General features: G+C 43.4%; 5 protein-coding genes and 7 long non-coding RNA genes across 22 annotated transcripts; 4 read left to right on the top strand and 8 right to left on the bottom strand.

Annotated features, from left to right (window-relative positions):
* The first annotated feature begins 562 nt into the window (after positions 1-562).
* On the top strand, positions 563-41823 carry AMER3 (APC membrane recruitment protein 3). 2 transcript variants are annotated; one of them, XM_064435817.1, is made up of 3 exons: positions 563-706; positions 7507-10548; positions 36644-41823. In XM_064435817.1, exon 2 carries the CDS (start codon positions 7528-7530, stop codon positions 10528-10530), a length of 3003 nt encoding a protein of 1000 aa, XP_064291887.1. In that variant the 5' UTR covers positions 563-706; positions 7507-7527; the 3' UTR covers positions 10531-10548; positions 36644-41823. The 2 variants fall into 2 exon arrangements, with proteins under 2 accessions (XP_064291887.1, XP_064291888.1); XM_064435818.1 differs by having other exon boundaries at positions 612-706; positions 7482-10548.
* A 22468-nt stretch (positions 41824-64291) lies between these two features.
* ARHGEF4 (Rho guanine nucleotide exchange factor 4) lies at positions 64292-269967 on the top strand. Of its 3 annotated transcripts, XM_064435811.1 has the most exons (15): positions 64292-64309; positions 80447-80527; positions 143162-147691; positions 151410-151742; positions 157058-157187; positions 221931-222070; positions 254743-254922; positions 257703-257873; positions 258837-259016; positions 259581-259813; positions 261400-261529; positions 262333-262464; positions 263366-263609; positions 264230-264307; positions 265470-269967. In XM_064435811.1, the coding sequence occupies exons 3-15, from the start codon at positions 143990-143992 to the stop codon at positions 265625-265627; spliced, it is 5811 nt and encodes a 1936-aa protein (XP_064291881.1). In that variant the 5' UTR covers positions 64292-64309; positions 80447-80527; positions 143162-143989; the 3' UTR covers positions 265628-269967. The 3 variants fall into 3 exon arrangements, with proteins under 3 accessions (XP_064291881.1, XP_064291882.1, XP_064291883.1); XM_064435812.1 differs by lacking the exons at positions 64292-64309; positions 80447-80527; positions 143162-147691; positions 151410-151742; positions 157058-157187 and adding an exon at positions 164480-164839; XM_064435813.1 differs by lacking the exons at positions 64292-64309; positions 80447-80527; positions 143162-147691; ... (1 more) ...; positions 157058-157187; positions 221931-222070 and adding an exon at positions 237573-238066.
* On the top strand, positions 100718-102740 carry LOC135278440 (uncharacterized). Its single transcript, XR_010345955.1, has 3 exons — positions 100718-100780; positions 101649-101801; positions 102554-102740. It is a non-coding gene; the product is annotated as an uncharacterized LOC135278440 (long non-coding RNA).
* On the bottom strand, positions 102906-105691 carry LOC135278439 (uncharacterized). Of its 2 annotated transcripts, XR_010345954.1 has the most exons (4): positions 105409-105691; positions 105268-105328; positions 103838-104007; positions 102906-103735 (listed from the first exon to the last, which is right to left on the bottom strand). It is a non-coding gene; the product is annotated as an uncharacterized LOC135278439 (long non-coding RNA). The 2 variants fall into 2 exon arrangements; XR_010345953.1 differs by having other exon boundaries at positions 102906-104007; positions 105409-105685.
* LOC135309638 (uncharacterized) lies at positions 226790-237429 on the bottom strand. Its single transcript, XR_010369833.1, has 2 exons — positions 236091-237429; positions 226790-235796 (listed from the first exon to the last, which is right to left on the bottom strand). It is a non-coding gene; the product is annotated as an uncharacterized LOC135309638 (long non-coding RNA).
* Positions 269968-273645: 3678 nt separating the features above from the next.
* FAM168B (family with sequence similarity 168 member B) lies at positions 273646-297442 on the bottom strand. Of its 2 annotated transcripts, none has more exons than XM_064435814.1 (7): positions 297282-297442; positions 290817-290897; positions 286834-286917; positions 282709-282851; positions 281619-281796; positions 279803-279932; positions 273646-278530 (listed from the first exon to the last, which is right to left on the bottom strand). In XM_064435814.1, exons 2-6 carry the CDS (start codon positions 290884-290886, stop codon positions 279820-279822), a joined length of 588 nt encoding a protein of 195 aa, XP_064291884.1. In that variant the 5' UTR covers positions 290887-290897; positions 297282-297442; the 3' UTR covers positions 273646-278530; positions 279803-279819. The 2 variants fall into 2 exon arrangements, with proteins under 2 accessions (XP_064291884.1, XP_064291885.1); XM_064435815.1 differs by lacking the exon at positions 297282-297442 and adding an exon at positions 297158-297176.
* A 23808-nt stretch (positions 297443-321250) lies between these two features.
* Positions 321251-336649, top strand: PLEKHB2 (pleckstrin homology domain containing B2). 4 transcript variants are annotated; one of them, XM_064435807.1, is made up of 8 exons: positions 321251-321400; positions 324787-324834; positions 325457-325609; positions 326340-326442; positions 327350-327389; positions 329369-329458; positions 330596-330710; positions 332670-336649. In XM_064435807.1, exons 2-8 carry the CDS (start codon positions 324798-324800, stop codon positions 332804-332806), a joined length of 675 nt encoding a protein of 224 aa, XP_064291877.1. In that variant the 5' UTR covers positions 321251-321400; positions 324787-324797; the 3' UTR covers positions 332807-336649. The 4 variants fall into 4 exon arrangements, with proteins under 4 accessions (XP_064291877.1, XP_064291880.1, XP_064291876.1 ...); XM_064435810.1 differs by lacking the exon at positions 321251-321400 and adding an exon at positions 321500-321524; XM_064435806.1 differs by lacking the exon at positions 321251-321400 and adding an exon at positions 321549-321645.
* LOC135309635 (uncharacterized) lies at positions 326890-330230 on the bottom strand. 2 transcript variants are annotated; one of them, XR_010369832.1, is made up of 4 exons: positions 328921-330230; positions 327403-327486; positions 327229-327283; positions 326890-327140 (listed from the first exon to the last, which is right to left on the bottom strand). It is a non-coding gene; the product is annotated as an uncharacterized LOC135309635 (long non-coding RNA). The 2 variants fall into 2 exon arrangements; XR_010369831.1 differs by lacking the exon at positions 328921-330230 and having other exon boundaries at positions 327403-327822.
* A 54950-nt stretch (positions 336650-391599) lies between the features above and the next one.
* On the bottom strand, positions 391600-417014 carry LOC135309630 (uncharacterized). Its single transcript, XR_010369826.1, has 4 exons — positions 415806-417014; positions 415180-415229; positions 414653-415045; positions 391600-392221 (listed from the first exon to the last, which is right to left on the bottom strand). It is a non-coding gene; the product is annotated as an uncharacterized LOC135309630 (long non-coding RNA).
* On the bottom strand, positions 393012-401677 carry LOC135309628 (endogenous retrovirus group K member 24 Gag polyprotein-like). Its single transcript, XM_064435804.1, has 2 exons — positions 398240-401677; positions 393012-394845 (listed from the first exon to the last, which is right to left on the bottom strand). Exon 1 carries the CDS (start codon positions 400451-400453, stop codon positions 398504-398506), a length of 1950 nt encoding a protein of 649 aa, XP_064291874.1. The 5' UTR covers positions 400454-401677; the 3' UTR covers positions 393012-394845; positions 398240-398503.
* A 29774-nt stretch (positions 417015-446788) lies between the features above and the next one.
* Positions 446789-461078, bottom strand: LOC135309633 (uncharacterized). Of its 2 annotated transcripts, XR_010369829.1 has the most exons (4): positions 454798-461078; positions 453588-453672; positions 449470-449602; positions 446789-448412 (listed from the first exon to the last, which is right to left on the bottom strand). It is a non-coding gene; the product is annotated as an uncharacterized LOC135309633 (long non-coding RNA). The 2 variants fall into 2 exon arrangements; XR_010369830.1 differs by lacking the exons at positions 446789-448412; positions 449470-449602 and adding an exon at positions 450842-450994.
* An 88-nt stretch (positions 461079-461166) lies between these two features.
* LOC135309631 (uncharacterized) lies at positions 461167-478225 on the bottom strand. The gene is made up of 3 exons (XR_010369827.1): positions 477995-478225; positions 477616-477714; positions 461167-461675 (listed from the first exon to the last, which is right to left on the bottom strand). It is a non-coding gene; the product is annotated as an uncharacterized LOC135309631 (long non-coding RNA).
* Between the last annotated feature and the right edge of the window lie 9362 nt (positions 478226-487587).

Below are 487587 nucleotides of genomic sequence, written 5' to 3'. Positions count from 1 at the left end.
TTCCTTTTGCTGCACACTGAAGCAGAAGCTAGACTGAAAGGAGAATTTGGTAAATTAATTTTGTTGAAGGCATTATGAGGTTAAAACCAGGCACTCCAGACTTGGGCAGCTGAAATAGTCATTCTTTCCCCTCACACCACTTTACTTCCTTCTAACTTCAGCTCTTGCTCAAGCTCTACAAAGGGTGGCACATTCCAATAGCCTGCATACACTGCCAGTGAAGCATCACACTAACCAAAACACATTCAGATCACTTTTCCTGATTCCTAGTCTGAAACAAAACAGCACGTGAGAAATTAAATTAATTTGGATGTATTCCTCCCTATTTAATAAGCAGTCACATAGAGAGGAACCAAAATGCTGGCTCAGAAACTCCCAGGTTTACCTCCTTGCTTTTATTCCTAAAGCAAAGGAGGCATTTCCATGGCATCAAGCAGATGGCTGAAAAAAGCATCTTTCCTATATCAAGCTCCATGTGGAAGCTCAGAATCTATGTAAGGTATGAAAAAGCTACAAGCTGGAGGAATGAGGGGGTGGGGATGAAGGAAGAAGGAGGAGGAAAAGACAGGGGGTGGAGAGTAACACTGGAGAGCAGCAGTGGTCCAGCCCCTCAGAATCTGAAAAGCATCACAGGAGCCTCTGGATAAAGAGCAGCTTCAGGAGCAGGGCTAGGAGACAGAGGATTTCTGCACAGAGATAAAACATGGTGAGTAGGATTTTGTTATCTGCCTTGTTTGCTCTGGTGCAAGGGCATTTCTTTTGCTCTGACACAGTGACTCTAAGTGAGTATTATTTTGGGATGACTGCTTGTTTTTGAAGCATTGCTTTTTACTTATTTTTCCATACATCTGGCAAGTCTGTGCCTGTATTTATAAAAATGTACATCCTATCTCCTTTTAAAGCAATAAATTACTGAGGACAGCTAAATCTGTCAGTGTTAACACTTTGCTGTCTGGTACCAACAGGCTGCTTGTCAGGGCAAGAAAAAAAAGCCCTGTTTCCTTCTCAGGTATGCAGTGGAAATTTCTGCTCTGCTGCCTTCTCTTAGCAGCACAGTGATGATTCGAAAGCTCCCTGCGCAGGAGTTAAAGCTGCCCTTTTACATGATGTAATTGGAACATTTCAACCAGTTACATTGCTTTCAGCCTCAGGTATAGAAGAAAACAGAGTGAGGGGTGCAGAGATTTTGTCAGAGAAAGAGCCTCCTTTTGTCATGGGCTCAGCCTCCTTCTGCCCTGCCACACACCCCATGCGTGGCTGGGGGATGCTGTGGGTGCCCCACACGGGGCTGGGGGATGCTGTGGGTGCCCCACATGGGGCTGGGGATGCTGTGGGTGCCTCACATGGGGCTGGGGGATGCTGTGGGTGCTGCTGCGCCCCCAGGGATCCCTCCTGTCAGCACGCAGCAGGACAGTGTGCTGGGAGTAGAAACGTGGTTAATTTTACTATGAAAAATCCCGAGCTCCACAAAACAGTTGTCAGGGCTTAGAGGAAGGTTCAGACTTCCCTATAGCACATTGCTAATAAGATTAAGCATTTAACTACACATCTTTCTAGTATTCTGCTGGGGAGTGTAAGATTTTACTTTGTATGCTCAGTGGAATGAGGGTTGAATTAAAAACACTCCAATGTGGTTTTTGCTGGTTCTTCATGAGAAAGCCATTGCCTGACCTAAATGTATATGCAAATAATTAGGCACAAGAGAGAGACAAATGATTGAGGGGAATGATAAGATACAGCCACTAAGGATGACGAGAGGAGTACTCCTAAGGAGAGGCATGATCTCAATGCAGGTTTGTGTGTCACACAGCCGCCTTTAAAAATAAACATTCTGCTGTTGCCTGAATCACGACTGTCCCTGATTACATCCTCCATCCTTTCCACCCTGTTCTTTTCTGCTTTCTCATGGAGATGAGATGGTAGCAGGGTAATCAGTTTAAGGGAGAAGATGAGCTCTGCTTTAAAATCCTCTTTGCTTTTTACCAGAAGAACTGTTATGTTTATTTGCTTGCAAGAAATAGTGTTACAATAACTGCAGTGAGAATATCACCCTCTGGCAAGGAAGCCGTATTCTGCTTTGCAATTAAAAATCAAATTAACAGAATGGAATATATGTTCATGATTATTAGTAAGTATTCCCATTATTAACTTTCATCTTCTCAGATAGGCAATTAATATTTTTGCCTGTAAATAAACAGTCTTATTCCAAAAATCTCCCCCCACCCCATACTTTACTGGGAACACCAGCTGTTCCTTATGCACTGCTAATTGATTAAATACTAAAGATTAAAATTAGTGTTGTTCACTGACTTTGAAAGTAGCTGTGGCTTTCACCACCTCATGCTTGCTTGTTTTTTGCATTTTAGGACTTCCAGCTGGTGGTCAGTAAAAATCCTCTTGAGGCTAAGAATTGTGAGAGCCTCCCATAGGCTCTGTTTTTTTTTCCCTTTGCTATTACACAATTTATCAAGAAATATTTTAAAAAAATGTTCATCTTAAAATGCATGGATTTCAATCTTAATGCATGTCCATATACCCAAACAAGAGAGATGCTCTCAGGAAATTTAATTATGTTACAATTTCTGATGGAAAAGCAAGGCAACATTTTCAAAGGTACCTCTGATACTCAGTATCTTAAGTCTGATTGATATGAAGCCACTTGTGGAAAAGGGATTTTGGACTCACTCCAAACTTGTATCTGAAAATATAAAAGCAGTACAAAGAGAGGTTTTTCCTTATTTTTGCATTAAAAATCTTGAGAGACTATTCAGTTTTTATCAACTTTTTCATTTAATAAAAGGAAAATGCTTGGAGGGACATGAAATTCAGATGCCAAGTGACGTGAAGAACTCTGCTTAGCAAGAGACAGCAAGGCACCATCTTCACAGCTTGCTAATTGTAGGGGTGATATAAATGTAAAGAAAGAACACACCTATCTCCACTTCAAAACCACTATATTCTGAATTTTACCTATTTCTATCTCCAAGAGAGACAATTATATATAAATTACACATTAAACAAGCAAGTAAGAGAGGTCCAAGCTGAATCACTGATAAGATTTTGAAATAAATGAATCTCAATTACATTTTTTTCTACTTGAGCAAAATTTTATTTGAACTAGACTTGCCATAGCTGGAGACTTTAAATTTCCTCCTTGTAATAGTATTATTTCTATCTATGCAACCTTGCTGAAACAGTTACTTCTACTTTCCCAGTAGGATGGTATTCCTAGAATTACATGCAAGAGGACTGATGTTTTACCTTTTCTTTGCAGATAGCCTAAACAAACCTTTCTATTGAGTTACAAGCTAGAAAGATGCAACAACGTTGACCTAGCCAAAAGCCCAGAGCAAGGTTCTCTCACAGTCCTCCACAGAGGAAAGTTGTAGATGGCTGGCAGAAAGTGCTGGGGCCATGGGCAGAGGCAAATGTGACCCTCCTCTTTGACTGCCATGACAATACCTGCAGAGTTTGAATCCTGCCTCCACCATTTTCCTAATGAATGTCTGGTTCCATTGCACCCCTCTTTGGCCTTTGTATGTTGGCCTGGACTTAGGGAGGATTCAGGCCATCTGAATATGGCTCTTAATAACCAGAACAGTTACCTAACTCAGTCTTGCTCAGGTCCTCATAACCCAGATCCAGAAGCAATTGCTGTGATTGTCCTGAAATCAAATCTCCTCAGCCCACAGCAAAGTGTTCATCTTTCCATTCTATAACTTTAATTTACTTTTAGATGAATGACAGATGCAGTAAAACCTCCTGGTTTTAGGAAAAGGCTGTGACACACCCTGCCCAGATGGTATATGTTTGAGCATGAAGTAATTCTGCATTTTATGAGCAATATTACCCAAATATAAAGGAAAACCTTACCCCCATTATAGTATCAGCCTCAAATCTGGGTCTAATTGCCTACTTAGGTACCTGTGAAATCCTAAAAGTGAACAGCTTGTCTGATCAAGCCAGATTAAAAGTGCTGTTTACTGTGGATGGGAAGCCTCAATGCTGCTGCTGCTGCACCCAATCTTTAGCTGTAAAAGACAACTAAACTGTAGTCCAGTGTAAGATTTGAGGATGTCCTCTATTTAAACACATTCCATAAGTAATTTTGCAGATATTTAAAAAACCATTTTGTTATTAATGAAGAAACCATTGAGACACTCAGTACACTGACTGCTAGTTTCCACTGCTGTTCTTTAAACACAAGTTGTATTTCCTTTGCAAAGATGGAAACCAGGCCCTCATATATCTTTGCTCCCTGAGGAAGAAGTGATATCCTGCAAGTCCAAGGGAACAACAATTGAAAAGGAACAGAGACAGGCACTGGTGTAGCTGAGTGCCTGGGTCAAGAAATCCCAGAAAAAATGTACTATGTTTTAAATGCCTGTAATAATTTTTGTAGCATTTTGATTTAGCTTTACATAACCACTGGAGGATAACTTTCCCTTACAGCACTTTAATCTGTTTCTAACTTCACTGGTGCAGCTTCTAGGGTTAGAGATAGAGCTTGTGTCCCTGCAGAGACCCAAAAAACCCCCTAGTATCGTGGTATAATCCATTGCAATGAAAAGGGTTAAAAGTATTAATAGGTATAGAATGAGAGAATCCTCACATAAATATTTCTGGTCTATTTTTGGAATGAATTTCATTGGTAGTTTACATCACATGATTATGAAGGGGAACTCAGTACGGGAAGTTACAAAACAGCATCTAAAAATTAAAAAAAAAATCTGTAGACTCTGGTAGTCTGAAAAACCCTCAAAGGGTTGACTGAGGAGGTCCTCCCTTTCTTTTATTCATTTTAAATAACATTTTTAATGGGGGAGTTTACAAAGATATGACAGTCTTAGAATAAGCAGGATGACACAATGAACTAGATACTAAGTCTGGCATGAATCCTGAGGGAGAATTGGAAATAGAATATATGGGAATAAATAGTAACATTAAATAATTAGAATATAAATTTGGTGATTATATATATATATATATATATATATATATATATATATATATATGTATGTATGTATATGTATATATAATTTTAAAAAAATCCAACAAACCAAACCACAAAATCCCCACAAAACCAACACAACAGCTAACACTTTTTTCCTCATCAGAAGAAACTGAAAAGGCAGCATCAGCTGCCATCAGTGTATCTTACATTATTATACTACAGATATTCTCAGTAAATATGTTACTTGGGCCATTTTGGCTTTCAAGATAAAATTGTTCATCTAATCTATAAAAAAAAAAGACAGGACAAGCCTTGAAGTTTCTAGACCCAGTTACCAAACTGATCATCCATTGTGTTTCTTATCAGGGAGATAAAATTCACATAAAACATTACTTTATTCCAAAGATTATCTAATTTAATCCTAAATTCTTAGCTTTAATATGTTTCATACTTGGCAGTAAATAAATCCATCCCTACAAGCCTTTTTAATGCATCTGCAGAAAAGTTCCCAAGCATGGAATAGCCTACAAAAGTGACCTTTGCTTAATGCTCAGAATGGGCAGAAGCAGCTGCAGGACTTCAAAGAGTCCTACATCACATTGTTGTAAGGCTGGCCCTTGCCAATGTCACAGACCTCTGAGGAGCTTCTTGGCAGTCCCTGTACTGTACCTATTTCTGCACTTGCAAAGGACTGAGGTGTCAGACACTCTGTTTCTGGGATATTAATAACTGGTCTCGCATCAGCTTTTTCTTATTGTTTTCACAGCCCTGCTGGAGTTCTGCATGCTGAATTGCTTGTTGATCACACCTTGCTTTTCAGAAGAGGAGTGTAATCGTGTCCCAGTGACCTATTTCTAAATATGCAAAACAAGTTTCCCATAGCATCAGTGAACTCCAGATACCTGACAGGGTAGTAAAATGTTTACTGGCTTTCATTAAGACTGTTCTGTAACACTCACACGGAGTGCCAAGTGCAGATGAGTGTGCCAACATCTCAATCACACTGATAGACGCTCATCTATCACTACCCACCATGTTTCCACATGTCAAATATTCACACTTTGCCCTTATGTTCTCTGCCTTTTATCACTGACCTACATTTATTTGTAAATATTGCTAATCACCTGTTAGTTTGCAGCTTCTAGAAGAAAGGGGCTGTCACTGATTTGCCTGCTGGAGAAGTGCTCCCAAATACACAGTCCTGCATCTTGTGATGGTCAGAGTGTGGCTGTTCCAGCAAGGCCTGGCAACTGGAAAGCTTTTGGAGACTACAGGCAGCTGTTATAGTTCAAAATAGCCTGAAGACTGCTTTAAGTTCTATTTTAGGAGTACAAAGCCTAGGCTTGGTGCTGAATTAAAGATCCCCTGTTCAGTGTCTCCAATTGTTTAGTTATGTCTAACCAATTCAAAACAAGATAAATCATTAAATGAGGTTTCATTCGGGAGAGATCCAAGCATGTTCTTTCAAGAACAGGACTTGGAGTTATTGTGCTGTTTCCCACCAAGCAAAAATATGGTTGGTCCTACAGCTTTTAGGTAGTGCTTGCTTCTTCCCTGACCTACCTTTAAGGAAATCCATTGTCTTACTCAATATTCAAGTTGATGCATGACAGAAAGGGATGAGATTTTTCCATGAAAGAACTGCCAGAAAACTGACAGGGATATGGCTAAAATAATTAATGAATAATTAGATTTATGAAAATATAAAACAGGTTCAATACAAAATCATACAGGCAGAGCCTGGAACTGGCATTGATACAGGTACTAGAGTATTTTTAGAAACAGCTAATCAATGGACAGTGCAGACTCAATATGGCAATGCCTCTGTGTGCCACACTGGTCTTTGTAAGTTGGAGATGACACTTTTGTCATGACAATGATTTTCAATGTGGCCTTTTTTATTTTTGACAATAAAAGCAGCAGTGTAGAAAATTATATATTTTGCTCAGAGGGAAGCAAGATCAGTAATTCAGCCTCTGCATGCTTCCACGGTAGTACCAAGGTTTATGGATTTTTTATTCACAGATAAGGATTATTTTAATATAAAGTGAGCCTTGTGTGTTGAAAGTTTGATCCGTTTTCTCAGGAGATTTCCCAACTTAAGATTTTTGTCCTTTTCTAAGGTACAGATCTATGAACTGCTGCCTACCTGATACACACATCTGCATGGTGAAGTTTCTCAGGCATTGCTTTTCGTTGTTGCCTCTTCCACCTTCAGAACAGGACCTTTGCCCTGTTAAAAGCCATCTGAAGTCATAATCCTCAATGCAAATCTGTTTATTTCTAACAGACAAAATGTTCTGTGAGCCTCAGCTACCAACCCATAATATGCACTGTTTTCTCCATATTGAGTCTTCCAGCCAACACACCTTTAGTTTTACTCAATCTGTTTCTCATGCAGTACCATGACTCAATGATGGAAATGTCTGATGGCAGAGAAGTTCAATTTTATAATGTTTAATAACCCTTCCTTTGTTCTCCAGTTGCTTTCAAAATTTACATGTGCTACCCACCAACCTCACAATAGCTGTGTTCTGCTGTTTTCTTTACAGAAACAGATGTGAGGAAGCAGTATGGAGCTCAAGAGAGGAAAGACCTTCATAAAATCCAGTGTACAACATGAGAAAGTGCCACCAGTGCATGCAGCTCCTACCAACAAAGATGAGATGGGCAAGGATAAAAAGGCAGCTCTGGAGGGAAACCAAAGTGTGGCCGAAGTCCAGCTGGCATGTTTGGCCACACACAAGAATTACAGATTTTCTACCAGAGCAGCAAGGAGTGGAGCTGGTGGTCACAACCTGGAAAAATCATCTGGCTCCTCCTACAAGCTTGTAAGGAAGAGTAAAACCCATGACTGTGTTGCTGAGGCAGACAAAACAGAGAACTGCAGCCCCAGCAGCAGGGCTTGCGAGGAGGGTTTTGTTGGAAAGGGCAAGGGCCGGCTTGTAAATAGCATCAGCTTTTCAGGGATGTCCAGCTCCAGCAGTAAGAAGGAGTGTGTGGTCAGCCCCAGCCAGTCTGCCTGCAGCAGTCAGATGATTGATTACAGGAACTTTGTGCCACAGATGCCTTTTGTACCAGCTGTCGCAAAAACCATTCCCAGGAAGAGGATTTCCCTCAAGAGATCTAAGAAAGGGCTCAGAGATATATTTCATATAAGAAAAAACAAACCAGACAGCCTCTCATTTCTGGTGGAGAAGGACAAGAACCTGTCCTCTCCAGGCTGCAAGAGTGAGTTGTCTGGACGTCTTGCAAAGTATCTTTTCAAAACTGGAGAAGCTTGTGCAGCTGATTCCTTGTCACAGGACTGCTCAGACAGCGAACTGCAGTCTGACTCCTCCTATGACTACTGCAATGCCCTGTGTGAAGATGTTGCCTCTCTGAAGAGCTTTGACTCCCTCACTGGCTGTGGGGAAATCTTTGCTGATGAGAGCTCTGCTCACCTGGAGCTGGAGAACAGCAAAGACCTTCTGCTGAGGCGAAGCAAGCACAAAGACAGCCCTGGCATGGGCTCCTTCCAAGGTGGGGTGGAGCAGCTGGCCTCTCCTGGCCAACATGAGACAGTGGAATTCGCAAAGTTTTGGGACAACATCAACAAATCAGTAAGGCTGCATCAGAGTGCTCTGTTTGAAAAGAAGTTACTGAAAATACCTGGTTCTGACACAGAAAAGGAGAGAAGTCAGGCTGCTGTACTGGTCACAGATCCCCAAGTGTCACCTGATAAAGAAGGTGACAATTCCAAAGCCAGCTCCACAGAAACAGAAACACCAAAAAGTGAAAACCAGGAATCCACATCCACGAGTGATGAAGGCTACTATGATTCATTCTCTCCTGGACAAGATGATGAACTGAAGGAAGCTCAGACCCCTGGTGTCCCAGGTAGATTTCCAAGAGACAGCTACAGTGGAGATGCCCTTTATGAGCTCTTCTATGACCCAAATGAAGTCAAAGTAAACCCTGTCCTTGATGATGACTTGTGTGCCTCTGAAAGTGTTTCAGAGCAAGCCATTGAAATCCCTTTGTCCATTTACAGCTTTCATGTTGGAGCTGAGGAGAACATGGCTTCCCAACCAACTCTAGACATCATTAGCCAGGGTTTTTTCCACAGCACATGGAAAGGCAAGGAATGTTTGCTAAAGCTCTGTGATACTGAACTTTCCCTGACCATGGGGATAATAAACTGGCTACGAAAACACTCGGGACTCATCTCTTCCCCTGACTCTCTTCAGAGTCCTCAATCACAGCCAGAAAAATCTAATGAGTCATTGGTCTTGCCCAGTCACAGTCCAGAGCAGAAAGGGAGCACAGAAGCTCAGCAGGAGATACCAGGCAAGGGTGAGTCTAATACACTTAATGTACGTGTGCCTTCGGAGGAAAGCAAACACACAACCCAGACCTCTTCAGTAAAGATTGCTGGAAGCCTGGATTCCTGCCTGAACACATCTGATCTGGATTTCCAAGGAAGAGAAGGGAGTCACCACAAGGATTTACCTACAGTGCCTGGGACTGTGGAAACCACCAGATCATCAAGTTATGCACCACAATCACAGGCTAACAGAGACAATCTGCAGACATCTTCAGTGGAGAAGGTAGCCATTTCCCTGGGATGTGAGACATCTGGAGATAAAAATCCACTCCCAGAAAAGCTGAACAGAGAGAGTGGCTCCCAGAGCTCTGAAAATCCTTCATTAGATGATAATCACGAAGTAGAATCATGTTACTCCTACAAGACAGCTGCAACCTCACTCCGAGATCCCCTTGAGATGGAAGACAAAAATAAATCAATGTATCACTCCCTCTCTGTTTCCTGTGACAAACCACTGCAGCCTCTAACCCTCACTAACAATCACTTCCAGAGCTACGTGAGCCCCACACCAACAGAAAGCAGCACTAATATAGTGCAGCTCTTAGAGCACTGTGTAACCCAGGTGGCATCATTAAAAATCAGCTATGAAAACAAGCACCTGGAAGACAAATACATCGGAAATGAAATGAACAGTATCATTCATAAGATGTCTCAGTACAAAAACAAGTTATTGTTACACAATGAATGCAGCTGCCTTGCTCAAATTCCAGAATACCCCAGTATTCCTAGCACAAACCAATACAACTGTGACACAAGTTTCCAGTCTAGCAGTCTTTATAACTTAAAGCAGAATGGGGAGCAAATTTGCTCTGAAGATCAGAAAAGTAGAGCAAAAATCCTAGATGAGATTACTCAAAGCAAGATCAATTTTGAATATGCCCAGCTGAATAATCAAGCACTCTCCTATTTAAAGGACTTTGGTCTCAGTCCAAGTGATTCTGGCCCTGAGACATCTCTTAGCAGACCAACATTTTTACCTCTCTTTAACTCTGTCTGCCCAGACATAGCTGGTACCTTCTCCCAGGGCTCACACAGCACGGCTGTCTGTCTGTCTGACCCACTGCAGCCTGAGGAGGCCAAGCAGTGCAGCCCAGGGCCCTGGAACTGTGCAGAGAGCTCCTGCCGTGGCCTGGCTGCAGGGACTGCTCTGTCCCCTCTCCTAGAGGCAGTGGCCCTGGATACAGCCGTGACAGCCAGGAACCACCAGTGACACACCTGCATGGAGAAGGTGAGTGCTTAGGGGTAGGGTGAAATTAAATGTGAAACAATTCAATCTGCTCCCTTTTCACAGAGGGGCATTTAACAGCAGAGGAGGCAGAGGGATTCAGGGTCTGTCATTTATGCAGGGAGTCACATGTGAAATCATAGTACAGATGTGCCCTGTCCTGCAGATGCACATATGTGGTCTGCTGTCAAGCACAAAGGAAAGGCCACAGTGCTGTGCTTGTTCTCCTAAGAGCACCAAAAGGATGGTCCTCCTTCTTCCAAACATGAAGTGTTTCCTCAGAAGGTGCAGGTTGTCTCTGGTCAAACTGTGCCTTGGCAGAGCAAGAGCTGAAGCCAAGGCATTCTCCATGTGCAGGGCTTGACAGGCTTCTCAAGAGAGGGATTACAGGTGTGTGCTACACCTCAAGCATTTGAAAATCCTTCAGCCACACTCACATAGCCTAGGGAGAGCCAGAATCTGCCCTGCAAGAAGGGTAAGAAACACCTTTGCTGCAAATCGGAATCAGGTGATGGAGCAAGGAGCGATTGTGCTGGTTCAGGTTTGCCTGTCACACGAGGATTTAAGCCAGAGCAGGCACTCTCTGTACAGAGTTCTAACTCTGTGCCAGCTGGGAAATCCTCTGGCCTCCAGCTGCTGAGAGGAATTTGTTGTAGAAGTATGAAATTTGGGTAAATTCTCTGTCATGTGCACTGCCAAGTCTGACAGATTGGCTGGACTCTGCCCAGCCTTGGCCTCTGAAAAGGCCCCTTTGGAAGTGGTGGAAGACAAAGAGGAGACAAGGGCCAGGACAGAGAATTAAGGAACAGCTCACTTTGAACAGAAGGATACAGGGAACATAACATTTCTTTGGCTCTTGCTGCTCACAGCAGTGTGACTGCTTTCTGGTCATCTCTAAAGGCTTCCCAAGCAGCACAAACAAAAAAGGACAGTGTTTCTCTCTGTGTGGGACAAGAGCACTCTTCAATTTTCATGTCTGGGTAGATTCAGCGACACGCTTTTCTATTTACATCACTGTGAAAATGACCTTGCCCACTAACAAATCTCCCATTGCAGACAGGGATATTTTTCAGGGGTCTGCATGAAGCTAAGGGCCAGACTGTCAATCTTCCATACCCTTAAAAAACACATTGTATAGTTATAATCTGTTCATCAGTAAATTAGGTCTTTCTCAAAGGAATGATGTGGTCTTCGGTTTTTTTGCATTTTTGTTGTAAACAATGTTGCGTTTGTCATGGTTCTGCAGATTAGCAACTCACCTTCTTGTGTCACCAGAATATTTAGCAGAACTTGCCATCCAAGGACACACCACAGTCCTTAGAACTATCATCATCTATATCATCACTATATCATCTCTTTTAGATATTTCTGAAATTATAAACTGAGTACACATGAGGCAAGGTTTGTGCTTACAGCTAGTATATGTATGGAACCAGGACTAGGCACAGCTGCTTGGGGTTAGGAGAACAGATCAATGTATGCATTGGCCTGATATTTTTATTTTGCTGTGAATATTAATCCACAGGGTACTGCTAGGAATATTGCTGCCTTTGCAGGCTAGGATTGGAAAGGAATTCTAATTTTGAGAAGTGGAATGACAGAAAGAGAGAAGGGAGCTGTGTGACTGTCAGGAGTGGAAGCAGACTTTACACTGAGCAAGACATAACACAAGTAGACATTCCTGGACCTGAGGCACATTCTTTGCATTGTATCAAGTGGCAGCTGCTGTGTGCCACCACGTGCCAGCACTGATAATACCTGCCATGGCAGGAATATCACCAGGTCACGCTTTCACCTGAGTCCCAGAGAAAAGACAATTCAAGCTTTTTTTCCAAGAGGGAACTGCTGATTTTTGATAAAGGATTCTCAAACAGTAAAATGAGTGAAATTTTAGAATATGGATGGGATTTACATATTCATAAAGTGGCTTTGAGGACTGGGCTCAGTTTAAGGAATCACTTAACAGCAAAGTTGCTGTTTGTTACAATTTTTTACAGAAAAAGAATTTAGACAATTGTTAAAATGTCATTTAAAAGAACTGGCTGTGGGGACAGATACAAACACTGGTGTGTGACTGAGTTTTCCTGCCCGATATTTTCTTGCCTGCCCACATAAACAGATGGCCTACAGGTTTGCCGGAAATTTTCAGTCTTTGTGAAGATGACTCAGGAGCTTTGCCTCAGTCATGGGGGTGGTAGAGCAGGAGAGGCAGTGTACAAACATGGTGTCACCTCTGAATCCATGGAGACAGACAGCCCTGAGAAACACTCCTACGCTGGACATGACTGCAAACTGTGAGAGCTCAGACACAAAGAGTGCTCAAAATGCCACACCTAGAAGCTGGGAGACAAGTGACAGATCCAGAAGTTGCTCCTGCTTTGTCCCTCAGGACAAATGCAGCCCCTGATCCTGCCATGGACTCTCAGGTCTGACCTGGAGGAAGTGGGAAGAAGATCACCTTTCTTGCCATTTGTCACAGGGCAGAGGAAAAGCCCTTATCAAAAGCCATTAAAATCTCCAGGTTTTGTCAGCCCATCTCAACATATTCCAGGAGCCAGAGTAACAAACAAGCCCAATCTCTCTGCTCCAAAAGGTGTGCAGGATTCTCCTGGGCTATGCCTGGTCTCTTGGGCTTTGCTACCCTGATGAGCACAGACACAGAACTGTGCTGAAGAATGGCACAAGAAATGTCTGTCACAACTCCTCTTCCATTCCTCCCTTCCCTGGCCTTTTAGAGAGAAATGTGCAAATGCCTTGTATCTGAGCTCACCAGGAACCCCAGGCTTCTTCACATGGGAATATGGAAGGCTTATGTAGAAAGTGAGAATTACAGATAAAAAAATGCAATGAAAAGTATAATTGTCATTCTTCAGGAACTAAAGATTAGGACTTAACAGTGAACACAGTCCAACCCCTGAATACAGAGAGGATTCCTAGATCCGTACATTCATGGATCATAGAAAATAAGCTGCAGAAATTTGTGATTTTCAAACACATGTTTTTCATAAGGAAACTTCATTTTCAGAAAGGAAGCACAGTTCTCAAGCAGTGCATTGGGAGGTCTTTTCCTGACTCTTAAAACCTCTGGAAGTGACCAAACAAACACTGGATGTCATAGCAATTGAACATGCAGAACAAAACACTCTGCAAACAGCAGCATTTCAGACCACTGAGCCATTTCTACCACTTAATGGGGTTTGAGCTGCATCTTCCATTAACTGGTAGATGTGACAGAGCAACAAAACCTCTTGTGCCCCCAACAATATGTGCTCACTTCATTCAAATGCTGAACTGCCACATTATGCACCAGTTGAAGATTTTGGATGTGTTTCAGTGATAGCCCTGAAAAGAGTGCATTGCAATAAGCTTGCCCTCAGGTCAGAAAAAAATACATAACTGTCAATCAAACAGGGATTGCTACAATAGATGGGGGAGATGTAGATAAAAGAAGACAGTATTGTATATGTGATTGCTGTTATCAAGGAACTGAGATTCAGAAGCAGATAAAATACAGCCTAGGCACTGCAAAGTGACAGAGGATTGTGTATCTGATCCTCATCAGCTGAAGGGCTACTCACAGTCTAGGCAATTCCTGTAATGCTTTTTATTCCCTCCTGCTTCAGCTTCATTCCCTCTCTCTTGAATAAAATTCTATTTCTCCAGGGCCAATAATTTCTCTATCTGATAGGCATAGAGAAGGCAGACTGCAATATTTGAATCTGATAAAAAGGAAAAGCAGAATGAAGTCTCATCTGAGTATAGTTAGTTTTCTGCTCAAGTAGGTTATTATTTCTCAAAATGGTCAGGTGAAATGGTCACCTTAACAGGTGAAAAAATAAAGTCAGAACCTCTGTGCACACAGCAGGAAAAGTGTATGGTAGCTTTTGAAGTCTGGTGTAAGAAATCCTCCTATTTCCCTGCTCCTTCCATGGCATAATAAAGGCATGGTCTCCCAAGCTGCACATGATGAAATGTAACAAGACTACAGCACAGAGACAGCCAGCACATTTTCTGCACTGGAAATGCCTCTGGCTCTGAAATACACACCTATGTAAAGTCAGTTACCCAGAGAATGTTGCAGTGGGTACTGAAATTTCATCTGACAGCCCACCAGCCACGCACACACTCCTGATCAGACAAATGCATCACAAGGTACAAACGCTGTGTTTGTCACACGTGGTACCATGCAAGCAAAGAGCAGGGAGACAGAGGTGACAGGTCACTGCCTCTGCTAATACATTTGGATCTTAGTCACCATGTGCCCAGATACTTGGGCTAAATGCTAAATTAAACGATTTTCTCCTTCATTAAATGCTGTTGCTTCTGGACTTGGCTCTGTGTCACTGCACTGTCTTCATGGTACTTTGTCATCAATGCTCATTCTACCCAAAATCAGAATTCTGTCAGGGGGAAGAAATGTTCTTGTGTACTTGCTAGAGGAGGGTTTTTCCACACAGTTATCAGCACGGATAATCTCTTAAATGCCAGATGCACTATAATGTGTTTCATTTTAAAACTGAAGAAATTGATTTGCTGCTTTACCCGCTATTGCAGCAGGATGGTTTCCATGGATACAGTCTTATAGGGACTCTATTTTCCCCCTGTTGACAACAGTGCAGAAAGCTAAATTCTCATCTTCACTGCACCAGCACGAATTTGAAGCTAGGGCAATGATTCCCAGATTTAACCCTGAGAGCAGAAGTTGGCTCCCAGTCCCCTTCAGCCTTGAATTTGAGATTTCCAAGGGAATAGCAATGGAGGGAAAAAGAAAAAGAACAGCAGCATGGTCTGAGAGACAGGACACATGAAACACACAATGCCTCTGTATGAGAAATGGGGAGACGTCAAAGCAGAATGAAAACACATTAACTGCTCATTCGGAGGCTTAGTGTCTTGTCTGACATTGAAGTGCAAAAATATAAGTCAGATTTGGGCTACAGAAGTTTGACTATAAAATTATGGAATTGGGCCTTTTTTGTTTAAATGAATCAACTGTTACCATTCTGAAGAAAACCTACTTCACTTCAGGTCAGGAAGGCATAAGAGTGGGAAGAAGGGGAAAGTGAGAGCCTTGTATCCAGAGCAGACTGCTTCTTTCATACAGGAGAGAATCTGGCCCCCTCTGGAACACAGTCAGAGAGAAACTCAATGAAAAGGAGATCCTCACCTTGAGAATGGCTGTAAGAGTCTGATGGCATTTATAGTCACAAGCCAGGAAGTAAAAAAAGAGTAGGACAAAGAGCCTGGAAACCTCAGCTTTTTGGATCTCAAGTGCAAAATATTTCATTCCATTTCCTCCATCAGAAAATGCAGAGGGACAGAAAGAGAGGCCTCCAGAAAACTCTGCATTCTACCTCTGCCAGTGGGCTGCAGTATGTGTTTGGAAAAGGAGTGTCAGAAATGGCAAATGGAGAATTTGCAAACCTGAAATAATCAATCTCCTATCTTCTGGCAACCAGCACTGTCTGAGCTAGACCTTGGCTCCTCCTGGGTTTCTGGGTTTAATGCTCCCTTTTCCAAATGCTGTTAAGCATTGGAACTTCAAAGCCTTTTAATTTCTGTTATGAACCTTTCATAGTTTAATGTCTTTAAGGCACCTCTTACTATCTCGTGCCTTTTGTGCCATACTTATCAGTTTTGCTTTGCAAAACTTAAAAAATATTCCTTTTGAATGTTCTCTGTTTCTGACATCTATTTGTTCCTAAAACAGGCACTGTCCCTTCTATGGTCTAGCAATACTGGGGAGATTACAGACTTTTTGTGATTCAGGGCAGAGGCCATTCCTCAGTACTTAAGTCTGGGGTCTCTGTAAATTAAGACAGAGTTCAGAGAAATGGAGAGCATAGAATTCCCCAGCATCAATAGATTTTCTGTATTTTTCTAAAAAAAAACTAAAAAAAACCCACCAAAGAACCCAAACCCAACCCCAAAACAACAACAAGAAAACCTAAAACCTTAAACCCAAAAAGATAATTTTAAATTTGGCTAAATTAAGAGCAAAAAAATTGACTGTCCAGTGAAAGGTATAAAATATCATTGCTATGAGCACCGGAGCACTGGGAGCCTGCATTGTTTTAATGAAGTGCCCAAATTGAACACAGTTCCCCATCAGGTCTCATGGAAGGCTGTCCTGTTTTAAGCAAACTCTCCTACTGGTCAGCTCTTCCAGGAAGAGTGGACTGTGTACATCTGGTGTGGAAAGTTTCTTCTGTCGCTCAAATCGTGGGGACTGCATCTCTTTTACATTTGAAGGTGAGAAAGATATTCACAGATCTTGGACAGAAATAGAGCTCAGGAGAGGGAGACACAAAAAAATGCTCCATGTTGGCATTTTTCTGTGGAGTAAGGCAATATTCTGAGCTTCTCTCTACCTGCATGTGGCAGATCTGCTCAGGAAAAGCTTAAAAGATCTTGTGGCACTTACTAATAGAGTCAGCCAGGGATCACAACTGCACAAATGACACCAAGATACTAGAGCCAGCAATTTCTCTCTTCCCACAATCAGCTATCCTCCACCTTGGGGTGATTATATTGTCCAAGGGGAGACTGTCAGTCTGGAGGTACAGATACAGGAAAGATTACTGGAGAACCATAAAAAGGAAGGTCCTCTTTGTCCTGTGGAGAACAAAGAAGGGGTTTTTCTCCATCTCCTCTTCACTAGTCTCCAACTGCAATACTTTCCAAATCGATTTCTTTCCTTCCATGACAACTTCAATCCATTTCTTATCCTTCCATGACAACTTTCCATTTACCTTGCTCCAGACAGGCTCAACTCTTCCCTATCGCATGCTTTAAACTCCTTCTGCCCCCTCTTGGAGACTGAACCTACTTCCAAACTCTTTTCCCTTTCCCATATGCCTGTGAGCGAAGCTGACAATTTCTGGCAGCTCATTACCCCTACCAGACAATTCTCCCCACCTTCAAGAGCCTGGAAACCCCTTTTCAGGCAAATGCTGCAAATGCCAGCTGAACTCTGCTTAACCCCCAGAACTTGGGTTGGGTGCTTTGCTCACACTGCACAGATGCAGACACTCACTGAAGGACATGGGAGGATCACAACTTATGGCCAGGCAGGATTAAGGAATTTTGACAGCCCCCAACCCCTTTGTTATGTTTCTCCACCTCACAGCCAACAGAGGGGAAAAAAATCAAATCAAGGTGGCTTTGGGTCTGTGATACACAGCCAGGGAGCTGCAGAGAAATCAATGGCAAGAGAAATTTTATCTGACTTCAGTCAGATGGAGAGGGACCCTGATTTGCAGCAGGAGACATGAGGCACAAGAGTGCATCAGAAATTTTCACAGCTCCAGCTTTTCAAAGAGATTGTGCTCTCTGCTTTCAGCTGCAATTTTAGGAAAAATCTGATTGGGTGTTAGCCTTAATTAACCCTAGTTCATTTGCATTTCTGAAATAAGGGAAGGTTGTATTTTGCTCAAGCATCAAATGGGGCTTCTCAGCAGCAGAGGAAAAGGAGCAGCTCTTCCATCTGTGTACTTTAAATAGAGGATGCTGCAATTTATGGCTCATGGAGAAATAAAAGCTCCATTTCCTTCCTTAGCCATTCTGTCTTCTCCTGAACATACAGACAAGTAGGGTTTCACACTGAAAAAAGCACTAAATAGACTGTTGCTATAGCAACCAACTCCCTGAAACCCATTTATAAGTAAGATAGTGGTCTAACCACCCAAAAGACACATCCTGCAAAACGCCCAGGTTTGCTGCTTCCCAAAAAACAACTGTGTGTTTTTACAGGGTGTACATCTGATCAGGGCAAGGTTGATTAGTGGGATTGCAAGAGTGGTTATTTGTTTGGAAGTAGTTTGCTACTGAGATAGCAAAAGGATGCCAGGAAACAGCAGGGTTGCAATGCAAGGCACTTTTTTGGGCTAGATTTCCTAAAGCTTCAATCAATAATAAGATAGTACTTGAATCATCCCAGATCTCAAAAGTACTCTCAACTATAATCTGTTAAATTTTTGAATAATACTTATAAATTTTAAAATGCCCTCAGCTTTTTTTTTTCCAAAATTCAAAAGCTGTCTTACATTAAAATCATACATTATAACTAATTAATAATTTTTCTGCTGGAAAAAGGAATGTCAGTTTTCCCATTAGTGTTTATTAAAGGTGATGAGAGCTAAACTGTATGATTGAATGCAATCCTTGAAACATAAATTGAGAATGGATGAGGTTATTTTAAAAATGGCATTTGTTGCTGAGGGTCGTATAATGTGAATGATAGAAACATGAAAGTTTTATGAGATTTTATAGATACAAATATATGAACAGACACTTAAAAGGAAGATTTCTCTCCATTACTCCCTTGACATCTGAACTTCACATTTTATATTGTTAAAGATGAATAAACCGTACCCCCCCAGTCTCTCTAGAAACTGTAATGCCCTTGACCCACAGTGGTTCAATAAAATAGCCATCCACCTATGCAAACATAAACTGCTGGGGCAGCTTACTGTTTCTAAAGAAAGACTAGTGTCTCTTGCAACATGTTGCAAACTTACTCAGTTAAAAGGCTATTAAGGTCTTAAGTATTAAAAAATAATCCAAATAGAAAGCAGGCTTTGAAAAGAAGTCCAGAGCCCAGGCAACTTTCATTTAACTGAAATGAAATAAAATTAAGCCTAAATATTGAATGTTGATACTTTACTCCCATTCTCCTACTTTTTGTTTGTTTTCCTGAAGAAATGTCTTTTTCTCTCTCTGTTTCCCCAATTATTTAATCAGTCATGGTTTAAAACCAGTACTAACTTCAGAACCATGAACTGGCAAATCACTGCTATGCAGTGTACTTTCAAAAATTCTGGATTTCATGGTCAGAAAAGAAAGGTTTCAGCTTTTCTAATGCCCTTCCAATAAAAGATTTTTCTTTCTAGGTTGGTTCTACCCCTTATTAATCACCACAGTCTGCCACACCATTCCCATCCTGCTGCTCCTCTCTGTGCCTTAACTGTGTTTTAGGGAAGCTGTATTTTTGTAAGGCCAAATCCTGTACCTCATTTTTAGCCTAACAACCAGTAAACACAATTAGCAATTTTTATTGATTGAAACTGATAGGGTACTGCTTTCAGTTCCTGTGGGATTTTGTCAGAAATCAATTTCACTTATTGCCATCACGTACATGCTCATGTGAGCCACACTGTGTTCTATTTCCCAGATCAGCAAAGAAGCATTCTTCTCTGAAATGTGACCTGTGTCAGGAGGTGTGCTGTTTCCCTTGATTTGATAAAGAGAAAATGAAAAAATCTCTAACTGCATTAACTATTATTGGATACTATTATTGCCTTAATCCTGAGTAGCAAAGTGACCCCAGATGTGTTTTGGATTCTCTACAGACAGACAATTGAATTTCCAAGTTGCCCACACAGACAAAACACCAAACAAACCCCAAAAACAACAAATAAACAAACCCCACAACCCTAAAAACAACCCACATCCCAGTTCCTCTATTTCTTTATCTAATGCTATACCTTACACTCTATCAAAAGGAATAGAAAATGAGGCAACTCAAATGAATGTACATAAATCTTCTGGCTGAACATAGGCTATAATTACAAATTTTCATCTAGGAAACACAAAGATCTTTATGCTGAAAATCATCAGTGAATAATAAATCATTACATTTAGCCATTTGATACACTTCAACCCTTGGAGATAAATACTTGTAAGGTACAACCAGACTCCAGTAGAATTGCACTGTAAAAGTAGCTACTTTTTAAAAGTACTTTTCTAAAAGTGCCTAATGCCCCCCAGAACAGGCTTGGGGATTAAGGGCAGGAGAGAACCAGAACAGCACAGCTGGGTTTCTCCCCACCTGTGCTGAGCACCAGGCAAGCCAGCAGAGAGAAAACAGCAAAGGAAGGACACAGGCCCTGCAAGCCAGCACCTCTTGGCTTGGGCAGCATGCACACTGTACACCAGCTGGCCCTTTTGGCAAACCAGGTGGCCAAGGACTGAATTTGGAAATGGAGAGGTGGCCAGACCTGTGCTGAGCTGCAGTTACTGTAGCTGAGCTAAGGCAGGAAGTTAAAGGAAGGTTACAACCCATGTAACCTTAAAAAAGGCATTGAAGATTTTTGTGAAGCACTGGTACCTGGGAAAACTACCAGTGAAACAATGGCAACAATCTTAGCAGCACAATTTGGCTACAGGCACTTCTTTGGTTAGACTTCTCAAGGTCGCATACCTCTTTACTGCATATGCCCAGGACACACACAGAGTGCATAAGACAGTTGGTCCTCCTCAGCCAACAAAACATCTGGGTTTGGGTTCTATAGATTTCTTCAAGTGTTGACCGCTCTCCATAATTTGGGCTTTTCAGTGGGCTGGGAACACCTGGATAGTGAAAAAACCAAAGAAAATATGGGCATTTGTCAGAGCACTGCAATAGGACCAAACATGTTTTGCATGGAAGAGCTTCCATCTGGCCTGGCCTGCTACAGCAGCTGAGAACCACAGGCCAAAGTTCTGGGAGAGCAGAACCCCAGACACAGCACATTCCCACGGATTTGCTTGGTGAGGCACCTTGGCAGCCCTGTGTGTGCAGCCTGCTTAATCCTCACTCCACGGATCACGGAGCACGAGCTGTCACTGCACATCCAGCATCCCTCTCTGACTCCACGCAGGATTTGCTGGGAACCATTGTTCCCTGCAGAGCACAGGCCCTGCACTGTCCTTTCACATTCCCTGGTCACAATCTGCTTCAGTGCCCAGCCATGCCATTGCTGTCCATTCTGGGCTGCCTGTGGCATGGACTGGGCATGGGCTCTGGCCCAGCAATCCCAGTGCTCCAAGCAGCCCAATTGTTTCATCACTGGGGCCAGTTCTATTAATAACTGCACTGTTAGCCACTGGCATTTCTGATGGGATGCTCCATGCCTTAAAGGAGGGAGTGCTGCACGTAGCTTCCAATTAGCTGGGAAATGTTTTCTGGTTCTTTGCCTAGAAGGACAGAGACAACAGTAGCATTGTTTGCAATGAACTGCCACCTCCTAATGTTGAGTTGCAAGAATTAGTGGGTTACTAAACTACCACTGACCTTCTTTTATTATTTTTCTTACTTACTCATGAAGGCTTTGAAAAACATTATTAAAAAGATATTTAAAATTAACAGAAATTGGGAGAGAATGTATTTAGAATAGATGAGTTTATTTGCGGCTTTATGGTACCAAACTATTGTTAAGTTAAAAAAGGGACAAGAATCCTAAATATGTTTTAGACTGACTTCCTGCTCTGTAACAAACTTGTTCGGAAAAAACAGTCTTTTAAAAAAATCTGCCTTTAGGCAGTTATAGACCCTGAGCATCCTCCATCAGGGTATGATGTCAAATTTTCTTCCTTCTATTCATCAGACTCAATCTCTTCACAATCCTGTGCTATGCCCTGTTTCTTCCTCATTTTCAGCTTTCTTAGCCCTGGTTCCTTTCTGCAGGGAGGGGAAGAGATGCAGACCTTTCCTGACCCCAGGAAAGAGGCTGCAGAGAGAGCAGTTTGTTATCCACCTCCCTGTCTTTGCTTGTGTGTTGTTTGGACACTAAACCACAAGACTTCAGGAAGGTCTTCCAGGAAGGGGCTTACAGATAATCTTCTGCTGCTGGAGGTGCATCTTCTCTCCTCTTTTCTGTGTTTCTGCTTTGAAACAGTGTGTCTCACCTTCAACCAGACCAGAGGCATTGTTGTCTCAATTCTGATTTTATTTAATCAGCTCAGGAAATCTATAGAAAGTATTCTGTTACCGAATGAGAATGTCATATGGCAATCATCCACAGCACAGGGATCAATAAACTTCCCCTAGCAGCAATTTCTCACTCAGTGCATCACACAGCAATCCTCTGGGTGCTATAACTGAAGGCACAAAAATTTAAAGTGAGCACAATACAGTGAGGAATAATAGCCCAGTACCAACCACTTCATAGGTGGAAAAAAATTCCTACCATGTAGGCAGCCTTCTCTAGCACCCAGGAAGAAAAACCTTACCTCAGTTAAGAGCTAGTTATTAATAAGTGACACAAATACTGAAAACCTTTTTTACTGTGCTTTCTGAGAGGGGATTAATGACTTTTTAGAGGAACTAGTTACTTAGTCTACAGCAACATAAATATCAAAAGCAGCATAATCAACTGAAAAATCTACTAAGTTATTGACACACAGAATATTTGTGGTTTTGAGGCATACCTGAAAAATCCATCTCAGTGACAATAAAAAATTGTGTGTTCATCCAAAAAAACAGAAAAGCCCATCCCTGTAACTTTAATTCTTTTCTTCACATTTCAACTTGTGCAGTTCCAATATCACAGTATAGAAAAAATAACGGGTAAAGTCCCATTATTAGAATAATTTGCCAATATTTCAGGAGTGCTTTCAAATGTCCCTTTCATTTATTGGCAGAACTACTACTTCCTCAGGTTTAACTGAGAAGTCCATTGTGTTTTTATTAGGCATTGGTATGATTTCTGATTCTTTAGGAAAATTCAGCTCTACTTTCCTGTGACCACTGTTTGATCTCTCTTCTTGAAAGTTTGAACATTTAAAATTGTTATTGACAGTAGGCTAATCTCCCTTCTACTGAACCTTGCTAAAGATCAATCTAATGTTAGGAAAAAGCATAAACCAATCAATGCTGTCTAACAACAGATCTGATTTTGCCTAAAGGTCAGGATCTTCTCAAGATGGGAAGGGGTCAGTGGTGGGACTGATTTCTGGTTTGCACTCCACTGTCAAATGTGGCAACTCTGAACCACTTTATAACTTGGAATTATTTCTTAACTGCATTTCTGTGAACATAAATACTCAAAAGTATGAAGCACACTGCATGTAGTCCACTGATTTCTTGAAGTTGTCTGTGTTTTATGCCGTGGGAGCTAACTAAAACCAAAATCTTTGTGTTTTTATCACAGTTCCACGTTTGGAAAACATCTATCATATCAATGAGATTTGTTTCAAAGAATAGCAAAGTATGAAGACTTAGATTCAATTTGTAGAAAAAACCCAAAACCAAACAACCAGAAATTACAAGATTCTGGAATTTCTTCCCGGTAATTCACAAGGCTGAACTCACATGTTCCATAGTTCAAGAATACTTCTGAGTAATTATGTATTCATGGATGAGAGAGGAAGAGAGAGGAAGAGAGAGAGAGAGTTATGATCAGACAGATATGATAGACAGAAATAGACTCCTGTCAGGGAGTTGTGGAGAGCAAGAAGGTCCCCCTGCACCTCCTTTTCTCCTGGCTGAGCCCCTTCAGCCACTCCTTATCAGATTTGTGCTCCAGCCCCTTCACCAGCTCTGGTCCCTTCTCTGGACTCGCTCCAGCCCCTTAATGTCTTTCTTGTTGTGAGAGGTCCAAAACTGAACCCAGGACTGGAAGTTCCTTGGCAGTGCCCAGCACAGAGGGACAATCACTGCCCTGGTCCTGCTGCCACACTATTTCTGACATATGAAGGAATTGCAATAAGCTACCTAATGGGGAACTGAGGTGTCATATGGTACCTCCTTCTCTTCGTCTCCAAGTTTTTTAGAAATTTTAGCCATAAAATACAGAAAACTTACTCCTGCTTACTGTGTCCTTTTAACCTCTTAAGTGACTTTCTGAAGAGGATGCAAATGGGAACTTGAAATAAGACACATGATTGAGTTATGATGTCTAAGTAGCCTCTTTTCATCTTTTAAATAAAACAGGGTGGTTGCATACTCATAGATTGGCTTTTACACTGTAGGGGCCTTTTAGCTGATTCATCTGCAGGAATACAAATGCTTACTAAACACAAATTATAACTGTGTAAGTACTCTGCTTTATCAAGTAGAGTTCCCTTTCCCAGAAGGTCAGGAGCAAGAAGAATGCCATATTCAGCTGATTGTGTTGTAACTGGGCACTCTTGGACTTAATTTCCCAGATACTGCAACCCATTCTATATTAATATCATTTAATGGACATGCAAGTTTACAATACAACGTGTCCTAATTTTTGGACATGGGGGGGAAGGGCTACAAACCAGCCTGTGCTGGGTTATGACATGAAAACAGGTCAGTGATTCAATATTTTCTTACAAAGCACTGGGTGAGCAACATTAACTGGCGGTAAAGGTGATAGTAAGTGACAGGACAGATTCTTAGGATTGATTAAGGACCATAAATATGCTGGATCCTCTCTTCAAAGGCTGTCAGTGTGGCAAGGGAATACTTGGGTGGCTAGGAAAAAGCATTCAGCAGTATAATCAAAATCTGGCAACATCTCTTCACACATTCATACTGGCCAATTTCCAGTTGGCAGAGCAACTCTATAGGGCCTGAAACAAGAGAGCACAGGGAAGCCTGCACTGATGACTGAAAAAGAGGAATGCAAAGATGACACAGAAATACTGTCTTCTCCATTCTCTGCAGTGCTGGGCATAGTTCAAATGCTACTGAAGAAAACTCAGCTGCACTTGTGCTCCTATCTTTTCATTTCCCTCTGCTTTCAGAGCAGAACCAGTAGCCCCAGTAGCACCTTGCATGTTCTTCATCTTTGTCCAAGCAGGTCTGCCTGGATCCAAGATCTGTTGATCCAATACCAGACTCCTGGTAATAACAGTTGGCAAAAAGACCTGCCAAACTTCCCACAGAAATGGTGTGTTTAATGTTTAGCATTAGGAGAAAGCTTATGGTGTCCCAAGAGGAGTATGTTACACCATGGAAGGGTTTGCAGAATAACTAACCTAAAATGATGTTTTCACCTGGCAGAAAAGCAAAGGATGGCTTAAGTTCTGTGGCACTCAGGACTACCATAGTGTGGAGGAGACACTAATTTCTCTTCAAGGGGAAGGGAAATGACCTCATATCTCGGCACAAAATCTGCCCCACTGTTCACAGCCCCTGTGATCTGTTGTACCCCATCACTGGCAATGCAAACAATTAAATCTGGCAGGAACCTAGAGGTTACAAAACTCAAAGGAAGTAATTTGGGCATTTGCACTTTTCCTACCCTGAGGTGTTTACCAAGGCACATCCTAGATGACTCACTGCTTTTCCTTCTTTTTTTTTTCTTTAAGAGGCTGATATTGCATAAAACCCACAAAGCCATACAGGCAGTTCTAAATAATAGCATTATAAAACTTACAGAACCTACTACAGCCCAGGACAATTGCTGTATTTATGTCATGAACACTGCTAAACATAGCACAGGAAGACTTCCTTTTCCCTTCCTCCCCACCCCACGCCTGGCTGACAGCTACGTTTGTCAGATTCACAGCCTCACAGTTAAAAAAAAAGTTAACTTCCAAAATTAAATCACCTCCTTCAGCAATGTGAAGAGAGTCACTTATACTAGTTAAGATGTCATTTATATGCATCTCTCTTGTTATGTGTATGACATATACTGAACCTAAAAGCAGGTTTTGAAAATAGATCTTTTTAAGATATACTAAAAGTGAGAAATTCCTAGAATATTTGCCTTTTTATTCTGTCAGAGGCAACTGAGTTTCTTTAACAATGAAAAACCTGATCTGTTGCTGGAGTTTGACTAACAATATCAAAAAAGGGCAAAAATACAATGCCAATACTTTAGAATGCTGCAAAACTGTCTTTTAGAACACACCCTACCAAAATGGATCCATTCTAAACTGCAAGCTTAAAGCACTCAAAGTCTTTAGCATCCTCAGTGCTTTTTCTTGTAGACCTTACCAGATCATGATGACTAAAATTTACAGTCTTGTGTGCCTAAATTTAGCTTTTAAAAGCAGATCCAAAATGCTGACTCAGCTTACATATTTCAGCTCTACATATTCCATTGGGTCAGACTATCGGGCCATAAAACAGGGAAACTCTAATTACATGAATAAAAGAAATTGAGGAATAGACAAAATCATCCTGCTATGAGCTAACTGCAGGCAACAAGGAGGGCATTAAGCAGATCAGCTCATCAATAATGGAGTATGGAGACTTGCAGCACTAAGTAGGTCAGTGGTACATGTTTCTGGTTTAGTCTTGAATAGTCACTCAGTAGCCTGCTCACAGTGAACTCCCACTGCCTTCCTTCTCTTCTTGCCAGGCAGTCTTCAGCATCACAAAATTCATCAAATCCTCCCATCCCTACAGAGAACTCATGGTCTGAAAATGTGTGGGGATTGGAGCTGGGTGTTGAGGCTGTCATCCAGGGATGTTGCCTTGAAAGGTGCATTGTAATTGTTTATTCTCTGGCAGCTAGGGGTTTGTAAGGAAACTGCAGTATGTGGCTGCTAACAGGTACAATTCCACATAAGTCCAGTCCTGACTTCTGTATTTAATGGAATGGCTCCCATCAACAGATGTTGCAGACTCTCACAAGTCCATGGGATTTTTTCAGAGATTTTAGTGGGTTCTAAATCAGTGCCTAAACCATAACATGACTAAACCATAACATTTTGTGGTATTTATATGGAGCAATACTGATTGCTGTGTTACTTTTGGTTCTTTGGCTAATAAAATAGAAGAAGAAGAATGGAGATGCACTATTTTGAAAGTTCTATTTTTCCTTAGAAGCTATAATCAATCATTTTTCATTATTTCAGTTAAAGGAAATTTGCTCTTTCTTCCTCTTTTTGAAATTGTAGCCACAAAATGTAAGTAGAAAACTGCCCAGTCAGCCTACCTGATACTTGCTGAGTCTGTGCTGAAATTATTTCAAAGCTGACAGAAGAGGAGCTGTCCAGTTCAAAGCCAACATCATTCAGCCCTGCAGGAGGATAGCACAAGTGGAAATGGAGAAGAAACTGTCTATTCAAAATTGTAGGCAACCATGACATCTAATACCTCCTTACAGAAATTGACTGACTTAAGAAATCTGCAGCAGAATCCTTCCTGGCCACAGCAATAACCAGCCAGGAGAGCCAAAGGCTGTGTAGAAAGCCAACCAGATTACTAATCCCTGAAAAGATTTAATGGACAATGTTTTTACTGTCACCAAACTAAATAAGAAAAACAAAACCAAACACAATTATTATTTCTCTAGGACTGCATCGATGGTGACAGCTCAGTGTGGCATACCACACATAGGAAAACTGAGGGATTTAATAACATCATAATTCTAAATTGCAGGCATTAGTCAGTCTGGCAATTTTAGCTGTTAAATAACACTTCTTATTTGGGTTAGCATGGGCACCAGCTAATACAGGACAGCTAATTAATTGTTCTCTATTCATAAGTTTCACTGAGAGTATCATAAAAAAGTCTATTCCTATCTCCTAAACTCTACAAAACATTCCTTATTACTTCTGTTAAATCAAAACATTTATTTGAAAATTAATCTAAAATTAATAAATATTCTAGAACATAAAAATTTTAAGTCTAATGTATTTGTCACCCCAGGGTGCTTTTCATTTGTTCTCCTCACTGTTCTTAACTGAACAAGTAATTTATGTGAGTAATGAAAATAATCTTATTGAGCAGCTTTTAATCTATTATTCAATAGCTAAAAGGAAAGTAAAAGTCACCCCTTGTATCAATAATTCAGCCTTGGTGCTAATGCAGCCATTCAGCTGCCCCCCTCACAAGGGCCTCATGCATTTTTAATGTGTTGGCTCTTTGTTAGGAGGTCAAAGATGTGACTTGTGGTTAGAAACACAGTTACCAGGTGAGGGAGGGTCAACTGAAGAAAATATTCCTATTGCAAGTGAAACAAATTAAACTGGCAGGAGCATAAAGGCAAACTGCACAGTCAGGTCCTCAGTGCCTGACTTTGCTGAGGACCAAAGAGATAAAGGCCAGCTGCCAAGGTTGCCCTGGCTGGTAAAGAACTGAGACCTCTCAGCAGTGCCAGGGGCGCTGAACAAACTTCAGCCAGGTTGGTCTGATGGGGTCACAAAGGATGTGCCCCAATTCAGCCTCTCCTCAGGTACTGTTTGTTCCCCTACCTGGATCTGAACCCACATTCTGGGACAGGCACTTTCTCCAGAGCACCACAGACAGAGGTCAAGGGTCTGATGACAGCAGTATTTCCCTCAGAGCCAAATTTTTACCAGTTTGGATGGTGCTATAATTTGGATACCTGCCAAAAGCATCAACCCTGGGCTGCCTGGACCAGATCTCACCACCTAATGAATCCACCTGATCTCTTTAGCTTTACTTCCACTGAGGCATTTTTGGAGACTTGCTCTTTAAACACCATAACAGTTTAGAAAGCCCTGGGGCACGGATGGCTTTCCTTGGTCTACCTTTCTTGCCATGTGTGAATCAAGCACCTGCAAGAAAAAGAACTTGGTTCACAAGGCTTTTTTGTCTGCTAATAAATCCCTCTGAGAGTGTCATTTTCTCTAATAATACGGTTGCCTTCTTTGGAAAAGATTAGCATGTCAAGGAGTCTCTTGGGGAGGATTCTACAACCTCTGAGCACAGGCAGGCACCATCTCCTCTCAACGGTGGCACAGAAAACTCCTGAACTGATACTAGAGACAGATGAACTTTTAGACCTCTGCCAAGAAGAGGTACAGGTGACTCTGGAACCAAGCAGCTGCTGGTATCTTTGCATGCCTTCCCATTCTGTCAGACTGAGGGCTTCTGGTACAAATTGAACCCTGCTCATGTGTTTCTGGAATAAAGTACTCCTTCCCCAGTATGAGAAGCTGTCCCAGTCAAAGTTACTCCTCTGCTAAAGGGTCAACAAGTCAGCTGATCTTCTGTACTGGAAATGGTTCCATTTTATTTTTACATCTTTAGGTTTAAACTCTGCATGTCCCAGCATGTTTTAGGGCAGAAAGAGTAAGGGATTTGCCTTATTTCATCATGGCTCAAAATGAAGCCAATAAATTTTTATGTAATATTTGGCAATTCTCTCTAGCTCTATTTATTGCTGTCCAGCCTTCTTCAGTAAGAGGAAATGATATTAATTTGTTACTGAGAGTGGAAGCATTCATTTTACATCTGGAATTGTTCCAGATGGAAGTCTTGCTCCCCTGTGTGTCACATCACTGCTTCATGTAGATTTCCATTCCAGTGGAGCTTACCAAATCTTATACAGACCTACATAATGGCTGTTTATGACCAAAACACACAATTAGCCTTATAAATACATTAATAAGTAAAAGTGAGGAGAATTTTGTAAGCTCTAGCACCAAGTTGACCATAGAAAACCTTCAGGCAAAAGTCAATTGCAATTTCAGTTTTTCAGGAGCAAAGAATAAAGATCATGTAACCATTTCTGTTGCTGCCATGACCACATGTTCCAGACCTGAATGTCTGATTTCCTACCCTTTACTGTCCTTCTCCTCGCACGTTAAATGCTGTATAAATCAGGATCAAGTTTTGGGGCTGTACTCCAAAGGGCTAGAAATGACAATGCGAAACAAACACCCACAAATAGATACAGACAGACGGAACAGTATAAGAAAAATGAGAGCACCCTTTGGCCCTTCAGAATTTGAAGTGTCATCAAGGTTTTCATACCTTTATAAATGGACTTCCAAACACAAGAAGCCCCATGGAACACAGCATTACATTTCTTCAATGGAAGTGTAATAAGGAGAGAGGGAAGACTCTGATTGTTGACTAGTCATGAACAACAACCAGTATTTAAGAAGACTAGGATACAACTGACAGGCTGAGATTGGCCCTCAGAAGCCTTGGAAGTGTCAACCACCAAATCATGGGTCTTACAGAGTAAGATAAATGAGGGAAAATACACAAAGCAACATGTATTTGGGTTTGCATAATCAAACAGAAAAACACTGATTTCAAATGACAGCATTCTGAGTAGATATGAACAGGCAAAACTCTGCTTACCAAGGCCAGAGGAAAGGCAAATTTTGATACCTTAGAAGTAATATAAACAGAGCGTGAACTACAGCCTTAGACATATGGATAAAAGGATTTTATGCACAGAATAAAACAGATGCAGACACAGCCTGCATATGAGAACAGACAGAGAATTTTCGAGTCAAAGAGCAGTGCAGTGACTTGCAAGATGGTGGGCTGTACCAGCAAAAGAAAAAGCGTTGGCTCAGAACAATTAATTGCAAACATACTTAGAGCAGTTTGCTACTTACTCTTGGTTGCTGGGATCTTGTTTGCTGACTCTAACTTTAGCCAGTCAGCAAATACACCCTAAATGTGAAACATGAGCATGACATGGAGTTCATTGCAACCCAGACTGACTGTGCCCTGCAGACACACAGCCAGCTTGTACTTGGCAATCAGTGAGCCAGATGCAATTGGAACACTGCTAACTGCCTGTAAATGATGCATTTTTTTAAAAACTGAACTATTTGAGGGAGTGTATTGCATTCATTACCATTTCAATCAACAGGAGCACAATGCAGCACTGACGAGATTTAAATGACTATCCAATATAAATAATCTGAAAGGCTCGCGATAGCTGGGACAGAGATTATTTACAGATTATTTCATTATAGGCTTCCTATTTGGCTAAGATATTGCACATGTGAACTTGTCCCATGCTTCAGCCTTAGCTGTGCAGGCAGCTCTTACAGTGAGAGAGATAAGAAAAGAAATAAGGTTGAGGAAGGCGTAATGGAGGCATGGAAAATTGATTTTCAGACTGTGACCTTGACTCAGAGGTTGAACGTGAGCTGTGAAGCAGACAATGAGGACAGGAACAAGCTGCAGACAGCAGAACAGCAAACTTTGCTTGGAATTAGAGATTACAGACAAATTCTGAAGCCTGTCCCTGCCCCCATAATCAAGTGCAGTAAGCATGTGATGATATTTAAACTTGCAGGGATCGTTGGGTATTTATGAAAACACAACAGAGCTCACACATTGTTTCTCTCAGAAGGAGAACATTTCAGAAGGCTGTTATTCATGCCACTTGAGATGAAGAAAAAAGTGAAGAGAAATTTCTATACAATGCATCAGCTATTTTATCACATTCTGATGATTTCATTTGTTCACATGCTCATAAAATATTTAATCTAACTAATTTTATGCTCTGAAATTTTTTTATGGTGGTTCTGAAGTAATGCAATGTTTTACAGAAAGAATGTAGTCATGAAGGAAGAGAAAAACACTGGTTTCTGATAAACCACATGTGGTGTAGTTAAGAAAAGCAGGGAAAAGTGGCTAGAGTGGTTTAAAATTTGCAGTTTGTCACCAGCTTATGGGGTCAGACACAAACTGTTCAGAACTAGAGAACAACCAAGGACCATGTTACTATTACAGGACTGTTTCTCCAGCAAGAAGCAGTTAAAGGGGCTCTGTATTTATTTTCTTTCTGTGCTTTTTCTATTGTGTAGCTGAGGGAAAGAAGGAACTAGCAAGTTAGGCTAGGTCCGCATTCAGAATGCATTGTCAGCACAGGATCACGTATTCTAATATATGCAGTATATTATGCTGGCACAGCATTTCAATGCAGCTTATAACAGCAAAAAAAAAGGTTTTTACAGTATAACATCTTGATTACCTGGAAGTGACAAGTTGGTTTTTATGCACAAGTGACTTCAGGCAAGATAACTATTTGTTGGGTCACACCCCAGGTGCTGATCTGTGCAAACCCTGCCTTCACAACATCTGTAGAACAGGCTTGGCCTTTGAGCCTTTACTCTACCTAGAAAACACTGCTTGGTCTTCTAAAGACCTCTGGAGTAGCATATAAGGACTGGAAGAGGACAGGAAACATGAAATAGATTTTTTCTAAAGCTCATTCTGACAAAGACTGAGAATTTGAGTTCCACAAGCAAACAAAACTACACAGTGTTCACAGATATAATATTATATTACAGCATCAAGGTCCTCTGTCCCTTACACAGAGATCCTCTGAGCTCACAGAGCACCAGCACAGCTGCAGTATTTCTATGTGAGTGATCAGCCTTCAACAGGATTAAAACACAACCCAGCAGTATTGGGAATTTCTTACAAAATGTGTTTCTGAATAGAAATAACAGCACTTATTTTTGTTAGTGTGCAGTAGTGTGCTCAAGGTGCCATCCTGAAATGGTACATGCCCTGAAACTGAAGTGATTGGAAAAGAAAACCCCTCAATTAAAAAAAAAAAAAAATCAGGTTAACTCATGATTACAGTTTTTAAAACAATACTTTTTTATGGAAAGGGAGTTTTTGCATATCTTCACAGCACACCATTAAGATAGAATATCTCTCTGTTCTGTGCATGCTGATTATGATCAATTGTGTTCTACTGTAAAATCTTCTAGGTAGTGAGGCATTTTTTCTATTTTCCTGGAAGCATATTATATTGTTCCAGTAAAATGGAGTTTTCACAAATACTCTTTAAACTTTTGAAAAGCAGCATATTCCCCAATCTGAAAATCATTCCATCATAAAATTCCTAGCTAACTGTCAATCTACACAACCAGCAAGGGCAATGAGCTCTGAATGATAGCAGAGCTATTAAATAACCTTGGCATCAAGGTTACAGCAGTTCAATGACCAGGCTAGACAAAGAATGCTTCAGGGAATTTCCTCATGGTAAAAACAGCTCCTGCAAAGGGCCTGCCTCAGTTTCCCATTCCCAATGTCTACTAAGTTAATCAATTTGGTTTTTTTTTTGAGGTGGGGGGGGGATGGCGGTGGCAGTGGGGCAGAGGTGGGAGGCACTGAAGTCTCTATTCATCTCTTAACTGATGTTGTTATTAAGCTTCCAGTTCAGATTTCTTGACTTAGAATCAGCATCTCCTGTTCCTCTTCAACTGCAATCAAAAGGTTTTCCCCAGCTTGGAGAGGCCACGTTAGTCCAATCTTCCATCAGATGCATGTTGAACTTCACTCATTCAATCACTCTCGATTCTCAGGCTGACATAACAGGCATATCTTTGTCCCAGATGAGAGAAGGAGAAATCTTACAATGCAAGATTCTGCTTCCCAAGCCCTTAGGGGGACAGTGGCCCTACATTCTATCTTGCTCCTGATAATAATAACTCCCAAGACACTCTTCTCTCTAGCAAAGGCTATATCAAATATTTTTTAAACAGATTTCCTTAGGCACACAAGCAATTGATCTTGCAAAACATCCCTTCTGGCCTTAAAGGCCCAGTGTTCAAAGTCTGTACAACGAGGCTTATAAATTCAACTGATAAAAGTCACACCAGAAAAAAAGAGAAGAAACATCAAACATGATTGTAGCAGGAAGGAACTGAGAGCTAGAACATCACATCACACACAGTTTTAATTTGCAGGTAGAGTGGAGATGTCGTGAAAACTTCATCATAAAAGGGGACCAGCTCAGGAACAGAGTAATTTAATAATGCCAGTAAGGACTGAGCTGATCTTCACTCACAAACTCTAGAGAATCTGCAGATGGAATGACTGTGCTGCTGCCTAGGAAATACTAAAAAGTCAGGAGTTTTGTGAGAGGGCTGGACTTAGCAGGGATGATGATATCAGAAGTTGCAGGCTGCAATTGCCAGACACACAGTCAGGACCTGAAAATTCAGCTACCAGACCTTCCCAGGACCCTGCTGCAGCCCTCTCCTCTTCCCCCTGCTGCTGTTCTGCTGTGCCACCTCGTGCTCACCAGCTGACACTGCTGCATGGAACGGGACACCTGCACGTCATTAAAGTCCATGTTGGGCTTTGTGAGACCAGAGAAATGTAAACCTGTGCCCACTGACACAGCTGGAAACAGGACACGTGAACGTGGAACCCTGCACCATCAAAGTCCTTTCTGTGAAGGCCGAGATGCTCACTGATGTTTTTAGCCTTTCAGAGATTAGAGGCAGAATTTTGAGTTCATTGTAATGCAGATTGTTAGGGTAGACCTGCGTGGTGGACATTTTCCACAGCTGCTACCAGAGCCATTGCACTGTCTGCTGTCCTTGTCCTCTGGGCTGTGTAGCAGCATGTCCCAGGGCCCAGAGCAGGGAATACACCTTAAGAAATTCCCTGTCCTTTACCAACTTTGATGCTGATGTGTAGTATTTTGAATAACCACATGTCTACCTCGTGTTTTTTACTTACCTCACTGTAAGATGGATGACACTTATTTATTTCACCAGAGTGACAGAGCTTTGGCATGATTTTTCACAGCAGATGGGGCTTTAGAGATCTGCAAACGACATTGCTTTAACAAACTGGCAGAAACACCTCTCTGATGACAGGGCACACACTGGGAGCTTCGCAGAGTACATTCAACAGAAGGAAGCACAGCAATCCAAACAGCTGAAGGTCTTTGCATTTAGCAGATTTTCACAACATTTGTCCAGACATATCCATATTCTTTGATTTTTTCAGGAACTGCCGACATTCAGGTTACATGGGGACTTTCAGGTGTCAAACCCCTCACTTTAGGCAAGCATCCTGAATGACTTGGGCACGGTGAAGAAACTCTAAGCAAAAAACTGTAGAAATTGTACAACTTGGGAGTCAACCTGACAAACTCCTCAGTGCAGTCGACCTGGCCTCATCAATCCTGCCATGAGAAGCCCGATCACACAATACATCTATTATATAAAAATGCCGCAGCCTGAGCCGCACAGAAGGGCCGTGCCCAGGGGATGGAGCCGGAGCTCAGCCGCGAGGGGTCAGTGCTCCACCAGCAGTGTCGTTCTTGGGCTCCGCAGGGAAAATCCGCTCCCACCGCACATGCGAGAGGGGGACACTGCTTCATCGGTGCCTACTAACCCGTGGAAAAACAGCCTCCAGATCAAGGAAAACAAACCGTAGCAAGCTTATGAATATCACAAATTCCAGTGCTGGCCTGCCAAATACCACTGCAGTATTTGTGTTTGGGATTCTCAAAGGATTAGGCCTCCTCCTTGCTTGGGAAGCGTGCCTGGGTCAGCAGAGCAGGCGGGAATGCAGCTATTCCCAGCACTAGGCACGGGCACAAACCGGGGAGGAATTTCTGCTGCTGCCTAGGGACACTGACAAGCTGATGGTGTACAGGAACTAAGCATCAGTTTCCGAGTAAGAACAATCCCTTGAGTATTGAAGGAGTATAAAGATATCTTATATTTACATTTCCAGTTACATGAAATATATAGTATGCGGACAATAACTGTTTTTTACTTAAGTGAGCCACCTCTAAGCACATTTTAAATTTTTTTCTGGTTTCTGGAGTGACTTTTGTCAGTTGAATTTCCAACCCTATTTTACATGCTTCAGAGCTTTCACTGAGAATTGGGTAAGAGCAAGCTCCCACTGCCACAGAGATGGCTTTGGTGACCAAGTTCCCCCCTGTACATCAGTCAGACGGCCCAGTCACAGTTCTGGAGCCTGCTCCTCATAAAGGGCAGAGGTTGCAGCTGGCACAAGGGAATCAAGAGTGCAGCAAGGGCCATACTCTGAATTGCATCCATTGAGCTTGTTAGCCCCAATACACCAGAGAGGTCTGTCTCACCTGATCTGATAATATTTTTAGGAGTTTTTCAAGCAGGTGCTTATCAAGAACCATCCAGGGGAGGAGCAGGCATATTCTTTCCTCTACTGCCTCATTCAGCCTGGACTTCTTTACATTAGTGGCTTCCAACCCATGAAGAGAATCATTTAGATGTGCTCGAGAAAAGGACTCTGCCTGCAAGGGGACACAAATGACACCAGAAACAGATTGATTTGTCCTAATGTATTTGTTCTGTTTTAGTGCCACTGCTGCTTGTGACAGCAGTAGAGATAGAGATGTCACAGGAAAGGAACAGGACAATGACAAAGAAACTGAAAGCTGAGAGGTCTGGGCTGGGTGGAGGGGCAATGGGAAAGCTGCAGTTGGTAGGAGAATATGAAAGCAAACCAGGACTGATTGTAGCTTTCCACCTTGGGTTCTTTAAGTGAGATTCTTATGCAAAAAAGACTGGGAAACCATTGCACTGCATCACTGGAAAAAAAATCACAAAGCTATTACCACATTTTTAGAAATAGTGAGGGCTTTGGGGGTTGCTTTACTTATCTCATGAAAATTCAGAAGCCTAATGACAAAACTCCTGCTAAAGAAACACTTGCAGGAACATGCAGATGGCATGTGGTACACAGTTGACAAGTTACTCTAGACTAGTTTGTCTAAACAACAGGAGATTTTTATGTCATAGCTAATCTCATCCTGATTGCATTCTGATGGTAGCTAGTTTTTATTTCTGGTTTCAGTTATTTTCCTTAATTTACTCACCAATACATTTTAAATAAAAATCTGAAACAAATATGCAAACATTTAAGATGTTTTTCCTTATATTGCAGGTGCAACACTGAAGAATTTGTAGATATGGATGCACCCCCAACACAGCATAGCATGACAGTTCCATGATGCTATACCAAGACCAAAATCAACAAGGATTTCTCTCTGGAGATCTCACCAGAAGTGTTGCAGCAGAAAATCATGCCAGTCTATTGGAATGACAGGCACAGTTAGGAGTTCTGGACAACCACACACCCCTGAAGCCATAGTTGCAGATGGCTGGTAACTCATACTCTTTTTTAAAAACAAAACCAAACCCAAGTTCGGTAGGGTTTTGAAAAAATTCATGCCGTGATAATGTTTAAGAAAAAAATGATAGCATAATTCTGTCATATCGTGCCACACAACAATTGAAAATATCACTATATTTTTAAAATACAGGTATGTGCAGAATGAGCTTTTATTTGGGAAGCTGTTCTGAAGAGATAAAATAGTTTTCTGTTGTACTAATTTTTCTTTAATTTTAGAGAAAATCTTTATATATTTTATGGCAACAAAGCCACAAGGTTCTAGACTGCAAATTACAATGGTATGGCAAGATACTGCCTAGGAAAAGGTATTTTTTAAACAAACAAAACTATCAGGAAGCATAATATAGGATGCCCTATATGCCCAAAACCATGTGTTTATCATAGAAGAAATTGTGAGTAGAATAATGAATTGTATGTGAAAATCACTATCAAAAAGATTAATTGATTCCATTTTAAATGAGAGAAAACATGTTTTTAATATCCATGATAACAGCTGCACTTAACTTATATGAAGTCTTCCTTTTCTAATTGAAAAGCTATTCTCCAAGTACTAGATAAGATATGCTGTTAACCCAGTTTTCTTTTTTTTTTGTGGCATTCTTGGAGTTAGTTTAACAGTCATTTTCATACCTCAGGTTGAACCTGGTCTCGGCTGTCTTATATTTTGAGAATAAATTGAAAAAAAAACCTACATCTACATGCTTTGTAGACAAAATTTGATGATTAAATGGTCCGCTGCGGCCATGGTGTGTTTATAGAGATCTTTCCAAGCTCCTTGTTGGTATCCTGTCTTGGACAGTATTTGGGGGCAGTATCTTTCCCCTGAGATTTGCTGTCATGGGGAAAAGTGGAAGAAGGACATGAGTCTGGGAACTGCAGCAAGGGAAAACTGCCTTAGATTAGATGCCTGAATTTTGATGTCAAAAGTTAATTTCTACCTTTGATCATTAATAATGTAAAGAACATATAACCACAGTATTTAAGAGATATCTGCATTTTGCAGAATCTGGGTTTTAAAATGCATGATATAGCAGGACTAGGAAGTTACAAAAGTGAAATCACATCCCCTAGCTATGGAGCTTTCTCAGTATTACTTGACACTTACAAAGAGGAGAGCTTCTCTCTCTAACACTCCAAGACTGCCAGCACAAATCAACTTTGAGAACGCACTCATTTTACCACAAGTATCTCCTGGAAATATAGATTATAAGGGGCTAAGATCCTCTTTCATGGCACACAATGGTATTTCTGAAGACTGCTTTGAAGTTGCCATTTAACCTACAAAAGCCTGAAACACCAAGGAGTTTGTCATACAGGCATTTTTCCTTAAAATACTAAGGGACACATTAGAATTGAGCTAAACAAATAATAATAAACATATTCCAGCAACAGACAGTCTGTGCAAAAGCTGGTTGTTCCTCACACAAGCGATCCCTTTCCTTTTGTAATTACCACAGTAGCCTCCTTCAGCTCACCAGCATTTCTCGTAATGAAGAGCCCAGAGACTCAAGGACCAGAGGCATAATTTCTCCTCCTTGCAGCACACTGCACATCTCTTCCCTGGATTTCAGGCTGAGTGACTGACTTCATGGAGGAAAGCAAAGGCAACAGAAAGAAAAGTCATCTTGCTCCCACATACCAAAGGAGACAGTATTTTGGTGGAGACTGTTTTTCCTACCCTACGGGCACAGAGCAACAAATGATTTGTCTAACTTTATTTACCTCCAGGTGTCTAGGTCCAGCATTGACATAAACAGCCTTTCCAGGTCCCTCTGGATGGCATCCCTTCCCTCCAGCATTTTGATTGTTCCACATATCTTGGTGTCACTGGCAAACTTGCTGAGGTGCACTTGGTCCCACTGTCCGTGTTAAATATGGCCGGTCCCAAAGCCAACCCTGGAGGAATGTCACTTGTCTCTCTCCAGCTGGACATCAAGCTGTTGACCACCACACTTTGAGCGCAACCATACAGCTACTTCCTTACCCACTGAGTGGTCCTTCCACTTTCCGGTTAAAAGCCAAGGATGTCATGTGGGACAGTTTCAAATGTTCTGCACAGGTTCATGGAGATGTGACTTGCTCTCCCTTTGTCCACTAGTGCTGTAACATCACCAGATTTCACAGAATGACTGGTTTGGAAGAGACCTTCAAGATCATGGAGTCCAATCCATGCCCTAACAGCTCAACTAAACCCTGACACCCAGTGCCACATCCAGTCTGTTTTTAAACACACCCAGGGATGGTGACTCCACCACTTCCCTGGGCAGACTATCCAGAACTTTATCACCCTTTCTGTAAAAAACTTTTTTCCCTAATATCCAACCTATATTTTCCTTTGTCAGGCATGATTTGTCCTCAGTGAAGTCATGATGTCCCAATCACTTCCAATATTTTCCACATGCCTTAACACAGTTTCCACAATGATCTGTGCTATGACCTTGCTGGGCACAGAGGTGAGACTGACTGGTCTATAGTTCTCCAGGACTCTGTTTAATTCCTTTTTAAGGATGGGTGTTATTTTTCCCCCTTTTACAGTCATTGGGAACTTCACTGGACTGCTGTGACTTCTTGAAATATGATTAATAGCGGCTCATCCACTTCTTCCACTACTTCCCTTAGGACCTGCAAATGAATCTTGTCAGATTCCATGGACCTTTGCACCTTCAGGTGGCTTAGATGTTCTTGAATATGAACTTCTCCTACAGTGACAGCTCTTCATTTTTCCAGTCCTTGCTTTTGCCTTCTGTGACTCAGCCAGTGTGGCTGGAACACTTGTTAGTGAAAACCAGCAAAAAAAGGTCTGAGTAACTCAGTCTTCTCTGCATTCTGAGTAACCAAGCCTAATGTTTCCTTCCAGGCAGGGCTCATTATTTCCCCAATCTTTCTTTTATCACTGACATACCTATGGAAGCTATTCTTGGTGCCCTTGCTGTCCCTGACCAGATTTCACTCTGTCAGGGCTTTAGCTTTCTTCACCTAATCCCTGTCTGCTTGCACAATGCTGGTGAGAACAATTTCTGTGTATTCCTACATTTTCTTGCTTCCATTCACATTGACTTATTTTTTTTGTGTTTGTTCAGGAGCTTCTTGTTCATCCATGCAGGCTTCCTGGCCTTTTTACCTCATTTCATCTTTTTTGGGATGCCTTTCTCCTGAGCTTGGAGGAGATGATCCTTGAGTATCAACCAGCTTTCTTGAACCCCTTTTCTCTCCAGGGCTTTACTTCATGGTATCCTACCAAACAGATCCCTCCTTAAGAGACCAAAATCTGCTCTCCAGAAATCCAGGGCAGTGATCTTGCTGTGGAGCCTCCTCACACTTGCACCCTGACACTCTAAGGTCCTGGGTTCAATCCATGCTGCCAAAAGAACAACTATGGGTCTGCATTACACACCATGGAAAAAATGCTTCTGGGTAGTCTGTTCCAGCTCTCCCTGTGGAGCTGCATGGCTACTGATGCAATGTTGGGGAAAGCTCAAAAATCTTTGGGGCTTAATCAATCTCCATTTAAATAAGCAAGAGAAAATTCCCCTCCTCGAGGTCATATTAAATAAGGTGTTTACTAAGATTGTCTGTACATGAGTTTAAAGGAGAATCTTTAAATTAAATTTGTTATATTACCCAAGCAACATCTCTTTAACAAATGAAGACAGGCTGGTGAAATTAATGTGAATTTTAATATTCACTGCATGTAAGTATTCCATTTCTCATGCAGTATGTAGCTGTGAGAACAGCCTGCCTTCAGCCTAACATATTGTCATTCCCCTTTGGTGTTAGATGGATTTTTTAAACTTTTCAATGGATGTAACAGAAAATTAAGATAAAATATGAAAACTTCTTCAGATTTTTGTGGGTACAAAACTTCAAAGCAGCTTGCATGAAAATATTCACCTACTTCCTGTCCTGGTTTTGCAAGACTGGGAGCAGTGACTGATGGTGTCCAGACAAAGATCAGAATAATAATTAAAAGAACAATATGTTTATGCTGAAGACAACATCTAAAAAGGAAAAAAGGGGTTTCCCCCTCCCCTCATCTTATGGTTCATTAAAATGTAAAAAAATTGTTCCGGAAAAATTATTTAAAGTAAAGCCGTATTCTTCTCAAGACATCAGTTCTTGACATTTCTTCTTTTAATGCAGAATTCATTGGAATTCCCAGCACAAAGGCCAGGTACCTGAGTACCCTTAACAAACCCACATGTACTGCTATGAGTGGAGAGAGCACTCACCCCTTTAAAAACTGCAGTGCAAATAATCTCATACTAGTAAAAACGTCTGAAAAAATGTAGGAAGAAATACCAGACTCACATGAATTGTCAGGTAAGTGTTCCTTCCAAAAGCAAAGTATTAAAACAGCAGTCAGGTATCCCAGGAAGGGATGGGAACTTAGGCACAAGACCCAGAGCAACACTTGCTTCACTCACAATATTCCATTGTTCTCAGTAAGTTGGAGCACTTGGTGGCAGGATATTGGAAATTCTGACACTTTACAGCAAATGAACAGGACGCACAATAAAGTTGCAGGTAAAATGAGGAATATTTAAGAGAGAACAATGTTGCATATTCTGACTTCTACTTAAGGAAAAGAATGAAACTTCTTGATCAACAATGTATATGCATGGTACATATATATATATAATAATAATAAGTGTGTATACACACACTTAAAAAAAGGATTTGTGTAAACTTAAGTTCAAGAATAGGGAAGAAATATCAAGCAGGTACCTTTTGAAAATCTGAGTAGCAGATTAATAAAATTTCAGTACAAACATGGTTTATTATGTAACTAAGATACATGCATTTATATGCTGTTTAACCTATTTTGTTAACTATTTTTCATATATGTCATATCTAATGTACATATGCTTTCTGTATTATATTTTAGTTACCATATTCTACATTACATATTAAAGTCACTTGGATTCAGTGTTGTTTGTTCTCTAGTCAATACCACATTATTGACATTATTGAATTACCCTTTCCAACTCTGCAAATTCTTTATTCAGAAAAAAAAAACCCCTCTTACTGCTTATGAATAATTTATTTTCTTTAAATCCCCAGCCTATATCAAAGGGATAAAGAGGCAAAATTCACTTCTTAATTCTTCTCCTCTGTATAGGATTGCTTTATCAGTCAATCAGCGCTGGCAGAATCAGAATATCAAGATCAAAATACTGTAATCTTATTCTGATAGTCTTATATTGAATATTTAAATTGATTCAGACATAAGCATCTGTCACTCAATTACAAGGACTTTTAAAGTCCTTTTAACAATTTGCTTAATGTTAGCATAATTGTAACCCTGAATTAATGCTCCTAAGTAGAAAATTGCACAAAGGGAAGGAAGGAGCCCAGTTTTTCCGTGAAGGAACACCAATATAATGAAAGCTGGCACAACCTGAAATGCAACAGCAGTCACACAAGTGCAAGAAAGTACCAACACGCATATTCCTATCAGGGATCCTCTAGAAGGTGCATCTTGAGTAATGAGCAAGGCAATGATAATGAAAATAAAGGGAGCACGGCTCAGTTGATGATGCATTAAGAAGGAGCACCTTGTTTAACACACATGGAACAAAGAAAGGCATGTTGCTGTCATTGCAGAAATTAACAAAACGCCATAAAGCACACACCAGGTGGTGCCCTAGGAGTGTGCCAGATAACAGCCCACGGTGCTCTTCTGTACCTTCTGGCTGAGCATGTTTTGGCACAAGCAGGGCTGGAACACTCGCCCGATGCTGCAGAACCCTGCTCTGCTCTGCCGCACAATTCCTACAAACCAACGGCCCCAACTGTTTCCAGCTGAGCAGCTTGTGCCCCAGGTCCCAGCTTCTATCACAAAGCCCATTAAACGTGAAGTGCTCACCTGAACCTGTGTGCTTTGAACACAGAAACTCGAGAGGCTCTGCCGAGCCGTAGAGAGCAAGGCTCACCCCTGACTGCTCACCTCCCCGCGGGGATGATCCTCAGGCAGCCCTGGATCCTCGGGCCTCCGATAACAGCCTTGAACCAAACTACCCAGGTCTCTTCTACCACGGGGATTTACCTGCTCGACATCTGGGCCCGCCCATCCCTCACGGCACCTGTGTCCCCCGTCCCTCACGGTACTTATGCTCACCCGTCCCTCATGGTACCTGTGCCCACCGCCCCTCACAGCACCTGTGCCCACTGCCCCTCACAGCACCTGTGCCCACCCATCCCTCATGGTACCTGTGCCCCCCGTCCCTCACGGTACCTGTGCTCCCCCATCCCTCATGGCACCTGTGCTCACCCGTCCCTCATGGTACCTGTGTTCCCTGCCCCCTACAGTACCTATGTTCCCCGTCTCTCACGGTACCTGTGCTCCCCCATCCCTCATGGCACCTGTGCTCACCCGTCCCTCACGGTACCTGTGTTCCCCACCCCTCATGGCACCTATGTTCCCTCATGCCCCTCACGCCCCTCATGGTACCTGTGTTCCCCGCCCCTCACGGTACCTGTGTTCCCTCATGCCTCTCACGCCCCTCATGGTACCTGTGTCTGCCCGCCCCTCACGGCACTCCCCGGTGGGATGCTGCTCATACCCACCTCACCCCACGAAGCCCCCGAATCACGCACGAGGACTAAGCAGGAGGGATTGGTATTCCTGGAGGGCAGGCTGGGAAGCAGCCTGAGGGTGCCGACCTTCTGCTCCCTCAAGAGCGGCTGGGGTCACAGCTGCAGCCGAGTGGGGCCATCTCCCACCTCCCTCAGCGCTGTGGGCATGCAGCTCCCTGCAGTATCGGTGGGAGAGGACTCAGCTCTTCCATTGCTGCAGGATAGGAAGGCTCTGAAGAAGGATGTGGATGTGCTGGATGGATGGGCTGAAGTCAACAGCATGAGGTACGAGATGGCCAAGTGCCACACATTCCCACAACAGCCCCCTGCAGCACTACAGGCTGGGGACAGAGTGGCTGGAAAGTGGCCCAGAGGAAAAGGCCCTGGGAGTGTTGTTGGACAGCAGCCGATCATGAGCCCAGGTGGCCAAGAAGGCCAAAGGCACCTGGCCTGTGTCAGCAATGGTGTGGCCAGCAGGACCAGGGCAGTGATGAGGCCACACCTCACGTTCTGTGTCCCATTCTGGGCCCCTCAGTTCAGGAAGGACATTGAGGAGCTGGAGTAAGTCCAGAGAGTGGAATGGAGCTGGGGAAGGGGCTGGAGCACGAGTCCCATGAGGAGCAGCTGAAGGAGTTGGGGGTGTTTAGCCTGGAGAAAAGGACACTCGGGGCGAACCTTATGGCTCTGCATGATTCCCTGACCAGGAGGTTGTAGCCAGGAGGGGACCGGCCCTGCTGTCAGGGAACAAGGGACAGGATGAGAGGATACTGCCTTGAGCTGTGCTGGAGGTTCAGGTTAAACACTAGGAAGAAATTCTTCACATAAGGGGTGAATAGATGTTATAATGGACTTCCCAGAGAGGTTGTGGAGTCACTGCTCCTGAAGGTGTTTAAGGAAAGACTGGATGTGGCACTCAGTGCCACGGTTGAGTTGATAAGGTGGTGTTAGGCCATAAGTTGGACTCAATGATCTAAGAGGTCTTTTCCAATTTTATTAATTCTGTGATTCCCAAGACATCATCAGGGAGTGAATTCACCCCACAGCCCCTCTGGAAGGCTGCACAGGAACCCCTCAGGAGGGCAGTGGGGGATTGCTCTGCAATGCCCCACGAGAGCACGGTGCTGGGCTGGAGTAAGGCTCTCGGGTGCCAGCAGCATCTGTGACAGCATGTTTTTTCATAGATCCTGGGGATCTGCCAGCAAGCTTCAGGGCCCTGCTCTGGCTGGGGCACGAGGGCTGTGTGGGGTAGCTCAGGGTGGGAGAGGCTGGGAGATGTGAGGTAAAAGGGCATGAGGTCCTGCAGTGTGTGTGAAAACGTGCTCACATATCCCCCCTCCCCTGGCACATATAGCAATGATTTCAAAGCTATCTCAGACAGTGGAGAAAACATGTATTTACTGCCACTCCTACACACCAAATCCCAGGGCACTTGTAATAAGTTTAGACTAAGGATGAATGCTTGAGCAGGTGGCCAGAGGTCTCCAAAGAAGAGTAATACTCGCCCAGGGTGTTTACATCCCGCTATGAACTAGAATAGTCTCTTTCATGCCAAACCACAAGCTGCTGGTTGAAACCTGAGCTGAACTTCCTTGATGATCAGAGAAGCCTGGCTAACTTTCAGCACAGCCAGTTTTCATTTTCACACCTCTCCAAACTTGCTGGGACAAGAACCAAATGTATAAGCACAGAGTGAACTCCTATTCCTGGGACATTGCTGACCCAAAATCAAGCAGCATGTGTCAGAATATGCTAAAAAAGGGTTGTTTTCTCTCAAAAGTTTTCCCAGTTTGGCTTTTTGAGGCTTGTGTGGTTTCTGCTGTTCACATAAACTGCAGTTTTGGTCATCTGCATTTAGGTAAACCATGGCTTAAACTCATAGAGGCTTTCATCTGAGAAAGCCTCGTATCTTTCATGGCACCCAGTTTTTTTCCCTAATTGAAAAGCAAATGTGGCTTCAATGCACACAAAGGCTGCACATTCCCCAGAACACTGTGTGGAGATCTGCTCCTCCTGGCTTTTGACACACTGATACTGCTGATGTAGCTGCATGCATGCTGGCTACCAGATCAATTCCAGTGGATTTTTTAGAATTTTCAGTGGATTTTGCACAGCCTGACTAAGTCTGGAGCTTTACTGCTCTGGGCACAGTTAACTAGCACCATCTTGGGTGCTTTTACATGTCAGACCTTCAGTTCCATGCAGACAGATGTCTGCTCTTTATATCCCAGTGGAGGTTTTTCTGGATGGCCATCCAGCATTGATTAACTCATGCAAGAAATAGCTCTAAATACTCATTTATTATGTGCATTTGTGAATAAGTATAAAGTGCTACAAAGCTCAGAGTAGTGTGCTGGGAAATAGTCCAGCCAGATGGAAACAGTCCATCACATACCACAAGAAGCCCAGTTACTTGCAGTGCATCTCTTCCCTGTGCAGATTAGGGAGGCTTTTCTGCCTTCTTAGAAGCTGAATAAATGTAAGCACTACTGCAGGATTGCTGGAAGTTCAAAATAATCACAAATATTGTGTGTCCTCCACTTTCTTGGGGGGATTTCTCAGACAGTTTAGAGTTATTTTTTGCAAACATTCTAGACACCATTCATATTAGTGCCAGCTTAAAAGTGTTTGATTGCTACTGTTATTGCTAGAGTTAAGTCTGATAAAAGGAATAATCACTCATGATAGGACTGAAATGGACTATACACTGTTTGAAGGTTTTATTTGTACAGATTCTGGACAGTTTATAGGAGTTTAAATGCTGTTTATTGCCATTTCAGTGGGCCATTCAACTGAGCATTATAGAGCCTGTGGCCATCAACTACCAAAAACCTGCTTATATCAGCTACATACCTATGGTGAGTAGTGTAAATATGCATAGATTATGTACATATAAACTCAAATGGTACTTTATATTCTAGAAATCATTCTGAACTGGAGCTTTACCATGATACACAACCCTGAGATATCTGTTTCAGCTATACAAGCCTGCTGGAGCCTGTGGAGCTGGAAGTGTAATGTCAGTACTGTGTTCTCTTCCCCACTTCCAAAATACACCATTGTAGAATCTGGCAGGGAAAGCATAAAGTTTAAGAAATTCACTTGTTGTGGATTGACATCTTAAGATAGGTGATCAGGTAAACTGACATCTCAATACTGTTACCCATTTGTTCTTCATAACTGAAACAGCTTCTCAACTGCTTTCTGTCACATTCCCTCGTGTCTGATGAATCTGTTACCTTACACGCCAATTCATTAGCTTTTAGCATCTTGTCCTTTGAAAATCCCATTCTTCTGAAATTTCTTGGCTTCTTCTCTACTGCTTCCAGTTATTAATAAGGAATTGTGACCATTTCAATGTCAAACATGTTTGATCTCTTAAATACCTCAGACTGTAGCTACTGAATGCTACAGTAATACTGAAGGTTTTTAACCGGCCGGGGATTAGTCAGGATGGCTACAAAAACACTAGCTTGAAGATTTTAAAAGTTACTTTCTGAGCTCCTTTTGCAGAATCTCTTCTTACAATATGCTTAGAAACACATGGGACAGTGAGGTAGAGGTGAGGATAATAGAAATAAAACCTGTAGGCTGCTTAGGGTTTTTTGTTTGAATGGTTGCGTGTTTTTGTTTTAGTTTGTTTGTAAAGGTTTTTGTTGTGGGCTTTTTTTGGGTGGGGAGGATTGCTTGTTTTTTTGAGGGGAAATATAGTCCTATCTAGAAGTCTCGTAAGCAGCTGTTCTTCAGGCTAAGCAGAACTGAATAAGGACCTGGGTATTGGCTGCCAAGAACTTACATGCACTCCTCTGGAGTGTAATATGCTTCTGCTATGAATAGTTTTTAATTTGAAATAGCAAAACAAAAAAGCTGGACCCATTCTTCTGTACTGCTCTTTGTACTAACAAAACTGGGGGAGCTGCTCAGTAATCGTATCTGGCAAGAAAAGCTATTTCCAAATGTGAATCAAGTCCAAGAGAAAACAAAAATTTGACTTGTGACTACAGGCTGTGAAGAGAAAATTACTTATCCCTGTGTGGTGCTAAAATTAATTCTTCGTAATTGCAAAAATTTCTCATCAAGTTATAACAAAAAGTTACTATTTGGAATACTTGTTTTATCTTAAGGTTTTGAAGCCATTTGAGATACTGAACATTATGAAAACAAGCAAACCCAGTATCTGGACACTGCTTGCAGACTGCTTTTTAACTCCCCTTAAGGATTCCAGATCATGGACCCTTAAAACTTGATCCAAGTGTATGTGATTTATTGTCCTAAAATTGCTGAGATCTGCTGTCATGGCTTCTGCTTGGGATAGAAATGCTGGGAATGAAGGTGAATGCTGACTATCTGAAGGATATAGTAAGTGGATCTTATTTTATCTGTAATTTCATTTACACTCCCAGGGTTGGAAAATAGCTTAGGCAGACTTGTCTTTGTTGGTTCATATCTCATTATTCATATCATAAATGCCAAGGATTAGGGAAGAAATACTAGGGTTGAAAATATCTCATGAAGAAACTTCTTAGTGGTCAGAATCAAAGAATTGGGAGGCAACAGAAAGATGAAAATAATATGGCTGTGTCAGTATGTGGCAATGTCATGTCCTTCTGGGAGCAGACTAAGAGAAAATACCTTAGTAATTTATGCAGTTTTCATCTGCCTCCACCCTTGTAATTTTCTCAGCTGACAGTGTTCTACAAGTTTATAAGATGCCTCAGTCATCTGCTTCTTGACATTTCTTTGGTTTGACTTCTGCTTTCCTACCATTTCTATGTCAAGTGTTCTTTATCTGTGTTTAAAATTGGCAGCAACAGTGAGCAGGCTTTTGGCATGGCCACAATTGCTTCCAAACAATGGTAGTAATCTTCTCACCCCTGGGGACAGGAGAGCAGGCGAGAGCTGTGGAACTTTCCTCCTCCTGAACTACTCTGCTTTCATGCTCAGGGGTGAGGAGTGCTGGCTTGTCCCTGTGCAGGGACACAAGGACCCTGCCTGCTGACATTTGGATCCATGAATGGTACCCTAATCCCCTGCAGGTGGGAAAACGTGGGGATTGCTGCTGAGGATTACTCAGAAGTTGTGTTATGTCAGAGTAAGCACTGTGTGGGAATTGCAGGCTCATGTTGTTGACAGCAGAGGGATGTGGCCAGGAGGAGTGAGCACTGGGATGCTGTCCAACTCCTTTGCAGTTGCTAGAGCCAGCTTGCCTTCAACACCTGTACTCAGGATTGCCTGCAGGAAGAGAAACCATGTTCCACTTTGCTCTAGCCATCTATCTCAGGAAGGTTTGGCTCTCCAATTTGTTGTATTTTCTCCTTCTCAAATTTGTGTGAACATGAAAAGAGGGAAAGAGTGGCAGCTGTACCCATCAGAGGAACCAGGTGAGCCAGACACCTTGCAAAATATATCAGACAAAAGAAATTGTATGATTTCTGCAGTTCATTTGCTGTTTCTTGTGGACAGACTGTATATGGGTGTCTAGCAATTTTGTTTTTACCTTTTGTTTTCTGAAACACCCATTCTAATAATAACATGTATGACACAGGAAGCCCTATTAAAGACACTGAGATTAGGTCAAGGTGGTGTTTAATATGATTAAAGATTGTAAAATTGGATGGTAAGCATTTAAGGAATAACTGCCATGAGATGCTTGAAGGTGGTTAAAGAGGATGGAACCTTTGGGTGTTAGATCCTCTATATGTTAAAAAGGGCAATGTTCCAAGATTCTGGAACTCTTGATTAATTCTTCAGCAAACCACACTGATGTCTCTACTCCTCTCTGTGGTGGGGGAAATGATTTGTAGAAAGTGTAAGTGTAAAGTTTTTGCATACCAGTCAAGTTAATCCTATTCATTAAAATAATGCCTTTTAGATATTGATGCTGTTGAATTTTCATAATTGAAACAGCTAAACCTAAATCTTTAGGTCTTTTCTAACTGTCACTAAGAGTAGGCTAAAAGGTCTTTGAAATTTTTCTTAATGTGCAAGTTTGAGCTGTCGCAAGGAAGAGATGAGCTGCTTAATGTTTAACTAAAAATTACTTAGTTGATCTCTTGCATATTTTCTTCATGTTTTGGCCTATGGAAGGCCTGTTCATTATTTCAGAATGTCTTGGCTGCAATCCATCTGCAAGACCTCATTTTTCTTTTGAAAGTTGCAGTCTTCACAAGCTTGGCATCTGTGATATCACAAACAATGAATTACTGTGGCTGGAAGACTCTGGAATTAAAAACCCTCCTCTGTAAGAACATATTTTTTTTTTACAGAATTGGGATTTGTTGTGAGGAAACACAGCTGACAAAAAAAAGTTTTCAAAGATGACAGATTTTTCATTTTTTGATGAAAAAATGAACTGAAGTCCTGATGCTGAGGACTTGCTCTTTAAATAAATGGGATCTTTCTCTCCTCTCTTGGCAACAGCAGGAGTATTCTTGTGCTGTATGACACGGCTAGCTGGTGCTATATTTGTCTTGTAGCTGTACACACATTTGCAAGAGGTTGTTTAATAAGAGAAAGGCAAAAAGCCAAGACAGTTTAAAGAAAGTTTATTCTACTACAGCCTGAACTTTCAGGGTTGGCTTAAAGACAAGGCTACATACTTGTGGAAGATCAGGGAATATCATTATTGATATGAAATGAAAACTTTCCTGAGTTGTCTCTGGAAAGATCAGAGCTTTGTGGAGAAGGAGGGGGGCCTGGGGGTGTGACACAACAGACGTTTTTAAAATGGAGTTCAATAGATGTTTGGGTGCACCAGCAGAAGAGGAGCAAGGAAGACAAGAGGGTGGGAAAGAAGATATTAATAATGCTGGCAGTAGTGCTGTCCATGAAGAGCTGGATTTGGGACAAATGTACCTTACCTGTTTGCCTGAGCTATATATGAGAGTGAAACTCACTCAGACAGTGTACCTGATATGCTGGCTGTTGTTGAAACTCTGCAAGGTAAGAAATTTTAGTACAAGTCTGTGATATTTTTAGTTAACTTCTTATGTGCTTAAAATACAAATTGATAAAAATCTCTGCTGAAGGATTTGACAATTCATTACTATGTACCATACAGTGTCTTTCATGGTTTATTAGTTGCAGGAGCTTTGTAGATATTGATATTGTACCCTGGAACAGGAGATCCAACAAGGGAAAACTTGTAGGGGCTACTCATGGAGTACTACACAAAGCAATACATTAGTAATTGCTAGCTAGTTTATCTCTGTATATTATTACATAATTGTAAGTGTTTCAAGATGATTTTAGATTAATTTCTAGGTGCAATTTCTTGTCATGCTCTTCGCTGATTTACATTAATCTCTTGTGTTGGATGAGCACTGGAATGTATTTTAACTTTGAAAATGTGAACCTTATCAAAGTAAAGAATTGGGTGGGAGTTTGGAACATTTTTGTCAAATATAATGGAGTTTTTGAAGTTGTGGTGGAGCTTATTTTAAATTTGATCTGACCACATCTAGTAAAAATACTTTTGCTTAATATATTACTAAATAGGGAAGCAACAAGGCAATGGAACAGGTATAAATGCTATAGTTCATTCTATTCAATTCCTTGCAGAAAGCTATTGTATTGCTCAGATCCAAGCAGAGAAACATTGAATTCTACAAAAGTGATATGATTTAAGGTTTCAGGTTTAAGCAGGGAGGTACTGAGATATTTGAGCTTCAAATGCTGCTGCTTCCAATGGTGTAACAAGGCTGTATTAGTAAATTTAGAATGTGTAATAGGTCTTTGTTTCTCTGTTTCTGCATTCAGATCTTACTGTGGTAGACATTTAGTTGATGGGCAGATCACCATACAGATCAAAACAAATGTCAAGGCAACATTTACTGGCTGGTTTTTCTTCAGAAGTGTATGACAGAGGAGATCCATGATGATGATGGGGTGGAGACCACAGGAGCAGGACCAGGTGGTGCCTCTTTAGCAGCAAGCCCTCTCTTCTGTGTGCATGGCAGCTTTGGGGCAGTAGCTACATCAGGTTTTTTGACAGCATAGCTGTAAAATATAGCAAATATATACAAAATTATAACATCAATGTGAACTGAACACTACTAACAGTGTTATGTGTTAGATTGCTAGAGAACTTTGTTTCCACGCATGTTCCATATTTATAGTGTCTTTGCTCTTGTCTGTATGTAGCATTTATTCTGTGGTGCCAATTGCTTGCATTAGGGGGCAGATAGAGACCCTTTCATAGGACTTTTTCTGGTATTTTTTCTGCAGGGATCTTTTGTGAGGCTGACTGAAAAGAGATGGGAATCCACACAGCGATGGGGGTGGAGTAAACAGCCCTAGGGCAGATGTCAGAGCCAACCTGTGAGGCAGAGTCTGGGTCAGCACACACTTCCTGATGGTTTTGAGGAGTGCTGATCCAGGCTGGGGAAGGTTGCACCTTGTCTGGTTGCTGATTCATTTGATTGGTTCTCTTGTGGTTTGAGCTATTTGCAACCATTGAGTTTGTAGGTTTTAAGAGCAATATTTGTATACCAGAAAGAGGCAGAACCTCATTTGTGGCTACAAACCTAGTAGTTGCTCTGGGTTTGTGCAACAGCTTCAGTCCCCAGGGCTCAATCTCTGTGCAGAGATTTTTTTGTGTATTGATTGTGAAGTGTGCACAAAATGTTGAGTGGTCTGCACACAATGGCTTTGCACAACCTGTATGAGTTATCCTGTAGGATAAATGGTTGTTCCAGTTCTTTGTGGATAGTTTCTAAGACAACAGGAAGAATTTTGAAAGTACATAAGCTAGAAGACATGTTTCTGTCTGTGATTTTATGTGCTTGCATATGGCCTTATATTTGCACAGTGCATTTAAGTTTTTCAAGTTGGGAAGGAACAATTCATACTACTATAAAGTAGAGCAAGGAGAGGTAGTGTAGCTTCTGTTAAAATCACAAATTTCTTCAGAAAGCTTTGTGGGAACCTTACAATGCCCTGGCTAAGCAAGAGGGTAACTAAACCTCTAATTTATTAATGCTTCTTTCTTGCTGAGCTTTCTTAAAGACCATTTGGTATTTGAGACCCCACTTTCTTACTTCCTGACACTCTTCCATGACCTAAACATCTTCCAAGTCCTAATCCATTCAAAAAGTGCTATTTTTTTTCTCCTTTCCCTTCACAAGAACAAAAACAGCACAGTGTTGCTTTTTTCAGGTTCTGCAACTTGGCAGAACCCAGCAATCCTGCTCTAGTGGGAGGGGAGGGAAGGCCAGCAGCACTGAAATGGTGCTGCTGCGTTACAGAGGCGCCCTTTGTGACAGCTTGTGTGTAACTCCAGTACATCCAAATGTTTCCAGCTCTTGGCTACAGACAGGGCCCCAGGTGCTCATGACTTGGAAAATATCAGTGACTCCCTATAACTCCTGATCAATGCTCCCCCAGAAAGAATTTTGTGTCCTTTGTGTCAGGGGAGCTCACCCTTCTGTAAATTAACATGGACAGAAAGAGGAGAGACTCTGTTTAGCAGGTGAGAAACCAATCTGAGTGTGTGCTCAAGCAGTTTGACATGAAGTTTAGTTACAAAATAATCAAATTTCACCAATGTGTCATGGGAACACGTGCAATAAGCCTGTCAGAGTTCAAGAAGCATCTTTGTAGACTGACATCTGGGACCACTTGTGTTTCCCTGAGGGAGACTTCCATTTTCAGAGGTCACCATGACTTGTGGGGATGAGGAAAGAGGCTTTAAATCTTTCTTTAATTCAGATTTAGCACAAATTTAGTTGAATTGATTCTCTGTTTTAATAATTTACTAAATTTCAGTAATATTCTGTACCTCTGAATATCAAAACCAGCTGGTGATTTCCCTGTTATTTACTACACCTTAAGCATTTTCTGTCAGCTCACCTGGTAATTTTTTAACAGTCTGAAATCTGTATAAAAGGTAAAATAATGGTAAGACAAATCTATAATTCAATTTCTTGTCTTGTCTCTGTGTTTTTGAGTACTGGGTTCTACAGAGCTTCCAACTGCTCTTGCTATGAACTTCTAAATGCCATGTAATGCATGAGAATTAAATTTAAATTTAAAAGATTAAATCACTTTCTTATAGTTTAGGGCACAGGGGCTTAACTCTTTGCTATTCAATAGATGTATCACTCTGTGTTCATAATGTTGCTGTCCTTGGCTCAGCTCATTATCTGTAAAGAAAAATGAAAATTTGTTTGCTTTTATTTCTTAATTTATTTTGATTTTTTTTTCCTTCTGATTATAAACATTGTAGAGGTGGACTATCTTCTGTAATTATGGGCAATGGTAAGATCAGCCTGTGCAACAGTATGGGATGAATCCCCTCCAAGGGAAAAGAGGCAATCTGGTTTTCCTATAATATGAATGAATTTTCTAGGTATTAGTCTGTGATCACAAGGAAGTTTTGGGGCACTACCTGCCTTCTTCTGGCACCCCTTTGAGGAAAAAAGGGTGCAGGGAGGTAATAATTGCCCCTTTCTTAGGTGCTGACCTCTAAAAGATCATCAGTGAAAGTGTGGCCACTTCTGGAGGTGACACTTGGGTTTTCACACCAACAGGTTGGAAGCTCTAAGACATGGGTGGTTTCTTCAAGAGAGGGTTTCCTCTGGACTCCAAAGGACAGCCCCTAAAGAAAATGGTCCAGTGAAGGGGAGAAGACTATCAGATATGTCTTCTTGTAACAATTTTTGTAGTGGTTAGATGCAATTGTTGCCTGCCAAACATGCCGCTACTCTGGTTGTAATACTCTCCGTGTACTCTGTGAGAACATTTAACTAATGAGAATGTTTGGTGTGGAAAACCAAATTTGAGGTTCCTCTATCTTTTTGAGTTCTTTTTCAACATGATTTATTACAGTCACAGGAAGATTTTGAGAGAGGAAGGAGCTGGACCTTGATATGCAGAGTCTGGGGCAGGGGTTTAACCAGTGGACTGGTTATACTTGGACCAAGAATTCTGTGAGCAGACCTCGCTGACTCCCTTCACAGCTATTTTCCCGCTACCTTAAGTGTTTTTTGGAAATTACAAGGTGGGTGTGGTTTTGTTTGTTTGGTTGGTTTTGGCTTTTTTGTGGATTTTTTCTTGGTTTTGTTGTTGGTTTTAGTTTTGTTTTTATTAATTGATATGCTTACATGGTCTTGCTGCATCTCTAACTCCTTCCCAATAACTTTTGAACATTCTGGCCAATCTCAGCAAAATTTGAGTGAGGCAGAAGTTAGCAGAGTTCACAAGTAGGCAGTCAGGGAGTGAAAATATACTTAGCTAATGCTCCTCCTGAGGGAAAGAGTCCTTCATAAACTGTCCCTTATCAAACATCAGAAATTTTGTAAAATTTTTCCATTTCCACACTGGAGAACTGCAGAGCTGTAGGAAAGAGGACTCTGTTGGGTCAGCTGCTTGCAGAAATACATGTTTTCTCAGTAAAGTGTTTTTTGTTTGGCTATAATGGAACTCCACTGAAGCCTACTGTTTGTCTTCAGTCCTCAGAGTAAAAGCCAAGAAGTGGCTTTAAGAAGTGCAACTTGAGAGAACTAAAAAGGGATGTTTTGCAGAAAGCTTTAAACAGTCCCTTCCCTCCCCTTTGGAACACCGACTTTTTAAACTTTCAGCCAGAAAAATCAACCTCCTTTCACTTATTTGGTCAAAACTTCCAATATTTTATTCAGGGTCAGGCTTTGAGGGCAAACAGGCTGATTAGATACACTTAACTCCTAAAACATCATAAGCTGGTCTATGGGGCTTGTTTTGTTTAGGAGTAATATTTCTGAATCTGTTTTCCTTTAATTTATGCTCTAATTTTCTGGATTCCTTTGGGCCAGAAATATTTAAACAATCTGTTTTATATTGGAATAGTACTTGCAGTTCTGGGTAGAGCTAAGTGTGGTAGAGAGACAAAGCAATGAAAATGGAAAACATCAGAGAGAAAATTGGAATGTATTGAACCTGACAACAAGCTCGGTTCAGCTTGGTTTCTCATTCTGGGCAGAGATTCAGTTCTTCATGGGCAGTGCAAACCATTCAGCATGTGCTGGGGACTTTGACTTCTTCCTTTCCCTACTGCAAAAAGCCAGAAATTGAAATTTTTCCAGTATCTTTAGTATTCATCAAGCCATCTCCTGGATCCAGCTCTGGGCTACAAGCAGTGTGTTCAGAGTCAGGCTGTGAAAGGCTGATGTGCAGAATGATTTCAAAGCATTCTTATAAACCTGGGGAATTATTGTTGCAAAAGCCAGCCACATCCCTTTTTTGCATCCTCATTCTCTTAAAATTATCACACCTTCATTTACATGGGAGAATGTGTTCAATAGCTACTTTTCAGTGAACTGCCTTTCTCAACTACCACAGTTCTCAAAAAACACCATGAATCAGAGCTGCATTATCTTCTTTATGCTGTTAATTTAAGTTCAGTTCCTGTAACAAATCTGCAGGCTTCTGCAGCACTGCAGCTCATGAATCAGAGCAGAACTTTCTTGCTGAATTGTGACTTGATTAACTTCAAAAACTTGACTGAAATCCTGCATGACTAACAGAGTACACAGGGTGGATTAAGAACCTGTAAGCAGATGACTGAGAACAAATCACTTCTTGTGCACTCTGGAATATTTGATGCTCTTCCTAGAAAGTGTCTCATTATTACAGAAATCTAAGAAGGTGCTGTATTTTTTTTCTCCTCCTGATGTTTTGTGTTGGAAGAAAAGAAGAACTGGTGTTGGAAAGAAATAAAACTTCTCACTTGATGCTTCAAGTGTGGTGCTACAAATGTGACTATTTACATATCTGGATGAAAATTGGCAAATAAGGAAGAATTTTTGCTGTTAAAAGCCTTTAATAAGGTGCTTCCAGATAGCAAGAATGCTTGGGCAGGGCAGTTTTAAAAGTTAGGTTGATCACTACCATTCAGGAGCAAGGAGTGAAATGCAATTTCCATTTCTGAGTAATAACAAAAGTATTCTTCTTACATACTGGAGTTAGATTTTTTTTTTTTTGGAAACTTGCATTTGCACTGAGAAAGAGTGTGTCTAGGTGCAAAAAGGCTATTCTTTGTGGAGCCATCAACCCTCAAATTTCTGTAAAAATATTGTAAAATAATATGCATAATTAAAAACAAACAAACAAAAACAAAGCAACTTTTATCCCTTTGCTTTGAATATTAATATATATATTCAATTTTTTCCCTTAGTAAAAGGCATGTTTTGTTCTCTAGCTTTGTTTTTGCTCTTGGCTTTGGTTTTGGATGAAACCAATGAATTTGCTTGTAGATTACAGTGATGGGATAATTTTGATTATGGTCATGTTAAGTGGACTGTCATTTAGATTCTAGCAGAAGAAAATGGCAGGATAAACCTTGGGAGCTCACCTTTTCTGTCTTAATGCAACAGATGAGATTGTAGCATTGTGGTTTAGAGAACTTCCAGCTAGTAGAGGAACCCAGATGGAATTATTTACCAGATGGAATTATTTACCATAGTACAGCTGCAAGCTCTGAGCACAGACCCAAGTTCACAGGCAATTTTTCAAGCAATGTCCATCCAGGTTTACCACTGCAAAATCTCTGATCCACACTCTGCCAGCAGGTTCTGCTTCTGCCAGAGGGGCAGTGGCACAGGATGTGCCACCACCACGTTGAACCACAGGGTTCAGTGTCCAGATGTGTTAAAGTAAACTGAAGTCAACACTGCTGCTTTCTTTAGCCAGCTGACTTTCTCTGTTAATATAAGTGAGGCCAGATAAGGCAGACAAGGTCAATATAACATCCACTTATAAAGTGGAGGTGGTGTGAATCTATGCCCTGCACAGCACCTGGGAAAGCTGGCTAGTAAGATGTGCTGCAGAGTTGTTTACTAAAACCTCATCAACTGATTAACAGCATACTGTGGTGGCATGTATGAGACAGGAAATTAACAGGATAAAAGATACAGCTTTTTATGGCTCCTGCTGTATTTTCTACATTTTCCTGGTAATTATTTTTGATATTATTCTTCAGAAAGTAGTATCAATGCCCTTGATAAAATTATATGGGAAAGAATGTCATAGTCTTTTCTATACTTTATGTGTTCCTTCAGAGCTAAACTGAAAAGAATTGGGGGTGGGGAGAAAACCTAGTATTTGGAAAACATTTTGTGAATGCTTCTGTGCTGCCAAAGCAGACAGATAGCTTTCATGCTCAGACACAAAGTTATGGGGTGGGGCAGGCAGGAGGGATTAATGCTGTTTCCATATGAATAAGTAGGAGTTTTTTGGTATTATTTACTATAATCCTATTAGCACAATGGACAAGCCCAGTACAGTTTGGTAGCCAGTCTCTCCCTGCTGGAAGAGAGACTAGGCCCTTAAGGTGTGGTGAGAAGAGCGTGGGTGAAAAACTAGAATGTGCAAAAAATTCTAATGTCAATGCTCAGGAGACAGTAACTTTCATAATGTTGCCAGTTAAAGTTTTCAGATTGGCATTTTTTCCCTTGAATTCCCAGCTCCTGGAGGCATGTGACTGCATGAAGGTCTGATTTTAAAAAACCCCACATTTTCAGGTGCTGTAACTGTACAGGAAAACTGAAATACCAATTTGCAGTGGAAAGTTCCTAAACAATGAGTCTTTCATCCTTGAACTTGTCAATCATCTCTCAAGTGTTTTAGGGCTTGGAACAGCTTGTAAAAGATGCTGATTATAATAGCTGCTGGATTGACTTTTTTCTTTGCTTAGCCCAAATAAAAATTCAAAATGCATGAGTGTAGCAGTATTCATCAGAAAAGCGCAGGCTTTCATAACACTTCCTACATAAATAGCTGGCCAAGATGCCCAGCAGAGAGCAAGTACAAGGGGACTGACATCAGCAAAATGCAATGGAACCAGGAGAAAACCTCTTAAAAAAACCCCCAAAACCAGGGAGAGAGACAGAAAGGGGGGAAAAGGGGGAAAAAAAAAGGAGAGAGAGAAAAAAAATCTGCATTTTATCTGCTAGAAGCAGGCAAATCTGCACACAAGAAATCCTGGGAACTGTATTGGTCATAAATGGTTTCCCATTGTCCATCAGATCAGTGTTTGCCACTCTCTGAAGACAACAACTGCCTGTTGAATTGTGAGGGTGATAGCACAGGGTGGCACTGATTTTAAAAAACGTGATCTCAGTGTGATCTCACAGAATTTCCAATATTGCTGAATCCAGGGCTCTGCGTACATCTTTATTTCCATGGATGTGCTCTTTTGATCCTGTTTGCTTCCAGGCCTCTGTTAGTCCAAAGAGAACCTTTGGCTCCATGGTCCTGGGCTCAGAAGTCCCGTGCAGAGTGATGTTTATTTTGTGTCAGGGACCACTAACATGGATCCCCAGGGGAGCAGCAGTATGGCTGGAGCCAATGTGTGTCCAAACCCTGATCTCTGGAAGCACAGACTGTGCATTGCTGTCCATTCCACAGCACTGTCTTCCCATGTGTGCTCAATCCAAATGTACAGATTCAGTTCAGAGGAGTTCATCCTTTCTAGACTGAGAAATGTGCACAATCCTGCGTGAGCACACTGAAGATTTGGGTTCACTCCTGTTCCTGCTTTAAGCTTCCAACAGGGCCTTGGACAAACTGCTTCATTTCTGCATCAGTTCTTCATTTTGAGAGAAAACTTGCTTATTTCCACCAGCACATAAACATCTCTTTGGGAGGAAGGATGTGCCTGTGTGCCTTGTACAGCAGGCCTCTGATTTGGGCAGCAGCCTGCAGCTATCACTGCATTACAAAGAGCAGGTGGAAGGGGAAATGGCCTGCTCATTAGCATGCAACAGAAAGTTAAATTTGAACAACACCTGCAATTTGTAAGTTTAAACCATCCAAAATTAATGAAATATTTAAGTTTTTATATTATATTTATTTTAGAGTTGTGTTATAAAAACATGGTTGCTGAGAAGCTTACACAAATGTTTTTGGTTTTTAAGTGCTTTTTTTGGTGGTGCTCATGCCTTGAGCAGTTCCAGCCTCTAATTGCTTGTTTATTAGTCCATTTCTTCCACCCACCCACACTTGTAGCAACACAACTCTTAGCGAGTCACACAAGTCAAGGAGTAGACACATCTGGAAACTAATTTCTACGTCACTTGGCCCAGTAAGTTTTCACTTCTGTGGAAGTGCCATGTTTCAGAGCACAGTCCCACAAGCAGGGCAGAAACAGGTGCAAATATTGGTCAGCTGGAACTTCCTTACACTGTCATTGCCCCAAAAGCATGGGACTATACCACATTTTCATTCAGAAAGTCTTTCCAAGAAAACCAAACCTACCTGGACAAGGTCAGGACCTGTGTTGAAAAATGAACACCAGCTGTGAAAAGATTCAGGGACGGTTCTGTTAAATTATCAGAGAGAAGTCTCTGTTTCAGTAGATTGAAGGAGAAACCCAGTGCCTCAGGTTTATTTACATGTTGGGTTTGATCCTGATATTGCTTTGCTCTTTCCCTGAGCAGCACCAAGAGTGAATTATCATCACAGGAACAAGACAACTTTAGAGGCAGGAACTATTTTTATTTGCCAGTTCTTCAGGTTAAGTACAAAACTCAAGTGACTACGCAATGGCTTATAGAGATAAAGTGTGCAAAATCAAAAATGCATTCTTCAGAAATCTGATAACTTAATTTGTTTTCAAATATGTGATCCTTGATGATATTAAATTGTTTAGAAGACATTAGTAGTGCTTTTTTCTTTGTTTGTTTTATTTTTAGAATATCAGGGCTAGGTTTCTGAAGCTGTTTTTTTAAACGGTTTACAACTGCCACTATAAAAATGGTAGTTCTTTATAAAAAAGAAACAAGCTGAAAGAACAGGCTAAAATTGAGCATGGAGAAAAGTAGATAGTGTTGAAGGCTATTTTAGAACAAATTTCAGGAAAGTTCACTGTTCAGGGATAAACTAATTAAGCTTTAAATTAAAATCTGTTTATTTGAACAGGTGTAGCTTCAAGAGTTACCTTTAGTTACAGATCTTCTTCTCCTTTTTATGAACCCCTTTGCAGTTTATCCTGAAGCTCCCCAGACCTGTAGTGCCTGTTCTAAGAGAGAGGTTTTGTATGAATGTGTTAAAAATGGAGGCTGAAACTGAGGGAAACGACCTCACTGAGAAGAACATGCACTTCAGAGAAACAGTGGTGCACTTGCTTCTAGGAAGAGTCAAAGGGTGCCATGACCTTGGTGTGCAGCAAGCTGCTGTGCATCTATATTTATCTATACCTATATCTCAGGCTAATAAATAAAGGCACATAATGGAATCTGTGACCCTAAGGTTGGATTTACTACCACTGACAGGGCCATCATCCATTTTCCAAGTTCTTCTATTATATTATTTTCCATCCTTATTTAAAAAAAGAAAACAGCTTTTCATTTGGCCTTGGAAAATCTTAAAGAATGTTACCATATCATCATTACTTAAGTGAGCTTTTTGGCATGAAGGGGTTTTACTCCTGTGAGTGAAGGATTATACATAGCCTACAGTGTTACTGTAGCTGAGGATCTTCATCCTTATCTCAAAGATCATATTTTCTCTGAAACCCATGAAGTAGGAAAGGTCCATACAGAAAAAGAAACCTGGGAAAATATGTATAAGGAATGGGGTTTGGGATCATTGTTTAGAATAGAACATCAACTGTATTTTTATAAGGCATCAGTATTGGAGATGGGCAAAATTACTTAAGGCAGAACCTTCAACTTGAAAGTTTTATTTTACTTTTTCCTTTCCAATGCAAAGTTCAAGCCAAGTTCACTAAAGTTTGTGAACCCTTCAGCAACACTTGGCTAAGTTGCAAGTCTGAAATTATATGTGGTTTGGGTGCAAATCAGGATGTATTTGATCCCAAGTCACTTGAAATACAGCACTTCTGGCCACATGTAGCTCTGTGTTTCAGCCCTCTTTGCAGCCCAGAGCTAGGCTTGCCCAGAGGGAAGCTGTGGCTCAAAGCCCTGTGGATGGTGTCCACTGCACTTTTCATTGGTTTTTCACAGAAATGGTGAGCATTGTGTACTTGTCCTGGATGGGTGCCTTGGGCTCCAGCTCAGCTAGAGGGTCATTATAAACATCCTTATGTCTAAACTTCAGAGTTGAAGGGGTAACGTGCATCTCACCCAGTTTTCCACAGGGAGTTTTCTTCAGAACAGACTCCTTCCTGGTGAAAGCCAAAATAATTCCAAAGGGTGCTCATTGACTAGGAATTACTAGGGATTTTTCAAATATTTATCTGTAAAGACTTTTTGAAGTAGAAGTAGATTCCTTCAGGTAAGTCTAAAAGTTTTTTCAGTTCTATTCTGTGTAGTGCAGGGTCTGGGGAAAATTTCTCGTAGAAGCCAGAAGTTGGTTCCTGCAGGTCTCAGGGCTTCTTTGTGCCAGTAGCCACAACAAGGATACCTACCATGATGGTAGGGTCAAACCTTTGGTAATCCACAATGAGCAAGTGCTGGTCTTGTCTGTGTTAAAGACCTGAACATCTGTAGATTTGAATAGCTAGATAAGATATTATTAACAGTTATTAATACAGTAAATAATTAAATGCTTAGAGGACTTTTACAAAACCTGTTATGGAGTGACTATATTTTGCTGCCAAGTAGTAGTGCATTATTTTGTGAGATAAGGCATCCTTTCCTCTTTGTTACACTGACTTGAACAACCTTGAAACTCCAGCTAAACAAGTCTCCAGTCTTTCTGAATTTGTATGGAATGACTAAGCTTTGGCTTAGAGTCAGAGTTTTCTGACATGGTTCAGTCTGTTCAGGTATTTTACTGGCTTCCTTTTCTTCTCTGTGAAGGGCAAGTTCATGAATAAGATAACTGGGAATTAAGTGCCAGCAACTTCTATATAATTACATGAGGAGTAACTCTGCAGCTCTTATGGCAAGGTTTTAAAGAGTTGCCATGTAATCACTCTTTTCAGAGCCGGCTCCTCTTAGAGAATTCTTGGGATATGCTCTAAGATGCTAAGGGCCCAAGAGAAGCAGTTTTTGGCTTTTCTAGTGAGAAATGGCTAGGTTACTTCCCCTGTCACCTGTACACACTTGTCACTGGCTGCTCCCTTATATATTGCTTCCAGTGTCCCTTGAGCAGTGGCCAAGAACGTGGATGTCCAGCCATTTCTAGAGGAAGGTGCTACTGTTTAGCTGCAATTATTCATCTGTGAACACGCTTCAAGTGACACAAGCCTGATAGTTTTTAATCTTTATGCAACAAGCATGCAGAAAAGAGCTGCCCGAATTTTCCCTTTTATGGTCTCTACCTCTATCATAACTGATAATAATAGAGGCGAACTTTGGATATGGAATACAGTTTTAGAACTAGGATTGCAGTTTAGAAACCTTTCAGTTTGCTGTTAAACTATCCAAATGTGGTCTTGATGTATGCACTTTGAAGCTGTTTTGTCCACAGTGAAATCTAGCATTCAAAGCAATTTGACATTGTTAAGTGTTATTTTTAGTGTGTTTTGATACAGGTCAACTTCTATTACATCTTTTCACTTCCAAAAATGACTTCTATTAGAACCTAAACAAACCTTAGCAGCAACATAGATTATATGTGCATGTAGGCACATATAGGTACAAGGTAGAATTTACTACAACACTCTGCCTCTCCACTAGCCTCTGTTCACCTTTGCTTGCTACCTCTGTTTGTGCTTTTCTTTCCAGACCAGCTTCCAGCACTTGAATGCCTACCTCCCTTACCCACCTGGGTGTTGATTATCTTAAAGAATTTCTTTTTTCCAAGTTCTTCTTTTCAGATATAAATACTTCTATTCAGGGTGTGGATTACACATGTTCTGGTGGCAGATTCTTCTAAAAGCAAAATTCTCAGCAGAAATGTTATATTCTTCTGGACTTAATTACATCCAAGACAGTGTTAGTTCTTAAGAGATAAACAGATTTTTTCTCAGAGAATGACTTGCACCAGGTACTGCCAAGCACTTTAAGCTGATTTACTAAGCAATAAAGAGTTTAGGACTCACTTATGATCTGACACTAGAGTTCTGTAATGCTCACAATTTAGGGAGTTACAACTGACTTGTATCACTGTGAAGTCAGAGATGGTTGGCCATTTACAAGAAGTTAGCCTCAGAGACCTTCCAAATGGAGCTTTTTGTTTTAAAAAATTCTTTTGAATCCCCATCCAGAGTGAAGTTTTCACATGGGAGCACCACTTAACATGATTATTCAAACATGTTTTAGAGTGTGTGTGATCTTAAAGAGAAATGGAGAGAATATTAAAGCACACATACTAACTGGGGTACTAGTGGGCAGGAATTCTGCGTCCATCTTTTTTTTTTCCAGTGTGTATAGATAGTTTTCTCTCCTCCCTCTTACACTGAGCTCCTCTGTAAGTAACTGCTTAGGTTAAGTTAGGTTTTCCTTTTCTGTTTTAACTGTTAGCTTGTCCCTCTCTTCATTTAACCCACCCTCTCAGAAAGAGTCCTGAATGCATAAGAAGCTTTTGCAGTGTGCCCTGAAGCATGTCTGCTGATGAAGCACATACAGTGTAATTATGGATAGCACGATGCAGCATCATGAAGTGCCTTTGTTTACAACTTCTCTATCAGGAGAGTATAATGAATGGATTCACTGAGGAAATGCAAAAGCAGATGCCTTTGGCTGGCTCCTGTTGTTTTCTTTTTGGCAAGGACAGAGGGACGAATCTGCTCTGGGACAATCCCACTGAAGTCAGATGAGTTACACCAGGCAGAAACTGGAACTTTTTTCTTTTCTTCTTCTTTTTTATCCTTATTTCCATTTTATTTTTTAAAGTTTTGGTTTTGTTTTTTTTGTTTTGTTTTACTTTAAAGAATACAGTTTCCAGGTCTCTTTTTCCTGACTGTCACACTTTCTCTTTCCACAGAAAGCCTATGAGAAAAGACTGTCTGCTTCTAAAAAGGTAGGATATCCTCTTAGTCACTAATAACTAATCTTAATAGCTGTATATGTTATATATATATTGACCAACGGATGTTATAATAAAATATCTAACTATTTATATTTTTAAAAATACTGAAGAGCTAAAATCTTCAATACTGAATGGGACAGTAAGAACAGATTGTGCTGTGAGAGGGATGCAGTGCTAACACACAGCTGTGCTGCTTCAAGGGCATGAGGTGTGCTCAGAGCTGGCCTAGGCCAGATATGGTATCACCTTGAAATATGCACTCATACCTGGCATATACTGAGGTGTAATACTGGGCAAAGCTTCTGAGGGCAGGTGTCTGTGAAAGCACCCCCTTTCACATGTCTGTGAAACCTTAAGGGAAGAGAAACCTGTGGCAGCTCGTGGTATCCTGTATATTGGCAAGGGATAATTTTAAAAAAGCTTTATTCAGGTAAAGCTGGAATTGCACAGTGTAATAACAGAAGTTAGCAGGACTGCTGCTGCCTTCTGCCTGCTCAGGCAGTGACCATACTTCTGGGTTTTTTCTCCTGCTGGGGGCCTGAATGGTGCCTCTCACATAAAACCTGCCATTTACAATTTGCCTTTTGCTGAGGCTCCCTTTGTGCTCACACAAGGCAGCTGGCAGGAGTGCTGACCTCGCCGGAGCAGAGCTTGCCAGCTCTGCCTAATCAATATTCAGTAGGGCTGGCTGCTCATTGCGAAGCCATTGATTATCTCTGGAAGGTTACTCCCCCTGGGTGTCACTTTTCAGTCTCTTGCCCTTAACTCCTCTCCACCCCCATTCCAGGCTCTCAAGAGGAAAGAGTGCTGGGATAGAAATGAGGTTCCCATTCAGGATCTGAATGGTTGTCCTCAGATGTCAAAACAGTCTTTCAAAAGAAGGTGATTTCCTCCCTGCCAGATTTTTGTTTATGCCAGTTTTGTACTTTTAATTTCTGGGGTACTTTTAATGATTGCAAGCTGTGGCACTTTAAGCATTAATTGTATTTGACTCAGGCAGGTTGCACTAAGCCTTGGTTTGCTGTGACCAAAGGAAAAAACCCACATATTTTGCACAGCTGTAGGTGACCTGTCTGCCCTCTTGTGTGGAAGGGGAGAGCCATGATTTCCTATACCACGCTATTCAAGAGTAAATGAACAGGGAAACTCATGGAAATGTAAAAACATGGCACACACCCCTATTTGCTGGTGTGCACTGCTCAAAGCACACCAAATTCCTCTTTTCTAACACAAGAAAGGAGGCCAGTGAGGCTTGTATGGCCTGCCTATTACCTGAAAGTGAGTTTGGTAAAAATCATATCAAAATCTCTCTTTTAAATGTGAATTGTGCAGTTAAGGCTGTATTCAGTCATTAATACAGTAGTAGAGAACTGTGAAATAAATCTGCAAGTCTACACACTTGAATTCATTAGGAGTAATAGAGTCCAGGTGTATAGGCTGATACAAAATAATTACTGAAGGAATAGTTTGATTTGATTACTTTGATTATAAATATAACAATAACAATCACAACAGAGATCACAGAGCAAAAAGACAAGGCCAGAGGTCTCAAAGGAGGGGAGTGGACAGGTGGAGCTAAAAGCCAGAAGGGTAAAAGAAAGATCTTTGGCACAAAAGAATTGTATTCCTATCTCCATGACACTGCTCAGTTCAAATCAGTGCCCTTTCCAAAGAGCAGAAACTGCACTGTGTTGCAAACTGCCTGCATTAGTAGAAGAATTGTGCTTACAGTCAATGCGTAGTAATTAATTGTCCAGCTTCCTGTTTGTAATGAGGAGATTGAAAGTCACTACTCTCAAGCTTTATCCTGCTTGTCTCTTCTTAGTTTGTATTTGAGGCATCACTAAATCCAATGCAGACACCTCTGTCTGAACAGGAGTAGGGTCAACAATGCAAGTCAAAGCACAGTGGGAGTTACTAAAGCAGGGAAGGTGAGCGTTTGTGAGCGCTGAGGGAGGAGCTGTTGCTGCATGGGGAGCAGGCTGCTCTCTGCTTCTGGCTTGGTACTGAATGCTCCTGTAGTGGCTGGCAGGTTCACTGTTGATGGAACAACACCTGGGCCACACCTGGTCAGTACCTTGCACTGCTGTGTCGGGGTTCTTCTGTCTTCTCCCAGAGTGGCTGTGGTTTGTCAGGTGCTGATGGTTTAGCCCATGTCTCCAAGGGCTTGTTCAGCAGCCAGCACTGGGACCAATGCCAGCAAGCTGGTGCTGTCCACTGATACAAACCAGAGAGATCATGACAGACATATGGAAATATGGCAAGTTGTCATTAACTGGGGTTTGTTTAGCCAAGGGGATTTCCCGTCAGCTCCCCATCTTCCTGAACAAGGCATGCGACACAACGGACCTGCCTGACTGCCAGAGAAGCTTTGTTTAGTCATAATTAAGGGGTTAAAGTGGACAAGGGAGAAACTGTTCCTCAGCTGACAGAGAGGGAGCTGTCCCTGGCACCGCAGAAGAGTGACTCCACATGCCATCCTTTTTCTCAGGAAGTACTTTCATTTTGGTGTTAGTTGTCAGCTCTTTGTCATTAATTAGTGTTTTGGCTATTGTCTGTAAAAAGGCTGTGCTGCTGCTAAAGGGAGAAGATCCCAGAGACATGGTTTTGTAGTAAGTTGGAACCAATGACATTTACATCCAGTTTGTCTTTCAGCTATCTTTAAAACACCTGAGATATACTTAAAGGGTGAGGTGAAGGGCTAATATTATGCCATGGTTAGAGAATATTATCAGTGTATTACAAAGGAAATCTTAACAGAGCCTACAGCTCCTATTCTTCTATTTGGCAGAACCTTCCTGCCCCATTTATATTTACATGATCCTGTAGCAATCACTGCAGTGCTAGAGGTAAATACTGAATGGAATGTGTTTCTAGCTTTTGCTTCTAATGGAGCAAAGTCAGCTTTTGGGGACCAAACTGTTCACACCAATCACCAGCAAATCTATGTGATATAGTAGAATATCTGTCCTGTATCTCCTTTCCAATTGTGCTTTAGGATAGTGAGTGTTTAGGGAACCAGAGCTCTCTTGGGGCTGCAGTAACAGCCTGTGGGTTAAAGAGTAGTGACCTCTTTGTGAAAAATTGTATGAAACATCTCCAAAGAGACATGAAATGCCCCTGAAGCCATCTTTTGTGTTTGGCAAGTAAAATGTAATTGTAATACACTCACATTTTTCCTTCTGGATTCTTCATTATGCTGATTATACCTAGAACCTGCACAGACATTCAAAGTGATAGAAAAGAAAGATTTCATAATGATGACAGACAATGTACAATGTTAAACATGAGAACCCCACATTTGTTTCAAGCATGATTTATTTAGTGGAGAATTAAGTGTGTGTTTCTGTCCTGGCAGCAAATGTGGAAGGAGAACACAGAGGTTAACCATGTAAAGACTTTTTGTAAGGTCCAACGTCATTGTGGCCATGAAGACTAAATAACTGTAGGACTGACCTCCACTAGTGGCAAGTGCAGAGCACAACTTTGTATATTAAGTGTAGCAAATGAAGCATCCTCTGGAATTCATGAGTGTAAAAAAAAAATTTGAAAGATCAAGAAAACTTTAACACTGGCAATAGTGTTATACTTGAATTTTTTTAAAATGCCTCCCTCAAACAGATGTGAAGTAATGGCTGATATTTTGGGCCATGTGGATTCTCAGAGCAGCTGTAGGCCAGTGGCAGTCTGCATACTTCAGACTGTCGTGGTGTAGGTTTGAACAAGTGATTCAGTTCATACTGGAGATAGCTGCAGTCCCTGAACACATATGGACCCCATTTTCTTACAGAACTCCATAAAAAGCCTTAATATATTACTGCCTGTAAGAAATAAAACTCCAACAACCAGAATTGTGTGTAAGGCCAGACTTTCGTAGCAGGGATGTTGTATGCAACATACTGTTACATGCCCTGACACTGTTCTGTACTCACCTTCAAAAGGACTGGGCAGAAAGTATTTTCTGTAATCACTGCCCCCATGCAGTGGGCTGTGCCAACTGTTAGTGCAAAAGACAGCATTTCCTATTATAAGTGAAATCTATTTCTAGTAGATAGAGATGAGCTCTTGTCCTGCATTACCAGACACTCTCTTTGATTAAATACTACTAAAAAGGCCCACTAAATAATCTGCCTTTTGTGTTTGTAACCTGAATTATGATAACAAAGGTGTTACAGATCCTTGTTTTCTTCCATTTTGAAGTTGTGCCAAGTATTTTCTCCTGAGTTGATGAAGTGTAGTGTTGGTAATTCTCTGTTTGCTGTCAGTGCATGCTCTGCAAACAAAGGGAGAATCTGGGTTCATTTATCTGCAGTTAGAACTTGCTTTCATCCTGGTACTTCAAAGACTGTTGTAGAAAGAGTGCAGAGGTGGTATGTGCATCTCAGTTCACAACAGGTGGAATTGTTGCCATTCAGTGATTATACTTCTCAGGTATTTGCTCTGCAGTCAAGAGAATGAGTTTGTTTCATTGGTCAAATTTCATTTTAACATGACATTGGTGTGTAATACATTCACTTTTAGCTTTCTGATAACTTGATTAAACTTTCAGGGTAAAGCAGCACTTAGAAGATTACTAACCACATCCTTTGCAATGAGGAAAAGAGAATGATAAAAAAGCATTTGTTGCTTTGCAATTTTTTTATGATAAAGAACAAAACCCAAAAGATAATGCTGTCCTAACTCTCTATAAATTATGTGCATTTCTCAAAGTTCAGGAAAGCACATAGTTTATGGAGGATCAGGACAACATTATCTTTCCCTTTAAATATGCCTGTACTTCTTTGTATAGAGTTGTGGGAAGTTTTTTTGTATAGAATTTATCACCATGGTGTCTGAGTGCCTTCTCCATGCATTCAGTCTTCCCATATCTTTTTGTGAGGTAGCAAAAGGAGAGTGAGAAGTGAATACAGTGAATTATTTGCTCAAGGTCATTCAGCAAGTCTAAGGCAGAACAAGGAATTGAATACAGATAACCTAACACTCATATATTGTCTATCCTTTATTTTAGGAATTAATGGATCCCAAAGATTGAAAGAAAACCACAACGTTGTTTCCTATAGCTATTCTCAGTCTGGATTGACTCAGACCCAGGCTTTTCCTTGGCATCCATTGCAAGCAGCAGATAAAAGGCAGATGTGTTCAACAGTGAGCCCCTGTTTACAGCATGACATTTGAGCTTGCATCACTGTCGCCTCCTTTCTTGTTAGAACTGCTCCTGTGCAGTGCCCTCTTTGTCTGCCTGGTGCAGAGAATCACTTTCTATAGAAACTGGCTTGTAAACTGCTGGGCTCCTGGCCAGTGAGGACAAGGGGTTTGCCTGAGGGCAGCACGGAGCTGCTCCCTTCCCACATTGCTGCTCTGGCTTCCTGCAGCCATTCGGGACCTGCTCCTCCTTATCACTGTGTATGCAAACAAGAGCTGCTGCTCAGGGTGCTCCTCCTGAACCCAGGAGCTCCTCCTGCCTCAGAATGGGAGTAAAATGCATTTCAACATCCCCACTTCACATCGGTGTTGACATATCTGTCTGTGGCTGTCATAGTTGAGACAGAGACAGTACAAAGCAAAACACTTCATTGTCAGAAGGCTTCAAACTGTTTTTATTGCAGCATGCATGCTTTTTATACATTTTTACAAAGCTCACAAGTTTACTCATTGGTCACAAGAGAAAACAAATGTTTATTGGGATAGGCAGTTGCAGGTGTCTCTTGTTTATCCTTCTTTTTTTCTTGGTTTCTGTGTCAACAACCTTGGTAGGAAATTCTTTCAGGGGTAAACATGGATCCTCTTATCAAACTTCTCTCCAGCTCACAGAAGTCACTGTAAAACCTCTTCCACATGTAGCTGTGCTAGGCACCATATAAAGAGCCCTGGGATGCTCAGAAGGAGGATTTCTTCCTGGGAGATGCCAGCTTATGATGGTGGTCTTCTCACTCTCTAGAGTTTGTAGCAGAATTGTGGAGGTGCAGCTTGTTCACCTTTCCATTGCAGTGTCCCTCAGCGGGGGCAAAGTGCATGGCTTAAAGATCCCTCATCCCCTCAGTGCTGTGCTAGCCTGGGACACAAAAGTAATTTTCTCTCTGCTTGAACTCAGTTCCTGTCTTTCTTCAGGTGACAAAGTGAAAGATCTCCTTCACAAAGTGAAAGTTGTACTCCCATCAGGTACTCTACCTGATCCAGTATGATTTCAAATCAGAATTTGTCCACTAGTTTTGAACTTAAGTGGCAAGTCAGGATGCTGAGCAGTGTGACTGCGCTGTACATGATCCTACAATTTCTACCTGTTGACCCAGTGATACAAGAATATCAGTCAGTTTCCCTTTAAAATAAAACTAAAATTGGTCTGCATTCAGGGAAGAGGAATTGCATTCAGAACAGTGAGGAAACAAATACTATAAATTTCTTGGTTAGGTGAAATTGATGAGTAATTTCATACTCACTCTTAGCTGCCACTGGAATGTCTTATGGCAAATTCAGGATCATAATTAAGATGAATAATCTGCAGGATATATTGCTTTAAAAGTTGCATATATGAAGCTGTCAAACTACTATTTTCACCAGGTTTTCCTGGAGAAACATTTTCTGAGACTTTGTACTGTAGACAGCATGTAAAAATATATAAGGTACTTCAAATTATAATAAGGAAAACCTGAGCTCAGTCTTTGGAGGACGAATTGCTAAAGCACACATTTCATATTATATTTGAAATATCATATTATATTGTTTGTAGCAAGAATGTTTCAGTTACCATCTATGTAATTATTCACTCTATATTGCAAAGAGAAAGAGGTATCTGCTTTCCAAACACAGATTTACAGTCCATTAAAGATTTCTGGTTTAGTATACTGCAGGAGATACATGAGGAAACAGAACTTAATCATCACCATCCAGATGAAAATATTTTGAAGGGTAGAAAGTAATTCAGAAGAGCCTTAGGTCTATTGAATTGTTGATATTTTGCATTACATTTGATGTCACCACTTTGCAGCCCCGACCTGGAAGGTTCTGCTGCAATAAGCCTGTGTCTGGTGAGCATCCTCATACTTTTTAGACCTTGTTGATGTTTCCTCATTACATGCTGATGTCTGCAGTGTATCTGTGTAAAAAATGAATTCAGACTGAGCCCTTGCAGTAGACACTGCAGAAAACATCTGAAGGTGTATAAAGTTAACTCCCTCAATTATTTGACAAAGAGAATCCCTAAGGATTCAGTGCTCTCTCTCTCCAGCACCTAGATTAAAATATTATGTATTGAAAATGGCCACCGCCCAGCCTTTCTAATTCACATACTAGGCACAACACAGGCACTTAACAGATCATTATTCACCACTTTCTGCTTTGCCAAGCTTCCCAATCATTTATTGACATGTATTGAAAATGTTTGAGTGCTCAGAGTTTAGCAGAATTTTCTTTTCCCACATGGGATTGGAATAGCTTTTATCAAAATCTGCATCTCGGGAGGGTATGGATATGTTGCTGTCCTTATGTTCATACCAATCCATGGAAACTTAACCTCTGCTGCCATCACATCTGTGAAAGGAGTGGGTTATTGGGAGTCCTGACTATCCCAAAATGGGCAGTGGGGGAATGCAATTGTACCCAGTGTCAGAATTTACACTCCAACTCCTGAAATGGCAAAGGACCATCTTTTATGGTCCTGAAGAACTTGAAAAATCACTTTTTAGAAAGTTTTTAGCTTAATTCCTAATGAAATGAGGCAGTTGAGATGTCTATATCTGTTTGCACATACCTTTTGAGACTATTGACAGTTTTTAACCAAATTTACAAGAGAGGTAGTAGACTATCAAAGCTTTCTCCAAGTTTTATAAACACTGGCAGTTAAGTAATAAAGGAATATTCAAATTAGTGGTTTTACCAAGGGAACTCTCCAAATGTGTGTTTTTAATGACAAGCCCCAACTGGTCAGTCAGAATTTCTGGAACAGAGCTGATGTAGTGAAAAAGTGTATATATATATTAGGGGGCAAAAATCTGTAGGAAACCATGCTTCATCAGTTCTGTCTCTTGGGGAACAAGCTATTGTACAGCAGAGCATGGAGATGCTGCATAGATGTGAAACCTCAGTTAGAGTTTAGCTTTTGTTTTTCAGTAAAAGAGTGTAATGTGTAGAGACTCTTTTAACATTTGGACAGTGGTGCTGAACAAAACCGAGACCATTATATGCAATTTCTGTCAAGGCTTGTGAATGGTCTGTGTTAGCCTGCCAAATGCAAATGAAGATTATCCATTCATTTAGTCCAAGAGAGAAAATGATATAACTTCTTTGGTTCAATTACTTTACTGTGACAAATAAACAAGGAAGAGAGGACTCCAGTATGGCAAATGGTCAACTTCAGATAACTGCAAGGGCTATAGAAGTCACACTGCTCTGATAGTAATCCTTATTTTACATTATTTGCTGAGACATAGTCCTTACATCTTCAAAGTTATTTATATGCTCCCTCCAGAAGTAGGAAATCTTGTAGAAGAATTGAGATCCAAGTCTCACTTATTTGCCTTGGACTTTTAAGGCAAGGATATCTTCATCTTGGTTGGAATGTGGGGTATTCTCAAGCAGCCTGAGCACCCCTGTTTTCTCTCTCCTGTATTTTCAGTCAAAGCACTAATTCTGTTTTGTACATCTCTGTCATGAAGTAGAGACATTCCACTATTTCCAAATGCTGGTCATGGGTGGGAGTGAAAGGGATGTAGAGCTGAAAAGTGCTGGCTTTTTTCAGTTTCAGCATGTCAGTCCCAAGCACTTTGCAGAAGGCTACAAGGAAAGAGTTCAGCAGCTCCTCTGCACCTCAGCCGAGCGTGTGAGACTCACCTGAGGAGTTCATAAGGCTCTGGGAAAAAGATGAGGGAAGCAGACATGCATTTGTGATTGCTGATAAGGTTGAGCCTCTCAGAGATGGACATGGTACAGAACAGTTTTGCACCCCCAAAGCAGCAGGTTGGATGCCAGGGTGGTGCACTCTGCTGGCTGCCCTCTTGCTCAGAGAGGGCAGTCCCATGTCACTGTGGGGGCTGAGCTGACAGATGTGCCTGTACACCTACAGGCAGTGGGTCCAATTCAGCCCAGAGCTCAACAAACTGCTACAAAAACAGGCTCTCACCTCAGTCACCTGCCTCTCAAGCTGGAGCTTTCTTGGCAAAATATCTGTGCTTCCTGACAAAGCCTCACATCCTCAGCAGCACCATGTTATGGCTGGTCACTCAGCACAGAAACCTCTCGTGCATCACACAGAGAGCACTGACCTCCAGTACCTGTAGCTTCAAGCAGGTTTCATCAGTACCCTTTCACTGCAAGGCTTAGTTTAGAAAATAAAAAATAAGGTTTGTTACCTTTGTCTCACAAGAATGGTTTTTTGAAAGATAAAGGACTATTTTGGTTGAAATATTCCAGAAGCCTGATTTAGAGAGACAGTTTGTGGTTCATCTTTCTTTCCCAACACTGATGCATTAGTCTTCCCTCAGACCTATCTCCAAAAATGCTCAGATATTTTTGAAGGAAATGAAGTGGGGGCAGCTTGCCCTCTGCTGGCTGCTGGCACCCAGGCGTTAGAAAGAACTCCAGAGAGGGACTTTGGGAGCTCAAATTGTGATCTGCCTAATTCTGCTGGAATATAAACTGGTTATAGCCAGATGGGTGTTGACATAAAAGCCCCTTCTCTAAAGTGACTGCCACGGGAAGTGGAGTTGTCTCTCAGCAGCCAGCATGAGCAGTAGCATAATCATCCTCTGACTTGAGCTTGAACCATCAGGTGTCAGCCTAGTTCTGTCTCAAGCATTTCAGTGCTGAGTTACACCAGTTATCTCCTTTCCAACAAGCTCCCTTTCTCTGCCCCACCATGCACACAAGAATGTGCTCCCAGTGAAGTCAACAGCACCTTCATACTCCCTTGGAGAGAAAAAATGAAGGGATAGATGGGTAAGTCAGTAATGGCCAGTACTGCTTCCTGCATCTGGCTGTCTTTTATGAGATGATGCAATGCACACAAGCTATGCTCTCCTGCTCCCTTGACCAGTTGCAGGGAAGGTGACCAAGGGTGGAACAGTCTCTCCCAGGGCTCCACTGTGCACTCAGGATTATACACAGCTCGTGCTTCCATACTCAATCTTGTCCGCCCTACAGCTCCTCTGTCCTTGTGAACTAGTTCTTCAGCTGCCCCAAATTTGTTTTGCCATGACCTTCTGCCAAAAAGAAAAGCTGTTTCTATAACCTTTATATTTCATACTTTTATGTTAATCCTGACATTCTTTACCTAAATCCAAATATGCATTGCTTTTACAATTTTAAAGGAAAAATACTTATCTTGGATCTTAAATGCCTAATTGCATCTGACTAAACAAGGGCGCCTTAAAATAGACCCCAGGAGGAAAAGATCCAATTGTTGACTTGTTGAATACCAAATTACAACAAAACCCTGAGGAAATGAAGGGGTGGCAGTCAATAATGTTACAGTTGCATAGGGACGATAGTTAGAAAAGTGGCATACATCCAGAAGAGGCCCACAGCAAAAAAGAGGGAACCTGGCTAGCATGGAGAGTGGGATAAGGTACTGGAGAAAGTGATTTGTATTTGCAAGTGAAATTTAAGAGACAAGTGGGTATATTTTGTAGTTGGAAGACTATTCATTAAATAGTATGAAAGAAAGTGAAGGAGAAAGTAATTATGATGACAAGAAAGAACGCAAAACACTACTGTAATTTTTCTTTAGCTCCCTGAAGACTGCAGGCCTTTGTGTTTCAATGCATGAGCTACTGTTTGGCATGTTTCCTGAACCACTTTGTCTATTCACTTCTTGCTAATGTGAAAGTGCCCAGACTCCCTGGAAAGGCAGCTTTGTTGGAAACCTTTCATTATCAAGGATTAGCTGTTTGGTAAACCTGTGTCCCCTTTAACAGTTTGACGGGAAGTGGCAACTAATGAAGGGCTCATTGTGGTGGTGCTGTGAGTGTGGGACTGGAGGCTGTTTTATTGCCCAGCTTGCAAACCAGGGTCCTTTGTGCTCCCAGGGACTAAAGGGAAACTGAGTCATGCCCTTTGATTCTGCTGAAAACATGTGGTGCAAAATATGCTTTCCTTTCTTGGTGCTCTTGCCTTGTTTGTGGTCTAAAGGCTTTACGCGTCTGGGAATTTTGTTGATATGTTACAGAATTGTGTGTGTAGATTTAAAAAGGTTTGTGTCAATGCCTAGGTATGGCTTACCTGAAACCTCTCCGTATAATACCAATATAAAAAACTGAAATAATTCAAACCACTAAGTGTATTTATCACCTCACACTGTATTTGAAAAGCTTTTTAAAGAACCAAATCTGACATCCTCATCCCATCTCTAGATGGACAGAAGGCATGGCAGCCAAATATAGGATTTATATCTTCATTGATAAATTTCCATATGTGTTTTACATCTCAAGAGAGATTTCTTGAAATCCTTTATAAAAGTAATGGACTAGAAATCATTCTCTATGAAAAATGTCCAAGTACAACTTAAATAATGAAGAAATACTACTGAAAATCATCATGAGAGTCTGTGATGTCAAACAGGATTCTTTTATCTCTACAGTAAATCTTTCTCATTGAAACTCCCACACCACTCATAACCCCAGGGATTCCCAGTGCCTGCAAATGCAAAGGAGCAAAGAAAGGCAGCTCTGTAAACCACATGGGCAAGAAAACAAAGCCCTACCCACAGCCCCAACCAGGCTCCATGTGTTTGGGGAGGTGAGTGTGGAAGCACCCAGGGAACTGTTAAAGGTCCAGAGACTGTTAAGCACCAGTGCTGTTGGGTGGAGGGGCCAGGTCAGCGTGGAACTGCTTGTTTTCAGTTGAGAGAAAGCCCCAGGAGTATGGCTTGGAAATTGCTCTTCCCCTCTGCTAAAGCTAAGCAGGCAAGTGCAGGGTGTCCCTGCTGATCCAGAGCACAGGTGACACAAGCGGTTCCTGCCGAGGGAAGCAGCTCTGGATCAGTGTTATTTGCTCTGTCTGTGCAAGAAGGGCAGTCAGGTAACCCAGGAATGTGTGTGTGTGACTGGGAGAGTCATGGAAGAAATTGTGAGCTAATGCTGAGTTTTGAACTCATTATCTGTCCCACACTCAAAGGCTGCAAGAACACTCGTCATGCACATAAATGTGTGTGGTGGGAAGAGGCTGGAGAGTGGCCAACAACACAGAGGGTGCTGCAGCCCACACCTCACAGCCCCACTTCCCAAGCTGGGCCTGACCTCTCAGCTCCACATGGCTCCACCCATCCACTTGTATAGAATTGTGTAAACACATAAGAACTGTGTTACTTTTTGCTGGTGAGCCTCATTGCAAGCATTTTATGTCTTGATGCCAAAGTGGCTGCTCCACACCCTTCATAAAGAGAGGAGATGTGGTGCTCCTTTTATACATTTTTGGTGTAGGTACAGGAGGGAGCTTTAGGACCCCAGTTCCCAGCACAGTTCAGGGCTTTGTGGTGGTGCAGGGGGAGGACAAGGCACCATCAGGACACAGGACAGGAGCTGCGGCTGTGCAAACCAGGCACTCCATCATCAAAACTAAACACTGACCTGCCTCTTTATTCTGGCAGTCTTTCTGTCCCCCAATAAACACATACAGCGTAACGTCCCATTTTTAAGATGCAGCAATGGTAAAATACACTAGAACACTCCAACAGCCTGTGCCTTGGCTAAGCAGGAGGAAGCCTGGATATGAGGTCATTTTGACATATGCAAATCTCATTCATTGGGTAAAACTCTGGCCCAAGCCTCTATCCCTGCTGCTGCAAAGCCACAGGCACTAAAACCTGGTCCAGGTCTTGGCCCCAGCAGTTTCTTCAGGAGCACAGCACCTTTGGCAGCACCATGGTAGGACCCTAAAGTGACAGCTCCTCCCTGAGTGCCCCAAGACTATTCCCACACCTTTACCCCAGCTTACAATTTTCTCCCATCCACAACAGTTAAAGAACCAAGATGGAGCCACATGTGTGGCCAACAGTGTCCCTTTTTTCTCCCTTTTGCTTTGCATAGCAAAAACAAGGCACCTAGTTCCCACCAATCTCTTGGGTGTTTCTCCAGGGAAGTAGAGGAGCAGGGCAGACTCTGCCAATGGGCTGTCCTGGCTGGGTCCACCCTGGGAGGGTGCATGAGGATTCATCTTGATTCCAGTAGGATGTGATGGTGGGCAGCGGATTTGGAGCAGGGGGATCCCACTGAAGGATCCCTTCTCACAGTGAGTGCCATTTGAGCTGCCCCCTTACTGCTGGGTCTTTTCCTCTGTCTTGCTTGGTCTTGGTTCTTTCTTTCTGTGGGGATGGGGGGAAGGAAGAAATAACTTCCTGCCCCATACAGCCCAGCCCCTCGAATGTTTGTGTGCCATGTTTGAGCCTATTGCTTGCTTACCTGTCCTTGCTGTCCTGAGTGATCACCCCTTCACCTTGCATGGCCATGACTTTTGCCTGCAGGCATGCCCCTGGGCAGGGTTTCTATCCTGGGCTTTGTCATTTCCTCTGTCATGGACTGAACTTCTGTGAGAAGCTCAGTGGGCTTCCTGAGACATGACCCCACAGCCATCACCTGTGTGCAGAGTTGGGGATGGACTGGTGAGTGACTCGAGCGTAGGGCACCAAGCATGGAGCTGCTCAGTTAAAGATTCCATTGGTCTCTCTGGAGATAAAATAGTGCCAAGCATGTAGCCAAACTCAGAGAGAAGGCAGTAAGAAAAAAATTATTTAATTATTATAGTAACTACAACTGGAGGACCCCTCTCTGATTAATATGGAGACCTTACTTTAAGGTATTGCAAACACAATCCTGGTCAGTTTTAGAAGTACTGAACATAAATACAGCAAGCGCCGAAACCCACTTGTCAGAAAGCCAGTGACCACATGAAGAGAGCTGCTGTGCTGAAGAGGTGTCAACCACTCTAGCTCAGTCTCAAAAAGCTCTCCTGTCTCTGGGCAGGGGGTGTATGCTCTGGGTTTGTTCATCCTAATTTGGTCCTTCCTGGCTTAAATCACAAATTGACACAACCAGCACCAAGATTTTCCTTTTCGAGGCTGTTCTGCAGAACCTTCCACCAGAGGGCAGCTGGGAAAAGGAATGTGATGGGCTTTCCTGGCTCCGGATGAGAGCAGATAATTCTATGCTAATTATTATACTTGTAACTTCCTCCCTAACCAGATGCAATCCCCTTCAGCCATTTTTAATGGCATTATGCTTAGGGAATGCTTCCCACAATAAAAGCAAAGGCCATGTTCTTTCCCAATTGCCCCAAGATCCATTCTCAGACGTAATCTGAGCTAGAAACAGTACAATTAGTTATTTGTGTTCCTGAATTAGCAAAAGACTAAGCTTTAAAAATCCAATAATGCCTCTGCATGATGTGTTTGCAATCAGTTTATCCCTGAGCTCCATTAATTGCAGATCTGGTATGCTTTGTGCAGTCTAAGGTGAGAAGAGGAGAGGAGTCAGCAACTTTTTACTCAGAACAGTTTCTCCTCTCTTTATGAATTATGTGGACCCACTTTGGAGCCACTTCTAGATATAAAAAGCCTACGGTGAAAAACTGTTGTAGGATCACAAGTAAACATGAGTGACAGCTGCTGCTTCCTGGTGTACTAATACATGAAGAATATAGGGAATGGAGCAAAACTACTTGTGCTAAGTACTTATTTTGCCTTTCCTTGTGATGAAAGGCTACTCAGCTACCAGACTTGGTATCCGTCTGCACTACCATATCCCACACTCCCTGTGGCCATGATGTGTGCTTTAGCTGCTACATGTTACAGATAATCACTGAAGACTGAAACAAAAGATTCCGTGTTTTTTAAACAGAGACAAGTAGCAGCTCTGACCACCCCCTAAAAACTAATCTCAGTCTAATTGTGTTTTTTTCATTTTCATACTTTCTTTTTTTGCAATTTCTCCCATTTAGTGTCCCTTTTATTTATACTGTTACTTTCTCTGGGGAGAGAGATTTGCTCCTCCATCTCATGTCTCATCTCATTGAGGCTGAATTCAGCTAAAGTCAATGAGATCTCTACTTTATTAATAACAATTCTTTTTGTGGAAATGAATTGGACTTCAGAGAAGCTAGAGCTAGATGATGCTGGCAATTGAAATATTATTTCAAGGTTTTCACGTCTCATATTGTAAATGAGAAGCTACATCACTGTATTCATCTGTCACAAGGGTAACAAAACCCTCTTAGTTATGACAAATTCCTCTCCCTCCAGAGATACCACCCATGTTAAACCTGAATGTTTGTTATTTCCAAAGTTTTAATGAAGATCATGCATTGAACTGAGACCAGGGTGTGTACACCCAGGGCTGAAGACATTCTGCCACTTGTTGCCTTCTTTTTAGGTTTAACTGGGAGCTTGACATTGACATACCCCTAATGCCTCTTAGTTTGTGTGACTGGTGTCTGATGATCAGGACAGACACAGGAGACTGTTGGCAGGAACATCATCTCCAGATGAAAATAGGTTGGAGACAGATGGATTTGGAAAGAGTAAGGGGATAGGAACCTAAAAGAAAGACCAGTTAACCTCAGAGGCATGAAGAAGAAGTGAGGAACTGAGCTCCTGTCAGTTTGCCAGGCTGAGAAACAGCAGGAGATTCTTTCCTCCTAGAAATCTATAGTGGTACCCAAAAGAAGCCACAGGTTCTGCAATGGTTGTCTGCTAGCAGGCGAGCACGGGCAGTGCAATTCCCCACCAGTCTGCCCCCAGTTCTCTGGGCTCTTTTGGTGCCTGACACAGTTGCTAATTCCCTCTTCTTTTTAACTCAAACAGAGACGATAATAAAAACTTAAGTCCTAAGTGAGTTTTGTCCATGCCTGTGTTAAGTGAAGCAGGGACTTGTGAAAACCCATTTATGTTATATAGTTACAGACTCTACTCAAATACAGAGTGTCACACAAGTCCTTTTCATTCTGGTGATTCTTAGTGTCTGAGAGCCTCATTTTGTAGCCAAAGTGATGTTCTTTCAGCCCCATTTTCCATTAAGATTTTTCAGCTAAATCAAGACAGCTTTTTTTCCCCATGGGCAGGTGGACTGAAAGCAATTGTATGGATGACTCCTTGTTTTCTAAAGGTCAAACTGACTTTTAAAAATTTCTTCCTCTATCTCTGCACAGGAGTGCCAAGGAAGTGCTGTAAGAAGGACTGCTGGGGGAACAGAAGAGAGTACTTCTGAGAAGACACAATGTCACACTGAGGTCAGAGCCACTTCTGTTTGAGCTGGGATTGTGCTTTCATTCATGGTATAGCCGGAAGAGCTCTTTGCAGGGACTGTAATAATCTGTGTTCAAACAGTTTAGAGCAAATTCTGGCATCTTTATCTGGGGATATTTGAGCATCACAAGAAAGTGTTCAGAAAAAAATCTATTTCAACATGGTCCATACCAGCTTTAAAAGCTTCCAGCTGTCTTCAAAGAAATTTTGGAACATCCTTCAGTGAAAAACTAATTTTATAGCATAATTTTTCTATCAAATACCAAATCCACAAATGTAAGTTCACTCACTCCTCGTATGTATTATGATATTGAATTGTAACAGGTTTTAAATTATATGATGGTACAATAAATTTTATTTACAGTGTAACAAAAGTTAATTTATTGATTCATCTGAAGACAATGCAACCTAAAAATGTTCAGCCCTTCCTAGGATTGTCTCCCACATAGGTACAAAAACTACAGCTCAAAAGTTCAAAGCAGCAGTGGAAATATTTTTTGCATGATTATGAGCTATGGGGAATTATCTGTTGTTTGCATCTGTCAAACTATGAGATTCCAGAACTGAATCCTTCTTTTCATATTAAATTGAATTGGATAAGTCAGTGTCTCAAGCCTTGTAGCTGGAGCCCTGTTTGATGCTGGTTTTACCAGTTCATTTCATTAATTTTGGTGGCATTATGTAGCCCTGTTTTATGAAGGCTCATAATGCTCCCAGAGCACTCACACCTTTCTGTGTAATGTGTGTGCCTCCACTGCCATAGGATGTAAGTGCCTTCCATTCTTTGTGTTTGCTGTTCTATTACAGCAATTCAGGGAGGCACAATTGTCCTTGAGGAAAAGTTGAAGGGAGGTGCAACATCTATGAAACAGCTTGTCTCTGCTCTGTCTTTTCACATAATTTCTATTTAAAAGCTTGGTCCAGTTCTTCCATTTTGCTTCTTCTCTGTTTCTTATTTACTACATCTCTGTTCTTCCCAAAGCCATTAAGTACCTCAGCTTCCATATGTGTGTCTTTCCTGCTTTTTCTAATTTGGCTTTTGTCTCTGCTGCCAAAAGTGTGGTGTATAAACTAGAGCAAAGTTTCTGAGGTATGAAGGATACTTACAAGAACATCTTTTGTATTGTTCTTGTAATTTGAAATAAATTAACTTTACAGCACACAAAATGAAGGTGGTGATGCAAGTGGGACCATAAAAGCATCTGGACAGGAAAGCTCCTTTCTGCCATGTTCCCTTTCTGCCCATGGAAGAGTTCACACTCTCTAGTTAAAACTGATTCAGCTTAAAAGGCAAATTCTCTGTCTGGGGAGGAGGAAGTCAAAGGGCTGTACCTGCACCTGAGTGCAGTTCTCTCAGGGAGTCTTGGGGGGAGACTTAAGTTGAGAAGTCCAATTTAGAACACCTCAAAAAATGAAAAAAATAGGCCTCTTCACTGAATTCTGGGTAAGACTAAGAGGAAAGCTTGTCAGCCAGTGGTCTATTGGCCTGCTTATGGCCTTTCCTAGCAAGCCCCATTCAAAGTTATTAATATGCAGTCTTTTCATTTGACCAATTTTCTTTGTCAGTTTAATACCTGTGAATAGTCTCCTAAACTCAGGAATTTTGTGGTGCAGATGCATAAATGTATCCCCTTTCCTGTGTTGTCCTCACAAGAACCAGAGCATCAGACAACACCCTGGACGTACTTACCTTTGAAAAGGCAAAATGGTAAAACTGGTTTCATAGAGTTCCTGTCTGAGAGAATACCACTCTTCAAACATCCTGGATTTTAAATGTTTCTGCTGCTCCCTGGGAAAATAAGTAGTAAAACAAGCTAGTGTGGATGTGAAACCAGTTACAGAAGTGAGCTACCTACACACAAACAGTCTTAAAATGTGGGGTTTTTTCACATAATGAAGTAATTTCTCTTTGCTTTTAACATGAGAGCTGATGATCCTTTCCAGTTGGAAAGGTGTGGCAAGGGTTTGGGAAGGTGAGGACCTTGGGGTTTCAGTAACTGAGCAGCTTCAACTCACTTCCTTTACCTGATCCAGAAGGTGCTGATGTACAAGCAAGTTCAGACCTTGCAAACAGCACTGAGGATCCCTTCAGCTCAAAAGGAATATTCACATTTCTGGCATGTCAAGAGTGGAGAAGAACACTGTTTCTGGTGAAGGCTGCACATCATATTTTAAACCTAAACAGTTTATGAGTTCTGACCCCTCTTTGAAAATAGGGGTTCTAAAAGAAATCTGTGAAATGACAGCTGAGATCCCCAGCCCTTCATAGATATTAAAGAACCTGTCTCTAGTCATCCTGTTTCAAAATTTTGGATTAGGCTTACAGTCTCTGCAGGTCCTCTCTCCACAAAATGAAATTAGTTATTGATTCAAACCAACCACGGGCATTTATGGTTTACCAAAGCTAGGACTCATTGGTAACAGTGCTTTCATTCATGTTAAGGGCTACCTAAGCCAGCAAATTTTCCCAGAGTAATGCAGATTAACAGTGGAATTTATAGGAAAACTCATGTCTCCTGAAATCATATCTCATATCCTCATATCCCTTTCATTGATTTGCAAGAAGTGGAAGGAAAGGGCTCCAGCAATAACTCAGAGATAAGCCACATAGGCTTATGTGGTATAGAAAGAGTTGTAAAGAAATTTAGATTGTTTTCAACAATTCTCCTTTTCCTAGCTGTTGTTCAAGTGGATGTTACCTACAAAACCAGGATCCTTGGAAGCAGAAATACAAATGCTATTACTTCAAATAAAAATTGCATGGAGTTTAAATGGAACCAAACCAGTCTTGTGTATGGTTTGAACTACTGGTAGGAGAATAATAATTCACATAAAAAGCTGTGCTGCAGCTGCTGACATGAAAATGATCAGGGTATAAAAATGTCCAATACAGACAGCATTAATATTGCCTTAATTAGAAGTTGCTTACTTGGAGATAGCAGCTAAATAGATATACAGTTTCTTGAAGATTTCAAAGAAAAGAGCAGATTTATGCAAAAAAAAGAGTTGTCCAAAGCTAAAATTATTTACCTGAGGAAAGGTCCCAGCATTAGATGATTGGAGGCCATTTAATTTAAAGAAACAGAAGACACAGATATTTCTCCGTGTGGATGTAGGACTGTAGTCAATTAGAAAAACAGAAATTAATTTATTAATTTTCCCAGTTTGAAATGGAAGTCTCTAGAATTCATTTAATCCTGAATAACTTAGATCAAATATATGGAAGCCTTTATTTCCTAGTACAAAGTACTTCAGTACAATAGCTGGGAGAAGAGTATTAAGTATTATTACTTCAATGGTGTTGTCGAGACATGAAGCAACATACTGCTTTCCTGGTCTGTCAACACTGTCCTAGGAAGTGTGAACTAAAGTGAAATAAGAAAGATTTTGTAGGAAAAGATTTGTTGGGGTGAGATTTTCCTAGAAACCAGGACATAGCTCAGATAAGAAAAAAAGTAATAAAATAATGTTAGCACCAATTTGCAGTGAAGGCAAGATGGCAGATGGAGAGCACAGCAAAAAGGAAGTTGGCTGCTTTCCATGACACTCTACAGCTTTCTCTGTCCTGGGGCTGTGCAACTGGTTTTGTGTGCATGGAGCATATGGGATAAACAGGCTTAATCTTGTTTTTCTTGATGTTGTGACTCACCTGAGCTTTAGTGTGCGTGATTTGGAGACCATGGTTAAACAGCAAGCACTGAGACAACGAAAGGATTGAGGCACCCTGTAAGTCAGTGGACAAAATGAGACAGCCTGTAAGTCAGTGGACAGTCCAGTGTGGTCTGGTCCATAGCTGAGAGCCTGAGAAAAACAGCTTTTCTAATTGGATATATTCCACAAGCACATGGCTCTTTTCTTGGAACCATTTTCAATCTGTATCACACTCTGTAGGAAAGAACTGGTTTTGTGGGGAGCCAAAGGGAGCATCTGTCAGGCTATGAAACTGGTAGCTAACCCTTAATCACTCAGAAGAAAGCTTTGTGTCCTGCCTTGACTTAAAGCTAAATCATAGACAATCAAGCTCGTCTCAGTCCAATTACTAATGCCAGGCACACAAAAACAACATGAAGCTTGGGATGCAGTGACATCTTCCCAGTTTGAAACATTTACATCTCTTGCCTGAACTGCACTTTTTGGGACAGCATTCTCCCTTATCCTGATCTGCCCTGCTTTTTCTGCTGGTTGGAAAGAGATTTTTGCTGGTTACTTCTGCAAGACAGACTCGGTGCACTGGACAGGAGAAGCGATGATCAAAGCAGGTTTAGTGCTGACAGATGAACATGTACAAGCTTGAGCTTGCAAGTGCTTAGAACTGCCTTGGTGCACAGGCAAAGGCAAACCAAAATATTCTCATTGTCTGACATGCACACTGGGAAAAATTTGGCCCATTATTGTAAAAATGTTTTAAACTATTCTTCATGGCTGATTTTTTTTTACTTATGCTTTGAACTCTCAAAGGGATATAAAATATTCTATAGCAGTGTTTCCAAATGTAAAGCGTGATGGATCCCCTACAATTGGCTCATCTTAGAACATAGATTTTCCAGATTTTTGGCTTGTTTTTGTGAGAAAAAAACAAGGGTCTAGCCAGAGAGCCTCATCCTCCATTTTTTTACTGACATTGGAGTTTGAATTCTCTGGGATGTGCAGACAAAATAGCCTGGAAAATGTGAGTTCGTTCAAGTGTGTAATGCTCTGCGTCTCTGACTTTCTCAATTGTTGATGTCATCCAGGTCTGGTTTTCCTCTCTGGAGATCTGGTAATTATTTTAGTTTTACCTCAACTACCTGTCAACTTCTCACAGATCTTTCATTTATTTTTATGGCAGGTGGCTATAAAAGGTTTCATAATGACAACACAATTAATGTAGCTGCTATGGGAAACCAAAACATGAAGGGTTTTGTAGGTTGAAAAATGAAGTTAGTGTTTTAGGTTTTATTGTTTAAAACCTTTCCCTGGTTTACTCCTGAGCTCTTCAAGCACAAGGACTCTGTTCTTGGAAAAGTTAAGACACTGTAAATGAAATTCTGTTGTGAATGAGTCTCAGTGAGAACAATTAGCTGGTCAACTTAGCAAATTACTGGGCTGTTTTTTCTCTGCTATGCTGAAATCCACCATTGTTGTAGAAGTGCTTATCTCAAAGAACAGAAATGGTTATGATATCCCTTTTCCACTGTCCCTCACTGCTAGTTGGGACATTCTGCCATTGGGCTCTTCTGGACAGGTTGTTCAGGGTGTTGAAAACACAGCATAGCAGTTGACATCAATTGTATCTTACTCTGTCTTGCCATTGAAGAGTGAGCAAATAGTTGGAGTTCCACAGCACCCAGAAGAAAGAATGAATGTTTCTGGCCCTCTGGGTGTAGTAATTGTCTCCATTCAAGGTAGTGAGAAAAGCTTTAGAAGCTTTCAGGAGTTGGGGGAGACGTTGAAATTGGAACAGCCAGGTTTGTAGCCGTATGTTGAGTGAAACATGTATATTAGTGAACACAGATCTCTGACAATTGCAGATGCCTTGGGTAAGATTTTGTCCTGCTCTTAAAGTCAGTGTGACAAGTCTGGGTATTTGGCTTCTTGGTTTGTCACTTGACCCATGCCATATGTAAAAAATTACTATCCAAAATACCTCAGATGCATGAGTCTGAAAAGATATTAGTGCCAATTGATATAATGAGCTCTTATGGTCATCCAAACTGTTACTGTTCATCCCAGCTTGCACCCAAACTGAAAATAATAAACCTGTCCCAGAGAGGAAATGGAGGAAGAGTGAAATTCCTGGTGGGATTGAAAATTAGCAGCATTACATGGTTATGATTAATCTCTTTCCATTCTACATGTGTGAGGCTTCTTAATACTCTGAGTGCACGTGGACTTTGGTAATCTCCAACCACATCACTCCAGTGGATGCACAATAGCTTAAGGGCACAGCAGGCAAAAATTAGCAGCAGAGATGCACCTCCAAGAGCAGTTATTTTCCCACTAAGAAATATTTTGCAAGTGTGTGGTACTGCTCAGTGGATAAGGGTGAATTCTTAGGTATTAATGTAAGAGATATCAGCTGCAGCATCAACAACATACATGGTTAATCCTTGGAACACATATTAAATATATGATGGTGACTTGGAACGGCTCAAAAATAAAAAGCATGAGGTTTTGGAGCCTGAGCCAGAGATCCCAGCACATGGTGTGGTGCAGAATCAGTTCTGCATCTGTAACTGCAACTGCTCTGCCTAATCCATTCATAGAGCTTTATTTTTGTTTCACAAATTCGTTAACTTGGTCTTGAATGCAGAGCTGAGGAACTGATGGCTACAGAAGCAAGTGAGGCTGGCAGTCTGTGAGCTTCCCCCTCCTGTCTTTCTGCACTCTGCAGATCCAGCCTGCAGCCCCCGCAGTGTTGCAGCTGTCACCTGCCTGCCTGCTGCCTTTGCACTGAACAAGGTGCATTGCTGTCAATATATTAAGTTCTGTGATATGACCTGGTGAGGGTTGCCTGGGACTGTTCTGATGCCTGACCAGTTCAGAATTCTAAAATGCTGAAGTTAGTGTGGTTTTGAGAGCTTTTGACACCTCCCCATAGATGTGCTGCAATTTGCCATTTGTAGGATGACTCAAATACCAGGTCTTGGCTTGCAATAACAACTGGGAGTAAGTTGCTGGAAAGAATTAATACTGGAATTATTTGTCTTTAATTCTTGTCAAATGCCATGCCATGCTAGGTAAAGAGATGCATATTTCTTGTTTTAATCTGCCATTTTCTCACCAGTACTGGACTGTTTGTGTCTGGGGAATTTACAGGAAAAGAGCTCTTGGTAGAGGTTGAGCAACTCCTGGGTTTTGCAGTGGTGGGTGAGTGCCAATGCCAGCCAAGGAGTATGAAGCAAAGAGCTGGGGTGTGCCCAATTCTTAGACATCCAGCTAGTTCTGTGGAAGGGTGGAAACATGTATTTCTTAGTTTCTCTGTTAATAGAACAAACTGCAAAACAGAGTTTTAAAGATATTTGTGAAAAAACTACCTACTCAAAAGAGTTTCATCTATCCTGAGGAAGTAAAATCAGAAAAACCAGGAAACCTGGATAATATAATAATGCAGGAAGAACACATGCAAGAGGGCAGACACAGTAAATGAATATTGAAGTTAGTCTAGGAAACACATATACTGTGATTTCTTTGAAGATTGGCACCATGTATCAACAAAGCAGAAAGCAGGAAAGCAAGTTGGTCATCAATCTCTATTGAAGGAACACAGAGCACTATTATTTCTTATGCCTGTATTCACAACACTTGTGTTTACAGTCTCAAAGCCTTGATCTGCATTTATATTTTCACTGTAAAGTGTAGCAATAGATGACAATGTCATATTTATCTCTTAACTATACAATCTATTCTATGTTGTGTAGCTATTGTCTATGTACACATGATCTAATTACTTGTGCTAGAAGTGAAAGCATATTAATGTATGTGTTGACACCTCAGTTCAAAATATGCTGGTTAACAAGAACAGCATTTATGTGTTAATCAAAGGAATAATTGTACCAAAAGTACAAGTACTTCAGGATTTTTTCTCAGTTTTGAAGTATTTCTTGAGTGAAAAACTGACCCCATCTTGAATTACTAACCTTGTGATGTCACCCACTCAGGAAGAAAGCTCTAGACTTTCTCACCTCACACTGATCAGCTGTGGGATCTCATCAGAGAGACGGCAGTTTGTGGGAATTTCTCTGTTGTGTGTGCACTGTCTATTCCTGGAATGGTTGCCAAAGTGCTTTTCCTACAGACAAACCTCTCCACAAGTACTCTGCCTCTGCCTCACTTATTAAACTTTCTGGATTAGAAATCTAAATGTTATGAGCCTTTGAAATAGTAACATTGTCCTAACCAGAATATATCACCTAATAATAGAATATTGTCTCATTCCCTGTCTTATCGAATCTCCCTAGAGGCTTTCTTTGATCAACTTCAGAACAGTCTGGCCCTCAAAACAGGACAAGGACTCTGATCTGAAAGAAATCTTTAAGCAGCCTTGATATTGGCTGTCTTGGTTTTCATTCTCCCATCAGACTGACAATACCTACTGCTGGGTTGTGTCTCTTTGTGTCCATGATCCTGATGCTTGACATTTGACATTGCAGAGTTGTGACTTCTGCTGTGTCACTGCCTCTCACCTTCCTACGGGTGCCAGCACTTCCTCTGTACCTGTGGGGATGCAAAGACACAAAAATGGATTTTATGTCCCGTGCAGGGTAGATTTGGGGTTATGGCTGGGATTCTCATCTGTATGACAGTAATACTTCCATCCAGGCAGAGAAGGTTTTAATGTCACACTTGAATCTAATATAATGGTTGTAACTCTGAGACAGTTGTCATGAATTCCGGAATAACTGAGAATAAAAGTACTGGAACTCTGCTTCATTATGCCCTGTCATTTTCATTACCTTCATGTGATAAACACCCCTCTGCCATTCACCTGGCTGGGACATTCTGGAGAATAGTGGGTGGAGAAGCCACTCATTCTGCTTCTGACTAGCTGACCACCAGCAGGACTTCTCTCCAGGCACAGGAGTAATCACAGAAGCCTGCTTCTACACTGCATTTAGCTCTCCATTTCTTTGACTTGTTCAGAGTGTATTTAGGGCAGATTCATTATTTGGGACCTCAGTACTTCTACTCTGGACTTCCTCTGAACTCAGTAAATTCTTCTAGAAAATCTGTTTGGAATTCATTTCACTGGCTTTATTAGGGCCAAAGGCAACTCTTGACCAGTGGGGTCATTTTAGCTCTTTTCTGCAAGGGATTTTTAAATGGACATGAATAAGATCTTTTCTAAACCCATAGTAAGAGCTCCCTATTAGACTAGACAAAGAGGCAGCTAACTCTGTGTTACCCATGCCTCTAGTTTAGAAAAGAACTCCAGAGATCCAACCAGCTCTGAATTAACCTTGCAAGATTCATCACAAGGCTCCTGGGTCTCACAGCCTGGGCTCAGTCTCGAGTGGAAGTATCAAACTGGAGTAAAAATACCTTCATCCTGATACCCCTTGTGGGTAGGGGCCTGAGGAAGCAGAGACAGCATGAGTTCTTCTCATGGCAGCATCAGCAACTCCCATACATATTTTGACAGAACAAATTCCAATCAGGCTTTGATCCAAGACTTTTGATTTTTGCATGAAAAAAATTTGATTCTTGAATGCTAAAATTTCCTTTACTGTTTTTCTTCAGAAGTTTACAATTCAAATGCACTCTTAAACTGTCCCATCATTTAGAGCATTGTATAAGGAGTTCTAAGTTAGTAGCTGATTTCCATAAGAAATGGGATTTGTTGGGCAATGGTGGCCAGTGCTGGTGTCCAGGGATTTAGTTTAGCAGGACGAATGTTTATCCAGCTGGGAGCTGAGGCTGTGGTAAAGCACAGAAATAGCTGTCTCAGCTCCCAAAAGCTCAGTTCCCCATTATAAGCCCAGAATCTCTTACCTTCTGTGAAGACAGAAAACTTAAATGCTTTGATTACAGGAGAGAAATTCAGAAGGATTTGAAGAGTCCTTGAACCAACATGTTAGGCTGCATCAAGAGGTATATTTTTATGATAATGGTAATCAAATGAACTGCCTGAGGGAAAAGAAGCAATTACAGTGGAGATGAAAGTGTCTGCCATGATCCTTCAGAAATTAGAATACCTGTTTGGTCACTTAAATCATCATGTGAAGACGCTTATGATGGCTGCCTGCAGCATGTCCCTTCTGCCCAGGTCAGGGGACAGCTTAAAGTTTTCCCTCTTGGAGCTTTGATTTCAGATTGCAGTATTTCAGAACCTGATAGTTCATGGATATAAATTGATGTTCCACCGAGCCATTTTTAATGCCTTATTTAATAAAGTATGTTCATGTCTTTATTGACATGAAAAAAATGAAATCTCTAGGCTTTGGCTTCCAAGGGAAAGGCAACATAGAGCAAAATTGTTGTTCCTTGAAGGAGTCTTGCAGGGCATATGGTGCTCTGAGAAGAGGCAAGAAAGCAGGCCCAGTCTCCATCCTCACTTTAAGCTCTACATGATGCACACAAGCCTTGTCACATTTGACCTTTGTAGCCATAAAGCTGGAATGACTTCAACATATTTTCCATCATCTAGTTAGTTTGGAAGGCAGCCTGACACAATCTACAGAATACCCAACCATGTCAAATTAAGTGAACGGTATATGAAGTAATCAAATAGTTGAAATGAGGGGAAGAAAACCTTCCACTAGTGCAGTAGTGGAGTTTCAGTGTCACTGGTCTGCCCTCAGAGAATCCTGGTGTCAGTGTTCTGCAAGGTTTAGACAGGTATTTTTTGGTTCAGGCACTCCATGGAGCTGCTCTGCTGAAGGCAGTGTCACTTTAAATAGTAACTTTTGGCTGGAGTGACAAAAAGCAAAAAGGATATTTTGTTCTGAGTCAGTGATAGTTTTCAGCTGCTGTTCTTTATAAAGCAGAAAAGGCATGTGGATTTAGATAGTGTATCAGTAAGGAAAACGTCAACAGTAGCTGGCCTTGGGCACTTGAGGATTAACAGATCTGTGCCTGTCCAAAAGAGAATAAATCCTCACTGACCAAATGAAACCTCAGAATCATACACTGAAAAAATGATTGCCACAGTTTTGCAAGTGAAGTTCATGGTGAGTGATAAACTCCTCACTCTGAAAATGGACTTGATAGTAGTGAAGTCCAGATTGTTTGCTTTTAAAGGGAGGGGGGGAAAGTGTGAGAGGTTAGCTAGGAAAAAAGCCAGTCTATCAGCAGTAGGCTGACATTCTGCAAAATGTAAAATTTTGGACATCAGAAAGATTCTTATAGATTTGCAAATCAAAGTTACTATCAGGGACTTCATTAGATGTAGGATTAAGGGGGAAAGAAGATCTTTTAGGTGTTTGCACATGTTGTAACCCAGATTAAATAGGGTTGCAGGTACTCTTTAATGCTTTGAGGGTTGTGTGTAGTCATAGCACATTGACATGGACCAGCTGCCACCCTTTATCACCCCCTCCTCAACAGGAAAAGGGAGAAAATAAGAATGGAAGAGCTCATGGGTTGAGATAAAGACACTTAACAATTACCATTATGGGCAAAACAGACTCAGCTTTGGGGAAAATGATGAGATATGATGAGAAACAAAAACAAAGTGGAAACTCCTCTCCCCACTTCTCCCTGGTTCCCCTCAAGGCTGATGTTCCCTCCTTCACTCCTGGCTTCTCCAGCTCTCTCCTGACTGTCCTGAGGGAATTGGGACTGGGGTTTGTGTCCAGCACAGACCAGCCCCTTCCCCTCTCAGAGACCCCACCACCACCCAATACCAGGGCACCCGGTCCAGCCAGTGTTTTCCAGGGCTGTAAAAGGATTTAGGTAGCTCCATAATGATCTGCTAGGATGCAGAATCACACAGGTCTGATTGTTAGAAAGCTTATTGCAAATTTCCTGGAGTTTTGATCCACAGAGTTCAAATTGTTTTCAAGGAATTGCAGATAAGGGAATACTGTGAAATTTTGCACATCCTGTGTGGTGAATTGAATCAGCCCAATAAATGCACCAGTCTGAGGAAATGGTTTACAGATTTACTGCTGATTTACAGAAGGAACACCCTTATTTCTAACCCATGAATGAGTAAAGCATGGAAGAATAAGGCAAAGATGAGCAGTTGAACTTTAATTTCAGAAAAGACAACCACTGGAAAGGGGAATCAAGTCCTTTGGACAATGGCCTGCTTTGGCAAGTTGTTTTTAAGAGACATTTCTGTGTAAATTAGAAATACTTGTAGATAAAAATCAGGCAGAAAAAACTTTCTTTTCAACATCTATAGATTCTTATTAAAAACCCCTAATTCAAATATGAATAAAGTTTTATTTTCCTTTTAATTAGTGAAAAAATAAATGCCAAGGCACTGCAGAGCTGGACTTTTCTCAGTGGGCATTTCCTTCTGCTCAGAGACTGATGTAAGGGCTTGGGCAAAGAATGTTTCACCTGAACCTTGTGAGCACAACCTGCTAAGTCAATACCAGGAGAGGCATGCAGGAAATAGAAGTGTGCCTGCTACTTCTCAAATGAGCTGGTTTTAAAAGAGTGAGAGTAATTTCAGGATAAATCATAAAAAGTAGTCTTTCAAAATTATTTAAATTTAAATATTAACAAATCAAAGCATTGAAAAATAATGTGCCAGGCCTATTTTCCCTCAAGCAGAATTTTTGCAAACTAACATTGGATTTTTAGTAGTTTTGAGACTTTTAGGAATTTTTATCTGGGGTTTTCCTTCCATAATTTGGGCCAAAAATTTACTTACAAAGATTGCTGTGGGTCTATACTATTGGCAAATGCCTATATTTTAGAGCTAAAATTTAGGGTTACAAACTCCTTTTGTCCATGAAATCATAAGAGTTGACAGGACCAAACTTCACTGAAGCAGGTCAAACCACAGATGATATTTCATTTGTGCCTTCTGTTGCAATTTAGAAATTATTGGCCTGGTTTCTCACAAGTTAGGTGTGCCATCCTTGTGACTGTGGATGCTTAACTCATGCAGTTCCCATAATGGCAGAAAAACTGTGCATGTGGCCAATTATGCTTCCTGCTGTAAAATATTTGATTTTTGCATGAAAAATCTGATTTACATGTACTACCATAAACATCAGCATATCTGTGTGCAATGGACTAACCAGAAGAGTGGCTGCTGGGGCTATAGAGGGGTTTGCAGCACAGCAAACCCAAAGCAAACCCCAAAGCAGACCCCAAAGCAGACCCCAAAGCAAACCCCAAAGCAAACCCCAAAGCAAACCCCAAAGCAAACCCAAAGCAGGGCTGTGCTTCGGGGGTGTTGGCCCAGAGATCCTACATTGCACAGGGCAAGTCAAAGAGCAAATTCAGCCTCAGAGCTGGTGTTTGCTGTGGATGTGTGCTGGGCCCTCAGCCCCGCTGGGGGACAGAGTTCCCCTCCCACCTTGCTGTGCTGGGGGCACTGCACATTTCTCTGTTTCTCTTCCCTGTGCCAGCAGTGTGGAGCATCAGAAGTTCCTCTGGAACTACTCCTTAAAACTTCTCTTCCTGGTGGCAGGATTTTGGTAGTTCACACACAGACCATAGCCAGATTAAAAATTAGTGAAGGCTTGCAGTGTCAGGCTGTGCCTGAGAGTTGCTCTACTGCAGAATGATCCCCCTTTGAGAACTTGCTTGCACTCTGGAGTTGTCTTTAATTCTCTGTGCACTGTGTGAGGAGGCTTTGCATAACTCTCAGTCCTGGCCACTAAATGTCTATAGATTCTTTGCTACGTGACATAAGTTGCATCTCTGTGCTGCTGAATGTTACTGAAGCACAAATAAATTTTAAGGGACTTTAATGTTAAGCGAGAAAAAAGACGAAGGTGAAATTACATTTACTTTTCTGCACTTCAAAAGACTTGTTCTGCAATTTTTCTTACCTTTAAAGATAGCAACTAGAAAGCTCCCAGTGTGGGAGCCTTTGCTTTTAAATGCTGCAGCAAGCGTAATACTCACTGGGTGAACTTGGAGTTGGCAAAAGCAAAGGCTGGGGGGGATGTACGGGAACATGTGCTGTCCTTTGTAGTTCCAGTTCTTTTAGAAGCACTCACAAATAGCTTTAGTTTCTTTAGCAAATACAATGGCATCATTCTGGGCATGCCTAGTGGAAGTGTTCTGGGGCTAGTAAACTGTGAACAAACCTGTTTGCATTGCTGCACTGCACAGCGCAGCACAGATAAGCCCTAATTGTTATGCAACTCCTTAGCATAAGCTCCTGGCATGGCTCATATGCTTCCCTTGTACTAAGACTGTCCAAAATAGCAACAAGAAAGCATGTAACTAAAGACACAGCAGGAGTGTAGGAATTCACCCAGGCCTTGGATGTTCTAAAGATTGAACAATTCTTCATTTCAAACCCTCCAAAATGCTAAGCATAATGTATTTTCTTCGGAGCTTCTTCAAGGTAAGCACTTTCAAACTTTTCCTGTTTGTTTGGTTTAGTTTTGTTTTGACGAGAGAGAAACTTGGATTTGAAGACTTTGTGCAGGAGTGTAGAAAGTAGTTTTCTTGAGAACTGATGCCCAGTAAGCAAACACTTTCACCAGGTTTGCAATTTGCTGTGTTGTGTTAACATCTGATTTGTAGACGGTGCTTGTTTGCAACTACCATAAAAGAGAAACACTTGTTGTGGATTTGAGAGATCCTTATATGATGGAAACCATGAAATTATGGTGTAAGCTACATCCATCAACTGGGAGCTGTTAGCAGTGAAAGATGCATTTTATGAGACAACCCAAATCTTAGATTCTGATTTTATTAGGACTTCCTGAAGTGTTTTTTGTATTTTAAATGCATCAAATTGAACAATTGAACACTAACATAATTAAAAATATTTCAGGTACAAAATACATTAAAAATTGTTGTAAAAAAGTGTAAGTTCATATGAAACAACCAGACCAAATATCTAATATTCACTGGTGAGTATGCAACTCCCTGGGGACAGTTTCTTTTTTGTGAGCCTAAGTAAGTTTTGTGGCAGAGGCTGTGCTGCTGCCTGCTGTTGGGCTGCTGTGTGAGATGTGAGCCCCAGCTGTGGCTGTCACCCTGCTCAGAGTCACAGCGTGGGCTGCAGGGTTTGCTAGAAGTGTGCACTGGGAAATGCAGAGGTGATTTGGAGAAGCGTGGGTCAAAGGAATGAAAGTTTAATCAGATTAGAGAATATTGGATTATTCTGAGATCTAAAATGTTAGAATTTGAAGCTCGATAGAGAATTACGCTAACTTAGAAGAAAAATGCTTAAGGAATAGAATAACTGTAGTGAGATGAATTCCAGATTCTCATTATGTTGTCACTTGCACATTTGCATGCCAAATTGCTTCTTGATAAAGTATGCTGCAGGACTGCAGCTGCAGTGCAAAGCCAGCAGTGAATATCAATGCAGAGTTGCTCTGTGGAGAGCAACTCTGTTGGAATAAATATGGGAAAAAAGCATAATTTTGGTCCTAAGATATATAGCTACTATTTGCACCTGCAACAGCCTGATTGTTCATGGGAAACAAGTAGTACTGCTAAGGAGGTAAACCCCATTTTCAGCAGCCTTTCCTGGGGACATGGTATAGATCTGACCTTAAAAAATTATTTACATTTGGGTTGAAAATATCTACTTCGTTTTTTCTGAATTGCGGTGTTACTCTAAACACTGCATTCTTTGAGAGGTAAAAGTGAGGGACAAGAAAAATACATTGGGCAGATTTTTCTCTGTTACTGGGGTATGGCTACTGACTCATCATGGTTGCATACTTGCTGTTTTATCACATGACAAGCCTTGACTTTCAAAAATTTTGGCATAAATCATGCTGCTAAAGTGTATGTAAATATCGTCCTTCATGTGGGAGAGTATATACTTCTCAGCACTTAAAAGAGTATATTTTTCTATAAAGACCAGTCATTTACAGTCATCAGTTTGAGAAAAAAAGGACTGAGTAAAACTGTTAGCTGTCAACTGTGTAATGATGATTACTGGATTCATCCTGAATCATTTCAGTGTAACAGCTTTGTGCCAGCTCTGTTGGTTTCAGTTTGAGAAAGGCCAGTTCATGTCCGTGAATTTCATTCTGCATTCATTGACTTAAATCTAACAGTCAGCTAAGTAGGTCAAACTATGTCTGAAATGAGGAAAAATTAACACCATTCTAATGCCAGTTGCTTCATTGTTTTCTGTTAAGTTTTGCTGAAATAGAAAGCTCTTAATTGAAAGCTGGCCAAAATACAGTATATTTAGAGCTGTGCACACCATGCTACTCTCTGATGTTCTTGTGACTTGGTAGAATGACCCAAATAGCTTGAAATGCAGTCTGAGGCCCCAGCTATGTATCTCATTAGGATTTTAGCTACTAAAATCCCTGTGTCCATGCCTGGGAACTTTAAAAGTATCATCCTCATCTGACTGAAAAAAAAAAAAAAGTGGGCTGGGCCAAATAGCAAAAAAACCAATAAACCTGCCCTTGACTTTGAGATAAATGCTGCCATGGGAAAGTTACTGTGGTGCCTCTTGTTTTCCTTTGGAAGTTGTATCAGCACCTCTCCTGGTGGGAGGAGCAGGAGGAAGTGGAAATAGCATAAAACTGTAAATTATAAAAAAATTTAAAAACAATACATAAACTCCCCAGAGCTGGGGGCAAGACTGTGGGCAGAGCTGGTAGGAAGGAGCTCAGGACCCTCTGCCTGCCCCTGTTTGTGTCTGGTTCAAGGCTTTCCTAACACAGGACTGAGTTTGTAGCACACAGCTCCATCATGGTGCCTTTCAAGCTGAAATAAAATTGCAAGCACATCTCATCTTAGGAGATTGACTGTTAAATCTTGGCCAATCAAGTTTTTTGTCTCACATAATAACCAATTTAAAGGCCTAATACTTTTATTCTTTGATTTTCCCAAGAGAAATGGAAACAGGCATTAGAGTTGTCAATGTGTGACTGCATGGATTTGAGCTGCTGTTTTTTCTCACTTATTTAAGTAATTCTCTAACTAAAATATTTCATGTGACTGTTACTTGGTATGAAAATATTTGTTTTTGACTGAAAATATGCAGAAATCAAAGTGTAACTCCTTATTGAATAAAAAGCCATATAAATAGCTCGCATGAGCCATAATTGTTTTTTTGAGAAGTGTGACAACAAAGTTTATGGAAGCAACTTGCTTCCTTTAATTTTAAAACTAGAAAGTGCTGATTAACACTGCTGGTTTTTATAATGATGGCCACAATAAGAATCATGTTTTCATACAGCATGGAACATTTCAAAACAGGCAGCCTGTTGCAGTAATTTCCAATTCCTTTCTAATGCCACTGGTACTGCAGTAAACAAGGCGCGATGCAGATTTGCCACTAATACCTTTAATGCCTCTAAAATAGTACACCTATTGTTCTCTCTGAACCAAAGCTCCTGGCCACTAATACCAGCTAAACAGTTCCTGCCCACTTGAAAAGGCCAGTGTATGCCTCAGCAGGGATGGCTGTGTCACCAGTTGCAGACAGAGATTTTGGGAGTCCTGCTGCTGTCACAGGAAACAGCATTGCACGGCTGTGGAACATCCTAAATTTCTATTAGATTCTGCATCCAAAGTGTTGGACCTTTCTCTCTCCTTGGCCATAATTTTCATTTAATTCTGATCAGAATTAAATGAAAATAATATAATGATTAACCAGAGAAAATAATCTTCCTGCTTAGATTTGCAGCCCATCCAGCTTTGACTTTGGATCTGAGCCAGACTTTGCTGATTTTCTTCTTAAGCAATGTGCCAAACTTGCATTTACATGAATTGAACTGAAGAGTTTGTTCACAATTTATGTGTTTCTCTGAAGGAACTTTTGTTCTGACTTAAGAAATCAAGGACCATATTAGTACTAGTTTTAGGTCTTGCACGCATTTCACTGGATATTCATCTATCCTGATAATTTATGCTCTCATCTAAGCTTTGTGGTTTAGTTCCTTTTTCATGATTATCAGCCTTTTTCCTGGCCTAATCTTTGTTAGTCTCAGCATTGGCACCTGTAAGATACCTGAGAAATGAGCACTAAAATACTCTCTGGTTATTCTGCTGCAAGAGCCAGCTCCTTTTTCCCTTCAAGTGAAAGAGCAGAGATTTATAAAAACAGTCCTGATTTTGTTTGGATCTGTGCCAGCCATTTAACAGAGGCAGGGACCCTGCTGAATGGACATGCCCTTGGAAAGTCAGAATGTTTCTCATTGAAAATGTACCTTGTTATCTGCAGAAGCTTTGGTTCTGTTGTGTGCACTTGTAACATTGCTGCTGCGTGGGGCCATGTCTTCACTGTAACATATTTGGCTGAATAATGACTGTGGGTGTTTTAGGTTTAATTTGGATTTTGGTTTTGTCTAGAATTTCAGTATGAGTGTAACATGGACTGTTCTAGACACGTGTTTATCAGTTGTTTGTCATCTAATCTCTGATGTGGTGTATGAAGGTGCTCTTCAAGCATGCTCAGCTGTCAGGCAGGCAGATGCCACACAGGTATCTTAACCTGATCTTTGGCACCCTGTGAGTGTGTGGAGGTTCCAATCCCCTGGCCAGCGAGGTCACTCTGTACTCTGGGATTTCTGTGCACTGATGCTGCAGCTTTCTAAATAGCAACAAAAAGTATCAGGAACAAACAGAACATTTCAGCTGGCTGGGAACTGCTTTCTTGCAAAACTGGCCCAAGAAGACTGTCAGTGTTTAGTTAATGAACTTCTTGTAGCATAAATTAAACCAAGGGAGCATTGAGCTGGAGCTAAAGTGACAATCCCAGAATATCAGCTTAGATCTTCCAGTAATGTCTGCAGCAACTCACACTACCTGAGTTACAACTCTGTAAGTAATACCAGAATACACACCTCTTCATTGAAAACTTAAAGAGGACTGCTAGTGTCTCATTTAATATGCAAAACAACACATTTGAATGATTGCAGATATGGCTGTAAGAACCTCTGGGTTATATTGGCATGTAGAATGGGTATTGCAGTCAATGCTGTGCTTATTTGTTCTTGCAAAAATACAAAGTGAATTTTACTGGAGTTTTTAAGTGCTTTTAAAAAGAGAGCTGTATTAAGAGCATAGGTTCATGTACAAAATACCTCTGTGAAGGTCTTGCTTTCAGAGGGACTGAAGCAGCTGTAGGCAAATACCTTTCAGCTGAGGTAACCACAAACTCTAAATTTTGTCTAAAGAAAGTAGAATGCCTTGACCAGAAGTACATTCTCCACTGAGACAAGCTATATGATGGCCAGAGTTTTAAATTTTCAGTAATGCCTTTGATACAGGGAAGAATGGAAATTCACACATTTTATCCTTGCAATGGCTTCCCTCTAAAAAACATTGTGTCCCAAAACTGAATTAAGGGGTAGAGTCTATGACAAATCATCAGCACTGAGAATACCTCATCCCAAACTGCTATGTTGTACTTTCTAAAACCAAAAATGGTGTAGTGCATGGCAAGGGGCAGTCTGCATGCAGAAAAAAAAAGCTGTAATATGGGAAAGAATATGATACCAGATGAGGGTACCGGAGATATCCACTTCTGTATCAAAAGCAAACAATTTGGTGAGATTTACCTAAGAATTCACATATCAGAAGATTAAAATTAGCCTGAAAATACTATTGACTGAAAAAATGCATGAGGTTTGGATCAATTGTAGTTAATGGGTCAGGAAACAACATGTCAGATGAGCTCTGACTGTTTTAAGGAAGGAATGCATTTTGCCTGGAAGAGGCTTAAGGACATACAAAGGGAAAGCTAGTATTGCTTTGTATGCAAACCATCTGAATAATGAAAAGACAGTCTCTGAAGCACTAATGCATCTTTGAGAGTAATAGAAACTGGAATTTATGACAGCCAGGTAATTCCTGATTAACCTGCCTGCATGTATGTACATTAAAAGGGGCGATGCACACACATTCTTCCTCATCTGAAACACTGCTGCAGGAGCTGGGCTGTCTTCATCCTCAATACAAGACTGCTATTATCAGTCTAGGAAAGTGAAAGCAAATTCTGTATCCAAATTACTAACATTTGCAATTAATACTTATTTCTGTGTAGATTAATGAATGTCAATTTCGAGGCAGGACAGATCCATGATTTACATTGCAGAGAATAGCCACTAAAATATAACAATGATTAAAAATGTAACAATGGTTACAATTATAATGCATCTATTGTCAGGAATGAAAAAATATATCCATTTGCTTAGACCTTTAACTGAGAATCACTTTGACTTCTTGGCTACTAGAATCAGTTGCATTTTGCACCACCCTATGTGACAACACACATTGTTTGTAGCCTCCATAAGGATCATCAAGTCCAACTCAGAAAAATACCCCAAACCCAAAAACCAAATAACCAACCAACAAACCTGGCCCATTAAGGCAGTACATGTGAAAAGTGATGTCCAAGAGGGAAGAATGGTTTGCTTACAGGTAAAAGTGCAGGGAAGGTCCTCAAAGTCTTGGTCAGCTTTTGTGTAATCAAAGCTTATGTTATGTTGAGATCAAGATTTCCGAAAAGCCTTTGGTACCTTTTGGCCATTGGTACAATTTCCCAAATCAACAGAATGATGACATAGTTGGCTCTGTTCCAAAGATTCCAGGCTGCTTGGGAGTCACAATTGCCTTTTGCCTTCAGAGATGGAATCCTGCACAGCTAGAGTAGGTCTTGAGGCTGAGAAACTTCTAGTAACATTATTGAGGTCATACAGATGAGTGTGTAATTATTTAGATAAACAGAGTTTCAATTAACATGATTGCAATCTAGTAGCACTTAAATAGTGTTCCTTAAGAAAAAGATTTCACCCTGTACACAGCCTATACCTGAAGAATGAGACTCTGTGTGATTAAACCACACCACAAAGTTAAACATTACCCGAACCTATACATAGCCTTAGGTTCAACTTTTGACCCTGCAAGAGTTATTGCCTGAATGAAAATCCCAGGAGACAAGGCAGAAATTTGCATCAGATTAATTGTCAATGAAAATGTTTTTGTGGTTTTATGCAAAATGCAAGAAGATTAAAATAATGCACAGTGCCTTGCAACATGCAAGAGCTCCTTGGTTAGGTCAGCCTCTTCCTGGCACCTCAGCCAGCTGGAGCTGGAGCCTCTGGAGACATTTTAGATAATTAGCTGATCTGCTTCACAGCTGAAGCAGCATCTTTCAGATTACACACATAAAACTAAGGTGAAATAGTGATTCTCTCTTCAGACACTGAAGGTGGAAATTCAGGCAAGCCTTGCTCTAGCAATGAATGCTCTAGCTCCTCCTTCTCGTCCTTCTTCTTCTAACACTTCTCTGTGTCAAACTCCTCTGCTGAGGCAATTTTCTACACTGGTGCTAAATAGGTAGGGGCTAATGAGCAATCTGTTACTCTTGGAAATCTCCCATAGCAGGCGTACCACAGATAGACTTGGCAGGTTGAGGACAGTGTTTCATTCTGAGTGGAACGTTACCTGGTCATACATGTGACTTTTCTGCAAAACAGAGCTAGTGCACTCCCTCTTCAGTGCAGTGTCACAAGCATCTTTGCTTCCTGGTACTAACAAATTCTCCTTTTAAAACAGCTTTGTGGTCATGGAGGGCCTCAGCCAAGCCTTGCTTGCAAAGCATGGCTCTCTCTACTGGCTGAGACTTAGCATTTTCAATAGGCAACTTTCTGATCAAACTTGGGATGTGGCCAGTTTTCAGTACAACTTCAACCACTCTCTTTGTAGCAGGTGAGCATCCAGACCTCTGTATTCCCTGTGGTTTATTAAAGAGGTCAAGTGTAATAATTTAAGAAGCAAATAAAAAATAGTATAAAGAAATCAAAGTTTTAATAAACATATTTTGAGAAGCAGCAACAACAAAAAGAATTTGCTGTATTTTGAGGTGAATATTCAGAAATTAAGGAATTAAAATTGGGTTAGCAGTGGGTATTTCTGCAGTTCTGGGACAGGAAGAAATTGTTTTCTTTCACAGTGTGTCCTATAGTGAAGGTAAGCTGCTGCAGCATACAGAAGGATTGAATTCTTGTCTGCTTCTCAAATTTTAGCTTATATATGGATATATATATATATATTGCATTTTTTGTTTGACATTTAAAAGGCAAATATATGTCATTAAATGGTATTTGGGATATTCTTTATGTATTTTCATGAGAATTAAGTTCCATGAGTTGAAAGTCTTAGAGACCTCTATAGTATGAATTGTATTAAATCATGGGAAGGCATTGAGATAATTTAAATCATGTGTAGGAGTAATAATATCTTTTCAAAGTCAATCTTTTGTGCTGTCTAATGAACAGGATCCCTCTGTTGTTTTCTTTATTCTAGAGTTGAGTTAATCAAATGCCATAATGTCATGGCAATAGAATCTTAGCAGATATCCCATGATAAAAAGATTCATTGTAGCTTCAGGAGGCTTTTTTGAGACAGGTGGCTTTACATATTTGTCACCAATTACAACAAAGACAATTCTGTCTTCCGAGGGAGTGTCTGTTCAGGAGCTGCAGACCCTGCAGTATCACCCAGCCACCTCTGCTGCCCACCCTGAGGGACAATGGGACAGCTCAGGGATTGATGGCCCAGCAGAAGCTGTTCCTGTGCCTCGGTAAACAAGAGAACTGAGCCTGCATGGAGCCACTGCTGCCATGCCTGTGCTCCCACCCTGCTGCCACCCTGCTTTTGGCTTGTGGCTGCAACTGGCGCAAATAAAACTAGTCTGAATTTTGAAATTAACTCTCCTGAATCAGCTGTAGGGCTTTTATTTATTTTATTTTATTTTATTTTATTTTATTTTATTTTATTTTATTTTATTTTACTTTATTTTATTTTGTTTGTTTCATTTCATTTTGGAACAGCTGGCTGATTTATTTGAGAAGACATGTAAATGCTACCTTATTTCAATTTTGATTACCTTTGGAAGAATCAAGCTGTTTGATTACTTTTCACTCATTTATAAAATGAAATAATTTTCTGATCCACAATAGAACATTTAATAATCTTACAAGTAATGCTATGTGGCTCCTGAATGAACATGGAAATTACTTGTAAAATTCCCTTTATAAGTTTATAGCAAAGCTGGTCATTTTGGGCTGCTATAACAATATACACATAATAATGTGTGTAAATATGTAATATATATGACACTTTTACATTGCTGTAATCAGCCATTGCATCCAAATAAAGTTAAAAGAACAAATCCTGTCTGTCCGTAGGAAAGCCCGAGCAGGGGCCTTGCAGTCCCAAAGATGAGCAGTCATGGCCTTGCTCTACTCCACAGGCTGGGATGTTGTTTCTGGGTTTACTGCCAGTATAACACAGTGTTAGAGGAATAAACCAAATGCCTGAAAATTTTTGTGCCACTCCCTCTTCTTTCTTTGCTTGCCCTCCAAATGCAACAGTGAATGGGGAAGAGAGCTCTATGCAGAAATCAGATGATTTGCTTCTTCAGCTCTTTTTTATCTCTCTGGTGAGAGCTCAGTGCTGCTGGTTGCATTCTGCCAGCTCGGCAGGTTCAGCTGGGCCCGGCGGGCTCTGGGCTGTCCCTCTGCTTTGTTAGTCCATCCTGCTGATGCCAGGGGGTGTCTGTGTGCCGGGACATCAGCCCCGTGCATCTCCCTTCCCTTGCCTCTGAGCAGTGAACTCCTGCAACTGCGCTGTACACAGCTCTGAAAAGAGGAAAAGAAGCCAAAGTCAGCTTGTGCTCCTAGAAGCCTTACTTTATGTGAAGAAATAATTTAAGACTGTTGCTAAAATCCTTGGCCTTCTACCCTGCATCTGGCCTCTCTCTGGTAATGCATCCCGCAGCAGGTGGCACGAGCAGGGGCCTTCACCCCTGGGTTTGGAATGCTGTTTCCTTCCTGCTGTTGCTGGTTTGATCCTTTCAGCTGCCCATCATTCAGGCACCATAAGGTAATATAACAGGTCTCTGCCAGAAAGCCTGAAAGAAATGTAATAGTTGTTATTTGCAGTATCTTAAACCTTTTCTAATTAATTTCTTTTTTTTTGTCTGTTTGTTTTTGAACCCCTGTGGCATTTATTTCTCAGCAGGACTTCTGAAATAGGCCAAATTTTACCTTGCTTACTGTTTGTTTATCAAAATCATGATGAAGGCTTGTGTAAAAGCAATTTGTATCTGATCTTGGTGTATCACTCATAGCTTTCCTAAGGCTGTATTTCCATGACAACTAATTAATAAAGATTAGCTTTTCTTATGGAGCGTAAGACTCAAGTACATCTTGTTTCGTGATGTAGATAATCTCTCAATCTTGTTTTGGAGACTGGGTCTTGTCACAGAGATGCCACAGACAATCTGTTCTGATTTACAGCCAGACTTGGATGACCATTAGGGGTGAAATCTTTCAGATAGTTTTTATTTTCCCAGTTCTTGCATTTGTCTACTTGCTCATTTGTTTAGGTGAGAGTTCCACAGCCTATTTTGTTTGAAGGACATAGAAGGAAACCACACTTTTAAACTTTTGCTAACTTTAAATTAGCTGAAGAACAATCTAGATCTACAGGTATATAATGTTAAAACAAAGGTATTTAGTTGAAATGCATGAAGCTATATTGCTAATAAAATAAAAAGGTGTCATAACACAGTGTAACATAATCCTTGCATTTCCTTAAGATAATTCTTAATCTATAACATACCTGCTATATTATTAAAAGGTATTATTGGAACTTCAAAAACAGCTTGGATTTTTAATTGCTTTCAGTACTAAGACACAAATACTTAATTTCATACTTAAATGTTTCTCAACTGTGAGGTTGCTGACAAGGCTGTTATTTTTAATTCATGGGAAAAGGGAAGACAGGGATCAAAGCTGCCTTATTCTTAAGGACTTTTATGATCAGCTGTGCTTGGGCAACATCTGCTGTGTGTTTCAAACACTCTTGAGTGACATTTGCCTGAATGGGAACCCATTTGGTTTTTTGTAAGGGTGAGCCAGGGACAATCTGATATTTTACACTTGATTTTCCTCAGATATTTGACCAAACTGAAACACATTTTGTTTGCTAAAACAAAGAGTTTTAGCAGAGGAGGGTTTTAGATGAAATCAAAGATGGTGTGCTTATCTCACATGAGAATATAAGCTTTTTGTCCACTCATTTCTTGTCTTTCTGGATCAAAATTCAACCAAACAAATAAGAATGCCTTAAGCTTTGGGTTTGATCTCCCTTTCTGTCTGTGCCTTACCTTTTTGAATCAGTGAAGTACTTCTTGGCAGCTCTTGAAGCTGTGTCAATCCCATGTTAAGCTATGAGAAAATTCTCCCAGTGAAAACATGCAGGGCTGTGTAAGAGTGGAGCAGCACTCCAGTGACTACTCAAGAACTACCTTCAGCAAAAGGCTTTGCTTCATCTTGACTTGTGTACCTCCTTATTGGGCAAAGCATCTTCTCAAGTGAAATCCTTTTTACTGCTGACACTAAGTTCTAGAATTGTTGGTTTGGCTCCATCTTTCAGCAAGCCAGCAAGTACCTGATTATGTGCTCACAATAGACTGAGCTGCATTTTATTGATCATAAACCCTTTGGCAAAAAGCCAATCTTAAAAAGATCTGAAAAAATCTCTCCTGAATAGATTTATTTTATCCCATAAAAAGCAGGCTTTCTCACTAGGCTTTGTTAAAGATGGATAATGAGATGATTGGCTCTTGCAATTAAGGGATGACTATTGTGTGAATATTAAGAGAAGCTTTAGTGATGTATGGTTATGTTATTGTAGTTTAGATGTCCTCTGCTCTCCCCATGGTCCCATTCCCCCCTGCACTGCTGCCATCAGACAGCCTGGGCTGTCCAGGACAGGTACAATGTGTGCACGTGTGCCCCTTGCATGGGGAGCTGGGAATGGAAAAGCTTGGTGCTTAGGGGTGAGGCATGGCAACCCCTGACCTCCAATCAAGTTACAAGAAAGCAATCTCCACCGATAAATGGCAAAGAAGAGCTGACTGACAGACTCTGGGAGGGGCCAGGGCTGGCTGATGCAACCCCCAGGGGTATAAAGGACTGAGCTTCCATCTTGAAGATGAACTGGACATGTGGTACCAATGAGGGCAGTTCTCAGTGTTGTGAATTTTTCCTTATGTAGTCCTTTGTTGTATTTTTGTCAAGGTTTAATAAACCTTTTTAAATTTTCAAAGTTAGCAGTTGTTTCTCACAGCTTGCAAGCAATAAGCAAGACCTGACTGATAAAACACTTTTCCACATGGTCTCCCTGCAGCCATTCAGTGCTGCATCCTATTTGCATGTACTGCAAAGTGTGCCAAGTACTTTGGTGCCCTACAAATGAGGAGCAGGCCCTTCAAGGCTGAGACATAAGCCAAGACCACCCACATTTAGGAAGAAACCTGCATTTGCAAGCTGAAAATTAGTGGATGCAGCATATGTCATCATGGGGCAGTGCATTGGGCAGAATGGTGATCATGTGGAAGCTGGCCTGAAAGGCAGTAGGGAATGGGACTGTGAGAAATCCATGGAGAATCATGTCATTAACTGTAGCAAACGTGCCAAATTCTCAGCATCTGTTTTTTAATACATCAAATTCAGTCACTTCTTCTTTGTATCAGTATTTAGACTCTACTAGTGAGCAACTGAGGAGTAGGCAGGGCTTTCTGCAGGTGAGCACAGCTGGATTGTGTCCTGCAGGGCCAGGTGAAGCTCCACTCCAGAGACTGTTCTAGCCCTGGATTTTGTTCCTTGTGCCAGCCACAGGGAGGGGACTGATGCCAGTGGGATGCCATGGCGGCTGCAGGGAGGATGCCATCAAGAACAGCTGCAATACTAGAGAGAGCAGGGCTAACCAGCAGCCAGACCTGTACCCACCCCAGGACAGGGCAACAAGAAATCTGTGTTTACTTCCAGCTGCACCTTGGATGGACTGGGCTCCAGCCTGTCTCGTTCCTTGCTGTGCTCTCATTGCCTAAGCAATACCTCTAAAATCCCTCACTAGCCTGCTAAATATTTGCATGTTTTGCCAGGAGAATTAGATGTCAGTGTAGAACACAATTATCTTACAGGGAATTTAACCCTTCATTTATCTTAAACCTCACTTGCGGAACTGCAATGCAAATAGTGGCATATGGTCTGTCAGTCAGTAGTGTTTGTTCTGGGATTGTGACACTGGGTCTGGGCTGATGCTTTGTGAGGTGTCACTTGAAAATACATAAATTCTACTTTTGCTTCACAGTGCCAGTGACTGTCATACTCCTGCTCCCCTCCCTCATACTTTCTGTTTCTATTGTGATACATCTCTGCTGTTTTAAGGCCAAACTTTCCATGTGTTTTTGACTCTAGGAATTTGGTGTTTCAAAGGAATTGACACCAGTGCAAAGAACCACTTGAGCTGAGATTGCTGTGCAAGTCCAGCGATTGCTTTCTGAGTAAATATGCAGGAAATGTTTTTTGTTGGCAAGATTATGTCCACTACTGTTCTGGAGAGCTCATTCCCAATATTTTGGACTGGAAATTTTACTGAGTTAGAAGTTCTGCATCAGAACTTCTTAGTCAGAAGAGAGGCTTTTCCTCATATTGTAGATGGGTGTACTTATTCTGCCTTTTCTTATGATGGGAGATACAGAACTCCTCCGGCTTTAAACATTTTAGACTGTTGGACTGTGTTTTGCTTCTTTACACAGGGAGCTTTTTTCCGTCTGACAAGTTTCTTGAACAAAAGTAAATACGCAGTTTTGGGCATGAGGAACTTTGCTAGGTTGAAGCAAAGAAAGCATCTGTAGGCACAAGTATCTTGCTGGTATGAAATTTGACCCAAAGTTTGTTAAGAAAGAGCAGTTTCTCCTGCTGAACTATTTAGACAATTTACATATGATTTTCAAAAGAGGCTATTTTCAGCAGTGGGGGACTAACAGGCTTCATTTCTATGCTTGGTTCATTCTCAGAGTGAATTTATGAACAGCCTAAATTATTTAAACATAAAAAATCTTTGGCATTAATCATGACACAACAACAAATATAAAAATTGCTGAGCATTCAGCATCAGCATGAATGATTGTCTTCTGCAGGTCTGGCACCTCACATATTATCTCACCCTTCAGAATAACCTGTGCTTGCAAACAGGTCCTCAGATAACCTGAATCTTCAGGACATCCTCCTCCCCTGAGGACAGAGAGGAGCTGGATGGGGCCCCTGGCAGTGGGTGCTGCTCCTGGGTGCAGGGACCACCTGAATATGGGAGCACAGAATGTGGGCATCTGGAGCAGGGGCCATTGGGCAAAAGGTGTTTGAAGGAAAATGTCTTTTTCTTAGGCATTCTTGTGCTGCACTGCTAAATCTTAGTGATGTTATTATCAACATTTAAAAATGTATTTATCATCTTTTAAATGGCAGCATATCTGCAGGTTTTCACAGGTAAGATTTATGGAGAAGTTTGACATTGACAACAGAATTTCTCTATCCTACTGTTTTTTCTGAAAGAGACTTTTCATCATGGAAGTAGAATAACCTTTGCTCTCTGAGAACAGTATTCATCCTATTCCAGTCATTCTCATAAATGAAGCTTTCAAGAAAGAAGAAATAAGACTTTTAATTCTGAATCAATAGGGACCTTTTTTGCCCCAAAAGTAAGGGGAACGGAACACAAGGCTGTATTCTTGCAAGTGGGATACTATTAAACCCCACTGAAGCAAGAATTCAGCCTTGGAAACAACTGAACCTTTTCAGATCTTGCTCTTAGTCACTTTCAGTCTTTGATACAGAGGTATAACATTATTTTAGAATTATTTGTAAATATTTAGGGCTTGTTGTACAACATAGACATTATACAGTGTGTACATTGTAAATTTAAGCTGATTTCAAGAGAGTTATTTTTACCATGTTCTTGGAGAACAAGTCCCCAAACTCGGTAAAGCAAAACTTCAAAATTATACTAATATGTAGGATGAAAAGGAAGAATTTGAAAACTATATTTAACTGCTTAAAATTACCAGAACTGTGTTTTTCCCTGTGCTGGCTTGTGTGTATGCTTTGTTACCAGTTTAGTAGTGTCTATCCCTAAGGCAGAAGCTGCTCTGATAAAGTGTGGTGTTGGTACTCTCCCCCTTTGGGATTTCCAATCTATGCTTGCAAACATGAACTCAATGAGTTCATCTCCTTGAAAAGCTTTGTCTCCTTGGCAGCACCAAAGGGAGAAAAGGTGTTGGGAATGCCTTTACAAACAGAAAGCTGCTCTGCTTGTGCACATTCTGCTGCCAGCCAAGGCTTTGAGTGACTGTGCCCTCTCTGTTCTTGCTGAATCATGGCATAGACCTTGATACGCCAGCCAGGCTTTTCCTGCATGGATAGAAAACACTGTGCCAGTTCTGACTCTGATGATCACTGGGATAATTAAAAATAGAGTAAATGTAAAATAGGCTCTCATATTTTTAGCAGTAGAGGGCACTGAATCTACTTGTTGCTTTTGAATAATACAAGGGAGGCTCTGACTACAGATGCTTCATGATCTGGGTGTTTCAATAGCAGATCATGCTCTTCAGGTACCTGGATTTTAGATCATCTTTCTCTTCTTGCTGTACAGACAAACAGCTTTATCAAAGATGACTTTTGCATGATGCTCGTTATCAAGCATATCCCTGCAGGAGATGCCTGTAAAGCTTTTCACCTTATACAAAGTCCCTGTGGCTTTAAACATAACAGGGTTGGTAAAAGGGTTCTTCTACTTGAAGAGCAATGGTTGTATTTGTTTTATGTCGTTGCTCAAATTGAGAAGCTTCAATATGCTCTCAGTGCCTTTTATTCTGTTGAGAAAAAAAAAAATGTGTTCCTCCTCTGACTTTAAGATCCTCAATTACTTCTTTTGTAAGAAGTTGTGTATTAAACTGCTGGCTCCTAATCCAGATAGCTTAAAGACAGGTCCTTAGAGGACACAGTGCACATGTGCTGGAGTTTGATGTACCAATTCCTATGTCCTGGTCATGCTTTTCAGAGTCCCACAGACAGCCTGGCCTCAGTTTTGCAGCTCTGTGAACTGGAAATGTGTGACCCATTTCTGTCAGAGAATCTCCACAGAGGTGCTGCCCCAAAGCTGAATCTGAACTAGCGTGTCCTGACTGTAATTCAGATAAGTGATGCACAGCTATTGGTACACATAACACATGGAGATGAACATGAAGTCATCCTATGAAGTTTGGTACAGAAATGCAAGCTAACTAACAGAAAACACTGACAGGACTTGCATCTGAAATCCCTCTTCCCTCCGCTTTGAAACAGAAGAAAACAGTGAAATAATGTGATGTTTGGATTTTCATTTTTAGATTGCTCCTTGAACTGATTGGATTTTACAGTCAAATCCAAGGCAGTAGCAGCCCAGCTGCAAGAGGGAAACCTTCAGTGGGAGGTGGTACCCTATTTAGGAGTGTATCAACTGCCTGTGTCCTTTGGGTAGAATTCTTAATTTTATCCTTTTGCAGTCATCTTCCTTGCTCTATTCCTATTGTCAGGGGTATTTTGGAGGTCTTTTAGGACAGCAAAGTGTTCTCAGCGTGGTCTCTCCAGTTATACACAGCTCCCTGTGTCTGTTCTGGTTGGTTTGTGAAGTGGAATGGTGAGAGGGGAAAATGATGGATAAATGGACCCATTCTGAGTATAATGAGGTTTTAGCTGTTGGGAAATTGATTGGTTACAACAAAAGTTAGCTATTTCAGTACTGACCTAGTAGTAAATATTGGATGGGAAGTGATTCTTGGTGTTGCTCTGAGGAGTTTCTGTGGTGACCCTGATTGATAAAAGTTGCAGGGGTATATTGGTACATTAAACTAGCAGAGGCTACTTGGAGTAATCTACAAAGTGCAACAACTGAGACATAATGGCCTCTGCTTGGAAAAGGAGAAACTGCCACTGAAGCAGCATCACTGATGGATGCAGGAAAACTGAACTGCTTCGGAGGTTGTGGAAGTGTCACACTTTTTGAGGAAGGATAGACTAGAGGCCAAATATAACCAAAAGGGGTGTTTTTGTTTAGTCTAGTCTTAAAAACACAATAGCGAAAACAGGTAGATGCTTCCTTTCTGGTTTGGTAAATATGGTAAAAACAGGTAATGTATTGGCATAGCTGCACTTCTGGAACTCTTTTCTGCATAGCAAAGCCACCTTACCTGCAGAAAAACTTGATGGACAGTCCATTTCTGCCAGTCAAGGCAATAGATAGGAATCTGGTCTTAAATCCTGATGGAAGAGTGTCCCACATGGCAGCTGTCCAGACATAGTTAATCAAATAGCTAATTAGCACCATCACGGTGATCAAGCAGCTGATTTGATACAGAGCAATAGGCTAAACTTTGTTTTGGAGGTTAGAGAAGCTGTGAAAAAACAAAAAAAGAGAATAGTTTGGAGGGGATCCAGGGGAACAGTGAGAGGCAGGAAGTATCAGCTTTAGTTGCTCTGGGTTGAAGCCAGAGGAACAGTGCCTCCCTTGTGACAGAGAGCAGTGGTTTGGATGTGTGTGTCAGCCCATTCCTGAGGAAAGCCCTGGAGAGCTGTGTGTGAGCTTCTGATTACCTGAGCAAGAGGAATGATGACTGACAAAAATGTTGGAGTGGTAAAAGTGGTGCCAAGTTGGCTTTGGCTGCAGAGCTGTCCCTTGGGTTGTGATGGAGCCCTGCAATCCCAGCCACTGGGCACGAGGTTTGCCTTGGATCTCCTAACTCCTTCAGGATGCCTGAGGAAAAGTTTCTCTTACTTTGTGACTTACTGCTGCCACTTTCAACCACACAGCTGGTACAATGGGCACAGTGCAAGAAAAGGGCAAGGCTGGGTTTGCCCACGAGCGTGTTTTTGGTTTGGATTTTTCTCCAGTAATAGAAAAGGATATTGCTGCTGATAAATGACTGGACACCGAAGACTACATAGACTCTTACTTGGAAGACCCACAAAAGAAGTGAATCTATCAGAGAAGTTGAGGAAGTGTTTTCTGGAGTACTGTTGCATAATCTTGCATGTTTTTACATGCTGTATTTTGACATACACTGTGCTTTAGGTGATTATTACCCTGGGTTGAATTTCAACTTTATGCCCAATACACTTCACCTGGAGTTGAATGTTTGAGCAAGTGAAATTCTGCCCAATCACTTGTGACTTGCACAGATCCAGTTCAAAGCTGTTTCCCTTCTGCCAAGCCCCATCCTTCAGTATGTCAGAAAACTTCTGAGTATTTTTTACTCTTTTGGAGGGAAAGTTATTCTCTTTCAGTAAAAAATAGCTGGGGTATTTGGGGAGAAAAACAGATACCTAGCCCCTTGTCAGCTCTGACTGGAGCTGCCCACCCTCTTTTACCTTACATCTATTTCCCAAGTAGCAATAATATGCATCATGATTTGATGATGAGATTCTGAGGCTATGTCTCTGCCATGAAAGCAAAGCTGTGCAGCAGCTGTTTCTGGCCAAGCTGGCTTTGGAAGCTGCATGTGCTCATCACTCTTAGGACGCAGCTCTAGTGTGGCAGCTTGGAGCTTATGAAATTCTTGGGGACCAAGTTAGCATTGGGCTGTGTGGGAGCAGTCCCTGCTCAGCCTTCTAATGTGATGTCACACCACATGGGTCAGAGTTCCCTGTGAAAACCCAACGAGGGACCTTTGTTGACTCTTCCTTTCCAGGACCAGGGGTGTTCCATAAGGTCTGTAAATTTATCTGTGAAATTTTATGAGGTGACAGACTTCCTTCTCGACTGTGAGGGTGGTGAGGCCCTAGCACAGGTTTCCCAGAGAAGCTGTGCATGTCCCTTTCCTAAAAGTATTCAAGGCCAGGCTGGATGGGGCTGGGAGCAATTTCGTCCAGTAAGTGACATCCCTGTCCATGTCAAGGGAATTGGAACTAGATGATCTTTAAGGTCTGACCCAAACCTTTCAATGATTCTATAGTTCCTCTATCTACTTTCCTTGGCTGCCTGAAGGGAGAAAATTTGTGAACTTGTGACAACAGCTCCCTTTCCCTACAGGGCTGGTGTCATTCCACACATAGAGTGTGAGCCTTTGTGTGTGTGCAGGAAGGTTCTACCTGCCTGTGTAGTGGAGGAACCATGCTGCTGTCTGAGTCAACTCTGGGGTTCTCAAAAACAACTTGCTATGGCCAGAGCTTGCATTAATTTGTTCCTGTCTGTGTATGGATATGTGTTGTATTACTGATTGGTACTATTCTAATAGTGACAAAACCTGAGTCTAACCAGAAAAAGCAAAATATAGAAGAGAGTAAGCTCAAGTACCTAACTTCTGACAGGCCAAGAGCCCTAATGTCTCTGTAAGAACCTCTCAGGACTTCCAGGGGCGATGAAAAGTTGATACTTCTCCTCAGCATGAAGAAGGCTGGGAGAACACTAGCCTGGCAGCTGAACAGGGACTGAGGAGTTACCTGATTCACTGCAGAAGGGGAGCAAAGGAGCCTGAGGTGGCCTGGCATGAGACAGACTAGGGATAAAGAAAATAGAGACATATAGGGAAGAACAGGTGAGGTGAGGTCCAGAGAGCCTAGAGCAGCTGCTCCCTACCTGGGAGGGGAGGAGGATCAAGAAAGGATTGAATGCCTGGTGTGACAGAAGGTTCCTTTTTCCTTCTGTTCCTTCTCATACCCTGGAGAACAGCTCTGTCTCTGTGGCAGGATGGCTGGTTGTAGAAAGCTTGTGCTTTCCTCTGGGAAGGGAAAAAAAGCAGGTTGAACTATGCCTAATAGCCTCAATGAACAGGTTTTCCACTCTGGAGGTTCCATCTGGAGCAAGCCAAGATGGGCTAAGACAGGATTGACCCTTGAGCTTTTCCATGCATCATCAGGTTGTCAGGTGGGAGAGCCATCCAGTGCTGGAGAGACCCCAGCATGGGGACACAGCTGAGCACAAGGTGTGAGAGGCACAAGGACTTTTCACACTCGGTGTTGCCTTCCTTTTCCTCTTTGGCCACAGAGCTCAGGTAGGGGAGAGGAAGTCTTCCGTGAGGGAAATATAGCATGCATGATATCAGGTCTGAAATGTTCTCCAGTGGTTCTGGTCCTGTAAATTTTAAATGTGTATGCAGCTGCTGGGAAATTCTTATCTGCATAGCCTTGACCTCTTCTATGTCTGGATTGTTGGGCTGGAGTCCTTGCAAAGCTGTTAAAAATGGGAGTGAGATTTCTGCTCTGTCTGAGGCTTGCCACGGGATTTTTCCTTCTCGGTACCACAGACTTGTAGGACAAGTGAATACAATTTTACTGTGTCAGAATAATCCAATTCTCCACTTCTGCTTGTCAAAATCTGCAAGAGGGAGTGTAGAGGGAAGAGCATCCTTTCCCGAGCGGGAGCTGTGGCCGGGCTCCACCTGCTGCTGGTCGGGGCTCCCTGCACGGCGCAGCACCCGCAGCCCGCTCACCACACCCGGGTCGTGTGTACTTTGAACTAAGTAACAACCACGGCAAAAAGGAAAACTGTGTCCGTCCTGCCCCTGAAATTGCTGTGGGGTTCTCCCTCGTGTGGGTGATGTAAATGTGTAGTGGTTTCTGCACATCAGTTGTCGCCTGTGTGTGTTAGGAAGATTTGTACAACGTCAAGTGCCTGCTCCTGAAAACTGCCCCAGCTTTGGTTGTTAGCAGTCATCAGAGTTAAATTTTTGGAGATTCTGCCACTGGGTGTGGAAGGATAACAAAGCTGAGTTCAGTATACTTTGAAGCATCAGGCAGTGGTTTTAATTAGTGTTGTTAAATAATACTGGTCTTAACACTGCTGTAGTTCACTGCAAGTATATTCTTCAGAAGAGCTCATAAAACACTTGGTGCTGAGCAAGGGACACACTAAAGAGGAAAACAGGTAAAATGAATCATTCTTTTGCTAGTGTGATTTTGTCAAAAAAGAAAACTCTCCTTAAATGTTAACTATTAGTCCTTAGGGAACTCAATGAAGCTTGCATTACAGTTCAGGCTTTGTGCCCACTCACATGAGATGGGCTTTCCATTTTGATTTCTTATCAACTCTTTCTTTTTCTGCTGTCTCTGCATGGAGTGTCAGGACTCTGGATTATGAGAGTCTGGAAGCTGTGTAAACTAGACTGATGCATTGAGCAATAAATGCTATTTCAGACCACAAAGTGGCAGCATAAGCAATTTTATTCTCTCCCTCCCTCATTCAATTTTCTTTATTATGCTACATTGTGCTTTTAATTCTAAGCAGAGTACTTAATGATAACAGACAGGGATGTATACACCACATCAGGTACTGGCTGGACTGCTCACATATAGCTCAGGACTGAAATATTTTCAAAGCACTCACACTTGTTCTTCCAGTTCTGGGACTTGTTTGGGCAGAAATTTCTGCTTCAGAGCAGTTCTGAGTTCCTTTCTTGAGGGCTACAAGTGAACAGGATGAAATGCTCACATTTAATTTTCTTTGAGATGGACTTGGGCTTTGAATCCAGCTTTTAACAAAGGAAAAGCTGGTGCATTAAACTCTGAAGTACACAACATCCTCAAATATTGTTTTTGAAGAGGAACATGCTCTCTCTTCCCCCCACTCCCAAAACAGAGTATATGTGAAGTGGGAAAGGCTGAATATCCTTATCAATGGAGTCAGCTTATATTCATTAAGAAAAGTGAATATCCTTTGCCTCATGTATTTTGTACCAACCAAATAACACATGCCAATGTTGAGAATTAGGATATGGCAGGTAGAATGGCAAACCATAAACATTCTTGTTTTCTTACTACTGTCTGCTCCCAGTTCCTTTTTTATTTTTCTGCTATCTGAAGTATGAGCCACTTGATCCTGGTAAAAGGATGTTTCCTCTGTCCCCTGTGCTGTCACCATGCATTCCAGTCTCTGCAGTGATCAAGTGAAAGCTGTCCCTGGGGCTGAGGAGAGCCTGGGATGAGTGGTTCTGGTTGTGAAGTGCATCACTCCCACCTCTAAACTTTAGTCTTTATTTTGGAAATTATTTGAGAATTTTCCTTCCTCTCCTTTATCTTTTGGTGCTTCAGCATATCCTCTTTAGACCTTCTCATTATCTCCTGAAATTGCAGAGTTCAAACAGATAATCTTATCCCTTGTCCATGTTTCCAAGAGGAAAGGGGGCTCTGGGTCAGCCTGAACACTGTAGTACCCTGTTGGGAATGGTGGTGCAGCTGATCAAACACCATACCACAGAAGGAATTTGGTTTTCTATCCTGCTGCACTCATCTTACATTTCCATTTCTCAGCTGAACCTATGCCATTTAATTTATACTCTCCAGTCTAAACACATATTTCAATCCAAGTGGTTTTAAAATTTGGTTTTGTTCCCTGAATAAATGAATTTGGACAATTAATTATTATAATTTTTAAATAAACCACAGTTGGGGCTAGGATTGCTTTTTGTCCTTGACCAGCAAATCTGTGTTTCTATTAATTTTGAGCCCTTGCCAGTGTAATTCTGTCACCTAAGGAAACCTAACTTTCAGAAACCTGGCTTTGCATAAAGAAGTTATGCAAAAGGCAGCTTTGCAAAAAACCCGTGTTGGGAGTTTATTAACCACAGGAATTATGAGTTATTGTTGCATTTTCATATAATCTCAAACTTGTGAGGTTTCCAAGGAACTGGGCAAATGTCTTTGGGTACACGCCTTTATCTCAGCTCAAAAGTACAATCACAGCTGCAGTTGTGGAGGATGAGAGCTGAAGGATGGCTTCCAGAGACCCAGCAGCTGCACTTTGCCTTTGTTCAGTTCCTAGTTAGGAACACAGAGGTGGCCAGGAGCAAAGAGTAGCAAAGAGAGCAGTCCATAAACATGGGGAGGACAGTGTCCTTCTCACCAGCTTTGAGAACTTGCAAAAGCCCCATTTGGAGACAAACTTTCCATGGAAACTGCTGCTATTAATAGAGTAGATTACTCTTCTATTTCTTGAGGATGTGTGTCTGTACTAAGGAGGGATAAATCAAACTGCAGGGATGTTGGCCTTGCTGGTTCAGTTGGATGAATGTAGATCTGGTCTGTGGGTGCTGTTCCCCAGGGCCAAAAATAATTCCTGGCAGGCCTCATTCTGGGATGAGGATGGGGAGCAGGAAGATGCCATGAGCCTCCTCCAGGGGTGCCAGCTCACTGACAGCCCCGTGGGGCAAAGCAGGGCTGAGTTCAGAGCATGTCACCTCTTGTATCATGCCAAGTGATGAGTCTGTGTCTAAGCAGCTTCCTCTGATTCATCACTGCTTTTTGTTATCAGCTAAAGATAGTCCTTCATATAGAAGCTCAATTTGAAGATAAAAAGTTGTTTGCCTTTCTTTCTGGTTGTGTTTTAGCTACTGCTGTTCATCTTCTACAGTCGTCATCAGCTGCTAGTTTCTCTCCTCTCCCCACCCTTATCACTTTCCTCCTTGCCTTCCAAAGGGTTCACCTGAGGAACTCCCTCAATTTCCTAGTGCTGATTACACAGCAAACATACCACATACCTACTTGAAAATTACCATGGAGCAACCCCTCTGCATATAAACACGAGGTACAAATGTAGAATTTTCTCTTTTAGCATTAAATCTTCCATTAATCATAGGCCTTCCTATGAAGAATCCCTTGTTCAGAGGTTCTGTTGTTTATGACTGGAAATTGCATGATGAAACTCCTGAAGGGCACTTCCTGGGATTCAGGGCTGTGTGCATGAGTGATTGAGAGGCAGAGCTTTGGGGAGAGCATTTGTAGGCTCCGTGTATTTGTGTGGTGTTTGTAAGAAATGGGTGGCTGTGCATATGGAATGTGGGTAAAGCTGCTTAAAGGCAATGGACAGGACCAGCTTTAGATGTTCAGGTTTCAGAGAAGCCGTGGAAATTTGTAGTAGCAAAAAATATGGCTCAGTGTGCCTTTATTTAAAGCAGTGGCTACAACAATGTAGAGGCACTTTTAAGAGTAATGTTGTTTGCCAGAAAGATGCACTCCAAGCCTTCCACATTTGTGCTCAGGATTGAATTATATATCTGAGGTTTCTTGAAACTATTTCTGTCTGACAACAACCATTGAGTCTGAAGATCCTTTAAAGAATTCTGTCTTATGCAGTAAGGATAAGCCACTATTCTAGTAGAAGAGAAACCAAGATGTAATAAATGTGCTCAAACTAATTTTTCAATGATGCTATCAAAATTGGAAGCTGCATTTTGCATTGCGGACTTCAACCTGAAAAGTCTAAAATACAAGGATTTTACACAAAAAATCCCCCCGAAACTAAGGAGAGCTAACAAAGACTCATCAAGTATCTTTTGAAAAGGGGAAGTTATTTCCTTTTTTTTTTTGACAGGGATTCAAATGTTAGCATGCACATTGGGATAAAATGCTTTTGAAGAGATTGAGGAGTAACTGTAGTGCCCAAAATTAATATTTCTGTAAACAAATCCTTAAGTAAATATATACTTAATATTGATTTAAGTATATTTTTATCAGTGAATATGTCTAAAAGTATACTGTGGCATGATTTATAAAGTTCATGTTGTGTTTGGTTAGCCTTGTGGATTCATTGTGGTAATTCACCTTGGATTACTATACAAGGGCTATAAATAAGATGTGCTTCCCTCAATGAGCTGTCCTGATTAATTATTAGTAGGGCAGTAATTGATTTGGCAATGTTTCCTGTTATTGCTGACTACTATCCAGTTTTCCTTGTGTTTGCATTGTTGAGGCTTAAAATTTGTATGACACAACTAGATGCCAAGTCAGCACATGCTTTCAGTCTGCCTTTATAACATTGTGCCAGGCTTTCCTTGCTTTTATAGGAAAGAAAAGAAATAATAGTTACATGGTTACTCACTGGGTTGGGAAGGTTCTCACACTCCTGTTTCTCAAGGGCTTTTTTCCCAAGAAGACACAACTTAAAACACAGTCCTGTCTTGCAATACTTATTTTGGTGGAGTTTTTAAGGCTGCTTGAGAAAGGTAATTTTGTTCAGCTGCCAGTCTGTGAGGGTCCAATTGTCTCCTCTTCCTGCACCATGCCCTCCCCAGCAGCATTTCAGCACTTACCAAGGGGTCCACTAAGTTTTCTGCAAAGCAGAATCTTGACTTTAATCTTCTCAATACTCTGGAAGTAGAGATGTTCTTGAAGCCTTTCAAGCCTTGCCCCAGCCAGAGAAGTTAACCAGGTTCTCAAGTGTGGTGATTGAAGGAGTGATCCTTAATCCCTGGGCTTCTCATGCACAATGGCAGTGTTAGTCATGAAGAGGGAAAAGAATGGTATTGGTCTCTGATCACTATGGAGACACAAATCCCCATGTACACATCAGTCATCAGCCTTTTCCTAGCCTGAAATCTGCCCCTGGCCTCTGACTTCTCCTGGTTTGGGAATAGAAGGAATGCACTTGGATCTGGTGCTCTACAGGAAATGTGTTTCATCTCCCCAACTGTTGGCTGGGTTCACAGCTAAGATTTTTTTTTCCTCAAATGAAAAAAATGACCCCATACATTTCAGATATGTGAAACTTCTGATACCAGAACTTTGAGAAGAAATGTTGCAGGGTACATGTCATATCTTCTTATCTTCTGTGAGTTCTAGCAAGAACTTTACTGCCAAGGACTCATTCAAAAATCCAACATCTGTGGAAATTAACACTTTCAAATTTCAGTTTTATCTTAATTACTCATGCTTGTTTTACACCACATTAGATAAAGTGACAGAACAAATTCTGCAGTTATATCTTAAATAAGGTGGGAGTCCAATATAAAATTGACCACACTGATCTCAGAATCAGCCCTGCACTAGGGATCAGCCAGGTTCAAGTGGCTACTGATCTTGCCATCAGTCTGGTTAATCTGTATATTGATTTCCATATTAATATAATTCTATTTTTGAATTTAACTTTTGTCTTGCACACTATCACCTAGAGAATATCTCCTACCCATATACATTACCCTCTCCGTCTTATTTTTCTTTATCTTTCTCATTTTCTTTTTCTTTCTCTCTCTTTTGGCAGTGTGGGTTTTTTTCCTGGGAAAACATTTAATAAATTTTTGGCCTGTAGAGTGTGAAAGCAATACTGGTTTTTCTGTTTTCTATAATGGGACACCCAATAAGGCTGAACAGTGAAGCTCTTTTGTCTTTATTTTTACCTAATGAAAAAAAACTAAACAGGAAGATCTTCAGGTTTGCCCCCAACCATTACCATTCATCAAAATACCAGCACAAGCCCACCTAAAATATTTGCCTTCTATGAGCAACGTTTGGCTCTTGAATGTTATAAAGTTCATGTTGTGTTTGGTTAGCCTTGTGGATTCATTGTGGTAATTCACCTTGGATTACTATACAAGGGCTATAGTCTTGTCTATATAAGTCTTGTCCCTTAATATTCCAGTATTGCAGCTTTACTACAACTACTATGAGGACAGCTACCCTCCCTTCATTGTCAGGGTTTTTTCAGCTTCTTGACACTTAAAGTCATATAGGAGAAACATGTACATATGTACAATGGAAGAAAGAGACAAGGATATCCAGGAGATCCTGGGAGCACATCCAGTAATGGTTATGTCTTTTAAAAAGTAATTCTATTTTTGTTTTCCTCTTATTTCAAAGAACAGTGAATACCAATGGATTTGCACTCACCCTGTGTTTGTGTTACAGATAGAAGCATTATGGCATAACATGTAGCAAGCCAAGGTAATGCTGGAAATCTGGCCAAGTCCAGCTGAATTTGTGTTCTTTAAATTGCCTTGGATCCCAGAGGAGAGGTTAAATCAGAACATTGTTTATCTCAGCTTGGTACAGAGAGTTGAGCAGTGAAGCAGACAGAGCATTCTGCTTTGGAAAGAAGCCATATATTCCAGTGACTAATGAAAACCAAAGAGGGCAGGGGTAAAAGTAGCAATTAGGACATGGGAAAATGTGTGGTTTGTTTCAAGCACAAGGCTTCACTTCTACCTAGTTCAGTGCTGCAAGCTTGGTGCAAATTTTACTGTGTAGTAACAAACCTGAACATTTGCCTTACTTGAATTTGGATCATATTCTGAACACCATACACATTTCAACTGAGCACCTCCATAAAATTGTGCAAGTATCCTTGGTAAAAACAGGCCTCAAGTAATTTCCTCACAGTTCTTTTTTGGTATTGTAGTAGATGTAAAAGAAGGGTCTTCTCCCAGCCCAGGAGGTCTTTCAGCAGTCCTGAGTGCTGCAGACTCACACTTCTTGTAAGGTGTACTCACTTCAGAAACTAAGCTCCTGATGAGTAATGAGGAGGATTTTCTCAAAGCTTCTAGGTAGGACTGTTGGAGCCACAATCTGCCTGCCTCATCAAAGAGCCTTTCTAGTGAGCAGCATGCTCATGGTGATAGCTCAGTGAAACCCAGCTGGTGACTGAGGAGTGCTTCTCTAGGGCACTCATTTGCATCCAGTTTGCCATGCTGTCTGTCTCTCTGAGGTGTCTAATGAGCACTTGGCACACTGGGCCCAGCAGCCACTGAAGAACTGGGACAATAATCTTCTTTATCCAAGGAGGTAGGTAGAAATAGAATTAATACAACTCCTCCTCAGCAGTAATTAGTGGTATCAGCTCTCATGCTGCCTGGGCCTGATCCATATTTGCTTACTGTTAGCAAGGGGCAACAGGAAAGTGGATTGCATGTGAAGGGTGGCTCCTGTCCCCTTTGTTTGATGCACCAGACTGAATTACTGCATTAGGTAAATAAGTCATTTAACAGATACAGATCTTCACTGCAATGTAACATTCCTGGGAGCCAGCTGCGTGTATTTACAGCCTTAAAAATGAAGGAATTCTTGCAATTACAAAATAGATGAGGCAGGTTTCCAGTTCAGACTGTTGAATTGATATGGTGCTGTAGCAGCTCCTGAATTTAGAGCAAGGTAGGTATTTTTGAACTGTACCCAACAGAACTGACCTCCTCTTGTGCTGTGCTTGGTTGTCAGCTGGAGTGAAACCATGACAGCTGTGAATGTGGGAATTGTTCTTTCCAGGAGGTTTAGATCATTAATTAAATGCTTTGATATCTTACAAGAAAACCTTTATGGGACTGCAGTAACACAACCTAATGTGTGTGTCATGTTCTTAGTGTTACTGCTCCTCTAGTGAATATTTTGTGATTAAAATAATTATGTGATAAAAAATTAATTTTGCGTAAAATTAGAGCACATTTGGAGAAGGCTGCCATTGTGCCTGGATCTCAATAAACACTGAGAGCTGGAATAAACACCTGTCAAGCTCACAGAGACCAACTCTATTGTTTGCATTTTACCAGTCCCTTGTATTGGTGACTACAGCTCACCAGGGACAAAGTTCAGCTCCTGCTGAAAAGAGTGGGATTTAAAAACTGAGGTCCTGACATGATCTAGAGTGATATACTTGTACTTACAGAGAGTTATGTGTGTATTTCAAATTTAAAAACATAAATTGTGCATCTCAGCAAAGCAAGACTTGTTCTACAAGAATACTGGGCATTGGAAACAATCTACAATCCCTTTGAGTTTTCCTGTTTTTCTGGCTATTCTGAGTTTTCTTGGCTTTAAGTCATTGGTTTTTCTGGTTCATATTCCAATACCACTGAGGTTTCACAGTTTACACCTGACTGAGGGCCTGTCCAAAAGAAACCTGCAGGTAGATGTTGTCATGGCTGGCTCAGGTAACCCAGTTCCTCTGTACCTGATTAAACCTGAAAGAACTGGATAAATGTTGCATTCTCAAAGTCTGGCAAGTACTTCACTCCTTGACTGTTGAATTTAGACAGGCAATAAATGCGAAAAGCAGACAGTGAAAAATTGTTCTGTGCCATGAGCAGTTACATACCTCAGAGATATTTCTTTATATTATTTAAAATGAAGAAAACCTTGATATTATTTTGTAGATACTGTGTCATCCTTTCAGCACAGAGACTGCAGCACTTCTGTACTGTGGAAGGAGAGATCTGCTTGCTGAGAACATTGGAATGAGCATCTCTGAAAACCAACAGCTCTATTTCTGAAGGCTTAAATCTGTCACAGGGGAATATTTGTAATAATTTTGGTATGGAATCCAAGAGAAGCCTTATGCATTTTTCCACATTCCACAAATACAAGGGAGTTTTTGTCAAGCTGTGAAAGTAGCCAATATAGAAACAAACTTTGGGCTGGGCAGATCTTTTTTTGGTGCTCTCAAAGTACTTGGTCTCAAAGTTGCACTGATAGAAAAGATTTATCTAATTGTAGATCCCGGTATAAATTGATACAACAGGCTGCCCAGCTCTCTGCCATCTGGAATGTTACTGGGAGCCACAATAAAGTGCAGGGTAGTAATTCTTTCAGCTAATGTCCAATAAAGAGGGGATTTGGCCTCGTGGCAAATCAGACTCTTAATTTTAGTCTGAGACTTCTTGACTGAGAAAGCTCTGTTGCTATTACAAGTCACATGGAATCCTAACACTATTTACAGCAATGATCTTTTTAATTCCTGAGCAGAAATACTTAATATCAACAGGGTTGATAGGGCAATGATCTTGTAAATACTGCTCATGTGCTGTGTCTTGGGACAAAAACCCAGGAGAGCACGATCCCGTTCTCCATTGCTCTGAAATGTGCATGAGTATTGGCAGGATGTGGTGGCATTTGGCACCAAATCTGTCTTCCCTGAGGGTACCCAACACTGGGAGCAGAGACACAGAGACATTTCTTAAAATAATAGGCTTAGCTGATGTGAAACCCATATTCTAGCTTCTGTAATTATTGAGTAGGTAATGCAGCAAGCTAAGATGGGACATGGCTCAGAGCCTGTCCTGAAGAAGACAAAAAGCCAGGGGGATGTGGTCAGGATTGTTTCAGTGGTGCATTGCTAAGCCATTGAGATCAAAATGTCCTTTGGTTGTTGGCAAAGAGCATTCTCCACAGCCAAACTGCTTGAAGGACAGGCTTCTGCAGTGGTGAGGCTGCATGAAATACCTGGGATTACTCGGCCAGAACTGGAGAAATGCTGCTAACAATACTACCACCCTGTGGAAATGTGCAATTTATAACCAAGGGGATGGCAAATACATCCTGTGACAACTCCAAATGGCATTTAAATCCACCTCCCAAAACTAATTGGCTGAAATGGGGAAAGCAGGTGAAATAAAGAGGATGATGAAAGAGGACAAAATCAAATCAACTAAGAAATAAGTGCAGATATTTTAGTGAAATCTGATATGATAAACTAATCCATGTGGAAATTTCCATGTCCAGGAAGTCCTGTAGATGTACAAGCCAGTGCAGGATTTTCAGCCAACATGACACCCAGTCTGTATGACTTGCCCTTGCCTGATCATGTTATAGTCATGAGCCTTGTTTAGTATGGTCAGACGCCATAGATCTGGAAATCTTTAAAAGGAAAGGTGTTGTTCTTCAATTTTCTTTCACAAATTTATAAAATCTTAGCACCTTATTTCCAGGGAGGGCAAAGAAAGAGCCGTGTTCTTGGCTGTAATCAGTATCTGCAGAAGGAATGCACTTCTGTGTGTTCCTGGTTTCTCTAGTCAAGCATGATGTCTCCTGGTAGGTGAGCAAGTGTGGAGTCACTCTTGGCACAGGAACAGAAATGGGTCAGCAATGACAGAGAAAAGACCTCTTTATGCAGGGCAGCTGTAATTAGTACTGAAAACATCATGTTCAGTCACACCAGTGCAGGGTAAAGTAATGGTTACAGAGAGAAACTTGACTAAAATACCATGTTTGTCATTGAAGATGGGTTTTTTCCTTCTTTGTAATGTTTGTTTCTATTTCCAAGTCAAGAGAGTTCAGGGTATGATGGAAAGCAGGAACATCTCATCTGCTTGCTTGGGTGTGTCATGTGGCATCCTGCTTGTAGATGAGAAGAATAAGAAAGGCAGCAGTGCAGTGTTTCTAGTCTTACCCAAAGCTTTTTGCATGTATCTGTGCCATCAGCATTCTTACCATGCAGAGGCATGAGGTGGTTTGGCCATGTTTAACAGTGAGGTCAGAGTCACTGAGGCTGAGGGTGTAGCCAGCCCTTTATGCTTGGTCAGTGTTGTACTGTCCATGAGCCCCAGTGTCCCAATGTCAGTGCCATCCCTCCTGGCTGCCAGTGCTGCTCCTGGCACTGGGGATCTCTCAGCAGTGACAGCCTGTGTGAATTGTGGGCACTGTTAGCACTTGTTTCAGTGGGGTTGGTCACATCACCAGGATGTCCAGGGATTTGGAGTCAGACCCAGGTCAGATGGCACATGACCCACTACAGCGCAGAGAGGGAGAGCTCTTGGTTTGAAGAGCTGATGTAGTTCACACAAGGTCACTCTGCAATGTCTTTATTTCCTCTTAACCTCTGTTACTTTACTTGACTTTCCATAGTTCACCGCAAAAAGCTTTGCATATTCATTTTTAAAGGCAAGTTTTCCAAAGGAGGCACCAAGATTTAGGTCTTCATGTTTAAAAATCTGTTCTTAAATTTCATAAAGGAAGTTGCTTTTTGGCATCATCCTATTTGTACTTGTTTCCTTCTTTGTGAAGTTAGAAAAGTGCATCTGCAGTGGACAGATGGATCTGTAGTGTGTTCCAGTTATCTCAATATCCTGTGCAGGAAAAGGTATAAAATTATGGCAAACATATTGTGAAGCTTCTCCTGAGCATTCTGTCTGCTCCTCTCCAGTCAGAGAGGCCTTTTAAATACGGTTGTTATAAATGTAGGGCTGGCTGTCAAGAGCTGGGCTGGCAATAACTTTGGATTCCCTTTGGACTAGAATGTTTGTTTTCAGAAGCAGAGATGGGGGAAGGCAATTGGGTTGGTGAGCTGCTGAAGAAAGGGGCATGGGGTGCTGAATTCCTAACTTCTTGTCCTGGCTTTGTCCCATTAATTGTCAAAAGCAGATTCCATCATGTCTCTGAGCTCCTTTTGTGAAAAGGGGAGTACTGAGCTAGGGTGGAATGAAGCATGGTGTGAAGATGCTTTATGTATTAAAGAATGTGTTGTTCAGTTCAGAAATAGATCTGTAACAGTAGGATTCAGAGTCCATCCCCTCTGCTTCCCCTCCACACAATTATTCTTCTAGGTAATCTAATCTTTTGGGAAAGGAAACTTGTTTTCATATAATGGGCATTAACAGCAGTTTCCACTGAAAGAAAATCCTTAAAAATGTATGATGTTGAAACTTCACAATACTATTATTAATAATATATTATTACTATTAATATACTATTAATAATATAATATATAATAATACAATTAATTTTATTAGTAGTATTAGTATTATCTAATAATATCAGTGTATTTAATGGGTAGTTTCCTCCAGTTCTAATAAAGAGCTAGTAAGAGTTCTACTTCACAGCATTTCAGACAAAAATCTTGTGACTACAGAACTGTACCCTGGAGTGTTCTGAACAAAGCTATTAAGGCACTCTGGAATTTTACATTTTTAGCTTTTTGGGATGTTTGTCCTCATCTCCTTTTTTCATTTAGCTTACTACCTTCAAGTCATCTGGCCCCATAAAAACAGAGGACACTAAAAATTCTGAGCAGCAGAAAGTTATGCTCATGGGTTAAAGTTTAGGGTTCTCTTATGAAAATAACCAAAATCTGTGTAATTACAGAATCACAAAACAAGCTGAGTTGGAAGGGACCCTCAAGGATCATTGGGTCCAACTCCTGACCGTGCATAGCACTATCCCCACTGGTGCTATGCAGTCACAATTAATCTCTGTACAGTAAATCTTATTGCTAAAATGGGTCTGAGACCCTCCAGATTAATTTGAACTTAAATCCTCCTTTAATAAATTGCTGGGACTATACTTTTTAAACCTCTCAAAGTTCAAGTCTTTGAAAAATGCAAAAGCTTTTAAGTATTTCAGCATTCCACCTCCACCTAAGCTCGTTGTGTGACCAAGACTTTACTGGAAAAGCTAGTATGTTCCTGGTAAAGGGCATGGTGAGGCAGTGAGCAGGTATAAATAAATTTGTGAGCTTCTCCAGTGTTGCTCAAGAATAATTTTTTAGCCAAATAAATATTTTTATGTTGTTATTATTACAAAAATGATCAGTACTCCTGACTCAACTAATGGAGTTGGCTGGTTCATTGAGAAAGGGTATCTTAAAACTGTGATCAGCTTGACCTGTGCAGGGATTTGCTGCACAGAAACATTTACTTCTCCCTGATTGCAGGATGGGGTGCACAGACCCTCAGGTCTCTTTGGCTGGGATACACCAGACATTCAGAAAAATATGAAAATAATCTAAAAATAATTTCTTACTACCACACATATTCACAAACATGCAGGGCAGTGAAGCCACCTTTTTCTTTCTCATGATCTTTTCTGCAACATATAAGTTTCAGTGTTTCCAATTGTACCTCCTGTGTGATTTCTGAAAAAAGCTTCAAAATCTAGGCAGCTGCAGATTCCATCCTGAGAAACAGTGGCTCATACCAAGGTCCTCCTAGGGCTGTGCTGCTCTTCCATGCTGTGGGACTGCTGTCTGTCTTTGCTGCCCTGGTCCTGCACACTCCCCACATGTCCTGGTTTTGCTGTGAACGTTGTGCTGTTAATTGTTGCAAGCAATGTGTGTAAAACCATTAAACCTGGGGTATATGTTTGAGTTCCAGTAAATATTTGACAAGCTTTAGTTTTAGGGCATTCAGCAAACACTTCCTAGCAGGGCAGACAGACTTTCCATATCATCTTCTTATTTCCTTCCCATTTAATTTGCTCTTTTACTCACCTGCCCCTACCCTTGCTGCCTGCATGGGAGGAGCACTGAATTTCCTGCCCTGCCAGACAACCTGGGCTGGAAGTCAGGAGTCCTTTGGGTGGCAAGTTCAGAGGCAGTGGGAATATCAGTGGAACTTACACAGCCGTGGCATTGAAGACTGGGGAGCTCCCATTCCATCTTGCTGGCAGTTTTAAGTCCTGGAACTGTGAGATCTCTCAGGTTCCTTATGTCAGTGGCTGATGGTGAGATTTGGCTGATACAGAAGACTGAAACCTGAAGAACTGTTCTTTCACTTTGGATGTGAAAGCTCAAAGGATTTTTACAACCTTGATTTCAGTTACCTCCTTTGAAGAAAAAATGAAGAAGATTTCAGGGCACATTAAGCCCAGACAGAGTGTGGTTTCACAGAGGTTCCAGTTCAGGCAGAGGGAACAAATGCCAGGTGAAACTCTCACAACCTTTGCTTCAGCACTGCAAGAATTGGCATCAGCCTGTGCTTTTGGCTGTTGGCAGGAAGAGCAGATCCTGCATCAGCTGATTGACAAAGCAGCAGACTGGAGAATTCGGGAGCAGCTCTTGATGGAACTGGATACCTTGACTCTGGCCCAGGCAGTGGAGCTGGGATCACAGATGGAGAGAGTGTTGCAGAAAAATTGCCCTGGGTTTATTCCAGTTCTGACAAAGCAGTGGGAAAACTGCAGCAGCACCAGTAAAATTTGGAAGATAAGAAATTGTAATTGCTGTAATCAGTGGTACTGCTGGAGACAGAGAAAACCTCCTGCCCTCACAACAAAATATGATCAAGAGAAGCAAAATCATTTAATCCCATTTTGTCACAGCCCAATGCTATCTGCACCAGTTATGAGGAGACAGCACCTGGGCTGGCAAGTGAGATGTCCTGCCACTACAAACACAACCCCCAGGAGAGTCAGGAACGTGCAGGTAGGCTGCTGATTGCAAAGGGTGTGACAGAGTGACAGAAAACTGGATATGGGCACCTGGGAGCTGGCCATTCAAACTGTGGGTCTGCTGTTTATGCAGAACCCTAACTCAGCTAAGGTGTAGTCCTCCAGGTTATACTGCAGTACTTGAACATTTTTACATGCTTGACTTTTGCTTTTTCTCTTTTTCAAAACTTAATTCTTGCATGAAGGCTTTTGTGAGATGTTAAAAATTGTAAGAGCAGTGCCTGGACTGAGTTTGGTGTATTGATGTGTTGGCTGGAGGCTTCTGCTAAAGGATCTGGCAGAGAAGTAACATTATAAATGGAATTTTCCGACTGACACTAAAGGAGGCTCTCCACTGCTTGAAGAAAATCTTCTTAATCCCTTATAACACACAGGAATAGCACTCATTTCTGTAAGAGCTTAGATTTGTAGAAACCTCCATTGCTCCATAGGCATTGTGCTTTGAAATTGTTGTGTAATGGAGCATCAGATTTGTACGGATATCTGTAAGTAAAGACCATAAAGAATTACAAATAAGAAGGGGATAGTCCAATGGGCACCACAGAGTTGTATCTATATCTGAGATACCTGTCAAATAAGATTGAGTCAAAGAAGTTCTGCTGTAACATGTTTCTCTGTGGTATTCTGCTCTACTTTTGCCTAAACTTCCTACTTCTGTCTAGTGGTGGAGGAAAACAAGATAAGCTCCTATTTATATTTTTTCCTTTTAAATTTTTTTAAAATTTTATTTTTTATGTGTGTGTGCTTGGCTTGGTTGGTTGGTTTTGTTTCTTTCTTTTTCATTAAATAAATTATTTTGTCATCTTTGGTTCTGACAAGCACCCTCTATATGATTTCTCTTGGGTAGATCAGTGAAACTAACCATTTGTGTAAGATAATGTAACGGGGTTAGGAAGAAAGGGAGCCAGATCCAATAAAAGAACAAATGTGAGCAGAATGATAGTAAAATAAGAGAATAAAAAGCACAGGTGATGTAGAATCAGGTTCTTTTCAAAGAAGGTGATCATCTCTGGGCTGCACGGGAGCAAGCTGAAGCAGTTCCTCTCTAAAATACTAAGAGGAAATATTTGTGATTGGTTTGAAGACATTTCTCCCAGTGCTTCTTACTTTGTCCTTGCTGAATTCTTCCAGGAGCTGAACAGACAAACTGCATCCCCTCACAGCTGCCCTGCCTTCCCTAAGGCAATTATTTGTGATTAGCTACCATAATGTAATTAAATGTTTAGATTGCCCTGAACAATTGAATGTTGTACCTCTAATGCCTGTTATTAGTGCTATTCCTGACAGGTAATGAAAACATTATTGAGGCTAAAAATGTCTGGTACTCTTTGTGTATTCAGCATTGAAAAGGCTGACTGAAGGGAAATGAGCTGTAGTGAGAAGTACTCTGACCTGAGGCAGTGCCAGCAGGATCTTCAAAGACTTGAAAATGTATGATTTGCATCTTTTTGTTTCCTTTTAAATGTCACTTGATCTTTGTGGTTAAGAGCAAACTGAGCTGTGTTTTGTTAACCAAAGTTTGCAGCTTTTTGGATGTTCATGCAGGTCTGTGTGCCATTTTTCTTGAACTGACCTTAAGAGAGTATGAAATGAGATACAACTTCTATAATATTTTTTTTCCGATCTTGTGATGGTTTTAAGCCAATGCTGTGCCAAGAAAAATCATTAGGTAGGAGGCTATAGTTACTGTATTCCTGATTTTATGGTGCTGAAAGCTGGATTTTGGCTTAAAAGGCACATTTCTCTGATCTGATAAGCTTTCAGATCTTTCTGTGCATTCAAGTTGGCATTGGCTAGGTGAAGAATTGTGGTGTGGATTGAGTGACTGGATCTTGTTCACATCTCACTCTGCATTCCTTGCCACATGAAGTAATTTGCTGATTCCTGGGGAGATACACAGGGCAGTTTGGGGACCTAGGAACAACCAAGGAATGAACAACTTGGAATAACCATCCCCACTCTGCTCATGATCTTGCTGCCCTGGATTTTCTTCTGCAAGAGATTTTCTCCTTTCTAAATGTTGCCAAGTTGGAGAAATTCTGTATCACGCTTTATTAGAGCTTCTGTCACATCCTCCAGCTGTCTCTTTAGCTTTACAATGTGGGAAGCCAGGTGCTTCCCACTGAACCAAGGACTGATATGCTCTTGTAGTTAACCTTTCCAGGGGCAGAAGTTTCTGCTCCTTCCATTAAAAAAAATAAATTACTGCTTCATTGATAAAGTGTAGGGAAGCCAAAATGAACACTTGCTGCAATCCTAGAATCTCCCTTGGTGATAAATAGGAGCAGTAAGGAGCAATTTCTCTTTCCTGAGGAACTAAATGGACATCATTTGTGCTTCTGGTGAGGAAGATGAAATGCTTTCTGTTAGTGGAACAATTTCCACCACAACATACATTTTCTGTGACCCAGAGGCACAACTTGGAGTGTAGGGAAGATGTGCCAGATGTGTAGGTGGATTGTGCCAAAGGACTTAGTATATGGACAATTTCTGTCCCTTTGGGTACCTTTTTTATCATACTGCAGTTTCAAGCCTTGAAATAAACAGCTTAAAGCTTTGAGGACTGGGTGGGGTGTGCCATTTTGCACTGCGAGGTTTTCTCTTGGCTTAGAAACAGGGGTTCAGTCTTTTCTCATGTCACCTTTCCTCTCATCAGTGGACATTCCTGGGCTCTTTCTGAGCTCTGCACCTGATACATGGGTTGCCTGTAAATCTGGATTGCTGCAGAAATTCCTTGTTCAGGCCTGCTCTTCCATGTCACGGCTGTTACAATAGTGTATCCCTCCCTGGCCTGGGTATTGTGGTAAAATAGATTAATAAGCACATATAAGACACTAATTACTGGATTAGAAGGTTAAAAGGAGCAAAAAAAGATCTTCTCACCTGTCCTACCACTGGAGATCAGCTTTCCCCGAGTCACTCCTGTCAGGTGTGTCTAATCTGTGCCTAAAGACAAAAATGGTTCCATGCTATCCCTAGGCAGCCTGTCCCAGTTTTTCATTATCCATACTGTTGGTAGTTTATTGATTTTGTTTAACTTCAGTCTTGTCTGCTTCAATTTAAATACATTAAATCTTGTTTTATTTGTCATACACTCAGATTGCTTCCTTGAATCAGTAATTAAAGACTGTTTTCACACTGTACTCTCTCTCTCTGGGATGCACACTGTACTTTCAATCTTTCCCCATGATTCATCCTAAATAATCCTTGTTCTTATTTTGACTATTGCCACTTGCTCCACGTATCCTGATGTAAGATACACATTAAGCTGTCTTGAAGGTTCCACCTGAGACCTCATCTGTGCCCAGCTCAGGTTCCCCATGCTCCTGTAACTACTCTAACTATTGTTTTAGCCACCTGCACTGTTGGAAGTGTCAGAAGACCCCTGGAAACTGTTTACATGAATGAGACAGGAGCGTTGTGGCAAAAGCACAGCTGGTAGTTACACTGGATTCACTATATCCAATCTAAATCTAACCAAGGGACATCACATGAAGTCAGCACTGGGACAAGAAGTTCCTGAGGAAAGGCAGGATCTTGGAGACAGAAGGGGGCATTTTGGTCACAGATTCATAAAACTCTTGTGGATTTTGAGAAATAAGGTCGAGCTTATGTGACCTCAGTTCATCTCATGAGTCAGGAGATTTCATTCCCCTGTGCCTCGTCACTTAATCTGGTATTACAGTGCAGCTCAGAGGTCTGGAGGTGTTGCCATTGTTACACAGAGAAGGAACAGAGGTGAAATCAGGTATCCAAGATCAAAGGAGAAGTAAGGCAGTAAGCTGGACACGGAGCAGCTGCGTCAGAAAAAGGCATGTCAGGCACTCCCTGAGCCCCAGCAGCTGAAGGCTTGGTCCCACGTGCACAGTGTGCAGCACACCTCAGCCTCAGTGAGTGAGTGGCTGCCACCCTGGCACCAAAGGCTTGCTCTGCCCTGTGCCACGTGGGCATAGAAAGGACTTAACCCTGCCCAGGACCAGGACACCCTGACAAACATCAAATGCAGACCAGGCCTGCTGCTGATGCAGTTCTTGTGCCTTATCAAAATCCCTGTAAACAGCCCTTTTACTTCCTGTCATGTGGAAAGAGAAGTGGAAACAGTGGGCAAAACAGGTCATTGAAAATGGCACAGCTTCAGGCAGCTGAATCCATGTTCAGCAACAGTGTTGCTGATAAGTTTCCTTGAAAGTTGTTATTTTATATAAGCTGGAATGTTACTTGATCTCTTCTGCTTTGAAAAGCTCATTGAGAAGCTTTTTCTACCACTGGGGAGAGGAGGAAGGGAGTGAGCAGACTGTTAGCAGTGGAATATCCCATGTCACCCAGCTAGGCTAAACTCAAATAAGGTGTGAGAATGCAAAGTTGTGCTGTATTCAGTTCACTTCCTGAACTCATGAGCAGGACCTAGCCTGTCCTTGTCCCATGTCTGAAAATCATCCTTCTTCCCATGTTCCTCATTTTTCTGCTGGCTCCAGATCTCATGTTATCAGTTTTCAGGGGCTGCCTTTGGCTGCGAAGCCTGTCCTCTGAGTTCTGTTTGTGTAACACTTGCAGGAGTCCAGAGCCCAAATGCAGGGCAAATGTGTAAGAAACAACCACTGAAGGCCAGCAGGGGCAGCTGAGGAGGGGAACCCTCGTGTTTTATGCACATGCAGTGATTTGGACGAGGAGTCAACCTGAAGATAAAGCACATGACAACAAAAGGGGGAAAAAATCTTATCTGACTATCAAAACCAGGCTGACTTTGTTAGCAAAGCTCTTACTCAAAGCTATCAAGAATATGCAGAGTTGGCATATGTCTTAGACTGAGGCATATGAAAAAACAATGCTCCTGTTATTGATAGCTCATGGTAGGGGTGCATGTTTCACTGAGTGTCACTTGGAGCCCTGCTAAAATCACCTCAACAGTGCAAAATATGGTACTATACTTTTCCTCCCTATTTGCTCATTCTTTCTATTTTTCCCATTCTCTGCTGCCTCCACTTTGACATCATGGCACCTTAAAATGCCATAGGAAGGAGTCTACAATTGTGTTAGGGGCATTTCTGTGCTGGCAATCCAGGGAGGCTCCAGCTGATGTATATATGCACAGCTTTTAGTCATGTCTCTTTCCTTACAGTCCTTGAGGTTTTTTCCCTTGTTTACACAGTATTCTGTGTGGGGAGATCTCAAACCTTCAGAGAGGTATTAGACCCAATGGAGAAATTAAAAGATACAATTAATGAGCAGGGACTGAGGTGGTTGAATGTCTGGCTTTGCTGCAGGTGCTCTGGTATGACTAGAGTGAGTAATTAACTGAACCAGTTAATGAACGTAGCACTTCCTCCCTCTCCCCATTTCCCTCCCTCTATCTTACATAATTAAACACCATGGGGCAGACACTCTCACCTTGTTTATCCAGCACTATTGGTCATGGGCCTTGCAGCATCTAGGAACTCAGCAGGATGTGCCAGAGAAAGGGTGTTTGGAGTAATAATACTGCAGCAGGGCTGATAAAAAAGGACAAGCATGACCACAGAAACATTAGTTTAAAAGCAAACATTAGTTTAAATGAGGAGGGAGCTGCAGTGGCTGAGTGTATTGGGCAATTCGTGGCAATGCTTCCAGTGGTGGCAGGAAGAAGTCAAGAAAGGCAGGATTTTGTATCAATCACTGCCTTGCATTTCCTGGGCTTCATGTAGGCCCTTTCCTCCAGAGTCCTCTTTAATTAACACTGATTTATAATTCTGCAGATTGAAATCTTGACTAAACAAAGAAAGACTGGTTTTAAAAGCAGACTGAGTGGTTAGAGTGGTTATAAGATAAACAAACTATATATCTCATGACCTTCAGCTTCCAATTTCACTGAATTGATGATAACTGAGGGAATACCAGTGGATGTCTTGTGTCTACTTCTATATGCACATATACACTTGGGATTTCTTGAGCCATTGTCTTTAGTGGGGTCTTTTTTTCCAATAGCTTTTCTCTTTAGAGAAATTCACCCTGTCTATAAAATATTTGCTGTCTTTATACTCCTTTAAGTCAGTAATCCTTCTATAATTTCTCAACAGCACTCTGAAAAAAAAAAAAAAACCAAAAAAAACCAAAACCTAATTGAATTTGAAAAATGTAAATTTCTCTGTTCTAAAGTGTAGTGACAAATGTACTTGCAGCAGAGTTACCATGGAAGGACACACCATCACAGCACTTGCTGCCTGGTCTAGAGCAAAAGTCTCCATTTCTTTACTCCAGGAATCCTTAGGATTCCCACTCAGCTAAGGGGTCAAGCCTTTAAACACTGTGAAGAGAAGCTAACTGTGGATGTTTGTTCATTTAGTGCAGAGTTGCAGGCCAGCATGACCTTTTAGAGAGTATACAAACTGCTTGGTGGATGTCAGTACTCGAGGCTCCTGGGCTGCAGAACGCCAGAGTTCAGCATGGCCCTCTCTTGGAGCAGGATTCACACAGTTCTAGGTAGGACTTCTGGTCTGTGCACAGCTGAGTGATGCCTCTGCCAGACAGCCTCAATCTCCTGTAAGAGCACCTGCCTTGCAGAAAGGTTCATGGTAAAATTCACACAGAGACAGATGGACATTTGCTCCATGATTCTGAGGCAGGACCTTCCCTGTGGCCAGGTGTGTTAGATTTCCTTTTTAGTACAAAAAGTGAGGCTTAGTCCCCCATTTCATGAGAAATGTTATCTGCTCATATTTTCGCACTCTATCTTCTGCATAAACTTGTGATTATCTTTTGCTGGGACAGTACTGAGTTTTCCCTATTGAAATAAAAATAGAGAAAGGGTGTGAGTGAGGAGGAATGTTGCCCTGGTTTTATAAGGCAAGCAAAATATATCCCAATTTTCATGAAAAGATAACCAACCATCTAACAATATAAGCTTTCCATATGTTGAAGGCAGAAGCACAATGAGGCAATGAGCAATATCTTCCCTTGAGATTTGCCAGCAGAGGGAGTGTTGCAGTGCAATGGTCGCAGATTATCCTAGAGCAGGGAAACTGCTGGAGTCTGAATTTTAGCTGTCTGTATTTCAAATTTTGTTTCACATATTATATTGCCATATTGACCAAAAAAGGATTTTTATATTTCAGAACAGTAGCAATATTAATTATTGATATAGTCTAAACTTTACATTTCAAGAGTGAAATGACACTACATAGCTAGTGCCATGGCTAAAATGTAGGGTTTCATTTGGTACAGATCAGCTGTCAATTTGTGAGAATAAATCTACAAATATTTTCATAATAGTTATGTCTCATATTGCTGCACTGATAAAAAAATGTATTTCTGATGCAATCTGCAGCTTGTAAAACTGAATGGAAGAAATAAACCACAGATAAAAGATACAGAGAGCCATGAACTTTTCAGTGTTGTGCAATCATTTTGTACAAATAACCTATCTTGCACATTTCTGCTTAACACAGGAAACCTTTATGGCTCCTCACTGCCTCACCTTTAATGTGCTGGGCAGTCCTGCCCGTCTGGAGCTAAAGCTGAGGGATTTGGTGATGAGGCACTGGAATGCAGCCTGTGTTTATTAGGGGCAGTGTGTATTTGTCTGTGCAAAGTGCTCTGCCCAGGCGCCTCTGCACCTCTAGATGGCTCCCAGATCCCACGCTCTGGAATCCCCCAAACCCTGGCCAACATTTCTGCTGAGCTCTGAGTGGCAGCAGAAGTGGCAGTGTCAAAGGGGAGATGCCGATTTTGGCTCTGGGCCATAAAAATTGGGGTTTTTTAAAAAAAAAACAAAACATTATAAAAATGGTTTTATAATTTTCCCAACTTTATGTTGGGATTGGCTTGTTGAGCGGAACTGGAGAAGCTGTGGGGTGCAGCAGACCCACTGCTGTGGTGGTGTTTGTCTGCTCTTGCAGTCCTGCACTGATCCAGTGTCACAGACAGCACCGTGGTGGGTGCCCAGGTCACCTCTGGGGCCAGGTTAATCCGGGCTCTGAGCAGAAACAGAGCACTCCAGCTGGTGGTGGGTGGGGGGAACATGTGGATAGATAGAAGGTAGGAGACTAGAGGTAGTGGTGAAGGTAATCTCACCCCTAAGGAGTTACAGCTGTGCTAATTATCAAGCATTAAGAACAAGCCTGCCCTTAATAGGCCACAGCTGGATCCAATGAGGAGGAGTATTGTAAAAGAGCAGGTTGGCTGATCGAGAAGTAAGATGGAGTTTGTTGGCTGTGCAGAGGAGAAGGAGTCAGTGCTGTGAGGAGCTGTTCATGAAAATCACCAAGAAGGTATGAAACCTTTGTAACAAGATGGCAACAGGAACACACTGAAGTTTTGGGAGTCATGGTGCTGTTATGATGGTCAGATATTTTGCTAATTTTGTGCCTTGTTTTGCCATTGGATCTAAGTCCTCCCTCCTGCCTTCGCCTGGTACCACCACCTCAAGTGATGGTAGGTGCCAGAGCCTTGCTCACCTAGTCCTGCTGATTTTGGACTTCTTTAACCATTTGGAGGATTCCCAGTGAAGGCACTGAATACAACTAGAGCAGGACATGCAGTGGATGTCCACGTGCTGTTTCCCCATGTCAGGAGTCATTAGCACAGTGCAAGTTCTACAAATCTACACAACTGGCTTTAAGAGATTTTTTAACTGCACCTCTTGGGAACAATGAAAAATCCATCTTTTGTGGAAAAGGGAGATACAATGTTTTATTGGCTTTGTATATAAATGGTTCTGTACATAAAAATGTTGCCACTTTAGATTGAGAGCCCTGCAAACAGTGCTATTGCTGTGCATAGATGATTAACAAAACATCTGTGTCACCCAACTGCTTAGTGCCAGAATTAATTTTGGATGCCTATACATATCTGCACTGGAGCAAGAACCTCCTGGGAAGTTGCTTTTCTCATCCATCTGTGAATTTTGTTTCCTCTGTGCAGTTAAGATGCAAATGTTCATGTCCTGCATCAAAAACAGAATAGGTTTTGCAAGGAAAATGCCATCATTCAGTGGTTATAGAGCACTTTCCCCAGTACCTGCAGAGGCTTTCATTTCTAGTGCCTTTCAGAGTGCCTGTCAAATAGCCATTTATGCTCAGAGCAGAATCAGTCTGAAGGTTCAGGACCTCTGCTGACAACAGCATCCCTGCTCAGCAGTCCTCATCAAGTCCACATGCTCTTCTTCATGCTGGTTTGCTCTTTATAAACATCTGTAGCACCTGTAATATCCACTGAGATGACAGGCAATTCAGAAAAAGTGGTTTTCTACTGACTAAGAAACGAAAGTTCTGTTTGAAGTTAATGTCTTTCAATCTACTTCTTTCTCATTAAGTGTAACAAGGTTTGTTTTTACAAGGCAGCAGTAAATAAAGGCAATTTAACAAAAGAGCTTGGGTATCTGGATTTGATCAGGAAGATAATTTGAAGCCTGGGGGACCTTATGTGGCTATTTGACATGATGTTTTCTGTGTAGTTTCTAATTTGAATCTCTGCTGGATCATTTTTCCAGCCACAGTTGATCGGTGCAGAGAGATTTGGGATGGGTTGCAGCTACTGCACTGTACCCTGCACTGTCGTCTCTTGTCTGAAGTCCTTTCCCAGAGGCAGCTTTTTGAGGGGTGGTTGTGTCATCATTAATTTAAGAGCCTTTCTCAAGTTCTGTGCTTCTGTGTTACATGAACCCTGAAAAACACAACTCTGGGCATATGGGAGGGCTCTCCCAAAGAATTTTGTTTACTCTTCAGAGGATAAATCTGTACATGCAAATGTATTTGCCACACAAAGTTCCCCTCAGGTAGGCCTGTGTCTCTTTACACCATGTATAATCCAACCCCTGACTGGCATCCAGTTTGCTTTAAGGATTTTTGGACAGGCTTTGCATTTACTTAAGCCTGAAAAAGTGTAGGTAAGTGGAGGCCATTAATTCTGGGTCTGTATCTCTTCCCCAAATATGTGTCAAGGGCTTTTTTTGTTATAGCCCAGTGGTGACTGAGGTGGTGTGGCTGGTTCCTTGGGACAGCAGTTCCATCACTGCCAGGAACCACTTCTGATGTCTGTGACAAAACTTCCTGTGAAGGGAGCACTTTTTGTGCTGTGTTTGCTTTAAATCCAAGAACATAATTCATGAAAAGCCATTTCTGTGGCTGTTCTTCTGGAAAGGCTTGGTGATCTTAGATCTTTTGAGGCATTTCCAACCTGGTTAACATCCAAGGAACATCCTAGAAGTAACATTATCTTGGGCAACCTTTGCCAGCCCAGCTGGAGAGACCAAGGGCCCTGAGGCCAGACTCCTCCTTCTCTATCCAAGACAGTCCCTTTCAGAACAGAGGTGTATCAAAGTCACAAAAAGGAGAAACTGGGTATTTCAAATGAGATTTCTGTCCTGGTACTGAGCACGCTATGTTTTTTTCCTCTGTTCCCTCAGCTCAAAATATCCATAATGACAATAACTAACAGTTCCCTGACCAGCACTTTTCAAACCCCAAGGCCACCTAAGTCACTACATGGCTGTAGAAAAATCTCAGCTTTTCACAGCTATCATTACACAGAGGCTGGATCAGTTTCATGCCAACATTTAGATATCATGGAAAGTTAAGAATTTAACTGATTCAGGATCCCTGGGAAGCCAAGGAGGAGTTCCAGACACTCAGTCATTTCAGAAGTTCCTTTCGGCTTATTTTTCGAACATACATGACAAGTGAAACCAATACAAGTGATTCTACACAACATTACAGCTGAAACCTGAAGCAGCTGTGTTAGCAATCTTACATTGCAGTGAAGGGAACGCTTTCATTCACTAGTTTTGTGTATCCTTCCTTTCCTGCTTTTTAAGTGTTAGAGTTCAGAGCACACAGCACTCTGCAGGATGAGACCTCCTGTAAATGATTCCCTCCTCCCTGCCCTGGGAATTGCACAATTCTTTTCCCTGATGTGCAAGCACTGAGCACACAGGACAACTGGCGTGGTCTCACCTGTTAATGGAACTGCATTTTAGTCTCATCTCATTGCAAATCAAAGACACTGGGCTGTGCCTTTCAAACAAGGTGTGAATGCAGATTTATGAAATGTATATTGATAGCAACTCAAGAGTTGTTACCATCACCTGTGGAGAAAACAATTGTCTGGATCCTGTGAAATATCAACTGAAATGCTTTCATGTTGTCTTGACTTCAGGGAAAAACTGTTCTGATGCTCTTTGAGCTGGAAATGAGGTGATAACTAGGCTCAGGTCCAAGTTAGTGGGAAAGCAAGTCAGACTTGCTTAGGGAACTTGCATCCAAAGTAAAAACAAAAGCCATCTAAATGGTCAGAGCCTTTTTGTGGTTGTGAAAATTAAAGATAAAATCCTTCATTAAAAGACTAATTGAAGTAAAACAATTTTCTGTTTAACCGCTCTGGTGTTAGAGAAAATTAGGGAGACACAATATTTGAGAAACTCACTATTGCTGTAATATAATATTGTGTGAGAAAATTATTCAAATATCAAATCTAGAGAAAAAATGATACCTGACTTTCCCACCAAATGAAAAATATTTAGAAGACAAGAGTGACTTAGCCCATGGGAGCAAATGCCACATATGAGGCCAGCCTGGATGGGAGGTATCTTATTTTATGGAGATAAAGTCTTCACACATCAAAGTCACAAAGTTTATTTTTCTGGTGACTTTAGTTTGACATGATTATATATGGCTACATGTAATAACAGCAAGACAGATCTGTAACTTCAATTTCATCCTATTTTCTTGGCACGTTTCAGAGATGTTAAGAGACATGCAAGAGAAAAGCAGTCAGGGGAGCTTTGCTGTGTTTTGTGTGTTGTTTGTGAAGTATGAAAGCCTTATTTCAGTACTCATTTTTCACATTTGTTCCAGGCCCTTGTCTTCTAAATGTTTATCTGCTCTGAGATTGAAGAGACGTATAAAAAACAACCCTGTCCATGGGTGATGAGGGTTTTTTTAGGAACCCTTCCCAAGAAAGAGCCATAATTGGTCTTTTGAAATTCTCAGTGTAATCTCATGCAAATGAAAGGCACAAGGGCTGTTATCTAATGGGCAGCCTTGCTGAGGATCAGTGCTGCACAAATATTCCCATGTGATTGTGTTGGGAGCACAAGGCTACGTCAGAACCCCTTGTAAACCTCCCCTTCTGCTCTGACTGAGTCCTTTAAACTCAATTTCTACAGAAAAATCCCAGTAAAACACCATGAGAAGTAGTCCCAGAAACCCTAACAAAATACAGCCAGTACAGGTTGGGAGAAAATAAAACCACATGTGACAGTGCACATGGTCAGAGCACAGTCTGGGCTTCCACAGACACTGAGAGACCTGCAGAAGGTACAAAATGCAGGTTCCTGGCTCTGTAGGGATTTCTTCCCTGGGCATTAGGGAAGTTCAGTGGGTCATGATGTCAGATTTACTAAAGGTGAGCTCTAGGCCTCTCCCTTAGGCAGAGGACCTGGCTAGACTGGTGGAAACCAAAATTTCCACATCCTCTTGCTCCTCAGGGGAGCTCCATCCCAGGCTCCATGTGGCAGACCTGGCCCTGCCAGGCTCATCCTGGCACTGGCTCTCATCCCCAGCAGCACTGGGGCTTGTGTTCAGTCCTGGGCTCAGTGCAAGACTGCTGGTTGGCATTACTTGGTGCCCTTCATACCTAGAAGTTGTTTCCTTATTTCCCACAAGTTGTGGAAGCAATTGTGGGGCTTTTGTTTCTGCTTTAAATGCATAATTTTGTATTGTACCCATTAAAAATAATGAATTTTGGAGGGGTCACGGCATGAATATCCTGACATAGCTATGTTTGGAATTATAAATGGAGCACAAGAGATTTTTGCCCTAATATTTTTGTAGTTTAATTCATAATTATCCTTGAGTACAGTTGGGCATCTTCATTACTTTGCTTCTACTTGCCTGAATAGTTTTTATCTCAGTTTCTTGCCATCTGTAAGTTTGTGTTCAGAAGAGTGTTGAGGAGGCAGAGCTGGTGCTGCTGAGCAGCTGCTGCTGCACTCACTGCTGTGTGAGCCAACTGCTCACACTGTGAAGTGCTGCTCTGAGCACCTCACTGCTGGTCACTCCTGTCCTGAGGACACTGGCATTTATTGCAGGACCTCAATTACATGTGTCACTGATTGCACACAGGAAAGGACACATTGCTCTGCTGGTTATGTAACTTGTGCTGCCACTGCAGTGCAATTTGATCAGGTTCAGAAGTGATTTTTGGACTTGTTTTGAAGTACTGAATTCTCCCCCTTGCCTCCTCCATTCAATTTCTATTTTCCTCCTTCTGCCAAGAGAAAATTCTTCTTATTGAGAAATTTTCATTTGGAAATAACTCTTGTGTCTTTTTTTTTCCAATTTACATGCTATGTTTTGGAGTCTAAAATCAGAAACTTTGTGACATGTTTTTTGATGTGATTTGCAATTTTTCTTCCCATATGAGGACTCACACTTCCTCCGTGACAAAGCACCCTGCTGAATGTGAGGTGCAGCTCAGGCTAAAGGATCCTGTGCTCTAGTTAGATGGATGCCATTCACTTGTGTTTTTTGGTTTTTTGTTCGGTTTGGTTTGCTTTTTTAAAATTTTTTTTTAGAAAAGTCTTTCATTGTTCATTATCTCAGTTTTCAGACTTTAAAATATACCAATTATTCTTGTGAGGGCTGTCACCAAACCTGGGTAAAGAGGCACCCAGCATTAGGGTTAAAGGCTGCCATCTATATTTATGATGCAACTCATTCTAGATACGAAGGGACTGAAGCTGAAATCAGCCAAGTATCTCAGTTGGGTGCATTGTAGAACTTCTGACAATAGCTGAACCTGAAGCTGACAGACAGCAAGCACTATTTTTACCTCAGGAAACTTTGAAGATACTTTGCTGTGACTTCATTTTCTGCTTCAAAGTTGAGAAATGTCCAGAGTTCTGTTGAAGAAAACAAGACTGAGGCTCTCCCAGGGTCAGCTATCTGTGACAAAAACATTTCCCAATAGTGACAGTGTGGTTTTAATCCTTCTGCTCAGAGCCAATGATTTGGGTGTGCTCTGATAACTGATCCACTTAGTGCTCCTGGTGTAAGCCTTCTGGAAAATGAGATTTAAAAGCTTTTTCACCTTTGGTACAGGTAATACCTGATTACTCAAGTGCAGTTATTCTGTATATATTTATGCCACATTTCTGTAATGCAGACACTAGTAATTACTTCCCAGGTTTTTCACACATCTGAAGATGTGTTCATTGGAATTTTTGCATCTACTGGCAAGGGATGATTTCCATTTGATGTATTTGAATGTGAAAAGTGTTTTGGTAATGGGCTATGAAAGATATGGCCAAAAGTAAAATTCTGGCCTCTGCATAATTACATATGAAAATGAAAAAAAGGTTAATTTAGAAACATTAAAGAAAAAGAAAAGAAGCAAGAAATAGTAAGACTTCAGGACCATCAAGAAGTAAGACACTTTGCAAGTAATAACTTGCAAATACATCAGTATGTATTGAATTAATTGTGTTCTGAAGTCCCTTTTCTAATAATAATTCATGTCAACCTGCTGCTGAGGAATATCATTGCTAAATCATTCTTTTTTGTTTATTCACAGACCCCACAGCCAGTTGAAAACTACATCAGTGAAGGAGAGTTTGAAGACGATCTGAGTTCTTCTACCCCGAGCACAACGGAGCTGGAGGTCCGTGGATCCAGCCAAGAAACAGATGAAGATTATTTTGAAACCGTGTCACATCAGAGCGGATCTTTGTCAGATGTAAAAACTGAGCCTTATGAGAGTGCATCAGACACAGAATCCCTTTCCAGTGACATAACTGGGAATGCTTGCTCAGATTCAAACTGCCTGTTTACTGGAAAAAAACCCCTGTGCTGTAATCTTCCCAAAGAAAAGGCAGAAACCTTCCATGAACTGAAGTGCTCCAGGCAACCAGAGTTCACCCAGCACGTACAGCTAGAATTGTCCTCCAAAATAAAAGAAGCACCAAGCAAAACTGAATTTTTCATCCAGTTTGCAGACTTAGAGGGTGAAGAATTGGGTGATGAAGAGCAAACGTTATCCAGTGATATTTCCATCACAGAGAGCCAAGTCTATGAAGAGAGCATTTTATCACAGGCAAAGAGAAAGTCTGTAACAGCACTGCAGAGTAAGGCACAGTTAGAAAGCAGGGAAGTGCAGTCCTGTACCAACTCAGTACTTACAGAAAATGATGTTGCAAGACTGAAGGAACACCCTGCAGTATTTAGCATTGCTTGTTTCAAAGCAAACTCAGAAAGTTGTTTGATTTTTCCTGAGGTACAGCAGTTTTCCTTCCGGTCAGATGCAGCACCAAGCTGTAGTTTGCCTAATCTTCATTTTGAAACAAATGGGCCTAACTGTAAAAGTGACACTGAGACATCTGACTGTAAGTGTGAATTAGAGTCTATGTCCAGTATAAAATGCTGCAGGAGGAATTCAGCTGACAGTGAGGACACTACAGGTAAAAGGATAAAACATGGAAGTACAGAGACCATGTTGACATCAGATTCACTCTTCTACCAGAGTTGCTTTAACCCAAAATCTTGGCTACCACAAAAAAGGTCAGAGATTACAGAAAGTAAAGCATGGCACAGTGTACCTGAAAATATCAGTGCTCAAAGGGAGACAGAATGTGTGGTAAGCTGTATTCACCCAACAGACAAATTTAGATGGTCATGCTCCAGAATACATCTTCAAGAGCCGGATTTTGAATACACTTGGAAAAACTTAGGAAGGGTGACTATAAGCTCTGAAAAGGCTATAGAAATAGAGGGCCAGTTTGGTATAAAAGAACCTTTTCTTGATACTGACACAGATTCAAAGGTGTGTCAGGTTTCCCAACCAGCAGCCTCTCCCCCGTGCATTGATTGTTATTTGCACTCTAAATCAGAGACGTGTGGCCTTAGCCCAGAGCCAGCTGGTACTTGTGCTGACATCTTAACATGGAGTGATGCTTGTGAGGAAAATCCAATCCAAAAGGAGACATCCTCTTCCCTGGATTGTGATCCAGGGATCAAAAATGCTGAGGAACTTACACAAAACAATGAGTACAAAGCTGAAGGAGATCTGGAAGTGAGCAGATTCCCATGTGATATTGGTGTTGAATTGGATACTGAGAGCCCTGCAGCTTCACATGCAGCTGTTCCTGCTGGTGTGGAAAGCAGAGACTGGGATTGCTCTGTAAACTGTGTTTCCAGTAGTGGAATACAGCACAACCATTTGAAGGAGAATGGCCTTGAATCTGAGCTGTCAGATACACAGATTATGGCAGGGGAAAGATGGGCAGATGATTCTTCTGATCTTGGCTTTGGTTGGAAAGTCCTGGAAACTGCAACGCAGCCAGATGGCAGTGACAGAGGGGCAGAGCATGGAGAGTCAGTGCAGCAAAATACAAATTGCAAAACTGGTGCCTTGAGGAGCCACTCAGAGCTAGGAACAAATGAACATCCTACTCATAAAGGAATGGATGAAGAGAGTGTCTTTGCTGTTGAAAGGACCCTCAGATCAGATTATATAAGGCAGGGAAAGGATTTAATGACTGCTCCAGAATTAAAGCCAGCCCTAATTATAGTCCCTGTGGAAGAGAAAGGATTACAGTCCAAACCACTGAATGATAACCTTCCTACTGAAGTGGTAGCTGAAAGATTGGGAAATGCAGTGAGCAAGGATTTGATGTCTCCTCATACTGTCAGTAAAGCTCATGGTGAGCCAGAGAGAGTTCTGAGTGGATGCTGTAACTGTGAAGAACAAATTCTGGCCACCCACCCCATTCCTGGCAGTGCAGAGGTACTTTCTGGTAGGGATACAGCTGAAGTAAAAACAGAAATTTCAGAAGAGAAAAGAGAGAAAACAGAAGCAGTTTCATCCTTAGGGCTCACCTGTAGTAATTCTGCTGTAGCAAGTGCAAAATTGGAATTCAGGAATGTTGCTGTACCACTAGGCAGTGATACGCTTCCTGCAGAAATTCAGACAGATCGATGTGAAAAACCACTTGTATGTGAAAAATCCCCCAGTGGGAGAGGTGTGAAGCTCTCTGAGGATGAGCACTGCAGAGCAAGGCCACTGGTGACTGGAGCAGTGACACTGGAAACCAGCAGCAGTGTAAGCAGTGTGTGCCAGGGAGCTGGGGCTGGTGTCAGCCTTGAAGGGCCCAGCACTGTAAAATCACAGGGTAGAAGTGGTGTGATGGTCTTTGAGGAAGGGCCCTGCAGAACAAAGAGGGGTTTTGAATTCAGGAGAGAACAGTTTGGAAGGTCAGGCTTTAGAAACCCTGGAAGAAGCAATGACCAGATGTCTAAGGAAGAGGAATTCAAAGCATATCGAAGCACAGAGGGAGGTTTGAATATTACCAGGGCAGTGACACTGGAAATGAGCAGCAGTATGAGCAGATTGTGGCAGGGAGATGGTGCTGGTGTCAGCCTTCACTGGCCCAGCATGGTCTCTGAACAAGCAGTAAGCAGGCGAGGAAAGGAAAGCTGTAAGGGCTCAAAGGAAGAAACAGGTATTTGTGAAGAACCCTCTCCTAGGGAAGGAAAGGAGGGCTCTGCTGCAGAAGACACCTCTAGCCCCAGCAAAGACAGTGCACTCAGTCTGGATGTGTCTGATGTCTTTGATGAGCCTCTGAACAGGGAGACCCACAGCACTTTCATGCTGGGCCTGGACAATGTAAGTACCTGCAGCACCAACAGCGAGGAACTGGATGAGAACCCATCCCACATCCTGGGCAGTAACAGCAATATTCATAAAGCTGTACAAAAGCCAACAAGGAATGAGTATAGTGGGAAAGCTTCCAGGTTTTTAGTATTCCCAAAAATGACATCTTTCAGGAAAACTAAGCCTGTCTCCTGGGAAAATCAGGGAAGCAGCAATATCTTTGGCAGCAAGGCAAAGATGGAAGAACTTGATGTTGGGAAAGATGATGAAGACACTGCAAGTTTACTGTCTTTCAAAAGTTGTTCATCTGGTTTAGTCTTCCACAGGAAGGAAAGCTACACCTCTGAGTACTCTGATGATGATGATTTATTTTATGAGAGACCTGCAGGATTTTTCAACAGATTGAGCCTGAGGAAAGCCTCTGGCTCTGGTCGGATACTGATGGAAGATGCAGATCGACAAGTTCCAGGTTCATCTGAAAACAATGACACTGAACCTGTGGAGCATTCAGGGATTAGAAAATCAATCCCTGAAAATGAACACAAAAGAAACAAAACCCCTGAGGGTAAGAAGTTCAGGACAAGGTTGGCCTTGGCGCACAAATCCCTCTCAAGCTTATTTGAGTCCAAATGTCCAGAAAAGGAGAATACTGAGCAAAGCTCAAAAGCACCAGTAAAAAATGAAAAGGAGAAAGCCAAACTTCGCCAGAGTGCCTGGAAAGCTTTTCTAAAGAGCAAGGAGGCAGATGGACTAAAAAGGCCTGTCTTAGTAAGTTTATCATCCACACAGGAGAGTCTTAATGCAGCTGATGGCCACGTGTTAACACCACTAGAGCAACAGTATAGTTCCAATAGACACACTTATCTAAAAACAGAAACAGATAATGGCTCCTCAACAGACTCCAACTATTTTGACAGCTCTGTGGAGCCTGTTGATGTCTCTTTACCTGCACGTATGTGGAGAAGACGAATACAGTCCCATGACTTGGGTATCAGATACTCACAGAGTTCAGACTGTGATGAACAGCAGGAGGTTCTGAGCAACAGTTTAAATACTTCCCTAGAGGAATACTGGATGAAATCTCCATTTAGCCCCACTGACTTGCAGTTGGCATTTAGTCAGTCAAGTCCATCATGTCCCCAGCTCTCCAGTTCTGATGGTAAAGACATGCCTTGTAGGCCCATGAGTCCCAAACCTCAGAGTTCACGATCCACTTCTCAGCACAAGAACTTGCGTTACCCTGGGCGAGTTTGTGCCGCTTCTATGATCTCTCTTGGGAACAGCTCTGGAGTGGAAAGCAGTCTGGAGGCTCCTGAGAGGCCAAAGACACTGAAACCCAGAGGAAGTCTCTTACACTCATTGGATGACTTCCAGAGGGATGACAGTGGCATAAGCAGCCAATCCCAGATCAGCTTAACTACAGCTTCTTCCATTAGTGACATGCTCCGAGATGAGGTGAGTTGTTGTCAGGGAATGATCAGGGAGTGGTTGGGTTTGCAGTCTTTTGCTTTACCATGGTTTAGGAATTTCAGTGAAACTCTTCAATGGCTTAATGGCTCATTGGTTAGATGAGTGCATAAATATTCCATTTGGTCTAAGATATGTAGCACTACTCATTCTCTCTGTTTCTGTTCAAGACTGTATGAACTGATGTGCTCTTAAGGGGAGGATTTGCTACAAAAATGCAAAGGAATGGAGAAATCACAACACCATTAAAGATTGTACAGCCATGTGTATATCTCCAGTTTTAAGCTGGGTTTTACCCCTCTTAAGGTAGAATTGAGCCATGTAGCTGGTGTAGAGTATATTAGTTTCTCATTGTGAAAGGCAACAAAGAAATCAATACCTAAGGCTAGCAGTCACTTTTTAAGAAGTAAAATCACTTTCTTTAGACAATGAGTAGCTGTCTTTTGAAGTACCATGTGTCTTTTGCAATCACCATAAGTACCTTTTGGTGCTACTAGAAGTCCTCTTTTGTCTTTTCTACAACAAACAGAAAAAAACCCCAAACTGCAGGCTCAGGGTCTCCCTTTCATGTTGTATTTTGTTCTAACCAAGGTAACGCATTAAATCCTTTGCACAGGCTGAATCTCATGGAACAGATTGGATCTTCAGTAGGAATTTTGTGATTGGCTGAGACTTCTAAAAGCAGAGACTTCCTCCGTCAGTGGGTTTTTAATCCCAGAGAGGATTTCCCAAGTTGTAAGTGGCTGGGAGCTTAGGAGTCTCTTTCAGTGGCTAAGCACAACCCCCAGAGTGACTGAGTCTGAGCTGTAACTGAGATCCCAGAACATGCCTTGACCATGCTACTTTTTCACTATTATTGCTGATGAGTTTTGACATTAAGAAATGGGAGAATAATTTTTTTTGAGCAGATTGTCAGAAGTGGTACTTGAGAGAGTGCATGAACTTTTGCATACCCCAAGCAGACAATTTTCAGAGGGTTCATTAATCTGGAACTGCTTGATCAATTCATAACAGCTGAGGGCTGCTTGCATTCAACTCAAATGACCCTCACACAGCTTTTGCTGCTGTTGCCTTTTGCCTCTCACATCTCAGCTTGCATAAGCCTTTAAGATACCCTCCAAGATGGTCTTATCCTGCCCTTTCTTCATACCCTCTTTTTTCTATAGAAACAAAGATAGGCAGAACCATTGCTTCAGCTAGCCAAGTCTTGAAAACCTCCATTGATGAAGGTTTCACTGCCTCTATGGGAAACATATTCCTTGAGAAATATTGTTTCCTAATGCCCAACAAGAATTTTCCAAGCTGCATTTCTGGCCACTGTCTTGTGGTGCTGTCTGGCACTACTGAGAAGAGCTTGGTTCCATCATCCATATAAATATAAAGGTGTTGGTGACTGCTCTTACACTGCCTTTAGTGCCCTCTTATAAGCTTGAATAAAACCAGCTCTCTCAGCCTCTCCTCATATTCCCAAATGAAAGTGTTTATGTTAATTGGCTTGGGGTTTTTTCTAAAGCTGTCTGGAATCCAAAGAAGTGTTTGGGTGGCAGTTTGAGAAGTGAGAGCTGTAGTATCAGAATTCCAGGGGGGAAAAGGGGAAGAGAATTTTCTTTATTCCCTTCTGTGCTTTGCTTTAGTTGAAATCTTTGTTTTATGGGCACCAGGTTAACCTACAAACTTAATACTGCACACTGCATTCCCAACAAGAGACTGCAGCCTAGGAAAAAGCAAGAGGCTTGGACTATACACACTGTCAACAGATGAAGCCTCTCAGAGGATGAATAAAATCATTGACCTGTAAATTACAGCTCAAAAGAACATCTAGAAAAGAGTGTAGAGATGAGGCACATGTAAAGCCTTGAAAAGGCAAGTCTACATGCTGTAATGTAAGCATTAGGAGCAAATAAATAATTACTTAAATTGATTGCTAGATTAAATTATTCAAAGAAAACCATAAAATATTTAAATGGCATCTAAGACATATAAAAACAGTTTCATTTTCCTGATTCTTCTAGAGGCTGTAGAATATGATATTTGAAATTGGACAAATGCAGCTGGAGCCTAGAAATTAATGCAAATGTCCCAGCTTTCAAAACACAACATCTAATCCATTAAAATAGATAGGGCTTTATTTATTTCCCTTTTCATGACATTATGAAATGAAGTAGAATTGCACCCTGTATTTTTAAGCAAAGCTGTATTTTCAGGAATCTCTGAAATTACAACAGACACTGGGCAAAGTGTATTTCCAGTGTTAAATCTTTCCAAAATAATTATCATCTATACACTAAGGATGGTCTTCCTTATGTATGATGCTTCCTAAAGAGATCATAAAATTCAATTTATTGGTGAATTTGAAGAAAAGTAATTTTCTGTTCTACATGAGTAAAGACGTTAGTGCAAAACATATCTGTAATAGTGAAGCTCTTGAGCTGACTTCCCATTGTGCCCTCCAGGATGGGGATTTGTATTTACTCCCCAGCCCCAGCCAGGTATTTTTATAGCTGAGTCAGCATTATGTGTGTTAATGCTGTGCCAAACTGCACTGGATCAGCTCACCCTGGACACCTCTGGCTACCACTCAGGTAAGCAACTCCTCTGAGCCTGCTGGAGCACACACCAGCCTCTATCTCATTGCCTGCTAATGGTTGACATTTCCCAGGTTTCATCCAGGGCAAAGATTTTATGCTGCAAACAGCAAGACAGAACCATTACCAATTTGCCCATCTGCCAGGCCCTTCATACATGTTTAATTAATCTGTTCATGGCACGATTTTACTTGCATAAATTGTGTTACTCAGCAGGCAAGAACAAACTGTCCTAAAATGTCCCATGTTTGGAGTTCACTTGTTCTTCTCCTTGCTCCTGTCCTGGGGTTAAGCACAAAACACCTTTTTCACACAATTTTTTCTTTCTGGACTGTGGCATGTCTTACCGGGGACAAAGAAGAATTGACCTGGAATTGTTGATTAGTTGAAAAGAGATAGGAAGTACCTGTGATGGTTTGAGGGTTGTTTTATTTGGGTTCTTCAAGTCATCTATGAGAAACTGGACAGATACTATTGTCAGGATTTTTTTGTCATGAGACTCCTGAGTTCACTCATTCCCCAGTGTTTTTATCTCCTACCTTAAATATTATTGATTCTCACACTGATGCTACCTGGAGTAGTAGCTGGTTGCCTAAGGGCACACTTGATTTCAAGTTGTTCTAGTACAAAAACTGTAATTTTGTGCAACCAGTCAAATGGGAGCAAAGGGCAAAGCTGTGCAATTCCTTACTCTTGGCCCAGCATCAAGCAAATAAAGTGGATAGTGTAAAGAAGCACAGGGCTTAATATATCAGACCTGCAGGAGCCTTTTCACATTGTATAACTGAAGTACAGTTGGAAAACTAGAAACAGACAAGAGGTAATTTTTCTATTTTCAGAGACATCATCTGTCTTTGTAAACAATATTTTAGAGACAGAGTGACCTAAATCCTGGTGAAATGTCAGTGTGATATGCCATCTAAAATGAGGGTGAACAGCGCCAGGGAGTGTACATTGCACCCTCAAAGGACAGCAGAGCTGCTGCTTCAGGGTGGAGTGCTCCTAAGTGTTTTCTTCTGAATGGTTCTGTGGCTGAATAACTGAGCTTTGCCATCTTCTGTTGAAACTGACTTGAAGCAAACAAAATTTCCATCCAACAAACCCTGTGTTTTCACCTGCAGTTTGTAAAACAGGAGTCTAAACAGCCATGTCAAACAGCAGCTGGGAAGAGGCCAAGTAAGAAATGGGTTCCCCACCGCAAAAGGAGGCCCCCCCGGGTCCCACCATGCCCTGTCTCCACCCTGGAGAGCAGAGCCTGCAGGCTCTCCTTCCCTGCTCCAGATGAAAAAGCCAAGGAGATGCCAGAGAGGAGGAGGAAGAGACCCAAACCCCTCTATAAGTGCTTCAGCTTCGATGATGTTTGGATGGAGAGGAATCAAAAAAGGAAGCTAGAGAAGGAGACACAGCCAGAGGGAGGGGTTCAATTGCAACATCTCCCACAGGACCCCTCAAAAGTAAGAAGCCATACACTGACCTCCTCGTTCTCTGGCATTGTCTTCCTCTCTGCTCCAGCTGTTTCTCTCTGCTGTCATCATGTTCCTGTCCTTACACTTTGTCTGGTACCACTTCTGTCAGCATTTCTGTGGGCCTGGTACTCTGTGCAGACTGCAGAAACACCACACTGGCCCTTAAGTGATAACATCTGAAGGTGGTGGGTTCCTTATCTTCTGAAATCGAACAGTTCATGCCCTGGGAGATGCTGGAAATAGAATGCGAGAGAATCAGGTTGTTTTGTGAGCTGAGTGATGGGGAGGGCAAGGGGCAAATCAAAGTTCCTTTAAATCAATATAAATTAAACTGATGACATTTCATTCTGTGCCCTGTGGTTGTTGCTTTATAACTTTAATAACAGACTTTAAATTAGACTTCCCTTGTATCTGAAGCCAACTCCACAACTCCTACTGAAGCAAATTCCTGCTGTGAAACACTCAAGAGAACATTGCCATTGGATTTTTAGCTATTAATATTCTCCTCTCCACTGAGGGAGACTTTTAGTTCAGCATTTTGATTGCTTGTGAAAAACTTTGTGGCTGTTGTGACTCACACTGATGGCATCTGTTACTTTTGGATCCAGAGCTAAGGTCTGTTCCCTTCAGGGAGAGTCACAAATCTCTATCCAAGAGCCAAAATTAGCCTTAATACATACAAAAGAACTTCTGGGGAAAAAAGACATGAGATCAAGGGATGCTCTATGAAGCCTCTCATGATAATATTGGGAAAGTTTCTGATCAAGCTTGAAATCACGTAGCAGATACACAAATAAAACCTTTCCTCAGGGTTTTCTGTTTTGGTCTGTTATCTGTATTTGTTTCCCTTTCTCTCTGTTGTCCTGGTTGCTTGTCTCTTGTTATTATATTAAAATGACAATTTTGGAGAGGAGATGAGGCCTCAGTAGTCCTATTACCACTTCAGAATATGCTTGAGCTTATGTGCACTGATAGTTCTGTGAATGGTGAAGGGGAAACATTGGCCTACCCACAATGGCTTGCCCAGAAGACAACCTGTCCACCTGGGAGAGCTCCCTCAAACTGACAGACACCTGGGACAGTGAGCCAGGCTAATCCCAGAAACAGGGGTTCTGAAAAACTGCACCCTGTTCCCCTCTTCGTAAGGAAAGAGATTACAAATCTGGGCTATTTTGTATGTGTTGGGATCTTCAACACAAAGTGTTGCCAATTGCTGCCTGGATGAGTGCTGGATATGATTCTCTGATGTGTTTCCCACTCTCAGTTCAGTGAGGATGCTTCCCTGGCTCAGCTCCCTACTACCTATGTGATGGAGACAATTGAGTATTGCGCTTGAGGTGTATGTATGTTAGGATTTAAAAAATTTAAAAATAAATTACTTGGGTTACTTCTCTGCCTTGGTCGAAGTTCTGAGTGCTTAGTGCTGTACAGGGATGAGGCAGGCTAGTGAAAGTGAATGCCTGGCTTACACAGGGTCAGGGATTAACAGAAATCAGTGAAATGTACTAAAAATATTTCTCACAATTCCTGGGTAGTGATGGAAATCTAGCCCGTGCTGCAGGGCATGTGGGCCAGCACTGAGCCCATTAACGCTGCTAAGAGGAGTGACCAGCTCCCTCAACAGCTTCCCCTGGAGCCATCAGATTACACAGCTTGAATGCTGTCTGCTTTGCTGATTGACTGCACATTTGGAGGCTGCCAGAAAACAGCTTCTCCTTTAAGCATTTCCACCCTTATTTTCTGGTGCAAACTTACCTCTAAATTGCTATCAGCTGCACGATGATTTGCAGCTGCCCCTGTGCCCACGAGGCCCCTCTGAACATCACCTGCCCCGGGGCTCTTGGGCCTCAGTCAGTTTTCTGGTTCATTCTTCTCTGGGTACAAGTGTCTAGGTAGGTTTGGGGTTTACTGTTTCTGTCTATTTGTGTTTTGTAGGTTGTTGACACTTTAATCTTTGTAGGCAGGCCAAGAAAGCAAAATGCTGGCTTAATGAGAGGACTGTGGGGATTCAAAGTCTCTTTTTTTTAATGCCCATATAACTGAATTTATTGGCCTGTGCTTTTTATTTATAATAGTAATCACACAGTTTCATTTTCTTATTATTTTATTTTGTCTTTGCAATGCTCTGGTCCTGTAATAATGCTGGTTTATTCATACTCCCAAGTGTCTTGGGAGCGCTGTCACAAGCTGCAGTGTTTGAGGGCAGTTTTAGAAGGATGCTGAATCCCTTTTAATAAGATGGAACAAATTATCCCAAAAGAAGCACTGAAAGATGTTCATTGTATGTTGTGGTTTTGTGACTGCAACGAGGGGACTGTATGGGGCTTTGGAGAGCTGAAATTACAAGTCTGATGTTTTCTGACACGGCTGCCTTGGGATGTGTGGCTTCTGTTGTGACAAGTCACATTGTGTTAAGTCAAGATCAGGTCAGCCCACTAGGTGATGTAATGCTGCAATATTGGGGAAACAACTTAATGGGGCAGAGCAGAGAGGAATTCTTGCTTATTCAAGGGCTGATTTCTGGTATCATTCTATCATTCAGATCAATATACAGAGAGGAACATAACAGAAATATAAGGATAGTCTGAGAGCTGGCAATTAAGACAGGGAAGAATAGACAAACAATCAAGAAACTACCTATAAGCTAAAAAACAAACAAAACAACTCCAAATCCAAAAACACTTAAAATGCTAGTTCCAAACAATTCTATATATTGTGGATTTTTTTTTTTCTTAGGTCCAGTAAACTGCTCTGCTTCCTTAAATGGTACAGCCTGTGTAAATTCCCAGTCAAACTCAAAGCTTGACCCAGCTGTCCCTTATAACGAGATGCTGCCAGTAACAAGCTGAGCAGCTTCTGATCTCAGCCCTTAAAGTCTTAATACAACACCCCCATGTTGCCCACCCCAAGGGGAAGAAGAGAAACATAGCTGTGGATGAATCTATCTTCTTTTGCTCGTCCATAGGCTTTGCCCTTCACATGGTGATGGGTTTCAGGCTGTAGCCTGGGGTCCTCTTGCTTGTTTTTCATGCAGGAGAAGTTCCCTCACTGGAGCAGAGACAATGCCCCAAACCACTGACATATGGAATGCTGTAATGGCAGTGGGCTCTGTTTTGGGAATTATTCTTGCTCTGAACTGCCTGTCTATTGCCATCCAGTGCTTTCCTGTTTTGACAAAAACTTAAACCCTGGCTGTTAAGCTTGATGCCTCTTGAGTGCACAGCAATAGAAGCACAGGCATGGCTTCTATGTGCATTTGTTTGAGCACAGTTTGTGCACTGCCAAATTAGAGAGATTCCTAAAAGGCCCATCAGGGGGCTATACCCAGAGGGGGTGTCGTGCAGAAAAAGCTCTTTTATTTTGAAAGAGAAATGAGAAGCAGTGAAAAATAGATCTTTAGCTCATTGCCCTGAATATGACTTCTGGAAATCTGATTTTACCCCATCCAAAATCAGAGAAAATGAAGTTTTGTTGTGTAGTACCATGGTTTGAGCACTGTGGATAACTCGGATAGACTTCAAGAGGGAAATGGATACATTTTGAGGAGGGGATTTAATGAGGGAAGTTTTCCCCTGACGTGCACCTGACAAGGCATGGGTATAAAACAGAGACCCAGCCTCTGCCTGGGATGAACTGCTGTGCATAAGAGCATAGAAATAACCTCTGGAACCTCTGGCAGAAAATACAGGAGGGAGGACCTTTACTATGGTCTGCTCCCTCATTTCTCATCCTCTCCCTTGCAGGTTGTGCAAACCCTGCCCACATGTTACTAACACTGCTGAAAATGCTTCTTCTCCTGGCTTAGAGTTGTACAGGCCTGTCTTCCATGCTATAGGAATTAAATGATGTCTGTACCAGAATTTGCTCTGATGTCCCAGAAATTAATAAGAATGGAGCAGTTGTAACAGCTTTAGGCCAAGGTTCTGCTTTCTAGTCTTAAACAGAACAACAATGCTTTCTATCACCTTTCATGTAAATAACTTAGACTTTATCCTTGACATTTTCAGAGCTGTGGCCCAGCAAGCTTGATTTTCACTGTCACCAGAATAGTGTGTGTTCCTACTGGACCTTTGCTGTGGCTTTTCTAGTAAAACAGGCACTGCTCAGGTTAATTTGAACATGGTTCATGCTGTCCCTCAAGAGATGATTATGATTTGTGCCAAAGTATTGGCAGTGTTCTTTTTGTTTTGGGAAAGTTAAGTCCATGAATAGAAAACCAAACCAGCCATGAGCAGCAGCACTTTCAGCTGTGTGAGCACTGTGTGCTGGTTAGTTTTGGAAGGAAGGTTTTGGCTATTGGCCATCAGGAGAGGTTTCAGCATCAAGGCTGGTCAGCAGACTTTCTGCTGATAGGACGTGCTGTGAGCTGGTGGGAAGAGGGAAAGATCCTAGAGAGAATACCAGACCGCAATATTTCAAGTTCCTGGCTCAGAGAAGGATGGATATGTTGTAACTCAATGTCAGTGGCAAAAGGAAGGGGCAATAGTGATAGACATGAAAAACTGACTGTGCCCATGGGACCAGTGCTTACTTACCAGCTGATCTCCCAGCCACTGATGTTTTTGGTGTGTGGCAGCCACAGGAGAGAAAAGAGAGAAAAGGAAAAAGGGATAAAAGCATACCTGCAGCATATCTTAATTACTACATTCTGTATTAGCAGCCATGAGCTATGTATATGTGTCTCTATGTTTTCCCCTTTAAACCAAAAAAAGTTAGTAATTCAATGACATCTGGCAGTGGTATAGAGTTTTCAAAGTTTCATTAAGTTCTATAAGTGTTAAAAAATCAGCCAGGTAGAGGAGAGTGTGAGAACTCTTACTTGTATCTCTAGCTGAAGAGAAAAATATTGCTATCCACATTCTGTATGGTTGGGGACTGTTACAATAAATCTCTGAAGGGAAAAGCTTTATTTTCATGTTATATACCAGAAGAGGACCTATTAGTCAGAAAGCTTCAGGAATAGCTCTGCAGCTGAGGGGATGACTCCTTGTAGTGATATTAACCCCTCACCCCACCACTAGAAACACTTCAAAGGAAGGAGTGAAACTTTCTGTGAATGGAGGTGTGTGTGGCTGTATGTGAAGTATGAATCTGTTCTTATCACCTTGCAGTTTTCCTTGCCTTCTCACTGTTTCCTAACATTTCTAGCCACAATCATCCATGTGTGTCCACTAACTTACTGCTTGCTTACACGGGCAGGTATCAGAGGTGGGAAGAGGTGCTCTGGGATGAATGCTAAATTTTGTCCTGCGGGGCATCTAAACTTCATGTTTGTTGCCTTTGTTTTCCCTGTCCTGTTGCAGGCTGAAGTAAGTCCATCCACCACATCTCCTGTTGCCTTTGACGTCCTGCCACTGAAGCTGCATCCCTTTTCCCAGAGCACGCCGACAGGCCTGGACTGCGTGGGCTGGAAACGGCGCGTCTCCGCTCCCGGTGCGTACGCTGCCCTGCCGGGGTGGGCATGAGGAGAGAGTCAAGCTCTGCTTTGCTGAGTGGGATAAGCATTCTAGCCTGTTTATGATGATTGCTGCATCCGTGTCTCAGCAGGAATCTGCTTTAGAGCAGAATCTTTCATGTGCTTCTCATAGTCGGGTTTGTTTTCTCCCTGAGTGGATGAACAGGGTGCTGTTTAAAGGCATGGCCAGCTTTTTAGTGAAGAAGAGATCACTCCTTGCAATGATAGTGTGCTTGATGGAGAAACATTGTGCTGTCTCGTGAGAACTCTGTCTCACCTATGATGATGTCACCTCTATCACACTCTTGAATTAGATTTCTGCAGATGGAATAGACTCTGCCTTGTGTGTGCTGGAGAGCACTACAGTGGGTATGGTGAGATTCCTCTCAGGTTGCTAATTAGGCACTAAAGAAACTAAATGAGCCTCTAGAGACAGAAGTTTCCTGTACTTTAAATCCTCCTAAAGAACAAGTATGCTGTGTTTTCATGAGGAATGCACGTGAAGTATCATGTCTGCTTAGTTTCTGATGACTGACACTTTCTCAGAATTAAAATGTAACTTGCACAGATTATTAAACTGTGAGATGTTTCTTTGCCAGGTTTTTAAATTCTCCATCTGACAGTGCCTGCCCAAACACTGCTGATATCTCTATCACAGCACTTTGGGCTGGAATAAGGAAAACAGAATTCAGAGGAATTGTTTGCCGGTTAGGAACCTAGCCAGGAAAAGCCAGCCACAGTTGGGTGCCAAACTGCCATTTCTGCCTCAGAAGGTCTCTGTACCATCGATTAAACCCTGCTGGAGTTACCTAATTAAGGGACAATAACATTGTACTAATTACATCAGAGTTGAATGGTCATAGTATTTGTCAAGCAAAACTGGTTTGTTTTCTGACACTTGGTGCAGCTCATGCACAGAGTCATGAGGCTTGATCTGGAAATAAGAAAACTGTTTATTGTTGTGGTGTTGAGAGCCTTGCCTTTGCTCTCTCAGCACTGAGGGCTTTGATCACTTGCTGTCACAGGCATCTGGTGCTGCCCCAATGCTTAGGACCAGCTCCCTGGCTGAATTTAAAAAGCTGTATCTTTACTCCTTGGGAATCCCAGATGGAAACCCATCATTGTCAAGTTGTCTGTGCATCTCTGACATCAGCTGAAATCCCTGAGCACTGCTGTCATAGAAGTACACTCTGAGTCACAGCTGAGACAAATTTCATGGTAGTTCCCAACTGGGACATGAGGGAGTTAAAAAATATGTATGAATTTCTGAGGGTTGAATAGGGGAAATAAATGTATGCAGACTGACCAGCTGGCAGTGCTGTAGGTGTTTATATGCTGTCTAGAAATGGGGCCTGCAACCTGAATCATCTGTGATTCACCCAGTATTCCTGAGATAGGTACAAGTGAGTTTCATACCATGACCTAAGAATTTCTGAGTAAAACAAATGAAATCGAGCAGAATAATTTTCCCACCACCAAAACCATGCTCCTGGGAAAGGAGACTGATGGAGAGAGGAAGCAGAGGTTCTTCTACCACAGCCATCTCTGTTAGCTGCTGCATGTGGCTTCATTTGAAGCATTTTGGGGGAGATGAATCTGGACATGTGTCCTGCCTGTGGCAGGATGTGAGTGAGAACAAAACTGCAAGTTACTGAAGTAATATTCTGAAGCTGATGGATCAGTTTTAGGATTGGCTACGTCCTTGAGGCAACAGTAGTGCAACAGAACGCCCTCTTTGATTTTTGCACAGCTTTATGATACCTGTTGTTTTTGACAGACCTGTAGGGCATGTAAAACAAATATAAAATAAATCGTCAATTGATTTAATCTAATTTTAAGATTCGTAACTCCAAAGCTGCAGCTGCTTGTATTAATGATCCCAGTCTATAGTAATAAAAGACAGTGGATATAAAAGTACTATGCGATATCCAGTGCCAGTAGATATTTCCATGTTGAAAATATGGATAAATTTCCCACTTCCAAAGTCTGCACCTCGCCATCTTGTGCAGGGAATGCTGCAGAGACTGGGAGGGATGGAGGATGAGCATAGAGGACTCTCTAGTTCTGCAAGTGTGAAACGGTGGCTGGGATGGTCGCAGCCCAAAAGGTGCCATGCACAGCTCTCAGACTCTGTCATGCCCCTACCCAGGGGCTGGCACAAGAGCTGGGGACAGCCTGGCTCTCCTGGGCCCCGCTGGGTGCTTTTTGCTGGAACAGAACGAGTGCAGAGCAGTTTCATTTTACCGCTGGGTCTGCTGTGCTCGCCCCGGCACCTCCGCAGCCGGAGCCCTCGCCCTGGCTGCTTGGTGCCTGCTGCCAGGGCCGGGCAGGCTGGAGCTGTCCCCAGTGCCTCCCCAATGCCTTGCGGAGCCGTGCGGCACCGGCAGGTGGCTCTGACCGCTGCGGAATCACTGAATGCATTGGAAAAGACCCTTAAGATCATCGAGTCCAACCAGCCTCAACACCTCAACTAAACCCTGGCACCCAGTGCCACATCCAGTCTGTTTTTAAACACATCCAGGGATGGTGACTGCACCGCCTCCCCGGGCAGACCATCCAGAGCTTTATCATCCTTTGTGTGAAAAACTTTTTCCTAACATCCAACCTAAATCTCCCTTGATACAGCTTGAGATTGTGTCCTCTGGTTCTGTCCTCTGGAGAAAGAGACAAACCCCACCTGACTACAACTACCCTTCAGGAAGTTGTAGAGAGTGATAAAGTCTTCTCTGAGTCTCCTTCTCTCCAGGCTGAGCACCCCCAGCTCCCTCAGCCATTCCTCACAGGGCTTGTGTTCCCAGCCCCTAAATGCGGCTGTCCCCGGGCACACTGGGCTGGGCACAGCGGAGCCCCGGCGGGCAGGGTGTGAGTGAACCCCCTCCAGCACACCCTGGCACCCCCAGGGCAGCCAGCTTCACCATCCCCTTCAAACATTGCAACACCTGAATAGTTGGGAACAGCTTTCTTGGCTGCACACACGCTTCAGCAGGGAGTGTTGGTGAATATCAAGTGTTTTCCCCCTTTAGTTCACAGAAGATTTGGTTTGGAAGGGACCCTAAAGGATCATCAAGTCCGACTACTGGCAGGAGTCACAGTCCCCAGGAGCCACACCGTGTGCCTGAGGGCTTTGTCCAAATGCTTCTTGGGCTCTGGATGGCTTGGTGCTGGGACCACTGCCCTGGTGCCCAACCACCCTCTAAAAAGTAAAAAAAAAACCTTTTTCCTAATATCCAACCTAAACCTCCCCTGACACAACTTGAGGCTGTTCCCTTGGGTCCTGTCACCAACTGTCAGAGAGAAGAGATCATTGTCCATCCCTCTGCTTACCTGTGTGAGAAAGTCTGACTGCAATGAGGTCCCCCTAAGCCTCCTCCTTTTCTGGTTGTCTGGGTACTCGCAGTCTTCATTTGTACCATTCAGTCTGTTCCTTACTGCCAGGTTAGGAAGCAAGCCACTTCCTAAAGTAGATATGGGAATGCTTTTCTGCTTTTTAGCACCCTCTGGAGACCTTTTGACACAGGTATTGCAGCCGGAAAGGGGTGGAAGGAAGGGCCTAATATGTACTGGAGTGAGCAGTAGCAGGATAACAAGACTTTGGGTTAAAGCAGTGCACCAGCATGTTTGTCTTTTAGGCTATGAGAGCTGTCTTCTCCTTCCCCATCTCTCCTGAGTCTGATATTTGTTTATTTATAGACTGAAGACTGCCTAAAATTGGGGATGTTGCTGGGAAGCTGTTTGGACAGTGGCTGCAGCTGTGAGAATGTAGCTGCAGCAAGGCGGAAGATTGCCAAGGAGATGGGCAGTTCTGGGTGTGAGAGTTACCAGCCCACAGGCCTAGAGCAGAGGGAACATTCAGGGAAGATGCTGCCACTTCGGAGCTTTTCCTTAGGGACTTTCCAGCAGGAGGCCATCACAAGGTGACATAGTGACAGACAGACACAGGTAATTGCCTGAGAACTGGAGTTTCTTGGCATCTCTGCTTTCACTGCTGTCCATGCCTCTCAGGCAGAGTTTTTTCTATTCTTGTGCCAGCTTGTTACCCCTTCCCAGATGTTTCCCTCAGTCTGCCTCTCAGACACTCTGAAACTTTAAGACTGGGACAGGGACACACACATAACCATAAACCTCCAGGGTTTGTCATATCCTCCTAGGGGGAGGAACCTGTAACCTGTGTATTACAAGATAGGTTTGTAGCTGTGCTAGAACAAATCTCATACCTGTATTATTTTAAATTGTTATCTAAATGCAGACCAAATCTTTTTGGCATCTTTCCACATGTCTTGTTGTATTAGAACAGCCTCAGATCTTTGAATTTTCTATCAGATATCTACAAGAGATGCCGTGGAGTTAGACCACAGAGCTGTGGTTGGTTGTGCCAAGCAGAGAGGCATGAATTCCCTGTGACTGATGTGTGCTGATGAGGAACATACTGGTGGCCTTGGAAATCCTGCAACAAGAATAGGCAAGCCAAGTTCTCAAGGGCTGAATCTTTTGTGGATAGTCTGGAAAACAGTGACCACTTAGTGATACTGAGTTATCCTCCAGCCTCCCTGGTGCAGTGGAAAGTATTTCTCAGAGGCAAAGGGACTGTTTGTTTACTCAACATCATGTGGACAACTTTTATCTTCTTTTCCCAGCTATAGATGTGCTGTTAAACTCACACTTGGCAACAGTTAATGTGAAGATGTTTGACAGCCACTGGAGAAATCTGTTCAAGAGGGAAAATATTAGCTCAATAACAGGACTTCATTATGTCTTATAAATATTTAGCAGTCCTGTAGTTCAGCAAAATAGCAAGCTATTTATTCCATTTTTGTCATTTTAGCTCTTTAAAAAAGTGGTATGCAAGTTCCCAGAAGTGTATCATGGTAGCTGTAGCATGAAATGTCTGTTCCATCCCCATTAACTAGAGGAGTATAATTGAATTTAAGTGGCTAAAAAATAATCACATTGCCTACTGTATACTTTTCACTTTGTCTCTTAATCACAGAAAGATTAGACCCACTATGTCCATCCTGGTTCTGTTTAACCACAGCCACAAACATTTGTCCCCTGTGAGGTCTTTGACAATGTGCTCACTCAAAGGGCTTCATCCAGTCTTAAAAGCAGGGCCTGGTAGTAGCTGAGTTCCTGAAAATTTGTCTTAGCAAGTTGAGTGGGATTGTATGTATTAGCTACTGAGGTGAAAGATTTAGCATACCAATAAAAACCTTCTGTGGGGCAAAGAGAGAACAAGAAGGTCCTAGGAAATCCTGAATGATTTTGGTAATCACTGTTCAAAGCTACCAGATTACAGGAGAATCCAACAGAGGCTAAAAAGTCCAGCAGATTTTTAGGACCAGGTTGTCCAAGGCTAGCTTGGCTATCTTTACCAGGCTGTGCAGTGAGATTCTCAATCTTTAGTTGGACTCAGTTACTGCTGCATCAACCTTAGATAACTTCTCTCTCTAATGTCACAAAAGAAAATCTCCATGTAGATTTTACAGCAACAACAGTAGTCGGTGGAACACCTCTATCATGGGTTGCAGTTTTGAGCTCTGACAAAATTTTTGCTTTCCAAAATTTGTCTGCGTAGAATTTTTCTTCTTTTCATTCTATTAGAAAATTCCTCTCTAATGCATACCTACAACAGACAGACATACATAAAAATATTTAGGACTGAACTGTAGCCTCTCTTTAGCACCTTTGCTGCCTGAGAAGCTGCACTGCCTTCTTCTTCTCAATGCCTTGTTCTCCAAATCCACAGAACAGCTGCATTTGTCTTTGTTGTCAATTTTTAATCTAGCTTCCCCTGATGATTGTGATCAAGAAGAGTTTCTCTCCAGTTGTACTTGAACGCAGGCAGTTCTGGAAGAACCAGATCAATGCAGAAGAGTGGTTCTACTGCAGTCAAATTGAGAACACTTTCCCATTTCTCTGTTAGGTAGTATTAGATATTGTGGTTCATCCAGAAGATATTTGAGGGAATTATTTTGTTACAGATCACTAGAAATGTAATTTTTTTTTACTGCTACAGAGACCGTTCTTTTAAAGAATAGCTGAAATATTTAAGTTGGTTCAGCATTATTGGGTGCTTTGTGATATTCTCCAGTGATGGAGTGTGACATTTTTTTCCTGTTAGGAAATACTCAGAAAACCAGAAGTCTTACTGCACTGAAATAACTCTGCTACTGCCTGAATAGTGAGGCAAACTCAAAGGGGTCTCTATTGGAACAAGCTGTGATGGCCTTATTTACTTTGCAATGAGCCAGCTTACATACAAATTGCAAAACAAGTGTTTTCAGTTCTTCGGTGAAATTGGGCTCCTGGGTTTGGCTTTGGGTGTCTGGAGCCACGTTCACTCTCTCTGTGACAGGAGCAGTGTGGGGTTTCCCTTTGTGGCTGTCCCTCTCCCAGATGTGCTGGAGGAGCTGATCTCCTCCTTTGCTTTGGTCCAACCCCTGCTTGCAGTCTCACCTGGCTGAACTTTCACCTGGCCTGGGTAATCCCACACTGAATCAAGCTAGTTCTGGTCTTACACTCTTTTCTGCTGCACAGGGTACAAACCATGTGGCTACTCTTAAATCACTTTGGTAGTTTGACAAATCTGCAAGGTCTTTGAGCAGAGTGGCAGCCCAGGAATGTCCTTTATTACAAAATCTCTGTGGTTCCTCAAAGCTGTTGTTAAAGTGCACAGGTATTTCTGCATTCCCAGGAAACTGGTGTTTTTTCAGGATCCTTTTATAGGGATAGGGAATCTCCTGTTAGGTAATGAGAATATAAAACTTTCTAGTAAATGGTAGTCAGGGATGCTGTTTCAGTTGAGGTCTCTTACAAAGATTACACACGGAAATAGGGATCATACCAGGTCTGCAGTCTGGGAGTGGATGCTAATATGATTTTTTCAAAACTCCCAGCTGCAATCTCCTCAAATCTCAATCTGTGTTTTTCTGGCTTTAATTTCATTTTGAATTCTTTTTCCGAGTACTTACAAAAATAGTTTTTTAATAGCAGCAGCCACAGCCAGTTCTAAACATGATTAGTTTATATGTTAAATCCTTTCTGAGTTCTCAGGGGAAGCAGATAACACAAGGTCTCTCTCACTCGGGCATTTTTAAAATGCATGAAATTCTACCATTTCCACTTATTTATTTTTAATCTGACAGTCCTGCTAAATTAGGAGGAGAGATCTCTGCCTCACCCTTTGCTTCCTTAATGCCTTGCAATCGGCTTTAATAAAAATCAGCCGCTGGAAGCTGCGGCTGCGGAGCTGCCTGGGAGGGAGCCTCCTTAGCGGACCCCTATGATGTCAGGATGCTCCGAGGCGAGCGGAGCGGAGGCTCGGCATCCAGCCCAGCGCTCGGCCGGCGCTGCCAGGTCCCGCTGCCCTGCCAGAGCTCCGCAGAGCGCTGCCCGAGCCCTCCCGCAGCCCCGCAGAGCCCCCGGCTCCCCCTGTCACCCGCCTGCATGAGGACCCAGCAGTGCCCCAGCGAGTCCAGCGGGGCACACAGTGCCGAGAACTGCAGCAGCAGTGGCAGCTCCGGGCTCTCGCCGGGCTCGGATTCAGACAGCAGCGGGGTGGTGTGTGGTGGTGGTGGCATGAGAGGCGTCCTGTCCAGGTACTGGAGCTTGGAGAGTCTGCACTCTGCCACAGGTAAGGGGCTCTTTCCTTCCTTTTTCTATTTATTTTTTTAGCTGCTCTATGATATTGCACTGACCTTGAGAAACCAAACCTTTTGGAAAAAGTATATAATTTGGAAATGCAGTATCTTAGTCCAGAGAGATAACCAAAGCATTCACTATTTGCTGGCTATACCCTCTGCAGACTTAAACCTGAACCAAAACAACACAGATCCTTAATAGACTTCTTAAGTCAGGAGGGAAGAAATAGGTTTTTAATGGCTTTGGAAACAGTGTGTAGGCTTCTACCTGATTAAAGCTATTGGAACATTTCTCATTTCGGCTTAATCATATAGAGCTGAACGTTAGAGTTGATATTTCTCTGTAAATTCCAGTGGAGAGATTATCACTGCCTCTGGAAAATGCCCAGGCGAGTGCTGTGCAGCAGATGAGAGCTAGGTAGGGTTGCACTGCTGTGCTCTGAAGGAGGGAAAGGCAGGTCCCTGAGCCAGCTGCTCAAGTTCAGTTTTTGCTTTCCCATCCATTATTTAATGTCTTTCTGAACCAGAGATTTTCGAGGCATGTTCATGTAGCCTGGACCTGTTCTGGCTCAGCCTGCCTGGATCTGGCATTCTGGTTTTTAGTTACTGATGTGCCTGTTTAGGGTTTGAATGTTTGAACTGCAAGCATAGTAAAGAAGGTTTCTCATTCCCAGCTGATCCTAGCAAAGGATCCTGGCAATGATGTTAATGGCCAATGACTGCTGAGCTGTTCAGCTGTTGCTGTTTAGAGAGATTTTTAATAGAGCTGCAGTAAATTAGTACCTCTCTTAGACAAATTCAGACAAGTGCCTTCAAGGCCACCAGTGACTGCCATTTCCTTAGTAAGAATACCCAGTGCTACCAGCTAGAATCAAGGCTTGGGAAGAATTCAGGGTGTAGTTCTGTGTAATCTGCTTTAGCTGTGTGTACTTTTAATTATTGAAAGGTTTTATCATTCCATCTGCTACTGTAGATCCAGAGCTGTTTAATAAAATCTCCATTGCAGCTCTGGAGTCTCTGCTGAAGTGTGAGTAACTGCACAACCACACAGGAAAGGGCTACAGCAGGGTGGCCAGTCTCCCTGACTTTCCACCCTGCATACCCCACCTTCTAGGTGGCCAAAAGCACCAACCACCTACAGTACAACCTGAGAGTCCAGGGACAGGAAAAAAAGCTGAGGGTGAGATCAAGCCGTTGGTGCTCTTTGGGGAAAGACCTGGGCTGCAAGTGCAAGACGATGTGCTTTTGCATTCTCAGAGCATTTGCAGGCTCTTTTCTCTTGTAACTGGGAGTGCAAGTTAACCCCAGCATGCTCTGATATTGGCATGAGGTACGTCTGGCACAGGGTCTTTCTGCAAACTCTGCTCAGAGTTCTGTGGGGCTGCAGCAGTGGCTCCATCCCCTCTGTGTCACAGGGTTTGCTGTCAGCTGCCCTCCCTGGAAGCATGCTTGGGCTTAATCAGGTCACTTGAAACAAATGGTGCACAGTGATACAAAAGAAGTGAGGTTGATGGCAAAAAGCAGGCTCTGACATTAAGTCTGTTTTTCTAAATGCTCTTTCATTTCCACAATAGTCTTGCTCCCAAGGCTGTGAGGCGTGGTGTCATTTTGTGGATGCTACATGCATTTAGCAGGAAATATAGAGATGTGAAGAAATGGAACAGAAAATGGTATGGAGACAGACTGAGGACAGGGAGAAACCAAATTAAGTTTCATAATTACAGTATTGATATATAAATACAATAAAAAAAGCAGATACTGCATTTCAGCCTCCTTCCTGCCTGTGTGATAGGTGTCTTCTCATGTGCAAAAGTTTTCTGAGCAGTTTGTCTCTATCTACTAACACAATTCAGGTCAGAATTAGGATTCAACTTTGAGAGAAACAGATCGCTAGGGAGAATTTATTTAATTTATTTTGTTTTGATTCTTCTCTGCCAGAATTCCTCTTTGGCTTAAAGTTAGGAAGTTGTGGTAGAACTGCTCCTCTCCACCAACGTCAGTTGCCTGTTTGAGGAGCGAGGCAGGATTTCTTTAAAGCTTGTTCTGAGTAACATTTTTGAATGGTAAAATTTAATACATTGTTTAAACCAACCAAAAAAACCCAAACAGAAAACCCAAGAAAAAAACCCAGCAGGATCAGTAGCAGCTGGCAATGCATGAGAGAAGCAGCAACTTAAATGTGTGGCAATGTCCCCTCCTCAGAGGAGCAGGCAGCCTCCAGCCTCTTTCCATGTGATACATCAAGGAGTTAGGGGGGGAAAAAGGGTACAGACTGTATGGAAACACTGTGAAGTGCCCAACATTGCATTAAAAGAGGTCTGAGGGATGAGTCAGTCCCTTTCTCTGTTTGAAAGGGATCCTGCATGTCCTTAAGGCTGCATAGGTGGACTTGGCAGAGAGGGTTTTGCTTTTTTCCCCTGTGTGTACATCACCTTTTCTGTAGGGATCTTTATACTGAGTCTGTTGCTGTCTAAGACTTCAGGGAAGAGTAGAAATAAGCCAGATTTAAACGACTGAAATGTGGAGGTGAAAAGAAGGTGGGAGGTACGATTGGAATGTATCCATTGGAGTTTTTCTTGTAGATAATTTAGATTCCAAGGAGGTGAAGAGACAGAGATGTGTGTTTATGTATGCATATGTTTGACAGTGTGTGATTTCAGAAATACAAATTCACATCCCCTGTGTAGAAAAGACAGAGTTTTCTGAGGTTCACAGGAGCAAAAACTGTCTTTGCTTTATCTTCCTCTGCAGTCAGTAATGAAGTATACAATTCCTTTTGGTTTGGGTTTGACCTTGTTGTAATATATTGATCAAGAGGGGAAGCTAAATGTGGCAGTTACAGCATAAACTTCTGTGCTGCTTGAAATACAATGAAATGTATTTCAAGCTGCTTGAAATACAATGCACAAAACCCCATGGTTCAGGCTTGTAGGAAGTGAAAAAAAATCTACTGTTTTTTAGTATCAGTGGCATTTCTGGTCTAAATGTCAATAAACACTACCTTACACGAGAAGGCCCTTCTCCCTGAAGCTAAATATAAACATGAAAATAAGGAATGAAATAAATAAAATGAAAATAAGGAATGCTTTACTCCTCTACCAGGCTCTCCATTTGAGGATGCCAGAGGACTTTGCAAGCATCAGTAACCCTCATAGAGGGCCCAAAAGACTTTCAAAGCATGATTCAGGATAGATAAAAAGATATATTTGACACTTGGACAGTATTCTTGCTATTTTTAAATACTTACAAGCAGTGTCCAAGTCCGGTGCAGGTCTCCTGTGAGAAAAGGACTGGAGTTGGGGTGGCTCAGCAATTCTGAAAATGGGGCTGTAATGATCTCAGCTGGCCAAAACCCCATAAGGCATCCAGATTAAAGTCACTTGTGCCAGTGCTCCAGCCAGTGGCACTCTGGGTGCTCTAGCCCTGGTTTCCTAGGCAGGACTTTGTACCCCAGGGCTGCCTGTATCCCATTCATCACTGTTGTACAACTCCACTGAAAAGTTTTTCCTTTAGAATGTTTCCAGACTCAAGTCTGTGAGCAGCTCTCTTTGCCTTTCCAGCTCCTTTGTTGCAGGTCCAATCCCGACCTCATTAACACTTCTGTTTATTCTTTTTCTTGTCCAAGTTGGGAAGGGCTGGAAGAGCAAAGAAAGGTAGGGACAAAGGGAGAATCACAACCTGGAGGACTAGTGGTTGCCATAGTTTCCCTGGGATCCTCAGTGCATTTGTGCATATGTAGCAATTTAATTGTACAGGCTCCACTTCAGTGCGCCTCTGCACAGATTTGTGGCTCCTAATATGCAGATATGCTCATCTACTGCCCTTGGGAATATGGCCTTTAAACAAACTAGAAAACATGAAACGTGGGTGTGGAGGTTTTTTTTTCTTCATTCAGAGCTTAAAAAGAAAATTGTGGGTTTTTTAGGAAGGTTTTTTCCAAGTCATTCATTTCATTGTTGTGGCTGATGGGAGAGCCAGCAATAGAGCTGTGGCGAATGCTTTGCGGCGTTCTTGTTTGGCAAGAGATTTTCTTTTGAACCTTTTCTTTTTCCTTTTTCTTCCCCTAGCCCTGTCTTTTTGGTACTGATGTCTTCAGCTGTGTGCATGGACTGCAGTGCATAATTCCACTGATCCTTCTTTCTCTAGGGTCACTCAGCAAGAGTTAGAGGTCATACAAGGGGAGATTGATTTAAGGTTCAAATTGCTTCAGAATGCATCAAAAGGCAAACAGGGAGGAAAAAAAGTGAGTGCCTCAGAGCATCCAGTGCAGCATCTGCAGGTTGTGTTGCGCCATTACCTTGGCAAATCCTGAGCTAGGATATTTCAGCTGGATTCATTGCTTGCACTCTAACATGTCCTATGTGCTCCCTCATATATCCCCTGTCACCTGCCAGAATAACTCCCACTCATCTTCTGAACAAATAATTGATGGATTTAAGAACAAACAAATGATAATCCATGCTAAATTCACTTTTTTTTTCCTCTGTGTAGATTAATTTGTAATGGTGACTGGTATGAGAAGGTTAAACCTAAGGGCAATCCTGAACTTTTGAGGAAGAATTACAAGATGCACATCTCTTGGATGAGCTAGTGAGCTGCCCTAAAGCTTAAGTAAATATTTCTTAGTTGAAAATACATCTTCCAAATAGTGTTGAGTGTTTCTGAACTGTGACTTGGCATCACATTCAAATAGTGAGGGCATCTATATTAGTAAGTAGTTGAGTTCATTCCAGTAAAGGGAATCTCAGTCAATAATAAATGTGTGTAAACTTGGCCACCTAACACATTTAGTACACTTACTAAATGTTGTTTTGTTTTGTTTTTTCATTGAAGAGTATCCTCTAGCATCATGCTGTTCCATTAAAGGGAATGAAAATAGTGTTAATATAGGTAGGAAGTCTAATAATGTTTCTGCGCCTCTGTTTGCAGCAGAACCAGATTTTATAAGTTCAGCTACTTTGGAGCTCTAATTGCATACTAATGTATTGGGGGTGGTTCTAGTTGATTTTCCCTTGAGAATTTTTTGTGTTGTTTCAAGAGGAGTAAAATGCTTATTCTCATGTCCCTGTGAGGCACAGATTAGCACCTGTGACTATCAGAAATAAATATTCCCATCTTTGCTGATGCTGTGTTTGCAGCAGGGAAAGCTAAATCTTTGGAACACTGCCCGTGATACTTCCCCAGGTGTCACAGGTACACCATCTTCATCCTTTGCCTTCTCTGCCTTCAAAACAACTCTCATGAAGAACATTTAGGTTGTGATCACTAGTTCCTTTGCTGAGGAATATGACAACTTCTAAGGCTGTATTTTCTCAAAGATTCAGTTACCTTTAGAGAAGTCTTTCAAACCACCACTTCTCTGGGATATATCCCAGCTTCAATTGCTGTTATTTCTCTGCATGGATGTGAAACAGCTTTAAGCCACCTGATTTCAGTACTGTCAGCATCACAGCTCTTGCAGCAGGAAGAGAAAAGGGTCCAATAGAAAAGGGGAATGAAATGGTGCCATGAAGCTTACTTGACCTTCCTTTCTTCTCTACCTTTAGGTAGACACTCAAACCTGGTAGAAACTTGACCCTACCTTTTCATTTGCATTATCTGGGTCTAGTTCATGTAGGTAAAAAAACCAGCAAAAATAGATTAAAGCACGTGCTGGCAAATAGTATCTATGCCCAGTGGTCACAGAGCATGTGTACTTGCTGCCTACACAGGATGCAGCTTTGCCATGGCTGCTTAGCAATTAGTTAAGTTAAACAATGTAGGGGACAATCCTCCCTGTCCTTTGCCATTGGGATATGGCCTTTAAATGACTAAGCTTGTCTGTAACTAAGCTTATTCCCTACTAAGGTCTTGTTCTCCAGTTCTTCTGGATCATGAGAAGTGTCTTTGAAGGATTAGAGAAATATAGCCCTCTTCTGAGTGTCAGTAATTATCTGTGGAGGCTTCTAATTTAATTAGAATCCTGTCTCATCTCACAATCCTTTTATGGCCTGGTGTTTGTTAAACCAACTAACTAGTTCAGTGATTTGCTTAAAAGTGCCAAGGATGAGCTGAGTGTGCTGGACTGCGCAGGACATTGGCCTGAGCAGGCCCAAAAACTCAAGATGAGTTGTCTTCTTGGATACTGGGTGTCTTCAGTGGCTGTACCATTCTCAAAAAGATGCTCCTAAAAGTGTGTCTCTGCACATGAAAGCGAGACAGTAGCCTGGGTGTAAGCTGATAGGAACATAGTTTGCACCCGGTTAACTGTCTTGGATTACATTGTGTGAACATCCAAGTCTTGGCAGCTCTTACTGCAAATATCCCTCGGGGTGTATTTGCCTAAACAGGTAGAGAGCTTTGCTGCTGTTATTATCAGTCCCTGCTAGTCAAGGAGTGAGAGATTCTCTGGACTATGATGTTGGCTCATAAAAGCTCAAATAAACCTTTATTTTTTTCTTTTCTTTTTGCCATGGAGTACAGAGTAATTGCTTTGCTGGAGTAATTGAGCCATTTTGAAGTTGTGCTGTATCCCAGGGAGTGCTTATGGATGCTCTAATGCATCACCTCATGTGCAGCTGATTCCTGCATTCTGTGGCCTCCAGCAGGGTGAAGGCTGGCAAGTGGTCATATAATAGGAGGGAAATCAAGTGCTAAAGGCAGCTGAGTACACAATTATTTTGAATATTATCCTTGTTCTTACTCTGTTGAATTATATTTTACCTCACGTTTGAGTGGAAGTGTGTGTGTGTATATGTGTATATATATATATATATATATACATATGCACAAATATAAATATAATCATATACAAACACACAAGGTTATTCATTAGTTAAATCTAGAACATTCCTCTGTAAGATTTCTCAAAACCAAGCATTTCTGCATGTGGGGTGTACCTTTTTTTTTTACCAATGGATAAGGTAACTTTCAAGATCCTTCTTAAAGTATCTGATAAATGGCTAATAATTTGAAATCCATTTCAAGTGTACTGTTAAGGTACAGATGTGGTTCCATCCTCTTGCTTTGGAAGGTAAATTACATGTAAGTATTTATAAAATAGCTTGTAAAAGAAGTTTTTTTGTCAGGAACATGAGGTAAATGCAGAACTTTAATTTTTTTAAAAAAATTATTTAAAAAAAGAATCATTATAACGGCATTGGAATGCTTCATGTTGAGAAAAAAGGAACATAAGACTAATGATGTTTTCAAAACAGCTGGCAGAGATTTATTTCTATGTGGCAGTGAAATTGCAGGAGTTTCCCTTTTGGCTAATGGAAGTAGTTTCCATGAGGTAGTCTTGAATTAGGGTATTTTCTTTTTTTTTAAATTGAAGTGTCCATAAAAATGCAGGAAAAGGCAGTCAGCTAGGAGAACCAGTGTTAGCACAAAATGATCTGCTGGAATGGGTAGGATTTACTCTGCTCTCCCTTGGCCAATGGAACCTTTCCAGGCCAGGTGTGAGAATCCCTCAGCTCTTTGTGAACCACAATCACTACCAGGGTGTACATGTGAAAAGACAGACTTGGCATTGGGAAACTGCAGTTCAGCAGTTTTCTAGGAGTTTTCAAGGAGTGTTCTAAGAGGCAAAGGAAACCACAAGAAGGGCCTGTGCCCTTACTGGCTACAGCTCCCTGTCCTTGGAGCTGTCATTAAGATTATTCTTCTCCCTATAACATTATTCTATTCCCTGTTGCAGGATCTTTACAAATGCCAAGGCACATAGGAGTTCAAAGGAGGAGAAGCTGTCTGCATAATTACTGAATCTAAACAAAGCCAACCTGAGCTATTTGGGAGCTCAAGGCTCAGCTGTAGCAGGGAGGTGCAGCAGGCAGCGAGAGTCAGTCTCACCTGCTGAGCCCAAGGGCTGCTGGAGCTGCTCTTGTGCTGTGACTTCCCTTGCTGGCCCTCAGGATGATACCTTGGGGTTCAGATTTGTCTGTTCTGTTTTGGTGTGCAGCTTTTAGCTTTATATTAAGTGTCACCGGGATCTACCATAGGGTGGTGGAGACAAAACAATCCTATTCCAGCTGGAGACTCAAGGACAATCTCCTCAAACTTCAGGCCCAAAGCATGAACGTGAAAGGAGGAGGGTGGGCAAGCAAGCAAGGAGGATGAAACTTCATCATTTGAAGCTGTTAATTGGACAGTTAACTCCTATATGCAAATGGACTAAAGCCTATAAAAATGTGAGATCTGTGACCAAGCCCTCCTTTGCTTGGAGCCCCCTGGGCAGAGGCAGGACTGTGGCTCTGCTGCTGCCAGGGTGTGGCCTCTGAAGGCACTTCAATAAATCTTTATTTATTGAAGCACTTTATTTATTGAAGCATTTTATTGCTCTACACTCCATCCAGCCTCTGCTCCAGCTCCTAAAGGCATCAAGGGAAGTGACCACACTCTGTGACACTGTCCCTGGTCTGGGACACAGTGCAGCTCTGGAGAATCACGCGAGCCAGCAGCCCTGTGTGCTCAAATGGCCAGGTCAGACTTTGTCCAAAAAATACCCTCCTGCAGTGTTCAGGGTGAGTGGGTCCCAGCTGGGAGGTGACAGCAGGGGGCTGCAGGCAGGTGAACAATCCCAGAGTGAGCATGGGCTGTTCCCAGCCCTACAGCAGGCAAGCTGCTCGTGGGGCTCCTGTGCAAATCCTGCTGAGTGGCTGTGTTCAAACTGTCACAGTTTCTGGCAATACAGAGTGACCTGGATAAGAGAATATCAGTCTGGATGCTGGAGCTGGTGTTTGAAGCACTGGGCTGTCTCAGCTCCTGCTGACTCTCTCAGGGCCCTCTCCCTGAGCAGGGCTGCATGTCAGCTCGAGGTCACTGATGGTACATCCTGCTCAGGGCAAAAACCTACTCTGCATGCCTGAAAGAAGCTTTGACAATAAACCTTTTAAGAGAGTTTATTATGAAAACACTGCATTACTAATACCCCCAAAACAGTGGATTTGGATCAATTTGAAATGTGGCATTCTTATCAGCCTTAAAAGCCTGAATTAATTAAAAATACGCAGAACCCATCTCTACTGAAACTTGTTGATTGGATATGCCATTTCTCTTTGGAGAGCACAAAATAATTTAATTTGGGCTATTTTTGGTCCCAGTTCTGAGCTTCACCATGATCTCTATGCTGTCATAGATCTAGGGCCTGGCAGTCCTATTTCATGCTGTCTTACTGTCAGTTCTCTGCACAGGCTGAATTCTGGGGGCTGGTCAAGTTTTCTTCTGTGTATCTATAGACACGGTTGGTGGTATAATGCTCACCTGTGTTAATGCTGCTTTTTCTGGCTCACCGGAAAGCACACACTGCATAGCTGGGACTTCTGCTTGGTCCCCAAATGCCACTTGGCCATCATCTTTGAGGCACTGGAGGAAATCTCCATAGTAATAGTATGTAGGACAGCCTATGCATCTTTTAGGCAGCCACTTGAGATTGTCTGATCCAGATAACTCCTCTCATCTGGAGAACTTGGCTTTCAGAAGGGAAAAAAAAGTACTTCTAAGAGTAAGACAAAGAAATGTCACAGTGTTTTAAGCCTGTGACTTGACACTTGAACAGAATTATTTAAAAATACACTGAATTAATTATGGCCAGGTCATTAGTCTTGACTCATCTGAATCATTCTTGATGTCTCTGAAATCACAAATGTAGATGAGTGTGAACATTGCTGCATCCAAGTCCTGAAAGGCTGCTTGGCCAAATACTGCTTGGGTTTTCTCAGAATAAAGGTGGGACCTGCAGCCTGGGATTCTGTCTTTCTCTCAGGTGCTACCTTTCTTTCTTTCAGTTTTCATTTTTGAAAAAGACACCTTGAATGCAAAAACTTTTCCAGTAGTAATAAGAAAAACAGAGGATGATTTATGATTTTTTGGGGAGTATAGGGAAGAGGAGAACCATTCTGCCCACTTGTCAGAGGACCTGGCACCCAATCTTCTGCTTTACACTTGAGGTGTTCACTGACTTGTAGTGGCATCAGTGCTTTAACTTTACAGCTGACTGTGACCCAATTCCTTTATCCTGCTAAGCAAAGAAGGGGCAGTACAGCAACTCCTGAGTGCTCAGAGAAAGGTGAGTCTTGGCTAGGTGCAAACTGGAAGCAGATGAGAGCAGGAATAACTTTGTTCTGTTACTTCCCAAACTTGTGACAAATATTTTTAACGGTACCTTGGTTTGTGTGGTTTGCTGTGCTGGCTGGAGCATTGATCCTTTTCTTCTCTGATCAGGCAGCGGGGAGGATGGAAGTTTCCCCCTGCATGGCTCTACTTTGCAAGGAAGCGGAATTGCATGATTGACGCTGATTTTCTTTAATCATATTTGAATTTCCAGAGTCCTGGAGAGCTGAAGCATCCTCTGCTGTGGGCTAATCCTGAAAGTTTTACCTGCTGTAGAAGTTTCTGGTTTTGCTTGAGGGCTTCTAAGCAGCCTGAATCTCGGAATGCTTTAGGCACTCCTAGCTGTCTAGTCCTACTCCAATGCTCTGGATGAGCAGTCAAGTTTAAATATATCCAGGAATGGAGACTCTGCAACCTCTTTCAGGCTGTGGCTAACTTTAGTGTAAAAAAAGTTTATATTGGAATAGAATCTACTGTACTTTGGTTTATGTCTATTTCTTCTTGTCCTTTTGCTGGCCACCAGATCAGAGTCTAACTATGTCTTCTACACCTCCCTCATGAGTTACATTGAGCCTTTTCTTCCCCAGGCTGAAGAGCCCAAGCTCTCTCAGCCTGTATGTCAAGTGCTCCAGTGCCTTAAACACACCTGACCTTTAGCTGGACCCACTCCAGGAACAGCAATATGTTCCTTGCAGTCTCATTTGCACTGGAGTCCTGGCTGAGTTTATGTGGTGTATTTTCTGGACTCCTAACCACCTTAATGATCAGCTGGTATCACATCTGAAGCTTTATCTGTCAAGTGCTTTCTTTGGCAAGGCAGGTAGGGAAATTAAATTTTCTGAAAACACAAAGCAGAGGCAAATTTTCCCTGCCTTAATCCCGAGGGTTTGCTGACAGCTGGATCATTGCAGGATTCACAAGTTGCTTCCTATTGATCAGCTGAGCACATAGCAGGAGAGGAAGCTTTGAGAAGCCAAGACAGGTCAGAGTTGCTTGGTTGCAGCAGATATTGTAGCTAAAGGTTCATTAGTGCCTGTACAGACAGTATTTAGTGCCTAAATCTCTGAAACAGCATTTAATTATTTTAGGGTATGAATTGCATGGTGTGGGATATTTTGTGTTTGTGGTGGGGTTTTGTAGCCTCTGCTGCATGTTTCTGCACTTGCAAACTTGCCAGTGAGACGTGGGGTGTGAGCCTCTGATCAGTGCTGGTTTTGTTTTTCTGAGAGTAATGTCAGATACCAGCTGGACCATGGCCTCAGGCATATGTCAGGCCAGACTTTGGTGCACGTGTGGGAGGGATCTGGTTGTACAAATAGTTTATGCAAAGGTGGAGCCTTGTCTGAAGGATCCTTAGAAAGCACTGAGGCACTGTGTGCTCTTCTATCAAGCCTTGTATGTGGTTTCTGCACTGTGTACAGACTCATTCAGTCCCACTATTTATAGCACTCCATAACTAACAAGTCATAGCACAGAAGGAACCTGCCATATTGGGCACAACAGCCTACAGTTTTGTGCTGCAATACTCTAATTATTAATCCCTGAATTCTCTGTGAGAGGCCATTGTGCTTGTTAGAATGAGCCCTTGTGAGTAAAGTCCCTGGATAACCTCATTTAAACACAACATCCCTTGGTTGTGAATATCTTTTCTCATTGCTCAGCCTGTTGTGCTCAAAGAGTTCTGATCTAACAATTTCCTTGGACAGTTTAAAGCATTGCCATTAAAACAGGGCTTTCTCCTGGAAACACTGATCTCAACTACTTTCTTCTTGACAAAGCACCTGAGGCAGCAAGACTTTGGGAGTTCCTTGACACAGACTCTGGAATAGATAGAAATGCTGTCAGGAAAGGGGTTTTGGCAGTCACTCGCTCTGTGTGCTCTCTGTGGCAGGCAGGCACATTACCTACATTCCTGCTCTGTTCTCCTGTCCTATAAAACCTAAATACACGGGGGTTGTGTGGGTTGCTAAGTGCTGTCTGTAAGATAATCAAAAGGCAAACAGAGCTGGGCCATAGACCAAAACATTGCTTCAAGTACCTTACAAGGGCCACAGAAAGAGTTTGAACTCTGCTGCAGGTTGGAATTTCCTGCTCCCTACATAGCTCTGATGCAGGATCTCAGAGCCCTGTGCTGGAAGTGTTTTAGTGGGTCTTTCACTAATTCATTGTTTTAAATGGATTCATGTTAAAATGCTGGGCAGTTCACACACTGTGGTTCTAGATCATCATTGTGCTGGAATGGAGTCACAATGCAGCAAGAAGAGCAAGGTTTTTCTTATAACATGGACTGTGTCCTAGGCCAGGCTGGACAGGGTCCTGGGCAGCCTGACCTAACTGCTGGCATCCCTGCCCATGGCAGGAAGTTGAATCTGGGGGAGCTTTAAGGTCCTTTCCATCCCACCCCATTATGTGATGATTCTGTGGTAAGGTAGCAGCTGACAGAAGGACCTCAGGTCATGTTCTGCACCCTGATGGGGTTTCTGCAGGGAGAGAAGCTGCTTGCAGTGTTCTACAGGAGTCCTCCCTGCTGTGTGAACCTCGCTTGGCTAGGAGGAGAGAAATGCTGCTGAAACCTTCTGAAGTGACTTAAGTTGTCTTTGTTTATGGCAGTCTTCTGTCTTTAAAGCAGAGCTGGTGAAATAAAATGAGCGTATGAAGCTCAGCTCATTAAAAATGAGGGTGGGAAACCCTCATTTAAATAAAATTTAAACCTTTCTTCATCAGCAGTTAATGATGAAGAACAGCTCAGCTGTTGGGCTCTGTGTTGGAGACCTGAGGGTGAAGCCAGGCAGCTGGTTCCCTGCCTTCTGCAGCAGGAGAGAGCACGGGGGGCAGAAATGAGATTGAGAGAGCACTGCTATCCCAAAGGGCCCCTGTTAGTTCTCTGAGTGTTTACCCACAGCCATCAGGAAGGAATTGGGTTTGAATGCAGTGCAGCAGAACACCCTCTAGTCATGTGTCTCTTCCTTCTCTGTTTGTTGAAGTCAAATGTCTATATTTGGCACATCCTAGGCTGTTGTCATGGAAATGGTTGTATTGACACATCCACGGCAGAGCAGCTTTGTTCTGTACTGAAGGATCAGGACGATGGGTGAGAAAGGAAGAGGCCTCTTCTCATCACTCAGGCATACATAATATTTGTTCTTCAGCTTCTTCACTCCAGTTGGAAGGCACAGAGCTGTTGAATGAGTTGTTTTGAGCTAATATTGAAAGGATTGTGTAGGACAATACCTAATGCTTGAACACAGAGCATTACTGAACATCACAAAAGACAGGATCCCACATAGCTGGGATCCCCAGCTGGATCCCCAGCTCCAATACGCTGATTAGCACCAGTGCTGAGCACTAACATCTCTGCCCAGTCTTTTTTGCCCTGTATTTCTAGTCAATGGGAGATCCTGTGTGTACCTGCTATTTTGAAAATGATAGGAAAGAAGACATCCATTTGAACATTGTAGCTGGCAATGTCAGGGGCTGAAGCCAGATATTTACCACAGGGAAAAGAGGAATATTTGAAGAGTTAATGAAGATGAACTTAGAGAGAAAAAGTGAGTAATATTGGCAGATTTCACTCCTAGTGTCCTTCCTGCTGCTGCCAGGCCACCCTGCATTTTCCCCAAGACAGGTCCTCTGCTGTGAGAAGGGGAAAGAATAGAAGAAAGAATGTTGGATCTGTTTGCCTCAGATCAGAGTGTTTTCACAGCCTGTTGCTACAGGGAGCTTCTCAGCTTCATGCCAAGAAGAGTCAGAAGATAAGGAACTTCAGAGCAGTGAGGGAAGCCACATCTTGCATCTCGGAACTGAGCTCTGCAGGGTTCTTTCCTCAAGTGCCTGGATCTGTGGGAGGAGTTCCTCCCCCTCCTGTGCATCTTGAACGTGGTGGGAGATTATTTCAGTGCATTTCATCAGACACTTGGGTTTTATTTCTGTGTTAAACGTGCACGTAGAGGCTGGTACGTGCTTAGTAAAAGCCATGCTGTTTCTAGTGCAGTCTGTGTATCCAGCATGATCCAAAAATCACCCCAGTCTGACTGCAGAGAAGGAGGGTCTTTTCTGGTTGCATGGACAAAAAGCTGCACTTGGCCTGGACAGATAAGGCAGAATGCAAGTCAAGGGAGCTCCTGTCCCTGCACTGCAGCACCGTGGGGTTTAGCTGGTGGTGCTGCTACCTGTATTTTATTCCCCAATAAGCATCTCCTGTGGAGAGGCCACTTGGGTGACCATTCAGGCAAGGCAGTCAAGTCCACCCACCCCACACTCACCATGGCTAGCTCAGTGAAGAGAGGCAGGAGGGCTTTTTGTATGGTCACTTCCAGAGAGGTTTATTTCAGCAGGATGAAGAAAAAACAGGGGCAAAAGATGAGGTCGTGTGCTCTGCACAAGGTTAGTGTGGCAGGGCATGGGGTGGCACAAAGGGTATTGCCCTCCAGGGAAGACTGGGCTGGCCACCAGGGGTGCCACAGCTAATGAGGGAACAGGGAAAGGAGAAACCATGAGAATTGGGACATATGGGAAAAGGAGCTGGAGTGCTTCATGGTGTGGTGCAAGAGTCCAAGGGGAAGTCCTTTCTGTCTGCCTAGGTGGGGAAAACCTGATGGTAAATTCTTCCAAGGCAAGGCCCTGGGGATTTCCCTGAGGGGGAAGGATTCCACAGGAGAGAAGGAAGGTCTTTTCTGCTTGCATTGACAAAGAGCTGCGCTTTTCACAATGGCCTGGAGAGATGAGACAGAATGCAAGGAAAGGGAGCTCCTGTCCCTGCCCCCCAAGTGAGCTCCAGGTTCAGTTGCATGCAATGAACTCCAGGTCCCTCTGTAGGAAGGCAGAGCAGGACTTGCCCAGAATCCACTACTTTTAGGAGCTTTGAGGGATTTAATCTTTTGAGATTGCAGGAATGTTTATTAGTTTATCAACTTCCCAGATACTGTGGTATGTGAGCAATGCATGTAAGGGTAATAAATGTGTTTGTAATTAGTGCTTCCCAAACTCCAAGGTCTTTAATTGTCCATTGCGTATTTGAATTTTAAAAATATAGGTAAGCAGAGCAAAAAAAGGTTGATTTTCTTTTTTTGAGGTTTGATGCAAACATCTGTTTCCTGGTGCTTTTATTTTGTATATGTAAGAAGGGAACCAGATGGGAAGGATTTTCATTTTGTGTAGAAATTTGCAGTGTTAAGAACATCATCTTAATATTTTATCTGCTTATATCTGTGCCAGCTGTTCTGCCTGAGAAAGCTGCTGCTCCCTTCAGGGCTCTGTGGCCCTAGCACAAACTGGTCACCCTGTAAATACTGGCAGATTAGAATTACAGAACCTGTACTATTGCTGGTGTTCAAAGCAAAAGTAGCAGTAGCAGCAATTGGTAACTTACTGTTTATCTCTGATAAAGCCAAATACTGAAAAATATTCCCTAAACTTGGCCTTTAATTGTGGCAAGTGAAAAGAAAGGTGGTCAAGATTTATTATGAGATGCCATTATCTAATTACCATTAGATGACATGATTTATCAGTAGATATCACTTGTTAGATAAAGTGCATCCTAATTTCTTCTCCTTCCCAGGAAGGGAGTTCTCTTGAAGAGTGATAGCATATCTGTATTGCTGCTCTGGGCACAGTGGGTGAAAGCCTTGCATGGCTTTTTTCTGCAGGATGTGGTTATGGTTGAATAATGGAATAAACAAAATATGGAGTATAATTAGAACAAGTTCCCAGACAGTTTTTCATGTTAGAAATTGGGGAAGACCTTAAGAAGAAGTATTTTCCTTTAAAAGCCATTTTTACATACATTTTCTTGGAGCAAAGGGACTTTTGCAGATAACCCTAACCTGAGGTAATCTTTCCAGATCAAGGAACTTCAACCAGGGAAGAAGTGTTGGTTGCTTTCAGATCATCTGTCTGGTGAACCTTTTCTTTTTGTATCTCTGAGTGGCAATATAGAGAAAACAAAAGTGTTCTTTTTTGATTGGGACCACCTCTGAGGCAAATGTCAAGTGACAGCACAGCAGAAAAGGTGAAGGAGTCACTGGAAACTTTGATATATGTTCTGTTGAGCTGTACATTGCCTTTGGTAAAGAAAGAAAGGCAGTTGGCAAGCTAACCTTTTTATAAAGATAACAAAGGTACAGAACTGCTGTCCTTACCTGGCTTCTTCCAGTGGAAGTAGAGAGAAATCTCTCCTGACACCACGGTGGAAAATCTGATGTGGTGCAGAAGCAGAAAATGCCAAATGCAAAAATGTCATCTTCCCTATTGCAGGATGCCAACTTGGCTAATACAGGAAGTCCAACTCTGGTATTTAGCAGCATGAGGTGTTTGACACACAAGCTACTTTGTGCAGGCAAAACCAGCTCAGTTCCACATTGCAGCTCCCCAGTTCCACACACTGTGTTCCCCTGGCACCAGGTGTACCCAGCTGGCAGGTGTTGGATGGCTGCAGCCGTGCTGGGCATCCTGAGTTGTGCAGGAACATTTCCATCACCAGAATTTCAGGGCTGGGCAGCCTGCTCATGAGGAGCAATAGAAAGCTTTGCAATCAGATTCACATAAGCAAATTAGTTCTGGTTAAAACAGGCAAATGTTTTACTGTCTTGTTTTTGGTGCGACCTCCCTGTCCCCTGGCTTCTGAGGAATAAATTGACATATTCTGCAGCGCCCACAGCTTGTGACATGAGTGAGAGAATGGGATTTGGTGTCTAGTTGATATTTCTGATTGAGAAGTTAAATGTGCAGACGATGGTAGCAAATGCTGAAGGTGTTGATGTATTCAGGTGGGTCCTCTGGGTGTGACAAAGATCCATGTCCTGGGTCTTTGTCAGAGTCGTGTTCTCCCCTGCACTATCCAAAGTCTACTCCCTCTCTTGTGCTCCCACCTTTTCTGCTCACATGGCCACTCTCCAGTGAGTGGATTTCCCAGCTTCTTGAACACAATGGTTTCTTCATCCTGTCACCCATACATTACCAGCTTCAATCAGATCTGTTCCTTCCAAAACTTTCTCCATTATTGCTTTCCTACTTCTAAGCATCATTTCACATGCTCCTAACTCAACCTGTCATTTTGGTTTGAGTTTTTAAGGTATGTGGGGAGAAATCCTCGAATTTTACTGGACTCCTGAAAGCTTTTGGCATAGAGATGTATTGTCCCTGCTCTCCAGAAACCTCCACCTCTGCTGGAGACACCTTAAACTTTGTATAGGTCATCCTATAACAAACCTATGGCTTGGCTGCAGGACTTGGGCTTGGGTCACCTGTCAGCACTCTGCCTCTGCTCCATAAACATCCCAAGGCTGTACCCTCTGTGTCTGTGCAGCTGCTGCAGATTCAGTTTCAGCTAAACTGTCAATAAGGCACAACTGAGGTTTGCTGGATGGAAATCAGACCTTTGTCAGCACAGAGGTGTTGTGTGCTCAGAGTGGATCCAGTCCTTGTGTTTTACAGCTTTCAGGGTAACCTGCTCCCAGCTGACTTCAATTAGCTTCTGCTTTTCCAAAGGGAAACCTTAGAAGTGTGCCTGGAATTAAAATGTAGGTATTCCAGTGGGTCTTATTCTGCTTGTATTGCCATTAACTGAAATCACCTCCTGCAGGAAAGAACAGTGTGCAGGTGAGAAGATGTTATCTCAAGGAAAAAGAAAGTTTCCAAACCGGTTGCATAATATAAAGTGACATTGAAAATTAAAAGCTAATTTGCCTGCATAGTTAGCTCTGACTCACTAGACCTTGCTCTGCTCAACTCTTAAAACTATCTAAAGTAGTGATTTTCACATCAGGTATCTCAGATGCATTCCGACAGCCTCATGCTCTGGAAGGGGGTTGTGTAATTAGCTCTTCTTATGACTGATTAAATCAGTTTTCCTCCTTCAGCTGCTGAATACAGTTGTTGATAAGTAGCAGTTGTGATACACACAACATGAGCTGGGAGTGTCTCTTATCTGCACTCACTTTCTTCTACATGCACTGTTACTTTCCATAAACTATTCATGCTATCTTTGATATTCCACTTGGAGTCCAATTTTAATGTCTTTGCCTTTATTTAGACTTATAACCACAGGAAGTAGACCCAATTTAGTTGTTTGATGGATGGATCTCCTATGGATCTCCTGGCTTTCAAGAAAAAGCATTTGAAAATGGTGACTTGCTCTGTGAACAAGTAATTAGTGTGAGCTATCAGGAAGATAAATTAGCTGCATTTCAGTGCACAGAAATTAAGATTTCTGTGGCATCAACAGGAAATACCAGTGGTTTACAGTGGGCAGCTTCTCAGTGTTATTTTAATGCAAATAGGCATGAGCTAATTGGTCAGAGATAGAGGGAGCTCCTAATTGGAATGTATAAAGAAGAGGCAAACATGCAGAAGAAAATCTCCAGTAGAGCACTTTTCCACTAGGGAGGAAACTGCAGTGTTAGCTGGGCCTGCTTCCAGTGAAGAATTTTGTAATACACAGATTTGATAGACAATCAGTATTTTTGCAGTTAATACTAATTTATGACTTAAAGTAATCTTACCTCTGCTGTGTGACAGCTGTTGCTTGTGAGACTGGGTCAAGTGAGGACAAAGCAAGACAGGCAGGAGGTTTGTGTGACCCAGCAAGGGTTCTGTGGCTAGGATGGGAATGTCTCCTCATCACTGGAGGTATCTGTCCATCCTGTGCCCCAGGTTGAGTGGACATGCTCGCTGCCAGGCTGGCAAAGCTGCCTCTATCCCTGCTACAGCCTTGCAGGCAGAGGCATTTCACTTCTGGCAGTGCTCATGCAGAAAGGAATTCAGGGAGTGGTGGGTATCCATTTCACACTTGACCAGGCAATAAATACAGGAGGCAGCACACAAAGCTGTGAGTTCCTGAGGGGGCCCGTGCTTCATTTATATTGATGCTATTTTCTGATGTCAGACAAAAACTGTATCTCATGTCTAAAATGTAGCATCCACTTATGGGTTGAATAATTGGAGGTTTATTAGTGATAACGGGAGATTGATGCACTGGAAATTCAGTTCTGCCCATTTGTCTCATATTCCTTTGCTGGACTTCTGCATTTTGTGGATTCTCTCAGCAACAGAGACTGTGAAATAGTTAAAAATATGGGGTTTGGTTTTGGAATTTGTTTTTTTCTGAAAAGATATGACTTTTCATGTCGTGTTTAATGTAATTGCTTCAAAATTGTCAATTAGTCCTTACAAATGATGGAATTAGCTACCCATTAGCTCTTCATGTTGCCAGAGGAAGGACATAGTTCAGCCCCTGGGGTCATGAGCCAGTGGATGGATGTCTAAGGTGCACTTCAGCTAGATCACAAAGACTACCACTTGCCATGGAAAATCCTCTGGTATTTCCTGGCAGCTGGCCACTAGTGAAGGCCTTGAGCTAGATAGCTTAGGAGCTTTAAGTAGAATGAAGTTGGATGAATCTGGGCCCTAATCCCTGTTTACCTCAATGTTTTCATCTGTGGTTTGGCCGCTTTAGTTACTGTGCATGCTGAGGCTGAGGTCTTGCTCATTAATCCTGAAAGAGATTGAGGACTGTTATTTTCCATGCATGGTCTTCCACAGGTTCCAGCAATCTGGAGACCAAAAGAATTTTGGTGCTCTTGCTAGGGTGGTGGATCTCTGTGTTAGCTTCTGTCTGTGCTGGGAGGAGGATTTGTCACTCTTACTGGTTGTGCTGTGTGACCTTGGTTGGTGGGAGATGTAGATCCCCTTGCAGATGTGTAACCTTTCCTGTGAGTTTGCCAGGAGCAGAAGTGGGTTTGTAGCTGCTGAGGGGAGCCCACTTTTGGAGTGAAATCTGCTCTGTCTGTGACTGAGAGCATATGGAGTGCCTTGCCTTCTGTGTGTGCTCAACACATCAGACATCACCACTTGGTTCTGCTCTTCTTCGTTTGAGACCATGGGCTGCCTGGGCTCTGCCCTGAGAGGAGACAGAGACAGGAGAACTGCAAAGGGCACTTGGCCAGTCAAAATGGACATCAGAACTTTTGTTGCAAATGGGATCTTTTGTCTAAGCAAGAACAACAATCTTTGGTGCCTCTTTTTATAGATGCCAGCTGAACTCTTGAATAATTCTGTGCAGTTCTGCTTTCAGGGGAATAGGAATGTTTAATGATAATGACTCTTACCTGAGGAACTGAATTTAGAGCATCTCTAAAATCTTAGCTTGACACCTCATGTGGAATGCAGAAAAGGGCTGTAATTCCTGAGCCCAGAGCAGAGATGAAAGAAGCTGGCAGCATTAGTCTCCTAAGCATGCATGACAGCTTTCTCTATTTTATTAATATTTACTTTAGAAACAAAGATGTACTTGCTCAGTTTGCTCATTTTCTGAGACTAATTTATGTTCTGAGTTCAGCCATACTATTTCCCTTACCACTACAGAATTTGGTTGTATGAACAATGAAAGAAAGATCCAGAGGATTGGTCTAGAGAGAGACATAATTTATGGAAGGAGAAAGCTCTGAGAGATATCTTACCATGCCAGTTTTCAGTAGTAGAAGTAAGTTCCTCAGCTCTTTTGTCCAGATGTCATGGTAGACAGGCCTCCAGAACTCTGGCTGCAGCAGATGCAGAAAACAGAGTTAATCACTTTGGCACCTGGCAAGCTAATTTACTACTTGACTCTGAAAAATAGGGAGCATGGGAATCTTCATGCAAAGTATAATGAGGAAGAAATAATTGTAATGAAGTAAAAATTAATCAGCTAACTCAAACCTGCATTAAGTTAATATTTTTGAGCAAATATTACAGACCAACTGCATTGTTCAAACATTTCAGGAAGCGTAATATAAATAAAAGGCTCTTACTTTGAGGAAATGTCATTACTGCATAAAAAATCCATGTATTCCAAGGTGACAAATACCACTTTTTCCCCCTCCACTTTTTTGAAGAAACTGTTCACTGTGAAAACACTTCATTTGTCATTGCATGTTGTTGTACTGTGACCTAAGAAGAGTTAAGGGCACAAGAACATGAGAAGTTCTGGACCCAGTTTGTACATCACAGAGGGAGTTATTTTAAATTTAGAAATTGGACAAGCTGTGTAAACTACTTCTGCATTTTTGGTTTTGGTTATTTGGTAGGTTTGCTTGGATTGCACAAAAATTGTTCCAAGTTCTGTCCTGCTCCCATCTGTTCTTGGCTCTGGTCAGCTTCACTGGGAGCAGAGAAATGTGCACTTAGATTCTGTTTGTGCAGAACACATGACCACAGAAAGCTTTGGGTTGGCTCTTACGCCTTTAAATAAAAAGACAAAATTCTCCTGTTTGTATTTTACCCATGAGCCTGAACCACCTCTCAGTGCCATGTTTCAGGATAAAGGACAGTTTTTATCTGCCTTGGGTCAGTGATCACCAAGTTTTCATTCCTGACAAGGTTGGCTAACTGGAAGAAGAAAGCACTGCACTCAATTTTAGGTTCAAACACTATTCATATAGTGTTTTATAGTCAATTATTATTGTCAATAATTGATTGTATAGTCAATTATTATTGTCTATAATTTATATAATTGATTATATATTCAATTATTATTGTCTATAATTTATATAATTGATTATATATTCAATTATTATTGTCTATAATTGATATAGACAGGTATTGTAACATTACCACTGACCAAAATTAACAGTAATCTGGTCTGAATAAAGATTGGGAGAATTCGGTGCTTGTAAGTGTGGTTTTACAGCAGGGCTTCAAAACATGATTAAACAAAGATAATTTCCACAGTTTGATGGCAGTGAAGGTTTGGAATGTGATCATCTGCTGAAAACATTAGTAGATTTCTTCATGTGTGATATGAATTAATCTGCAACATATCACCATCCCATGACAGCATTAGGTCTGTAAAATTAACCAGGAGAATATTATCTGCTAATTCAAAAAGATCAGACCTTTCTGACTGCAAGGGCTGCAAGGATGCAGCTCTCAGAGGCAGAGCAAGAGCAGGTGGTTTTGTTCCTGTGACTGCTGCAGGTCACTCTTGGCTCTGGTGCCATTTATGGAGCAGTCACTTGAGTCAGTTGTTCAGGTGGATAAGGAAGCTTTATTTAGCCATTTTTGTGGAGCCTGCTCACTGTCAGCCCTGCCCTCAAGAACAAGTGTCCACATCAAGATAAACAAAAAGGGGGGTTCTTCTTGTCAGACTCCAGAGGACTTTTTCAGTTCTTCCCAAAAGATTCCTTCCTAAATAGGACTAAAGAGCTTCAGGCTTTTGTAGACAGCTCAGATGACTTCTGCTTTTGCTCCACCTGCTCTCAAAATAGATGATGAGCACTTTAAGGGATTTGGCAGCCTATCAATGTTTCTCAAGTGCTCACTTCCCATTGGAGCTGAAGGTTCTGTGTGGGGACATGCTCTTACTAACCTTGAATTGAAGCGATCACAGCAGGAACATGAACTAACTCACTTTACTTCTTTGTGTTCTATGTGAATTCCCTGTGCCTATGGCTAGGCAGCAGCTTGTTGGCTCTGTTTCCTGTCTTGTCTTTTATGTTTTCATCCAGATTCACCCTCTTTCATTTTTAAGTACTTTGATTTCTGAAAGAGAAATAAAGGCCTCTCTGATGGCATGACCATTCTTTCAAGAGAGGAGAGAGGAAAAATGAAGTATTGTGTAGCATGAGTGAGCATTTGCTGAACAACATATGATTCAGTGGCACCAAGTATTCATGGTTTTATTGTGAAGCAGAATGAAATTCCCAGTGGTCACAGTTCAGAGCAACAGAAGCCCTGATAGGAATGTAGGGTTTTTTTCTGAGGATTTTTCTACGTGAATAAATTCAGTTTGCATAATGGAGTGAGGAATACCTCTTTTTTTAACTGACCTCTTTTTGGCTTCTCAGCTTCTTTCACTGTCTGCTAGCCAGAGACAAGTCCTATCAGAAATTCCCACAGTTCTTTGCCCCTTTCATTCTCCAGCCACCTAGAAATCACTTGCTATTTATGGATTAGTGCTGGGAAGAAGTTATCTGGGGAACTTGAGAGTAAGAGGGTACATTTCAAACTTACCTCTGGATCATGCTGCATACATGTGTATTGTCCAAAACTCCCAAAATCTGTTCTTATATCCTGGGTAATGTGCAGAGAGCAAGAAACAGTGTTGGAAATACAGTATAAGCAAAACATAATCAGGTTTATGGCAATTCTACTGTAATCCTGGAGTGAAATCAGAATTTCTACTTTAACATCTGCAGGTATACTAAAATGTGTATTTGAGGAAGAAAGCAACCAGACATTTTAAACTGGATTCTGATTCCTCCACTAATTCCTCAAGCTGTCAAGAATCATACCTGCTGTCTTTAAATAATGAGGGAGAAGATTATAGAACTTTGCTGTGATCACTCTTCTACTACTGGTGTTGTGTCCCCCATCCTGTGTGTGTTTCCTCTGGCCTTAATCTTTTGGTGAAGTACAGAAACAGAGAGAGGTAGCATATGGTGCTTGAGACCATATTTTATTTTCTGAACATTTGATAAACATTTAGTTTCCTTTTTTTTTTTTTTTTCTTCCCTCCAGAAAAACATTAGTTGGTCCTGTTTGAATCCATTTTCCAAGATCAGTTCCTTGGCACATTTCAGATGTGCCAAGGAAAAATACATTGTCTCATCAGTCTTTGCTTAGTACCAATCTTTAATCTAGTGAGCAACCCTTTACTGTGCAGCATTTTCCATGAGAAGGTAATTTACCTCTTGAGTCACTTATTCCTTTTTTTTTTTCCTCTTGGAATGTATGCTTTGGCTCTTACCTTTGACAGTTTCAATCTGCAGTGTTGTTCTGTAGCCAGAATGTTTTCATCCTCTGCTGGGTGACTGGTGATGCTTGCTGAGTTCCTGGAGAGAAGTGCTTTAGAAACCAAGTCCACCTCTGTGTGTCCAAACCCAGGCACTGCCTGTGCCTCCTGGGCTGGTCAGCAAGTCCAGTCCAAACTCATGGTGCTGCTTAGCATCTTTTCCTTGGGACTCACCAGAAGAGGTAGCTCTGTAAGGCACACAATCAAATTTATAGTGAGGATTTGAGGTATTTTTGTTACTCTGGAAATTACACATGAAATCTAGGTCATGATTTTGTAGAGAAAAAAAATGGGTTAAAAGTGTTGCTGAAGCAGTGAGGATCCCCTGGTGCTGTAGGTGTGCAGAAATGATCTATCCTGTACATGCCTGTCGTGGGATCTGCAGTGTGAGGAGATTGTGGTTTGTAACTGGAAGCCCTGATCCTGTGCTGTCCATACCCAACACTTGATGGCCTTAGGGGAAGTCTGTGATGCACAAGCAATGTGGGTTTGCTGCCAAGTGCTGTACAATGCAGAGATGACAGCTCTGTTCCACAGAACACAGTCCAGGATGATGCAGAGACATCTTTCACATGATGCTGATATCCTTCTTTTGGGCAAAAGACCACACAGACTAGGAAATCCAGTGCTAAAGGTGGCTGAAGGGGTTTATTGTCTTAAATACAAACTTGTATCTTGCCTTAAAAAAAGCAAGCATGGAGTGTTTGTATAGTTTTCTGGTGGTTTCTTTCTGCCTTGGTGACCGAGGCTTTCTGCTAAATGGAATTGTTGACTGTAATTTATCAAAAATCAATTAACATGATGTGTGACTTCCATAACTCCCATCCCTTAGTTATGAGCACTCTTACTTCTTTTTTACTTGTCAGTAGCATGGGCTTCTCACCACAGATTGAGTGTAATTGATTAGGCTGTTAATCACTGAAGTGATTTTGAGTTGGAATAATTTGAATCAGTTTCCCAGACAGACTGCCTCATCACCAAGTCTTGAACAGAAATCCATTAATAGCACAGGTTCTGGTAAAGCAAGGACAATGTCCTTCCTTGCCACTTCTCTCTTAGTAGGAAAAAAGAAAGTTTGATGCATAGAATGGTTGTCAGTGGCAAATAGAATAGGGAGAGGGGTCTCACAAAACCCTGAGATTTCGGATGGCTATTACAGGCTGGTCAAACCAGTGCTGATTTTCAGCTGAAACAGAGCTCTTGGAAACACTGAGGCTAAAATCACTGTTTCATCTTGGAAGAGAAGTTACTGGGGAGTAACTTTCAAGTCTGTCCAGACACTTATGAGCTTTGGGTTCTGGATTTTGTAGTGACTATGGAAGCAGCACATAGAGTTTTCCAGAGGGCTTATTCTGCAAAACCAAGCTTGGGTCTGGCATCCATCTTTCAACAAGGTCCTAGTGGTGGGGAAGCACTTCTGCTCACAGTTGTCATGAATGGAATGAGCAGTTGTGTTAGAGGCTGGATGCTGAGCAGGCAGACTTAGGGCTGCTTTTGGGACAGTGTGTCTGTGTGTGCTTGGGTATCCTTCTCTCCATCCCCAGCACCACTGGCCTGAGCCAGTACCTCGAGTGTTTTTCCTGCACACATCACTAAAAACACAGTTCCAGAAGCTGACTGCACATCCCTTGTTTGCCTGTCAGATGCTAAAGGGAATTTGTGGAATATGAGCTTCCTCTGGGACAGACCTTCAGGCTGAGCATGCTAATTAGTACTGCAGAAAAGGGAAGTCTGAGGGGAGCTGCTCAGAAGGAGACTTTTGAACTAGGCCAGCTTTGTGTTTTGATTCTCTGGAAAAGAACAGCTTTTCTATTTTATAATAGTGTTAGTAGGGAGAAGTCATGCTTGTGCAAATGGCTGCTGTGACTCTGTTGGCAATGATGTCTCTGCTCTACTTCTGACAAATCCACCTTTTTGAAAGTGGTGTCTGAGCCACTGCAGCATGTTAATAAGACTGACGGTGGGAATGGAAAATGTTCTGTTGTCTATACAGGCTAAAAGATAGAGTCACTTTGACTTCAGATTCCTCCTCTCTTTACACTAAACAATAGTGCAAATCAGCTTCACTGGCTGATTTCCACACATTGGCCAAGAATCTGTCATTTTCTCTCTGACCTAAAAGCAAAAAAATTGGGTTTGGACTATCTTAGGGGTTAAAAATTAATTTAAACAATCTCAAGTGAGTGTTTGTGTGGCTGCTTTCCCACACTTTTGCCTGCATCACAGCAACAGCCTGCTTCAGTAATTGGAGAAATTCTCTGCTTTATGAGACTGAAATGCTCTTGCAGGTTGGTCTCTTTTGCCAGGTGGGGTGTGTGAGTAACTGGCAACTAGAAGTTCTGCATCAGTGCCTGTGCTGATGGCAAATCTCAGTGTCACTCCAGCAGTACAGAATCCAGAGTCTTTGCAAGACTCTACACAGATCATGGGGTGGGGGATAGAAGTGCCCCTCTTCTGGTTCAGATTGGTTTGGTTTAGGGAACTAACAATCTCTTGACATAAATCTGAAAACTTCTTAACAGCTCAACTTGAGCACCTGTTATCTTAAAATAGAAAGAAGAAGAAAAAAAAAATGCATTAAAACAGAAAACAGTGCCAAACTCTGTAAGAAAAGACAAAGTCTTGCTTAATGAAAGCAACTATAAAGATTTGGACAGTGTAAACTTTTTTAAAAAATAAATAGAGAGAGAGCTTGCTTTGAGGTATTAGTAGTTAGTAAAGAGCCAACTCATAATGTGAAGACAAGCCCTGTGCCAGACAGCTAAATTCAGGCTTTGTCCTTTTAATATGTCACAGCTACCTCACCCTGGAATTCATCATCTGAAAAGAGAACCTAGATATGGTCTGGCCCTGGGCCGGATTGCATTTCTTCCTCAACTGATCAGGGCTCTTTATGCTACATGATCAAGTTTGGCCTTGGTTTAGTGTCTTGGTACCTTGATTCATACCTTTGATTCCTGAATTATGGATCCATCAAAAACCTGTTGGTTTCAGCAGGAGCAGGACAGTGCCCCACAGAGCATATCAGGGCAATAGCTGGTGGGGAAATACTGCTACCACAGTGAAACATTTGTGAATCAAACTTATTTCCTCTTCCTCTAGGTGGTGGTATCCAAGATGTCCACAGGGAACAATTTAGTAGTTCATCTGTGACTGACATGAACATTTTGTGCAGATAAGATGCCTAATCTGATAGCAGGCTGGCAAACAAACTGGATGAGCAGGTTGGTCAGCAGGCAGAAATTAATACCAAATATTTTCCTTGATGCCTCCCATATTTTTTGAAACTTTAGAAGCCAGAAGTGTTCATTGGAAATGTACATTAAAATGATCTCCAAAGTGGATTACTCAGCTATTTCTGGAAGAACATTGCAAAATCACTTCTGTTGTGCTGTTGGCCTCCTTGAATCACTATTAATTAGGAAATTTAGCTCTTTAGCAGGCTGTTAATTAAATTGAGCTGCAGTGATACAGACAAGTAGAGGACCTCTTTCTATTCTCTGCCAAGATAGTCATATATCCTGGGGTTGTCATGAGGAAAATCCAGCCAAGCTGCCAGTTTCCCTTCCTCTAGGGATGATGTGTCACATTTCATTTGACTACCTGTCTGTTACAGTGGATCTCTCCCTCCTTTCCTTTTAATTTTAGAATTGTTTATCTCATCCTTTTTCAAGGCGAGAGTTCAGGCCGGCAGTGCCTTTTGACTTGGTTTGTGGGCTCTTAATCAGTCAAGTATGTAATTCAGTTCTGTCCTGAAGGCACTGCTGGCCATAGTGTGGAAACTGAGGGCAAGGGCAAGAAGTTACTAGCAGTAGCATCTCTGTAATCATAAACACTGTCCCAGTTCTACAGATCTGCTGAACTTTGATGTTTTTCTCCTGTGAAACTTATTTAAGCTAAAGGTGCCTTACAAAGTGGTTCACTCTCTCCAGACACAGCCTCATTTCTCTGACCTCATTGTGGAGAGGTGATGGTTTACTTCACTGTATTGATGCCTCAGGTTTCAGCTTTTCTATTTTTCAGACTCTGTGCTGCTTTAGTGTGTGGGTCTGAGCTTCACATTAGGGGATGGTGAGCTCTCTACACAGAGCAGGGACACAAAACAATTCCTGCTCTAGCTGGGGACCAAGGACAAATGATCCAAATCTCAGGCCCAAGAGCACAAACAACGTGGGCTGAAGAAAGAAAAACAAGCAGGATGGGACTGCATGGGCTAAAGGTGGAATTGGACAATGAACTCCAATCTGCAAATGGAGCAGAACTGATCACAGTGAGAGACCCCATGACCTGTCATCCATTTTTGTGACCATTTTGGTTCATCTTGGGTGCAGCCCTGGCTGGGCTCTTGTGCTGCCCAAGATGGATCTGCTGAGGCCTTTTAATAAATCTCTGCTCTATTCTTTAACTCTGTCTAGTTGTTCTAGGTCAGCCTTGATAAGGCATTGGTATGACCCAGTTTGCTGTTTGCTTTACCTAAAGTTACATGATGATGGAGAAAGGACAGTCAAGTGACAATAAAACTCTTTTTTGATGATAAAAAGATGCTATAGGAAAAGAAAGTTCCAGAAGAGCAGTTTTGTGTCATCTGGGTGAAGTTAGCTGCTGGCTGTTGGCTGAGGTGCAGTGGGAGAGGATTTGCACCCTGTTGCGGAGTTCTTTGTAGCTTTAAGTTGGGAAATTGTTTCCATATTCCTTGCTGGCCTACTGCTAGGTAACTATAGCACAATATTTCTATGCCACTGCCTCCTCAGCTTATTCTCTGTGTGAAAGAGACCATTTAAGAAAAACTGATGTTTCTGTGCTTCAGGGAGTGTAAGGCTTGTGTGATCTCTGGCTGCTCCACCTCCTCCTGAGCACCAGGGGAAGGCTGTGTTGGAGAAGTGAGAAGTGAGAAGACTGCAGTGGGCTGCAGTGAGCAAGGAGTTAAGTTTCATTTCCCACCTTCCAAGTGTTGAATTCCAAAGCCTTGTTGAACAGAAACTGCAACATGCTTACATTTTTGCTAGCTAAGCTGTTCTGATATTGATCAAAATCTGTTCTTGCATTCACCATCTTACCTAAAGAGCTGATCTGCTGTCTCTGAGATGGTAATCTTTTCTACCAAGAAAAATCCCCACAAAACCATTTAACTTTTCATGTTCTCTTTTTCTGATCTAGATCTATTTTTCCTGGAGATTTAAAGCTCATCTAGCAAGTTCTGTAGGTAGGATTTTCCAGCTGAATAATATCAGGGGCATGGTGTGCGTGTGACCTCCTGGTCTAAATCACAACTTAAAGCATATCAGGGGGATTTGAAATTTGGTTAGTGCAAAAGGGTTCTCACAGATTTGTGGCCTACTTTGTTTTCACCCTTACATTTGCATCATATTTATTATCAGTACATAAGAAGCATGTTAATTAATATGGGTTTTCATTGAAAATGAAATTTAAATTTAATATAATATTTTCTCTCCCAAATTCATTATTTGAGTTTTCTTGTGGTTTTTAGCTTGGGCTAACTTTGGGATTTTCTGTCAGATTTTCTTGTTTGACTTTCAGTCTTTGAGAGATATTGGTATCTTTCATTGCCAGACTGAAATACACATCTGAGATTGTTATAAACAGCTAATCAGACATTGGAATTCTTCATAATATAGGAAGCTGCAGTCACAACACCAAATTGTGCTTTCCTTTTACAAGACTTATCAAGACATGAAAATGCCTATAGTGGGATATTGAAACTAAACATAATGTGGATTTAAAATGCTGTGAATTAAAATCCTCTGTTAAAAAAAAAAAAGCCTTAAAGTCCTTAGCATGAGGAGACTGCATAGTTGTCTTTAGAGAAATGCAGCCCTTCAGTGAGTTTACTATAGTGAGATCACAAGGTTAGCCAGTGCTGGGCACATATGAATAAAAAACAAGCTGCCCAAATTAAATCCAACATAGAGTTTGCAATAAATTCCAAATTGCCAGCCTAAAAAAACCTAAAACTGTGAATTTGGGACAAAAATTTCCCTGTGAACAAGGACACTGATTAATCAAGGCTATTTAACATACCTAAGGAAGTAATGTGTAGTCATATTTTTTTCTGCTATATAACATACCTAAAGATGTAACATGTAGCACTATTTTTGTCCAAGCAAGTTTCAATTATTTTAAGGTAAAATATTGTTTAGTCTTCCATTAACTCCATTAATTCAGTAGGTGCTCACCCTATTCAAAAGGAAAATAGCTCAGCTCCTTGAAAAATAGATTAGTGTATCCAGTCCAGCCTCTACCATGAAGGTATCACTGCTTTGTTTGACAGAAAGGACTCAGAGACCTCTGCACATTTCATATGCATGAGAAGTTTCTGCAGAGCATCTTCTCACCAGCATTGTCCCAGGTGAGCACAAGAGGAGGATCCTGGCAGATAGGTGATGGTTCTCCTGAGACAGGGAGAGAGGCAGGAAGCTGTTTCACAGGGCTGATCTTTAAGTGAACAGGATTTCTTTCCTGGTTCCAGAGCTGGGCTGTTTATAATTTGTATGGATAGGGCAGAAAGATCTCTTCAGCTGTTTCCTGCCAATACCTGTGTAACATTGTGGGTTCCGTTTCAACAGGGAAAATTCTGAAAATATTCTGCCCCCCTGCCCCAGTTCTTTCACACTAGTAGGGAGAAAAACTATCAAACTACAGACATGAAATTTTTAGTAGCCACCTCTTTGTGTGTCTGGCACTCCTTCTTCCTCCTGTTCATTGTTGAAATTGCAGAGTGGTGTTTGTTGCCTGCTGGCCGTAGTTGGCTGGCCCAAAGTTCTGAGGATTACTTTGTGCACCTCCAAAACTCAGCATTGCATGGGTTTGCTATTCAGGGCAGCACGGTGCTAAAAGATGATGCTGTGCTCTTGACCAAATGATGCATAGCAAAACTCTTCAGTGACTCACAGCTAAGCTTTGGCTTTCCTTTGTATTCATATTGTCAGTTCTTATCTGGTGTTCCTTCATACTTCCCACTGTAATCAATCACCTGCTGTGCTCATCTGAATTTGTTCCTTGATACGTGAAGCTCCAGTCTTTAGCTCTACGTTGTGTTTCTGCTGTACATTTTTGAGACCATATTTGGACACTGTCCAGGTGCCTGCAGTAGGTGGGAGTGCTTGGTGCAGCCCTTGGTTAGCTCTGTGACAGGCTGCAGGCTCTGTTCATCACTCTGCTATCCAGATGCTTATCAGCTGCTCTCAAACTCCAGCCCTTGTTTGGCTGCAGTAATTAAGGCTCCATTGTTCCCGAGCTCACAGATCTTTGCTGCAGCCCACAAGTGGGAGGGAGGCCCACAGCAGCCCAAGGGTGCTTCTGTTTGCCAGTGCTCCCCACGCAGAGTTTGGAGGCAAGCAGCTCTCGCCTCTTACAGAGTTTAGGAAAAGTCTCCTCTCTTTCTGCTCTGCTCTCTAGGGTGAGCTGTGATCCTCAGCCAGGAGCCTCACAGCTAAAGGCCACCTACCCCAAAGGAGCCTTCAGGTAGAGCTGGGAAAGCCTTGCACAAGGGACAGGCAGCAGGAGGAGGACAGAAAGATGAATTGTCCCACTCTGTGCTGTTGCAACCTCACCTTGAGTGCTGTTGTGGGTGCCACAACAGAAGGAGGATCTGGAGCTGATAGAGAATGTCCAAAGGAGGCTGTGAAGATGCTGAAGAGTCTTGAGCAGAAACCAACAAGGAGCAGCTGAGGTCACTTGGCTTGCTCAGCCTGGAGAAGAGTGAGGGGAAACCTCACTGCAATGTACAGCTTCCTCCTGAGGGGAAAAGGAGGGGCAGATACTGATTTCTTCTCTCGGGTGACCAGAACAGGACCTGAGTGAACAGCATGGAGCTGTCAGGGGAGATTTAGACAGGATATTAGAAGAAGCCAGAGAGTGGCTGGGAACTGGAATGGGCTCCCAGGGCAGTGCTCCCAGCACCAAGCCTGACACAGCCAAGGAGTGTCTGGACATCACTCAGGGCCACATGGGGGGTGACTCTTGGGGTGTCCTGTGTGGGGCCAGGAGGTGGACCTCCTGTTGGTCCCTTCCAACTCAGGTTATTCTATGATTCTATGACAATAGATGATTGGGACTTTTCCCCCTCCTATCCTTTACAAGGTGGAGCTCATCCCGTTTCTTTGAAGGAAGCCAGACACAACTTCTGGGCTTGAATCAAACCACAGAATGGTTGCAGCAAAACCATTTTGAACAAAAGGTTGTAGTGCAGGAAATGCCTCACAAACTTGGATGAAAAGCTGAGAAAGATTCCAGTCTTGCATCCCTTAGTCAGCCAGAAATATTGTATCCTGGGGCATGTTATAGGACAGAGCTGTGCAGGCAGGAGTTACACCCCCTCCTGTAACTTCCTCCTGGATGGGTGAAGGGTTTGCAGAAAGGAAATTTGATCAATTAAATTCAGCGTAGAGAAACAAAATGGCAAGAATCTTTTACTTCTTTCATCTTTATTAAATTCTAGAGTATATTTCCTTACCAGACTTAAGTGATTGTAACATTTTATTGCCTTGTATGCAAAGTAGTTAAAAATACTACTTTTAAAGAATTTGGAGCACTACTGTGGCATTTGGGAGCATCCAGATTCCCCTACAGTTTAATGAAGCTTTGCTGTGCACTGCCCATAAACAGTCAGAAAGGCTGCCCAGGTACAGCTGAGCACAGAGTACTCTTGGAACCCTCTGCCTGTTCACTTCTTCCTGTTCATGTGGAGTTCATGCCTCAGATTTTAGCTTGTATATTTTTCAGATTCTGTGCTTCTTTAGTGTGAGGGTCTGAGCTTCACATTAGGGGATGGTGAGCTCTCTGCATAGAGCAGGGAGACAAAACAATTCCTGCTCCAGCTGGGGACCAAGGACAAATGATCCAAATCTCAGGCCCAAGAGCACAAACAACGTGGGCTGAAGAGAGAAAAACAAGCAGGATGGGACTGCATGGGCTAAAGGTGGAATTGGACAATGAACTCCAATCTGCAAATGGAGCAGAACTGATCACAGTGAGAGACCCCGTGAGCACTCATGCATTTTGTGACCATTTTGGTTCATCTTGGGTGCAGCCCTGGCTGGGCTCTTGTGCTGCCCAAGGTGGATCCATGGAGGCCTGTTAATAAATCCCTACTTTATTCTTTAACTCTGTCTAGTCTCTGTTCTAGAGAAGAGCCTTCACAAGGCATCAGTGTTAACATCCTGACAGCTCTGTGCAATGGTTTGGAACGTGCAGCAGAGCAGAACCCATCTCCTCACAGTGTTCAGCACAGGTGTAAGACTTGAGTTCTTTGCTCGTGAAGGGTTTTTCTTGTCTAGTTTGTTTCAGTGCTGACTGATCCTTAATTTGTCATCTTTAGTTAATTTTAAAATAAAATACAGGACCATCAGGGACTTGCTGTGTCTTAGAGTCTCCAGTAAGAACAGAGTTTTCTCTCTTATAGCTGGTTCTGTTCTGGGGCACTTCTGTAGCTTATTTTCCAGTAGTGTCTCTAAATTAACTAAATTGTCCTGCTTTTATCACTCTTGTTTAGGAGGCTGTTCCAGCAGCTTACAGCTCTGAGAGTTACAAGCTTCCTGCAATGAAAAGGTCTCTCCCCAGTCTTAAATTCTCTTACAGCAAGTTTGTCCTTGTGCCAGAGTTGTCCTTTCACTTGAAAAGCTTTTCCCTCCCCATGCCCCAGTTGTGTAGGTATTTCTCTTCAATACACCCCTGTTAGTCTGCTTATCCCAGGGGGCCAGGAGAGCTGGGCTTTGTCCTTAAAGGTTATTCCCTCAAAGAAGGATACTTGTGCTTTGTGAATTTTATGCCTGCAGTTGAAAAGAACCTCAGCTCCCTCTGACCCATGGGAGTTCTCCTCACAGCATGTGTTCTTCTAAAGTAAAAATCCTCCATGTGGGATTCTCAGACCCCTGTTAATGTTTGTGTAGCAAAGAGAATCCTCAGGTAACACACAAGCCAGATGTTTCTAAGCAAAAAAAGGCTTGAGTGGCAGAGGGTTGGGGATGTCACAGTTGAGCAATGATTAGAACTGCCACCATTTAGTGATCCTTTTGCTCTGAAAAGATTCTTACTGTTGCATTTATATCAAAAGCACAAATTTCTTCCAGGAACCCTGTGCACAAATGAGATATTTATGTTAAAATATCTGGCATCCTCTATCTTGCCTGCTTTTCAGACAGTTAATGTCAAATTGAAGACTTGAAGCTTCTGGGTCCTGTATTAATGGCCCTGTATAATTCTTTACATTCCGTGAAATTTGTTTATGTCTATTGAGGCTAAACAGAGTTGATGATTAAAGAGACTACATTGTAGCTTCAGCTGTACAAGGAGAAAACTGAATTCCACCCTTCCTAAGCAGGTCTTTGGTTATTTGTGCTGAGATCAGCATGGGACTAACCTTGCCTAGGAAGTCAATTTAGAAGTAATTCTCACTCAGTGATCAAGATTTTGCTTATTATTGTTTCAGCCATCATCTTTAGGTGATTTATGTGAACACTTGCGTATAATTTTTGCTTTGATTTTTAAAAAAAAATATTATTAATATGTGTATCATGATTGAAGCAGGAAATCCCCCTTAGCAAGAATGGGATGTTGAACTAATTGTTGGCTAATATGTTTGCATTCCTGTCAGATAACAGCTAGATTTACAGGGTCCTCGGTTTTCTGGACAGATTCCTCTCTTGAGACAAACTGACTTGCATTTTGCTAAAAAACTTGAGGTTCAGCTGAAATGCAAAGCAAGTCTTCTGTGTCTTCCAAGGTAACATGACATTAACTGTGACATGAATGTTAGAGGCTCTATAAAATAACAGGGTTTGGCTCCTTTGTTTTGAATTTCCTTAGTGTGTGTATGCTATCGAAGGAAATCTCTCTCTTTGTTCTCACTCCCGTGTTCCTCCTAAGAGGAATGTTTTTATAGCTGGGATCCTGAAGATCTGAAGCAATGTCAGAAAAACAGAAAGCACAGGCTAAAAATCATCCTAACCTCAGTGATGGCCTCAGCCTGGAGCTCTCTGCCACTGCTGCTCTCAAGTGCTCGCTCCCTTTCTGATTTTCTGGCTCTTTCCCCACCCTTGGTTTGCAGGAGAGGCACTGCTCCTTTCAGTAGCAAACACAGGTGGTGTCTCCTCCTCATGTGTACAATAAAGTTATCTATCCACAGCAGGTATAAGGTTTCTGTTTTACATACACAAAGGATTGCCACAGGAAAAACAGTCTGTTCAATTGCCTTGGAGGCTTCTGTTGTGAGCCCAAATCTTTGCACATCTAAAGTGAGGCAGCTTTAAGACCAGACTTTCTAAGATAAATTTTTATTTTCTTTCATTGCCCCCCCTTCCCAAAAACCCATAGGTGAGACTTAAAATATAATTTAAACTATTTGTTCCAGATGAGGATAATAAAGTAATTTAAACTTCCGTAATTTTCTGTTACTCTGAACTTGAATATTTCTACAGTCCCTCGATGCATTTGCTAAGTCTAGAAAGGGGTTCTCCAGAATTATTTTTTCTCTTCTATGTTTTGTTTTCTGATTTGTCCAAAGTTGCCTAAATAGCTGGAAATGTGCACAGCACAAGCTCAGAGATGCTGAAAGCATTTGGAGCTCCCCCCAGTCAATCCAAAGCTGAGCATGGGATTACAGAGGGCTGTGTTATGGTCTGGTGCTTGCTCAACATCTGTGAGGCCTCCAGGATGGAAGGATCTGCAAACTGGGAAGTATGAGATTCCAACTTGGAGAGCTTTCTGTGGGTTTGGGTGGAGAGAGGACTTCTTGCCAGCACGAGTCCATGAGAACAATAACATCAATAACATCCTGGCCTGCTGCTGCTGGAGCAGCATGCCTGGTGTGCCTTGGGAAGCTGCTGATGCACGTCCTCAGCTGGCTGTTGGCAAGGCACTCGTGCTCCCCAGCAAAACCAGAGCAGCATCCTGGGATGAGCATGGGCTGAAGGAATAATGTGCAGGCTGAATTACAGAGAGTTGATTCCATGGGTGTTTTGAAGCACAACTGTGTGTTCTTCTATCATCCCACCACTTGATTTTGGGTATTGTCTTTTTGCCCTGCTATTTTCTTTCTCCATTGTAATTACTGCTGGGAATGTGACCCAGCTTGCTGGCTTTGGTGCTATGCCCTCTGCCTGTGCAGATCGTGGTGCAGGCAGCCCTTCTGATGGTGGCTGGTGGTGATTATTAACAAGAAAGCAAAGCTGATGTATGCCCAGCAATGGAAGGAGCACCAAATGCTGCAAACACAGATTTTGCTTCCTTTTTTGCAAAGCTTAAGTTCAGGGATCTGCTGCACTCCTTCATTTGGGCAGACCACATATATGGATAGTCCCCCATGTGGGCTTCCTTCTGCAGCTTGAAAAGTGCAGCCAAAATAGCAAATTTTAGTCCATTGCAATTGTTGTATTGCAGTAGCAGTGGAGTCCTGCCAATCCACAGCTCCATTCCAGCCTATGCAGTGCAGGCAGCAGAGGAAAGTCTGCCCTGAGAGGACAAATCTTCTCTAAATAGTTGGGCTGTATAGCAGGAATGTGAGTCCTGCTGCTGACCTGCTGCTGACCTGATCAGACAATAACCAGATCAATAATAATGTAATCCTTCTGGCCAGACTTCTTGCACAGTTGTCTTTTCATTTAATCTATAGCAATAAAGTCAAGTCTTTGCCTAGGTATTTTTATTAATAGTTTTACAAGCAGAAGAAGAGTAGCCTTAGGCAAGTCTTTGCTATCTGCATGTCTCAGGACATTATAATCTGAAAGGATGCTGTCATGGCTGATAGCAGTTGTATAAGATGATTACAAAACCAAGGGAGCTTTCAGGCCTGTTTACAAAAGCGATGTATGCCATTGTGTCTTGCTCCCAATGGTAAGAGCTCCAGGAGTCATTTTACTGTGGAGCACAGCAGGAATTGGCAGAAATTAATATTTATTCCTATGTGGGTGTGATTGCAGGTAATGACACGGGTGAGTTAGTGGTGCAGCAAAACCTGCAGAAGTAAGAATGAGATCTTCCTTCAGCTTCAGGGAGATTGCCAGCCAATGGCTTTGCCTGTCTCTGCTTTCTACTGTCACCTTGTGTACCCCCACCTAGCAGAGGGTCTGTGTCCCTAGACTGCCTGGCAGAGTGGTGGTGTGATCAGTCCCTTTGCATGCTAGTAACACAAGGAGCCACTCATTTTTTTGGGAAAAAAAATCCATAAAATCCCTGTTACAGTTTTGGTACATGCTCAAGGTGAGCACCTTGTGCAGCAAAAAGTAATTGTATTCTTGGAGTAAGCAGACAGTAAATGAAATTGTTTCCAAGGGCAGATTATAGACAATGACTAAGATGTGATTTCTGTGGAGCTTTGTTTTAATGACAACATATTGCTGCACATAAAACACATACCTTGAGGTAAATTCATAGCCTCTGGCACTGGCCTCTGAGAGGTTATTGCATGCTCAGTGTAACCAGACAGGCACAAAAATTTTTATCTTGAGTTGGCCTCTAAGCAGCTTTTGGATTATATTGCAAAAAGCTCTGTGATGCCTGGATTTTATGCATTTACATTAAACCCCAACAATTCCAGGAAAATTCCAGGAAGCATCTGAGTTCTGGTGCTGCTGATCACTTGTCTTACTCCTCATTAAAGACTTTGTGGAAGAGAGAAAAGCTGCAGTAATGGCATAAATCATATGAACAAGTAGAAGAGTATCTTCCTCAATAATTTTTAAAATTAGTCTGCAGCTTTTCTAGCATGTAACTCCCATTCTTTCAAAACACATCTTGCTTAAGCAGGAGTAAAACACTGTAAACTACCACATCTCCCAAGCTCACAGTCCCCACTTGTTCTGCTTGGTTACATAGCCATAGTGAAAATGGGAGTAAATTTCGGGGCAGATAGAAAAAAAGGGCAGCTGAGGTTGTGCTTCCAGGAGCTGGGGCTGGCAGGCAGGCTGGATTTTGTCCTGGACTGTGCTGTGGCACAGTAAGAACTGGGATCCACTTACCTGGGCTGCTGAGCTCATGCTCGCTTGGGACAGGTCACTGGTTTACAACACACAACTACAGAGAAGTTTTATATACTAAGGTGAGCAAAGAATTCTCAGTTTAGTCATTAACATTCAATTTTGGTTTATTCTGGCCCCTGATTTACAAGAACTTTAAATGGAATCTGACATTTCTTTCTTTTTCCTGGAAAAATCTGTGGATGGAAAGCTCCAAAGTTAGCTTCTACCTGTCAAAACCGAGCACTGTGAAGGACTTCCAAGGTATTTACACATGAGCAGAGATGCCTGGGTGGGTTAGATCTTCACAGCCAGGTTGTAACAGGGACCTGTCACAGCCTGGCTAAACAACCTGGCTGAAGCACTCAATTGATGTATCCTTGCTCCTTCTGGAGCTAGGTCATTGTGGGCTAATTTGGATATTGATCCTTCCAGCCTTGAATTAAAATTTTAAAATCACCTTGTGCTTCCTGATGCATATTCTGTGACTGTAAGGTGAGCCTCTCCCCTGAATTAATAGCTTTGTTCCTGGCTCAGGCATCTTCTGTTCTGCTGGCCACAAGGTATTTGGTGTGATACACCCCAAAAGGCATTTTGTTTGCTGCCTTTGTCTTCTGCCCATCCTGGAATTGAGGAGAACATTAAACTGTGTGCATGCCCAACTGAACTCTTAACTGGTCCCAGTTATCAGCATCAGCTGAGTGGCTTGTACAGAAGTGGCTTCAGGCACTTGAATTCTCTGGTCTCTACAAACATGGTGTTGTCAGAGCAACATCAGCAGAGAGGTTTATCGACAGATTAAAATAAAAATTGCAAATTTTTAAGAGCAATTTCCTAATGGTGCTTGAGGTGAGGTTGGAAGTCATGCTCTGACTGCAAAGGGCAGCTCTCAGGACAGTTGGCTGGTGAGCAGCCACAAAGCTAATTGGAGCAAGACAGAATTTCCCAGTGCAGCTGTTCTGCCCTTGTTGGCACAGATGAAAACCACTCAGAGCAAACCTTGCTGGCCAAAGCCTTTCAAAATCCAGTGAGAGAAGCAGGCTTGGGACTGTGGTTTTCTGCTCCCTGCTCCCCTTGGCTGGAGGCAGGCTGAGTGGGAGTATTCTGCTCAGCATGAATTCCTGCCCTAAGCATTCCTCCCTCCCTGCTGTGCCCCAGTGATGCTGTGCTGCATCAGATTGTCCTAATCCCCTTCTTCCCATGTCCTCTTCGCTCTGGGGGCTGGGCAGCTCCCTGACAGCCTCTGCTGCAGCTTAACCCAAAGCATTAGTGCTCCTGTGATGGTATTTGACAGGCCTCGTGTTTTATCTAGAGGGGGAACGTTCACCGACACAAATAATAACATCTGAATTTTTGTTGCTGGTGACTGAGGGCAATTAAAAGCTAAATGTCACACAGCAGTGTAGGCTGCACTTTTCTAGTGAAAATATTACATGGTGATTTGGTGACAGCAGTTAATTAGTTTGGGCAAATGATCTCTTGCTGTGGATGTTTATCAGTGCAATCACATTTATAGTCAGGGGAACGGGGTAGAAAACAGGGAGGGGAATGCTCTGCCCTTTTGCATTAGGGAGAGCAGATCACTGGGCAGTGTGGCTCTTGCAAGACAGGGACCTGGCTCTGTGCTTTTTGCCTCAGTCCTGTGCTGAACAAAATGCTCAGCAGCAAGACTGTCTCCTGAAGGTCACTGAGCTGCACACAACAAGAGCTGACAGGTCTCTTTCCAGGATCTGGCTGAGCTGCAGTAAATAAAAGAAAATGAGAGACATCCAGGTTGAGCAGAGCTCTCGGGAGGAGTGTTCAAAGTCCAGACCAAAATGGGTACCAGGAATTGCTTTCTGTGCTCGGTGCACCTCGAGGGGCACAGTGAGTAAGAGGACTCCCAAATCAGAGCGTGGCCGTGTCAGGACACGTTGTGCTGGCTTTGCAGAGCAGGGAACTGTCTGGCACTTTCCTCCTGGAATAGCACTGAACTCGGGTGAAGGCAGCAACAGCTCCTGGGGCCCAGAAACACACTGCCCTCAATTTAACTGGATTTGAGTGAGTTCGTGGCAGATGCATTCTTGTTGCCCAGTATAGTCTAAAATGCACTACATCACTCTACTCTATAATTTAAAATAAAGCTGTTCTGAACTCCTAACAACGTCATTTGAATGTGCTTGGCTTGAAGCATAAAACAGTGTGTAGGCTGACTTGTTAAGTGTATGTGTAGTGGTTTAAAGGAGATACAGAGCATATTTTTGGGCACCACAATAAGAGTGCTGTGGGATGAGTTGGAGAGGATCCAGAAGAAAGTAATGAGAGTAATTCAGGGCACATGATCTGCAGAAGTTTGGACGATTTTAGATGTGTGCAGTAGAGGAGAATGGAGAAAGACATGAATCTTGAAATGCCTGGAATGGCTGTCCTGAAGGTAACTACTTGGTACTTATATGTTTGGGATAGTGAGGGGGGAGAAGAGGTTGGCAAATCTGTGACAAAGATGTTTCTGATTGGCTGCTAGGAGAAGCCCTGGAAAAAGATTACCTGGAGAGACTGTGAAGTCTCAATCAGTAAAGGTCTTGAGGAGGAGACTGGGGGAACCTCTCTCAGAAAGTACTACTGCTGTTGATTCAGGTTCAGAGCAGATGAACTGGCAAGGAGATTTGGTGAGGGTCCCTTCCAGTCTTGCCTAGACAAGATCAGGATGAACACTGGGCTACCACCTATGCTTTGACCTGCAATTCAAGTAATTGGCTTCATTGATCTTTTTATTTCATTACTGCACAGTAAATAATTTTGGTTCCATTCCGATATTCCTTTACTCTAGTAAAAGTTGGATTAAATCCTTTCTGCACAGTTAGGAGCACACTTATGTTTCCAAGATATTTATTCCCTACTAATTTATGTATTTAAAAGCCTCCTGCATATTTGTATAGAATGAAGATGACTTCACAGACTCCCTCCTTCCACTTTCAGTGCCATGTTGTATGGATGTTTGAGTTGTGGCTGTTGTAGACTCAGTGGGGTAACTGGAAGGTCCCATAGGTAATTAAAACTATGTGAGTCATGTAGAAAGTATTAAATTTGGTATTCTAGGCAGCTCAGTACCCCTATCTTGGAGAACTTATTCGTGGTGACTCTCCATTTTGTTCCAAAAATGAACAAAAAATATCACCCAAGCATAATTTAGATATGATGGTGTTTAACTGTTTTACTGGCATGGTCAGTTCCTGGTTTGTGAGACCCAGAATGCAGATGCCAGACATTATCAGGCAGTGCTTTCAGCAGCAACGTGCAGGATTCAGGCTCAGTACTCAATGGCATGTGCAGGTTTTGGGGGGTGTCTCACACTCTGTCTTCTGTGTTTTCTTGCCTTTCTGACTCCATTCTTTTGCTAACACAGGTCAGCAACTACTAAAAATGGTGTTGTGTACCCACAGGGAATGAGAATTCCAGATTCTCCTGTGGTGCCTCCAGGGCCATCTCCATGTCCTTGTTAGCTCTAAGTAGCTGCATTTCCTTCACCCTTGGTCACCTCAGAGCAGAGATAACTGGGGAGGGATTGAAGGAGATGTAAATCAAATGCTAGACCAAGACAAAATTGAAGCAGTCCTTCAAGATCTTTCTCATCAGAACCCAGCATGGGATGTTTGTGGGCCATGGAAATACAATTTACAATGTGCTTGTTCTCTCAAGCCCAAATTTGCCTGTCACTCCTTGCTGGATAAATGCAATCCATTAGTTAGAGGCTGAAGAGGCTTTTTCCACTGGTCTAATTGTTTCAACCTGTTTCTGAAATATTTTTATGTGCTTTCATATGTTGTTTTTTCAAGTCCAAATCCTCTCTTATTGCTGCAGTGGAGATGAATATCTATGAGGTTGAGTGGCAACAAGAGGGATCTGCCCCTTCACACAATCCTAATGGTGGCTCTGGGGCTGGGGACGTGTTCCCTTCCTGGAATGGGAGTAGGAAAACAAGCAGAGTGTCTCACAGGAATCACCTTGTACAGGGCTCTCTGTTTTCATTGCTTGTCCTCCTGTCCATCTTGGTCTTGCTCAGCTTTTTCCACATCACACAGAAAAGTGGGATTATCTGAGTGTATGGGCAATAACAGCTCCACTCACTGATGTTGGAAGTATAAATTAATAACTAGGGAGTAAAATGTTTTGCATCATGGGTCTTTTCTGGGCAAGATAGATCTGTTATGAGATGAAGCAGCCTGCACCCTCCCTCCCCTTTGCTAATGTTACATAAAGCTCTTGCTGCTCATGTTCTGCTGAGGTGCTCAGCTGAACCCACTGAGCAGGCTTTCTTCTCTTGCTGCTGACTCCTGCTGTGATCTCACCTTTATGGTACTTTAGGGACAGTGTCTGCTCTGGATGCTCTTTGCACCCTGTATAATTTTGGGATTAAAAAAATAACAGTGTATAATTAAACCTGTATACTTTTGGGATTTGTTGTCTTTTTGACTATTTGTGGAAATACGTGGAATTTCAATGTGAGGATTTTTTGCCTAAGACTCCTATTTCTATGTAACCATTTCTGTGAGCATGATGAAGATACTGATTTTTGTGCCTAGCAAAATACTGTCAGGAGACTGAATTAGGTGCAAATTTCTCTTTTTCCTGCTGTTTTTTCTCAAAGGGAGATCTAACTGAGATTATTCTAAGGAACAAAGGAAGTAGCATCAATTGTGGTGAGACTGAGTTCACACTATTTCCATTCCCCAAGGGAGAGGACAGTATTTGTCAAGTCCAGAAGCTGTCTTCACACAGACCAAACTCAGCTTTCCCTTGGGTTTGACAGATTTCAGTGGTTCTGGCAATAGTCAAGGCCACAGGAATCCAATGTGTTCTGTACACAGTGATGCTGCAGCGTTGTCACCAGGAGAGCAGAAACCTTCTCATAATTTCCAGATCAGTTCTGCAGCTCTCATCGTTTGGAACTGAGAAAACCTACTGATTTCCTCATCAGCCCCAGACTCTTTTTTGAGTCCCAGATCCCATTGCTTGGAAATCTTACATCTTCACAATGTGCTTCTCTCCTCCTCAAAGGCTGGATGAGACTGGAGCTGGCTGAATGTGCAGCTGTAGATTTAGTGGTGGAGTCATTGGAACTGTGATGACCCATGACTGTGGTGCCTGAGTGCCAGCCATTCCAGCTGGCAGTGCCTAAGCCCTCTCCAAAGTGACAACTCAAACTTGAGGTGATCCCAGCCACTGCAGGACATGAGGAGAAATGGTTACAGGTGAAAACTTGTCTGTTGTGCCTGCAGTATGGAGGAGGCCAACATGAAAGGATGCTATTTTGTTGCTTTTAACTGGGAGAACTAATTAGAAGGGAGGTATTAATGATACCTTTTATCATCTCTGTGCTACTACCTTGTTCAGTTGTGAATTCCTCCGTTCTTTTTGTCCCTCCCATCTAGGATCAATCTGTTCCCCATTAAAAGGGATCTGTGCATTTTTCTCTGAGGGAGCTCTCCAGCCTTCATCAGACTGGAAATGCTATTCTGCACTGAAACCAGGCAAGCACGGTTGTGCCTGCTCTGATTGTTTTGCTGTTGACATTTTTGAGATTATGCAAAGAAGGATCTGTGCAGTGTGGTGAAAAGAATGAACCCAAACCTTTAAGGTTACTCTGAGGTTAGTAATGAAAACTCATACAGCTCAGAAAATGTGCCTTGGTATCGACTGGAGGCAGTGCTGTGTACAGAGCAATTATTCTCAAGAACTACAATTTCCAGTTCAAACAAGCTCAGACTGTATTTACAGCAGAGGGATACTGGAGTCAAGGGGATTGTTTAACTTCTGATACACTTTGATGACATTTGCTACGTTTCCAGCAGGAAAGATAAGCAGACGCCAGGAACATGGTGTAGAAATGGCAATTTCCTGCCCTCGGTGGAACTGCACCTGCTGAGTTCAGACACGGACTTGAGGGGAAGAATGTCCCACTTATGGAGCCTGGCCTTTGCATTTGTGTTTGAAAGGAAAGAAGGCAGACAGAGGAGTAATTAATCAAGGTTTGAGGAAACAGGATGGTGAAGAGATTTATATCCCTCATCTATATGTATAATGGCCCTGTCAGCTGCATGATGGGCTCCTTGGAAAGGCTGCTTTCTAATGGGGTGGGATTTAGGGCTCTACAATGCTGAGACTGCTGAGGGTGTGGAGGTTGCTACAGGTCCCTATTACCCATCTTTTGGTTTTATTCAGAAGAAAAAAAAAGGGAGAAGAGGTGGTCAACCCAGTTTGTTGTTACAAGCAAAAAGCTAATTTGTAAAGATTTGTGAGTTTGCTTTGGGCCAGTTTGTGAGTAGAAGGTCACAGCTGAGTGGCTGAAGAGTGAGTGTCCCCTGCACCTGTGTGCCATGGTGCTGTGCAGGACTGCAGCTGGTGGCAGTGCTGGCTCTCTGCAGGCAGGGTGAGGACAGGTCTGCACTGCAGCATGGCCCCGGGGCAGGCTGACAGGAGAGCTGCAGCTCAGAGTGCAGCGTGCCACACAGCACAGGCATCCTGTGGGACATCTGGCACTGCTGCACCCAAATGGCTTTGTGGACTTGATGCCTCAGGTTTCAGCTTTCCTATTTTTCAGATTCTGTGCTGCTTTAGTGTGTGGGTCTGAGTTTCACATTAGGGGATGGGGAGCTCTGTGCACAGAGCAGGGAGACAAAACAATTCCTGCTCTAGCTGGGGACCAAGGACAAATGATCCAAATCTCAGGCCCAAGAGCACAAACAATGTGGGCTGAAGAGAGAAAAACAAGCAGGATGGGACTGCATGGGCTAAAGCTGGAACTGGACAATTAAGTCCAATATGTAAATGAAGCAGAACTGAACACAGTGAGAGACCCCGTGAACACTTGTGCATTTTGTGACCATTTTGGTTCATCTTGGATGCAGCCTGGCTGGGCTCTTGTGCTGCCCAAGGTGGATCCATGGAGGCCTTTTAATAAATCCCTACTTTATTCTTTAACTCTGTCTAGTCTCTGTTGTACAGAAGAGCCTTCACAAGGCATCAGACTAACAAAGCATTCTCAATTTTTTATGAATTTTACAGCATGCTCAGCTTCCATGGTCCCCACTACATGCTATGTGCCTCACTCACTGATTTTAATCACTAGAATAAGTGTCTTTTAAAGCTCCTTTAGAATAAATCAACAACACTCACTGTTCTCACCTGTCCCTGAAGACTGGATTTTAGAGAAAATGAGGAGCTGCAGACCAGTACCTCTCCTGGCTGCTTTTGGGGATTATCTCTGGCTGTTGAGGTGAGGCAGTGCTGCCCTGGCCCTACACAGCAGCCCCTTGCAGGGTGAGCCTTGTCCTGCTGCTGCTGTTTCTCTCCTGTTGGACTCTCCAGCTCACTCTATGCACCCCTTACCTGTCAAGTGAAACAAATGTTTTTGGTGCTGAGAGCGCTGGTCACTGTCACAGCAAAGATGGATGGCTTTCCAGGATGGATGGACATCATCTGGGAATTTGTTTTAGAGGTTGGGGAAGGGCTTTTTCCATATCAGAGGAAGAAATTTATATCTTTTGACAGTAGTCTCCTGAGGGCCTCTTTCCTTTATTGATACTTCAGTGTTGTCCTTTGATGTAATAATCCTGCATTACATAGGCTGTCACTCAGAAATGATGAAGTTGGGCTTTTGGTGCAGGGGAATACCACCAAAGCCGAAGATAAAAATAATTATTTGAATTTATGAGACAGAGACAGCTATACCTTAACTTAAAGGAAGATGTTTCTGCACAGAACAAGTCATGATGAATATGAAAATTAGCCAGGAGCTTGGTCTTACAGAAATATGATCTAAACTGACAGATTTTGTGTTTACACTTCATCCAGGCCATGAGTCCAGCCAGTTTAAAATGCACAGATAGCATCCAATACCAGTGGCACTGTGGAATCCAATGTTTTAAAATCTGGCTAAACACAGAAAATATCACATTTGACATACCTGCCCTTGAGTGAAAGGATTATTGTGCTTGTCTCATAAATCCAAACAATTGATAAGGAATTGCAGGTTTGTTAACCAGTACAGTGCATTAGAACACACAGAGGCTTGCTCTGAAGGGATTTCCTTGTTTTAGCCTGGGTGTATTTTGCAGGCAAGCTCCTCACTGGTGTCACATTTGCAAGGATGACTTTGCTGCAGCCATGTCTCCAGGAGAATGTCCCTTTTCTGACCAGCTGCCTTTGGCTGTGCTTCATTCTTGCCATCTCCAGCTGGGGATGGGTTCAACTTCTAAATTAGCTCCCAAAGCTCCAAAATATTCTGAGTTGCATGCAGTGATCTGGAAGTGGTAATGTGTCATTTGGAATTCACAGTTCAGAATGCATGCTTAGCATCTCAGGCTCACGATTTGCTGAAATGCTGATCTGCCCAATTCTGCTCTTCTGATTTCCTTCTCCAAGCCACAGTAAACATCCTAAGTGATGAATTTAACTATGAAAGGCACCCTGGCCAATATGACCTTGACAGAATGGTTTTGTCCTTTTAAAGGGGCTATTAATAATGGCTTTGAATGGAATACTTAATGTATTTCAAGAGGAATAATGTTTTCCTTGGAAGAGTTTCCTTGCTGTAGGGTGAGATTGCACCTGATACATCCAGCCATGGTTCAGACCTGGAGCTGAATGTTGTAGAAGAGCTCTGAAATGAGGCACCTTCTCACACCAGTTTCCTAGGAAACTTAGTTTTATTGAAAGCAAAGCCTCCTTTTGTTCCTGTGATATTAGAAAGTTTATTGAGATGCATCAATCAGTCGGTTCAGTATCTTGAGGATAATTCTTTAAATCTCATTTGCAGTAATCTATCATATCTGCATCCCCAGACTCCCAGGGAACAAATACTTCACAGTGGGCAGCCCATAAGAACAGTATCAAATGCATGAGGCAGTAAGGCCTGTTCTTGAGCTCTTCAATGTATTTAATAAGAATATCACTGTACAGTGATATTATTGATATTATTTAATTGATTATTTGATTTTATTATTATTTGACATTATTTCGGTGCAGATTTTTTCACTTTCACACATATCACTGGCAGGGAAGTGGGGAGTCCCTGGGGGGAAAGGTGTTGGGGGCTGACAGGTGTGGGGTGCAGCTGGATCTGCTCTGAAAGGCACCCCAGACCAGCCCCAAGGGCAGGAGACTCATCCAGGGCACCTCTGGGCTCCAGCCTTCTTCCTTTGGTTTTCACACCTGCTCTTCAGCACAGGAATTGATGGTTAAAACCAGCCAGTCCTGTGCTCTGGCAGCAAGGTTTGTGCTAACAGAAGTGTAAATGTGCCATGTGTGAGTGGGTTTGAATTTCCACCTTGTCTCTGTCCATCAGGTCCCTGTGCTGATGTGGTGCCCTGCTGTTCTGCACCCACCTTCCAGTGACAATGCTCTTGTGGCTTTTTCTACTCAAATATAAAAACTGGATTACATTTGGCCGTGTTCAGCATCTGTCCTGTGGCTTGCTCAGAGCTGATCTCCCAAATCTGTTCTAAATAACACCAAAGAATTCCCCTGACTAATTCAGAGCCTGGCTTTGACTCCTTTGTGTAGCATCGTGTGATTCAAATGTAAGCTGCAAAAAGCCTGATCCCTCAGCTATTGTGGCAGTTGTAGTTAAATAACATTAATCCTTGATTTTCTATTTTCCCCTCAGAAATATTTGGTAGCTTCATCTCAGGGATTTTCTTAGAACTCAGATTAAAATATAAACTGGGACAGAGGGATTTCCTATAGGTAAAGCAGTTTTAAAAGTATTTTTAATGAAAATATTGCATCTCCAGCATGAAACCAGATGAAGACTGGTCATGCAAAATAATGTCAACAAAACAATGTTGCTGCCCCTTGAGACTTATACTTGATAATGCACAAGAGCAATTGAAAGTCTTCTCATGGCATTCATTTTTAATTACTTCTGTGGTCCAAGGTCATAGATATAAGCCACTTGTCAGCCTGGATAGCTTCACCAAGATAAAGACTAAATTTATGGCATTTATGCAGAATTCTGGGAAAAACCAAAGGTCACATTTTTCAAATTGAAGTGTTCCAAGTGAGCCTCTTGAACCCCTCGTCAGACACTTGGATAAACAGCCTGCCTTCCACAAGTGCCAGCAGAGGCTCGTTGTGCTGCCTGTGCTGCAAACAGCCCCTGCCCAGTGCCTGTGTCACTCATCAGCCCAGGCTGGGGCTTGCAGCTCCTCCAGGCTCTGCTGTTAGTTTTGCCTTAACCAAAGTGGCCATGTTGCCAAGGCTTTAAATTATTATGAAAACAATTCTTCATTTTTAATGGTTCGAGGTATAGTGTGGGTGATGCCATTATAAGAAAGATCTGTGTCTGTTTTGTTTCCATGCAAAGTTGGCATGACCAAGTGGAACATTTTAGACCATTGTGATGTGAATTGTTTTACATCCTAGTGGCATTTCTTCCTAAAACTTCTCTTAGCTATTCTTTGGTGTGTTTTTTCAAGCCAGTAACTAAAACTTCATGTGTAGTGGAATTTTCTTGTTTCTAGACTGTGACTTCAGACTGAAGAAAATTTTTTGCTTTTTGGCAATAAAATATTTAGCAAAGACAGCTTCCAAGCTCTTGGTCTTTTGAGGTTGTGCTTGAACGTAGAGACAGAATAAAAATGCAGAATCTTTGGAAGGATGGGTTTCATTTTTTATTTTCTGATTGTTTGACAGCAGCTTGTGTTCACTAATTCCTGGCACACGGAATGTGTGAGGCAGGTCCATCCTTTGAGAGAGGAGCAGGGCACAGATGTATGGAACTGCATAACCTGCACTAGGTGACATTAGTCTGAACTGAACTCTGGACTGCAGTTAACATTTGTTTTCTGAGACTTCCAGGAAATATAAGTCAACCAGAATTTCCTACAGCATATTTGTGTTCTTTCCTTTGTTTAATAAAGCAACAGGTACAAGAAAGGAGGCTCTGTGAGAGCCCAGGATAGCCGCATTCCTACCATGATCCTGTGAGAGCTCTGAGGAAGCTGTTTTAGAGGTGAAGCAAATCAGCACTAAATCAATAGAATTAAAATAGACAAGGGCAGTGTGAGATCTGGGACATAACAGCACTTGCATGAAGAAATCACCAATTAAGTCTTTGGAAAGTAGCTGCAGAGGCAGGAGGAACAACAATTCCTGAGAGAATGGGGGAACATTTTCTCTTGAAGGTCTTTATTTGACGGCTGGTGATGACTAGAAATATTGATTCTGTCTGAGTTGTTTAAGGGTCTTTCATTTGCATTATAGAAGAGAAAAAAAATGATTAAAACACAGATTTTTGGAATGCTTGAGTATGCACCAGGGCTTTAGTTCAGATGAACAGAGATTAGGTGAAGGCAGAGCAATAAGACTCAGTAGCAGTAAGATAAGTGTGGCTCCTTTGTTTGCACGTTCCCACAGGCAAGTTTCATATATTTGAGCAAACAAAAGCTGAGAGAAGCCCAAAGGTGATTCTAGGGGTGATGCCACAGCAACCATGCACTGAAATTGTGGCAAGTATTGAGATAATTCAGGGGAGTCTGTGGGAATAATCTTTTAAATAAACAGTGTCTCTTTTTGCCTGATTGCTGATCTTCCAACTTGTGGGATATGCCTATAAGGTTTTGAAAATCCGGAGCTGATGCTCTTCTAAAAATAAACAGATAAAAACAAATAAATTCCTGTAACCTTATTGACAAAATCTCTTCCAGCCCATTTTTGTCAGGCTTGTCAGCTGTACTAACACTCTTTGATGCTGCTTTACCTCCCGTGTTTGCTGCAGTAGGTGTTGCCCACTGTAAATAACCATTGTTCTGGTTTCCTGGCCCATTTGCTTGAATTTCCTCAGTTTTTGTTACACTTCTGGATAAGAATGGGTGGATATGGACACAGGGATGTAGCGTTTTCCACTTTGCAGGTGAGCTGGTGGCTCACTGAGCACTCTGCTGATCTGAGCTGACTCTGGTCACGCTCCAGAGGAGTGTCAGACGTGCTGCTCCCCAGGCAGCAGCCTGGCAGGGTTTTGGGATGCAGTGCTCTGAAGAAGGGGCAGCTTTGATGCTGGTGGTGGTTTTCACATCAAGGGAGAGCAGTTTAGTCTGATTTTTACTCAAATGTAGCAGGCACAGGGCTAAGCAGCAGACTGGAAGGGACAGGTGAGAATTCCACATGAGTTTGGAGTGTCAGTGCTTGTTACCTGTTAGAAATGAGAAAAGCAATCATTTCAGTCTTTCACAGAGGAAATGTTCAAAAAATGATGGTAGATTGTCTCACCTAGACACTCACATCCAAACTCCTTTAAACTGCAGCCACTTCAATGAATAAAAGTCATTTTTGGGGCAGTAAATGACATGCCAGGTATTTATTCCAACCTGCACACCCTACCAGGGATATGGTAAAAATGTGCTGGAAAGGATTTGTCTGCCAGCCTTGATTGCTGCCATTGACTTCATGCTTAGACTGTGATAGGGCTTAAAGGACTGAACTCAAATTGGTCCCTGTTGTGTTCAGGGCTGTCCAGACATAAAGTAAATAGCATTTCCAGAGAGGTTCATCTGCAAAACCAGAGCAAACAGTCACTATGGATGAGTAATCAGACCTGAGCAAACAAACAACAAATACACGGAGGAGGAGGACGTGCCTGCTTTTTTCCAAGTCAGTGGCTGTGATGGGAACAAGGCCAGTGAATTAATAGTTTGTGTGCAGTACAGCAGAGGCACTTTTCAACAAAGGATCAGGCTTTGGATGAAGAAAGTATATTTGTGTGATTTCCTATCTGTTTTTCCCAATGTGTCCACTCTTCTTCAAAGCTAGTTAAATCACTGCCCCTCTCCCAGTTGTGCCATCACCCAACAATCCAGGAGGGAGCTGGGGGCAGCTCTGTGCCCTGTGTGTGCCAGGGCAGAGTGGGCCAAGTGGCAAGTGGTGACATGGGAGTCAGAGCTGCAGAGCCATTCATAATCCACGTCTCTCTTCCCCATAATTATCTCTGCTACCCGAGAGAGTTGAGAACTCCCTTAAGCCTCCCTGCAAGTCATTTAGATTCTAATTGGGATTTAAAAACTCTTGAAACCTGAGTGGGTGGCTCAGTGCATTATTGCTGATGAATGGTACCCTGGGTGATGTGCCCAGCAGAGGATCTGTGCTTGGTTTTCCAGTGAAGAGCTGTCCTTTTTTTTTTTCTTCAAGCACAGATTTGCTCTTTACCTCAGCTAATTAGGAACTGGCTTAATTCACAAAAGAAATTCTGTTTGTGGCACTATACCAAAATGTTAATTCAATTTTGTTATGTTGAATCCTTTCCCTTCTTAATGTTTCTTTAAAATGGAGGGGATGAAGCTTGCTTTCTCCACTTCAATATTTTCGTCTTTCCTTCCCAATCTGTGATTTCTCCTTCAAAGACTGGCTTAACATGGTTTTGTAACCTACTCAGAAATGTCATCCTAATGACCTCAGCTCTCTAGGCTTGGTTTTGAAGGACCAGGTTCCTGGTGATTTTCTGGTTTGTTTTGGTATTTTGTTTTATTTAGGTTTTTTCTCCTCACTAAGCTCATCCTAACTGGTCATTGTTCCCTTGTCGCTAATTCCCTGCCTGACTTCCCTCTTCCTGTTAAACTGGCCCACAGCATGAGCAGAATGATGAGAGGGTCCATCAGCACAGTAAGAGCTGCAGAATTGCACTGCTGGGGCAGGAGAGGGATGACATCACTGATGGATTTCTCTGTGGCAGCTGCAGAGGGACCTCCGTGTACCAGGCATCTGATAAATGAAGCACATAATTGAGAGCAGGACTGATGGAGGCTGCAGCTCTATTTCCAAGGAGACAAGGGGTTGGCAATCCCAAATGGGTGAAGAGGAGGGAGAGGGGCTCTTCTCACCTGGGCCATGTGGTCTGGGTGTGGTTCCCAACCCCATGCTTCACTTGTTTATCATCTTAAATCTCTTGAAGTGCTTCCTGCACAGCTGCACTGAGCTTTCCTGTGGGCTGCACACAACCACAGCAATCTCTGCTCAGTGAGGCAGAGGGGATGATGTTGTTAGCTCTGAATTAATTTGCTCTGTGAGTGTAAATCAGCCTCCTACTGTTGTTTTGGTGAATTATTTTAAATGTAAATGCTACAGAGACAAATGAAATGGGTGGATGTGGGAAAAGCACACTTGAAAGAGAGAATTCAAATACAGGAAAAACTGTTCCCTTTGTCAATATAATGTGCTTTTAATAAACTATGGATGCTCTTGGCTTTCCAAGCTGTCTGTAATCATCATGGATTCCTGTCCCAGCCTTACCCCTAAAAGCTGTAGACTGTAAGTCAAGTGAAAACAGATAACCAGCATTTTGGGAAAGTGCCTCCAGCCCATTTTCCTTCAGTCCTGGGTCATTGTTCAGGCTTGTGACCCAGACACACGTCTGGAGCTCCTCGCCACTGGGGAGCTGCTGGGGTTTGTTCCAGCTGAGACATAAACCTCTGTGAGTTTGAGAGAGCTCTGTTAAGAGGCTGTGCTAAATTTGGGGCTTTATTGTCCAACTCCTCCAAGGAAACTATTCTAGAAATTTATTCAGTGAGAACAGTTTTCCAGTGAGAGGGTGGGATTATATTCTTTAATTTATTTATTTTTTTAATATAGTGGTAGGTGTATGGGGGGGGGTTGGCTGTTATTTTGGTTTGGGTTTTTGTTTGAGCATTTTTTTTTTGATTGTTTGACAGCAGCTTGTGTTCACTAATTCCTGGTACACAGAATGTGTGAGGCAGGTCCATCCTTTGAGAGAGGAGCAGGTCACAGATGTGTGGAACTGCATAACCTGCAATGGTGACATTAGTCTGAACTGACCTCTGGACTGCAGTTAACATTTGTTTTCTAACACCTCCAGTAGATCATCTAATTCCAACTTCGTCTTCCCACCAGTTTGATGACCAAGACAAAACCTTTTCTCTGTTTTCCCCTCCCTGCCATCCCTGTTGGTGGTGAAGATCAAGGCTGTCCCAGTGCAGCCCCACTGGTTTGCTCTCCAGTGTCACCTAGGCTTGATTGTGAAAACCCCACCATGCAGGCAGCTGCCTTCCAATTGCCCAATTTACCTCTAGGCAGGATGCAGTTGCACTGGCAGGGTGGCAATGGGATGTTCAGCCAGGCTTGTCTCTCCCTCTGAGCACTGAGTGCTCTTCCCTGTGGAGCCACAGAACTGGTAACAGCTCCAGGGGCTTTCTGGTGGCATGGAGAGCCCTGGAATTGTGTACCAGTACCTCTTAGAGTTGCTTGGCTTCACCTTTCAGCAAGGTAGGGGCACGAGCAGAGCCCAGCCAGGACCCTTCACACTGCTGCCTGCTTATAGCTGCATTCCAGCCTCTGCAGGGAGGTGTGGGCAGGGTGAGCCCTTCCCCTGGACCATCCTGACCAAGCTTCACTTGATTTGCACAGAACCATTCCCTTCTGTCCCTGAGTGCAGCCCAAGTGCTGCCTGCTCAGGCACACAGAGCACCTGTGCCACTCCCTGGTTCCAGTGACACATTTTGGATGAGTTTGGAAGCTTTATATCCCAAGATAATTCTTCATGGAGTCAGGTTTTTGACACTTTTGCTGTATGGATGCATTGAAAAAAGAGTTTGTGTGGCATTCTTTTGTGAGCTGCTCTTGCTAGCATTATCCATCTGCTTTTGTACTGTAATGACATAAATCCCAAGCTTGGGCTAGGACTAACAGCAGCATGAAACAGAGTTTTAGTTCCTGCACATATTGGCTGTAGTACTAAATGTTGGTCACTCCCCCTCCCTCTGATCCTGTGTGTGGGATTTGTTGCCATATTTAGTGAAATTCATCAGGACAGAGGTATAAACATGAAGAAATCTGCTTGAGTTAATTGATACTTGCCTTTACTTTTTGACAGAACATTGTTCCTTGGTGTGACCTGGCTGCCAGGGTCAGGTCAGTGTTCCAGAGAGGCCAGGCCTGACTGTGCCACTGAATTTCAGTGTTAGACAGAGATGAGCACTTGGAGGTGGCAGGAATGCAGCATCTGAATTAGCCCTGTGCAGTTTGATAGTGGCCTGTCCAGGCAGTGCTGTGCTGTGGGCAGGCTGATAGACTGCTTCAGCAATCTCTGCTAACTTGTCTTCTAAGATTTTTGTACAGTGCTTGCTTCTTTTCTACCTGACCTAGTTTGTGCTTTGCACGTTAAGTCAGCTCCTACACTAAAATCCTTCATTCTCCTGCTTCCTTGATGGCTTTCTAGTGCATTGGGTCACCATTCCAGACCACTATTTTATTTGTTTGTGGTCATGCCTTTCATCTAACCTGCTTCAGAGCAAATTCTTATTTTTCATGAATTCAATTCTTCCCTGCAGCATTAGTTTGGGAAGATGTGCAATGGCTGTATTGGGCCATTCTTCTTCAAGGATTGAGAACTTTCTCATGCTTGTGAAGTAGAGTTTTGGTGCAATATGTCTATAAGGACTTTTTTTTTGCCAGCAAATCTAATCCTAAATGCAGTAGCAGGTCTTGAGACAGCAGAGAATTGATGAGCTTGGTAAGATCAAGAGGAAAAACAGATCTCTAGTAAAAGCAAGCACAGCTTTCAAGGCACTTAGCAGAGGTACAGAGCATTTTAAGTAACACAGATAAATACCTCCCTGGAGCTTTTGCTTTTTCATCTAAGCACAGATCAGAGAACAAATAGGAAAATGTGGGGGCAGAAAACAAAAGCTTTAAAGATGCCAATGAACATTTTTCAAGCTGAAGGTTACTTTCAGCAGTGAAAATAGCAGAAGATGTGTAAGGGGAAAGCAATGAAGCCATGTGTAAAATAAGGGAAAAGAATGAGATCAGAGGGCTGCAGAAGAGTTTTGAATTAAGTGACTGCTGACTTGCTTCTTATAAATGATTTATTTTTATTTGTTCTTGAAAAATGTTTCTAATTTGTTTCTGTGCTACACTATCACACTGGAAGTTGTTCATTACTATCAGACAAAGGTTTCTCAGTCAGTGTATGAGCAAAATGTGATACCTTTAATGCCCTTACCTTTAGTTTTTAAAGTTCCAACCATGGTAGCTCTGCATGAAATTATAATATCAGTGGTATTCCAGCTGGTTTTGAGTTTTATATTAATGGACTAGGTCTTAACCCCAGAATTGCTTTATATGCAATCTCTACTACTGGCACATATTCAGTGCAGAATTTCTGTATAATGAACGATGTGAGGTGTCAGAGCAAAGCTAGGGGAATACTTGATTTTTTGGTGAAGTGTCACTTAAAGTTGAATGGTTGGGTAGTTCCATACTTGCTCAGAAAATTTGCTTTAATCATAAGCTCATATGCACCTCTGTGTCCTGAATTGCCATCAGTACCAAGTGCAGTCCCAGCTTCAGACAATCTTTGCTGTGTTGTGCCTATTTATTGAATTCAAAGCATAAGCAAGCAAGTATTTAGTTTAAAAATAGCTCATACTTGTCATTTTGATGTCAGGTCACTGCATTGAACTGATAGCTGCTACACTGAATTTACACCTCAGTGGTAGTAGCAGAGATCAGGTGGTGCAGCCTTAACAAACCATCCCATGTCCTGAAAGTGTTGATGAGGACAAACTCTGCAGGTCTGCCTGGAACCTCTGTCAGCACTTCATTCAGTGCTAAAGTGGTGCAGCTTTGGTTTCAGGTAATTAATAAGCTAATAAATCATGGGGTGCTTTTTTTGACCCAATGGCACAATTAGGTGCATAAGATGCACTTGCATTGTGAAGGGAAAGGAGGGCTCAAGACCAGGTTTGTGAGTCTCTCCCTGTTAAAGCTCTACAAAGTCAAGCTCAAAATACTTTTTTCACCTGTTTTGCAAAAATTTGGAGGGTCATATCATGTAACTTGCACAGCCAAGGCTGTTGCCAGGTGTGCTGATAGTAATGCCTGTGTTTTCATTCACTTTTACTCCTGTAGCCATGTCAAGTCCATTTACTAAAATTACAATTTCTATCAGCTGTTCTCTGCACCATGGCTGTGTAGGTGCTTGCTTCATGCACAGGAATCTTTGTCAAGCCCACTGCTTTGTCATGGAAACTGTTGCCCTAGCAGTTGCTAATCCAGATGAATATGCCAGCAAGTGGTTTCTTTAATCACTGCCATTTTTCACAGATTTGAGAACAGAAGGTTCATGTTCAGTAACCAGTACAGGGATGGGGTGAATGACACTGCACGGCACTGTAGGGTATTTTCTAATGCCTCAAGGAGACTTTAGGAAAAAGGTCCTGCCCATGAAACAGGTGAAGTGACACTTTCCTCTGTGCAAGGAGTATAAATGCCACATTTTTATTTTTCTCAGGCCTTTGGTGTTTGTTGTAGCTGCAGACCGTGATCCCTCCATTATCTGTAGCTTGTTGGGGGCTGTGCTGAGCAGAATGGCCTTCCTGTGGTAATATTGGCTAATTCTGGAGCAAACACCATTTTAGGCATCAAAAAGGATTCTCAAATAAGTGTGTGGAAGAAAGGTGAAGGTTTTTCCCAAAGGCTGAGATTTCCTTTGACCTGATAGGATTTGGTAAATCATAATCCTCAATGTATGAAGTGGCAGGCATGAGCTGCTTGTTACTTAGTCCAGTTTCCTGTCACCACAGCCAGGTCCTAATAAAATCACATTTGTGCCATCATTACCCTGTGCCTTTTTTCAGACCTTGTTTTGCTATTCTTGCTTGGTGTTTTCTTTGCAACATGCAGCAGTTGTCAAATTTTTTATAATCATATTTTCTGGTCTAGAGAAATACACAATCATTTATGGGGGTAAAACATGAGTGGAGAAAAATTCTCTGAAGAACAGGCATGCATAAGGGTTGAATTCTGACCCAAAATTTCCTCTAGTTTCCTTGTCTTTTTTCCCTTTATGCTGCATTAGGGTGCTCCTTGCCCCAGTGAGCTGCCATCCTGGTTTGTTGTTGTTGTTTTTTTTTTTTAAAGTTTTAAGGTTTAAAGTTATTTTTTTATTTTGATTTATATTTATGGATAAATGATTTTTTTCTGTGTGTTTTATATGGGTAATTATTTTAATATTAGGAGTTAATAATGTAAGTTCTTTAAAATGATATGGATTATTTTTAATGTTTGATGGGATAATAGGTTATGTTTTGTTTTTGTAAATAAAAAATATTTTTGTGGTAATTGAAGAGAAATAGAATTAAATGTAGATGAAATTTTAGAAGTGCTGTATTTAAAAAATTTTATATATAGGGTGATGTGGAGGAATATTTATTATTATTTATTTTTTTTTTTTTAATGCTGTGTACCAATGTGTGCATTTTGCTGTTGCAGTGATCACTGATGGAGGCCTGGACAAGACAGCCCTGACCGACGATGTGGGGAGCGAGGAGGATCTGTACGAGGAATTCCGCAGCTCCAACCACCGCTACGGCCACCCCGGGGGCGGCGGCGAGCAGCTGGCCATCAACGAGGTGTGTGCTGCTGCTGGGACACAGCCAGGCTGCTGGTTCTGCTGCTGGGACACAGCCAGGCTGCTGGTGCTGGCTCTGGAACCACGGCCAGGCTGCTGGTGCTGGCTCTGGAACCACAGCCAGGCTGCTAGTTCTGCTTCTGGAACCACAGCCAAGCTGCTTGTGCTGGTTCTGGCTCTGGAACCACAGCCAAGCTGCTTGTGCTGGTTCTGGCTCTGGAACCACAGCCAAGCTGCTTGTGTTGGTTCTGGCTCTGGAACCACAGCCAAGCTCGTCATGGTACAGTGGATGGGGCTTTAAATGTCATTTACTGTGGGCACCATTTACAGCCAGGTGACAACAGGGGCTGGGCTGTCCATCAGGGTGCTGTCCCCAAGGCAATGCACTCCCACAGGGCCTCTCCTGTTGCTTATTTTTGATTGAGAAGTTTAAAAACATTAATGAACAAGTTCAGGCTTGGAGTGTGTTTGTACTGAAGGCATAATGGAAATGTTAAAAAAATCCCTGGCCTACCTGTTTCTTTAGTCACAGGTAAGGAGGGTGCAAAGTTTGATACAGGTTTGGTCTTTGCTGTTTCTTCCTGTTCCCCAGTGTATTCACTCTAGGGATGTGAAAGTCCTGCCTACTGAAATAAATCACACAGGACTCCAATTTCTTCATGGTGGAAAAAGCCCATTCTTTATTCACATATTCACTCCTTTTTATACAGTGTTACAGACCTTATGTATGACTCTTAATTGGTCAGTAGCTTTCTTGCTAATTACTTTATTGGTTCGTAAAAGGTATTTTACTTGTCTGTCAAATCTCTCTACTCTTAAATACTTTACATGTTTTCTTCAGTGGTTCTCATGGGATGGATTTAATGTTTATCTAGGTGCCAGTTGTTTTTCACCTAGGAATAGATTGTGTTAAGGAACTGCTCACACAAGGATTGCTTTCACATGGGAATTTGTAAAGTGCTAGCTTTGCTTAGAAGAAATGACAGGCTAGCTATCAATTTAACAGAGCAGGCCTGATTTTATGAGGTCTTTTTTTAAAATAATTTTTCTACCTTAATGCAACACCTGTCTTTTTAGTCACTGTTTTCAGCTATTTTCTTTTATAGTGCTGATCCTGATTAAGTTGACATCAGCAGTGTAAAAACACACTACTTGGTTTAAGCAGTGCCATGAGCACCAAACTAACAGATCTAAGATATTTTGCCTGAAAAAGTACTGGTTTTTATCTTGTGCACTAGAGCTGGCATCCTGCTCCACACAGAATGCTTTTTCTGTGAGGTGAGCTTGAAAGAGGGGAGCATGTTCACCACATGAGTGATCTCTTGAACTCCTACACCTTTTTCTCTCTTTCCTCTGCTCTGTTAGCTACACATGACCTTCCCAAGATGAGAAGCGGGGATGAAAGAAGTATTATGTTTTCTTGTGCTAAGCTATAACTGAAACTACGTGGCTCTCAGTGTGTGTGTTTGATACACCCACTGATGGTGCTTCTGGGGTCTGAAAAAGCTCCAGAAAGCTGCACAGTGAGGGTAACAGCTTTTCTTCAAAAACAACAACAGCAAATGCTCGTCCAGCAGGTCTCCTGCTCCCACTGCTCAGAATCCCCACCTACAGCCCTGGCTAAGGAAGGGAGTTGGTTTATTTTCTTTTCCTATTGCTTACATCCAGGGGTTATCAAACCATGGTCAGAGCTTTTTAATTTAAACTCAGTGGTCTTGGGCTGGTGTCACTGGCAAGAAAATATGAGCAGAGCACCACAAAATCTTGAGTTGTGTTCTTCTACATTTACCTGGTGTGTTTATGAGAGTCCCAGGCACTACAGGGGTGAGTCCCAAAGTATTCACTGAGTCTGTGGGAGGAGGATTCTGCTTCGCTCCCACTCAGGTGCTTGCATTAAACAGGATATCCTCTGTACCTTCCCTTCCCTTCCCTTCCCTTCCCTTCCCTTCCCTTCCCTTCCCTTCCCTTCCCTTCCCTTCCCTTCCCTTCCCTTCCCTTCCCTTCCCTTCCCTTCCCTTCCCTTCCCTTCCCTTCCCTTCCCTTCCCTTCCCTTCCCTTCCCTTCCCTTCCCTTCCCTTCCCTTCCCTTCCCTTCCCTTCCCTTCCCTTCCCTTCCCTTCCCTTCCCTTCCCTTCCCTTCCCTTCCCTTCCCTTCCCTTCCTTTCCTTTTTTTTTTTTAAATCAGAAAAAAACCCCAAACTTGCCACCAGGTCTCACCGTCATGCATGTGGTGGTTCTTTCTTTCTTTATTCATTATTATTGAGAACAATTTCTTTTCTCTCATTTCTTAAAAGTTCATTTTATTAGAGTAAAATCCCCTCACTTGTAATCAGGAAAGCAAATGGATGTGTCCAAAGCAGGTGTAATTAGTATAATCTATGAAGCATATGTGGGGTTTTGTTGGCCAGTTGACTTGAAAGAAAAAAAGATTATTTTTGGCTTGTTCCCTAGAATCTTGCCTGTTCAGGAGCCAACAAAACTGTAAGAACAAACAGTTCATTATTTACTTTGTCAACTTGTTCCTAGCAGTAATTAATCCATCACTTGGTTCCAGTGAGCCTCAGCAAAGCTTCCCAGAACAAGAGATTACAGAAAAGTACAAAATCTCTGCAGTGGAACACTGAATCTGTGAGATGGGAATTCCAAAGCAGCAGCCATCTTCAGTGCTGGAATTGAAATATCTCAAATAGCTGATAGTTGGACAGGCTTATCCTCATCCTCCCTGCTGGACCAAAAGGTTTAAACCTGAGTGTGTTCCATAGTGCTAGGAGTGATGTCGGGTGAAGATTTCAGTGTTCACTCATTCAGTCACATTTTGTGAGTAGTCTCAGCTTTGTTTTATTGTATTCCAAGCTGCATTTTATTGGTTGTGGATAAGGATACTATGGTAACCACATTATTCTTAGCCTTCTTGGAAGAAACAGCTTTCAAATAAACAGAGAAGGCTGAAATACATTTTCAAGGCTGTTGGCAGACCAAGTGTTGCATTAAAGAACAAAACACCCAACCACTGAGTTTTAGTTCATTTTGGATCAAGAGAAAATGATTATGAAATAAAAAAGAAACCTTTCATAAAACTAGAATAATTTATTGGCAAGAACACTAGAGGGATGAAAGAAACTGGGAAGGTTGTATAGAGCCCACCTAAGAAGATCAGCATGAGGGTGTGTAAGAGCCAAAAAAAATCAATCAAAAAGTAATAATAAGGGTTTGGGATGAGAAAAGAGGCAGGGGAAGTAATTTTCTTGGGGCATCTGTTTGACATTCTTTCAAATGCTTTCTTGATCAGGAAAAGAGATTTTTGTGTTTAGATTGTACTTGGTAGAGTTTACTTTGTGTTTGTTCCAGATAAAGACCCTGTCCTTGTATTTTATTGTGTCCAGGGTATCACTGGGTGAAAATGCAGCAAGAGAAAAATCTGCACTGCAAATACATTGTGATTCTGTCCTTCCAGTTCTCCATAAATGTTATGTATAGCACAGATCCAGCTTCAAGCTTCATTAAATGTGTTGCAGGCAGTGTGAGGTGGAGAACAGGAGGGATTAGGCACATAAAAACCTGGCTCTGGAGTGACCATGGTGATGAAAAGCTGTCTAGTTTTCCCCACTAAGTAATTGGCCTGGGTGAGGAAGGTTGGACCTCTTTGCTTGGTAACATCTGAGGTGTCTGAGGGTTTGTTGTGTCCTGCTTGGGGAGGGCTCGTGCAGCTCTGTGCTTTGCAAGAAATGCAATTGCAGTTTTCAGCACAGCCCTTGCAGCCCTCCATGAACAGCACCGTGCCCATCTTGTGAAAGCAGAGCTCTAAGTGTTCAGAAAATAACAGCAAAACTCCCAATTTTTCCCTTATCTCTTATGGCTCCGTGCCTGATAAGTTTGGAATTTGGTATGTGAAAAGGCACAATTCATTGCTTCAGCAGGCCAGGATTTTATCTAAGACACGTAGCCACTGCTGCCTTGTGTTTTAAAGTGACAATATCATAGTGTCCCACAGATGTTTGAGCTACCCGTGGTTGTTGACAAGATGCCATTAAGCTAATTGGCTCCATCATATATGTTTCTGATTTAACAAAGTAATTAACCCAGAGAAGTGCCCAAGGTGGCACACACAAGGCATGTGCCACACACCCAGGGCAGCAGACACTGTGGCAGAACTCTCTCCATCTTACTGAGTCTCTCAAACATTACTCTGGTGCTGGGCTCTTTGATCTGAGCTGGGTTCACCCAGTGCTTCTCCCAGACCGGTCAATTTAAACCAGACTTATGAACTGTTGGGGTTTTTTAAAGTAAAAAACTAAAACAAACCAGCAAAACCAAATCAAACCCCCAAACTCATAAAATGTTAATACAGATGAAATCAGAACAACGGATTTTTATTTTGTTAAACATGAATAATATCCTTCATAGCCTTTTTCACTTCATTTATCTTCATTCTAATTAATAGAAATCTCTTGTGTACTATATGAAGGCAAATTTCATAAGACAGAAACATTTTAAAATGGCAACAAAATATTGCCATTCCTTTTCTTTAAAAGAGTGCAGAATAGATTGCAAAATCTGTGGTCACCACAGATTTCCAGACTGAAAACAGAATGATTGATCATATGGAAGCAATAACATTCTTGTGTAATCTGGGAGATCTATTATCACTTTTGTATGTTAATGTGAGTATATTGCTAAAGCAAACAGAAACCAGTTAACAAACACCTGCAGCACCCACTGAGTTGTTTTTTTGGGGTTTTTCCCCTTCTGGAGGACCTAATTCCTGCTTTTGTGTCCCACGTATTCCTGCAGCCAAGGCTGACAGCTGTGCTCCAGAAGCAGCAGATATGATTTATTTGCAGGATATAGTATAAAGCTCAGTGCTGTCAAGGACAAGAAATAATGTTCCCCTGTGGATATGAATCTTTACTAGATCCTGGTTTTTGGTCCCAAGTGCTTGTGTAATTTTGTGTAGGGCTTAAATGTCAGTGTTCAGAGTATGGAGTCAGAATTGTAACTTCTTTTACTGCCTGGTGGATTTACTTTTTAGAGGTTTCTGGTCTGAAGACTTTGAAGGTTGTTTTAGAGAGCTTTTTGCAATGGATTTAAAGGAAATCAGTACATTCAAATACTCTATGGCAATTATGTCTCATCAAACACCAGGATCAGTAGCTAAGTGCTCCCAGGGGTTTCCAGAGCCATATTTCTGCCTTCTACCACGGGCAGCTGGGCCTGCTCTCAGCCATTTTCTCACGTCCTCCTCAGCACTGGCACTTGGGCATCCCCTGAGCAAGGGATGCTCCCTCAGAGGCTGAAGATGCAGAGAATGTGATGGAAGCCAGTGTAGCTCACTCAGCACTGAGGAAAGGCTGTCATGAGAGTAAATGTTGGGATTTTTTGGAAAGGGGGGAGAAATGGGATGTGCTTTCACACCTGCAGTCATGCAGTGAGTCCTTACCCATCCAAATGCTTGTTCTCAGCCATGGGAGGTGAGGGCAGGTGGCTCCCCTACCATGGGTCTGTTGCATAGACTCCACGTTGAACATTTCTGTAAAATATTTGGCTTTTTTTTCTGGACCACGCTTTCTCTGAACACCCCAATTAATCTAATACACATTAGGAACAAATAAAAAACCTCCAGACTTAGCTTGGTTTTTGGAGTACGAATAATGGGGGGCTGTTAGAGTTCTAACTCCCAAACCAAATCTCTGTGGTGGGACAGTGCTGCAGGTGCATTAGGGAATGGACCTCTTTCACCAAGCAGAACCAGAGCACACAGTCTCAAGCTGTGCCAAGGGAAATATAGGTTGTCTATTAGGAAAAAGTTTTTCACTGAAAGAGTGATAAAGTTCTGGACGGTCTGCCCAGGGAAGTGGTGGAGTTACCATGTGTTTGAAAAAAGATTGGATATGGCACTGGGTGCCAGGGTTTAGCTGAGGTGTTAAGGCTGGGTTGGACTCAATTATCTTGAAGGCCTCTTCCAACCTGGTCACTCTGTGATTCTGTGAATTCTGTGAGTGGGTATGGGCTCAGTCTTTCAGGGAATCCAACTCCTGCTTCCAGGAGCCGAGCTGGAGCAGCAGAACAGGAGAGGCAGCCTCTGGCTTTCACCTCTTTGTGGGCACAAGTGTGCCCCACATGCACACAGACGTGTTTGAAGAGTGGGAGGCACTGCCCAAACTTTCATCCTGGCTGTAAAACAGATAAATACGTCACTCAGAGGAGATAACTGGAGACAGTGTGGTGGATTTGGAGCTCTTACATCAGCCCTGCCAGCTATTAGATTGTAAAGACTAACAGCTTCTGTTAACGCTTGTTAATGATCTCCTGTGTGTATGAGGGGACTCCATAAAATGTCTGGGTTTTGTCTGCATTAAATGTGTTCCCAGTTACTGGGGTGTGAGGAGGGGCTTGGCTCCACAAATAGTATTCCCTTTGGTAAAAAAAAAATGATCCAAGAATGTTTTAACTCCTGAAGTAACTTGTGCCAAATCACCTCAAAGACTGTTTGTATTTTATCCAGCGTGTCCATGTGCTCCCAGAGCTCTGTCTGATGTTCCCCACCACTTAAAGACAATACGATGTGTTTACAAGAGGTCTCTATCCTAAAGATAAATGCTTTGGCATCCCATTAAAAGGGCTCCTTTAACCTGTAGCACTGTGTCCTGTAGGGATAAGGGCTGTGTTGCAGAAGGTCTTGGCTTCCTGCCTGCCACTTTCAGCTCCTGAGGGTCATTTACCACAGTGCCACTGAGATCTTCAGATCCTCCCAGGGGGCAAGGCAGGCTCTAACCCCTCGAGGTCCTCGTGGTTCTACCTGCTGAGGGCTCTCACCAGCACCTAATCAGGGTCTGTGCAATGAAACCAAGGAAATGTGCAGGTGAAGGGGAGTGATTTCGCCATCCCTGTGTAAAGTGGAAGCCTTTCAAACCTGCCCTCTCTCTGATACAAAGAAGGAATTTACCCTGTCCTCAGGAGCTCCTTGTTTGGCTTTCAGGGATCTTGGCTTGGTACCTAACTCTCCAGTGCTGTTTTATGGGAGGAAGAGCATTAGAAGCATGGTGATATTTGCAACCCTACAAAGATTTTGGTTCAGAAGAGCAATAAACTGCTGTTACCACTGCTTGAAACGGGAGCCTGACAGTGTGCAAAGACAAGTCTGTTTTGCAGAATCTTGGTGTTACAATTTGCTCTGCCAGTGTCTTTATTTTAAAAATAGGTTTGGGGATGTCCATACCCCAGTTTAGCAGTTCAAGAAACACCTGGGATGGATAACAGAGCAACAAGCAAGTGGATATTGGAGTACAAAGATTTACTGAGAGCAGGGGATAAAGAAGGAATGTGAGAGAGTAGGAATGCTGGGTAGAGTAGAGTTTATTGCAGAGGTTATTCCAGGCTTAAGTGTTTGCATGGAGACAGGGAAGTGAATATCTCTCATTTTATACCATACTTGTCTCAGGTTCCTCTCAGCATGGTTTTGATATCAGAACATTTCTTGGATTTGTTCTCTTCTCCAAATCCTGATTTGGAGGAGCTTTTCCCTGCAAAGAATTTTCCTAATTCTCTGAAGACAATTGATCCCAGTGGTGGAAAAATAAAATCCCTCCCGACTCTTTTGACCCTTCAAAGAGCACTGTTAATCCCTCAAGAGATCTTCCCCATCAAGCAGGGGGACCAAGGCCCCTCGTCCTATACTTGGTAAGTTAGAGGCTGAGTTGGGAAAAAGTTTGGCCATGATTTAACAGAGTGAAGGCACTGACATATTCCTTGCAGTTTGATGTTCCCACTTTGATGAAGCAGAAAGATCAACAACAATAACCAAGCTGCTCAAATGCCAGCCCTGCTCCTCCTGAGGCTCGTGGGAAGGCTGCCCCTCTCTCGGGGGCACTTGGGGCCAGCCCTCCTGGGTGCCCTGGGAGAGCCAGCTCACTCATTCTCCCCTTGCAGCAAAAGGAGGAAATGTTCCTGCAGTGACCCCGTTGCTCCCACCAGGAAGGCTCCACGGGCAGGGAACAGAGCAGCCTTTGTCCCCAGCAGTGGGGCTGTCCCACACACCTCCTGTGCCCCTGGTCAGGCTGTCCCAGGCCTCAGGGGACATCGAGCTCAGCTTCTTCCTTCAAGTGTTGGATTACGGGGAACAGTGACCTAGAAAGGTGCTGTGGGGATTGTTTTTTTCAGTTCTCCTTCTAGCTGATGTTATCTGTGATCTCTAGAGAAGATCCTGTTTCTGGCTGTTCCACTGACTCGCTGCTGGCAAGTCTCTGTGTCAACAGGTTTTATGAAATGAAGGCAGGGTGTGTGAGCTATCCAATACAGATTGAATGCCCTGTTTTCCCCACATTCCTCTGTCCCTAGTGCATGCTTTGCTACTAAAGCAGAGGGGCACCCTGTTCATTTATTGCTGGGGCCTGATAACCCATGCTCACCTTTCTGATTATCTTAACAACCACTCACCAGGTTTGCTTCTGAGCTGTGTCAGATTCTTAATAATTTTTGGGGCAGTTTTTGGAGAACAGCCCATCAAGGTTTGATATTCAGGGTGTATTGTTCTGCTGCATTTTTTCAGCCTTCTGGCTAAAACAGAGGTACCAGGGGAAATATCACCTCAGAAGGCTGCTTGACCAAGTAAAATTTCTGCCCTGCTTTTTTGTCATGTATAACATAGGAATGCCTAGCCTGATTTTTATACACAGCTTATGTATGTCTTTATTCTCTTATGGCTTTTCTCATTCTCATGGAACTTGTTCCCATCTGTGGAGCTTATTCTTCTCTCCAGCCCTCCTATAGCTCCTATACTTACATCAGAAGGCAATGAAGGAGGACTCCCAAACTAACATTACTACAGACCAGCCTGGAAGAACTTTAGAGACCTGTCACTTGGAAACAGTTTTCCTGTTCTCTGTCACCACAAGACTGGTATATTCTGTAAGAGGTGAGGATGCTGAGCAGTAAAAAAAAAAAAGGGTCAGAACACTGCTCTGCAACTAAATGCATTATTTTAAAGGTGGCAGGTAAAGGAATGCTGTACTTGTAATTTTATAAAGTGTGGGCTCAGCAGAATATCTGAGACAGCCCAAAACTACATTGCTTTCTTGTAAGTCCCTGTAAGGCCAGAAAGAATGGCACTAGTGGTCTAGAAACAACCAGAAAATGAAGCTTGGCCCTGTTCCCCCTCCCCTCTCCAGCCACCTCTTGTAGAAACTCTTACAGGGATTGTCTGTTAATGTTTTTCCAGCTTTGTACATAGGCATCTTCCTCTACTCCATGCTCCCATATTCACCTTGTCACTCACCTTGTCCTGTGATTCATCCTACTTTATCTGTTTCACTGGCTTCATGCAGCTTCCTCTGACCTCATCTGCTTCAAGTCCCACAACTCTACCTGTGCCTGTTTCCTCTCCTGTTTCCTGGACTTTTCTAGGGGTATTCTCTGACTGTTTTCCCCTTATTCTCTCTTCCAGCCCACATAGTGCCCAAATGGCCATTCCCTTTTATTCTGTTATCCATGGCTGTCAAATTTTTAGCTCAAAACCATGATAGCACAAAACCAAAAAGCATTCAAGTAATTTCAGGAGCCCAAACACCTCCTCTCTCAGTCACTAAGGATGTCATTGCCAGCATGTCTGTTCCTCTGCCCTGTAACAAGAGTGGTGTGGTCATTTTCTGTTCTAACCCCTTTCCAGATGTTGCATTCAGGCTCTTAATCTTGCTGGTCTCCAAGCATTTCCCTTCTTTCCATCTGCCTTACTACAAACCCCATTCAGCCCGTGTTTATTTCAGAGCATCTTTATTACAACATCCTTTGTTCTGTGTCCAATTTGTACTGAAAATATCCACCTTCCTAGGCCACTGCATGGGCTGTGCCAGCCTGTATTTGCTTCTCCCTGCTTGTTCCTTGTTCTGCCACATCTATCCTAACATGCTTGCTCTTGTTTCCCAGGCCATTGCTGTCTGTATCCTTCTCCTGCCATCCCCAAATCCCCAAAGCATGCCCAGCTCCAGCCCAGCTCACCCTCAGCTCCCAGGGTGAGGTGTGGGATGTGTTGTGTCAGCACCAACACCTTCCCTTGGCACTGGAGCTGCAGGTCATGCTGGTAATTCCCAGATGCTTCAAACATGTGAACAGTTGCTGTTGCTACTCTTGAAAATAAAACTTGCTTTAGGAGAATTTGGAAGATTTTCTAGATTTAGTAATGTCTGAAAGCAAAAGACTGGTTGCTAAGCAGATTGTCTCCTTCTCTTTTCTTTTTTTTTTTTTTTAATTTTTAATTACTAAGTCAGACTTCTAATTAAGTCAGGGGTGGCCAGTGTGAATGGCTGCTTTTCTTGCAGTCTCCCAGTGGGGTCATGCCTTAATCTATGCACTCCATAAGGAGATGATCAGGGCCATTTTCTTTCCATTCAGAGTTATCTCGTGAGTCGTGGTACTTAAGCACAAGAACAGCTTGTAAAGTTTTGGCAGCACTGCCTGAGGAATCTGCCCAGGGAAGTAGTGGCTGTAAAAGCTGAGTGGGCTTAAACCATGCAGAGCTAGAGAAAGATGCAGTGGGAGTAACTGCACTCTAGTAACACAGTGTTACACACTGTAAAAATTCAAAGCAAACTCTGACAGACTGTTTTCCATTTTAGAAGTACATGATCATATGCAGCTGAAAAAGCTACACTTATTCTGATGTTTTCTGGCCCTGGCTCAAAAGGAATGCTGTCCTTTTGGGAGGTGTTATCTGCAGTGTTACTGAGATTTAGCTCAATGCATAGCAGGGTTGAGAGTTGCTTAGTTTGTATGTTGGGAAAAGTGTAATTCCGGGAGTTAAGAAAATTTGGTTTCCTTGGAATGATTTGCAGGTACAAATGCTTGCCTCTCTCACAATTTCATTGTCAGTCTTTTCAGCTGCTGAGCTGTCATCCACTGAATATCCACTCATCCTGGATTCTTTTTTAGAAGATGCGTTTGGAATGGTTCATCACACCAGTGTTATAGATAGAAGTATTTTTATCACCCAATTAAAAAATAAAAATCACCAGAAGCTTCTTCCCTGGCAAGTTCTTCAATAGCTCTGTGTAATGGAAAGGGCAGTAATAATTAGGTGATTTTTATGTCAAAGAGAAGTTGAAGGGGGAAAAAATCCAGTCATGTGGACCTAGGTGAATCTGGCTGTTACAACATTAAATGTTTCTGGAAGTGCTGAATGTGTTCTCTTCCTCTGCAGTTTAATGCCCAGCATTCCGACAGCCAGTGATGGCACCCAGAGGAACAGGGGAATTCACATTTGCGTCTGTGCCTTCCGTGGTGCAACAAGAGAGAGGAAAGCTGCCTCAGAAGGTATCCTCTTTTAGGAGTACCTTAGGGAAACTTGTAAAGGAGTTCACATTTGCTGTGATTTGCACATACAGAGCCAGCAAACCCTGGAGCTGCCTGCCTGCTGTGTCCATGGGCTCTGCCCTGAGCAGGCAGCTGGGGCAGGAGCTGTCTGTGTGTCAGCTGGGCCCAATCCAGGCCCAGTTCTAGCACTTCTGTCTTTGTTAATATTTAGATAATATCCTTTTCACCTTGTTGGAGGTGGAGTGTTGATAAATGACCCAGTAAGAGCTCTTTTTCTGTCTATGGATATTCAGAGCCTGGTTTATTAGTGCCTACAATACTAGAGTATCCTTGCCTTTAAGAGGAGTTGAATTGTGTTGTTCTTGTACTTGCAGCAAGCGCATTCCTATTTGTGACAAGCCAAGAATAGGAAGTCCTGGAAACGTGCTCCAGCATGGTATGCAGTGTTCTACTTGGAGCTTTGTTTTCCAAATCTGCTCACCAGGAGAGAGGACAAAGGTGCTGAAGGTGGGGCTGGTCCCCCATAGCACTGCTCTTGGTGGCCTGGCTGTGGGACACGAGCTCTTTGCTTTCCCAGCATGATGGACCCAGCTTCACTGCTTGTCTGCTCACTTATTTATCTTTGTGCTGCTTATTGCAGTTCTTATTTCTTCACATTTATGTGTGTGTGCCTTGCAGTTTCCAGTTCAGCTGTTACAGTATTGAAACCCCCTTTTCAGTGGTCGCAGTGGGTTTGTCTGTACTCCTGGCCTCCTAAAAATCACACCTAAAACAGTCTTCAAAAGCTTAGGCCTCGTGTGCTAAGGACTGGGCAATATTTAGTATCATTTTGATGAGACATGAAGGCATGTCTTTTGTTTTCTATTTTATCTGATATTAGACTGGGGGGTTCTTGAATAGCTCATTCCCTGAAGCCTTGGTCACTGAGCAGCTCCTGGGGCTTTGTGTGTGTCCAGGCTTTTGAGGCTGGATGTGCTCACTTCTTACTCTCTCTGAGTGGCAGCATTATTCCCAAGGTGCAGTCCTGGCTGAGGATGGCTCTTAGAAGAACGAGTCAAAGGAAATTATTACAATTGCAAATTAGATTCCAGTGGAGATTGTGCAACAATTATTTGAAATATGCTCCCTCAGTGATAGTTACACAAAGTGAGCCCTGCTGTATTACAAGCCACAAGGTAAAACTTCCAGCTATTTCATCTCTTGCTGGTGCCACCTACCACAGAAGCATGTCTGATCAGTGAAGAGTAAGAATGAGGCTTTATTTCCATGATGGAAAAATGCCATGTGATGTTTAGCAGAGTGCAGCAGTAGCTGGAGAGCCCCCCCAGTGCAAACACTTGGAGTTACCATGGAAGTGACTCCCCTGTGCAGAGTCTCTGCCCCAGACCTTGTGAGGGGATTCACTGTGAGGGTGGAAACAAAAGCCAGGTCACAGCTAGAATCACTCTGCAGCTTTTGTCCTTGTCCAGTTTCTCTTCACTGTGGGGTCAGAAGGGTGAGTGCCCCTTAACATTAATTGTGCAGTGCTCCAAGATGTACATGAGGCAAATATGTTATTTGTGCCCAGGCAATGCAGTGCAGGGGTACTTGGGTCTGCACATCAGAAGAGCAAAGGAACATAGCAGGGGCTTGGGGAGTTTCTTAGACACCACAGAGTTGGATGAAAATGTACCTTCCACTACAATTTTGTACCTTTTTTGCCCCCTCCAATTTCTTTCTGCCATCAGTTTCCTCTGGACTTCTTTTTCCAGAGGGGGTCAGAGCAGTGTCCAAGAAGTGAACTGCTTTCCCCTTTCAGATGTCTTCAGCCAAACTTTCTGTGCTTTCACCTCCAAATGTTTTAGCATGTTCGTAAGTGGCAAAGATTCCAGGAGACTAGTGGAAATTTCTGTCATGGATTTTAGAAACTACCCTGTATCCTGCAGTACTGACAGTGCAGCTCTGCCAGCCTTGTTGAATGTCTGGAGTTTATCCATTTCTTTTCAGTGTAACTATGTGCTTACAGAAGATAGTAGCTGCTGTGCAGGTTTCAGAGAAGTGGGTGTGATCATGCTCTCCATTCACCATAATTAGCTCCTCCTGAAGATCTACATCCCACCCAAATCCTGCTTGGTGGCTTATGTCCAAACTCAATCAGGCAAAAAAGCCTTCAAAGCCAGACAAGGTTTGCAGAATGCCCAGGAGTTGAACAATGCAATGATGCGAGTCAACTGTAGACTTGAAGAACTTTCAGTAAATTGAAGTCTGCAAGCTTTGAACTGTTCTGCTGCTGTGCACATGGCAGGGAGAAATAGTTTGTTAAAGCTTATCAGCTCTAAAGCTGGTTATCAGTCACTGCAGGGCAAAAACTCAAGCACGGTGAGCTTGGGCAGCCTGTGGATCCCAGCAGTTTGCTCTGTTTGTGGGGTTTTCCTACAGGTCCTGAAGCTGCACTGAGAGCACAAGATATCCTACACACCATTCTCCTTGTTCTACATTTAGGCTGAAGACAAGGAGGTTTGCAAGATCTTTGTGTTCAGAAACAAGAAACTGAAATAATTCTTGATTTGATTTTATTATGACTAAGAAAGACAGCTATCTTAAACATTGCAGACAATGGAAGTTTTGACTGCCCTTTCTATATAGTCCCTGCTGAGGTTGGTGAAATTTGGGCAAAAAACCTCCAAAATTAAAGTACCAATACACACAACTCTTAAACCTTTCCCTATTTAAATATCTTACCTGCTGTTTTCCAGGAGCTGTACAGATCCCCAAGAAACATTGTAGGCATTGATGTGCTGACGCCTGAGAAAACCCAGTTTTTTTGTTAGTTTGTTTCTCAGTTGTGAGAGAAGCTGAGTGTTCCATTTGTACCCAGGTTGTGTGGCTGCTCCCACATGGCCCTTCCCAGAGGTGGAGGCTATGGAAGGTGTTCAGCAGTTGGGGTGTTTAAGGGGGACAACCTTGTGTTCTGGTTCCTGCACCTAGGAATGTGTGTGGCCATGTTGGAAACTCCTGTGTAAAGTGCAGAGTCATCCTCTTGGATAGCTCCATCCTCCCTCTGCAGCTCCACTAACAGCTCCAGTCTCACCCAGCCCTAAATCCAAGGTCTGCATTGAGCCCATTTTGGTATCAGCATTGCTGGATTTGTATCCCTCAGTTTCACAAGGGGGAATGTGTGGTGTAAGTGAGAACTGGAAGATGTGAAGCTGCCTCCTGTCAATGAAAGATCTGAATTCTGAGTCCTCCTCCTCCTCTCCTGGGAAGCGATTGCTGCTGGCTGTGGAGTAAGAAGTGGGCTCTGCTTTGCTGGCTAGAGGAAACAAAAGGCCTGCAGGGGACTTGATTTTGATGAAAAATGAAGGCATGTCTTTTGTTTTCTATTTTATCTGATATTAGACTGGGGGGTTCTTGAATAGCTCATTCCTTGAAGCCTTGGTCACTGAGCAGCTTCTGGGACTGTGTGTGTCCTTTGAGGCTGGATGTGCTCACTTCTTACTCTCTCTGAGTGGCAGCATTATTCCCAAGGTGCAGTCCTGGGCCTGTGCTGGGTGCTCTCCGTGATCTATCCCTGATCCTTCCAAGGAGGAGTGCCTTTCCCTCTGTTCCTGACCCAACACGGGTGGGAGATACGCTCAGCTGGGGCATCTGTGAGTGCGCCAAGGGCAGGGCAGCTCGGTGAACTTTGCAGTCCAGCAGCAAAAGCTAAACTATAAAAGCACATTTAGGGCTCTGCAGCGCTGAATAGAGGTTTTCTGATTGCAGAGGTTTGGAGATGTGCAGTGACTCAGGCCCACGGAGACACTGGCAGAGGGAGCCAAGTCCTTTAGACTCTCTGGCTCCAGGATGCTGCCAGGAAAGAACGAGCGGCAGAGCCCAGCAGAGGCTGCGGCTCCGGGCAGGGCTGCACCTCCCACCCTGGGCCGACACCCGGCACCTGTTGCTCGCCCAGGTGTGCGGGCTGCTCCCCCGTGCAGGGCCGGCCCGGGGATTCGCCTTGTGGCAGCACTGGCCTGCTGCTGGCCCGCTCTCAGCGCGGGCGGGAGGATTTAGCAAAGCAGCCGCCTAATCCCGCGCTGACCCTCCTTGAGGGGCCGCCTCCCTCACGGCCGGGCTGCGCTCCGCGTTGCCAGGCCCCGGTGTATCCTGGAGACGGAGCGCAGCGAATCGCGGCGCCGCTCTCTGGGAAGCCGACACCGCCGCCGGATTGCGGAGCTCCGCCACCAGGAGCCCGGTGTCCTCCTCCTGCCGGAGCGATGGCGACGGCTCCGTGGGCACGGCGGGCGCGGGGCCCCGGGGATCGGCTGCCGAGCTGGCCCTGAGCTGAGGGGGCGTTCGGCACACGTGCTGCGGCTGTGCCGAGCCCTTCAGACTCCTGCGAGCTGCAGACAGCTTTCGTTCACAGCCCTCTGCCCCATCCTGCCCTGGCAGGCACTTAGGCTTTTTTATTTCTTTTTTTTTTTTTTTTTTTTTTCCTCCTGGGGGCTGAAGCCATGGCAAAGGTCCCCGACAGAAGCAAGCACAAATGGAGTGCGCTTCACACTTTCCTCCGCTGCAACATGAACCCGGAGACCCAGCGGGTAGTGGTCTTTGTCATCCTGCTCTTCCTCATCATCGTCAACGTGGTGCTGATGTTTCTTTTGGCATTTCACTGAAGGAGGACTGCCGGTAGTGGTGTGGTGCATGGGGCTTTCCAGGACTGGGCAACAAATCAGCAGGTCAGCTTGTCGTTGTCTGCCTCTGGTCTGCTTGTCTGCTGTTACGGTGACTGTGTGTCTCAGAGCATTCCTTCCGTGTTTTTTAATCATGAGCTCCTTCCCCACCCTGCTCCCCTGCTCACTCTCCTCCTGTCATCACTTGTGCCTTGCGCTTTGGATCCCAGGTAAACAAGAGAAAGGGAGAGAGCTAACAGAGCCAGCCTGCTTAATTGTAACCTCTCCGTGGCACTAATCAGCCTTGATTCCTAGCCGTGACGATTCCGTGCCTGCACGCAGCCCTTCTGAGCCCTGGAGAAGCCCGAAGCGGTGCTGCTTTGCTTGCAGAGGGACAGCCATCCTGTAAGGAGCCCTTACACAAGGACCAGCTACATGTAAACACCTGCTGTAAAAGCTGAAGCCTGTAACGCCTCCGCTGCTCTGTCACTGTGAGCGCTGCGCTGTGCCATGAGTAATGCCCAATTAGCCAAAGAGATTGATTAATAGAGCCCATCAGGAATTCAGGCTGAATAAACGCTGCAGCAGTGTGCGAGGAGGGTTTTGCTGGCTTTAATCCCATTTCCTTTATGATACCTCAGTGCTTATCAGCTATATGTATCAAAATGGCTGGCACAGCCGTGGCACAGGACACTGCCTGCAGGCCCCTGGCTCCCCACGGGCCGGGGCAGCCCTGCCCAGCGGGGCAGCAGCTCCAGCAGAGCTCCTGGGGAAGGCCAGGAGGAAAGGGCAGCGAGGCAGCCTGCCCCACGCAGGCCTGCTCACCCCTGTGATGCTACCAGCAGCCCTGCACAGCACAGCACATCCACACTTGGCACTGGCACCCCAGTGGAGCAACCCTCGACTCGATGGCCTTGGAGGAGACCAATCCCTGGAGGAGGACAGACTGGAAAGGAAGGCACGGTGCACTGTGCTTAATGACACTGCTTGCTTTTGTGCAGAAGACTGCAAAAGATGCAAGCCCTTAAAATTCAGCAGGATCCTTCATTTTGTGTGTTAGGTAATCTGCAGTTTAAGTACAGCTTTCACAAGGGCACTGTGTTTGCTGGCACTAATGGTTGAGGCTACTGCAGTTCTTTCAGACCTGAATATTTATGGCTCCTGGAGTCTGATCTGGTGTTGAGAAAGGCTGGATGGTGGTGTTGTCTCTGTCATCATGAGTGATGTACTCTGTATCAGTTATTACTGTGATTGTGTAATACATCAGTGTCGTACAAAACCACGTCACTTTAGCACGCAGAGAGTGGAATTTGTACCTGTGGAGCTCCTTTCTGTCACACCTGAGGTGCAGAACGTCTTTTCCCTGAGAGAGGACTCTCTCTTGCAGTTCTGGGTGTGGGGCAGCAGCAGGCCCCAGGTCCCTGCAGTTCTCTGGGAATCTCTTATGCAGATGAACAGTTCTGAATTATTAAAAATCTCAAACTAGGCTATAAATTCTATTATCTAGCCATTGTGATAACAGCCACCAAAACCATTCAGTCTATGTCGTTTTCTGAAGTCACTATTAAAAAACCCCAAAAGCTAACTACAGCTCACAACTTAGCTTTCAAACAAATCTGTTTTCTCTTGCCTCTAAACTTTACTGAGGTCTTGGTTTCAACAGGAATCAGAACCGAATGGCATAAGGTGGAAAAAGGATTGTTTCTTGGAAAGGCCAAGTGAGTGATGGGAATGTATGCCTCAGTCTTCAAATGGCACATGAGGGACCAAAGTACAGCTTTGGGCTCATAGGTGTCAGTGACAGAAAGCTTTTGGCAGCTGCCTATGGGGGCAAATCCTGTACAAGGTTTGAGCAGGTTCTCAAAGTGCTTGAGGTTCAGAAGCTCCCACCCCTCGTCAGTGGGAGCAGTGAGAGGCCTCAGCATCGTGGCAGCCCCTGCAGCGAGTTTAGATTTCTGTCGTGCCTGCTCTGTATCTTGAAATACTGCAAAAAACCCCTGATGTTAGGTGAGAAGAGCAGTTGTTCACAGGGCCTGCATCCTCTGAGGAGGAGCTGGAGATGGGCTCCCTTCATAATCCCAGGTTTGGCTCAGCATGTGGAAGCTGTGTGGGGCAGCTGGGAAGCTGAGCACTCGTGTCTGCCAACCCAGGCTGAGCCTGGATGCACCAAGTGACTCATGCTCTTGTTCAGCTCGGTGCCATGTCCCTGAAATGTTCCTTGGGTAGCTTTTGTCACTGAACTGGAGACTGTAGCTTCCTGTTCCACTCTGCCTAGGAAGGGACTTCAGGGAAGTTTGTCAGGAACTTCTTTTTATTAAGTGTCCTGTCAAATTGGTTAGCATGGAGCTGGTCTTGTGGTGATGGAGTAATTCGCCCTCTGCTACTGCTGCATGCTCAGTTTGGGGGTGCCTTGTTCCTCTGCTTGCTGGAAGGCTCTGTTAGGTTGGGAATATCAAACCTGGGAAGGCCTAGGAATGCTGTGAGGTTGGGCAGTCAGTGCCTCTGGGGTGCAGAGCTGCAATGCTTCCTGCATGGAGCATTGCAGTTGCTGATGGAAAGTGCCCCAGCTTTCCCCAGCAGCAGAAGACCTGCTCACTGCTAGAGGACTAAAGGAATTGTTTCTCTCCAGGACTCTGGGGAGGGCAGGACAGTGAGGAAAAAAAGTATGTTATAGGAAAGGGTAATGTACCCTCTGGTGAAATTGCCTTTCCCTTCCCTGCTTGGGGCAGTTTGCATTACTCCTGCTTAGGACAATTTTGTACCAGAACAGTTGGGAGTAGAAAAAGTAGAATTGGTCTTGCATTTAAAAATTGTGATCAGAAAAGTATCAAGATTACAGAGAACCCTTTGGAAATACATGTTCCAATACTGCCTGCCACAGGTGTTAGCTTGGGCTGCTATGAGCCTGGGAACATTTTTCCACTTAATGTTTGGTGAATTTTGATTTCCTCTTTCCAATGCTTGTTTAGATTCTTGATACCTGACTAATGCTGAAGTATCTGTGTCGAGTTTTGTTATGGGGACATCTGTGCTTTCCTCCTTCCTCAGCTTCCTCTACAGCTGTATACATTCAGCTGGAAGCTGCAGTTGACCAGTGTTAATCAGCCTGGTGTTAGCTGTGACTCATTCAGTCCTGCCTCTCATCTTGGCTGAAGAAGCTGCAATGGCCAGGAAGAACAGAGCTGGTAAAAGATCCCTGAATCATGTGCAGAAGCTGTAGATGGTGACAGAAAGACAGTGGGGAAGGAGAGAGCTGGGGGGAGGGAGGAGGCTCTGACATTCCTGGTGGGTTTTCTAGTTTGCTCTCAGTGCACTTATTTGCCAGGAGAGCTCTGCAGAAGGGCTGGGATTGCCTTCCCTGAACACCAGGCCCTGCCCTGGCACTGGGGCCACAGCCCTGGGAGGGAGCAGCACTGCCAGGGCAGGGGGGACAGGGCAGCTGGGGAGCCCCCTGCTCCCTGATGCCCCCTGCTCCTGCTGTGGAGCAGGGCATGGCAGCCAGGCCCTCGTGTGGCCACTGGACACCTCCTCCTTCTCCTCCTCCTTCTCCTTCTCCTCCTTCATCCCTGGGTGCAGAGGGAGGCTGTGCCTGCACTCTTCCCATGCCCTGTGGTGCTCTTTGAGACAGGGACAGGGACAGGGACGTGTCCTGAGCCCTGCAGGGACAGAGACAGGGATGTGAGGTTCCCTGAGCCCTGCAGGGACAGAGACAGGGATGTGCTGTTCCCTGAGCCCAACAAGGACAGGGTTGTGCCCCCTGCATGGCAAGTTCACCAGAACATTTCACAGGCAAGAGCTCTGCTTCTGCTCTGCTTTGAGCCTTATGAGAGCAAAGATCTGTGAACAGGAGCGAGACCAAGACATCATTTCCAAAGGGAGATCTGGGCTTTAGATTATATCTTTGCTTAATTTGTTCTCCCAGGCTAAACTCTTTTCTGTGGTGATATGTGGTATCTGCTGTCTTTGTGATTTATTCTTGGAATCCAAGGCATGAGCTGGCCAGATAAGAAACACAATAAGCATTTAGGATGATACCATCAACAATTACTTTTAATTACTCCTTCCAGTGCTTTGATTTAAAAGAAAATAAAAAAATTAACACACAACAAAAGAAGACACATTACACAGGTTAAAGAAAGATTTCTAGAGGGAGAGTACTTGTTATTGATGCTGTCACTGGCCTTGTTAACTACAGAGTGTGCTGCAAACTGGAATAAAATTATGTCTTATATGAATCTTTGTATGTGTTCTTTGGCCAGGATATCCATTTGGGATATCAGCTCAGGTATGGGATCAGTTGCTGTCTCCTGCTGAGCTGGGCTGGTTTGTAGCACTCAGTACCTGAGTGTTTTTGAGCAGCACAAGCACAGCAGGGCTCCACTGCTTGTGCTTGTTCTCAACCATGATCTGGTCCCTTCCTGGCATGTGGAGTATCTGCAGTGCTGTGGAAAATGTTATATGGAAATAAACCCACTGGATATAGGCATTGTGTGAATCCAAGCAGCTACACAGGGATCTCTCAGCCCAACTCAGCTTTCCTCACCTCACCAGATGAAATGGTTCCAGCAGGAGATTAGGCAAAGACAGGCTGCTAAGGAGTCATGGCTTGGTATTTTTAGCATCCCAGTTCACACCTGTAGTGCCCAGGAGCCAGCACTCGTTATAATAAGCATAATCTAATTACAAAGTGAGAAGATCTGCCCTGGATGCCCAGAGAGGAGTGCTGGGGACGGCAGGAGCCCATCGCTGCCTGCCCTACCAGAACGTGCTCAGCTGAAACTGAGCTGCCTCTGCAAAACCACTTTGTCCTGCTGAAAGCTGTGGCCAGGATCACTCCAGGCATGACTCTTGGTGCCAGGGCTGTGCAGGGAGCCAGGGTGACATGAATGAGCACTGGTGCACTCCAGGAGGTGTGGGATCTCCTGCCTGGACCAAAGGCCTGTCCTGCAGGAGGAGCAGCAGCTGCTTTGGTCTCCTGTAGTCAGAGGACTTGTTTGCAATGTGCTCTTGGAAACAGGAGTGTGGTTCTGGTTCGAGGCCTTAGCTTTGTTTAGGCCATTAAATCTCCTCATCCAGATGATGTGGATGTGAGGCAAAGGAAGAAAATGGATATATTCAAAAGCAGAATAGTACAGGGCCTCAGAAATCCCAGGAAGCTGCTGCTTCCTGAACATTTTCTTTACCTAGCACAGGACACTTCCAAAAGGAAAAGGTGGGTTTTGTTGTTTTTTTTTTTTACTAGGGTGTACATAACTTGAAGGACTTTCTGCAGGGACTACAAAAGAAATTACTCAGTTTTATATTTACAGATACTAACCAAAAACAAAGGCTTATGCAGCCTACTTTGCCTGACAGTGAGACATTATCAAGGTATTTTTTTGTTCTTCTCCTCTATCTGTTATTCAGATTTTCCTTTGCCCCATTTTCAAACAATAGGACAAACAGCAGTTCTTCGTTCTGTGAAGAAAGGATCTAGCCCAGTGTGTGTACCATGGGAAAGAGATCACCAGACAGGGGATGGTGGGTGGTGGTATGGTGGAAGTTATAAGTTTTATGTCACCAAAACTCTGCAGGGAAAAAGTGAAGAAAGAAAATGGATGCTGAACTGTGCATGGTTCTTTGAGGCAGGGAGAACATCTTAGAGCCACGTCATGGAAATTGATAAACAATCTGTTGGCCCAGCACTCCTGCCAGCACCTGCCAGTGCTGGACAGACTTTGGCACAGTCTAATGCAGGGGAGATGTTTTCACAGGAGATAGGAGCAATAAAAATGATTTCAGCATGTTTTTGCAGTGTGTTCCATTGCAATTAGCTCATGCACACACATGAAAAGGGAAGCCATGAACTGTGTTTGGGGCTTGATGCTGACACTTGGATGATTCAGAAGGGTTTGTTAGCAATGCAATTGGTATCTGCTTTTAAATGTTTTCTTTAGCCTTATTTGTAAAACAAATTTAGGTTAATTTGCCTTCAAGCTATAAGCAATTCCATAACTTGCTGTATCTTTTGGAGGAAAAGTCACCAGCAGGCAGAGAGCCTGTGACCTGCTTGGCTCCTTTTCCTTTCCATCTTCAAGGAGCCAGGATGCAGCATTTATCCTCAATAAATCTGTGTGGCAGAATAGCTACAGCTGAACTGGTTTGGATACATTATCCTGTGGGATCTGTGGAGTATAATCCTCATTTGTGCAAAGAAATAATGATGAAAGAGAAAGCAAAAGAGGAGGTAGATAGGAAAAATTCCAGAATTAAATCATGAGAGAAGTGGTGGAAGCAGGAGCTGTCCTGCAGAGAGGAAATATCCCAGGGAAATGTGCTGGTGGGAGTGCACAGAGGGTAGTCCTGCAGCAAGAGGAGAATGGGGAAAGCATAAGTGACAGAGAAATATGTTAATGTAGCATTAAATACAATTTTATGATGAAAATAGTTTTTACTTGGGTGTCTGAGAAATGGCAGTGTAAAAAAGATGCAACAGCAATCACTCTTAAATGTGTGAACAACCAAACAGAAACATCCTGGGCCATTTCCATTCCCAGGTTGCACAGTTAAAATCAGGGCATCAGAAAATGCAAAAATTGTGGTAACCAGCTTTGCTTCATCCTCTGCAGTGAGTGTAGACTTCAAAACTCTTGGTGAGGTCAAGTGGGGAGTCAGGCAGTCTGACACAATTTTCATCTACAGCCAAACTGGAACCAGAAGCCACAAACAACTTTGTAGAGTGTGAGCCCTAGGTCAGAGTCTTGTTCCAGCCTGAGGTTCAACCCCAGGCCTTGCACCTCTCCAGTCTTTGAAACCAAGGGAAGGAGGAGAAGGACACATGGACAATTTCCAGGTGCTGTTCTGGCATTAACTGGGCTGGTTGGGGTAACTGGGGCTGGCTGGGGTGAGGAGTGGGAGAGGAGTGCCTAAGCCAAAAGTTAGAGATCTTAAACCACTTTTAAGCCTTAGAATATTTCAAGCTCCTTAAGCCACTTTAAGGCTTTAGATGGGTTTAAAATGCTTAAAACACTGTAGGGCCTTAGATGAGTTTAAGCTGTTTAAGCTGATTTAGAGCTTTGGAATGACTTAAGTTTTGTGTCTTTAAGGTTTTGAGGTCCTTTGAGCTCTTAATTGCAAAGGGCTTTCTGGACATTTTGAGTGAGGATGTGGCACGTGCCTGCTCCTGTGACCTGTGTTCAGGGACTCTTTCTCCCAGGCAGTATCTGGACAGCCAGGTTTCCCTGGCTGCACTTTCATCCTCCTTTCAGGAGGAAAGAAATGCATGCCAGGAGTCAGACATCCATGTGTAGGGATGGATGGCTGCTCCAGAGGTGTGTCCCTGGTGAGGGTTGCTGGTGCAGGATGGAGTGTGTGGGATCTGCTCTATTGAAAGTGTGGAAATGCTGAGGAGTCCCAGCCAGGACAGGAACAGCCCTGCCCCAGGGGACATCCTAATGTCCCTGTAATTACTGTGCTGGCAGCTGCTGATTTTCCACCTGAATGCCAGTGTTGCTGCACCTCATGGGATGTAGCTGTGCCTGCCAGGTTAACAGCTCCGGGCCTCGCTGGTTTTAAGAACAATTTGTATCTGAGGGTAATACAGATAATCAGCATTTCCTTCCTTCTGTGCTCTTTATACCCTCATGCCCTAAGGGTGAGATAAATGTCACCCTCATGCCAGGTCTGTGGGGCCAGCCAGTGACACTTTTACCTGTGACTTGGGCACTGCTCAGGAGCAGAGGCAAGCATGGCCTGACCCTTTGCCTTGTGCCCCTTCCCAGGTGTGTCTAAGGTCCTTGGTGGGCTGAATCCAGACAGGATGTGTTTAAATGTCCTTGAAGGACTTACATTTACTTAATCTTTTTTTAAATCACCTTTTAAAATCACAACCTTGTCTGTGGGGCTTCCGGTGGCACAGTTTAATTATGCACCACAGGGAAAAGGTCCTGCTTTTGTCCCAAAAAATCTGATTTCACTGGGCACCCAGCAGCCTGGATTAGAAAGAGCCTTTTTGTGAGCCTTCAGCTCACGGCCACCCTCCATCCACCTGTCTCTGCTGCAGCTTCAAGGTCTGTCTGGCTTGTGCTGGCCTAGAAACTCTTCCCACCTTTGATTCATGCTGCTCTTTGTGCCTTGCCTGCTTCTCCTCTCTCTTTCTGAGTCATTCCTGATATTTGGGCTTCTGACCCTGATGGAGAGGGCTGATGTTTTCCTAAATAGGTCTGCAAAGGCCTTCTTGAGGAGCAGCTCATTTAGTCAGTCACTTATGTTAGATATTGTTTGTGTTACATGTGAATTTCTGTTGCCATTTTGTCACCCTGTCACTCAGTGTTGTATCTACCTGTTTAGAAAGAGTGAAAATACGTTTCACTTATACCAGAAAATAAATGTGTTATATACAGAATTTTCAACAAATGAGCTCTGGAAAATTGTTTGACAGGTTAAAATGGAAGCTGCTTTTCAGCTTTACCTCCTGTACATGTTACCAGCTACTGCAATGTGCAGCTATGAAATGTGACACACACAGAACCTGTTGCAGAGTTACCTGAAGGCTTGAGAAGGGCTTTGCTCCTGGTTTTTCCTTATGCCAAACCATAGGGATCTTATTTCCCCAAATTAGCAGTCCCCCTTGACATGGGAGAGTGGTGGTTGGAGCCCTGGGGGAACTGCCAGGGTCAAGGTGATTTAGGTGTCCTCCTCAGCTGCAGGTGACTGTCCCCTCTCCTTCATAAGGACTTTTCTGAGTTATTTCAGCCAAAACTAAATGGTTGAAAGCAATTTTCAAGTTGTTTTCAGTTGTAATAACCAGCTCCCCCGTTTTAGGTGAGGAGCTGGGAGGTTCTTGCATCACTCTGGGGTTTGAAGGATCCCATTTAATGGCACCCAGGGCATGTGCACCCCTTGCTCAGCCCAAACTCCTCACACACAGGTCCACTCAACACGAAGCACAGCTCTGCCCCTGCCCTGCCCCCAGGGGCTGTCCCTGCTCCTGCTAAAGGCAGATTTCAAAGCCTCTCCTTGCCTTTAGCAGGGGGAGCCTCCACCCCTTCCCATCTGGTTAAATCACTTCTGAGGGGGAATCAGGACTCAGATGATATAAATAAAAGGGAATAATGTAATTAATGCCAGTCATAATGGTTTTGTGGAAAATAGTTCTTAGCAAATAAATGTGATGACAAATGTTGAATGTTTGGTAAATGGAGGCAGCTGTACTGGATGTCACATGAGGAGTTTAACTACAGGCACTGATTAAAAAAGCAGCACTGTGGAATATCAGTGTAGCACACTTAGCTGGATTAAGATCTTTGTTGACTGACATTTTAGATTTGTTAAGGAGAATCAGTGTCAAATTAAAATATTTTGAATGGAGATCTGCAGTGCTTGGTAAATGCCTGAGAGTCCTCCACTACCCTTAATCAGTCTCAAAAATCTGTGTTGAAAAATATGCAGCTTACAGTGCAGGCAAAGGGCAGCAAATGCCAGGGGCATGGCTTGGCAGGGGCACGGTGTGTGGGCTGTGAATGAAGCAGTGACACGAGCCTGCCCACGAGGGGACACGTGCCCCTGGCACACTGGCACGGAGGGCAGAATGCAGCAAGGAGCCCTGGAGTGTTTGCTGTGCCTGCAGAGCTGGGCTGGTGGTTCTGGCACCCTGCAGCCAGGCAGCAGCAAGCCCAGTCTAGCAGAGGCAGCCCAAATTCCTGCCTGGCAGCGAGGGGAGACAGCAAGCCCAGGGGCTGGGTTAGCTCATCGTGCTGAGAGAGGTGCTGAACATGAGCCCTTCCCTGGGGTGCCTGTCTCCCCACGAGGGGACATGCTCTGGAAAGCCCATCCAGAGAACTCCTTCCTGCTGCTCAGATGGCAGAAGCTCCGTGAGATAAATTTAATCTCTGTTGCCCATCATTAGACAGTGAAGCTGAAAGTTTTGAGAGTAAGCAAGAGCAAGCTGTCAGGACAGCAGTGTGCCCTGGTGGCTAAGAAGACCAACAGCAGCCTGGCCGGGATCAGGAATGGTGTGGCCAGCAGGGGCAGGGAGGTCACCCTGCCCCTGTACTGCACTGGTGGGGTCACACCTCCAGTGCTGTGCCCAGCTCTGGGCCCTCAGTTTGGGAAGGACCTTGGGACACTGAGCACATCCAGAGGAGGCAACGAGGCTGGAGAGGGGCTGGGAACACAAACCCTGAGAGGAGCCCCTGAGGGAGCTGGGGGTGCTCCCCTGGAGAAAAGGAGACTCAGGGGTGCCCTCATCACTCTGCACAGCTCCTGAAAGGTGCCTGTGCTCAGCTGGGGCTGGGCTCTGTCTCCAGCAGCACTGACACAACCAGAGCACACAGCCTCCAGCTGTGCCAAGGGAAATACAGGTTGGATATCAGGAAAAAGTTTTTTACTGAAAGAGTGATAAAGTTCTGGAATGGCTGCCCAGGGAGGTGGTGCAGTCACCATCCCTGGTGTGTTTAACAAAGCCTGGATGTGGCACTGGGTGCCAGGGTTTAGCTGAGGGGTTGGGGCTGGGTTGGACTCAATGATCTTGAAGGCTCCTTCCAACCTGGTCATTCTTGGAATTTTGTGACAATTTCAAAACTATCCCATGGGTTCAGTTCAAGGCAGAGGCCAGCTTTTGCTTCTGCCCATATTCACAGAAAATAAGTATTTGTGTGCATGAAGCACAACTTTGGGAGATGTGTGAAAGTAATTTTTTTTCACTGCAAGGTCTGCTGCACCTTGCATGAGAGAGGCAGAGGAGAAGCTCTGGAAGCAAAGTGACTGCTGAAGGAAGTGGAGCTGTGGGAGGGCTTTGCCTCTGGGGTCAGGACTGCTGCAGGGCGTAAATGTTTGGTGAGCTGGACCAGTTCACCTTCAGTCTGTTCCACACAAGTTGGGGGGGTCAGGAATGAGCACAGGCTTCATGGCAACCATTTTAGCTCACCAGGAAGGGCTGGGTTCAGGTGCTCTTTGTGGAACATGTCTGTTTTAGAGCCACAGAGCTGAAAAAATAAATTCTATTCTATTGGTACCTTCTCCCCGATCTTCCCTTTTCCCAGTTCTTTTGATGCTCCTGGCTTTATTTTTTGGCTCTGCATGATCCAGCGTACTTGGTGTTGTCAAGAGAAAGCTATTCAAATTTTATTCAAATAGGAACGAGTAGCTCAAAGATAAATATTTCCTAAAGGCATCTTCATCCCTCCTTCTGTAAATTGCTGAGATCTCTTATCTCTGTTAATACTGCCTGGAGGTCCTGTCCAAACGAGACCAGGACATACAAGGTAATTATGTCAAGGTGTCCAGCCTGAGACAGACAGGGACCGAGGAGCTGCAATGCCAACAAGCCCGTGGCATGGGCCTTGGCATGCCAGCTCTGTTTGCTCACACATGATGGACTTCATTTGGGGCAGCTCTGTGCACAGCCCTGGCCGTGCCTCCTCCTTGGCAGCCTCTGTGTAGACACTGCTTGGAGGAGCCATCCATCAGTGCCACGGGAGGAGCTGCCCTGAGTCCTCAGGATTTTAGCTTTTCTATTTTTCAGATCCTGTACTGCATTAGTGCATAACTCCAAACTCCATACACAGTGTTAGTTACTGCCTTCACATTTTGCTCACACAAAACAATCCCTCTGGGCCTGGAACCCAAGGACACCCAACAGCCTCAGGACCCAAAAGTACAAACAAAAGTGAATGGGGGGAGCAAACTGGGGGTAAATTAGCTGAAGCTGTAATTGGAGAATTTACTCCTGATATGTAAATGGACCAAACGTAATTGTTTGAAAAACTGGTGCCCATTGTCCACCTTGGGTGTAGCCCCTGGGAGGCTTTGACTGCCCAAAGTGAACCTGTTTGAAGGCCTTCAATAAATACCCACTTTATTCTCTGAATCTTGTCTGGCCTCTGCTCTAGGGAGCCACCCCAAGGCCTCAGCTCCAGTGCCTTCCCCAGTGCCTTCCCCTGCAGCAGGGAGAGCTGGAACAGGAGCCTGGGGCTGGGGCACACAAAGGCCAGGGCAGTAACAGAGCTGCCCTGGATTTTCAGATTCAAACATCTGGGCTAGTGCTGCCTTTGGGTTGCAAATGCTGCTGTCTACAAAGTTAGATGTTTTTATAAGCAAAGTAAAGAAGTTGATTTCTGATTGTTTTCCCCACTGCCAGCTGCAGGAGCAGAGCAGCTGTGGGGTGGCTGGTTTGCATTCTCTAACTTTTCTCTGCTACACACTTGTTGGGGCCTCTTCAAGAGCATGTACTGAGTTGTCCTTGACATTACAAAGCCAGCACAGAAATGTTGTTTCATGTGAAAATAAATAGTTGTTTTCCAAACCTTGCTTTAATTACAGAGATCAAAGTGTGGTGAGCTGAGCCCTTTGAGCTGAGGAGGTGTTTGGCAGGGGTGAGCATCCCCTTCCATCCAGCTCCTCTGGGAGCCAGGAGCTCCCTCTGCAGAGCTGGTTGATGGTGCCACCTCAAACACATTTTGCCAAAACCCTTTTGCCTGCTGGTGTGTTTTATCCTTCCTGGGGTAGGAGGGTCCTATGGGAGTAAATCACACAGGACTCCATTTTCTTCATGGTGGAAAAAGGCCATTCTTTATTCACATCACTCCTTTTCATACAGTGTTACAGACCTCATGTGGGACTCCAGTTAGTCACTAATTTTCTTGCCAATTACTTTATTGGTTAGTAACAAGTTGTTATCCTGTATTGATTAGTCACTCACACTCTCTATACCTGCAGGGAAGTTGTTTGTAAATAATAGTTTTTATTTTTCTATCTAACAGTGCAAAACCAATTTATACAGGTGCAAGTTGTTTTTTTTTTTACCCAGGAATAGATTGTTATGTTAATGAACTGCTCACACCAGGGTTGCTTTCACATGGGAACTTGCAAAATGCTGGCTTTGACAAGGCCAGCCACTGATTCCAGGAGAACAGGTTTGATTTCATGAATCCTTTCTCTATGATTTTTCTCCCTGACTGCCCCTCTTTGCCCGTGGCAGCTTGCAGGATGGCAGGATGGGGCAGTGCTCTGCCCCCAGCTGGGGCAGCTCTCCTGCTGCAGTGACATGGGGCACCCTGGGTGCTCCTGTGCCATGGGAATGCCAGTCCTGCTCTGAGCTGCCCCACAGCACCTGCTCTGGGAGAGGGGCTCTTGGGCTGGGCGTGGTGGGTATTTCTGCCTAGGAATTGGACTGGGTACAGTGGGAAATAACAGCAAAAGGCACAGCCTGGGCTGGGGCAGAGAGGAGCAGAGCCCTGAGCTGCTCAGCACCCAGCTCTGCCCCTGCCCACCCCGGGGTGCCAGCACAGCAGGAGGTGGGGCAGGGAGGGGCCAGGCAGAGCCTGTCAGCCTGAACACATGAAGGTGTGCTCAGTGCTGCTGTGTCACATTCAGATAATCCCATGAACAGATGAAATATTTTTTTGCTCTTTATTTCATACTTTATAGATCATCCCTCCCCAGAAACGTGGTGTTTGTTGTCAGTTAAACAAATCCTGGCCTGTTGTTCAGATGTATTTTATTTATTCTTTTGCATGAGAACTGGCAGTGTCTTGCCTGCCTGTTTGGCCAGGCTGGTGATCCCACAGTTGTGACTTCATGTGTTTTCCAAATCATATCCACTGTATGGCTGTTGTTGAATAGAGAAAAGGTAAGGTATTAATATTGATGGATGGATTAAAATACCAGCTGAGGATTCCCTCCCCAGCCCTGTGGATTTCAGTGACTGAGTGGAACCATGTGTGGCTCTTTGCTATCCAGCCCTCTGTGCTGAGAATGCTGGGTCAGGCTTGGTCTCTTTTCTTCTCATCACATCACCAAGATGTGACAGTGTGGTACTGTGTGGTATTAATGCCTTCACATCATCAGTTCTCTGTTTGTGTGATTGTCTCAGTGCCAGAGGAAGTCCCTTCATCTCTCTCTGCAAATGGCCACAGTGTGTGCCAGCCTGCCCATCACACTCAGAGCACTCATCCAGGCTGCCCTATTTGAACACACAGAGAAGGTATTTTGTCTGAGAAAGAGCCATGTTCTCTATGTGCTGGTCACAGTTTGGGTGTTGAAAAGCCTGATGAATGCCACTCTTCTGAAGGTTCAGCAGCTCCTGCCCATCTCCTGAGCAGCAGCCATCCCTTCTGGCAGGGATGTGTAACTCAGCAGGGCCTGGCAGCAGCTGCTGTGACCCAGTGTGTGCCCAGCTCTGAGTGAGATCTGAGTGTTTAATCAGCTCCCCTGCACAGGGCTGGCCAGGAGCAGGGCTGCAGCCACCCCCTGAACCTCCCTGCAGCAGGAGGAGCTGGGCCCAGCCTGTGGTCTGCACAGGCACCACTCCCTGCACTCCCAGTGCAAATGGGCTGCCCAAAGCAGCAGCAGAGCTCTTTGTGAGAGTGGCTACACCTGCCCTCACCCAGGGCCCAGCTGCTCTTCTGGAGCTGAAATCTGATAGCCAAGTCTGGAAAAATACACTTTTACATACACTCTCTTCCCTACTCTAGCTGTCACTGCTTTATGCTAAAAAGCTGAGACCTCTAAATTACTGAGAGTGCACTCAATCCCCTCATCCAGCTCATGGATAAATATATGTAGAGAATCATGGAGTATCTTGAGTTGGAAGAGACACACAAGGATCATCAAAATCCAGCTCCTGGCCCTGCACAGACACCCCAAGAATTCCTCCCTGTGTCTGACAGCGTTGTCCAGACATTCCTTGAGCTCTGGCAGCCTTGGGGCTGTGATCCTGGGGATCCTGTTCAGTGCCCCTCCACCCTCTGGGGAAAGAACCTTTTCCTGATACCCAGCCTAAACCTGCCCTGCCACAGCTCCGGCTCTTCCTGTGGGTCCTGTCACTGGGCACCAGAGAGAACAGAGGGGGAACCCTCAACCCTGTCATCACCATCATCAAAAGGCTCCCTCACATACAGCTTCCCCCACTGCCTCTCCTTCCATGCCTGCTCCTTCTGAAGGATTTGTGGCCACCCACTGCAGCGCTCCAGTTGTGAGAATCATTCCACCACCTTGCTGTGGTGGCAGCTGTATCCCAGTTTTCCTTCCACACCAGGAGGAGTGGGGGCTTGGGCTCCTCCTGTTTATTTCCTACCCTGAGTGCATTAGTGTGGATTCACTTGGGCTGATCCCACCACCTTTTTGGGGGGAGAGGTTTCTACATGACCATTCTAAGGCACTTCTGTTGTTTTTAATACATCAATAACCCTTTTGGTTTTGCTGCCCCATGGATCCATCCCCTGCTTTCACAGAGACACACATAGCATCAGTGCACTGCATCCCACCCAGCTCTGGCTGCACACTGGCTGTGTGGATAAGTGGGAACCTCTCACCCTCTCCTTCCTCATCATCCTGTTATTTCTGTCAGAATGGAAACACTGCATTAAGCTGTTTCTGGTTCAGTGAAGGGGCATTTGCTATCCAAAGGCAGACTGCATTTCAATTTTCTTTCAAATGCCTCATTAGCCCTCTTCTGATTTACTCAGTTGATGCTGATGCTGACATTCTTTTCCAACGTGCATCTCTGTCTCCTTTGTGGAGAGGCAGCAGCAGTAACCCAGAGCAGGGGACAGCTCTGGGTGACTGAGCAGCCAAGGGGCGTGGGTGCCCTGTGTGCTGGGGTGTCACAGCTGCACAGCTGGGAGACCTGCCAGGGACAGTGGCTTTCCTACAGCTTTTCTCTTTCTGCTGTGTGCCTTCCATCCTGTCTTCCTGTTGTCTTCCCATAATTCATCATTGCACCATTTTCCTGGAGAAAAACAGGCCTTCACTGTCACTCCACCATGCCAGGTCCTTTTCAGCAGAACTCCAGTATGCACTCCATCTTCTTGGGAAAACCCTTGGTGTTCAGACAGTCCCAGGTACCCTCGGGCCCTGGGAACTCTGTGAGTGTGCTCTGGAGCTGTTGAAATCCAAGGGACGCTCTGACCTGATGAACCAGTGGCGTCAGGCACTCCTGCTGTGGTGGCCAGCAGGCCCAGCCCTCAGAGACCACGGCAGCAGCACCCAGGTGTTACCTGGCCCCCCACAGCTCAGGTGGGAACGGTCAGCAATGGCTCCAGGCACAGCACCACTGAGCTCAGAGCCCCTTGCAGCTTCCAGACACACGGCTTTGGTTTTGGTTTTTGATTGTTGGGGGTCCTGTTTGAGTGGGGCCTCTGTGGGCCCCATCAGTAAATAACTGTTATTCCTCAGTATAATTGTTTAAAACTCTACAGGAGTCTTATTTTAAGCATCTTAAGTGCTATGTTTAACCACCTTACAGGCTTCAGGCTCTATCCATTCCAGAGCAGCTCTGAGGACTCTGACTGCTTTTTCACAGAATTGACAGGATGACTGGGCTGGAAGAGACCTTCAAGATCACCGAGTCCAACCCAGCCCCAACACCTCAACTAAACCCTGGCACCCAGTGCCACATCCAGCCTGTTTTTAAACACATCCAGGGATGGTGACTCCACCACCTCCCTGGGCAGGCCGTTCCAGAACTTTTTACTCTGAAGTATGTCTCTAAATATTGATGCTCAAGGTTTTGTTTCAAGGCTTTCCAAAGCAGAGCTGCACTGGCAGCACCAGAGCACAACCACTACCAAGGTACCACTGAGCCTTGTTTACTGGCTGAGGCAAAGCCAGCAGTATGAAATACCAGAATTTATGTTTTTATGGCGGTAACCATAGTGTGTGCAGCCATTCCTCATTGCTCATGGGGGTGCAGAGGCAGCAGGACGGGTGCCAGGGCTGGGGGCAGGCAGGAGGGAGTGACGCTGTGCCCGCTCTGCCCGCAGCTCATCAGCGATGGCAGCGTGGTGTACGCAGAGGCCCTCTGGGACCACGTCACCATGGACGACCAGGAGCTGGGGTTCAAGGCCGGCGACGTCATCGAAGTAATGGATGCCACCAACAAGGAGTGGTGGTGGGGGAGGATTCTGGACAGTGAGGGCTGGTTTCCAGCCAGCTTTGTTCGGGTAAGATCATCTTTCTTTGTGCCCTCTCCATTAGCAGCAGGTGTTTGTTCTTCTCCAGGTTTAATGCTCTCTGGTGACTCCTAAGGATTTTCACTGCTAGAGGTGGTTCAGCATGTCTTGTCAGTATTCCTCTACAAGGGGCTAAGTACAGGGTGCCCTGTTGTATTGTGCCTCGACGTTCGAACGAAGGAATGATGAATCCTACTCCACGTTCTCAGAAGGCTAATTTATTATTTTATGATACTATATTATATTAAAGAATACTATACTATATAATACAGAAAGGATACTTACAGAAGGCTAAAAAGATAATAATGAAAACACATGACTCTCTCCAGAGTCCTGACACAGCCTGGCCCTGATTGGCCAATAAGTCAAAACAACTCACAGCAGAATCCAACAAAACAATCACCTGTGGGTAAACAATCTCCAAACACTTTCCAAAGGAGCAAAACACAGGAGAAGCAAATGAGATAATCATTGTTTTCCTTTTTCTCCAAGGCTTCTCAGTTTCCCAGGAGAAAAATCCTGGGTAAAGGGATTTTTCAGAGATGTGAAAGTGACAGTGCCCTCCTGGCTGAGCAGCCACCAGTCTAGAGAACTCCTCTACATGAGTAAATCAGGGCAAAAGGTTCAGCTCCAGACTGGAGCTGAGCTGAGCTGTGCCAGCTGGGGAGCTGCCCTGTTTGGTGGCTGCAGCCTGGCTCCTGCTGGCTCTGTACACTGGCTGATTTGTGCCCAAGCACATGGCATCCACTTCCAGGAGCAAGCAGCCCTCTCCTGGAAGAATCCCTGATGCAAATCCCTGGATTCTTCACTCCAGTGTCCACTTAGACAATAGAGATGAGCGTGGCACCACTGGTCCCTCTGCAGCTGGTGCTGGGGCCAGGGCAGGGCACCTCCTCAGCCACCAGGCTGCCGGGCTGTCACACAGCACTGCGAGCCAGGCACTCAGAAATGCAGGAGAAAAACACCAGAAGTGTCTGGGCAGTGATCTGGGGCAATGTGAGACACTCCGTGCTTGTCCCCCGGTGCCAGCTTCAAAGCCCACACACAAGAGCTGTGCAGACCAGCCCAGACAGTGCCAGCTGCACCCTGCGGAGGCTTCATTTCCAGCAGAGCTTTCTGAAACACATCTGAGCTCTCAGGGCAAGCCAGGAGTGTGGGAGGGTGGTAACTGCTGTGCTCGCTGTCCCGCTGTGAGCAGAAAGGCTTTTTTCCTTTCTCCTGACCGGGACTGTGGGTGCCTGACAGCTTTCACCACCTCGGGGCAGGCTCCTCACTCTGCAAAGGCAGCGAGGTGCCTAAGGGCAGAGATTCTCAGCCCTTTAGCTCTTTATCCAGGTCACTTCAGATCACAAATGACCCAAAACCAGGTGAAGCATGAAAGGAGGTGACACGAGGTCATCCGGTGTCTGCAGCAAAAGTCATTGCAGAAGCGGGGCAGTTTTGAAATGCTTTGTTATAGGTTGCAGGAGTTAGTCTCAGCTGCATAATTAATACAAGCAGTAGAATGTTTTGCAAATAAGATTACCAAGACCTCAGCACTGCTTTTTCTTGCAATGAAAACACAGATTTTTTTTCTTTAATGTTACTGATAAGTTGAATTGTCTTGGCTGGCAAAAACTTGTCAGAGTAAAGGAGACTAGTACTAGGCATTAGGGGTGCAGAGTAAGAAATTCTTTGAACAGAGGAATCACAACGCTTATTCAAGCATCCAGCTGAAGATTTCCCGCTAATTACCACAGGCTCTGAAGCTCACTGCAGGGAGGGCTGGTATGTCTGGAGGCTTGGCTCAGACTGCAGGGCTCTGTCACTCCACATCTGAGTTTCAGGCCGAGGTCTGAGTTTAAGGGTTGCCGATGTCCTGCTCACACTGGAGGAGAGCCAGGGTTGCACATCTTGAGGCTTCAGCAGTGAGTAAAGGTAATCTGTGCCTGTGTTAGCAAGGGAGGGTATGCGCTGGTTTTATGTGTAGGTGCATTTGTATCAAGGGGTAAGTCACAGAGCCTAGAAGAAACTACATTAAAAGTTTAAAGCAGTTCTGTGTCACTGAACTAAAAATTCCTATAATTATATGTTTTACCTTCCTACCTTTCACTCCTTCCCTGTGCCAGGACGGATGCTTTGAGCCATGCACAGTGTTCCCAGGGCACTCAGCAGTACCAGGGAAGGAGCTCAGGTGCAGAGCCCAGCCCGTGCCCTCGGCTGCTGAGCCCTGTGCCCGTGCTGTGCTGCCATCTGATGGGGCACCGAGGGTCCCACACCGCCCTGCCCTTCTTTCCCACCGCGGTGCCCACAGGCAGCTGGTCTGCTTCTGCTTGAGCAATGAACTCTTTAAATAATCCTGAGCAAGCAGATCCGAGGGGCCATCTGCTACCGACACTATGAGAACGTTAAAGTAGATAAAAACCCAACCATTTGCTGGTTCTTCTCTCCCTCCCAAAGTGTCCCTTCAAATATTTAAGAAAATTTCACTCAATCAGCCATTTCTGTCCTGATTTTTTATGCATTATTCCTGAAGGACTCCACATTATTCCTGTAAATTCTGTCCACTAGAAATGCCTGCCTAAAGCCACCCATGTCACGGTGGGAGCAGCTGCCCTGTGCTCTCCCCAAAGTGACTGTCTGGCCTCTGCCTCCCCGAGGGGAAATGTTTCCAGGCAATACACACCCCCTCCTCTCACCTTGTCCCAGCTCAGGGTGTGTCTGCCATGCAGCCACTTCCTTGGCAGAGCTGTTTAGCAGTAGGAGCAGTGAACATCTTGTGTGCCTCCCAGCTGCGGGTGAACCAGGATGAGCCCATGGAAGATTATCCCCTGAAGGTGGAGGGGGGCAAAGAGGACTTTGGGATGGGCCAGACCACCAAAGACCAAATGAGGACCAACGTCATCAACGAGATCATAAGCACAGAGAGAGACTACATCAAGCACCTGAAGGACATTTGTGAGGTAAGGAATAAAGGGGGAAGGGACTCTTAGAGCTTCTCTGAAGGACAATGGACTGTGTCCCATGCTTGCCCAGAAAGGGACCCTAAGCAGGTAACTTTTCTGAAAATGAGACTGGATTTTCATCAGTTCTGCTGAATGCCAGTACATGGTTAGAAAACAGAAGACAATTCATTACAGCAATATCCCAAATGCCTCTGCATTTGGAGCACTCACTTGTGCTCTGATTAAATGGAATTAATTGAATTTCGCAAGCCAGAGAAAAGTAAATGTCTAGCACTGCTGTCCTCTCTAATGTGTGTTCTGAGGTAATATAATCAGCAACTCCAGCCTTCAGGCAAGCCATGCTCAGATCAAAACAAGTGGGGGATGCTCAGCCAGTTGGATCCTTTACTGTCAAATGGCCTGAATATTGTGACACCTCTTCTAAAAGAGATCCATCCTGTACACTGGGGGAGCGAGGGCAGCTGGAATTTTTGCAGAAACAGAATTCTCCACTGCAATGGTACAAAAGTGGCTCCCAGCAGAGGCAGCAGGGGCAAAGAGCACACACAAATAAGCCTCTCCTCTGCAGTGTCCCCCTGTCCCTCAGAGCTCTCCTCTGCTGCAGTCAGCTGGGCAGCTCCTCACACAGGCACCAAACCAGCTCCACACCTGGACTTAGCTGGTCTGAATCTACCAGTGCTGGAGTCAGAGCACCCCACTGCAGACACGTAAAGGCTTTTTCAGCAAGAGAAAGCAGCTCTGTGACTCCTTCAGGTGTGGGCTGCAGCATCACCCAGGGTTGCTGTGTCTGTGGCAGCTTCTATCCGTACCAAGTTCAGGGTAACATGAGAGGAAATAATAGTTACAGATGGGTACAGGAAGGGAATGCAGGAACCTGGTGTACACCTGAGTGCAGTCCCTGAGGCTTTCTGTGCCACAGAGCAGATGCCCAGGAAGCTTTCCAATCTGGTTTTCTCCTAGGGTTACATTAAGCAGTGCCGCAAGAGAGCCGACATGTTTACAGAAGAACAGCTGAAGACAATCTTTGGGAATATTGAGGACATCTACAGGTGCCAGAAGAAATTTGTTAAAGCACTAGAGAAGAAATTTAACAAAGACCACCCACATTTGAGTGAGGTTGGCTCATGCTTCTTGGAATATGTAAGTAAACTTGACTTTATGGGAAAGGGGTAGCTGAGCATGGATTGAGCCAGAGGATTTAGAAATTGATCTGACAGAACTGAAGCTTTCTTTAAAAAGACCTGTCCAACCAAACTAAATGCCACCACCCTCTATCCTAGCCGTGTTCAACCACTTCCCAAAGAAATACCCTGTAGCTCTTGTGGCTGTGGAAAGAGCACTTTCAAAGCACCTTATCTTCTGAACACTGTAATCCCTGCAGCCCTTGGTACTCCAGGGAAAATGTAGGAAAAAAAATCTCGAGTGGGACTGAGTTTACAGGAATGGTATTTTGAGGTCGGTGAAGGATCAGCTGTGGCTGGTGTGGGCACTCAAAGCATTCAGCTGAGCCCAGAGCAGGGTATGGGGGAATGTCTGGCTTTCTCAGATGAAGCTGTGACACACCCTGCCAGCCCCAGCTTTAGAACTCCAGGCCTGAGAGCCTGTGGAGGATACAAATCAGTAAACAGCTCCAGTCAGAGGATACAAACCACCAAACAGGATTCTGAAGGACATGGGCAGTAAATCCCTCCCTGTGCCTTGCAGCAAACAGAGTTTCAGATCTACTCCGAGTACTGCAACAACCACCCCAACGCGTGCCTGGAGCTGTCGCGCCTCGCCAAGGTGAACAAGTACGTTTACTTCTTCGAGGCCTGCCGCCTGCTGCAGAAGATGATCGACATCTCCCTGGATGGCTTCCTGCTCACCCCCGTGCAGAAGATCTGCAAATACCCCCTGCAGCTGGCTGAGCTGCTCAAGTACACCAACCCCCAGCACAGGTAGGCCCGGGAGGGCAGGGAAGGAGCCGGGATGCTCCCATGGGAATGGGCTCGTGCTGGATCGGGCATGGAGGGCAGTGGCTAACTGCAGCCAGCTCAATTCTTACAGGTTGCCACGTAGAAACCAGGAAAAGAAGTATATTTATATGATTTTATAAAGTATATTTACATTACAAAAGTTAAAATTATATATAACTTATAATATTATATAAACTTATAAGATATATATTATATATAATATATATTATATAATAATATATAATATATAAAATATATATTATATAATATATAATATATAGTATATTATAAACTTATAATATTATATATTATATAATATTATAATAATAATAACTTATAACTTATTATAAGTATATCATAAAAGTACATTTACATAATTTCCCACTACAGTAGCACTCAGCTTTCCTGTCACAGATTGAGATTTACAAGGTCCACTTTATAATGGCCCTTTCCTGTTTTATTTGGCTCATGTATCTGTGATACCAGCACATACATACTTTGGAGCTACATGTTTCTGGTGGTTGTGTTCAGAACTTTGCCTCCAAAAGCATTGGTTGAATATATCCCAAATGCCCACACAGCTGCACTTCACCAGGGGGAGGTTGTGCCCTGCAGCAGTCAAGCCATGCACACTTGGTGCCCTGTCATGCCAGCCCAAAGCCAGGGTGAAGGCACTGCCTTTGGCTCAAATAACTTAATTAAGTACCTGAAAACATGAAAAATCTGTATGAAAGTGTTGATATTGCTCCATTGTGATTTGACTTAATTTCACCTTCCCAATTGCAGCCCTGGTGCTTCCCAGAATGGTTTCAAGCATGTCCTGTTCCTTAAGGAAGTGCACAGATGTTTTGAGAGTTGCCTTAGAGCCAAGTTGTGCAGCTCAGCTCCTTCCCAGCCACTCTGAACTCAGCAGAGGTAGCTGGTGGCCACAGATGGTGGGTGGGGGAGAGCAGATCAGCCTCTGTCCTACCCTGCCAGATAAACCATCAGCTCATGTTCAAAACAAGCCAGTTACTGCTGGACTGCTTCACCTGTGCACCACAGACCAGTCCCTGCATGGCAACAGCAGCATTGTGAATGACTTGTATTATGTTGCAGAAACAAAATGAGAACCTGGAGGTTCTTCCAGCAATTTGTATTTACACCTCTGTAGCTAAATTTGATGACTTATCCCCTTCCCTTCCCCAGAAGTGGCCTGGATTTGTTACCAGACTCAATAAACCCACACTGTCTCCCTGCCCGAGGATGTCAGGCTCAATTCTTAGCTCCCTGCTCATGTGCCTCCTTTACACATAAAGGGAGGGGACGTCTGGGATGGAGCAGCTTTCCTGAGCAGACTCCCTGGAAAAGGAGATTTTAAAAAGTGTAACATGCTATTGTTCTAATCAACATCTAATCTGTGCCTCAAAACCAGGGAGTGTCTGAGAGCTGCCACAGGAGCAGGCGTCTCTGATTCCAGCACAGAGCAGCTGGGACAGACCACAGTGGCACTCCTGGTTCCATCCCCAGCTCTGTGCCAGGCTGCTCTCTGCCATTCTGCCAAGCCTAAGGCCTCTGTCCCTCCCCAGGGATTTCAAGGACGTGGAGGCTGCCCTGAATGCCATGAAGAACGTGGCTCGGCTCATCAACGAGAGGAAGCGGCGCCTGGAGAACATCGACAAGATCGCTCAGTGGCAGAGCTCCATAGAGGACTGGGAGGTAGGGGACTTCCCTGCCCAAGGAATTCCACCTTGTTCCTCTTCTGCCCTCCCAACAGCTTCTCTCCACAGTGAGATCTCACTGCCTGGCCCCACCTGAGCTCTCTGCCCTTCTTTGTGAGAGTCTGATTTTATTTAAACAGTTATGAGCTTTTAGTACAACTGAGCAGGTCTGGCATATAACCCAGCTAGACCTTTGTATGTTCCCTGGGATTCCTGTTTCCCTGTTTTTAATTGCAGAATGAAATCACCATGTAGGTTAGTGGAATTTTATTATTTTTCTCATGCCCCCCACTTTATCTTGAGTGACTTCAAACTTCCAAGATGAGCAGAATCACTCCTTCATTCTTAACAAGCCAGGTTATTGTTGCAGAAAGGCAAGTTCTGGCATAGTCACAGAGGAAACCAAGGTAGACTCATTTAAAAAAATTGCTAAAGAAAAGAAACAAAATACTGATTTTCTAAATCCTAGACTCAATAAACCCACACTGTCTCCCTGCCCAAGGATGTCAGGCTGAATTCTTGGCTCCCTGCTTACGTGCCTCCTTTATGTCTGCGATGGAGCAGCTTTCCTGAGCAGGCTCCCTGGAAAAGGAGATTTTAAAAAATCTAACAAGCTGTTGTTCCAATCAAATTCAGTTCCCACCCCCTGGGTACCAGGGGCACAGTGTCTCCCTGATGTGCCAGGGACTGTCCTCCAGCACAGAGGTTGTCTCTCATTCCCACATGAGTTCTGTCAGCAGCAATTCAGGCTCCCACTTTCAGGCAAGGCTGAGACCAACCTGTTCTTTGTGCTGTTCTCAGGGAGAAGATGTCCTAGTCAGAAGCTCAGAACTCATCTATTCTGGGGAATTAGCCAAAATCTCCCACCCTCAAGCCAAGAGCCAACAGAGGATGTTCTTCCTCTTTGATCACCAGCTTGTCTGCTGCAAGAAGGTAACCATGAGAGCTGGCTACTGCTGTGCTGATGGATTTAAGTGAACTCCCTCTCCACCCCTTTGTTTCCTTAATTCTTCCTGGCCTCATGTGCTCCTGGCACTCTGTGCAGTCTTTCCTCTGAGGTCCTGGGGTGTTCTGTGCACAGTACTGGCCTAATCCTCACAGCAAAAGAGGAAAGCACTGCATAGCTTCTGGGGTTACTGTGGGGTTATTCTGTACAACTCATAAATGAGTATTGTCACACAAGTTATTTTAATTACCTTGTTCTTCATCTGAACTTCTACCTTAGTGTTGTATTCAGAAAAAAGTGCAGATCTGATGAACAGCTGTGGGCCTTGGCAGTCAGTAAGGCCAAGCTAACAGCACATGTAAGTCTGTAAGTACAGCTTTTTTTCATAAGCTGAGTAACTACAGAAATCTTCCTTCTTGGAGCCAATGAACAGTACCTTCCTCTGGAATTTCAGAACTGAATGTGCCAATTAGTTTTTGCATATTCCACAGCATGCAGGTAGCTCCAGGTAACTTGGGTATGAAAATCACTGTTCTCAAAGTTACTTTTCATTGTCAACAAAAAAAAACAAGAGCTAATTAGTGTTATTTTTGCTTTTTAACTGTAACTGAAGGATTCAAATAGTGTTTTCTGTCAGAGGCTTAATGAGGATTTGGGATCATGTGTAACACCCAAGCTTTAGGGCCCAGCACAGCCACCAGCCTGTCCTGACCCCACTGCCAGGACAAGCACTGTGGTTCCCTACAGTGGCCACAGCAGCTCAGCACTGCAGTTCCACAGACTCAAATCCACTACTCATTTCTTTTACAGGACTGTAATGATAGCAGGAGGGTTAAATTCTCCACCACATCCAAGAAACAGCAACATGTGTTGTGGTCTCTCTTCCAGGACCTTCTGCGCAGGGACATCTTGTACTACAAGAGCCGGATCAACATGGATGACATGGAAATACTGGATGTGGAAGATGGCAAAGACAAGGACTTCAATATCAGTGTGAAAAATGCATTTAAGCTGCACTGCAGAGACACTGAGGAAGTCCATTTATTCTGTGCAAAAAAGCCTGAGCAGAAACAGCGCTGGCTGAAGGCATTTGAGAATGAGAGGAGGCAGGTGCAGCTCGACCAGGAGACAGGTATGGAAAGAGGCAATGCTGGGACACTGGGTTGGGTTTTTTTAAAAATCATTATTATTATTTTTGGCTTTTTATCTTTTTTTACCCATTGGCTAATGCCTGAGGAGTGAAAGGGTGGGAAAGCCAGCCCATGCTTGAGGGCAGCTCTGGGCTGCTGAATTACACATTCTGAGTGAATCTGTGCAATTAAAAAACTGCAAATCACCATAAGCCATCACTGGAGTTTGTCCTCAGGGAGGCTGATGTGTCTTAAGGAGTTCAAGCAGGGCTGACAAAATAGTCAGTACATTACACACAGGGTCCAGAACAGCATAGAACATGTTCAGTCAAGGGTTCTCCCTGTGCAAGAAGGTTTATGTTGTTTTGTCAAATCCTTCTTAATTCAGCCTAGTGTGTTCTGAAAAATTTCAGCCACCAGTGGCCTGGAGTGGCTTCTCCCTGCAGTGCAGCATGGGCTGAGGGGCAGGCAGCAAACCCTGCAGGGGGTTTGGGCTGCCCAGCTGTGTCCCCCAGCCTTGGCAGCAATGTGGCCTCTCCTCTCAGGCATTTGCCTACCCCTGTCTTCTCCTGAGGTACCCAATGGTGACCTGCTGCTGACAGAAATCTGCTTCACCTTCCAGGGTTTTCCATCACGGAGGTGCAGAAAAAGCAGGCAATGCTGAATGCCAGCAAGCAGCACCATGCTGGGAAGCCCAAGGGTGAGTCACACCTGAACACGGGAACACTGTGACAGTGGGGGGTGGCTCTGTATTTATTACATGGGAGAGGCTTCAATGAAGTGACACTGACAAACTCTTGAGAAGGCCAGATGGTGACAATTTGCACTACAATTCCTGGTAGATGCAGATGGCTGGAGATTCTTAACTCCGGGAGAGCCACTTTGCACATAATCAGCACTCTGCCAAAAGCCAGCAGCTTCTCCTCCAGGCCAGTGCACAGCCTCTCCCTAGGAGCCAGGCTTTCCCAGCAGTATGGCATTCCCTTTGGCAAAAGGCAAGGTTTGTAGGAATCCCCATGGTGCACAGAGGGCCACAGAGCTCTCACAGCAGGGACTGTTCCTGCTGGGCAGCTGTGCCTGTGGGAGATGCTCTCAAACCTGCACCTTGGGCAGGGTGCCAGGGGCAGGAACCATGGGCAGAGCTCTTCATTCAACCTTCAGAGACAAGGACAATTAGCAGCAGCCAGGGGAGAGTGAAGTCAAGCAAAATAAAGGTTCCTGTGCCCACAGCCCTGTTGATGCCACCTTCCCCTTCTCTCTGTTCAGAGGAAGAGGTGTTGCTTGGTTCCTCTGAACCCACAGAGGCAACCACTTCCTCTTGGTGGTACCAGCCAGCACTTAATCCCCAGCCACATCTCCTGAAAGCAAGCTTGGCTAAATGTCAAAAAGGGCCAGAAATAAGATCTGGCTGCAAACAGGGGGAAGTTTGGAAGGAGACCAGACCATGCCAACAGAACAAAGCCCTTGGGGCACAGCACTAGAGGAAACTGCACAGAGCAGCCTTGTCCTCCACGCAGGCACTGACCATTCCTAGTCAGAAATCCAGCCCAGGAGGTTGTGACAGGCACCAGCATCACTGGCACAGCAGCTGCTTCTCCCAGCACAGCCAAAAGCAGCAGCTAAGTTTGTCACCAGCCATGAGCTGTGCTCTCTAGCTCTGCTGTCGTTCTGAGCCTTCCACAAGAGCTCTAATCCTAAAAGGCCATGCTGAAAGTAAGGATAAATTGAAGGAAAGGTTACACTAAGACAAACCCAATTCACAGCCCTGCAGCTCTAATGGGGACTGGGGAAGGCAGAGTGGGGGGAAAGCAGCTAAGCTTGTGTTTGACTAACATGCTCCCATCTCCTCCTCCTCCTCCCAGCTGTCACCAGGCCCTACTACGACTTCCTGATGCGGCAGAAGCACCCCACCCTGCCCACCACGCTCCCTCAGCAGCAGGTCTTCATGCTGGCAGAGCCCAAGCGCAAGCCCTCGAACTTCTGGCAGAACATCAGCAGGCTGACGCCCTTCCGGAAATAGGGGCAGCCCCGTGTTTGTGCCTGAACCCCTTCTGAGAAAGCACTTTATCCGTCACTCCTGGCAGGTGGAGCCCAGGCTCATCCAGCCCTGTGTTTACAGAGGATGGCACAGGTGCTCCTGCCTCCCCTATTTATTTTGCAGCCCTGCTGACCCGCTGGCTCCGGGGTGAGGCCGCGTGGGCCAGCCCTGCAGTGCCCAGCAGCAGAGCTCCAGGAGCGTGCAGCAGGGAGCTGGACAGGCTGCAGCCCCAGAGATTTACCTTGTCAGCTCTACTTGGACTCACTTGTCCCGCTGTGCCCACCATGCTGGCTGGCAGCTGCCACAGGGGAGGGCAGCTGATGGACCCGCTGGCCCCGTGGCCACTGCCCTGCTCAGAACAACAGTTCGGAGTCCGTGACGAGGAGGGATGAACCCTTCTGCTCTGCCCAGCCCATGCCCTGCATTTCTCAGAGCTGTGATCCTCCTCCACGTGTCCAACGCACTCAGCAGCCTCTGCAGGCCCTCAGAGCACAGTGAGCACTGCACTGTGACCTCCTCCTCCCTTTAGTGCAACAGCACCGGTGAAAGGTGTCCTACATTAAACTGTGCCAACCTGCAGCATGAGTCAAGTCGAAGAATCTCTCTAGTGGGTTTCAGTTACATAAGTTAGAGAAAAATGTGCCTAATTAATACCATACTCAATTCTTTAAATTCTCGTCTCTCCATCATTCTGCCATATTTCCTGGCCAATGAAAATGCTCATTGTTTGTAATGTGTTTATTTATGGTAAAAATCAGAACTGTGTATTTTGTAAGTCTGTAATTGTTCTTGTCAGATGTTGTTAACTTGATGCCTGTTTTGTCTGTTTAATTTTTCTTTTCTTTTTTTTTTTTTTTAAAGAAAGGTCAATATTTGCAAACCTAGCTCCCAGAAGTCAGAGTCTGCTGTTCAACTCTGCAACGTCATTGTTATGCAAACTCCCACAGACCCTCAAATTCAAGGAGTGTTACTGACACTTTTAAAAATGGAAAACCACTTGATAAAGGCCTAAATTTGGCATAAGGAGCCTCACTTTAAGTACCCAAGTTTCAATGGTGGCCAAAAAGAATGAATTTAAACCTTGGTTAGCAAAAAGAAAGATTTGCCTTACCATAGTGAGAGTTAGAAGCCATACTGACTGAATTCCCTAGATTAGGAGACATCCTGTGACAGTGGAAGGAAGACACTGGCTCATTCCAGCTCAGGTGTGAGTGAACACTGCAGAGCTCAGAAATCCAGTGTTTGTTGATGCTGTAGCTGACCAAAGTCTGGTCATCCAGGGATATCTGAATTCAGTAGCATGTACAAAGTCCTTCTTGCACTATATCTTCCCCCCAGACCAGGGGCAACATTTAATTTCATAAAGAAACTTGTAAAAGTGACTCTCAGCCTGTGTTTGTCTCCAGCCCGTCTCTATCTGTGTGAAGCTGTTTCTTTCCAAAGTCACTGTGGGGATTGTGCTCTGGCAGCTCCACCAGGGGCTGCTCAGCCACAGGGGCCCTCAGAGCACCATCCCAGCTGTGGGGACACAGGAACATGACCTGGGGTCACTCTCTGCTCCGGGGAGGACACTGGGTCAGTGCTGGGAGGGAGGGGGGGGGGGCAAAAGGAAAAAAAAACCAACCAAAAACACTAAGAAGCCACTGAGATCAGGCAGCTACAGCAGTTTTAGCACAACATACACCCACAGCCATCAAGAGAGAGACACAGGGACACTGAAAGACACCCAGAGACACACGTGGCCCAGCAGAAACACCGAGGCACTGCCAGGTGTGTACAGACACCCACGGGGGGAGATGGTGACCAGGAGACCCTGACACACACAGACACACACACACAGGTAATGCCAGACAGCTGCAGCCAGCACCACTCATAACAGAAGACAATTGTCATTTCTGTGTTTACCCTAATGTCTGCACCCTCCTTTCCCTATCCATGGCATGTTTGTTTTGATTGGCCAGGAAGCAAACCTGTTGGCACTAAAATGATCAATTTTCTCAGCTTACCATCAGCCTTGTAGTAAATGGAGGGGGGCAGAGGACAATCCCCTCCCCAACAGATAGAGGATCACACCCCCCACACGAGCATGGCCAGCTGTGACAATGCATCAGGTTGCTCATAGCCTTGTCCAGCTGCTATCTGGGTTCACTCAAGGATGGAGATTCTCCTAAAACCTCTTTATATCCCTGCTCAAAACCACTCTGTCCCCAGTGTGAAGGAAGTGCTGACATCTATTCAAAGCTCCCCTTGCTGCATCTGGTTTTAGACAGAATGCTGCTCAATATACTCAGCTTTACATCTACAACGAAGTCACTGGTAGAAATCCTCACCTCTTCTCCAAGGGAAATGGGGTGAGAGTGGCACAGGACCACAGAGTGCAACAACCCTGCCCTTCCTCCCCCCTGAAACACACACAAGAATTGGCTACTATTACTTACCTGTGTAGCAATACTCTGAACAGTAAATATGCATCCAGTGGTTAAAATAATCACATCATTTATCAGCTCTTCCACAAGTGGCTGCATCTCTGACCAGTGCGCACAAAGGATTTACAGAGACACTTTTTTTACAATATTTCTGAAGTGCCAAACCAGACTTATCTGGCCAGACAGCATCCCAGTCAATGGGCAGTTGATTACTTCTGGAAGAATTTTACTCTCCACTTGACTATCAGTACTCTTTCTAAAAAGTGTCCTAAGTTGGGATTCTAGTCTTGAATGCCACATTAGGATCCAACCCCCTATGCAAGACTGAGATCAGGTAAAAAAGCTGATCACACAAAGTGGTGGAGTTACAGCAGCACAGAAAACAGGTAAGGCTCAAACCCATAAACCCATTGTGCTCAACATGCCCAGCCCAGAGTCTGCTCTGAAGAGGATTTCATCACAAAATACCATCCTTAGTTTAACAGCCAGCACCACCTCCCAACTCTCACCATAACCCTCGGTGTTTCCTGAACAAACTGTCACAGATCAGGTGTAACCTCCTTAGGTTTTAAGTGATCAGACACTCAAAGTCACCTCATCCCCCAAGTTACTCATTAAATGGCAAAGTGTACCTGTGTGTGAGATGGTAACAGATTAACCAAGCCCAGACTTCCCTGCTGCATCTGGATTTGGGCTGGAGTGGCTCCCACTGCTCTGCCAATGGACAGAACTGGGGTGAACCCGTGTGCAGGCTGGACTGGGGGTGTGCATAGCGAGCAGATCCCAAGGGCATCAGCTAAACTTGTGAGAATGGGATTTCTGGCTGGCCAAGCACTGCCTCTGACAAGCTCTCTGAGCTAAATGGACAAGACCATCGTGCCAGTTCCACAAAAGTGTCCATTTGAACCATCAAGAATCAGAGGTGTGAGATATCAGCAACCTTTTCTCTGGAGCTGAACCTTCAACAGGGGCCAGAAATGCAGATTTGCATACAAAACAAACTGAAGCTCCTGATGTGAGTCCGAACACCACCAATCCTCCTGGATTTTAGGGTAGAACCAGCTGAACTGCTCAGAAAAATAGTTCTGCATTGAGTTACATAAAGAGGACAAAGAGACTGAGTCAGGGGAGGTTTGGATATTTTTTAGGGGTGTTGGTTCTACCTGTTCCTCTCCTTCTGTAGATATCCATTTAGGAAGCTTCTTGCAAAAACAGCCATGATTCTTAACGACCTAAATCTGCCCAGATTTCATTTGGCCAAATAAAACACAGTATTATGCAAAGGCTGTGAATCAAATGAAAGAATGATTTACTGAAGCTACCAGTTAAATGAACCAGTGGCTACTAAATAACACAGTCTGTGCTCTGACCAAAAAAAAAAAAGGAAAAAAGCCTCTATTTTAAACTATTAGTTTAGAATAGTTTCAGACACTGTGGGTGTATATACTGTTCAAGTTCTAATAGCATCAAAACCAGCACGAACTGTCTTTGTGCTAACTCACAGTAAGAACTAGGTCAGTTCCCATGGAGAGAAGAGTTCCCCCAAAGCAGCCTTTAATATCTCTCCTGTTTTGTCCATTCCCTGAAGGACTGTGGGGTGTCAGCTGAGGAGGAGCCCCATCTTGTGTCCAGCAGAGTCCTTGGCTCACCGAGTACACTGCAGGAGATTCCCACTGTGCAGGACACTGCAGAGCCAGCACAGCTCTGTCACCAGGAGCCAAGCATGTGCAGCTGGGTATCCCAACTGCTTCCCAAAACCACCTGAAAACCAGGCCTCACTGTCACCATAGGGATAACTCAGAATCAAGGCACCTGCCAGTAACAAAAGAATCTCAGCTTCAGACTGAGAACACTTCATATCTTTGGATGCCAGAATGACAGAAATTAGTTTTTTTTTTTTAAATAAAAAGGCCTTTCACCTGATGTGTCAAAATGTCAGGCTGTGCTCCTCCAGATTCACTGTCGTGGAAGCACACCTTCATGTAACAGCATCATTCAAGAAGTCTGTGGCAAGGCTGGTATGCAACCATCAGTCTTTTGAACAAGCACTGCACCACTCGCCTCCCAGACTGGAGCTGTCAGCACCTGGCAGGGGGGCAGCACCCAGCAAGTGCTGCTTTCTTCTTCATTGTTATTACTTCAGTTGTTTTAATTCTCCTGGCAAGTCCCACCACGTACCTGCTCATGAGGGTTATGGGCATTGCAAAGCCCACCTGGACAGTGAACGTGGTACAACAGCAACTCCTCAAGCTTTAAGGAGGGAACTACTCACACCTCATTCAACTGCTGCAGCCTCAGCCCGTGCCTGCTGCTGCTCACATTCTCTGCCAAAGGGGGAGGATTGCCACTGCTACTGACATTAGCAGTACCACACTGCTACAAGCCAAAATATCACCCAGAATGTCCTGTACCAGCCTACCAGCAGGAACTCCCTGTCCCAGAGCTCCCAGCCTAAGCAAAGCTGTAGGGTCAGCTCTTCAGGTAAGTAATGGGTTAAAGAGTAAGAACTTTGATAGTGGATAAAAATTAACTGAAAAAAACCAGAAGTGTTTTCAGCTGATTTTAACCCCCTGAAGACACAGTGGTGCTCTTTCAGTTGGACAGTGTGGGGAGGGACTCAATCTTCCAGGCTGCAGTGATCCATCAGTGCCAGAGTGGAGGCAGGGCAAGGTGCAGCCAGCAGTGGGACCTGGCACCAGACAGGAATGCCTCCAGGGGACCACAGCTCCAGGCAGCAGCGTGGAGTCACCTCCTTTCCAGTCCCAGCCACACAGCTGCAGGCTCTGCAGAAGCCAAAGGGTGCTCCTTCCTTCCCAGCCACAGCAATCCCAGCTGCCCTGCCTTGCCATTCACACCTCACACCTGATTTCTCCCATGTGTCTCACACATGTCCTTAACAAGCTACATGAATAAAATCCCGTGGCTTTGGCAGTGCTGGCACTTCTAGGAAAAATACAGGCTGCTTGTTCTTTTTGCTTAACACTCCTGTCATCTTTCCCCCTGCAACTACACCCCTCCTCTCCCCACGTCCCGAGCTTCTCTTTTGCACAAGTTTGCTACCAAAGCAGCTCCCTGTTTCACAGCCTGTGCAAATGAAATACCTGTGGTACTTACCCCAGAGCTGTGTACCTTTGTGTGTGACTGCCTACATTTACAGTTGTGAGATGGGAAATAAACAAGCTACCAACTTGAAGTCTTGTATCATTCTGTAATCCTCCCAAAAGCATTAACTACTGACTATAGAGCAGCTATGGAACAGCATTCTGCTTACAAATTCCTTCTATCCTTCCACACCTACTTCTTTCCCTTTTCTCCTAAGCAGCATCCACTCATTACCCAGGCTGGATAATAATTTATGGCTTTTTTCTTTAACCTCCAGTCACCTGAAATAATATACTTGCTATCTAAATCACATCATCAAGAAAAACCTCATCCCCAAATACAGCCACGTGTTCCCTGAAGCAGAGGGAGCTGCGTTTGAGCTCAGCTGGACAGTTCACATGATTACAGTTCTTACAAGGCTGGCAAAAGCAAAACTTGGAGAAGGTGTGTTCCCCTTCCCCTTTCTGAAGAATCAATTTGCCCACATATTTTACCTTTCTTGCCCAGAAAAGAAAAAGCTATTGTAAAACACTACAAAGTAGGTTACTATAGCCCAAAAACGAAGGCAGAGTTTGGTACTTTAAGCTGACAGCTGAGCTGCTCATTGTCAAGTTCTTTCTGTCACGTTTGTGCTGGATCTCTTAGCCACCAAGGACTACAGCTGGGGTTCCTGTACCCACGAGGCTCAACAGTCTCCCCTCCACATCTGCAATTCTCCTGTGACACAACCCAGCTTCCCACAGCTGCCAAAGACTTCTGGCTGCTCTTTAAAATAAACATTAAAAACTAAAGTCATCACATGGCCTCCATTCTATTCTGGATGATTAACACAGGATAGCTAATAGCCTGATGGATACTAAAATAAAATCCTGGAGTGCACTTAGCCTCCTACACACAGTCAGACATTTTACCCATGCAATTCAGCAACACTGACATTTCCTACACAAAAAAATTCCCACCTAAATAAGTACATCATTCCTGATCCCAAGGGAGCTTACCAATGAAACTTTCTGTTACCTGACTTTGTTTACAGCAAGCCACAGAGTTCAGAATCTAAAGCAAGATGTTAGAAACAGCAAGTTTTGGTTTTGCCTGTAATTATTAACAGGAAAACTTCAAACTCAAAATTTCTTGATTTCTACCAATCACTAACTGAGCCGACACTTTCCTGGAAGGGGCTCTGGCTGTCCTCAAGTGCTCAGAGCTGTCCCTAAATGAGGGAGCTCTTTCCTCCACAGCAAGTGGAGCCACTTGTCACCGAGGGGAGGGTAACACACCTTAATTACATTGCCACTGCAAAATCCACCTGGCAAGAGGGAAAGTCAAACCATTACTGACCCACCATTTTGGCAGTTCCATAGATACATTCAGAACCACCATGAAAGAAACTCTAGATTATCTAGAGACTTAAGAGTTCAGTACCATGTCCTTACAGGTGTTGAATACTGTGTAAGGTCAGGTTTCACAGCAGCAGACTCCCAGGAGAACAGCTGCATCAGAATCCTTCTAGCCTGAGAGTGATCAGCACCATTCTGAAAAACAGCTTTTCCCTTTATAGCATCCCAGATTTCAGCAACCCACTGGGTGAAGATTATGAATTTTCATCAGCTGCAGTGCTCTGCAAAAAACACTCCCAAACCTATCTACCTGTATCATGAAAGCAATCCCAGGATAACTGACCAACAATTAGCTTGAGGAAAACCACACTGAAAAGAAATAAATCTGTCCATAGCATCCCTTCTGCTCAGCTACAATTTTAAAAGCTCAACTACTTAAAACTACCTGACAATGAAACACTATTCCTGCAGATTGATGCAGTCACGTTGCACCTTCCTCTTCCACATGTGTTGCTTTTTTCCAGAAGGTTACCAGGTAAGTTATTGTTATTTTTGGAGACCTACAATAAATGAAAATAGCCAGTTAGTTCAAGCAGCTTAGTTGTTCCCCCAGAGCTTTACAACCACCCACACACTAAAGAAATAGGATAATTACCCACACTTCACACCTACTCCACTCTTTCCTTCTGGGGAACACTCAAGACACTGATTTCTAACAGCTTTCTGCTCAGGGCTGTCACCTCTCCAATCAAACAGCACGGCTTTGGTATGCAGCAAATGCTTAAGTATTGTCACATTTTACATCTGTTCCATTTCCTTTGTTTTAAGCTATAAAATAAAACCTCTCAAACTGCAGAAATGTCTCAAAAGGGAACAAGGCAGGGTTGAACGTGTTCACCACAATCTCAGACAGGACAGCTTAGGGCAGCTTAATTCCCCACCGGGGAGCCTTTGCCACTGTGTTCTGTTAGGCTTGAAGAAATCTTACTGGTCACTCATCCCTTTCAACATTTTGCTTTGCCTCATCAATCACCAGATTCCATCAGCTTGAAGAGTTTAAATGCATCATACTGTTCTCCAGCACAGAATGTTTTCTGGAAGGATGTCACCAAAGACAGTAGGAAAGAAACCACAATAAGCAACACAAGTCAATCTTTATTGAAAACTGAAGTATTAATACATAACAATTCTTGTTACAATAAACGTGCTTTTAAGAATTTAAACTTGAGCTCATCTACTCATTGAATTGCATAAAAAATAAAAAAGTATGAATTTTCACAATTGAACTGGCTCAGAATGGACTCTCCACTCTTTGTGTTGATGCAATAGTTCAATGCAGGAGTGAGTGATGCCTTAAAACTTATTCTGGAAGACAACATTGACCTAAACTTAAAAAAAAAGTACCAATACAACTGTTCCTAAGACAGTCTTAAAAAAAGTCATAGAAAGGAAACCTGTGTCTATTTCATAACAAACATGGAGAACTATTACTGGGGCCTCTTGTACTTCCATTGCATGCACTCACTTTTTTAGATCTTAAGACAGGAGGGCAGCCAATAATAGCATTACAATTAAAAAAAACCCACTAACAAATCCCTTCTAGTTAAAACAAGTCTGTACAGCAGCCAGCTAAAAAAGCTTTCCCAGTTTGCCTGTTAAGTGCCCAAAAGTCACAATCAGTTTAGAAAAGTCATGTTCATTTTCTTGATGTTGAAACTTCAGGGCCCATAAATTGTCCAGATGTGAAAGTCACAAATGGACCCTTACTACATGTGAAATTCAGATGTTTCAGTGTTATATGCAACCTGCACAAGAAAAGGTTTCTTGTCCCCACTGTTCCTCTTCCCTCTGGTGCCTACAGGACACCTTGCCTGCCCTCAGCACCCTGGGCAGAGGCTCCAGCCTGCCCAGAGTCCTCCCAGCAGAGGGAACCAGCTCAGCCCTGCACAAACTGCCCGAGCCTGCTGCAGGTGCTCCTGCCCTGTGGATTGCACCTCCTCGTGTGAGGGGCTCTGCAGGAAGCCCAGAACTGACACAACACGGGATTAGAAACTGACACTTCTAATGAGAACAAGGCGAGTGAGCTGAAATGGCCATGGCGTGTCCTTCACAGCCTTGCCACAGGCTGGCTCACAGGGCTGAGGAACCTGCACTGACAGAGCTGGGGCAGACTGGGGCTGTGTCCTAAGGAGCACAAACCCAGCCCAGGCAGCCACGGAGCAGGCACAGCCACAGGCTCTACTCTGTGCCACGCCTCCAGCTCCTGCTGGAGCATCACTACTGCCCACGTTCCTAAGGTGGGAGGTTTCACACACACAGGAGTTGTTGGCCCTAGTTAGGTGGTGGTGTCAGACTGACGTGCTTACCTATTTGAGCAAACCCAAAGAACAGTGTGGAACACTGCTGGAGCACTGGGGAGCGATTCCAGTCAATGCTCCTGCCTCAGCAGCCAAGGAGCAGTGAAGGCAGGACACTCCAGGAGAGCAGCCCATGCTGAGAACCCTGGTGCACAGCTCTGTACCATCAGCTCTCCTGACACCAGCCACACACGCGGCACTCAGGGGTGGTGGTTTGCTTCTCTTGTTTGGTTAGCTTTAGCAGTGGATGGAGCAATACAAGGAAGAATGAAAATAAAAGACTTTTTCACCTACAGCTGCATCTAAGCATTTAACTTGCATAGTACACTCAAAATGAAGCTTTCTTGAGCAGCATTTCTATACGTCTCCTAGAAACTCCAAACAGGAGAGGGTCACAACAAGCACAAGCAACATCTAGCAGTAGGTTGTCTCTTTTCCTTCCTGGTGTTTAGTTAACCACCACCACACTGACCAGGGCTATGTGGTTTTGGTACCAATTATTAGCCATTTTTCTTTCGCTGCTGCTACATTTAAAAGACATCTTCATTAGCTGTTACTGACATAGGGAATACCTTGGTTTTTAAAAAATACTTTATCTAGACGCAACACTTGAAATTTGAATTTAAAAAAAAATTCTTGGACTTCTCTTTGTTATTGCTGCAACAGTTATTTTCAGTTCCAGGTTTATAGTAGTATTTTTTTTTAATCATATAAAGCTGCCATAAAAGTTTTCTTTTTTTAAAGAGAAGCTTGATCGGAAATGTCTCTACTGCACTAGCTCTTTTAATTTGCTGAGGAGCTTTAGTGCAAACACATACTGCGTTTTCATTTATAAAGGAATTCTAAATAGGGAATGTTATATAAAAAGCAGGAGAGAATGTTTCGTAAGACCCTCACTGTGTAAACGCCTATTTAATGATGTACAGTTTCCCCCACTGCAGTTTTATATCCATGCTTTCTACTATTTGCAACAAAATACCACTGAGATAGTTATATATACACATATTCCCCCTTCCCCTGCACTGTGCTTTTGGTTACTTTTCAGAAGAACTCCTGGAGACAAGCTCCAGCCTCCCAGTAGGATCAGAGTCGCTCGGCACTGGAAGGTGCAGTACCTTTGGAAAAGGTACAGTTTCTCCCTCCTGGATGAATCCCATAATGCAACTTAGAAAAAAAAGTGCTCAAGTAAGTGAGACTGCCTAAGTGTTATGGAATACTACACTGAGACCAATCCCAAGATGACATTTAGGAATCTGAAGTTAGAGCAAATATATAGGAAGTTATATTCATTCCTCAACTATTTCTCTATTGCAGCATTCACGCGAGTTCTCTCCTATGACTTTAGTTCTTGGTGATGAGACAGAAGACAGCAAAACTTCCAGCCTGGCCCTCACAGCTCCTCCCCAACACAGCTCTGCTGCAGCCCTCAGCTCAGGACGAGGCCCTGCGTTGGTGCTCACTGTGCTCTGCCACACCTGACTGATCACAGCTGCAAATCTAACACACACATGGAATTGTCACAAGACTGAACAAAGCAGTACACATTCAACTAAGTTTGTCTTGGATCATTTTCTGCTCCATATAAAAACATATGGAAATCCCTAAGCTGCAGTAAGTGCTCATGAGTAAGGTTGAAAGTACTTATTCCAACAACATAGTTATGTTCAAGGCATTAGAAATAAGGGGGCCATCCACTGACAGTGATTCATGCAAAATAAACCTAAACTTTATTTAAAAAAAAAGGGTACAAAATACAGAGAGTGCTTACTGTAAAAAATAAAGTTACTGAAGGCTCTAACCACCAATGGGGTATGAAGGTACACAAGCCTCTCACCAGGGCAGAGTAATGGGATGGCAGCACTAAACCAGCACTGATGCTACCCCAAATCAGCTGCCAAACCTGTACAGGAGCAGAACACCCCAAAACAAAGCATAACTAAGATACACAACTTCAAAAAATTTAATTCTGAATGGAAGTTAACCTACAGAACAAGACAGCCTGATATACCTCTGTGTAAATGCTTAAAAGGGAACAACATTTTATATCCATTTACTGCATAATTTATTGCAGGCAGAATGTATAAAAAAAAATTGCATCTTTCTGGAACTGTAAATCAAGCAGGTTTAAGAAGAACCTCGGTTTTAATGTGCAATATTCAAATTTAAAAATTTAAAATCTCCCCCTTAAGAATTTTGGTATACAAATGGGTTCCAAGGCTAGCCCTTTATCCCCACAGCATTTGCTTTGAGGTACTTTAAAAATTGAAGTTGCAAGAAAGAATATCACAAATGACTCATTGCAATGAAATGCTAATCTGCAGTCGAGTCTTATTTTACGTGCTTCCAAGTGCAATTTAGGAAGTAAAAAAAAAGAAAATACTAAGAAAACACATCAAAAGGTTGTAACCAACAAATGGCGCCTACTTCAATTACAATTATTTTCATGAAAAAAAACCCCAAAACGAAACTGCTATTTAAACCCTCTATACTCTGGCAGCCCTACTACAGAGTATCCACAGTCCATACTGCAAGTAGATAATAAGGAAATTGTGTTAAAATGATTTGTTCCCCTTTAACATACTCATCAGGCACACAAGCTTTCCTCAGAATAACATGCAGCTGAACTCTGTTGCAGAAAGCCCTTGCACTTCTTAAGTTTCTGGAAAGCAAGCTGGATCAACTGCACATATGTTTTCAACTGACTACAACATTCTTTAGGAAAAACAGCACGAATTTGCTCAACTGAGAACTAAAAGGAAGTGTTTTTCTATCAGTCTGTGTGGCAGTCTCACTTGGACACATCTTGCATTATCTGAAAGATAGTACTGGATAGAAATCTCCCCAGGACATGCTATTCATTCTGCAGGTGATACCACCTCCTACTATTCCTAAGAGCCAGTTTTGCCTCAAGGAAGTTTGCCTTATTTACTGGCACACACAGCATTACCTTCGTCATTTAATTCTGATCCTTAAGAACATCTGTATAACACTGATTCCATACAATGAAAATGAAAAGGTATGAAGTAAACTAATGGTGTGCGGGATGTCTACAGCTTGCCTGACTCATTTTCCAGTCACTCCAATTTATTAGCTGAATTTGAAAAGAACACATCACTTAAACAAAAATATGCCCCTTTTAAACTGGCAACTCCAACAACCTGAAACAGGCTGAAGTACTCATCTAATGTATGTTATGGCATTCTAGAAAGAAACTCACTTTCATGATTCTACCTTGTCAGACCCTGCATACATTACAACAGTGCATTAGTGATACAAGTTGTAAAATACTTCTCGGTTCCTTTGGATTTGCATATGATGGTTTTTGCATCAGTCACTGCAGGTAGATTGAGCAAGCTTTGTTTTTGTGTTTTAACATGCATTCAACTAGATATGGATCAGAATAAATTTATACTCCCTTTTTATCATTATAATTAGCTAAAAAATTGCAAGACAGTCCACAAAACAGGATTTGCTTTAAGACTAACTGCTGGAGTTCCAAGATGTAAGATATGCAGCACTGGAAAATCTTCAGTGATCAGGAATTAGTAGTGTTTAGCCAAGTGTTGAAAGCATTCAGAAGGAAAGTCCTGGTTGGAGGCATGAGGGCTTCAGCACCAACTTTTAAACCTCAATTTCTTGATTGCATATCTCCCATCTTTAAACCTACATTAAGAAGGAGAAAAGAGTGGGAAATACTCTCAATTAGGTGAAATACTATTTGGGTGTGGCAGAACACACTAACATTGCATGCAACACATACACCAACAAATGCCAAGTGTTAAAAAATGTTGCCCTAGCAGTTATCCCGCCACGTTTTGACATAAGAACACACTACATGGACTTGCTCTGGTCATATCCAGTCCAGCTTTCTGTCAGCACCACCATGGTCTTTAAAGTACAAGATGGAATATTGAGAAGGTATTTCATCCTAAATTTAATTACCAGCAGTCATGTGTTTATTAGCAGCATAATTTTCACTTCTTTTATTTGTGTAGTGTGAGACTCTTGGTTGAAATACTTCATGAGAAGCATTTCAGATCTGCAGACAGCTGTGTACCATCACAGCAAAATGAGAAATGGCTGCTACACTACTAACTCAAAGGGAATGGGCAGCTGCAGTCTCAGAACTCAGTACTTCTAACTGCTGAAACAGAAATCCAGAGGAAGTTAAAACAAAGTTCACTTTTTTGATAAACTAAATGGACTAAAAGTGAAAATTTTAAGTTCAGTTGGTCTGACAAGTCTCTAATTCAAATGAAGCTGTTTTCAACTCATACTAAATAACCAAACAAACTAGAAATGAAGTGGGTATCACAAAAACATTAGTCCTCATGTCCGTTTGACATAGATTACAGCCCCAAAATCCATCCCACTTTATAGCAGATTTCAAAATGAAACTCCTTTTCTTGAAACCCACGATCTAAATTTTGGTTCACACTAAAAATGCTTTTTCCATGCTGACTGCGTGAAGTATGAACTGATACTTACCTGAAACAGGAGTGAATATATGAAATTATCTCAAGGTTATCTGTTTCAGCAGCTTGTGACAAATATTCACCCTCTGAGCAAGGCAAAACACCTTGCCTACATATTTAGCCAATCACAGGTAATTTGACTACAAAGTCAAATACATTCAATTCAGGAATCACAGTACTGCTGAATTTAATAATTACCAGTAATTCCAAATTACTGCATATATATAATTCCAGATATATTTAAATAAGGCCAACTTAAGGCATATTTATCAGTCATGCATCATGAAAATGATTCATGACTTGTGAAGACACAGAGCACTCAAGAAACCCCAGCAGGATTTTTGAGTATTCCTGCTCAATTAGATTACTGCAGAAGCACCCCCGCATTGCAAAATACCCCCCAAAGAACCTGAAATGCTGTTGTCTGTAATAAAGATTAACTGCTTTCAATGCAACTTACACTGACTGCCAGGATGATCACCACTGAGGGGGCACATAACTATAGGTTGGTGTTCCTGGAGCCCGATACGTGGGCATAGTAACTGGATGAGGGGCTACTGGAGTTGGGGAATGAGTTGTCAACAAAGTACCTGCAATGAAGAGAACAGTTGTTCAGTAAGCAAAAATTCTACTAGAGAGGGAAAAAAAAGGAGAGGGAAGAAAAATCTAAGTAATTTTAAAAGACAATTACAACTTACTGTTCTTCAAAATTACCAGTATTGTTTTGCATTCCAGTCCCAATCTTCTTCAAACCTTTATGCTGAGGGCCATTTTAGCCCAGTGGATGTTTAGGCCCATGCATACAAAGATATTCACTAGTCAAAAATAGCTCTAGCAGAAACCCTGCAACATAAGCAACTCTCCCCACAGCAGGCTTTACATGCCATTAAGAATATTTGATGGTAGAGATAACTTGACTGATAAATCAGAATAAATTAGTTCATGTTTGCATTATTACAAATAGGCTTTCCCCACAAAGCTTTGTTAGCTCAGTTTGTGACACCTAACCCCTCTAGTTTTGAAGTTTCTCAAATTAAATTTTAACTTTGACATGATAGAAACCAGACTCTCAAAACAAACTTATGGCTGTTTATTAATTTTTAAATTAGCATCCCTTGAGTGAATGTGGAGTTTTCTTTGTGAGTTAACACCCAGTGAATAACAAACCATGATACCCCCTCTCAGCAAACATTCAGAGATGACACTGAATTATTGATTAAACACCATTCTCTCCAAAACACTACCACCACCAAAAGACTGTGCCAATAGGAAGTAGACATCCCCAACCATTCCCCATGACACAGAGGACCTGCAGGTAGTACAAACACATCAAGTGTTGTATCTCAAGACAAGGAAGGTCTGTGATATGAGGGGTGAGCCCAGAACATGGCATTTTCCTCAGCTCTAAGAGGCTGCTGCTTTCAATTGGCACAGAGAAAAGGAGTGGGAAGAGGAAGCCACACTCTTGGCACTGGTACGAGGAGAAACAAAGGGTGCCAGACTAAGGGATATTCCATACAGATATGAAGAAAAACTGCTGCCCCATAATACTAACTCTGAAAAGAGGATGTGGTACCTCCATCCTCAGAGGTGATCAATGCACTGGTGAGCAAAGCCTGACCTAGCTGGAGTCACTCAGAAGTGCACTGAGTGCTGTGCCCAGCCCTGGGCCCTCAGTTTGGGAAGGACCTTGGGACACTGAGCACATCCAGAGGGGACAGCGAGGCTGGAGAGGGGCTGGGAACACAAACCCTGAGAGGAACCCCTGAGGGAGCTGGGGGTGCTCTCCTGGAGAAAAGGAGACTCAGGGGTGCCCTCATCACTGTGCACAGCTCCTGAAAGGTGCCTGTGCTCAGCTGGGGCTGGGCTCTTTCTCCAGGCAGCACTGACACAACCAGAGCACACAGCCTCCAGCTGTGCCAAGGGAAATATAGGTTGGATATTAGGAAAAAAAATTTTCACAGAAAGTGATAAAGTTCTGGAATGGCTGCCCAGGGAGGTGGTGGAGTCACCATCCCTGGATGTGTTAAAAAAAACCTGGATGTGGCACTGGGTGCCAGGGTTTAGTTGAGGTGTTGGGGCATGGGTTGGACTTGATCTTGAAGGCTCCTTCCAACCTGGTAGTTTTGGGAATTCTGTGAAGACACACGACCTGCACAAGTCCTTCTGAACTGACATTTGCATGATTTTGTCAAGCGCACCTGTGGCATCACAGTGCTCCCCCTGGGCTCCAAGGAGAGCTCCACTGAGCAGAAGCCTGGTGTGCTTGCACCCACCTGCTGACATTGCCATGGTGGTCCCAGCCACCATGCCCATGGTGACCCCGTTCCCCCGGGGCGGCGGGATCGGAGCAGGGTACATGGTTGCTGGCATTCCATTGGGCTGCACGACTGTGGTGTGGTGGATTACGTGGGGTGGTGCTGCATACAAAGGCTGTGTGTAGTAAGTGCCTTGCTGTTGGAGAAAAAACAGAGTGTGAAGTAAATACAGTGTATCTGCTGGGGAAGATAATGAGAGCTTCTTTCACAAATGTATGATAAAATAAGAGTATTACTCTAAATGCAATGAATTTACAGAGCAGAAGCTGAAACATTTACTGTAACGATTACAATTGTGTTTCACTTGCAATTTAACATTTTATCCCTTTTTAAGGCATTTAGGATAACATGTGAAGTAGGGATCTTAGTAGATGCTGACTGTATCTTCAACAATAAGGGCTCATGCGTCATTCACTCCCTTCCTTTTGATCCCTTTCACATATTAATCCATGACAGAACTTCTCATTATTTTACAACTTTTTATTCAGTTGCTTTCAGTAGAAGAATACAATGTTTTTGGCAAATCCAAGTACACTAAGCAGACTGAATAAAACTTGTTACATGCTTATTAATCCTCTTCAGCTACTGTTTACGTACCAGGTGAGTTCCCACTAGACAAAGAAGGCCAACTTTTCCCTAAAATATAATATTTACTGAAGTGTCCTAATTCTATCCTTTGTAATAGTTTTCAACAGCTTCCGTACCATGCGACCTGGTAAATCCAAGTGAAATTACAACAGAAACTTTGTAACAAAAATTATGACACTTTTTACAAAAAAACCCCCAGGATACTGGTAGTTATAGGACCCAGCAGGTTCTCATAACTGCTGAATTTAGTGTCTCTTCAAAGAGTGAACACATTATCAGTAAGCGCTGAGTAACTGTCAGGCAACAAAGGATGTAAAATTGAGCACACACTAAATCAGTGCATTAGGAATTCTTACTGCAGGTAGCTAAAAATCCTCCCAATGCGCAGAGAAATGAATGAGATGAAAAGTTAAGAGTTCACAGAGCTATGACAGAGGTGCCCACAGAGGCACCCACCTACCTGTGCATATGGGTTCTGCTGGGGGTAGGCACTTCGGACTGGGTACACAGCAGTCTGGTAGGGGTTGGGGGATGACGAGTAGGGCGGCACGGCCCCACTGGTGGGTGAACAGGACACTTTGTACGGGGTGCCTGGCGTGTAACCTGCAACAAAGCAAACTGCATTCAAACACTCCACACTTATCTTCCCGAGGGCAGCCACAATGGTTTTCATATCCCCCCACTCCATAAGCTGCATGGGAGTACTTCATGTAGTCCCAATACCCAGGCACAAGGTCTGTCATTTGCCTAACACTGGCAGCAGGCTGGTTGTGTCAACTAAGGTAAAAGGTAACTTCACTTTATAACAAGTGTATACTTGCACAATTTATTTTTCAACTCTATGGATATGGGGCAAAAAGTGCATTTTCATAATAACGCATTAAATACCAGGATTTGGCATATTAGGCAGCACCCCTGCATAGGGGGACTTGGCACATGTGTCAGTCAATTCTCCACACACCCCCAAATCATACTGGCAAAACACAGTAACAGTCAACTAACCTGCTGTAAGAGATGATACAGCACAAGAGTAAGAATTTCCAAAGCCAGAATCATCTATGAACCTCATGATGGCTTTTCAGAGAGCAGAGACAAAACCTGTAACCTCTACTTCAACTTACCTTTATTTCTATTTATTTTCTGGCATTTTCTGAACTGGCTAAAATAAACATGAAATGCTGTACTTTTAAAACACAAACACTGCAAAGTTCAGTGCAACTGCAAATTCAACCTGGAAGGCACTAAGATCCTTAAATCTTCTTTTTGAGTATTATACATGTAGACATATCCTTAAACATTACCTAAGAATTGTTTTTATACTACTTCAGATGCCATCAGAATGTGGCTGGCATTCCTATTACAAGGTCCCCAAAATGAGCCTGCCTTTGTCAATGTTTGGAACTGTGGAATTTTTAGAGGGATAACTGCTGGTTCATACTGCCCAAAGACAGCTTTTCCATCATTTCTCCAGCCCTCATCAGACAAGGTCTCGGGGTCAGAACAAGGGCTTGAAGAGGCATGGAGGAGATTTGATATATTGATATATATCTATATATAATGTTGATATATATATTTTCTATAATATATCTAATGTTTCTGCATGCTACACTCCCAAGGTTATTCCATGGCCAGAGTGGGAATATGAACCCCCCAGCAGCAGCATCCAACAGCTTTAACATTCAGGGCAGCACACAACAGGCATGACCAAGTCTGGAGAAAGCATCAAGGCTCTTGCCTGTGCTGCTATGAAAAGATCTTGCATCTTGTGCAGGTCTACCACACTGGGAGACACAACGTCCACAATTCATAGGTAGCTGGAATTGAATAAACTAGTACCAGGGCAGTGCAAGAAAGAACAGACACTTGGTAACTACAGAAAAAAAAAGAGTATCAGAGTAGAGATTAGATTGATTTTAAAAACTGACTTCAATACAGAGAACAGATCTGAAGTTGCATAGCAGAGAGAATTTGTGGCATTTGTGCTGTCAAAAATCAGTCTGTGCAAACAGCATGATGACACATGACCTTCATTCTTCTTGAAGAAGTCTGGGCTTCTTTGCAATTTCATGACACCCTTCAAACTAAAAGCTGCTTAGCTAACAAAGAAATAGGTTGACTGTTTCTTTTTAATAGAATTTTTACCTTTAAAAAAGCTGTACCACAGCTCTTACTCTGAACTCCTGCTTTTAGAGATCCTAAGTATTTCACAGATCCAGCATGCTGAGGAAGTAACTTCTATTAGTATGGGGAGCTATTTGTGGTGAAAACCCCAGCTACAAAATGCTGAACATGAAGAATCACTACAACCATGTCCTCAGTGAAGCCACTTTCATTCCAATAACCCACTGATGCAGCTGCACAGGCAATTTCTCTTTCATTCTTGCAAAGTGGTAAATCTGCACAAGAGGTATTCTGACATTGCATTCATCTTTTCTTCTCCATAATATGGAACAAAGACCTTAACAGTAAATGACAGGAGAAGTCAAAACCACAGTAAAGACAGGTACCTGTAAAAAAGCACCCTTTTGTAACAGCAGTGGCACAGCACATTCAAATACTGCTGTGTAATATGAATTTACAAAAGCTTTGATTCTACAAACAAGCTGTTACATCAGAAAGGTTAAAAAAAGATATAAAAACATCCCAGCTGTTAGGACAAAGTACTCCAAGTTGTTATCTGCCTGAATTAGAGGTCTGTACATTTTGAACTTTTGTTCACAGCTTGAAGAGCAGCTAAAAATGAAAGCTATTCTTAGTTCTGAAATAAAAGTGTACTTCCTATTCAACAGCAATAAAACAGTAGTTTTAAAAACTACTACTAACAGTAGTAGTTTTTAAAAAAATTATGACATTCTATGACAGTATATGATTTTTATGCATCTTTATTGCTTTTTCTTAGAAGTTAAAAGTTTCTTTCTTCGACTTTGGTATACAGCATGAGATATATTCCAAGATTAATAATGAAAACTAATATTACAACATGACTAATCTTTGCCAGAATTCCCATGATTTGTTAAATTGATTCCATGCAGCTTACCCTCAGCTTCCTGCACCAGGATTTGCAAACTGCAACCTGTCCTAAGACTGGAGCTACCTTCAGTTACCTGCTCCTAGGATCAAAGCCTACAGCTCCTCCTCAGCACAGCTGCAGGATAAATGCAGGGCAGCACAGAAGGCAGTGAAACTGAAGGGCCTGACAGCAATAAAGCCAATAATAAAAGAGCTCCACCCTGATGGGAACTGCTCTCCCTTGAACGTGGCTCTTGGGGTAAGTCCTGGAGCAATCCTGTGCAGATGCAAGCTGGCATCCCCAGATGTGATACTGGCACAGTGGCAATACCCAGCATTTTTTTTAGTTTCTAGAACCTCTAACATTAATCTGTCTCCTTACTTTAAATTCAAGGCCAAAGACCAGACAAAGTGTGAGTTTGCACTCACTCTGCCTATAAGCAGCAAACTGAACAGTGACAGAGGTTGTACCAACAGAATCTCACACAGTTCCAAGGAAATCTACACACTTTTAACAGGTTCTGCAGGCAAACATTTTACATGAGTCTTTTGTCTCGGTAATTGCTGCCGTCCTGAAGAGTCTCCTGGTAGTTAATGAAGTCCATCCATTATGAACACAACTTCAATGCCAAGCAAGCTCCCACAGCATAAGCTTCCCAATTTCAAGCAGTATCCTTTCCTACTGCCACGAATTACACAAGGGCATTCAGGGACAAACTTGGTTATGTGCCACATGTAGCTCTGGAAAACTGGCATGATACATGGAAGTGGAAGAGTTCTGAGGATGCCCAGCTTTGCATTACCAAAGCAATGTAAGGAATTCCTTCCTATACAAAATAACTATAGGGAGAATACTGTTGTATCAGCATGCTCCTGCTTTAAGTGGAAATTAAACACTACCAGCTTCAGTTTTGTTTCAAGGATTAGCACATTAAAATCATGTTCTACTAGTGAAAGCAGAACTACACAAAAATAACTCTGGTGAGTGCCTTGTTCTTCATGTCTGTTTTCCCACCCACCTTTTCCTAGGCTCATCCCATTCCCTTCCTTAAGTGACACACATGAAAGTGCAGCAACCTAAGTCCTTGCCCTGCATCCACAATGGTGAATCAGCTTTACCCAGCAACCAGGCTTTCCAGACCCTCAGCTTGTGCAAGACAATCCTAAGGGCAGAGAGAAGCCAGCAAGTTGAACTTGCAAAGATACAACTTAAAAAAAGGATAAAAAAGAAAAAATTTAAGGATAACAGACAGAAGAAAAAGCAGGAATCTGGAAATGACCAGAAGGATGCAAAGCAAGCAGAGCCATGAAAGTAGCAGTGAAGAGAAATGCAATGCAAACCTCAAGGATAATCTGGAAATACAGAAAAAAACAGCTAAAACCACAGCTGTTCCCTCCTTGAAAGGTGCATGCAGTGTGACTTCAGATTATAATATTTTTAATTTATCAGATGATTCCTTATGAGTCATGTTCAAGGTAATATAAAACTCATCCCACAGTACAAGTGTTTTTGTGAGCCCTTGCTCTTGCTTCTGACCACTTGCAAAGGTCAGTTTCCTGCTGTGAGACCACGTACCTGTCTGGAAGGTAGGATTTGCTCCAGGATACATGTTGGGGGAATAGGCAGGAGCAGCCGCTGCATAGCCCATTGGGAAGCCAGCTAGGAGAGAACACACCACAGTTATCTTCTAGACTGACTTTACTCTCAAAGCTCTCATTGCACATGCTTTAACTGAGGCAAGCAAGCAGCCTTCAATCACAGCTCCTCACATAACACACTGCAATCCTCCTCTCCCAAGCCCCCTGCAGATGAATGCTAAGTGAAGAGAACAGCTATGGTTTCACAAGCCCATTCTCTCTTACACCCCTCTTCCTGCCATCTCCGTTGGCCAAGTAACTCTTAAGTTAGTTGCAAAACCAAGTTTTGTGTAACTGTCCTGCACTTCTCCCCCCGGTGTGACACACAAACAATGCCTTAAGATTTTAGCTTTTGTGTTTTTAATGTATTTGTAATCCTGCAATTCTTTACTTTCTAACTCTAAGCTCCATATAGAGCATTAGCTACTGTCTTCACATTTTGGTCAGACACAACAATTCCTCTCCAGGCCTAGGAATCAAAGACACTTCCCAAGGGATGTGAACAAAATTGAGTTTGGGGGAGCAAACTGGGGGTAAATGACTTCATTACCTGAAGCTGTAATTGAAGATTAACCCCCAATATGCAAATGGACCAAACATACAAAAGTGTGAAAACCCATGACCCATGCTCCATTTTTGGGTGTAGCCCCTGGGGGGGCTTCAATTGCCCAAAATGTGCCTGAAGGCCCTTCAATAAATAGAACTGCTTTTTATTGCCTTAACAGTCTGGCTTCTGTTACTAGGTAGCCCCCCAAAAGGCATCACATACAGTACTTATCTGAATGGACTTTTCCACAGAAATAAATCCCGAGAAGTTAGAGTGACTCTGACTCTCCAGATCAGAGGTATCTCAAGTAGAAAGTACAAAGCAGTAGCAGCCCAAACTGCTTGCTGAATCTGACATATATTTGCTACTACACTGGGTATCAAACAAGCTCCCCAGTTTCAGACACACACTGTGACAGCAGTAATGAGTGATTCACAGAGGTATTGAAAAATGAGTGAAACACTTCTGCACCAGAGAACACTGTGATGTACTCCTGTGTAAGGCACAGCACAGCATTAGCAAAAGCTTGTTACCTGAAAAACACAAAGCTTGCTCAGATTAAGTGAAATTTCTGAATTAATCATAGCTATTAGTTTTCCCAAGAACCTATTTACATTATTCAAATCTGTAAAACCAAGTAATGCCTGTATTCAGAAAGATGGAGTTACTACCTCATTCTGCTCTCTACTTATAAAGATTTCAGCTCCTTCAGATAAAAGGCAATTAATGCTTGCATACCCACTGTCAGACTCAGAGCTTAGTTTTAAACTGCTGCTCAGATTTGAAGGGTTTTTATTCCACTATGAATCCCAGAGTCCTCAGCAATTCCTCCCAACAATAAGAATTACTTAGCTCAGGACTCTATATGCTAACCCAGTTTTGTACAGCACTCTGTAAACATATCAAGTGACATACACTTGGCACTACTATTAGGTGGTCAGCATGGAGAAGACTAAGAAAAGCCTCAGGCTTAAAAATCAGAGTTAAAAATAACATCTCCAACATCTCATAACAACTTTTCAGAGTGTAAATACCTCTTCAGTTTTCAAACTCACAAGCTGCTGGTGGAAAGCTTCAGTACAGCTTAACCTTACTCAAACACACCACACATCTGCAACAATGTGTGTGGGAAACATTTTCAGTCCTTTCCTTCCTCTTCACAGCTTCAGCTTCACTGAGGAGCACTGAGCTACTCAAGAAACAGGTGATTTGTGGAAAATGTAACTACAACAAGCAGCAGTTCTAGCTTCTACAGGGAACTTCCATCCATATGAGAACATTTGAATATTGATTTCTTGCTGATGTCAAACTATCCAACAGCCTAAAATAGGTGTAGCATAATATAAACAGTTATTAAATATGCAACAGCTTTAGAAACACATTGCCTTTCAGTAATGCATTCCACCTACTGCTGGGTTCCTCACTTTCTATCACCATGCAACCCATGTAAATGCAATGATTTGGAGAGGAGAATCTGCAGCTTTTAAATCAGGAGAAGCAAAGAAGGGGGACTTAGTCATGCATCATTTAAAAAAAAATCCTAAAATGCAAGTCTACTTTTCATTTTAGAGAATGTGCTTTGTATCTATCCCACAACCTTAAAGCCTGGACCAGGCAGCTCAGCAAACTATCTAATGGTGTAACACATTATTGACTAAGCTGAATTTAAGGGTCACAGCTGCATGAGCTGACCAACTGACTGCTGCAAGGGAGAACTCTAAGTAACCACACTGCAGCATGACATTTAAGGCACTTCTGCAACAATTTTATTTCAATTCCGTATATTTTGGTTATGCAGACTGGCAAATATAAAGTATTTACATAATTTAATATATAGTCTAGTATATATAATAGTAGACTAAAAGATTAGAGATTGCAATATTGTTTAAACTGCTACTTATGAATCTACAACAGTATTTTTTCTTAAATTAAGGTACAACTTGGTTTATAGACAAAAGCCTCAATACAATATGTAGAGGCTTATAAACACAAATCAGAAACTGGTTAATACAAATTTGAGTTAAGAAAATGAATTGAGCAAAAGATATGAAGTTATATTCAAATAATCCATAATAATCCAAAATAATCTTTATCTAAAACATAAGAAAGGCTGCAAAAAGCCATCTATTATAAATACAGAAATAACTGTCCATACATTATATTAATTAGTAAGCCTCTGCTGCTTGCCTTATTATAAGATTACTACAGCTTTGATAACTCAGAGAGTAAAACCATCATGCAGGACTTATGGTTACATAGTGTCAGCTTTACCATTTACTACTGCACCATTCCAGTCACTCAACAGACCTAAAAACATTTAAACACATTTTGTGTTTCCCTTATAAATGCTGTAGAAATCAAGGAAGGTACATTAGTTTGAGGAACATGAAAAGCAAAAAATAAAATGCTTTTGAGACAATCAAGCCAATAAACAGAATTCATTCATGCAGGACTATTTAGAAGGAGGAACTAAGAAAAGTAGAACAGGAAAACAAATTCTAGTGCATTACCCAAGGTGAAAAACAGATTTAAGAATGGTAAATACCAGTAGGAAAATATAGTACAGTTACCAAGAACATAAACAGTAACAGCACAGAATAATTTCTGCCTCTCAACACAGACACCAACTAAATCACAAAACTGCCTCCCTGTAAAAGCTAAAGAAGTTTGACTTTTTATGAAATACAAAGCTGAGCAGAAAAGACCCTGCAGCTTCTCCCAGGATGGAAACTCCCTTCTGTCAGAGATAACAGAAAAAAAAGCATCAAGACATGCTGCTTGAAATGTCTCCCAGAGGCACACAGGCTTCCCCTCAGCCTTCCTGGAAAGTTCTGTCCAAATCTAATTTTGCCTCATTTGACTTTTAGACTATGGAGACATCAGAAATGAAGCCTCCTTGCACATACATTAGGAGATAGGCAGGGGAAACCTAATGAAAAACTCTAAGTCAACGAGAAGCAGATAAAACAAGAAATTAAATGTACTTTTGTTTCAAAAACATTTTTGGCCATTTTCTTGGTGCCACCTTTGATGCCATGCTTTGGGCAGTCAGAGAACAGACAGCATGAACAAGAATTAGAGGATAGAAAGGTTAACAGTGCCAGTCAACTGGCAGCAGAAATAGATTGCCTCCTCTTCTTGCAGGGCGTAATTATTAGAACTCTTAAAATAAGCTGCATTGGAAGAGATACTGAAGTTAGAAATATAACAGAAGAAATAACATCACTCCTGAAATGTCACTTTTTAAATTTAAAAGCAACCTCGCCCCAATCCCAAAACAGATTTACATGAAGGCATTCATAAGTGACTATTCCATCTTGACCATGAGCAAAGAGCAGTGTAACCAAAACTCACCAGAAAACTGAGCTGCTTACCTGGATAACCAATTCCTTTGGCATTTGCATAGGGAACCCCAGAAGATCCAGGGCTATACACAGGATTCATGATTTCAGTAACTGAATCAGGAAATAAAGAAAAAGAAAATCAGTATTTACTAAAGTACAGGGAAAGCTTGAAATCTCAACAACTAACATGAAAGTGGAAACAAGGAAGCATACTGGAAGAAAATGTAACAAATGAAAAAGCAGCAATTCCACTACTTCTCAACATTAAAGCTGTAGCTACAAGGCAGGAAAGAATCACTGCAGGAAGAAGTTTCAAAGCATCCCAACCCTCAATCAGCCAGAGAATGTCTCAGGAATGAAACATTCCCTGTTGTGGAGCACGCTTTCAAAATATTTCCATAGCCCAGAGCTCCCCCGTGGTGTGCAGATCCAAACCCACTGCAGGGGCTCTCCTGTGCTGGACTTCTCTCCTCCTGCCATCTGTCAATCACTCAGCACCTCCCCACCATTTATCAATCACTCAGCATCTCTCTGCCTTTATCAATCACTCAGCATCTCTCTGCCATCTACCAACCTTGCTTTCTTCCCAGTTCTTTCCTGAAGCCTCCAGCCAAGGGATGCAAATAAATACTCATAAATACTTACTGGCACTTGGAGCCTGGCATCCCAGTCCTTTACTATCAAACATTCAACTGCTACAGAAGCAAGTGGCACAAAACTGTGCATTCAGCCAGCCAGCCCACATCTCTGTCTTTGTTTACTTCCTGCCAAGTTCTTCAGAGCCTATGACAAACTGACAGTCTTGTCCAGTCATTTCTGAATGATGCACTCACACAAAAACCAGGCTCTGACAGCCAGCATCACCCACAGGAATAAAACCAAATCCTGTTTTAAAAAGAACTTTGTATGCAAACACCAAGGAAAAGAAAATTGCACTGAAGATGTTTCTCAAGTGCCTCATACAGAAATGCTGTTTGTAACAACTATTCCAGTATTTTAGGAAAAAATCTTCATATTTAAAGCTCAGTATCTTCAATCATCTGATTTTCTGCATATATAGGTAGATAGATATACACAGGCCTCCCACTTCACAGGGGAGGTTTACAGTGATATGTGAATAGGGTGGCTGGGCACTGAGCAGGCTCCCCAGGGCAGAGCTCACAGCCCCAAGCCTGACCCAGCTCAAGGAATGTTGAGCTCTCAGGACATGGTGCCATTCTTAGGGTGCTGTGCAGGGCCAGGAGCTGGACTGATTGTCCCTGTGTATCTTTCCAACTCAGGACATTCAATGATTCTGCCTGCAAGCACCCAAGACAGAAAGTCTGGTTTCAGAGAGTGTCTTTCTTATTAACTGCTAATAGCTGACACTTGAACTTCCTCTTCTACATCTGGAGATGCTGCCTAACTTAAACCAACTGGATGTTAAGCAGTTAAACACAGTTTAAGGAAATTTTGTAAATAAAATTTAGGTAACAAGGAAGTTTAATTACACATGCACTACCTTAGTTCCAGGATATGTTATGGCAGGAATCCAAGTGGAGTTTATCAGTATAGCTGCACTGATAAACCCAGGGCAAGTGACTCTATAAAGCACAAATAGTTTGCTTTTTAAAGGAACACTAAAACCAGCTCTGTGCCAAGAGAATTAGCAGCACCTGGTACACAACGGATATAAAACTGCCATTTGTCAAAATTAGGAATCAGTAAGTGCTGTCAGAAAGTTTATAATCAGGTTTCATAAAACACTCCAAGTCAATATAAGACAATTACAAGATTCATGAGTTCCTTGGACTTCCTCCTTTCACTTTCCCACAATTCTAACTAACAAAGAATTGCCTTTTTTGTTCAGATCCATATGTGATTACACATCAAGAAAACAGAATCCACTGAGTTACAAACCAAACAAGCTGCCATTTACATCACTTAGGATGAATAAAGTTCCCCAGAGCAGCATGTTTTAATCACCTGACCCACATCTAGAGCCATTTGAAACAAATCTCTTTGAAAATGTTCTACAGCACGCTATACTTCAAGAATAAAAAAGTGCTTATAGTGCTATATATAGTGCTTAAAGTGCTATATTCCACTGAAGCCCTGTGGAGTTTTAGCAGCATTAACTCTGTGCCATAATCAACAGGTGTATTTTGCTGGACCAGCATTTTCTGCATTTTCTTTTAGCAAGGCTGCTCTTTTCTCCCATACTTTCTTCAGTGTATCCTTCTCCCTCAAATCTAATTCTCACTTACTTGAAAACTTTCAATCTGTTCCCTTTATACCTCCCTGCACTTTCTTCTCATGTGCATTTCTGCTTCTCTTTCAATGCTGATTGAAACATTTTGTTACATTTTGTCTCTAAATTTACAAAATCCTTAGGGGCTCAAGCTCCACCTCTGTTTCAGCATTTCCCACTTACGGGGTTAAAGCCTTAAACCTTTCCACTCAAATAACACAGTGCTCTCCTACAGCCTCATATCCCACAAATGTGCTGCTCCTCCTTGTAGTCCCTACAGCAATCAGGAGAAAAATCTCTGGAACTGTCTCACCATTCTGAATGGCAGTGAACAAAAAGAACTGTCGGGTGGAAAATCAGCAAGGGCCTTCTGTGAACATTTAGGCAAAATACACCAAAAAAATTCCAACTATTAGAAATATCAGTAGACAAGGACTGCAGAACAACACATGGACATACACTGTGGGAGATGGCCTAAAGAGAAGCCACGCAAAAATGAAGAGGTAGAGGAAATGGATAGAAAATGTCAGACAACACAGACCTGATCTCAAAGGAAGTACAGACTGACAGAGAGGAACTCCACTTCAGTAAGGGGGGAAAAACCCAGTTCACTTCCACTACAAATGAATCCAACTTCACATGTGTACACACACACAAATTAATTCAACTTTGGTGGGACAGGGATGTACTTTCACCACTGACAGACAAGTCAGAGCCACCAGCCTACACAAAGTGCTCACAGTCTGTAATGCAGACTAAATGTCAGACCACTTCTAATTAAAAATAATTCTTTTCAGGTCTGCTCTGAAGGACCCAACATGTGTAAGTATAATTATGTAGTATTACCCAGTGGTTGCAATCATCCCACTCTTACCGTAATTGTACTTGGAAGGGAATCTGTTACACGGAGATGTGGAACCTTGCAGTCCACTTCCCTGGAATGCCCCAAGTCCACATCAAACACTAGGGAGGATTGGAATAAAGGGAACCTAAAGAATCCGTGTCTTTCAACTGCTTTGTTGGCATTCCCTCCAAAGCATTCTCATGTTAATGAGTATGCAAATAAGTGTCTACAGTGCATCATCTGTATATAAATTGCACAGAGCTAACTGTATACGAATTACCCTTTCAGCTGAAATGAAGGCAATCATACTTATTAAAGATGCTCTGATTAAAGAGTGCACAAGGATGCTGGGAAGTGCAAACCTTCACCTTTCACTCTTGCTAAAGCCAGGCAATCAAACTCAGTTTCCATCAGGCCTGTTAGATCTCATCTTGGTGCAGACAGCAGGACAACCATCCTCCTCTGAAACCCAGGTTTTGGGAAGCTGAGCACAAAGGCCAACCACTGCTAATGCTGTAGCACTCCTGGTTGGATCTCTTTTGCACACAGCTTTTCCTGAAACACTCAGGACAACATGCTTCTAGGAAACTCTGCTTCTAAAAATCATTTCAGAGATGAATGTAAGAACCCACGGATCAATGCAAACACTGGGAGACAAACTGCACATTCCTTTGCAACACATGTATTTTCAGAATAAGATCTACCAAATGCCATTTAATGCTCTTTTGATGACAACTCCATCACAAGAGCTGGGGAGGAATCTCCAAGTACCTCGGCTGAAACACACTACTGTGGCCCAGCAATGCTCTCCTTTTAGGATCTCAAGCAGACTCACACACACCAAGTCACTGCAGTGTCTAACATGGATCCATTCTGGAACACTTTCAGAATGTCATTTGCCATGAAATTGTACAAATGACCCAATTTGCATTTGCTAAGTTACTTACCATCTTAATAACACTCCACATTTTACCCGTTTGACTTCCAGTCAAAGCATAATACAAGTAAAATACATAAGTGCCTGGTAATGTAAAAGAAGTAATTTCCACTGCTAAGTAACAAAGAAAACAGTTCATGACACTTCAGCTCTTCAAATAACTGACAATTAAAGTCTCAGTTACACTATGTTCTGTTAAACCTTCAGCCCCAAACAGGCCATTTGATGCAAATCCAAGGCCAAACAACAGGCACTTTTCTCACAACCAGTTAAAAAAGGGGGGCTTATATTATAAAGACCAAGACAAGGCATCCCATGCTGTACTGGTACCAGCAGGTAGTACTTACTTAATTCTATTCATCCAAAGACCTCAAAAAAAGTCACTGCATTTTCCCAGGAAGGAGGGGAAGCCTGTTCAGGTGAGGGCAGGGGTTTATGGCAGCTGGAATCAGTGCTCACAGAAGTGCCATGCAGCAATCCCTGCACTGGGACCCCTCACCAGGCTAGGGCAGATAAACTGCCTGCCAGGGTTCTGGCTCTGCTGGAGGAATTCTGGATAAAGGATTTGGATTTTGGATAAAGTTTCCATCTGTCAGCTTGAGAGAACTGAGACACATCCCCCGATGGCCAAGACCAGTTCCAGAGCAAGGAAGGGAGCAGGACTGGACAGTGACAGCACAGACTGAGGCTGCAGAACCACAGCCTAGAAAAGCACAGCTAACAACTCTGCTCAAAGCTCACACACAAAGTGAAACACAAAGCTGGAACTCTCATTCCCATGCAAGTCTTCCTCCCCTGCTTGAGTTACAAGATATCACAGAGAAACAATAAGACACCTCCAAGCACTCTACGTTTTGTGTGCATGCCTTCTTTCCTAAGGCTAAAACAGGAATGGAGCAGTTTAGGCTTTTTAATCCTTTCTAGTGAATACAACTCTCACCTGCAAGCCTGATCTACACCAAGAGTTTGTGAAGGGTTTTTTCCTACGTAAAATACACCTACATTAACACCAACACTACCTGTGTGTCAGTAAGGATGGAGACAACGTGATTAGATGTGAAAGACTCAACAGTTTCACATGGCATTCACACAAAGAAAACCTACACTAAAAACATAACACGAAGATCCCGATTGTGGTGCAACTTTATTTGTGCATTGTGGTATTGCTCTAGTCTTCAAAATATCCCAGAACATTACCAAAATCTTCTTTTCTTTAAAAAAACCCCCTTCCAACTTACAGAAACATTAAACAAACTGCACAGTATTTCTCAAAGCCTACAATTTCTGTTGTTGCTATGGCACAAGGGGATAGAGGTTGCCAGCTCCAATCCCTGCATCTCCTGTGTAACTTTGAATCTGTGGGTATCCTCACCTCAAACAAGTCCTCAAATCACCAAGTCCTTACTGTAAGAGTCATAGAAGCCTGTCTATCGCCAAATTTAGGGGAAGTTCATCAATTATGAGAAACAGGGGAAAAAATCAAATTGGAAGAGTACAGCCTCACTACATGAAGGAATTATATTTCGAACTTGTATTTAGCCCCAGAGCTCTGCTTCTTCCTAAAGTCCTATAAAGCACTTTTTCATTAAACTAATTTTCAATTTATTCCCTATTACCTTCTGGAATAACATGAAACTGTCGCAGACCACAAGGAACACAGAATTTCCCAAAGCCTCCAGAGCCCTCCTCCGTTCCAGAGTTAAAGTGTGCCATGACCACCCCAAAGGCGCAGGAGAGGCTGCGTTCTACCCGCCTGCAACTTTTCGTGACGCTGACAATTGCACATCCTGCAGCAAAATCGCACCGGAGCCGACAGAAAGCCTGCTCGCAGGAGGGAACACGCACACCGCCATCCAGCACTCGAGAACAAACCGCGCTTCACAGGGATGAATGCAAAAACCCAGAGATCGATGCAAACGCTGCGAGACAAACTGCGCATTCCTTCGCAGCACATGTACGTTCTTATCCTGATTTCCACGGCCGTGCGGACACGCTATGGGAACAAGATCTGCCCCTCAGAGCGGGCTGGCTGCCCTCATCGAACCCCCGACTTTTCACCTTTCGCCACCCGGCTGCTGCTTCCACGGCTCCGGACGATGCAGAAAAGCCCCGCACGCCCCGCTTGCGCCTCCTCCCCTTCAGCCTCACCGGAGGGCGCGGAGCCGGCTCCGCTGCCCGCGGCTCACAAAGGTACCGGGCCCGCCCGGCCCCCGCCCCGCGGCGAGCGCGCCCGGAGCCCTCACGACGCCGCGCCGCGCTCCCGGCAAGTTCGCAGCCGGACGATGCCGCGCTGCCGCCAGCGCCCGGCCCCGCCGTGCCCCGAGCGCGGCGCGGGGAGGCCGCGGGCCCTGCGCAGGTACCTGTTACGGCCGGAGCCGGCTCCCCTCCGCCGGCCGCGCGGCGGGGCCGGGCCCCGCGGCCCGCACCTGTCCCGGGATGGCGGCTGGCCGCCCGCGCCCCCCGCGGCCCCGGGCCCGCACTCACCGTGAGCGGCGGCGCTGCGTGCGGGCGGCGCGGCGGGCGCTGGCTGAGCCGTGCGTGCGGGTGCCCGCGCCTGCGTGCGTGGGAGCGTGCGCGGCCCCGCGGGCGCGGCGCGGGACGGGACGGGAGGGGGCGGCCGCTCCGCGCCGGCCGCACCGCACAACTGCGCACCGACCGCCCTGACGTCACGTCCGCGCGGCCGGGGAGGGGCGGCGGTCACGCGTGCGGAAGGCGCGGGCACGTGACGGCGCGGCGCGGCGCCATGGCGGGCGGGGCCTGAGCGGCCCGGCCCCTCAGGGGAGCGGCGCTGCCCGCGGCTCTGTGGGAGCGAAAGATGCTGCTAAAGGGGCCAGCGGAGTGGTGTAACTCCGGCTCAGTGTCCCAGGCAGCCTTAATGTCTGCGTGGTTCAGTGAAGCACCTGCCAGTCCAGCCCGATGGCACTGCCCTCAGCCTCGGGTTCACGTCCATAAAACCAATCCCGTGTGGCACATACCCATAAAACCAGTCCCGTGTGGCACAGCAGCTCACGGTGCGGGAACTGAGGCTGGCTGGCATGGTTCTGGAAGTGCCACAGATTTTTTTTTGAAAAAAAAAATCCCGCTTCCATGAAAACCTCTGCAAGTCAAACAGGGTTCGGGAGCTGCGCAGAGCCTTTAGAGCCGCTCCTTTCGTGAGGAGTGTGCCAAGGATCGGGGACAGCTGCTGAGGAAACAGCCAAAGCCTGAGCCTGAGGGTCTGTGTGAGCTGAAATTTAGGGAAAAGAGGGTTTAATCCAGGATTAAACAGCCCCTCCAAGGGTGCCAGCAGCCCAGTAAGGCGCTCCTGCCACTGTGGAACACCTCCTTAAAACCCCTGCTTTCCCAACTGTTTTTGTTTGAGCCCAGGAAACTTTGCTAGAGGTTTGAACTGCACCAAGCTACGTACAAAACTGAAACAGAAGAGCACAGTGAATTAAAACAGATAGGATTTATAAGAGCTTTGTAACTAATTCTGCATTCTCCAGGTGATGGATGCGAGCCAGCCATGCAAGTGTTACACCTGCCTGGCTCTGTCAAGGTGTGATCCCAGACAAAGCACTCGGAGCTCCCATCTCAAGAGAGCTAAAATTGACCTTTTAATTACCTGCTGAGGGTGGCCAAGGCAGCAGTGAGGGGCAGGTGGATTTAGCCCAGAACCTGTGGGCATTCCTGAACATGGCAGCACTGGAGAGCTGAGGGACAGCTGAGCAGGACTGACATTGCTGCCCCTCCAAAACTGGAGTGAAATGGGGTGGGAAGAGGAAGCCACGCTCTTGGCACTGGTACGAGGAGAAACAAAGAGTGCCAGACTAAGGGATATTCTATGCAGATATGAAGAAAAACTGCTGCCCCATAATACTAACTCTGAAAAGAGGATGTGGTACCTCCATCCTTAGAGGTGATCAATGCACTGGTGAGCAAAGCCTGACCTAGCTGGACTCACTCAGAAGTGCACTGAGTGCTGTGCCCAGCCCTGGGCCCTCGGCTTGGGAAGGACCTTGGGACACTGAGCACATCCAGAGGGGACAGCGAGGCTGGAGAGGGGCTGGGAACACAAACCCTGAGAGGAACCCCTGAGGGAGCTGGGGGTGCTCAGCCTGGAGAAAAGGAGACTCAGGGGTACCCTCATCACTGTGCACAGCTCCTGAAAGGTGCCTGTGCTCAGCTGGGGTTGGGCTCTGTCTGCAGAGGAAGAACCAGAGGGCAAGCTGCACCAAGGAAATTTAGGTTGGATATTAGGAAAAAAGTTTTTTTACAGAAAGAGTGATAAAGTTCTGGAATGGCTGCCCAGGGAGGTGGTGCAGTCACCATCCCTGGGTGTGTTTAACAAAGCCTGGATGTGGCACTGGGTGCCAGGGTTTAGTTGAGGGGTTGGGGCTGGGTTGGACTCGATGATCTTGAAGGCTCCTTCCAACCTGGTCATTCTGGGGATTCTGTGAAAACACTCACCTGGAGCTGCACACACCTGTGGGAAAAGCCCAAGCAAGCCAACACTCACAGTGCCCAACAGCTGCCAAAGAAACAGAACTTTGTAATGGCTGAGCAGAGGGGATTTGTCCTGAGAAGTCAGTGCAAACAGCATCACTGGCTCCGGGCAGCTCCTGGCAAGCACCACGACTGACACCACCAAAGAGGGGCTGCTGGCAGCACAGCAAACCCATTTTTGTTGGTCCTGGGCTGCACAGGAATGCATAAACCAGGGAGAGTCACACTGGCAGCAGGCACAGACAGCTGGTGACAGGTAAAAGCTCCGTGGCCCAGTGCCCTGACCCTGCTGAGCCCTGGTGATGTCCCTGGGCTGCTGGAGCAATCCACAAATGTGGGTAAATCAACACCCTCAGCCCCAAGGGGAGAAGTGAAGGATGCCGGGCCATGCTTTGCTTACAGAAGGCCCCATACAAATGTGAGCTGACATTCATCCCTCATGCTGGTCACCTGCAGAGGAATCTTGCAGGAATCAAGCAGTGGAGCCCTGGGCAGCACACAGCCCACACCGATGAGCCTGGCACCCAGAGGGATGTGTGTGACCCCCTGAGGTAACAGGGGGGCTCAGGAGGCAGGGGAGCTCAGCTTTCACTGGTGTTTCCCTCACTTAGGGGTGTGCAACACCATGAACACCCCACGAGTTACCCCACTGTTAAAACCACAGGGCTGCTGGTCTTTGTGCCAGACAGAATTCTGCAAACTGCTGTAAGTTCAGCTGTAAGTTCCAGCTTGTCTCCTGGTGTAATTCCATACATCACAACAGGAAATATTCCAGCCCAAACAAAAACCTGATACCAAAGAGATGACAAAGCAGCACTCTGAGCTCTTACACCCTGGCAGCACATTCAGAAGGCAATCTCTCTCTGGTTTGTGCAATTATTAGTCCAATCTATTAACTACAGATCAGTTGTATGGTGCACAACCCCTGTCAACCAGGCAAATACACACACATAAATGTGGTTGGAAAAAATCACAGTAAAATGGATATTATTGTTAAAAATGAATAAAACTGGAGACCTTCTGATACTTCCCTTGTGCAGTGTCATATTTTCAGTAGTAAAATAGTAGAGGTGATAATGTTCTCTGTAGGAGAAATGCAAATTGATTCTCAGCTTGCTGACATTTATAACAGGTAGGGCAGCTTGCACTTTTCTAATTATCCTCAAATGCCTCCCTCTCATTGTAACACACTTCCCAGAAATGTGAGCTGACATTCATCCCTCATGCTGGTCACCTGCAGAGGAATCTTGCAGTGAATGGCAGCTACAGGACAAGAAGAATGGTACCATTAATGCCTCAGCAGGAATGGGCAGGAAGGGGACTCAGAAATTGTGTCATGAGCCCTTCTGAGAGGGGTTTGTGGGAGGGGAGAGGGTCTGTCTGGGGGATCAGAGGTCACCACTGCTGCAGTGGCACCAAGAGCTGCTTGCAGAGGTGTGGGGGTGACCCTGCCGTGTCTGTTGGGGACTCAGTTTGCAGTAATGAGCCTGAGGAAACAAAGGCACTGCAGGGAGTTGTGCCATCTGCACTGAGGTGATACTTGCTCCAGGATGATTCCCTGTGTTTTGTGCGGTTTTCCGGAGCATTTGAAGCACCCAACATCCCTCTGTTCTGCACTGCTAAGATCTGGCTCCCTTGGAATTGCTTGGATTGCTCGGGAAACCTGTGCATCTCCAGTCCCCTGGGGCTGCCTGAAGGGGCAGATCCCTGCCTGGGATGCCCCACCCAGTGCCAGTGAAACCTGCTGCAGCCCTCTGGCATTTTCATCCAGGTAGCAGTCTTGTATGAAACAAATAGTTACTTACTTACTGTCTTCTTAGTACTTTGCGTAGTGTTTTTGGTGTTTTTTTGGTTGGTTGTTCTTTTGGTTTTTTTTTGTTTTGTTTTGTTTTTTTTGGTTTTTTTGGGTTTTTTTTTGTGAAAAACGCCTTTACTTCCTTGTGAAAATTTAAAAAGTTTAATAAAGGACAGTAGGAGACAGAAATAAAGGTTAAAAACGTCTGGGTGTTGGGTATTTATTTGAGTACACTTGTTATTTTGGAATTACTTTTTCTATATTATTTTTATTACATCACTTTGTTATATATTTATAAATAATTACGTATAGTAAACTTTTTTTTCCTAAATTAGTTTACATATTCTAAGAACTGTTTAGTGTGGCTCTTTTTTTTTTTTTTTTTTTTAGAGTATTCTTTGTGGGTTTAGTTTATTTTTATCACTTTTAGTTTTTGGGTCTTGGTCTACATTGCTTTTAGGCAGTGAGTGTTGATAGTTGGTATATCTGTAGTAGTAATTTTCTTTATATGTTTATTGGATGTTATTTCATTTAAGTATTTTGATACAAGTAAATTTATATCAGCTATTGTATTAAGTTTAATTAACAATAGAAACAAAACTTATATTTTTATAATAAATTAATTTAAACATTACACATATAGAATCTATTTTAATATTTGCAAAAGGCCAATATTATAATATGCATCTATGACAATTTTGAATTTTACTGTCTGTGTATTTTAAACCCATGATACAAACTCCAAAGGAAGCAAAACTTGCAGTTAGGAGCTGGAATGGAGATGTGTGGAGGGTTGTGTTAATTCAGGATACATTTTTATTGCTTGTTGTTCAGCACTCTCAAGTGGCCCTGTATTTAAAAAATATCCCTAAAAACTGGCAAAAAAAAAGTAATTGAAAAGTAGATTTTAGGCAGTTTTGGTTGTCCTCAATAAGACTGGTGAATGCTATAAAAGTATTCACAAGCATTTCTCATTTTTAGCTTCTTCCATTCCTACCCCTTTCTTCATCATCCAGGAATTCTCATGCTTTTCCCTCTTATTTTTTTCCACAAGCCCAAAATTCCATCTCTTTAGGCCTTATCATTCTCCTTCATTAAAAATCTTCAAAAATACATGTTTTGATCAAGCACTTAGGGTGGCAAACACATTTCATAGGGTGGCATACAGAACAGGAAATGTGCAAACTCGTTCTGATTTTTGAGAACCTCCCTGACCCATCAGCCGTATGAAAATACCTCAGGGTGTTATTGTCCCTCAAACTTGCCCTTTCTCAGGAGTGGACACATTCCCTTTTTTACAAGTTTAATTTTGGTATGGGACACGTGCTTTCCTCTAATGTAAAGTCCCTCACAGGTATCTTTGTCAGGTACACAAAACCTCTGAAAACAGCATGTGGACACCAGCTGTGGCACAATTCTAACTCACATCAGACATGATTTATTACTCACCAGAACGGTTTCTTTTGATTCTGTTTTATGGGCATCAGAGGCATTTTCACTGAGCATACCTCCTTCATGCACAGAGATACACGGGGCTGTTAACAGCACTCAGCCAGGCTCTTCATTCCCAAACACAGCATGATAAAAGTAAGTCATACATGGAGTTCACTCACCAGACAAAATACTAGTTCCATCATACTGAGGATTCAAAATGTGGGACAGAAAACGTGGTAAGAACTTCATAATGATCCCTAACATCTGAAAATCAGGAATTACACAATTAAAGAAATAAAATGAAACAGATTTCGGAGTGTATGTAAATATCACTGTGTCATAAATAGCTCATCTCCCCTCTGTTACTACACGGATAAATGAATCTATGAGGTAAAATCCTTGATTTCCTGGTTAGATTTCTTTTGCCCTAATTGGAGTCAGATTTTAAGCCATTGTGTCCTACTGATAAATGTGTGAACAGCTTTTGCAGAGAAGCTATATAGCTGCATAAAGGTTGAAGAAATAATAAGGAAACAGATATTTCCTATGTTTCTATTGTGAGAGCTTACAGTGAGGACCAGTGCCTTGTGGCATTTAGTGAGGCTTTACAGTGTTTATTGCTGATGTGACTTATTTTAATGATGCAAATATTCAGCTACATCTTTGCTGAGTATTGTTGACAGCACTGTAATAATCTCCTTTAATTCAAAACCCTTCCCAGACCTGCAGACCATCAGCAGAGTGAACACCTGCTCAGATTTTATAGAGCTCTGAGCCACCGCCAGCCTCTACAAACAAAACTGGCAAATTCTTGTGTTGGAATTTAACAATAAAAATCCAACATAGAACTGTTGTAACTAACAACTAGTTAGCTCCACCCCCAAATTTAATATAAGTAAACTGCAACAGATAAATGTTTAACATCATTCTGTCTAGTATCAGCAGAATATTTGACAATTCCCAGAGAGTGTTATGGAATACTACATTCAATTTTCCCTTGTATTTGCCAGAATCAGGAGTAAGAACCATAGCACTTAGAAAAGGAGGCTAATTTGTATTCCCTGACACTGACTTATTGCTGTTTATTTGATGCCAACACTTTGCAAAAGACAAGAGAAGCAAGGTTAATTCAGTGCTGCAAAGAAAAATAATGTTATGTTTATATATTAAACAAAACAAAACATCTACAATTTATGCTTCCTTTTTCATTTGTTCACTACTAAAGTGAATGAGTATATTTGATCTTTCTTATTATTAAAGTAACCAAGCTCTTTTCTGTGCATTTCTCCAGACACCTCAACAAAAAGTGACTTAAAGCAGTAGGAAGTTAGGAGCATTACAGAATGTGCTGCAGTCAGATCCCAGCTTCTGTTGTCTGTGTTCCAGCCCCCTGGGAAGCAGGTAACAGGACTCCTGCAGGAATCACCCAGAATTAATGTGCTTCACTTCAGGTGTCTATCTGCAAAAATTAGGATCATTTCCTAGAATGTGGAAGGGAAAAAAGAAAATGTTAATATTTTCCCAGTATTTCTAAGTTTTAAGCATGTTTCAAATAACTGTCATTTCTCATTAATTCATTCTTGCACAATGGAACCATTTAACTTTGGTTAAACAAACCTGCAAGGACTTTTCTGTTGCTATTTTTTCTTTAAAATGATGTCCTGTTGTGAGTGAGGGATGTGTTCCAGAATTCATGGGGATAACCAGTGACCTTTTAGGCAGGATAAATGTAGGAAAGACAGGTTTCTCTGTGGAATAGCTTTAGAATCGTGGCCAGAATGAACTTCTCTGGCCAAGTGCAAACTGGGAGGGACTAGATGCTGAGTAAAGCAACTCTGTTTAATTCCTCCTGTGCCCAAGGAAATGGACCTTTGTGTTTTCTTTGGAAAAGGGCTACATCAAAGTAATTCTCCACTTCATTCTCCATTTCTCCTAATAGAAAACAACTGACAAGATTCCAATACAGACCATTGACTCAGATCGAACCCAAAAGCTGTATTCTTGGTGTTTAATTCCACAGGAAGAGGTGTTGTGGGGATGCAAGGTGGATGGTATTGTATTTGCAGGGATCCCCATGGCAGGAGGATCTGACTCCATGTTCTCACAAGGCTAATTTATTATTTTATGATACTATATTATATTAAAGAATACTAAACTATACTAAAGAATACAGAAAGGATACTTACAGAATGCTAAAAAGGTAATAATGAAACCGGTGACTCTCCAGAGTCCTGGCACAGCCTGGCCCTGATTGGCCAAAGAGTGAAAACAACTCACAGCAGAATCCAATGGAACAATCACCTGTGGGTGAACAATCTCCAAACACATTCCACATGAGCACAACACAGGAGAAGCAAATGAGATAAGAAGTTTTTTTTCTTTTCTCTGAGGCTTCTCAGCTTCCCAGGGGAAAAATCCTGGGCAAAGGGATTTTTCAGAGAATGTGAATGGCACAGGATGGGCTAGAAATGGGAAAGAAGCTTAAGTTTGCAAGGGATGAGATTTGAGATATTCAGGGAAATGGCTTTGTTAAAAATGCTCTGTGTCCTTACTCTGGAAAGCCTTTAAATGCCTGTTTGATGTTAACCAGATGTGCAGGTCTCACAGCAGAGTCCTTCTGCTGCTGTCTTGCTCTCTGTTCTGTCCCCACTGCTTGTCCCCAGTCTGCCCTGGAGCCGAGCAGAGGCAGGAAGGCATCAAGTGTCATTCCATGCTGGAGCAGCACACAGGAGTTCTCATGGACCAAACTGTTCTTAGTGCAGATAGAAACTCCAGCAAATTCTAGCCATAAATAGTAGGAAATCTAGATTGTGTATATGAGAAATAACAGTTCTCAGAAGATTAAAAGTTGGCCCAATTTGGGATAATTCTTAGTAGGACAAGAAAAAGCTGTGTGTGTCAGCAAGGTATCATCCATGCTCTGTTCCCCGACTTGCTGAAAAAGCTGTAAGGATCCTGCCCATGAAATCAAACCTTTCTTTTCTTCCATAGCCACATTTTTGGCCACAACTGAAAAAAAGTTAGTTGAAACTCCAAAAGAAATCTCTGGAATGTGAATTGGGCCGAATGGCATTCAACCTGAGTGGCCTGGACTTGGCAACGTTGTAAGAAGTTAAAAAATAAAGATTTATAATGGGATGTGCCATTGCCAGAGAATGCTCATTTTGTGTCTGTGCGTGTACAGACCCCCACACATCTGTATTACATACAGATGTGCTACAGTGCTACTGCATCACTGAAGATTTCTTAAACAGAAATGTCCCCAATAATTAACTATGCTGACAGAAAGACTGTAAGAAGGTAAGAGCTGGACATTTCAAGAATGTTAAAATTGTAGCAAAAAATGTTCAGAATGGCTGTGAAGTTAAATGGGTAGTTGCTATTTACAAATATGATGATTACATACTGTTACCATGGAAACTTGAGATGGAAAATAAAAAGTGACTTTAGCTTCATCTTGGAACTGCCCTGATTGGGAGGAGAACAATAGCTGACATTCCTCCAGCAGGAGGCTAATCGCCCCTCTTGAAGAATGTACAGCATGTTTTTCTGTATTTTTAGCTACTATGCAAAGTTTTAAACCTGCAGCCAACTGAAGCTAAGGCTCAGATAAGAGACACATCTGTTATTAGAATCACAGCACAGTATGATTTATTCTTTTTCCTACTCTATTTACTGAAACACTCACTGTTCAACATTTTCTCTTCTAAGAGTACTTCAAGTGATTTTGGGTCCCATCTAAGCCCATGGCCTGGTAATTCTCCCTAAGTACATTTTTTCATTATCTGTGTCTCTGCTCTGACAAGATAATGAGTGAAGCATGCTCTAAGGATGTGACTCATTTCCATAAAAATGGGCTTCCTGAGAAAGAGGCAGGAGGATGACAACTGGCCCTGGACATTTTTAGGACAATTCTAAATGTGAATCAATAAAAGAATATATGCAACAATAACTGAACAGGTCATTCCTGAATAAAATTTGTACCCAGTGAGATGGCAGCGAGCACTAAGGCAGGAAGTCAGAAGACTGCACAGGTGGTACCATCTGTCTGTCCCTTGGGAATCCTCCTGGTGCTGAAAAAGCCCTTGTGGGGCAGATGCTGAGAGCCAGGGAGGTGTTTGCTGCCAGCCACTCCTGCTGCACCTGGCAGAGCTGTGTGGATGTGAGTGTAGCCAGGGGGGCTGGGATGTTCAGTGTGCCACACATGGAGATCAGTGAGTGCCAGGTCTGGTTACCACAGGTTGGAAATACCATTAAAAATGGGATTCCAAGAAGGGCAGCAGACCAACAGTCTAACAGTTTCTCTGATATTTCCTTTTCTTGTCTATACACTAAGTTTGTTCCTTTTGTTATCTACACCAGCTTACAGGCCAGTAGTTCATTTTATATGGACACACAGAATCTAATTTACATCAGTTCCAATTCTTGCCTATTTAATTGTAAATGTTGTTCTTGCTACATGGAAACAACATGTGCAGAACTGCTGAACTTGCATTTTTCTTCTTTTGGGGGATGAACTCCTTTCCAAAACTGTGCTTTTTGACAACTGAACTCCTTTGGCTTTTTCACTGTGTTTTTAGAGTTCTTCCAAATTATTAGAATTAACAACAAAAATGAGACACTTTCAGAGGGTAATGATTGTACACTTCTGCTCTGATGGGTACCTGTCTCACTCCAATACATATTTGAAGCACTTTAACATAGAAACATCCACTGAGATAAATAAACTCAGCTTGTGAGTTTCTAGTCCAAGTGCTTATAATGGGAGAGATGCAAGTCTTGAGTAGTTATGTAGAAAAGCAAATGACAATTATCTGCCAGACATTTCCATGACATTTTAAAGAGAAAGTGAACATTCAGTGTTCCTTGCACCTCCTCTGTGCAGTGATTTCCATTTGCTGATCAATACACTCCACTTGGAAAGTTCAGGCCATCCACTTAAGTGCTGACACTTCCATGACAGTAATAAGGCCCTGCAGAAAACTGTTTTTTCCCCAAACTCCTGCCAGAATCTTATTAGAATTAGGAGAACACGGTTGTCACTAAAATGAATAAACAGCTCTTCCTTGTGTTCCATCCCTGTCAACCTTGTACCTAAAACTCTCCTTGGTCCCCAGGGCTGCCAGGCCTGGTGACAAGGAGGGACAAGGCTCTGTTCCTGTAACACCATTCCCAGCAGCAGGGATCGGGCTGGGCATTACCCCAGGGCAGAGATGGAGCAAGCACAGGGAAACGGAACTTAGCTGTGTCTGCCTTGGACAATATTGAATATATTTCCTGTTATAGGTAAAAATGGATCCAGCCCAGTAGATCAAAAATAAAAATAAAATTTATTCGCGACTGATAGACAGTCCTGAGTACCAACAATCAAAGGGATGGCAGTGGGTGAACATCTGTGGCACCGGATCCCCCTGCTCACCCCCGAGGCCGGGCAGAGTTTGATTTTTATACTCTTTTTTTTTTTTCTTGCCCGCGGTGGAGTCCCTTTGTCCCCTCCTGGAGTCCAGATTCATGCTGTGTCCGTTCTCTGTCCTGCACTGGACAAAGCCTTATCCAGGCACTGATGTGTATCTGCTCCTCGGTTCCTGGAATCCCGCATTCAGATGTATGTCCCTGATGGTCCTGTCTATCTGGGGTGGGCATCTCCATGGGCCATCATCGCTGGGCGTTCTCTCGTTCATGCCATCGGGAGCGCCCATCTCCTGTGCGAGCTAGGTTTATTTTGTATGTTAATGATGCACCTCCTCCTCGGCTGCCGGCTGTCCTGTGTGGCAATCACCCTCTCCCCTCGGCTGGCATGATGTTAAAGCTGTATTTTATATTACAGGAATAATCTTATATTTCCAGCACGAATTACCCCCTTATTCATAACATTCCCCTTCTCAGTGCAAAGCCTGAGCCACCAAATTAGCGACCATCTTCTCATTTTTAATTACCAATCTCAAGTTACCCAATCTAAATGCAGCCTTTATCAGGTGAGCCCATTTCCCACACCACATTCTGCATTGCTTTTTTCTTGTTGTTGAGCGATATCCGGGGAAGTACTAGATACTGAAACTCCATTCAGTAGGGGTATTTTTCATTATTTATTCAGGTCCAGAAAATATTTTTTATGATGAAGTTAGGCCCCCTTAATGAAATAGCTCGTGTTTATAGCCCTCTACCACAGGAAAATACAGGTCTCAGTTGATGTAATTGTTTACCATGTGCTATTTTGCATTGTTTAGTGAATAAGCAAAGAGGGACATTTCACTGAGACTGATCCATAAGACGTTAATTACATAAAACTACTGTGCTGCTTGTCTTGATATAAGCAATGTTTTCAACTGCATTCTCTGATACTTGATGTTAAACTACCACACAGAGCTAAGACTATTTCCAGTCTTCATGGTGCCCTGGATTTTACACTGCAGTTTCTGAATTTGCTAACAGATATGTTAAACATCTCAAGCAGAGACTCTTCCTACAGCTATGGAGCTAAGTAGTGCCTAGAGTACAATTCGTTGTACCAAGTAAAATATGTCACATTTCAAGATAAAAACAGAACATTCCTGCTTTTCCAGAGGCTTCATGTGAATAACTAATGTGTAAGGTCTGCATTTACAACAAGAAAGTTTCTGTATCAACCAAGGGGTTTTATGCCTTTTCAACATCTGGGGTATGGAATGCTGATATCAGTATTTTTCTCTTTTCTTTTCTTTTCTTTTCTTTTCTTTTCTTTTCTTTTCTTTTCTTTTCTTTTCTTTTCTTTTCTTTTCTTTTCTTTTCTTTTCTTTTCTTTTCTTTTCTTTTCTTTTCTTTTCTTTTCTTTTCTTTTCTTTTCTTTTCTTTTCTTTCTTTTTTCCCATTCCATTCCATTCCATTTTCCTCATGCAGCTGGTTTCAGCACACTTCTGCAGGAAGGTGTAATCCTTCACACCTGTGTGCAAATGCTGGGTGCTCTCATCAAGTTCGACACTCTCTGTTAGTTAGTGCTGCTTTCTGTGGGAGCCTTGACTTTGAATTCTTTGTGACTTTCTGATGCTTTTGGATTTTTTTCTGGGATATCCAGACTTTTAAAATTTGTCTTGGCATGAAAGTAGTACCCGACTCCCATAAATTGAATTCTGGATTAGGTGACTCTTTGGTGGCGGTATCAGAATTGCTTTGCTGGTGGGCTAATGGTACCTGTTCAACCCTGCCTGTCTCTAATAAAATTTTACTTTTCAGCGTAGGTAGTTTACAGGATTTAACAGCTGCTCTCTTTCTACAAAGTCAGCTTTCTAAAATTATAAGGTTGGATGATGAACTTTAGATGAACCTATTTCACTTGCTTTTCCTGCTATCAGCCTAAGAAGGTATCTAGTCACAAAAAATATTACAAATATTAACTACATCATACCACAGTAAGACTTCTTTTGATATACAGAAAAGTAATCAAATAAAGACAATTCTGTAGCACCACATATTGATGGAATGTGGCTTACAAATATCATTGAACTTCTGTAAACAGTTTACTAAGAAATGGAGGGCAGTCAATCCAATGAAAATGGATACAATAAGCTGTTCACAGCTCTGTATTGCCTTGCCCTTTAGAGCCTTGCACTTGGGCACAGGGACAGTGCTTGGAGTGGAATAGTGTGACTTGATGTTTCTTAATGGCTTTATGAAGTTCTTCTAAACTGGATTATGTTTGGTATTCTTTCTAACATCCTTCTTCCCTCATGTAACACATACCTGAGAGGGACATAGGACAGGACAAAGATCTGAAACATCTCTGAGAAACTTCAATTTTGTTTGAAAAGGAATAAAAAACCCAGAACAAATTCATAACACTGAGTATCATGAGCTCCCTGCATTTCTGCAGGTATCCAGAAAATACCAGATACACCCTTTCTAAACAAGCTCTGGGTTTGTGACCCCGTGGTACAAGTCTGATCAGTTCCATGGAATTTCCCCTGCACTTTCCTCCCAGTTCAGCTGGCTGAACTCACCCTCACAGGTTTTTCTCTCTGCCAGTGCAGAAGCTTTCTGCAGCAAAGATTAAGAACAAAACAGACCCTTCAAAAGTGAGATCCTCATGACAGACACAGTGGCTGCAGCCCCTTGGTTGGTGCTTCAATCCAGCCCCTGTCCTGCAGCCAGCAGCTGCACTCCTGTGCCCACATGTGCAGCCCTGAGAGCCAGCTCCAGGCCATGGCAGGGCACAAACTGCTGCAGCCATCGAGGGGTGCAGGGAGAAGAGAGAATGCAAACACCCTGATGCCACAGGCACCTTGCAGGACTTTAATGAACCAGAGCCTGAAGAAGTTACAGGCTTTAAAGTGAACTAAAATATAAGGCTATATAGTCAATTATCCCCCTATACATTTAAATAACTTTGAAAGAAGTCCAAAGCAAATATGGACAAGCTACTGATAAGCACATATTGGTATGCTGCATATCCTCTGGGGGTTCTATTTCCACAGGTTTTCTATTTATATAGGCAGTCAGGCATTTTGAAGCCTTGCTAGCTCATTACAGGGCCATAGCTCTTGTGGCTCAGTCTCAGCCACAAGAGAGCCTTTCTCTGCACAAGCAAGTCTTGATGGACTCTGTTAGACTGGATCTGTTCTTCCTGGGAAACTGAGTTTTTAAAGGAACCAGGAATGCCTTCTCAGCTGCAGCAAGCAGCTTCCATACCCATGCTGTTTTCATAGTACTGCATGTGACGAGTGCTGGGGGATGTAAATCAAAAGAGAATTCTCCTCAGCTGTCCCCATCCCCTTGAAAGCTCTGTTTATCCCTGGTGAACTGAGTGCACTCAGTGTATCATGGACATGAGAATAATTAGGCTACTGTCTCCATCCCTGCAGCCTGTACCTCGCTCCGTGCCAGTCCTGTCAGCTGAGGCTGGCAGAGATGATTCCAGCAGCGATGTTGTTTCCTTCAGCTTGGTGGTATAAAGAGTGACACCAGGAACCAGATACTCCCTTCTTCCCTATCTGGCAGTCTTTTGATCCAAGAACAAATGGGAGTCCTATTACAACTTGGCATCATTTTTGCCTCCATTTTGTGTGAAACCAAAGAGCTCCCAGGAGGTCAATGAAGGTTTCTGGTGAGAGCAAGTGCATGGAGGCAAACAAAAAAATCCACTTGCAATTAATGGGGATGTCTGTACTGTACTTCTGTTACAGTTGCATCAGCTGTGGAGATGATGTGTTTTATTCCCACACAAACTTCATGAATGAAATATAAAAACTGACAAGCTCCTAAGTAAATTGTTGGGAATACTTTATATTTTCTCATTAGGAAAGGGCTTTGCTGTGGCTCCTCTAAGCAGCTCCTTCTGTCACCATTGCCTCTTGAATTCAGAGCACAGGGGTTGGGGGTGAAAGCATTAGTGCCACAGAGGTGAGAGCATTAATGGCATGCAGAGTTAGACTGATACAAAGAGAAGGAAGGTGCAAAGCACTTGGCACTCAGCTGGGCAATGGCAGCAGCCAGCCCTCACATGGAAGTCTCCAGGAATGATGATTACAGTGCACGGGTGCTAGGGAATTCAACTCAGCAAACGGAAAGTATGTGAGACTCAAAGATAATTATGAACTTTTAATTATAAGCATTTAATACAAGTATTAAAGCCTTTCAGCATTTTTAACAAACCTATGCTTTTCCTGGGACAAGCATTATTTAGGTTATTGGGCAGAGCTCTGTGCTACTGCAAAGCACTACAATACTAATGAGTATTATACACAGTTCTCAACCCTTCCCTCTCCCCCAGGGAAAGAGCAGGCAGATCTTTAGCCAAGCTTTGCAGAAATGACACAGTGGTGAGGGCTGCAGGCACAGTTCAGGCTGAAGCCAAAGCTGTCTTTGAGTCAGAGTGACTGCATGAACCCCATGCTCAGCAATCATCTCGAGCTACATTTTCCAAACATTCCAAGATACCCCGGCAAACCCTAGGTCCAGGATGTTTCTACTCAGTGATAAACTCCTCACATACCTACATTAGGAGAAGGATCACTTTAGGGTTTCTGTTTATTCAATGGCACCCCTAAAAAGTGAAGTTGGGAAGAAGACACTCCTAAAGAACTGAAGCTGAGATGGGTGGAAGCAATCTCTGGAAAGGTCTTTCTGTCTTCTAGAGGGAATCTAAAAATAGTACAGTGTCCCAGTGCCTAAATGAAGTGTCTGAAGTTTGATGGGATCAATTAGTACTATGTAAGTGTTTGAAAAGTGTCTCAGAAAGTTAAGAAGCAGGATGATGCAGCTCCTTGGATTATTTATAACATTCATTCCTAACTGCTTCTTTAGGCACCTAATAAATTGGCAAGTCTGCACTTCCAGCTACACAAATAGGGACAGCCTGAGGAAGCTTCCAGGAAATCCTATTACACATTATAACTTGGCTGGCTTCATTTAGGCTCTCTCAGCAGTGGAATTACCACATTACAGGGGCTCAGTGGCTGGCAAAGAAAAGGGCACCATGAAGGGACTCAGAAATGAAATGTTTCCAGATTAGTGATTTTCATGGATTCATTGAATGTGAAACCAAAAGCACACTCAGTGCCAGACTTACAGTAGGGTCTGGCTGAGACCAATCCTCAGTGTGTAGGGGATCACATAAAACACAGCAGAAAAAAATCGAGTTCCACAGTTCCTACATTTTTCTTAGAGGTTTGTAACTTTTTTAGAGTCTAGTGACACTTGAACAAAGAATGTTTGAAATATGCTCTTCATTCTTATGTCTTTGGCTGAAATAATTTCTTTGAAGACATGGGTGTTGGCTGAATGTTATGGTGGTTGGAAACCAGACACCTTGAAATACAGGCACAGCTGACAGTGAAACCACAGTGAAACCACAATCCCTAAAATCACTCTATCTGCTTTTCTTGCTTGCATGGTTTTGGAACACAGCTTTCAGCTTTGGAGCCAACTTATTAACCTGCTCAAAGCAAATAAACAGCACCTTATCTGGTGAGCTGGTCTCAGAGATGGGTTCCATTAACCCTTTCTGTACAGCTCTGTTAAATAAGGGACTGCAGGAAGGGCTGCCTCTGTCTGTGCACACAGACACGCCCCAGCTCTGTCCTTACTGTGACACAAACAACAGCAGAACTTTCCTTTTCTGGTCGTTGTTAGATCATGGGTCAAGTAATGTAAAGAGCTTTCAGTGTGTGCTCAGAAGCCTTTTCTATACAGATGAGCTTTTCAGCAATTGATCCACACACTGTTAAACATCAGTTGCATATTGGCTCTATGCCTGGAGCTTAATTGTTCCCATCACTGTTTTCTGCTGAATGCTTTCTGCAAGGTACATAGGAAATGTCAAGTAATTGTCTCCAAAGCTTTAGCCTATGCAAAGAACATATGATGTGGAGACTATTATCCTCCTAGTTTTACAAATTTGCAAGAAACAGGCATTCTATAGTATTTTTCACTACATTCTAATGCTGGTCTGACATATTAACATGGGGAAACACCTTCATGTACTACAAATGGAAATCTTCAAAATTTTCATTTTGCTTGCATTTTACAATTACCTGCAAACACCTGACACAGTAAGGAAGTAAGAGAGAACATTTCTGCTCTGATTCAAATCCAATCTTAGCAAAGTTTAGACTTCCAGACACTGTGCTGTCATGTTAGTGGAGAGGAGGAGAAGGGATGTTTCTTAGCTCAGCCTAAGCATTTACTTCCATCTGCCTTTCTAGAAAAGGCAAACCTAGGTGCAGGCTGGAAGGGAACTACCATGCAGTCAGATTTATGCATGGAACATTGCAGCTTGATATGCAATCTGTAGTTGTGCTCAGGTGTAAATTCTCCTGATTGTTTCCTCAGGTGCCCATCTCCTAACTCTACAAGTTGAATGCTGGTGCAAAGTGTTGAATTCTCTGTTCTAACTCTTGCAGCCCACAGGTCTAGAAGGTCTTTGCTTCAATACGTGTATGTGCGAAATATCCAGTCTAGAAGTGACAGAGTGGAGGTTCAAAAAGAACAAGAATAAATGAGAATGATCATTCAGAAGACCTAAATACAAAGGGGTAGATGAAGAGAGACACTTGTGAGACACACTTCCATGCTGGCCCTTTCCTTGTCTGGCAGGAGATAATTTGCTCCTGGCTTGTCTTAGCAGCAACAACTGGCACTATGCTGCAATGTGGTGAGAGGACATTAGTGGGAATACACAGCTTGGCAGAAATTATTCTTAGCAAAGAATTCTGAGTACCTGGGTTTGGGTATGTGGAATGCACTGGCCCTCTTACAGGGCCTTGGTTCTGAAAAATAACTGTGGGATTTCCTATGGCCACTTGGAAAAAACCAAAATACCTCAGCAGATCTCAGCTATAAAATAAAATAAAATATACCATCAGTCAAGCAGCTCTACTCCTAGCCAGAGCTCCTGCTGCTTAATCAAAAGGCATGCAGAGGCTTCTGGGAGAGGCAGGAATTGGAGTCTGTCCCCAGGAAAAGCAGAAATCAAACACAAGCATGCCCCACACATATCAGTGTAGCACGGCATGCTAATTCCCAAGAGGCAATGGATATTCATCTTCCACTTTGTGTCAGTGTTTTAATGTCTGACTGCTGGAAGAGAAGGGAAAAAATATGGGGCCTAATGCAAAAGCCTCTGAAGACGTTGTGATTTCTACTGATTCCAGTGTTTGGCAGGTTGGGTTTAAGAGTTAAGAATTCAATATGCATTTGAAGACAAATAGAACCAGGTCTTCAGAGTAAGAGGAAGGAACTGACTTTTAACTCACCAGTTCCAGCAAGCTTCAAGAATGAAATTAGCAAAACTGATGCCCCCTCACCAACAGTTCTTCCAAAGTCCAAATCACAAGCAGCATGTAACTGAAGATAAGGTTAAAAAAATAGGCCTAGACCAAAATACAGATTGGGAGCTTCTCTGCTGGTGGCCATTGGACTGTGGCAGTCTGATGAGGGAACACAAATATTTGATAGTTTGGCAAGGGGAGGTGTAAATCTGTTTCATCACAGTGGCACAGTTTTTCCAGGTGACTGCATCTAATTCTTACTGCCCCTGTGCTTTAGTCCCTCAGTGAAAATGAAATGTAATTATTCTTTTGATCTCTTCTTTCCTTGACATGTGTTTCTTTTGGCTATGACTGTAGATCTTGTCCTTTGTGCATGTAGCACTCTTTAAATGCTAATGGAGTAGTACAGCCAGTGTAAAGTAAAGGTGAGAGTCAAAGCTTAGATAATTCAGAGGAAATGCTCCCACTGATGCTGGCTGGCTGGCAGACCCAAACACAGTTATTAATGGAAACAGAAATGTTTTGTGCTAGGTTTTTCTTCTCTTCCTCTTCAGAATGGCTGCAAAGAGACGGGAACTTTTCTGCAATTTGTAAAGGAGCTAACCCATCCCTGATAATCCAGTGCCTTTCAAAACTGCCTACAAATAAAAGTGAGATCCAAAACTCTGTTCCTGCCAAACAGGCCACATCAGTGACAGTGAAATGGCTTTCCAGTGGCGTGACCTGCAGGCATGTCTGATAAGCATGTGGTCCTTCTCCTGCCAGTTTGTTTTTAATCAGATCTGAACAATGGAAGCTGACAATGAAATCCCAGAGTCTCACCCAGAATGTTCCTCAGCTTTTGGCTGGTCGTTTTGTTTTGTCTGTTGCTCTCAGTGCACACTGCTTCCAGAGAGCTACACTGGCCACCAGGAAGCTGCAGATGTCTCTTATTTGAACACAGCTCTCTGTGCTGTTTCCTCTATAATAAGTGTCTGAATAGATCACTTCATGGCAGAAATGAGGTGTCTGGAGTGCTGCACAAACTGCAAGCCAGGAGAAGGCAAAGGAGAGCAAGAATGGTTTCTGTTAGAGGTCAAGGAGCTCCTCTACCTTTGCCACAGCCTTCTCATGCCCTCAGGCAAGTCTCTCACTCCTGCTGTCAGTATGCAATCCTTCTCAAGCCTTAGCTCACAGATTTTTCTAAGAAAATACACTTTTCCTAAGGCGTTTGAGTTCTTGAATTGCTCTGAAATTGCTTCTCAGTTCCGTCAACACATCTGTTTCTCACATCACCTTTAGCAAAATCCAGTTCTTAAGTTAATGGCAGCTGGGAAGACAAGAGGCACAGCCCTTCCTGCGCGTCTGCAGCCCCTGTGTGCCTCCGTGATCCCTGCTCCAGCAGGGTCATCCCAGAGCACATGGCATGGGATTGTGTCCAGAGGGGTCTGGATTATCCCCAGGCAGGGAGACTCTGCACCAGCTCTGGGCAATCTGTTCCAGTGAGCCAGCACTGCACAGGAAGAAAGTTCTTCCTCATGTTCAGTGGAACTTTCTGTGCATCATTTCGTGCCCATTGCCTCTTGTCCTATTGCTTGGCACCACTGGGAAGAGCCTGGTTCCATCCTCTTGGCACCCCTCTTTAAATGTTTATGCACAATAATGAGGTTCCCTCTCAGGGGTTTCTTCTTGAGGCTGAACAGGCCCAACTTCCTCAACCTTTCCATGGAAGAGAGATGCTCCACTTGATGCCTTGTTGGGCTACCTAAAAACAGAGGCCAGACAAAATTAAGGGAATAAAAGTAGTTCTATTTATTGAAGGGCCTTCAGGTACATTTAGGACAGATGAAGCCCCGCAGGGCTTTGTCCATTTTTGGGTGTAGCCCCTGGGGAGCTTTGTCTGCCCAAAATGTACCTAAATGGACCATGGCTCACAGGTTTTCACACTTTCATAAGTTTGGGCCATTTGCATATTGGGGGTTAATCTTCAATTACAGCTTCAGGTAATGAAGCCATGTACCCCAATTTTGCTCCCCCCAACTCACTTTTGTTTCCATCTCTGGGGCCTGAGGCAGTGAGGTGTCCTTGATTGCCAGGCCTGGGGAGGAATTCTTGTGTCTGCCCAAAATGGGAAAGCAGCAGCTCACACTGTGTATGGAGTTTAGAGTTACACACTAAAGAACTGCAGGATTACAAATATATGAAAATATATTAAATATATTAAATAAAATAAATAATAATAAAATTATAAATACAAAAATAAATAATAATAAACAAAATAAAAATTAAAATAAAATATAAAATATATAGAATATATATATAATAAAATATATGGAAAATATACAAGCTAAAATCCTGAGGCATCACAGTGCCCAGATTATTAGCACATGCTACAGTGTGTGGTGCTGGGCTCTGAGCACTGGCCAGGTTCAGCTGGAGCAGAGCATTTGTGCAGCCTGCAAGCACACTGCCCATTCCACATGCATTATACACGTGCTATGCTTGGCAGTTCTGTGTTATGTTTTGCTGCATGGATACATTACATGTTGCAGATTTGAGCAGAACAAAACCCAAAGCAACCTAAAAATCCATGCCCTTCATTTTAGCTCCCGGTGTGTAAGACAATAGCCCTGCTAGGAGACCTGTCTGTGCTCAGGAGGGAAAGCTGTGCTCTGCATCCTGTCCAGGACCTCCACAGGAGCCCCTTCAGCTGGGGACACACCTCTCATGTGACAGCACAACACAAACTGATCACACTGCAGGTAAAATCTGAATTTTGATCATGGGTGTGGGTGAATTACCCATAGAAATAGCAGGAACTGAAAGCCAAGGCAGTGTGCAGAAAGATGTTTCCAAGTCTATGATTTACCTTTCTGCTCAGGACTGTTATGCACATGGCTAAGACAATACAACCTTCTGGAAAAACAGAAATATGTTCTTTTCCATCTCTCTTTCATCAGGGAAGTTTTATAGGCTATGTAAAAACTATTGCAACCTGGCTTACTTTCCCAAACAGTTAATCAAGCTTGCCTTATTTCAGGACCTATCTTCTCTGCTATTCTCACCTAATGCCTAACTACTGCTTTCAAGTTGCCCATAACCTTCATATTTAAGCTTTGAAACACTAATAAATAATAACCACATAACCCTTTTGGAGTCCTAGGTCTTTGAATTCCTTATTCAGATGTTCTCCAGCAACAGCTCTCCTGATCATTCTGTTGCAAGCAGGGATCTTTGGTTGAATAATAGTTTTCTTGATTTTACTACATCTCATTTCATTACCTTGTAAGCAATGCTGATTCTGAAAAAAAGAAGGCCTGATTGAGCATGTATTAGTTGTAGTAATATTAATAGCATTAATTATAATACTTAATAATGCTGGAATGTATTTTGTTTGAAATGCTTTTTCTTAATGCAAATGTATATTCTGCTTGATTTAGAGGCTAATTATATTTTATGAATCAAAGTGCGAAATTTGAAATTCAAATTTCAGCTGAAGACCCTCAAATGACTGTGAGAATTCAAATGCTTATGTTGGTGGCAATCAAAATTTAGCATGCATTGAAGAGATGTATTATGTCAGCTGCATTATGACAAAGAATTAGAAATCACATATGGCTCAATTTTTCCAAATCCATTTTCCCAAATAGCAATTTCATAGGTGTTTAGAAATTTAATTTGCCAATTCAATTTTAACTGGTATGTTGTAACTACGATGGGGAAGCTGAACTTCAGCCTTGGTTGCTTTCATTCAGGACAAGAATGGGAGTAAAAAAGCCAGGGTTTGGTAAGTCTTTAACACTCCAAACATTTTTTCAAAATTATTAGTGGGGGATGAATCTTACATCATGCTTTGGAAGTTACCAGACTGACAGTGCAATTATGAACATTTGAACAAAAGCCTTCACTTTCACATATCCCTGGCAAATAACTTGAAAAGAAATCCCCAGTTGCAATAGTATTCACCTAAATATTCTCGTTCTTTTGCTCAGGGTATTAATACTCAGGCCTTCGGCTCTGCAGCACAGCTAATTAGAAACTCACTGATCAAAGTTTCCTCAGTAAATGAGGAGCCCAACATGTTTAATTCAAAAGATCTCAGAATGATAAGCCTGAGAGATGTTTGCATGTGTTTCCAGCATATGCCTGGGTTGCTGGCAGACTGAAGATCTGATCTTTCCTGCATCTGTGCCCCTGTCCTGCTCCCTCAGAGGGGATTTCTGTGGCACTCCTGTGGCTGGGTTCAGAGCCCTGCCTGACTTCCCAGGGTGGGTACAGGACAGGACATGGTCCCAGACAGCTCCAAAACAAAGTCTTGATGCTCTGCACCCATGGAGAGAATTCATCCAGGAAACACCTGAGGAAATTTAAAATGGTTTTAAACCTAATATGAAAACGAAAGTTTTAAATGAACCCAGACAGCCAGTGCTTTGAACACGTGCCAAAAAGGCAGCTGTCCCTTCATGACTGTTCACACAGGGCAGGATCTGCTGAATTCCCAAATCCTTGAGAGGAGTATTTTTCATTCCAGAAGAAAACTGCTCCCTCCCCCGGTGTAAAGGTTGTCTTGCCTTCCACCACTAAACTCTTACCTCTGTTTCTGGAAATACTTTTTCAGCAATGAAAGGTGACAGTTTTAGCCTCTGAGAAAGGACTCCTACATAAATAGAATTTGACCTACACAAATCTCATTTACTGGTGGTTTCTGAAACGTGTTCTGTTCACAGATAGATGATCTCTTTTTATCCCCCCTGTTCTGCCTACAGCACTTTTCTGGTCCTTCAGAGACACATGAAAGCAAAGGCCACACTACAGCCCTGAGGTACAGGGCCACACGCTTTCTGTGTAATTTCTAGTTAGAACTGCTGTTGTGCTCAAGAAGAGATAATAGATGGGTAGGAGGAATTTGAGGAGCTTGTTGACAGATTGAGTCAAATTGCATCTATGATAAATATTATTTCTGTATTATCTAGGCTTAAAGAGATTGATTGAAGCAAACAAATTAATAATTTTCTTTTCTTTTTACTTACAGTTGTTATAATAGTGGTATTCCCTCCTAGGCTGCTAGAATGAGCCTGGAAAAAGTTCTAATAGGAAATCCCATCAATCAGGGGAACTATTATATCTCCATAAGAGGTTGTACTCATTTTCCAGAGTAACCATCTTGAAATAAATGGGCAGGAGATCTTTCTCCTTTTTAATGCCTTTATTAAGAAGAATCAGCTCAGGTGGGGAGGAATCTACGGGTCGTGCCCACGCCGCTGCTGCTCCCAGGCATGGCACGGAGAAGGAGGAGGGTGATGCAGCTTTGTCCGCTGGTCTGCAGGCAGAGCTGGGGATTCCGTCCTCACGGGAGATTAGCAGATTCCAGCTTTTTACTCTAACACCCCGGGGCGTCTCTTTAATCAACATCTTTTAGGTTAGGGTGAGAAGCAAAAAGGATCCAAGCAGGTACGGGACTACGTTCCCATCCTTAGACGTCACTTATGTCACTTGTTGGCTCGTAATTTTAGGGGTTTTTCCTGTAAAAACTGTAAAAATTCGGGGCGCAATGCATTTCTCATCTGCATACTGGCTCTGATGTCACTCCTATTCTCTTTACCTGGAGGGTCTGTCCTGGTGTCCCTCCCTGGCAAGCGGCCAGCATCAGGGGGACAATGGTTAATCACCAGCCATTAACAGGTAATTGAAGAACTTTTCTTTAGCAGTGAAACTAACTTACAACAACTGGTCTGACTTGTTAAAAACTGACTTGTTTTTAACTCTGCAACCTAAAACAAAAAAATAGGTAACTTTCTATTCATAACAATCTCGTACATTTTGCGTTGGAAAGGAAACACAATTGCGGTGACGGAGCTCATTAGCCGGCGGCTCGGAGCAGTGCCCGTGGGTGCCGGTGCCAGGGCGGGCAGCACCGACCCCAGCGCGGCCGCCTTAGGAACAGGTCACAGAGCCGCCGGCCTCTGCTGCCTGCGGGACTGCCTGGACAAAGCGCCTGCCTCTCTGCTGCGGCTCCGTGCCGTCAGATCAGAAACTGGGGAAGAAAAAAAGCCCGTGAAAAGAACCGCTTAGTGCAGCGCGGCCGCCGCTGTGGGGGCCCGGGCAGGAGGCGATGGGTTGGAAGAGCCGGCAAAGCGCGTGTGGCGGCGGGGAGGCACCGGCGGAACGGGGTCAGTGTCCGGGCCGGGCCGGGCAAAGGCGTGTGGCGGCGGGGAAAGCACCGGCGGAACGGGGTCAGTGTCCGGGCCTGGCCGGGCAAAGGCGTGTGGCGGCGGAAGGCACCGGCGGAACGGGGTCAGTGTCCGGGCCGGGCCGGGCGGGCGCTCCCCGGGCCGGGCGGCGCGGCTGACGTCAGGACGGGGCTGGCGCTGCCCGCGGGCGGAGCGGGGCCGGCGGCGGCCGCGGGGAGAGGCAGGTACGGCCGGCGGCCGGGCTGGGGCAGGGCCGGCGGGGACGGGAGCCAAGGAGGCCCGGCTCTAGGGGCGGCCCGACCCGCCAAGGTCAGCGGGACGCAAACCCGGCCGGGAGCGGTGCCGGGACCCGGCTGTCGGCGGCGGGGAGGGCGAGACGCGGCTCTCGGGGCAGCCCAGGCCAGGCCAGCCCGGGCGCTGCTGGGCGGAGCCGCCGCCGTGCCCCGCCGGGTAGAGGAGCGGGGGGCCGGGGCTGCCTGGGGCTGTCCCGGGGGGAGCGAGCACCGCTGGGCAGGGCTGGGACGGAGCCGGCCCGGAGAGCTCCCGGGAAAGGGCCTGCGCGGCTGGGCCGCAGCCAGGCGGCTCCAGAAATAGCGAACTTGCGCTGCTGGGAGCGGGGGGGCCGGGTGGGGTTACGTGTGAGCACTGTACTGCCTGCACTGCACCCGAGCACGGGCAGGGAAGTAACCGTGGGAGTCTGCGGGCACCGCCGGCGCGGCTGCTCTGGTGTCCCAGCCCTCTCCATCGGCACGGGTTGCAGGGTCGGGCACACTGCTGGCTCAACTGCTGATTACAAGCTGCAGGGAGAAACACTTGTTTTATTTTAAAGTGTGTTTTATCAGGAAGGAGAGTGGAACAGACTGTTGCATATTCAACATTGTATTCCATGGAGAAAACTGCTGTTCCAGGGAGCAGAAAGGAATCATCCCACTCCTTTGCTGCATCTGTTCCTAACTTGAGTTCAGTTTAGAGTGCTACTCCTCTTAGATTTCAGTCAGCAAAACACTTTTATTCATATTGGTTATAAATTAATTTATCTTTGGTTAAGTCCCATTTTTCGTGTTGGTAGCACTGGGCTGGTTTAACAAGTAAATACTACTCAGATGCAGCTGATCTTGCTAGGATATCTCCTAGCTCTGCAAATACACTTTTAAACATCATGTAGGAGGAGTGTGAATACTGTACAGGACTTCAAATGAGCCCTTGTGCTTAAAAAGGACAAGGAAGAATATCTGATTGTTTTTGCACCTCCTACTTTAAGTGCTGACAGATTTTTCTGTGTGATTCCTTGCTCTCTCTCCAGAGCTGAAGTTTTGGGCACTCTGAACTGGGAAAGGGTATTTATTTGCTGCCTCTGAGGTTACATGCAAGGTGCTGTACAGCTGCTGAAGCCCCGTTTGCTCTTGCAGCTTTAGACAGCTCTGAGAAATTCTGAATGTAATGTATTCTTCATGAGCTGTTCTGTAATCACAGGCAAAACTCAGTTTCTCAAGAGAGAGATTTTCTTTGGTTCTTCCCCTTTATGTGTCTAAGTTAAATCTAATGCTATTGTGTAACAGAGTTGGTTTAAAGGTAGCAACAACATTCCATGGCCTAGTGTAACACTTGCAGCAGAACTGAAGTTCATGCAAATTGTTTTTTGGCTTGTAGTCTAGGAAACAGTCTCCAGAAATAGTGATTTCACCTAATTGGGCAAACTGGGAGACATGGAAACACCGTTAGAGACACTCATTCCTGTGAAAATGAAGAGCAAGCAGACTGTTTGCTTGTAAAGGAGAATCAAGGGGACAGAAACCTGGGTTGGGGTGGTGGCAGAATGAGCCTCAGGTCCTTTGTACTGCTTTGCTACTTTGGAAGAATTACTTGGCCTCTATTTCTGGAGCTCTCTCTCTGTTTAGGGGTGACAAGAGCATGCTCAGACCCCAGAGCAGGACCAAGTGACCACAATTAAAGCAGAACAGAAGTCTGACACTCCCTTTCAGAAGTGGGCTCTCAGTAGAATCTTTTTTTTCCCAGCAAGCTGGTACAAAGTCAAGAATAAGAGGTTTATCCTGGAGTTCAAACTTTACCTGAAGGTGGTTCTTACCATCATATCCAAGCCTGTGCAGGATGTGACATTGCTTAAATATGAAATCCTGATGGTTATAATCTTGTGTGCTACAGTATTTGCCCAGTAGTCTGAGAGGACACAGCTACAAGTAATAATCCAGGAAACAGATGGATGCTTAGTAACTTCATATTTTACTAGAAGATTACAAAACTCTTCTTTTTCTCCCTTCTCCTCAGCTTTAAACACATTCTGCCGAGGTTTGTCTAGGAGCAGTTCCTCTATCAAATCTACTATGCCACCTTTCACCCCCCCAAGCCCCCCCCCTTATCCTGTCACAAGTAAAATGTTATTTGTAAGGTTTCACTGTCATTTCTGTCTCTCATTTTGTCTCTCATATCTGTCTCTCTTACAGGCCACACAAATAATTTCTAAAAAGCAGCCTTCTCAGGGGAGGCTTAAAATGCTTGTTCTTCCTTTTCTAGTTCAATTGCATCTGGATAGCTGAGTTTTATAATCTCTTTTAAAACAATAATCAGAACACCATTAGGCTGTAAAATAAAACCTCATTTTCCAATATATCCCATGTTTGATGTCTTTTTTCAACATGCTCATAAACCAGAATGCAGTGGCCGAGTATTTAATGTCACATGTGATGACTTGAATTTAACACAGAGTCCTTGCCATGTTATTTCAAGCTTCATTTAAAAGCTGAGGAGAACTGAGGATCTTACTTTATGGGCTCATCTTTTACTTACTTTAATCCTTAGAGTGAGCTAGTGATGATTTGAAAGAAACATAAGTCAAAAAAAACAGCTTTCTCCTTCCTGTTTAAAATGTTTCAGCTTTTGTTTTGACTGGACTTTGAGCCAGTGAATGAAAAACACAGAAGAGGAAGTACAGGGAAAAAAAAAAGGTAGGTAGAAGTGCTTGGTAACTTGAGACTGCAGAATACAGGATGTACACGTATGCAGAGAGAAGGGCTTTGAAAGGAACTGCTGGTGAGTCAGGAAGCAGTCATTGCAGTCTGCCTCTTCCCCATTTTCCAAGGGCAGCAGCTGTAGGGCTCTGTTTGCCAGTCAAACATCAAGGTGGTCTCTGACAGTCACTCTGGATCGCAGCAGTTGCTCTTGTTACGTCCTGCACCACCAGTTGTGCTTACTGAGTATCTTCAGCTGGGATCTGCTGCGTCTCTGCAACGTGAGCTGGGGGCACTCAGCTCTAATAGATGGTACTGAGATGCCTTTTTCTAATGTATTATTGTGAAATACTGACAACTGCTTTTCTGCCCCCTCCCCCTTCCCCTTCTGCTCACTAGATTAAGCAACAATGGCATTTGTGAAGAGCGGATGGCTGCTCCGGCAAAGTAAGTCATGGCTCTTTCTCTTCCTTCTCTCCCTGTTCACTGGGATTTCTTCAGAAAACATCAGAGCAGCTGATGTTGGAGTAATTCCCAGGTTTTCTTAGAACAAATAGTTCTGTGGGTTGTTTTTGTTGGGTTTTTTCCTTTTTACTTTAAGGATACGTCACACAATGACGTGTCATGACAGCATTCCCATGTGACCTTTGGGTGCTCCCAGGATATATTCCTGTTTGTATCCTGGGAAACAGGATATAAACATATCTGAGGTGTCTGACTGACATTCAGCTTCAAATGCTGCTCTGTAATTAGTGCTGTGTAAGTGGGGACTTGAAAACTTTACCTGACACCTCAACTTTGTGTCTTTCAATTAATCATGCCCTCTGCATGTTCCTGCAGCAAGTTAGAACTCAAGCATCAGGTCATGTACTTTAAATAAAACCAGTTTTGCTTTGAATTCATAAAGTATGGCACCCAATTCCCAAGTGGGTATGTTGTAATACAGGATTTTGCTTGGCACTTTTGGAATATTGTTTGGGGCAACTGTGAAGGATTTATTGGTTTAGTAACTTTAGGACAGAAATATTTCCTGATATGTGCCCTCAAGAATGACTGTCTGATTTTTAAGGTACTATTTTACGGCGTTGGAAGAAGAACTGGTTTGATCTGTGGTCTGATGGCCGCTTAATATTCTATGATGATCAAAGTCGCCGTGATCTAGAGGATAAAATCCACATGCGAATCCACTGCATCAACCTCAGAGTGGGGAATGAATGTCGAGGTAATAATGAAACCTTCAGGATTTGTGTGTGTATCCAGAGATTCTTTACAACTTCAGTGCCTGCCCAGCACACCACATACAGCACTGCTGCAGATGTAAACGTGTCCAAAGTGTGTGCAACTTCACTGGTCTTGAATCCCTCACCTTCCAAAAAAACTCAACCCCACCAACTCCTAAATTGCTTTAGAGATACCCAGGGTGTGGGATCACCGTGTGATAGGTTAGGTTAGGGTTTGATGCTTCCTGTTAAAACTCAGTGAGGACAGTGTACCATGCATGCAGGAGGATGGGGTGTTCCCAGCAGGACTGTGTGTCTGGTACAGAGCTTTCCTGGCTAACCACAGTGCTGCCTGGCTGGAGAGGCACGGCTAGAAATGGGAAATCTCAGCAGATGTTTTTCCTAAGTTCCTTCTGGCATTTGTTAGTGATCCACTTGGTGCTGACACAAGGGAAGGACACAAGTGCTGGATGTACCTGCTGCTGAGAATGGATTGGTTCTGCTGTGAGACACTTGCATTTCACAGGAAAGGTGTTCAGAGCTGCTTATTTTCAGGACACTCTGAAGAGTAAGAACAGATTATTTCCTTCTGGGGCTCCTTCTGATGCTGTGAAAGGCATCTATCTCTGGCCCTAGTTTATTTTGTCCAGACTTGCTTAATCTGAGTCCATTGTACATGTGCTCATGTAATGCTGTTTATATTCGTAACTCATCTCTGTTTTTCTCACTCAGATTTCCAGCCTCCAGAGGGGAAGCAGAGAGACTGTTTACTGCAGATTGTTTGCCGTGATGGGAAGACAGTCAACCTCTGTGCAGAGAGTGCAGATGACTGCCTGTAAGACAGCCAGAGAATAACGGTTTTGATGCACCTCCCTGTTTTTATCCCTTTTTATCTTCCTCCCTAGTTATTTTCCTCCCTTCTAACTTTCAGAGAAATGTTTTAAGAAAATTTTCAAGCAGATAAAAGCAGGTTTTCAGTGACAAAAACCCCAATATGTCTCCTAGAAGTTGTCTAGCTCATGCAAACTAACTTCAAGTTAACTCACTGAAACACTGAAGGGTGAGGAGGAGTAGAAGAATCTGATTAATATGATTAATGCAAGACTTGTTGAACAGATTTTTTTAAGCTTTTGCCATTCTTCAAGAGCACATGATGTGGCATTAGCCCAAGGACATCCCAGTAGCAATAGGAGGAATATTCCATGATTATGAACTCTCAGCTGAACTGGGCTGTGTAGAATTAGAGAACTTCTGTGACCACTGTTTGCCAAGAAGTCTGTTCTGTGGAGCATGCTCCCAGCCCTGTGGCAGGGGAGGAGCTGGGTGAGGTGTTCTGCCTCCTGGGAGCAGCAGCAGCAGCAGCAGCAAGGCCCCTGCTCTAATCAGCACAGATGAGCTGTTCTGCTCGGGTGCATCTCTTCCCATTACCTCATCCTAAGCATGATTGCATATTTCCTACCTGTTGTGCTTGCAACAAGGACCTCCAAAACTGCATCCATTCCTCCTCTTGCTCCTCCTCATTCTTTCTCAGCTCTGCAAAGGAAGTAATTATTTCTTAGTCTTGGTGTAACACTTTTGTGCATTCATTTGAGTTCTCATTAGGCTTTGACACGTGCAGTACCTCAAACTCTGCTCCTGCAGTACCTCTAGTTGCTAACCTTGTTTGTTTCATTGACCTGAAAGAAAAAGGTGGCATTAATTTTTATCAGTGTTCCACTAACCAATGGTGTTTTTTTTTGCAGGGCATGGAAAATTGCTCTCCAGGATGCCAGAACAAACACAGTGAGTGTCCTACCTAGACTTCATAGTGATAGAGAAGCAGCACATCAGTGTTCTGTGGGTCCAGCAGTTTAGTTCTGAAATCACGTTCCATCCTTCTCTGCTAGAGAAAAACAGGGTCATGAGCATGATAGTAAAGCTTTGTGGGTGGAGAAGAATGATTCTCTGGATCACAAACACATCCTTGCAGCCAAGTCCAGGGAAATGCTGTGTAGAAAAGAATGATTTAAAGGAATGATTTCTCTGGGTGGAAGTGAATGTTTGGAAAGCTGGTCTGTGGGCACTGAGGCTGTGGGCAATAAGCAAATCTTCTGCAACCAGCAAAAATGAACTTTTCACTCCTAGTGTTTGTTGCCTCCCAGGTGGGTGCAGTGCTAAAGGAAGCTTACTACACAGCAGCTGTTTGTTAATGTACATCCATCCCACTGTGGGATGCTTCTTGGCACAGACATGGGGAAGAGTGAGATGCTTGGAGGGAGTGCAGGCATGCTGAAGAGGAGTGTATTACCTCTGCATGTTCTGCAAGTTGTTTTTCCTTTAGTCTGCCTTCCAGAGTACTCTGCAGCACTAGCTTTCCTTGGATGACTAGGCTGAACCAACCTCTGACTGCAGCCAGGCTGCACTGCCTGTGGCCTTAAATGAGAAGTGAAGGATTTGTCCTCATGCAGAGGACACAACACTCATGGTCTGTCTGCTTAGTTTTAGGGGAGTTATCTCACCTGTGTGTGAGATGGTGGCTCCTGGTTTCAGGAAATGGGAACTGCTGTTTTCATGCCTCTGACACTGCTGCCAGCCTTGATAGATGGCTCAAAATGTGGCAGTGCTGACCTTGGTCAGCCAAGGCAGACCCCAAGGCTACCCAGGTAGCCCTCTACACAAATTAATACATATATTACATAAATTAACATCTTCCAAAGCTGTTAAAGGTGTCCAATGAGGACTTGGGCTAACTGGGGAAGTGGGTTTGAGTCTGTAGGTGTGTAGTGTGACACACTTTTCAAAAATTTCAATCATCCAGCAGTACCTCCTAACTTCACTGGAATAGTGGGGTGATCACCTTGGCTTTGAGAACTGTATCATTTACAGGTTATGCATTGCTTGTACAGAGATCCCTGTGGCAGGGCAGAACACATTTACTGCTAAGATGTGAGCAGATTTCTCAGGTGATGGAAATACCACTTCATATAGTATTTTGACAGTGTTTCAAGCAGTCCTTAGAATCTTCACCATGAGTTTGACTTGGGATATAACCATATTGTGTCCTCAAATGCCATGATTTCATCAGTCCAAGAGATAATACAACATTTGCTGTTGGTTTATTAAAATGTTCCCTAGTGAATTAAAGAATGGGAGCTGGTTTTTGCCTTGGAAAAGGGAATAAGAGCATCACTGTAGATCTTTGGATATTAGGGGCAAGAATACAAATGTAGTGTAAGAAATCTTAATTGTCTTTGAGAACTTATTCTAAATGGACTCAAGTGTTACCAGCTCTGCCTCAGGAACCACTTTTGGCTACTGCATTTGTTTCCTTTACCTGCTTCTGCAGAACTTGGTGATAGCAAGTCACCACTTGGTGATACAATAATTCTAGGGTGCCAGGAAGCAGCCAGCTTAGTTGTGAAGATTTCTTTACCTGAAAACAGAAAATGAACAGGAGGGTAATTTCTAAATCTGAGGCTCTGGAATGGTGGAAGGAGCCAGGGTGCTTGCATGTACACATATGTACACACTTCCCTGTCTGTGGCACACACACAGGGAAAAAATTTATGCCTCCTTTCTGTGGCTGATCAGGAATTTGTACTGTCCCAGGTCTAGTCTCCAGGTACTTTCTTTCTGCAGCATTTACAAGGTACTCACTGCTTTCTTAACATGCAGTGTGGCTAAAGGTTACTTTTTCTTTGGGGTCATTAAGTTTTAATCCCTAGACTGTTCTGTCTGTCTGTAGGAACAGGTGATAACTGCTCTCTATCCTTGGTGTTTAGGGCTACGTGGGATCTGATGTGATGTATGATGAGACAGCCATTTCCTCAGCCCCTCCTCCCTACACAGCTTATGCCACACCATCACCTGAGGTAAGAGCTGCAGTCAGGAAGCATTAACATGAGTGAGGCATCAGGAGCAGCCTCCTTCAAGCACTCACAAAGTGCTCTGCATTGTACTCTTACACCCAGCGTTAAAGCTTTTACAACAGCAAAGACACTATCAGTCTATTGCTGCTCTTATTTGAGATGGATTTCTTTTGAAAAGGATGAGGCACATTTGGTTGGGAGGTGTATAAAGGGGTGGCTGCTCAGAACTTGAAAAATAAAGCTTCTGAGAGACAGAATTTATTTGGCTGATCTTCAAATATATTGGTTGTGCAGCTTCTAGCATAAGGAGGTGTAACTACACTTTGATGTTGTGCAAGCACTGGAAAGGTGTAAGATCAGGAGTTTTAGAAATAGGGTGTACTGACAGGAATTGCCACTTTTAACACGTAAGGATTTTGTACCAAGATGTCACAGCAACACAATAACTCCAGTTCCTGGATACACAGTTCTTTTGCAGTGAAGGAGTAGCTTTGGCACCAACCAGGATATGTTGGGGAATTCTGGCTGTGCTTAGTGATGTGCAGAAATATGTGAGGGGATAGTTTGGAGCACTATTGCTTGTTGCACTATGTGCTCCAGCCTCTCATTCTTGTTAAGAATGAGTTGTGGTGGAAGCTTCCTCTGTGCAGCTTTCTCTTTTGGAGAAAAAAATTAAATACAACGAGAAAAAAAAAGAAAAAAAAAGAGAAAAATGTATGCTTCTAAAGCATACAGCTCTAGAGTATTTGTCTTTAATCTGACATTTGCTTGCAGCATACCCTCTTGGAGGGCTGGCTGGATTTTTTTGGGATTGGCTGCTGCCTTCCTGGCACTTCTGAGCTCCCCAGAGAGCTGCTGTTGGCATGAGGGCAGAGAGGAGAAGCTGGCAGGGCTGCTGTGCCTCTGCCTGATGATGCAGGCCCTGCCTCTGCTGTTGTCCAGGGAAGGAAGACAGCAAATGCTGCTTAGGAGTGCCTTTTTTTCAAGCAGCTGTTCTTGGGTCCAGGGTGTAGATTGGCTATAGCCTGGATACTTTAGTGAAATTTTAATTACATTAGACATGAAGGCAGATTGAACAGTGTGCTTGACTGGATCCCTAGCAGAGTGTACCTGTGTAACAGCCCTTTTTAATCTCCCCAGGTTTATGGCTATGGCTATGATCAGTACAATGGTGCATACCCCCCCGTGGGCCCTCAGATCATCTATGCCTCCAATGGACAAGCTTATGCTCTGCCCTATCAGTATCCATACCAAGGTAATCAGCCACATGCTCCACCTTCCCAAAGAAGCTGTTTGAGTCAATCTTCCTGGCTTTAGCTCTGTTAATCACCATCCTTTACCAGCCACCAGTCCTGCACGCAGAGAAAGAAACCTGACCTGGAACTGGAAGCCAGTCCACTCACCCTTTCACAACAAGGGGACTGCAGGGAAATTGCTTTTAAGGGATTTAGTCTTCCCTATGTGATCTCAGCATAGTTACATTGCTTTATAAACTCCTTTTGAAGCATACAGAACTCTTAACTACAGCATGTTTCCTAATGAAAGGTGTAAGAGCCAGAAGAAGATGTGATTTTGTGATTCAGTACTCCATATTGGGCATTGATGGAGATTTTCATTGATCTGCTGCTTTTAAACCTAGTTTAATTATTTAAACACAAGTTTCAAAGGTAAATTCACTCCCTGAATAAGGCTGTAGCTGGTTCCTTCCCCATGTGCTGCTGTAAGGCAGCGTTTCAGCTAAACGAAATCTTCTGTTCCTCTGTTCAGGTTTGTATAGCTTTAAATCTCAAAAACAGGAAGCAGAGAGTAAAATTGTCGGGTGTGCTTTTAATCAGTCACCTTAATTTAGGGTTAGTTTTGCACAGAGCCCCAGTCCTACAGAAATGGGGCTTTAGAGTTGTATGGTACTAAAAATGAGAAAACTATTTGTTTATGATCTGACTGCAAACAAGAATCTCTACTGAGAATATTTTATTTATTATATCTTTTGAAGGAGATTTTGTTTTCCATTTGGCATTTTTCAGGTTATTTCACTTGCCTTTTCCATTTTTTATATAAGGGAGGTGCATCAGCCTTTAAAGCTTTTAAAGTTTTCTTCATATAAGTTACTGAAATCCTAAGATACAGAAGATACATATTCAAACGCAGAGGAATGTGTGTCCTGTTGGCTCTCAAAAGCAGTAGCTTTTTAAAAACCCAAGAAATGTTTTTGAAAACTTCCAGCAGTCCAAACCCAAATGATAACAATGCAGCATCAAACTCCCCTGAGCCGTTTGCAAGTGCAGTGTGTTAAGGTACTGGTTACTCCACCAGAGCCACAGGAACTAAACCTTAGGGTTCAGATTCACCACAGCACCTCACTTAACCCTGTACCTTCAGCTCTGCCTCCTTCTCTGCAGTGACATAGTCCTTCTCAGGGGGGAGAGTCATGCATTGCTGAGAGTCAGTGAAAACCTTTCCTAGTTGTATTTAGTTGGATTACTTAAGAATCTGTTACAAAACATTGTGAGATTTTCAAGGACATTTAATCTCCCTGAAATGTGTGGAAGGGAAACCAGTACTGTAATGTTTGCTTTGCAGCTAGGAGCTGAATCAGAAAACATGACAGGTGAAGCTGTTACAAGTCTGTTACAGAGCAGGGGTCAGCTGGTGGCTCCTTGAGTCCAAGGTTAATTTCTTACTAGTGGCCAATCTTCATCTGAACAGAAATGTAGCAGCTGTCACCACCCCACAGATCAGTCCAAGATGTGAAGGCTGAATTGCAGTAGGCAGTAAATGTAAATAACTGATGCACAGTTTCAGACAAATGACTGGCTTGAGACCTGTCAAATATTTTTTCAGGGGGAGGGTGTAAGGGGGAGAACTAAACTATTTGCCTAAACTTCAAGGCTGAATCAATTTTAGAATTATTTCTTACATTAAATCCACAAATACAAGTAATTCATAGGGTCTTTGCAGAACAATGTTCACTTTTACATTTGTGATGACTTTTCCTCACAGATATTAAGCTGTTACAGGGCTAGAAGTGTTGCTTGGATTTAATTAATGTGGAGGCTGACTCCAAAGCAGAAATGTATCCTACCTGTGCAGCTGACAAAATATTAGTATTCATTTGAAGGAAGAAGGTGAAAGAACAGGTGTTTTGAAATTGCAGTTTATGGTATTAAGATACACATTTCTTTTGCCCTTCTCCCAACAACCTCTTATTTCCTAGGACCTTATGGGCAGCCCCCTGCAAACCATGTCATCATCCGAGAGCGCTACCGTGACAGCGATGGAGATCTTGCACTGGGCATGCTGGCTGGAGCAGCAACTGGGATGGCTCTGGGATCACTCTTTTGGGTCTTCTAGATTCCCCTTTCCTTATCTCTGTAGTTCCAAACCCCTTTATTGTGTGCAATAATATATTGGCAATGTTGTTTACTGTTAAACTTTGAAAAATGCAATAGTTATTTTTCAGTAGTGACATCTTAATAACTGATTCTTAACTGTCTTAATGAGAGTTTAAAGGCACCATTTAGTTAAGTGGTTGGAAATGGCATGTGCTGCTCTTGAATTCTGGTCTGATGTTCAGAATTATATGGATCAATATGAGCACCAGTGTCATGTGGTAGCAGTCACCTGCTTTATGAACAGACTGCTATTGTAAACACCATAGGAAAAAAAGATTTTTTTGGGGGAGAGGGGTCTAAGATCTAGCTCAAATAAGAGGTTGACAGGAGTCCTGCATTAGTATACACATACTACTGGCTTTTAAACATTCCCTGGAAAAACACAGAGCTCAGCAAAGATTCCTTGGCATTAGACAATCTGCCATGCTTGAGGTTTTGTTTTTTTTTTGTTTTCAGACTTGCCTGCAGATGGTAGTGTGTTTTCTTAGGTGCAGCCCTGTACCTGCCTCTCACACCATCCAGGTGAAGTTGTTTCTGAGAATGTATGAGCAAGCCATAAGAAGCAGCAGCACTCCTCAATTCTTTTATTGTCCCAGAAATGTGAATGACCAGTGGCAAGGAGGAGCAGTGTTTGTTGTTCCAGCTCCCTCTTTATCCTGGATGACTCTTCTCTGGTCAGATGGAAGTACTGGATCTTTAGCTTTGCAGGTGTCTGCAGAACAGCAGCCTCAGACACTGCAGCAGCTGCAGTGTTAGGAGCCAGCCATTGTCTCTGCTCCTTACTGCCAGGGCTCTGCAGAGGCTGCAGGAGGAGAAGGAACTTGAACAGCCCTTGCTCTGTGGGGCCTGCCAGCCCTTCTGCAGGCAGGAACAGGAGGGGAGAGACAAGCAAAACAAGTAGAGCTTGCACACAGGCACTTTGATATCAGCTGCCTTGCCAGGGCTAGGATAAGATGCCTGCTTCTTAGCCACCAAGGTTTGCTGAACCAGGTTCCTTACTTGCAACTAATTTTGAGCACAGCTGAGCCTGGGTTTGTTGTATGTACCCCCTCACATTCAGCAGGTCTCCTCTTCCCTCCATAAACACTCCAAGGAACCTGTCTGGCTTTGCTTTTATGTGTGGTTTCTCTACACAGCGTGCTGTCCCCTGGAGTGCAGCTGTTTTGTGTGTTACATGGCCTGTTTTAATCCATGCTGAGCTGTGCTTGGCAAGGAAAGAGAGCTCTGAAGAAATGCATGGGCTTTCTTGTTCAGGTAAATGAGGCAGGGTGCCTAAGCTGAGCTCTTATAGTAAGAGGACTTATTTTTATACTTCCACTTTTAGCTTCCTGTATTCGCATACTGTTTCAATGTTAAGTCTTACTTATGCTTCCATTTAGGAGAAGGTTAATTTCCTTATGGTTCACAGGGTTTCATGTCAGGAAAATGAAAGTAGATGAGAACTTGCACCCATATAAATTTAGCTGAAGTCCCAATCTTCTCTATTTCATCCTAAAATTCTCTTGGCTCTGTCCTACTTATTTAAGCACTAGAGGTCCTGGACAAGAGTTTGGGTAGCAGCCAGGGGAAGCACTAGGCTTTCATGAGCCTTAGCACTAACTCAACCAATCACTGGAAGTAAACAGACAAATGTCATTGTGGCTGCTTTATAGGAGTGGCCTAATCCAGGAAGGTAAACTGCCTTCAGGAGGTCAGCTCTGAGCTGTACACCAATGTGCAAGCATGTCCTTTCACAGGTTAACACAAGCTGCACGTGTTCAGCCAGGCAAATGTACTGAAAGAACATTCTGGAAGTGCAAAAAAGGACTGAAGTGAAAGTTTCCTATTGCTAGTCCAAACCAAAGGAAATTGCAGTACACTACTGAAGCTCTCTTAGAGACCCCGAGGTCAGAAAGGGATGGAATGTAAGTGGACAAACATGTCTGCCCTTTTAAAAAGCCCTTTAAGAGGTGAGTTTGATTACAGGTCTGTGCTGCTCTTTGGTTTGTTCTGCACAATGCCTCCATCTCCTCCTAATCCTCTGTGATTCTTAACTTGTAAGGAGTGGGGGAGAATAAAACCACTGGGCATCATATGATTTTCTGAATTTCCTAATGACTGGGAAAGGATAACAAAAAGTGAATCAGCTGGCTTTTTTGTTTTGGTTTGGGCTTTTTTTCAGAAGAACTGTTAGTCACAGCAGGGGAACATGTCTTTTGTGTTTTCAGGAGATAACTCTGTCTAGGTCCCTAGTTTCTTCAAGTGAAGTATATAAAATAAAGATTGTTGATTCCAAAACATTCCTGGGTTGAAATTAAAAAAAGTCTTTTAAAAAGTTCAAATTGTAAGTAATTCTCCATTAAGAAAATAACCTTACACTTCTCAGTGGAAAAATACACTACAAATAGAAGCCAAAGATTGTAGTTTCAGCTTGGAAACAGTAGGCTGCTTTTATACAACAGTCATGAACTATTTTCTATCTCAGAAGCACAGGCATTTAGAACCCAGAAAGCAAGTGTACAAGCTTGTGCTAGAGCCTGAAATCAAGAGCACAGTTATCTCCCTGCAGGTGCTTGTAGCCTTTCTGATCTCACTGCAGAGACAGAAGTGGCAACATCCTGGTGCACAAAGCAGCAGCATGGATTGCCATCTGAAGTTCCTGGATGTTGAAGCTCAGACTTGCTTCCTGAAGACAGGCCCGTGTCTCCTGTTGCTCAGGAACAGAGCAGAGCTTTGGTCAGGTGCACAGGAATGTCTGGCTGGATGCACAGTCGTGACTCAGTAGCCATTTTCTGCACTTCATGTATCTGCAGTTGGTGTGGGTGGTGCTGTGGGATGAAGGAGATGGGATCTGGGGCTTGGAGGGACAGCCATGCCAGGTTCTGCAGACCACTGATACCACAGTCATGGGAAGAGGCTGCAGGGGTGGCAAGATAATTTTCAAAGCAGGTTGAAATGATTGTTTCTGAATGGTGCTATTCATTACTCTAATTCCAGTTATATTTGCATAGTGCACATTCCTGCTTTGGGCCCAATACTGAAGCCCCCTAAAGCTGTGGGAGGTTCACAGGTACCACAGTGGCACTGTTTTTGTGCAGTGTACACTGTCAGGCAAGGATAAATCTGTTGTAGAGCAGTGCCAGTCTGTTCAGAATTGAGGAGGTCACGAGTCCAGATGTTCATCTGGGACTTGTTACTTTTGGGCTTGCAGTTATGGACAGCTGGACAGAGCCAGGCTTCCTGAGAGCGGGGTGGGAATGCTCAGCTCTCTGATAAGTCTGACCACATTAAAGAGGTCAGTCAGGGTTATTCTGTGTTACATGTGAAAACATAACTGTTGGCTCCTTTTGCATGAATTTGAGGGAGAGCCAGTCTCTTCCAGTGAGTGGGTAAAGGCTTATGGACTAGGGAGGAGGGGGTGGGCAGAGTTTCTGTACAGAACAACTGCACTGACTTCCAGCAAAGATACACCTCCCCAGTGCTGAAGCACATTCTGAGCAGTGTCCAGATGGAGCTAGCCTGCATGTCATCCAACCCTGGCTTACTCTGTTCTTCAGTGAAGATTCAGCAGGTGATGGAACCAGCTACACAAGTGGACTGGAGGAGAAAATTCACACCCATGTTCCTCAGATGTGTTTGTGCTTCTCCTCCTCAGCATAAGTCTGTGCAAGTCATGGAGGGTAGCATGCAACAAGTTTCCCCTCCAGAACCTTTATGTTCTTGTGCACTCCCTGTCTTTACTGCAGCTTTTACTGTATGTCCTCATTCTCATTGTTAATTTATAGCAAAATAAGCATAGCAATAAAAGTCATATTTAGTGTAATTATTTTGTCTTGACATGTTTACTAGCCTTTATTCAACACTTCTCATTTAGCTGGAGTGCAGACAGCTCAGGCTAACATACCTTGGGCATCTCAGTTACCATTTAATAAGTGTGATATAAGATCTGTGAAATCAGCAAAGTAACTCCACACTAACACCACTATACCAAGATTAGAATTAAGACATATTTCTTTCTAATGGAGTTGAAGGCTTTGACTCAGAAGTGTTTAATCTTGGATATATGCAACACTGATCCAGATTTACCATTTGACATTGTGTTATCAACAGATTTGTACTGTTTAGTGTTAGACTAAGCTGCTTGGAGCACAGATGTTGCTCTGGGCAAAATGCTACTGGTTGCTGTATTGGTATTTCCTGTTTATGAATTGCTTCAGAGCAGTTGGGTACAATCAATAAGTTTGCTTTGACAGACACTAAATGACCACAGCTAGCCCTGCCTCCTAAAGGCAGATAATCTTGCATGTGTGCAGGGAATTAAACTTTTAGTCCAAAGGACCACAGTGCATTTTGTAAAACTATCCCTGCTCTGTGCACATTTTGTTTTTACTGCTGGGAGGTGGGGTGGTGTGGGTTTTTAGCCTCTAAACTGGGGAAGAAATGAAAACAAAACTGCTATTTCAACCCATCAGCTAATGTCAGAGTATGCAGTGCTTTTCTGCACAGCACACTTTGTTGACTGTGCCTGTTTTGTCAGTCAGCAGTTCCATATGATGGATTTGCTAGCACATCATGTATACCTAACCCTACCCATCCCAACCCACTTGTACTGAAATTCTCTGCATCACACCAAGTTAGGGAACTAGATTGCTGTGCAAGGCTTAGCAGCTCCACACCTTCCTGAGCTTCCAACAGCTTCGAGAATAGGCTTTGCCTCTGCTCCTGCATTCCCTCTCCTCTTTGTGGTTGCAAAATGCCACTGCCATAATTAACTTGGGTTGTATTCCTAAAAGCACCTGCATTTGTCCCTCTTTCCTGTTGCAGTTCTACTGCACTGCATTGCAGTGAACTCAGTGTTCCCTGAATTTCAGTGGAGCTGAGAGTGTCCCTCTCACCCCGTATGGCATGAGCAGTCACTAACCACAAAGCAGAGCTGGTCCCAGCTGGCTGGCACAGGCCCAGCTGCTTTGGAGCCTCCCATGTGCCACAGAGCATTTCACTGGGTTTCAGAGTTTTTGATGCATCTCTAAAAGGCTCCAGGACTCACAGGGCACATAAAAGCTCCAGTGTATCTGCATTAATAATTTCAAGTTTTAGAGCCATATGGTGATTTTTAAGGTGCAGTTTGGGAAAGCTTCAGACCAACAATGCTGAGCTTAACCTGACTGGCCATGGTGGATGCAATACTGATTCTACCCAATCCTCCATGTACTTTATGTACCAAGATTAGCCATGCATTTTGCAAAGTATGACAGCTAAAGTCAAAAAGAGTGACCCCTGGGCTTTCTGGGGCCAGGTGCATGGGGGCTGAGGTGAGCTTACACCAAGCAGCAGCTGCATCTCCTGCCATCCATCAGCTGTGCCCCTGGAGGCCACAGCCACCTCCCAGGTTTGGAGACCAGCAGTAAGTCCTGTACCTAACTGAGTTTACCCTTCCTGAGCTCATGGACGACACCAAACTGGTTGGGACTGTTGATCTGCAGAGGGATCTGGACAGGTTAGATCCATCAACTGAGACCAGCTGTATGAGGTTCAATAAGGTGAAGTGCCAAGTTCTGCTCTTACCCCCTGCAGCACTACAGGCTGGGGACAGTGGCTGGAAAGTGGCCCAGAGGAAAAGGCCCTGGGGCTGCTGGTCAGTGGTGGCTGAACGTGAGCCCAGGTGGCCAAGAAGGCCAAAGGCACCTGGCCTGTGTCAGCAATGGTGTGGCCAGCAGGACCAGGGCACAATTGTCCCTGTGGTGAGGCCACACCTTGTGTGCTGTGTCCCATTTTGGGCCCCTCAATTCAAGAAGGTCACTGAAGTGCTGGAACCAGTCTAGAGAGGGGAATGGGGCTGGGGAAGGGGCTGGAGCTCAAATCCCATGAGGAGCGGCTGAGGGAGCTGGGGGTGTTTAGCCTCGAGAAAAGGACACTCAGGGGGAACCTTATGGCTCTGCACAACTCCCTGACCAGGAGGCTGCAGCCAGGAGGGGATCAGCCCTGCTCTCGGGGAACAAGGGACAGGATGAGAGGACATCGCCTTGAACTGTGCTGGAGGTTCAGATTGGACATTATGAGGAATGTCTTTCCAGAAATGGCGATTGGAACGGGCTTTGCGGCGGAGAGCTGTCGCCGGGGCTGTGTGGGGACAGCCTCCCGGGCGGCTCCGGCAGCCGCGCTCCCCTCACGCCGCTCCGCCCGCAGATGGCGCCGCGGCCCCGGCGATGGCGGCTGGGCCCGGCCCTGCTCCTGAGGCTCCTCAGCGGGAACGGCCACGGGCAGCACAAGCCGCGGGGCTGCGCAGCCTTTCCAAGCCGCCTGCTGATCAAAAGCAGTTTTTCATGGGAATGCTCAGGCGCACGAGTGTAATGAAAGTCATTTCCATGCCAGATTTCCCTGCTCAAATCCCTAGCTGCTTCAGCTGAAGAGCTGTTTGTGATAAAGTGACGGCGTTTTTCTCGTGCTGGAGGTGGAGGGCTATTTGGGCTGTCCTGCCATGCCAGCAGATGACAGGTCTGAGCTTTCGGCAGCCGTCAGGCTCGGAGCCCCCCAGAACAGCCCCCTAAAAAACCAGGAGCAGCCCCCAAAAAACCAGGAGCAGCCCCCCAAAAAACAGGAATAGCCCCCAAACAAACAGGAGCAGCTCCCAAACAGGAGCATCCCCAAAAAACTGGAGCAGCCCCCAAACAGGAGCACCCGCCAAAGAAACAGGAACAGCCCCCAAAAAACAGGAGCAGCCCCAAACAAGCAGGAGCACCCCCCCAAAACTGGAGCAGCCCCCCAAAAAACTGGAGCAGCACCCAAACAGGAGCAGCCCCCCAAAAAACTGGAAGAGCCCCCAAAAAGGAGCACCCCCCAAAAAACTGGAGCAGCCCCAAACAAACAGGAGCTGCCCCCCAAAAAACAGGAGCAGCCCCGCAGCGCTGGGCAGATGCTGGCAGGCCCCGAGCAGCCTGGCAGGGGCAGCTGGCAGAGAGCAGGAGGTGAAGGAAAGCTGGTGATCGATGATCAGGGATCTGGCTTTTCCCTGCCTGTATTTAACACGGGAAGATGGGCTAGGAGCCCTGGCCTGGGATTAGGATGCTCTGGGTCAGTTTTCCCAGCTCTGTCACAGGCAGTTTGTGTGGTGTTGGGAAGAGCCGCTTTACATTGTCACATCTTACTTTTCACTTCCCCAAAAGAGAGACAGCGATGCAAAAGGAACAGACAAGTTCATGAAAAGCTGTAAGCTGTTCCACTCTGTGCATGCACTGAGGACACAGAGATATCAGCCTGGGCTGACATTTTCAGAGGCCTTTGATATGATCATAAAGAACAACAATTAACAGTGTTTAAATTAGAAACAACCTAGGATGCAGAGGGCAAGGGCTGGCAATTCAAGAACAGCACCATGCTCCTTTACACACAGAATATATGACGTGAGGGCTGGAAAAGATTTTAACACATTGTGATCTAAAGCAGGCTCAGCTCCATCACCTTGCAGCACATGCAGGAAACCCAGAAGTCCAAGCCCCAGGATGGTCCATGGTGCACAACCTCCCCCTGATGCAGGCAGACAGGGACAGCAAGACTGAGCATTATTCCAAGGCAGGGAAGGAAAAGTAAAGGAACAGGGTTGTCCTTAGACAGATATTTTTAAAAGGAAATGCTAAATTTCAATCCATGTTTCAAGCTCACTTTATCTATCTAGACAGGAAGGATCAATTTAGAAAGTGCTTCCCTTCAATCCACAGCAGCATAAGCAGCATCAGCATTTCACTTATGTTGCCATCTTTCAAACCTCTGCCGAGCACAGCAGATGGAGATGCAACTGTGTCATTCACATCAGACCATGCGTGACTCTGAGTACATTATTTGATTGTCTGGAACTTGAGTCTTGCAGTACTTTATGTGCTTTTGCAATGACTGGCTGACAAAGAAGGGGAAAAGGGAGACACAGTTGTTCTTTAACTACCCTGAAAAATACTGAGGTTGCCATTTCACTACCAGAAATTTCTCCTGATGTGCAAGTTCAGTATAATGCCATGGGGCGGCATGTGGCTTGTACTGAACCTGCACATGCAAGCTGATAATGACAGGCCTGAAGAAAACACATCTGGGAGAAAATCCCTCCCACCAGCATAGGACAGTTTGCCTGGATCTCTAGAACAAATCCTAGTCCTGATTTGTCAATCAACTGCTCAGCATCACAAACCACTTGCAATTTCTGTGTGCCTTGGTTTGAAAATGTGACTTAGCCATCTCCCAGTCCCAATAAAGTTCCTGTTCCCAGGAACATGATGAGCATATGGCCTTTCCAGACTGGTTCTGGCCCTTTTTACATCTTCCTCATTAAATCTAGGCAATGCTTTCAGTCTCAGATTTGGATGGCTGAAAAATAATCAGGAAAAGAACCCTGGCTTCCTATACTCCTCTATAACTTTTCTGAAAGGTGTTCAATCACCCCAGCATAATTTTTTCCCCCTAAACTTTCTTGAAAGATTATTCCCAAAGTTCACACCATAGCATCCTGCTGAGTTAAAGCAAAATTGTACATGTACAGACCAGAAGAATCCTCTTGAGTCAATCAATAGATATATTTCTGACTGTTTTAAAACCAATTGTTTCAGATGTCACTATTCCAAACCAGGTTTTGTCCTGATCAATACCTTTGACAGCTGTTCAGATAACCTACCAGTGGAACTAATTGCTGATAAAGCTATGCACCTATGCTCAGTCAGGCTAGGATGTGTTTTACTTATGTAACTGCAATAGAAGACCTCACACGAATTCAACCCATGCATGCAAAGCACAGCTACTTTCTGGGATGGGCATGTTTCAGTTTAGCAGAAAAATCATACTTTGGTGCTTTCTTTGTCCTCGCCACAAAAATGAAATCCAGAAATATTGCCATTATTTCAGCTCAGTCAGTGTGCTAAATTGTAGGCATGGAAATAGCTGCATTGACTTGAGTGGCATGTACTGTGCATCCTGAAAGTCTTGTGTTGTTGGACAGGACAACAGTTTTCTAAAAACACAAAGCTCCCAAGAATACATTAGTAATTTGTGGGGGAGGTGGGGGAAACTCTTCAAAATGCTGTGTTTGTCAATATGTGGTGTGAAAGAGGCCAAAATCTGCACCAGTATAAATAAGCAGAACACTAATGAACCCACATGCCAGCCCACTCCCTGTTTTACAGCTGATGAAGGCTTCCAAAGAGCCATTTTAAGTTAAGGAAATGCCTGTGCCATTAACAAACCAGTCTGCTGCTCCCTTCATCAGGATTATTACCAAATGCTTCAGCAGTGACCCAATCTTGTAGTTTGCAGAGGCATCAATGTACTCCTGCATGCACAGAATCACCCACAGATGTTGCAGCACACTGCACTATATTTTAGTGGCACAGGGGGAAAGGAAGAAGTTCAGAGCTGTGGTAGATGGTCTCTGTTACAGACACTGTGGGCAGGAAGGAGAAATCTTGGTTATGATCATATTCCTGATGCCTTAGGATTTTAGCTTTTATATTTTTCAAGTGTATAAGTCCAAACCTGTCTAAAAATGTTAATTGTCTTCACATTTTGGTCAGACCAAACAATGCCTCCAGGCCTGAAGTTAAAGGACACCTGCAGCCTCAGGCATCAGAAGCACAAACAAAAGTGAATTGGGAGGGAACAAACTGGGGATAAATGACTTCATTAGCTGAAGATCTAATTGGAGAAGCCCTGATATGTAAATGGACCAAATTTACAATAGTCACAAAAACTGGTGCCCATTGCCCACCTTGGTTGCAGCCTGTGGGAGGCTGTGACTGCCCAAGGTGAACCTGTTTGAAGGCCTTTAATAAATACCCACTTTATTCTCTTCATCTTGTCTAGCCTCTGCTCTAGGAAGCCACTCCAAAGCATCATCCCAGTAAACCTGGCTAAATGAGACATGGTGAATCAATTCCAGGGAAGGGAAGTGTCCTGTCCCAGCACTGAAGCAACTGTGAGGTTCCAGATATTTCTGGTATAAGCACTTGCAAGAGCATTTTAGCTGAGATCTCACTGCAGATGAAAGCCTACTTTGTTTACTAAAACTGACCACATTAATATTCAGACCAGAGTAGATTAGTTTTTCTGTGGATTGTTCTCAGAGGACAGCTCTCATGAAGACCTTGCCTGCATTTCCAAGCAGGAGCCTTCACTCTTCTGCTGAGAATTTACCATGAATACAGCAATTTCTTTCCTTTCCTCACACCCCAGAACTGGAAACACCACTCTTCAGTACAAAGTAGATGAAGATGAGACTTCTATGTGAAACAGAAGAGCTCTTCAAGCTGCCAGGGACTACGGCCAGCAACTCAGAAGAGGGAGCCATTTGAATCTTGCAGAGTCAGTATTAATAAGATTGCTATTTGTATAAAATAGCTCATTTCCCACCCTGAATAAAAGAGAGGCAGGAGCAGCCCAAAGCTTGGTGGAGCACCTGTCTGAGTCAAGTATGACATGGTGAGCATGTTCAGAGAAACCAGATACTGTCCACAAGCACCACAACTGGAGCTCAAGTGCTGGTTCAAGCCCCTGACACATGCACCTTGCAGTCGTGGTTTTACAAAATGTATTAATTAGTTTGAGACCTTTCTGCATCCTACTCTCTGCAGAGGTTCTCTTTATAGTGGACTTTTTAACCTATCCTGCATGAAAATTTGGGTAGTTGGGTTAATACTGCAGCAATTGCTGTACCTGAAACAAAACCTGTAATTCATGTAGAAGATTAATAATAATAATAATAATAATAATAATAATAACAACAACAATAATAATAATAATAATAATAATAATAATAATAATAATAATAGTACTGTATTCAACCTGCTGTCTACATCCAAAATCTGGTCCTATTTCTGTGACCTCCAAGTCTTACACTGACATATCATGAGCAGCACACCAAGTGCTTTACTCTGCACAGAAGTATGCTTGGTATGCTACCAAGGTCTGCAAAACTGCAATTACATCAGCCTTTAAATCGAGAACAACGCTTTACATTAAGTGGTACCAATTACAGAGTAAGTACCTGATGCTAAGAAAAGTGACTGTTATATTTATGTGCTTATATAACTAACAGATTGAGCGAGCTCTTGCCCTTTGCTTATCTGTTGGGCTCTTATCATTTCAGGAAATGAGAATCTACCTCCACGGGTGATCTCATAAGCCAGGAAATGCAGATTTTAAAGTTAGATTGCTGATAGGCCTCTTGGAATAGGAGCAGTGTGGAGTTCTGTTGTTGTGCTAAAGACAGTGCTTAAACTACTGCACTGCACTGAACCCCATTTCAAGGAATCTGAAGAGGTTCTGAAGGAAATCTGAAGAGAATCATGAAGGGCTGAGGTTGGAAGGCATCTCTGGAGATCATCTGGTCCAATGTCCAGCTCAAAGCGGGGTCAATTAGAGCAGGATCCTCAGGACTGTGACCAGTCGGGTTTTGAATCTTTGAAGCTGGAGACCCTACAACCTCTCTGGGCAATCCTACTTCAGGATTTAATCATCCTCACATTAAGAGAGCTGTGTCTGTGTTTAAAGAGCTCCTAAAATCAGCAACACGAGCATCTGTGCTGTGCCACCAGCCAGGAGAAGCTACCTGAGCTACTGTGTCAGTGACAGTGGCACTTTAGCAGTGCAGCAGAATTACAGCCCCAGCACAGACCAAGCTGTTTGTAAGCCCTGGGCCTGTTTTACTTTGTGCACTGAATGAAAACAAATGGTTTCCAGAGACAAGTAATGCATTCTGGCAGTATTTGAGACCAGTGGTAGCTCAGCAGAGCTATAAAAGCCTCCAGACTATACAGAGTTCTCAGATTTTAAGTACTGGTGGTCCAGTCTCAAACCACCAGAGCTTCAACCCATCCCTCTTTCCAAAAGATACTGCAGGGGCTGGATTAGCCTCTTGCAGAAGGGATTGAAGCAGCACAGAAGCAACTAAGGCTGTAAAAGCTCTTTAAGTATAGCTAGTGGGTAGGGACCTTAAAATGCCACTCTGATTAACCCATACCAGCTCAGGGCCACTTTCCCAAGCCCTGCTCCATCACAGGAGTATGACAAGCAACAGCACCCACTCCCTCCCCTCAGCTCTGCTACGAGGCAAATCTTGTTTGTTCTGCAGTTCTTTATGACCACTGGGTATATGACTTTGATACTGAGGTTTTAAACCTTTTTTTTCCCCTGAAGATTATTTGAAGCAGAAAGATGGTTCAAAGAAAGAGGAAACAGAAGCTTATATGCTGTGTTGGTTGCATGCCAAGAGTTGGGATATTCCTCTGTAGAGTCAAGCCAGTGTTTGTGTTATTGTCAGCAAGCTTTCTGCAAATTGCTGTGCAACTACTCAAAGTCACAAGGCACTGAAGCACCAGGACCAGCTCGGTGGTCAGGTCTGTGGCCATGGGTATGTCAGTTCTTTGGAGATGATGGGCAGGCTTTCAAAACAGAGCAGAAGTCCTGCTCTGCAAGTCCCTCCCTCCATGTCTTAGGTTACAATGGAAGATGTCACCAAAAGTATGTATTCTGTCACCACCTCCCTAAGCTGTTAAAACCAGGTGGGGCAGTGTTCTTTATCTCTTCCATGACTCATTCCTGACACCTCCCTCCAGGGGATACCTTCTGTTCATGAGCCATCAAGTCTCATTGCATGACTGATAGAATTCCATCATCCCATTTTGAGCCACTCCACCCAGGGGAAGGAGCCAAGCATTTCTACATGGATATAAGCTGAGGTTTGGAACAGTACAGCCAGCCCTCACCTACTGCATTCCCAGGGAGCAAGAGCTACATAACCACACTGGACCTTCAGAGGAATACCAGATCCTTCTCCAAGATGAACAGAACCTCATCTGTCCCTCCAACAGGACTGCATCCACCATTTAATGGGACTGCTACCAGCACCCTGACCAACAGGGTGCCAGGTGGTATCCTGACTGTCAGTTTAAGCCAGTGTTTTCTGCCTTTATTTTTATTTTTCTATCAAATTGTACTGACTTAGAATCTCCCACTGGTTTGTTTTCAAACTAGTACACTCAGCTACAGCAGGGGCTGAGAGGATCCAAAAACCACCAGGAAAGTTCTGAACATCAGTGTGACATCTACAGATCACCCCCAGCAGCAGGGCATCCTTCAGGAGTGACCTACCCCTGTTCTGGCAGGGCTGTGCAGGATGCAGGAGGCATGATGCTGGCAGGAGATGAGGTGCAAAGCTGCAGGTGTGCCACTGACACAGGAGGGGCCTCTGGAGCTGCAGAGGCAGGCCAGGCACACGCAGGCAGTTTGTGCTGTCCTGGGGGGGCTCCTGAGGAAGGTACACTGCTCCCTTTGACTTTGCTGGGCGCAGCTTGTCCTCACAAACATTAGACTTGTGTCAGGTTGTACAGTGATTTGTGTTGGGGTTTCGGTTTCCTGGACTATGACATGCATCAAAGCCACAACCAGGCATCCTGGGGCCATCAGTCAGAGCTCTGAACCACATGTAGTTTAAGATGAGACATAGGGAGACGGGAAATATCTCCGATGGCCTGTAAAACCAAAATCCAACCAGAATAATAATGAGCCCGGAACACAGAAGAGCAAAAACAAAAGGAGACTAGAAAACAGAAATGATCAGTGCTCTCAGAAACAAAAGCACCAGGGACAAAGGCAACCACCCTGGTGTTGGTCTGTTTGGACGGTGGACAAGGAAATGAGTGAGCCTCACAGCTCTGCATTTCACATGGCTGGGAAAAACTTTCTTGGATCCTCAGTAGCCTCACTCAGCTTCTTCATGCAGGAAACAATCTAACCATCTCCCTCTGCAAGGTTTTTGATTCTTTTATTTGGCTTTCCACAGTTGTAACTCATTAAAAATAAGAAAATGCGAGGTTTGACTGTGGTGGGTGAAGGGAACAGCTGGAGTGCATGTGAAATAGCAGGTCTCCTCTGATCCAGAATGCTGCACCACAGGAGAGCAACATAATGGGAGCTACTAATACAGTACTTTAATGATGAGAATCCCCATGCAACATCTGACTGTGTCGATATCTATACTTTATATGCTTTGGCAAATCTTGCTTATAATCCCACCTACAGCTGACACTGTGCTGATACTTTGGTTATAGACTGGAAAAGCACAAACTTCATTTGAAATGAAAGGAAGAAAATAATTACCTTTCATAACAAAGTCATTCTACACTGAAGTGGAAATCTGCTTTACTACTGGGTCCCAAATGACTGAAAAATTACTAGACCAGATAGCACTGTGGTAGGTGATTAATGGAAGAGTTGCTGCTGTCCTACATTCACCTGATGCCCAAACTGCCCAAACTGCTGAGGATCTCTAAGCAGTCAGGATCTCTGTCCCTAGAAACCATGTCATTAATGCCAGTTTTAGAAAAAGACTACAATCAAGAGATTCTCAGAAGACCAAATTATTTATACTGTCAAGCAGAGGAACATGACTGTATCACGGATAACTAATATAACTAGTAGAACTAATATACTTTCAAATTTAGCCTACAAGTCTAGAAGTCCTTTTGCAACTACTAATTCAACAGTCCATTATAAACAAGCTCAGTGTGTTCATGGCAACAGAAGTGTCCAAAGTTGGGGCAGGCAGACCAAAACCAACTTCAGTTCAACCAGTAAATACAGAGCAGTGGGAACTGCCCTTTCCCCCCAGTGCTAGCCCATTCCTCATCCCAGCAGGATATCAGGAGCAGCAGTGCTCACCCTCTAGTGACTCCATCCAATGTGATGTGTGTTACAAGACCAAAATTAAAATACAGCTTACAAAAGAAGGCAGTGTTTAGTAGTTTCCTTGTGCAAGAAACTCACTTATCCATTCCTGAGGCTCGCTGGTGGACTTGGGTGTTGTTAGCCTGAAGGCTTCCATGCTGATGCTCAGGAGTGCAGATCCTGCACGGGTTAGCTGTAAACAAGTTTCTACCAGGGCTACTGTAGGAAATGCAAAACAGCTTTGCACCAGAATCCAGTGTGGAGAAGGCTGGATCCCTCTCAGTCTGTGCTGTGGGAAAGCCCTGATTGAGTGCTTGACTAAACCATTGCCTTTCATGAGCAGCAGACACTGCCATATGTTTTCCTGAAATACTGGCCCAGAAAACTGTGCTTCCTGGTGCCTCACTCAAAACACAGATTGGTGGATGCTGACATCCCTGCTGGGACCCAGTGGCTGCCTCTGTAGGAGTGATGATAGAGCAAAGCTATTTGGCTTATTTCCCTTGGAAGGGATTTTCTTGAACCTATTACCAGCAGGAATTTCAGTAATGACCCCTGTAAAGTGTATACACATGCATATGATTCATTTGAGCATGAACTATAGGAAGAACCAGATTATCTTGTTTTTATGGTTTGGTTGAGAAGCATGATGAAGATTTACATCCTCCATTACGTTTGCCACATGAAGTTTAAATCACCATGCAGGACTGCATGCAGACAAACAATCAGTGAAAATCCATGCATGTCCAAAAAGCAGCCCTGTATATTTAGCCCAGGTCCTGACACTGCTCCCATATGAAATTAGTGAAGTAGAAGATCATTCACAGGATCAGTTCTGCAAAACTGCACAGCAAACATTCTCTGCTTGCAGCAGCTCTCACTGTGAAGCCAAGGCCAGCCTCACATTCTCTGAGAAGGAGGGAAGTTTGAGTGGGTCCAGCCTGGTTTGGCAAGCTGCAGACCTTTCCCACAGTTCATACTGTGCTATTCACAATACACAGTCACTCCCAGGGAAGGCAAGCTACTAAAAGAAAACTTTCTTTATGATCACAGTTTTACTTTTAAAGGTTTTCAGGAAAGCTCTCAATGTCCATTACTCACTTGGTTTAGAGGTTGTACTGCTATTGCACAGCTGTCAGCAACAGAATGTACTCCAAAACTGCTTTTAGTAATTCCAGTGTCAGTAGCAGTCCAAGAAAGAGTCAGTTCCTGGCCATAATTTGCAATACATTGGCTTTTATCAGGAGCCCTTTGGTGGTCTTACAGCCCCACACCTGTGCCATCACCTCCACAGCAGAGTCTGAACTGCCTCCATACCATCTGGTAGAAATTTGCTTTCTCCTTACTGCCAGAAACTGTGGGGAGAAAAGTCATGTCACAAAATAAGTTTTTTCATATATATGTATATAGAGTAAGTCAATACAAGCAGTTTCTTCCATGATAATTCAATTCCTGAAAGCTCTTTATTAATCATGTTTCCAGAAGATGTGATGTTGCAATGAAGGTTTTGCTATGAACACTTTCCAAGTGAAAGGAAACAAAAAAAGGCAGCTGTAAATTAAAACAAGTAATACTGCAAAACACCTTATCCAGGTGTGTTAGGCCTGAGCACATTCAGACATTGATTCCTGCCCCTGCTTCCTCCTTTGAGCTGCGAGGTAAGGACTTAGGAAAGGCTTTACAACAAGGGAAGAAGGATCTTTTAGGGGAAAGAAAGAGAAAAAAATACCTGGAAGAAGTTTTTTTAAAAAGAAAACCTCAAAACAACTGCAAAGAGGAGTTAATTTGTCCAAAAGAAGTGTTGCCCTAAGAGCTAAACCAGCATCTTGGAAAGGATCTTTAGTTAACATCTGTCTTTTCTCCTTTGTTTTTTCTGCATTTTAGAAAAGATTAAAAGAAAATGACTATGTTAACACTAGGAGACTGTTACTCTGATATTTCCAGCACAAATGGAATCAAAAAGGCCCATGAAAGACTCCTGATTTCACAGAGCAGCACTGAGCTAAGGACTGCAGCACGTGGGCCTGTGTGCTCTGCTGGCATTGCTGGTTAAGACCAATCCAGCAGAGCAGCTGTTCAGCCAGGGAAAACATTTCATTCTTTATACTTCTGAAGCCCTAGCAATTAATGCTTGCACACAATGCAATCCCCACCTTGTGCTGCAGCACCTTCAGAGGGACTGGTGAGCACAGTCACCCCATCTGCACCTGCAGGCTTTGGGACAGACCAGCTCTGCCCATTTCCACAGGCAGCAGCAATAAATTCCATTTCAGAGCTCTGGGAGGTGTGCACTGAACACTGATTTATCTGGATGTAACCCCAGTGTTACAGCCAAATAAATCAGTATTTAATAAATACTGATTTAATATTTAATAAATAAATCAGCCTCCAGTCTTGAGGCTCTTCCCAACACCAGCTTGCTTTGGACACCTGGCTGCACCATGGAATGTGTTTTTACTGGGTTTGAGTACAAGGGGAGTTGGCCAGTAGGAAGGTGGAGCTAATCTGAGACCAAATAAACAGGTATCTACAGCAATACTTTCTCGTAAGTTTAAGGAAGGGTAAATAAGTGTTAAGAACAAGATTAGGAAAATACCACCTTAATCAATACATTGTGTTCAGTAAAGTTCATAGCTCATTAGTAATCCAATACCTACCACTAAGCCATTTCCCAGCTTCAAAGTCTCAGCTGAGTTTTCCCAGGTTTCATTTAAAAAATAAAATCTATTTTATGTGGAACAATCCCATGATTTGCAGCTCTCCTTCTCCCTCATCTTTATTGAGAGATTCCCAATCAGTCACAGGCCCTATTCCAGACACTCTTTCCTGTGTCAGATCAGCTGTACCATACTTGAGGGCAAATATTTCTCTCTGAGCATTTCAAAGTTCAGCTGAATGGTGTAACCACACTGAAAGCACAGTCTAGCTCACCAAATGCTTCCTCCCTATCTGAGCTTTATTACTCTTCCTGTAATTCTGCAGAGACTAATTATTTGCTTGGGTTTACAGTGGGTCAATGGGTTGAGGTTCAGGTGTGGTCAGTGCTACTTTAATAATGCTTCAAATGACTTTCTCAAAGGACAATTTTCCATGCCCTAGCCTGGCATTGCAGTTATTTGGCATACAAAGAAATTCTGGAGAGGCAGTTTTGACACTTGGCTAATATCTACCAACAGAAAATAATAATAAAATCCCCTTTTTACCTTGACTCCTTGATGTGAAAGCCAGATTTCTAAACAGTAATTTGCAACATTCATTTACCTTCCTTTTAAACACAAATCAACACAGCCATTGACTGCTGCTTGATGCCACACAGAGCCAAAAGTTCATCCTTCTACAGCAGTAGCTTCCCAGGGAGCACTGACCACCCAGGGCACTTCCTTCACCTCCACTCAGAGCAAATATTCTGTGAGTTTTCACAGCAGAAAAGCATTTCTCACATGAAAGAGGTTCGAATCTCTGTGTTAAAACACTTGGAAACCCAAAAAGAGAAAAGTATTTTAGGAACCCATCCAGCAACTAAGAAATACAATTTTAAAGTAATTCTTAAAACATGTTATTTTCCTCACTGATGAATTTCCAACTGAATCATACAAAAAGTCTCAAGAAACATAAGAGAGCACACACAAATCAGTAGACTTCAGGAGACATAGATGAAGAGGGTTTTAGATGGAGAAGCTAAAGTTGTTTTATCAGAACAACTGGCAGAATAGGAACACACACAGCCTTTCCTACTTGGAGTTGTGTGTGAGACAGCTTGGCCCTGCTGCTTCCTCTGTCCTTGGGTGGAATTTCCTGGTGTTCATATGCAAACCCCAGCAGTGCAGCATTAAATGTGAGGGGGGAGGCCAGGGCAGGCATCTAGAAGCAACACAGGAGCAGGGCCCCAGAGCTTTCAGCCCAGCTGGTTTGTTCTAGTCTGAGTGGTTCGTTCCAGGCTGATGTCCACAGAAGGTGTCCTATCTTCCTCTGGGAATAATTTCTACCTCAAAGATCTGAGTGCAATTACCAAAATCAGCACTTTCCACAGCTTCCTTCTGGAACAAGACTACAGCAGTGGGAGATGACATGTAGCACAATGTCAAGAATTCCTCTGAACAAAAGCATTCCATCTGACAATGGAGGAGGCAAAAAGTAACCAATACTATAATAAATACCGTCTTCAGCCTGACTTTGTGTATGCTGCAAGGATTTTCCAACACCCTGTCTGGACAATGGGATCAAACATGCAGCAACCAAAGCAAGCTGACAGCCCTTAGCCTTTCCAGGCTGGAAATGTAGCCCTGGTAGCAATTGATGCCTTAGGATTTTAGCTTTTATTTTCCATATATTTGTAATCCTACAGTTCTTCAGTGTATAACTCTAAACTCCATACACAGTGTGAGCTGCTGCTTTCCCATTTTGGGCAGACACAACAATTCCTCTCCAGGCCTGGCAATCAAGGACACCTCACTGCCTCAGACCCCCAGAGATGGAAACAAAAGTGAGTTGGGGGAGCAAACTGAGGGTACATGACTTCATTACCTCAAGCTGTAATTGGAAGATGATTAACCAAACTGGAAGATGGAGCAAACTTCTAGAAGTATGAAAACCTGTGAGCCATGGTCCATTTTTGGGTGCAGCCCTGGGAGGCTTTGTCTGCCTGAAATGTACCTGAAGGCCCTTCCATAAACAGAACTGCTTTTTATTCCCTTGATTTTTTTTGGCCTCTGTTTTTAGGTAGCCCAACAAGGTATCACACTGACACCCAGGTGAAGGCAGTCAGAAAACCAAAGTCTAATTAACCCCTGTTCCCACCTGCTGAGCCTCCTGCCCAGTTCATTCTCCACCTTTGCCCCAAGTGTGGAGCCCTCAGCACACAGATCTGGATCTGTCCCCAGTGCTGAGGCACCTGTGACCCAGCTCAGTTCCAGGTGCCAGAATTCAGCTTCATGCTGTTCTCACTGCTTGCTACATCCTGAGCAGCCTCCCCTCAGACCCCCTCCCTGCTCTGCTCCCTCTCTGAGGGTGACAAAGGGACTCTGGGCTGCTGGGGGACAGCTGGATGCTGCCAGTGTCCACTTTTTGGACACTGTGTGCCTGCAGGGATTAAATTCCTGGGCAAGGGACACGCTCAAACCAAGTAAAGCACTCAGGCTGTGAGCAGGGGCCAGCCATGAGCAAAGAAACACCTCCTTGCAGTGCCAACCAGAGGCTGTGGGGTGGCAGGAGGCACAGCTGAGGCTTTGGAGGAGTAGGAGCAGCGGGGGTAGGATGGTCGGGATGGACTGAGATCTCTGAGGCCAGGTCTTGGAACTCGTGGTTTATTGCAAAGGGTGCAGGGGCCCTGCTGGGAGCTGCAGCCACAGCTCTGAGCAGGCCCCAAAGAGAGAAAGACAGGTAAAGAGACTGGTAAAGAGAAGGAAGGCAAGAGCGTGGTAAAGAGGATGAGAGAGAGCACCAAAGAGTAAAAGAGAGCAAAAGAGAATGAAGTTCCTGTTACAATACACTAAATCTTCTGTGTTGAATATTCTAATTCTCACTAACCAGTCTAATACAAGATACAAATCCTATAGCATTTATATACAGCCTAAAAGAATCATTCCATTACCATACTGTGTTACATTTTAAACCCTAAAACCTACTCTTTGGACCCCTTCTGCCAAGCCAGTAGGGTCTGCTCTGACCCTTGGACCTGTCTGCAGCACAGGGTATTGTTCCATCAAAAGGGGATTACCTTCAGCCAGCCACACCATTGTTTTCCAGTTTTTCAGTAACTAAGGTATCTCAAAGCTTGCTTTCATTTCAATCTCGCTTATAGTTTCCATATTCTCAAAATCTTTTGCCAGGCAATCATATTTATAAGGCTTTCCTGTTTCATCGTCCCCAACACTTGGGGACAGTGTGGGATGAGCTCCAAAAGGGAAAGCTGGGACAGGTGTGCTGTAGCCATCATAAGTACAATCACAGCAGCCCTGTGCTGCCCAAAGCATTGGCTCCTGCTGGGCACTGACAGTGGCATCTCTAATTTGGCCTTAAATGGGGACTCCCTGTTTGCTGTCCTGCACCGTGGCACCAAGGCAGTGCCCAGGGGGCTGACAGGGGCCTGTTTGCTTGTTGGTTTTCCCAGCTTTTATAGTGACAGGGTAATTGAGAGGTGTTTTACAAGATTTTATTCAATTTTCAGTCTTGATGAAGAGTGAGACATAAGAGATGTAAAACTCAACACCATTTTATCAGAAGCCAGCCCATTTCCTGGTTACAATCACTTACAAATATTTTTCAGCTTATTAGCTTTTGCCACACAATGCTACTATTACTTCTAACACTAATCACTTATGTTTTTACCCCATGTAATTTTACTATATCTCTCACAATTTTAATTTTCTAAAATATTTAGTCTTCTTACAAAGCCATATTTTAAAACTTATTAAAACTTATTTCTAGTTCAATTTCTCTCACAACAATATCATCTCTATTTCCTAAATCAACACACCTTATGTCAGTATTCACATACAAATATACAAAACGATGTAAGCTTTCTATTAAATTTTAAGAATTTTTACAATTCCATTTCTCACATTTGCTGTCCTGCACCGTGTCACCAAGGCAGTGTCCAAGGGGTTACAGGGGCTGCTGTGCTGCCCTGTTGTGCACCTGGGAGACAACTGCTGGCTGAAGTGTCAGTGAGGATGGACAGAGAAAGCCCCAGTTTAAAGACCAGTGTAATAAATAACCAACCCTCAGGTCAGGATTGAAGAGAAAGAGAGAAATGCATCTCTGATTACGTCTGAGTAGTTTGAAAGTTTCTCTCTGCACATGCTCTTCAAAATAAAGCATTTCTGAATAGGCCTTGTGTATTCTGGGGGTGAGGGATGGAAGAGAGGAGGGAAACCAGGTGGAAGAGAAAAATGCCTCAGCTGACAGTGACTGAGAGGGAGAGAATTGCACAGTAACATGCCATCCATCTACTGGGCAAGATTCATTATTCACAGCTCAGTCATCTGGTTCTAAATTTTAAATGTCATCTAAAGTGCTTTTTGAAGTCATCAGTTTAAAAGATATTTACTAAGAAGCAAAAGCGTTGTGCTATTGCTCAGAGGCACTGGGGGCTGTTTTACAACAGGCAGTGTGTCGGGTGGTGCAGAGAGCAGCCAGCCAAGCTGGAAATCTCTCATCTGCTATCTGAGGTGGATGCAGGCACAGTGCTGGCTGGTCTTCAGCTGCCCATGTCTCCATCCTACACAGTGCTCATCCTTTCTGGAAGGTATCTCACAGATTTCAGACAGGCATGAGTGAAGAAGGACCTCGTACACCTCATTTTCAGCCTCTACACCATCACTGCCAGAGCCACCAGTGCCCTCAGGGCACCTCACACACTCCCTGCCACACAGGGCTATGAACTGATGAGCAGATTTTTACATCTGCAGGGCTCTCTTAGACAATAATAAAATCTCAGCCACAGAATGTGGTTAGCAATTAGAAATCAGGCCTGAAAGAAGACACAGTACTGTTCCCTACCCCCAAATGGTGAGGTCCCCCTGGCACAGTTCCCATAGCACGATCACTCCCACTCTAATGTCTTCTGCTCTCACAGTCATTTCTTCAATAGCAATCCCATGCATATCCTCAGGATATTTAAGCTATGCATTGTGTGGTAATAGCTTTGTAATGGTGTTCATCTATCACCCATTTTAAATATCCTTGCTCTGCCTACTGACCCATCTCCAGTGGGTGCACTGCTCTGCAAACAAACACGGCTGAGAAGTTTTAGAGAGGCACACTTAGGAAGAAAAAGGAGTGCAGGGAAAGAACCAAAATGAAAACTTCCTAGCCCATTCTCAGGGCCGCATGACTCAGGTAAATTTTGAGCTGACTCAGAGCTGAGATGCAATGCCTAGCTTAGAGAATAGCATCAGTACTTTTGTGGGAATTACATTATTCCCTTCCCATGTCCATGGAGATTGTCAAACACAAAAAATAGCAAGAAGCTTTAAAGAAATCTGGGCATAGTGAACACTGTGTTGGAGACTTGGAATTAGCATCCTAGGGATTCCTCCTCCATTTTGTCTGGCTTTCCTGTCTCTGCTGAACCTATTTAAAGCACACTGGCATAAAGAAAGATCCCCACAGACTGGATAACTCAAAAACCCCAAAATATCCTACAGCTGAGCTTAATTTCTTCCACTATCTACAGATACAAAATTTTGGTTCTGCTTTGGTTCTGGGTCAGCATAAAAGATCCTTCCAATTTTATTTGAATCACTTCACTCATGGAATAATAGAATTATAAGGATTATAAAGCAATAATCCTCAGTACTCCACAGGATCAAAGCCGTATTGAAATATTAAGCAACACTCACAGAAGATAGGTCAGGTATTATCCTCATTTTCCAGAAGAAAGATGGGAAGACATTACTTTTAAGCACAGGACTTCTTCCAGGTGGATTTGTGTTGGGAATCATGTGCCCCAGGCCAGCTGGAGGAGGGAGTCCCTCCATCCTGAATGCTGTGCTCAGAGCCTCAGCCCTGCCTGGTCCCTCCTCACCTCCAGGGCACTGCTCCTTAGAGCTCTTCCTTCCCTGCCAACTGCAGCATTCACCAGTGCTCCTGCCTGTGACAGATGAGTAATGCTACGGCTGGCTCTCACAATTAAAAGGCAAATATCATATATATATATATATATGTTAAGAGAACTTTTATAAACTTACAGTTATGTTTTACCCCCTTGTGTTGCTCTCAGGGGGTGGCCTGGGTTTGGGACATTTGGGAGGGTGGGATTGTTACTGAGGCAGCACCTGACCTCCAGTCAAGATGTCAGGAAGTGATCTCCACCACTGGACAGTGAAGAAGGAGATGGACAGAACTTTGGGAGAGGCTAAAGGGTTAAAAGGCCAAACCTCCATTGTGTGGGTGAGCACACAGTGGGACAGATCCTCTGTTCTCAGTGCTATAACATTTTCTCTATTAAGTCCTCTGTTGTATTTTTGATAAGGTTTTAATAAACCTTTTACATTATTGGAAGTGAGTAGCATTTCTCACAAGCCTTTTTCACTAACAACTGAAATATGAAATATCAGCATCCCAGAGCCTGCAGTCCCTCTCCCACCCACTCCCCCAGCACGAAGCTCTCCCAGCCCTGCCAAGCCCAGCTGAGTTCCGTGTGCCAGGAGCAGATGTGACCAACGCCTGCAGCTGCCAATGCCACCAGGCAAAGGGGCCCCCAGGCCACACCATGACCACAAACATGCCCCAGGGTGGGAGCTCAGCTGTCCTGCTCTGCCCAGGCCCCAGTTTCCCCACCAGAGCAGACCCTTTGTCACTGGTTTAATGAGTTCTGTGTGCCCAAGGCACCTGCACAGGAGCCCCACGCTGCTGCTCAGGGGCCTCAGGTGGTGCTGCTGAAGTAAACAAGTGATGATCACAAGGAAGAGGAGAAGATAGAAGCTGGCCACGGTGCTGCACTGTGTTTACTTAAATAGAACTCTTGAATAAACAAGTTCCAGGAACCAGAGAGCAAGGACTATCCAATTTTCCGCACTGAAGTGCACAAGATCATATGCATTAAGGAAGATAAAGAAATACAGCTGAAAGCCAAATACAGGTTACAGTGGCTGGAGATCATCTTCAGGAGATGAAATATTCCTTAAATGATGAAGACAATAATTCACAAGAATGAGACTCTCCAGTAAATTATGGGAGCCCTCTTCCAGTAAGTTAGAAGAAATGCAATTCTAAGATTTAAACACACTCATTCATCACTGATTGTGCTTAAATAGATTTATGGAGATATACATATTTTACCATTTTTTATATTTTTATATGTGTGATATTTTAGTTCACCTGTAGGTGATACTGCGACATGAAATGCACCAAAAACTTCACTCCACCCCTCATGTATTATAGGCATGGAGAACATTTTTAAGCTCAAGGACCACTAGAGCTTAGACAAAACCATAAAATAAATTACAAAGGAAGTTTGAAGTTCTTGTGTCACTTTGGGGATGGGAGAAAAGACGGATACTGGCAGATTAACCTTGGAGCCCTGTAAAAATTTCTGTGACCAAATCCAAGCAGCAGACATTTGGAGAAGTTGACACAATGGACTCCAATTGAGCAAGGTACCTAAAATCAAGTCCCTCACTTTAAAAGCAATATAATTTACTTCAGTGGTGAAAATTCATGTGCACAAAGTTACAAGGTCTTACTAGAGCACTTTACAGACAAATGCACTTCTTCTTACACTGGATAAATTCCTGGCCTTAACAGTTTGCTCAGATATAAATACACATCAGATGTCCAAATATTTGGTCTTTTGACCTAAATTGAGGGCACCTTTTCTGGTTTTTTTTCTTTTTTTCTAATATTTTCTCTGATTTGCTTTTTTATCTTATCCAGTGATTACATGTAATATCTAGTTTGCAAGGAAAAGGAAGGAAGGAAGGAAGCAAACCAAGCCTGGAATGGCAGCCTGGGTCCCAGTGCACAGCCATCTGTGTTGGTACATGCACCTGCACAGGGAATTACCCACTGTGCACCAGGGGCCAGAGATGGTATTTCACTGGTGAGTAAAAATCTCTGAGCATGGATGTACCTGTAATTTGAGGCTAGGGCATTGGCTAGAGAGCCATGTTAATGTACAGAAGGCTGCCACTTGTCTTTGTGCTCCATTTGACACTGGAGCTGCATTCCCTGTTTAGGCTACAGCTCTGGATTTCACTGCAGCCAGTCTAGGGGCTGCTCTCCCTTCTCTCCTGCTTTGGCAGCCCCCCTCACCCCAGGTTGTGAAGTATGTGGTGCATGATCCATCTCACTGAGCTGACAGAAACCTCACCAAAATAAAAATGGCATTTTGTGCTGGATCAGCCAGCTGACCCTGTGTGTGGGGTCACAGCACTGCTGGACAGGGCAGAGGCAGAGCATGGAGTGGGAGGCTCAGACCACTCTTCCCCCTCACCTGCTGCAGCCTTCTTCACATCTGATCCAACCTAGCAAATGCCCTAAAGTAGGGAGACCTTCATCCAGAAATCACACCCCTGACACACAAATGCCAAACCTATCAGCCAGCTGCAGAGCACTAAGCACATTTTTTAATATCTGAGTGCTTAATTTCATAACCTTTGTAAAATCCTTGGGGTTTCCTTTCCAGTGCAGGTGGTTTGCACATGGACTCAGCCAACTGTGGGACAGTGGGCATAGGCTCATAGGCACTTTTACACCCACACACACCCCTCAGAAAAAGCTGGCACATCTTTCAGTGCAGGCCAGTACCTCCCTCCACTTTCTCACCAAAGAGTTACCCTAACCCTTGCAAACATACATGCAGGTGCCCAAACTGTGCCACCAGACACATCAAAACCCTGTATCCATCACTGCTTTCCACTGACAGCCTTTATTGCTAGATGCATTCTCAGCTAGAGCTCACAATCACAAGAAGATTTGTTTAGCTGTATCTGTATTGATATTTATGGAGCTTGAGGCACATTCTAAACCAGACCGAATGTATTATTTTATTCTTTATTGAATAGTTACTGGTAATGCAAGTTGTCAGGAGAATACATTGCCAAAAAAAAAAAAAAAAGCTCTCTTAATGTTAAATCAATGATTCATTTACTCACTTCATGATTAATTGCAAAGTATTTGGAACTCTAATGACTTCTGTGGATGCAATATCATTTAATCTAAAGGAAAAAAGATCCAATCTGCATGTCCATACTGATTTTTCTCCTACGTCAGTAAAACAAGGAACTATTTACTTCCACTGCTCCAGGTGCTAGGGAAAGCTGTCAGAATCAATATGGAAGCCTGGATACCTCAGTATGGGAAATCCAAAGCTGTTTTTCTTTTGGAAAGGGGGATCTGTGTCTTTGGTGCTGTACAGGTTAACACATGACCAAAACAATGGACTGATCCACACCAATGTGCTGGACAGAGCTGGAATCACAGATATTTAGCCAGGTAAAAACCAGACCACAATATAGTCCGTGCCCTCAATCGTTTGCAGGCTGACATTGAGTTTAGCACCTCTTAAACTTAGGCTTAAACCTAGGCTACGGCTGCTATTGTCCTCCTGTGGATCCTCATTTCCAAGGGCTGGATCAGCCCCAAGCAAAGCACCAGCAAGGCCAGATGTGACCTTCCAGTGCCAGGGAGCCCTTCCAGATGCAGAAAGATTTCAGAAGAAAAAACCAGGCCGTGCCTTAGCTGTCCCCAGGAGCACACTGACCCCCAGCACTGCTCGCCCCTCTGCTCCCTGTCCAGCACTGCTCTGCTGTGTGCAGTGTGTGATCCCTGTGAGCTCAGCAGGGCTGCTCCCCCTGCAGCAGCCAGCTGTGGGATAGCACAGCACCCCCACTCCTGCCCACACCCACACAGGATTGCTGAGGAGTGCACCTGACTCCCACCTGGCATCATACTATTATTTATGAAGGAATGAGACTATTGTGGGGCTAAAACCAATTTATTGCTCAAATAAACATCAGTCTCAGAGGCCATGAGGTTTGAGAGAGCAAGCATTCAGCCACAGCTCAGAGTGGCCACAAGTTCTTTGTAACAAGGCAATATACAACTTTCTGATCCAATGGATGCCACAAAGTTTATTTTGCTTTTCTAACCTATCACCTTTACTTAATTTTACTGTACTGTGGACACTTTTGTCCAATGGGCTTTTGTCATATGTACACACAGATGCTTCTAACTCCTAAACTCTTAGTTTACCTTCTCCAATTACATTACTATAATATAAACCCTTCACCATCTTATCAATGCAGTTTCTCACTTACTTAAAGCATATTCTTACTTACAACTATAGAAACATAACTTTATGATTTTTCTGCCTAATGTCTGTGCACTTTATATTTACATCAATCCAACCTTCTTCCAAGGCTGCAGCTCAAACCCTCCTATGTCTGCAGATCAAACCCTTCAGTGTTTTATCGATTCCCACATCGGAATGGCCACACAGGGCAGTTTCCTTTACAGCATCCTCACTGCTCCTGCTGAGCTGGTGAGCATTGCAGAGGCGAGTGAGGGCAGTGAGCCCGTGGCCCAGCACAGCTGCTGTGGCAGTGTGGCAGTGCCAGGCCCTGGCAGCCACACACTCTGTCCCTCCTGCTCGCCCCGAGCTGGCAGCAGGGCTGGCAGCTCCTCACAGGCAAAGCCCTGGCCATGCTTCAAGGAGAAGAGGGGAAAGCAGGGAGGTTAAGGGATGCATAAAGGACTTTTAGATTGCCTTTTCATGCCAATTTAACCCTTAACATGTAAATGAGAAGCTAATCCACTACAGAATCACAGGTTGGAAGGGACCTGCAAGATCATCGAGTCCAACCCAGCCCCAACACCTCACCTAAACCCTGGCACCCAGTGCCACATCCAGGCTTTGTTAAACACACCCAGGGATGGTGACTCCACCACCTCCCTGGGCAGCCATTCCAGAACTTTATCACTCTTTCCATGAAAAACTTTTTCCTAATATCCAACCTGTATTTCCCTTGGCACAGCTGCAGGCTGTGTGCTCTGGTTGTGTCAGTGCTGCTGGAGACAGAGCCCAGCCCCAGCTGAGCACAGGCACCTTTCAGGAGCTGTGCAGAGTGATGAGGGCACCCCTGAGTCTCCTTTTCTCCACGCTGAGCACTCCCAGCTCCCTCAGGGGTTCCTCTCAGGGTTTGTGTTCCCAGCCCCTCTCCAGCTTCGTTGCCCCCTCTGGACACGTTCATTAATGTGCTGTCTGCCCTTCTGCAGTCTGATCACATCACCAGGCATCACAGAAAGCATCCATGGTGCTGCTCCTTGTTAGCAATGGTTTTATCTCCTGGCAGATCCTGGGGTGGTCACAGCTGCTCCCCAGGGGTGACCTCCCATGGTGTTCCCCAGCAGTGCATGTGGTCAGCAGCATTTCTGCAGGGAGTGCAGAGCTGGAGAGCTGCTTGGAGATTGGGTCCCTGCCCTACTGTGGCAGCTGAAGGGTTTCTGTCCACCCACCATTTATGTGGCACCACGTGTCCAAGAGGAGACCTTTGCTAACGTAACATAGCATGGAATAAAAATGCTGGTTAAAAAAAAAAAAAAAAAAAAAAAAAAAAGTAATACAGGAAAAGCTGCTTTCAGCAGCAAGGGACTTGACTGCCTCAGTCCAGTCCCAATGAGAGTGGAGAGCGGACACAAAAACACCTGGCAAACTGCAAAGCTTGAGACTGGGACAGGAGATCCAGCCTTGGGTAACACTCCCCTCACATTAAATATTTGGCTTTTCTCCTTGTTTTTCTTCCTTCTGGGATTTCCCCTGTGTGTTTCCAAAATGTAAAGCCCTGGTGTGGTGCTGCCCAGGGAGCCAAGCAGGGGGAGGCAGCAGGCCCAGAGTGCAGGGAGGGAGCTGAAATAGGGGACAGGGGAGGCTGAGTGCTCTCAGCTGGCCAGGGTGGCTACAGCCCACAGCTTTCCTCAGACCTAAAGACCAGCTAGCCCAGGTGAGGAGCAGGGATCAGAGATCTCTTGCACGCAGAACATCCTGCACAGCCATGCCTGTACATACTCCATGCCACTTTACTTCAGGCAGGGCTTGCTGGGACTTTTCACTGCCTGCCCAGCTCCAGTGATGCCTCAGGTTTCAGCTTTTATATTTTTCAGATTCTGTGCTGCTTTAGTGTGTACTTCTGAGCTTCACATTAGGGGATTGTATGCTCTTTTCACAGAGCAGGGAGACAAAACAATTCCTGCTCTAGCTGGGGACCAAGGACAAATGATCCAAATCTCAGGCCCAAGAGCACAAACAACGTGGGCTGAAGAGAGAAAAACAAGAGTGATGGGACTGCATGGGCTAAAGCTGGAATTGGACAATGAACTGAAATCTGCAAATGGAGCAGAGCTGATCCCAGGGAGAGACCCCGTGAGCGCTCGTGCATTTTGTGACCATTTTGGTTCATCTTGGGTGCAGCCCTGGCTGGGCTCTTGACAAGGCATCACCAGGATGGATCCTGTCCTGTGTGCTGCAGCAAACACACCTGGGGGAGGCTGCCAGAGCCTCCACTGAGGTGTCAGACATTCTGCCCAGGGTGCATGAGCACAGGGGACCAGATTCCTTTTCAGCCTTGCAGCCTCCTGAAGTTCTGGGACTCTCCAGGACACAGCTCAGAACTCTGCCTGCTCTGTGTTTAAACAGAATAGTCCCAACACACATTGCAGATTGCTCCAGGAAGGCATGAGATGAGCAATGTTCTGTTTATAAATAGCTCTGTCCCATGTTTGCCCACTGCCAGCCCATGCTGGCAGGTGAGAGGAGCAGCAAGTGAGGACTTCATCTGCTGCTGGAGCCCTGAGCTTGGCACTGCACCCTCTGGCAGTGTGGTGCCACTTGCAAAAAGCAGCTGAAAAAATGCCAGACATCTGTGCCCTCACTGTGTGAACTAAAATGGAAAAGAACCAAATACTTTTCTTCACACTGTGATTTATAAAAAGCCCCTGTGTGATCTAAACTGACACACAAAATGACTGTCTCCTTATTGATTATTTTTAACCTAATTTAGCTGACACTAATTGTACTGGACCTCTATAATTGTGCACAGCACTTGGATAGAATTATCATCAGCTTCCTGGGGCTGATGTTATGCCAATATCATATTTGACCCATGTTTCCAAGACAGTCAGGCATTCACTGAGAATCAGAATACAGGCATTTCCTTTTCTTGGGAGCTTATTTTTTCCTTTCCTTTCACATTTCCTTCCACTTTAGATGTACCACACGCAGCTGAAAGTATCACAGGTTCTGCCTGCCCACCTGGCAGCTCTTCCCAGAGCATTGATCCCATCAGCTTTGGTCAGCTGTCCCCAACACTCAGGTTCTGCTCCTGGCAGCCTTGACCAAGATCACCCCATCCCTTCTCCAGACATGTAAGGGAAGGGAGTTTTCTTACACCAGGAGGATGAAAACACTGAATTTTGGGTTTGAGAGGGGGCAGAATCTCTTACTCCTCGTAGCAGATTGATCACAAAGGTCTCAGTAACTTCTGGAATGTGGCACTGTGTGGCATTCACATCCTCTGAAATGATTCCCTCACCCAGGGTTTTTCTCCTGGGAAGCTGAAAGGCCTCAAAGCGAGAGGCCTCAAAGAAAAGGAAAACAATTCTTATCTCATTTGCTTCTCCTGAGTTGTGCTCACGTGGAATGTGGTTGGAGATTGTTTACCCACAGGTGATTGTTCCACTGGATTCTGCTGTGAGTTGTTTTCACTCTTTGGCCAATCAGGGCCAGGCTGTGTCAGGACTCTGGAGAGAGTCACAAGTTTTCATTGTTATCTTTTTAGCATTCAGTAAGTGTCCTTTCTGTATTCTTTAGTATAGTATAGTATTCTTTAATATAATATAGTATCATAGAATAATAAATTAGCCTTCTGAGAACATGAACTCCTCCTCATCATTCTCTCCCCTCCTTGGGGTTATCTGAATTTACAATAGCACTGAGGTCTCACGTGCCTCATGATGGTACCACAAGGCAGGATAGTCAAACACAGCCCAAACATTTAGGGCTTAATGAAGCAGAGTTAAACTCCATCTGGCAAGCACCAGCAGGAGAGCAGAGACCAGTGAGTCCAAGTGGAAAAGCAGCACTAAATAAATGATGGATACGCTGGGCTGGAGCTGAGGGGTGCAGATGGTGGTCCCAGGTTGGACTCCTTGTTAGGAGCTGTGCATTGCTCTAAAAGCATCAAATGCACAGAAACAGTGCTGCCCCTCTGCATTTTGGTGCATTTCTAATTAGAAAGAATTATCTTAGCTGTACCTGCTGTTTCCACAGGTATTTTAGAGCCTAGCAGGTCTCTGCACTATGCAGTGGAATAATAAACACTAAGTCCTTGCTCTGACCAGACCTGTGTAGCCTCCACCACCTCTCCCAGCAGAATCTCCCAGTGTACCCAGCCCCTCCTCCTCTCCAGGTCCACTTCAAAGAGATCAATCTTCTCCTTCCCCCACCAGCCCAGAATTTTCAATTACAGCTGTGCTCAACAAGCTGGACTGCAATGTATCTTAAGGGCCTTAACTCAATTTCTTACACTGTGAAGTTAGAAAAATGGGGAGACTGAGGAAACAGAGGAGGGGAAATGTCTCTATTTCAGTGATTCTTTCAACCCTGTGTGCTGGGTACTTTTTCATTCCAGTGTTTTAAATACATCTGTCTGTTGCAGTCACCTGTGAATTGCCATTTACAGGCAATGCAGTGAGGGAAACCAGTGACTGCTGCTCAGACTGAGCATGGGGAAGCTTTATTTGGGCAGCTTGACCACTTCTCAGTGCACAGCCTGCCATAGGAGAGCTCTTTTATTCAATATAACTTTGCACCACCAGGATATTTCTCTAGGATTCGTAAAAATAGGATCAGTTATATTAAAAAAAAAAAAAAAAAAACAAAAAACCAAAAAAACCCAAACAAAACAAAACAAACAAAAAAAACCACCCAAAAACCAAAAAACCCAAAAGCCCCCCAAAACAAAACCAGCAAAAATAAAATGAAATAAAATAAATAACCAAAATAAACCCAAGAGCAAAACAAAACACAAAACAAAATAAAACCCCCAAGCTGTTAAATTGAGTCAATCTTAAAAATGTGAAGAAGTGAATCTTCTGTGCTGTGCCAGGAACTCAGTGTGGGGGTCTTGAGCAAGGGGTTTGCTGCCTGTGGGCATCACTACACACTGACTTAGGGTCTCCAGGAGCACTGGAATTCAAAGTCACCACCAGGTCACACACCAGTAGTGACAGAATGTCCAGAAGGGCAGAGCCAGGAAGAGAGAAAGATGCCCTTTTCCCCATTTACTATTAATTATTTATTTTCATTCGAGACCACTTTTTAGGACAGCATGTTATGCTTCACAAAACCCTCTAAACCCAGATTTAATCCAAGTTTTTGCCATCAGAGGAGGAGATTTCCTTGCCAGGGCTGCAGAGCCTGCAGGGTGAGGCCTTTGGTGAGCTGGGGAGGGGGCACTCATACCCTGGGCTTCCACAAATTGCTTGTTAATGAACAGTTAATTGCTTGCTATATTTAGTGAACCTAAGATTCTGGATTAGAGGAGCAGTAATTATGCCAAAAGTATTATTAGACTTCAGAAATCCAAAGTTAACAACACATCCATCCAGCTGACCACTTCTGGACTACCTCAGCACTTTAGTAGGAGTGTCTCCTCTTCATGAGATTATGGCCATAAAGGATCATTACAGGAAAAAAATGAACCACAGCACATCACAAGATGCATGTTCTCACAGTGCTGCGTGAAGCCTTGTCAGCCCCTCTGCAGTCTTGTGTCAGAGGGAAGTTAGAAAACCCCTAACAATGAGAGCCTGTCCAGTTCTCCTTTCTGGAAATAAAAATTGTGCTTATTTTGAAATAGTATTTTCTTTTAATTTTATACTAAAAGGTAGATTATGATATAATTTCCATCCTCTGCAAAGTTGTGAAGAACCATTTCACTGGCTATGGAAACCAGCCTATGAATATAGATGTATTTAATGAAAATGTGACAATCCTTTTGTAAGGACAACCTCAGCTGATGCTCCTGCATTCTGGTTGGTGGAAGCAATGCCTGCATTTGACTGCAAGAGTGATATAAAGGAATTTTAAAGAGAGCAAATAAATTAAGTGATATTTATGTTAGTATTTACTTAAGTCCTGAAGATGACTTACTCAGAATGTATTCACATAATTTTTTTGAGAAGGTAGCAAAGATTAATTGAAATATTAAATCAATTTTATGACTATAGGGGAGAATGCAGTTCATCCCCATTTGTCACTGTATTCAATAAAGAACTACAGCTTAAGACTTTGATTTACAAATAGTGGAGCAAAAAACCTGAACAGTAGAATACTTCTGGGTGTCTCTAAATTAAAGGATCTGTGTAAAGAAAAAAGTAATTCTTATCTACTGCTCTTAGAGTGGCACTGTATGATATATGTAGAAGATGTAAATAATAAAAAGGACATTCATAATGAGATTTTCAGGAACTTTCAGCCTCAGCCTGACTCTGTTCCCATCGTACTTCCAGCACAAGCACAGCTAAGTCATGCTCACCACATTTCTACAGCTCACATTTTATTTTCCTGCAGCTCTCATGTTTTATCCTGCTCATCTGCTGCCCTCTGAAGTAACCTGCCAGGCTGAGCCCAGGCTGCAGCTGTGTGTCCTCCTTTGTGTTCAGTTCCAGCCTTTGCAGAGAGGTGAGGAATCCTCTCCAGGATGTGAAGGCAAGGTTCACGCTGGACTCAGCCTTCACAGAGTGACAGAATGGTTTAAACAATAATCTGTGGGCACACTTGTGTTTTATTGCACTGTGCTCTGTATGTGTTGATGGTGTCTCATGTCTCAGTGCCACCCTACACAGCAGTTTTGTGCGAAACCATTTCAAAAATTTCCATTAACCTTCAGCCACTTTGGGGCCAACCTGTGGCTGCAGTTTGCTTGCTTTTCCCCTGGGCTTTTCCCTCATCTTTCCCCATTTTGCTAAATGTGTATTTAGCTGCTTTACTTGAGCCTTGCTGCAATCCATGAGTTTTCCTGGCACATAACAAGATTGGGATTGCTATGGATCCTAGCACAGAATTAATGCATCCAACACCAGTGGCAAAAGCATATAAATCAAGGTCAGAGATAAAATCTACCTAATATTACAAATAGCTGTTAACTTTTATTAATTTGGGTGCTCTTTAATAAAAGACAGTTGTCCAGTATGTCACTGACTGACCTCCCATTCAGAAGAGCTGTTTAAGATGTACTGAACATACTGAAACACAGCCAGGGATGAAATTTGTGATAAAACAATAAAGTTCCCCAAGACCAACACAGCACAAATGCCTTGGCAGAGAACACTGAGCTTGAATCTGGATTCAAACCAGGTTTTCAGACAAAACAGAAGCACCCTGAAAGGTGCACAGAACAGAAGCACAAAATTGATCTTACTTATCAAACACATATTTCCCTGCTCTTGCCACATTTTCCTAATAAATGTCTCTAAGTCTGGCAGTGGTGGGCAATGTTTATTTTGAAGGGTTAGGCAGAGCAGTGGGTGCAGTTTTTCAAACACCTCAGCTTAGTTTGAAGCACCTTGGCTGAGCCTGGCCTTGCACTGCTGGGGCAGTCTGCAGCTGGGGTGGGTCATGCAGCTCCATGGATTCCAGACTTTCTTACAGAACTGGACCTGGCCCTCGATTATATCCATGTCTAAGCTCTAAATGCCTGAGTGAACTTTCCTGACAGCACTGAGGAAGTCGGGGGAAAGTCTTTGATGGCAGAAGATCGCTTAACTTCAGTGCAAACCACTAGACCTAGAAATGCAGTTGAAAGAAATAATTCCTGTATTCTGCCTGCCATGTGATGGTGTTGGCTAATTCAGGTATGAGTTAGGCTGGTGGAGCTGTGTGCTCTCAGAAGGGGCTGCTGTCAGAGACTGAGCAACTTCTGTGACGTGCTTAAACTCATATTTGTTAGCCAGGCTGTGCAGGCAGGTATTACAGATCAGAAACCCTCTGCAGGGTCAGGAGCTGCCTGGCTGGCCATACACCAGGGATTTTTGCTGAAATGTGGGCTGGAGGGAGGTCTGCCTCCTGAGCAGGCATGTGGGTTTGTGCTTTCCTGGCAAGCCAGGAACAGAAGCTTTGGCCAGGCTGATGATCAGCTCAGTCTGCAAGCACCTAAAACAAAGGACACATTTCCAAGGCTCTTGGTAATTTCAACACCTGGATGTTCAAGAGCTGATAGCATAGGAGAGTATATTTATTTTAGATCTAATCTTCAGCCAGGCATCCTTCCACAAACATCTCTTCTTCAGTCATACACAGATCACCTTTGAATGGGGGCAGGCTGACAGCAGGCTGACAATTCCGTGCACTTGGAAAAGACTCACATTTCATTTCTAATGACCTGACTGCAAAGGGCTTCTGGCTGGCATTATTTTGCTATCAGACTCAATGAGCAAACAGGTTTTTGGTCAGCTGTTTTTTCATATCCAAGTATATGAATAGCTTATGAGGAGAGGTCCCAGTACTTGTTTCTGTCTTAGCTGGATAAACAGAATCCTATTTCTACTTGAATATTCAGAACTACAACATTTCATAGTCAATATTCTTCAGCAGACCTCAAGGACACCCCTTGAGTGATTACAAATTTGATCTAAAAACAGTGTAAACAAAACTATTGTAAAGTCTTGCTTATTTATACAGCTCACCTGAACACATTACTGGTGCTCATGCAGCTGTAACATGGACATCACTTTCATAAGCTGTTCTACAAACAAAGGGCAATATGCTTCAATTTCTGAATGAGCTTTTTGTATATTTCACTGCCTCAGGTCCTTATCACTCCTCATGGTCTGTATTTATTTCAATATGATTACCTCTTGCATGAGCTGCTAATTACATGGCAGTGAATTACCTTTTGGCCAAGCAAGTGCTGTTGCATTACCTTGGAGATCTCAGGGAAAGACAGTAACTTTTATTAGAAGGGATTATTCTGAAAATCTGAACTCATAAATGGGCCTTGAAAGCTTAAAGCCTGAATGATTAACTCATGGGATAAAGTATAGTCTAGGTTTTTTTCAAAAAGGAAAAAAAAAAAAGTTGATTAGGGTGAGAGGGCGCAAGGGACCCTAAAACTCTCCTGACTGCATTTAGGAGCAGAACCCAATAGTTTCTGTTTAGTGGGAATCTCTCAGGCAGAGATGGGAGTCAGTTTTCCTGCTCTGTCCCAGATGTACTCTCACATCAGGATGCACCAGGAGGAGCCACCCCTCTGCCAGCAGCTTGGAGGCAGCAGCCCCAGCAGGAACAGGCAGCTCTCTGGGACATTCTGCTCCTCCACAGGAGGGAAAAGACAACCTCAAATCTCTTCAATAAATACAAGCAGCTGGCACTCCTGCTGCTGGTGCTCTATCAGAAAGCTCCAGGTCTCACTCAGGGGAGTGAGGTCAAGGTCACACCATGACCTTGGTGTGCACAGAGCCCCTGGGCACAAACACAGCCCAGGGGAGCCCCAAAGCACCTGAGAAGAGCCCCAAACCACCCCAGAACACCCCCCAGAACAACGCCAAAGCACTTCCAGAACAGCACCCCCAGAACAGCCCCAAAGCAGCCCCAGAAGAGCCCCACCACCCTCAGAGCAGCCCCACCCTCCCAGAAGAGCCCCAGTGCCCCAGAACAGCCCCAGCACCCCAGAACAGCACCTCAGAACAGCCTCAGCACCCCAGAACAGCCCCTCAAGCAGTCCCAGCCCCCCAGAAGAGCCCCAGTACCCCAGAACAGCCCCCCAGAACAGCCCTATCCCCCTGATCAATCCCAGCACCCCCAGAACAGCCCTCCAGAACAGCCCCAGCCCCCCAGAGCAGCCCCATTCCCCCAGCCCAGCCCAGCCCCCAGCAGAGCAGCTGTCCTGGCTGTCCTGGCCCTGCGCTGCCCCGTGGGCTGGGCAGGGCACAGGAGGGGCCCCCAGGGCTGGGCAGCTCAGGGACATTTCTGGAGAGCTGTGCTGGTGCTTAGCTCTTGGAGAAATCCTGCTTTAAATCTCTTCTTTGCTCCTGCTCTCTGGGCTGGGTGTGTAAATCCCTTAGTCTAGATCTAAGATATTTTAAATCCTTACTGATTATTCTCCCTTGAGATATTAAGCAAGGTTGAAGTAGACTTGAAAGTGACCATTAATCCTCAGGCTTGGGTACCAGCCCAGCAATAATGCCACTGTGGTGCTCCTGCAGAACAATTCCCATCCATGCCAGCTGAGAATTCAGTTCAGGACAGCAGAAATGTTAATGACACTAACAGAACCCTGTGGGGACACAGCCCACATGTAAACACACACAAGTTTTTTGGTCTTCATGCATCTACATGAAGCACTATTCTATGTTAACAGTATTTCAACTAAAAATGGAGCAGAAATTTTCATGGAGCGGGTCCAGCAGAGTTAGAAAGAAAAATGAAAATCTCTTCCCTGTCTTTGGCTTAAAGCAGCTCCAACTACATTTTAAAATAATAGCTTGAGATGTAATGCATGGAGAGTATGAGAAATGCTCCTCAGTGAAGTGATCTATCAGAGGGAAACCTTGAATGAAAAGGAGGGAAAACAATAAATCCCCAGAATAAATATTGAAAGGGGAGAAAGAAGGAAAGAGATTTCATTTTATTACATCATTTGATGTCATGAGCATGAACCAGGGAAAAGATTTATTTATTTATGTTTCCCTGAGGGTCTGGTTCTGTAAACAGATGGAAGGAGGGGTGGAAAATCCAAATTCCAAACAGAAAAGGTCAAGGCACAACGGAGCTGTATTTTCAGATACAGTGATATAGTGGCCATAGCTGACACTGGGCTTGATTCCTTATTAGATTTGCAGTGGTTTATGGATGGGTTATGCAAATCCCCAGTGTCCTGGAAACATGCATGCAAAGCCTCAGGGTTGCTGCAAAGTGCTCCCCAGGCACAGTGGCACAGCTGCAATTGCCCTGCAGATCTGGCACCTGCATTTGAAATCCCCATGTTCAGTCACCTACAGGTCTCTCAAGAGAGAGAAGAGTCCAGAATCTGGATTTTTAGATTTAAAGAAAAATATATATGCTAATCTAACTGTTATATAATATTACACATGTGTTTCTAGAATTGGGATACCAGAATGGATCTATCCATGCTTTTTTAGCTGTCCTGTATTTGCTTTTCAGTTCAGAAGTCTACTGCAGCAAAATGTGGTTTTGAAATGCAGACTTAGGTTTCCTTGGGTATTTCCCAGAAGAGATGGGCACAAGGTGTGTTCAGTTGGAGCACCAGGCTCTGCTCAGGGCACAGAGATTTTACAGCCTCTGAATTTGTTGCAGCAGCACCTGGAGATGCAATCAAACACCACAAACCCTGCTGCAGTGGAATTGTCTCTTCAACACCAGTGACACAGAGACTGCTTTGCCATTTTCCCAGCTTTGCTCTGTTTTTTCCCTACATTTAAGCCTGGTTACCTGCATCTCCTCTGTTTAAATGTTAAATTCCCTTCAGGAATCTCCCAGTTCAGTAAAATGCTAAGCACAGCAGAGCCATGGTGTCAGCCAGCATTAGCCATGATCCTAAATAGTAAAGAGTAGTGAGGATTCGCAGTGCTGGGTTAATCCATGGGCACTGAACCATCCGTCAGTTCTGAGGATGTTGCATGATCAGAACATGAATTCAGTCTGTTCTGCTGTGGATATATCTTAAATTTCACAGTCCAAATCAAAGAGAACCAAACCATAGTGAAAATGTTTATTAGCAGCTGTTTTCTCTGATCCTCTGTAATGCGATTGTGAAGTGCTTCTATTAATAAAATAGATAATAAAGGACATATTGTATAGGAATATATAATGCCAATAGATAACACTTCCATTAGTATTTTATTAGATTTTTAGTCATTGTGGTGTCTTATATCAGAGGATATATTTGTTCTCTTGCTGAGTTATTACTGAAGCTCATCTTGCAGAATATGCTGGAGTTTAAACAACCTTTGCTCCCAGAGCTGCCTGTTGAATTTCTGCTATTATTTTTGTACACAATGCTATGTTAGGGTCCCTCACTTTAATTACACAGCTAACAAAGCAGGCAGTTTGCCCTGGGTTGGCCCAGTGGCAAAGCAGTGCTCTGGAAAAGGCTCCAAGGCCATGCATCACCCTCTGCTGGGCTGCCCAGAGAGGAGCTGAGGGGGCTCTGAGGGACCTGTGGAGAGCAGCAGGACGGGGCAGCTGCTCCTCTGTGCAGAGGGAGAGAGCAAAGCCCCTGGGCTGCACATCCTGGCTCCCAGCTCCTGCCTGCCCTCACATTTTCAGCTGTTCTTTCAGTCCAAACCTTAACTTCTGGGGCTGCAGGAGTTTCAAAGGCCTTTGGACTTGGAGAGCTGTTGCCAGCCTCGTTAGGCCTTATTTATTAGCAGGGAAGTATCCAAGGGTTTGATCCAAAGCATTCTGTGTTCAATGGAAGGCTCTCAACGTGGCTTTCAGCAACTGTGGGCTCTCGGTACTAAAAATTGAATAGTAATAAAAAGAGGAAAATGGCTTTTGCTATTACTACACCAGTCACATAGACACAGATCATCTTTCACAGGGCTGTCAGGTAAAGTCAAACTACTTCTCTGGGAGATTAGGGATTGATTAAAGTCCTTGCTCTCAGGGATATATATCTGTATTAATCTTGGAATTATTTGTCAAACACCCAAGATCTCTGCTCTGATTTGTGGAATATATTCTGAAAGTCAACACTTCAAATGAGTCAAGATTTTAAAAATTATTTTTATGTTTTTAAAGCAAATGCAGGAGCTGCTTCTTTCCCTGAAAGCAAGCACTGCTATTTTTAACATGGTGCTCTTTTTGCTTTGAAATGTGTTGCAGATAGTAGAGAATGCAGCTGGGAAGCTGGAAAATAGGAGATAATACACTCTCAGACAAGTCCATAGAGCACAAACCACTGCCTCAAACCATGAAGTTTGAGGTCTGACAGGTTAGCAGTGACAGCTTCTGCTGTCCAGCCAAGAAAGTCAGGGATGATGGTGAAGCCAGCACTAAATCCACTTCTCCAACTTCTCCCAGTGCACTGAAACAGTTGATCCTGGTCAGGGAGGCTTTTAAAATGCAGCTTTGGGTTCTATCAGAAGCACCAAAATTGGGCTTTGCTGTGCCTGGAGTCTGGTATTCAGAGGGTTCTCCACACACCATTCTCCAGACCCCTGGGGATGCTGTGTGCTCTGGGCTCTGGAGCAGGGACTGTTTGTGCCTTTTTGTCCCGATTGAAAGATAATGTGTGTGTTCTGTCCCCATCTATCAGAGCTGGGCAGTTCTCTGCTGTTCATGGGGCAGTTTTCTTCATCCCCCACAGCCAATCCTCCCTCCAGGAGATCTCTGCTGTCCATGGCCACTGAGTGTCTCTGCAGGGCTGATCCAATTCCAGCATCCCACGGGGAGATGCTGTGCCCAGGGCAGGAGCCAAGCATTCCTACCTGGATACAATCTGAGCCTGGAACAGCACAGCAGCCTTTGCCCTCTGCATTCCCAGAGGAGCAGCTTTCTCCTGCCCTGCATTCCCAGAGGGAGAGCAGGCCCATCTCCAGCAGCCCTGGAACTCCAGAGGAAAACTGCAGCCTTGTGCAGGATCCCTGCTCCAGCAGAAGCACAGCTGGCACTGCAGGAGGGCTGAGCCCCCATGGGATGGGACTGTGCCACCACCCTGACACACAGGGGCCAGGACATTTTCTGACTCTGGCAGTGTTGGGGTTTTTTTGTTTGTACTATTACATTATATTTTTAGTTTTCCTAGTAAAGAACTGTTATTCCTATTCCCATATTTTTGCCCAAGAGCCTTTTAATTTTGAAATTATAACAATTTGGAGGGAGAAGGTTTGCATTTTCCATTTCAAGGAAGGCTCCTGCCTTCCTTAGCAGACACCTGTCTTTACAAACCAAGACACTTTTGCATTGCAGCAGGTAGTGAGGAGATGCAGAGGATACAGCTGGGCATCCCTGTGCCAGTGGCACAGCCCCTCAGAAGGAAGCAGAGCTGGAAGGGTGTGGAATCACAGCGTGCAGTACAGTACAGACTTCTCCAAGCCCTCCCTAATAACAGAGGTCAGATTTAATTTGGCCTCAGCCTCTATCTGAGATGAGATAAAGAACCACACTATGATTATTTTTCCCAACTTGCCATGCCCGAAGGCAGTCATTCTCTCTCACATATAAGAGAAAAATGTTCTGGATAAAGTGGCTGCAGTTCAGTAAATAAGTTGTGATACATGCTTTCATTTGAGAGATCCAAATTTTCTGGTTTAGCAACCGCTGGCAGAACAATCAATAACTTACACTCTGAGAGTGATGGGAAGAGGGAAACAATGAAGATAACAGACTGCAGCAGTGCATCAGGACCTGCAGGGGGTCTGCTAACTTGCTGGGATAAGGATGTTCTGGCCTCTTGCCATTGGAATATTAGGGCTCATTGGCAAGGCAGGAAATGTTTGGGGGAGTTTGCTGAGACAGAGAAAATCACCAGGGCACAGCTCAGCACAGCTCTCAGTCTGGTCAGGAAAAAACTCAGATCTGGAGCACCAAGTAGTGATTAGGTTCAGCCTGCCTCCAATCCAATCCTGTGCAGGAGTGAAGAGAGTGTGAGCCCTTCAGAAATGATAAATTACATCCCAGATGAGAACCACAGACCAGAAAGCCCCAGCGCAGGGGGAGACAGCTGGAAAAAAAAAGGAAAATTCACAGAGCCTTGTCATCAGCCACAAGTGCCCAATTTCCCCCCAGGGTTTCCACCTTGCTGCATGAATTAGGACAGTTGTGTTTAATAAGCAGGGGAAGAAGGCTGCCCTAACAGCATCTCCATCTCCTGCCTGTTGGGTGCTCTCCAGGCTGTGGGACTGAGGCTGGGAGGATTCAGGCTCTGCTTGGGGCTGGGGTCATACTGAAGAGGCTGCCAGTGAAGAGGCCAGGGGAAAGTCAGGGTGCTTTGTTTTTCATTTTGTCTCCTAAACCATAATCCAGAGTAAGTTTGAAAGCAATTACTTTTAATATCTTTTCTACAGTTCCACGCTGGCTAATAGCCCATATAGCCTCCCAGCCAAATTCTGTGAGCTGCTGGGACTCTACAACTCAAGCAGAAGTGATTTGGGGGCACAGACACAGAAGAGTTGGTATTTATGATCTTGCCTTAAGGTTCACAGCAGGGCTGAATGTGGCCTGCTGACTTGGACTGTCCAACTGTAAACCAAAGGAGAGCCTGAGGAACAATAATGAAAATGCCAATTAGTTGATACAGTAGGTAATGGACTCCCTGGAAATAACTGTTGGAATCAACTTTCTTTAAAAGAAAAAATAAAAAAATTGGGGCAAACCGATGCCTTGTGCAGGCTGACCAAGAACAGAGACTGGACAGAGATAAAGAATAAAGCAGGGATTTATTAAAAGGCCTCAATGGATCCACCTTGGGCAGCACAAGAGCCCAGCCAGGGCTGCACCCAAGGTGAACCAAATTGGTCACAAAAAAAACTACTTATGGGGTCTCTCACTGTGATCAGCTCTGCTCCATTTGCAGATTTCAGTTCATTGTCCAGTTCCAGCTTTAGCCCATGCAGTCCCATCCTGCTTGTTCTTCTCTCTTCAGCCCACGTTCTTTGTGCTCTTGGGCCTGAGATTTGGATCATTTGTCCTTGGTCCCCAGCTAGAGCAGGAATTGTTTTGTCTCCCTGCTGTGTGCAGAGAGCTCACCATCCCCTCATATGAGAAGCTCAGACCCACACACTAAAGCAGCACAGAATCTGAGAAGTATAAAAGCTAAAACCTGAGGCATCGAAACCAGAAAGTTGCTAATTTCACCAGTTGCTCAGTTAAAATAATATATATGCAGAGTCTGCTATATAAGAGTGTGATCAGCAGCCCTGATGTGAACAGGGAAAGGTGAGGATGTGCAGGGAGCCTGACTGGTGTTTGGGAGAAGCCAGTGCAGCCCCAGCCTTCCCCTGGCCCTGCTCCATCTGTGCCTGCCCACAGGAGCTCTGAGCCTGAAGACATTTCTGTCTTGCTGAAACAGATGAGACCATCAGGGAGCTTGGCTCTTGTGCCTGAGCCACATTTAACCAGGCTGATTTCCCTGAAGTTACAGAATCCTGTCAGAATACAGTGGTTTAAATGACTGAATTCTTGTTATTTACCCAGATTAGCCACATGGTTGGGTTATGCATCTTGTGCTTTCCAGAAGGGCTGATGGCTGCTACAGAAAACAAGGAATTTTCACAAGATGTTGATAAATTATTAAAACACCAGCAACTCCACTCGCTCTCAGGTTTAGAAGGCTTAAAAAATGTTTCTTTCCTGATCAATTTAAACTGCAGCAATTGTTTTTAATGAAGTGATACAACCAGAGGGCCAGAATTTTACTGAGCAGAAGGGGAATCATTCCAGCCCCTCTGCACCAGGTGAAAAGATGCTCTGACAGGACTAAGACTCCTTGTCAGACAAACTTTTTTTTAGCAAGGGCTTCTCATGTTTATCCAAATTGTCAGTTGCCATTGCATGTTAAAACTGTTGTAAACTCCCTGCAACTCCTTCAATTTGTGAAAATTGAGATGTGTGTATGTAAACATGCTGGGGAAGAGAACATGGATGGTGAAGCTTTGAGTGCTGCTCTCCTGCCATGAGTGAAGGGAACCCAGTGCAATTCCACAGCTCCACAGTCTAATTCCACAGTTCCCTGACCTGATGCTGCTGCCACAGAGCAGACTGTGAAGCCAGGGAAATAGCCAAAGTCAAATCAGTTTAGCAGAAAACAGAGCAAGTCCTTTATCACCAACAGATAATAAGAATCCTATAGATTTGCCTTAGTGCCTGTTTGTTCTGGGGAATTCAAGCCACAAATTATGGATGATTCCTTAATTGGAAAGGATAATGATTAAAAAATTACAATACTTTTTCTTTAATTGCTTGTAAAAATTCATGGATATTGTTAAGGAGTATAATTTTTCAGACTGCTTTTGGACGTTGTTTTTACTAGGTATTATTGTATTATTAGTACCACCAAAACACCAGTGGTGTCCTGAAAATGGGCTGGATTCCTCTGGCCAGCAGAAGGCATCCAAGACAAGCTGGACTGCAGAGGAGCTTTCTGCAGCACAGGAGTCTGCCTTCAGTCTTAGGCTAACAAGCTTAACTACTAATGCAGTAACTAGATTGCTGGCAAAACATAAATAGTACTACAATACAGTAACACCTACTAAAAATAATGTCCAAATGTAGTCTGAAAAATGATACTCCTTAACAATATCCATGAATTTTTACAAGCAATTAAAGAAAAAGTATTGTAATTTTTTAATAATAAATCTTTCCAATTAAGGAATCATCCATAATTTGTGGTTTGAATTCCCCAGAACAAACAGGCACTAAGGCAAATCTATAGGATTCTTATTATCTGTTGGTGATAAAGGACTTGCTCTGTTTTCTGCTAAACTGATTTGACTTTGGATATTTCCCTGGCTTCACAGTCTGCTCTGTGGCAGCAGCATCAGGTCAGGGAACTGTGGAATTACACTGTGGTGCTGTGGAATTACACTGGGTTCCCTTCACTCATGGCAGGAGAGCAGCACTCAAAGCTCCACCATCCATGTTCTCTTCCCCAGCATGTTTACATACACACATCTCAATTTTCACAAATTGAAGGAGTTGCAGGGAGTTTACAACAGTTTTAACATGCAATGACAACCAACAATTTGGATAAACATGAGAAGCCTTTGCTAAAAAAAGTCTCAGACTATCCTGACTGAGTTTATACTCTCACATGGTTGGTCTTGTTGAGATTTAAGAAGTGGGAGTTTACTGTGCTGGGTTCTGTACAAATATATGGACATGTGGAGCTTGAAGGCATGTTGCTGTGATTTGAAAGGTTATTAAAATCTTTGCTGTTCATTATATAGCTGCATTTCTGTCCAAAATTGATGCAGTGAGGTGTCCCTGTCCCGTGTGCCACCTGTCTGTGTGCCACAGAGTGACACAGACTGTGAAAGACACACGAGTTACCACAGAGGCAGGAGCCTTCTACACACACACCCTGACAAGTACAGGCCTTCTCCCCAGAGTTTGGATGCAGATTCCATGGTTACTTTCCCTGAAATTGAAGGACAGGGTCTCGATGTGTGCCCCACCAACAATTGGATAGTAAGGTATATTGAATCCTAAGTTATATTATTTCTTCCCTAGCTGTAAAATGAATGGTACCTTTAAGCCCATGCTGTATATACCTACTAGTAGTCTCTTTTTTGTCATTATTCCTGTGTAGTATAAAATTGTTTTAAATCCTATGTCTGTTAGTTTTGTGTGTATGAAATAAATAATTCATTTTCTAACAGACCAAATCAGCCCTTGTTAAAGAATTTATGAACCAGAGTGGGTTCTGGGGTGCTGGCCACCTCAGTAAAGCTCCTGCCTGCTGCCAGAGGCCTGGACAAAGGGCAGGGACTTATCTAAACCCCCACATCCATCTGTAAAAGTGAGTCCCAGCTCACCCCAGCTCACCCTGCAGCCAATACCACTCTGCCCATCTGGCACCTGCAAGGGCAGAAAACCCACCCAGCACTGCCTTACCCTGGCCAGAAGGTACTTCTCTCGCCATTTGGGTGCAGGTATTTTGAATCAGTTTCATTAACATTCTCTCCCTGAGAAAACCTTGGCTTCAGAGGAGAGATCCCTCTGGAGTGGGAAATGGCTCCAGGTGTCAGTGCTGGCCCTGGCTGTGCTGCCAGCAGCGTGGCAAGGACAGCAGGACAGTGACCAGCTCCTTCCCCCAGCCTTGCTCACTCCCTGCCCGCCTGCTACTGATGAGAAATGGCTGTGAAGCCTGGGTCACCTGTTTTCAGCTGCAAGAACCGCTCCAAATATGCAGGAATTTCCAAATATGCAGGAACCTCCAAATATTCAGGAATCTCCAAATATTCAGGAATCTGTCACCAGTGAGGAAGAAGACACTATCTAGACAGCTCTGCAAGGCACAGGAAACCTGATTCTATGCAGCCTCCTTGCAACTGCCTCACTTATAATTGATATTTTATTGTTTGCTTTGCAGGCTGGCGTTTATCAATGACACTTTGCTGCATGAAACAGCTGGAAGGCTTCTACCTCCTTTTCGAAATCCTGGGGCAAACTGTGGTGATAAATGAGCCCTGAAACAGCATGATTTATAGCTCTGTAGCCTCAAGGTGCAGTGCACATTCTTTTGTACAAATTAAATCCTGCTTAAGTCTCCTTAAATTTTTCAGGGTGACCTCTCTTCTTCCCTGTCACAATTCTTGTTATGAATCACTGAATGTCTACCTTCCTTTTTAAAATGTTATTTTAACTAAGGTTCATATATTTCCATTTATTTTCCCTTCAACTTGCATTGGCCTCAACCACTGTCAGCTCAAAGGGGACAGTCAATGTCTGGTCAAAGAAAACACTGATTGTAAAGAGGAGAAGGCTGATGCCATCATGGCAAGTGCACCCCCATTTGGGGTTCACTTGGGTTCATTTTGGATTCATCTTGGGTGTAGCCCTGGCTGGGCTCTTACACTGCCCAAGGTGGATCCATTGAGGCCTTTTAATAAATCCCTGCTTTATTCATTAACTCTGTCCAGTCTCTGTTCTAGGTCAGCCTTCACAAGGCATCAGTCTGGTCACAAAATGCACGAGTGCTCACAGGGTCTCTCACTTTGATCAGTTCTGCTCCATTTGCAGATTGGAGTTCATTGTCCAGTTCCAGCTTTAGCCCATGCAGTCCCATCCTTCTTGTTTTTCTCTCTTCAGCCCACGTTGTTTGTGCTCTTGGGCTGAGATTTGGATCATGTGTCCTTGGTCCCCAGCTGGAGCAGGAATTGTTTTGTCTCCCTGCTCTGTGCACAGAGCTCACCATCCCCTAATGTGAAGCTCAGACCCTCACACTAAAGCAGCACAGAACATGAAAAATATAAAAGCTAAACCCTGAGGCATCACCACCATAGTAATTCTTTTGTCATAAACAACTGTCCCCATAACCAACAGTTCCACAGACTGTCCCATGCCCTGAGTGGTGCTTGTTGGCTGTATTGTGCAGGTGGTACAGAGTATGTCACAACATGTCCTGGTAGCCTATTCCACTCCCCTGGGCCTGAATGTGCACTCTGCTCAATTCCAGCTCTTTCTGTGCCACCCTTCTCAGGGGGTCTCTTCCCCAGGTTGAGGAACCTGAGCAGCTTCACTCTAAATGGTCTTCTGCTCTGGGATTGCCCATCCTGACTGTGCAGAAACCTTATGACTGTTAGGAAGTGTTAAATATCTTAAATGTAGAAAATGTGGGGCTATACAAGAGACACCCCACTGAATCCCTGTAAGATATTCCAGAGGAAAAGGTGGAAAGGGGGATGAAAGAGAAACAAGGTTTTTGAGGCTGCCAGTTCCCCAGTTTCTGTGTGGGGCTGGAGATGACAAATAGAAATTTGGCTGATACCATTTGTACATTTAATGCAAGGCTGGATCTGCAACTCAGGACCTCTGGCCATGACATGTGGGAAAAGGAAGGTGGTAAGTGAAACAGCCCAGTGAAATCAGGAGCCACCTTGTCAGCAGGACTTGGACACTCAGCAAGGATGAAGCTGAAGGATGCTGTAATGTTTGTTTTAAAGGAAGATCCAAAAGTTTTGGCTGTTGTAAACTTAAAGGATGCTCAGTAATGTCAGGATTTGGCCCATGGGGGAAAAAGTGATGCTTTTAGATCTATCAGAAATGCAGAGAATCTCAGTTAATGAGAGCTAGACATTCCACAGTGATATGTAAAACTGGGAGACTCCTAACTAGAACATGTGGAGCACGTATGGAGCACATGATGGGAACTACAGATTTTAGGAGGAACTCACCAGAGTTCTCATACATTTGAGATACACATGTAACACTCTGAAAACAGATTTTGAGGTAGAGGAAAAAAATTGTTGAAGAGTCATTGAGCTTGATGTCCTTACAAAATTGTCCCAGCACTGTATGCTTTGTTTTTCTCACATAAGAAGTGTTTGGTTTCTTTCCATAAGGAAAGGTTGTTACTGATGAGTAGCAGAAGTAAAGGATCTATCCCAAATTTAAATCAGAGCAATCCCATTAGCAGGTGTTTAGCAGGACACTGGTGAATTATGGGCAGCAGCAGTGCATGACTGTGCTGTGGCACTGCTGAAGATAAGGTGTTGAACTGCAATACACCACTGGTATTAGAATAATAACGTTATCAGGAAAGATAGATGGGAAGCACTTGCATGCAGTGGCCAAATTCTCATCTAATTTCCACTGGGTACCCATGGTGCAAGTCATGATAAATGCTGCAGGCCTGCATTTCCCAAGGGAAGATTCTGGCCCAGCTCTGCAGGCAGCTCAGAAGAGTGAATCCTCTGAGAGGAGGGAAGGGCATCCTTCTTCCCATGGTGCTGTTCCCATGTCCTTCTCAGACTAGAAAGTAAAGAGACAAATAAATAATGAACCCTTTCAGTGGATAATAGGTGAAATAAATCATACAGTGTTCTAGGCCATAAATATACAATCGGGGAATTTTGAATATTTAGCATTTTTTCCAGCAGCCCACAACACATTCTTATGACAGCAAAAATCTTCAACAGAAAGAGAGAAATGGGGTATTTATAGAAGGATAAGAACAACATCCAGTTGAATTTACCTATTTGGTTAGTTAGTTACCTAACTATTTGTTTTAGAAATAATACTATTTTGATGACTTGGATGACATGGAATCTTTGATGATTTGGAATTAGGGCAACTTTTCTTCTGGCAGATTCCTACCAGTGCCATGCTGGGTATGCAGTGACATGAAGCTTTAGCCCCTTTAGGAGCTTGGAGGGATGTGTTGTGTTCTAATGGGTTCCTGTTCTTTGGAGGGGGCTGCAATCCAGTGTGACCTTGACCCTTCCCATTCCTGTTAGTTTATTTTATGCTTTGTGTTAAAGCCCAAGCCAGCTGGCATCATAGAAATTTCCAGAGCTCCACAGCACATTACACAGTCCTTTTTCCATTTAATTCTGCTGTTAAGAGAATACAGTGTGCCAAGTGTAGAGCTGCTCTCCAAAGCCAATCCTCCCAATTTTGGACTTCACATCCTCTGACTCTCTCCCCCCATGACAGAAACTTGTGGCTGCAGCCTCCCAGAGCCAGCAGGGTTAAAATCTGGTGCACTGTGGTAAATATTTGGCAATGAACAGTGACTGCAGGGTGAGTTCTGCCTTAGCTCTGCCCTCCTGGAATGATGCACTGCCATGAAACCTTTCCTGAGATTAATCCCTGGACACACACCTCGGGGAAGCAGGATTCAGAATACAAAGCAGGGAGAGCTCCAAGGTCTCCTTTTGTCTTAGGGTATTTTTGCAAAGAAAAAAAAAAAAAGAACTGTCAGAATGAATTTCTTGGGTAGTTACATGCACATCACACGGACACTCACTCCAGCCCAGTGCAATCTGGCATGAGTTAAATGTACCATCAAAGTAAAGCCTTAGCTAAAAGGCTCCTCAGTAACTCTCCACCCTTGAAAAGCATTTACCAAACCCATGTTATGTTCTTGATTGCCTTGACTGTATTTTCTGTGCTGGTTTTTTTCTTTCAGCTGATTGGAATTCTGAGATATAACAAAACCTTCTTTGGAGTGTGACCTTGAGAGTCAAGCTCTTGTATGCTATAAATAATGGAAAATTAGCTATATAGGCTAAAACAGTGAGGAAAGTATTTTATATGATTTTCAAGGGCTATAAGCCCAAGAAGAGCTGATGTCTATCAGAGTGTTATATAAATAGTCTTGTAATGAGGAAGAGCATGTAAGATCCAAGATAGATTTCTGCTTTTTAATGAGATGGGAGAATATATTACTTCAGAATTTAAAGGCTATTTTTCTTTTTGAAATTCAGATCTGGCTTTATGAATATTTTATTTAAAAAATCCAGATGATGGTAATAAGTTTTCTAATGCTAAGACATTTCTCTTTAACATGTAAGGATATTGTTGACAAGCCTAATTTTTCCAGAAAAATCACTTTAAAATTACTAATATACATTTTAAAACTAAATTCAATCTCAGCCCATCCTCCAGTTTTCCCAGTACTGAAGCTTTCTGCCACTGTGAGGAGTTACAGTAGAAATTACTAATAGCTCTAAAAGAATAATTGCTCCTACAGTCTCTGCTGGAAACTTGTCACAAGGATAACCTTGCTCCACACCTGTATTTTTGGAATAAGCTTGTATCTGACTTGGCACTGGAGTTTCTTCAAAGAGGAAACACTAGCTCATTTAAAAGGTACCCTCAAATCTGTTCTATGATTGAGATAACATTTTATTGCTTTATCAAATAAGTTTTGCACTGTAAACTTACTAAAGCAGTAAGTTTTACTGCTTCATTGGAATTTCATTTCAAAAGGATTTCTCTGGTTAGAGCCTGATCAATACCTGCATTTTGCAGAATGTGAAGATTTCCTTTTTATTTTGAAATAGGAGAAATTGCCTCAAGATTAATTTCAGCTGCAGTGGAAGGAGGATGTTGGAACACAGAGGCACAGGATCAGCACCAGCCACTGTTTTTCCAGATGTAAGAAGAAGGAACATATTGAAGATATTTCCCCACTCCACTGATACATTGTGGGTAGATCAGTAAAAATGTTCTCAGCTGAGAGATGCTTGGTTCAAAAACCATTGAGGACAGACTCATGCACAGAGACACAAATAATCAGCCATTTTTCAGGATGTTCCTCCCCAGGAAGCCAGACTCTAAATCCTGTGATTTTGCTAAAAGCTGGAACATCTTCTCAAAGCAAATTAGAAGTTCCAGTTTTCATTTCAATATGCTGTCTCACCAAGTGCCCACACAAAGTAAATGTGATGTTTTGTTTCAGGTCAAATATTTCATAATGGATAATTTGCTTGGTCCCCTTTAGGAATGTTGATGTCGTAAGGGAAAAAGAATAATGAAAATTTATCTGAAAATAATCAGCCCTTTCCCTAAACAAACAGGAAAAACACCAAGGTGTTCTAATTGCTAAGCTGCTGTTTTCCAGCTCTGGTTCTGGCCAGAGGCATCCTGGAATCAAAACTCACACTCTATCCCCCGTTCATCCACTGATTTATTATTTGCAGTTGGAAAATTGCTTTTTTGTAAGCCTCTCTTTCCTCATCTAAGAAAGAGAGATGATGTGATAAATCCTTGTGCAAAGCCTTGTAAGTGCTGTTGATGAGTCTTACTATATGACAAAAAGGATTATTATTATTATTACTACAATTATATTATTATTATTATTATTATTATTATTCCTCCTCCCTTATAGTATTTTATGCTTTTTCAGCCATTCACTAAAACACATCACATTTTAGGCCATTTACCCACATTCTGGAGGAGCTGTACAGGTCCTCTCTCCAAAACCACAGAGATTAAAAACTCCTTCAGAAATCTTGGATTTATATGATACACCAACACTGCTGCATTGCACATGAGCACCGTCAACAATATGGAAGGGAACATAAAAAACCCCTATATTTTTAGGCTTTCAACGTTGCTAACTAGACAAATTTGAGGTATAAATTACATTCGGTATCCCTGAAAATCTTCCCAGAGGAAAATCCCAGATTTTCCCTGTCCCCCATGGGAAGCAGGGCGTGTTCCTCTCTGCTGATGTGACACAGGGACTGTGCTCTCCTCCTCAGGGGTGTTTTACTGCCCCTCAGGGAAATCAGCTTTGCACCCACCCCTGCAGGGCTGACCTGCTCCACAAGGCAGCTCCAAAGCTTTTCTGTCTGGCCTCTCTTGCCATGGCAGCCTTGCCTTAAGTCAACTCATTAATGCTTCTCATAGTGAAAAAGTGCTTAATAACCTCTGTTCCAAGTCTGCAGCTCTTTCATTTCCACTTGTGCTCCTGGTACTATCATCTGGTAGAAATTATCTACAACAAATTAAGAATTTATGTACTTGAGGAAGATGCTGGCTGGAAGCTCATTGGGGGAGGGATTTTCATGGCTTTTTTCAAGGCTTTTTGAATTGGGGCTTTTTCATTAGACTTTTTCATTTCACCTAAAGATTGAAAAATGTATGAAACAGCTTCTCTGGGGAAGGAGAAATTTCTGACTCTTTAATAAGCACTATTTATCAAAGACAGACAATGTGAACTGCCTGCCAGATGTGGAGTGCATGGCCTGGAAATTCTTGTGTATGAGCTGCCTCAAGGCTTGGCTCCTCATTTCTCTGCGTGTTCTGTGTGCCACACTCACTTCCCACTGACACCCACTGGGGAGGCTGCTCACACACACAAACACTGCCAAGGCCAGCCCTGCCCTGCCCTCCCCAGAGCAGCCACAGTGTCCCCATTCCATCAGGAACGGCAATTCCATCAGGAATGGCAATTCCATGAGCCCATGGCAGAGGGAAACCAATGGCACTCAGTGGAAGGACACCACCTGCCAGGTGACCATTGATGCCTTAGGATTTTAGCTTTTATATTTTCCATATATTTGTAATCCTGCAGTTTTTTAGTGTGTAACTCTAAACTCCATACACAGTGTGAGCTGCTGCTTTCCCATTGTGGGCAGCCACAACAATTCCTCTCCAGGCCTGGCAATCACGGACACCTCACTGCCTCAGGCCTCAAGAAATGTAAAATAAAAGTGATTTGGGGAGGGCAAACTTGGGGTAAATTACTTCATTAGCTGAAGCTGTAATTGAAGATTAACCCCCAATATGCAAATGGCCCAAACTTATAAAAGTGTGAAAACCTGTGAGCCGTGGTCCATTTTTGGTTGTAGCCCCTGGGTTAGTTTTGTCTGCCCAAAATGTACCTGAAGGCCATTCAATAAATACATCTGCCTTTTATTCCCTTAATTTTGTGTTTCTGTTTTTAGGTAGCTGAGAAAAGGCATTGCCATGATTAAAAATCACAAACATAAGCACACTGGATTGAGTCACTGGGTTTTAAACCTAGTTTTGTTTAAATTTTTGTTTCTACTGGCTTTAGAAATCTGTTTCTATCTTTACAGCAGATATATTCATAGAGCTGACTTACAGTAGAGGAATGTAACTTTTCAGTATCCAGCCATGGTAAATATTTGTACAGCTCACTTATAATTAAATTGATCCATAAAAGTTTCATTATATTTTGAGAGCCAAGGTCTCACTGTAATGGAAAGCTCCTTCCATGACTATTACATTCTAATCAGATTACTCATCTAATCCCTCCAATTTATCAAGTGCATCAGAATTGATCTGCACCACACAGGAGCTCTTAGTCATTTCTGAGTTTTTTGGGGGGAGTATTTCTGCCTGCTCTTCCCCAGTTCTTTATTTACTGAGGCATAGAAAGAGCACTGGCTCTGTACAAATCTGATACCCACTGAAAGGGACTACGAGGCAGTCACTCTTAAGCATCACTGTCTTTCCAGACATTAAAGTTGGAAAATGGAACAATTATTTTTGCATTAGCTAGTCACACTGACAAATTCCCTCTGCACCCTCTTCCTGACATGCCAAAATGAATCATCAGCATCTTATTAAGGTGCCCAGGCTATTCCATAACAGTAATAAAGTGTAAATGTATCCCAATTATTCATTTAATGACTTCATGAATATTCAGTACTAAGAAGCACTAGCTGAGCTCACTACAGTAGGTTATTAAGGACACATGCTGCATATCCCTTATTATTTCTGAGATGTTTTAAGGTTTATTTTATTCAGATCTGTCCAGTGTTCATAAATGATAATTCACTGGGACAGCACCAATTCTGTGACAGGCACCAATCTGTACAGTTTTAGTCCTCTCATTTACAGATTTCTTGGGAGAAGGTCTAATTTGATAATAAAAGCAGATTTCAGGGAAAATCCAATTTCTGTTTAAGCAGTGGATCATGGCCCAGAATGACACGAAGTTGGATGTCTACAGTGTTTTTCACCTGGATATCAAAGCAGCAGGTACCAAACACTTCCTTACACCCACAGGTGCTGCAGGGTCAAGGTTTGAAGAAGGAGTTGGCACAAAAATGCTCAGAAATTCAGTTACCACAGAAAACTGCTGCTACGAAAGAGATGCTCCTCTTTAGGAATGCTTGCCAGGGCAGGAGTGCACAGTGACTGCACACTGATGCATGTGCATGCATTGCTGTCAGTCTGCACTGCTTGGTGCTGTGCCTTGCCCTGTGCCCAGCCACCCTGGAGAGCAAAGCCTTCTCCACACCTCCACCAGAACCTCTGGAGACCCCTCTGGCCCTGGCAGAGATCCCTGGCAGTGTCAGGAGAGACTCCCCTCCTTGCAGAAGGCTCCCAGAGGAGGGCTGGACAGCCCTGATAAGCTTACAGCCACAAGGACACATTTCTGTTCAAAGAGCTGGCTGGTGCCCAGAGCAAGTCTAGGTGGGGGAGTGAGCAGCTAACTCCTGACAGAAAATGGAATTGCCAGGCTGGGAGGAGACAGCAAGAGCAGATTTTGACAGAGCAGAACCCTTCTCTTCACTAAAGGGTCTACTGCTGTTGTGGAGTCCTGAACCCAACCCCAAAACTGCACAGAAGGAAATGGAAGCAGAGAGGACATGTCCTGGTGTGCCTAAAGGATAAGGATCAACTCCTGATGGATCTGAGTAAGGAGGAATCAGAGACAGGGGTTCACTCATAGCACCTGCATTGTTTAAATCACTAAAGGGAGCAGCTTCATATGTTCTGCTCAGCCTGTGGCTTATTTTCTTCAAAACAACAAACTTGTGAACACGTGATCTGAAGGTAGCCTTAGGAAGGAAAGGAGCCAGTTTCTGCAGATTTGGCTAGAGAGACTGTTTGAACCCAAATTGAACCTAAATTAAACCTGAAGGCTTCAAGAGCAAGAGTGCACTGGCCAGTCCTGGAGAGGTGAAAAGCCCAGGGTCTCACAGTGTAGCAAAGCTGTTTACCACGAAACCAGCCACAGTACACAGAGAATGCAAATATGAATTTATTACCTGATTTATGGTTATTTATTGGTTTGACTTTGTCAGTCCTACAGATGCACAAAAAAGTAATGCTTCTGTAATGCTGTAATGCTCCTTCCAAACATGTAAGTTGTCATCCTGTGAAATTGATGCTGGTTTTGGACGGGTTGTCCTTGGGTTTCTATTTTCTGGTCAACTGGAGAAAATGTTATTTTTACTAGGCATGCTCCCATGAGGATGCCTGAGAGTCTTTGAAAGCAAGGAGCAACAGGCTCTGGATGCATAGTTTGACTGCATTAGCTTTTATGAAATAATCTTGCAACTTGAGACATGCCAAGAAAGACTTCAAAGAAAATATTTATTTTTAACTCAACTAAATCAGGGAAAAAGGCTTTCCCTACCCCAGCCACATATTCAAAGCACATAAAGTTCAATTTCTGCTTTCCTTCTCTTCATGAGAAGTGATTTGCTTTGCTTTAGGTCTCCGTGTTGAGGACTGACCCCAACTAAAGAGCCCCTAGTATGCTTTGGTGGCAATCTAATTCCATCAAGGTTGCATTGACAATGATTCCATCATCCACCTCCTTGTGCAAACCTCCTGGGGCTCTTTTGTTGAGGAGGGAAATTATTAACTACACTGTGGGAATCATCACGACATCACCAGTGCAAATGGGTTCAAAATGAGAAACTGAACTTTAGGGCCATGGTTTTGCAATACGGATGTTGTGTATCCACAAATGGGGTTTGGCCTTCTAGGATTTATGTTGCACAGAAATCAGTGACAGGTTTGGGATGTAAGGAAGCAGGAAAATCTGCTGTAGGCATTTAGGTGCTTAACTGCCATTGTCTTGGTATGCAAATCCAGCTCTTAGGAGTGAATTATCCTACCTAAATTTAGCCATGTAAAAGCAAGCACTTAGTATAAGTAGTTCTTAGGTTTATGATATTGTCAGAGAAAGATAATTCAAGAATCTGATGGCTTTTCCTGTTGGAGGCATTAGAGTTCCAGTGAAGAACACATTTTCATGTTAATTCTTTTACATAAATGCACAAATAAATGTATGTGTGCATGTATATTTTTATATGTTTTAAGCACAAAATCTATGTTTTACTCTTCAGTTTTACTTAGGAATGTGCAAAAAAAGCAGGATTAAATCTGAGAAAGTCATCTACTTGCTTGGATGCCATGATACACTGTCATTCAAGGGGCTGCTCATTTCTAACCATCCTGTCCATGACATCTCTCTCTTTGTAAATCATTATGAAGACTGAAAGATTCTGTTCTCTGAGGATGTGCTCTAGTTTTTTGGTAGTTGGGATGTTTGTCATGAGCAAGCTTAAAAGTCAAAGGGTTTAGGTTTTACTGAAAATACTTTATGCTCCTATAAGCTTTCCCTGTAATTTATGTGCAAGTGGCTCCAAAGACACAGCTGAGGATGTCGTCTGGGAATAGACTGAAATGTGATTTCTGGGATATTGCATCAGTGACTTGAGTCTTAACCTACGGGAAAAGGGATGAAGAAGGAGCATGCTAAAAGCTATCACTGTGATCAGTTTGGACACTCTGCTCCTACCAGAGATATTTCTTCCCTTTCTGTGCCATTGCAACCAAGTCATGTTTGCTCCCTGATATATTTGTGCACAACAGCATGAGGAGCATAATTCAAATGAAACATTTCCTAATTATTGTTCCAGCTCAGTAATAAATATGTATGGCTGGCTTTTGTGCACACACAGACGCCCTGGGAAAAGGCTGGGATGCAGAAGTCAGATGTATTTATTACTGAGCTGTTGTCTTAGGCTGGAAATGGGGATGTGTGTTCTATCCCCATCTGTCAGAGCTGGGCAGTTCTCTGCTGTTCATGGGGCAGTTTTCTTTCTCTCTCCCACAGCCAATCCTCCCTCCAGGAGATCTCTCCTGTCCATGGCCACTGAGTGTCCCTGCAGGGCTGATCAAATTCCAGCATCCCATGGGGAGATGCTGTGCCCAGGGCAGGAGCCAAGCATTCCTACCTGGATACAATCTGAGCCTGGAACAGCACAGCAGCCTTTGCCCACTGCATTCCCAGAGGAGCAGCTTTCTCCTGCCCTGCATTCCCAGAGGAAGAGCAGGCCCATCTCCAGCAGCCCTGGAGCTGCAGAGGAAAACTGCAGCCTTGTGCAGGATCCCTGCTCCAGCAGAAGCACAGCTGGCACTGCAGGAGGGCTGAGCCCCCATGGGATGGGGCTGTGCCACCACCCTGACCCACAGGGGCCAGGGCATGTTCTGACTCTGGCAATGTTGTTTTTTTTTTGTTTGTACTATTACATTATATTTTTAGTTTTCCTAGTAAAGAACTGTTATTCCTATTCCCATATTTTTGCCTAAGAGCCCTTTAATTTCAAAATGATAACAATTTGGAGGGAGGGGGTTTTCATTTTCCATTTCAGGGGAGGTTCCTGCCTTCCCTAGCAGACACCTGTCTGTTCAAACCAAGACACCTGTGCAACACAGTGAGGGTCTGTGCCACATCACCAGCCCTGCCTGGAGCAGATTCTCTGCACAGAAACTGCTGGGGAGATGGGGGATTGGCTGGCACAGCCTCTGCCAAGGACAAGAGAAGGAGGTCTCAGCCTCACTGAGAGACAAAACACTCTGGAATTAACAACCAAGGGAACGTAGCCATAAGAAGAAGTCTAGGGCACATTTGTTAGCCCCCAAAAGTGTATTTAATGGGAAACCAAATGAGTTCTAAGGCATTTTGCTGGTTTGAAGAAGCTGGTTTGGATTCTCTGGAGCTACAGAGAATCTTCTAATCTTTCTCAGAGCCTCTTTGTGACAAAATAAAGACAAGCTACTCTGTGGATTTTCTGTTTTCCCCAGATTTTTTGCTCTCATATCCATTCTGCCACTCCTTGGCTGAGACCTGTGCTGCTGCTGTTGGATCCTGACAGAGCTGCAGGGATTTACTAGCCTCTCTCACTGAGAGTTGCTGATGAAGTACATGGTGCTTCAAAGCAGGGCTTTTTAATCACTTTCACCATCCTTCTGTGTGTTGGCTCCAGGAGACAGTGCAAGCACTCCTTATAAATAACCCACAGAGGGCAGTTCAAAAATACTGCAAATGAAAGGAGATCTTTACCCACACTAACACCCTGCAGTGTCACAGAACCCTGCCCAGAGCTCACCCAGGAGATTCAAAGTTCTTTGCATCAAAAGTCCCTCCCCAGCCTCAGCGTTTCCCACCAACCACTGCAGGCAAATATCACCAAATTTAAAACTGGAAATGCTGTAAATGTGATGTGCTTCTCCATACCAGCCTTAGGACACACACTGTGGCCACACGGGTGCCAAGTTTTGGAAGCTAGGTCATAGAAAATTAAACAAATCTAATTATTAGAGAGGGCTAGGAGGACTGTAGTGCACATGAAAGTAAAACACAGCTCTGTCTGAGACTCAAGGCACCCAGGCAGGAGTTCCTTCAGGTATTACAGCAAGTTTCAAATAAATCCATCATCACAAACAGTTTTAATTATTTCCAGCCAAATGCCTGTAACCTTGGCAAAAAACAATTATTGAGCAGGCTATTGATCTAGTCAGTAAATAAATACACTTATGTCATCACTGAGCTAGAATCCTCCTGGGTATAAAACCAAAATCTTAAGGACGACTAGTTATCTGACATATGATTTTAATTAGGATTTATTGATTAAGGGTTTTTAAAAACAAATGGACTTTCTTAATAAAAGTCCTAGCACAGGATTTTCTGCAAAGTTAAATAATGTCTGGCTTGCTGTATAACAACCTGTGACCCACATCCTAATTACTTTACTACAGAAATTTGCTTTTTATTTCAAGAGAAGAATGCAGACAACATTCATTCCAAACACCATGGAAGCTGAGAAGGCCTCAGCCATCAGAACCACACAGGGAATTGTTCTCAGTGCCTGGTCCTTGCCTGCTAACCAAGGTGTTGCAGTCTGGTAAAAAAGAGTGACAGGAAAGAGAAGAAAAGCACAAGAAATTATTAAATGCTCGTTCTTCCAATGAGCTGGACATGAGATCAACCATAACATCTCCTTGGATCTCCTAGAGTTCAGTGCTTAAGGACTCTCCAGAAAGTCCCACCATTCCCAGGAGGTGAAGTTGAAGGTCACAGGTTGCTAATGTGTGTGGGCTGATGTCAGTCTGGGATTGATTTTCCATGCTCAAGGTCAACCTGAACCCTTGAGCAGACTCATTTCAGCCCTGGTGCTACTGTGGATGGCAAAAACACCTCTGGCTCCTGCAGGTGGCAAGGACAACTCCCTGTGGAGGAGAAGCTCCATCAGAAGAAGTTCCATTATATAATTTAATAACAATAATATATAACTATTACTAATAATACAAGTACAATATCAATATATCAATATATCAATATATTAATATAATATAATAGTATAATATATAATATACAATGGTAAATAATAATAATAATAATAATAATAATAATAATAATAATAATAATAATAATAATAATAATATTTCTTCCATTATTTTCCATTATATGATTGTTCAAATCAAAGTCCATCTCGGGGTAAACTATATGCACTCACATTGCTCCTACTGTAAACTGTAACCACCACATTTCTGCAGCCAAGAGCCTGGCCCTATTCACCAGCAGCTGAGGCAATTTTCCACACCTCAGGTGAAAGCCACAGCATCCCTCCCCTGCTCTCCCTTCCCCACTTCCTGAGCAGCACATAACATGATATACATGCCGCTCTCCCCATCTAAGAAATAGACTGCTAATTTGTTAGTGTTACATTGAAGTTTTATCCCTTGAGGAGGAGATATTTTCTTTAAAAGTAACCATTTGTGTAATAATCTTTTATCCACCCCAGTCAGGAAGAATCAGCATTTCCTGAGATGCCGAGTTGCTGTCCGAGGTTTTTTCTCTACTCCCCCGGGCGGGGGAGGAGGCTGCACCGGCCGAGCTGTGGCACAGCAACTGACAGCCGGGGGGCACTGCCCAGATGCGCCGGGGGCGTCCGGGCAGCGCCTCAGCAGGAGGCAGCAGTGATCAGCAGGAAGGCAAAGTAGAAAAGAGGGACCCGAATCAGGGCAAAGTCCAGAGTGCTTTAATGTCTCCAGGGAACGCCAGCCGAGTCGGGACCACGAGGCAGGGGTACAGCCGATTATAAAGGGACGGAACATAGAACATTTCAACCAATGAGAGAGAACTTGGGACGGAACAAACTCGTGACAAACATGCCGGCTCGCCAATAGGGAATGCGACAGGGAGGGACCCTTGTTCCCGATCCAGTCACCCACCGAGGAGGGGAGAACTTTCTGGAAATAGGGAAGGGGACAGTGGCTGATGGACAGGAACTCAGGGAGGGATTGACAGAGGGTAACCAGGGGAACAGGGGTGGAGACAAAAAACTGATACTCTCAAAAGGAGGGGTTGCCAGGGGAGGTGGTGGGGGGGGGGGAACCCTAGGACCGAACCATTATAACTTTAGGGGGAAACGGAAGAAACCAAATGAACCCTGCACCACAACATCTCCCTCTTCTTTGTTTAAAATAAAAATAAAACTAAAATTGTCCTTAAACTGGTGTAGTAACTGAAAACCATAGGGAGGATTGAGGGGCTTGCTCCCAATGCGTCTTTTCACAGGAAGGTTCTTCAGGGATGGGAGCAGGGTCAGCAGGAGCCTCAACATGGTTGATTTGGGGGGTTGAGGCAAACAAAATTCTGGTCAGTAACTTATAGATTATGCAGAAACCAAAAATTAAACAGAGTAAAACGAAGATAATAATTAAAATGGTACGAATGATGGAGCCCACCCAGCCTGTCACTCCCATTTTGGATAGCCAGTCCCCCAACCAGTCCGAGGTCTGTTGTCGGATGTTGTTGACGTCCTCGGACATCTGGCGGATGGTGTGTCTGGCGTCCTCGGCTCGTGACGACAGGTTCATGCAGCAGAGCCCCTCAAACTCCTCACAGTGATGGTTGTGAAGTAACAAAAGGAAATCGATTGCCGCCCTATTTTGGAGGGTCGCTTTCCTCGTTGTTTCCTCGTCAGCCAGGAGGTCCGCTAGGGCAGTTGAGGTCAAATTCGCTTGCTTCGCCACCCAGCACTCGAGGTTGCCCAATTCCCCTAGTGCTTTAGCTGCGGCCACCCATGGCAAAAATACCGAAACCGCAATATTTCTGGGTCTAGACCAATGAACAATTTCGGTGTCACATTCTGGGTCAATTTTGTGGGTGTCTCTCTTAACTCTGGCCAAATCCTGTGTGACATTTTTCGTTTTCCAATTGAGAATTTGAGTATAGTTGGGGGTAAGCAGCGTCAACCGCCCAAAAGTACAGGGCCCTCCGGACAGGCGAGGGGGAATTCCAGCCCACGCTCGGTTACCGCAAATTAGGAACGCGCCTTTAGGGAGGAGCACGGGTTTCAAATAAAAGGTATTGGGAACATAAACGGTGGTGGTGAAATTGCACCAGTTCTTTGTTTGATACCTCTCATTCTTAAAGTGTACCACCCGGTCTGGGATCGCACCTTGGTGAGGGAGGAAATGGAGGCAGAGGGAGGCGCGTGCGGAGCCGAGCAGCTCGAATTCCGTGGGCTCATCAGTGGTATAATTAAGAAGTTTCATGATTTTTTCCCACCAGTATCTGGGATTGATGGAACCAACAGGGTCGAACTCCGGAAACAGGTGCTTTAGGTGGGGGAGTAAGGGAGGGGGAAAATCATCCAACCCAAATGGAATTCCCACAAGACAAGTCGAGAGGGGGTCTGCTGCAGAAGCTGTTGATAGGCACAGGTGGTCTTGCCCCATCGCTTGAGCCAAGGTTCGCCAGACATTCGCCTTTGGTTGGGGAACGATCCAGGGGTCGGCTGGGTGGATCATCAACAGGAGCGAAATCATGATGAAGAAGGGTCCAACTGAAACAAACGAAGGAAATAGGTTAATACAGAGGGTTCAGCTGGTGGCGGTTCAGCCTGGGGGGTACCGGACCTACAGACTTCTTTTCTTCGTCGTCTCCAAGCTGCCTCCTCCACCTGTGCTGCAGAGCCGATGTTACGGGCTCTTCCTGGAAGGTAGGGCTTCACCCACTTGGAAGGGACCCACCTCAACCCTGTGGGGGTGGACACGCAGGCGTATCCACGACCCCACGTAACCAGGTCAAAGGGGCCCTCCACCTTCCAGGTTTCAGGGTCTTTCACCAGCACAGGGGGTTTCGCCCTCAGGTGCATGTCCTGATAGGTATTAAAGTGTCTTGCGATGGGCGGGTTTAGGCAGTCAAAACTACAGTTAAGGAAGTTGATGGTGAATAAGGCCCTGGCCAGCCGGATCTGAGGGGACTCCACCTTCATAGCACCTTTTTGATGTTCTAATGTACGCTTGATGCTCTGGTGGGCCCGCTCAACCACCGCTTGTCCTGTGGGAGAGTAAGGGATGCCGGTTTTGTGGCTTACCCCCCACTCCTGCAGGAAGCTCTGGAATTCCCTGGACTTATATCCTGACCCGTTATCAGTTTTTATCTCCTTGGGGATGCCCAGCACAGAGAAGGCATGTAACAGATGCTTTTTAACATCTGCTGTCTTCTCCCCTGTGTGGGCAGAGGCATGGACGGCCCCAGAAAAGGTGTCCACAGAGACGTGTACGCACTGGAACTTGCCGAATTCTGGGATGTGTGTAACATCCGTCTGCCAGATCTCGCAACTTTTGAGTCCCCGTGGGTTGGCGCCGGTAGCCACTACGGGCAGTTGGAACGCCTGGCACTGTGGGCATGTGGCCACAATTGCTCTCGCCTGGTCCCTCGTCAGGTGGAATTGACGGACCAGGCCAGGAGCATTTTGATGGAATCGTTGGTGGCTGAGTTTCGCCTGTTGAAAGGCGTCTGGGAGTGGGGCCATCTCAACTGGGGCGGCTAGGGCATCGGCACGCCGGTTGCCCTCCGCGATGAACCCCGGTAGGTCGGTGTGTGACCTCACATGCATAACATAGAAGGGTTGCTCTCGGTGGGAGACCAGATCTATTAGTCTCGAGAGCAAACTGAACAGGTCCATGTTGGAAACCTCCTGAAGAATTGCACTCTCTGCTCTGGAAACGACACCGGCGACATATGCAGAGTCGGTTACTAGATTAAAAGGCTGAGAGAACCTTTCAAAGACTCTGACCACTGCGGCCAACTCGGCAATTTGAGGTGAACCCTCAACCTTTTCAATGTCTGTCTTCCACCGCCGAGTTTGAGGATCCCGCCAAGTCACCACAGACTTGTGGGATGCTCCGGACGCGTCTGTGAAAATTGTCAGAGCTTTCAAAGGCTTCCGACTCTGAACTGTCTTTAACGACAGTTTGAAATTCATCCCTGAATTAAACAATTTGTGGGCCGGTTTGTGAATCGAAATTTGCCCAGTGAACGAGTCCAGAGCAAATTGGAGAGCTTCGTTTTCCAGGAGTAGATGTTCCAGCATGGCCTTGGTTAACTGGCCCGAGTTCAAATTAATTGGAACATGAATGCATGAAAAGTCAACACCGGCCAACTCCCGGATCCGGAGGCGAGCCTTCCGGATCAACTCAGCTACCAACTCTTGTGGCCTCGTCATCCTCTTGGACCTATGATGGCTGAGGAAAACCCACTCTATAATCAAGAGAGGGTCCCTCGAACCCTGGTCCTTAGATGTTTTGGTGGATGACTCCCACTGAAAAATCAACCCATGCGGGTGTGGCAGCTTTCCCAGTATGATAAAATTGAACGGCAAGTCTGGGTTGTACCAATGTGCCTGTCTCTGCGATAAGATGTTTTGGACCTTTTCCAAGGCTGTGGCGGCCTCCTGGGTAAGGGTCCTGGGAGAACTAAGCTCCTCTCCCCCTTTCAAAAGATTGAAAAGGGGGGCTAGGTCTTCCGTAGGAATACCCAGCCAAGGTCTTACCCAATTCAAAGACCCACACAGCTGGTGAACATCAGCCAAGGTTTCAATTTTGGTGTTAAAGGCCAATTTCTGCGGAACAATGGTCCGCTTGGTGATCTCCAGGCCAAGATACTTCCAGGGTGGCATCCTTTGAATTTTTTCTTCCTGGAGCTCGAACCCTGCAGAAGTCAATGCATTGATTGTCAGGAAAAGCGAGTGGGTAAGTGTGCTGTCATCAGGTGCACACACCAGAATGTCATCCATGTAATGTAGAATGATGGCATCTTTTGCTGCCTCTCGAACAGGGGACAGCAAGGAAGAGACGTACCACTGGCAGATCACAGGACTCGCCTTCATTCCTTGTGGTAGGACTTTCCAATGATACCTCTTCCTTGGGGCTTCTCGGTTGATGGTGGGAACCGAGAAGGCAAAGCGTGGGGCATCGTCAGGGTGTAGAGGAATTTGAAAGAAACAGTCCTTTATATCCAATACAGCCAACTTCCAATTTTGAGGGAGCATGGTTGGGGACGGCATCCCTGGTTGGAGAGCGCCCATATCTTCAATAACATTATTAATTTGGCGAAGGTCGTGCAGGAGCCGCCATTTGTCCTTGTTTGGTTTTTTAATAACAAAGACAGGGGAGTTCCATGGTGAATTGGACTCCACGATGTTGCCTTTGTCCAGCTGCTCCTGTACGAGCTCCGTGAGCGCCTTTAACTTTTGTTTGTTGAGCGGCCACTGCTCTACCCATATCGGAGAATTTGATTTCCAGGTTAATTTTTGGGTAGGGCGCTCTTCAGTGGCCGCTACTGAAAAACCTGAGGAGCCGTTGGCAGGTCAATTGTGGCTCCCCATTGGGCTAAAACATCTCTCCCCCACAGGGGTTCCGCATAGTCCATTACAAATGGGTGAATAGAAGCCAATTGCCCATTTGGCCCCGTAATTTGTACCACGCTCTTAGACTGCTTAGCCAATTGTATGCCCCCTACACCTTGAACGCGTTCAGCCACGTGTTGCAACTCCCAATGTGGCGGCCATTCCTCACTAGGAATGATCGTCACATCCGCCCCTGTGTCGAGCATGCCACTGATTCTGGTCAATTGACCATCCCTGCTCACACTACACGTTAGTCGGGGTTTCCCCTTTCCAATTGCATGAGTCCAGTTTACGCGCAATGTTGGTGTTGTAGCATGTGTTGAAGGTGGTATTGTGTTTTTTAATGATTTAAATAACTCCACAGGGATGGCCTGGGCTATAATTTGACCCTTTTGCAATGTAACCGGTGGGCGTATGCAAAAAAATCCCACTGCAAATGAATCAATGGCATGTGGTAATAAACCCGGAATGATGGTGATTTCCGGTGGTGTGCACTTAGTGTCGCCAATGACAACGCACTCACTCTTGATCCGGTTGCAGGTACCTGGTGCCTGAGGTGCGACCATCGCAAGATGGCACTGGGAGTCCATGATCTTAACTGACTCGACTAACTGCAACCTGTAGGGCGAAACCAAAGAGGAGGTGGTTAGAGACGTAAGAATCGGTGTTTTGCAAGAAGTCAAGTCCGGTAAATTGTGTTGAAGAGTTGGGTGGGTAAATTGGGATCCCCTCCCCAAATCCCCTTTCTTAGATGTTGAGTCACCCGCCCCATTTTTGTCCTCGCGCAGGGAGGGGCTGCGCTTCTGCCTTAGTTTTTTTGATCTTTCTTAAAACCCTCCTGGGATGCCGTCTGCTTCCTCCTGAACTCATAAAACTCAGTTCGGAGTGGGCAGTCCGGCATCCAGTGTTCAGTGTTGCCACAGAGGTGGCACTGTCCACGCGGCGGCGGCCTTGGCAGGGTATGAGTCCATTGTGGCTGTGCGGGCATTGCTTCAAAGAAGTTCCTTGGTTCGGCAAAGGACACCCGGCGGGGCGACGGCTTGGTGTCAGTGTCCTGCCGAGCGATGACCGGAACCTTCGTCTGGCAAACCTCTATCATTGCCTGGATGGTGGGAGGCGGGTCCAAGGGCAGGCTGAGGATGGCTGCCTTGCAGGCGGTGTTTGCATTGGTGGCAGCCATCTCGAGCAGGACGCTCGGTCGAGCGCTCTCGCTGTGGACTTGCTGTTCTATAGCCCTGCGGAGACGCTCGACAAAGATTATAAAAGGCTCCTCACTGCCCTGGATTATTTTAGAAAATGTAAGAGATGGTACTGCAGTCTTCAATGATAGGAAAGCCCGCTCCGCTACCTTGGCGCTTTCCCGGAGCACAGCACGGGGGATATCCCTTGCTTGGATCGCCCCGTCGGCCCAATTTCCGGTACCGATAAGGTGCTCGGTACACACCGCTTCACCACCACGGATTGTGCTTGTTTGGGTATCTGCCCATAAGTCTGGGAGAATGTCCCTTATTCCCTTTTTCCATGCCTCTTCCCATACCCCGAATTCAGTGGGGTTGAGAAGACATGAAAAAAGTGTCCGCAAATCAGCAGGAACAACATTAGTTTCTAATAAAGAGGCTCGAAGGAGTCCCCGGAAATATTCACTCTCCCGGGAGAACTCCTTTTGAGCCTTGCACAGCTCCTTGATGGTGGAGTGGGGGAATGGGGTCCACTGCGCTTTGACCGGTCCCTGTCCCTCCTGCTGGTATGTGACAGGGGCTGCAGTGATCACAGGTGCAAGCCCTGTGTTCCGGTTCTCCAACCCTGCCCCCCCCCCGGGAACCGGGTTGTGGGAACCAGGAGGTGGGGCGTGGGAACCAGAACAGGGGAGGGAGGGGCATTGCGTGGGAACCTGGGTGGGGCTGGGAGCCTGGGCGGAGTCGAGAGCTGGGACATGCTCCGCCTGTGGGTGGTAACTTGGGGGCGGGGCTAGGGGAGGGGGAGGAGGAAAGGGCGTGGAAGAGGGTGGAGGAACAAAGGGTGGGGCGAAACAGGGGTGGGCAGGGTTTTGTAGGGGAGGGGAGGGGACAACAGGCTTGGAGGGAAAAAGAAAAGGATTGTGGGAAGAAGACAGGGTTTTGGAGGGAAAAGCCATGTGGCCACCTCCATCTTGAGCTCCATGGGAGCCATTTTGAGACAGAGTCTGAGAGTAGTCACCCTCTGGAACTAAGAACTCAGCTTTGGGCTTGACAACCGGGGACTTCGGGGTGGGGGAAACAGGGTTCGGGGAAGAATCCCCCGAAGTCTGGCCAGGACTTCGGAGGTGGGGGGTTGGAGGACCCTGAGGAAAACCCGGGGGATGGCAAGAACCCGGCACTGTGCCTGTGTGAGCTGTTTCCCTTAGGATTCCCTTATTCTGAGGTACAGAGGAGGTGGAACAAGGATCTAGGACTTGGGGACAGGGCGAACATGAACCAGGGGGTAGTTGTTTCCTCAGTTTCCCTTGTTCGTTTAAAGCTGTAATAATTTGGAAGCTCCAATAAACTAATTTTTTACTCTTTGATTCCCCCTCAGAATCCAATTGAGATAATTTTGTTCCAACTGAATTCCAAAAATCTATCCTATGAACCATTTCAGGGGTAATCTGAGGAAACTGAGTAAACAACCACATTATTAACTGCTTTAACTCCCTCTTAATTAACTTAATATTTCTCCCAGCAAGGATAGTTATAACTTGGAGATAAACTCTTTTCTGCTGTGTCGACAGTCTAGCACCCATGCCGACACAGAAAACCCACCCCTTGGAGTAAAAATAAATATAACAGGAACAGAAAAAAAACCCTCAGCCACCAGCCCTAACCCCACCGGGTCTGGGACGAAACCACTGACCCGACCAGACGAAACTGGGGGGGGGTTAGGCGAGGGGGACCACCCGAAGATGGGGAGCTGGGGGTACTCACCCTCTGACCAGCGCCGACTGGGATAAAACTCCAAGGGAAGGGACTTCGCCGGGGACCGACTCCGGGGTGCAGAAGCTGCCGATCCCGTCCCGGTCCGGAGCCACGCCTCTACAACGAGGTCTGCTCACAGACAGGGTAGTCTTGACGTCCACGGAGCAACCGATGAACCATGCAGGAAGGGCAAAACCTGCCTGCTGGCCACTAACCTCCTGCCGCGGGGTCCGGGGCTGTCCAGTGCCCCACGTTGGGCGCCAAAACTGCCGAGTTGCTGTCCGAGGTTTTTTCTCTACTCCCCCGGGCGGGGGAGGAGGCTGCACCGGCCGAGCTGTGGCACAGCAACTGACAGCCGGGGGGCACTGCCCAGATGCGCCGGGGGCGTCCGGGCAGCGCCTCAGCAGGAGGCAGCAGTGATCAGCAAGAAGGCAAAGTAGAAAAGAGGGACCCGAATCAGGGCAAAGTCCAGAGTGCTTTAATGTCTCCAGGGAACGCCAGCCGAGTCGGGACCACGAGGCAGGGGTACAGCCGATTATAAAGGGACGGAACATAGAACATTTCAACCAATGAGAGAGAACTTGGGACGGAACAAACTCGTGACAAACATGCCGGCTCGCCAATAGGGAATGCGACAGGGAGGGACCCTTGTTCCCGATCCAGTCACCCACCGAGGAGGGGAGAACTTTCTGGAAATAGGGAAGGGGACAGTGGCTGATGGACAGGAACTCAGGGAGGGATTGACAGAGGGTAACCAGGGGAACAGGGGTGGAGACAAAAAACTGATACTCTCAAAAGGAGGGGTTGCCAGGGGAGGTGGGGGGGGGGGGGGGGGAACCCTAGGACCGAACCATTATAACTTTAGGGGGAAACGGAAGAAACCAAATGAACCCTGCACCACAACACTGAGATGCCTGTGGGGAGCCTCATGACTCTGCCTTCCAGGTAAAACTAATCCTGTTTCTTTGTGTCACACAAAAAGCATATGAACACCCAAATCTCTCTGCAGCTCTATTAGAACTATTTAGTCCAGAAAATGTCACAGACATTTGATTTTTTTTGAAGTATTTAAGGAAAGGAAAAAAAAAAAAAAGAGAGAACAAAACTCCAAACCCCTCCAGAGTTCTCCTGATGCTTGAGTGACATAAATATTCACTAGACCATGGGAGACTGCAGTCTAGTTTGTTTAAATTCAATTATGTCATTGTCTGCACCAGAATGACAGGGGACTAATAAATGCAGGGCATACCTGGGTGAGGGAGGAGAGGAGCTGGCTGCCTCCCTGGCAGTGCTCTGCAGCATGAAATGGGGCTCTGTGAGCTGTGTGCCTGCCTGATTACTGTGCCTTTACCAAGTGTAACCCCACGACTGAATGTCACCAGGAGAGAGTGAAAACTTCACTGCTGTCACTTTAATTTCCTTCCCACTGGGTAATTACAAATGAGACTGTGGGCTGGTTTATTGTCTTTTTCTCAGTTCAGCTGAAGCTGTGTAAACATTCCTGACAGTCTCTCACAGGGGTAGCTCCATCCCTCTGCACTGGGGAGCAGAAATGTGGAGCAGCAGCAGAGCAGGGCAGTGACCTCTCTGCAGCTCCAGAGAGGATCAGCCAGCTGCCTGAAAGCAGCAATGTCTCTTCAGTGTGAAGTCAAAACTGCTTTAAAACCAGAAAAATTATTTTCTTTCAGAACAAACCAGAAGCTTTGATCTCTCCCCCAGCAGAGAAAACCCAATAAATTTCATTTCCAAACCAATTTTTCATTCTGAAAATGAAAGCACAACCAAGGACTTATCTGAGACCTGATTTCTGGATGTCAAAATCTGAGACAAGTCCAGCAGAAGAGCAGTTCCAATGCTTGATGGAAGTCAGTCAAGGCCTGGGTAGGTTTGGGATTTCAGAGGCTTGGCCCAGCTTGGAGGGGACAGCCAGCACAGCTCTCCCTGGGGTGACAGTCTCCAGGGCTCCAGTGCTGGCCTGGGGTCCAGGCAGGGTGTGGGGACCACCAAGGCTCCGTCCCAAGCTGCACAGCCCCCAAGAGATTCCCTGAGAACTGTGGAAGAGGTTTTACAGTGACTTCTGTGAGCCAGAGAGAAGTTTGATCAGAGGATCCATGTTTACCCCTAAAAGAATTTCCTACCAAGGTTGTTGACACAGAAACCAAGAAAGAAAGAAGGATAAATAAGAGAAACTTGCAACTGCCCTATCCCAATGAGCACTTTGTTTGTCTCTTGTGACCAATGAGTAAAGTGTAAACCTATGAGTTTTGTAAGAATGTATAAAAAAGCATGCATGCTGGAATAAAACCAGCTTGAAACCTTCTGAAAATTGAGTGTGTTGCTTTGTATTGTCTCCATCTCAACTACAACAGAGAACAAGCCCAGTTCAGACAAACTTGTACTTTCAAGTTCAGATGCTGTTTCATGGAACAGCTCCCATCTCTGGCCCTTTCCACTCCCACCTGCAGGCAGGAAGGGTCACTTGAAGTCCCAGCAGTGACAATGGGACTTCCAGGATAAACAATCTGAATGTAGCAGAGGCAATTCCCAGCCTGGCCCAGAGCCTGCTGCTTTTCCAGGAGACCACGGTGATCGCTGGCAGCTGCATGGTTTACAAATTACATTTACCCTGGTCATGGCAATCACAGCTCCTTAACTGCTGGCAACTGGTGTGTGGGTGCCTGGACGCTTTTCTCTCCAACAGGTTTGCCATTTTAAGCAATTTATATCTGTTTGCTTCAGAGAGAAAACAAACAGCAAATGATAATGCTGGGGAATATTTGCTAATTCCCCACACCAATGAAATACAACTTTGAATGGTGTTAGCTTCCAAGCCATACATAAACCAGCAGCTGACTTATTTACTAGCTCTGAAAAGGAGCTGAGGATCAAAACACAATGATAATTCTCTTCATTCCCCGGGGCTGACTGCTGTGCAGGTGCTGAAAGATATTAAACACACTCCTGAACTGGAAATAGGAATGGGATTGGGAAGGAGTGACCCCAAACCCAGCCTTAACAGACTAAATTTAGCCCCAAAAATTTACACAATTTTTTTTAACCTCATTGCAAACCATAGCAGCTTCCCCAAATGTATCCTGCAGGAAATGATGGGGCAGAATTATTCCAGCAGAACCTCCTGGACCTGGTGCTGATGGCAAGAGCAGAGACACAGAGTCCATTCTCCTATTTGGCTTCTGTTTGTCACAGAAATTTATGAATACTTTAGATTGTCTTGCAAAGAAAAACCCAAATGGCATGTGACATTCCAGTTAAAAACCACTAAGCAGGGTGATTTTTGGTTCAAGAGGTGGAGAGAAGATGAAGAGGCAAAGAGGAGTCAGCTGAGAAATGTCAGCCATGACAAAATGGAGAGTGGCCTTGGTGGGTGGGGTAGCAGCCTTGCCAAGGCAGCAGAGCAATCCTGAGACATCCCTGCAGTGGTCCTGCTGCTGGGGAGGAGGATAAAACCTTAAACTGCCTGGAGACTCCTGTCCTGGCTCCTGTCCTGGTGTGCACCCACAGGGACAGCCCCTGCTCCCCCTGCAATCACCTACCTTCATCAGCACCTACCCCAAAATGAACCAGAACGGCAGAGGTGACCACAGGGCATGACATTTAAAGCAGAGAACAGGCAAAAAAAAAACCCCAAAAACCCAACAAAAAACCAAACAAAATAAAGATTGCTTTTTAAACTTGGTTCTGAATTAAGAACAGAATAGGTCTTTGATTATTACTAGTGCTAGGATTTCTATTCCAATGATTTCCCACAGCTCTGTTATGGGCAAGAGGCAGGAGAAAGAAGAAGAAAAAAAGATAATAATAATAATAACAAAAAAAAGCCAGCACAGGCTGTTCTAGTCATTTCAAAGCACAAAGTAATCAGATGGCCATCTTTCTGAACAGGTGTGATTGGTGAGAGGAAACCAAATGTCTTTGCTTTTCCTTTTTAAATTGTAGGATATAAAATTATATCTTTTGTTGCATACAGGTGCTCCATCCCCCCTGCTTTAAATCACATATTTATGCTTCTTTCCAAATCGCTAAGGGAGCAAGCTTTAAAATAAAAATCTGGACAGTCAGAGTGATTAATACACAAGGTTCCACAGGCTTTGGAACAGAACATTTGCATTACAAAAAGCTATAAAAAGTAAAAATTTAGTTTTCTCTGAAGTACCAGAGCATCTTTATTGCAAACCTTTTTTTTTTTTTTTTTTTTTTTTCTCAGTAGTCTTTCTATAAGTTACACATCATCTTTACCACTTTCTCTCCTTGTTCATCTCTGGGTTGAACTAGGGGCTCAGACAGAGAGATTTTTAATAGGAGTGAGACAGCAGGAAGACGCCCATGCAACATCAAGAGGAAGTTTGATGCTGTATGTAAATAACGAGCTTTCTTCTCTTTGAGACTGCAGAAAAGAGAACAATACAGAATTTCTGTTCCCATTTTGAATGGGTAAATGTGAGGATTGTGGACTCCCATCTCTCCCTGAACAGGGGAGATCACAGCCTGTGCCCAGGTGATGGGGATAACATTCAAATCACACAGAAGCCACAACCAGCCCTACGTGAGCTGCAATTCTGTTCAACCTTTGATTTTTAGATTTACAAGAATGTTGCCAAGTTATAATCAGGCAATGTGACTGACAGCAGTGCTGGCATTGTCACAAAGGCGTGCTAATGTTAAATTTCCTGAGGGAAATGGGCTGGGCAGGGGGCACAATGCTGGGCTGTGACATCCCCAGTGGGTTAATCCAGTGCTGCAGCCCTTTGCCTGGGCTGTGAGGATGTGTGCCCAGCCCCAAATGACAGGATTTTACAGAAAAGGTGGGACTTGGTGGATAAATGATGTCTGAGGAGAGGGTTGTTCCTGCAGACATCCCCACAAGAATGAGGGTGACACAAACCCTTGCTCTCTGTGGCCCTGGTGCTCCCAAGCAGGGCTGGTGGACACTGCACAAGACCTGCAGGAATGTTTAGTCTCAGCTTTTCCCCCTCCTTTTTTGTTCAAGTACAAATTAAACACCAAAGCACACTTTGATGTTGAGTGAACTTTCCCTTTGTTTAATGATCTGTGAGTTTAACTGCTTGTTAACCAAGAGCAGCACTACTATTTAATTCTGCAGCTGCCAAACAAACTGGCCTTAATAACAACCTGCCATGGGCCTGTCTCTGTCCCTCCCTCCCATTAGAGGCTGTTCCCTACCAAGAACACACTTTCATCAGGTTGGCTAAAAATAACAGAGTTCACAGCCTCTTTTCTGAAAGCAGAGATGATTTTAGAATATATGAAATTTCCATCTGTCTGCTTTCACCTCTCTTACTTTGTACATACTTCACATAAATCCTGCTGGCCTCTGGTGGCTGTGGGACATGTGTTGCACCACAGGTGGAAGGACATGGAGTCCTCTTGTATTTTTGGGGTTCCCAGATGAAGGAAGGAATGATGAATCTGACTCCATGTTCTCACAAGGCTAATTTATTATTTTATGATACCATATTATATTAAAAAAATACTAAACTAAACTATACTAAAGAATACTAAAGAATACTAAAGAATACAGAAAGGATACTTACTGAATGCTAAAAAGATAACAATGAAAACTCATGACTCTCTCCAGAGTCCTGACACAGCCTGGCCCTGGTTGGCCAAAGAGTGAAAACAACTCCCAGCAGAATCCAATGGAACAATCACCTGTGGGTAAACAATCTCCAAACACATTCCACATGAGCACAACACAGGAGCAGCAAATGAGATAAGAATTGTTTTCCTTTTCTCTGAGGCTTCTCAGCTTCCCAGGAGAAAAATCCTGGGCAAAGGGATTTTTCCAGAAAATATGACTGTGACAGAGTCCAGTCTATTCCTTAAATGGCACAGCCTGGTCAGAGTTGCTTCTTGCCAAAGCTAAAGTTGAGTGCTCAGTCTGAAGTGCTCCCACAATGACCCCCACACACACAGCCAGACTGTGGATGGAAGTTCATTAAATTCCACCACGACAAAATCCAGACTTAAGGTATATTTCCATCACTCTCTGATGTTAAGCTTAATATGAATGTGCTTCATTGCAAGAAAAGGTGAAAAAAGGCTTGAAATCTGAGCCCTGGTTTTCGATGTTACCCACGTTTTTACTGTTATCAGAATGATTTAAAGAAACCTAAAGAAGCCCACAAGGTGCCAGCTGTGCCAACAGGTGCTATAAGCACTGCACAAAAGATGTATTTTCAGAGCTGTTGGGAGGTTTGCCATGTTCTAATCAAACTGGTTCTTTATTCCTTTAGAAAAGTTCAGCTTCCCCCTAACCTCAAATTACAAAATTGCTGCAGCAGCCTGCAGAGGCTTTTAAAATAAAATTGTACATTTGGATAAAGAAAGAGGAGATAGAGGAGGGAACCATTTCCATGGAATAGCTTGGCCTTAAAAACTTATTGAATGCTTTGGTTAGGCCAGAATGTTGTTCTTTTGTTGCAAAAGGAACAGGTGAAAGGGTGGCATTCTGGTTTTGTCAAGCTCAGTGAGCAGTTTGCTGCCAGGATTCAGAGGGGCAGGCACTCCTGTCCACCCCTGAATCTTTTCAGAGAAATTTCTACATGAAGTTTAGTTGCTGAACGAAAAAAACAAAAAGATGTTTTGGGTGTCCACCCCCATCCTGAGGCTTTAAGACCTTCCCAAGCAGTGGGAAAAAGCCTTCCCCACGCCTGCAGTCCCAAGATCAGTAACAGGACAGGTTCAGAGCTGTGCTCCCCTTCACAGGCACCCTGCACTGGCTGCTGGCTGGAAACGATGCCACAGGTGATACCTTATGAAGGCTGACCTAGAACAGAGACTAGACAGAGATAAAGAATAAAGCAGGGATTTATTCAAAGGCCTCCATGGATGCACCTTGGGCAGCACAAGAGCCCAGCCAGGGCTGCACCCAAGATGAACCAAAATGGTCTCAAAATGCACGAGTGCTCACAGGGTCCCTCACTTTTATCACTTCTGCTACATTTGCATATTGGAGTTAATTGTCCAGTTCCAGCTGCAGCCCCTGCAGTCCCATCCTGCTTGTTTTTCTCTCTTCAGCCCACGTTGTTTGTGCTTTTGGGCCTGAGATTTGGATCATGTGTTCTTGGTCCCCAGCTAGAGAAGGAATTGTTTCGTCTCCCTACCCTCTGCAGAGAGTTCACCATCCTGTAATATGAAGCTCAGACCCACAAGCTAAATCTGAAAAATACCAAAGCTAAAACCTGAGGCATCACCAGCAAATGGCTTGGGCTTTCCCAAGCTGCTGGATTTGGTAAATGGAGCTGGAAGGCCTCCCTGACCACCCTGGCCTGCCAGTGGCTGTGCTCCATCCTTATCCCTGCCTGCCAGATTTCCTGAAGAGAGCTTTCAGCACTGCTCACAAACACCATTACTGTAGCTCAGCCTCCTTTCTTTTTTGGCTCCCTCTCCCAGTAATACTTATATTACTTAAATGTGTGACTAATAAAACCTAAAACCAGGAATACTGGTTCAAATATTGCTCCATGTTCTGCCAAGTGGTCCAAAGGAGCCTCCTGAAAACATAAGATGCTACAGAATCACTGAGTGGGTTGATTTGGCAGGAGCCACAGTGGGTCACCTGGTGTCACCTGGTCTCACCTCCTGTTTTAACACCTTCTCCAAAGACGTGCCTGCCAGCTGCTTGCAGCCCTAACCCTGTCAGTGAACTCTGGTAACAGCACAGCTCACTGAACCATGGCAGCTCTGTGCTGGATTAAACTCCTCAGGGAACCCCTGGAGTGTTAAAGCCCATGAGGGACTGGCTCGTGTGCAGCCAGAATCCTGTTTATTCCCAGGCTGTTACACCTGGACACCCCTGTTCTGAGCTCAGCACCTGGTGCTCAGAGGTGCAGCCTCCCTCAGAGCTGCAGAGTGCACAGCACCCCTCAGGAGACTGCCCCAGTGACTCATTCAAAAACCTTTTTCTACTGGATCTCATCTGACTTTAGCTTCCAACATTGCTTGTGCTCTGCTCTTTGCAAGATCAGAGGTCTCATCAGCTCATGGTTTTCTCCATTGTTTTACCATACAATGTAATGAAATCTTTTCTCATGTTCTTTCTCTCAAGGTAGATTCACTTCTACCTTCTAAATTCAATCACATTTCAGTCTCCTGTACCAATGACTTTTTTCCTATTCCACTGGCACCTTTATATGGGTAAAACTGCATCCACATGGGAAATGGTCCTGGGAAAATTACCACAGGGAAGTTCAACCTCTCCCCTTCCCTGCTGATTCACACTAGTCAAAAACTGGAAATAAAATTATTCCACACATAACTCAAATGTGGACTTCCCTCTAACATTCACTCGAAATTGTAAAGCATTCAGGTATTTTGTGCTTGTTTTGTCTAGGAAAAAAGAGGACAGGGTGCCTTTTCACCCAGATGAGCATCCACTTTATAGATTACTTGAGTTCAAAATGAGATTTAAAATAACTCTCAGCTGTATAACCTACATAAAATTCTCCGATCTTATGCTCAAGGAAGGGAAATATCCTGCTAGAGCAGTTTCACAATTTTATTCAAAGGACTCTAAAATACATTTTTCAGCTTTCCAGAAGTACGTTTTGCTGCTGCTGCTGCAGCTTTTCAAGACTCAATGCAATTACTTGTTAATAAAATCATGGTTTAATAAGTTGGCAGAAAAATTAATACCACTTCCATTCTCTGCCTTAAAACAAATGAAAAGTAGGAAGGAATTGAGCTGTCTCATTTCTGAAATGGGAAGCAGATATTTTTTAAAGTTCAGATCATTACCAAGTGTAATATTCGTATAACAAGTTTAACTGACCTTGTGCTATTACTTCTCTGGAGTTAACTTTGTGAAAAATGTATTACGAAACCTAAAAAGAGGAATACTGTTGCAAATTCTCCTGCCCTGCACACCAACTGAAGTGAAAAATAACTCTAGTGGGTCATATGTGTGCCATTCACATTCTCTGAACATGATTCCCTCACCCAGGATTTTCTCCCGGGAAGCTGAAAGGCAGAGAGAGGCCTCAGAGAAAAAGGGAAACAATTCTTATCTCATTTGCTTCTCCTGTGTTGTGCTCATGTGGAATGTGGTTGGAGATTGTTTACCCACAGGTGATTGTTCCATTGGATTCTGCTGGGAGTTGTTTTCACTCTTTGGCCAATCAGGGCCAGGCTGTGTCAGGACTCTGGAGAGAGTCACAACTTTTCATTATTATCTCTTTAGCATTCAGTAAGTATCCTTTCTGCATTCTTTAGTATAGTATAGTTTAATATTTTTTAATATAATATGGTATCATAAAATAATAAATTAGCCTTCTGATAAGATGGAGTCCTCCTCATCATTCTCTCCCCTCGTTGGGGATGCCTGATTTACAATAATTATGGACCCAATTTGTGTGGCAACAGGAAGCTGTGCCCACTGCAGGAATTCCCATTGTGGAATGAGAAACCTTGGACCACTGGAGCTGACTCCAGCTGGTGCCTTGGAGTGGCTCCCTAGAACAGAGGCTAGACAAGATTCAGAGACTAAAATGGGTATTGTATTTACTGGGACCCCTGTGGCAGGGAGGAATGATGCATCTGACTCCACCTTCTCAGAAGGCTAATTTATTATTTTATGATACTATATTATATTAAAGAATACTATACAATACTAAAGAATACAGAAAGGATATTTACTCAATGCTAAAAAGATAATAATGAAAACTGGTGACTCTCTCCAGAGTCCTGACACAGCCTGGCCCTGATTGGCCAAAGAGTGAAAACAACTCCCAGCAGAATCCAATGGAACAATCACCTGTGGGTAAACAATCTCCAACCACATTCCACATGAGCACAACACAGGAGAAGCAAATGAGATAAGAATTGTTTCCCTTTTTCTCTGAGGCTTCTCATCTTCCCAGGAGAAAAACCCTGGGCAGAGGGATTTTTCAGAAAATGTGAATGTGACAAGTGGGTGTTTATTGAAGGCCTTCAACAGCCACACCCTGGGCAGCCAAAGCCTCCCAGAGGCTGCACCCAAGATGGACAATGGTCACCAGTTTTTCAGACAATTTTAAGTTTTGACCATTTACATATCAGGAGTTAATTCTCCAATTACAGCTTCAGGTAATGAAGTTATTTACTCCAAGTTTCCCCCCCCAGCTCACTTTTGTTTATACTTTCTGGGGCCTGAGGTTGTAGGGTGTTCTTGAGCTTCATGCCTAGAGAGGAATTGTTTTCTCTGAATAAAACAATAGCTGACAGCTATGAAGTTCAGAGTTCTGCACTAAAAAGTACGGGATCTGAAAATATAAAAGATAAATCCCAAGGCATCCCAGACACTGCAGGCCCTAAAGCAATTGTACTGTGCCTGTAGGGATGGGAAGGACAGGGTTTGTGCACAGCTTTGTGCAGACCCTCTTATCTGCACTTCATGGGATTGAGCAGCAAACCAGCAGAAAGTCACCTGTCCCCTGTGGCTGTCAGGGGACAAAGAGCCAGGGAAGCAGAGATGGTCACTCTTCTTTTCCCACCTTTTCAGTCCCCAGTGCATCAGGCTAATGACCTTAAACAAAACCCAGTCCAGGCTGACCTGAAGCTGTTCAGTGCAGCCACTCAACTGCAGTTACTCTTTATGCCATCAAACTGAGAAAAAGCTGTTTACTTGGATGCAGCACCTGCCTTTCCCTTGGAATAGGGAAAACTGAGTTAATTTCCTGCTTCTGCTTCAGGGAGAAGGAGGACACATGTACCAGGCAGCTCCAGGTTTGTGTCTTGCAGGGGGGAGAGGTGAAGCTCTCCTCAGTTATGGGAGCACTGACACGGGGAAGGAAAGAGAATGGCTTTGCTGGTCTAGTGCTCGAGACTTGGGGCACTGCTGTGGGATAGAGCCACTCCATTTTAACATTTGAGATCTACTGAGGGCAACAGAACCTACAGGTGACTGAAAATATAGCCAGGTCAGAATGCCTTGTGGCTAGATGTCTGTCTGGAGTGGAAGAACTGCTGAGATTCAGAAGGGAGCTGACCTTGGGTCTCCTGCTGAAGGGAGTGCCTGGATGAGGAGCCACCTGAAACATCATTTCTGGTCACCCCATCTGGGCAATGACCCATTACAGCTGCAGAAGGTGTGCAGGGGCTCTCAGCATCCCAGGGGCTGGGGAGAGGTGAGCTGGTGGGAGAGTGCTGTTGTAGAGACACTGAGCAATATATCAAAGGCTTTTTTTATTGCTCCATGTTCTCCTTTTTGTACAGTTTTACAGATCTCATGTGTGACTCCAATTGGTCAGTAGCTTTCTTGCCAATTACTTTATTGGTTAGTAAAATGTATTTTACTTGTTTATTAAATTTCTCTATTCTTAAATTGTTTACTTGTTTTCTTCACTGGTTCTCATGGGATAGATTTCATGTTTATGTAGGTGCCAGTTGTTTGTCACCCAGGAATAGACTGTTGTGTTAATGAACTGCTCACACCAGGATTGTTCTCACATGAGACAGAAATTATTCTTTTTCCTGGCTTCACAGAGTTGTCAGCCCTGTGGGACAATGACTACTTCCTGTTCAATCTACATAGGGGACTCTGACCTTTCATGGGTCTGCTATCTCCCACTGTTATTTCAGTATAAAACATATATATGCATATATATTTAACTATATATACCCTAACAACTATTTCCTTTCCACAGGCATTCCTCTCATAGGGACAGAGGACAAAAATTAAAAAGAAAATTCAGATAAAGTGCCATAGAGGGAATTAAAAGGGTGTTATTCAGCAGAGGATACATGGTGAGTCCCCTCATTGCCCTGCAGCTCACCTTCCTGCCACATTAGCCTTCACTTAATCTCAGGAAGTGGTTTTATGACAGTCAAAAAAGAATTCTGGACACTGCAGGTAAAATGTTTTGTCTCATCAATATTTATTTTTTCCTCCCAGTGAGTTCTGCCAGGTTTGATTTTTTAAATTTTTTTTATTTTATTTTTCTGCTTTACCTTGTAAGATCTCAATTATGAATGTGCAGAGCTTAAATAAGGAATTTGAAAAACTTCTTAATATTAAGCATTTCCAGGAAATAATTTCTAAAACCCTGTAATGCTGCACATGGATGGTTCAGAAGAGAAGTAATCAACCAACTCCGTAAATGTCAAGGGGAAGATTAGCCTTTACTTCTGATGAACACAATTCAGCAGCCACATCAAAAGTTGCCTTTGCATGTGGAACTAAAAGGACTATTTCCTGCTTTTCCTTTGACTTTTCTGTAGCTGCAAGTTTATCTCATTCTCAGAACCAAACCCACCTTGATCTAAAAAGCTGAAACACCTTTAAAGCCCATTTAACCCCTTGCTGTAGTTGATAGAAGAGTATTTTGGCTGAGTGTTTCAGATAAGCAATTGCAGAAAGGGGATTTTTACTTTGATTTTTGTTTGGATTACAAGATTAGCCCACCAGCTTTGAAAACCATCCAGGAGGAGCCTGACTCTGAATGTCACTTAGCTTGGTGTAGATATTTCTTGCTGTTCAGGAACGTGAAGGGCCAAAGCAAAGCTTGGTGACCTTAAATGTTCCACACAACTACAAACAGTAAGCAAACACTGCCAGTCACAAAGATACATTCCTCACCACTTGTGGAAACCCAGGGCACTGGGAATATTTCTCTGTCTGCTCTGGGCTGCCCTGACCCCCGGGGCAGCACTGACTTTGACCCTCATTCATGGAGAAAGTTTCCCAGAATTCAAGATAGACTGGAATCCACAAAAGTGTGAAATAGATTACAGAGAGTAGTGTAGGTGTATCACCTGGAGAGAAATTTAGGGTTTGGGATTTTTAGTATGTTGTGATGGAAGCAAGATGGAGGGCACAGGGTGTTGTCCTGGGTTTCTTCTTCATGCTTCTTCTTCCTCCTTCTTCTTGGGTTTGGGTGATGTTTTGTAATTGGGCAGAAAAGTCTGCATTGTGGGCTCTTTGGGATCAGTTATTGGGTTAAAAGGGGAAATAACCTAGGTGTCAGTTCTTAATTGGACAGTTTAGTCTTAAAAGACCTTGTAACAAGAGATTGTTAGCCATTCTGTGCCTGCTAATGAAAAGCTGCCAAACTCATGGTTGTGAGGCTGTTTTACTGATAAGAAATAATAAACACCTGAGTCCCAACATGAACTACTGTCTCAAGTGCCTTCAATCCATACCTAGAGAAACCAATAGCCACTTTTGGTCAAAAAAGAACCTACACCTCCCTGTTTGGCAAGGGGCTGAGGAGCAGAAGTCCCCTAAGGGCTGTTCTGAAGCTGCAGGCACTGAAGTTCTGCCTTGGGTCAAGAGCAGAGCCTGGCAGTGCAGGGCTGAGCCAGGCAGGACCCACGGTGCTCTGGAGCCAGCAGCCAGCTCCAGAGGCACAAGACAGCAAGAAGCAGGGCAGGCTGAGGCAGGCTGCTGATGCCTTAGCATTTTAGCTTTGATATTTTTCATGTATTTATAATCCTGCAGTTCTTTAGTGCATAACTCTAAACTCCACACACAGTGTGAGCTGCTGCTTTCCCATTTTGGGCAGACACAATTCCTCTCCAGGCCTGGCAATCAAGGACACCTCACTGCCTCAGGCCCCCAGAGATGGAAGCAAAAGTGAGTTGGGGGAGCAAACTTGGAGTAAATGACTTCATTACCTGAAGCTGTAATTGGAAGATTAACCCCCAATATGCAAATGGCCCAAACTTATAAAAGTGTGAAAACCCATGACCCATCATCCATTTTTGGGTGTAGCCCCTGGGAGGCTTTGTCTGCCTGAAATGTACCTGAAGGCCCTTCAATAAACAGAACTGCTTTTTATTCCCTTAATTTTGTCTGGCCTGTGTTTTTAGGTACTCCCAAGAAGGCATTACTACCCTGGTGTGCACTGACATGTGTGCTGTTGAAAACAAAACATCTCCTTTCTGGGCTGAAATACTTGATTTACCACTTCTTTCAGATACAGATTTTATGCACAGAGCAAGATTTAAAAAATATTAGAGAATTTATTGAGAAAATACCAATCTGTTTGAGTATAATTACACAATCCTACCTGGTGTCGTGGGCTGATCTGCCAAGATGAGCATCAGCAGAGCAGCAGGGCAGAGCCCTGCCCAGCCTGGCACAGCCCTGGGGTGCCCAGGCAAGGAGGGCAGGGTGGGCTGGGTGCTGGCAACAAGGGTCAGCCACGAGCATCAGACAAGCCCAGAGTGATGAGGGAGGTCCAAAGTCACCCACAGCACATCAGGGCTGGTGGTGAGATGAGAAGGCAGAGCCAGGGCAGGAGAAGAGGATGCAGAGCCTGTGGGACAGGCAGTGTGTATCTGCAATGTGACTGCAGGTGCCTTCTCAAGATGGTGAATGTGCTGGTGGTTTCCTTATTCCAACATTCTGGTGGCATCCATGATGGAAATGAACTCAGCTGTAGCAGAAAGGATTGGGTGATCTGGGAAAAAAAAATTAACAATTGTCTAAGATTAAAATAATTTTGCTTTTTTTAAAAAAATAAAAATATTTTTTAAATGCCAGTAAATTAATATTACAGCTATTTGTTTTTCCCCCAGCCATGATGACACTTACATTTCTGGCACTTACAGGAAGCAGAGACACAAGAATCAAGTTTCTGTTTCCTGTTCATATGTAAAATCAAAGGAAAGGAAAAATGCAATTATGAGATTTATAAACTACTTGAGAGAGATATTTCCATGGTAAACTCTTGAAAATCTTTTGTAGCACAGATATTTCAAGGCACTCAAATAGTACTGAGCTCTTTATTTGCCCTATAAACAGCGAGACAGTAATTTCACAATCTGTCAAATGCAGAAGCAAACAAAACCAAACTGCTTGTTGAACCAACAGAGAAACAGATGACTGTGAACATCACTGATTTTTGGTCTTTTTATTCCATCCTCAAGTGATCCAACACTGTCAGTGTGATCACTGTAATACGTGATCACTTATTGCCAAGCTGTTTTATAGCAAAACATAAGAAAATCCAAGTTCTCCTGTCTGTGGGATAGCAGAAAGCTGTGCAGGATTCTGGGGAAAAGTAAAAGTTCAGTTTGTGGAAATAAATGAGCACATTAACTGGGCTCCACACACACAAAACATCACAGACAGCTCCAGGGACAGGGGAGCACATTCATGAGCACCCTCAGCAGATCTACTGACAGCAATTGCTGCTTTGTTTTTAAAGCATTCCTGACCTGTTCCAGTCCCTGATTTGATAAATGCCTCTCCCTCCACATCCTCCACCAGTCCTGACCCCTGGGTGGGAAGATTGTTCCTTTCGGCAAATTAATTTTCCCAAGAACTTTCTATTTGCAGCCATGACTGGTTTTGGAACTGGCAGTTTGAGCCCTGAAAAGTGAGGGCTGCTTTCCCCTGGCATCAAGGCTCCCATGAAACCTTCATTCCTTTCCTAGCCTGAGGAACCATTCACTCACAAGATGGAAGCTTATCAAAGAATGGGTTTGTGGCCACAGCTCTCTCCCAGGATTTTTCCCACGGAAGGCAGTGAGAAGCTCAGAGAAGAAGAGAAAGCAATTCTTATCTCCATTCACTGCTCCTGTTTTGCACATGTGGAATGTGTTATGGAGATTGTGATTCACTCACTGGCACCCAGAAAACAGGCTGAAAAGTTAAATTTAGTAAAAAAATTCAGCCTTAGCATGTAAGATCCTTTGAGGTGAAGTTCCTCCTTTGCTGTCCCTCTCTTTCCCCCTTCCAAAATGACAGCCACTGAGAAACAGAAGGCTAAGTGTCCTTTGGGACTCCCAAATCTAAACATGGTTAAATTAACTCTGGAATGAAGCATTTCTTTTCTCTGCACTCTGCCTTTTAATTTATATCTCCATAATCCATTCATAATGTTTCTAGCTCCAGTGGTTTCTCACCCCAAATCTGATGAGCAGGAGCTGATGGTTTATTCTATGTGTGCTGGCTGACCTGCAAGATGTGTGAGTGTTTTCCTGCTCAAGGCTTGCTTTGTTGGAATAGTTCCTTCCCTGGGTTATAACCACATTTCTTGGAATTTTTTAAAATTCATCAGGAGGATGGTTGAAGCTTGAGTTCTCTGCCCCTGCCCTGCCCCTGGCCATCAGGTCACAGCCTCCCTTCCCAGCTTGCAACAAACAGTCCCAGAGGGGAACAGACCTGTTTGGAAATGGTGATAGGAGAGGGAAGAGGTGTCTTTTTTAGTCATCACTTTTTCTTCTACTGCAACTTTCAGAGATGATAAACAGGTCAATACCCCACCAAGGTGAAGGAGCTTTTAGGCTGTCTGGGGTCTGGCTGTTTCTCAGTGGGATTGGGGTTGGTCTGGGAGTTTCTCAGTGGGATTGGGGTTTCTCTGGGGTCTGGGAGTTTCTCAGTGGGTTTGGGGTTTCTCTGGGGTCTGGCTGTTTCTTAAAGGCAGGAGTCCACAGCAGGGACATGGCCCAGTTCTGCAGGACATTGTCATATCCCCACTGCTGCTGTGCTGGAGGGGAGGAAGATTTTGGTGGTGTCAGTCATGTCATGGTTTGACCCTGGCACAATGCCAGGGCCCCCATGAAGGGTATATTTCCAAAATGGTTGCTGTGAGATGTGACCCGGGAACAGAACAAAGCAGGCTCCCATTTGGGGATGGAGGGAAAAACACAACAATTTATTTATTACAAATCTAGAAAGGAACACATACTAAACTAAGAATGAAAACCTTCTAGACCTTCCTCCTCCTCCTCCCTTTTCTCCACAGATTCACCATCCCTCAAATTATCAACCCTCAAATCCATCAGGGAGAGAAGAGTCCCCCCTTGCCTCATGGGCCTCCCCTGGAAGCACAATTAAAACCTCCTGTGCTTCCGTGTCACCCATGGCCCCACCCAGAGAACATCAGCCCTCGTGACTTCTCCCCCCCATGTCCAGTGCTCTCACCACTGGACACGGGCCAGGACTGCCTTTAGGGCTCCCCGTTTAAAGATGCTCCACCCACTTCCAGAAGCAGCAGTCTCTCAACTCTTGGGACACCAGTCCCCCCCAAATTTCACCCCCTGGGGCCAAGGGGCCTCATGAACAGTGTTAACTTTGGGACACCAGTCCCCCCCCACATTTCACCCCCTGGGGCCGAGGGGCCTCGTGAAAAGAGATCTTCCTCTCCGTGGAGACAGAGGGCATCTCACACCCCCTTCAGCCGTCTCTGTTCACGCTGCTGCTTCACTCTGGACTCCTGGGTGTTGCCTCCCCCTAAATACAGTCTCTGGGTTACAGGGAAAAAACACGGGTCTGTCTATGGCTATACAAGAAAGAGTCCAGCCCAAGGCCACTCCATCATCTCTTCCACTCAGGATTCTTCTCTCTTCCAGCTTTCTTCACGCTTGCCCATCTCTCATCTCTCTCTCACCTCATCCTGATTCAGGAGGATTCAGTATTTGTAAGGTTTCTATTAGTCTACAAAGGGGTTAAAATCTTCAACTCTGCCTGCCCAAGGACTCCCACATCTGCCGGGCACCTTCTCTCGACGCATCCCCCGCTTCTGGCTGGCTGAGTTGCCAGCACAATTTGTGTCCCTCTCTCCGGGGGGGCTGCCCAGACATCTCAATTCTCATCAACCCCTGCATGTTCTCCTCCACCTCTGCACCTTTTGGGGCTCCCGGCCTCCTCCCTGTCATGGCCTCCCCCTCCCCCACTCAGACACAGCTGGGCAGGGGAGAGGTCAGACCTTACTCACCAACGCCGGATTCCCAAAGAGGAAGTTCTCTGGGAATCTCCTGCTTTTAACCCCCGTGTGTTCTCAGAGGCGTATCCAGATCCTCAGTGGCCATATCACATGCCAATTTTGAATTTGGCCACTGATTGGCCCGACTTAGACCTTTCCAAAAACACATTTCCGGGCCAAACCACGACAGTCACTTCCAGCTCTCTGATTGAATGTCCATCCTGTGTCTCAAGGCCACTAATAATCAGTTAAACCTTCCTCTTGCCTCTGGATCTCTCCCTCTCTCTGGTAACCACTACCATAAGTTGTCTTGCCAACCTTCATGCAACAGGAAAGCTTCACTCATCTAATCTCCTGAATGACTCCCTGAGGCACTCATGAGAGCAGCAGCAGAGCCCTGATCCAGAGCAGGGAAAGGGCTCTGAGAGGCACAAAATAGAATGGCAAGGCAGGGCCAGGCTGCAGCCTCCTCTGCTCCCCCCCAGCCACCAGGAATGCTGGGCTCTGTGGCACTCACATTCTCTGGAAAAATCCCTTGGCCCAGGATTTTTCTTCTGGGAAGCTGAGAGGCCTCAGAGAAAAGGAAAACAATTCTTATCTCATTTGCTTCTCCTGTGTTGTGCTCATGTGGAATGTGGTTGGAGATTGTTTACCCACAGGTGATTGTTCCATTGGATTCTGCTGTGAGTTGTTTTCACTCTTTGGCCAACCAGGGCCAGGCTGTGTCAGGACTCTGGAGAGAGTCACGAGTTTTCATTGTTATCTTTTTAGCCTTCTGTAAATATTCTTTCTGTATTCTTTAGTATAGTATAGTACAGTATTCTATAATATAATATAGTATCATAAAGTAATAAATTAGCCTTCTGAGAGCATGGAGTCAGAGTCATCATTCCTCCCTGCCACAGGGGTCCCTGCAAATACAATAGGTCTCAGCTGTGATCCCCTGTGGGGACCCACAGTGACACTGCCCCAGCCTCACACCACAGGAAGGGTTTAAAGGTCCCAGGACAGCACACACCTGCTCCATCCTCTGTGGATATTTGTGGGAAATGGAAAGATAGAAACTTCCACAGACAGTGAAGGGTTTGATTTAGAGCCTTGGAAGAAGCTTGGGTTGATGTAAAAATACAACACACCGTGATTAAGCAGAAAAATCATAAACTTATGTTTCTATAGTTGTAAGTAAGAATATGCCTTAAGTAAGTAAAAAAGGGTATTGATAAGATGGTGAAGGGTTTATAGTGTAGTAATGTAATTGTACATAGTAAGCTGAGAGTTTAAATGTTATAATAGAAGCATTTGTGTGTATGTGATAGGAGCCCACTGGATAAAAGTATCTGCAGTGCAGTAGAAGTGAGTAAAGGTGATAGGTTAGAAAAGCAAAATTAACTTTGTGGCAACTGTCGATTGGATTAGAAAGTTCTGTATTGTCTTGTAAGGAAGAACTTGTGACTACTTTGAGCTGTGGCTGAATGCTTGCTCTCTTAAACCTCACAGCCTCTGAGGCTGATGTTTACCTGAGCAATAAGTTGTTTTTATCCTGACTGTGGTCCCATCCCCTCAATTAAAGAGGAGATAATAATAAATATTAAAACCCACAATAGTTAATCCTAGTTGCCAGAGGACTTTGCTGTCAGCACTTCGGGGATTTAGAAGGGACTGGGTGCCAAAATTCTTCAGGCTGCCTCAACAACTTGGTCAGTGTTTAAGCTGGCAGAGCACAGTTCAGACACAGAGCCAGGGGCAGTCCCCAGAGCACCTTGGCTTTGCAGGGCTGCCCCTCCAGCCCTGTTCTCTGCTCCTGCTGCCACAGATAAACCCAGCTGGAATACTGGGCATATTGGCAACAAGAGCTGTTCAGGACAGCAAGCTGATTTGCTTGTCAAAAACACAACTGGAGCTCACAATGTCTTAAAGGCCTGCTAAAAAAAAGTGCCATTTTTTGCCCCTCCATCTAATTTTTAACAGGGAATTCCCATTTGCTACCAAAGTTTCTTTATATCACATAGAACCTGAGGAAATGGGGTGCTTCTGGGTTGCAACTGATATTAACAAAAATGGAATCAGCAAAAGTGGGCACTGAATCTGCCACCATGAGCAGGATGGAGGGAATGCAACAGAGTAAGGCAACAGAAAGGGAACATCATGAGGAATGCAGCTGATAAGTTTAGGAGTTTAATTTTGGTGCAATGGAAAAGGAGGAGGCATGAGGGAAATGCATTGAAAGGAGGTGGGATGATCTTTGGAGGCTGCTGAAAGATGCCAGCAGAGGGGAGGGAGCTGGGACAAGCAGAATTCCAGCTTTCAGCAATTTCAGCTACAGAAGAGGAAAAGACATCAATAGAGAAAAAGGAGATGCAGCTGCCCTGGCACCACATTTCCTTATCATGGTAAAAGAGCAGCCTTCATACTTATTAAACAAACTTATATTCATGAAAATATCATAAGCTTTAAAATTTTTATTTTGCCAGTAGTATTTTTAAATCATGAGATCAAAGATTTTTTTTCAATGGCAACAAAGAAAATTATTAAAGAAATATTTAAGGACTGTGAATTAACAACAGAAGACATTTAAAAAAGCTGGCTATGGAAAACAGTCAAATAGGAATCAGAACAGCCTTTCAACTGAGTTTAGATTATAGCAAGCAATTTCTTATAGCTCCTTTTTGCTCAACACACTCAAAGCCTGTGAATCAGGCATTTGCCAGCTCAGATCTGGGCTTTGCTCTGCAAAAGAGAGCACAAATTGCCAGCCCCACTTTCACAAGGAGTCTGGCAGCTTGCCACAGCACAGCAATGTGAGAACAGAATCACTCCTGGCATACTGTAATATTTCAGCTTTTATCACCACTACAAAAGCCTGTGAGTTTAACTACCCTTTATCAGCAAACACCAGTGTTTGAGACCAAGAACTGGACCTCAACAAACAGGCTTGGCCACTCTCATTTTTTGGTACCTTAATTCAAAACTCTCCCACTAAATCCCACACTAGAGGTGTTCCCCAGTTCTTTTGCTTAGTGTAAATATCAGTGTGTTGTCCTAAATCAAAACCAGCACAGCACAGTATACAAATTATACAAATCTTTAGTCAGACAACTGCCTTTATATATTTTCATAAAATGTGCTTTAACACCTAGATGCCACGAATTATATTTCTTTTGCTTAATTGCAAATTGATGTTCCATGCTTAGAGCATTAACTCCATTCTTAGCCTTACCTGTCTGAACAACCTCAACATGCCTGTGTGTGTCAGTCTGCTTTCTGGAGTGCATTTTTGCTGGACACCTCTCTAGCCTTTTTGTCTGTTTGTAAAGCTCAGTACACCTCATTAAAAGCACTGGCACCTGATGTTTACTTCAAACACAGAGAGGCAACATGAGGTTTGTTCAGAGGTCTGCAGGAACTGGATTAAAGAACCTCCTCTCCTCTCCTCTCCTCTCCTCTCCTCTCCTCTCCTCTCCTCTCCTCTCCTCTCCTCTCCTCTCCTCTCCTCTCCTCTCCTCTCCTCTCCTCTCCTCTCCTCTCCTCTCCTCTCCTCTCCTCTCCTCTCCTCTCCTCTCCTCTCCTCTCCTCTCCTCTCCTCTCCTCTCCTCTCCTCTCCTCTCCTCTCCTCTCCTCTCCTCTCCTCTCCTCTCCTCTCCTCTCCTCTCCTCTCCTCTCCTCTCCTCTCCTCTCCCACTTTGACTCATTTCTGAGCATTCAATGTACAAAAATGAAGCTTTTCTTTGCTACCTACAAATTCTTGAGGCTTTGATCCCTAGGAAACTTTCCTGAACCAAACCCATGGGAGATTTGTTGGCCTCCTAACACAATGCTGCCACAAAGAACACCCAGCTGAGACAGCAGAGCAAGCTGTTGCTCTCTCTGCACTCCTGTGTGTCCCAGGCCCAAGTCTCCTTGCTCTTTTTACACATTTATTTGTTGCATTTCAGTTTGCTCCTGCTCTCTGGCCTGCTTGGGAGGCAGAGCAGCTGTAGCCTCAGAGCCACCTCAGGCACACTTTGTTCAGCAAGCACTGGCAGTCTGCCTTCACCTCCCATCTCCCAAAAAGAGCATAAAATCTGGGGTTTTTTCAAGGAGGTGAAATTGCAATAAACATAACGTGATGATGAGAGATGTGCCAACAGAGCCTTCTGGGCTGAAGTTGGACACTGAAAAATTAGGTGCATTAGAAGTTCATAAAGGAACATTAATGGACACAAAAGGGGGAAAAAAAGGGAATTTCATTTTCTCTGGCTTGCTGAGCCAGTCCTCACCAGCAGAGGTTTCTGTACCAGAGAGGTGTTTGGTACCAGAGTGATACCTTGGGATTTAAACTTTTATATTTTTCATATATTTGTAATCCTGCTGTTCTTTAGTGCATAACTCTAAAGTCCATACACAGTGTGAGCTGCTGCTTTCCCATTCTGGGCAGACACAACAATTCCTCTCCAGGCCTGGCAGTCAAGGACACCTCACTGCCTCAGACCCCAGAGATGGAAACAAAAGTGAGTTGGGGGAGCAAACTGGGGATAAATGACTTCATTACCTGAAGCTGTAATTGGAAGATGAACCCCCAATATGCAAATAACCCAAACTTATAAAAGTGTGAAAATCTGTGAGCCATGGTCCATTTTTGGGTGTAGCCCCTGGGGGGCTTTGTCTGCCTGAAATGTACCTGAAGGCCCTTCAATAAACAGAACTGCTTTTTATCCCTTAATTTTGTCTCTGTTTTTAGGTAGCCCAGAAGGTGTGGGGAGTGCTGAGCCCAGCTCGGCTCCTGGCAGAGGGAAGGTGCCTGCCAGGGCTGCTCTGACACAGGCTCTGCAGCCCCGTCAAAGCACTGCTTTCTCCAGAGTTACAACATGTGAAAAAGCAGAGATTTAACATGTCCAAAAAAGTTCTGACAGAATTGAACATCTCTAAGTATCTGAATACTCTAAAAAGCTGCTGTAAAAGCCCTGTAACTCAGGGACAATGTACCATGAACACAGTGGGTTTTCATGCAAATCCTTAAAACATTACATCTCAGTTTATGCATCATTACAGACAGCTTAAAAAGATTTTACAGAAATATATTTCCATTTGGAAGTGCTAGTAGTCAGCTATCCAAAGAATGATGAGGTAGGAGAACTCTTGGCTGCTTTAGTATCATTTAGGGATGACATAAATGACACTGAACCACAGAGGGGTTTTTTTTTTTGGAAGTTAAATAGTTGGCATTAGCAGAAATAGTCTCTGTGGTAAGCACAGACTTTTTTACTTTATTTCTTTAAAAAGGAAGTTGTTGCTATTTCAGATTAGTCAAATTTACTTGCATTAAATGCAAAAAAAAAAAAAAAACCCAAAAAACCAAAAAAAAAACCAAACCAAACAAAAAACCCCCCAAAACAAAGCAAAACAAAAGACCTATGGAAAAAAAATGAAAAAACCCATGCAGAAAATGGGAATTCTATTTGTTAAAGTGTCAGATATATATATAAATGAAAGGGGTAACACCAGCTCAGGAGGGCCAACAGAGTAAAGAAGGCATTACTGAACAGACCAAAGGTGTCCCCATGCCAGTGCCTGTGCCAAGGAGAGTGACAGCAGCTGGGGACACTTTCCATGGCATTTTCTGCAGCCCCAGTGAGGCCAGCACTGCCAACAGCCCACTGCTGCCAGGCCACCAGTGTGTTATTTGGGATGCATGGCAGCCAGAAAAGCCTCTGGAGGTGTGGGGGCACAGATTTGTGTTGGAGAGCGAGGGCAGGAGCAGTGAGCTCAGGAAGGAGGAAGGGATTCCTCCCCCCAGTGGGATTTCAGCAGCCCCTGCCCACTGATCTGAAGCACAGGTAACTCAGGTACCAAACACCAACCTCCTGACACCATCAGGGTGGTTTTTGTACAAAGCTTGTACAGATTTCTGAGAGATGTCTGACCCAACAGCAGAGTGGGGCAGTATTTAGGAGGTTTGACTGTTTCTTCTCTCTGGTATTCCGTGACCTGCTCCAGACAGGAGTGCTACTGGTTCTACTTTCCCTCCCCAGCAAGGAAAACCCTCTTTTTTTCATATAATCAACCAGTGGCCCAAGTGCTAATGGAGCTAATGAAACCTTGGATGTGACTGGGGGGATTAATGGTATTTTATTCCCCTCATCACTGCCACTACAACATTTGCCCACTGTTGCTGGTTTGGAATATGCCTGGTTGACCACTTGCATTTAATTCTAATAAATTAATTCCATTAATTTTAATTCCATGGCTTCTGGAATAAAACAATTGATGCAGAACTCTGGTCACAGAGTTATGAATATACAAAGGTAGATGGCAAGACTGAAAGCCAGTCAGAATTTATCAAAGTGGAAGGTGAAACAAAAAGACTTTCCAACAAAATGCTGCTGACATTTATATTAAAGGGGGGAACAAAGCCCAGATCTGACATTTAAATATAATGCCACCTGTGTAAAACCTAAACCACATTTTTTACAGGCAGTGGGAAAGCTTCAAGGCAACTCTCCTTGTCCATTTGTTAACTGTGCAGCCTTTCATCATAAAAGGTTTTACTTTTTTCTGCCTTTTCACATTCTCTAAAATGGATATTGAACAGTGACTATGCAAAAGGCAAGGCACGAATTAAGCGAGTTGAAGAGATCTCAGCACAGGTAGCAGAGCATCACATTTGATTCTTTTCATGCCCATTTTAATAAAGTTTATCATGATGAACTCCTAAGTCATTACAGAGTATAAAATATGCAGTGCTGTGCTTTGCCATTTAACATATAATTTATCTCCTCGTTGCTGTGACGAAGACATTATTACTTTTTTAAAATAACTTCTTATCAGGCAGGTTCAGCCACATACCACTGGTTTTATTTCAAAACTCTGCACAACAGTCACAATCAGCAACTGATGCCCCATTTTTTTTCTCCACTACTAAGAAGAAACCCCAGGCCACTTGTCAGAGCCACTAATCACCGAAGTTACCTGGAGGTGAGTGGTAGGGAAAGGAGATCTCACTTATCACAGACCTTGTTGCCAGGCTTTTTGTCTGTCCTCACCTGGTTAAATGCTTCACAGATCCACAGGGTGAAGTAGAAGGAACATTTCTCCAGGTCAGAAAGGCTGCTCCTCTGACAATGCATACAAAGACAAAGAACTGCACCCTGCCACCTCCACATCAGACCTATCCATTTGTGATCAAACCTCAGTTCATTGTCCAGGTGGACGTCTCACCTTGATCTGAAGTGACTGAGCACTTATTTAATCTCTGAATACATGGCTAATTTCTCTCCCTGTGCAGGTACCTTCACTTCCCTTTAATTTCCAGCTACTGGACTTTGCAGGGAGGGAACAGAGCCCTGGGTCAGAAATCTCCTAATGTGTACTTGCAGCTTTCTGCCTCTGAGCCCACCTTGGCAAGGGAACAAGAACTGATGTCCTTTAATGTGTCACTGAAAAGTTTGCTGGAAAGTCCTCTGCAGAGGATAGTGGAGAGTACTGCTTAATGTTCCTTAACCCACTGTAATCCCAAGATCCCTGTTTCTTGGTATTGCTTTCAGTGTGACTCGCCCAGGGGGAGCACCAAACATGGTCAGGAAAGCTCTGTGCCTCAGCAGGCTTCCAATCCACTTCCACAGGGGGAAGCAGTGCTGGCAGCAGGGAACAATCAGACCAGAAAATGAAAGATGAGCAGGAGTCAGAGCTCATCAGCTGCTGTGACTTGAAGCATTTTATGGGCATTTTGAGAGAACTTAGAGTTGAAAAGTGTAACAAACACAAGTTTGCTGCATAGTGGTGGTGTTTATCATCATCATCATCATCATCACCACCATCATCATCATGTTTGTTCACAGGTTGCTCCTGTACTAATTTTGATGATCACATTTTCAGCAAAGTACAGGCTGAATGACGTGAGCTCCACAAGCACACTGACATGTTCTAAAACCAGGGGCAATGGCTCAGGAGAGCACAGGTGGCCAGTTCAGCACTGGGCTCAGAGGCAATTCATAAAAACATACTGTGCACATAAAAAATCATCAGGAAGCTACAGTTTAAATAGGCACCATGGACTTAATGTAATTGAACTGCCTGGCTGGAACTCTGAGTGTCTCATCCCGTGATGGAAAGTTGGGAAGTGCCTTGAGGACAAGGAGCCAGAGTCCAACTGCAAAGCAGAGAGGATTAGGATAACTGGGGCTAGACTAGACCAGACAGAATGGGGTTCCTCTCTACATCCTCATGGAGTTTAAGATTTCAAAATAATGGGGAAGAGCTTCTTGATTTCAGCTGTGCTGATTTTAGCCCCAGGTGGTGTACAAGCATATAGATTTTGATGACTCAAAGTAGGCAGTTTGTGAGATAAACTAAAAGGCATCACCTTGCTCTCTACAGATAATTTGTTGAAACAGCTGAGAGGTTTCACTTTATGCATCACGTTTGGATTTGCAGCAGAGCTGAATTACAAGACCTCAAGAACTTCATGACTCTATTGGCTTGCTCAGCCTGGCAACAGCTCCAGAACCTTCTGGGGGCGCAAACTGCATTTATTCCTCTTCCCACTTCACACACAACAGGCTTTAAGCACTCCCTGCTTTACCAGCTTTTAACCCCCACACCTGACAGATATTTAAGAAACACAAACTTCAGTTGTATCTCCTTCTATTGGCAACTAAGTGGTTGGAAAAAAAAGTCTTCAGTATTAACTTCTTTTTGCACACTGGCTCTCACCCAAGGGTACTTGGGAAACTGTTCTGTTTGTCACAGTACACTAACCCAGCATTTGGGAGTCATAATGTATCATTCCATAGCTTTGGTGGATAAATAGCTGCAATTTTCATTAGTCCTTCCTGAATAAGCTTTCATAGAGTGTGAGGTTTTAACTAAAAATATTTGACTTTGTTCTGCTAACTACTAAGAGACGACGAAATGGCAGAAATTATAAAAAAGCCAATCAATACATTACCCTGTATATGTACACAAATTATATAGAGCAGAGGAAAATCATATAGAGCAGAGGAAGGACTTCATTGATGAGAGCTTTGGTCTCTGTGTGCCTGAAAAGAGAGGTCCCACCTCTGTCTCTGGGGACAGCACTGTGGGTCCCGCCCTGGAGGGGCAGCCTGGCAGTCACAAATTTATTAGGGGAGGAGTGGAACTCTCCTTCCTGTGGATGTGAGTGATGGCCAGGTGACAGAGGTGCAGTTATGCAAGAAATGAAGCATCCAAAACTAAGGTGCAGGAAGGAGTAAAATGCTACTAAGCCTGTGTGCTGTGAACACATGCAAATACCCATCTGTCAATGATGCTCTTTTCTGTAAAGCAGTAACAACTCTGAAAGAATTCTAGTGCCTCATTCACAGGAAAAAATTTATAATGTCTTAATTGTTTTCATGGAAGGAGTGATAAAGTTCTGGAATGGCTGCCCAGGGAGGTGGTGCAGTCACCATCCCTGGGTGTGTTTAACAAAGCCTGGATGTGGCACTGGGTGCCAGGGTTTAGCTGAGGGGTTGGGGCTGGGTTGGACTCGATGACCTTGAAGGCCACTTCCAACCCAGTGATTCTGTGAATTCAAGTGCATTTTTCCTCAATTAAAAAAAAAATTAAAGTACACGGAAATGACATGGAAATGAAACACTGGTGAGATTATAAATTTCATTCTAATATGGTTGTTTATTCTCTTAACATAAGTTAGTCCTGCTCTCACAGGTTGGGTAGACCAGGCAACTAAAGTTATGCCATCCCTTTCTGAACCAGTATTGAAGTTTTACTTACAAGCATTTTCCTTGGCATCCTTTACTGATCCAGAAAACATCAATGTATGCCTATACAGTGCTGGTAAAACTTATCACCCATCTGCTGCCTCTACAAAACCACCTTGATGCTAAATGTAACCCAAAGCCTACAAATACAGCAAATATGGAAAAAAAAAAAAAAAAAGAAAAAGAAAAAAGTTAAGTAAAGGCATTTTCTTTCCAGACACGTTTGAAAGCACAGAAAATGGATCCTTCCCCAGCTGGAGCAGATTTCATCTCGAGCATTTGTTATCTGATAGAGCACTGTAATTGACAAATTATCATGGAATAATTTTTGCCACTAAATATATCTTTAGAGATTTCTCAAGTCTTGCTGTGTTTCTGAGGGAATTAATGCAATCTCTTAATATCTCAGCTATCTCTAAACAGAAGGCAGAAGCCCTTGATTAAGTAATTAGTTATGTCAGTAGAAGAAATCATCAGCAAAATCATACCTTCTTTTGGTATGAAAGAAACAAAAAACCCCAGAGAACAGATTTGTTGTGCAAATGAAAAAAAAAAAATCATTCATCAATAATTCACCTTGACTGTTTGTGCAGAGGGGGAATGGCTCAGAGCCCCTGGCACAGCAAGGGCTCCCAAAGTGGGGGAAAAGCCCACAAGCAGATGGCACCTGCACACAGAGGCACACTGAGAGCTCCCCTGCTCCTCCTGAGGGAACAGGGGAAGAGTCCCTCCCTCCCTCCCTGCACAGAGTGACAACCCAGAAACTCTGCAAGACTGTGTGGTCGTGTTTACCTAATTAACTTCTCCTGGGCCAGAAGGGAAGATGTGGTCTGGCCTCAGAATCTGTAACAAATGAATTCTCAGCAGGGTAACAAAGCCCTGAGAAGGCATTGATCAGCCAGCCCACACTCACAGACAGGGGGAATCACTCAGTGCTTCCCTCTGCTGAGGAATTCACCAGGAAGAAATGTAGCTAACCTTGGTGGTTTTCTTCATTTGCTTGTGGAAAGCACAATAACCACATCTTAAAGGCTGAATCACTGCAAGAGCAGTCTTGAGAACCAATAACATGAAAGGCATTATTGATGGGAGTGGGGTGATAGAAGAGCTCTGCAGCTGCTCTTCCTGCAAACACAAACCTGCTCATTTCCTTCCAGGCCAAAAAGGATGCTCAGGGGATACAAACTCCACCAATTCCAAACCAGAACCAGATCACATTGGTTTAGAATCCCTTCTGCTTTCAGAGTGAGTACTGCAGCAGTATCACTTCACTTCTTATGTAATGTCAGTTTTATTTCCAACCACTTCACAAAATAACAGTTGATAATTCATTGCATATTATTTTGACTCAGTTCATATGCTCCCACACTGTGAACATGCTGCAGAAGCAGATCCTCCCCTTCCCCTCTGCTTTGTGCTTTTCTTACCTAGCATTACTTAGGCTGTGAGGAAGTTGCTTTCTAAATGCACTTTCCAATGCAGTTTCTAATAATTCAGCTCCTGGCCCTGCACATGGATAAGGAATTTAACATGTCTGCTTCCAAATAAAGCTGTGGTTTGTCTGAGATCAGCTGCATCTGGTGATCTGTGCTGGTCACTGCTATTTTGTGACACCTACTCAGTGTCACAGCTGAACAATGAATGTTTATAAATCTGATTGTGTTGCTCGCAGCATCATCCAGGAGAAAGTAATATAATAATAGGCAAATTGCTGATCTGAACCTCACAGTGTTCCTGAAGTTGGGAGGCTGTGTTCTCAAGCTTGGCTTTGCTGCCATCACCTCGTGGTGAGAGGGAACAGACCTCAGCCATGGGCCAGCCTGCCCTGCCCCACTGGGGCCAGCTGAGGAAACCTCAGAGCCCCATCAGCTTTGTGGTCTGGGAAACCTCTGCTGCTCCCCTTGACAAAGGAATCCCCAGTGAAGCAGTATCACCTGTGCCACAATTGAAACTAAATGATATTGACTCCATTTGGCTTTAAAATTTTACATTCTGTGAGTTTCTTTTCCTTTTTTTCTGGATTAATGCTGTGGGCAGCCTTTCACAGAGGTCACAGTGAGATGGTCAAGAGCACGTCGAGTTCTGCAAAGACCCCTTTTTATACTGTACAGCAGAAAAGAAAAAGAAGAGACAGAGCTGAAATAAATGTTTGTCTAAGTTTTGTACTTGGGATATTTTCAGTATGGTTGTGGAATGGCTTTAGAATTGGTTTCAAAGGAACATAAAATGGCTTTGTAATTACAAAATAGATTTGGAATGATTGAAGTCAAGTACATGTTCTGAAAAGCATCCTAAAATCTTCTTGGCATTACAGAGCCTTAGATGTCTGTTTTATGTTCTATCTTGGGAGCAGATAAAAATCTGGGTTTTTTTTCTAGACATTAATGCTTGCTATAAATTGTAATGAGAAAGTTAGCAGGACACAGCAGAGGAAGCATCATCATGCTCATAAAGAAACATTCTGAGCAGCAGCAGGCTGCCCTCCTGCTTCAAGAGCTGCTGGGCAGGGAGTGCCACAGCAACTGAGGAGAAGCAGGAGCATGGGAATGCATCCCTGGGATTCAGGGAGGCCAGGAAGCCATCACAGGACAGGCTGAGTTGGAAGGGACCCACGAGGATCACAGAGTCCCCTCCTGGCCCTGCACAGCTCACCCCAAGAGTCAGGAGTACTGTCAAATGGAGAATCATAAAAACAAATTAAGAAGTTATTTGTGTCACCAAACTTCTGTGACCTGAGCAACTCTCAGGTAGCATTCACCCCTGCACTGATCCCAGAGGGGACATCATCTCCTTCACCAAGCAGAATTCAATTTGATGTCTAAAGCTGATGGTAAAAACTGTGCTGCTGTTGGAATGCAGTCACTTCCTCACACCCCACAAATCTGCAGATGCACACCTTTGCTTCTCACTAATTAATTCCTGTCCTCATTTGGCCAGTGAGTTCTTTTTCCAGCTTAGGAAGAATTTGCAATATCCATGCCTTGGTCATTTGAAGCTGATTGCTTTGGACAGCTGATAGGAGAACTGGGGAAGCCCAAGCTCCAGGCCAGGAAATATTTCCATCTGTTTCAGCAGAGCCCATTGGATCTTGGTCTCAGTGATTTTATTAGTCAGACTCTGGGGGGCACTAGGATCTCATGATGAAAGGGAATCACTGCTGTTTCCCACACTCGTATTTGCAGCTATTTGGATTCTGAATATAAAATCAGGGCCAACAGTGATTAAGTTTCAGATGAGTCTCATCACGCTTCAGAATTCCCCTGCTTCCAGTTCCACAAACTCTCTCTGGACCTCTTCAGCTGGGAAACCAGCACAGACATCTCAGGAGAAAATTGCTTCTCTTCAGCTCTGAAACTGAACGTGCAACATGATTTTGTGACGTGTTAAATTCTTGAGAAGTCCTCCAGGGCCAGCTGGCATAGCAGGAGCAGGGACATGGGCTGAGGAACTGAATCCCAGAGCTTTGGACTGCTTTCCCTTCCCCCTGCCCCTCACAGTACATTGGTTCAGCTCTGGATCCCAAACAAACCTAGGGAGCACAGGGAATGAGCAGGTTGCTCGTTTTCCCCATGGCTCCTGCTCAGCAGTGACTTCTCTTCCCTCAGAGGCACAGGGTGGGATTCATGTTCTCTTAAAATCCTCATCTTGCTCTTCTCCTTAATCATCACAGGACTAAGCAACATCCAAAACCTAGATTAAGTGCAATAAGAAAATTGCTGCTAAAGAGAAGTTCAGAAGACAGGGGGAGAAAAAGCATGACTTGAGGTGGGTGCAGGGAAGCCTTCAAGGATGCCTGGAACACCCACGCAGTCATCTCCCTGCTCACAACACTAACAAGGAACCACTACCATGAAAATAGCAATAATAAACAGATCCAATTGCAAAATCCACATTTTAGCCTGCTACTTATATGGATTATGGGATACCATCTCCTCTCCCTGACTATCTGATATGGTTACCCAAAATGGCAGGAATGGCAAACATTAGCATCAAACATGTGACTTGCAATTTAAGCAATAAAACTATTTTCATGAAACTCCCTATTATGTAAGGCAAAAACAACACAGAATTTATGGAATTTGTCTATATATGGAGGATTTCAAATGACAATTGCCTGCAAGCAGTCTCAAGACCAAACAATTACAGTGAAATATGTTTAAATAAGCCATCCTTATGGTTAAATGTACGGATTTTCAAAGAACACTGAAAACCTTGAAAATCTCTTCAAATTAATCACTGCAAATTATTCAGTCAGTTACAAATCTAGTCATCTGTGCTTGGGAGAGTAAAAAGCATGTAATTTATTTGTCTGACTCTCACAAAGTGTCCACCCATTCCTTTAAGCTCTATTTTTACCATGCTTTATGGAGACTGTTAGACAGCTCTACAAAAGCATTTTAACATCAAACTGAGCTTCCCAACATACCCTGGGCAGAGACCAGCACTTCCAGGTGAAAGCCCCAAGAGGGAATATTATGTGGCATCTTTGATAATTGCAGTCCCTATTGTCTTTAATTTCCAGATTAAATGCAGAAGGAGGTGGGGAAAGAAAATCCTTTTTCACAGACTGGTATTGTCATCTGAGGATATCATCTAACCATAATTTATGCTTTAAAGCACTTCAGAAGGAACTGATATTTTTATAGATGCCTGAACTCTTATGATCTGTAAAGCTGCCAGCTGTTAATACTCTGGAGAAATACAAATTCAGTTATTTAAAACCACAAAGAAACAAACCAGAAATCCAACCTACAGAGCATACAAAGAGAATTCTAATTTGACCTTTGTCTTTAATCCAAAGTCAGAAACTGCTCGGCTAAAAATGGGGTAAGTGCAGGACTCAATTCAAACCCACTCAGAGGCTGAGAAAACTGATGTGTATGTGAGCCTCAGCTAAGTGCACAAACACCCACCTTCACAAGCCTTGGAACAACCTTTATTGTGGAATGGATCCCCAGCCTGTTGTTCTGCCACAGCTGGAGCACATCTGTACTGCCCCTGCCACCACCGAGGGCTCCAATTGTTCAGTCTCTGCTTTGGACGCACAAGAAGGTGCCAAACTTTTGCTTGTCCCTCTCTAGAACTATTTTGGGTACTGAAATAAAGTCAAAATCATCAAGAGCTGGGTTTTGCTGCCCTCCACTCCCCTGTGCAGCCCAGCCCACCACCAATTCTTGTGCAAACCAAAGGGGTTTCTCAGCAGTGGGGTGTTAGTCAAAATGGGGAAGGGTGGCAGTGCTGTGCCCACAGAGGGGATCCCACACTGCACCCCGTGGCTGCAGGAAGACTTTGTCCCTTGTCCCACTCAGCTTTGATGGTGTCCAGATATATCTGATTTTTCCAAGGCTTTGTCTTGAGATTTATCCGTCACTGCTGTTATTTTTGTGGATGCAGCTGAAACTCAACTTCTCTTGAAAGAACAGCCCACTAAAGGAGCCCAGGCAAGCAAGCTCCTCTGCCTCTGGCCACCACACACCCATCCCATACCTGGTCCACATTTTTCTGAGCCTTCCTGTTGTTTCTACCTCCCAAGGATGATGCAAAAGCCAAGTACCACACCCATATCAAAACCCCTCAGCTCGATGCCTCTTTTTTCTCTCAAGGATAGGAGAGAAAAGCCCATATTTCTTACACTCAAATAGCATCACTCTTCAGTAAGCCCAAGCAGTAATTGCCAAGAGAAACAACATTCTCCCAGCAACTCCCACTCTCCATCCTGCACCCAGAGCTCCGTGGGTCAGTGTAGCAGGAAACCTGACAGAAATGAAGTGCTCCTGCTTCCCCTGTGCAAGCTCCTGACATCCAAAGGCTCCTCCCAGGAGCCACTGTCCTGGATTGCCCAGCAAATTGTATTCTATTTGCCATCTGGATGGCAGCTCTCTTCTGTTCAGTGGGCAGTTTTCCTGGTCTCTTCCACAACCGGGGGGAACATCTGCTGATAAGAGGTTATTGAGTGTCACTGCATGGCTGATGAGAACTGCAGCATCCCATTGGGAGATGTGAGCTCAGGGGGAGGAGCCAAGCATTCCTGCCTGGATTTAATCTGAGATTCTGGAACACCAGCATGGCTTCTCCACTGGATTTCCCAGAGGAACAGTTGCCTCTTCTTGCACTGGATCTTCAGAGGAAGACTACACCTTTCTACAGGATCCCTGCTCCAGCAGAACCACACCTGACACTCCAGGACTGCAGCCACAATTCCAATTGGACTGCTACCAACACCCTGACCAACAGGGTGTCAGGCTGTGTTCTGGTTCTCTCAGTGTTGTTTTAGTTTACTGCATTGTTTATTTTATCCTTTTATTTTCTTCCCTATTAAAGAACTGTTATTCTTGCTCTCATATTTTTGTCCGAGAGCCCCTTAATTTAAAATTTATAGCAATTCAGAGGGAGGGGGTTTACATTTTTCATTTCAGGGGAGACTCCTGCCTTCCTTAGCAAACACCTGTCTTTCCAAACCTAGACAGCCACCCAGCTCAGCTCTCCTCTCCCTCACAGCAGTGAAAACAGCAAATCACAAACCTTGCCCTGGTTGCCCACTGATTGCCAATGGTGCCTCAGGTTTAGATTTTATATTTTTCAGATTCTGTGCTGCTTTAGTGTGTGGGTCTGGGATTCACCTTAGGGGATGGTGAGCTCTCTGCACAGAACAGGGAGACAAAACAATTCCTTCTCTAGCTGGGGAACCAAGGACAAATGATCCAAATCTCAGGCCCAAGAGCACAAACAATGTGGGCTGAAGAGAGAAAAACGAGCAGGATGGGACTGCATGGGCTGAAGCTGGAATTGGACAATGAACTCTAGTCTGCAAGTGGAGCAGAACTGATAAAAGTGAGAGACCCCGTGAGCACTCGTGCATTTTGTGACCATTTTGGTTCATCTTGGTGCAGCCCTGGCTGGGCTCTTGTGCTGCCCAAGGTGGATCCATGGAGGCCTTTTAATAAATCCCTGCTTTATTCTTTAATTCTGCCTAGCCTCTGTTCTTGGTCAGCCTTCACAAGGCATCACCACTGCGGCAGTATCACTTTGCTCGTGACCACGAGGAATTTGAGATAAACTCTGCAGAAGCAGACTGTCCTGCAGGGTCCCTCTGGAGATTCCCTTCTCCCCACCTTCCCCTGCTCCAGCTGCTGAGAAACAGCAGCCACAGCATTCCAGCTTTAATCATAGTTTTGTTCACTCTCCACAGAGCAGTAATAAAAAGTTCAACTGGAGGGGGGAAGAAATACCACAACTAGTCATTCCCACCAGCCATACATCTGGCCCTTAATTACCCCATGGTATTTACATAATCAACAAAATATTCAACTTGTATGACTGATCATGCTGGAGTAGTGGAACGCATTAGCAAATAAATAGCAAAACACACAAATTTGTCAACAGATGGATTACAACCCAACGTAATTAAATGCAAAATAGTTCTGCTTTTAAAGCAATTGCTCATAAATTAGCCTGTCAGCAAATGTATGCAACTAATTGCATGAAAAAAATTAGGCCATAAGACAATATTATCTGCACATAGTCTTTCCAAACAATGTAAAAATGATTGGGTACATTATTAATTGAAAAGAAGTCAAACTGCATTAGTTTAATTGCTCTTTTTTGTGCAAACCTATTAGAATAATTTATACCATATTTACTCCTCTTTACATTTGATGATAGGTATTTAAGTCTTGTTTGTAGACTAGCAATGATGATTTTACCTTTTTCTCAGCTTCATAAAGGCAACAAGAATTCTGTTTGTCCATGTCAACGGTGAACTAAGACTGTGTCCCAGGAGGGTGTAAGGAGAATGGCAGCTGAAGCTGTCCTCAGAGATTCAGCCCTTTTTAAATCAACCAGAGGCTGTCACAGAAATCAAAAGTGGCAATAAAAGCTTGTTTGCAGAGAGAAAAGACTAAAGAACTGCAAACCACTTTCTAAAAAAGGTGAATCCATAATGACATTGACAGCCCTGAGAAAAGCCAATTCAGAGCTGTGAGCTTTCACATCCAGAGCCTGGCTCTGTGACACATAATTAAAGGTTTAATCTCATGATTTTCAGCCCAAGGTCTACCCAGGTTGGACCAGGATCCATGGGCTACTGATCAAGGACCTGTGAAAGGAGATACAAACAAGCCTGTTCCCTATAAATTGTCTAATTAAAAAATGACAAATTATTTGCACTTTTAACTCAACAACTAACCACCCATGGCCCATAATGTGGACTTTTTATCTAATTACACAATATTATTAAACTCATAAAGAAGGAGGTGAAGAAGGACTAGCTTCTGTTTCAAAACTTTTATCTTGTTTTATATATATTATTATATTTTAAAACTTGTTTTAAAGTTTCCCACCATGTGATTACATACTTCTATTCAAACTCCACACCCATAATCTCAGTTCTGTCATTCAATTTTGGAAGTTTTCTCCATGGCCTCAGGTCAAAGTCAATGTTCTCTTGGGGGTCAGTGCCTGTCAGCACAGAAAGTCTGAAATTCTCAGTAACCAGGGCTCCAACATTCCCTCACACCCTCTGTGCAGGAATTGTTCTCTCTGTTCTCCCAAATGGCTGAGAACCACTTGCAGCCCAAGGCTGACAGTCATGAACACAAAGATTGTGTTGATTTTAGGAAGCTTTGCTTACATTCTGTAACCAAGAAAGATCTGTGCTGAGTTAATTCAGGTCTAGTGCTGCTACAGATGGGGAGGGCTTCTGCTGGCATCAGAGGAACGACCCCAAAAGGAAGATCACAAGTGTGATGCATTTCATGGACCTAATCAAAACACCTGCAATTTGAGCACAGGTAATGAACTGCTCATTAACAGCTGCTGAACTAACAATCATCCATGTAAATTATTCAGTGACTAATAAATACATTTGAGGGAGAAAAAAAAAAAGCTATTTATTTATCTTGAGCATATTTCCCCCTCTTTCCTCAACATGAAGTAAAGCTGACAGAGAAGTAGGAAAAACCAGAATTGCATGGAGGAATTACCAGTTTGGAGACAGAAACACATATGTCCAAAAAACTCACAAATGAGCAAACTTGTGAACTGAACCAAAATGGAGATGCTGACAATCCAACAGCAATTCCCAGGCTGGACACTTTTCCCAAAGCAATGAATCCAAGGGGCTTCCCGAGGATTTTATTTATCAGTTTGCTCATGACCACGAGGAATTTGAGATAAACGCTGCACAAACAAACTGCAAGCAGGCCCTGGGCACAAAGCACTGCAGGGTCCCATCTGGAGATTCCCTTCTCCCCACCTTCCCCTGCTCCAGCTGCTGGGAAACAGCAGCCACGGCATTCCAGCTTTAATCATAGTTTTATTCATGTTTCATCGTAAAACCATGATGGCACAGCCAGAGGAGATGGAGAATCTGCCTTCAAATTCAGCACCTTGCTCTCAACAGAGAACGAAGCCTTATTCATCAGGCTACAGAATATTCACAGCAGAGTTGATCATCTCTGACTGATGGCACATCAGCTGTGGAGCTGTTGGATGAGAAAAGCAGAGGAGGACAGGAGGGTTTGGTTGTAACCTCCAGCACAGCCTCCTGGCACCCTGTGCTCTACACACAGGGGTACATTCAATAATGTGGAGTGGAGGAACTCCCTTAAGCCAGCCCAAGAGCCCTGAGAGCCCCAGCAGAGGGGTTTGGCTCCTTACAGCAGTGCTGTCACCTAAAAGGGTGGAACCACACCCTTCATCTTCATATCTCACCATGAGCAAAGAGAAAATAACCTGTTGGGTCAGTATTTGCAGGCAGCTTGAGGGCACCACAAGCAACATTGTGGGTGTTGGAATGACCCTTCCCAACCTCCAGAGAATAAAACTTTCTCTTGACTGAGTGTTTTACCAGGTGATGTCCAGTGGAGCCTGGTATGGGTTGGTAAATGAGAAAGTTTATTTGGCATACGTTTAAAAGCTGACATTTATGGATAACCCTCCAGAATAGACTGATAAAATAATCCCAGGTGAAAAAAGCTTGTAATTGCTTGGGTTGGTGATCTGGGAGTCTTCTCTGAGATGTTCCTGCTCTGAAGGAAGGGGGCACACATGAAGCTGGAGGCCTGTTGGTGTCTGTGCTGTGGGGTTTGGCATGTGCCAACAAGGGACACTCGTGGCCAAAGCTGCAGGACTCACTGAAGGTGGCTGTTGAAAATGCAGCTGCTGCTGTGCACAAGTGGCACCACAGGATCCCTGAAAACACTTTTAGGTTTCCACATTCCCATCCAGAATCCAACAGAAGCGATTTTTGTGCTGCCTCTAGCAAATCCAGGGGGATCTGGAGCTCTTACAAAACCATTTGCAGCCCAGCCATGTATGGTCCCATGTCACCCTGTTTTTTGAGTTCTTCTACGCCTTCTGATGTTTAAATTCTTGTAATGAACTTTCTCACGGACTTTATGTAAATAATTAATTGGTTTGCATTCTTTTCTGGAGGAGGAGAAATTTATCGACTGTTGGTTTGTCCAGTGTCATTGGAGAGGTGGCACTGTCACCCTCAAATCCACTGTCATTTTTGGAAATCTATAAATGTTTGAGTCAGAATTAAACTTCTCTCTTTTTTACCTTGGAGATTCCAGTGTCTGAATTGTTTTGTTTTGTGTCCTAGAGTGAAACTCCCAAATCCTCCTCCAGGTTTGTCATAAAAGAGAGGAAATTTCTCCCAAAATTAGCTTTGGACTTCCCAGAAGGAAGTTCAGATTGCCTCCTCCTGCTCTGCAGATTTGGAAGATGCAGCTTGACAGTGATGGATCCAGATAATGGTAATAAATACAGAAGTACATTTAATCAGTCTTTGGTATTGCAAAGAATGTCTCTGCTTTTCCTGCGTTAAATTTCCAAGGTAGTTTTGGAAAGATACAAAATCAAGGCTATTAAGAATTCCTTGATTCAGACAATGCAGGGGAAATGGAGAAACTGAGCCAAATGAAAACTGAAAATAAGAGTAGCAAATTTAAACTCTTCACTCCTGGGCTTGTAAGCTTGGAGCATTATTGTCAGCAGAGGATTCACCTTAAAAATCTTTATTTCACTCCACTGGAATGATTGCTTACAGATTTTCCAAAGTGAGTGCTTTGCTCCTGAGAAATTTACATTACATGAAGCTTGAGAACATGATCAGAAATTTAACTTAGCAACTCAGCTGTTCTTTCAACCTCCTCCAGACGTGCAGTGTTAGGAAGAGCAGAGGTGGAGCTGGAGCAGTGTCCATCACCTCTGCCCTCTCAGACCTCTAGGGAAAGGCTGCAGGGTGCTGGGTCCAGGGCCATCTGTGTGGTGTGCCCTGGTGGAATTCCCCAGAAATGCTCTGACTTTACCCATAATGGCAATGCTAAGAAGAGGAAAAAATTGAAATGCACCAAAGGGAGGCTTCTGTGAGCACTTGCAGTACACATTACCTTTCCAAAGATTTTTGCTTAGGGCATATCCTGTTGTGAGCTATTAAGGATTCCTCATGTCCTGAAGGAGGCTCTGGGGAACTCTTCAGAACTCTCCCATTACCCACCCAGGTGCTGCTGAGCAGAGGAGTCCCATTGACCCTGAGTCTTCAGAAAGTCTTTGCAAAGCCAGAACAGAAAGGGGATTTATGCTTTCCCTTTTCACATTACATCCAACCAAATGGTTGGACAGAAGCACAGACTTGCCTCTCAGCTGGCAACTTCCAATTACTCTGGCAGATACCTCAGGATGCCTGTTGATGAGAGAGATGAGGAGCAGAACTGCAGACACCAAGAGCCGTGGCAAGCACCTGCATCTGAGACAGAGGAATTGCACTGCACATAAGGTGCCTGCTGAGGCAAAGTTAGGCCCTACTTAGAGAATTTTAATGTGCTCATCAAGCGGAAGACAAATGAACACTCAATGTAGGACAGTGTTGAATTATTCCTGAATTGATAATCTGTCACCATGATATTTTCTGAAAAATCCTCTTTGCCCAGGGTTTTTCTCCTGAGAAGCTGAGAAGCCTCAGAGCATGTTTTGCTGCTTTGGAATGCAATATGGAGATTTTTTATCCAGCATGTGAATTGTTTTTTCTTCATGTTTTTTCTTCAATCACAGCCAGTTGTGTCAGACTCTCTGGTCAGTCATGGGTTTTTATTACTTACTCATTCTCTTCTAGTCTTCAGATGTATCCTCTTCTCTATAGTTTAGCATAGTTCTAGTAGATAATTTCTTTTAATATAATATCATAATATAATAAATCAGCCTTCTAAGAATATGGAGTCAGATTCATCTCTTCCCTCGTCCTGGGGACCCTCACAACCACCATAATAATTGACTTTTTTCCCACCCCAATTTCAAGCTTTGCTTCACAAGGCTTGCTAAACTTTTACAAGAAATGCCACAGAGCTGACAAGCATTTCCAGGCAATGGGGAAAAGATGTGCTGGTAATTATTTGTATTGCTGTAGAGCCCAGGGGCTGTGGTGGGAGGCTTGGAACACTTGGAGCTGTGTGCTGCACACAAAGGGCAGGGACAGGCTCTCCCCTGTGTGCTCACAGAGCAGCAGGACATGGAGCAGAGGGGCAGCCAAGCAACCAAGGAGAGAACACAGCAGCAGCCAGAAATTGCATTTACAGTGAGGCAAAGCAGGATTTAAACAGGGGATGGCAGAGAGGAGAATGGCACATCCTGTGGGATGTGTGAGGCTGAGTGAGCACAGCTGCATCCCTGACTGGAAAGGGGACACTGCCCTGGCAGCATGAGAGAAGGGAAAATGGGGACATGGAGAGACAGGACAGAGCCTTTAAAGGTAAGACAAACAGCTAATGCTGGTGGTGGTAGGAAAAAAAAAACCCCAAATCCCCAAAACAACAAAAGGGAGGAGCAGAAGAACACAGAGAGGACACAGAGAGGTTCCACAGCAGGCAAAAGGCACTGGAGGAAGCACTTCAGACAGCTGGGTGCAGGAACCTCTGTGAATGCTGGAGAAAACAATGGTGTAGGAATGCAGGAGAAACCCTGATGAGAGTCAGAGCTGTAGTGGAAAAAAGCCACCCCAAAGGTTTGAGTTTGAATCAGCTGTAGCATTGACATTAAAATTTAGAGAAAAGATGGCCAGAGACAGTGTCCAAATGGTGGATCCAAGTGTGAAGAATAGTGGGACTTCCCATGTCAGCTGCCAAAGGGAGACAGGAGAGTGCTTGTATTATTCTTGCTGTGACACTTCCTTCTGTGCTTTAAGACATGTAATCTGGATGCATGCACTCAAAAAAAAAAAAAAAAATCAAGATTTGCCAGTGTGGGTGGATAAACCTGTCATTATTAAAATGAATCCATTAACTATGATGCTTTATAAACTCCAGATGATCTCTCTTCTATTATCCCATAAGGAGATTAAAATTTTTCATTGTTGCTTTTATGCAATTTCTTTGTAAAGGGAAATAGCTCAAGGTTAAATTGAAAAACCTTTTCCATCCAATAAAGAGGCCATATTAATTTTCCCTCATCTTAGAGAAAATATATGGCCTTGTGAGACACAAAGGCTCCAAGTGTGCTTCTTTCTAGGCTCCTAGCTGATCTGTTCAGTAATGGAGCAGTGCCTTGGCCAGCCAGCTGCTTTCCTGCACTGCTCTGCTGTCCCTTCCAATCAGTTCCATTCAATCCCAACAGATAAAAGTGTGCAAAATACATTTTAAATCCCAGGAACAAGCAGTTAAGCCCTTTCTTGCAAATTAGGTGCTCGGTGACTCTGATCTCCCTTTGAATTTACTACCTCCAAGAAAGGAAATAGAAAATAAGAACAATGTTCCATTCCTGGCAGCAGTTTGGAGTATGAATATTGTACATGGCAGAAAGTTACATTTTGGCCTGTTGTGCACAAGCTCTGCATTGGATTTAAGCACAATATTTAATACACATATAATGTAGTAAAAAGTAAAATTTAAATAATGTAAAAACATATAAAAAGTAAATAATAATTTACATATAACATTTATAATAATAATATAATTTACATATAACATTTTTTACATAAACAATAATTTACATGTAACATGTAAAAAGTAAATAATACACGTGTATTTACACACACACTCCCTCCCACCTGATCTTACAGCTGCAATAGAATCCTGACCTCTGTATCAGGTAACTGGTATGGCTTTACCCTGACCTGCACAGATAAACTCCATGTTCTTCCATTATCCCTTCCCAAGAGCCCAAATAAGGCAGTGTTTCTCACTGCTGGCACACTCTGCTGTGCTCCTGAGGTGTCATTTGTGCACCCTCAGCATTCTCTGCTTTCTCTCAGCACGAGCCCAGCTCTCCCCTGCACGTGCCCTCCCTTCAGAGGCTGCAGCCAGTTCCGCTCCCATGGCTAGCACTGGGTGCTGCAAGGCTGATCAGTGTAGGACAATAAATATCTATAATCAGAGTTAATTTTCATTTTTTTGTGTCTATAATATTGATTTTCATGGTAGAAATGCTGGCCAGACATCAGCCTGGAGCTCATGCAGCACACCCTGGCTGGGCAGCACACTCACAGCCCAGCAGGCTCACCCCAGATCCCACTGCAAAACCCATGGAGGGATGGAGTCTTGGAAAAGCTGCTCCTGCCCACCACCACTAGCAGCGTTTGCTCATGAAACATCGACTATGTTCAGGGCATTCATGGCATGTGGCTCTCCCTGGGGACAAAGCTTCCCTGCCAGAAAGCTTTTCCACCTGCCAGAGGGATGATTAGGGTTTATGCTGGAATGCAGGTTTCCATTAACAGCCAAGGTAAGTGAACATCAGGAAATTATACAAAGCATCAGTTTTATGAGCTGAAAGATTTGTTACTTCCACCCACACAACTGAAGGCATTATTTTAAGTGTTTAAATTCTTAAACCTTATTCTTCACCTATCAAAAGAAATAATCCACTAGAAACTCCCCCCTCCCCCAGTTCTTGTATGAACCTCCCTAGGTGCCTTTCAGAGGTTTTTGATGGATAGCTTAACTGCTAATTGTCTCTTCAAAGGCTCTTCTGACTCTAAAATCTGTTGGATTGTCAGAGCTGCAGCCAGGTGTGCTGTGGTCAGGAAGGAATGCTGTCCCCAGGACTCTCAGGACACAAAATCTCCAGGCCAGGCAGACAGAGCAAGGATGGACCAGCACCCCAGACCAGACGTGTCCCCCTGGCCACCACCTCCCAGGACCTCTGCTCCTGCCTTTGCCCTGATGCTTTAGCATTTTAGCTTTTATATTTTCCATATATTTGTAATCCTGCAGTTCTTTAGTGTATAACTCTAAACTTCACACACAGTGTGAGCTGCTGCTTTCCCATTTTGGGCAGACACAACAATTCCTCTTCAGGCCTGGCAATCAAGGACACCTCACTGCCTCAGGCCCCAGAGATGTAAACAAAAGTGAGTTGGGGGGGCAAACTTGGGGTACATGGCTTCATTACCTGAAGCTGTACTTAGAAGATTAACCCCCAATATGCAAATGGCCCAAACTTATAAAAGTGTGAAAACCTGTGAGCCATGGTCCATTTTTGGGTGTAGCCCCTGGGGGGCTTCATCTGCCCAAAATGTACCTGAAAGATCTTCACTAAATAAAACTGCTTTTTATTCCCTTAATTCTGTCTGTCTCTGTTTTTAGGTAGTCCAAAAAGGCACCAGCCCTCTACCTGATGGGAGCAGGAACAGTGTGAGGAGTTGCTCAGGTTTTACAGGGCATGGTCACTTCAGATGGGGGTGGAGGAACAAACCCAGCAGAACACGAGGGCAAAAATGAAGATAAACACAGCCCTTCCCAGTTTTCCTCTCCATCTTTCCCTCCTCCCCATGACTGCTGTAGAGTATTTTGAAACAGGTTTGCTATTCATCCACACAACCACAAATAAACCACTCTTGCTCTGCTCACTTGCTAAAAGGTGTTTCCTTTTAAAATATAAAATCCCAAAGCAAAACTGCTGAGGACACCAAGTGAAATATGTGTCAAATGGTTTATAAACTTCAGACTCTGAAAAATAAAATTAGTAAAGACAAGGATTCTGATTCTTACCACAAGTCTCTTTAGAAGGCTGGGGGTGTTTTACTGAACTAGGTTTTTGTGAGAATTTGATCTGAAGACAAACCAGTTAGGGAGACATGAAAGAGTAACCTGCCATCGGAACTAGTTAGAAAAAAATCAATAGGCAAAAATGAAGTTGAAAGCCTTTGCATGAATTGCCAAATGTCATAAAAATATTCTTTTCCACCTACAGATCAAATAATATGGGAATGTTCTGCCTAGAGATATCTTTCAAGACTTGTATCTCTTCTGCTGAAGAATTCAGAGTCCAGCACCTCATGCCTACAAATCAAACAACTGCCCTGGAAGTAGCAGGAATGGAACCTGGGTCAGTCTGAAAAAAAGGAACCTATTTCAGCAACACAGACAGTCCTTTCCTCTCAGGAACACTTCCACAAGTATTGCAGTACATGGGGCTGTTTTAAACCCAGACTTTTGTGACAGCCTTCCACAATTTCCTCTCACGGGTGTGAAGGAATGAGGGCAGTGAAGCTGTGCCCAGCCTGGCAGCCTGGCTGAGCACACAGTTGCACAAGTAGGGCTTGGTGCTAGCCTGGCATGAGTAAAATCAAATCTTCAATCTTTTTTCACAATTGGAAGGTGAAATCCCCAATCAATAATCCCAGTCTTCCTTGAGCTACAACCAAAGAGCATATGCCAAAATCTCTGCTCCTTATTTTTTTTTTCCTCTTTTCCATAGCAATCCTTCTAAAAATTCTATCTTGCAGGTCAAGCTTAAATTTCTCACTTTGAGACAATCCAAACCTCTAGGAGCCCTGTCTGACTGAAGGATTTGTAGTAACTTTGATGTTTTTTAGCATCAATGCTCAGAGGCACTTAAAAAAAATTGTACAGACTCTATCTCATCATGTCTAAGCAACTGGACATTAATAATCTAGCAGTAAAATGTAAGGCATTTGCATAGTTTGGAAAATAATGAGGCTTGTATTTAAGATATCTGTCCCTCTGTAAGTTATTAGAGTACAAGGATACATGCACAAAAATCAATCTCAATTGTGCAGAACCAGCTTTCAGCTGGATTTAAGAATACATCATTCTAATTCATTGCAAGCAACAGACACACAGCAAGTGACAAATACCCTGACCAAAAGCACATTTGATGTTCTGCTCCCAAGCTGTTATTTTTTTGGAATCAGACACACTTTTTAATGAGATGCTCTGCATGTGGGATGTAAGAATGTCTGACCCTAACTCAGCAAAGGACTTGTTCCCAATCCAATTAATGTCTGTGCTTAAGAGTAACCTTGAACTTGGAGGGGATACAGAGTTCCCACTGACTTCTTCAGGCAGGAAAGCTGTGGCAAGAGGAAGCAAAATCATCCCAGAGCCCACAGAGCCTCGTAAGGGAAGCACAGCTCTGCATGAATATTGTATTTGCAGGGTGCCTCATGGCAGGGAGGAATGATGAATCTGACTCCATGCTCTCAGAAGGCTAATTTATTACTTTATGGTACTATATTATATTAAAGAATACTATACTGCACTAAAGAATGCAGAAAGGATACTTACTGAATGCTAAAAAGATAACAATGAAAACTCGTGACTCTCTCCAGAGTCCTGACACAGCCTGGCCCTGACTGGCCAAAGAGTGAAAACAACTCCCAGCAGAATCCAATGGAACAATCACCTGTGGGTAAACAATCTCCAACCACATTCCACAGGAGCACAACACAGGAGAAGCAAATGAGATAAGAATTGTTTTCCTTTTTCTCTGAGGCTTCTCATCTTCCCAGGAGAAAAATCCCGGGCAAGGGGATTTTTCAGAGAATGTGAATGCCACACATGAATCTGCCTCAGATGCCTCAGAGCCTCTAGCTCCATTTGCACCATGCTTTGCCCACTGATGCTGTAATTCTCCTCCTCTCCCCTTGGGACACCAATGCCCCAAGTCTGGGCATTCACTTTTGAGGTCACAATTCCCTTTCTAAGTGTGATTTCTGCAGGAGATTTTTCACCCCACTTCCTTGTGATGCCATCTTGATTTTTGCCTTTTTTTCTTTTCTATCTTCTCTGTATTCTTTGCACGTATATTTGGAGCTCTGTACCTATTAATTCCAGCTAGTTTTCCCAGTACTTTTCCATGCCTTTCCCATGGCAGGAAGACAAAACAATTTCCAGAGCTCCAAGCCCATGGGGTACAAGGCCCCTATCCTAAATTGGTTTTTCCTGCAAAGGAAGGTTGAGAACAGCTCTTCAAGATGGACATTTTCATGGACAAAGTGCAGTTATTACCAAGGAGAGTGGCTCCAGAGAAGGGGCTTGACCTTGAGGGGAATTACATCACCACTTGTCCTCCTAATCAGTGTTTTTTATCAATTATGCTAATTTCCTAAAACCTATAAAAACTGCATTCACCCTGTGTGGGTGGACTTTTGTGGACATCCTTCCATAACTGTCCCTCCAAATAAAGATCCACTTTTATATTTTCTTTTATACTAAAGTTTCTCTCGACTTTCCTTTCCAGGTTGAAAAAGACAACACTGGCACTGTGACCCTGCCACAGCCCTGGCAGTGGTTCCCACTGCCCACATCTGCAAAAGAACAAAGGAAACCAAGCCTCACACACTGCCAAGTGCTCAGGACAGAGCCACAGGCTGCAAGACAAGCCTCAGAGATGTAGCTGACACCTGGGCCAATATTATCTCTATTTTCTAAGCATCCCAGTGCAGCCAGGTCTCTGGATGATGCTGCAAGGCAATTCCCACAGGCCTACTGTTATTTCAGTTCAGACCACTGGTCTGGGATGGAGTGGGAATTCCAGTGCTGTTACTAGTCACCAATGAAAACAAGCCCTGACCTATTTTTTTCCACCATTCTAGGTTGACAAGTAAGGGCATAAGGAAATAATTCCAGGAAAAGACAGGAGCCTTTTTCTATTGGAGGAGCTGCTTCAGTTCCTGGAGGAAAATGTCAATTACTCAACTGTTTCTACACCTCCCTTTATCAAGTCCTCTCTTGTTTTTGTGCCACCAGCAACTTCACTGTCTAGAGGGCCTCAAGTCTAAAGCCAGGACTGGGAATTCCTCTTTGATAGCACAGGATCTTAAGACAGACCACATAATACAAATCCTCTAGAAAAAAATCTATGTACTCAAAAAGAAAAGTTCTCTCAGTTTTGAAAATGCAACGAATTCCTGTTTTCAATTTACTAATAAAATAGTTCTGATTGTTCTCAGGTTAAACATATGCAATAAATTTTCTGAGGGACAACTATATTTATTAAGTATATCAGGTCACTAAGTAGATGACATTACTTCGTTGTCTGAGGTCCCAGGAATGTGGAACTACCCCTGATTACTCTTAGCTCTGTCCTGTGAGGTGCTAAACAATTTTGACTTTCATTTCAGTAGTAGCCAAAACTGTTTTGCCATTCTTAGGAATAAGCACATGAAAGATTCTTCTCTAAGTTACCTGAAAAACAGTTTAATGCAAAATTTTACATTTTAAATTTTTAATTTAAATTTAATTTAAATTTTAAATTTTTTAATAAGAAAGATAATTCCTTTAGTTAATTCTTTAACTCTTATATCTCCTGTGTGTTTAGCCCAAAGTGTTTTGACAAGGAGATAACAGTCTTCAACATATGCTTAAAGCCAAGTACATGCTTCAGTGGGCTACAAATAGAGCTCTTTAAGTTTGAAATAACACATTTTGCAAAGCTCTGCTCCAGAAAACACACTGCAAGGTTTTACACATAAATACTGCACAGATCACCAGCAGCTCTAACATTCCCATATGCTCCTGTGCACATTTCATTAATTTCCTCTGTTATTGGTCATTTATATACGGCACTCCTATCTCACAAAATCATGTGCAGAGCTTTTCTTTACATCACACCCCATTTTTGGCTTTAGCTGGTGGGGGGATATCAGAGAGTCAAACTGGTAAATAATGAAAAGGTTCAGGATTATTAATTATTTTTAAATTAAGATAATAATTTCCAAAATCTATGAAAAGAGAGTTCCCCTTGGAAGACACAAGCACAGGTGGTTGCTCCCACCCTGACACAACACCCTGTGGAGGGCTATTTTTTTGCTCCAAAAGATACAGTCTTAAATTACTTATACTTTACTTGCTCCTGAAAAGACCTTTTGCATCTGTCTGAATACTCTTTCCTAGAAATTCCTGCCATCTTACAAAACTCTGCTTTGATGCTGAGATTAAGTGTATCAGCTTTCTTAGGAGAGCACTCAGGTTGATTTCTGAGCATTCTTAATGAAAGCTCCTTTTCCTCTGTTCTCCTCATAGTTCATTAATTTTATATTTCCAAGTCTGGTCCAAGGCTTTGCTGAAATGAGCAGGAGCATTTGAGATTGCAGACATGGTTAAAGCCAGCGCCAGCTCACGCTTAACTTCTTTTCATTTTTAACAGTCCTTGCCCTGCAGGTATAAAAAGGGAATTAAAGCCATAAGGCACTGCTTCAGATTTGTTCTCTTAATTAGCTCCTGCCATGGTGGATTAATTCCATCTGCAATGTGTTGCCATCTCTGCAGAAGTTTATTGCAGTGGAATGGGGATTAATGAGGAGAGTGGGTGCCCTGGCAGCCCAGCTGTCCGTGAGCTGGCTGGAGTGGGATCAGGGCAGATGGCACCAAGGCTCTCCCTGAGTCTCTGGAGGTGAGGAATTCATGTCCCATAAACCTGCCACATGCACTTATCCACTGCAGAAAACAAAGTGCCAGGGTTGCACATCTCACTTAAAAACAGTGGGCAGTGGATCTGATCATCTCAAAGGACTCTTCCTTTTCTCAAGAAATGGGGGGGGGGTTTAGCCTTTGAATTTTAAGATGAATTAGAATAACTGTATTTTCTTCTCTTGTTTTTTAAGTAGAGTAACTAAATGTAAATACGTTTAAAAACTGGAGGATTTCTTTTAAAGCTGGGAAAGCTGCTGCTGGGAACCAGGCAGTTCAGCAGTGAGCTCTGCACTGGGGTCTTATCCCTAATGAATGAGTCCCTGGGATAGTCTCTGGGGCAATATAGAATTTTAATTTAAAATTTAATTTTTTCAATTTTAATTTTTAATTTTTTAATATAATTTTTTTTTTTTTAAATCTTAGTTTAAAACCCAAATACCTCCAGTAAATCCAGGGAACACCAGAGGCATGAGTGCACTGAAGGACAATGAAGTGTCTTTCTATTTTAATTATAGGTTGCACTTTCCCCCCGTGTTTAAAATGAAAAAATTATATACTTCCTTCTTAATATCTGCTCCTGTGAAACCTCCCCATGAAGTTATATCTGAACACATCACCTTTCAGTCTCAATACCTGCATTACCTCATTTTACATCTTGATCATTAACAGACATAAATTGTTTCAAAGACAGCAGCAGTTATTCTCTTTAAAAAACAGAGATGTGCAACTCTCTAGTTAGAGGTTCAATAAATATGACTATTATAGACTGTGTGCAACTTCATTTATCCCATGGCCTTACCTATAAATGGAGATAGTACATCTTTTAGTGCTGTTTTGCCTGTTTTAGACAGTCTGTTACCTGGGGCAGGTGCTGCCATTCTCATGCTCACTTAGTGTCTCGTATGATGGAGTTCCCATCTCTGTTGATGTCTCTGTGTGTTATTAAAATACAAAGGATGTCAAACAGAAAAAGACATTTGAGTGCTCAGGTGCCATGGGAACAATGCAGGTGTGCAGGCATTTCTCTTCATCCCTACAAACCTGCTGCTAAATATAAAAAAAGCTCTCTGTAGCTGTTCTATTACTATACATAAACCAGAGGCACACCAGACACAGTCACAATGCTGGATAATGCATGCTGGCCACCTTCCAGAAGAGCTACCCTGAAATGGCAGCAGTAACTCTGGTCCCTGGTTGCTAAAGGACAAGAATAAATTTAATAAGAGTAAATTTAATAATAATAATAATAATAACAACAACAAAAACTATAATAATAATTGTTATTGTTATTATCTTATGCATCATCTAGTATGTTTTTTGACTGCATTTCTGCTCCACTCCTATGGCTTCACTTCTTATTCCGATGTCTCTTATTTGAGAACTTACAGCATTATGTAAAAATCTTTCCTCTAGTACTACAGAAAGGAGGAAGGGAGGGAGGAACCCATGCATTCTGGAATCTTAAGATGAAAACACTTCAACAGAAAGCTCTGAGGTCCCATTACTCCACTGGATTTGTGAAAAAGAGCTGGAGAGACAAAGGAGAAGGAAGAGCTAATATTTCAAGGAGAGTGCCCAAATCCCAGGGGATGTGGGATGAGCACAAAAAGAAGCAGCACTGGGTCAAAATAAGGATGAGCACAAAAAGAAGCAGCACTGGGTCAGAATGAGGACATCAGAAATCCTGGGAGGAAGGTCTTGGAGCAAAGGAGACATGGCTGTGGATAAATCCCTCCTGCCACCCATCCTCTGCGGGAGGGGAGGACAGGAGGAAGAGTCCAGAAGGGCTCATGGCACACAGCAGCTGAAGCTGTTCTGGCTCTGTGCAAAGCTGGCAGCTCTCCGTGCATGGCACTGGGGCAAAAACTGTCACTGTACTCACTGCAGCATCTCTTGGATTGTCACTCCACTGCCAGGGCTGCTGCCCTGCTCCAGCACCCCAGGGGCTCCCAGCAGAGCCAGCTTTTATAGGAGCCTTTGTTGTAGTTGAGGCAGTCACAACAGAGCAACTCCATTTTCAGAGGGCTTCAAACTGGTTTTAGTCTAGCATGCATGCTTTTTATACATTCTTACAAAATTCATAAATTTACACTTTACTTATTGGCCAGGAGAGACAAACAAAGTGCTCATTGGGGTAGGCAGTTGGAGATTTCTCTTATCATTCTTTCTTTCCTCATTTCTGTGTCAATGACCTTGGTAGAAAATTAATTCAGGGGTAAAGATGGATCCTCTGAACAAACTTCTCTCTGGCTCACAGAGTCACTGTAAAACCTCTTCCACAAGCCCTGGGACATGGCTGGGGTGTTCCACTCTGCCTTAGGGAGCTGAACAGCAAGGGACCTTACATCAGCTGCAGCCCCCCAGCACTCCTATGTCTCACATCCAGAGTGGCACAGAAGGGGTTAAACAAACCACATGGACTCTGCATGCCTGCACCCAAAGCTCAGCAGTAGGAACACGGTGCAGGGTTTTGGAACAGGGCTCTGGGGTCTGTACAGGCACAGAATGACAGCAGATATTCCCATTTTCTGTCAATGTCAGCAGCTGGAAAGGCCTCTCTGGGCTCTGGTCACATCTGGTTTGGTGAGTCCCTGTCACACAGAGAGGGACATCTCTGCTGGCCCTGTGACTGAAAGGCTCTCAGCTGGGGCTGCCCTGCTGCCCGTGGTACCAGCCAGGTACCAGATCTGTTCCAGCATGCAGGGATGTGCCTTCACACAGCCTTTTATTCCATGTTCAGTCTGTGACAAAGGAGCAGCCCTCAGCACAGCAACTCTGCTCTGCTGACAGTGGCCTCTGCCTTTCAAAGGGAAATCTCTCAGATTTTTCTCCTTTTTTTTCAGATCTTTCTGAGAAATTGCACTTGAGTGACATAAAAAATATCCCAGCTGTAAAAGATCCTATGGCCAATGCCAGTCTAACTTCTCTGTATGGAAATCCAAACTCAGACAGCCTTGTCCAAGACTTTGAGAACGGTGAAAATCAGTCCCCAGATGTCTCATTCAACATACACATCTTGTCCAACTAGCACTCAGTCACAATTTCCTATCACCAAATTACCACGTGGAATCATTAAGGGTAAAATCCTGCTGGCAGCCTAAACCTGGTCTGATTGCTGTGTGGCTCTCAGCTTATTGTGTCCTGCAGCAAAGATGGTTTTCATCCTGCTCCCACTGCTCCCCACCCCTTTCTGTTGAGCCTGAGCAATTATTTTGGGCTCAGGGTGAGATCCCAGCCCACACACCCCCTCCACAACTGACTGAATTAATGGCATATGGGGTCAGGAATGAAAACTGGAGGAAACCTCTCAACAGCTTTGAGATGAGTTGAGAGGTTCTTCATACAGACAGACCCTGAAAATTCATGTAATTTCATTACAGTGAAATGAAGATTTCCATTTTTGTACAGTGAGGCTTTGGGATGGCTTCTTTTTAACATTTAATCCTTAACTGTAATAACACAGTGAATGAAAAGGAATAGTTTAAATCAAGTCCTGTCATTAAGGTGAAGAATAATGGTTCTCAAGTTGAAAGAGGTGAAATCCAATTTGGTGATTAAGAAAACTGGCAGAAAAGTTTGATCAAGAACTGTCTCCTTAATGAGGTGGCTGTAGCTAGCTTGTTAGGAAAAATGAAGTTGGCAGGAAGGACTCTGCAGTTTTTTGTAACCCCCTTCCATAAGATTTTGAAAATCCAAGACTGATCTAAAGGTACATGTTCTTGTGCAATTTTATACCCTAAATCTCTCCTTTAATAAACAAGCTGTTTTAAAGATTAGACAAATCATTTACCCACTTCTAGTCTACATCTATAACAATATGTGATTATAGCTTTGGGGGAACCCAAGCCTTCTGCCTTGATCAATAGAGTTCAGAGCTTCTGGTCTGAAGCCTGTGTGAGTATCCCACTCCTCCAGGGAAATTCCAAGAGTTGCTTCAGTGCTTTAATTTATTTACTTTTACTTTATGAAAAAAACAGCCAAATACAACCAAAAGAAAAACCCCAGGCTACAGAACAATAAATTTGTTTGAATGTAATAATCTCTTTTTCACTCAGTTCTACAAATTACATGACAACAAGCTCTGAAATAATAAATTGTTTGCCTTGCTATTGTGCATTAATCTTTGCTAGAAATCATAAACAAATTTTAAGTCATCAAGCATTGGTTTAATTAAAAATTTCCAACTCAGTACTATTTTACTACCCTTTCCTATCTCGGGCAATAAACCATGGAGTTTTATATGAAGCAATTTTATTTTTCCCCTTAAGTGGCTCATGTGAAGGGTAACTTCCTTGAAGCAGTTGTGCTTTCCTATTTGTCAGTGTACTGCTTCAGCTGCCTTCTACCCATTAAGTTAAAACAGGAAAAGCTGGATTTGATCAGAGCTGGGAGAGGGAGAAGCAGGTAAAAGTATCCATTATTGCTTGAGGAATTATTTGAACTCTGTTTAGTTCAGTGGCTCTTAATTGATGGTTTTCAGATCCATGGAGAGCCTGTTTCCAGTGGTCCTGCACAGACCCAACAGCTGTGCCAGCTGTCAGTGGGCCTAAAGCAATTTTTAGAGGTTCTAACAGAATAAGGTAATCCTCCAGTCTGAGCTGAGCTGTACAAACCAAAATTCACTGAAAAAGTGGAGAGACTAACAGGCTTTGGATCCATTATTATATTATAATAATATAATTATCACAATAAATGCTCAATGTCAAAGTTGCTCAATATCTTAAAGAAGGGTGAGGACAGGGAAGGACAGACCTGACTCCCAGGGGCCCCCTGTTAAACACAAACCTGAAATTCTGGAAAACAAAACCAGCCTAGTATCTAGCACCAGAACTGGTTTGAAAATATAGATCAGTTTCTCAAGGTAAGAAAGAAATTGTCTCTGATAAAACCACGTGAAAACATTTCTGCTTTACTCACCTTTATTCACCCATGTCTTGTGGCATTCACATTCTTTGGAAAAATCCCTTCATCCAGGATTTTTCTCCTGGGAAGCTGGGAAAGCCTCAGAGAAAAAGGAAAACAATTCTTATCTCATTTGCTTCCCCTGTGTTGTGCTCATGTGGAATGTGGTTGGAGATTGTTTACCCACAGGTGATTGTTCCATTGGATTCTGCTGTGAGTTGTTTTCACTCTTTGGCCAATCAGGGCCAGGCTGTGTCAGGACTCTGGAGAGAGTCACCAGTTTTAATTATTATCTTTTTAGCATTCAGTAAGTATCCTTTCTGCATTCTTTAGTATAGTATAGTATTCTTTAATATAATATAGTACCATAAAGTAATAAATTAGCCTTCTGAGAGCATGGAGTCAGATTCATCATTCCTCCCTGCCACAGGGGTCCCTGCAAATACAATAATGTCTCTAATAACCAGGACGGCTCATTTTGGTGCAACTTTTACCTTAACTCAAGCTGTGCCTCCAGCACAATGTCCCAGTGAATTCAGTTTATTCAAAGGGAGTTCTGCATTTGCTTTTGAAAGACTGCAGCACCAGTAGCTCAGTGAGTAGAGAGAAAGCAGGTAAGGTTAAATCGTGCACACACAGTGCTCCCAGATGGAGTTCTTGCACTGTGCCCTTCCCTTGGGGCACTCCCCAGCTTGGAGGCAGCTTTTCCGCCCAGCCTCTCACAGGTTTTCCCATAGTACTGCCTCAGTTCCTTCCTCCTTGCTCTACACCCCTGTCCTGCCCAGCCCAGGTTGGGGCAGATCTTCTGCAACCTCCAAATAAAAATTTTTGAGGTTTCCAGACAAACTCAGGCACAGAAACAGGTTCTTCACAGGAGCCTTGCAGCAGCTCAAGCTTTGGCTGCTGCTAAGTGTGGAAGCACAAGAACAGGAGCTGGCCAGCAGACAGGGACACAAATCCAAAATAAAACTGTGATAGCTTTCTGAGGGTTGTGTTTTCTGTGCAGCTAAACCCAGAAATTGGCCTCTTCTCTAGGTCCCTTGCTCCTAAAAGGCTGTATTTACTTTTAGGGGCAATGCAGTATCAAAACAGGCGCTGTAATAACCACTGAAAAAGGATTTTTCTGAAAATTAGTTTTACTTGACTGGTATGTCAGAACACAGTGGTTTGGGGTTATGTTTGATTGATTTACAGTCCATAAAAGTACACAAATAATAAATTTTACCTGGAGAGAAAGAAATCCTCATCCTTCAGATCTGATGAGCAAAAAGGCTCCTTTCACTTGCCCCCTTCCCTTCTGTGCTTTAGGTGGGAGAAATCCCTGTAGCCCCATGGGAAGGCTGCATTTACATTTAAATAGGGATGTTCTCAGGTGAGTCTTAAGAGGCAAACTGTAGCTACTCGTGGGCTCTGATGAGAGTGTTAATTTATATAGATTCTGATGTGTAGCCCTGATAAAGGAACATCCTTGAAAGCACTTGTAAATGCAAGTTCTCAAAGTAGTCTTCTGGGACTGCTCTAAAAGGGAAGCAACTCTCCCCAGGAGAATCAGTCAGGGCTGAGTGGCACCTGCCTGGGGCACTGCCAGGAATGGCCCTCTTTCTTTACCTTCCTGGAATAGCAAACATCACTCTTCTCATTTATTTTCTTCCCTTTGTCTTGTTCCTCCCTTATCCTCCTGCTTCCCATAAAATCAAGAGCTAAAAAATGGAAGACAAAGGCAGCAAGGTTTAGGACAGTTTTTCAAACACGGCCAAAAAAGTCATCTGCAGAGAAATGTGGGTTATAGCCACACCTGCAGTCTAATAACTGTCACCCTCGAGAGACCAGTGCTGTAATTGAGCAGCATTGAAATGCCAGTGCTACTTAATTACTTTTAATATATGCCTCCCTTCTGTAAACCAACACATCAAAATCACAAGCATTACGAGCAACACTCAATTTCCAAATGAGCCTTCTTTCAACTAAGAGTGCAAAAAGTCAGAGTTGTGTCTCTTGGGTGTTTCTGAAATACCACTATGCTCAATCCAGTGTAAAATCCAGCTGGGAAAAGCCCTCCTAATTTTAGTTTTCTCTAGTTTTCTTTAGTTTTCAGCTGTTATTGCACTATATAGATCCACCTCCTATTTCTTGCTCACACCCTCCAAAATTAGCAGCAGCAGCAGCACTTCATTCCATTGTCTGAAGCAGATGCCTGCTGCTGACCTTTGCAGAAGAGGCTGCCCCACCTCCCAGGCTCACCCCACAGCACAACAGAAGAGTTGGGAGTTTCCCTTTCTTGTCCTTCAGCCTTGCTCACTTACATATAATATAATGTGCATTTAACCTGTGTTGCCAAAAGTCCCTCTAACTCATGCACAAGGTTTCCTCAGGCCCTCAAGTCTTTGGTGCAGAAGGTCAAAGCTGTCTGACAGAAGCTGCTGCACTATTTTGGGCTCTCCCTTTGTCCACCTTCAGATTAACCTGTAATATTGTGCTCTGGAAGTGTCCAATTACATTAAAGCTGAACATAAGCAAGCAGGAAATCAACTCACTCTGCAATATTTCTGTTTAACAAAAAAAGGCAGCTCGTAGATCAGCTGGGGTACAAAACAGTTAATTCAAAAAAATAAGGATTTTAAACTTTAATAAAAATTAAAAATCTAATTTTCTTGTAAGTCGATAAAATACTCTTCAGCCTTTTCCTCTTTTCTTCCTCCCCTGGACTTTCCCTGCCCTCCACTCCTGTGTGCATTTCCTCCCCCTGATCTGCTGAATTAAACTCAGTAAATGTGTACCAGTAACACAACAACCAGGGAAGCCCTTCCTTGTTGGGCAACTGAGAGACAGGACTCCAGAGAAAGGCAGAGGGGCTGAAAGTAATCCAAGCACAAGAAGTCAAAGCCCCAGCAGAAGTCACAGTTGAATTTGTTTGTTGAAGCCAGAGCATAGAGGTACAGGGTGCTGAAGTCATTGAAGTTCCAGTATTGTTTTCACAGCACAGTTTTATACTGTTACAGCTCTAGCAGTCACAACCACTGTGAGAAACGACTGCTCACTTTTTGAAATTTTATTAAACTTTAATAAAAACTGCAACAAAAGGACTAAATAAGGAGAAATTACAGCACTGGGAGTTCCTGTGATAACCAGCCACATGCTCAAAGTGGATGTTCTGCCTTTTATCCTAGCTCCTGCTAAAGTCTTGCCATTGGCTCCTTCCTTGCTGTCCTGGGGTGCAGATCTCTTTCTTACACCTCGGATGGAGTTCAGGTGTTGCCATAGTAACAAGCCAACCCTCCCAAATGCCCTGAGTACCAAGGCCATCCCATGATAACAATGCAAGGGAGAGGACATATCACAGTAACATAACTGTACATCTACACAACTTCTCTTAACACACATATAATCACCCCTTGATTGTGAGAGCCAACTCACAACTCGTTACTCATCTGTAACAACCACTAGTTACAGAACCAGCCTATTGTTTGTGCTCCTTGGCAGCCTTACAAAACTACAGCTTCAAACCTCTGGTGTCTGCATGAGCTGTGCTTTCTCAGTCTCATATCTGTGGTCGCTCATCTCACAGCCTGTACCTGACCAAGGCTGGAATATCCTGATCTGTTGTGCTCCCTGTTCCATCTCCTGTTTGTTTTCCCACACTTCCTGAATTACTGGTGGTTTCAAACCCCTCAGGTCTCTGGTTGTCCCTGCAAAGTACCAGAATTGTGTAGAAGAGGTTTTACAGTGATTTCTGTGAGCCAGAGAGAAGTTTGATAAGAGGATCCATGTTTACCCCTGAAAGAATTCTCTACTAAGGTCATTGACACAGAAACCAAGAAAGAAACAAAGATAAATAAGAGAAACCTGCAGCTGCCCATTCCAATGAGCATTTTGTTTGTCTCTTGTGACCAATGAGTACAGTGTAAACTTATGAGTTTTGTAAGAATGTATAAAAAGCATTCATGCTAGATTAAAACCAGTTTGAAGCCTTCTGAAAATAGAGTGTACTGCTTTGTGTTGTCTCCATCTCAACTATGACAGAATTGAGCATCATGGTGCTCACAAGCCAAAATAGCAAAAGACACTGAGCAGTGACAGCAAAAGCCTGGGTGAAACAGCAATGTCTGCAGCACAGAGCAGTCACAGGCTCCTCTCTGTGGGGTGTTCACTTCTGTGTGAGCAGGGATTCTGTCTGCACTCACAGCACCCAGCCCTACCAACCCTTTCCTGCTGTCACTGCTGGGACCTGTCAGCTCCTGGACTGTCCTGCAGCAGCATTCCCCTCTGTCGTATTAAAGCCATCATTTCTAAATGCTGTGGACCTGCCAGAAGTGAGCCTTCACCCCTCCAGCCTCCCCCTAACCCCTGGCAGGGTGCAGCCCCAGGTGATCACAGCCTCCTGTGAGTTACACTGCTGAGAGCAGCTCACACAGAAGGCACTGCCAGCTAGAAACCCATTTAATGCAACAGCAGCTGCAAATGGGCTTTTAATTCACACCAGCAAATGGTGTAAATATTAAAAGCAGAATATTAAAAGAACAAACGTGCTGTTGAAGAGAGTAAGAGGCAAATTAAAGTCAGAGCAACACCAAATTCTGGGAAGGAAGCCAGTAAGAAGAGAGAAGGAAGGAAATTCACTGCATCCTTTGGCCTCATTTGTCATGAGAGGCGATGAAGTTAAAGCTTGTAGGAGAGCCAGGGATGAGCTTTTCTATTGGAAAGATACCTGCAGAGAAGCTCCTCTTCCATCCCATCCTCTCAACACAGAAGTTTAACAACCTAAATCTAAATGCTTTAAAGATTGCTTAACAAATCCAGGCTGGGGAGAGAGTGGATCCAGGGCAGCCCTGAGGGGGAGGATTTGGGGGTGTTGATTGATGAGATGCTCACCATGACAGCCTCAAAATCCAGCTGTGTCCTGGGCTGCATCAAAAGCAGCAGCACCAGGAGCAGATCAAGGGAAGTGATTCTGCCCCTCTGCTCTGCTGAGACCCCCCTGCAGTGCTGCACCCACCCCTGGGACCCCCCAGTATCTGAAGGATGCAGATCTGCTGGAGAGGGTCCAGAGGAGTCCACAAAGATGACCAGAGCTGGCCTCTGCTGTGCAGACAGGCTGAGAGTCAGGGTTGTTCAGCCTGCAGCAGAGAAGGCTTTGGAGAGACCTTAGAGTGCCTTCCAGCACCTGAAGGGAGCTGGGGAGGGACTTTGCAAACAGGTATGGAGCAACAGGACATGGGAAAATGGCTTTAAACTGACAGAGGGCAGGATAAATTGGGTAATAGGAAGAAATTCTTCCCTTTCAGAGTGGTGAGGTGTTGCAGTAAGGTAGAGAAATCATAAACAAAGGCTTCATAAAATCAAGCCTGCTCTCCTAAAATCATTGACTAGTCCTTTGCAAGTTCCCATGTGAAAGCAATCCTGGTGTGAGCAGTTATTGTTAACATAACAATCTATTCCTGGATAGAAAACAACCAGCACCTGCATAAACTGTTTTTAAACCTTGAGATAGTTTTCATTTTTCTATCTCTGACAACTTTTCCTGCACTGGGGTTTTGAGTGACCAATTAATACAGGATAACTTGTTACTGACCAGTAGAGGAACTGGCAAGAAAGCTCCTCACCAACTGGAGTCCCACATGAGGTCTGTAAAACTGTGTAAAAAGGAGTGATGTGAATAAAGAATGGCCTTTTTCCACCATGGAGAAACAGGATCCTGTGTGATTTATTCCCATAGTGAGGCCCTGGCACAGGTCCCCACAGAGAAGGTGTGGTTGAAAATGTTCAAGGCCAAGCTGGACAGGTCTTTGAGCAGCCTTGATTAGTGGAAGAAACTATTCAATGAGCTTTGCCAAAGTTAAATATCCTAGTGCTTGGGCCAAAGTGTTTCTTTTGGTAACTGCCATGAATTTACCAACTCCTGGACCCCACCCTGTGATGCAGCACAAGTCAAGGCAGGGCAGTGCCAAATCCCTGGTGCTCCTGTTGGGAAGGATGAGCTCACAGGGAGTGCATCCAATTCCTCACAGTCCAGTTTCTTACAGCAGCATTTTTTGTGACACTAACAACCTCCACACTCTGAAGTTGCTACATTGCTTTAGGGAATTAGCTGCTGTTTTTACTTTACATTACTAAATTAAAATTACTTTGAAATGTCAGTTTGCTTGTAAAACCACAAAATGTAATTTTACTTTTGGTTTCTTTGAAAAACTGTTTGGCTTTCCAGAGTCACATCATGGGATGTGATCTAGCCATTGTTACCTTCATCCTCTTCAAGAGATAATACTGCCAAGCCCAAGGCTGTTTCCACCTGGCAGCACAGCAGTGTTATTATTTCAGCCCTGGATGGCTTTGTGTATTTTAGAAATTCTATTCAGATAGAAAAATCCATGAAAAAAAAAAACCACTGAGGCACATACCACGTTAGCAGGGATGGTAAAAAGTTCTCTAAGAGGATGGAGAGCACTGGGCTCTTGGGTGGTAGCCTGGAAACCCTGGGCCATGCCCAGCACAGACTCCAGAGTACTGGGGATGAGTGCTTTGCCAGCAACTCTTACCCCTGCTGAAGCCAGATGGAAAGAAAAAACCTCTGTGAATGAGGCTCTGAAAGGATTTGGGTTCAGTTACTTCCCCCCATATTTCGCTAGTACCAAAAGAAGGGGAATTCTAGAACATGTTGTTTTTCAACTTTTTTTTAATAATTTTTTTTTTAATGAAAAGCTGCCTTAGTTTTAACTTTTAGATTAAAAAGCTCATGAGTGCATAACCTGGTGCAGTTTTTCCTATCAAGAAGCAGGTTTCACAGCTTAGATTTTCAGTGAAAAAACCCAACCCTCCCATTACAGGGGACACCAGAAGGAAAGCCATTGCTAAGAAGCTATTAACAGCCAGTTTGAAGCCAGTTTTCTCAGTGGATTCTTAATTACAGAGAGACAAACCACACCAAATAATCCAAAAGGTTGGATTTGTATAAAAAGGAATCCTGCATTAACCCTGAAGAAGGAAGAAAGGAAATGTCCAACCCCAAAAGACTGACTGCAGATCCAGCTCCTTCCACCTTTGCTGATGAACCTTTTAAGACCAAAGAGAACCTCAGTAAAACCAGGGATAAATCTAATTGGCTTTTAAGCATATGAGCTGGCTAGGCTTTGCCCAGAGGTTGTTAATGAATAATTTGACCTGCTGAAAGCCAAAAGAGAGTTTATTGCTTAACCCTGTAACTACATTAATTGTAATTAAGTGGTAGCCTGGGAAAGTCTCTTCCCAGCAACCTGCTGAGGCAAAGCAGAAACTTAATGTTTAAACAGATTATAACCTTGTCATAACTTCTGTCTTGTGCTCAGAGTACAATTTTAAGCAGTACTCAAGGTATTTTGCCAGCTGATGTTGGTTATTGGCACAGCACATTGCAGTGCACAGCGGTGCATTCTGTGCTGCACTGTTGTTTATTTATGCTGTGGAAGCACCTGGTGGCTCTGCTCAAGGTGAGACACTGCACTGTTGTAAATGCAGGGCCACCAACAAAGGAAGGAATGATGAGGAGGACTCCATCTTATCAGAAGGCTAATTTATTACTTTATAATACTATATTGTATTAAAGAATACTATACTAAACTATGCTAAAGAATACAGAAAGGATACTTACAGAATACTAAAAAGATAATAATGAAAACTCGTGACTCTCTCCAGAGTCCTGACACAGCCTGGCCCTGATTGACCAAAGAGTGAAAACAACTCCCAGCACAATCCAATGGAACAATCACCTGTGGGTAAACAATCTCCAAACACATTCCACATGAGCACAACACAGGAGAAGCAAATGAGATAAGAATTGTTTTCCTTTTCTCTGAGGCCTCTTGCTGCCTTTCAGCTTCCCAGGAGAAAACCCTGGGTGAGGGAATCATGTTCAGGGAATGTGAATGGCACACTGTACAAATTCACAGGTCTGACAGATGTGCAGTGTAAAACCCCCAGGGCAGGGGCAGGAGTGTCTCTCTAGGCCACACAGAACATCCTGGGCAAGTATCCTCCAAACAGCTTCTGTCCACTCATCACATCCTGCCCTTGCAGTGCTGAGCCACAGACAGGCAGGAGGAGACCCAAATTCCAGCTTCTATTATGGTTTCCCTATAAAAAAAAAATCTCTATTTAGAGCACAGTAATCAACACAGGCACAAACAGCCTTTGCCTGTGCTTCCATGGCTCCTTGAAACATTTGGGTTAGTTGCTGTGACTTGTGAGGATTTGCCACAGAGCATTTCTCAACTGCTCCTAAAGGAAGGTGCTGGCCTCCACCTGACAAATACAGCTCCCTGCCTGACCTGGCAGCAGGAATTACCCACCTCACCTCCTGTTAGGAACTAGGAACAAGAAGGAAAAACTGTTTAGTGTAAATTTAAGGTCAGTGCAGCAAACTGGCTTTTAGGGGTCACAGGGTACCAGATAAGCACTCTCTTAAAATCAGTAGCAAACCCTAGGGTTGCAAGGAGGAGTAGAAATGTGTCCAGACAGTTTATTGAAGTTTTAAAAATTGCATGCTCTGAGGCTCTGACTCTAGCAACTGGTTGTTTTACAGATAGACCTTTTTGTCCCAATCCTAAAGGGAAAAAAAGAAATTACATACAGTTCTGGCCACACAGACCAAATTTAGGTATGACTTGGATCCTACTCTTCCACTTGGTGTGATTAATCAAAAATGATGCAGTTAATCAATTTTTGTCTTCAACAATGTGAAACCAAACCCACAGATCCCAAAAACCAGATTATTCATCATGGCTACATGTGAGGACAATTCCCCAAGCCAGCAAAGCTGCACAGGTATAAACCAACACAAAGGAACAGATGTTTTGGCACAGAAACAATTCCAGTGCTCTTTGTGACCATGTCTATTAATCACTGTATGCATAAGTGGGCTTGGCTCCTACACACGACAGGGATGTCCACCTTCAGATAAACCTGCAATATTGTACCCTGGAAGTGTCCAATTGCATATTTCATTAAAGCTGGACATAAGCAAATAGGAAATCAATTCACTCTGTAACATTTCTGTTTAAGAAAAAAAAAGGCGGCTTGTTGATCAGCTGGGGTACAAAAGAGTTAATTAAAAAAAAATAAGGAGGAGATAGAAAGAATAATCCTTTAAGATTATAAAGGGTTTGTGTCATGCTTAATTTTAATCAATATATAGGGCTAGACAAGGATCATCCTCACAAAGGATGACATAAAAGGATTAGTGACTTCCATCCAGCACAAAACTGCTCAGAGACATGATTATCACAGTTTGGAATTGTTTCTTCTCCAAATAAGATTTTAAAATTCAAAGGAGATGATAAAGAGAGATACAGGTAGAAAAGGGGTGGCTTTTATTTTTCCTACTTTTCTCAAGATGCAAATTTAAAGTGCAAGTCAAGAGATTTAAGAACATTAGTGTAGAGCTATAGAAAGGGTAAGACCCCACAAAATTTACAAGTCTGCTTCTTTTTCCCTTGTTCAACATAAATAATTGTGCCAACCTTCATTAAGACAATTTAAAATATGTTTTCTTTTCCTTTCAGGCCTGAATTCTTAGAGTCCACTGCTCAAGTTTCCACCCAGGTTATGCCAGCTAGACTCTTTGAAATGAAAGCTGAGATTCACATGATCATACAGTTCTCTGGATGGGACTCGAAGGAAAAGGGATAAAAATACATCTGGAGCAATGATATTGTCCAACACACAGGCTGCACAGCAGTGAAGTGAGCAGAGACAGACAGTAAGAAACTCTGCTAGCTCCTCTGTCATCATCTCTCTCCTCTGTGGAAAGTGAAATATCTTTCCTTATGCACAGCCGCTTCCCCAGACTTTCTTGTGTGCTGTAATCACTTCTCTTGTTCAATCTCTCATCTCCACATCTTCTTGCCTCTTTTTAGCACTTTGATCCTCTCCCCTTCATTCTCATTCCATCTTTCTGTTTCCGACCGTCTCTGTTCCCAAGTTCCACCCCCAGACTCCAGCAGAAGGGTATAATTTCTCAGTTTCCTGTTCTGCTATTAGTTAGTTATGCCACTGGTGAATCACCCTAATTGCAAAGAAAAACACTCTCCCCATCATTTGTGAATTTGGTTTACAAATCCGCTGGAGTGCTAGGAACAAATATGACATAGACTGAATGTGTAGAAATTAGCTAGCCACTGTGAACAGCACCAAGGCTGCTCATTCAGACAGAGGTAGGAAATTACAGGGTGAATATCCCAGTGTGGGGTTTCACAGTGCCACTCACAGCTCACAGCCAAAATGGGATCTGGTTCTGCAGACAGCTAGTGAAGCTGTCTGCTCTTCCATAAATGCAGATACAAAAAGTCTCAACAGATTTGTGGGTGTTTAACAGAATAACAAACAGAACAAAGAGAACTGCTGTGTTCAAGTGAAATGCTTGGCTATAAAGAACAGCTCTCCCATACTCCAACTCAGTTAAACAGCTGTCAGAGAAGCAACATGTTAGATGATAAATATGGATGGACATCAGATAGAAACTTGTCAAAGTCCTCAGTAAGTTGAACATGGTGGCAGGAGTGGTAAATATGAATAAGTAAGTAAGAATGGTAAGTGTGGTGGCAGATGTCAGCACCAGATTCAGGAGCCCCACATCCCACTGAGCAACCTCCACTCACTCACTGGTAAAATCAGGAAAATGCCATTTGCTCTTCCTTCCAGGGATATTGTTAATTAATTAATTCTTAATTAAGTTTGCAAAATACAAATATCCTCAATTGAAAGAAACTGTAAAAGTGAAATTATGGTTAGAAGGATAAGAACTCTTGCCTGGAGAAAACCTTTGGGTGTAATTTCTCATTAACACTAATGGAAATTAACAGCTTAATGCAAGCCAAGCTGAAAATAAGATAATTCACATTTGCATCTTAACTACATTTGGTTCATTGCTTATTTAGGATCACTGGTGCGTGTGGGAAGGTGAGTCTCAGGACTTCAAGCCATGGTTTTTGAGTGGTCCTATAGGCACCAATACATCCCAGTAAAATCTGTGCAGTTGCTGTGACAGCCCTCTCCTTCCAGCAGCACACCCAGCAGCATGCAGACCCTTTGCCAAAGGTCACACCAACGCAGCAGAGAACATGAGACAGCCATCAGAAGAGGCCAAAGACTCATCCAGAAAAAAAACTCAGAGACTGCTCAGAAAGGACAAAGGGAGAGAAGCACACGTGGTGTTTACGTTGAACTCCAACCCAAAATCACAATTCTGAGAGCTTCTGCTGCACCCTGGGCATGCCCAGGTGTGTTGGAGACCCCAGCTTTCCCTGGGCACAGACAGAATTTTCCTTCAGTTACATCCAGCTGCCTGTTCAGTGTTACCTTACACCCCAGCCCTGGTGGGGAGGCTCTCCCCCACATAGGGACACAGAAAGCAGCTGTGCCAACACCTCTGAACAAAAGCAGGGCAGGAGGAGCAGTTTTTGCAGTGGAAGGAGCTTCATTACCTCACGGGAGCTGTTCCTGGGAGATGCCCCATGCACTCCTCTCAGGGGATCACCACCTCAGCCCGCAGACACGAGGGTCCAGCCTGCCATTTCCCACACCAAGCAGAGGAGGTGAGACATGGGGAACCTTCCCACCCCAAACCTCAGGCGAACATCCTAATGCTGGACTATGGTGGTGGTTTCTGTCTTGGCCTTTCCTGAAGCCCAAACAATATGTACTGCAAGAGCTTCAATAGAGAGGAGTCAAACACAGCCCCACACAGAGCCCCAGAGCCTTTCATCTCCCACTGATGACATGAGAGCACAAGATATGCAGAAGCCTTTACCAGACAGGCAGATGGGTGAGTGTGGGAACCCTGGCTGCTGAGAATTTCAGACTTTCTGTGCTGCCAGGCACTGACCCCCAGGAGAACACTGCATTGACCTGAGGCCATGAAGAAGGCTTCCAAAATGGAATGACAGAACTGGGATTGTGGGTGTGGAGTTTGAATAGAAGTGTGTGATATCACAGGGTGGAAAACTTAGAATTTAAGGGTTTAGAATATAGCAATGTACATAAAACAAGATGGAGGTTTTAGGCCAGAGCCTGGTCCTTCTTCTTCACTTCTTCTCCATGGGCTTGGGTGGTTTTGTGCAATTGGATAAAAGAGTCCACATTGCAGGGCATGGGTGGCTGGTTATTAGGTTAAAAGTAAAAATAATTTAGGTGCTATTTCTTAATTGGACAGTTTGTCCTTAAAAGGCCTTGTAAAGAGAGAGATGGGGCTCCATTGTTAGTTTGTTAGAGTGAAGTGGTGCAGAACTCAGGGTTTCTGACACTGTAACATGGATAAGAACTAATAAACATCTGAGTCCAAATGAGAAATTCTGTCTCACACATTTAATCCTGACCCTGGCAGAAAAGAAGTTAAGAACCTACAGGTTCTTAACACCAGCAGGTCAAAGCCTGAACTCCTCATGCCAGCCTGAGCTCTGTATTTCACACACCAATTTTCACAGCTACTCTGACCTTTAGGCAACTTCCTTTGCCCCGTGGTCAGGGGCATTCCCTGGTTCTCCCGTCACAGCAATCAGACACAGCTACACCAAGTACAGGTGTAAAGGAAACCAACTTTATATTTAAAGACACTCATTTCCCCTACATTGAGATGTTGCTTGTGTTCTGTAAGACCAGGGGCAGCAAAAAACCAACAAAATTTGCAGGAACATTGTGCTAAATACAAGGAACAAACCTGAAATTCCAAGGGAAGCCTCCAGAGATTCCTCCCCTTAAATCAGACACTTTGAGAGAGTTACTTAGTGAAAACATATGAACAGGATTCAATTTTCAACCACTGACAGAGGCTATTATTTTTCCTTCTAAAATGCAGAAATTCAAAGCATATTTTTTGTTATCTGTGGCACACTTTCCATTCTATTTTAATTTCAAAGAATGAGGGGCCAAAATTGTGCACAACAGGAATCATGGGAATGCAGAAGAATGTGTGCCCTCTTTGCCTAATGACATCTGAGGGTACTCAAGAGTTAATAGCTTCTGCATTTTCAATTATGATAACAGCAATTGCTGCATAAGTCAGAGCAGCATGTATATTTACTAAGGTATTCCAGGAAAGTCACTTTTTTGTTAGAGTGATTTACCATACCAATTTATGCCTTTACCCTTAATTAATCTGTCTAAGAAAGATGTCATCTGTTTTGATGAATAAGACAATCACTAGATTTTGCAGGCCGTGATAGACTGATAATGGCAAAAATAACTACTTGTGCTGCCTCACCCAAACACAGTCACCTGTTCTTTGCTAAGAATATACACCTCAAGCAAGCTGTGTATAAAGTTGTGGAACAGAGACACTGCCAAGCACAAAATTCTGCCATGAACTATCTTCCACCCCCCTGAGCCCCTTGCTGGGCATGAGCCCATGGAAGCTGTCTTAGGTTGGAAATGGGGGTGTGTGTTCTGTCCCCATCTGCCAGAGCTGGGCAGTTCTCTGCTGTTCATGGGGAAGTTTTCTTTCTCTCTCCCACAGCCAATCCTCCCTCCAGGAGATCTCTGCTGTCCATGGCCACTGAGTGTCCCTGCAGGGCTGATCAAATTCCAGCATCCCATGGGGAGATGCTCTGCCCAGAGCAGGAGCCAAGCATTCCTACCTGGATACAATCTGAGCCTGGAACAGCACAGCAGCCTTTGCCCACTGCATTCCCAGAGGAGCAGCTTTCTCCTGCCCTGCATTCCCAGAGGAAGAGCAGGCCCATCTCCAGCAGCCCTGGAGCTGCAGAGGAAAACTGCAGCCTTGTGCAGGATCCCTGCTCCAGCAGAAGCACAGCTGGCACTGCAGGAGGGCTGAGCCCCCATGGGATGGGACTGTGCCACCACCCTGACCCACAGGGGCCAGGGCATGTTCTGACTCTGACAGTGTTGTTTTCTATTACTGCATTGTTTATTTAATTTTTTAATTTCTTCCCTAGTAAAGAACTGTTATTCCTATTCCCATATCTTTGCCTGAGAGCCCCTTAATTTCAAAATCATAATAATTCAAAGGGAGGGGGTTTTCATTTTCCATTTCAGGGGAGGCTCCTGCCTTCCTTAGCAGACACCTGGCTTTTTAAACCTAGACAGAAGCATTCCTGCAGCATCCTGAGGGCCAGGTGGGCACCTGCAGGAGCAAACACTTCCCTGTGACACACTGCCATTGATATACTGCTTCTGAGCTTTGTCCTTCCCTCAGCACCCTCCTGCAGCAGCAAACAGCTGCACAGCTCTAAGCAGAGTGAAATATCACCTGTCATCATGCTGACCTTTCGGTGCCTGCCCTCCTTGAATTAAATCATGCTCTGCAATTTTGTCCAGATTCTTTTGGGAAACATTTTTGTTCCTAAGCCAGTTCACAAGTTCACTTCCCACACTGGGACAGGGGCCCATATCCTGTGATAACACTGCCGTGAAATAGAGGAAATTTTCAAACCTCTTTGTCCTTTTCTGTGCCCAAAGAGGGGGAAAAACACCAGCTGTATTCCATGAAGCCACAATGGCTTCTGCCACTGGAAAGTTTGTCTTCTCTCTCCTTTCTGAGGAGTGCACAAGTTTGCAGTATCCAGGTGAGGTTTCCTCCCTCTTGGTTAAAAAAGCCAAAGCTCTGTTCAGACATCTCTCACTGCTTGCCTGTTTATACTGTTCTTCATCAGAAATGTGGTTTTAGGAACTGCTGTGGTATGGGTAGGAGAATGTACATTCAAATGAGTATTACCCACCGTCCTAAGTGTGAAGAAAATGTACTTATCCACCATTATGACTTTTAAAATCATGAAGTCTAGGTATATTATGCCTGGAATTGGTCTCAAGGAAATAATCTGGAGACAAGAAGAAATTTATCTTATGAGATGATGGGTGTTAAAAGACGGTTATTTGTACAAAGCCACTCAGCTTGCACTCCATAACATAAAGAATGGTGAACAAAGAAACACCCAAAGGAAGGGCTACATAAATAAAAAGTTAACATTTGATACAGATTTACTTTACCAAGCTACAGATTAATTTTGTGTGTTAAAACAACTCTTCTGCTATATATTAAAGAAACACAACAACCACACCCACAAAAAACCCAACCCCCACAACTCTCCAAGGTCAAGGATCAGCCGCCTTCCTACAATCACTCTGAAATCCAGATCACAAGCTGCTTTGGAGAGAATTCTTTCCTGAAAAATCACAGATTTATTGTTAAGTTGCTGTCCAAAACAGTCTCGTCCTCGACAGCACAGAGCAGAGGTGTTTCAGCGAGAAGGGCCAATTATTTTACAGATGGTGGGACTGTGCTGGTGGGCACAAGGCTATTTGTTCTTCAAGACTGGTCCAAAAGGGTTTTCTCTTTGGCAAAAATACGAAAAAATTCAGACCTAGCGAGACAGAGTCTGCAGTAGCAAGTAGCATTTTAGAAAGAGAAGCACTGAAGCTCCAAAAAGGAAGAAGCCATCCCATTCCACAAGAGCATCTCAAAAAACAATCCAGAAGACACAGGGGTAGCCCCCTCCATTTCTAAGTATCTTTTCACAAGCCAAAGAAAGCACTCAAAAACATAGAGGATAAAATATGAAACCTCAGAGAGACTTTTTCTTACTTGGATCATCACAAGTGGTGTGCTCAGCAAGGGGGGGGGATGAGGATAGCATCCTCTTCATCACAGGGAATGTGCAGCATGCAGGGAGGACAGAGGCTCAGGGTCAAGCCAGGAAGTCAATTTAGCTCAATTTAGTCAACTCCCAGCTGCAGCTCAGCACACCTGGGCTTGGTTAGAAGCAGCCAGAGCCCAGCCTGGGGAGCAGATTGTGGCTCCTCTCAAACTGCCAGACAGCCATGGAGAGAACATGGGCCTGCCACAGAGCTCACTGAGAAAGACAAAAGGGGACACATGTTGATGGAAGTCAGGGAAAACAGCATGAAGTGTTTTGATCCTGAAAAGGAAGAGAATCCAACTCCTTCTTGCCACTCCCTTGGGAGCCAGGCTTCTGAGGAGACACAATGAGAAAGTGAGTTTTACTCAGAGAAAGCTTTTTGCCTGTTTTCTCTGTCTGACAGAAAACAGCAGCAACAGTGGTGGGGAGGCTGGGCTGTGCCCAGGGGAGCAGAGTCAGTGCTCACAGCCCCTCAAGGTGTCTGCTGAAATCACTGTATTTTACCTAATCAATAGAGTTCTTCCTGTGCCTCTTTACCCTGCCAGGACTCCAAAGCCCCACACTGCTACTGCAAAGCAAATCCCACCCCATCCTCAGTCTGTCTCCAGCAGCAGCTCCAGCTGGCAGGAGCCAGGGCAGCATCCACGAAACAGCAGGTGGGACACATCCAAACCCCACTCAGTAGCTGGTCTGATTTCATGTGAAAATTCTGCACAGGTTTTGTAAAGGATTCGGAAAAGGAGCAGATGTTAAAAAATGATCAGTTGTTAAGGGTCACACAGCTCATCATAGCCTCAACAGGTAACCATGTAACATTTTTTCTGATCATCTTATAATGGTCTATAAACATACACTAGCCATGTTATAAAAATATTAGGCCTTTCTTTCTCATTTATTAACTTATTATAAATGGAAATCCTCCATAAAAGGGACTTTGTACTTATTCAAATCCACAACCTTGATTTCCACTTTGCTTTCTTAACCACCACTTATTTTAATAAAAGGGACATTAACTATTTTGCTTCATTTCTTTTGCTCATTGAGGAGTGTTCAGCTACATCCTTCTTCCTTCCTGTGCAGCAGAGCAGAGCAGGATACAGCACAGCACATTAGGGATGGCACTTACTGAGGGAATTGTTCTTTCTCCCTCCTCTTTGCAGGGAGAAAACAGCTGGTCCCAGAGGTCTGTGTTGGGAGACAGCTGGGAAAGGCAGGCAGGGGGCTGCAGGCAAGGGCAAGAATCTGCTGAAAAGGTAAAAAAGTCCAAGGCTGTGCCTTGCAGGCTGCAAAATCTGCACTCTGCTGGGATTTGGGAGCAGGTGGTGCCAGCTGAAATCCTCAAAGCGAGTAGAGACACAGGGAGCAGCAGATTAGCATTAGCAGTGCTCCCAGAGCTTCTGTATTTTCTGGAGGACTGGGCAGGCTGAAATCACTGCTGTGCCATGAGAATGCACAAGGAGCACTCTCAGGATTCCTGATGACAGTCTGTGGTGAAATACCCTCCCTCATCCTCTTCACTTAACTTCTACCCTGCTAGCCTGGCACCTGTTTAAACAATAATTTTCCTGCTCAGCCAAGAGAGGGATGTCACACCAAGGTGGCTTCCTTTGTCACCCTTTACAGCACAAGCACTGGTATAATAGGGTTCCTCTTCAGAGGCCCTAGATCTGACTGCTCCTGAGTGGAATCTTTGGACAATAGTTCTTTCAATCACTTTCATCCCAGCCTTTTTTCGTTCCCTCCCATCTACCTTTTAAAAATCCAATATTTCTGTGTTGCTGCCTTTGAACATTTCCGCCTAAGTACCTCAAACAAATCCAATGGTATAATGACCATTTTCTCTCACATGAAGGCTCTATCTTTTGTCACTTAGTGTTCATTTCCAACCACTGCAGCTTCTGATCTTATTGATTGGCTAAGAAAAAGCAGCAAGAAAACAGTCCTGAAATAACCACCAGAAACATTAATCCTTCCCCAGTCATTCTGTATTTCTTAATCTTAGTCAATAGTGGGGCCATTAAAACCCTCCCATGACGACTATCCTTGGCTCTTTATGAACTGTAGGAACTCTGCATGCCCTGCTCTGCTCTCCCTTGTCATCCTGCAGCTCTGTTACAGACTCTTCCTCATCTCTTCCCATCATTTTTATTCTTCTCTTGCAGTTCTATTAGAGCAGCCAAGCCTGCTTTTCCTGCAGACCCACTCCCAGGCTCACACAGTGCTTTTACCCCTCCTTTCCTGGTGAAACCTCCCTTTTCCACAGGCTCTGGGTTGTGGCCCTGGGAGTGCAGGACCCCTGCTGTGGGCAGTTGTGGGAAATGGATTTGTAAGAAATTCTCAAAACTTGGCAGAAGCCTCACACAGTGTGCATCTGTATGCAAACCTTGAGATAAGAATTGCTGACTTAGAAATGCCATGGAATGGGACAGACACTGCTGAGAGAGAAATGGAACCAGAAACAAGTTTCAAGGGATGGCCTTGCAAATGAGACTGGACACTTTGGAGAAACAGAACTGTGAAAGATGCATTGTAGTGGGAACCACGAGGGGTAATTTTAGATTATTGGTTTTAAGGCATTTACAGCATAGCAAGAACCTGATAGGCTAAAAACCACTTATAATGTATTGTAATTAAGAAATAGTTGGCTTCTGATGGTGACAGCATGAATTTAACATCTGTATCGTGTCACCCTTCTCATGAGACCGAAAATAAAAATATTAGACATTTCTTTCTGATCTATTCACTTTTTAAAAATGGAAATCCTCCATAAAAGAGACTTTTTATTTATTCAAATCCGCAACCTTGATTTATTATTTTAGAAATATTTTAGATTAATTAAATGAATATTACTTTGGAATAAAAGTTTTTAAAAAACCTCTCAGTTTCCTCATCTCTGGGTCAGAAAAGGGGCTAATCTGACAGGCAGTGTGACCCCCACGTGTGGGGGTGTGTGTGCAGTGGGAAGTGCAGCTGTGCTGGGTTGGTGTCAGCCAGTTCCAAGGACTGAAGTCACTGCTGTGATCACAGCAAAGCCTTCAGCACCGTGAGAAGGAAAAGATTTCCACTGCTTCAAGGATTTCCAGTGCTTTGATGATTTCCACTGCTGCATCTTTCCACTGCTCCTCTGATTAAACTTCTGTAAGCAATATACTTCATACAGAAGTTTAATCATGCTCAGAAGGAAGGAAGGCACTTCTGCACTGTGCTCACTCACACACAGCACCTCAGGGACATGCTGGGACCTATTCTCATGTTTTATTGTTTTTTGCAGTGAAGGGATGGGACTATTTTTTTGTTAAGAATGATTTATTAATTAGATAAACATCTGTCTTAGAGGTTGTGAGATTTTAAAGGAGTAAGTTGTTGGTTGTAGTTCAAGAGTAGTCACAAGTTTTTTCGTTACAAGGTAATATATAACTTTCTAAATTAATAAATAACTTTCTAAATAGATAACTAAATTAATATATATTCAATATATACTTAAATATAATAGGCAATATTAATATTACTATATAATATTATTAATATATTTCTAAATTAATAGTTGCTGCAGGGTTTATTTTGTTTTTCTAACTTACCAGCTTTACTTACTTTTGCTACACTGTGGATAATTTTGTCTAATAGGCTCTTAATTCATGTATACACATATGTTTTATAACTTCTAAACTCTTAGCTTACTCTATACAGCCACACTCTTACATTATAAACTCTTCACTATCTTATTAATACAGTTTTTCACTTAAGGCATATTCTCACTTATAACTATAGGAATATAAATTTATGATTTTTCTGTTTAATGTTTGTGTATGGTATTTTTACATCAATCTAAGCTTCTTCTAAGGTTGTAGATTAAATCTTTTAGTGTTTGTGGAAGTTTCTGGTTTTTTGATTCTCACAGTGTTTGGCCAGAGGGAACTCACCATGTGATCAAGGTGGATCAAGCCATTCATATCTGATACGTTTATGCATATCAAGCAATTTCCTTCCAGGAAAAGAATCCCCACTGATATCATGGAGGCTGCTTAAAGAGTAAATTGCTACCTCAGGTCATCAACTTTTGCCTCACTGACCAATTTCTGGAAAGGTTGCACTGCTTTTACTTGTGTTCAAAATACAACGTAAGGAGAATAACAAACCTTCACTGTGTTTGCTCTTCATGAAAATGATGCATGTAAATTTGTGATTTTACATTAATAATTACAGTTCTTAATTATTTCCTAGTCTAGAAGATCAGACTTTATTTTCTTATCTTCAGAGATTTAGTTGAAATTGCTTTAATAATGAAATCCACTTTTCATTTGCATTCTGTTTCTTCTGCACTCTCATTAGTGATTCATAATTTAGGAGTCAAGAGTGCTTAATGGCTGCCTACACCTCATAATGCTGTTAAGGAACAATGCTGTAATTCAGAAGGTTTGGGGGCTCCCCTCAATCTCACATGTCTGAAACGAATCTGCTTCATGCAAACTCAGGAGGCAGAAGGATGTGGTCCAAGAACCCCACTGCAAACTATATGAAGTCACTAGAGGAAATGCCCAGAGAATATAATGAAACAAAAACTCAAAAGAAGAGCAGAAAAGGTGTTAGCATTTAATATTAAGCTGGCTGACAGCACCTAAAACTTTTGTCTTGTTATTTTTAGGTCTAGTTGAGCTGGTGTCTCTTTGCATGGTGTCTAACAGATACAAACTGGAGGGGCCATGGGGTGCTGTGGAACCCTGAGGACACAGCTGGGGAGATCATCACTGCCAGGCAGAGCAGTCCCACAGCCCAGCAGCCTCTCCCAGCAGGACCCGAGATGCACAGAAATGAGCTTTGTTGGTTCTTCAAGGTTATTCTGGTGATGCCTTATCATCATTTGACCTTGGGATCAAATTAAAGCACCCTGTAAAGCAATTTACACATGCAGGCCCTAAAATGGAGCATCAGCACATTCAGGTCTGTGCTGCTGAGTTCTCTGGGGTCTCCCAATGCTGCAAAAAGCCATGCATGTCCAGCTTTTCCTAGGGGACTGCCCTACTGCTGCAAAACCAGCCGTAATCCCAAGCTCCCTGAACGTGCACAAGTGGGGTCTGTGCCTCTGAGTGATGAATTTTCTGATCTGACAAACCTGGCTTGACAAAACCTCCTGACCTGAGCAGTCTGTGTGCCAGACACTGAGCACTGAACCCACCTGGGCAGTTTGGGGAGGTGAGGGAGGCCAGGCCAGGGTCTGATTTTGCTGATTAAAGCTTGGCCACAAGGATGGAAGGGCTGGGTTATTGCATTCATACACAGGCAGCCAAACACACTGCAGGTGTTGGGAGTTGCACTGCACACAGCTGTGTCTAAGCAGCTGGAGATTCCACAGCACTTGTTTTGCCCACCATATTCCTTTATTTCTACTGACTGTCATCCTAAGAAAACTTATCTCCTTATCTTCCCACTCCAGTGGAAGCACTCTCCTCTCTCCATAATACCCAGACTTTAAATAAACTTTCCATAAGCAAACACCAAGCTCAGGAGTTTTCCAGAGACCTTTCCTGTTAAGAGCCTGCCCACATGCAGGATGGAAGAAGGCAGGACAGAGCTAAATCCAGCTGAAAATGAAATATGCACTGAAGAAGTTAACCTTGAGTTGCAAAACACTGGTGGTGATAGCTGGTAAAAATTTGGAGTTGATATTTACCTCGTTAAGGATTTGCAGAGCCAAGAAACAGAAGCAGGTTGAGAATACTAATCACAGTGGGAGTATTGCCTCACTCTTGTGGCTCTTCAGGCAATAAGCAATGACTAAGTCCTTTGCTCAGGAGATATTTGGTTCAGTTTTTTATTAATTAAATAACATTAATTTCTTTTATTTATTAATTTAATAAGTTTTTATTAATTTAATTTTCTGAAAATTAAGAAAAGGATTAATTTCTTATTTAGTTTTCTATTAACTCCCATGGGAGTTGGCATTCCACTATTTTTACTGGAGTGGGGAAGACAACTGTCTTCAAGATCTACTGCTGTGTATTAACTGGTGATTTAAAATGTCCCATATTACCCCCTAAAAAAATGAAGAGAATGACGTGTTGAAGGATTGCCTTGGTGCCTCCTTTAAAGTGCAGCTAGGTGGGAGGTGACACTTTGATTAGCATCCCCTGAGAGTCTGTGCATAGGCACACAGCTCCTCAGACATGCTGATGAGGGTGAGCCAAGTTTGAGTGTCATCACAGGGAGAAGCATCCTACCCTCCTAATTCAAGTGGGTGAAGGGGATTCATGGAGATGATCAGCTCATTTACAGCATCTGCCTGTCCTCACTGCTCCCTCCCCATCTCCCAGCAGCCAGGAAGGTCTGCTGCAATCTCTGAGATGTTCTCCTGCATAACACAGGCCTTGGGTTTGCTCAGGGCATGTCTGGACACTCCATACCTTGCCACAACAGGCAGTCTCAGTCTTCAGGCTGAGAGCCCAAGCAGGCTATTAAAGGGATTTTTTTTTTTTCCTGGATATTAGCTATCACTACTGCTAAATAAATACCAGTCATTTTTGAATTTTAAAAAAAAAATATGTCCAGCTAAATCCAGTGTATAATTATCACTGCTTTTAATGAAGGGATGGAACCATCATCAGGCTAAAAATGATTTATTGCTCAGGTAAGCATCAGTTTCAGAGGCTGTGAGATCTATGAGAGCAAGCATTCAGCCACAGCTCAAAGTAGTCACAAGTTCTTCCTTACAAGACAATACAGAACTTTCTAATCCAATGGACAGATGCTCACAAAATTTATTTTGCTTCTCTAACCTATCATCTTTACTCACTTCTACTGCACTGAGGACACTTTTATCCAGTGGTCTCCTATCACACATACACACAAATGCTTCTATTATAACATTTAAACTCTCAGCTTACTCTGTACAAATATACCCCTATATTAGAAACCGTTCACCATCTCATCAGTTCAGTTTCTCACTTACTTAAGGCATATTCTTACTTACAACTATAGAAACATAAGTTTATGATTTTTCTGCTTAATGTCTGTGTATTTTATTGTTACATCAACCCAAGCTTCTTCCAAGGCTGCAGATCAAACCCTTCAGTGTCTGTGGGAGTTTCTGTTTTTCTGTTTCCCACACCACTGAATTTGGGGTCATCTTCTACGTTTACTGTATGAAATTGGGTCAGTTAGCAGGACCTGGTCACTCACAAAGGGACATCATGCTCCTTTTCCTCTTTTTACTTAAAACTTCCATTTCCCAGAGCCACACTATAATGGGATGATTTCCAGCCCCGTCAGCAATGTCTCAGTGCTGTGTCCCCATCCTGCCATCCCTGCAGACCAAAGCTCATTGCAGCTGCCCTTTGGAAAAGGCAAATGCCACACTGGTGACAGGAGGTGGCACTGGCCTGGGAGGTGTCCAAAGGGAAGTGAGGCATCCAGCACACCCAGAAGGGTCACTGGCATTCTCACCTTTTGTTTCTTTTTTGTTAGGGTTGGGATTAAAAGTGTGAGATGGTATTTCTCATTTGGACTCAGATGTTTATTAGTTCTTGTCTATGTCACACTCTCACAAACTCTGAGTTCTGCAGCACTTCACTCTAACAAACTAAAAATGGAGCCCTATCTCCCTCTTTACAAGGTTTTTAAGGTTAAACTGTCCAATTAAGAAATTGCCCCTAAATTATTTTTACTTTTAACCCAATAACCAAGCACCATGCCCTGCAATGTGGACTTTTTTATCCAATTACACAAAATCACCCAAACCCATGGAGAAGAAGGTGAAGAAGAAGGACCAGCCTCCACCCTAAAACCTCCATCTTGCTTCATATTTATTTCTACATTCTAAAACCTTGAACTCTAAGTTTTCAACCCTGTGATATCACACACTTCTATTCAAACTCCACACCCACAATCCCAGTTCTGTCATTGCATTTTGGAAGCCTTCCTCACGGCCTCAGGTCAATGCAGTGCTCTCCGGGGGTCAGTGCCTGGCAGCACAGAAAGTCTGAAATTCTCAGCAGCCAGGGTTCCAAGAGGCACCCACTCAGCCAAGAGCCCACACCTGTGGTTCCTTCCCCATTGCTACATCAACCCAACATTTTGGGTTTATCCTGAGGGCTGTCACAGCATCTCCTGCCTGCACAGACACACCCCACAGAGGGCTGGCTCTGGATGCTGTGCCTCCAGCCCAACAAGCAGCTCTTGGGACCTGAACAGGAAAAAACATTGTCTTGGAAGTGGGAATCCCATATATTAAGCAATTATATTCAAGTTTTAAATTTGGGGAAAGAGGGAAACAAACAGAAAACCTCTGTTTATTCAATCTGGTTGCTGCTTTGTTCCTTGGCAAAGAAATTAACATATTGTCTCTTATCTCTTAAAACTGCAACAGTGATCTTGTCTTTTAATTATTTATAACTTCTGAGCTGCCATGACCATCTGAAAACTTTCTTCATTACCTTCAAGTTGTCTCTTGGGTCACTGAGAAAATATTGCAGGTCCTCTCTACAAGCACACAGCAGCATGGTAATGACTTAGTTGCTCTCAGGGTTCATCACCTATCAGCCAGAAATAAAACTTAATAGGAATGAAGGTCATCTTGTGTTGCTTCTCAAATATGTCAAGGTATCAAGAAAAAGTAGATTATACAAACTACTAATTTAATCAAGCAAGTTTACAATACTATTAAAAAGCTAGTTTAAGAGGATGCATTTTTCACAAGCTAATACCAAGCAGCAATTATTAAAGAACTTGCTTACTTTTAACCATTTATTACAAGATTATTTGTATTCGTCCTCCTTTTATTTTGTCTGAGGCAGATATCAATTTTTAATTTACCTGAATTTTATTGATGAGGATCAATCCATTCCTGCTTCAAATTCTTATGCAGTAATTCCCCTTTCATGCCTTGAATCTCTCCCAGGATTCTGGGGGTTTTGAAAAACAAAACCAACCAACCTAGCAAAAACAAACAAACAAACAAACAAACAAACAAAAAACCACCAAGAAAACCGCCCAAAGAAACAAAAACATGTCCCGTCCCCCCCCCCCCGCCAAAAAAAGCCAAGTAAAAACACCCAAAACCCAAGAAAAATCCCCTATAATATCAGTCTTTAGTCAGCTCTCTTACAACTACAGGGTGTGAATTAATCTACATCTGCCAAACTGAAGAAGTGGAATTTCTGTACCTGAGGTTTAACACACTCCTCACTGTGAGCAATGAAACCATCACATTCTCATGTGAAGAGGATACATCATTTTGCCTTTCCTCAACTGGGAGATAGAAATATCTGCTGAAAATTGCCTCTTCCATGCTTTCACTGGCACTGTTCCCACTTCCTAGGAATGGACTGCTACAACTGCTACATATTTCTTGTTGTGAAAAGTGCATATTATATGATTGGCTCTTTGCAGATATTAGAATGAATATTATATGTGTCATGTTGTATTAATTAGTAGTACTGCATTTTTTAAGTAGTGTGGTAAATATAGTTTTAGGTTATAACATAATGTTAAAATAGAAACTATGCAATGTAAGATTTTTTTTTAATTAGCTCAAGAAAGGAATGAAATAATCGAGAAATTCTTTGCACAGAGATAACAGCAACAAGACACCAAAATCCCCAATTATTGCCTCCTTTTTAGAAAAGACCAAATTTCTTCCACCTCCTTGCAGATGTTGAGGAGCCAACAAGATTAAGGGGGGGAAGTTGACAATAACCAGAGAACACCTTTTTTTGAAAAGAATTTATGCATCATGTATGAGATATATGAATATGCAACAGGCTATTGCTTTTAAGAGTTAATCCTTTGTTAGCCGGGTGCTTTTTTTAGGAAAGCATCTGAACGTTGGTAATTCTTTGCTTTTTTATTGTCCTTTATTGTCCTAACTCTGATTGTCTGAATTCTTATTGCTCTAATTTGTATTACTATTTTAATAAACATTTTATTACTATTAAATTTTTAAAATTTTAAAACAAAGTGATTGGCATTTTTCACATTATGGTTTAATATACCTTCAGCTCCCCAGGTCTTACAATTTCTTGCTGATAATTTAGATTTCAACTTCTATTACATATTCTTTCCCTGAATCTCCAGTTAATGACTTACAACCCATCACCTTCCCCTTTCTTCTTTTACGTTTAAAACTTTTTTCCTTTCTAGCTGCTTTCCAGCTCCCTAAATCAGCCTCCAGACTCCTCAGTGAAAGTGGCCATCTTCCTCACTGAAGTCTTTTTGGAGTTGTAAGTGGAGTTGAACCACTTCCAGAGCACCGTTATGTGCTCTGCAATTTTCCTTCAGCTTTTAACCACTACACCTCAAAGTCATGTGTAATGCCATGAAACAGGCAACGTTAAACCACGTAGGGAATATCCTCTGGCTTTGGACTTGCAGATGAGAAATGGGATCCCAACACACCAAAAATAGCATGCGAAAAATGTGTATTTTATGATTGATTTTTTGCAAATATTAAAATGAATATTATATGTGTTATGTTAGAAAGTTATGCTGTATTAATTTTCTTAAGTAGTGTGTTAAATATAGTTTCAGGTTATAACATAATGTTAAAATAGAAACTATGCTATGCAAGATATTTTTTTTAAAGAGAGGAATGAGGTACTCCCACCGAGATAGCAGTCACAGGACGCCTAAATATTTCAGAAAAAAAAGAATTTATTGCTCACTTATCAGAAGAAACAAACTTCTTCCTGCCTCGCTCAGCCCTGAAGACATCTTAGGACACTGACCAGATAGAATCCTTTGTTTGAATGGGAGTTATGGATTATGTATGAGGTGTATGAATATGCAACAGGCTGTTGCTCTTAAGGGTTAATCCTCTATTAACGTGTGTCCTTTTTTGGGCTTATTTTGCTCACAAAGAGGTACCTGGACTGTCCCTAACTCTTTGTTCTTATTGTCTCATATTGTCCTAATCTCAACTGTTCAAATTTTTATTACTCTAATTTTATTACTATTTTTATAACCATTTAATTGCTATTAAACTTTTAAAATTTCAAAACCAAGTGACTGTCATTTTTCACATAGCAGTTTTGCAGTGCCCTTGGTTGCAGGAGTGTCTCCCTGCTTTCTCCCTGTCACTGGGAACTGGCAGGAGTGGCAGAGGCCTCTCAGCATCACGAGCAGCACTCAGACTGAAGTGTGCCAGGAGTACCCAGCCCTTTTCACCACTGAAATGACAGATGGCTGCTTGAGCAGTGGCCAACCAAGCTGCTTTCCAACGCCAGGGGGTGAGCTTAGCAGCCATCAGCTACTACTCCATCCCCTGCTCCCCCTGTTAGCACACGGATTTATAGGCATTCCTATAATTTCTTTTGAGTTCTTGATGACTCACTAACAGGGAGGGTGATTTTCATATTGAGCACTGATGCTCCTTCCCGTTAAGAGCTTTCAAAAAGGGAAAGGATAAGGGCCTCAGCAGCCAAAATCACCTGGGGGGAATGTGTTCTGTGTACCATTACTGCCTGTGCTGCTGTGCAGGAGGGAATCCAAGTCAGCTATTAAACTTGAGCAAGAGGGAATTTGCACGAAGCCCAAAGGAGCTCAACTGAATTATGTAGGGTACTCAAGTCACTCAGGCTCTCTGGAAAGTCTCCAGCCTATTGCAGAGTGAAGGAGCACAGCATCCAGAGGGGAATGTGCACAGAAGGCAAATCCCACTGCAGAGTGGGCAGAGAGCCTGCACAGCCACACTTCATCCCTGTGCCAGTGTCCTGCAAGGCTGTTAACAGGGGATAACAGGGATTAACAGACCCTTAACAGGGATTCCTCCTGGTCCCACTGTTCTTTAGGATGCAGATCAACTCTCCTGTCCGTGAACCTCACTGATTTTGCCATCAGTTGAAGGTGGGAGAGGCAACTGTTTTGGCAGATTCTGGTGGTGGTATTTCCATGCTACACGTGGGCTGAGAAGATTTACAGGGGAGAGGGGCACGTTGTGGCAGGAATTCCCACAGTGATCCTGTGCTACCTGTGTCCTGGACAGCAGAGTTTGCTCATCCTGCTCACAGAAACAGGAATATCTGCTCAGCTCTCAGGCAAAGACAAGACTGGTGGATTTCTTGGGCTGTTAACATTGTTCCCAGTGGATAAATCCCATATCCAGTATCCTGCCTCTCATCCTGTGTTACCTTGCTGGTTATCTTTGGTTTCATACCCTACAGTCAGATCTTTACACCTGTGATTGAAATGACCATAGGCAACAGAAATCTTGGTCACAGCCCCTCCTTGCCCCCTCAGGGAAAGACTCACGCAATAATCCAGGCAGGAAGAACTTTCTGCTTCAAAGCAGGGTCCACAAGGAGATCAGATCAGGCTGCTCAGTGTTTTACTCAAACTAGGCTGGGGAACCTTCAGAAATGGAGATGGTACCCCTGTCACCATGATATTTTATGAAAATCCCTTTGCTAGGATTTTTCTCCTATTCTAGCTGAGAAGCCTCAGAAAAGAAATTTAAACAATAACTATCTGATGGCTGTGGAATGTGGTCTGGACATTGTTTACCAACAGGTGCATCTTGGATTGGTCCATGTGGATTGTTTCTACTTAATGATCCATGGTCCAGCTGTGTCAGACTCTCTGAGAGTCACGGGTTTTTGTTATTCATTCTTTTCAATTCCTTTCTATTCTTTTCTAGCTTTCTGATGGATCCTTTCCCTCTATTCTTTTTAGTATAGTTTTAGTATAGCATTTTAATATTATATAATATTATAATATAATAAACCAGCCTTCTGAAACATGGAATCAAGATTCTCATCTCTTCCCTCGTCCTGGGACCCTCAAACACAGCCACAGTACCCCCACCCCAGAACACAGGTTCTGTGCCTGAGTGTCCTTGTGGTGGAGAAGCCTCTCCCCATATCCAGTCAGACCCTCTCCTGACTCCACTGATGCCTGCTGTCTCTTGCTGCCATGCACAATGAGAAATAAGTGTGTGTGAAGCTCTTAGAGTCAGAGTGAGTTGTGGCATTCAGGAGAGATGGCAGGAACAGGACAGAAGATTCAAGGATTCAAGATTATGCAAAGCCTCCCTAATGGCAAACCCTGCCCACAGCACCTTTTCTTGCACTCAGAGTCTGTAGGGGTGCTGGGATCACTGCTCTTAATGGCAGGGGAAAGAAGTCACACACAGAGGCACAGCTCTGACAAAGCCTGTCTCACAGGGGAAGCACAACCTCGTCCTACAAACCACCCATTAAACCTGCCTGCTTCTCCATTCACTCTGTGCACATTGACAAACACATTTCCACAGTTCCCTCTGAAGAGACATGAATTTTGATCTCCACAAAAACACTAAGCACCAGTTTTTAGAGCCATTCCCACTGAGCATCACTGCCCTATAAATGCATTAGCACTGCAGATTGCAATTGAGCAGCAGCCACTGGTGATACAAAGGAGTGACAGGGAAAGGGGCTCCTCTCTGCAGAGGTGTCCCATTTTTGGGCCATCTGATTTTTCTGATTTTTCACTTCAACTGTCTGTTTTTTCACTTCAAAATTCATCTGTCTGTTTTTTCACTTCAACTTGCACTTTATAATATTCTTTAAAGATTACTGTACACATTTATTTATATTAAATGTACACATTTATTTATAACTGCATCCATTTATCCCCTCTAACTGCAGCCTGCAGCTCACATGCCCAGCACATGCAGCTCTGCCTGTGCCACCCCAAAGGCTGGGAAGCAGCAGGACATGGCCTTTCAGTTAAACAAGGGATGGCTGTAACATGTAACATGACAAAGTGGTGGTAGACTGGCCATTTAAAGCCACATTTAACATTTTAGTTAGCCTTACCTTAAGTGAAAAGCACTCATTTGAATTATTCACAGCAATGGTCAAATTGAAAGAGGAAGGAGAAAACTAGGAAGGAAAACAGGCTTTTTTTTTTTTTTTCACAAAGACAGATAAAAGTATTATTTTTCAGTTTTTGTGTGCTTCTCCCCTCATACAGCTGACAGCCTGGGGGTACAGCTCCAGTGTCAGGTCATGCCCACAGCCTGAGATAACACCACCAGTGAGGAGGGAGCCACGGCCTCTCACCAATGTGCCCTTGGCAAAATTTTAATCACACAAAGTCTGAAATTATGGTTTAATAGAGAGGAACTCAAGGAACTTAAGAAACCTTAGAAAACCAGCACATAACCTGGTACTGCTGTGGCTGCCACCAAAACATGGAATCTCCCCTTTCTGTCAGCAAAAGGAGAATTTAAAACCTCGTGTTCAGCCTTTTCTTGCCTGTCTCCACTGACTTGGTGGGAGGTAGGACCAGGTGATCCCCAGAGGTCTCTTCCAACTCTAGAGATTCCATGACTCTGTGGGTGCTTTTCTGTGCATTTCATTCCAGCACACAACTCCCCTGCTCGATGCTTTGTTCCAGATCTCCCCTGTTCTACCCCAGGACATTTTCTCCCTAGCACAGTCAAAGTGCAGGGCAATTTATTTATCTTTTGTTTTCATGTATACATACATGAAGATGGACTTTCTTGGACTTTCAAATCCCAAACGTGCCCTCATTCCTTTACAGCTTCTTTACGTTGTTTGCTCTGGCCAAAATTATTTGCCTGGTCAGAGCCTGACCTGCACTAGAGAGAAATGTTCCCTCCCAAACCATCCCATCACTGAGCTCAGCATAGACAAATTATATTTTCCCCCTTCCTCCTGCTGAGCTACACAACTTTCAGAGCATTGGAAGAGCCTGACATATGTAGGCAATGGGAAATTACCCAAACATTCAATTCGTGCTGTGTGTCACAGCACTTTTTAGACCTGCTGACCAAACAAACACCTCACCAGCAGTGAGGATGAAATAGATCTGATGATGTGATTCATTGACATTACACTGGGTTTTGGATCCAGAAATGTATTCATCAAATGCCAGTTAATAAGGACAATATTCAGTTTATGAGGACAATATTCATCATGAAGGTGACCCAAGCCATCTTCATGATGACTTCCCCTTCCATAATTAGGTTCTTCTGTTTTGTCCTGGTGGTGGAATTCTGTGGAATTCTGAGTGGAATTCTGTAATTAGTAGGAAGCACAGCACACACCTGGGGTTTACTTTCCTAAACATTACCTAAGCTACGCCATAAATTTCATTACAACAGAACAGCAAACATCAGACATTGCAATGCTTGGAAAAAAAAAAAAAAGTTAAAGAAGAACAAACAAGATCTAAGAGAACAACATTCTGTAGATTATGAAAATGTGTTTGACTGAACAATCCCAGCTGAAAGCTATCAACCACTGCCAACATACCCAAACCAATTACTGATAAAGCTGCTCTGAAGCATGGATTAGTAAGAACTTGGAGAAACCATCTTGGCATGACAGCTCTCCTCACTCTTTCTCTTTCAAAGCTTGCCAAGGAAATGAACCCATGGAGATGTAATTAAATGCAACATAAAAAAATCTTCTAGGAGAAAAACAACCACCCGACCAAACAAGGAGCCATATTTAAATCCGTTTTGTCAAACTGTGTAAAAAGTCATTTTTCCTTCCTCTCTCCTCCAGGCTGGTCTCACAGATAAACAATTAAAATTAATGTAGTAATATCAGCAGTTTTTCAGGCTTTTATTTCATTTCAGGTTCAAAAGACAAAAGGGTTCACAAGAGTTTCTGTACCAAAAGATACTCATTTGCCAACTTGCATCCATGACAAAGAGCTTCTCTGTAACAATTTCCATGCATTAAGAAGCACAGAAAATATAATTCTGCATTAGCAGGTGATGACAGAGAGAACCTTAAAACCTCAGGAGATTAGAAATACAGATATTCTTCTGTCCAGTTATAAGTGCAGTGGTTGTTCTCATGGTATCTGTTAGGGATACACAAGAGTATTTTAGAACATCTGGACTATTTCAAAGGCCTTTCAAATGAGCAATATAGTTTACTAGCTGTTGAATTCTTATACAAATTATAGTAGAGCCAAAGGAGAAGGGTAATCATAAAGTTTTAGTGATCAGATTTTCTGTCTTTCTTACCTACAAATGTAGACAGCTGTAGAAACACCTACAAATCTGTACAAAAATTTCAGGGGTATTGTCCCAATTATGCTGCTGGTTCTGAAAGATTTTTCTTTTGGGGGAACTATAATTGCATGGTGAAAATGGATCAATGTAATTCTTTAATCATGATTTTCGACAAGAGTAGTGGGGAGTAAAAGTTTCTGAGAGACAATTCCAGCTCCTCATGCCTTTTAATCAATACATGTTGATTATCATTATCATTATCATTATGGAGTATATCAAAGAATATACCCCACTGAAATTTCCTTTCCCTTCAGGGCCAGACAAGCCTTTTTGTGGTCTGCATCAGCACATGTGCCACTCATTCTGTGCAACCCAGTATCTTGACTAGTGGGACCAAGTTGTGTCCATTTCAAGTATTCCAAAACTGAGGCTTTTCCCTTTCCTGAGAAGGAGAAACTCAATATATACTGTCATACTGCATTGAGCTTGCCTTGAAGTGAGTGAAGCAAAATAATCCCTTTGAGAATACACAGGAAAAATAGGAGTTCTGGGTGGCTGGGCTTGCAAAAATCACTCTGTCTGCAATATTTAACTGGACCACTGCATTAATCAGGTAGCAGATTTATAAGGGAAAGGAGGGAAGATGAGATGGACAACAAAAGTAAAAATGTGGTTTCGATGCCAGTATAACAAGTTCAGAGTAAAAAAGGAGAAGGTCAAGTGAGAGGAAGGTCAAATTTAGTACTTGTGATTCTAACTTTTTGTGTGTGTAAAGGTCTGATTGCCTAATCTCTCACATCCTTGGATAGCACAACAGACATGCTGAAAAACACAGCAAATGACTTAAAATGCTGCCAGCAATCAGATCAATACAAGCAATCAGACTGTAATGCCATGGATGACTCTCACAATTAAAAGGCAAATATCATGTATATATGTTAAGAGACGTTTTATAGACTTACAGTTATGTTTTACCCCTTTGTGCTGTTCGCAGGGGGTGGCCTGGGTTTGGGATAGACATTTGGGAGGGTGGGATTGTTACTATGGAAATACCTGACCTCCACTTGAGATGTAAGGAAGTAAACTCCACCACTGGACAATGAAGAAGCACAGAACTTTGGGAGAGGCTAAAGGGTTAAAGGGTGGAACATCCATTGTGTGGATCAGCACCTGGTGAGAAAGATCCTCTGCCCCCAGTGCCGTAATATTTTCTCTATTCAGTCTTCTGTTGCACTTTGATAAGGTTTTAATAAATATTTTTTAATTTTTTGAAGTGAGTATCATTTCTCCCAAGACCAATTCACCTTCCTGGGCTGGCTCCTTGCTCCACAGCCATCCCAACAGCAGCACAGCTCTGAGCCAGCCCCAGACCCGTGGCCAGGTGAGCTCCTCTCCAGAAGCACATCCCCAGGGATGGGCAGCTCAGGAGCTGCCAGTGTCCCTGTTGAGCCCCTGCTTTCCTCCAGACTCACTCAGGGACACTTTTGGCAGTCTTTGCATCAGGGACAGCAGCCCTGAAAGGGAGGCTGGCTCCAGAGCAGGGAGAGGACGGCTCAGCAAGGCAGAGGCTGGTTTGGTGCCATCCCAGTGATAGTATAGGGAAAAAATGTTTCTAAAATCATGGGATATTCAGGGGGAGTTGGAAAGAAAGGTTGGGCCTCTGTGAAAATGTTCGGGTAGGCCCTGGGAAAATGTTGGTCTTTACTGGATCATGCAAAACTGCACCTGTATAATCATTTAATGACTATGATAAATGATATGATTGTTATATGATATATGATATCATTGTCAAATGTGATGATTGTTTGGGTATGATTATTGTTTATAGTAACAGGAATCGTGAGAAATGATGTTTGGGAGGTTTGACGGAGATTACAAGAATCCATGCTTGGATGAGATCAATGTATACAATAGAACAATATAAGTTTAATAACTGATATGTAGCTATATAATGATAAGGGTATAAAAACGTGTTCATCCCAATCCCATAGCGGAGTCAGATTTGGGTCTGTGGCCCTTTTGTAAACAAGGTGCCCTGATGAAGGCAGGAATGATGCATCTGACTCCATATTCTCAGAAGGATAATTTATTACTTTATGATACTATATTATATTAAAGAATACTATACTATAGTAAAGAATACAGAAAGGATACTTACTCAATGCTAAAAAGATAATAATGAAAACTGGTGACTCTCTCCAGAGTCCTGACACAGCCTGGCCCTGATTGGCCAAAGAGTGAAAACAACTCCCAGCAGAATCCAATGGAACAATCACCTGTGGGTAAACAATCTCCAAACACATTCCACATGAGCACAACACAGGAGGAGCAAATGAGATAAGAATTGTTTGCCTTTTCTCTGAGGCCTCTCTCGCTGCCTTTCAGCTTCCCAGCAGAAAAACCCTAGATGAAGGAATTTTTTCAGAGAATGTGAATGCCA

Source organism: Passer domesticus, chromosome 11 (assembly GCF_036417665.1).
Source record: "Passer domesticus isolate bPasDom1 chromosome 11, bPasDom1.hap1, whole genome shotgun sequence".
NCBI lineage: Eukaryota > Metazoa > Chordata > Aves > Passeriformes > Passeridae > Passer > Passer domesticus.
This window is presented reverse-complemented; position numbering and strand designations above follow the sequence as displayed.

Bases quoted from the DNA above. Each gene is read 5' to 3' on its own strand.
- AMER3 (XM_064435817.1), top strand. From the start codon at position 7,528: ATGGAGCTCAAGAGAGGAAAGACCTTCATAAAATCCAGTGTACAACAT.
- ARHGEF4 (XM_064435811.1), top strand. From the start codon at position 143,990: ATGTCCAGTATAAAATGCTGCAGGAGGAATTCAGCTGACAGTGAGGAC. The intron at 222,071-254,742 runs GTGTGTGCTGCT...CTCTGCCCGCAG, and splicing joins AGCAGCTGGCCATCAACGAG to CTCATCAGCGATGGCAGCGT. The intron at 259,814-261,399 runs GTAGGCCCGGGA...GTCCCTCCCCAG, and splicing joins TACACCAACCCCCAGCACAG to GGATTTCAAGGACGTGGAGG.
- FAM168B (XM_064435814.1), bottom strand. From the start codon at position 290,886: ATGAATCCTGTGTATAGCCCTGGATCTTCTGGGGTTCCCTATGCAAAT. The intron at 282,852-286,833 runs GTACGTGGTCTC...GCTTTGTTGCAG, and splicing joins AAATCCTACCTTCCAGACAG to GTTACACGCCAGGCACCCCG. The intron at 279,933-281,618 runs GTGGGTGCAAGC...TCTTCATTGCAG, and splicing joins CACCATGGCAATGTCAGCAG to GTACTTTGTTGACAACTCAT.
- PLEKHB2 (XM_064435807.1), top strand. From the start codon at position 324,798: ATGGCATTTGTGAAGAGCGGATGGCTGCTCCGGCAAA. The intron at 324,835-325,456 runs GTAAGTCATGGC...CTGATTTTTAAG, and splicing joins CGGATGGCTGCTCCGGCAAA to GTACTATTTTACGGCGTTGG. The intron at 327,390-329,368 runs GTGAGTGTCCTA...CTTGGTGTTTAG, and splicing joins AGGATGCCAGAACAAACACA to GGCTACGTGGGATCTGATGT.
- LOC135309628 (XM_064435804.1), bottom strand. From the start codon at position 400,453: ATGGGTGCTAGACTGTCGACACAGCAGAAAAGAGTTTATCTCCAAGTT.